The 544,884-nt window shown below is 53.6% G+C and overlaps 4 protein-coding genes, 8 long non-coding RNA genes and 1 other non-coding gene across 42 annotated transcripts; 6 read left to right on the forward strand and 7 right to left on the reverse strand.

The window, feature by feature from the left end:
- Positions 1-32,662: 32,662 nt before the first annotated feature.
- SEPTIN9 (septin 9) lies at positions 32,663-194,664 on the reverse strand. Of its 20 annotated transcripts, none has more exons than XM_070559866.1 (12): positions 194,534-194,664; positions 177,776-177,832; positions 111,327-111,968; positions 46,431-46,622; positions 43,651-43,779; positions 43,151-43,232; positions 42,643-42,780; positions 41,074-41,191; positions 40,007-40,102; positions 39,611-39,707; positions 35,752-35,803; positions 32,663-34,642 (listed from the first exon to the last, which is right to left on the reverse strand). In XM_070559866.1, the coding sequence occupies exons 1-12, from the start codon at positions 194,550-194,552 to the stop codon at positions 34,507-34,509; spliced, it is 1,758 nt and encodes a 585-aa protein (XP_070415967.1). In that variant the 5' UTR covers positions 194,553-194,664; the 3' UTR covers positions 32,663-34,506. The 20 variants fall into 20 exon arrangements, with proteins under 20 accessions (XP_070415967.1, XP_070415972.1, XP_070415973.1 ...); XM_070559871.1 differs by lacking the exon at positions 194,534-194,664 and adding an exon at positions 190,021-190,588; XM_070559872.1 differs by lacking the exon at positions 194,534-194,664 and adding an exon at positions 189,290-189,482.
- Positions 68,930-79,375, forward strand: LOC139073824 (uncharacterized). The gene is made up of 2 exons (XR_011522872.1): positions 68,930-69,051; positions 78,013-79,375. It is a non-coding gene; the product is annotated as an uncharacterized lncRNA (long non-coding RNA).
- Positions 84,492-87,318, forward strand: LOC139073782 (collagen alpha-3(IX) chain-like). Its single transcript, XM_070559566.1, has 3 exons — positions 84,492-84,546; positions 85,207-86,414; positions 86,718-87,318. The coding sequence occupies exons 1-2, from the start codon at positions 84,492-84,494 to the stop codon at positions 86,325-86,327; spliced, it is 1,176 nt and encodes a 391-aa protein (XP_070415667.1). The 3' UTR covers positions 86,328-86,414; positions 86,718-87,318.
- On the reverse strand, positions 97,366-98,506 carry LOC139073823 (uncharacterized). The gene is made up of 3 exons (XR_011522871.1): positions 98,396-98,506; positions 97,634-97,749; positions 97,366-97,485 (listed from the first exon to the last, which is right to left on the reverse strand). It is a non-coding gene; the product is annotated as an uncharacterized lncRNA (long non-coding RNA).
- Positions 169,271-172,562, forward strand: LOC139073822 (uncharacterized). Its single transcript, XR_011522870.1, has 2 exons — positions 169,271-169,410; positions 171,753-172,562. It is a non-coding gene; the product is annotated as an uncharacterized lncRNA (long non-coding RNA).
- A 7,179-nt stretch (positions 194,665-201,843) lies between the features above and the next one.
- SEC14L1 (SEC14 like lipid binding 1) lies at positions 201,844-283,941 on the reverse strand. Of its 8 annotated transcripts, none has more exons than XM_070559893.1 (20): positions 283,572-283,936; positions 282,316-282,420; positions 281,436-281,528; positions 278,878-278,943; positions 278,046-278,202; positions 249,397-249,546; positions 249,146-249,277; positions 247,738-247,866; positions 246,686-246,917; positions 245,294-245,403; positions 243,660-243,849; positions 241,990-242,078; positions 240,839-240,909; positions 239,786-239,957; positions 239,322-239,456; positions 236,757-236,891; positions 234,364-234,615; positions 233,031-233,209; positions 232,602-232,703; positions 205,036-206,593 (listed from the first exon to the last, which is right to left on the reverse strand). In XM_070559893.1, the coding sequence occupies exons 6-20, from the start codon at positions 249,505-249,507 to the stop codon at positions 206,572-206,574; spliced, it is 2,061 nt and encodes a 686-aa protein (XP_070415994.1). In that variant the 5' UTR covers positions 249,508-249,546; positions 278,046-278,202; positions 278,878-278,943; positions 281,436-281,528; positions 282,316-282,420; positions 283,572-283,936; the 3' UTR covers positions 205,036-206,571. The 8 variants fall into 8 exon arrangements, with proteins under 8 accessions (XP_070415991.1, XP_070415990.1, XP_070415994.1 ...); XM_070559895.1 differs by lacking the exon at positions 205,036-206,593 and adding an exon at positions 230,251-230,797; XM_070559890.1 differs by lacking the exons at positions 278,046-278,202; positions 278,878-278,943 and adding an exon at positions 201,844-203,173 and having other exon boundaries at positions 206,525-206,593; positions 283,572-283,941.
- LOC139073825 (uncharacterized) lies at positions 219,432-223,341 on the forward strand. The gene is made up of 2 exons (XR_011522875.1): positions 219,432-219,495; positions 222,885-223,341. It is a non-coding gene; the product is annotated as an uncharacterized lncRNA (long non-coding RNA).
- Positions 283,942-285,419: 1,478 nt separating the features above from the next.
- Positions 285,420-298,508, reverse strand: LOC103557465 (uncharacterized). Of its 2 annotated transcripts, XR_011522874.1 has the most exons (4): positions 298,369-298,508; positions 293,476-293,574; positions 292,561-292,738; positions 285,420-291,967 (listed from the first exon to the last, which is right to left on the reverse strand). It is a non-coding gene; the product is annotated as an uncharacterized lncRNA (long non-coding RNA). The 2 variants fall into 2 exon arrangements; XR_011522873.1 differs by lacking the exon at positions 285,420-291,967 and having other exon boundaries at positions 292,296-292,738.
- A 16,046-nt stretch (positions 298,509-314,554) lies between these two features.
- Positions 314,555-317,198, reverse strand: LOC103557466 (uncharacterized). The gene is made up of 2 exons (XR_546477.2): positions 316,681-317,198; positions 314,555-314,763 (listed from the first exon to the last, which is right to left on the reverse strand). It is a non-coding gene; the product is annotated as an uncharacterized lncRNA (long non-coding RNA).
- On the reverse strand, positions 316,462-316,648 carry LOC139074266 (small Cajal body-specific RNA 16). Its single transcript, XR_011523802.1, has one exon. It is a non-coding gene; the product is annotated as a small Cajal body-specific RNA 16 (non-coding RNA).
- Positions 317,199-427,064: 109,866 nt separating the features above from the next.
- On the reverse strand, positions 427,065-502,844 carry MGAT5B (alpha-1,6-mannosylglycoprotein 6-beta-N-acetylglucosaminyltransferase B). Of its 2 annotated transcripts, none has more exons than XM_070559899.1 (17): positions 502,640-502,844; positions 498,679-498,791; positions 489,828-489,975; positions 472,696-472,811; positions 472,102-472,175; positions 470,958-471,128; positions 470,032-470,196; positions 469,183-469,352; positions 452,491-452,622; positions 451,008-451,141; positions 446,705-446,835; positions 438,096-438,251; positions 436,871-437,017; positions 436,578-436,694; positions 430,911-430,985; positions 429,594-429,850; positions 427,065-428,662 (listed from the first exon to the last, which is right to left on the reverse strand). In XM_070559899.1, exons 1-17 carry the CDS (start codon positions 502,705-502,707, stop codon positions 428,464-428,466), a joined length of 2,373 nt encoding a protein of 790 aa, XP_070416000.1. In that variant the 5' UTR covers positions 502,708-502,844; the 3' UTR covers positions 427,065-428,463. The 2 variants fall into 2 exon arrangements, with proteins under 2 accessions (XP_070416000.1, XP_070415999.1); XM_070559898.1 differs by having other exon boundaries at positions 446,699-446,835.
- Positions 454,848-455,973, forward strand: LOC139073826 (uncharacterized). Its single transcript, XR_011522876.1, has 2 exons — positions 454,848-455,027; positions 455,739-455,973. It is a non-coding gene; the product is annotated as an uncharacterized lncRNA (long non-coding RNA).
- Positions 502,845-513,482: 10,638 nt separating the features above from the next.
- Positions 513,483-532,936, forward strand: LOC139073827 (uncharacterized). 2 transcript variants are annotated; one of them, XR_011522877.1, is made up of 2 exons: positions 513,483-513,609; positions 532,714-532,936. It is a non-coding gene; the product is annotated as an uncharacterized lncRNA (long non-coding RNA). The 2 variants fall into 2 exon arrangements; XR_011522878.1 differs by lacking the exon at positions 532,714-532,936 and adding an exon at positions 514,728-515,423.
- Positions 532,937-544,884: the final 11,948 nt, after the last annotated feature.

The raw sequence follows: 544,884 nt of genomic DNA on the forward strand, positions 1-544,884 counted from the left end.
AGGAGGTCCCCAAGGTGGCCCCAGCTTGGATCCCCACCTCAGGAAGGAGATTGGGGTGTTTCTGGGCATGGGGGGACGCATCGTGGTAAACATCCCAAAGCCCTAAAATAGGGGATTTGTTTCCGGAAGCGAGACAGTATTATCGTGGGGGCTCATTACACTCGCTCCCGGACCAGAAAGCCGGAGCCTATTCCTGCTCTCTTGGTAGGATTTTCTTTTAATCCTTGTATATTACAAGAACATGAATTAAGCTCTGATGAATGCGATATTAATTACATGAAGATCCACGTGGGAGACGGGAGGGGCGTGTGCAGGGAGAGGTTGCGCAATGCAAATAGCGGGGAGGAGAGAGCTGTACAGACGTGCTTCCCCCTGCTCCCCCCTCCAGCGGGTGGAGGCGCGCAGGGGGCTCGCCCACAGAGGCCTGCCTGCAGGCAGCGGAGCGGCCCTGCAACATTTAAAGCCTCTGGCGCCGTTGCGACCAGGAGAGTGGGGGCTGGGGACTGCATCAACGCGGAGGGAGGCGGGAGGAGGACCCCGGCACAGGCGCCATCTTCGCTCACCCCGGGCACGGATTTCAGCTCCATTTCACGCATTCCAACTCGGCGGCCGGCGGCGCTCAGCCCCGCGCCCTGCAAGGTTGCCGAGGGCTTGATGAGGCCAGGAGCGCCGCCTGGGTTCGTTCTGCCCATAAAATCGAGCCTGAGCGTTACAAGAAGAGTCCTCGTCAGCTAGAGGCCGAGTGCTCTCTTCCAAAATATTTTCCAGGAGCCGCTTTAAACTCCCTCTCCGACTCTGAGTCCCTGGGGTGGAGACCACTGCCGCAGAAACCGGGCAAAACGAAAATAACCCTTCTGAGGAGAAATTAGACTGAACTTGAAAATCGGGAGGGAGACCCTTTTGTCTGAGGTTCGAGCCACTTGGGTGTCAGCACCGCTTCCCAGGTGGCTCCTGGTTACCGCCAACCCCCGTGCGCGTCCGGCTTGAATGGGACAAGCAGGATGCCCAGCACCTCCACCTCCAGGATGGGAGACCTGCCCCCAGGGAGCCGAGGAGACCCTCGGGTGTCCCGCTGGGCAGGATCTGGGCCCAACGGGGAGAGAACTGACGGGCTCAGTGAAGTGAGCCGGGGGTCAGGTCCAGAGGTCCCCGAAGGCCAGAGCTGTGGGGCAGGCAGCAGGGTTCAGGTCCATCTGAACTGGTCCACCTGGAAGGCTGGACCCAGCCTGGAGGCAGGCGAGGCAACAAGGGGGCACGCCATGAGTCAAGGGAGGGGACTGAACATCGGAAGGGAAAGCCAGCAGCAAGAATGGATCTTGACCTGGCCACAGAGGCTTGGAGCTCGAAGGGGCTGTTGCCCTAGGGCCACAACCTCACTCCCTGGGACAAGCCTGTGGCTGCAGAGGGAAGTCACAGAGTCACCAGGCTGTGGCAGGGAAGTAAGAGGGAGGAGCAGAGCACACAGGTTCCTATAACGCCCCCTCCTCCTCTGTCAGAAGTGCCGTCATCGTTGTCTCTCCTGGTATGAACACTGGTCAGAATCCTGGAGTCTAACATCGCGCTTAGCTGCAAGAGCCTCCATTTGTTCAGGAGGAATCCTGCTATAGGGCAGATGTTTGTGCTCTCACCAAATTCGTATGCTGAAATCCCAAGGTGATGTATGTGGAGGTGAGGCCTTTGGGAGGCGGTCAGATGGTGAGGGTGGAGCCCTCCATGAATGGGATTAGTGCCCTTATACGAGAGGCCCCAGAGAGCTCGCCCAGCCTCACTGTGAGGACACAGCAAGAAGACGCCAGCCGTGAACCAGGAAACGGCTCTCACCAGACGCCAAGTCTGCCCGCATCTTCATCTTGGACTTCCAGCCTCCAGACTGTGAGAAATAAATGCCTGTTGTTTGTAAGCCGCACAGCCTGTGGTGTTTTTGTTAAAGCAGCCCAAATGGGCTAAGACACATTCCTTCTGCCAGATCTAGCCAAGGCTTAAAAGTCTTGAAGCACCATCCATAACATGTCAGACGTTTCACGAATATTCAAAAGCCGTTTCCCTCACTTCACCTGGCTGGGGACCGGGAGAAATTCGAGACGGGTTTGGAGCTAAAGCAGATCCTGCTATTCTCTCCAAAGACCAGAGGGGAATTTTTCTCCACGCTTGTGCTAGACATTCTCCGCGGCGTTCAGCGGCCGCCACTTTGTGTCCGGGGAGCTAGAAGCTAAATGCCACGTTTCCCGGACTGCTTTGCTTTTGTAGGGTACCAGATGTGAGTTAGGGTCTGCCAACAGATGGACTTGCACAATATTTGGAAGCTGAAGAGACAGAAGTCCTGACTCTGTCCTGCAGTGATGGCGGCTCATGAGGCGTTTCCCGTCTCCTGTTCCACTGGTCTTGTGTCCTGCCCCGTGGGTTGAAGCAGTGGGGATGTCAGCGGTCATGGTAGGACCTCTCAGTCGTAGCTGCAGTGCCACAACTGTGAAGCTAGTGGTGCACACCAGTTTCTACTGTTCCAGCCTTCCGTTGATCCTGTAAGCACCTACTTTCCCATATTAAATCCCTTTTGGCTTGAAACACGTAGAGTGGTTTCCAACTTTAAAGAGACAGCTTCCAACGTTTCATCAGTAAGTATAGTGCTTGCTGTCAGTTTCTGGTAGACTACCATTATTATTAGATTAATTTCTCTTATTATTATTCATATGAGGCCATTGAATTTTATCATATACCTTTCTATATCTGTTAAGATTATCTGGTCATATGGTTTTTAAACCTTAATCTGTTGGAGGTACTTCTGGGCTATGGCAGTACAAAGAGATCAGTTCATTCTCTCCACAAAAAATAAGTATTCAGCTGGACAAAATTGTCAAAAATCAGCCTTCTGGGGGCACTGGGAGATGACCAGAGGCAGACCACAAACGGAGACCCTCTCGTTCCTGGGAAGCTGCTAGAGCTTCAGGTAAGAATAGCAAGGGTCTGTGGTCTTCTCGCCTGGGGATGCTCCTGTCCTCCCTGAGCGAGGTCAGCAGGACAGTTATAGCTGGCGAGGGGTGGGAATTGATTAGGGACAAAGGGAAAAGCCTCCCGTCTTGTAAGCTCAAGGTTGCATTCTGAGCTGGGGCAAGCAGCCAACCAGCCAGAAGTTTACCAGAGAGATCCTGGAAATGAGAGAGCACAGGGAGGGCTCAGTTAAGCTGTCCACAAATTCCTGGCTGGCTGGGGAACTATGTGCATGCGTGAGGGAGACCTGAGAGAGCCCAGTGTAAAGCACAAGCCAGGGGGGCTTGGCTTTGAATGAGCTCCCGAACCCGCACACAGATAGAGCAGGGAGGGAAGAGGCTCAGGGCTCAGGGGGTTTGAGCACAAACTGTCCAGATCATTGGCTGGCCGTTAAGCAAAGCAGACCCTGAAGAAGGCAGGCTGAGAAATAAGGAATCTGAGCAGAAACATCAGCAGCCACACACCACAGGAAGGACAGATTCCACAGGCAAGTGGAGGAAAAAAAAAAACCTCGGAAAAATAAACAGAATCCAGACTTACTGTACTATGTTATTTAAAATGTCCAGTTTTGCCCAAAAATTAGGAGACTTGCACATAAACAGGGAAGTGTGAGCCATACCCAGGAAAATAAAGCAGTCAACAGAAATTAGCTCCGTGTCCTGATGTTGGATTTAGCAAAGACTTCAAGGCAGCTGTTATAAATCTGTTCGAAGAACTAAAGGACTTGGAAATTGTTAGAATGACAAATTGTACGTTATGTATATTTTACCACTATTTAAAAAATAAGGATGGGAAAAAAGAACTAAAGGAGACTATGTTCCAAGAATTAAGGAAAACATGATGACAATGACCCAACAGATAGGGAACCTCAATAGAGAAATAAGAACCATAATTCTAGAGATTAAAGGTAAGTTAACTGAAGTGAAAAATTCACGAGATGGGCTCAACAGCAGATTTGAGACAGTAGAAGAAACACTCCAATAACTCAACAATAGACCAAGCAAAGAACAGAAAGAAAAAGCTATTGAAGAACAGTGAATAGAGCTTCAGAAACTTTTAAGATGCCGTCAAGAAACTTGACATCAGGGGCTGGCCCCGTGGCCGAGTGGTTAAGTTCGCACGCTCCGCTGCAGGCGGCCCAGTGTTTCGTTAGTTCGAATCCTGGGCGCGGACATGGCACTGCTCATCAGACCACGCTGAGGCAGCGTCCCACATGCCACAACTAGAAGAACCCACAACGAGGAATACACAACTATGTACCGGGGGGCTTTGGGGAGAAAAAGGAAAAAATAAAATCTTTAAAAAAAAAAAAAAAAAAAAAAAAAGAAACTTGACATCATATGATGGGAGTCCCAGAGAGAAGGGACATAAAGGGCAGAAAAAATATTTGAAGAAATTACATCTGAAAACTTCCCAAATTTGACTTAAAAATATACATTAAGCTACATGTTCAAGAAGTTCAACAAACTGCGAATAGGATACACACAAAGTGACCCACACTGAGACCCATCAGAGTTGAACTACTGAAAAGCCAAATGCAATGAGAAAAATCTTGAAAGTAGCAAAAGAAAAATGGCTCATGGCCTACAGGGGAATAACAGTATGTTTAAAAATATCCTTCTCATCAGAAACAATGGAGGCCGGAGGCAGCAGATTGATATATTCAAAGTGCTGAAAGGAAAACATCTGTCAACCAAGGATTTTATATTCAGTGAACCTGTCCTTCAAAAAAGAAGGCAAAATAAACAAAGCTGCAAAAATTCGTTGATAGCAGAACTTCCCTGTAAGAAATATTAAAGGAAGCCCTTTAGACTAAACGGCTTCTCAACCTAAGCATTATTGACATTTGGTGCCCTCGGGCAATTCTTTATTGAGGGCTGTGTTTTAGATAGGAGAATATTTAGCAGCATCTCTGGCCTCTGCCCACTAGATGCCAGTAGCATCTCAGTGTCCCCACCCTCCCTCACCTCTTCCTTCCCACGAGAACCCCAATAAAGGCTCTAGGCTATGCTCTGCCCCCTTCCGCTCTTTGCTTTCTGACCAGCCCTGCTCCCTCCCCATGTGGCTCTGTGTGGTATGCTATGCCTCCTGTCGTTGGGGACCTGTGAGTATAAACTTCTTCCTTCATGACAGTCACTTCTGTGTCTATGTATCTTACCATACCTGATTAAAACAAACCCTGAGAACAAATTTTAACACAATCAACAACTGGGATCTTGCCAATTAGCCTACTGGACATCAAAATGGATTTTTATTGGTAAAACTAGTGGCTTGTTAATTAGCCTTGTTAATGAGAAATGGGCTCTCACTAGTGAATTTAAAGTTATTCAAGATATATAAACTGGCTGACATTGTTTAAGTCTCTTCCCATCCTATGTGGTCCAGCCAGGCCTGTCATCTGTAGCCTTAGAAACAGCACCAGAAGCCGTCCCTAATGGGTCCTGAGTGCAGCAGTGGGCTTCAGAGGATTTCTGATGGCTTGATCCCACCCCTAGAGTGCTTGTCTAGGAGTTCATGCATGGTGTAGTTGGAGCAACTAAAAGACAGACCCTGGGAGTTCATCAGGTTTACAGACTACGTTGTCTGAACTGTTTTGTGCCTGTTGTTAGCGCACTTTTGTTTAATGAATATCTGCCCATGTGGGAGACTATTGGAAGTCTGCGCTCATTGTGACCTGCAGGGTAGTTGTGAGGGAGTGGCCAGCCCTCACCATGTCAGACTTCTTTTGTGGCTCCCACTATCCACCAAAAAGAACCCAAGAGTGGTGATGACCACATTAGCTGAGTTAGGTCAACCCGCAAGGAAAGGGACTGCCGAGGACCCAGCAAGGCGAATTTTAAATGACCACATCGAAGTACATCATAGTGATATTTTGAATTGCAGAGAAACAGTCTTAAGAGCTTCAGAGAGATAAAGAGAGCTCATGCAAAGGGGAGGAATGGCATGAACTTGACAACAGCAGTTGTCAAGGACAAGGAGACGAGGGAACAATGACTTCAAGGTCTCGAGAGAAGTGATTTTCGACTAGAACCCCATATCCATCAAAGTAAAGATAGAACAAAGACATTTTCAGTCAAAGTCTTGAGAGATTGATCTCTCATGCACCATTTTTCAGGAAGCCACTGGATCTAGGAGACAGGCACTCTAACACAATGGGGAGGAAAGAAAATCCACGTTGATGGACAAGAGCTGTGTAGCAGGCGTAGGGAGCAACCCAAGCAGAGGGGAGCCGGAGCTCAGCGTACAGTGCGGGGATATCTACAGGCAGCGCCAGGAGACTGAGAAAACGTCTGCTGTAACTAATCACGTGGAAAATAGAATGAATGCGATTTTACTATTTTCTTAGAGAATTTAGGAAGAAATTGTGACTATGACCTAGGAAATCATCTAATTAAATAATAATAACTCTAAGAAGTTGTTATTGACTCTAAGATAAGTATTAATTCTAAGAAGAATGAAAAGCTGTACAAGAAAGGAAATGTAATCATTAATAACAATACTTCAGGGGCAAAAATTAAATGTTTTTTTTCCTAAGTCCCTTTCACATAACCGCAATAATGTAAACACTAAATAATGATCTAACCCAAAATTGTGACATAATTGTGTTAGAAGGATGGGAAGAGGGGAAGGAGTGAGGTAGGGAAACAGAGTACCAGGGGTAAATCTTCATCCTCCATAATGGGAAGTCAAGAATAACGTCAGGAATTGGTATAGGAGTAAGTTATGGAGGTTTGTACCAACAAAAGAAAAAACATATGTGTATATGTTTGAGAAAGGAATCTTAGAGGTGAAGTGGGAAGGTGTCTTGTCCATTCAGGCTAGTATAACAAAATACCACAGACCAAGTTGCTTATAAGCAATGGAAATGTATTTCTCGCAGTTCTGGAGGCTGGAAGTCCAAGATGAAGGCGCTGGTAGATTCAGTGTCTGGTGAGAGCCCGGTTCCTAGACGGCAGACTCCCCACGGTCCTCAGATGGCAGAAGGGGCCTCTTCTCTAAGAGCACTGATCCCATTCCTGAGGCCTCCGCCCTCATGACCTAACCACCTTCCAAAGGCCTCACCTCCTAATTCCATCACCTTGGGCGTTGGGATTTCAACACGTGAATTTGGGGGCAACACAAACATTTAGTTCGTTGCAGATGAAAGGGACGTGAAACTGATGGTTTTTGTTACTTTCCTTTTAATATTATTTGACCTTTAAAACTATGCACGTGCATTAGTGTAATTGAAAAAATAATATTTAAAACATATAGATTTTAATGCTCTTAAACATACAGTTAAATACGGAAAGAATTTATAACAGGTACATACCTTAAAAATATCTAAAGAATATGAGAGCAGGGTAAAAATATGATCTGTAGAAGAAAATCCAAGAAAACGCAAAAATCAGAGAGGCAAAAAGAAGATGACAGCATTAAGACAAATACATCTGGTATAACAATAAAAGTAAATGATTGAAGTTGCCTTATTAAAAAACAAACATGCAGGTATGTTATATGCTGTTTACAATCAGCACGTCCAAAACAAAAGAGAAATCAAACATTAAAGAGAGATTAAAAATTAAAACAGCAGATAAATGCAAACAAAGGGAAGCAGACATGGAAATGTTATTATTAGGCATCATAGAACCAAAAGCAAAAGATATCAAAATAACCAGTTATTTTATATTGATAAAAGGCAGACTTCAGGCTGGCCCGGTGGTGCAGCAGGTAAGTTCACACATTCCGCTTCGGTGGCCCGGGGTTCACCGGTTCAGATCCCGGGTGCGGACATGGCACTGTTTGGCAAGCCTTGTTTGGCAGGCGTCCCACATATAAAGTAGAGGAAGGTGGGCACGGATGTTAGCTCAGGGCCAGCCTTCTTCAGCAAAAAGAGGAGGATTGGCGGTAGTTAGCTCAGGGCTAATCTTCCTCAAAAAAAAAAAAAAGGCAGACTCCACAGTAAAAACATAACATAATTTGTCACACTGCAAATTAACATAGGATCAAAATATATAGACGAAAAATTATCTAATGCAAAGAAAATTAACAGAATTGCATTTGTAGCCGTAGACTCTAACAATCGACTTGATAGTCAAGTGGACAAAAAATAGACAAAGTATTTTAATAATATAATTCATAAGGTTAAATAAATTTCTACCCATGTCTGCAAGGAGATAAAGAGATAAGTCATGATTGTCAACCTCCAAGATGACCCCTGTGTATTCCCACATGGTACTGAGGTGGTTCTGTGTAACCAGAACGATGGTATGCCACTTCCAAGATTAGCTTATAAAAGACATCACAGCTTCTGTTTGGGTCATGTTCTTTCTCTTTCCTTGGGGTCACTCATTCTTGGGAAGACAGTTGAGTTGTAAAGAGAGGCCCACACGGCAGGGAACCTGTGTGGCTTCTGCCAACAGCCACATGAATGAGCCATCTTGGAAGTAAATCCTCTGGCTCCAATCAAGCTTTCAGATGACAGCAGCCCCAGTCAGCACCTTGTCACCTCAGGAGAGACTCTGAGCCAGAACCTTCTAGCTAAGCCGCTCCTGAACTCCTGACCCACAGAAGCTGTGAGATAATAAACCTGTTGTTTTAAGCTACTGTGTTTTGGAGTAATCTGTTATTCGGCAATAGATAACTAATACATAGATAGATACGTGGGTAGAAAGACAGACTTTACATGTGTGTCCTATGACCATAATATGCCCTCTTTTCAAATCAATGGAACAATTGCCAAATGGATTATACATTGGATCACAGAGTGAATCTTTCCAACCGCTTTCTTTTCTGTCCACAAACAGGTAAAATCTGATAAAGAATATCTTACCTAATCAAAAAATGAAAATTACTGGGCAGAACCTCAGATGCAGGCCTTATGGTCTGCCTAAGAGTCAAAACCATAAAATCTGGCTCTGATGTCTGGTAGTTAGTGTACAGATTTATTCCTTTATTAAAGGTATTTATTATTTAAAAGATATGTGGCTTGACTTCACATTACTGCTGACATAGCCTCAATATTTTGAATACAGAAAATCCTTTATCTCTTTCCTTTCTTGCTGCATTCAGGTTTTCCCACCCAGGACACAACCAAGAGATGATTATTTTTACCTTTGTCTGACAGTATCCATGTGCCAGGCGCTGCGTTTGCTAGCTGAAGCAAGCAATAAATACTTAACGACACATGTGATCCAGACACCAAGCTCTCGCTAGCAAGCAGGAAGGTATGCTCTGTTCCACAGACATAGCTAAATCCAGGAGTACTGTGCAGCCAGACGTGTAGTAAAATTCAGCAAATATTGTCTGGCTGTATGAATTCTGAACCATTACATATCTACTGCACTTAGGTTGCTGGCCTCAATAATAAGAATAAAAGGTTTATATGAGCAACAATTTTTTAAATTACTCTCACCAATAAAAGACATTTTGAAGTCCTCTGAATAAACCAAAACAACACACCTGCAAATCTGAACCCTGCCTGTTTTCTACCTGGCTCTGTAAAGCAGGGAGGGCACAGGATACATTTCTAACCACAATTTTAAAAAAAATGAAAATCAGAAATTAATAGTCAAATGTAAACAAAAGCCTAAAAGAAACACCCAAAGGTTTGCAAATAGTAAAACTATCTCTTAAATAATGACTGAGTTGAAAAGGAGGTCAAAACCTATTACAGATTATTTAGAAAACACTGGGATACAGCTAACGTTGACTATAGAAGTGAATTCAAAGCTTTAAGTATTCTTATTAAGGAAAAAAGAAATAACAAGAAAGTATGTCAACTAGGTTTAAAATAAAATAAGATAGCAGAATTAAATCCAAACGTGTCAGTACTCACAAGTAATATGAATGGACTAAAATCCTCTTTTAAAAGACAGAGATTCAGATATTTTGCTTGTTTTGTTAGTTAGTTTTTATTGAGACAAAATTTACCTGCAGTGAAATGCACAGATCATAAATGTAAAATTTGGTGAGTTTTGATAATTATATAAACCCATGTAACCAAAAATCCAATTAATTATTTCCATCACCCCAGAGAATCCTCATGCCCCTTTCTGTGAATCCCTTTCTCCCCATAGGTGACTGGAGTTCTGATTTTCATCCCTGTAGGTTAGCTTAACCTCTTCTTGAATCTTGTTTGAATGGAATCAAACATATACATCCCTGGTGATAGCTTTTCTTATTCAGCATAAAGTTTTTAAGAATTACACGTTGCTACATGTATCCATAGTTCATTTTTTTGTGTCACCTATTTTTTTTTTACATTTTTGTGAATCTGTTTTTTTTTACCCATTTTATTTATTTATCTATTTTAACTTTTTTTATTTTACTGAGGTCATATTGGTTTATATCGTTGTATAATTTCAGGTGTACATTATTATATATCAGTTTCTGTATAGACTGCATCGTGCTCACCACCAATATTCTAGTTTTTATCTGTCACTATACACAAGTGTCCCTTTACCCCTTTCACCCTCCGCACCACCCCTTTCCCCTCTGGTAACCACTAATCTGTTCTCTTTATCCATGTGTTTGTTTATCTTTCACATATGAGTAAAATCGTATGGTGTTTTGTCTTTGTCTGGCTTATTTTTCTTAACATAATACCCTCAAGGTCCATGCATGTTGTTGCAAATAGGATGACTTTGTCTTTTTTTATGGCTGAGTAGTATTCCATTGTGTATATATACTACATCTTCTTTATTCATTCATCAGTTGATGGGCACTTGGGTTGCTTCCATGTCTTGGCTATTGTGAATAATGCTGCAATGAACATAGCAGTGCATAGATCTCTTTGTACTGTTGATTTCATGTTCTTTGGATAAATACCCAGTAGTGGGATAGCTGGATCCTATGGTATTTCTATCTTTAATTTTTTGAGAAATCTCCATAATGTTTTCCATAGCGGCTGCACCAGTTTGCATTCCCACCGGCAGTGTATGAGAGTTCCTTTCTCTCCACATCCTCTCCAATACTTGTTATTTCTTGTCTTGTTAATTATAGCCATTCTGACAGGTGTGAGGTGATATCTCATTGTAGTTTTGACATGCATTTCCCTAATTGAACATCTTTTCATGTGTCTGTTGGCCATCTGTATATTTTCTTTGGAAAAATGTCTGTTCGTATCCTCTGCCCATTTTTTGATCAGGTTTTTTGTCTTTTTGTTGTTGAGTTGTATGAGTTCTTTATATATTTTGGAGATTAACCCCTTGTCTTATATGGTTTACAAATATGTTCTCCCAGTTGTTAGGTTGTCTTTTCATTTTTTTCACAATTTCCTTTGCCTTGAAGAAGTTTTTCAGTCTGATGTAGCCCCACTTGTTCATTTTTTTCTTTGGTTTCCTTTCCTGGATATGGTATTTGAAAAGATGCTGCTGAGATTGATGTCAAAGAATGTACTACCTATGGTTTTTTCTAGGAGTTTTATGGTTTCAGGTCTTACATTCAAGTCTTTAATCCATTTTGAGTTAGTTTTTGTGTATGGTGCAAGATAATGGTCTACTTTCATTCATTTGCACATGGCTGTCCAGTTTTCCTCATACCATTTATTGAAGAGACTTTCCTTCCTCCATTGTATGTCCTTGGCTACTTTACAAAGATTAGCTGTCCATAGATGTGTGGTTTTATTTCTGGGCTCTCAATTCAGTTCCATTGATCTGTGTGTCTGTTTTTGTTCCAGTACCATCTATTTTGATTACTGTAGCTTTGTAGCATATTTTGAAGTGGGAGATTGTGATGCCTCCAGTTTTGTTCTTTTTTCTCAGGATTGTTTTGCCTATTTGGGGTCTTTTGTTTTTCCATATAAATTTTGGGATTCGTTGTTCTATTTCCACGAAGAATGTCTTTTGGATTCGATTGGAATTATGATTGGCATTGAATCTGTAGATTGCTTTAGGTAATATGGACATTTTAACTATGTTTATTCTTTCAATCTGTGAGCATGGAATATCTTTCCATTTCTTTATGTCATCATCAATTTCTATCAATAATGTCCATAGCTTTCAGTGTATAAGTCTTTCACCTCCTTGGTTAAATTTATTCCTAGAGATTTTATTCTTTTTGTTGAAATTACAAATGGGATTGTGTTCTTGACTTCTCTTTTTGCTAGCTTATTATTAGTGTGTAGAAATGCAACTGATTTTTGTAAGTTAATTTTGTACCCTGAAACTTTATGGTAGTTTTTGGTTATTTCTAATAGCTTTCTGGTGGATTCTTTAGGGTTTTCTGTATATAGAATCATGTTGTCCCCGTAGAGTGAGAGTTTTACTTCTTCCTTTCCAATTTGGATACCTTTTATTTATTTTTCTTGCCTAATTGCTCTGGCCAAAACCTCCAGTACTATGTTGAATAAGAGTGGTGAGAGTGGGCACCCTTGTCTTGTTCCTGTTCTCAGAGGGATGGCTTTCAGTTTTTCACTAAGTATGATGTTGGCTGTGGGTTTGCCATATATGGCCTTTATTATGTTGAGCTACTTTCCTTCTATACCCATTTTATTCAGAATTTTTGTCATAAATGGATGTTGGATCTTGTCAAATACTTTCTCTGCTTCTATTGAGATGATCATGGGATTTTTATTCCTCATTTTGTTAATGTGGTTAATCACATTGATTGATTTGTGGATATTGAACCAACCCTGTATTCCTGGTATAAATCCCACTTGATCATGGTGTATGATCCTTTTAATATATTGCTGTATTTGATTTACCAATATTTGGTTGAGGATTTTTGCATCTATGTTCATCAGTGATATTGACCTGTAATTTTCCTTCTTTGTGTTGTCCTTGTCTGTTTTTGGTATCAGGGTAATGTTGACCTCATAGAATGAGTTAGGAAGATTTCCATCTTCTTCGATTTTTTGGAAGAGTTCATAAAGGATAGGCATTAAGTCTTTTAATGTTTGATAGAATTCACCAGGCAAGCCATCTGGTCCTGGACATTTATTTTTGGGGGAGATTTTTGATTACTGTTTCATTCTCCTTACTGGTGACCTGTCAATTCACGTTTTCTATTTGATCTTGGTTCAGTTTTGGAAGGTTGTATGATTCTAAGAATTTATCCATTTCTTCCAGATTATCCAATTAGTTAGCATATAGCCTTTTATAGTAGTCTCATAATCTTTCGTATTTCTGAGGTGTCTGTTGTAATTTCTCCCTTTCATTTCTGATTTTATTTGAGCCTTCTCTCTTTTTTTCTTTGTGAGTCTAGCAAAAGGTTTGTCAATTTTGTTTATCTTTTCAAAAAACCAGCTCTTCGTTTCATTGATTGTTTCTACTGTTTTTTTAGTCTCTGTTTCATTTATTTCCACTCTGATTTTTATTATTTCCTTCTTTCTTCTGATTTGGGGTTTTGTTTGTTCTTCTTTTGTCTAGCTTCTTTAGCTGCACTGTTAGGTTGTTTACTTGAGATTTTTCTTGTTTGTTGAGGTGGGCCTTTATTGCTATAAACTTCCCTCTTAGAACCATTTGTGCTGTATCCCATAAATTTTGGCATGTCATATTTTCATTTTCATTTGTCTCCAGATATGTCTTGATTTCTCCTTTGATTTCTTCATTGACCCAATCGTTGTTCAGTAGCATTTTGTTTAATCTCCACCTACTTGTGGCTTTTCTGATGCTCTTCCTATGGTTGATTTCTAGTTTCATATCATTGTGATCAGAAAAAATACTTAGCATTATTTCAATCTTAAATTTATTGAGAATTGTTTTGTGGCCCAACATGTGACCTATTCTGGAGAATGTTCTGTAAGCATTTGAAAAGAATGTGTATTCTGCAGTTCTTGGATGGAATGTTCTGTATATATCTACCAAGTCCATCTGGTCTAATGTGTCATTTAAGGCCAGTGTTTCCTTGTTGATCTTCTGTTTGAATGATCTATCCATTGGTGTAAGTGGAGTGTTAAAGTCCTCTACTATTATTGTGTTACTATTTCTCCTTTTATGTCTGTTAATAGTTGCTTTATATATTTGGGTGCTCCTATGTTGGGTGCATAGATGTTTACAAGCATTATATCCTTCTGTTGGATTGTTCCCTTTATCATTATGTAGTGCCCATTTTTGTCTCTTGTTACAGTCTTGTTTTAAAGTCTATTTTGTCTGATATAAGTATTGCTACCCCAGCTTTCTTTTCATTGCCATTCGCATGAAGTATCTTTTTTCCATCCCTTCACTTTCAGTCTGTGAGTGTCTTTAGGTCTGAAGTGTGTCTCCTCTGTGCAGAATATATATGGTTCTTGCTTTTTTATCCAATCAGCCACCCTATGTCTTTTGACTGGAGCATGTAGCCCATTGACATTTAAAGTAGCTATTGATAAGTATGTACTTATTGCCATTTTGTTACTTTTTTCTGGGTGTTTCAGTAGTTCTTCTCTGTTCCTTTCTTCTCCTCTTGCTCTCTTCCCTTGTGGTTTGATGGCTTTCCTTAGTATTATGTTTGCATTCCTTTCTCTTGATTTTTTGTGTATTTATTATAGGTTTCTGGTTTGAGATTACCATGAGATTCATAAATAATAACCTACATATAGGCGCTGGCCCAGTGGTGCAGTGGTTAAGTTCCCATGTCCCACTTCTCAGCAGCCTGGGGATCGCCAGTTCGGATCCCGGGTGCAGACATGGCACCACTTGGCAAAAGCTATGCTGTAGTAGGCATCCCACGTATAAAGTAGAGGAAGATGGGCATGGATGTTAGCTCAGGGCCAGTCTTCCTCAGGAAAAAGAGGAGGATTGGCAGTAGTTAGCTCAGGGCTAATCTTCCTAAAAAAAAAAAAAATAACCTACGTATATAGCAACCTATATTAAGTTGATGGTCTCTTAAGTTTGACCTCTTGCAAAAAGCTCTACTCTTTAATTCCTCTCCTCTCACATTTTATGTTTTTGATATCATATTTAACCTCTTTTTTTGTGCTTGTGTAACCATTACCCTCTTATCATGGAAATACATAATTTTAGTACTTTTGTCTTTGACTGGCATATTACTTCATAGGTGGTTGATCTGATACCTTTACTGTATATTTGCCTTTACCAGAGATTTCATTATTTTTCGTTTTTGATAATTTTCTTATCCCCTTATGTGGTCTTTTATTTTCCACTTAAATAAAACCCTTTAGCCTTTCTTGTAAGGCTGGTTTATTGGTGATAAACTCCTTTAGTTTTTGCTTATCTGGAAAACTCTTTATCTCTCCTTCCCTTCCGAATGGTAACCTTGTTTGATAGAGTATTCTTGATTGTAGATTTTTTCCTTTCAGCACTTTGAGCATATCATGTCACTCCCTTCTAGCCTGTAAGGTTTCTGCTGAGAAGTCAGCTGATAGCCTTATGGAGTTTCCTTTGTGTGTAATTTGTTGCCTTTCTCTTGCAGCTTTTATGATTCTCTCTTTATCTTTAACTCTTGACATTTTAATTATCATGTGTTTTGTTGTGGGCCTCTTTGGGTTTTTCTTGTTTGGTGCTCTCTGTGCTTCCTGTACCTGGATGTCTGTCTCCTTCCTTAGGTTAGGAAAGTTTTCAGCTATTATTTCTTCAAATAGATTATCTGTCACTTTGTCTCTCTCTTCTCCTTCTGGGACACCAATAATATGGATGTTAGTGCACCTGATGCTGTCCCAGAGGTCACATAGACTGTTGTTATTCTTTTTAATTCTTTCTTCTTTTATCTGTTCAGCTCGCATGATTTCCTCTAGTCTTTCCAGCTCACTGATCTGTTCTTTTGTGTCATCTACCCTGCTATGGAGTCCCTTTAGTGAATTTTTTTATTTCCATTATTGCATTCTTCATTTCTTATTCGTTCTTTTTTTTAAAAAAAAAAAACTTTTTTTTTTAAAGATTGGCACCTGAGCTAACAACTGATGTCAATCTTCTTTTTTTTTTATTATTCTCCCCAAAGCACCCCAGTACACTGTTGCATATTCTAGTTGTAGGTCCTTCTGATTGTGCTGTGTGGGACACTCAATGAGCAGTGCCATGTCCATGCCCAGGATCAGAACTGGCAAACTCTGGGCTGCTGAAGTGGAGCACGTGAATCCAACCACGCAGCCATGGGGCCGGCCCCCTGATTTTTTTTTTTTATATTTGCCAGTTCTTTGTTGATGCTCTCACCAAAGTCATCCATTCTTCTCCCGAGATCAGTAAGCATCCTTGTGACTATTAGTTTGTACTCTTTATTAGGCAGATTGTTTATCTCTGTTTAATTTAGTTCTTTTTCTGAGGATTTATCCTTTTCCCTTATTTGGAACATATTCCTTTGTCTCCTCACTTTGCCTCTTTCTCTGTGCTTATATCTATATACTAGGTAGATCAGCTACATCTCTTGATCTTGGAGAGGTGGGCTTATGTAAGAGATACCTTAAGAGACTCAGCAGTGTGCTTTCTTCTTGTCATCAGTTCCAAATGTTCCAGAAGTGTACCCTGTGTGGGCTGTATGTGTCCTTATGTTGTGGCAGGGTTGCTTTTGCTGCAGGTGCATGGGGAGACCAGGTTGCCCCCCTGGCCAACTGGTTGTAATGCTCAGTTGCCTGTGTCTGGTATGGTCCCTTCAGTCACTTTATCAGGCATGGGGAGCCCCAGCACAGTTGGATGCAAAGTCTAATAGCACATTCCTGCTGCAGTTTTTCTGTTAAGTGAATAGGCCCCAGCATGGCTGGCTGCTAGGCTCAGGAGCTTACAAGTGCTGTAGGCCTCTGGCCTGCAAGGCTGTTGTCAGCTGTCTCAGGATTGCAGCTGAGTAGCACCGGCCCCAGGCACAGGAGTACCGAGTTGTTTCAGGCATTGGAAGGTGGGGCTGATCCACTATGTGGCTGTTAGAGAAGCACAAGTCTGCTGAAGCTGACAAGACCCACTGGCCTCAGGCTCACACATCCTATCCACACAGTCCTGCCCCATGTGCATGCCCCAATCCACTAAAGTGGACCCACTCACCCCACTGCAGAGGCCCCATACACCTAGCCTATGTGGGCACACAAGTTGCCCTAGTTCTTGCTACTGGGTGGGGCCGGTCCCTAGGGCAGGCCACCTGCCCTGGCTGAGCTGGATTAAATTGGTGCTCTAGTGCATGGGGAAGACCCTGGGCTAACAGGCCAGGAGAAGAGCTCCAATGGCATCTGCCAGCATCGTGTCAGCACACCTGTACTAGGTCACAATGATGGCTGCCGCCAATGTCTTAGTCCCTGGGGAGGTGGTCTCACCTCTGATCGAGATGCACCCAGAGCCTATCAAGTGTCTTTTTTCACCACAGGACTGAGCATCTTTTTTTCTGGTGATTTTAGGTTGCTTTCCAAAATGGGTGAATTTGTGCATGGGCCCTTTAAGAGCAGGCTTTTCTTTCCCCTTATGTCTGGTAGCTTTTCTGGGGGTATTCCCCATTGTAGTTAATAGCCAGCAAAGCCAGATATTATGACACTTGTCTCGGTTGTGCTGAGTCCAAAAGCTGCTTATTGTGGCAAAGCTCTTCCTGCTCAGATCCCCTGCTCCTTGAGGAAAACTTTTGTACCTTAAGATTTCTCCCAGCACCATGGCTAGAATGTGGCTTTTTCCTCTCCAGAAAAGAATTTCTGCCTCTTCCACCTCAGTTGGCACCGTCCCTCATTGAGGGGGTTCTTTTTATCCTTTTCAGTTCTCTCTTGGGGGTAATTGTTCCAAGAGTAGTTGTAAATTTGTCGTGTCCATGGGAGGAGGTGAGTTCAGAGTCCTCTTACGGCGCCATCTTCCCAGCAGTCCCTCTCTGTCATTTAGATTGTAAATTTCTGTGAGTTCAGGATTGGTTTCTGGGACTTGTCATTTTCCTTCTGCTCTGAAGCATTACTGTACTTCTTCACAGAGTTTAATGAATTGATCCTTTGCCGCCACGTTTGTGGTAGTATGGGGTCGCAGATTCCACCTGCCACTGCTAGGGGAGCAGGAGCTGTGTTTTCTGATCCCGCCCCGTCTGCTGGAGTTGGGCCTGTAGGGCTCCTCTGAGTTTGTGTGCTGGCCGCAGCTGCTTGACAGGTCACACACATGCGCAGGTGGGGCCTCTGTGCTCCACTGGCGGGTTGCTCTGGTGTGGGAGCACTGCACGTGGCAGGGGACTGGCTGAGCTGGTGCGAGGGCTGAACCACACCACTCGGTGGGGAGCATTCCCACAGGCGGGGCTGCTGCGGCACAGTGGGCACTCCTGGGGGCCAGGCTACAACTCCGAAAATGCTCACATGGGCCGGGCTGCCCCTGCCTCCTCCTGCAGTTGCACTGGCCACTGTGTGAGGACCCACGACCTAGATCACTTCCACTGGGGATCAGGAGACCTCCGCTCACCTAGTTTCAGTCCCTCCCGGGGATCCAGTCCCTGACCTTCAGGTGCACAGCTGCGTGGATCTCTCAGATGTCCTGTTGTGCTGTGTAGGGAACCCTCTGCTGGTTAATCAGTGTCTGTTAGTTGTAACTTACAGGAGAGAGAGAAAGAGAACAACTCATTCTGCCATTGTGCTGATGTCACTCACTCTCCGTAGTTCATTTTTCAATTACTGAGTAGTGTTCCATTGTATGAATCTATTAGAATTCTTCTGTTGATAAACATTTGACTTCTTTCCAGTTCATCTCTATTTTAAATACAGCTTCTATAAACATTTTAGCACAAGCCTTTGGTTAGACATACATTTTCGTTTCTCTCAGATAAATACCTAGAAACTGAGCTGCTGAGTCGTATAGCAGGCATACGTTTAACTCCGTAAGAAACTGTCAGGAATGCATGAGAATTCTGCTTGCTCCACATCCTTCTCAATATTTGTGGTTGTTATAGCTTTGATCTTATTGGATGGGAAATGGTACCTCATTGTGCTTTTAACTTACATTTTGCTGATGACTAATGATGTTGAGCAGGTTCTCATGTGATTGTGGCCCATCCCTCTATCGTCTTTTTTGTAATATTTATTCAGTTCTTTTGCCCATTTTTAATGGGCTGTTTTTTGATGGGATTTTAATAATTCTTTCTATATTGTGGGTTCAAGCCCTTTGTCAGATATATGTTTTGCAGATATTTTCTCCCAGTTGGTGACTTGCCTTTTCGTTTTCTGCATGACATAGCATTAGACTATGCAAAGCAGATATAAATAGAAATTTTAAAAATTGACAAAATCATAATCACAGTGGGAGACTTCAACATACATCTCAGGAATGGACAGATGGAGCACACCAAAAATAAGTAAATACATAGAGAGTTTCAATAGCGACTTTAACCAACAGGAATGTCCCACAGCAGCCACTCTGTTAGGCTTTGTAAATTTTCATTCTATGCAGAGGCTGCCCAGCCATCCAAGTATGGGCTACATAGTCGATCTCAATGTCAAAATACAATTTTTTTCTTGCCCTTCAGTTTGGGAAATTATTCTTTAAGTGAGACCAGCAAGAGCAGTAAGAATGCAGGAAAATGAGCTCGCCTAGGAATGTAAATTGGTACAAGCTTTTGGAGGATTACTTGGCAGTCTATATCAAAATTATAAATGCATGCCCTGTGACACAGTTATTCCACTGTCCAGCACCTATGTCCCTGAAACATTTGCACGTGTGTGCAAATATATGTGGTCAAGGATGCTTTTGAAGGTAACATTGCTGGTAGCAACGCAAGTGGCCGGTTTTGCAGTCTGGTTCCAAGCAAGTCTCTCACCGTCTGTGGAGCTCCCCTGGAGAGCTCATCGACACTTCCCTCACACCAGCTTCCAGGGAAAAGGCAGCCTCCGCAGCGAGACTGGATTTACTATCTTTTAAACTGTTTTCCAAGTTGATCCCATCAGAACCACAAAAAGCACACAACACCCCCCAGTGCTTTCCACATCCGTCAGGACAGGTGTTTTCACTCAGTCCTCTGTTTTCAGATCGGCGCCTTACTCTCTCCAGCTGATGGCCTCGAGGCTTGAGCTCCCTGGTCCGTCCTCCCTAGGGGGCAAACCTCCCATCTCTTGCTTGGACTCTGCTTCTCATGCACACTGTCAACTAATCCTCTGGTTTTTAGCTGCACCTCATACCCTGGACTTCAAAAGTGTCTGATGCCTCTGACTCCTGCCTTTCCAGAGTCTGGGGAAGGGTTCCACCTGCTTCTTGCTGGCTCTCCCCATCCCCACCCCTCACAGACATTTAGCTTCTAAGCTTCTCTGATCTCTGATCTGTGCTGTGTCAGTTACTACTCATTCATTTGCTTTTCAGCTTCCAAACTTTTGTTGACCTCTCTCGTCTGCTGTCTTCTCTTTCATTATCTTTGTTCTTTTGAATTTTTACCTTTTCATTTGCTTACTGTCACATAGAGGCGTTTGGGAACAAGGGGAGGTGAACTTGCCATGTTTAACCAATTGGTTAAATTTTTTAATGTCTATTTTTGTCGTTAATGTTTAGTTTTATTACACTGTAGTCAGGTGGGGTCAGTAGTGTTTCTTCTTTGGGGATTTTATGGAGGTTTTCTCTGTGGCGTGATATATGATCAGCTTTTGTAACTGTCCACAGTCACTGGAAAAGAAAACACACCCACTATTCCCAGAGCAGAGTTTGACATGTACCTGTCAGCTCTCTCCTGTTAATTATGATATTTAGCATCTCTGCATCCTTACTCATTTTCAGTCTGAGAGGGGAGAGTCATGGTTCACTCTCCTGTATTTGCCCTTCTGTCTCCTTCGGTTTTGCTTTGCCTGTCTCATGCTGCATTGTTGGGGTGTGGTATCTATCATCATAAGCTGCCCCCTTTGTTTCACTTAGTACTTCAGCCCTTGATTGAACTTTTTCTGATATTAGTATTATGACCTGATTTTTTGGTTTTGTTTGTTTATCTAGCATGTTTTGTTCCTTCTTCTGTGTTTGTTGAATTGCTTTCTTATCTGTTCCTTATGAATATCATATAATCGAGTTTGCTTTCTGATCCAATTTTAGAGCCTTTTTCTTTTAACAGGGAGTTTATTTCCATTTACATTTATTGATGTAACTTCAATGTGCAGTCCTAACTATATTATTAATCATTAGCTTATTATTTTTAATGTTTCCTTTGTTTTCTATCTCTTACTGTATTATCTATAATTTTATGTGTATGTGTAAATATATTATATATGTATATAATAAATATATGTATAATATATCCACACATATTTTAAATTAACATATAATTTTAATGTATAATATATTATTTTCTACATTTTCTATTTTAATATATTATTATTAATATATAAAATATATTTGTGTGTATATATATACATTTTTCTTTCTGATGATAGCATCACCATCCACTCAGGCACACAAATGAAAAATTCCTAAGTCATCCCTGGTTCCTCCTCCATCCGATCAATGGCTGATTCGTGACTCTTCTCCTCCCTACATCTCTTTCAAATCTCTCCTCTCCTCTTCAGTCTCTGCCTTGTGCCAGATTCTTGATGCTTCTCACCTGGATCGTGGCATATGCTCCCAGCTGGCTCCTTGCCTGCCCTCACCCCCATCGTTGCAGTCTTCGCGCAGCTGACAGAGTACACTTCCTACAACTGCACTGTCCAGCATGCTACACAATCTTATCTGAAATAAAATTAAATTTTAAATAAACGTTAAATCAAATTAAAAATTCAGTTCTCCAGATGCACAAACACGTTTCGAGTTCTTAACAGCCACATTCGACCCATGGCTAGTGTCCCGGACGGCTCAGCTACAGAACATTCACCCTACTGCACAAAGTTCCTCTGGACAGCACTGTTCTAAATGCAAATCTAACCATGTCCCTTCCCTTCAGAAACGGCTTTAGGAGCTCCCCATGGTTTGCAAAACAGCCAAATTCCTCATCGTAGCCCTCAAAGCTTGTCACAGTGTGGTCCCTGGCTATAGTCCAGCCCCGTCTCCTGCCAGTTTCCAGATCTTCTCTCCATTTCCATGGAGTTCCTTCCTCGCCTTTGACCAACCTGTGCTGCTCCTGCCTCCCGGCCCTGACACTCGCCACTCCCTCGACTGAATGCAGCCCGTTCCTGTGCTTTGTCCCTCTGACATCTTTCCCTCCTTCACAACCTGCTGGCACATCACTGCTTCTCACACAGCCCTGTCTGATTTCCGCGCCGCCCTCGGTTCCCACGGCCTCTATGCCAACTCTGCTGCAGTTATGATGGTCGTCTGCCTTCCCCGCCAGATCACGAGCTGCTGAGAGAGGACGTCCTGTCTTTCATGACTTAGGGACCCGTAGGGAGGTTAGTGCTTGGCACACAAAGGTTCTCAATGAAAGCATTTCTTAAAGAAACAAGCAGGTGATCGCATGAATGAAGACAGGGGAGCAAAAGTGGCCCTGGCATGTTCAGGGGCAGTTAAGAGACTGGCTTCATTGCAGAACCTGGGAGGTGGGGAGACTATACGTTTCAATGGACTTCAGTTCACACTGACGATCAAACTAGGTGGACTCAGAGCTTTGAAGGCACGCACAATTGCAAAGAGTGAGTTCCGTTTCCTTCGGGAGCTGCCGAACATTAAATTAGCCTTTGCAATCCCTGAGAAGCAGGACAAACACAATCCGCACACTTTTGTGCGCTCTGCAGCTGACGGCGGGTGGGGGACGGCAAATACCCGTCTTTGGAGCATCAGAGAGAAAGCTATTAAAGCTGCATATTTTTAAAAGAGAGAGAGAGTACAAAGAAGAATTACGAGAAACTCTCTAAATTACAAGTGTGGGTTACAGTAATTGCTAAATTACAGAGCTCCAACTTTATTAGACACACCCTCCCTCGGCTTCCATCGTTTTCCAGGGCTGTCTTGAGCTGACAAAAGCCAAAAAGCTCTGGGGGAAGTCTGGCGGGGAGTTGAATAGGGCTAGTGGGAGCCCCGCTTATGGGTGAGGCTGGGATGCAGAGATCTGGGCCAGGACCAAACGAGGTTCTGTTTTCTAACGGCAGACTCCCCGGGGAATAATGCAGCATGGCTGGGTTTGGAGGTAGAACTGGGATGGCAGCATGTCTCAAATAGAGGGAAGCAGCAGTGGTTTGTGCCAACTGATCTGGAGTCCTGAGAATTTTTCCAGGATCTTTGGAGGCATTAGATTCAGGCAGACAGTGCCATTCATCAGGCTAATATCCATCATTATTTTCACCATTCCCGGCTGTGACATCGGAAGCTTCACGCATAGGTTCCCTCATCCTCTGAGAATTCCCACCCATCTCTGCACCCTGATGGTCTCCTGTCTAATAGCACTCATTCTCCATACCCCACGTTCACATCCTCACTGCCTCTCGACCACACCAGCTACACACAGGCAGGGGCCGCCCACCTTGTTCACATGGACACACACGAAATTTTTCATGCTGTCCCCCTCTCTCCCAACCACTTAAGGAAAAGACTTGATCCTACTTTCAAAACATTTGAAGTGACTGGCAAAGTGAATCTAGCTAAAGCTTCTTCAAAGCTGAGACCCAAGTCAACTGCGTGTTAGATTGACTCAGCCCCTCACATGAATGGCCTGATGGGGGACGGGGCATGCCCTTTTTCTGGAGGAAATACATTTACTTTACACATTACTGGGTTTTTTAAGCACTACTTTTTTTTTACACACGACATTTGGGGTAAATGAAAAATTATAAGGTGTGCAAAGAAGCAGGAAAATGTGACCCATTATCAGGAGAAAAATTGTCAGTAGAAATAGACCCACAGATGGCTGAGATGTCAGAATTATTAGACAAGGACTTTACATTAACCACAATCAGGACGTTAAAAGATCCAGCTGGAAAGGTAGACAGCGTGTGTGAACCAGGCTGGGCAACAGAAAGGGCAGCAGAAGGGGCTGCAGACAGCTCAGCTTCTCCTCTGCTCTCAGCTCCGCCCTCAGTCTTCTGGCTGGCTTCAATCCTTTTGACTCTAGGGCGGAGGCGCAATATGCAGCCAAAGCAGGGCCATTTTCTTTATTTCACCTCAGGATGTTGATGATGATGGTGGTGATGATGGTGATGATGGGGGTGATGGTGGTGATGGTAGTGATTACGATGGTGATGATGATGGTGCTGATAGTGGTGGTGATGGTGGCGATAATCATGGTAATGACAGTGTTGATAGTGATGATGATGATGATGATGATGATGTCTTAGTCTTCTTGGGTGGATATAACAAAATACCATAGATTGTGTGGCTTAAACAACAGAAATTTATTTCTTATAGTTCTGGAGGCTGAGGTCCAAGGTCGAAGTGCTGGAGGTTTGTTTCCTGGTAACAGCTGCCTTCTTGGCTTGTAGATAGCCACCTTCTCCCCCTGTGCACACATGGTCTTTCCTCAGTGCGCAGGCATGGAGAGGGAGAGAGAGCTCTCTTATCTCTTCCTCTTCTTGTAAGGGCCCTACTCCCATCCTGAGGGCCCCATCCTCAGGACTTCAGCTAACCTATTCACCTCCCAAAGGCCCCAGCTCTAAATACCATCACACTAGAGGTCAGCCTTCAACATATGAACTTGAGGGCAGCATGCAAACATGCCGGCCATTACAGTGATGATGTTGACGGTGCTGGGTGATGACGGCTAACATCTCTGGAGTTGTTATTATTGACCAGACACCATTCTAGGTGCTTCACATGAACCAACTCATTTAATCACAACAGTCCTATGGGTTAGGTTCTGTTTTGCTATCATTTTACATTTGGGGAAACTAAGGCATGGACCTGGGTTAAGTCACCCAGCTGGTAAGTGGAAGAACCAGCTCCCGAGAACACTGCCCTTTGATGAGCTTCGCAAATGAACACAGTCCAAGAACCTGCCAAACATTAAGGGGGAGGGGAGGGTATGCATTACCTAAGGAAATCAGCCTTTAAGAAAATAAGACGTAAAAAAACTCAGGGTGCCCGAGCTGAAATTCGCTGTCCTCCTCCTGCCTACTTGAGAGGTTGGCTCACAGAGGCCATAACTGCAGGAACTCTGCAGACGCTCAGGGTTCCTTCCTCTTTAACCGTCTTGCTGTGTATCCCTGGATGTCCCTGGTTTTCATTATCGGGTTTTGCAATGCTGGGTTTTGTAATTACGGCTGGCGTGTCAACAGAGGGTCATCTCATAACTGATCCCCATGCAGTTGCAACGGCAGCCTCTCTCCACCCTACCCCAAAGGTGCAGATAATCGCAGCACGTGCCATCCAGGCACAAACCCCAAACAGAAGGCCCAGCCCCTGGGCGTTGGGACCCTGTGCATTTCCCCACGTTGCGTGCTGCAGGGGCGTGCGTGTCCACTGGAGTTCTCACATATGTGCACACAAAGACACACTCTCCACAATGAGACCACACGATGCCCAGCACGGGGCGATTTTATATGGCAGTGCTGCAGCCCGGCTCCTCCCAGAGCGGGGAGGGGGTGACACAGGAAGAGCTGCCCCAGAGCAGCACCCAGAGCGCCAGGCACCAGGCCTCCTCACCCTCCACCGCGTGACCTGGAGCCTCAGTTTCCTCATCTGTGAAGTGGAGCCAGCAGCCCCTGATCGGCCGTCTTCAGATGGACCACATGGGTGAGAAGTTTGTAAACCTTAAAGTGCGGGACAGAAGTCAGGACCTTCCCCTCCCCGCCGGGCTGCCGTGGGGAAGGGACTGGAGGTCCAGACAGGCCCCGAGAAGGAAGAGTGGAGAAGAGCAAAGCATGGGGGGCTGGAAGGGGGCCTGGTGGAGAGAGACCCCCCCCCAGTTTCTTCCACTCGCAGGGGCAGGGTCCGATTCCTTCCCTCCGGCGGGGGGAGGTGGTGGGGGCATGTGAAGAGCCAGAGGCACCGCCGAGCCCCTGCCACGAGCTGCCCCTGGGGGCTCATCTTGTTGCCAATCCTGGGGTTCCACAACCTGCCTGCAGCCGTGTCGGCACCTCCAGCTGCCAACCGGGAGACACTCCTGGTCCCAGCACCCCAGTCCCCCGCAGTCGGGGCCCCTTGATGCTTCTCCAGAGCAGCTGTCTTGAGGGCCCAGTTTCCCTTCCCCTCAGCAGAGGCCCCTGAGATCCCCACGGCCCCTTCTCCAGCAGGACACCCTGGTATGTGCCATTTCTCCTTTGACATCCTGGGTTTTCAGGCTGGAGATGGAGGTCCTGCAGGAGGAGGCTGGGATCACAGCTTCCACTGAGGGGGCTGCTGGGACAAAAGGTCCCCAACACAGGAGCCCAGACCTGCTCACGGGTCCAGGGTCCACTTGTCGTGACCAGCACCTGGAGGTGAGCCCCGTCCAGGCCATCCCAGCCCCTAAGGAAGTGGCCTTCTCCTCAACACCCTGAAGTACATCCTACAATGTTTCCACGGGTCTGACAGGTTTGTGCCCTCCTGGGGCTTCCACACTAATGCAGGAATCCTGGGCCCGTGGTGAGTGCAGTCAGCCCAGTGTCCCTCAAAATTCATGTGCATCAGAACCTCAGAATGCTACCTTATTTGGAAATACAGTCGTTGCAGATGTAATTAGTTAAGATGAGGTCATCTTGGATTAGGCTGGGCCCTAAATCAATGACAGGTGTCCTCATAAGAAGAGGAGAGGACACACACAGGGAAGACGGTTGCGTGACCACAGAGGCAGAGATTGGAGACACACGGCCACAAGCCAAGGAATGCCAGGAGCCACCAGAAGCTGGAAGAGGTGAGGAAGGAGCCTGCCCTGAAGCCTTCAAGGGGTAGGGGTGGGGGGCTGGGAGAGGGCCAGGCAGGCGGGGTGCTGGGCCCTCGTCCCCTCCTCCGCCAGGCAGCTCACCTCCATTGTGCTTTTATAAGCAGGTTTGGGATACACTACATTTTAAAACTCAACAATAGATACAGTTCAGGGCAAGACTGACCCCCCACACCTCACCCCCACCCGACCCTCCGCTTTCCTGGACATGGGGACTTTACAGTCACACAAGGCACAACCAGCCAGCCCCCCGCCGGAATGAACCAGCCACGCCACATCCCAGACCTCCTCATGCCTCTTACCAGAACTCTCTGCTTCCCCAGAATGAACGCCCCAGCATAGGGTCGCCAGATAAAATATAGGATATCCAGTTAGAGTTGGACTTCAGATACACAATGAATAACTTTTTAGTAGAAATAAGCCCCATGCAACATTTGAGACCTCCTTACACTAAAGAAACCCCTGGGGACCTACCTGAGATGCACATTTAGCTGGGCATCCCGCGAGCCCGGCCGGGAAGCACTGATTCACGCCTAACGCCCCCATGTCACCTCTCCTGCTCCCACGCTCTCCGGCTTTCCAGGCCCGGTGGCTTTGCCAGCCCTGCTCTCAGCAGCCTCTCCGCCGCCCCTCAAGGCTTTGGGCTTCTTCTGACGCCGGGGCCAGGCCCCCTGCTGCTCCCACACCACAGCCCCCAAGCACAGATGCCGACTCCCCGCCCCCCACTCCAGCACACACCTGGAGCCACATCCTCTGCCGTGAGACAGGCCTCTTCCTGGCCCAGTGGGGCTGAGACATGGACGTTCTTTTTTTCCTAACATATATATTTTAATTGCGGTAAAATGTATATAAAATTGATCATTTTAGCCATTTTAAAACGTCCAGTTCAGTGGCATTAAGTACACTCAAGTTGTTGTGCAGCCATCACCACCATCCATCTCCAGAACTTTTCCTCTTTCCAGACTGCAGCTCTGTCCCCATCAAGCACTAACTCCTCTTGTCCCCCTCCCCCAGGCCCTGGCGACCACCATTCCAGCCAAGGACATTCTGAGGATGGCGAGAAGTCCTGGGCACGCCCAGCCAGGAGGGCAGCCAGGAAGAGGCTGGGACGGAAGCCACTTGTTGGGTACATCCCCAAGCCCCCTCGTGGGGTCCCTGATGGGACGCAGAGGCTGGGCAGAGTCCTGCTTCTGAGCAGTGCCCCCCTGGTCAGGCTGGCGAAGCTGCCCCTGGGGCTTCCTGAGTGCCCCGGCCCCAGACTCAGCTCCACCTGGGCCGTGTCCTTGGCGCCTCTCCCACACGCTCCCTCCACGTGGCCGTTTCCCGCAGGGGAATCCTATTTCTTCCTGAGTTGGGCTCTGATGAAGTTCTGATCGGGCAATGGAGAGGCCGTGGCAGTTCTCTACATGCCAGGACTGGCTCATCAGCAGGATGCTGGTGCTCCTGGAACCCGAGGAGGAGGTGGGGGAGGTGGGGGAGGGGCAGGGGCAGGAGGGAGAGGAGGGCATTGTGGGTAACAGGCAGCAGCTCCCTGGCATGACAACTCTCCAAGTAATTAGTTTTTAAATCAGGCAGACGGTTCAAGACTCACTCACTCTCGGCAGCTTTAATTATTTAGACTCTCTTTTTATTCTCATTGTTTATAGCCGTCCTCCTCTCTGAACAGGAAGGAGCATGTTTCCTCCGCTGGGCTCCCGGCATTCATTCAGCTGCAAACCCTCTAAGGCCCGGTGGAATCTGCTGCTTCTCCGGGAAACGGCGGCTGGGACGCCTGGCCAGGGCTGTCTCTGAGAGCCACAGAGGGCTGGCCTGGAGGACTTTTGCCATCAGGTGTCCCCGGACAAGCCCTGCGTTGCCTGTGGCCCTGCTGGGAGCACAGGCAGAGGGCACGGGGCAGAGCCGTGGGGCCTGGCGCTGGATGCAGGGGCCTGTGAACGGGGTATGCATGGCCCCTGTGGGGCGCATGCAGCGCCTGTGCAGGTAGGGGCTCGGCTCAGGCTGGAACCAGCCCCTGCACGGCCCTCGCCAGCCTCTCCCGCACCCCCTCCCTGCCTCCCAGCCTCTCTGGCCCCCCGGCTCCTCCCTCCATGCTCTCTCCTGGCTCGGGCCTTCACACAAAGGAAGCCCTTCCTGCTGCCCATCCCCAGACGGGCCGGACGCCCCCATTATATGACCCTGCAGCCCCCAAACTTCTCGATCCACCACTTACCATGATGGACAACACACAACCATGGGGCTGTTTGTGCCTGCTGGTCTCTCTCCCAGTGCCGAGTGAAGGAAAAATTGTGGCCCTCGTCCCCATGGGTGAGAGGAGCTCCCTGAGCGAGGCTCAGACAGTTAACTGCAGGCCCAGGGACACCCCGCGGACAGCAGGCCCATGAGTGACGCAGTGCAGTGTGCAGGGGCCATCGCATCCACTTTCATCTCTCTGGCCTCTACTGGGGTCCTCAATATGTGATCTTTAGGGGGTGACCTCCTGGGGTCTTTCACACGGGCCCAAATTCCAGAGGTGCCCAGCTGCCTATTTGAATCTACGTGAGGAAGAAGCTCAGAAATGAACATAATAGAGTCAAGCAATGGCCTTGTGCCTTGACCCCCAAGCTCTGCGAGACCGCGTGGGAGGGTCCGTGTGCAAGCTCTCACAAGGATGCTTTGCCCATCCACAAGCCAAAAGGCAAACGCAGACACGAGAGCCTCGATGGAAAAGTGAGGCGAGGGAAGGAGGGGCGGACACCGTCCTGGAGGCCCCTCCTTCCTCTGGGTCTACACAGACCCTTCCAGCTGCGTTTCTGAGCAATTTCCAGTCGCTTCTTCCAACAGACACCTCTCTCTCACCTGCAAGGGGGCAGGGACGGCTGGCACCCCCACCAGGTCTCCAGGTGCAGCCCGTTGACAAGGGCAAAAGCTTGGAAATCATCATTTAAGGAAATGAGATGCGGGTATACGACGGAGTATTGTACAGCTATTAAAACCCTCTTTCCCAAAAACACATAACAACATGGGTAAATTCTCATTGATAGAGAGTAAAAATTCAGGTTACAAAATGATATCACCACCTGAGATTAATTTTGGAAAAACAGGAACAATGAAAGTGTGCATATGCTTTTAATAACATCTCTAATTTCTTCACGTTAGCAGGTTGACCGGCAGCGGTGGACTCCAGAATGGGTGTCGTTAGGGTCGTTGTTTTTGCTTTTCTTTATTTTTCAAACTTTCTACAATGAGCAGGTATTGCTAATATTATCAAAGAAAAGCCAGAACAAATTTTACTTCCTGGAAAAGGCCAGGGCCCTGGGAGCAGGGCGGGATCTGCAGCCGGGGGATGGCAGCCTTCCCAGGACTCTCCAAGGGGAGACCGGCAGGTTTGGGTTCCTCACGGTGACGCTTCCATCAATAACTGACCCGTGTGCTGGCGTGGGGCCAGCGTCCCCCACACAGCTGGTTCTGGTTCCCTGGGCCTCCTGGACGCGCCCTGGGGCAGCGCCACATCTGGAAAGCATTCTAGCGCCAAACGCAGGAAATGCATCTGGCCTGCACCACGGGGGTCTGAGCCGGGGAAGCCTCCCACTCTCCTTCCTCGGGATTGGGGGAGGCAGAAATCGGAGGGGAGGGGGAGAGAGGGCTCTGCTGGGCTCTCCTCTGCAGCCTGCACCCGGACTCCTGCCCGCACCAGGCAGCCTCACCTGGGCTCCCCGCTGGGGCAGAAAGGGGGTGGCCACCTTCTGGGGGTGGGGGCTGGGGACCCCTCGGGGTGGTACCTGAGACACAGGATGCTTCCAGATCCCTCAGCTGTGCACACTGGGGTCCGGCCCAGAACTCTGCTCAGCTTCGGCCCTGCCTTCCTGCATGCCCCCCATGTTCCGCCCACCAGCCCCTCCCAACCCCAAGTGCTCCCCAAAACCAAATCAAGCTAGATACAAAGCAACCCAGAGGGATCATCAAGAGAATGACAATTAGGCTACAGACACCCCCCCCCCACCCAGGGTTGGTGCTGGTGGGGAGGATGGCATCGGTTTTTCATTTGTTTGTGGTGTATTTTTTTTTCTGGCACTTTCCACATTGTCTATATTGTACGTGCTACTTTTATAGTCAAAAAGTAGTGTTTAAAAATGGGAGGGGGCATATCCATAAATACAGATCCAAACGGAGACCCCTCCTGAGTCAGCTGATTTGCACCTGGCTCCCCCGGCCCCGGCGTGGAGCCCGCATGCCGTGGGTCCTCACCAGATGCAAAGACACACACAGGCAGCATCTGGGAAAGGAAGGCTGCTTGTTGCTTTGATCAGATTTTTCTGACTTGTTCAGACCCTCCGGCCCAGAGCAGGGAAGGCGCGGGCACAGGGCACCTGGTCTCCACAGCCCCCTCGGGACTCCCCACCCCCGGCAGGTGCTCAGAGCCGGCACGAGGCTGGGGCCCATCCTTGGGGCTTCGTGTTCATCCCCAGGATGTCTTGGCGACAGTCCAGCCTGGACCACGCAGCTCCTTTCGGAGCCCCTTGGGCCGGGGAGTAGCCAAGGGACAAGGATGGGCGGCAGGCGGACAACGGGACAGCTTCAGTCTGCAGGAAGAGGTAGGGCTCCAAGGTGGAGGATCTGTCAAGAGGTGTAGACGAGGGACCTGGCAAAGCCGTCAGCGGCTGCGCGGCCTCGAGTCGGCAGGGCTGACCCTCCCCTCCTCCCACGCCCATGGCAGACATCGGCAGTTGACGACACACCTCAGAATCTCAAAGTAGAGGCTCCAGGTGGCCAGTGCCTGCTGACTCACTTGGAGACGAAATCCATTTGCCTTCTCCAAGACGAGCCAGAAGAGCCAGGGGAGGCCCAGGGCACTGAGACAGTCCTGAGGCCACCCCGCCTGTTGGTGGCAGAGCAAACCTTGAACCCAAATCTTTTGAGTCCCAACTCAGAGCTTTTCCACTTACCACTCTGCTGCCCGTGTTGTCCCCATGGCCCTGAGATGAAGGGAAGCCAGGGGTCATGGGGAGACCACTGCCCCTCCTCCAAAGAATTCATGCCCTCTCAGATTCTCAGAATGTAGCCTTATTTGGAAATAGGGTCTTGGCAGATGTATTAGGGTAATCCAGATGAGGCCATCCCGGATGAGGGTGGGCCCGAAACCCAAGGAGAGTGCCTTACAGACAGGAAAGGAGACACAGAGAAGGCCACTTAAGGCAGAGATTGGAGTGATGCGGCCACTGAAGCTGGAAGAGGCCAAGGACTCTCCCCAGAGGCCGCCAGGGGGAGCGCGGCCCTGGCCACACCTTGCTCTTCGGTTTCTGGCCTCCAGAACTGTGAGATTCAGTTTCTATTGTATGATGCCGCCCAGTTTGTGGTACTTTGTTGTGACGGCCCCAGGACACCCCTGCACGCGGGAAAGGAACTGGTGAGACGCGTGCACAGCAAAGGACCCGAGACCAGACCCGCTCGGCCCTGCTCCCCAAGCTCTTGGTGGTGGGCAGAGAAAAGCTCGGACAGCGGTCTCTTGAATTCCAGTCTCCTTGGGGCCACGTTCTCTTGGAATACGTGAAGTTGGCATGAAACTATCAAATACTAACAAGTTCATAGGGTTCAATACAACAGATTTAAATTTTAAGAAAAACTTATTTCCAAGAATACACTCACCGAAGCAGCTCACAGCGCCTCCCTGTGGAAACCCTTCAAAGCCACCTTCACTGAGCACAGGAAGACACGCGTTCGCACTTTATGTTAAAGATCTGAGCTAACATCCGTTGCCAATCTTCTTTTTTCTTCTTCTTCTTCTCACCAAAGCCCCCTAGTACATAGTTGTATATTCTAGTTGTGGGTCCTTCTAGTTGTGCTATGTGGGACGCCGCCTCAGCATGGCCTGACAAGCGGCGCCATGTCCGCGCCCAGGATCAGAACGGGTGAAACCCTGAGCCGCTGAATTGGAGCGCGCAAACTTAACCACTGGGCCACGGGGCCGGCCCCTGCACTCACTTTTCAAGAGCCCCCACACACGAGTGTTTCTAGGTTCCAGAACCCTTTTATCCCCTCAAAGGGATCAGACAATTCCCCAGCAAGCACCCTGCCACCATCTTCACTCTCGTCAAAGCAAAACTGCTGCTTCCAGGGTCAGAAAAGAGAAAAAGCCCGGCTCTGGACGGAGCCTTCCAGGTTTGCATTTGCAACATTTATTTCAGGAAATACATTGTCAACACTTAGTTATTTATACAAAAAGAGACGAATTTCTCAGGAGGCACAGAGCGAAAGGCCACTGTGGAACAGATTCCGGCGAGACTAACAATTTTTCAAAATCCGGCTACAGGGAAGGAAAGCAAAGCCATCCCGGGTGGGCTGCCGCAGAGCCCCCGCAGCACGAGGCTGGAGGAGCGCGCCCCCCGAGATGGCCGCCCCACGTCCCGGAACCCCCCGCTGGAGATGGGCAAGTCCTTCAAATTCCTGGTTTTGGCAAAAACATGGCAAGTCGGCAAGAAAAGTGTTTTGCTAAGGGGTCCTGCCTCTCCTAGGTGGGGAGGGAGGAGACGCAAGGCAGGGACATCTGTGCACACACACATGCCAGCACACACCCGCGCACCCCAGGTCTGTCTGCGTCCCCTCCTCCCACGGTTCTTCTCCTCGGCTGCAGGCAGCAAGCCTGGTGTCCGCAGATGGACGTGCACCTCACCCGTGTCTAATCTCGTCAGCCTGAGCCGGGTCCTCTCTCCAGGAGGCAGGAAGCAGCACGAGTTCTGCTGTGCACAGCACGGACGGTCCCAGCTGGTCCCCCGGTGGAGCGAGGGTGAGGGAGCAGGAGAGACCGGCCGGGCCGTGCTGACGTGAACCCTGTCTGCGGCCGGCTGTGGGCTGTGAACACCTGGCTCCCAGCCTCTCCCTCTTTGGGGGTCTTTTCAATGGGCTCTGGGGTGCAGGGGCCCAGGCATACACAGGGTAACAGTCAGGCTCGCCTGGCCTCCCACCTCCCAGGCGTCAGGAAGGCCTGGACGAGAGGGCCGAGCGTGTGTCTGGGATGACCGACTGGGCCTTAATTTAACCAGAGCATCTTGGGCCAAACAGATGTTTGAACAGACACACACACACACACACACACACACTTGCCAGTCACACTGGGCAGGCACCAAGGCCTCTCGGGCCACTGAACTTCCCCAGCCACGGTCCACACAGCCCCCTGTTCCTTCTGCACCCGCCATCGCTTCCTCCCTCAGCTCCTCCACCGGATTCACTTGCTTGGATCTTCCCCAAAGTCAGAGAGGTGGGTGGGGTGCACCTTGTTCCTTCCTTTGAATTCTCAATCAAACCCCAGCGAGGGGGGAGGGGGCAACGGGGAGATGAAGAGACACCTCCCTCACTGCAAACTGTCCCGATTTCCCTTCTGAGGGGACAGCCGGGGAGTCTGCTGGCTCCCATGGACGGCAGAGTTAAAGGCACTTTCTGCTCCGGGACAGGCTCGCCGCGTCTAAGCAATTGGCAACTTGCATCTCGTGGAATTAACTATTCTCCCTTGGGAGCGGGGTAAGGGCAGGGGGCTCTCTGAGTTACATGGTCTGAGTGACCGCCCACGCCATGTGGGGAGGCGGCGGGCAGGAAGGGGCTCCAGGTCCACCAGGATGGCTCCATCCTCCCGTGGGCACAACCCCGCCACGCTCCAGGGGCTGTGGCCGAGGGGGACCAAGAGGAGGGGCGGCTCCTCTGGGCCTGGGGTCCGGGGTTGGTGCTGATTCAGTGGGTGCTCTCCCACCCTCCTGGCCACGGTCCAGCTCCCGCAGACCTCAGGACAGCCAGAGAGCCGGCCTCCACTCCGAGGCCCCACCCCGCCCGGGGCCCCACAGTCAGCGGCTAATGACGGACATAGTCAAGAGGGAACTCGTTATCTTGTTACTCGGCAGCGTGGAAAGGGGCGGAGAACCACGACACATGGAGAAAATTATATAAAATAAAAGGGGGCTGTGGGCGGGTCGGGGGGGCGGAAAAGACGGGGCAGGGTCCTGGGGCAGGCGGGGCCTACATCTCCTCGGCTTCAGGCTCCTTCTCCTCGACGCCGTTGGACATGGCGCTGCTGCTCTCATGCAGGCGCTTCACGCGGTAGGCTTCGAAGTGGATGCTGCTGGTGATGTCCTTGATGTTCTGCATGTGCGTCCTGGGAGGGGCACAGGGAGGTCAGCAGAGCTGCGCTCGGCCTGGCCGGGGATCCCGCCGCCTGCCTTCCCCACCCCCAACCCCTCTGCATGGCTCCCCGTGGGGTCCCCCAGCGGGATGCTGTAGGCCCACCAAGCGGACCAGGCCTGGGCACGAGGTGGGGGGCCGTCTCCACGCCAACCCCAGACCCTCTCAGGACACAGTGTCCTAACACAGCCCCACCTCAGTGTCAACCTGTGGCCAATCCAAGGATGGGGGCTGGGTGCAGGCTCAGAGTGGGTAGAGCCGGAGGCCCCTGGCAGTGGCCAGTGCCGGGGGGTCTTTGCTCCAGTCCCAAAGCACCAGGCTGGCACCCAAGGGTGCTGGCAGGTGAGGGGCAGTGAGTGACCACAGTGGTCGCTGCAGCGGGCAGGCAGCCTGGGCTGGAGGGCCAGTCGACCCTGCTGGTCCTGTGCTCAAGCTCCCCTCTTCTGCAGCTCAATAGGACAGGTTTCGGGGTGGGTCTGAAAGGCCTTGGTGGGGTGTCCTTCCTCAGCCAGGCTCCCCAACAGGTTGGGCTGGCTCCTAGAAGCTGCACCCCCCACAACCTGGAGGTCCCAAGAGATGGCCCCGTCCCTCCTCTTGACTTCATCCCTGGACCCCATCTCCCTGCTGGCTGAGAAGCTGGGAGGCCCTGGTACCCTACCCCCGTCACCTGCCCAGCCCTCCCTGCCCCAGCCCCCTCTCTCATAGATCAAGGATGGGCTACTCCTTGCCTGAGCTCAAGGAAACCGAGGAGGAGCCTCAGCCAGGTCAAAGGGGTGAGGTCAGAGGACGCTGAGATGGGAGTGGGGATGCCCTGTGCTCGGCACACCAGACCTCCTGGGGCCCTGAATCTAACACACTCAGGCCGCAGGGGTCAGAACTCAGCCCGTCCCATGTGGAGGTGAAAAGGACTTCACTCCCCGCTTCATTCCCAGGAAGGTGTTTTAGAGAACGGACTGCCGAGCTTCTCCCAGGAGCGGGGTGGCACGTGCCCACTGCTCCAGAACCTCCCCACTCCCCACCGCCCACCCCTGATTTGGGGCCCTCTCGGGCCAAGGCTGCCAGCCCCCGGCACCGGCATCTCACCTGATGAGGAGGTCGCGCAGGTAAGCAAACTCACAGTGTGCGGTGTTCTCGACTGGGGAGAGGAGACAGAGGCTGTAATGTTGCTCGAGGCCACCCTGCCCCCCAGGAACGCGGGGTCACCGCCCCACAGGCGAGCGCTGGGCCCCTCGCAGGCACGCGGCACTGCAACGTCACCGTGACAGGACCAGCTTGGCTCCTGCTCCCCGGAAGGTTCCGGTCTATCAGGGAGACGGCACAGTAACCGGCCGAGCCAGGCCCGGGAGAGAGAGCTACAGGAAGTGGCCAGGGTCAGCGGGGACCAGAGGGCTCCTGGGAAGGGCAGGATGTCCCAGGAGAGGCCTGAAGACAGGAGGGGCCGGGACAAATGAGGCGGGAATGGGATGGAGCTGGGACCGTAGAGAACCTGTGCCCCACGACGTCCTCCCACTCCCCAAACACACCAGCCCCTGCTCAGGGCACACACAGGGCACACAGGCACACGCAGAGACCACGTACCGCCAAGTCATCGTTTATATCAAACTCAAGAACTCGCAAAGCTGAGCCCCACGCTGCCGAGGGGCAGCTGCATGTTACACAACGATGCACAAAGCCCAAAGGAGCGGTGGGCAGAGGTTAGCTCTGGGGGCGGCAGGAGCCGGGGCAGGAGGGGTCCCCAGTGCCCGGGGCCCCCTCGAGCACATGGGTAACGGCTCGGGCTGAAGCTGGTGGGCATCTCAGTGTCCGTTTTATCGCTGTGCTTCCTAACTGATGTGTGAGTGTCACCGTCATGGAACAGCTGACCTTCAACAGGCGGCGAGTCCCACCGCCTGGTCCAAGGGAGGTGCACAGGGGAGTCAGGGGAAAGGGCATCGGGCACTACCCTGTGCCAGGCACTCCTGCCGCACAATTTCATCCTATCTGCACACACCCCATGAGGTATCGACGACCATACCTCCTTTGTGTTCTTAGGGAAATAGGGTTCAGAACACAAGAAACTGTCCGTCCAGGCTCCACGGCTGGCGAGGCCAGAGCAGGGCTCGGATCCCACCACGCCGGGCTCCACAGCCCAGGCCTCCCCCTCCCAGAGCAACACGGCCGTGCTCAGAGTCCAAGGGGCTGGTTTTTGAGCCCTGAGCTGGCAGGCAGGGACCCCTAAGGGTGTTCTTGATTTTATTCCAGCTGCCTCTTGCCGGGGCTCTGCCCTCCTCCCACATCCCCCACCCCGTAGGGCTGTGCTGGAACATTCTGCCGACTAACTCTCACGCAGCCTTTTTATCCAACACGGAGAGCAGTGGGAAGAACAGCTCTGAAGCTGGAGTGTGAGTGTGTGGCTGCTGCCTCCTGGCTTGGGCACGTTACTCTGGCCTCTCTGGCCCTCAGTTTCCTCATCTGTAAAGTTGGGGTAATAATGCCACCCACGTCCCAGGGACAGGAGACAATTAATGAGCTCGTTGTGCTCTTTATTACACCCCACCTTCCTCTTGAAAACACTTCAGGTGGTTTCCAAGGATGAGTCAGCTATCTCAGGATGGTGGCATACACCAAGTGGGAGGAAAGAACAAAGAAACAACACGTGGCGGGCGGGGGGGTGGGGCACACAAGGTGAAAGCTCTTAATAACCACGCTTGCCAAGGGTGAGCACAGAGCGGCCAGTTCTCAGCTCACAAGGTCCCGGAGATAAAAAGCCACAGCATGCTGAGGAGTGCGACTATTCTAGGCTGGGGCAGAAATCTCCTGCAGGGTCCCCATGAGAGGCTGCTGGGATGTAGGAACCGCCACCTGGCCACCGTCTTTGCAGGTTCCAAAGGGCTGTTTCTCATTAACGACCCTCAGCATGAGCTGGTGGTGCCACAACATTACACAGGTCTTTTAATTCAATGGATCAGGGCCGCCACAGGGCAACAGATACAAAAAAGCCACCTGGCTCATTTCCCAACTATTTCTGTTACCGGCTGCCTGCAGTGCCCAGACTTGGCCACCAGGGGGCGGCAGATGCACACCATCACCAGGCGGCCCTCTCCGCCCCTCCCAGGTCCCCACTGGCCCTTTCTTATCCCAAACTTCTCCACCCTCCAAAACACGTCTTTCATGAAAAGGTTCCTAAACAGCAAGATTCCAGGAAGAGAGGAAATGGAAGAGAGGCCAAGACAGGATGAGCCCAGGACAGAGCCTGAGTGAGGCTGTCTTGGGGGGACAGGGAGGTGAGTGGCCCCAGAGACACTTCTGGGGTCAAGACTCCTGGCAGAGGGGAGAGCTGCGGAAAGGCAGCCTGCACAGCAGATGCTGGAGACAGAGCCTGGTTTAGAAAAACACCCACGCGGGGACCCCGAGAAAGACCCCCCACCCATCCCCTCCAGCAAGAAATGAGGAGCCTCTGGGAACAGCGTCCTGGCCGAGCACTGGTCCGTCCTCTGGGGGCGTGTCCTCTCCACCCCTCCCCCAAGCTGGAGGCCAGTGCAGGCGGACCCACAGGTTCTGGAGCCGCCGCCCACTCTGGGACCCTGGGCAGGACCTCTGGCCTCTGCACCTCCCTTCTTTAAGAAGGTGCCAGTACTGCTGCAGGGAGCCCCGAGGACTTACTGACAATCGGTGTAGAACGAGCTGCCCGGGGAGGGCTCAAAGCCCGGCAGTTTTCATTACGATCATTTCTTGGAGCCACTGCTCCCCAAAAACTCCAGCAGTCTTCAGCACATTTTCTCATTTGACTACACTCTCGGCAGGAAGTACCCACCTTACAGAGGGGGAACACTGAGGCTCTGGGGACTAAGGGACTTGCCCATGTTCACAGAGCGGGGGGTAGGGGGGCTGCAGCTGCTGTGACCTTCTGCTTCCTTCTCTGTGTTGGGCCTTGAACAAGAGACAAAGCGGCCCATCTCACTGTCCTTTTCCCTCCTCCGCTCTAGAGGGAGGAAGGAGCAGAGAGGAAGAGTGAAAATTGCCCAGGTGCATCCCGGAAGGTGTTTCCACCGGAAGTGGGCTGAACTGTGTCCCCCCAAAACCACATCCAACTCCCACCCCTCGGTACCCGCGAACGGGACCTTATTTGGAAAGAGTTTTTAAAGACATTAATTCAATTAAGGATCTCAAGAGGGGATCACCTTAGATTTAGGGTGGACCCTACCACCAGCAACGAATGTCCTTATAAGAAGAGGGAAGGACAGACACACAGAGGAGAGGCCACGTGAAGATGTACACTGAAGGGATGCAACTACAAGCCAAGGGACGCCCAGGACCGCCTGGAGCCACCAGAACAAGAGGACCTGGGACAGATTGTCCCCAGAGCCAACCCTGCCCACACCTTGATTTCGGCCTGCACAACTGCGAGAGAATACATTTCTGTTGTTTGAAGCTTCTGAGTCTGTCCTAACAGAAGCAAAGCCTGGAGCAGACAGACCAGCTGCCGTGGGACCCTCAGATGAGCCCCTCTGCCCCACAGGTCATGGGATACTACAAGGTGGGGGTCCTGGGAACTTCTGAAGTGGGAGGGCTGTCTGGTTCTCAGAGCTGGACAGACCTATATATAGCCCAGCCCTTTCCTAGGCCCAGAGAGGTGAGGCAATTTGTCCAGGGTCACACAGCATGCCTATGAAACACCAGCACCAGAACCCAGAACATGGCAGTCCCCACCCTAGTCCCTCCCTGGATATTTCCGCACCCATGGGATATCGGGGTGGAGACACAGCTCTGTCAGCTAATGGCTGTGGGCCCTGGCCAAGCCACCCTCATTTCCCCAAGAGGACTCATCCGGGTGGCTGGGTGGCAATGCAACAGATGAGGTGCTGAGCGCCCAGCTCAGGCCCTGACGCGTAGTCTCGGTCAGCAGAAGCAGCTTTCTCTTTGTGGTTTGTCTGAAAGCCCCAGGTGCCCGCCTGGCGGTTACCTTCGATGGTGCCCCACTTGGTTTTCCTTCCAAGGATCCTCTTCCCATTCACTTGGTACTCATGGTCACTGCCCACCACGGCGAACGGTATCATCTCCTGGGGGAGGGGCAGGGGGCATTGGCCACAGGTGCGGACAAGGCCAGTCCAACCTCTGGACCCCTGGGAGGAGCTGCCCTGAGCCTGGGGCCCCAAGAACTGAGACCCTTGGCCTGAGAGGGCCAGATGTGGACATTCAGGCTCTGTTGACATCCAGCCCAAAGGACAGGTTCTCATGGCTCAAGGCCATCCTACCCGTTTCCCCCAGACCCCCTGCTAGGGCAGGAAGACCCCCCACCCATCCCCTCCAGCAAGAAACGAGGGAGCCTCTGGGAACCGCGTCCCGGCCTAGCACGCACTCGGAACTTCTCGTTCACCAGCCGGTCCTCTGAGTCCTCGTCAAACTCCTTCTGCGGGTACACGTCGATGCCGTTGGACAGCAGGTCCGCCGTGATCTGGGGACCAGAGGGGAGAGATGTGGGCCCCGTGCATGTAGCACGCCAGCCCGGCCCGTCAGTATCCGCCCGCGCTCTGCATGACCTCCGCAACATGAGCGGCCCCAGGCTCAGGGTCAAGGGCGGGCTGTGGGGGCTGGTGACCTGGACACTCTCCAACTCCTGCGCTTCCGAGTGGAGGAGGGGCAGCTGCAGCCCTGCCTGCCCTGAGACAGACCTGCAGCTGCCCGAGCCGGTCACTGTCCCCAGCGCCCTGTCTTCCTTCTCAGCTCTTCACACGCCCAGGAAAATGATGCAGTCGGCCGAGTCCTCCCCTCCTGAGCTCTGCCTGGAACCCTCTCACTGCCGCCCCGAACACCTGCACAGTGCACCTGCCTGCGACAAACTGACACCACCCTTCCCAGGCACAGCTGCCAACATGGATGATGCTCAGTCAATGACGTCCCTGTGAGCAGGGTCATTGCTGCCCTGAACACAGACCCAAGCCCGTGGGCAGCCTCGAGGGCTTTCTCGTCCCTTTTCCCTCTGGTGGACACACCGAGAGCACAGTGGACCATCCTTCCCTAGGCATGCTGGGAAAATCCCTGGTGCCCGGCTCACGGCAGAGCCATGAGTGGGGATTAGATTCGAGGGCTGTGCTCCCGCTCACTGAGGCAGAGGCCCACTGCGCCCAGGCCCCTCCATCTTTCCAGTTTCCCAGCCGGTCCTGATGCGCGGCCCTGTTAGACAGCAGCAGCCCAGGCCCGCCCGTCTGCTCGGACAGCCCCCCACGCAGCCACACTGGCACCGTGAGAGGGAAGGAAGCAGCAGCTCCCGCGGGAGAAGTGCCTGGTGGAGACCCTCCCTCTTGGACTTTCTCTCCCATGTGATAAAAAACAGGCATGCCTCGTCTGACAGCCCCTCCCCGGCCTCGCTCTCACCCAGGGCAGGGGGCTGGGGGCCGGGGGCCGGGCGGAGGGGGAGAGCCCTACCCGCTGCTTGAAGTAGACCCTCTCGTCCAGGGTCAGCGTGTCGGCCTTGGCGATGACCGGAACGATGTTGACCACTTTGCTCAAGCGCTTCATGAACTCGATGTCCAGGGGCCTGAGGCTGGAACACGACAATGCAGGTGAGATGCGGCTCCGTGAAGGAGGTGTGGCCGGGGGCCTGAATGGAGCTGAGGGAGGGGCCCTAGGGGTGCCTGTGAGGGGCTCCTGGGGTAGGAGGCACATGCCGAAATGGCCAAGGCTGTGGGTTGAGCCAGGCTGCGAGGGAGGGGCAGGGACAAAGGAAAAGGACGGCCCTGGACACAAGCACCACCAAGCATGGGCGGGGGGCGCTGGGGCCAGGCAGGCTCCCAGCATCCTCATCTGTGAGTTCCGGGTCCCAAAGCCCCCAAGGTGTCCACTCAGAGAGGGGCTGCCATCTGCCCCGTCTGCCACCAGTTCAGATGGCCGTTGGGCTGTGGGGCTTCGATTGGGAGGGGAGAGGATGGAGACGTGGGAGCAAGCACCTGGCACCTCTCCAGGGCGCCCCAGCCCCTCGCCACCGGCTCCAGCGTGCCCGTGTCTGACTCGGGAAAGGTGCCACAGACCTGAGTGGTGGGCACCATCTCCCCACCCTGGAGCAGAGCTGCGCTGCTCTTCCCCACGCCGAGAGCAAGTCACAGAAGGGGCGTGGGGCTCTGAACTAGGATGGCGAAGAGCCAGCCCTGTCTCGCAGGCCTGGGGCGGGAAGGGGGCACGGCGCCCCGCTGGGTCATGGCAGAAACGCCACTGCCTGCCAGCCCTCAGCGCCCTGCCAGTGCCATCTTGGGGCCTCTGCTTCCCACCACCGGCCTCAGTGGAGGTGAAGCCTGGAGCAGCCAAAACAACTGCCCTGGGACCCTCAGGTGAGCCCTTATGTCCCACAGGGAGGGGAGATGTTTGGTCATGGCTAAAGCCCTGCATGGCTGGTCCGCCCATAGACAGACCCCTGCTCTGGTGCCTGTCCAGCGAGCCCGGCCTCCCTGGCCCTGAACAGACCCTTGCTGAGTGTGGGCTCGGGGACCCAGGCTTGGTTTGCCCATAAAGACCCCAAGTTGAGGCTGGCTACCTCCAGCTGGACTTCTTCCTGTAACAGGGGCCTGTGGGGAGGGGGACCCCAAGCCCCGGGCTCCCTGCACCAGTGCCCACTTAATAGACTGGAACCGGCACAGAGAGGGTCAGGGAATGCTAAGGATGCATAGCTCAGGAGTCTCAATGGACCTGCCAAAGCCAGGCCAGAACGAGCAAACTGAGAAGCACGGCCCGGCCCAAGACACAGGCGGCCAGGTTCCAGGACCCGCGGGCCCACCCAAGCTGCAGGGAGGAGAGAGGGCGGGACACCACACAGGGTAGAGGGCAGGATGAGACGGGGGGCACACGTGTGGCCTCGTCACGACCCATGGCTGCTGACCATGTCCCATGCAGCCTTCTGCGCCCAGCCCGGGGCGGGCAGCACCGTGGAGGCATTCTGACGGTCCTGAGGGGACAGAGCCCGGGACAGCCCAACCCTAGGACGGGGCCGCGCGTGGGACGTACGAGTGGCCGGTGGCAGGGATGAAGTAGAGGCAGCAGTGGACGCGCGTGTCCGGGATGCGCTTCTTTCGGTTGATGTTGACCTCCTCCTGCAGGTACTTCTCGTACTGGTCGTTGATGAACTTCATGATGGGCTGCCAGCTGCGCAGAGGCCAGGGTCAGCCCACCTGCGGACACCCTCCTGCCCGAGCTCGGGGACAGCGCCCCCCGTCCTCACCCCGGTCACTAACGCCCTGACTGCCGGCCCGACGCCCAGTCCTCTAGTACACGCGCTGGGCATGTCTGACTTTCTGAGCAGAGGCCACAGCCTTATCTCAGAGCCCCCAGACCAGCCTCCCAGGGGTGGCTGGGGGAAGGACAAGATTCCAAGGAGCTCTGCTATAGTCAGGATTTGGGGCTTCTCGGGGTTGAGCGGTACCTCCGGCCCAGGAGACAGGCCCCAGCACCCCCGTTATGCTCTTCCACCTGGAGGAGGGGCCCCCACAGCCCACAGGCCCCCGGAGCCTCTCACCAGTTCTCATTGTTGATGTGGTCCCCGAACCCCGGCGTGTCGATGACGGTCAGCTTCATGCGGACACCCTTCTCCTCGATATCTGCAGAGAATTGCAGTGCCCACCGAGCTCAGGGGGGAGCAGGACCCTTAAAGACACCTGACGCCTGACCGACCTGCCCAACGAGGCCCCCTGGGGTGCCCAGGGTGACCCGCAATGACACCCAGGTGACGCCGGGGAGGCCACGGCCTTTAGCAGTGAAGTCCAGCAGGGGCTGGTGACAGTTATCCTGGGTAGGCCCCTGCCCATGAGCGTGGGTGCAAAATTCACTCGTCTCCAGGGGGCTTGGTCCAACTGGGCCCTCAGGGTCCTGGAAAGCACCCTTGACCCCTGACCCCTGATCCGCAGTTAACATGCCCAGAGACGCTGAGACGCTGCCTCGAGTCCCCAGCTCAGGGGACCTGGGGGCCTGACCCAGCAGGAAGGAAGAAGGCGTCACCACCGCACACCCCGCGCTCACCGTGCGTGATGGACTTGATCTCAATGGTCTTGGGGATGCGCTCCTCCGAGGTGGGCTGCACCGACTTCCGGCTGATCTTGGATTTGAAGAGAGTGTTGATCAAGGTGGACTTCCCCAAGCCGCTCTGCCCTGGGGAGAGAACAGGGCTGGTCAGCGGGCTCTCCGGAGAGGGCGGGTCATGGGCCCTGCCACTCAGGGGAGTCTGGGCGTCCCCCTAACCCCAGCACTCCTGGGGCAGGGAGTGCTCTGGGTCAGGGGCTAGTCAGGAGACAGGAAGGGCCAGGAGGGCCGGTGGCTGAGTTCCCGTGGCACACTGTAGCAGGGCAGGACCCGGACCCCAGCTTTTCTGACCACAGGGGTTGTCAGAGTGCCCCGTGCAGGGTCCCGGGCTTCCCAAGGGGAGCTGAGATGCAGAACAGGGTCGGGAGGTGGGGTGGGGGCTGGCCCCTCTGGTGCAGCTCCATTCTTAGCTGCTGGACACACTGGGATCCACATGAGGTTTGACAGGAAAGCTCTGCAGAGAGCACCCGCCCCAGGACCCCAGAAGGGAGGGTCTGTATCCCCCATGGAGGGAGCGTCTGCGAACGTGCCACCATCGAACCGTGGCTGGGCCACACAGCAGGGTTCCGGTCTAAAGCCCGGGGCTGGGCTCCCAGCCTCTGAGGTCACCTGGGTTGAAGTGTTCGCACACTCAGCATGCACAGCCTACAGTCGAGTTACTGCCGGGTTTGGTGAAAAGCCACTGGGTCAGCTCCTTCTGGCACAGGAGGCTGACCGGGGCCCCCAGACGGTGGGCAGCTGTGCCTCGCTGCCAGGGTAGGGACAGCCGCTGGCTGGCGCCCACGTCAACAGACCCTGCAGCTAGGGCCTGAGTGGCCAGTGAGCCCCCAGGCATCAGCCATGCCCCCTTGTGACTCCCAGGCACCCGGAGCCTCAGAAGCACTTGTGGCCCTACTGCGCGCCCAAACCTTGCCTCACCCTGAGCCCCTGCCACAGCAGGGGGGAAAAGGGCAGAGAAGCACAGTGGGCAGGGACCTGGACCCAGCTGTGACAGGAAGGTGCCCCCTGTTCTAAATCACCCTCAATCTAGGGCCTGCCTCGCTGCCGCCCAACAGCAGGTTCCATTCACACAGCACACCTGGGCGCCAGGCGCTGTCCTACATGCAGGAGCTCACCCTCACCACCAGGGGCCGTCACTGTCCCACCTGATGCAGGAGGAAACTGAGGCACAGAGCCCAGAGTGGGGATTAGAGCCCAGCAACCCGGCTGCAGGACCCCAGCCATGGCCTTCTACCTCAGAGATAGTGGGAATGGCTGCCAACATTTATAAAGTGCCTACTGTGTACCAGGTGCACCTCAGCACAGGTGGGTGCACTCTCACACGCACACACACCCACTCACACACGACTCCAGACTCGGAGCCCCATCGCTTCGCCCCTGCGCTCAGCTGCCTTAGGCTGTGCCAACCATCATATTTTTAAAAATTAAATTATACTGATTTTCCGACTCTAATAACCTTCCAAGGAAAAGTGTGGGCTCCAGGAGGCAGAGGCCGGTGTCGGGAATCCTTGGCCCAAGCTCTAGAGCATGCCCTCTCCCCTCTGCCCACCTGTTTTGTGTCCTGGCCAAGCTCAGGCCGGGAGCTATGTCAAATATTCCAGCCACGCCCCTTACATCTGGGCGACACCACCAGAATATTTTAGTTTATCCCGATATTAGTATTATTATTTTTATTACCGTCACCATCATTCCTATTGCTTCTGCAACTTCTCCTGCCCCTATCACCATGCCTCGGGCTGAACCCGTTATCCCACTTGTCCCTGCTGGCCCTGAGGGGTCAGGATTACCCCATTCATGGACAAGGAAACCGAGGCTGGCAGAAGCCCAGGCAAGTCAGGACCAGCACCACGCAGCTGGGTTGGAGCAAAGCCGGGATGCTGCCCCTGGTCTGTGGACCCCAAACAGACACCCTTCCACCCTGGCTGCATCTCTGCGGTGGGGGCACTGTGTGGGAGGGAGGGAGAGGAACCAGCTCCTGCTCTCTCTGCCCTTGCAAGCAGAGGAACCTTGTCATGCCCTCTCTGGGCCTTGTCTCCACCTGTAAAGTGGGATACCACCCACTGTGAGGACGGAATGGGACCTGAGGGGCTGCCCACTGCTCCCCACAACCCGGCCTCCAACCCTGTCTGGGCTGGGCTGATCAGTGACCTCCCCCAGTGACCATCCAGCTCTCCAGGGGCCACCAGGAAGCCTCCAGCCAGGCCTGCTGGGCGTGGGGGTCAGCCCCACCCAGGGCTAAGTCCAGGGCTTGACAGCCAGGGGAACACTTCTGCTAAAAGCAGAAAGTGGAGCCCACTGGTCAGAGAACTGCTGTTTACTGAGTGCCTGCCCACGCCCAGCGCCAGGCCTACCAGAACTCTCTCAAGGGTTCGTTTTTTTCTTTTTGTATGTGAGCCACTGCCATGGCATGGCCACTGACAGACAGGTGGTGTAGGTCTGCTCCTGGGAAGCGAACCCGGGCTGCTGAAGTGGAGCATGCCAAACCACTAGGCCACCAAGCCAGCCCCTATCTCAGGGGATCTTAATGAGAGGAGCCGAGAGGCGCTGGGGACCCTCCTCGCAGGCACACGCATGCACACACAGTGCCTCTCACTACCTGTCCCGCAGGCCGGGTCTGTCACCCCCTCTTACAGAAGAGGAGACTGAGCCACTGAGCTTGTGTGGCCGGCGCCGTGCCGGGTCCCTGCGTGGGTTCTGAGTGGTGGTGGAGCGGGACTCACCGACCACCATGATGTTGAACTCGAAGCCTTGCTTCATGGCCTTCCGGCGCATCTGCTCCAGGATGGAGTCGATCCCCACATAGCCGAAGTCCACGGCGGCCTTCTCATTCCGCGGTGCGGGCACCTGCTTGAGCCCGGCGTCTCTGGGGGTGTCGGCCATGTCGCCAACACAGCCAGGAGCTGCCTCAGTGGCTGCGGAAAGAGGAGCAGGGGCGTGAGGGCTGATGGGGGTCCTACGCAAGCATCTGCCAAGCACCTACATCCTTAGGTGGAGCCAAACACCATCCCCATCTCTCACATGGGGAAACTGAGGCTCGGTTGCCCAAGAGACCCCCCCACAGAACGCCCCAGGGCCGAAGCCCTTTGCACTTATTGTGCACCGTCCTGCAGCCACTCTCTGGCCACAGAGCGCCCCCGCCCCAGACTCTCAAACCGTCTCCACCAGCCTGCCCCTCCCTTGGCTCCAGGCCAGGGTGACCCCTGAACCCTCCTCAGCCTCCCTCGCCTGAGCTTCGCCCAAGGGTGCAGAATGCTCTTTGTCCCTGCCTCCACCCTGCCAGGCACCCAGGGGGGCCCTCCCCACCGCCTGCACCTGACTCGAACAGACCCACACCTGCCACAGCCTGAGGCCTCAGGGCGGGACAGCCTTCGGAAGAACGGAGGGAGAGACCAGCACCTGTTCCTTCCTGCCACTCCTGGGCAGGGCCTGCTCAATCCCAGCTGCCCTCCCCGCACCCACAGCCCTGGGGTGGGAGAGAGAGCGCTGGGGGCCTCTTTCGAGGGTCCTCTTGAGCCCAGCTGTTCCCCGGGGTGGCTGGCGGGAGAGGGCCCCTAGACAGCTGCTGGGGGCACTGCCCCCGTCTCCCGCCCTGGGCCGGATCCAGGTGGCCGACTTCTCGGAGGCCCCACGCCCACAGGACAGGGCCAGGTTTTGCTTTCAGGTCTGCAGACTGGCAGGGGGGCTGGGCTTCTCAGAATAACAGGTTCTGTGGTCTGCAGCCCGGAACCTTCCTTCTCTCTACAGCCCCTCCCCTGGCTGCCCTCAAGAGTCCACATGCCCAGGTCAGAGACCTGGAGGTGGGAGGGGCGCCCAGACGGCACCCACTGGACCACTGAGCCAGGGTGCTCCAGACAGTGGAGTTCCCCACCAGGGCCTGGCTGGAGCACATCAGCCGTGCCCGGTGCACTCCCAGACATAGCACACTGCCACTTGCCTCAACCACATGCCCTCACCACACCTTCCCTCGGCCATCCTTTCGGCGCCCAGGGGCTTCTCTGGGTCACCTTTCCCTGTCCCAGCGGGTCCAGGCACTTCCCACCCCCTCCGCCCACCAGGAACTTTCGGCTCCATCCTAGCTCCCAGGGGCGACTGGAGCTCTCTTCTGCTGCACCCTGAGCTCACGCGAAGGGACCACACGGTGTGTCCTGTTGCCTCCCCGGGCCCCGCCGGCCGCTCCGGTGAACCTGCAGCGAGGGGCTGCTGAGCTCCCTGGGCATCAGCCCCCAGACGCGAGCTGCGGTGGCAGGTGCACTCCACTGCCAGGGTGGACAAGCGGTGTTCCTGCCCCCCAGTCCCACCTGGCCCCACGAAGCCCGGACTCAGCGGGCCAGGCCAGAAGGTCACTGCGAGGCTTTCAGACAGACTGTTCCCACTTCCTGGGGAAATAACCAGACTCTGCCCCCCGCAGCCCCCGCAGGCCCAGCCAGCTCGCAGACCCAGCAGCCACCTGTCTCACAGGAGCCTCAGAGGAGCCGAGGCGGACCAGCACCCTTCCCTCTGCCCAGGCCCACAGCAGGGCTGGACCAAGAGAACAGGGACAAGGACAACTGGCTTACAAATCCCAGAAACGGGTGTGGGCCATCTATGCTCACAGCCAGTCACTTAACTACCCGCTTCCTGAGATGGACAGAGCGTGGCTCCTCTGGCACAGCACCGCACCCGGGCCGCCCATCTCCCTCTAACATGTCACCAACAGACACAAGCTTGAGGCCATGGGCTCCACGCTGCCCAGCCCCACCCCGACCCCAGCCCCCCCCAGGGAAGGCCATTCCGGGCGGAGGCCCAGCTTCCTCCTCAGAAATACTCTCCGCTGGGCTCCAGCATCTTAAACAATCAGAGATGGGCTCCAGCATCTTAAACAGAGCTGAGCACCACCCCTGGCCCTGAACGTGGGGCTCTGAGGCTGCTTCCTGGAGACAGACACCCGGGGGGGCTCGCTTCTCGGGGCAGCAGTTCAGCCCCACCCCACGTGACTGAAAATTGCTTCCATCTGTCGGCGGAGCCACTCTGCCTGGGCCTGCCCCACCCCCACCTCTCCTCCACACCCCCCCCCAACCCTGACCCGAGCAGTACGGGCTGCCCCTGAGCCCCCCTCCTTTCCCCCCACGGGCCCTGGGGACAGCAGGGAGGGGGTTTCCGGCCTCAGCTCCAGCTGGCCCCCTCCACAGGCACCAGTGTCCACTGCAGAAACCCGACCCAGAGCCAGCATCCTGCCCACCAGGGCTGCTGGAGAAATACTACACAAATGTGCCATCCCACCCTCCCCACCGACTGAGGAGGCCTGGCCTTCGGCACAGGGGAGGGTCGTTCCTTCAAGGCCCTCCTCTGGGATGCCTCCTGCAAGCTACCTCCATTCTGCCCTGCCGGCTGGCCGACGGCGGCAGGCATGGACAGAAGGGGTGACAGGAGATCCCTTCTTTCCACCTGGCTGAGAGGCTTGGGGGCGGCCTTCAGGACCCCCACGTGGGAAAAGCAGAGGCCTGTCGGGCAAACTTGGCCCGAGACACTTTCTCTGAAGGCTTGCTCTCCAGAAGAGCCACGGGGCTCCAGCCACCCGGGAGGCAGCACAGTCCAGCGACTCCAGCACCATCCACCAGGATTTCCTCTATGATGGCAAGTCCTATGCTGCGCTGCCCAATATGGTAGCCACATGTGACTTTTTTTTAAATTGTGGTAAAATACACACAGCATAAAATTTACCATGTTAACCACTTGGAGCGTACACGTCAGCGGTGTTAAGCACATTCACGTGGTTGTGCAGCCGTCGTTATCGTCCACCTCCAGAACCCTTTTCATCTTGCAAAACCGAAACTCTGTCCCCATTAAACACTCACTCCCCACCCCCTCCTCCAGCCCCCAGGCCCCACCATCCTCCTTTCTGTCTCTATGAACCTACGACTCTAGGGACCTCATATTAGTGGAATCTTACAGTATTCGGCCTTTTGTGACTGGCCTGTTTCACTGAGCATAATGTCCTCAAGGTTGATCCATGTTGTAGCAGGTGTCAGAACTCCCTTCCTTTTGAAGGCTGAGTAATATTCCACTGTGTGGATGGAGCACAGTTTGCATATCCACTCACCTGTCGATGGATATGTGGGCTGCTTCCACGTTTCAGCTGTTGTGAATAACGCTGCTGTGCACGTGGGCATGCAAAGACCTCCCAGAGACCCTGCTCTCAGTTCTGTCGGGTCTACACCAGGAAGTGGGACTGCTGGGTCGTGGGTAGTGGTGTTTTTAATTGTTTGAAGAACTGCCAACTGTTTTCCTATGTGACCTCTGAGCACTTGAAACGTGGCTAGTCCACTGAGGAACTGAATTTTCATTTTACTTAATTATAATCAGCTTAAATTTAAACAGCTCCACGCGGCGAACAATCACCACACAGGGCAACACCGATTCTAGTCCGTCCCGTGCCTTCTACCGATGGAGAAACTGAGGCCCCAGAGTGGTTCTTTCAGAAATGCCACTGGAAATGGGCGGCAGAGCAGGAACTCCAGTGAGGATGGAATGACCTGTGGGACCCCCAGAGCCACACGGAGAGAGGACACTCACTCAGGACTCGTGGGATGACTGGGGCCTTGGGAGTCTCCCCTCTTGGGGTGGGGCAGGGGCTCTGCCGCCCAGGCTGGCCCACAGCCCCTCCACACGACGGCGGTCAGACCCACGCGCACGGCTGCCCCTCCTGAACAGCCCCCAGGACCTGTGTCCAAACCACGGCCCCCAGTGACCCTTGCCCTGGGCTGAGGCCTCACTCTTTCTCACAGCCTGTCACCTAAATTTTTGTTTCACACACAAACTACATCGGATGCTATTAATAGGAAAGGGAAGTTCTTAACAGAAAAATAAGAGGTTTCACATTTACGTCCAAGATGACTGGACGGACACCTTCGTCAGATAAACAGAGCAAGAGGGAGCCCCAGTTTTTAAAAGTGGAAGACTCACACTCAGAGAAGTTAAGTAACTTACTCAAGGTCACAAAGGACCACCTCCAGCCTCCAGGCCCAGGGAAGCATCACTGCCCACCACACTTCACCCCCCTCCATGTAAGGACGGCCCAAGCGGCCACCCAGGCGGGGGTACCCACACCCTGGCTAACGCCTCCTTTCCAGCCGAATCATTTTCTTTATTGTGGTGACGTATGCATTACGTGAAATTCTGACCATTTCAAGCATGTTCAGTGTTCACTTCAGCGTCCTCGGGTACATTCGCAATGGTGCATGACCATCACCAACATCCATCTCCACATCTTCTCCCTCATCCGCGGCAGGAACTCTGCGCCACTGAACATGCCCCCCGGTCCCCACCTGGCAGCCTCCATTCTACCTCCTGACCGTGAATTCGACGACTCCAGGGAGCTCAGACAAGTGGACTCACACAGCATTTGTCCCTTTGTGTCAGCTGCCTTCACGCAGCCTGATGTCCCCAAGATTGATCCATGATGTAGCAGGTGTCAGACCTTCCTTCCTTTTTAAGGCTGAATGACAGTCCATGGTTTATCCATTTACCCGTCAGTGGACACCTGACTTGTCCCGGCTTTCGGCTGCTGTGGATAACGCTGCTCTGAACCCGGTGTACGAGGATCTCTTTGAGTCCTGGCTTTCAGTTGCTTTGGATACCCAGCCTCATGATCCAGAGAAGCCAGTCGTTCTCAGAAAGGCTGCGGTCTGGACAGTAACCGACACGGTCCTCCAGCCAGAGCCGCTCTGCTGTTCCCCTGCAGCCCTCACGGCGGGGATGGCGCCTTGGGTTCTGGTGCTGGCTCCACGTGGCCCTTGGCGGCCCCTCCACCCTGCCATGCCTGCACCGCCCATCTGGGAAAGGGGCCACGCAGTTCCTGACCCGCCCTCCCTGCTCCTCCCCTGAGAGCCCCTTGAACCAGAGGCTTGCTCAGCGGCATCCCCAACTCCTCACTAGAGTGGCACAGAGCAGCTCCTCGAGAAAGACCTAAAGCATCCACCCACGGAGGAATGGATAAACCCAGCGTGGTGAGTCCACACAACAGCATATTAGGCAGCCATAAGAGGCAGCGAAGTCCTGGCACACGCCACAACATGGATGAACCCTGAGACCACGAGGCTCAGTGAGACAAGCCAGACACAGACGGCCACACAGTGTAGATTCCACTTGGAGATGTCCAGAGCAGGCAAATCCACGGAGACAGAAAGTACACTGGTGGTGGCCAGGGGCAGGGGAGCGGGGAGTGGCTGTTTAACACATATGGGGTTTCCTCTGGGGCAATGAAAATGTTCTGGAACTAGACAGAGATGATGGTTGAACAACACTGTGAACAAATGCCACTGAACTGCACACTCTGAAGGGTTGAACTGCGCGGCACGGGGAGTTTTAGCTCAATAAAGCTGTTGCACTAAGAAAGGAAGGAAGACACTGCCCGTGGAGCTGGGCCCACAAGTGCCCACGGCCGGCTTTACAGCTGGGAGGACAGCGGAGGCCCAGCCAGCACCACCCTCAGGCTGACGTTTAGAGGCGCCTGAGCCCGGGTGCTGCCAGGTGGTGCCCAGGGTCAGCAGGCCCCACATCCCAGCAAGGGCGATTCTGGGGGCGGCAGGCCAGCGGAGGGAACCTTGACGATTTCTCTCTGCAGGCCCCCTTTTTGAGCCCTGGCCCATCTGCCACTCCCTGGTGGGAGAGCCCTCCCCACTCGCAGGTGGGTAGCAGCTGGCCCGGCCTGTGATGGGGGCTGCCCTCTCTCTGCCAGTCTTGGGGCCTGCCCCCTCCTTGCCCAAACGTGCCCGCTGGGCCAGCCTTCTCCCAGGAGCTGGGGGCAGGGCAGGGCTCCACCAGCCCCAACCGGGGACCTCTCTCCGCTGTGCACCTGCACTGGGAGCTGTAATTCACAGCCCCGAGGCAGAGCCATCTGTAGACTTCCGCACCAAGTGAGAAATTGTTGCCCTACCTCAGGGCCTGCCAAGGATGACGGGATCAGATCGCTGTCATCAGATCATGGGCCCAGGGGGGTGGGATGCTCATCTGGCTGGGAAGCAGCCCCCAGAGAGAAGCCAGCTATTGGGTGGGAAACTCTGGGGTGCTCACACTCCATCACAGCCCCAGGCAGCCACGGGAGAGGGCTCGCAAGGCCTGACGTAGAAACCAACATCCAGGGGTCACCCTTCTCTGCCCCCCACCTCTGCTTGTCTTGCTGCCTGTTCTGCATCCCAGGAGTGTCCCCACAAGTTCCATCCTCCCTGAGCATCAGCCTCATCTGCCAAATGCAGAGGCAGCTCTGTCGGGGGAACGGCCTCTGGGCCACTGCCTGACTCTGCTTCCAGCTGGAGAGGGGCAGCCAGTGGTACCTGTCACAGCCAGGCCCACACCCCCAGGACAAAGCTCCCGGGGTTAAACTAATGCCACAGCCCTCATCTTACCCCAGTCCTCCCCATGCCCAGCCCTTAAGCCTGGGGACACTGATGTCATCAGCTGCACGTGCCCAGCTCAATCACCACCCACAGAGGCTGAGCAGAAAGCAAGGCCAATCTGTAGACCCATGACGGGCGCCAAGGTCACCAAGCAGATCCAGGAGGACTCACTCGGTGGGCAGATGTTGGGGCTCCCAGGGCACCTGACCACCAGGTCCTCCTCCCGCCCCAGTCTCCAGGCCTGTCTCCTGGAGAAACTGCCTCTCTAGCCAGCGTCCTCCTCCCACTGAGCAAAGCGTTCCTCCTCTCCATGCCCCCAGTCCAGAGGGTCCCAGCAGCCAGTCTGACTTCACGGTGCAACAGGGCACACAGGAGAGGGCACCGGAGCCACCCTCCAGGACCTCAGGGAAGCCTGCACTGCAGGCTGAGGGGACATCTGCAGACCCCACAGAGCGCCTGAGCCCATGGCCAGACAGCTAATGCTCCCTGTACCTGCAAGGGGGCTTCTTAAAGGTGAGTGAGTCCCCGACGCGGGTACTGCCAGGGGACAGAGAGACCAGGGCAGCTCCTTCCTTCTGTCCCACCTCCCCAGGGGCCTGGTGGCCAGAGTGGCTTGCCCTCACAACTCTCTCGCTGAGCCTGTACTCTGCTCTCCAGCAGCCTCCACAATGCTGTGGCTCGCTTGTACCGTGTGTCTCCCCCAGGAAAGATCAGGAAGCCAGGCATCTCATCACCACGCTCACCCCTGTACTGCCACGTCTAGAGCAGAGCCTGGCACACGGCAAGGCCACCACTAAACGTTTGTTGAATGAATGAATGAATGAGGAAGGAACGATGCTGATCCCAACAGCCAACGTTTACGGGGGCTCCCTGTGCACCTATTCTAAATGCTGTACCCGCACTGACTCAGAAACATCACAACCCTAGAAGGCAGATACTGTCATTCTCCCCACTCCAGATGAGGAAACTGAGGCCCACAGTGCTTTTGTCACTTATGGTCCCAGCGCTGGTGAATGGCAGAGCTAGGACGTGAACGAGGTAAGGTGGCCACAGGCCCTTAAGCCACTTGGAGAGGCTGAAGGAGTGTAGACCCTGAAGGTGCAGATCCTGGGCCAGGCCCCTGAGAAGAGGATCCGGGTTCCATGGCCGGAGAAGGGTGAAGGAAAGTTAAAAAAAATCATCAAAGGCAGGAAACAGATCCAAGAGGAAAAGAGCCGAGTTGCGGCCAGCTGGTCTCCATCTCCGCGCTCCACGCTCCGCTGCAGCAGGGGACCAGCCGGAGAACAGGCTGCGCTCCAGCGGGCGGCGGGCGGGGGACGTCATCTCTGCGGGGCTTTGAAACAAGATCTTTGCCCATCTACTCGGCTCCACTTTTCTTGTGTCCCGTTAACCTACCCGAGCCACGACAAGCTCCTCACGAATGTCACGGGGACTCCCCGTGTCCTTCTAAGGATGGGGACACCGCACATCAATGATGGAATTTTGCAAATTTGTGCAGGCGGGGTGGCGGGGATCAAGGACTGAATTCTGAAAGTGCATGAGGCTCACCTAACTCGATAAGTAACTCCAAATCGAATTACACTTCACACTTTGTCCGGGGCAGGAAGCGTCTGGTCAGGAACCCAGACGCCAGAAACCTGAGATGCTGCCCTCTGGCCTGAACCCCTGCTCAGGAGTGAGCACAGGCCTCGGGGAGAAGGGGCTCTGCGAAGGCAGGCAGCTGCGCTCCCCCAGGATCGCCCCGACAAGGAGGAGCCAGCCCTACGGCAGCGAGGAGGGTGCGGGCGGGAGGAGGGGCCGTGGCTCAAGGTCTCCCACGGCCCCACAAGGCCTGGGAGGGAGGGGCCAACAGCACAGGCCCTCCTTGGCCGAAGCCGTCCTTCACGCAGGGGCCCGAGGCGCCCCAAAGTCGGGGCTTCCCCCCGTTACTGCCCACGAAGACTCCTCCAGCTCTCCCCTTGCCAAATCCTTTAAAGCAATCCCTCCTCCACTGTCCAGGAAGGAATCTCAAGCAGCTCTCCTTTCTGCCAGCACGGTTTCGATTGGCCCAGTGGGTAAAGCCAAATTTGGACGACGTCCAGCCCCCCCCCCCCACCCCCGCTTCTGGAAGAGGCCCTCCTCTGTTCCCTCCCTGGCAGCTGCCGGCCCTCCCCTGGCCGGCCTGCCCAGGGCCTCTGGAGACGCCATCCCTGCCCAGGGCAGCTCCCGCCCGCCAGCATCCCACGGCACTTCCTAAAAAGCTGCTCGCGGAGGGATGGGAAGGCCAGGACGGGCCCTCCAGCTTCCTGGGTCGGGTGATTTCTTTTTTATTTCCTTTTCCACCACCCACGCGCCTCGCAGGATCAGAGAAATGTGCCCCCGGAGCCTCCTCCCACCCCAGGGAACCTTCCAGCAGGATGGGCCCCCACCCCAGAGCAAACCCAGAATCCAGCCCGCCCACTGAGTCTGAGGCAGCCGGCCGGCCGGCCAACCACGGAGATTCCGTTAGTTCTTGGCAACGTCTGCAAAGTTAGAAAGAGAAAGAAAAAATCCTCCCCGTGGATGGGTGGAATTTCCTCTTATCAGGGATGTCCCCAAGGGGGTCAGAGCCTCCGCTCCCCCAGCCCCTTCCTATCAGCAGGACTGTCAGCAGATGCACGCCAGAGCTGAGCACGGAGGTGGGGGCACCGATGAAATCATCTGAAAAACATCAAGGAGACAGGGGTCTCTGGGGGGCAGAGGGAGGGGGGCGCAGTCCTGGGCCAGGAGCGAAGGCTGACAAAATGACCCTCGGGGAGGGAGGCCATCTCGCACCCCCGACTTGAGGGTCTTGGGAGGTCGGGGGAGAGGGGTCAGCAGCCCTGGACATTTTGATTTCGTCACCTGTCCATCTGCTGCTCCAGCTCTGCCTGGCAGGAGCTGGAAAGGTGCCGTCATTTTCCCTCCCCACCTCTGGGCCTTGCCACCGGCTCCTTCCCGCTCAGGAGGGCAGGGGGTCTAGAAGCAGTGGGCACAGGGCCTGGGGACCTCCAAAGCCCCGTTCACGGCTCCCTCAGGGTCAACCGCGCCAGCAGCCCCCCTGGACTGTGCCCATCCACCTGCAGGCTGCTCAGAATCCTGCATGTCGGAACCCAAGCTGCTCCCTTCCCTGTGCCACCACCAGCCCCAGCTGTCCCACGGGAGCCACTCAGCTGAGCAGAGGAGCCCAAGAAAGGCCCTGGTGATCTCATGACACACCCTGAGGGGGCTCCAAGTGCAGGACCCACGCCTTCAAACGCGCTCTGAAGCAAAGATGGGGCTGCAGGGGTGGGTGGCCCATCCATGGTGTTTCAGAAACACACACGCAGCCCGCCATCCCAGGCTGTCCCCAGGGAAACGCGTTGTGTTGGACAGCCGCCTGACTCCCCCTCAGGACAGATGCTCCCATCACCCCCGGGACCCTGCCTGGGGGCAACGCTGGCCTCGGGCAGGGCGTACAGACTCCTCCCCGCCGCCACAAGCCCTCCGCCAGAGTGGACCCTGGAGAAGCAGGCCTGCCTGGCCCATCTTCCCGCCTGCACTGCAGCAGGAAGCCTGACTGCCCCTCTGGACTTGACGTTCTGACCAGTCAAGCAGCCAAGCCTCTGAAGACAAAGCGCACAGGGGTCGCCCCTCGTCCAGTCGGAGGGACCAAGGCCCTGGCCACCCGGCCTCTCCTTCCTGGAAGGCTCCCTTCTTGGGGCTGCCATGCCAGCCTCTGCTGATGGTCCTTCCTGCCTCTGGCTGTCGGTCCTCAGCCTCGCTGCTGGCTGCTCTCCCACCTGGTCCCTGGCTGGACCCCGTCCCCGTGACTTTGCCTATCCCCCGGGCATTAAATGTCAACCTCTGTCCAGATTCACACACCAGCGCCAACCTGACAGTGCCCTCGAGTGCATCCTGACTCAGCAGAGACGTCCCAAGGCCCCACCGTGCCAGGCCCTGTGCCCTGTGAAGTCTGGGTGCCTCAGACTGAACACGCCTCGGATCAACCCCGGTCCTCCACCCGTCAGCCCTCTGGAGCAACGGCACATCCACGCCTCCCGTTACACAGGGAGAAACACAGGGGCCAGCCTCCTCCCTCTGCAGCTCCCCAAATCCAATCACCCAGCTCAAAGCCCTGTCGATTCTAACCCAATCTATCTGCAGGCGGGCGCCTTGCCTCCCGTCTCCATGGCTCCCACGTCCAAGCCATCAGCAGCTGCTTCCCCCACAACCCATTCTCCTCAAAGCACCAGGATAGACTGTTTAAAACCCAAATTAATCAGATCCTTCCCCTGCTGGAAACCCTGACTGGTTCCCAGCGCAGCCGGGATAACACAGAATCCTTGGGCTAGGATCCCATTCCACCACAGCTTCGCTGAGTGACCCTGAGCAAGTAACTTAACCTCTCTGTGCCTCAATTTTCCTGTGTGTAAAATGGGATAACAGCAGCACTGGCCTCATACGAGTGCAGTGACGACCAAATGCTTATCAAGCAGAGAGCAGAGCCTGGCAGAGTGAGCACTCCAGGCGTTCGTTCATCACGCGAGCCCGTGCCCACCTCTCCACTTTCGATCCATGCATGGTCGCCCGGCTCCCGTCAGCTTTTCCAACAACACTCCTAGGGCCCTCCCAGCCCAGAACGCTCTCTCCGTGCTGCTCCCGGGGAACTCCCCCTTGTCCTCCCAGGGCCGCCAAGCAGCACAGGTCGCTCTGTTCCTTCCCGCCCGGCCCCACTCACAGCTTGTAATTGCGGGCTTCGTCTTCCTCTGCTGAACGCCCGCCACCGCCATTGGGTGGGAGCTCCACCCCGGGTCCGCCTCGCTCGCGGCTCACAAATCGTACACACCAAGGACCCAGTAAGATGTTGTTGGGTGAATAAATGAATGAATGAATGGTGAGCTCAGGCCCTTTCCACCCACCCCCCTCTCCTCCCAGAGCCTGGCAGGGACCGGCCACCACTCCCCAGTCACCCCAGGGGGCACCTCCCGCCGCGGGCCCTGGGCAAGGCTCCTGAAGAGCTGGCCTGCATCCCTTTCCCACGGGCTCGCAGCGCCGCCGGTGTGTGGTGGCATGTGAATGAGATGTTAACAACTTCCGGTTTCCACCATCCTTCGGGAGCCGCGGAGCACGAGGCCGAAGGATGGATGGACTTCCTGGGCCAGCTCCTGGCCATTCAGGAAACTTTGCTCAGGAAATGGCCGGTGGGGGACGGGACGCCCACTGGGGAGGGGAGGCAGGCGGAGCCTGGCGGCCTGGCTGGCCTGTGGCCCAGCCCCAGTCCCTCCCCCTCCCTCGCCCACCCCCCAGCCTGGGACTCTGTCGGGAGCACAGCAGATGTTAAGACTGGCGATGGCAGTGCTCAGATTAGAACCTCCCTCTCCCCCCCACCGCCAGGCCTGCCTCAGCTCTGTCTACTCTGACGCCTCCACCACACCGCTCCCCAGGCTGCAGCTGACCTGGCCTGTGTGACAGCCAGGAGTGGGTCCCCTACATGGAGGGACCAGGCCACCGGTCACCAGGTGTCCCTGGAAGAAATGCTGCCAAGAGCTAGTATCTGCAAACTGGAGTTTCACAGTCCAAGGATGACTTCTTCCAACGTCAATTAACTTGCCGTCCAGCAGTTAAAGCATAAAACATGACACACCACTGGTCCAAACTTAGGAGTGATGCGGGCAACCAGCAAAGAGAACTTATTAATTGAGACACAATCAGAGGCTCTGTAGACGTCCCCAGGTGTACAAGACCCAGTCTGGGCCCCCAGGAGCTTGGCCATGAAAGACACGAGGGGCCGGGCTGGGCCACCAGAGGCACACGGGCCACCAGAGGTGCACGGACCCCCGAGCTGGCCTGCGCATGAGCACTTTACAGTTTACAAAGCACTCAAATTCACTTTCTTGTATCTGACCCTCGTCTTCGCGTCCTTCCTTAGATCCTGCATTTCCTGCGGTAATTAGCTGCAACTTTTGAAATCAGACCAAACTAACACGCACTCCAGCAAGAACGTGGCCTTACACAAGTTGCGACGAAAGAAAGTTAAACGAGGATCACGCGAGTCCAGGGGGGTCTCCCACACTTGCTGGGCCCCGGCACAGCCTCCCCTACCCACAGGCAGACCCCAACCCTCCCTCGGCACCCTGGGGGTGACCTACTGTGGGATGGAAACCGCCCGATGGATCGTGGCCTTCCGTGCGGACCCTGGAGGGCCCCCGAGGGTGGGAGCCGGTCCCCTCCCAGGCCCCTGCAGCCAGCAGCTCCGGGAAGGAGCCACATTCATATGGTAATTTCTGCCTGCAAACCCACAGAGGCCCCTCCTGCTGCCGGGTGGGAGGGCCTGCGGAGGAGGGAGGGGGCCTGGCCCGGGCCTGACCGCTCGGCCGCTTTCCCGAGCCTGCGCCAAGCCGGCCCTTCCCCGTGCGCTCCAGGCTGCGGCCCTCGGCAGTGGACTCCGGGACGGCCTCCGCTGCTGGGGGGAGCGCACACCCAGATGCGGGCAGGGGCGGGGCCCTCGCGTCTTGAGCCAGCATGGGGGTTTAAATGACAGTGGGCATGTGTTTGTTTTACACTTTACCTTTTGTGTGTGTGATGCACAGGACAGTCAGAAACCCTACAGCACGTTCCTCCCGCAGACCCCGGAGCCCTGCGGCCGCCCTCATCCCCTCCCTGCATCCCAGAGGCAGCTGCTGCACGCCCACCCTCCCCGGAAGGAAACTTCTCCGCGGGGCCCAGGCTGCTGCAGGCAGAGGGGGCACATTCTCTCAGAAAAGAAAAGCTGCTCCCCCCACCCTAGTCCCTCTCTATCTTCCTCCTGGGGGTGGGGCTCCCCAAACCCACCCACTTCCTCCCTCACGCTGCATGCTTCCCCATCTCCCCAAACCTTCCAGTTCCCCTTTCTCACTGGTTTGGGCCCCGTACAGGCAAAGGAAACCCAAAGTCAGTGCCAGGACTCAGCTACAACCCCAAAGGGCCACTGTGTCCAACCCCCATGGGTGAATTCCACGTCACATCGTGTTCTGCTGAGCTCGGCCCTGGACTCACGATGAAACAAAAGGACCCCTGGCAGGCTGCTCAGAGACACAGACACAAGACAAGCTATGGGGGAAAAGTCTGACATGTTCACAGCCACCGAGGGCTGGCACCCCCACCCGGTGCTGGTGAGCCAAATGTCACCACACCACCCGGCAGTTCCCTGAGAGAAATGAAAACACAGGTCCACACCAAACCGTTACCCCAGTGTCCACTGCAACACAATCCACAAGCGCTACAGAGCAGAGACCACCCAACCAACGCCCATCAACTGACGAACAGACAAAATGTGACTTGGCCGTAAAACCGAATACTACACAGCCGTTAAAAGGAACGAAGCATGGACACAGCACAACACAAACAAACCTGGAAAACATGATGCCGAGTGAAAGAAGCCAAACACAAAAGGCCACCTATTGTGTGATTCCACTTATACAAAACATCCAGAATAGGCAAATTTAGAGACACAGAAAGCAGATCAGTGGTTGCCAGGGGCTGGGAGCAGGGAGTCGGGAATGGAGTGACCACTAATGGGTACGGGGTCTCTTCTGGGGAGGGTGAAAATGTTCTGGAATTCGTGGTGATGGTTGCACAACTTTGTGACTATACTAAAAACCACTAAATTGTATCCTTGAAAAGAGTAAATTTTATGGTACATGAATTATACGTCAATAAAGCTATTATTTAAAACAACAAAAAAGCTGGTGAGCTTCCCCGTGAACATGAACAGGGACTGTGTCCTTCCTGTCCACGGCCGGCCACCAGCACTGATCCAGCATCCGGCTTTCACGTGCCCCTCGATTCTGCAGCCCAGTGTTGGGGGAGGGTCCTCAGTCCCTTCTCGACTTGTCCACCCTGCTCCTCACACCATCGATGCCCATAAGGACTCACATTAATCTCAAAAAAGGGCCCTCGATGGCACAGAATGACCAGGAGCAGGCCCCTTTTAAACACAAGGAAGCTGAGAACCTCAACCTGGAAAGAGGTGGAAGTGGCAATAAGAACGCAGTCAGGGGCCGGCCCCATGGCCTAGTGGTTAAGGTCAGCGCACTCCGCTTCAGCAGCCAGGGCTAGCAGGTTGAGATCCCAGGCACGGACCTGCATCACTTCTCAGCCGTGCTGTGGCAGGCGTCCCACATATAAAGCAGAGGAAGATGGGCAGGGATGGTAGCTCAGGGCCAATCTTCCTCAGCAACAACAACAAAAAAGCCAATCAGCAACCAGAAAGGTAGAGTGCAGCTCATCTCAGGTCTCTGGGAAGGAAGGAGGAGGGAAAACCTTTGCTTCCCAAGACACCCACTCAGCACTCTACTCCCAGATCAGGGGACACCAGCGGGCCCGTCCTTGTATCTGACCCAGCCCAGCGCAGCCGCAGCAGGACCCAGGCCTGGCTGGCCAGTCAGGTACCCAGAGTTTGGTCCGAGCCTTCCACAAGGCTGGAGGAAATGATCTCAGGAGCCAGCAGCTGCTGGGGGGCGGCCGCCGGACTTCCTGGGCCACCCTCCAGCAGGACCCACCCCAAACCTGTTAGAGGCCCAGGTCCCCTCCCTCCCCCCATCCCAAACCCTAAGGACGGGTGGGAGGAGCCTCCGTGAAAACAAGCCACGACTGCGGGCGGACTCAGTGAAGCCCCATTGTCAGGTGAAGCCCCATTGTCAACGGTGGCCCAGGCCCCAGAGGGAGAGGCCCCCGGGTGGCTCAAGGTTTAACCATAACTCCAGCAGTGGGGCCTCCAAGCGCCGGGACGTTAATGAGCCCTGTACTCCCCAGCTGTCCTTGGACAGCCCCACGAGACCCGGGAGGAGCGAAACCCCAGTGGGGCGTCCCCCCCACCCCGCCCCGCCCCAGAACACTGGGCCAGCCCATGCAGACCAACCTCCCATCCCCGACTCGCCCGTCTCCCCAATGACCCCACAAACTGGCACAGACAGGAGCGTTACCAGGGCTTAACCTGATGGAGAAACCGAGGCACGCTCAGAGATGCCATGGTGCGTCCCTCCGTGCCCCACGCAGTCTGGCCCGCCGGCTCAGTGCAATCCCTGCAGCTCAGGATTGCTGAGCGGATGCCAAAGAAGCATTAGTGGATGAACTTGTGAGGGAGTGAACGGTGGACGGAGGCAGAGGGGGCTGTGAGTGCCCGGGCAGGGTCCCAGGAGCCACCGGGAGATGGGAGCGGGCCACCCGGTTCCACAGTGAGCCCTGGAGGAGGCCGGGAGGCAGTCAAGACGTCTGGGAAGACAGGAAAGGACAGCTGCTGAAACTGTGCCAGGCGAAGCGGAAGCAGGAAGCAGCAACTGCTGAGAGGCGCAGTGTGTGGGTGGTGCTCATGGAGGCGAGCGAGTTGAGGAGCAGCTGCCACATCTGCCCTGCCCCCCCACCGCCACCTGCACATGCGGTAACCCCTCCTCTGCCCCTGGCCGGCGCTCCAGCCCCACTGCCCCCATGCCCACCTCCACAGAGCCCGTGGTCAAGGCCGCTCTCCTCCTCGTCTCGGGAGGAGTTCCGGAGCCCAGAAGTCACATCTCCTACTCCTGAGCTGGGAGGCCTTTCCTGAGTCCCAGCTTCACGGGGACTGTGATGTGCTGCCTTCCTGGGCACATGTACTTACCACCTCTGGAAGCTTCTAGAAGGCCTGTCTCTTGTGTGTGTGTGTGTGTGTGTGTGTGTGTGCGTATGTGTGTGTGGGTGTGTGTGTGTCCAGCCAAGGGCTGCCTCCTGGTTGGGACTAACAGGCAGGTAACAGGCAGCACCTCCACCTGTCCGGGTTCTGCGCGGACGTGGTCTGTCTTATTTCCATCCGTTCTCTGACGGCCCGTGGAGTGCTGACGTCTCTTCTTTTTTCAGACAGAGACTGTGGATCAGGAGGCAGGGCAGGAGTCGAGGACCACGAGGCCACTGAGAGGTGCGCAGGGACCCAGGCTCTCGGTTACCCCACGTGTGAAACTGCCTGAACATCTGTCGACCTCACTGAATTCAGAAGCCGGCAGCGAGATCTCTCAGACCTCAGGAAACGCGGGCCTAGCACGAGAGCCACCTGGGCGTGCCAGGGACTGGAGGGGGCTGGCACCCAGGGCTCTGACGCATGGGGGTCCTGTGGCCACACTGCCCCGTCTGCCGCTCTCCCCTTCTCGTCTCCTACAGGAACCCTACAAACCGGGCTCCCACACCCCCGACTTTCTGGCTTCCATCTGGAGCCACCGCCACCCTCAGGGACACCAAGCCTCCCCCAGGACGCTGTGTTCCCTCGGAACCAAACGGCCCCACGTCCTGCCTCCAAGCGTTCTCCACCCACTGGGGCGCCAACAGAGGGCTCCCACAGAACGTGAGGAGGGGCGCATGGGAAGGGCCCTGGCTCCACCGTCGCCACGTGGGCTCTGTGGGCAAGTCGCTGGGCCTGTGGGGCAGGGTGGCCAGGGGCAGAAGTGGCTCAATAGGTCAGCTTAAAAGTCATTTCTCGGGCTGGCCTGGTGGCACAGAGATTAAGTGAGCACATTCCACTTCAGTGGCCCAGGGGGTCACTGGTTCGGATCCCGACTGTGGACATGGCACTGCTTGGCAAGCCACACTGTGGCAGGTGTCCCACATATAAAGTAGAGGAAGATGGGTATGGATGTTAGCTCAGGGCCAGTCTTCCTCAGCTAAAAAAAAAAAGACGAAGATTGGCAGCAGATGTTAGCTCAGGGCTAATCTTCCTCAAAAAAAAAAAAAAAAAAACCTTATTTCTTCTCTAATATATTAATTTATTTATAACAAATAAACCTTTTCTTATTCTCTAACAAGAGTTGACTGTTACAGGAGGCACTTTCTCACCAACCTAAACACTTCCGTGCTGACTTCACTGCTCTGCCTCAGTTTCCACGTCTGTCAAATGGGGGCAAACAGTATGCTTTAAAAGGAAGCTCTGGGGAGCCCAGAGAGAGAAGACCGTGGTGGGGGCCGGGTGGCAAGCGGCCAGAGCTCTGAGCATGGGAAACACCCGCTGCACGGGTCCTCACCCCTCGAGGGCAGCAGGGATGACTTACCGGGGATCTCGCTGTTTCCTTACTTTCTAAACAACTAAGTGTGAACCAACAGGAAAACAAAGCCGTGTAAAACTTGTTCTTTTCCCCACGAGGAAAGGTCTGGGAGGATGACATCTTGCCATGAAAACCTTCCAACCCACCATCCGCCTCTCTGCCTCAGTTTCCACCTCTGTCAAGTGGGGAGGGAGGCAGCCCCACCAGCTGGCGACGAAGGCCGCTTAGATGAAATTCCCTGAGATGAAGACCGAGGGCTCAGGCACTGGAGTAGACCCCGCTCAGAAGGACATGCCAATCACGGGCACCCGGCCCGGCAGACTGACTGTGGAGCCACCAGAGTGACGGACAACAGTGCACGTCCACGGAGCGTGCGGTCTGCAAACTGGCCACAGCACCGCCCTCCCTCTGTGCCCTCTCTCCCCACAAAGCCGGCTGCAGGTGAGTGAGGCCAAGAGGCAGGACGCAGCGCCCCACCTGCTCCTGGCGAGGGTGTGACACCCCCTCCACCGGCTCTCTGCGCCCCCACCTGCCCGGTCCGCCCAGCTACAATCAACAGCTACTCAACGGGGCTGCCATCCAACCTGCCATTAGTCTTCAAGGCCACAGCTGACACCCTGGCAACGGGCAGCTTTTCCTCCAGCTCTAGCGGACGAGGAGCAACAGACACACATCCTGTCCTTGCGCCTCTATTACACCCCCAGCACCAGGGCAGGGGCCGGGCCGGGGTCCTCTGGTCCAGATGCCCGCCCTGGGGAGAATGTATTCAAATCATCGAGGAAATGCCCATCTTTGGCACTTTTTCTTAAAAAAAGTCTCCGGGAGAGTGCGCGTAAAGACGGCAGGAGGCAGGGCTATTCTCATAAGCCTGCCTCGAGCCAGTCCTATAGAAACCACAGAGCATTTGGATAGAAGGCGAGAGGCTGCGGTCCCACCACGCTGACTGTGCGTTCACTCAAACATTAACCGAGCAAGCACCTGTGACGTCCAGGCCCGGGTACAGAGATCAATAACACGCAATCCCTACACGGGTCCACAGCCTAGTCAGTGAAAGAGAGAGACAGACGGGACACAAAGGTCCCCACCGGCAAGCTTCCTCCAGGCAGGAGGGTAAACTCACTTTCCTGCTCCAGGCAAGGGAAATCTTATCTGCTCTCCCATGTCAGAGGCCCTGGTGACAGACACTTGGAACAAGGCCTGGGAGATAAGATAAGAGATAAGGATCTGGGAGGCAGGAGGTCCAGGCACATTCCACCGGGACACCAGCAAGGACACTCTTCTGATGACCGCTGGAATGACAGCACCAGTGGGCACTCAGTCAGTGCCTGGCACTCACAGAGCAGGACAGGGGCTGGCAGGGCCTGGGGGGCCACGGGCCCCAGAAGGGGGAGTTGCACACCAGGCTGGAACAATGGAACAGAGCTACAGGCACCTGAAGGCCACGCGGAGGCCAGTGTCGGCCACTCAACCCCAACCTGGAGCTGGGGTTCCACAGGCAGGCTTGGGTGTTCAAGAGCCGAGGGTGACCTCAACCCCAGCTTCAGGAGAACGACAAACTTGGGGGCACTGCTGCCATGATCCAGCTACTGAACCCAAATTAAAGCATTTAAAAATCGCATTTAGGGTGGAACAGCCAGGAAGAGGGGAGAGAGTAGATGGGTCCATCTTCATCTTTCAGGCCCTTTGCACTGAGCTGCAGCCCCCAAAACCAAGGCCCAGGCCCTCCCCCTGGAAACCAGCTGGGGTGAAGCAGCTCCTGTGAGCTGATCATTCACTCTGCTCTGCAGGCGGGAATGGTGGGCCCAGATGAGGGCACACAGCAGCTCAGGCCCCTGCAGAAAGTCGGAGCCAGAACTGGGAACTGCTGGCTTGATCCACCTCTCAGGATCAAGCTGTCTCTTCCTCCGCCCCCCAGAGCCTGGCAAGGCCTCATGGTTCCCAGTGGTGATAAAAGAGAAGAGAAAGAGGGGCGGTGAGAATGAGCCCCACCCACCCACCCACACCCCAGGGAGGGGCCAAGGCCAGCAGCTGGCCCACCCACTGCTCTGCCAGCCCTGGAACAAGGCTCCTAAGGAGCTGCTGGGAGCGGGGCAGGCTGGAGGTCCCAGGCCTGTAATTGGGCCTGTGCCTTCACGGGGTTCCCAGCCTACTCCTCACAGGACAGGCTCGCCCGCCACCCTCGGAAGCGTTCCCGGGCAGGCCTCAGAAGGCTCCAGCGAGCTCCCGAGAACAGGTCCCTACCTGTCCAAGGAACCAGGTTGGCGTTCAATAAACAAATCAAAGCACAGCGCTGGAAGGCAGAAGCCTGGGAACGGAGCCCCGGCCAAGGGCTATGATTTCTGCAGGGAGCATCTTCCCCAAGACCCCCCGCTGTGGGAAGCTGGGCTCCCCCAGGATCATCAGCCCCCATGTATCCAAACCCACGTCTTTCCAAAGCCCAGCTGCCATCAATGGCCAAAACTAAGGTGGAGGGAGGCAAGGAGACGGAGCAACAGGTGTGGAAGGCTGCCCGTCACCGCAGACGCCCCCATCCGGGGCCGTGGGGTGGACAGCAAGCATCTGTCCTCCCTCTCATGCATTAAAATAGTCATTCTTCCGGAACCCGTGGCCAATGAGAAAGGGAAGGAGCCCAGAACCGTGGGGGTGGTATGCTCAAGACTGAAATGTGCAGGGGGGGATGGGACGACGGAAGCTCATAGGTGGTTCCTAAAACAGCCGGGAGATCTCTGACCCTGCAGGAAGCCCAGCACTGCTCCAGGCTGGTGGGTGGCTCTCCTAAGGACAGGGTCTTCCCCTTCTGGTGAGTGGGTTTCAGCCCCTAGGAAACTGCCTCGCCCTGTGAAGCGGCCTATCTGACAAGAGCAGCTCAGGCCTGAGTGACACAACAGGAAGTGGGGAGAGTATGGCGCCCGGGGAAGCGGGCGGGGGTGGGGACGTAAGTCAGCCCGGAGACTCCAGTTGCCCAACGGGGACAGGGCTTCTGGGGCGAAAGCCCTTGTGAGCCCCATCCTCGTGGTCCAGGGCCGTGGGCCTGGCACTCAGAACAACCCCACAGGCCCCAACAAGGACTGTCTTTGACTTGGGCTGGTGGGACCCACGGCAACAGCCTTGTGACTGCCCCCTCCCATCAGAACAGGACTGTCTCCTCCATGTTGGAATGTCCCACGCCCCCCAGCACAGGAGGTCCTCCCCACTCGCCAGCTGAAGCGGCCACCACCCCTGCCACAGTGCCAGCCACGAGGAGCAGGGTCTGACACAAGCCACAGATGCCAAAGTGCTGTAGGTGCCACAACACGGAAAAGATCGGGGGCAGTGGGGACACCAAGGAGGGGTATGCAACAACACAGATTTTCAGAGGCGGATGTTGAAAGACGTCGGCTGCAAAAGGGGCCTCCTTCCACAGCCACGTCCCAGCCCAAAACAGAGGCCAGCGGAGAGAAGCAAGGGTCCCGCCTTTCCAAGGAGGCCTCCCAAGGAGGCCAAGTGGCTAAACCTACGCTTCTTCCTACTTCCTGAAAAGGAGCCCCCTGGGTTGGGGGCCAGGAGAGGGGGGGCAAAGAGAAAGCACATTTATGCAAACATCCAAGGAGGCCCGTTACATTTCAAGGCAAAGCTACAAGGAATAAGGGGGAAACTACACCTAATTATAAGGAATTGGAAGAGAACAGGGCCTTTCTCTCCCTCCTCCCTAACAGGTTTTTCCACGCAGGATCCAAATGGAAATCCAACCAGGGTGCCGTCCTCAAGGCCAGAAACCCACTGTGTGTGCGGCCTGCTGCCGGCCGGCACATTTTTCTCCAGGAAAAGAATTTAAAACGTTTCGGTGAGCAGAGAGATGCTTCCCCAAACCTCTGACAAAAGTGCCAGCAGATCTCCCGGCAGAGGACAGGGAGAGGCACTGGGAGCAAGTGCAGTGGCAGCCTGGAAGCTGAGTCAGCCCCCGGGGGACATCTGGGATGAAGTTTGAGAGCAGATGGCACTGCCTCTGAGGCACTTCGGCCATCCCGGCTTGGGTGCACGAGGCGACGCGCTGTGCTGGCTGTGGGATCAAGTCTGGGGGTACACCCAACGTCTCGGCTCCACGCGGCTGGAGAGCCCCTCTGTAGGCAGGACCCCGAGGCGCTGCTTCCTCCCCTCTGCTCCTTGACGTGCAGTGGCTCCATCCTCTAGCAAAGCACACGTACTCCAGCCCCCCACCCGGCCCACCCACCACCGCCTCCCTCCGCGGCACACGCCCAGTAGCATCCCGCACAGCCCCAACACCTCCCAGGAACGCGCGCACAGGCTGCAGCAGAAACTCCCCAGATCACAATGCCGGCCGCGGGGAACTTTGATTCCGGCATGCCTAGCGTCTGTCGAAACTCATCTCGGGCCCCGTCGCAGAGCCCCTGCCCCTCACGGCTGACAATCTGCGCGGACCGATTTCAGGGGCGGCGGCGGCCGGTCGAAGGTCCTCCCGGCCCCCCTGGAGTCAGGGAAGCCCCGTGCCAGAGGGAAGTGGGCTCCGAGAAACTCCCGCCGGAGGAGGACCTAACCACTCAGTTAGCTGGCCAAATATTTACAAAGAGATAGCTGTGGCCGCACAAAGCCCTTTTCTTCGACTCCGCGGCCGAAAATCTGGGCCCCGCGTGGAGACCGAGCTCCCGCCGCCCCTCTCCGGGACGGGCGCTGTCCCGCGGGCTGGGGCCGGGCGGGTCCCCGGGGAGGCGCCGCTCCCGCCCCGCCCGGCCACCGGGGCTGCAGGGGGCCGCGCACCTGAGGGCCCCCTGCCACCGGCGTGAGGCTGGAGGGAACAAAGGGAGCGGAGGACTCACCCAGCAGCTGAGTCGGGCCGCGCTGGCCGCCTGAGAGCGCGGCCCGCCCACCGGGTCACATGGCTCGGAGCCGAGCAGAGGATCAAAGGGGCTTTGTGGCCACGGAACAAGGAGCCTCCCAGAGCGCGGGCAGAGGTAGGGAGGGACTGCGACTGCCAGCGAAGCGAGGCTCAGGGGGGAATTGGCTCCGAGGGGGCAGGGCGAGGGGCGCGGAGGAGGAGGGGGCGCAGGCGGAGGGAAGGGATGCCTGGCTGCAGGCCCGGAACCGACCGGGGTGCGCGGGTGCGTTATCTGTGCATAAGGAACACCAAGGGGCCCGTTCCGCAGCCGGCCTTAGAGTCACCCCCAAAAGGAAAGTGACATGGTCCCCAGGGACAGACAGGGAAAGAGGCGCACCTGGACGACCAGGCACGCTGTCCTTGCCAGAAATCCTTGCCCCTGCAAAGCCACCGGTGCCCTCCTCCCAGCCCCTCCGCCAGGACGAGAGTGCAGAGTGGGGCCGAGAATCTGACGCTGCCCACGGGCGCCCTCTCTCCCTGCTGCCCCACCCCGAGCTCCCCCTTTGCCAGGTGCACCCCCGAGCTGGTCCTGAGCCCTGCCAGCTCAGAGGACACACCTAGGCTATCAAGAGGGCCTCCGAGGAACGCAGTCCAGACCCAAACCTCAACTTGTTCCAGGCCTCTGGGTGGCCGGGGGTCCCAGCCCAGCCAGCCCTGTGTGCCCCCAGCTAAGTGTGCAGTAGTGGAAATAACCCCGGGAGGGAGAAGCAGCAGGAGGGGGAGTTGGGGAGGAGCAGAGGAGGCAGGGCGGGTGGACAGCTCACCCTGAGCTCCTCCTCCCTGGAGCCTCTGAACTCTGCTCCTGCTTCTCCAGCCCCTAAGGGCCTGGGCAATGCGTCACGAGTCCCCTCCTTTGTCCCCTCCCCACAGGCCCTCCCCCCCCCCCCGAAGTGCTGGGACCCTGCGGGAATGGGCTAGGTGGTCCCCAGAGGAGGGAGCTTGAGAGCAACCCTGTTGGGGCTGGGCCTGGACGCTGAGATCCACCAGACCCATCATAGGCCACGATCTCTAACCCCGAGTGAGTCACTCCCAGGCACAGGCGTGGCCACCGCTGGGGCCCCGACTCCCACACTCGGAGAAGTTCCTGGGACTGGTTTTGGGGGTTTGCCCAGGGTGGGAGCCGTTAGTTCAAGTGCAGAGGAGCCCTGAGTGACACCTGGGAGGGCTGTTAGGGCCAGTGGACAGTTTCTCCAAGTGACTCTGGCCAGTCCATCCTCCTGCCTCCTGGAGGAATGACTCCAGCCCGGCCCCACAGGCCAGGGCCACACCTTGGTCACACCCAAGGCGTTCACTCGGCTCCACACGCTCTCATATTTTGCATTCCCAGACCCCCCCACATGGCTGGTGGGCAAGGCCCCGGGCACCCACCCCACCAGCCACACAGGCAGGCTGACCCCATCCAGAAGCCAGCTCTCTCCAGCAGCGGCCACTCCCACTCCCGACAGCCAACTTTCCCCGCAGCGACCTCTGAGGTCTGCGACTTTGGGAGGCTGGAGGGGCTGCTGTCCCACGGCCCTCCCCACCCCCACGCAGAGCAGAGCGCTGCCATCGGCCTCCGGGCGCCCGGCCAGAGCTGGGGGAGCGTCCAGGGGAGGGAGTGCACGTCCGGAGTCCTCGTTCCCATCTCAGGGAGAGGGAGGCCAGTGGTGGATCTGAGACGGGGGCTGCAGAGTCCAACGCTGGAATCGAGGCCCCTTTGCTCACACTAACTTCCGCCCCTCGAGACACCTATGGGATCTGACTTTCCCCAACTGTAAAATGGCACCACCAACTCAGGTTGCAAAAACCAAAGCAAGACATGAACGTCCAGAACCAGGATGAGTGGCCACTCAAAAACCACGTTTCCCTGTCCTCCAAGGAGAGGACTTCCTGTGAGAGGGAGTAGGGGGGACCCAGCCCCTCCTGCCACCCCCTGCCCACCCCACAAGGCCCTCATCACTGGGCCCTGAAGGGCAGCTCCAGGAACCAGTGACAGAGGATGCCAGGAGGGCCACCCATCATGCCAGGTGTCAGGGTTAACACGGAGCCTCGGAGATGTCACCTCCAGTCCACGCTCCAACACGGAACCCATGCCCTCCGGTCCCTCAGAGCTCTTGCCACGCAGCACACACTGGGCGTCAGAACAGCCTGACCCTGCGCAGCAGCCCCTCCGTCCTCCCGCAGAGACGCAAAGCGAGCCACAGATACGCAAGCCACAGATGTAAAGTTACTAGTAGCCACACTTAAAAATGGAAGAAGAAATGAGTTACGTTAATTTTTAATATATTTTACGTAGCCTGATAGAGCCACTGTGTTACCAACCCAACACGTAATCAATGTAAAAGTTTTTGAGATATTTTACATTCTTTCTTCTTTCTGTACTAAGTCTTCAAAATGCAGTGTGCATTTCATATTTACAACAGCTCTCGATTTGGACTGGCCACATTTCAAGCGGTCGATAGCCACATGTGGCCAGTGGCTGGTGTAGTGGATGATACAGCTCTTCAAAGTCTCAATTTCATCCTGGGATTACACCAGATCCTTGGAGAGCCATTCATTTGGACCATATTATTTTGCCCCGCACCTCGTTTTTAGCACCGGGTATGCAGCGACATTTGGGACACAGCTCAGTGGAACACACGGGAGCGTCATTGATCCCTACATCACAATGTCCCCTTTCTGGGGATGCACTGGGGACAGTTCTCTCAGATTCCAGAAAGAGCAGAGCTTCTCCTATGAAATTAACTTGCTAAGCATCAGCCCATCGCCTTCTGGGGTTCCCTATCCTACCTGCTCACGGGTGCTCAGGCCGGAGGATCCCGCTTCAAAGGCAGCCAGCCCAGGCTGACCAGCACCCTGACTTGCAAGGCCTGGCTCAAGAGGGATGAGCTGGGCCGCTGGAATTTCTCGGCGGCATGGAGCCAGGAGCCTTTGTGATGGAAGGCCCAGCATCTGGGACCTCATGCAGACTTGCGGGCTGGGAAGCTCTTTGGGGCCATTTGCAAAGGAATAGAGGAGAGACCAGCAGGAAACCCAGGCGGAGACCCCAAGAAGGAGAAAGGAAGAGGAAAGGGTGGTGAGGACCCGAGCCCCTGCCAGCTCCTGCCCTTCCTGAACCCAGGCATGCCACGCACTGGCTCCCGCTGCACGCACGCCCTTCCAACAACTCAGTCACCGAGAGTCGGCACTGATCACCAAAGAATCTATAGAGACAGAAAGCGGACTGGCGGCTGCCAAGGCGGGGGTAGGGGCGGGGGAATGGGAGGGAGCGCTTAATGATGATGGGGTTTCCTTCTGGGGTGATGAAAACGTCCTGGGACTAGATGGTGGTGATGGTTGCACAACAATGTGAATGTGCTAAAGGCCGCTAATGGTAAAATTTCACGTTCTGTGTATTTTATACCATAAAAAATATTTATTTTTTTCCTTGAGCCAGTTTGTTTTATTGTTTTATACCTTTAGAACCACGAAGTCCCTAAGACAAATCACGAGCCCTGGGGGAGATTGAATGATGCCCCCCCTTCCTGGAACCTGTGGTTGTCACCTTATGTGGCAGGAGGGACTCTGCAGATGTGACTGAGGATGGTGAGAGGCAGAGATTGTCCTGGATTATCTGGGTGGGCCGCAAATGTAATCACAAATGTCCTTACGAGAGGACGCTGAGGGGAATTTGAAGAATATAGAGAAGATGACCACCTGATGATGGAGACAGAGACTGGAGTGATGTGGCCACTAGCCAAGCACTGCCACAGCCACGAGAAGCTGGAGGAAGCAAGGATGGACCCTCGCCTGGCGCCCCCAGAAGGAGCCAGCACGGTCAACACCTTGACTTAGCCCAGTGACCGTGACTTCAGACTTCTGGCCTCCAGAAATGGAGGAGGATACATTTCCGTTGTGTTAAGCCACTGAGTTTGTGATGCTTTGTTACAGAGGCCACAAGAAACTCATGCAGCAGCCCCAGAGTCCCAGCCTGGACCCAGAGTAAGTCAGGAGCTTCACCGCACAGAGGAAGAAGCACTCAGAGCTGGAAGGAACTTGCTCCAGGCCATGCTGTAGGGGATCAGAATGGGAACCCTCCCAGCGCCGATGAGGGCCTAAGTCGGATCTTCCAAGGCTGTCACCCCTGGGAAACTCTGAGCTCAACCCACACCCACAAAGACAAGGAAGGTGCCCTTACTGGGCACCAGGCTGAGGTGCAGTGCAGAGGTGGGGCCCATGGCGTCCTTGACCACAGGATGTTGTAGGTCATTTCCACCTGCCTAAGAGCGCCCAACACCCTTCCTCGGGAACCCCCAACAGAACGGTTGCCAGCGGGGTGGCAGCAGTGGTCAGCTGTCCTACAGCAGAGTCCTACTCTGGAAGCCACAGGGAGACAGTCAGGGCTCCCACTCAACTGGGCCAACTGGGAGAAGAGCACAGCACAGTCTCTGATGGTGTCACCGGTCCCGGAGCACAGGGACACCCACGTGATGCCAAGACCATCACTCTAGCACACATCAGCAGAAGAGAAGGGAAGTGGTTACACAGCATCCTCCCTCCCTCTCACGCACACACACACATGCACACACGCACACTCGCCCCCACCCCAGTTCCCAGGTCCCACATTTCTCCTGCCAATCCCAAAGCCTGGTGGTGAGCACAAAGCTCGGCCCTCCTGCCAACTCTTTTCCAACCCACCCCAGACAAAGCCCCACGAGATGCAGCAGATGCTTCCCACCAAATGCCAAGAAAAATATCCTTCCCACTCCTCTGTGGCTGGTCACTGGGCTCCCCGCATGGGGGGACAGGGGAAGGGCTGGGCGGGATAGAAGCGTGGGTCTGTCTGCAGCGAGCACATGCAGCCGCATGCCTGTGGGATTGGGGGGGGGGGGCAGACCTCAGAAGGGTCCTGGAGCCACACAGGCCCCTGCTGTCCCTGGGGGTACCCCCAACAGCCCCAGAGTGAAGGCCCCAGCCATGCATAGTGGGGAGGGGGCGCCCTTTGAAGTTTCTCTTTGCAGCAGAGCACTGCTTGCAGCCGGCTGCTTGTTTGTCACATTTGGTTGACATCTTTCTCTCTCTTGCTGTTCCGTTTCAACTTGACCTCGGAGAGCGTTCAGGCTGCCCTTAATCTCAAAAACAAGCAAACCGCCTTCCTCTGGCCCAGCTACCTCCTCCAACTGTTGACTTTCTCTCTCTCTCTGAACAACCCCACCTCTTAACAGCTGGTCTACACTGCAGCTTCCATCCTCCCACCACCACTCACTTCTTGAACTTCGCTGACTGGCTCCTGCCCACCTCAGTAATAAAACGGACCTCTCGAAAAAATCCTCATCGCCGCTCTCCAGTCTCACCCCCTCTGACCGGGGGTCCCATGTGACATGCATCAACCACCCGTCCTTCTGGAAAGGTGCTTCTCCTGGCTGCTTTCCTCTCCACGTGCCCCCAAGGCAGGGTTTAGACAGCACACAGGTCTCCTCTCCCCTCATCTCAAGCTCCTGAAGGAAGAAGAGAGGATGGCCTCCTCCATCCCCAGATTCAACCGCCACCCCCAGATGGATGCTCTGGTCCTGACCACCTTCCCAGCTCAGCCACATCTCTGCAGCACGCTGTTGTCTCAGGGACTCCGTGCCCTTCATAAGCCCTGTAGTCCCCCAAACCTCACTTAAAATCCCCTCTGCTAAAAGTCACCACCTCCAGGAAGCCCTCCGGATGCCCTCTCTCAGCTGTGACCACCACCCTCCTTGTGTTTCCGAGTCACACCCTGACCTGGAACACGTGCCTGGGCTGATTTACTCACCTCCCTCCTGGTCTCCTAGGTAACCAGCCCCGATAAAAGTCTGTGGACCTGAGGCAGGAAGGCCCCATTTCCTCCTTTCTGACAGGCGCTCCTCCCACCCCCACTGTCAGGCTGCATCTTCTCGCAGGCACCTTTAATATACGTCTCTTTTTCCTCTTGAAAAGCTATCATTCTGTCAACAAGGTGTCTGGGAATTATTTGATGATATCTTAACTTTAGAAAATCACGGCATTTACTCATCTGCAGCCAACTTTATTATTCAGGTGTGACGGCCACTTTGCAGATCACCGTAGCCCCCGGCACACTTCCAACCCCACCCACCCCACCCTTCCTCGACTTCCGGTGTGCCCCAGGGCCACAAACTCTTGGCTGACACAAAACCAGAATCCTAAACACCCGGGCAGCAATCAGACCCTGCATCAGCTTCAACAACAAACAGAAATGCAGCAGATGGGCTGCTCCGGAGGCGTCTGCCCTGGGAGTCTCTCCGGGTGTCGGGAGGGAGGACAGCCAGGTGGGGGCGCTCCAGGTTGGCGTTAGGTGTGATGCTCAGACCCTCCTTAATGCTTCATGGAAACAAGGACCAAAACAGCAGCTCAGCAGCTGAGATGGTGGGATTCTGAGTCCAGCAATAACGGGTTTGGTGTCTCAGGGGGACTGAGGCTCGGGAACTGGGGTGGGGCGGGGTGGGGTGGGCAAAAAGGCAGGATGTCTCTTTGGCTTCTGGAGACGGGTCCTCACTCCTGGCGGCACGTTACCATTCTAAGAGGAGCTCCTAAGAAATACAGATGCCTGGGCCCCTCCCAGCAGGTCTGCTTTTAAATAATCTAGGTATTTTTTTAAAAAATACTAATCTTGGTATTTTAAAAAATTTCTCGGGGGGCTCTCATGTGCAGCCAGGGTTGAGAACTTCCGGTCAGGACTGAGAGACACGTACACACCCTGGAGATTTGTCGACATCTGGATAACATCTTAGAGCTGAACGTTCCCAAGAGACATACGGGGGAGTGGGCGGGGTGGGGGGGGCGGGTCAACAGTTCCTTCACCATCCAAAAGAGCTTCTGTCCCCCCCGAGGTTTCATCCTGCCCCAAGGCCAACATGAACCCAGCACAAAATCAGTCCTCAGCTGCAAAACAGAGCCAGGTTCAAACGCAGAAGGTCCACGCAGTTCCTGCCGCCTGAACAGCGCGAGGGGCCCTGGCGACTCTAGGGGCAAGGCTTGGGCTCTTTACTAAGGGTCTCCACACTGCCCACCACCTGGCTGGGATCTGGAAGGGAACAGGGAAAGGACACCTAGAAAGGGGTCCTGAATACAGCATGTGGCATAGAAATTATCTTGAGCAGAAGGCATTTGAGTTCCTGAAATCTCGTATCTGCCTAAAAGCAGGGGACTCAGGTGTCATCCGTCCCCTCCTCTGAGCAACCAGGGAAACTGATGCTTATCACCGAGGATGAGCGGTCTCCACACCACACCTAAAATAGACACTGTCCTAAAACTGTAACATCTCCATGTGTTCTCCTAAGGGCCCACTTAACTCTCCAAAACGTCATTTGTTTTCCAGTGAGTGATCTTCTCTCCCCCCCCTTCCCCTATTAAGAGGGTATATAAGCCCTGAATTCTGACCACCCCTTGAGTCACGTTTCTCTGTGAATTCCCAGATATAAAGGGTTAAGTCTATCTTTTCTCTTGCTAATGAGCCTCTTACCAGTTTAATTTGCAGACCTCCAAGAACTGAACCTAAGAGGGTGGAGGAAGTTTTTCCTCCCAACATCTACAAAAAAACCTCTCTTCATTGCTGAGCTGCACCTTCCTCGCCCATGGCCAGCAGTTTAGACGCCTGTTTCTCAAAGTCTGTTAAAGCAGGACAGCCTGCCCTGCAGGATGCTCCCATCCCAAAAGGTTTCCACAGTCAAATAAATTTGGCAATTGCTACCCTCTACAATCCCTCTTTTGGATATCTACAAATATATATATCAGTATACTAAATGTATTAAATCCTGCAATATGAGTTTAAAAAAATAAAACCATTTAAACTCTTTGATTCCCAAACTTGTTGACCACGGAACCCCTGTGCCTCTATAATGCGTACTAATGGTCCCACAGAGAATACAGTTTGGGAAACACTGGTTTAGCCCTACCAGCCCATCAGCTCTCTGCTCTTGCTCTGGGCCAGACCTCAGATCAGTCTAGCCTCGCTGGGCACGGGTTAGGGAGGGAGTGGTAGGTATGAGCCCACTGGTAGGATGGTTTTCCTGGGGGAGCCACAGCTCTTGGAACAATATTTTAAAAATCCAAGTTCCTAAGTTACCAAGGGACATAAGAATGGTCACAGCATCATTGTCTATAAAGGCAAAAAACTGAGAACAACCCAACTGTCCACCAAGCCGGGAAGAGAAAGCCAGGCCTATCCACCCGCCGGGCACCACCACCGGGCAGTGCAAATGCAGAGAGCAGGGCTGCACGCACGATGCAGAGGCCCCCAGCCAAACTCCGAAAGGCAGCTGCACAAGGATGCTCACACGCAATGTGCAGAACCGTGATACACGTCAGCTCGGGAAGCACGGCTCTGCAGCCAACATGGGAACAAGCATCAGGAACGAGGATGCGGTCCTGCTGGGGGAGGAAGGACCCGGGACTGGCGGGTGTCTGCCTCCCGGGCTGGGCAGAGGCCCCCAGGCGTTCACTGTCGGGGATAGTGCATGTTTTTAAAAACAAAAGAAGTCTTGGGAGGCACTGGGGAACAAGAAGCCGAGCTTTCTGTGGCTAACTAGCCAGGTGACAGGGGAGACAAGTCGTAACCTCCCTGAGCCTCAGTTTACCCACCTGTAAACTGAGGCACCGAACCCACCTGCTATCTGGCTGCTCAAACTTCCTCCCTCCCTCCCGGCTCTAGGGAGGCTGAGACGAGCAAACGGTGTCGAAGCACTTTGAAAACCACATGAAGCACCTCACCAAAGGGAGGAGCGACTCTTGACCTGTTTTCGTGACCAGGCAGAAAACGCCCCCGGCAGAGGAAGCCTGTTTTTTCCTCCCGGGCGGAGGCCTCGTCTCAGGCCTGAGGTCTGCGGGCTTTTGCGGCTGCTCAGATGCTCAGGATATCTGATCAGAGGCTTCTGTCAGCCCGCTTTCAGTGGGGGCTGTCGGAAACCCCTCCTCCCTTTAGCAAAGACACAGGGGCAGGTAAAGCCGCCCCTTGTGGGAAACTGAGCATCTCGTTTGAATTGGGCCCAAACCAGCCCGACCCAGCTCCTTTCTCTTCTCCTCTCTCTCCCCCCAGGACGGCAGCTCAGCTCAGGAAATTCGAGTTGGTGAAGCAGCTGGAACATCACCTCCGGCTGTTTACTCAGAGAGGGGACACCGACCTTCCCAGCTCCCCTCCGCCACCCTGGGCATCCATCCCTCCCAGCCCAGGGGCCAGTGACCCCCTTCAGGAGCCATCCAGGGCCCTGGGTCTCAGCCACGCCACCCAACTTTCCATTTCACACGGAAACCAGGCTTTGAGAAGGACGAGAGTTCAAATCCCCCTCCGCCCCTTATGAGCGGGTGACTTGGGGCAACTTTCTAACCCTCCTGGAGGCAGTTCCCTCATCTGCCAGCAGGGGACAGGGACTCCTCCCTCACGGGAATTCAAGGAGAATGAAAAGGAAAGGGATGACAGAAGTACAGACTGGCGCTACGCCTGGCAGAGGCAGATGCTGTCATGTTTCTTTCCTGCCTCTTCCCGGCACCTGCCCGGGCGTGGGCGGGGAAGACGGCCGGAGGAGCAGGAGAGCGTTTGCCAGCTTCCAGACGCGTGGACGCTCCGAGTGGGACGTGAAAAAAGGAACAAGAAGCAACTGTTGATGGCCATGAAGAGTTCTGATGGCCGATGAGTTTCATGCATCTGCGCTTTAAAACCCTAATGGCGGACCCAAAAGATCTTCTGGGGCATTTCTCTTTTAAAAGCGTATTTTTGAAAAAGGAATACGGGGCCAGCCCCGTGGCCGAGTGGTTAAGTTTGCGTGCTCCACTTCGGCAGCCCAGGGTTTCGCTGGTTCAGATACTGGGCGTGGACATGACACCGCGCATCCCCCAGGCTGAGGTGGCATCCCACATGCCACAGCCAGAGGCACTCACAACTGGAATGTACAACTATGTACTGGGGGGCTTTGGGGAGAAAGCAAAGAAAAAGAAGACTGGCAACAGTTGTTAGCTCAGGTGCCAATCTTTAAAAAAAGGAATAAATCCTGCAAACATAATATTCAGTGAAAGAAGCTGAAAACAAAAGTATACTGTCTGGTACCATCCAGATAAAGTTCAAAACCAGGCAAAACTCCCCGTGATGGCAGGACAGCTCTGATCCTGATTGTGGTGGTGATGACATGAATCTAGGTATATGATAAAATTTCCTAAAACACACGCCACACAGAGTGAGCACCTGTAAGAAGCGGTGAAAACTGAGTAAGATCTGTAGCTAAGTCAGTACTCTTGTACCACGGCCGATTTCCTGGTTTTGATAACGTACTAAGGCTCTATAGCATGTCACTGGGGGAAGAAGCTGGGTAAAAAGGACACAGGAACTCTCGACTATTACTTTTGTAATTTCCTGTAAGTCTAAGATCATTTCAAAATACAAAGGTTTGTTTAAAGTTTATCAAAAATGTAAAATGCCACAAATACGTTATCACGAAATACCAGTTAGAGACGGGAATTGGATGATGTCACACGTTGTTGCCACGCCTTCATTCTGTGCCCATGTCCTGTGCCCTGAGTGCAGGCTCTGTGGCAGGTCCGGGGGCCCCAGGGCTGAGCCTCGCAGACACAGGCCCTGCCGGCTCAGGTCTCAGAGTCAGGGAGGAGACAGTTAAAATGCAGTGGCAGGTGAACCCATGGGATCTGGCAACACTTAGCAACGGCCTGCAGCCCCTGAGAACAGGCCCCGGAGGCCCCAGCCCTGCGGGAAAGCAGACATCCCAGGCTAAGGAACCTGCAGGCCAGCCTCAGGGCCGCAGTTCCGGACTTTGGAGAGGAAGGTGTGGGAGGCGGAGGGGTGAGCACCGGCTGCGGGTCTGAACCAGCATCAGGTGTCATTCTGGGATGTTCTGTGGGACCCCAGGATAAGATAAGCGTAGTGGCTAGGGGCAGCAATTTGGTCCCCCGGGCCCCCTCAGCCCAGAGAATGCCTGTTTCATGGTCACGGCAACAGCTTAACTCTTTTTTTTTTTTTTTTGAGGAAGATTAGCCCTGAGCTAACTGCTACAAATCCTCCTCTTTTTGCTGAGGAAGACTGGCCCTGAGCTAACATCCGTGCCCATCTTCCTCTACTTTATATGTGGGATGCCTACCACAGCATGGCTTTTGCCAAGTGGTGCCATGTCTGCACCCGGGATCCGAACCGGCGAACCCCAGGCCACTGAAGCGGAACATGCGCACTTAACCACTGCGCCACAGGATCGGCCCCCTGCAACAGCTTAACTCTTGCAAGCTGCTGGCCACAGGTGCCGACAGGGACAGGCAGGGATGCAAACCCACCCAGCAAGGTCTCCAGCAGCCCGGAGGCAGCTAAGAAGGTGGGAGGGCACGGTCTGCAGAGGAGGCCCCCATGCCCAGGCAGGCACCTGGCACTTCCCCACCCCTTATCTCAGGCCCCAGCCCTCAAGCCAGGGCACCCTGTGGTTCCCGTGCAGCCTCAGGTCACCTGGGAGCTGTGGGGAAGTGACCGGGGACTCCAGCATCTGCTGCAGCACCTGCCCGACCCTTTTGGCTCCCTCGCAGGCCACTCCCACTAACCTTCCTCATCACCCGGGTGAGGAGCCGGAAGTCTGGCTGGACCCACTGCAGGCCCCTGGGCCGGTCATTAACTCTCCTGGGCCTCAGGTTCCTCACTTGTAAATCAAGCAGATGAACCCTAGAGTCTCTTTCAGCTAAAGAATTCTAAGTCTGAAGGACAAAAGCCACAAAAAGGAGGCGGGTGCGCCGGCCTACATGCTTGCCTTCATTTGCAAAAAGGGGAAACGTTTCCAAGACTGGTTTCTTCCCTGCCCTGCTGGAGGAGCTTTCCTCCGGACTCCAGGGCTGGGAGGGTCTAGGGGAGCCCAGAATCTTCCAGGGCTCAGGACACACAGGGAATTCTTCCCAAACCCTTGCAGAAGAGGATCAGCACTTCCTAAGTGTATTAGTTTCTTGTTGCTGCTGTAACACGTTACCACAAACTTAGTGACTCAACACAACGCAAATGTGCCACCTTACGGTTCTGGAGGCCAGAAGTCCAACCCAGAATCACTGAGCCAAAAGCAAGGAGTCGGCAGGGCTGCGCTCCTTCAGGAGGCTCCAGGGGAGAAGCCGTGTCTGTGGCTCCCCCAGCTTCTAGAAGCCGCCACCTTCCTCGGCTCCTGGCCCTTCCCGCATCTTCAGAGCCAGCCATGGCAAGCGGGGCCTTCTCACACCTCCTCCCTCTGACGCTGACTCTCCCACCCCCCCCTTTCGATTTGAAGGACCCTTGTGATTACACTAGGCCTGTGTGGATTATCCGGGATAATCTCTCTAGATTATCCCGGATAATCTCCTTATTTTAAGACCAGCTGATCAGCTGCCTCAGTTCCATCTGCAACCTTATTCCCCTTTGCCACCTAAGAGGACATACTCACCCGGTCCAGGAATTAGGGCGTGGACATCTTCGGAAGTCAGTATTCTGCCGACCCCACTAACCCAGGTGCTGAAGGGAGAGGAGGGGTAGGATGGCAGGCCCAGGAGGCTGCTGCTTGGGGTCACATCCCGGCTCCACCACTTAGGAGCGGAGGGACCCAGTTACCCACATCTGTAAAATGGGACAGTGCACCCAGAAGGGGCTGTGGGGCACAGAAGCTCCTCTCCAGAAACTCTGTCCTCAACTCTTGACAGATGATTCTCCCAGGAATGGGGTTCCGCGGGTCTCCCCCGATGTGGCACCTAGCCGCCCCAGAAGGGTGCTGGGCAGGCCACGGCCACAGGCAATGGTGACAGACGGCCTGTGCGTGGCTTCCCCCTTCTCCAGAACCACAGGAGGCCAGCACAGTCAACACCCCTGACCTGGTCCCTGGATGCCACTCCTCCTACCTCACCGAGGGACCTCCCCCGGCACAGAGAGCCCCTCTTCCTCCACAAGGGAGAATGGGTCACAGTAAGGCAGCCACGCGTCCATCCAGCAAGATGAATTTACCATCACTGAACCCAAGGCATTCAGCTTCCCAAAGAGAGGTCCAAGGGCGTGGGGTGGGGGACGTGGGATAGAGGTCAGTGTTCTGCTCCCGGAAACCAGGCCACTGGTCCTGGACTCAGGCCAAACCACACACCTCGCTTCTCTCCTCAGCCGCTTGCTTTTCAACCATGGCTGCATCAGGATCCTTGCTTTCCTCACCATGGCCCCGCTGGTGCCGAACAACCAGAGCCCAGAGAGGCCACGTTGCCCCAAGTCACAGTATTCCAGCAGCTGCCACACAGGGACGTGTAGGAGGGAGGGGTACCCCGGCTATGGCTGGGCTGTGTGGCCTTGGAGAAATCACTCTGGCTCTCTGGGCCTCTCATTTCCTCCTCTAGAAACTGAAGGAGCAGGATCCGGGGCTTCTGTGACTTGTCCGGAGGCACATGGTGTTGTGAACCCACAGAGAATGGGCAGGCAAGCTCATCAGCCCTGGCAAAGCTTCCAGAACCAAGCTGCACTCCCTGCCTAAGAGACCCTTGGAGACGTTCTTTATGGTGTGTCCCACATGGTGGCACCCTGGCCTTCTCCCTGGTGTCCCCCCAAAGCCAGGACGGTCGGCCCACCCTGCAGGGGCGATGGCGGCTTTCAGTTGCTCCCACAACTGGGCCAGCTGCCGGGAAGTGGCCCTGCCCACACCCGCCCCAGCCTCCATGGGGAGGCCAGCACAGCAAAACAGGAGGCCGTAGGTGGCAGGGGCCACAGGGGCAGGCCACTGTCTCCAGCAGGCGCGAGAGGTAGGGCGGAAAGCCGCGGGACTCCAGTGGGCGGGTCTCAGGGGAGGGCGAGGGGCAGGCAAAGGGAAGCAGCGCCCCCGGAGCTGGGCTGGGGGATGGGAAGGGCTCTGGCTCCCGCCCCGGGCCTCCAGGAAGACCCCGCCCCGTCCCATCTCCGGGGGAGAAAGTGAGGCTCAGCCTCGCCGAATTCCAGCGCTGAATCCCACATTCGTCCCACCCTCTGCTCGGTGGAAACCCTCCCTCCACCCCTGGGTTCGCCCCGAACAGCTGGCCCACAGCAGACGCTGGGTTCAGCCGTGCGGGGGGCTCGGGGCGCCTGCAGAGAGCGAGCCGCTGCGCCCCACCCCTTCCTCTGCGGAGGAGGCCTCCGTGCCTGCCCTTTCCCTGGGAAAGCTGGAGAAAGAGCTGCCATTAACTCCTTCCTGCCCGGCGCTTCCTGCAGGCCCCCGCGGAGGGGAAGGGCGGCGGGCCAGGTGACCTTCACAGCCACCACGCGAGGAACCAGGCGTGACAGCAGAGGCGCCCGCGAGCACTCGCGGACAAACACGTGCAGTGGAGGCTGAGATGCACTCAGCTGGGGACACGCTTTCCCGCGGCCACATTCTGGAGCTCTGGCCATCCCAGGGGTGAACGGTGGACGGATTTTGCAGGTGGGAGCACGGACACCCCCAGGGCTCCAGGCCACCCCGGTCACAAGGGCAGGGCTCAAAGGAAGCGTGTTCTGAAAGCCACTGTGCGCGGCTCACGGTGCACCCGCCTCCTCAGACGAGGGCAGCCAGGAGAGAGACGCTGTGACACGCAAAGCCCCCCACGGATCCGTGAGGTGCCAATTAGAACAACACTGGTCACGAGCCCAGGGGGTCCGTCTCCCCCAGCAGCCCCATCCACGTTAACATCTTTCTGGAATGACACAGGGGAGACTGGGCTGCATGGACCAGCGAGCCCTGGAACCTCCAGCCCCACCCCAAGGATGGCCATTCTGCCTCCAGATGGGTGCAGGGCGGGCGGCCCATCACGCCACTCTGCTTTCTGCCCGAAGATGGGCTGGAGACTGCTGAGCGGCCGTGCCACACCAAGAGGCACCCACTCCTGGAAAGGCCACCGAACCAGGGTCTGGAGATGTGGCTCCAGCTGTGGCACTAACCGGCTGTGTGACTCTGGCCAAGTCACGGCCCCTCACTGGGCCTCAGAGACAAGAGGGGGCTAAATCAGAGGTCCGAGGAGGTTTAGAAATGGGGGCTCTGGAGTCAGGCTTCCTGAATTCTAAGCCTCCCCCTGCCACACCCACCAGCTGTATGGTTTTGGGCAGGTTACTTAATCTCTCTGTGCTTGGGTTCCTCATCTGTGAGATGAGAATAATAACAGAATTGACTTCACAGGGTTCTTGGGAGAATTAAAGCAGGCACTTAACTCCAGGTAAAGAGCCCTAAGACTGCGGGGTGCACAGGAAGCCCTAGTTACCACAAGCAGACACCAACACCACTGTCACTGTCACCGTCATCAGGAGGCCCCCGTCCAGCCCGGGCAGCCTGAGGCCCCAGGCAACAGAGGATGCTTCCCCTCCTTTCCTCTCCGCACTGGTGGGTGGCTGCAGCTGATGCCCAGCCTTGTTCCCAGTAACCACCCACCTTCCTGAACTGGTGACCACAGAGGCCCAGGTCACCGCCCCCGTCCTCATGGAGAAGGGTGAACCATCCTTGCTTCTTGTCATCAAACCCATGCCTTTCGCTTCCTCCTCCAAACCAATCTTTGCTTCGTGTGCAAACCAACCCTCAAGTCCAGGGTAGGGGAGGGGGTACCAGGATGCCTGGGATTGGAGGCTTGTGGAGCAAGGGGGCCGTATTCCAGGTGCTGGCGGGTACCCAGGACTGCACGGGGCTGTAGGGCCCGTGGAGGGTCCCCGGAAGGCCAACGGGGCCCGGCCCCCTCTCCCTTCACGGTCCTTCCGTGTCCCTTTTCCTCTCCTGCCCTCTCCCTCCCCCGATGCTCCCAGCACCCCTGCCAGGAGCACAGGGTTAAAGGTGGCCCAGGGGGATGCAGTGCCAGGACCCTCCGCCCCGGAGCCCAGGGCCGAAGCCAGTCTCGCCACCTGGCCGCGCTCCCTGTTCCAGGAGCCTCCCACAGAAGGCAGGCCAGAGAGGAGCACGGATGGAGGGCAGGGCCCCGCCCCTCCCGGCGGGCACGGGGAGGCCGGTGGCCACCGCCATCGCCATCGCCACCGCCGGCCCGGGACCCGGCGGGAAAGCAAGACACACGCACAGGGCGGCCGCAGCTCAGCGTCTCCACTGCACCGAACCCACAGGCACACACAAAATGTCTGGCTTTGGAAGGCCAAGGACGAGGGCCCCGTGCTGAGGACGCCCCTCCCCGCCGGGGAGGCCCCACCAAGAACCCCTCTCGGCGTGCACGGAGCACCGGCGGAAGGACTTAATTAGTACCATATGGCGAGCGCGGCGAGAGCCAGCGGGAGGGGCAGGAGCGCAAACCGCGGAGCTGAGGATGAGGGGTGCAGGATGAGGGGCGAGGGCCGCGGGGGAGGGGGGCAGCCGAGCCTGCGGGCAGGGGTGCGGGGGGCAGAGCGGCGGCCGGCGCCCCTCCCGCTTCCTCTCAGATTGGTCCCAGCGCTTCTTATCTGCAGCTTCTTATCTGCAGCCTGCGCTGGGACAGCTCAGAGGTCAGGCTCCACTCCAGTCCCACCCGCCCCTAGAAAGCCCGCTGGGCCGGCGCCCGCCGAGGCCGTGGGGACAGCGCCTGCTGGGGCGCAGCTGCTGGTTTCCGGCGCCGGCCCGCGGCAATGGCAGCCTGAGACGGCAGACCGGGCTGTCACCCACCCGCCACCACCTTGTCAGGAAGGTCGGCCCCTCTCCGCTCAGACACCAGCAGGCCCGGGGCCCCGTCCTTGCTTGCTCTGCTGAAGGAGGGTCCCGGAGGCAGACACCGCGGGGGCTTCCTTCCTCCAGCCCCCCTTCTCCAGCTGACCCACTTGGGTTCAGGTGTTCACTCCTCCCGGCTCTGCCCAGGTGCCTCGGGCTTCGCGGCAGGAGCCACCAGGCTGGGCCCCAGCCGCCACCGGGGGCTGGAGGCAAGGCTGCCAGCGGATGGACGGCACACGGCGGGCACCAGGGACTCCTGGAAAGGCTCCCCTGCTCACAGGTAGCCGGGCTCACAGGGAGGGGCTCTCCCGCCTCTGAAGGTGCTGCGTCTGTGAAGGGGCAGCCTCTGTGTCGGTGGGGACCAGCTGAGAACAGAGCCACGCCCAGGGATGGTGAAGGGTGGTCAAGCTGCCCGGCTCGGAATTCCCACCTGGGCGACAGCGAATTCTGCTTAGAGCTCAGGCCGTGGGAGCCGGGTGTCTTACTCCACCGACAGCATCCAGTTCGAGCAGCCGAGAGGCCGGTGAGGGAGAGAAGGCCTGGCCGTCGGAGCAGGACGTTATCTAGACTCGAAGAAGCCGACTCCTGCAAAGGGCAGTCCAGACGGCCCCATGGCCCACCGCCCCCTCCTCAGAGCCGAGGAGGACAGAAGCCTCAAGAGAGGGGACTCAGGGGGCCTGTCTCGCCCCTGAGAACACTGACTGTCCTCTGGGCAGTGGCTCACAAGTCAGCATCTGCTCCTGCAGCCGCGGCAGTCCCCTCTTGATGGCTTCCAGAAAAAGCATCCGTCTAGGTCATCAGTGTCCTGAGATCCAAGAACATACTCAGAACAGCAAATACAACAAAAGCTAATGTGAGCAAGTGCTTACGGAGTGCAGGCACCGTTCCCCAAGCTTCACACGCATCCCCCTTAGTCCTCACAATAGCCCCATCCGAGCCTTCCTATCGTTCTTTTTCTTTAACAAATTAGGAAACAGAGCACAGAGAAGTTAAGCAACTTGCCCCAGGTCACACAGTGAGAAGGGGTAGCAGCTGGCTCCCTCCAGGGCTAGCTCCCTTCCCTGCTAGCCTTCCTGTGTCCCCCCACATAAGGAGGGGGCAGTGGGACAGCCTGGTGGTCCAGTCTCCAAGAACTTCATGTTCTTTTTTTTTTTAGGAAGATTAGCCCTGAGCTAACATCTGCCACCAATTCTCCTCTTTTTGCTGAGGAAGACTGGCCCTGAGCTAACATCTGCTGCCTATCCTCTTTTTTGCTGAGGAAGATTGGCCCTGAGCTAACATCCGTGCCCATCGTCCTCTACTTTATACGTGGGACGCCTACCACAGCATGGCGTGCCAAGCGGTGCCATGTCTGCACCCAAGATCCGAACCAGCGAACCCCGGGCCGCCAAAGTGGAACATGCGAACTTAACCGCTGTGCCACCGGGCTGGTCCCAAACCTCAGACTCTAATCGGAAACCCAGGGTCAGAAAACAGCATCGTCCTCTCTCCACCCCTGGTTCTCAGCTCCAGGCTGGCACAGAGGAGGCCTCAACAGGTGAACGACTGAATGAACAAATGAACGAGAGCCTGACAAAGGAGGAGGGCAACAAGGATGAGGACGGAAGGCAGTGAGAGGACTGCTGGCCATGACAATGGCGGTGACGATGCCAGCCCTCTGCTGGCGTGAACGCCTTCGTTTCTCACTGCGTCTCTCAAGTGGGTGTTTAAATAATTTTTAAAATCAGGAAAAATAAAGGTTGTTTTTCAATCAGAAAGACAGAAGCTTCTTAGCTTCTCAGTGTCTTAACATGTGCCCACTGGCATCGCCTGGCCAAGTGGATGGAGGGGCTGCCAGGCAGGCACCGGGCTGGGTCTTCCCAGAGCTGGGTCTAGGACCCACCAACAGGACCCGTGTGGGTGCTCCATGGACCCTGCATGGGATCGCTTCCTGCTGGGCTGCAGGGAGGATGTGCGTTCAACCAGAGTTTGTGTCAACACAGCTCTGCTTCGTCCACAGCCTGGTGGGGGGTCCTCCACCCCCCCGCCCGGCCCCCCAGCCTGGCCCCCCGACCCGGCCCAGTGTGACAACCCCAGGAAGAAGGTCAGCAGGGAGGGAAGCCGCTGGGGGTGTGATAGGAGAGGCTTTCCAAGGACAGATTTGTAAAAACTCTGCTCCGCCCGGTCCTTTCCAAGGACTTGAGACCTCCACTGCCCCCTACTGACTGGCCACAGCTCATGGAGGAAGATGGGGGGGCACCCCATGAGGCTGAGGCTCCGGAGGGTGGTGGGCACCAGCAAGGCAGGGAGTGGAGCTAGGGGCACATGGCACAGAGAGGGCTGACTCTTGCCCGACCCAGCTCTTGTCTCCAAAAACATCACTGTCCTTCTACTTCTGGCCGTGCAACGAGGCTGCCCAGGACTGCATCCCCGCTCCCCAGGTGAGAAAGCTGGGCCCTGCCTGGGCAGTGTGCCCACAGCCCATCCCACCACAGCCAGCTCCCACGGTCTGCTGTCGCCACGTGGAAGAGGATATGGAGCACTGACCCTCAAGCCCATGCCCGGGACTGTGTCAGGAGAGGATGTGACGCTGTGTGTGGAGGGGGGTCACAGGAGTTCTAAGCAGGAGAGAAAGAACAGGCAGGGAAAGTTCTCGTCCACCGTCCCAGTGACCCCCCCACCCCCGCTCAAGGCTGACATGGGACAACCCGGAATGGGCCCGCTCCCTGCAAGGTACATCCACAGCTTGAGGGGCACGCCGGGGGAGGCAAGCTGCAAGGCACGATGGAGGGAGGGCAGGCCCGCACCAGTCCATCAGACCTTCCAGGGCCAGCCCTGGGCAGGCGCCGTGCCGTCTGGGCGTCACTGTCTCCTCCTGCAGAATGGGGAGCAGCATTTATGTCACGGGGCGAAGCTCTGCTCACAGGGAAGTGGTCCTCACTCTACCAGCAGCCGGCAGGACCAAGGCCAGCCACAAGTCCGGAGGTGAAGCCCCAGGCTGCGCCCATCCACTATGCGGCCCTGAGCACGTCCCTCCCCTCTCTGGACCTGAGCGCCATCAGCTCTCAGGGTCTCTAGGATGCCAATACGCAAACCAAACCCTGCCGACACCTGATCATCAGCCCCAGTTCTCGCCAGCTCCTTGTCTCCAGCACATCTGAGCCCTTTATTCCCGCCTCCTTCTCCATGCAGGGCGTCCCCAAACGCTTCCTCCTCCAGGATGGACACCATCCCCAAACATTTCCCTTCGGCAGCCGCTCCTTTCTCATCACAGAAAACTGAAACACAGCTTCCCTCACTGGCCCCTCCTTGAGGACACCTGTCACCTGGGTGCCCGACACGCAGAGCAGCCTGTCCACAGCAAGATGCCGTCGCCTTTTCTTTTCTTTCTTTTAAATTTTTTCAATTTTAATAACAGTTCAAATCAGCGTGCCTGGTTCATCTCAGCTCCTTCCCTGCCAAACCCGGGGCAGGGACTGCTTCCATTTCTCCGCCTTCTCTTCTGTCTGTGATGACCCCGGTGTAAACATATCTGCCGCATTGACTTTAAACTTCACATTATCCTTACTTTTCTTTTCTTTTTTTTTAAAGATTTTATTTTTCTTTTTTCTCCCCAAAGCCCCCCAGTGCATAGTTGTATATTTTAGTTGTGGGTCCTTCTATTTGTGGCATGTGGGACGCCGGCTCAGCATGGCCTGATGAGCGGTGCCGTGTCTGCGCCCAGGATCCGAACCGGCGAAACCCTGGGCTGTGGAAGAGGAGCACGCGAACTTAACCACTCGGCCCCAGGGCCAGCCCGATCCTTACTTTTCTTGATCAGACTTTTCTTGATCAGACTTTTCTTGATCAGACTTGGCATCCTTCTGCCTGATCATGAGCAGAAAGTCCTGGATCGCCTTGATTTTGCAAGGCGTGGCAGTCAGGGGCCAGGACCACGCAGCCGGCACCCCAACTCGCCGAGTACCACCCAAGAGACACTCATGGCAGAGGGCAAGAGAACGGGCCTGTGGCTTCTTCTGATGTCGCCTCTGACTCTCTGCCCCGACCCGCACGACGCCAGCAGCCCCAGCCCCTCCACCAGTGGACTGGCGCGCAAGCTGCAGCCCAGGCGTGGGTCCCTTCCACATCACGCAACCCGCACCAGTGCCAGCATGGTGCTCCGCCCAGCGGGCCTCGGGAGCCAGCTGGCAGCCGGAGCCGGAGGCCTGGGAGAGCTGGCGGACGGCACGGGCAGCGAGCCTCTCCTCCTGCACGCGCGCCGACTCGCCCGCACGCCCCGGGGCTCTCAGGGGACACAGGTAACAGCCACCACCCCACGCGCTCCTCCACATGTGGAGGGGGAGGCCTGCTGAGACACCCCCATTCCCCACCTGACCGCAGCCTCCGCGAAGCGTGGCTGATGCTGTCATTAGCACCAGCACTTCCCCTTTATTATACACTGACTGTATGCCCAGGGCTGCCCTATATTATACACTGACTGTATGCCCAGGGCTGCCCTATATTATACACTGACTGTATGCCCAGCGCTGCCCTATATTATACACTGACTGCATGCCCAGCGCTGCCCTATATTATACACTGACTGTATGCCCAGGGCTGCCCTATATTATACACTGACTGTATGCCCAGGGCTGCCCTATATTATACACTGACTGTATGCCCAGGGCTGCCCTATATTATACACTGACTGTATGCCCAGGGCTGCCCTATATTATACACTGACTGCATGCCCAGGGCTGCCCTATATTATACACTGACTGTATGCCCAGGGCTGCCCTATATTATACACTGACTGCATGCCCAGGGCTGCCCTATATTATACACTGACTGTATGCCCAGGGCTGCCCTATATTATACACTGACTGTATGCCCAGGGCTGCCCTATATTATACACTGACTGTATGCCCAGGGCTGTATTGGGTCTATTTCCTGCATTATCCCATTAGATCCCCACATGGGTCCCCAATTTGCAAATGGTGAGACAAATTCATAAATATCCCGCCCAGGAGAGTAAGTGGCAGCACAGAATTTGAACCCAGCTCCGGCTCCAATCTCCCTCCTCTGTCTTCCTGGAGCCCACGAAGCTCCAACACAAAGGAGGTACTTATGAAATATGAAGGACAGAACCCCAAAAGCCAGGAAGCGCTCCCTCCCCCTGACCCCACAGCCCTCCCACCGTGCGCTGGGAGCTCCCAGCTTTCTCCCTTCCAGCACTGCTATCTGTAGCCAGGCTCTTGCTGTGTGACCAGGGTCAGTACCTAACCTCTCTGGACTGTACCTTCAAGTTGAGGACACAGCAACACAGGCCTACTTCAGAAGGTCACTGAGGGGGCATAGCTCACATCTGCCGAACCCATGACACAGGCCAGCTGGCCCTGAACCTCACGCATGCTGCCCCCTCCTCACCACCCCCCCGCGCCGCCTTCATGGGTAGGGACTGTCAGTTCCCCCTCCTACTGGACAAGGAAACTAAAAGGTTCCAGAAGGCACCCAAGGTCACCCAGTTTGCAAGTGGGCTCATGCAGCTTGGAGCGCACACTCTCGCCTGCCGTGCCTGTCTCCCCAAATGAGATCCCGCGTGCGACAGTCAGCGCTCTGTCAATGGTCCAGCCTGCACCAATCGCAGTGTCGGCTGGGCCACCCTGCCTGCACCCCAAGGCACGGCCAGTCCTCATACCTTGCTTCCTTGCCAGTTTCCCACCCGGGGCCCTGCAAAAGGCCTGAGGTCAGAGGTCTGCCTTGAATCCTGGTATCTGCTGTGTGACCGTGGGCCAACGACAGCCTCTCTGCGCCTCCTGGGTTGCTGTGAGGGCTACCGGAGATGGAGAGCACTGAGCCCAGAGGCTGGTGCGCTGAAAAGGCTGGATACGTGGCAGCTGTGGAGTAGGGATGACAGCAATGACGATAAATGGATCAAACCAAAAAGGCGAACAAGCTGGGGGGCTATGAAGCAAAGCCCGGCTGATCAGGACTGCTCTGACACGATGAGCAGAGCTCCCGACAGCAACAGAGGCAGGGCCTGGGACGACGAGGCCCCGGCTGCCAGCCGCCCTGCCTAGCTGGTCTCCTCGTGTCCCCCCCGGGGAACCCCTAGGTTCCAGTGGGTTTCCCACCAGAACTGGGGCAGATGGGGGCAGGCACCAAGTGGGGACAGCAGACACTGCCAATTGAGAGCAGAAGTTCTTCCTCCTGACCTCAGAATCCTTCTCAACACAGTGCTTCAGGCAGCCACGACCAAGGGGCTGGAGCCTGCATGTGCAACACACTCGCTGAGCTTGGCCAAGAGCTGGGGCCGGGCCAGGCTGGGCTGGGGCAGGTGAGGTGGGGCACCCCCTGCAATGGACAGGAACCCCAGCCCAGCCATTTCTTCCTCCGAGGGCTTCTGGAACATACCCTGCCCTGTCTGTTCCCATGGCTCCACCCTGACTCAGCGGCCCTCGAGCTGGGCAGGCTTCGAGGCGTGCTGCCCCCTCCCTTCCGTTCCATCTGTCCCCCCGGGCTGGACTGGCCCCTACTCACCTCCACTCACCATTCCTGGGGCACCTCGGCTGGCTGGTAGTTTTAGGATTGCCATCATCGGACCTGGCTCCAGCGGCCCAGCCAGACAGGCCCACCGCACACTAGGCTGCACCCACAGCTGTTGTTCCCACCTCCAGCCTTTGCTCAGGCCAGGAGCTCAGCTTCCCTAGGGACTCCAGCATATAAGTATTTCTCTGACTCCCACTTGGCACCAGCCACCAGCAATCCACTTAGCAGCAGTGTCTTCACTGCTCATGGCTGTCTGCTGGGTTATGACAATGCCCCTTTGTCCTCTATTCTAATTTGGCACCAGACAAACCTCCCACTTTTCAAGGCCCAGCAGACGCCACTTCCTCCAGGAAGCCTTCCCTGACTGTTCCAGCTGGACAGAGCCTCCCTTTCTGTGCGTCTCTAGTGCTCAGTGCTCAACAGGCATTAACTGAGCAGTTCCGACATGCCAGGCCCTGGGAACACAGCCCATTTCCCCCACCCTCGTGGAGCTTGCCCTCCATGAGAACGGGTGAGTGATAAGACCCTCGGCACCTGTCTGTGCCTCGCAGAAAGCCACCCCCAGGCATGGGAGAGCTGCTTTAGCTGGGGTGACAGGGGAGGCCTCTCTAAGGTGGTGCATGTAAGCAGGGACCCAAGTGAGGCGGCCAGGAAAAGATCCAGGGACAGAGCCCCGGGAGAACAGGCACGGTGAAGGCCTTTGGTGGGGACGAGCCTCTGTGTCCCAGGAGAAGCCAGGCTGGGGGCTGGACACCAGCGGGCAGGGGGTGGAGGTCCCACGTACAGGGGCACCCCTGAGGGAGGTTTAAGCTGGGGGTGACTTGAATTGATTCTCCGTACAGAAACTCACTCAGGCACTGGACTCCCTATGTGCAGCCACCGCACACCTCCAGGGGGCGCCCTGCACACACAGTGCACGTGTGGGCACTCCTGGGAAGGCATGGGGGCCTTGTGGGGTACCGCAGGGGCAGCTTGGGGCGGGACCAGTCCTGGAGGGGGCAACTGCCCAGGCAGGGGCTGCAGTGGGGGATGGAGGCGCTCAGAGTCGGGGTCTGCTTTGGAGGCAGCTGCGTCTGGTGATGGGTTCCCAAATTTCGTAGGCGCAGACAACTCGGTGGGTGGGCAGGGTGCCGTTTCCCAAGCAGAAGGCCTGGGGTGCAGACTGGGGAGGAAACGGCCCGTGGTGCTGGGCTGTGCTGGGCTGTGCTGGGCTGTTGGGCTGTGCTGGGCAGTGCTGGGCTGTGCTGGGCTGTTGGGCTGTGGGGGCAGTGCTGGGCTGTGCTGGGCAGTGCTGGGCAGTGCTGGGCAGTGCTGGGCTGTGCTGGGCTGTTGGGCTGTGCTGGGCTGTGCTGGGCTGTTGGGCTGTGCTGGGCAGTGCTGGGCTGTGCTGGGCTGTTGGGCTGTGGGGGCAGTGCTGGGCTGTGCTGGGCAGTGCTGGGCAGTGCTGGGCAGTGCTGGGCTGTGCTGGGCTGTTGGGCTGTGCTGGGCTGTGCTGGGCTGTGCTGGGCTGTTGGGCTGTGGGGGCAGTGCTGGGCTGTGGGGGCAGTGCTGGGCTGTGCTGGGCAGTGCTGGGCTGTGCTGGGCTGTTGGGCTGTGGGGACAGTGCTGGGCTGTGCTGGGCAGTGCTGGGCAGTGCTGGGCTGTTGGGCTGTGCTGGGCTGTGCTGGGCTGTTGGGCTGTGGGGGCAGTGCTGGGCTGTGGGGGCAGTGCTGGGCAGTGCTGGGCAGTGTTGGGCTGTTGGGCTGTGCTGGGCAGTGCTGGGCTGTGCTGGGCAGTGCTGGGCTGTGCTGGGCTGTGGGGGCAGCGCTGGGCTGTGGGGGCAGTGCTGGGCTGTGCTGGGCAGTGCTGGGCTGTGCTGGGCAGTGCTGGGCTGTGCTGGGCTGTGCTGGGCAGTGCTGGGCTGTGGGGGCTGGGAGGGCTGGGTGGCGCCCAGGAGAGCTCAGGGGGCTGGGCCTGCGAGTCTGACTGCGGAGCCCCCTCCCAGAATGCTCCACCACCCAGTCCCTCTGCTCATCCTGATTCAGGGTTCTGTGTGAACCGACCCTAACTTCTCAGAGAGGGGAACACCCCCCAGCACATCACAGAGAACCCACGAGACCCTCTCGTCACACCTCCTCCTTCTACAGATTAGGACCCGCGGAGGGAGGCCCCCGTCTGTCCAGGACCACAGGGCCAGTCTCGGGCAGTGGGCTAACCCTGCGACTTTTGGCTCCAAGCTACACATTGGCTCTGCTCCACGCACAGCCCCAGGCACACATGGAAATGTCTGCTGGATGGATAGTGGGTGAACGGGCGGGTGACAGGTGGGTGACCAGCAGAGCCTGTGCAGAGCTGGGGGAGGCGGAATGACCATATGTGGACGTCCAGCCCGCCCCGATGCAAGCGGGAGCCGGGCCCCCAGCGAGCTCTGGCTCCAGTCCTGGAGAGTGTTCCCGAGCAGCGTGACCCTCCCCCGGGGCTGTTCCTGGCGCCCTGCCCCCCCACCCTCCCAGAGCAGGGCTGACCTGCACCACGTGACCCGGCCTGGGAAGATGGACCCAGCTGTGGGAGGTTGTGCCGACTGGGGACTGCGTGTGCAGGAGAACCCAGCTGCACAGGAAGCCGGGCCAGCGGCCTCCGGAAGCCTCCAGGCTTCGCAGGCTGGACTCCCAGGGTCTGTTGCTGGGGGGCCCTCTCCTGCCTGTGGCCCAGAGCCCTGGACCCACACCTGTGGGCTCCAGAGATCCAGAGGGGGAAGGCGGGCAAGTCCCTGGAGTGGCTGCCCACCCAGAGTGTGACTCCGGCCGCGGCCTCTGCCTCTCCTGACCCCATTTCAGCCATGGGGACGCTGCCCTGGGGCTGCCCATACATGGAAGGAGCTTCAGCCGAGCCGGCCAACCAGAGGGCATCACAGTGGCACAGAAACCACGCACCTAGTTACAAACCAGCTGGAGCTCTGAAGTCAAACAGCCCCATGTTCGCAGGGTTGGCAATTTCTAGCTGTGTGGCCTAGGGCAAGTTACTCAACCTCTCTGTGCCTCAGTCCCTTCTTGTCTACAACAATACCAGTAACTGTTTCCGAGGTTGTCGTGCAGATAAAACCCATCCAACACACGAAGCTGCTTCGAGCCCAGCACTTGGAGCCTCTAAGGCTGCAGTAATCGGTCACTATGACTAATGAAATATTAATAAAGGCTAGGAAGGGACTGACAGCCTCCCCGCGGTGTCCCTAAAATGGAAACAAATCTGCTTGGCTCTCAGAGCAGCCGGAAGCGAGCCAAGGGCAGGCTCCCAGCCCTCGCTCCCAGCGTGTCAAGCAATTGCCTTAGAGAACATCCCCTCCTGCCGCTGGCAGGCCCAGGGCCCGCGGCCGCCCTCCAGATTAGCTCATCGCTGGCACCTGCTTCGAAAGCACATGTTTGGACTTTCCAGATCTTTCCTCTCCTCTCCCTGACCTTCCCCTTCTTACTCACTCTCTCCTTTCATTCCTGTTCAAAAACAAATAATCGAGGCCAAATGTGTCAGCTGGCCCCCTGGAAGCTTCTCAGCAGCAGGAACGTGTGGCGGTGCCCTGCAGGGGCGGGCCACCGGCAAGGATCACTCACCGCAGAGCCGAGACCTCGGGGGCTGCCGAGACCGGGTCAGCGGGCAGTGACCAGAGCCAGCCTGGCCCGAAGTCCCCGATGGCCCGGCCTGGGGCCACATCTCTGAAGCCTCCTGAGCACAGGGGCACAAACACGCATCGGGTCCGCCATTCTCAGGGGTGAGGTGGGGGGTGGCCCGGTGGGTTCCTGAGTATTCTGCGGACAGATGACTTGGGGGCACTGAAGTTTCCCATCCCCCCTCACAGCCTGGTCAGGGTGCAGTCTGGATCTGAACCCTGGAGCTGAGTCCCGACCAAGACCCCAGAGGGAAGAAGGGCTGGAAGGCACAGGGGGAGGGAGCTTATAGCCGCATCTAGTAAACTTCCTTTTGTAGACTGGCCCCCACCCCCTAGAGACCCTGGTTCCAAAGAGCTGGGTTCGGGTCCAGAAAGCTGCATTTGAGATTCAGAACTATCCAGAACCCTGCTTTGGAAACACAAGCCTGGAAGGTAGAAAGAAGTAGGACCCGAGAGGTCGGGGGGTAGCGCTCTGACAAGGAGCGTGCCCTCTCCTACGGGGGTCTTGCCTCATCAGCTTCCCCATCGTCCCACGCAGCCAGGAGACCCCCCCCCCACCCCCAAGCCCAGCCCTGAGCACTCCCTGGGGAAGGAGGGGCCGTGGGGAGGGAGGGATTGAGGGCAGAAGGTTTTCCGGGCTTCCCCTGGCTCCTCCTGGCCCCTGCTCTCACTCCTGCTTCCCCTACAGCCGTCCCCAGGCCCAGAGATCAGAAACGAGGAGACTCAAGATGGAGGCTCCCCTCCCATTCCCCAGGCCACGCTGACCGGCTCCAGGCCACGCTGACCGGCTGACCTCCCAGAAAGCCACTCAGCCAGGCTACCGTCCTGGCCCCGAGGTGGGGCGCTGACAAGAGTGGAGACTCTGCGCTTCCTCCTGCTTCTCCACCTGACACTGTCTCTAATGTCCGAGGGACCCGGCCACGGTGTCCAGGAAGTGTGGACAGAGCCCTGTGCTGTTCAAGGTAACGCCCCCACGGCACCCAGGAAGCACCCAGGAGAGTTAAAAGGAAAGCCCGAGGGGCTTGGCAGGTCCTCAGAAATAAGCGTGAAAGTCACCGATCCCCGAGGGGAGGGCTCATCCACTTCCCACCTTCACCCTGTGGGATCAGAGGAAGCCCAGAGGGAGAGAAGCCCGCAGACAATCGCTCCTCCCTTCCTCGCCCATCGCAGAGCCTTGCTCAGCCCGAATCAGGGGGGTGGAGGAACCAGTTCCAGGCCCAGAAAGATCAATGACGCCTGGCGAGGCTGCAGAAGCCTTCCCAGTACACAAAGGACAGCGTGCTCTGGGACCTGCTCCAGGGCCAGGGAGCAAAGCGGGAGGCAGTGATGCTGGCGTGACAGCCCAGGGTCCCCCGCTCTTCCCAGGGCCAGCCTGGAGACCACAACGAGGGAGGTTTTAATTCAGCCCCCTCCCCAACCAAGAAGGCACACCCCCTACCTCCACCCCCAGCCAAAACATCTGGGGCTGGTTCCTCCAGCGGCATTCCGCTGGTCCTGTGAGGAGGGGTGGGAGGAGGAAGAGAAGGACCTGGCTGGGTGGGGCAGGGCTGGGCAGGGCTGGGCAGGGCTGGCCGGGGTCAGGGGAACAGCCACGGCGGGCTCCCTGCAGCTGTGACTCAGGGGAAAGAAATGGGACTTCCAATCTGTTCCCACTCACCCGCCGACAAGCAGGATCTTATTTCAAAATCCAGGGCAGCTGAGGGCCCAGAGGAACAGGGGAATACCAGAGTCTCTCCTTTCTGACTGGGTTGCCTTTCATTTCATCATCTCATGGCGCCTTGTGAAAGAAGCAGGAGGAGGGTGTCGGCTGGGCTCCCCTGCATCCCAGCCAAAGCTGCAGGGCTCGGACTCGGCTTCAAGCACTGGCCCTGTCCCCAGCCCTGGTGGCCAGCAAAGGACAAGAGCTCCACCCCCACTGCTACTACCTGTGGCCTGGGGCACCTCAGCAGCCAGGCTCCCCCAGGGTTCAAATCCAGACTGTTAACACAGCTGTGGGGCCTACGGCAACTGTCTGGAGCTCTCTGGGCCTTGAGTGCCTAATCTGGAAAATGGGATAATGAAAGTGACTACTGTGCCAGAAGCTGGCCTTCTCCTGCAGAGTTGTCAGGCTTCTCCCTGTTATCAATTGCAGAGCCTTCTCCGGTGGGTGAGATAAGGATTTCACTAATTGTTGCCACAGGGATCTGGACCCAAGGACCAGGAAAGTCTCCCCATTCTGAATCCCATCAGGAAGAGGAGGTGCTGGTGTCAGCGGGCGTGCTGCAGGGGAGAGGGAAGGAGTGCGCCCAGGGAGCAGCAGGAAGGAGCAGGAGGGAGGAGGGGGCCAACGCGGAGGCCCATCCAACGTCTGAGGACCCTGCCACGGGAAGGCCACTCAGAATGCTCCCCCACCCCACTAAGACGAATCTGGAGACTGAGGCTGGATGTTCCCGGACCTTCCGGGTCCAAACAGAATCACCTGCACTAGAACCCAATGTCGCACCAGCTTGAAGGCACAGGTGGGGCCACCCAGCTGTCCATTTAACATGGGGGCAGCCAAAGCCAGGGTGGCCGGGGCCCCTGGCTGCCCACAGACAGCAGCGCCCAAATACCTGCCCAAAACAAGCATGCACAATAAGCAAGGGCTCGGGCAGAGCACACTCGCTGCTAAATTAAACATCGGGGAGCTCAGCTTCCAGTACACTGACCTGGGCTACGCTGCCAGAACAGAGCATCTGTTTACAGAGCCACCGGGTAAACCATGCAAAGCGGGGGTTTGGATTCAAGGTCCGCCCCTGTTCGTGCACCAGCCTGATCCACGCGGCTGCCCTGCTGACAGACCACCCGTGGCCCTCCCTTGAGACGAAGAAGTAGCCAAGCTCCCCGCCCCCCACGCCCCAACCTGAAGGAAGAAGGTGGGGCTGTAATGCTCCTCTGAGGCCCAGGTACTGGCCCAAGTATGGGGCTGGGCTCCCACCCAGGCGACAGACAGGGACAGGTGAGGATGGAGGGTCCACCTTCCTCCCCATCCACGGCCCTAGCTCTTCCTCCATCACAGCCACGCCCTCCACTGGAAACCACCGCACCCACATCCTGTGGCCCCAGCCTAAACTTACCTGGTGGGTGTGGGGCCGGGGCACCTGAGATCCAGGCCGAGGTGGAGGGTCGGCAGCTGCGAGACCTCGTTTCGGAGGTGCCTCAGCCCTCTGTAACCCGAGCCCTGGCGACCATGCCCGCTCTTCCCATCAGGCATCAGATACGCATTAGTCAGCGGGCAAGTGGGCAGCGAGCCACGGGCCTGAGGAACGCCTGATGTTAGACCAGAACTAAGGTGGCGGAATCACCCTGAGGGTGAAAACAGCCCCCTCCTTCCCTCCTGGGCTGCACCCCTGGACTGTGCGTTGCGGGGAGCGGGCAGGGGTCATGCCATGACTCAGGCATGCTCTGAGGTCACCAGGGACTAGGGACCGCAGGTGCAACCTCCCCTCTAGCTCAGTTCCTGGTCTGTAACGTGCTCCCCACCAGCTCCCCATCCTTGTGCACAGGAGGGAACACCCCAAGTTCTGCCAGAACAGGAGGCTGCATCTGCAAGTGTGACCCACCCTGGAGAAGGGACAGATGGAAAAACCAGGGCCCAGGCCCCTCTGTTCCAACAGCAGCCTCCTCGTGCCCCTCGGGGATCCCCACAGGGTCTCCCATTTCTGCCCGGGCACGAGGTGAGACGAAGTGTCTCAGGGGGCACGGATGACAGGAAACGGGCCTGGAGACCGACTACAGAGAGCAGGCGTCAGAGCGGGACTCCAGAAGCCCAGGGCATAGGTGACTGGGGCTCAGAGGCAGGGAGGGCCCACCCACCCAGGACGTGACTGCCAGCCCTCCCCACTTCTAGCTGTGGTCTCCACGGTTAACTTTCTGGCTCCTCCTGAGCCACAGGGCCTTGGCTCAGACCAGACACACCCCACGTGGCGGGCCCCATGGTCCAGCACAGGAAGCAGGGTCTGCAGGTCTCAAATGACGGCCCGGGCCATCCTCCTGCCAGGACCCTGCTGAGTCGAGGCCACCTGGAGAGGGAAGGGCCCTTTGCCAGCTCAGGGAGCCGCAGAGGGAGGGTGCTGCTGGTGGAGCATCTGGAGACTTCGCTGGGGCAGTGAGGACAGGAGGGCAGATTCTGCTGCATCCTCAGGGCCTTGGAGAGCAGGGCAGGCAGAGCCAGAGGCCGGGTCAGGAGCCCGAGTGGGCAGGTGCCTTCCCGCCATCGGCAGGAGCGGAGCCGGCCAAGCTCCGCACCAGGGCAGCGGACCTGCGGGGGCATCAAGGAGAGGCAGGGCCAGCTCCACACCTGGCCAGGCCCCACCTCTCCAGGAACCGAGAGGCCATCGAGAGGCCATCAAGGTGCCATCGGGGCAGCCCCACCTGTGAGTCCAGGGGCTCCGATGTGCATGATCTCGGGGCGCCCCCTCCACCACCAGGGAATAGGAGTGAGGCGCAAACAGCAGCACTCAGCCACGGGTGTGACAGGGACCAGGTCATGGCTGGGATGTGTGCCCCCATCCCTGAGCGCCCACCTTGGGGCTCGGAGACACAGCAGAAACACCCATCACTAGACCACAGGGTCAGGCCTCTGCTCCCTGCACACTATCTTCTTTAACCCTCACGGCCAACACCTGAACACACGTGTCGCAGGTGCTCTCGGGGGGGCCCACTCGTGCCCCCAGGAGGGCTGGGTTCTCCGGCCCCCAGGATAGGAGATTTGGGACTGAGAACTTTGGGATATTTGGGGGCAGGGAACAAAGCTGGGGCGCCCACCTAAGAAAGCCTCCAAACGATCATGAACATCTCTGTCTATATAAATCTATATATATATGTATTGCAAGATAGTGAACATTTGTGGATGAAATCACGGCTTCTGTATAATTAATTCCCATTGCCATCCCCAGGCCGGTGGAAAGACTTCAGCATCTCCCGACAGCTTCCACGAGAAACCCACTTGCCTGTCCGGCTCTACGGAAAATCTATACGCGCTGAGACAAAATTAAGTTTCCGCATCTGGATCCACATCAATGGGCAAGGCCTTTCCGATTTCATGATCTGGAACCTGCAGATCCGCCTCCTCTGGCCCAGAGATGCAAGGAACCTGGAGGAAACCAACTCATCAAGGAGCCCTGCCCCCTATACCAGGGCCCGGGTCTGAGAGCCGAGACTTCCCGCCTCCTCTCTGTGCCGACCCGACACACAGCCCCCTCCCCCGCCTCCTCCTCCTCCCTCCTCAGTTCTCAAGCTCCAGTCCCCTCTCTTCCTAATCACCTCTTGCAGTCATCACAGGGCTCTTCCACCTGGAGGGCATGGCTACTGGGCTTGCCCGAGGACACAGAAGTCAGTAATAACAACAACGAGCATTTAGTAAGCATTTCCTGCATGCGGCTCAATAATAATAGTAATAGTAACTAATAAAATGCCAATGCTCCAGGCACCATTCAGTGCACTTTCTTACATTCAATGAACAACTCAATGAAACAGTTCAATAAATGGGGAAACTGAGGCACAGAGCAGCCAGGCGAGCCCAAAGCCATAGGTTAGAAACAGTAGGGCCAGAATTCAAATCCAGACAGTCATCCTGTAACACCTCGAGAAGGTGGGGACTGTGATCACCCTCCTTTTACAGACAGGGAAACTGAGGCACCAAGCAGCCAGTCAGCCCCAGAGCCAGGACTGAACCAGTGGTTATCGGAGCACATGGAGTGTAGCACACGGGAGCTCAAGGTTGGGGTCCGCCACCTCATCCTGATCTCACAGATGAGATGACTGAGGTGTCAGAGAAGCTAAGCGACTTCTGGACTCAAAATCTGGGTGCTCTGCATGCAGCTGCCACGTGGAGCACAGGCACCCAGAATCCAGTGGAGGGCAGGCCGCCCAGCTGGCAGATGGCGCCCTCGGGACTGTGGTCCCCATCCCAGGAGCTCTTCAAGGCCGTGCCCAGCGGGGCAGGACTGCCCTTGGGCCAGAGCCTCAAGTGCACTCAGGACGGGAGGGGTCTTCTCCCCACCCGCACCTCCACCACGGCCTAGGAGACCCCAGGCTGGCTCCATTCCTGGCAGGGCAGCTGGCTCTGGGCAGCACGGTTGAACCTCGAAAACACGGTGCTAAGTTACAGAAGCCAGTCATGAAAGACCACGTATTGTATGCTTCATGTCTAAGAAATACACAGAACAGGCAGACCTACACACAGAGAGACTAGCTGCTGAGCGCTGGGGGAAACGGAGGGAACAGGGGTGACAGCTGATGGGCACGGGCTTGCTTCCTGAGGTGATGCAACGGTCTAAAATTGCACGTGCTGAGAGTTGCACAACCCTGTGAATATACAAAAACCACTGATTATTCACTTAGTGAGCGGACTGTATGGGACGTGAACTATACGTCAATAAGGACATTTTTTAAAAAAATAAGAAAAACTCCCCTCCCTCCAAAAAAAGAACAGAGAATATCGTAGTGCAGCAGGCACACAGCAAAGGCAAGAATTACCCCATGGAAATTTTGTTTCAGCGGTATACCCCCCACACACACACTCTTACACATATGTGTGTCCTGGTTTGTGGTGTAAAATGTACTTCTTACTGGGGACTGCAGTTAAAAATAAGTCTGAAAGCCGCTCCCTGGGCAACACCAAACTTGCGATTCTTAAATCCCAATGGCCCTTCTCCTGCCTGGACCACTCTGCCCCTCTTCAGCTTCCAAGAGGGCTCCACCCGTGGGGCTGGGAGCTTTGGCCTCATGCTTCCCAGAACACTTGTCACGTTATACCGCACGCGAGTTCAGACAGAGGGTCCCCAGGGCCTTGGCCAAGTTCAGCCCATCTTCGCGCGTTCCCCTCTGCGGACAGCGCTGGACCCAGAGCAGCGGCTGAGGTTCCCAGATTGATGGTGGCAGCCATCGGGGCTGGCCCTTCACCATCCCGTCTACACACTACCACCTCTGAACGATCTGAGGGATGTTAAACTTAAAAAGAACGACTTTCTAGAAAAAAGACACAAATTATAAGAAGAAAAAACCAAAAACTTAAAAACAGACCCACGGAAAAAATTTTTTAGAAGTTTTTGTAGTACTAGGTTCCCACAAAAGTATCAGGCTAGGATGGTCTCCCTAGTGAATTCTTTAAAAGCGTTAACACAGAGATGACTGCGTGGCTGTTTAAAATGTTCCAGAACACAGAGGAAAAAAGAATGCACCCAGATTATTCCTGCTAAGCCAGCACGATACTGACACCCACACTGATAAAAATAGCAGGCGCACACACAACCAAGCTCCCCGCGTACATCCGCGCAAAAGCCATACGACCCTACCTTGCTGTTTAAACCCAAACAAATCCCAGTGGATTAATGATTTCAGTACACAAAAATGAAACCATAAAAGTACTAGAAGAAAACCTGAGTGGAGTCTTGTCTGTGGTTTTGGAATGCCGAGGGCCGCTAAGCAGGATGTGAATCGCGAAAGAGAAAAGAAAAACAATAAACTTGACGACCTAAGGATTAAAGATCTCTGGTTTGGAAGAACGTATTATAAATAAAATTAAAAGTCGACAACTGGGAGAGAGCACTTGTACCAGCGACAACAAAGGTGGACAAAGAACTCAAAAAAAAAAGTCAACAAGGAAAGGATTAATAACCCAACTGGGAAAAACGTGAACCACGGACAAGAACGAGCAGTTCACAGGGAACCCAGAGCCCCTGGCCTGTAAACACAGGAAAAGATAACCTCTCTCACTTAATTAAAGATGTGCAAAATAAACACCAAGCCGAGAGCTTTCTACCCTCTCAGCCGGGGCGAGGGGCACAGCACCTCTGCTGTTTGCACTGAAAATGGGTGTGATGGCTTTAGAGGCCAATTTGGCAACACAGATCAAAATTTTAAATGCACACATCCTTTGGTGGAGAAAGTCCTCTTCTGAAGGGCTACCCGACAGTCACACGTGCACGAATCTAAGTGGGAGGATGTTCATGGAAGCCTTGTTCCTCACAGTGAAAAGCTGGACCATAGAGCCGCGTAGGACGCAGCTGCCAAGAGGAATGCGCCAGACCGACAAGTGCCGAGCGCGAAGCTGTCCACGGCGATGCTAAGTGGGAAAAATAAGACGCAAGCTGCAGAAGTCTGATTTCATCTGTGTTCTCAAAAAGTCTCTAGGATGTTTACACACAGATTTCTCTACACATGCCCTGAAAGACTGTCCACACGGACAAAATCCGGAAGGACACACAGCTCGCCCAGCGTGAACACGGGCTGGCCCGTGGAGAGGGTGGTGGTCGGGAAAGACAGGTTTCCTTTTCAAATTTCAGGGACCTTTATTTTTTCTCTTCTATCACTGGCCACGTATTTCTCTTTAGAATGAGAAGAGAGACGGTATCGGTGGAGTGGGAGCGGGGGACACAGAGCAGGGCATTTCCATCCAAGCTCACGGAGGGATGAGCAAGCCGCGCCCGGTCATTAAATAAGGGCAGTGTTAGGTTTCCTTGGTGTGCTTGTTTATCCAAAACCCCCCGGAGGCTGGGGCCCACACGGGCAGCGCTCACATCTCATCACTTTCATGCTCGCGACGCTGTGCAGGAGGCATCACGCCCATTGCAACGACAGGAAAATGGACTCAGAGAGCAAAGTCATCGGCCTGCGCAGGGCAGAAACGGGAGCCCCTGCGGTCTGAGGGCGAACCCCGCCCCTCAGCCATTTCCCCCCAGACAAGTGGGCACCTTCCCAGGTGGCTCCCGGCGCTAACACTCCATGCCTCAAAGTTGTAACCTCTGCGGGTCATTGTGGAAAGCGGGAGATGGAATAGTGACCGCCAGGGCTACTTCTGGTTCCAAGTTCGGCGCTCGGACCAGTGCTGGTCTCTCTGAATTGCGTTGGACGACCAAGGACTTCCAAACGAGGTTCTCTAGAGTCCCGGGGTTCCACAGAGGTGTGAGGCCAAGGGTGGGAACTCCATGACCCCTTTAATCAGAGCATGTCCACTTTAGCCCCCTCTCCTGAGTGCCTTTGCTCATCAGCTACAGCCTGTAGCTCTCGTGACCCTGGGATTCCAGGGGGGCACCTGTGACACCCACAGGAAGCCCCAGGTCAAGGAAAGCCAAATCAGAGCAGCCATGGGAGAGGCAATTGCACCTGGCCCGGAGAAGAGGCTCCTTTACAGCCAGAGGCCTGCATTGTCCACATCCGGCCAGCATGAACCACGTGGCATCCTCCAGGCCGACCGTTGGAACCCGGGGTCTGGCAGGGCTGCCCACACTTCAAGGTGCCGGGTGGGGGTCTGAGCACGCTCCTCCAGCGCTGAGCATGCCCTGTGTCCACGCTGCACAGGGCGCGGCTGTCTGGCCCGGGCACATCCCCTGGACAGCAGCCCCATTGTGCAGACGCTGGCTCCCAGCAGCTGTCTCCGGCCTGGAAGCCTGCGGATGCAGACACAGCTCCTCGTCTGGCAGCTGCTCCAGCTTCCTGGGACGAGCACCCGGGAGACATTGCCCAGCACCACGTGTCTGGGGGCCCGGGCTCCATCCCAGGGCTGGGCCGGGTAGTCAGGGCCACAGCCCTCAAAGCTGCAGGGGGCAGAGTGGAGACCCGCCTCCAGCGCCTGCCTCCCGGCCCAGCCCTCTCCGGGCAGCTGTGCCCGGCTCTATTTAAGGCATTCCGCAGCTGCTCGGGCGCATTCCCTGGATCGGCCCTCGTCCCTTCTCACCAAGGGGCTGGGCTTGGCGGACAGCTGGGGAAGCCAGGGAGCGGGGGCGGGTTCTTTGTCCTGGGCCCTGGAGACAAGCTCCATCCTCATGGTGCCCTACTCTGCCCCACCCTAAAGGACACACACCTGGGCCCAGCCATTCCACCACACTCCTCCTGTCCCTTCATGCATGGGGACTTCCTGCTCCAGACCTAGGTGTGCATGGGCTTCAGGGACAGCTCAGAGGAGGAGTGTGCCTGTCCTTAAATCGGGGAAAGAGAAAGACACCCAATCCCCAAAGGTAAGAGGGTCCCCAGGTGCCCTCCGGGGCCAGGTCAGGCACATGGGAAGAGCCTGGAGCAGCCGGGCCTTCCAGGTAAGAGAGGCCAGTAGGAACACCCCTGCTGGAGGCATGGCCTGTGTCCCGCTAGAAGCAGAAACATTTAGCCTCACACAGAAGAAAATTCTGCAGGCTAAGGGCCCAAGGATAGCCAAATGCCAGGTCACTGCACCCCCTGCTTCATCAGACACAAACGAGTCCCTCGACAGCATCGGGCTCCTGCCACATGCAGGCGCTGGAGTGAAACGGTAGACAAGATGCAGACCCCATCACCAGGGCATTCCCAGCCCAACAACAGGCGCGGCGTGGACCCTCGTTAGTGGGGTGTCCTGTAAACACGAGGGGTGTCCAGGGAGCCTTGCAGGGCCTGGCCCTTCCTCCCTAGTCACACGGGGTCGCCCTCTCCCCCACCTCCCTGCTCCCAGCCTCGCATGTCGCTCCCCACTCCACCCTTCACACTCAGCTCTGACCTCACTTTCCCCAAAGCTTTCTCTGCCCAGCCACCTCCAGCCCCACGTCCCTGCTGGGGGTCCCAGGGAACCCCGTGCTTGCAGCCCCTGTTGACCCCCTGGAACTGAGACCTCCTCCACTCTACCCCAGCCCCTAAGGCGGGCTTGCTGCAGCAGGCCCCAGCACATGTGGAAGGCACACCCCGCAGGCAGAGAAGGTACGTCCACCTTCCCCAAGGCTCCAGCCGTGACCACGAACATTTCTAGATGTTTTCAGTAGAAGGAAGGGAAACCCCACTGAGACACTCACTGAGTTGCCGCAGCCCAATCTCATGCCCACTGTCAAAGTGACCCCTGGCTCCACTGTGGTGTACGCCCCACCGCCTCCTGCCAGCAGGCCAAGCCCCTCCTTCCTTTGACAGATCAAGAAATTGAGGCTGGGGGTGTGCAAAGTGATAGCTCAGAACAAGTCGGCTCGTGGGGTGAAATCGGGACATGCTCGAGAACCCAGCCGGGCGCCAGTCTGGAGTGCCCCACTCTTCATGCCGCCTGGTCACCCCGGCCTCCCCCGTCGCCTCCAATGAGCCTCCAGAGACAGCAAAGAACCAGACCCACAAGTGAGCGGCCAGTGCCCACCTTATAAGGCTGCCTCGGGGAAACTTGGCTGGTGTCGGCCGTGGAGCCGGCGGGGGGGTGGCTCCCAGGGGGAGGCAGAGCCAGCAGCTGGCGACGCAGACACGGGGCTGTGTCCTGCAGGCCAGCCCCACCCTGAGCCACCCAAGCAGGGGCAGGGGGAGAGCAGGGAGCTGGGAGAGGAGGCAAGGCCGTTCCCACACAGAGCCCGAGAGAAGCAGGGACGGCCCCAAAGGATGACAAGGACGGTGCCAGGTTCAGGGACAGGGACAGCAGGCTCGGAAACCAAAAGCCCAACACACCAGAGTGGAGCAGCTCAGACCTGGGGGTTCTTGGTTGACCAGGAAAGTCTCGCTTGGTCCCTGGAGGGTCCCATGGGGTCCCTGCACCTGCCTGTAAGAGCCACAAAAAAGCATCCCATGTCACTCCTCCAACATTATTTTATTCAGTACCCTCTACGTCCAAGTCACTTGGTCTCCCATGATATTCTTTAAAAAAGCAAAGACAACAGTCCCCCCCTCAAGTAACCTAGAATCCAGTGGGGGGCAGGGAAGAAATTGTGAAGAATGTATAGCAAATGTTAAGAGTGGATATATCTGGCTTACATGTGAATTTTAGTTTCTCTCTAATTTGTACATTTTCTGAATGTTAAAGAAATGGTACTCTGAAAAACTCTTCTCATGTTTAAAAAAAATCTCGCAGAACAAAGAAGGTCCACACACAAATAATTTACACTCCAAGCCAAACACAAGCTATTAGACATGAAAAAGATGCAAAAAGACACGGGAGTCAGAAGAAGTGAGGCTACTTCCCGCTAGTGGGAGGGCTTCATGGAAGAGGTGCTATTTGAGCTGGGCTTTGAAGAATGCAGAGGAGTTCAAAAAGCAGTGATGCGAAGAGGAGCCAGGTCGGGGGTCGGGAGGTCAGGATAGGACCGTTGTGAGGACCACGGCCCCGCAGCAGACCATGAAAGGATCAGAGCAGGAGGAGCGGGGAGCAGGGAGGTGTGAGCTGGACGAAAGAGTGAGTGGATCCTGGAGGGCCCCGGGGTGAGCGAGCTGGTGAAGGCAGAGTGGGCATGGATTTCAGCTGTGCTGTGCTTCAGGGAGGTCAGTCTGGGAGCAGCTCAGCGGGAGTCCCAGGAGACCCGGTCCAGCAGCCAAAGCCACAGTCTAGGTTTCCCAGAGGCAGAAGCAGAGGGCTGAGAGTTTGGTCAGAGGGCACGGAGCTCCCTCCCTCCAGGAGCCTTTGCCCTTTGCCAGCTGGTCCCCAGGAGCTAAGAGCAGTGTGCGCACAGAGGGCAGTCAGAGCAGGGCCTGTGGGGTAGGGGGCTCTGGGAGCTCACAACCCAACCCCCTACGGAGGGGCGGGGCGGGGCGGGACGGGAGTGCCGGGTCTGCAGGAAGCAAGGTGGAGGGAGAACCGGATCTGTGTCCGGGCGGACTGGACAGGCCATGACCAGAGGAGGGGATGGGACGGGGAGCAGATGGAGCAGGGCCTGGGTGAGAGCTCGGCCCTGGGCCCTGAGAAGCCACTGCAATGGATTCCGGGACACCCCTCCTTCGAGAAGGCTTCGCCCTCCAACTGGACTTGCCCAGGACCTCAAGACTGGACGTCCAAGGCTGAGCAGGTCAGGGCCACATTCCCCAGCCCACAGTGGCCCTCACTTCTTCCTCCCAGTTCACTTCCAGGCCTGAGGCCGGGGTTGCTCACAGTGCATCTGTAGTGCTGCTTTAAGAGGAAGGAATCCTCCCAAACTGAGTCATCGGAGCCCCCACCTCCTCCACCGCCCTTCCCACCGGAGCATCCTTCCTCTCTGCAGCATCTGTCCTACCCCCGCCCGGTCCAGCTGCCCCAGCCGGGGGGTGCTGGCCTCAGAGTCCCCTCCCCACCCAGCCGATGAGACTCGAGGGATGGCGCTCAGCACATGCAGGAGCTCACACACGTGCACACACAAGACGGGCACATATCCCGACCCCCAGCTCTGCTCCAAGGATGGGAGGACAGCCTCGCTGGCCTATGGACCTCTCCACACAGAGCTGGCCTCCATCTGCACAGAGAGGGGCAGCGGAGTCGGGGATGCTGACGGTGGTCCTCTCATGCCCAGCCCGGACATTTAAATTCTCTTCCACAGGGAGATCGTACAGTCCCTCTGAGTTCCAGCCTCCCTGACACCCTGCACCGCTGGCTCAGCCAGGAATGCTGTTTTCTCCCTTCTTTGCCTGGTTAAATCCTACTCTCTGCAGACTTGCTGAAACAGCCTGGGCTCCGGGAAGCCCCCTGGCACCCGCACACTGTTCCTCAGTGGCTGCCCACCCACCATCCTGCTCCTGAGGCAGAGCCAGCCTGACCAGTCCCAGTGGGCCTGGTCTGCGAAGTATCTGCCGCTAGAGGAAGATGTTCCAGGACATGCCCGAGGCTGTGCCCTGCCCGCTCCGATGACCCAGGGCGGTGCCACCCTGAGCAGACAGCCCCTGCTCGTCCCCTGGAGCCAGGACCACCTCCTTGCCCATCCAGCACCAGCTGTCATCAAGATCCGGATGAGCCCGGTGACGACCGTCTACCCGGCCACATCCTGTTTGACGCAGCTGAGCGTGAACACCTCACCCCCGGGAGGGGGATGTATCCGGTGGCAAAGGCCCTGGACCAACAGAAGACAGTAAGGAAACAGCCCCCCTGCCCCTCCCTGAACACCAGCCGAGCTTTTATCCCGACACACCGACACCACTGTGGTTGGGCGCACAGGGGTGCCTCCACAGGGTCAAGTGTAGGTGGACGGCAGAGAACACAGACTCACACATACCCAGGGCTGGAAGGGACCTCCAAAGGTCCTGTCCCTGGCCACTCAGAGTGTGGCCCAGTGCTGCAGGAAGTTCAGGGTCTCAGGCCCTCACTCCCACCCCGACCCGCTCAGTCAAACGTGTGCTCGAAAGAACGTGGCTGCCACTCACATCAGAGTGTGAGGAGGGCCGGTCTTATCCAACACGCCAGCCTCATCACAAGCCGAAGCCCTCCCCGTCCTGAAGCCCACTGACCACTGGGAAATTCTCATTCCAAAAGGAAAACCAGAAAGAACTGAAAGCAGGGACTCGAAGAGACACCTGCACACCCACGTTCCCAGCAGCTTATTCACAATAGCCAAGGAGGAGAGCAACCCGAGCGTCCAGTGCAGATGACCGGGCAAATAAACCGTGCTCAACACACACAATGGGGCATCGTTCAGCCTTGCCGAGGAAGGGCATTCTGACATGTTACAAACCAGATGTACTCTGAGGACATTGTGCTGAGTGAAACAGGCCAGTCACAAAAGGAGAAATACGGTGTGGTTCCTCTTACATGAGATCCCTAGGAGTCAAGTGCACAGAGACAGACAGGAGGACAGTGGGCGCCAGGGGCTGGGGCAGGGGGATGGGGAGTGAGTGTTTAACGGGGACAGGGTTTCAGTTTGGGAAGATGAAAGACTTCTGGAGCTGGATGGTGGCGATAGTTGCACAACACGAATGTACTTAAAGCCACTGAACTGTGCTCTTAAAAATGGTTAAAATGGTCAATTTTATGTTTACATATTTTACTACAATTAAAAATAATAACTTTTAAAATGTCAATCAAAAACCCAGAATGTTCTGCTCGTCCAACCCAAAGATGGCTTACGGAACATTTACCGAGATCCGAGTCCTGTGATCAGAACTGTACCCAGCTTCCATGGGGCTCACATCCCAGCAGGCACCCTTACACGGCCCCGTGGGGCCTGGGTCCTTGCTGGGAGGGCAGCAACAGCGCCCCACGGCCCAGGGCTCCCAACAGGTGGTGCGTCCCACAGGCGTGGGCACCACGTCCCTACAAGTTCCCCATGTGTGCAAGTCTGGGTCTGGGCCACCTCCTCCCTCACCAGAAGAAGAGTCCCAAACGGAGCTGCCGCAGGTATCCTGGGCTCCTTGTGCTCTCTTTGCCTCTGGTCATGCCCCTCCCTCCCTGGGGAGCAGGAGGAGGAAGACCCTCTGATGCAAGACCTCAGGAGAGCAGGACGCCCTCCTCTCACGCCCAGCACTCGCAGGGCAGCCTGCACGTCTCCTCGAGCAGGAGGCTGCCTGCCCCCAGCGACACCCTGGGACATGAGAGCCCATCCTTGGGTCTCAAACCCTTCCCGCCCCCATGAGCCTGCCCCGGTTCCTGTCCCCCTCATTTCCAGGCCTCCAGCCCCCTGTGTCCCAGGCTCACACGGCATACATTCTACACCACGGCCCATGCCAACCGATCCAGATCCAGGGGGCCCCTCTCAACCCAGAGGTTCCCCCCAAAGTCTAACTCAAGTGCAACCCACTGCATCCTGGTCCATCCCCAGTGGACAGAAAGGGCGCCAGACCCCGCCCCTGAGTCTTCGGACACCTGCGCTCGCGTATTCTCAGGTCTCCACGGAAGCACATCCCCCCCATATTCAGCTTCTTCCTCCAAGATTCCATGGCAAAGGCAGCTCCCCACCCCCGGTCCCCGCAGTGTGGACGCGGCGCTTGGCTACTCACCCTCCTGGCTCTTGGGTGGGGCTTCGGCCGCGGGCGGATGGGGCCTGGGCTCCAGTCTGCTCTGCAGTTGAGACATGGGGACGGGTTCTGAATTCTCCAGCGTCTGGGGCGGGATGGGGGAGGCGGGCACCTCTGCTGGCTTGGGCACCTGGATCTCAACCCTCCTGGGGGCTGCGTCAGCGGTGGGGGCAGTGGGCACCTCGGGGATCTTGGAGGTGGGGGTCTCCATCCTCCGGTGGGCCGACTCCTGGGACTTGACTAAGGTGATCTCCGTCCTCCGAGGGGCAGGCTCTGGCGTCTTGTGGCCCAGCCCCTCGGCCCGCTTGAGCCCGAACCGGGATGGCCCAGCGGCACCAGCGTTCTCCACCTGCTTGGACGAGATGTCGATGGAGATCTCGGTGCGCCGGGACACCGGCTCGGCCTTGGGCCCCGAGAGCTCCACCCTCCGCAGGGCAGCCTTGGGGGAGCGCTGGCTCAGGGAGTCCACATGGCGGGCTGCAGGCTCTGAGTTCTTCACACCCAGATCCTGGAATTTCTGGGTGGAGCTGGCCACCGTGGTCCGGAGCAGGGGAGTCTGGACCCTCCGGGGTGGGGTGGAGTTGGGCGTCTCGACCTCCTCAACCTCAAAAGATCTTTTCAAGGCTGAAAGATAAAGAGAGGAGGATGTGATGAGTGGACGGCTCAGGAACACCCGGGAACATCAAAAGGTAGCCAGCGGGGATGCTGCGGCAAGGGCCCCCGGGAGACTCTTGTACCCCATCACCTCTCAGAAAGAAAAGGGGACAGCCCCCCTCTACAAGGGGACTCAGAGACGCCAGCAATCTCGTGTTCTGGGAGAGAGAGAGACACAGCGCTGGAGCTCCGAGGACACGGGCCTCTGACCTGCCACGGCCACGGCACGGCCTCTCAGCTGCATCCTCTACAAGATGTTGTGGCTCAGGTGGCCTTCGGTCCTTTCCTTTATCCCTCCCTTCCTCCACCCAACAGACACCATCAGCAAACACCCCACCACCAGCAACAGTGGGGGACACACGTCCCCTGAATAATAGTCACAACCATAGGCAATCAGAATCACGATGGGAATGACATCATCACGTCAATAACAGCATGAAGAGCCAAGACGAGAATGTTTAATTCCGGGGAGGCACTGGGCTCCCTGAGCACGATCACCTTCACTCCCCACAAAACCCTATGACGTAGACACAGCACACATGGGGAAACTGAGGCCTGGGCGCTTAAGCAATGTGCCCAGTGGGGCAGAGAGTGAGTGGCAGAGCCAGACACAGCCCCGTTGAACTGCAAGGCCCAACGTTCTCACCACTTGGTCGTCTGTGGTTTAACACAGTTTCTGGCAGAATAACACAGACACCTCTGTGGTCCACACCACCTGACTTTCTTAGTCCTCACCCTCCTCTGCATCTTCCTCCATCCCATACTGCTCGCCCCAGCCAGACCTGGGCCCATGCTAGAGAGTGACCACGTGACTCCCGCCATCTCCATCAGGATCTGCCCCCTCCGAGGCAGTGGGGACAACGCCTGGGAAGCCGCCATCCGCACAGACTCTGCAGCCACGCTGCAAACGAGAACCAGCTGCTCCGGGTTACAAAGCCCAGAGCAGGAAGGGGCCCACGTGGCAGGAACGTTCACCAGCTCCTTCCTGGCTGGGCCCACAGCTCAGCCTTCAGTGGCCCACAGGGTCTCCCCAACCCCTCTCCCGCCTCACCAGCCCCTGGTGCTCGGAATTTCATGGGACCCCACCATTTCCTCCCCCGCCCACAGCTGGTCCCTGGCCCCCAAAAGCTCTTCAGGGCCATTTCAGCAGCCCCTCCCTCCAGGCTTCTTTCCTCCAAATTCCAACACAGCTCTCATCTCTTCCCAAGAGACAGCACCTCCTTCAGATGATGAGGGTATGGGGGGCAGCTGAATGGGTGGGGGCTGGGGAGGATGTGCTCTTAAACGCTGGGGTGATGGAGGCCATAGTCCCCGATACGTGGCCGCCTGAACTTCCAATTCCCCAAATTGGCACCCCTGTGGGAGCCTCTCCAAGCCCTTAGGCACCCGTCCTTCTTGGTGGACAGAGGGCATAAAATCCTGGAATGCAGAGGCCCTGCAGGGACTGGAAATGTCCACGGAGGGAGGGAGCTGTGCAGATTTTGGGAGCTGGTAGGTCATCCCGTGCCCTGTCTCAGGGACACATCTGCTGCTCAGCCCCCTTGCTGCCGTGCAGGCATGCAGGCCCCGCCGGTGACCTCTGGCTGATAACATACGTGGCCAAGGGCAGCAGAGTCCTGAGCCAGGGCGCAGGGTGTGCCCGCACTGGGATCCCAACTTGGTGCAGCTCCGCCTCTCCACCGGGGCTCGTCACCGAGATGACGGCACAGCACAGACTGCCCATCCCAGAGGAGCCTGCAGTGCCCTGAGGAGAGGCCAGAAAGTCCGGAGCTGAATGCTGGGCGCTGCGTCCTCCTGTGGTGCCCAGGGCCGCCTGAGGCATTTGGTCTCCCCCTGTCTCGAGAGCACTGTCCAAACTGTCCCCAAACGGTGGCTCCTGTCTGTCTCTGAGCTCCCTAGAAGAGGGGTTGGTGCCCCAGCCACCTGGGCACGGGCATTTCCAGGCGTCCTTACTGGTGGTGGTTCCCTAGGGCTGAGTGAGAAAACAGAAACCAGGCAGGGGAGGGCCTTTTCTCAGGTTTGCCCCAAGAAGCTAAGAAGACCCCTCCTGGAAGTCCTGGCGAGGTCTGGGCCCCCATTTGGAGAGGTCCCTCCCTGGGGAGTCCATCTGGAGGTATCCCCCACTGTCCACTCACAATTGAAGACCCTCCCTACAGATGCAGACTCGGGCATCTACCGTCCCGATGCGGCGGCGACTTTGAGGGACCCGCCCCCACCCCGTCCCCTGAACTGAGCCAGCCCCAGGAACACTCCTCCTTCCTCCGGACGTCTGCGTGGCTCACTCCTGCCACCCCAGCTGTCTACACAAACGACTCGCACGCCCGTCCCCACGCGCCACCCTCTCTTCTCTTGCTGCTTCGAGTGTCTTCGTGGCGCATGTTCCCTGGCCCCGTACATCTGCGTGCTTATCGTCTGGCTTTCTCACCTGTCTGGGCGATTACCAGCCAGCATCGTCCCATCCCGTCAGTCCTATGCTCTGAGAGAACAGGGGCTGCTCCCACCATCAGGATGGTGACAGCTCAGCAAACGTCCGGGGTCGTTACGGTTGTTCTTGACAGTTTACGTCATCCCCCCAAACAGGCCCACCTCCTCCTTCTCTGAGTTCAAGTCCCCCCAAAGCCAGGCTCACCCTCACCCTCTCCCAAACCCTGCCCCCACCAGTTCACGCCACGTCATCCAGGCCAGGTCACGACCGTTGGGATTGGCTTCAGGGGGGTGTGTTTGGGGTCCCTGGGGACACAGCCGACGTCCCCTCCCCCGTTACACCACCAGCCAGCTCTCCATCCCTTTCTGGGCCTCAGGTGCTTCTAGACAGCTTAAAGGCTGGACCACATCACGGGTCTGTAACTGCGGGCACGGAGCCCTGGGGAGCCCCAGAGGACGGGCCTCAGCAGGGAGCCACTAGGTCTTCCCCCCCATTTCAGCCGGAGGAGCCCCACTTTCCTCTAAGGTCCTCCAGTGAGTTGAACCGTGTCCCCCAAAAACCTACGTCCCAGAACGCGTGATGTGGCCTCACTGGGACAACGGTCTTGTAGACGCAATTAAGGCAAGGATTTGAGATGACATCAGCCCAGACTTAGGATGGGCTCCAAATCCGCCAAGTGTCCTTATAATAGAAAAAGGAGGGGCATCTGAGCCCCAGAGGAGAGGTCATGTGACCTCGGAGGCAGCGGTCCAGCGATGCTGCCCCAGGCCAAGGAGTACTGGGGCCACCAGCGGCCTCGAGCTTCGGGAGAGAGCGTGAACCTACCCACACCCTGACTCTGGACTTCTGGGCTCCAGAACTGCGAGGGAATCCACTTCTGTGGTCTAAGCCACGCAGTTTGTGGTCATCATTACAGCAGCCACAGGACGTCAACACAGGGACCATTAGAAGGATGAAAGCCCTGGGCTGCAGGACTGTCAGGGACCCTTCCCGCTGGCGCTGTCACCCCGTCCTGCACCCCAGCCCCAACCACACTCAACAAATGTACAACGGATGGGCCGATGGAAACGTGACTGAGCGACTCCAGAACCATCCAGGGACCCAGAGGAAGAAAAGCTGCCTCATTTTCTCTTTCCTGGAATCACACAAAACCCCAGGTGGTGGGAGAAGTCATCAGGGGAATAACACTGCTCTAAATTTACGCCAGAACATTTGATGATGAAACCAGATCATTTTTCAGGGCAGGCTTCGTGAGGGACGCCCATGCGCGGCTGCCTCCCCACGGAGGACGTCCTGACATGAGTAGCACCCAGCTGGGAAGAATTAGGAGACAGCCTGTCACGAAGGTGGCAGGACAGGGTCCTCCAGCATGGGGTTCTTCCCCCATGAGAGTCCTAAAAACATGTGCAGGGTCCTGCACACACACCCCCTTCCCGCGGGGGTAGAGGCAGAAAAGGGGTGTCCACATGTGGCCTCAGAAGCCAGCAAGAGTGCTCAAGAGGTTGTCGTTTTGCAGATTTGAAACCTCTGCATGACCGCACTCAGATCTGATAACCGTCTGCCCGAGGGACCGATGTGGCAGAAAAGCCGCCTTTCACTGGACCAACGCAGTGGGGAGTGGCGCTGGCTGCTCCCTCTCTTGTCTGCAGGATGTTAACACAGTGAGTGGGCATGCAAGTGACCCCCAGCTGCACATGACAAAGTGGACTGGCACAGAGCATCAGACAAATACGGGGCCGGGTCGTAGTGGAAGGTCCCCCACACCGCCCCTGGGAAGGAAAAATACGGCCATCTCGCAGAGGGCAGGAGGTGCTCACCTCTGCGGACACTATTTCCAAAATAAGGATGCCCCCCTCCTCCCTCCTCTGAATTCAAGTCCCCCCAAAGCCGGGCTCGAACCTCCTCTGCTCCCCAAAGCCCTCCTGGGCCCTTCTCCATTCTGCCCTCCGCAACACGCACAAGAGCCTAAAGACGGCTTGTGCGCTGGGCCTCCGCTGGGAATTCATCACAAGGACACGATCAGAAGTACAGAAAGATTTATTGTACGAGCACGTTTGCATCAGCACGAAAACAGCAAATGCTGGAAACAATTCGGGTTTACGTAGATTTTCTAAACCCATATGCTGAAGTCCTGCGCAGTCATCAAAATCACAGTTTTGAAGATGAGAAATGCTGAGAATATTAAGTAAAAATAGCAGGATACAAGATGTATGCAAAGACCCTGCTTTCATCTCACACACACATGTGCAGCGCGCACGCACAGCTCGCAGAAAGCGCCGTCTCTGGATGGAACGAAGGTGCGTGTTTTTCTCCAGCAGACTCTCCTGCCTTCTCCCGACGGCCTACACTGAACGCAGGTCCCCTCATATTTTCAGGGGATAAAACTATCAACGTGGTTTTAAAAAAGCAGACCTTGCCGATTTCAGGAGGGGGGTGTGGGTGACCACACGCTGGCGGCCCGCTCCATGCCTTCCCCAGAGCCTGGCCCTCCCCATTATTGAGCCCCTCGGGTCCCAGGCAGAGGCCGGAGCCCCCTCGCCAGAAGCAAACCTTCCCGGCAGGCAGGCCGCCGAAGCAGGAGCAGCCTGGGTCTGGGCCTGTTTAAGGAGGAATGTGCTGCACACAAGGGGCCATTGTGAAGGCCGCTGCTCTGACCGCAGGCTGCCGGCCAACCTCTCCCGGCTCCCGAGCGCTTCCTGGTGCACACGGCGGGCCTCGGCCTGAGCAGGGGGCTCCGGCAGGCCACGGAGCCCACTCCAGCCGGGAACAAATGTCAGGCAAAGAAACGCCGGGGCCCAAAGTCAGAACGAACCCACCCACAGCTCCTACGGGAGGGGGCAGGTGCTGCTGTCCGGTGTAGGGGCCGGTTCTGGGCTCGGGCTCCAGGAGCACCCGCCCTGAGCAAACAGAGTGCCTTCCAGGGAGCAGCAAAGCAGGTTCTGTCCCTGAACAGGGCAGCCACCCAGCAGCCACAGTCAGGGGCCCGGGGAACCCAGAAGGATGGTGCCAGGCTGAGGGTGCCTCCTTGCTCTCTGTCCTGAGCCCACAGGAGAAGCCACAGGAACCCCCCAAAGGCGACTGCACAGCGGTCAGGACACACCGAGCGGGTCCACGAGCATGTGCCACCCCTGGGGTGAGCTGGATGCAGCCCCTTGTCCTGCTCTCCTGTGAGGGCTGGAGGGGAACTCAGACAGGGCCTTGGGGTGGGCAGAGGGGGTCTGGCTGTGGCGGACAGGGAGCTGGGAGGGTGCAGGTGGGGCAGGGAAAAGCCATTGGAAGGAAGAGGAATCAGGACAGTGGGCCATTTAAATAACAAATCCTCCAAAGGGAAGGAACCCAAGGGAAGAAAGCTGAAGGGACCCAGCTGAAGAATGAGTGAACTGGGGACAGCGGGGGCTGGGGACAGGGTAACGCCAGGCAGAGGGAAGTGCGGGACACAGGCCCTGTGTGCCTTGAAGGGAGAGCCAGCCAGAGGATGGCGGGGAGGATGGCAGGGTCCTGCGGCCCTGAAGCAGACGGCGCCTCTTAGGTCAGGGCCAGGAGCCAGGCTCCCACAGGAAAGTGACCCGACCACAGCAAGCCCCAAGCCTCCGCTTCCTCGTCTGCTGAGCTGCAGGCACTGACAGGACGACATGGTGGTGCCCGTGCAACGATCATTACTGCTGTTGGTACAATTATAATTGGTACCATCTGTATGTGTGCACCCCGTGGTGGGCATGCACCATGCACATGTGGTCACTCCACCGACGGCTGAGGCTGCACTCGCTTTACCCGTCCGTGTCCATCACAGCCACAGCCACGGGCCATTATCTGCCCCTCTGCCCTTGGGCCTCTCCTGGTGCCCAAGCCTGGAAGGCAGGAAGAAGTTAACACTGCTCCGTGACTCTGGCAGCCTTTAGGCCCTAACTGGAGGGTGGGACAACTCTGGGGTGCACGGTGCAGAGTCCCCAGCACCCACCGTGGGGCTGAGCTCCAGCTGCCCACAGCCAGGGCCTGCTCGGAGGCCCCTTATAGGTCATCTCCCCTCTGTTTCACTCCCACACTCGGGGACCCCCGGGATCACCTCCCCCTTGAGTCCTTGTCTCAGAGGCTCCTGGGGGCTCGGAGCACCCCTGAGGGTTCGGTGGAGGAGGGGATGGCTAAGGGGGCAGGTAGGGCAGGGGTGGGGACGCAGGCTCAGCACAGAGGAGGACGCAGACAGGGAAAGTGGGAGGGGAGTGCCCTCAGGAAGCAAAACTGTCCAAAAGGAAGAGCTTAAAAATAGACGCTGAGGCCGCGCAGAACTGAGCGGACGGTAAACAGCACATCAGCCAAGCAGCACCGTCGGCGAGGCACGTGTGTTTAACAACAATGACAACGACGGCAAGAGGCAAAGTCCACACAAAGGAAGAAGGCGGGAAGGTGCAGGAGCCCACAGCTCAGCATCCCTTGCCCTTTGCCTTCCCCACGGCCAGGCCTGGCTGCTGCAGGGCCAGGCGCAGTCTAGGAGCTGCTCAGAGCCGTGCCCTGTGCCCTGTGCCAGCCCCATTCTGCCTCCAGCTCCAGCTCGGGGCCCCGCATGGTGGCCGAGGGCTGATGGCTGCCCTGGGCTTGTCTGCACACGTGGCCAGCTGAAGGCAACCTGAGGTATGCGGGCAGCGTGCACACGGCCCCAGGTCCCGGGCTGTCCCACCAGACACAGGCCTGCATTTCAGCACCCAGCACAGTCTGACCAAGGGTCTGCCCTGTGGCCTCTGGACAAGGAGGAACCAGCTGGACCCACTTCCACTTAGCCCCGGGGAATGTGCAGGGAGAGCAAACAGTGTCCCTGAGAACTTCAGATTCACCAGGGTCTCGACGCCCAGGGGAGACCACTCGGCCCCAAGTAAAGAACATGAAGTCACCCCCCTGCCCCTCGATTTATTCTGGTGACTGTCTTTTGCTCTGGGTGTTAGGAGGAGTTGCTTTCTCTCTGCATCTGGTGCCCTGGGCCTGGGAGACACGAGCGCTCCGGGGGCCCCTCCCCCTCACGGCCTCCACCCAGGCGGCCTGCGGAACAGGATGGGCGAAGGAGCGGGTCTGACATGCCCCACATGGGCTGGGTTTCCCTCATGGGGCCGAGAGAAACCAACGAGCCCCCTCTGTCCTTCCCAGGCCGGAGCTGCTGCGCCGCCACTCGCTGAGGGGGACCCTCCACGCAGCCCGCGGAGCACAGCAGCCCTTCCCGGCCCGTGACATTTTCGGGCACAAGAAAAGTGCAAAGTGGGAAGCGGAGAGCTGGTGACCCCAGCCCCTCCACTCGGGACACAAACAGGACTTCCCGTGACGGGCAGGGAGCCCAGTGGCAGCTGTGGTCACCAGCTAGCCCCCTGGATCGATCCCAGACCTCCTCTTCTCCCCAAATTCATGATGTTACTTTCTGGAAGAAGCCCTCTAGCAACCTGGCAGTGAGGACGTCGGGGAAGCAGCCCCAGCTCCCAACCCCCTCCCCGAGTCTAGCCACCCAGAACAGGACAAGAGGTCCTATCCAGTTCCTTTACAGCAGCTTCCAGAATCTGCTATGCTGTCTGCAGAGGACACTGGTCCAACAGTGGTCCCCAAAATGGTACGTCTAAGTCCTAACGCCCGGAACCTGTGAAAGTGACCTTATTTGGGAAAAGGGTCTTTGCAGGTATAATTAAGGTAAGGATCTCGAGGGGAGACCATCCTGTATTAGGGTGGGCCCTAAATCTTCCTGGAAGACAGAAAAGAAGACACATGGAGAAGGCCACGTGAAGACGGAGCAGAGATGGGAGGGATGTGTCTACCAGTCAAGGGACGCCAGGGACCAGCGGCAAGACCAGAAACTGCGAGAGGGGCCTGAACAGACCCTCCCTCGGAGCCTCCAGCAGGAACCAACCCTGCCCACCTCGATCTCAGACCCGGCTCTGGAACTATGGGGGGCTAGGCCTCCCCTGTTTCAAGCCCCCAGGCCGCGGCACTCCGTGAGAGCAGCGCCAACACAGCAGCCGAAAAAGGAGGAGGACTTCCGACGCCACTCGGTCTGCTTCTCCAGCTGTGCATCCTAAGCCACTCCCCGTTGTGATCCTCCAGCTCTGAGAAGGGGACACAGGTGCCCTAGATTCAGTCTGGCCTGGCGGGAAGGAGCCTCACGCCCCTTGGCCCACGTCAGCCCCCTAGCTCCCCCGACCCCTCACAGCTGGTGAACGCCACCCTCCACCCCACGGTCCCTTCCTGCCACTTGCCCCTGCCTGGCCTCAGGGCTCCCCCCACGTCTGCCTGGGGCAAGGGCCCATGCATCCAGCCCACTGTCATCAGTCAGGGCGCCTCTGCACTCCCAACAGGGTCCCAGCTGGGGCAGCAAGCGATCTGGTTGCCCTACTTACAGCGGGTGAATTACCGGTGTTCACCTCCCCCAACAGGGAAGGGTCCTGGGCAGACAGCACAGCCGCTCCTCCGCAGGTGCCATTGAAGCCACATAGTGACTTCTGCGTCAAGAAATCTCCCTACGTGGAGTAGAACCCCAATAAAGGCTCTGAGGAACCCACTTCCCAGGCCTGGGGCCAGCCATGCCTCGCAGGGGGCCACTTCCCCGGGATGAAGGCCTCTCTGTGCTGGCTCCCCCCATCGGCCCAGTGCCCCTGGTTCCGACAACCCCGGGCCATTCCGGGCAGACTTTAGAAGTCAGCTGAAGAGGCTGGACTTGCTTTTTTCCTTGACTAAAAGCTACAGGAACATGAGCATTGAGAATGACCTGCGCTGATGGACCCATCTCCCCTCCTCTCTCACACCCACTGTTGGTCTCTCCACTGACCACGCCGTGGTCCCTCCTCCAGAGCAGCAAGGGATGCGGGCCGCAGCTCCGAGTGCACAGATGCGGGAAGAGGGGGAGGGGTTTCCTGACCCAGGGTGGGGACAGCAGGGCGGCTTCTCGAGACGGGTGGGGATGTCTCCCTGAAAGGCTGAGGAGCAGGGTCTAAGGAGGATATAGGGCCGCCCGCCCCCCCCCCCCCCCCCCCCCGGACAGATGACCTTCAGCCTCTGCGGGTCAAAGGTTCCCTGATAAATAGCAGCCAAGAAGGGCGGGGGAAGCCCCTGGGAGGGGGCTGACTTCAAAACCCGAAACCACAGGCAGAAGCTCCAAGGGCCTCACGGAGTACAGAGCCCTTTAACCCGCCAGCCCCGACCCCGGGGTCCTGTCCAGGAGAGAGAACTGCCTTGCAGGTTCCAGGATGGAGCACAGGCCCTCCCCGCACGAGGGGCCCCAACCATCTTCTCAGCCCATCTCCTCCTCCTTTCTACCTCCACTCTCCAGCCATCCCCGCTTCCCAGATGGGGAGCCCCACAAGTGCTACACCTTGGGATGCTGCCCAGCCCCCTGGACCATGAAGCAAGGACCAGCCCATTGCGCCCTCCATGAAAGAGGCTCTGCAAACCAACTCTCCCTCGGTCCCCGCCTCGTGGGCTCTCTCCCACGTGACTAAGCTGGGTGCAGACCAGGACCTGGAGACCCTCAGGGACGTGTCGGTCAGCCTTGATGACACTGAACTGAGCTGCCGGGCTGGCGGTCAGCAGGTCCAGTTTCCTGCTCTTCCCTTCTCGGTTCTCAGCCCGGCAACCATGCACCCGGGTGGTGGTCATCCCCGATCGGCTGGGGCACAGGCACCACTCCTCCTTCCTCACCCCACTGAGTACTGGGTGAAAACAGTAAAAGCACTTAAAAAAATGCAAAAAAAAAAAAAAAAAAAGCCTAACACTGGGGGCTTGGCCCAGGTGGAGCCCTCCATTAATCACGCCACCTGCCGAGGGACGCCAGAGGGACGGACGGGACTTTGTGCTGTGGCCTGGGGGCGGGCAGCAGGTGGATGCTGCCCAGGCCAGTATGAGAGGTGGCCTAATTACAGGGCAGGGCAACCCCAGGCAGCAGAGTTCAGGCCCCGGTCAGCCTCCGGTCAGAACAGCACCCAGGAGTCCAGCTGCTGCCCTGGCCCACTGAGAAATGAAGTGTGGAGGGCATGACCCCAAACTGGCCGTGCTGGACTGGACAACAAGCTGGAGACTCCATGACCACAAAGCCCTGCGTGCACCAAGATGGCCTTTCAGGTTCAGCTCCTGCTGGTCCTGAGAGTGGGGTGGACCTGGTCTCTATCCTCAAGGACACGAGGGGTTTGGCAAAGAAGGAGGGGCACAGAAACTAAAACAAGGAGGCGGGTTCATTGCGTGGGAGAGGCCACAACCAAACACTGAGAAGATTCTGGAAGGGGCCCCGAGGGAGCAGTAGCACCTCCACCAGATGGGCCACCCGGCTATTCCAAAGAGCCCAGGTGGGGCCCGAGCAAGGCCGCCTGCAGGGCTCTCACACTCGAGGCCCTCCTGGGCTCTCACCAGGGGTGACAAACTCCTGGCAAACTCCACACACCCATCCAGAACTCGAGAAGACCCCTGGAAACCTGAAGCGAGCTGGGCATGGCCTGCAGGCTGGGACAGACCACCGGGCAGTGGGTCAGAGGGTCGGATGGGACGCTACCACACTCTCTTTATACAGACAAGGAGGCCGAGGCCCGGGGAGGCCAATGGTCACTCAGAGTTTGGCCATGAGGGACATCCAAGCCTGGTTTCTGGATCCCCACTCACCCCACACCCAGAGCTCTGTGGCCCCCGAGATGGGCCGCTGTAGCGCGCTGACAGAAGCCCCACAAAGGTATGTCTGTGCCCTCATCACAGAACCTGTGTGTGTGACCGTATTTGGAAACAGGGTCTTTGCAGATCTAATTAAGAGTCTCGAGATGAGATCATCCTGGATTGAGAGTGGGTCCTAAATCCAATAATGAGTGTCCTCCTGAGAGAGAGACAAGGAGAAGACAAGAGACACAGAGGACAGGCCGCGTGAAGACGGGGAAGAGGCAGGAGGGATGTGTGTACAAACCCAGAACACCGAGGGGTGCGGGCACCCAGCAGCCAGGAGAGAAGCCTGGGACGCGCTCCGTCTCGAGCTCCAGAAGGAACCAACCCTGCCCACACCCTGATTCTGGACATCTGGCTGCAGAACTGTGCTGGAAGCCCCCACTTTGTGGTGCTGTGCTATGCGGGCCACAGGAAACTCATCGCTCACTCTGACGCCATCCACCAAGCCTTCTCTCCCACCAGCAGCCCCCGACCTGCCTCTGCCCCGAGGCTCCCAACTGCGCAGGGCACATCCAGCCGCTGCCTCCAGGCAGCAACCAACTCACGCTCTCCTTGTTTCGTTCTTATGAGCCTCCAGGTGTTCACCTGCGCCACACAGTTTTAGGGGAAAAACCTCCTAAAGGATGAAACAGACCGTCCTCTGGGCAGGGTGGGCACTGTGCCCCAACCCCCCCCAGAGAGTGCCCAGCCCTCACTGTGAGCCCGGAAGGCGTCTTCCTTCTGCCTGCACTTTCTTCCCGAGAGACAAAGGGCCTCTGGACCCTCCGCTCCCTGCCTGCTGGGCCCCAGGTGGACAGAAAAACTACCCCCTCCAGGGCCATACCCCATAAACGGACAAACCCTCAACTCTCCTTACAGCCTGTGGGAGAAGGAAAAAATGAGAGCTGTTTACAGCAAACTCCAAACCGTCAGTGCCTGAGAGCTCCTGGGAGACCTCCCCCACCCCACCCCACCCAGCCCCATGACCTCTGACCTGCCTGCCGGCCACCTGGGGCCCAGCTACTAGTCATCACCTCCCAGATTCCCACCTTGTGAAGCCCCCAGACAGCCAGGCCCTGCCAGGCCACCAGCTGCAGGGGACTTGGAGGAGGAACAGGGCCAAGCCCTTACCCACCTAGAAACTGCCTGGGGTCCACCACACCAGCAGAGACCCAACCCACCCACCGGCCTCAAAGATCCCCGAGGGAGACGTCCAGGGCAGCAGAGGGAAAGAGCCTGCAGGAAATGGGGCTGCAGGCAGGAGTTACGCTTTTCTTAACTAAAAATGGAGAATTTTAGCCAAGTTGTCCTCGGCATGACTGCCCAGTGTGGGAGGGTCAGGGAGCTCTGCAGACGGGCCAGAGCTTGGGGACTGCCGGGAGAGGCACTGAGTCACCAGAAGTGCTGTCTCCGCCCCACCCGAGCCAGGCAGATGACCCCTCTGGCCTCAGTTTCCTGGTGACAGACAGGAAGGGCTGGACTGAAGGGCCCCTTCCAGCTGGGCCACTGTAGGCCCCAGCGAAGGCCGTTTAGAGTTCTGCACCAGCTCCAAGTGAGTCTTGCTGCTCCTGTAACAACTGGGCCCAGCAATTCCCAACACGGGGCAGAGCTGGAGGAGCCCGCCCACGGGGGACAGGGAGGGCCAGCCCACCTCCCCTCCTGGGCAGACGGGCAGGACCAAGGCTCCGGCCACATTCCTCTGCGGCCGAAAATGCAGCTGCCTTCGGTGCCTGCAGAGGTGTCCCCAGCAGCCTGCGCCTTCAGGCAAAGCTGCCTTCACCCCACCCAGCTCCCCACTCCGGAGCTGGAAAGAGCCAGCAGGGACCCAGTGGCCCTTGCTCTGTGCCACCCACTAGGGGACCAGTCACTTCCTGGGTCTCTCAAACCGGCGTGGGAGTTCGGATTGGATAAGCTGTTTTTCTTTTTGACAATGAACTTTTAAAAATGATATTTATTGCTGTTTTCCTGACTGTAAAAGCAGTTTACGTGCAATGCAGAAAATCTGCAAAACACAGAGAAAAACACCTATAAACCCAAGTCCCAGAGAGCCACCGTCAACATTTTGGCCTGCGCCCTCCAGTCCTCTGACTGTATATGTATGTGTGTGTTCTTCAACGGGCTCGTGCGTGACAGGCTCTGTGCTGCTCTCCACGTAGCAGCACGCAGCTCCAAGCTCTGCACGTTCCCACACTCATTCTCTACATTCCTTTGCAGTTCTAAAGTTCTGGTTCCAGATCATTCTCAGCTCTGACTGTTGATCAGAATCATTTCTGGGTCTTGTGAAAAAACAGACTGCTGGCCCCTGCCTCTTGGAGGTTCTGGCTCAGGAAGGCCGGGTGGGCCTGGCACCCCAGGGTGTGTCCCAGGGGCAGGCGGTGAGGACCTCTGCCCTCCCGTGGGCTCACAAGCCTCCTCCCCACCACCACCGCCCCCTCCTGAGAATCCTCAAGGAGAAAACCCTAAGCACCAACCACCTTGGAGGCAGCCCTGGCCAGTAACCCCACACACCCCCACCTTTCCAAAAGTCACCCAAGGTCACTGTCCAGCCTCAGTTGCCACCACTCGGCTCCCGGGTCGGTCACAAACCAAAGGACGTACTGGGCACTGCTGGGAGCAGAGGTCCATGTGACGAGGAGGCGTGTCAGTCACAAGGCCCCAAAACCTGCCCAAGGCCCACGCTGTGTTTACCTTACAGAGAACATCCAAGAGGCCCAGGGCCTCCAAGATAACTCACCTGCTACAAGGTAACTCGCAGGCAGGGGAGAGGCCGGCGCTGCCGGCCAGGGCCCCACCTTGAATCTCCCGCTCTTCCCTAGAACAGTGGTCACATTGCTCCCCGATGGACGGTCACCCTCCTGAGGAGCCAGGCTTGCTCATGCTTGTCCCTGCTATGGGCTGAATGTGTCCCCCAGATTCATACGTTGAATTCCAACCGCCAGGTGATGATGGTAGGGGTCGGCCTTTGGGAGGTGACGAGGTCGTGGGGGTGGAGCCCTTGTGACGGGATTAGTGCCCTTTTAAAGGAGACCCCATGTGGACACGGCAAGAAGACACAGCTACCAACCAAGGTTCTCACCAGACACCAGGTCTGCCGGAGCCTTGATCTTGGGCCTCCAGCCTCCAGAACCGTGAGGAATAGACGGGTGCTGTTCAGGCCGCCCAGTCAGCGGTATTTTTGTTATCGCAGCCTGAATGGACTAAGACAGGCCCCCTTTCCACTAGGGCCTCGGGCCCTGCCTGGCACGTCCCATAATTCTAAAGCGTTTGTTGCTTTGAGCCTTTAACGGTCTCCGTGTCCTGAGCGCCCTGGTTCCGTTCACTCATTCGATTCTCACGAAGACGTAGCAATTTTACCCGCGCCCTCACTTCAGATGGGAAACTGAGGCACGGAGAGGCAGGAGCTGAGCCAGCATGCTGAACCACCCCACCTCCAAACCCCGCCCCGGCCCACAGAGCCAGACTCTGAAAGCAGACGGTGCCCCCTATGCACCGGCTCTGTGTACATGGCCCCTCCCAAGCCTCCCAGCCACCCAGCAAGGTGGGCACTGTTATTCCTGCTTCAAAAACGTGGTCACCGAGGGCTGGCCCTGTGGCCTAGTGGTTAAGTCCAGCATGCTCCAATTCAGCAGCCCAGGTTCGGTTCCCAGGCACAGACCTACACCACTCGTCAACGGCCATGCTGTGGCAGCATCCCACAAACAAAATAGAGGAAGACTGGCACAGATGTCAGCTCAGGATGAATCTTCCTCAAGCAAAAAGAGGAAGATGGGCAACAGATGTTAGCTCAGGGCCCATCTTCCTCAGCAAAAAAGAAAAAAACCATAGTCTCCATGTTGGAGAGCTGCAAGGCTGGGAGTGGAGTAGAGGCAGCCCCCGCCAGACCCCAGGCTCTGGATCCCTGGCTGTTCCCATCCACCAGGGACAAGCCGACCAAGGTTTCCACATAGCCAGGCAGGGTATGCATAAGCGAGGGGGCACCAGGGAGGGCTGGGGGCAGGTTTCAGCAGTAGAAAGCAATGGACGATGCAGGTATGGGGTCAGGAGGACCTGGGTCTGCCTCCCGGTGTGGCCTTGGGCCAGCTGTGACCTGTGTGAGGCTCTGTGACCTGTCAACCTTGCTGGGCTCCAGGAGGACTGAGAGACGCATATAGAAAGTGCCCATCTCAGGGCCTGGCACACAGTAGGTGCCCAGTAAAGGAGCCGGTTATGGAAAAGAAGACCCGCACAGTCAGAGGAAGCGCCTGTGAGCCACTGGGGGGGGGGGGGGACAGCTGAAAGGGCCGGCACTTGGGTCAGAGACAAAGAATGCGGGAGGGAGGCGGGGAGGGAGAGGCCGCCCCGACAGCTGGCTCCAGGGCAGCTGTTTGCAGGAGCCTGGCTTCACCATTAAATATTAGGAGAGATGTAAATATTTGAGGGGGGCCCCCCAGCCCAGCCTCTCGGGGCTGCAGCCAGGGCAGGCAGGTTTCCTCCGGTACCAGTGTCCCCATCCCCCCAGGCGCCCCAAGACTTGGGCCGGAGTTGGGGTGGGGGCAGCAACCCAGGAGGAAGGGGACACAAGGCCCCCTCCCCTCTCTTTGCTGCACCAGGCCTGCAAAGGTGCCCAGGAATGATGGCCTTCCCCATCTCCCCCGTGAGGGGCCCCCGGCCTGCCAAGGGTTTCTTTTCAGTTTTGCAGAAAAACAAAGCAGACCTTTCTGGGGTCTTCTGATGGAGGCCAGGGGTCCAAAGCTGCCACTCCAGACTTCAGCCCACTCCACCCCCACTAAGTTAATACCCGCTGCCTCTCTGCCGCCTGGATCATTCACTACCCACGCCCCTGCCGGCTCTCTCAGCCCCCTGACCAGGAGGACAGGAGCCTGGATCCTCTCCATGTCCCCACTTACACTTGCAAGCACAGCCCTCTGTTCCCACCTCCTGTCTCAGTGCCGAGAGCACCTGGGCCAGGTATGGGCCCAATAGGGTCTCCCCAACAAACTACATGTTGACAGAAATCGCAAGAGAAGCCAGTCAGCATCATGTGCCTGGAGACCCTGCCCGGTAAACTACCCGGGACTCTGGTTAGGTGCTCCCTCCTCCAGGAAGCCCTCCTGAACCTACCCCTCTCTTGGGCTCACGCCTGGAGCCCCAGAACCTAGAACAGAGCTAGCACTTAGCTGGCGCCCACAGACAGCTGTTGAATAAACAAATGAACGAGCCGGCCGCCCCTCCCACCGCGGCGATCCTCCTCCTGGCCTGACCGAGGACGGAGGGACTCCAGCACTTCATTTTGAACTGAAGGAAAAATCCAAAACCCAGCCACTTTAGTATACTCCTTCCCCTGACTTTTAACGTGGGCCAGGAGGCAGGCGACAGCAGAAGAGGCTGCCCCTCCAAGGCTGGTTTGGAGCCAGGAAAACTTGTATGCTTTTACTGTAGATAATATCGGTCTCCGGGGGACCCAGGGCAGGGGCCCAGCCCACCCCTCGCGGGGAAACTGCCCACCCACGTGGAAAGGAGGGCCAAAGATCCGTGCTCAGAGCTGCCTTCCTGCACCCAGGGTGGGGCCAGCGAGGGTACCGGACGAGAGCCTGCCTGGGGAGTAAGGAAACCCATCAGGACGGTCAGAACCAGAAACGTCTGCAACTTCCAGGTCGCTGCCTGAGGGAGGGGAGTCAGCAAGGCGGCCGGACCCTGGCAGACTCACGCTGCCCGGGACTGCTTCTCTTCTCGCCGAAAAGAAAGAGGAGACTGGTCCACCACTAACCTCCCGCGAGCAGAGAGGGGGCTGTCTGTTGCCTAGGTGGCTCCCTTCCAGCTTCCCAGGGGACCCTCAGCTGCAGCCTCCCACAGGAGGTGCGTCTCCTGGGGTAGGGACACAGGAAGCTCTAGCTGTGTGGGCGTGGGGGGGCACTACTGCGTTCAAGGCCAGGCCCTTGATTTTCTGGGTTTTGCACCCCAGTGCCGCACACCTGCATCCCCAGCTGGCCCAGAGACACCAGGGGCCCGGAATGCCGGGACGGGCTGTTAGAGACTCAGGAGACAGGGGATAGGCAGGGAAAAACCCCAAACTCCAGCAAGAAAGAGGCAGGGCGAGCGTATTTCCCAGCTCCCCGCCTCCCCGGCAGCCCGGCTCTGGACGCAGCACCGGGGTGGGCGCGGAGGGCCCACTGAAATGGGGGCCATCCTTTTGTCCTGCTGCACAAATTTCTGGGCATTGGCAGCACTTTAAAAAATGACAACAGGGTTGGGGGTGGGGCCGGCCCTGCGGCCCTGCGCACGCTCCGCTTCGGTGGCCCAGGGTCGCAGTTTGAGGTCCTGGGTGCGGGCCTGCTCCACCCATCAGAGAAAGACAGGCACAGGTGTTAGCCCAGCAACAATCTTCTTCAAGCAAAAGAAAAAAAAAAAAAAAACCAGGAGGATGGGCAATGGATGCTAGCTCAGGGGAATCTTCCTCACGCACACACACACACACAAAATGACAACAGGGGACTGGCCTGGTGGCACAGTGGTCAAGTTCACATGATCCGCTTCAGCAGCCCAGGGTTCTTAGGTTCAGATCCTGGGCACGGACCTACACACTGCTCATCAAGCCATGCTGTGGCGGCATCCCACATAAACAAAGTAGAGGGAGACTGGCACAGATGTTAGCTCAGGGACAATCTTCCTCACCAAAGAAAAAAAAGAAAGAAAGAAAAGACAACAAACTTGAAGTTTCTAGAATGTCTCCTGTCCAGGCCGAAGCAAGCCTCCAGGCTCTGTCCAGACCAAATTAAACAGCCTGCGCCCAGATATGTCCTAGGCGCCAGGGGTGTCTAGGAGCCGACTGCTGGGTCTGTTTGGCTGGAGAGATTACAAATCCTCAGGCTTCTGGGACTGTGTTCCAAAGAGTTCCAGACCATCCAGTCTCACAAGCAACTCAGAGAACCTCCAAATTTGGGTAAAATCAAGAGGGCTTTGGAAAGAAAGCCACTGCTTCACCATCTTTCCTCAGTGGCTTTATCAAGAGAAAGCACAGGGACTTGCCTCCTGGCTGGGTTTCTGGGATGAATCAGAAGAAGTGAAACATCCCGGGGCCGCGACCTCCCACGCATGCCCCACCAGAAACCCCTGGCTGCCCAGCGCCCCTTTCCCCACCACCCCACCGTCCTACACACACCACCAGGTCTTCCAGGGTCTACTGCACGCAGCGCACTGTTCCAGCCACAGGACAGTGAGCAAAGACACAAAGCCCTGCCCTCGGGGGGCTCTGAGCCAGGTGGGGAGCACCCAGTCTGGCCGGGAAAAAGTTGGGACTCTGTGCTGGGTTTGGGGGCCACCATGGATCCCTTGGGCCTGGCCCCCAGGTCCTCGATGCTGGTCCTGTGCTCCTGTCTGTGCCCCAAAGGGACCCCTCTGAGCAGCAGGCCAGCCCACGCCCAGCACGGCGAGAGAGGGGCATTTGGCTGGTAAACTCAGGCCAGGAGCAGCAGGAGTGACAGCCGAACAGCGGTGCAGGGCTCATCTCAGACTGTGACAGCCCGACCTCTGAGCATGCAAAGAGAAAGAGGAAGCAGGGACCCCAGGCTGCTCGGCCAGTGCGAGCACACGAGGACTAGAGCACACCCGAGGGGCGGGCTGGGACTATGGTCCCCTGGCTGAGAAGTCCCTGGCTGCCACAGGCCAGTGTGCACCTGCACATTCGTACAGCCAGGCGCCGCATAACGACGTTTCAGTCAATGACAGACCGCATATCGGACAGTGCTTCCCACAAGGTTAGGACCACACAGCCTAGCACCATCTAGGTTTGTGTGAGTGACTCTGTGATGTTCCCACAACCACAAAATCACCTAATAATGGACTTCTCAGGATGTATCCCTGTCGCTAAGCGACGCGTGACCGTTTCCCTTGGCGACGCTCCATCACGAATGGGCCACGGTGTCACTGTTCCCCACCAGCAGGACAGCCTCCCCGCAGACTGGCCTGAGCAAGTGCCCACCACGTGCCGGGCACTGTACCTGCTGTGCCCACCGCTGACCCCGGGGCTCAAGCTCTGGGGGGCTTGTTTTTCCAGGCACGGAGGCCCCCACCCCGGGCCCGGGCTCCCTACGCCCTCAGCAGAGCAGCGGGGTGAGGAGCTACCTGGCCCCCAAGGTGAGTGACACACGGCTCTCCCCACTGGCCTGAGAAGGGACTGTGCTTCTTGCTCAGAGCTCAGTGCCACAGTCAGGACTCACACAGGGCTGCTGGACAAGGAGGGTGCCGGCCAGCAGGCCCAGTGCTGGATCCCATGGTCTTCGCAGTTGAGCCATCCAGCACGTGCCCACACCGCTGTTCACACTTGGCCCTTCAGGCAGGCCTGTGGTCCACCCATCTGTGACACTCTGCCGGGTGGGGGATGGCAGAGGAGGCTGGGATGACCTCCCCAGTGAAGGAACCCTGCAGCCCACACAACCCAGCCTTCGCTCCGACGGTGAGAGAGCTGTGGCACATCCGCACAGAATGTCTGCCGGGTGGAGCAGGGGCTCCCACAGTGTGGCCAAGAGCCTAGTATCTGCCAGACTCAGAGGGACCCCTGGGCAGTGCTGACCATGCTGTCCAGCCTCATCCCCCGGGGGCATCAGACAGGCCCTTGTCTGGGCCTTTGAACACCTTCCATCACCCAGATCCCTACATCAGGAGTCCACACCCACCCATCCGTGCAAACACTCGCCCCCCACCCTCAGCTCCAACAGCAGTGGCAGCACCCAGCACATTCCCATGAGCAGGACCCCGGCTCAGGGCTCTCTGTGTATCCCACCTAAACCCAGGACTACCCTCAGAAAGAGGTGTTTATAACCCCACTCGACAGAGGGGGAAACTGAGGCTCAGGAGCTAAGACACTTCCCCTACACCACACAGCTTTCAAACGACAGAATGAGGTCGCCCCCTAAGCATTACACCACAGGGCTCTCGGCTGCCCTGTCCCCCTCGTCCCCCAAAGGCCCTCTCCCTTCGGATGCAAACTCCGCCCAACCGCCTCTTTTAATACCTGCCTGGAGACCCATGCCCTCCAGAAAGCCTTCCCGGACCGACACTGCACAGAGTGGGGTCTCCTGTGCGCACCCCCATCTCCGCCGGCCAGGGCTGACCCTCAGCCCAGCTGCGAAGCCGACCACAGAGGTGCCTCTGCCACCTGGCGCGCGCTGTCTGCTGCGTCCTCACAGGCAGGACAGCGGGCACGCCTGACCCCGTGCTCTGGACTTGAGCACCAGGCCAGCGCTGCAGGTGGCTGTCGGCCCGTGAGAGAGCTGACCCCTCTGAGCTGCGGAGCTGGCACCAGCAGAACCCCAGCAAGACCTACTCCAGTCCAGGCGGCTGAGTGAGCTCGTCGACTCCACGGCTCCAGCCTCCCCCCAGAGGGACGAACTGCAGGGACGTGGTATTCACAAGAGGCCCGAGTGTCGCTGAAAAGCAGGCTTCACCACTCAAGAGGCCCACTGGCACTAATTAGGGACGGGTCTGCACCCAGCACCAAGCAACAGGCTTTGTCCTCCAGGGAGGAAACAGGCACCTGGATCCAGCAAACGCAAGAGCCCATGTCCCAGAGGTGTCTGGGCTCCCAGACGAGCAAGCACATCTGCTTGTCCCATCGCCCCAGGAGACCCTCTCTCTGCTCCCACCCCATCCCACCCCACCCCCACCCCCTCTCCTGTCCCAGGCCCAGAGCCCGTACTGCCCCCAGGGCCCAGTTCAGAGGGTCCTCCCAGGGGACAGCGAAAATCTTAGGAGGCCAGACCTCCTCTAGGCGAGAGAACACAGCTCTGGGACCAGGCGCCCGGGTTCCGGGCCAGATTCTGTTTCAACAAACATCAAGGACTTTAGGATTCTCTCTCGTGCAAATCTGGTTACAGCAAACACGGCTGGCTGGCGGGGAAAGGAGGCCAACAGCTGGCACTTGGAAAGGCTTTTGTTACACAAAGACCCGCGTTGTAACAGCGTTTGCGATAACAGATCTGGCCTGCATCCACTCAAGAGCACGCCGTGCAACTGCCCGAGCCTCCACCAACCGGCAGCCAGAGAAACCAAGAGGTCACCCTCCTGCCACCGCATCACGTGGACAGCGGCGGGGGCCGAGGCCACCTCAAGGCCCATCCGTGCCGGGAAAAGTGGGAAATGAGACTCTCTAAAAAAATTCTATCGGCAAAATAGGAAACACTCTTCTTGCCCCTCCCTGGGGGATCTCCACAGCGCCCCGAGCCCATCCCTGAAGGGAAGGCAAAGGCGGGTGCAAGAGGCTTGTGTCCACGGAGGACACCTCCACCTCTCCGTCCCCAGGGGAGACCTGAACATGACAGACACGTCCAAAAGACAAGACGGGCTGGGTCCCCGTGCCACCGTCCTCGGTGATGCGAAGAACTTAACAATCCCACCCACGGGGACTGAGTGCCTGGCTCCTCTGGGGCAGGGGGACAGGCGGGGAACAAAATGATGAAAAGGATGGGTGCTGCCAGGGCAGGGGGCAGACGTGCCCAGACCGAGGGGCATCAGTGGCATTTTTAGCTCGAGGCCCCCGCTCCAGACATCACACACATCTCTGCCCAGGGCAGCTTCCCGTCTGCCCCGGGGGGCATTCTGCTCCAGGTGGGCACCCACGCCACACCCCACCCCAGGGGGCTGTCCCGCTGCCCCGCATGGCAGGCTGTGCTGGCTTGGATACCGCCACCAGCTCCAAACCACCCCCTGATCAGGGCTCCTCGGCCCCTGCTGCAGGATTCCAGGGCAAGAGATCACCCCCAGTAACGAAAGGCGACTGGGAACTCGCCCTGCTTTGGTGGTGGCCCCCGGGGCCTCGGTCCTTCAGCCGGCAAGACGTGTTTCGTGATGAGCCAGGTCAGCCGGCCTCAGGAGCCATCAGGGCCCAGCGGCAGCTGCCTCTGAGCTGGCAGTTTCCTCCCTGTTCCTTTCGCCTTACCTTGCAGAAACCAAGACACCATGTGGGCGGCCCCGCAAAGGCCCCCAGCTGGCCCCTCGGAAACCCAGCCGGGCCTCCCACTCCTCCAGCTCCACTCTTAGCCGCTCCAGCCGCCTCTCCAGGAGGGTCCAGGCTCCCTGACCACACGCCTGGCCCTCCACGACCTGGCCCATCTGATCATGGGCAAGCTGACCCCTCCTTACGCCCCAGCCCCCAACCGGACCAGCTCATTCCGGTCTCCCCAGCTCCTGCCTGCTAGCCCTGGCTGGGAAGCTCTCCTCCTCCTTCCCGCAATCAAATTCCGACTTGGGCCCAAGGTCCGCCTCCTCCACGAGGCCTTCTCCTGGTTACCCAGCAGTGACCTTTCTCCACCCCCGTTCTGCCAGCTCTGAGCACCCACTGTGCTGGGTCACACACTCTCCTCCTTCTCTGATCAGTCCTTCCCCACGGCCAACCAGGCTGTCTGTCCCCAACACCCAGCTCCACTCCACGTTCCTGGGGCACTGAGGGCAGCCGCCTTTCTGGTCCCCGAGCTGGCCATGTGGAGCCCTCACGCACACTCACACACTCACACTCATGCACACCTCCACTCGGGGAGCCCAGGCCTCTAACGCCCCAGTCCCATGTCGTCAGAGCACTTCAAACTTTTCAGGGCACACGACGCGGAGACTGATGCACACAGAGAACCAGAGGGTCTGAGGCCCCACTCCCCACAGTGAGAAATCTCCCCCCGGAGTCACAGGGCCGCCAACTGTTGCCCCAGGATGGTCTCAATGAGGCCATTGTCTCCGACTAAATTAGAGGGTCAAGAAGCCGCCTGGGAGGCAGCCACAGAGGCCGCCACCGCCTCCAGATGGGGCACGTAGGGGTGAGGATGCAGTTACTCATGGGGACCTGAGGCAGAGGCCCTAACGACGTCCGTGGCATGAACTGTGACAGCTGTAAGACCACACGACCCCCAAACTTCCGCCTCCCCATCCTGCCTCAGGGCTCCCACTGCATCCCCTCTTTCCCCAGAAATCCCACCCCCAGAGGAACGCTTTGGGGTGAGGGATCTGCAAGCCGACCCAACTCCCACAGACCACAAGCACGTACACACGGCGCCAGACCTCAAGGGGGCAGCCGTCTCCAGGTCGGCTAATTCTCACCCTTGGGCATTTAGGAGAGGGCAGGGCCCCAAGGAGCAGCAGGAAAGTCTGAAAGCAGCAGCTGTAAGGAGGGCTACACTCAAGGCAACCCACAGAAGGTCGCCTAGCGGGGAGACCCCAGCACCAGCAGGCGCCCTGAGATGTCCAGGTGGCCGGGTACAAGTCATCACAGCCCTGCAGACCCAGAACTCCCCTTGTTGGGTATTAGTGCCTGAGTCGCAAAGGCCCTCCCACTACTGAGCCAGGGACAGGACATGCGTCCTTTGCACAGGGTGTGCTGGCCACTGGACCACAACTCCCTCCTGTCTCTTCACCCCCCTGCTCAGGCCAGTCCAGGCCCAGCCCAGAATTACGCTGCTGGGGCTCTGCTTGGGGTTTAGCCGGGCTCTGGTGCCCAGAAGTGCCCCGCCCATGGGGCTAACCCCAGGTGGGCCCTGTGGGAGGTTGGGCTCAGGACACCCAGATCCCAGCTCTGGTTGTGGCCACGGGGGCTGGAGGACCTCCCGGCTTGGCCTGGCACCTGGACGTCTGTAACTTCTTTCAGCCCAGCCTTCTCCAACAGCGGCCCACCAGAGGGCTCTGCCCAAGGCTGCCTGGGAGCCCCTCCGAGGGGCGGGGGCTCCAGGTCCCAGCAGAGGCGGGCCCGCCCCTCAGAAATCCGGCCCGAAGTGCTGGAGACTATTGTGTGAGCTTCCCTTCCGACTGCTTTATTTACTCCGCAGGACTGCAGGACGCAGAGCCACAGGCAGTCACGAGGACGCACGGAAGCGCGCACACACATCCCAGAAGCGGGATGCCGCGCTGGTCTAAGAGGGAGAAGCCCCCAGGTCTCTCCGCACTTTGTACACCCCGAAGGGGGGAGGGGTCCGAAATGCACTCCCCACCGGCACGCAGGCCCCTCCTTCCCCCTTCAGCCCGACTCTCTGGGAGGCAGATGAGGATGTCCCCAGGCCTGGATGGGGGCCGATGGGACGCCCCCCTCTAGACCCCGCCGCGCCCGGGCCGTGTCCGCTCGCCAGCCCTCCGCAGCCGGGATTCGGCTCAGCCCCGGCCCCGAAACTGGTTGGGGGGGGCGGGCGGGGGGTCCTCCTGGGCAGGACTCGGAGGCGGGTAACGACTCCCCCGACCCGCCGCAGGCCAAAGGGGCCCGAAGGCCGACGGGGAGCGCCGGCGGGAGGGGACGGAGTGACTGCCGAGAGGGAAAGTGCGCGCCCGGCAGTGCCGAGGAAGCCCCGGGAGCCCTCGAGGAGGCTGTCGTCGCTCGGCAAACCCAAACAACAATAAAAGGAAGGAAACCCGGGCGCAGCGCGCAGGGGCCGGTGAGGGCGCGCGGTCCCCCGAACCGGGTCCCCCAAGTGGGCGAGGGGGCGCGCGACGGGAGGGTGTCCCAACCGGGGTCCCGCCTCCTCGTCCGCGCTACCGTCCCGCGCCGGGTCGCCCGAGGGGCCTCCGAGGCCGCCCGGCACCCACCTTCGAAGTCCGAAATGATCCCGTCCAGCTGCGCATTGACCGCGGGGTCGGACATGGTGGCTCGCGGGCCGCGCGACGCGCGGAGGGCGGCGGCGAGGAAGCGCCCCGGGCGGCCCGGGCCCTGCGCGCTGGCTGGGGCGCCGCGCCCGCGCTCCCGCCGTGCAGAGCTGGCCGGCGGAGCCCCTCGGCCCCCGGGCTCGGCTGAATGAATGGGGGAGGCGGGCGGGCGCCGGCCCTCCCCGCTCCCGCTGCCCGCCCCGCCCCGCCTCCCGGGCGGATCAGGTTCCCGCACCACGGCCCGGCCTCCCCGTCTCGCACTGGCTGCTCCGCCCGCCTGTCAAGGCCGGGCCTGGAAGGCTGGGGCCCGAGCGGCCGCCGCGGGGCCAGGCCGAGTCCTGGGCGCCCGACCCGAGCGCCCCCCTTCTCCCCGCCTGGCCCGCGCCCAGGGGACGGCGACGGACGCGGCCCCGGCCCCTCCCCCCCGGACGCCCCGCCGCGGCCAGATGTGGGCGGATGTGGAGGCCGGGCGGCGGCGCGGGGGCGGCGCCGAGGGGGGACGAGATTCCTCCCCTTCTCTGGGGCGCAGGGCTCCTTGTGCGGGAGGTTTTATTTACGCAGCCAAACAAAGTTGGCCGCCGCCGCCGCCTTCCCGCGCTCAGCGCCTCCGAGGGTTAAGCGGCGGCGCGCCCGGCTCGGGCGGCAGGACCCGGGCCTGTTGGCTCAGAACCGAGGGGCGAGAGCAAGAGTCACGTGGCCCGGGGCCTGGGGGCGGGGGGACACCCTCCAGCTACTCCCCACCCCACCCTTCCACCCCCTCTGGGGCGGGTGACAGAGAAAGCGCTGACCCACGGAGGCGTGGGCAGGGAGGAGCGCCCCTGTCGGAACTGCCAGGGGCATGTGCGGCCCCCGCCCTCCCCAGGAGGGACTCCTTGAAGGCCGAGGGTAGAGAAGATACCGGGCGGTATCTCAAGGAAGGAGGTGGGGAACGGGGAGAAAGGAGGCTGCCCGGGGCTCCCGTGCCTCAGGCCCGGCCCTGCCCTCCAGGCAGTAACATCTGTGCTGCTCCATCCATTCAACATCGATTAACCCTATTAGCTACAAGGCGGGCAGGTCCTAGGGACTGGGGACAGAAGGATGAGCTGGAACTTGAGAAGCAACCAGATGCAGTCCTAGGAAAGGCCCTCCAGGTGGGGCACCGACAACAGAAAGGGGGCTCTCTTCCACTCCCCCTGGCTGAGCCGGCAGGCTCTCCTGCCCCATCTCCTCCTCATCACCTTAGATTCAGGGCCTCTGCCCAAAGACAAGGGGCCGGTGAGAATTCATAGCAGGGAATAACCCCCTCCAAGCTGGTGGGCGACTGTGTACTACCGTCCCCTCAGGGTGGCCCGCGTGTGCCAAGAGCTCATCCTGGGTGCCAGGTTGGCCACACCCCTGCCAGCCCCACACCCCCACTTCTGAAAGATCCCAAATGCACAGGAGATGCCAAGGCCCGACTGCCAGCTCGGTGGCTGGGGGCCTCCTGGGCGGCATGCGCTGGGTTCGGTGGGCTGTTTTAAGTAGAGGAAATCGAGTCCTTCCTTTTTAAGAAAAGCAGTCACTCCCTCGCTCATGCTTTGGATATTTTGAACTATTTTCAACCCAGTGAGTTTGTGGACATGGAACTGCAAAACCACAGACATTTCAGAAGTACATCCACCCTCCTCTGCCTGGAGCACCCTAGCAGCTTCTGCACCGGCCCGGGGCATTTCGCGTCTGAAAACCAGCCCCTGGTCTGCCCGCCAGTCCAACCCTCTGAGCCATCTGTCCACCCCATAGATGGGAGTTTGGTGGTCCAGTGCCCGTAAGAAACTGCCCAACAACACAGGCCCCTGGGAAAAGGCCCGGTCTCCAGGAATGGCATCCAACCTGGGCCACAGCATTATTCTCCAGTGTTTTTATAAAAAGCACCTGGTGGGTGTAGACACACCCATGTGATTGTTCTCCCAGAGAGCTGGCGTGGAGTTCTCCCAGATTAGCATAGGGTCCGCGTATTGTGCATTATTCATTTCCATTCACAGTAGAGGCAGACACACTTATGCTTATCTCCTCGGGGAGCCCAGCCAGGGTGCACGCCTCACCCAAATGCTCCCCTGTGGGAACCCAAAGGACAATGGCAGGAGTGAGCCAACCTCCGAGGCCAGAAAGAGCCCATGTTGGCATGACTCTGCTCCAGAGCCCAGCCAGTCCATCCCCTGCCTCCAGCCCCCTTCACTTTAACCACTGGGGCCGCTGTTGCCAGGCCGAGACACCTGCAGGTAAGGAGACTGCCCACGCTCCCTCAGGAAACCCAACCCAGCGTTTGACCATGCTGCCAGCCAGGAAGTTCACTCTTGTATCTAACCAACTGCTCTAATTGCACATCACTTACTTCCTCTTTTTCTCCTGTCCTCAGAGAAGACGGGAAACAGCTGGGCACCACCCTTCAAGCAGTAATTACCTTCTCCAAACTCGAAGACAATCCAGTGGCCCCTCGGCTTCTCTGTCTCCGCCTAAATCATCTGTCCCCAGCCCTTTAATCATCCCCACCCTTTGATCACTCCTGAAGGCCGTGTGCATTCTGAGGCCCCATGACTTTAATAAGGCCTGATCTCCAGAGGGTGATGAGGGACCCCACTCCCCCTTCCCAGGGCATGGGCAGTCAGGGCCGAGGGTGTGATGAACCATCCTGGCAGGGGCACCAGGCACACGAAATGAGCAGCGGCAGCAGAGAGAGGAGAGTGAGCTTAGACTTGGCAAGAAAAACAGAACTGTAAGGCCTTGGCATTCTGTGACGATGCATCTCCCAAGGCCTGGCCCGGGGGAAGGTGTCATTAGAACGCCGCCAGAGGGGCCACCTACCTCCCAAGTCCACCATGAGACCTGTAGTGGGGTGCATGGTAGCCCCCAAAAAGACACAGCCACTCGACCCTCAGAATGTGACCTGATTTGGCATAAGGATCTTTAGGTAAGGAGGTCAAGATGAGACCATCCTGGATTAGGGTGGGCCCTAAATCCAACGACAGTGTCCTTATGTAAGAGGCAGAGAAGCAGAAGACAGAGACAGAGAAAAAGGCCACGTGAAGTCAGAGGCAGACATGGGAGGGATGCAGCCACAAATCAAGGGACACTTGGGACCCCGGAAGCTGGAAGAGGCAGGCAGGATTCTCCCCCGAGCCTTCAGAGGGAGCGTGGCCTTGCCGGCACCTCGATTTCCGATTTCTGGCCTCCACACTGTGAGAGGGCACGTTTCTGCTGTTTGAAGCCCCCAGTCTGTGTGCTTTGTTACAGCTGCCACAGGACACTAACACAGACCTTCAGCTCCCCCTTTGAATCATTCCTTTGGGTCAGAGCTGCACCTCCCAAAGATGTCTGCTAAGCCCCAGAGCCCACTGTGGGTACCGAATGCCGTGGGGCAGGGGCAGTCCTGAGGGAACGTGGGGGCAGGGCGCTCGGTCAGCACGTTTTCACAAGAGAAGCTGGAGGCCAGCGATAGGAGCAAGGTGCATCTGAAGCACAGGGCAGGCCCTTCTGGAATAGGAAGGAGCAGGCCTGAAGAGAAACCCACAGTCAGCCGGGGAGGGAACCTGGCAAAGCATGGGAAAGAGAGAGGGAGGAAACCGATGCGTGGAAACAGCCGTTTGCCTCGCACATCAGTGTCCACGACCCCGAGCTCCAGGTGGGGCTGGGGGAGCGGAGGGGGACCGGGGCTCTTTGCCCAGCCGCTCTGGGCCTTTGGACAGGACACCCTGTGAAGCGGACCTCACAGCGCAGGGCTCCTCCAGGACAGGGGCCATGTGGTCTCCGCTCTGTCTGGGCCTGGCACACAGTAGGGCCTCCTGAGCTCCAGAGCCTTGGATCCATGGCTGCTGCACCTTACACACACCCCCAGCTCGCTCAGCCCACCACCTCCAGAAGTGGCGCCACCGTCCACCTAGGCGCTCAGGCCAAACGCCCAGGCATCACCCTCGAATCCTGTTTCCCTCACTCTCCACTTCAAAGTCGCCAGTAAGTTTCCACGTCCAAAATCTCTGAGGACCAGTCTGCATCTGACCTCCACCGGCGCCCCCACGCCAGTGCACCAGTGCACCCCTCCTCCAAAGGATGCTACCTAATGGTGAACAACCAGCAATCTGGGGGCTAAAAATCCCACCACACTTGATTGGTAGCATTTGCCTGGTTTAGTGGCGGGGGGAGGGAACACTCCCACCGTGGCCAGTTTCAAGGGACCGACATGACAGCATTGAAGGCAGAGCCGGGAAGAGAGGTGCTGTGGCCTATGCCATACGGTGTTTGTATCATGCAGACACAGCACAGTGAAGAACGCAAGGACACGGCCAACAGTCAAAGGTACTAAAATACTTAGAAAGTGTGACTTTCATGTATTTACTACCTTTGTTTTTAATATAATTACTTGTCAGTAAGTTAATTTATATAAATCTAATAAAATTTAATTTTGTAATTTAATTTTTTCCTAATAGAGCACTGCATTTTATGGTGGTAGAATATATATAAAATTGACCATTTTAACCATTTTTAAGTGTACAGTTAAGTCGCATTAAGTACATTCACATTGTTGCACAACCATCAGTACCATCTACCTCCAGAACTTTTTTCATCTTCCCAAACCAAAACCCTATTCCCATGAAACGAGACCTCCTACTTCCCCCTCCCTCCTGCCAGCCCCTGGCGACCACCATCCTGCTCTCTGTCTCTCTGAATTTGACCTCTCTAGGAATCTCATAAAAGTGGAAACATAGAATATTTGTCCTTTTGTGTCTGGTTTATTCCATTTAGCATGTCTTCAAGGTTCATTAGTCTAGCTTCATCCACGTTGTGGCAGGTGTCAGAATATCGTTCCTCTTTAAGGCTGAATAATACTCCACTGTGGGACAGAGTGCATTTTCTTTGTCCATCATCCATCGATGGACCCTTGGGCTGCTTCCGCCTTCTGGCTTTTGTGATAAAGCAGCTGCTGTGAACTTGTTGAGTCCCTGCTTTTAATTCTTTTGGGTCTATTCCCAGAAGTAGAATTGCTGGATCATATGGTAATTCCATATAATGTAATTTTAAATAATTTCTATATAATTTATTTTTAATTTTATATATTTTATAAAATTTGAATTCTATGTTTTACATAAAGTATAATTAAATTTTTAAAAACGGCCTGTTTAACAACCAGCTCACAAAATGCCCCAGCACTCCAGGACTGGCTCTTGCTGCAATGCATCCTCTCTCTCCCGCTGCCTGCGAAGCCCAGCTGCCCGCTGCTGCTGCTCTGGCTTCCCTCCCCAGCGCACAGCGCGGCTTTAAAAGTCAGATCGGATTACCTCGCCTCCCATGGCCTCGTTCGCACTTAGAGTCAAATGCAAACTCCTTACCTTGGTTGCCAAGGTCCCTGTGCCCCAACCCTTGCCCGCCTGGCCTCCTCACTCAGCCCCACTGGCCTCCTTCCTGTTCTCCACACTGCCTCCTGCCTCAGGACATTGGCACTAGCCGTTCTCTCTGTCTGGACAGCTTCCCCAGGTCTTCCACCCTGCTGGCTCCGTGTCTGGCATCAGAGCAACCATCCCAGGGTGCCCCGGAAACACCCCTGGAGACAGCTGCTTGCTTGCCTCCAGGCATGTAACAGGCGCTCCCTGAGAACCTGTCCAGTCCTGGGGAAGAACAAGCTTCAGTTTCCTCTGCACGATGGTAGGGTCACGGGGACCCCTGAGAGGGACCCGGCCTAAAGGGGCCGAGGGGACATTCAGAACTCCCACGGGCTCCCTGCAGGCCTGCCAGCCACCATGAAGCCCCAGCATTCAGGACGACACATGGGGCTCTGTCTGCACCTGGGCCAAGCCTCCAGCACCCCGTCTCCCCTCGCGTCACCCTGTCTCCCCCCGCCTCGCCCGGTGACAGCAGCAGCAACAAGGCTTCAGACCCCTCGGTCTGTCTGTCCAGCTGCGGGTTCTGAGTCCTCTCGTGAAGCCTGTCTGCGGGCACAGCCGACACTGAGCCAGCGTGCCGGCTACACACACCCTCACACCATCTGCATGGCTACTGAACTGCGACCAGAAGGTCTCACTTCAAACAGGAATGCCATTTCCTTAGCTCCTGATTAATCTGCTCCCCAAACTTCCCAGTTATCACCCCAGCCTGCTTTTGTTCAGAAAATTTACAGCAAACTCTGACCGCAGCAGCCTGGGCCTTATCTCCGAGGCAGGGAACTTTTTAAACAAACTATTACTCTTCTAAATTCATACTTTCGAGGCACAGAAGGAAGCTCCTGGCCTTCAGGATCCAGGCAGGCTCTCTGTCCCACCCCGCCTCGCCCAAGCCCCCCACTCCAGTTGACAGACGCTCAGGGCTGAATCCGCTTGGAGCTCGCCTGTGTCCCAGCTCCGACACGTCAGGGGGCTGCAGGACAGCCTGTCCCTCCCATCTTTCAGCTTCACTTGTAAATTTTACTGCAGTGGCATGAACACGGATGGGACCCTGGGAGCAGGGCTGGGGGCGGCGGGCGCTAACACAGCGCGGAAGACGATTCCTCACCAGCTGAACCCAGGCTTGTGGCTACGGCGCGTCATTTGTTTATTGGCACATCCAATGAGCTCTTGATTGGCGAATTCAGACGTCTGGGGCCCCACTGCGGGCTGGGTGAGTTATCGCCCAGATACGACGGGGGAGGAGGAAGTCTCTCTTCTTGTGACTCATGTTTTATTCCTCATTGCTCCCTCCGTTCACAGTCCCACAACCCTCTGTTCCTACTCCGGCCCCCCAAAACAGGCCTTGGGAATGGGCTGAAGTCCCCAACTTCCTAGCAGCCATCTGAGGCTGAAGGTACAGACATGGACTGGGAGATGCTCAGCATCCACACACCCCAGCGGATGGAAAACTCCCTCTGGCTCCACAAAGGCACACAAGGGGCCTCGCAGGAGAGGCCGGCTTGGTACCAACCGAGCCTCCAAGCAGCCAGTGGCTGTGCCAGCCTGCAGACTCCTTGCCCCCGGGCTGCCAGGAGACTTGGCCAGGCCACAGACAGGGGAGGACAGGCTGTCCCCAGGGGCCGTCAGTGTCCCAGCCTCCTCGACCCCCATCTCAAGCGGGCACCCTGCTCCGCGGGCTCGGAGGCTGGAGGCAGCTCGCCACTGCCGCAGTGTGGGGACAAGGGCTGAGTCACCAGCCTGCCCTAATTCCACGTCAGCCGGAACAACGGGATCCAAGCAGAGAAGAAAGAGCAGCAGGCCCTTTGTGGCTGCACTTATTTTTAAAGTCGCCGCAGTGACCGAGGTGACGTTATCCCCCGGGAGCCGCCCGTCTGCCTGCCCCCTTGGACTGCGGCCACACGCCCTAACAACACCCCTGCCCACCGCCCGGGAGACACCCAGCAAAGTGGTGAGGAAAGAGGCTGAAATTCAGAGTGGCAGCCGGTCCACGTGGGAAAGCGCAGGGAGCAGGAACCCTCCCTCCCTCTTCGACACCTTCTCAGCAGGTGTTCGAGGCCTGCCCTGCGTTCACAGCCCCTGCTGGAATCCCCCTTCGATGCCCGTCCACCCCCCAGTGACAGGGAGCTCAGTGCCTATCAGAGCCGCTTCCTCTATCTTTGGCAGTTTGGGCTGTTTGAAAAAGAGATAGAGAGAGAGAGAGAAGGAGAAAGAGAGAGAGAGAAGTTAGGGAGAGAACTAAAGTCAGCCTGACTGTAGCTTTTGCCCATGGAACAGGGTATTCACTTTACTCTTTTCTGGAATAGAAAAGTGGAACGAAGACGCAGAGGTATGGACTACTGGCAGCTCTTTCTGGGGGCTTGGAATTTGGGGCATCTGCCCCCTCCATTTTGACAAAGGCACTGAGACCCTGGCCCCAGGAAGCGTTGGAGGCGGGGGTCCTGAGGGGACATCATCTCCCATGCGTCCCCAGCAAAGATGGACATCCGACTACGGAAACTTACAAGAGAAAGAACAGGGCTCGCTCTGGGGTCCTGGAAGCGAACGGTTTTCAATCAAATGGTCGCTATGAGGAAGTGTGCCTGGAAACCAGCCCGCGAGGCCAGGTCCTGCAAAGCGGGAGACTGTTCCTAACATGACGATATGGAGGAGGCAGCCTGCGTCCAGGCACACCCGGGCTCTGTTCGCCCCCCTCAGCCAGGGACCCCCAGGCCCCCGTGTGCTCCAGAACTTCCCCCAGGGGGCAAAGCCAGGGGCCAAGGGAGAAGGCGCCTCTGCCATCCTCTGCACCAGGCCTCTACGGCCTCAGCAGGAAGCCACAAGTATTTAGGGACAGAATTTTGAGCTGGGGTCCCCAGTCCCTGGCCTCTCCGTCTCCTCCTCTTGGCTTCCACTGAGCGTCTTGGCTGTGTCACTCTCTCGACACCTCCACAGACGGATGGAGAAGAAGAGGAAGCACTCAGTCTGCCCAGCTCGCTCAGAAGATGCTGCGACGAGACGACGTCTTGTGGACGACGGGACCCATCTCAGCAGCCGCAAGGCGCATGTGGGCTCCCTGTGGGCGGGATCTCTACCCTGTTCCCAGGCCACCACAAATCAAGAAGTTTTGTGCCACTGGGTGAGCCCCTGGGCCTGCTGTGACCCCAGGGGAGAGGGTGGCCGCTGAGCCGAGCTGCACCTGAGACGCAGCGGTTCGGTCTTGGCACAAAGCCTTGGGGACAGAATGCTCTGTGGGAGGGAGGCAGGGAGAGCGGGCGTGCTGGCTGGGCCCCCTCCCAGCAATCTTGTGTTATTCTCCTCGATAAAGAAACCTTCCTGCCCTCAGTGCTGCTAGAGCCAGCCGGCAGCCAGATCAGCCTCAATGAGCCATTTGTCCCTGTGCGAAGTGACCTCGGGGACATAATGAGTTTGCTATTAACACAACCCGCTGCCTCTCGCTCTTCCCCTCCTCCCAGCATGAGTCACTTGCCGACATGGCTGGGCCCGGCCTCAGGCCTGCCAGGGGTTTGCCAGCTCTGGCCAGGCTTCGAGGAGCAAGACCAGCACAAAGGACAACGGCTGCCTGGTACAGAGGCCCAGGGACCCCACAGCTCCCCCAGACTGTCTGTATCCGGGGGCCCTGAAGCAAGCGGAAGGCCCCCCACGTGTCTCTTTGGTTCCAGGGGACCTGGGCAGCCAGGCCCCTACCCATTTGGGGACAGACAGTCTTCCTGGAGACTCCTGCAAGCAGGGAGCTGATGGAGCAAACCAATGTGGGACCCAGCCAGAGAGAACAGGAACAGGACAGCCCATGGCCTCTGGGCCAGTGACCACCATCCCTACCTCTGGGACGGCACCAAGTCCAAGACAGGTCTGGGGGTGGGACTGCTCGTTTTTCATTAAGACTAAACACTCTGGTTCTTTCACCCACTGAGCTCCAGGCGCCGGGAGGGGTGTGCAGCAGGCTCTGAGCTGGCCTCGCTGCTGGGGCCTTGGCTCCTCTCCACCTGACTCAGAGCTGTTGAAGGGACATCTTTCTAAGATGCAATGTCACCTGTCACCTGCTGAATACATGAGAGCCTGGCAGGGCCCACGGGCTGTGCCAGGCCCTCCATCTCCTGCAGCCACTCCTGCCTCCTCTCCCCGTGCTGTTCCAGGACCTCTGCTCATGCCCAGCCGCTCCCAGTGCCCACAAAAGCCAGGTGCCACACCTCCGGGCCTGTCCCACTCTGTTCCCTCTGCTCAGCAGGCCCTTCCCGCTCTCCTGGCCTCGCTCACTCTCAACCCTTCTTCAGGTCTCTGCTCAGGTACCACTTCTTCTAGGAAGCCGCCCTGAAACCCCCGGGTGGAGGGACTCTCTTCTGGACCTTTCTGCAGGTTTTCTCAGTGGCTGGGACAGCCTGGAACCCAGACCATTCACCGGAGATGGGCTAGTGGAGCAGAGAATCAACTGTATTCTCTTGCCCCAAGGAAGTGAGACAGGGAGTGCCCAGCCAGAGGAGGAAGGGAGCCAAGAGCATCACCCATCCGAGTCCCAGAAGTTCTGCTGGCCAGATGGGCCACCTTCTCAGCATAACTGTTCCCCAGCAGAGAGAAAGTTCTCTCCTTCAGGAACAGCGTGGGGATGCTCCAGATGGGGCCACGTCTGCACTGGTCTCAGAGACCGTGGAGAACCAGACTCTCAAGGAAAGCCAGACCCACATGGCCACAGTCCCGGCCCTGGGCCTGTCATCTGTGCCCCAGTGAGCACACATCTGGAGCTGCACAGCCCAATGGGCAGGGTGGGGCCGGGAATCTGCCTGGTTAGCCGAAGCTGCCGCACAGTGGAGAACAGACCCCCACCGTGGAGAACAGACCCGCACAGTGAAGAATAGACCCCCACGGTGGAGAACAGACCCCCACCGTGGAGAACAGACCCCCACCGTGGAGAACAGACCCCCACGGTGGAGAACAGACCCCCACTGTGGAGAACAGACCCCCACCGTGGAGAACAGACCCCCACAGTGGAGAACAGACCCGCACAGTGGAGAACAGACCCCCACGGTGGAGAACAGACCCCCACGGTGGAGAACAGACCCCCACGGTGGAGAACAGACCCGCACAGTGAAGAACAGAACCCCACGGTGAAGAACAGACCCGCACAGTGAAGAACAGAACCCCACGGTGGAGGACAGACCCGCACGTGAAGAACAGACCCCCACCGTGGAGAACAGACCCGCACAGTGAAGAACAGAACCCCACGGTGGAGGACAGACCCGCACGGTGGAGAACAGACCCCCACGGTGGAGAACAGACCTGCACGGTTGAGAACAGACCCGCACGGTGGAGAACAGACCCACGGAGCCTTTGGTCCCGGGGGCAGCATTTTCAAGGAGGTAAACGTGGATATTCGAGGCCAGTGAATCACCAAATGTGAGCACATTTCGACAGGCCCTTGGCCATCCGCAACCACTGAAGAGGAGGAAACTGACAGCCTACGTGGTGCACACAGTCTGCTGGGCCAGCAGCGTGTTCAAGGCCCAGCGCTTGAGGTTTCCACTTGGTTATGGATAATCTGAACCGTTTATCTAGGAAAAAGTCCAACGCTGTCCAATTGGGGACCTTGAGTCTCAGAGCCTGTGTCGCCTTCCTGCAGAACCCCGTCACTTTGCGGGTGCCTGCCCTCTCATCCCGTCTGCCAGCAAAGCTTCAGGTGTTCAGAACTCAACACAACAGCACAGCCGTTAACCCTGCAGGGCTCCCGCATCCACCCCGCTCGCCACCACGTCTTCAGTTCTGAGCAGGAGGAAGTGACACTCGGAACAGGGACCCGGAGACAAAGCAAGACCTTCAAAGGGAGGACGAGCTGTGTTCAGTAGCAACCCCTGTTAAAGGGAAATGAGCACTCCTAGCTTGCAGGAATATTTTGGTTAAGAAAGGATGAAAGGCAAGGCTGAAACAGCGGCGTGCTGGTCAGCGTTTAAGAGCCAGCTCTGGTGGACGGGGAACAGCCTGGTTCATCACATTTGCCAATTGCCGTGGTGTAAACATGCCCTGGATGGCCCAGTTCAAGCCATCAACATGACATCACTGAAGAGTCGGCAAGGGACGTGAACAGCACTGGCTGACACTCTCAGGTGACCACTGCTCACTCTTCTTTGGGTGGGGGGTGATTCATCAAGGATGCCCTTGGCTGCACAGAACAGCTACAGCAAATAGGGTTCAACTGGCAGCCCAACCCAATCAATTGCCACCAGTGTGATGGGGGGCACGCTTTGGAGGCTGCCTCACTGCTCAGGGAGAAAGACGGCTATGATGATCGACAGATGATGTCTGCCCCAGCCTCAGGATGGGAGACCAGCAGCCCGTATGCCAAGCATTTCCCATTCCTGACCTAAGGACGTTTTTCTTGCCCCTTAAGCTTGGTGCAAATGTCACCTCCTTGGTGAACTCTTTCCTAGTCTCACCTTTCCCCTCAGTAACCCGTGCCACAGAGCATGCCACTGATCTATGATTACAAAGGGAGAAACTGGTGTGTGTGGCACAGACCCTAGTTGCCCTCCCAATATCTGATCTCTCTTTCTTCTACAGTAATGAAAGTTTCAATTGGGCACATAGCTGCCCAGCTACAGAATACACTTCACAGCTTCCTTTGCTGCTAGGAGCAGCCAGATAACCAGATATGGCCAGCAGGAGGGAGTTGAAGGGTCTAACCTTCAGGGCACTCCCGCCCCTTCCCCTCCCCCTGGCTGGAGTGCAGACATGATGGCTGGAGTTGGAGCAACCATCTTATTTCACGAGATAGAAGCTGCATGTTGAGGATGGCAGAACAGCAAAGGAACAGCAAACTGCGTCCCTGCCACCCTGGCCCACCACGTCTGCTTACACTTGGACTCAGAAGGGGAAGAAAAATGAACTTCTCTCTTGCTTAAGCCCCTGTCATTTTAGTCTTTGTTACACAGCTGGACGGCGCTCTGACTGATATAGTGTGTGCCTGAAATCCTGCCGGTCTGGGGGCTCCCTGAGGGCAGGGCAGGGGGCCTGGCTTTATGCACTGAGCCCCTGGCAGCATCTGGCATGACAATGTAGTTAAAGCAAAATGAAGAATCCAATTCTTCCAAGGTCTGCTTTGTTTGCTCCCTTGGGTATCTGAAACTGGAAAGTACAGGTCTGAGTTTAAGTGGTGGGTATACGGGTGTGCACCACAAAATGCTTCCAACGTGGCTGCACGTTTGATAATATGCATAATAAAGGTAGGGAGGAGAGAGGTAATAGGGAGCCACGACAGCTGTTGGAGCAGGGGCAGACCCCAAAATCGAGCAGGTGTCGGAATTACAGCCCTGCGAGTATGGACGTACCTTCTTTGTTCCCTTCCTCAGATTGCAAGAAGGACGCTTCTTGAGCACAAGCGCCTTAAAGGCTCAAAGCCCCCTGCTTCTCCATCCTGCCCACCCTCTCCCCACCTGGACCTGCAGGATTCTACAGGTGGTGTGGGCCAGCCCAGACGCCAGCTCTCCGTCCTGCCCTTCTGGGCGCAGCTCTCCGCACAGGACAGATGCTGAGTGAACAGCAGCCCCTCCTCTCCAGAGAGGTGCTCCCCAGCAGCCTGGTCCTGCCACCCAGCTGACGCTTCTGGATGTCTGGCCAACAGCTTCTTCAGCCTCCCTCTGGTGCCCCCCCCAAATGTCCTGAGAAGGGGGAGGAGGAGGGGCGAGGAGGAGGAAGGGGAGGAGGAGAAGGAGGAGGAAGGGGAGGAGGAGATGGAGGAGGGGAAGGAGGAGATGGAGGAGGGAGAGGGGGAAGAAGAGAAGGAGGAGGGGAGGAGGAGGAGGGGGAGGAAGAGAAGGAGAAGAAGGGAAGAGGGAGGAGGGGGAGGAGGAGAAACAGACGTGGGAGGAGAAACAAGAACCAGAGGGAAGACCGCAGGAGGAGCGGGGGCTTTCCTGAAGGCGGGCTGTGCCTGTGCTCTGCTGCACTTATTCGCTCCATTATGCCCTCCTGTAATCCTCAAGAACCCCCGAGGTAGCTCTCCAGTCGCCCCATTTCTCCACGGGAAGCAGAGGCGCAGGGAGCACAGGAGCCTGCCGAGGCCCCCAGGTACCAGTGGAGTTGCTGGGACGCTAACTCAACCCATCCAACTCGCACGTCCGTCCATGTGGACCTAGACAGGCTCAAGGGCAGCAGAGGCCGTGGCTCTGGGCCCTTGCAGAAAGCTCTAAAGGCCTGGGGGGCCAGACTGGAGGCCAGGCCAGGGGTGAGGTACCTGCGATGCTCGGGAGAGGCCGTGTGGCACTGACCTGGCGGGCGTTCACAAATATCTGTGGGGGGGAGGAGCAAAGGAGGCCAGGATGCAGCACAGCTTCCCCCAGATGAACCTCGGCGGGCAGTCTGGGCCTGGTCACTCAAACCGAGAGTCCTGGTCTAGGCCTAGGGAGGTCCTCACCAGCAGGGAGACCCCACCCTGTGTTGCTTGAAGATTCAGATGCTAGTTTTCTTCTAAGGATGGAAACTCAGAACCTCGCCCCAGGAACAAGAGGCCCTGAGCGCTGTGAAACCCTCCACAGTGTTCACATGGGTTCCATGTGGAAGGCCTTTCAGATGCATATGGGATGCAGGTCTCCACCCACCGGGCAGAAAGAGCATCGGATGTGCACACGGTCCACGCACGTTGAAGCTCTTTGCACACAGCTGTGCGACACAAATGAACAGCCACAGTGGCCAGGACACAAGGCAAGACCCCCCATCAGCCAATGTTGCAGAATCTTGGCAGCCACCCACGCACGGGCTGGTGGTGGAGGTCAGGGGAGGGGGCGTGTTTGCACAAGCCCTGCCTTTGCAGCTCTCCGCACACATGTGGCTGACAATCACACGTTCGTGCCCGGGAATCTGGCGCACAGCCTGCCAACAACAGAGCGCTGGTAATCCCCAGCTGCTCTCCTGATGCCAATCAGAGAGGCGGTCCCAGGCAGGCCGGGGAAGGCCACCGTTTTCAAGGTCACACACCCCAGGGGAGAGTCTGGGCCAGGGGATAGAGACAGGCATCTGGGCCAAAGCCATCAGCTCTCAGGCACACGGGTCCATGGGGGAGCAGAGACCCATTCATCCAGCAATTTTTTTGAGCAACTACAATGAGCTCAGCAGCACAGATGATTCAGACCATCCAGCTCGTGTAGGACATCTTGATCCCATCCTGGGCCCGATGTAATAGGAAGAACTGGGTTCTTGGCACTTCACAGCCCTGAACAGAAATCCTGACTCAGCTAAATTATTAGCTGGTGGAGTGCAGGCCAGTTACTCAACGTCTCTGAGCCTCAGTTTCCTGGTAAATTTCAGTGCTCATGCCTCCCGTACCAGTTCCCAGTGAGATACATCTGTGGGCACCTAGCACCGGCCTGGGTCAGGCAGCCCACCACACACGACCGGATTGATTCCTCATTGACAAATGTGTGACATCAGGCCCTGGGCCACCCTCCACTCCCCGTGGGAAATGCTCAAGTGACGATTTATCCATGGCCGTCCTAAGGGGCAGAAAATGGCAGCAGGAGGCCGGTAGGTCCCCTCAGCTGCTTCTCCCAAAGCTCCCTGGGAGAAGAAATTATCGGCTCAAGTGTCGTTTCCGTCCCTGACAGCTGCCGGGTGCCTCCACGCATGAGCAAGCCCTCGGCCCCTGGCAGCTGGCCCCACGCGGCAGGAGGGGCTTGTGGGAGTGGGTTTGAACCTGACCAGTGACCCCCAGGGAGTCAGGGGTCATTCAGCCCTCCCTCCAGCTGGAAGGGAGGCTCCGGGCTGGGCATTTGGGGAAATCCAGTTCCTGAGAGCTGGGCCAGACTGGAGGGAGCGGGCTGTAAGAATGGCCCTCAGTGCCCACAGCAGAACAGGGCCGAGGGGAGACCCACACCCTGGCCAGGGCCCCGGCCGGCAGGAGACCCACCTCCCATCAGAGGAGAAACAACCACCATCGAGTGAGCGTGTGAGTGTCAGAGTGTGTACGAATGGGTATGTGCATAAGGGAGAGAGACAGATCTTGGGGAGGCCCTGTACCTTCTACGCCCGTCTCCTCGTCTACAAAGTAGGGACAACGCTACCTGCCTTGTAGGGCTGTCATGGAATGAAAACGCGTTCATATTTATAAAGTGCTTGGAACACGGCCTGGCCCAAAACAAGCGCTACAGGTTTGCTAAATAAGAAAAAAGGAAGACAGACGTCAGGCGCTTGCATCCTGAGGAACAGAGCTCGGCATACCTGAACGTCCACAGCCGTCACTGCTGAATCGCCGCTTAGAAGTAGGACGCGCAGCTGAGGCTGGAACTGCTCTAGTGACCCCTGGGGTCTTGGCCTAGACGGAGCTGCCTCCCTGCTTACAGCTGCCTCAAGTCCCTGTGTGCATGTGCACGTGTTTGTGCATGCACACGTGCAACACACTGGCATGTGTGCATACATGCATGTGACCGTCTGCCCGTGCTGACCCAGCGCCCGTCTGACACGGTGCTTAATTACAAGGTCTGTGCTCAGGGCTGAGGCTCTGTTTCCATAGGAATCAGGGGCAGCGAACTTTTTGGTCAAAATGAGCAACCAAAGAGAAAGATCGGGGGGAAAAGGGTGGTAGGATCAAGCCCGGCCTGATCCCCCACCCTAAAGACAAAGCAGAGTGCGTGGGGCCTGATGGCAGAGGGCCCCTGTCTTAGGATTATTCCCAGTAACGTTACACTTGGAAATTCACATTCTCATAAAATAACAGATGCCTGGTATTGGCAGGAACCTCAGAGGTCCCTTCTACAGCATTCTTGAACAATCTCTGCACAGTCCCTGCTTGAATACTTCCAGGTATGGAGAACTCACTACTTTGCAAAATAGCCTGCTCCACTCAGAAAGTGAAACCTGTGAGAAAAACGCTGCTTTATGTAACAAGTCAAACTCCAGTTTCTACTACTTTCCCAAGTACCCGGTAGTGGTTTTGTATTTTGGAGGAACTCAAAATAAGTCCTCTCCTTCTTGTACATGACAACCCTCCACCTACCTGGAGACAGGGACTGTGGCTCTTCTGCGCCTCCTGTCCAGGCAACTGCCCAGCGCCCTTCCAGTCCCGTCTCTGACTCGTCTCAAGCCCTCTCGCCCTGCAGCCCCTCTCCTGGGGTCCTCACTTATCCATCCACATCTTCCCTCAGGACTGCGCCCAGGAGACGCTCCTCTGCAGACAGGGCTATCGGAGGTTGAATTGCGCTCCCCAAAAAGACAAGTGCAGCCCTTACGCCCAGAACCTGTGAATGTAACCTTATTTGGAAATCGGGTCTTTGCAGATGTACGCAAGTTAAGATGAGGCATCCTGAATTGGGATGGGCCCTAATCCAGTCACTGTGTCTTTATAAGAGAAAGGAGGGGCAACTTGGTCACAGGGACCCACAGGAGGAGGTCATGTGGCGATGGAGGCAGAGAATGGGGTGATGCAGCCATAGGCCAAGGAATGCCGGCAGCCACCAGGAGCCAGGAAGCGGCACGGAAAGGACCCTCCCTCAGAGGCTCCAGAGGAACCGCCCCTGACTTCTCAGAGCCTCCAGAACTGTGAGAGAGCAGACTTCTGCTGTCTGAGCCCCCAGCCGTGGCCATTTGTTGCGCAGTCCAGGGCCTGTGCAAGGGTGGCCCAGTGGCTCAGTGTGTCCCCTGGTACTGCAGCCAGCATCTGCATCTGTCATTCTGTCTCATCAGCAGGGTCACACGGCTGCTCACCCCGGCTCCGGTCAGCAAGCCTCCGTGGATCTTCCCACGTCCTGGGGAGGGCAGCCTCGCCGCTCGGCAGCCGCCTGGTGTGGGGGGCCTCCCAAGGTCCTGGTGGCCACCTCTCCCCGTCACTCTCAGCAGCTCAGTGCCCTTCCTGCACTTCCTCTGACCCAACGGCCCTGAGGGAGGCCCGGAACCTACATTTTAACAGGTCACCCAGGCAACTTCATCAGCCACTTGCATTCAGCCGCTTGCCACAGGAGGGCCGAGGCTCCTTCCAGTGGCAACGCACTGGGCTCTCTGACCTTGGCCTCGGACTCCAGGAGAAGGGCCATCCTGACTTGAGAGGCACCCTGGGGCACAGAAGTGTCTCCTGAGCCCTGCAGAGCTTGGGACATAAGCCACCAGGGCAGGCCCTCAACTGCGCAGGACACTTTGGGCAAAATCTGCTCTTCTGAGCCTACATTGTGCCCACCCCACCCCCACTTTCTGTTCCCTTGAATGAACAGCAACAAAAAACATGGTTTTGTGCCAAAGGTGGGGCCTGAAGTTTCCCAGAGTCCGGTTTCCTGCCAGACCAAGGTACAAACCACAGGAGTGTTCGCCCCTGAGTGTGTGTGTGTGTGTGCGTGCGCATGTGTGTGCGTGTCCCTCCACGTGCAGGCTGGGGAAGGGTGGAGAGGCTCACGGAAATTCCTTCTGGTGCTCAGGAAGACAGAAACATGGAAAATGAGAGCTGTGCACACACGCGCGAGTGCACACGCACACACACGCCCCAGAGAGGGAAGGCCTTCCTTTTCTTTCACCTCGAAGGACCTGGGCCTCGTGAAACCAGACTGGACTCCAGGGACGTGGTGGAAGCCTGGGTAGCGCATTCCCATGCTCCCTCTGCCCTGCAGGAGCTGCAGCCTCTCCTGGGACCCACAGCCCCTCCTCTTCCCACCCCCACGGCTTCCTCCTCTGGGCTGCTTTAACCCTTGCGCTGCCTGCTCCCACCCCCACCTTTGCACTTGGGTGTGAATCATTTCCTCTGCACGCACACAGCCGCACACCCAGCGCTGGAAGAGAGAGAAAGGGAGGCTTCCCCTGTGGCAGGGGACGGGCGTCTCCTCCTGGCTCCTCCCCACACACGGCTGCCAGTGGCAGGAGCCCGTGGTGCCGTCTCTTCACCGAGTTTCTCCAGCACCCCAGAAGGCCCCTTCCCGCGGACCAGCTCCAGCCCCCCAGCCCCTCAGCCCACTTCTCGGACGCCTGGTGGGGAGTTCCTGTGGACCAGCTCCAACCTGCCCACGCCCTCCAGAAGTTTCTCTGCCACCCAATAAGCTGCTCCTACAGACCCACTCCATCCTCTGGCAAGAACTTCCTTGCCTGCCGTAGGCCACAGGTTTCCGTGGCAGCCACGTGCTCTCCATCCAGGCTGAACCTGAGATGAAGCAAGCAGAACGATTCCCCGAGTCCTTCACTTCCTCTCACGTCCTCTCCCTCGGCCCCAGAGGCAGGAGCTGCTTCTTTTGTGCATGGGGTAAAATATCCATAATATGAAATTTACCATTTCAACAATTTTTAGGTATGCATTTCGGTGACACTAAGTCCATTCACATTGTTGTGCAACTATCACCACCATCCATCTCTAGAACTTTGTCATCTTCCCAAACTGAAACTCTGTCCCCATCAGACAGCAACTCCCCATCCCTCCCCCAGCCTGTGACCCCTGCCTTCTATGAGAGCGGACACACACCCGTCCCAGCCTCTGCCTTCATTCTTCGGGAGCTACAACTAGAAGTGGGATTGCTGGATCATACGGTAATTCTACGATTAATTTTTTGAGGAGCCATCATACTGCTTTCCACAGAGGCCACACCATTTTACATTCCCACCAGCAACGCACAAGGCTTCCAATTTCTCCACATCCTCATCAACGCATGTTATGTTCTGTGTTTTTTCTTTTAAATAACAGTCATCCTAATGAGTATGAGGCGGTATCTCATTGTGGCTTGGATTTGCATTTCTCTAAAGATCAGTGACGTTGAGCATCTTTTCACGAGCTTATTGCCATCTATGTCTTCTTTGGAGAAATGTCTATTCAGGTCCTTTGCCAATTTTTTAATTGAGTTGTTTGGTTTTTTTGTTATTGAGTTGTAGGAGTTCTTTATATATTTCTAGATATTAATCTCTTTTCAGGGGGCCGGCCCCGTGGCCAAGTGGTTGGGTTCGTGCACTCCGCTTTAGCTGCCCAGGGTTTCACCGGTTCGGATCCTGGGTGCGGACATGGCACCGCTCATCAGGCCATGCCGAGGCGGCGTTCCATGTGCCACAACTAGAGGGACTCACAACTAAAAATACACAACTACGTACCGGGGGGCTTTGGGGTGAAAAAGGAAAAATAATAAAATCTTAAAAAAAAACTCTTTTCAAATACATGATTTTCAAGGATTTTTTCCCATTACGTGGATTGCCTTTGCACTCTGTTGACAGTGTCTTTTGATGCACAAAAGTTTTTAATTGGGAAAAAGCCCAATTTATCTATTTCTTCTTTTGTTGCCTGTGCTTTTGGCGTCATATCCAAGAAGTTATTGCCAAATGCAACGTTATGAAGCTTTCCTGTATGTTTTCTTCTAAAGTAGCTGCTTCTTGTATTTGCTGTTTCTATGTCCCTCAGGGTCTTCATTTACCCGTGTAGTAGGTAAGCACCTTTACCAGTTAATAATTCTTCTTACAACACTTTGCTGTTTAAATGACTGGTGTGGTTTCTGTTTCCTGCCTGGGCCCTAACTGATACACCAAAGTAAGTAGAAGGAAGGAAGTAATGAAGATAAAGGCAGAAATCAAGGAAATGGAAAATAGAAAAACATAAAGCCAAAAGTTGTTTTTTTTTTTTAAAAAAGATCTACGGATCACTGAACTCATAGTTAGACTGATGAGAGAAAGAGAGAAAGAAATGGGAAACACAAATTACCAACACTGCAATGAAGGGTTATCCCTAAGGTCCTACAGACATTAAAATAATGCCTACAAACGCAGGAAGTCTATAAAATAATAAAGGGATATGATGAACAACTTTATACAAATAAATTCAACAACTTACATGAAATGGACAAATTCCTCCAAAAAACAACCTACCAAAATCAACACAAGAGGAACTAAAAAAGTTTGAATAACCCTCTCTCTACGCTAAACAAATTTAATATATTGAACTAAATGTTAAATCAATTTAACACAAATACTTAATTTGTCATTTAAAAACGACGTTCTGAGAGCAAAATTCTAGAGAGAGCTTCCTTGATGAATTCTATCAAACATTTAAGGGAGACATGAGAACAATCGTAAGCAAACTTTTATAAAAAATAGAGAGGAGGGGATACTTCCAAACTCATTTTATGAGGCCAAAATAACCTTGACAAAGACATTATCAAAACTAACTACAAAGAAAATACCACATCAACATCCCTCATGAATCTACACAAAAGATCCTTAACACAAAACTAGGCAAATCAAATCCAACCATACATAAAAGAGATGGTAAGTCATAACCATGGGGGACTTACTCCAGGAAGGCAAGCTTGGTTTAGTAGTCAAAAATCAATCATTGTAGTTCACCCAGTAATAGAGTAAAGGAGAAAAAGTGATCACTTCAACAGATACAGAAAAAGCATTTACCAAAGTCAACACTCATTCACGTTAAAAATTCCAGTAAATTAAAGAAAGAAAGGAATTTCCTCAGTCTAACAAAGGGCATATATGGAAAATCTATATAACTGTTATAAGTTCTGGCTCAAGGCAAGGATGTCCACTCACCACTTCTATTCAATATTGTACTGGGATTCGAGCTAGTGCAATAAGGCAAGAAAAAGAAATTAAAGGCATCAAGATCAGAAAGAGAAAAGTAAAACTGCCTATTTTCACATGACCTAGTCATTCTCTTAGTAAACCATAAAATATCTACAAAACAAGTACTAGAATAATAAATGACTTTGACAAGGTCATAGGACGTAAGATTTATATTCAAAAATCACTTGCATTTTTACATCTAACAGCAAACAACTGAAATTGAAATTTAAAATATATATTCAATTTACAGCAGCATCAAAAAATAAAATAGGAATAAATTTAACATTGACATGAAGATCTTTTCATTGAAAACTACAGAAAATGTAATTCTGTATAGATCAGAGAAATAAGAGAAACACAAAGATCTTTAAAAATGGAGACATACCATGTTTATAAGATTAGAAGACTCAATGTTTTTTCTTTTCTTTTTTTTTTTTTGGTGAGGAAGATTAGCCCTGAGCTAATAGCTGGGCCCATCTCCCTCTATTTTATATGTGGCATGCCTGCCACAGCATGGCCTGACAATCGGTGCGCAGGTCTGCACCCAGGATCTGAACTCGAGAACCCTGGGCCACCGAAGTGGAGCTCGTGAACCTAACCATTACACCACCTGGCCAGCCCCAAACTCAATGTTTTTAAAATGTCAATTCTCCCTAAATTGACCTATAGATTCAATGCAATCTCAATCAAACTGCACACAGCATTTTTGTAGAAGGTGACACACAACTTCTAAAATTTACAAGGAAATTCAAAGGACCGAGAACACGCAAAGCAATGTTTAAGATATACTGGGGGATATTATTTCAAGACTTATTGTGAAGCCACATTAATCCAGACAGTGGTAGAGACAAAGAATAGACAAAGTATCAACAAAACATGATAGAGTCAGAACTGGACCCACACACACAGGCCACTGATTTTCAACAAAGGTAACAATGTAATTCAATAGAGTAAAGAATGTCCTTTCAACAAGTGGTGCTGGAACAACTGGATATCCAAACAGGAAAAAAAGAAGAAAATGAGCCTTAACCTCACAACCATACACAAAAATTAATCCAAGATGGTTTCTAAACATAAAATAAAAGCTATAACTATAAAGCTTCTAGAAGAAAACATTGAAAATATCTTTGCGACTTGTGGGTAAGCAAAGTTTTCTTACAAAGAACACAGCAGTAACCAAAAAGAAAGAAATTTGTTAAATTAGAATTCGTCAAAATTAAAATTACAAGCTTTTGCTCATCAAAAGATACCATTAAGAAATGAATAGGATGGGGCCGGCCCGGTGGCGCAGTGGCTAAGGGTGCATGTTCCACTTTGGCAGCCTGGGGTTCACCAGTTCAGATCCCGGGAGCCGACATGGCACTGCTTGGCAAGCCATGTTGTGGTAGGCGTCCCACGTATAAAGTAGAGGAAGATGGGCAGGGATGTTAGCTCAGGGCCAGTCTTCCTCAGCAAAAAGAGGAGGATTGGCAGTAGTTAGCTCAGGGCTAATCTTCCTCAAAAAAATAAATAAATAAATAAAAGTTACTCTTTCTATTAAAAAAAAGAAGAAATGACTAGGCAAACCATAGACTGGGGAAAATATTTGCAATCCACATATCTGAGAAAAGGCCAGTCTCCAGAAAGAATAAGGACAAGTCAAGCAACTCAATTTTTTTTTTTTTTTTGAGGAATATTAGCCCTGAGCTAACATCTGCCACCAATCCTCCTCTTTTTGCTGAGGAAGACTGGCCCTGAGCTAACAGCCGCACCCATCTTCCTCTACTTTATACATGGGATGCGTGCCACAGCGTGGCTTGTCAATTGGTGCTGTGTCCAGATCCGGCATCCGAACCAGCGAACCCCGGGCCACCAAAACGGAACATGCAAACTTAACCACTGGGCCACCGGGCCAGCCCCAAGCAGCTCAATTTTAAAATGGACAATGGATTTGAAGACATTTCACAAAGGAAAATCTATGAATAGGCAATAAGCACATGAAAAATGTGTTCAACAGCCTTAGTCGTCAGGCAAATGCAAACTGAAACCATAATGAGATGCCACCACGCGCCCACCAGAATCACTAAATTGTCAGAGTGACAGCACCAAATGCTGGTGAGGATGTGGAGCAACCGGAACTCTCGTGCGTTGCTGGTGGGCGTGTAAAATGATACAGCCACTTTGGGAAAAAACCTGGCAGCTTCCTACAAAACCAAACACACGCCTACCCTCTGGCCCAACTATTTCACTTCTCGGTATTTACACAAAAGAAATGGAAGCCTATGTACCCAAAGAAACTGGTACAAGAAGGCTCACAGCACTTTATTCCTAAGAGCCCCCAAATGGAAAGAGCCAGGGACCATCAAAGGAATGGCTGAAACGCCATGGAATGTTCACGGAAGGAACACTGCCCGGCAGAAACGGAACAGACGACCAGCAACTGTCGCGACGCGGACAGGTCCCAAAAAAATTCAAATTGGCAAAATTAATCTCTAGTGGAAAAACTTAGAACCTTGGATGCCCCCGGGGAGGTGGGGCAGAGAGTGGAAGTGAGGGGGACGTCCTGACAGGAGTTCTGATGTGCAGAGTATGCACGTGCCCAAATTCAGAGGATGTACACCTAACATCTGTGTGTTTCACAACGTGCACACTTAACCTCAAAGGAAGAAAAAGAACCATAAACAAATACTGGACACCAGGCAGTGAAACGCAAGCTGAAGTGTCTACAGGTAACGTGTGCCGATATCAGCAGCTCACTTTGGGCAGCATTGGAAAAGCCGCCGGACGGTCAGTGGACGGAGGGCCAGCTTTGTGCGGAAGCAGAGCTAGCTGGGTGCCACAGGGCCAGGCAGGGTGGGCGAGCGAGTGTCCACGCCACAATTCTTTCATCCTTCCTGTGTGTTTGAAATTCTTCATGGTAAAAGTTGGAAAAATTTAAAGGAGACTGAGACATGTCAACCAAAAATAGGGAAGAAAAAAGAGATGGCAAGAGACCCTCCCCCATGTCCTCCTAAACCTCACTGCCTGGCCCAGAGTCCTCGGTGAGGTCCCCAGCGCCCCTGCCCCAGCGCCAGAGGAGGGGCCTTCCCGACCCCACGGTGTTTCCCATTGTCTCCACCTGCCGCTGCCCCTGCCCGCCCCCGCAGGCTACAGTGAGTGGAAATTACACCAGGGCAGCCTCTCCCCACAAATTCACGGAAAACGAAAGCCCAGGACGGGCTGGGCTCTCGAGGGCCTGTACCGCCACCTCCTGGAGGACAGGCTTTCTGCACCCCGACTCCTCTCCTTGCATCCGCGTCCTCGCTCCCAGGGCTCCACGGCGCCCCTCACTGCAGTAAACCTGGGGGCACTGATTCACGGAAGACGGTGTCTCCAGAACCCAGCCCCTCTGCCCGCTCCCCGCCCAGGGTGCATATTCTCCTCCCCTCCTGCCTGCCTCTGCAAGCCAGGGGGCGGTGTGGGCTGCAGGGCCTTCCTCGGGCCACCCTCAAACACACATCACAGAGGCACAGCTCAAGACCCCCTCTCTGGTGGCGCATAAGCCCCCCGGCCCACGGTCACCCCCAGCCCCTTCCTCTCTCCCTCGGACACAGTGACATCTGGATCAGGACACTTGAAGACCCTCGAACCTGTAAATGTGCTCAAGTCAGTCATTCTAAAGCTGTAGTTCTCTAGTTATTATCAGGTAATAATGTCTCTGACATCTGACACACGGGCATGGCTGAGAGCCCTGCATCTTTGAATGGAATACGCCACCTGGAGAGGGCCCCTGGACCCTGCTGGGACCCACTTCCAGGCTGGAGGGAGAAGCTGGCCGGGGCTGGGCTGGGTGGGTCGGGGGAGGCCAAGTGCACACTGAGGGCCGCCCAGCTTGAACACCAGGGGCAGCAGGGACGGGGAGGGACACGGGCCTGGAGCGAAGCCATAAAAGGCGAGGCCTCAGGCCCTGCGGTGTGCCTTCTGCTGCTGGACAACCACACCTGTGCCACCCCCACCAGGTGCCGGCCAGTCAGGGAACACGCTCTCTGAGCAGCGAGCGGGGCTTCGCCCTCTGTGGGGTGGAGTGCACAGGTACCCACTGTCCTACTGGAGAGGCTTTGTCCCTGAGTCCTACCCAGCTCTCTCGGGGTGAGCAGAAATACTGTCAGGAAGGCACAGAGGAAGAAGCCAGGACAGGCTGCCCGAGGGCAACTCCAGGAGCACCCCCTGGAGCTGGAGCTGGAGCAGCTCCGGCGACCCCAGCAGCAGAGGGTGTCCGTCCCTGACCAATGAGCCATGTCACCATCACCCCTCCTCCCTGACATCCAAGCCCTGGGGCCACAGCCGGCAGAGGAGCTGCTGGGGCCCCTGAGCGGCTCCTTCCCGCCGCCCCTGCTCCATGATGGGACTCGGGCCAGGCTCTGTGCGAAGGAGCCGCTTGCAGGCTCCAGCGAGCACCAGGAGCAGGAGAGGGAGACGCCGGGCACATGCGGGTGATCAGGAACGGCGGGCCTCCCAAGTTCCCTGCACCTGCCTCCCCCCGGGCACAGAGGGGACACAGCAAACCCAGGGGAGCGATGGACGGTCTGAAGAAGAGGCAGGAGGCGGGGAGAGTGGCTGGGAGGGCCAGTCTAGGCTCCACGGGAGAGAGAGGGATGCAGAGGCGGGCGCGTGGAGGAGACGCAGGGGGTCCGTGTGGGCCCTGGAGCTGGGCAGGAGCCGGAGGGCGAGGGGCCACAGCCCAAGCGTGCGGCCTGCAGGCTGATGCACGGGCTCTGCAGCCCCCACACCCCCATTTCTCCTGCCGCCTCCCCCAGGCACCGGGCCAGAACTCCCCAGCCTTGACTACTGCTCCATCATGGGAGCAGGTTTGGACTCACCCCCAGCTCTGAGGGCAAGTGGAGAACATTCTGGATTTTCACGCCAACCCCTGGAATCAGGGGCCCAAAGTTGGGGAGAAGCCTGAGGCTCAGAGGGGCCGGTAGGCTGGACGGTGGTCCTCAGATGCACTAGGCACATGGGGGCCACCACCTGGAGTGGGGCACAGGCAGACGTGTGTGTCATACGGGGCTCATGACATCCCCACCCAGAGACTCAGGATCCCAGGTCCTGACAGAAGGGGGCCCAGAGCAGTGTTTCCTTCTCCAATGCTGGCGCTCCTCTCTGGAGGCTGCCCGCTCCTGGGGCCACCTTCCCAAGACAAGGCCCCATTGGCCACGCCCTACCCTCGGCCAAGTCAGCACCAAACCACAGCCTTGGCCTCCAGGCTCAGACTCTGCAAGTGCTCCCACCTAAAGACAGCAGCCCCAGCGCGGGGCAGGGAGGGGCGGGGCGGGGCAGGGCTGGGCTGGCCACCACAGGAGTGCACCCAGTGGGCTCTTCATCCATCCATGTCCACCCAGCAACCAGAGGCCCTCCCTCTCCAACTTCAAAGAGCGCCTGCAACAGCCTCCCTGCTCCAGGCCTCTCTGCTTCTTCTCCATGCCTGCCGCAGGCCATTCTCCCAAGCCACAGGGCACTCAGGTCCTCTACTCCTCACACCAAGAAAAAAGCCAAGACCTCACAGGGCCTCCATAGCAGCCTGACCTGGCCCTGCCTGCCTTGCTGGTTGCCTCCCTCCTCTAACGACATAGTCAGTCACTCACATCTTCATGATGAACCAACCTCAGGGCCTTTGCACCTGCAGTTCCCTCTGCCTGAACACTCTTCCTCTGGACTGTGGCCTGATCGGGTCCTCTGGCCATGTAAATTTCAGCTCACTGTCACCTCCTCAGGGACAGCATCCATTAATCCCCCCCCCAAACACACAAATATACACAGCTAGTGACAAGCCCATCACCTGTTCTTTGCTTCATCACAGCCTTCATCTAAAATCATCTATTGATGTGTTGATCAGCTAGTTGCCTGATATCAAGTTCAGATGGTAAGTCCCAAGGGAGCAGGGACGGCATCTTCCTCGTCTCTCACTGTCAGCCAAGGACCAGGAGGGCACCTGCACATACCAGGACCTCCGTTAATAGTCACCCAATGAACTGGCTCAAGCCGAGCGTAATGGTCCTGCAAACAGCGATGTGACGGCAGGAGATGAACTCCAAGCGAGGACACAGACAGAGGGTTCACACTCGCCGGAGGAGGGAGAGTTGGAAAGTGAGAAGAGATGGAGCACCGGGTGTGAGGGCTCCTGCCGCACCTCCCGCAGGCCGAGGGCTCCCTCACGGCATCTGCTCCACAGATCCGCCCAGCCCAAAGGCACGTTAAGGTTTTCACAGCAAAGTTTCAGAGTCGGCGCCTCTTCGCTGATTTCTGAGGGGTGTGTTGCTTTGTTTATTCAGCTTTGCTCAAGTCACAGCTTCCTCGTTCGTAAAAAACTTAAAAAGGAGAAGTGTGGACAGAAGGTCCCCAGGCAGGTCACGCAGAGAGGGGCTCCGGGAGCTGAAGCGGGCACTGCTCTCTGTCCTGAGGTCAAGCTGCAGCCTTGGGCCCAGAACAGTTCTCCAAACACGGCCACTTGTTGAGAGGAAATCCCCCCAGTTTCTCTGTTAACCCCCTCCCCCACTCCACCCCCCCGGTCCCATGACCGCCCTTGAGGGACTGCAGCCCCCACTGAGCCCATCCCGGAATCTGGGTGTGGGTGGTGACGGCGAGACCAGGGCCGGAGGGTCTGGGAGGCACAGGGGTTTGGGGGGCACAGGGGTTTGGGGGGCGGCTTCAGGACAGAGCTTTGTGCCCGGACTAGAAGGGAGGCAAAAGGGGTGACCAGCTCTGAGCAGGAGGCAGACCGAGGGCAGAGTTGTTTAAGGCCACTCTTTAACGCCTAACAATGAGACCTTTATGTCATTCCTTGGGAGGACTTGACGCAGAAATAAATCCTCTAATCAGAAAACAATTCAGACAGACCAGTTTGGGTCAAAAACATCACAAGGCAGCAGGCAAGGGGTCCTCATCAGGCGGGATGACCCTGGTACTGGACCTCGGGCCTCGGACCGCAGGGCCTGACCCCGGCCTCACCCCCACCCCCAGCGGTAGCTGAACGCCCGCCTGGGGCACAGGAGAGCCAGGCAGGAGGTGGCCTGGAAGAGGAGTGGGGCCCACCTCTGGCCAGCTCCTGGAACTCCCCAGGGGCTGAGCTCCTCACACCTCATCCGGGGTAAGTGACGCAGTGGGACAGTGAGGGATCTGGGACACGGAATCATCGGGTACAGCCAGGATATGTGGGGACTGGAGTGGGCTGAATGGTGGCCCCCCAAATTCATGTCCACCTGTAACCTGTGAACGTGGCCCTATTTGAAAAAAGGGTCTTTGCAAATGTAATTAGGTTAAAGACCTTGAGATTCAGTCATCCTGGATTATCCAGGCGGGCCCTCGATCCAGCAATGAGTGTCCTTACCAGAGAGGCAGCGGGAGATGTGGGACGCAGAAGAGGAAGGCTGCGTGACCTCAGAGGCGGAGGCTGGGGTGATGAGCACGAGCCAAGGGTTACCAGCAGCCACCAGAAGCTCGAGCGAGGCCTGACCCGGGTTCTCCCTGGAGCCTCCAGGAGGAGCAACCCTGCTGACCCTGGACTTGGGACTTCTGGATCAGAGCCAGGCAAGGACCCACTGCTGCTGTTGGATGCTGCCCAGTCTGTGGTACTTGGTTACAGCAGCCCTAAGAAACGCCTGCGGGGACCAAGTCCCTCGGCGGTCAGAGCGGGGAGAGGAAGAGGCCAGGAGGGCTCCGGGCCAAGCCTCTCATCTTGAAACAAGGAAAGTAAGGCCAGAGAGGGCAGAGCAGGTCCAGGAAGCCATGACCACCTCCAGGCCTCCAGGTCACGCACGGTGAGAGGTGCCTGGGAACTCAGAGACCAGCGAGGACAGGGAATTGAGGGCCAGGTGAGGACTGAGGCCCTGCCCCCATGGGGCTGTCCAGCTCCCTGCCCAACCATGACACAGGACCCCCTGAGAAGAACAGAGTGCCCGGTCTGTCCGGGGTGAGTGCTCCGGGCCCCACTGTGCGGGGTGGACGCCCAGCCAGGGGCAGACAGTAGTGACGGCGCGGCAGGCCCTCCTACACCCCACGCTACAGCCCACTCGATGTTCAAGGCCGAGCAGAGAGTTCCATCCCCCTGCCCCCAAGTCCCCCCCGACGCCGGTCCCCCGGCTCCCGCGGCCCAGCAGAGCTAAGGAACAGCTCCCCAGTGGAAAGTTCCCTTCTGGAGATTCTCTCCCTGCTGAAACGCGAGCTTGGAACAAGATAAAACTGCTTAATTTGTACAAGCCACAAAGCCAGTCCAGAACAAGGGAAAGAACGCCGATCCTTGGCTGGAAGGAGCTGCCTTCTGGGTCTCAGCGGCCAGTCACTGCCCCATGACTCACCCGGCTCTGCTGACACGGCCCGGAGGGGGCCTGCCCGCGCAGAGGACCCCAGGCGGGTGGGCGCACAAACCAGGCAGGAGCCAGTGGTGCCCAGAGAGGGAGGGGAGCAGACCCGCAGGATCCTGTGGCCGCCCACACCTGCCCCAAGCCCCTTCTCCGAGGGGGGCACACCTCCCCACTCCCCACCAACCCTCTCTGGGCAGCGGCCAAGAGCCAGCAGGACACGCCTCAAACACCAGACCAGGGGGGCACGTGCAGCAACAGCCATGTCTGCACGTGGGCGGGTGGGGCGTCAGGCGGGCAGGCCCCCCTCCACACGCCCAGCAACCCGGCCCCCAGCCTCACCTCCAGCCGGGGTGCAGGTGGGGACTGTGACAGCTGTCACTACCGCCTTATGTGAGACAAAGGGGTCGTCCGTGAAAAGGAAGGGGCCCCCAGAACAGGCTCTGAGCCCACGGGCCGAGGGGAGCCACCTCGGGTGTGCTGGCCCAACACCCCCTCCCTACAGGTTAGGGAGCCGAGGCCCTGGGGACAGAGGGACTTGCTCCAGGTCCCAGCCGGGACAGGACAGAACTCGCTCCCCAGGGACTGGGGAAGCCCGAGTTACAACTAGAGACCAGGGCTCCGGTCCGACGAGGAACACGTTAGGGAAACAGCTCTGGGATTATCGTCCGTGTCTGTAACCAGTTTCAAACTGAGTTTTGAAAGAAATAGCTTTTTTTTCCCCTAATGAAAACGCATCCAAAGGAGAATTTCATAGAAAGCAGCAATTTTTCCTGAGAGCAGGTCCCCACTTCATCGCTTGCCACGCTGTGCTCAGCTGAGACGAGTGCTCAGTGTGGCCGAGAGGCGCAGAGCTGACCATTTTCAAAGGCGGTTTTGTTCGGTGCATGAAAAGCTCCTGAAGTCTGGTTAGCCCAGGAGGTTCCAAGACACTGCCCTCACTCTCCACTCCCCAGGGACCCCTCCCGGCCTTTGTACCACGTCATTTGTAACATGAAGGCCCCTGACAGCCAGGCTGGTGGAGCGACCATCCTCCCCGGCCCACACGGGTCCTTCTCATTGTCCCCTACCCTGCAGCGCCTGCCAGGCTGGGAACAGGGACCCCTGGCCCTGCACCCCGTCGACCCCCACCTGGCCCACTGAGCTCAAACATGAATGAGATGCAGCTTCCCCGGCCGTGCCTTCCTCTGGTCTCCATGGCTGCCCTGCCTCCCGCGGTCCGTCCTCTGCACCCGTTCGGGCGTGCTCAGCAGCACAGGCGTGCGTGTGCTCGCACACATACACACAGAGGTGTGCGCATGGCCCATCGGCAGCTCCCCTCCCAGGGGCTGCCCCACCGGTCCTGACATTGCGTCAGGATCCGATGAGCCCCCAGAGCAGCAGGCAAGGGGCTGTGCTTCAGGAAGCTCTGAGCTGGGCCTTCCTTCTCCCTCGCCTCTTGGGGAGCCCCCCACACACAGTGGCAAACAACCAACCAGGGCGGATGGCACTTGTGGGGTGACATTCTTAGCCTCCCTGTGACCCAGGGGCAGCTTGGAAGCCCTGAAGCGCAGAGCGAGGCTGATGCCTCAGGCAGCCTCAGGCCTGCACGGTGCACCTCGGAACCCAGCTCGAGGGGTGCTCCGCCAGCGACAGGCACGGCAATGAATGGGAATTACTCGCGATGACGACAGACGCTGACGCGGTCACAGCACAGCATGCCTGGTGGGAGGAGCTGAGGAAGTCTGACGTGGAAGAGGATCTTCTCCCAGGGGTGACTCGAGAAGGCAGCCTCCTTCCTGTTCCTTTGTCATCCTTGCCCCTCCCCACCGAGCTCCTTGGGGGCTGCCATCTCAAAGGACCACTTGGCCTGTCTTTGAGAGGCTGGACCCACGCCGGGGGCAGGGGCCAGGCCAGGGACCTGTAAGGCCCCTCCAGCCTAAGAGCCAGCCATCTGCCCTCACTCTTTGCCCTGACATGACATCCAGATGTTTTAAACAGTGATTCTGCTCCAGGATCTGAGCAGAGCCCACATCTGCTAATCTTTCTGTCCTAAAATGTCCCTCAGTAGTCGTGGACGATGGTCACTGTGCCCCTCCCTGTCGCGGGGTTCCCAGGTGAGGACGGGACCCTAATGACACTGCCTCCCCAGGCAGGATTCATCTTGATGAAGCCCCCCAAGCTTCCGGCGGAACAGGACAAGCTCTCTCTGCTGTGTGTGCGCACACACACGCAAACACGCGATTGCACGTCTCCTCTGAGCACCCGGAGCTTCCAGCCCTGTAATCAAGTGGCGGGAAGACACCAAAATGCTATTTCAGGGAGGAGGCCGAGGCGGCCTGGGAGACAGACTTGGGCTGGCAGCCAAAAAACAAACCACACGGTGGACAAACCAACCACCAACCGCGTCCTGAATGCGGCCGCCCCAGACCCGAGCGCCAGACGCAGGTCCCCCACCCCTTCCCGGAGGCGCCCATGGTCTCGGCATCCACAGTCGTCTCAGGACACGAGAGTGGCCCATTGGGAAATGAAAGAGGAACAGTGAGGGGCAGGGAAGCCGGTTTAACTCAAAGCCAGGGCTGGTGAAGCTTAGCTTTCAGAATATTTCCTCCCACGACCTCGGAACAGTGCAAAGGAAAAGAAATATGTCCACAGAAATGAGGACAGTGCCTCCTGGGGGCTTCCTTCCCGAAGCACCAGCACAGCCCTGAGCCACGGGGCAGCGCGGGGGATGGGGGGGGGCCTACCTGTGATCCGGTCTCTCTCCATGACTATGGATATATTTAGCAGCAGGCAGCCGGCGTCCCCCTTCAGAGGCGTCCTCCCCTTTCTCACCCGCCGCCCTCCCTCTTGCTGCCTCCTCCTCCAAAAACACTCTTTGTCTGGTCTAATTTCTTCAATCTGTTGCAATCACGAATGCATCCAAATTACCACATTTCCATGTGCTGATCATATGTTCGCGCTCCAAACTGAAGCAGCATTGTCTCTCTGAATCGGGAGGGAAAAGGGAGCGAAGGAAAGGAATAAAAAACGAAGAGGCCGGAGCGAGCCGGGTGGTGGGCCCCGAGGGACTCCCGCAGCCCCGGGTGCTCCGGCGGGCGCGCTCGAGGACCGGCGTCCGGGCTGGGCAGCGGTGGCTTCAGAGGTGCCGCTCGGCTTCCAGCGGCCTTGTCCCCACCCCTGCAGCCCCTCCGCCAGCGTCGCTGCTCCTTTTTAATATCCACTTGGAGAAGCTCAACTTAGCCTCTTGGAAACCAGCGCTCAGAGTCAAATTCCTGGCGACTTGCAAAGTCTTTCGCTTCCCCCGTCGCGCGATGCTCCGAGCCCCTTCGGTTCCAGCGTCTGAAAAGCCGAGGTCCTGCAGGCCTGCCTCCCTTTCCCTCCACCCGAACTCCGACTGGGCTGGAGGAAGCTCAGGAACACCTGCCCAGAGGACCCCAGAGGAGTCGCCCTGCAGACGCCCCGGCGTCCCGTCAGCCTGCGGTGACAGAGGCAGCTGGCCGTCCCCACCCAAGCCGAGAGGGAGAGCGGGATGGAGACTTCCTGGAAGATTCCGACCACACACTCATGAGTCAGTGAGTCTCTGCTGTCCCCTGGGAGGGAGCGTGGCTCCTCACCCCCGACTTCCCCAGACGCAAGGCCTCTCAGGGAGGGGACACGGGGCTTGCTGGGCTGGGGGCTCCGTGCCACGTTCTGCTGTTCACCTGGCGTCCCGGGGGCCCCCAGCACCTGGTCAGAGTCAGGCTGGGGGGCTGAGGCTCGGGGACTGGGGGGCATTTCCTCTGCTCTTTAAGCTTCACTCACCTCAAGGGCTCAAACTGGCAGCCAGTGGCTGGGGACACAGAAAAAGGTTTTGTTTGCTCCAGGCTGTTTAAAGAAAATGTGTATTCGTGCCAGTGCTAGACACTTAGGCAATCTCCGAGAACTCCAGATTTTCCACTTCTCTTGGAAGAGGGAAGGCACGCGGCTGCACGGAGCCTTCAGGCCCTGCCACAGGGGGCTGGGTTGACAAGTGCTATCTCCTTTAGACGCAGCTGAATTTTCCAGTCTGTTCTGGTCCCCACGGCCCCTTCGCTCAGGTCCATTATTTGCCAGGGCAGGCGGCCTCTGAGTTTGCAGTCCCCGCTCCACATGGCCATGTGAGCCACGCCTTACCAACAAGACCCACACACAACTCTCTGTTGGATGGCATCCTCAAAGTGCCCTCCTGCCTGGGAAAGGACCCCAAATACAGTCTCCTAGGCAGCAAGGGCATCTTCTGCGGGTGGGGGATACAATTTTTACCCTTCTGGGAGACACCAACTAGCCCGCCCCCGGTCCCTAGCAGAGCCTGGAGGACAGCCCCCAAAGGCAACCTGCATGGGAAGGGAAGCTGGGGTGGGGGGGGGCGGGGACAGAGGCTCCCGTGCACTGTCGTAGGCTGAATAATGGCCACCAAAGGCATCACGTTCTATTCCCTGGAACCTGTAGATGGGACCTTATTTGGAGAAAGGGTGGTTGCAGATGGGTTTAAGTAAAGGATCCTGATGGGGAGACGATGCTGGATTATCGGGGTGCCCCTAAAGGCCGTCACATGCACTCATACAAGAGGGAGGCAGAGACAGATGGGACATACGTACAGAGAAGGGGACGTGAAGATGGAGTAGAAGAGACGTGAAGAGTGGAGTGATGCAGCCACAAACCAAGGAATGCTGGCAGCCAGAAGCTGGAAGAGGCACCGAGAGTGTCCCTTAGAGTTTTTGGAGGGAGCAAGGCCCTGCAGACACCTGGATTTCAGTCTCTGGCCTCCAGAACCTGAGAGAATCAATTTCTGTTGTTTTAAACCACCAAGTTTGTGGCAATTTGTCACAGCAGCCACCGGAAACTCATACAGGCACCGAAGACAGACTAACGAGTCAATGTTCTCTGCACAACGTTTTCCATTAATGATATTTCATCCTAAAACATTTCATTAAATCAATCACTAACAACACTGAGTTAGAACAACCAGAATCATGGAAGTTTTTTGGTTTTCTTATTTAATCTCTTTTCTGATTTTCAAAAAATATTCCTTATTGGTCTTTTTCGATTATAAATGTAATATATGTTCATTGTATTAAATGTAGAAACTACAGAAAACATAATAAAGAAGAAACCCCTTTACTGCCACATGGGACTCTCCAACACCAATTCTTGCTGTGGCAAGCAGGCCCACGAGGCTGCAGCCCCACGCCAGCTGGTGGAACGGTAGGGTGAGACAGGACCAGGGGCCAGGCCGCGGTGGGCCTTGTCCATCCGGGCCACCTCCTGCAGGCGCCAGCTCATGCACGATGGATTTCATTGCTGTGGTTGCTGCAGCTGCTGAGCACAGCTTTGACCCTCGGTTTTTCCCCAGCATAGTTTGGCTCAAGGTCCATTCCCCCGCCATGCCTAAAAATCCAAGCATTCTGGCCCAAGCGGGGGATAATTTGAAACCGAAAACCTGGCAGCACATATTGGCTCTGATGAGGCCCAAGTTAGTCATGAGCCAACTCAGAGCCCGGGTGCAGAGGTGGGGTGAGGCCAGGCAGGGGGAGAAGGGGGCAGCCAACCCCTGACTGCTGAGTGCCGGCCTCGTCACCAGCATCTGCCACTCGGTGGCAACTCGCCAGGCCAGATCAACATCCCCAAAGTGGGTTCCCCACGTGGCTCCATCCTCCAGAACACTGTCAGGGTTCTGTGCTTCTGTAAATCTTTATCCCTGCCTTCGATGCACCCAGCACATTAGCACAGTAAATGCAGCCCCAGGGAGGGGCTGGCTTCCTCGGAAAACACTTGCTGTCCCAGAGGCAGGAACCCCCAGCTCCAGGCCACTCCAGCCTGCCCGTGTCCTGGGGTCTGTCCAATAGGCCCTTCCAGACAGTTCTCAAGGTGGTATCTCTGTTCTTCGCCCCTGCAGACCTGCGCCGAGATCTGCGTTCTCCTGGCCACCTTCTTTCTGACGTCACCGTCACTAGTGAGGGGTGCAGGGTGAGGAGGAGTGAGGACTGCTTTATCCTTAGAGACGCCACTCTGCTCCCTTATCCGAAGCCCATGTGCGTGCCCAGCATCTGGCTGGGAGGGGACACCAGAGCAAGAGGCGTGCCCAGGGTGCCCTGAACTCCCCCACCAGGCCAGGAGCTGTGGCTGGCCCCGCTGAGAAGAGGGAGCAGGCGCTCCAGGGACGCTGACGTTGGAGCAGGGGCCTCTGGAAGGGTCTGACGGATGGACGCGGACTTGCTCCCCGTGCGCACTCCGGGGAGGGGCCTGTGAGGAGGCAGGGGAGGAGGAATCGTGTCCTGAGGCTCTGGGCTCAGATGCTCTGCCGCTGTCACCTCCCCGGCCCCTAATGCAGGCACTTGAGTCCTCCATAATCAGCTCCAAGCTAGAGGGGACGCCCGACCTCTCACCTTAAAAAATGACTTTTCCATTCATTTCCTGCTCGTCCCCAGACTCAAGCCCTGAAGTTGCTTTCTTGAGTTAAAAGTAAAGGCGCTCCAAGCCCTGCCCCCTCCCAGCGACCCTCCAGCGGCCGCGGCTACTGGACCTGCCAGCAGAGCGGGAAGCCGGCCGAGCCCCTCCAGTGCCGGCCCCAGTCTGGCTGCCTGCAGCCTCCCAGAGCAAGATGGATTCCAGGCCCTGGGCCTGCTGCATTCCTCTCGGAATCTTCTCTCCACTTTTTATTGTGCCTCGAGCTTCAGCTGTTCCTAAATAAACACAATCCAGCTACTCTCTGCCCTTGGGACGGCTACAGGGTTTACTGGTGCGAACAGCCCGGGCCGGCCTGTTGCTTTGGGAGTTCTTCCAGGTCAGTGTGGAAGGAAACCAAGACAACAGAGAGAAGCAGCCCAGACAGGGCCGAATTCCACCGCCAACAGCCTCACGCTCAGCCACCCAACCCAGGCCGGAGCCACGAGCTGGCGCTTCGTTCCTAAAGATGGCCCAGCAGCCCGTGCAGTGCAGGCGGCTCCGGGGGGTGGGGGTCGGCGTCCTCGTCTCCCCAGGGCCCCAGAGTTTAAATTCTCCCCAGAATCCTGAAACTCCCCGAAGAAAGGGTGTCTTTCACTTCCCGCTGGGAGCCCGACTTTCCGCCTGCGCGGTGGGCGCCCACTGCTCGCTGGACAAACTACAGCTGGGAGGACCCCGTGTGTCGGTCGATGACCCAGACCGGCGCTGCCCAACAGAACGTGCTGTGCTGACGTAAATGTTCTATGTCTGCTCTGTTCTGCACGACAGCCACGTGTGGCTGCTGAGCGCTCACAACGTGGCCAGTGGCACTGAGGAACCACGTTTTTCATTTGTGTTAAATAATTAAGTGATTTCAATGTGAACAGGCCCACGCGCCACCCGGCTGCCCTGTTGGACGGGGTCCGCTCCTCCTCCCCCCTCTCCTTGGAGACGTTGCATTCTCCGTAAACGTCTTCCCCAGAAGGCAAGCAAAGAGAAAGGCTGCTCTTCAGCCAAGGTGAAAGAAGGCTGACATTGCTATTTTAAACTTGCTTTTGGCTGACACCCCCAAACTTCCCCTATCAAGCTCAGCTCAGGAGTGTTTCCCGCCTGCCTGCGATGCGCCACAGAGCGCCCAGCCAGGATCCGGCCTGTGGCCGTGGGGACACAGAAATCCCCGAGGCCAGCCTGCTTAGGGCTGTGACAGGTCAGGTTCACGTTACCCTGGAAAGAGAACGACCTCTGAGGTGAGAGAGGGCAAGGCGATTCTGGAGCGGGGACCCACAGGGTGGCCAGAGCCCTTGGAGCAGGAGGGAGAGGCTGGATGGGGGTCTGGGCCCACCGGGAGGCATCAGGACACGGGACTCAGTTTAGAGGGGAGCGGATCCTGCAAGCAGAGGGAACCGAGGGGTCGTGATGCAAGAGGACCATGAGCAGGTCTGTTTTGTCATCACGTGGACAAGCCCGTCGCCCGGTCCCTGGCGCACAGGAGGGACTTGGCAAAGGCACACTGAATGCTGCTGGATGGGGAGGAGCCTCCGGTGGGGAGAAGGGGTGGAGACCAGAGAGACTCCGAGGCCTGACCAGGATGGGGCCAAGACCATGGGGCAGCCCAACCAAGGGCCATTCGGGGAGAGGGCGAGTTCACAAGATCTTGGCAACCTGTTGACCTGGGATGCCGGGGGGGCAGAGGTCAAGGATGACACAGAGACTTCTTGTTTGAGTCCCTGGGTGGATGGCAGGCTGAGACGGAGCAGGGGTCAGGGGGCGGGAGAGGAAGGAACGAGCCCAGGTGCAAGGACCACAGGCAGCTGGCATCTCTTCCCCGACCAGCTCCCTGCCAGACAGGCACCGCCCTCCCTTGTGCCCGCGTGCCTGGCACAGGGCACCCGGCCATTCAACCCACGTCCAGAGCAGCTATTCCGTGCGGGGCAGCGTGCTGCGGTGTTAGGAGAAGCAGAGGGGGACAAGCTGGACAGGCCCTGCCCGGCCAGCATTTATGGTCTCCAGGGCTGATGACCGTTGGACAATGAGTGTCAGCAGTGTTAGGCTGGGAACTCACCGGGTGGGGCCCTAGGCAGCCTGGAGCAGGGCAGCCCCCTCCTGAGAAGGGATGTGTGAGCAGGGACAGAAAGATGTGGATGGGGAGGGGAGGGAGCCCCCAGGAGCACAGCCCTGGCAGAGCCCCGGGGATCACTTTGGGTACCTTCTTTTTGGTGTCCCCTGTAAGGACAGAGACGCAGCCCCCAGGCGAGCAGCATTGTAGGAGATCCTTCTGTGGGCAGAGTGTTGTCCAGCCACAGTAACCTGGTGGGACCTGTGGCTGCAGTAACAAATCACCACAAACTCAGGGGCTTAAAACCACCGAAAGTGATTCTAGAGGCAGAAGTCCAAGATCAAGGTGTCAGCAGGGCTGTGGTCCCCCCAGAGGCACTGAGGAAGACCCTTCCTCGCCGCCTCCAGCTTCTGGGGGCCCCTGGCATTCCTTGGCTTGTGGCTGCATCACTCCAGTCTCTGCCTCCTCCTCCTCCTCCTCCTCCTCCTGTGTGTCTGTGTCTCCTCTCTTCCTGTAAGGACCCCAGCCACCGGATTCTGGGCCCAGACCAACTCCAGTACAACCTCATCTCAAGATCCTTAACTAGTCATGTCTGTAAAAGACCTATTTCTAAATCAGGTCACTTTCTGAGGTTCTGGGTGAACCAGACTTCCGGGGGGCACACTGTTCAACCCAAGAAGGGATGAGGGTGGGACTGGGGATGAGGCCATCCACCCCAGAGGGATCTGAAGGAGGAAAAGCAGGCCCAGCAACACGCCGGATGTCTGGGCAGAAGCAGAAGGCTCCAGGGATCCCAGCCGGGGGCAGAGGGGCAGGCTGGCCAGGCTGGGCCACAGGAGGTGAGGAAGCAGATCCCAGGAACACGCTGTGTGCGCTGTGGGAACCAGGGCAAAGGTCGGCCAGGCTGTGGTCTGGGAGGCTGCTGCCCAGGGAGGCTGCTGGAGGCGCAGAAAATGGGTGAGTGTGGGAAACAAACCGGAAGGCCACTTGGGGGTGCTGAGGGTGTGCATCCCCATAACCCAGCCCAGGGAAAGCCACACGCGAGCACGGGACACATGAGAACGTTTCCAGCTGCATTCGTAACAGAGGAAACCTCTGGATCTCCCACAACAGGCCGTGGGGTAGACAACTCTGTCTCCCCACAGAGGAACCCTCGCGTGCGGTCAACATAAATGAACGAAGCCACAGGGATCCGCATGGGTAGATGTCGGTCATCTCGTTGTGTGGAAAAGCAAAGAGCAGCAGCCGACTCCCCCTGGACACACGACGTGAGGCTGCTGGTGCACAGGACGAGCGGTTCTGTTGTCTGCAGACACACAGCACAGACGTGCCCGCAGTGACCAGGCCTAAATTCAGACGAGTGGCTGCCTCACCGGGAACAGATGGTGTGGAGAGAGTCGCCCAGAGGCTTCTTGTTTCTTAAGTGGGATGGTGGGCGCACAGGGGTTTACTTATCACATTTCTTATACGGCCAACAGTTCTAACTTTTAAAAACAGGATAGAAAGTGAGTGAGCTCATCAAGGGTTGACTGCGGGATAGTCTGTGCTGAGCGACCATGGCTCACGCCGCCAACAGCCAGCCCTGGCCTCGTCCCAAACACAACCCTGTGAAGAACCGAAAACAAAGGACGCAGCCCCGCACCACGCCCCCTCTGCCCCTCTCGGGGGGAAGCGGGGTGCAGGGTCCCACACACAGGAGGCCAGGCAGAGCGTGGGACAGAGGTCAGGCTGGGGGGAGGGGAGCAGCGGACGGCGGCTCCGAATGGGGATTCTGCAAGGGTCAGAGGGACTGGGGGGCCAGGAGGCTGGGGGCCCAGGAAGGAACCAAGGTCTCAACCGTTGGGAGGCAGGCATTCGAGACGGGAGCCAGGAAGACGAGGAGAGGGTGTCTGGGGCCAGCGCCCCCAGAGGCCCCCAGAGCAAGGATCTTGTGTGTCAGCAGGCGGTCCCACGCGAAACCCAGATCACTGGTCTGCAGCTTTGGGCTTTGGCAAATTATGCCTTAGGGTTCCAAACAGAGCCGTGGCCACAGCTGCCAAGTGCTGACGGCACAGAACTGGCCGGGCTGAGCACAGGGAAGCAGCGGCCAGAGGAGGCTGTGTCCACACAGCTCAGGGTACCAGCCTCCCAAGACCTCACCCCCAAGGCTGGGCCTCTCCCCAGGCCAACACAAAGCAAGGCCCCTAGACCCAGCCCAGCTGATGGAAGGGAGGGAGATAGAGAAGCAGAGCAGCGCCAGAGGCAAGAGGCCCAGAGCAAAGTCCCCCAGAAACACAGCAGCGGCTGGGCAGCCCAGTGGTTAGCCCAGCGGCCTAACATAGCTGGTGGGGCGGAGCTCTCTCTTAACCACAGATGTGAATCATTCAGCCGCCCTGGAGGCCTCCAGCTGGGCGTCACCCTTCCCTTCCCACACCCAGGCCTGTTCTGCACCGCAAGGGGCCTCATAGACACTCGTGTGGACATCGCAGCCTGCACATCCGCACGCCACCTCACGTCACCCCATGGCTCTTGGGCTGCCCAGCCCACCAGTGGGCGTCCCTTCTGGAGGACAGACCTGGGAAGAGGTTTACACTGGCCCCGGAAGTAGGCTCAGGAACATATGGGTACAGAATTCTGGGGTCCTGGGGGGCCAGCACGATCTACAACTATCTAATTTCACAGCCACATGTACATATTAGGTGGAAATTAATTTAAAATAAGTTAGTTAAATAATTCTGTGCTAGTGAATGAATGAACAAAATAAACTTAGTATATACTTCAGGCAGTCAATAGTCACACGTAGGCTAGTGGCCGTGATAGTGGCCAGTGGAGAAATGGAACACTTCCACCATCACAGAAAGTTCCACAGGAGAGGACTGGTCCAGAAGGTAGGATGTGGGCTCCGGAGGAGGTGAGTCCCTTCCTCTCTGGGCCAAACATCCTCTCCAAAAAGAGGCCACCACAACAAGCACACACAAAAAACAGAAAGCATAGCTTGGAGACGCCCACTGGGAGCCCACCTATCTGACGCTGTCTCCACTCTGTTCCCGGGTGGGCTCTGCACTTCAGCTCTGCAGGGCCATAGGGAGCAGGCACAGTGGTCCATGGACTGACCCAGCCTAGGGCTGCCCATGGTCAAAGCCACACTTCCATGGGGTGCCCATTGCCTCAGCACCCCGACTGGGGCAGCCTCCAGCATCCATCCCCCCTTCCCCTCCCCTCTGTCCTGCACTCACGGGCCTCTCGCTGTGCCCGGGGTGCCTACCTGCAGAGAGGTGAGTGGCCCCCACCCACACGAAGATCACCTCTGGCAGGGCTGTGGTCAACAGGCCTGAAAGCCACTAGTATGGGAGCCATCAAAGGCAGCACCTCCCTGGGCAATGGGCAGGAGGCCCCACTTACCTGAGATGGCTACGTGGGCCTGGACCAGAAGAACAACCAGGGCTGAACAAGCCACTTACCTGGGCCAGTCAGGTCACCAAGCCTCCGGAGACGGCCGCTAGAGGTCCGAGTAACTCCTAAAGACAGGGGCAGAGGGCAAAGGTCACACAAGGCTGCTGCAAGACAGTTAACACCGGGTGTATCCTCGCCTCTGCTCCTGCCAGGGGCTCCAGAACCAGAAACTAGTCCTTTGTGGGGCCAGAGGCCCTCATCCTCCCAGGTACTACTGGACCCAGAGCGCCACCTGCAGTGACAGCTGCTGCCATCTGGATGCTGGCTGCTGGACGAGCACTGCGCCAAACCCTCTGCAGACATTTTCCCACCTAAGCCTCACTACCCCATTTTGCCAATAAGGGACCTGAATCTCAGTGGGGTTGAGTAACTTGCCTGAGGCCACAGAGCTACTAGGAGTTGAGCCCAGAATAAACCCAAGTCCATCCAACTCTAAAATCTGGGCTTGGCTCAAGTGTGCCAGAGCACTGTGACTGTCAGGGACAGAGAGAGGGGCTGGCACCCCGTCAGGCACCGGCCAGTCCCCTGGTCTAACCCCCATCTGCCTGTCTTGTGAACGGGTGTTTCCTGGCACCCGGGTCCCTTCCCCAGCCCTCTTCACTCCCAGGGCTGGGGCAGAGCCAGGCTGGATTTGGGAGGGTGGAGGACAAGCTCTTCCCTTCCCTCCCCTCCCTGAGGGAACGAAAACAGAGCCAGGATTAACGCGGCCTCAGCCTCGTGCTGTACACACTCCCTCCGCAAAAACACGCCTCGGCCCAGCCAGCCCCTTGGAGAGGCTTACGGCAGGCAAGTCGCAACTCGAGGAGATTTGCTGAGGTGCTAAGCCGAGCAAACCCGAGAGGCTGCCAGGAGGGGTACCCGTGGGAGCAGCAGGCGGCCAGATCACGGCGCTCTGGGGGCGTGCCGCCGGGCCATCCTCAGGAGAGCTGCAGGGACAGCCCAGGATGGCCAGCAGATGCCTTCCCCAGACGGCAAGAAAGGCTGGAGAAGGCAGCCAGGCGGACCCAGACACCTGGGGCTGCAGGTGCCATCGCCTGTCCCACAGCCCCCTGAGCGACTCTTGTAACATTCATTCATTCATTCATGCATTCCGCAAACCCACGCCTAAACTGACTGACCGGGAGTGGACGCAGCCAGCATGGTTTCTAAAGGTTCAGAGGCCCAAGCAGGGCAACCTGCAGACCTCACTTCATGGGCTCCTGGGGACACACACCCTCTCCACATCTGCTGGATTTAGCAACGATAACAAAACGGGCACAGTCTGTCCTTCAGGGCCTGGCACCGACACAGACCTGCTCCTAAGCCTGGGCCTCTTTCTGAGCTCAGAGGACCCCAACATGTGCCCCAGTTTTAGCTGAACCCACCCATCGTGTAAACAACACTGTGAGAGAGGCACGGGGCATGAGTTCCAAGGGGACGTGAGCACCGGGGCCTGGAGCGCCCAGCGAGGCTGCAAGGAGACGGGGAGGACCAAGCTGACCTTTGAGGGAGGCTGGGGGGACGCTGTGCAGCCACAGCCACCTCCACTGGCCAGGGCTCTCGGACAGCCACGAGCTTGATGCCCAGTCTCCCACTCACTCAAGCCAACGACCCCAGGAGGGGTGCTGCCACCCCCATTTTACAGATGAAATCGCACAGCTGTCGAATTCTCCTCAGAACCCCCAGCCTGACACCAGCCACATGGTGACCTCAACGGTTGACTGTACGTGTCAGGCTGACAGGGTCACGGGGCGCCCAGATGTTTGGCTAAAGACTATTTCTTTTCTTTTCTTTTCTTTTCTTTTTTGAGGAAAATTAGCCCCGAGCTAACTACTGCCAATCCTCCCCTTTTCGCTGAGGAAGACTGGCCCTGAGCTAACATCCGTGCCCATCTTCCTCTACTTTATATGTGGGACACCTGCCACAGCATGGCTTGTCAAGCAGTACCATGTCCACACCCGGGATCCAAACCGGCGAACCCCGGGCCACTGAATCGGAACATGCGAACTTAACCGCTGTGCCGCCGGGCTGGCCCTAAACACTATTTCTGAGTGTGTCCGTGAGGGCGCTTCCGGCTGAGCTTAGCGTCTGGATCGGTGCACAGAGGGAAGCAGATCTGCCTGGTGTGGCGTGTGGTGGGCCTCAGAGGACAGAGGTGGAGGGGGGAGCAGGCTCCCTCTGCGGACCGACACGGGTCCTCTCCTGTCCTCACTCGGGACCTCAGCCGCTGGCTCCCCTGGGTGTCGCGCTCACAGATGGCAGACGGTGGTGGGATTCCTCAGCCTTCGTAATTACACGGGCCAGTTCCTCAGGAGAAATCTCTCCTCCTCTCTCCTATCGGCTCTGTCTCTCTGGAGAACCCCAGACCACGGCTTCACACGGCAGACGTGAGCCTCCTTCCCGCGGGGCCTGCTTGGCTCTGGTGAAATGTCTGCTCTCAGCCAAGCGATGCAAAGCGCCCTTCCTGGGAGGGCCAACCCGAAGGCAGGGATTCCAGGTCAGCCCCTTGGGACAGAGAGGCTGGACCACTGCCTCAGGCCCGAAAGGGGCAGGAGGGTCCAGCATCTGCCTCCCAGAACTGACAGCCCCCTTACGACAAGAGAGGGTGGGCCGGGAGTGGCTCCGGTGGGCTGCCCAAGGCTGCTGGGAGGGCAGAGGAGTGGGTCTGGGCATCCCCCTGCCCAGCCGGCCTCACTTCCTCGACGGCTGTGACCTCCCTCCACACACCTACTGAGGGGCTGCACTGCATAAGACGACACAGGAGAATCACCATCGTCTGGCCCCACCCACACGCAGACAACGAGCTACTTCGAGGTCTGCTGTCCGGGCTGAGAGGGGCACCAGTGAGTGACAGCTGTGCCATAAATCCAATGAGTCCCCAGTATGGAAACAGCATGGGGTGAGGAGTGGAGAAGGAACAGACCCAACATTCCTGTGGATTGAGTCACTTCCGGCTGCGACTCCCCCAGGCCAGCTGGACACCCACCCGTGCCCCCTGACCTGGCTTCCAGGCAAAGGTGAAAATGAAGAGGGTCCATTCAGGTTAACACCCTCCCTGGGCCCCCGGTATCTGATGACCAGGAGCCATTCTGGGCTCTTCTCCCCAAACCTGGGGGGATGGACATGGTAATGAGGAAGACAGCATCTGTCTCAGATTTCTTGGGGGAAGTTTTGCTTTTTTACACTGTTTATTTTTCTGACTTCCCAAAATGCGCGGCTGGTGCCAGGCAGCCCCTGGCACAGAGGAGATGCAAGAAAGGCTGGTTACTAAAGTGGGAGGTGGCGCCCACGGTTCCGTGCTCGGAGCCGCCTCCACCGCCGCCCGGGGGAGACCCTAGGCCAAGAGCAGCTGAGCTCCGGTCCTCCTGCCCAGTCACCGGCCCGGCATCTGAGTCCGGCGAGGAGGCAACCGGAAGGGCCTCCGAGACATCTAAGGGCTCGGCTGTTCCAGTTGAGAATTGAGTTATTTTTATGTGATTTTAAAATAAAACATATTCGCAGGAAAGAGGCGATCTGAAATTCAGCTGTCTGGAGTCATCCCAGACCAAATTATTTGAGTCCTCAGAGGCCAGGGAGGCAGGAGAGTCCAGAGTTGGAGGAACAGGGCTGGAATCCAGCCCTCCCCACGTGCCAGCTGTGGCCCCAGAGAACCCTCTCCCCAAGTCTCAGCGTCCCTGTCTACGAACGGGACACAGAGGGGTTCACTCACAGCGACTGAGATCGCAGGAGGCCACACATTACGGGCACTTCGCACAGGGTCTGGCACGAGATATGCACCCAAAAGACGACGGTGTTATTATCACCAGTAGCATATGCATTATAATAATATTACTGTCATTATTATACACCAGGCACACACACCGGCCTGGAGCCAGCAATCTATACGGGAATTAACAAGGCTTGGCTGCCCTGTGCTGATGCATCTCAACAACGTGTGAGTTAGAACCAAGGCACGAGTTACAGCCTGGGCGCTGCCACCCCCAGAAAGGCTGCCGGGATTCTCCTTGACGCCCTCCCCACTAAGGGAAGTCAACCCTCCCCACGCCAGGCCTCCAGGGCGGAGGGCACGTTACAGGAAAACGGGGCAGTTTCCCAGACCCAGAGAAAACAGTCAGCACTCGGGGGCTTAGAATCTTGGTGCCCCCCCAGCCCTGGCCGTGCCCAGGAGTCCTGGGCCAGAGGAAAGGCTATTTCGTAAATGTTCACGAACTCCAGGCCAGTGACAAACGCCAATAAAGTTTAACATGTGGAGGCCACGAGATTAAAACACACTTCAGATGAGACAAGGCAAAAGGCAGCAGAAAGCAGGGAGTGCGGACAAAGAAATCACAGCATTTCAAAGCAGGAAGGAAGGTGGCCAGACAAGGAGAGGGGCTCCTTGGTCCTCAAGAAGAGAGTGCTCCCGGGGCGAAGGGGGAGGGGGGAGGGCACCTGGGGATGCCTCGGGAAGCACCTTCCTTCTAGAACCGGAATTCGGAGTCCCTGATGGCAGCACCCACTTCCAGGTGGCCTGCTGGCGCCCTCCCCACACGTCGCCATGCTTCCGCCAGGGGCAGCCCCACTTGGCACAGGAGCCCCACAGATGGGTGCTGGCCCACGTGTCCAGGAGCCCCGACGCTTGTCTCCTGGGTTTTCCCCTGTGCACAGAATCTGGGGAGTCTGGCTAGGAGAGAGGACACAGTCGGGGTGAACGCCTTTTACTTTCTCCTTTCAACCACGTTTTGATGATGGAAGCTAGTCAATTACAAGGTTGAAATGGTTACACAGGCACTGAGAACCTAAACAGACTCTCAGTTAAGGCAGTATTATCATCGTACTATTATCATTTACTGACTGGAACGCCATGCGCCGCATCTGATCTCCTCATGGAGTCGTGGAGCCACGGTCCCCACCCACGATCAGGGCAGCTGTCCCCAACCCCTCTGGGGTCTCCCACAGCCCAGACACCTTAACCCGAGGAGGGGGCAGAGCAGGAATCAGGCTGTCCCTGGGGGAGGGTGACAGTCCTTCTGCCAGTCAAAAAGTCATTGTTTTCTCAAAAGGGAGCTTTGCAGGAAGAGGTACCGTGAAAACTCGGCACAAACATCCATTTTCAGTAATGACGAGAGTCTATCTACAGAAAAGAATCAATCCTTAATTTTTTCCTAAAACTCATAAGACAGTCCCTCAGGAAAGGACAGGGTCACAGCAACCTTGGCCAGAAGCCACCTGCCCCTCCCCGGCTGCCCCCTCCCCCTTCGAGCCCAGGATGGTGGGAACCCCCAGGACACACAGTTTTCACCCCCTTCTTCCACGGCTCATTTGCTCAGAGAGCTGTGAAGGGCTGGATCAAAGTCAAGGGTTGGGGAGGGGGGTGAAAGTCAAACTCCAGGCTTATCTCGAGAGGAGCCTGAGATAAGGAGATAACGCCCACCCCACCCCACCACCCTCTGGCTCCCCCTCCCCCACCCTTGGTTTTTGCAGCCGGTCAGGTGAGCACTGAATAGGTGCGCTAGGGAGGGGGGACGAGACCCTCCTGGTGATGCCCAAGCGCCCCCCCATCCCCACCCCAGCGCAGGGCACCTTCCCCTCCCTTAAGGGAACCAATTTATTCATCCACAAGGTGAGGAATCCTCTAGCCTTTGGGAATGTGCTCCCACAGGAGACCAAATACTGCAGAAAGTTGTGTTTTCAGCAAAGCCTTGGGCCTTGAAGCCAGGGGTTCTAGTCCCTTCCCTGACTCTGCCCTGCCCCGCCACTCCCCGTCTCCAGTGGAGGGGGTGCTCCCAGCCCACAGTCCACGCAGCTACGAAGTGCCACCCAGGGTGCGAGTCCACCCCAGCCCTTCCTGCATCCTTGGGCAAGTGTTCAGTCTCTCTGAGCCTCAGTTTCCACATCCACAAAATGCAGACTCATGGAAATATTATTGAGCATCTACTCTGCACCAGGCACTGTTCAAGGAGCTGGGGAGACAGCGGGGACCAAAAGTGACCTGGCTGCTCTCTTGGCGGCACTCACAGCCTAGTGGGGAGCCAAGCCCAGTATCCGGCTCACAGGGTCACAGGTGAGGGAAGGGTGCCAGCAGCCCACGCATGCGGAGGGCTCTGCCAGATTAGGCAGCAGGCAGCAGCATCACAGTATCTGAGCCAACCGCAGGCTCAGAGCCCTTCCCTCAAAGGTTCACCAGGTGGGCGTCTGGACTCTGGGTCCCACTCATATAAAATACATTGCTGTACAAAACACAGGACACTCAGTTAAATTGGAATTTCAGATAAACAACCAATAATCTTTAAGCATAAGTATATCCCCCCCCATTCCTCGCCCTTCCCAGGCTCTCCTTTTGGCAGCAGGAGAACTGGCCCCCCCAGGCTGAGGTTCCCAGGTCCCCAGGGCTGCCGGCTGTGGGCTGGGCTCAACCAATGGGAGGCTGGGGCAGGGATGGGAAGGTGGGAGCAAGAGACAAGCAGAGCAGCTCTTTGCCGTCTCTGCCCTGGAAGGTGTCCCCCACCCCCCACCCCCCCACCCCCCACAGCAGGTTCTGTCCCTTCTGAAGCTGCAGGTCCTGCCGGACAGGCCTCCCTCTGTCCAGGCTCCCATCGGGTGACCCTGGTCCCCAGACTCTGGGAACACAAGCTCCTCCCTCAGACCCTCTGATCCGGGGATCTGACCCTCTGCCCCGCTGCGCATCTCTGGATCTAGGGCCGGAAGCTCCAGGGCCCTTGGCTGGCAAGCGTCCCTTTTGAGGCACTGAGAAGGGCCCTAACAACACGTCTACACGGTCAAACCTTTTCCTCAAATTTGCAAGACAGAAAATATTTTAACTCCAATCAGTTAAGATCGCCATCTATATCCACTCAGACCTCGTGCCCCGAGGCCTGCTGCTGTGTAAGACCCCAGTGGGGGGGCTGCTGGCTTCTGGGGGCTCCCGCTAAGGAGAAGTTGAACTGGAAAGAGCTTTAGTTTGGATTTAGTTGGGTTATAATTACGTAGTTCAGTTATTTCCACATATTGCTAAGTGACTGCTGGTCGTCCCAACGAGGAAGTCCAGGAAGACACCTTTCACTTCCTCTTCCAAACCTCTCTACCGCGCAGGATCAGAAGGGTTCGCCTTGAACGCGTCCTGCAGCGCCTGGTGCCAGAAACGCGGGCAGCCAGGGAGAAGCAAGACTTGAAACGTATAGAGCCAGAAGCTTGTCTATGGAACATTGTTCCAATCACCAGACACAAAGTTGTAAGCAGAGAATTCAATTCTCTTCAATGTTGAGTCAAAACAAAGTATCTGGTCAGAAATAAATGCAAGAATGTATCCCATACAGTCATCAATGCCCCATACTTTTCTATTTTTTTCTTGTTGGGAATTACATAAATAGGATTTATCAGAATCCTTGAGGTTTTAGGGCAAAAATCTGTAGCATACCATAAACTCTGTGTGAAGTCACACTTTTCTACGCATCCCAACTACCGCGAGTAAAAAATAAATTTTGATCAACCAGGCAGATGAATTAACTTTCTATTCTCTCAAAAGAAAATGATACTACAAAGTCATCATATAAAGAAGTGATCAGAGAGTATGCAGTCAAAAAAAGTAGGAAAAAAATTACTTTGGAGATAGGAAAAGTAGTTTGATAAAAACGTGTTGTTTTTCTGGATTTTGTGATGCTTATGGTATTTGCCCACTGTTTAAAATTTATAATTGGTTGTTATTTATTTTCTCATTCTAAACAAATAACCACGTTCACACCTTTAAAGAGTCGTATGACCCCCACACCCTGGACCTCCCCGAGTGCTTCCTTCTGCCCGATTTGGCTTTTCTGCTCTTCCGCCATCTGTGTAACAACTCCCAACATTTAAGTCTTTCTGTTCTAAATCCTCAATACACACACCATGAACAAACCACACACATGAGAAAGAAGAGTAGACTAACAAAGCAGGGCCATGCACCAAAGGGAAAATCACGGACAACGTGGAGGATGGTTAGCAGTTGGAAATTGCTGACCACAGCAAAAAGGAGCCCAGGAGAATGGCCCAGAATACAGGGAAAGTCTTTGAGCCCCGCTGCTTAACAGGCCCCTGAGTCACCAGAGTCAGACGTGTTCACTCAGACTTTAGACGGAAGCTATAGATTACAGCAAGGCAGTACCACAGAGAGAGGTGGGGACCCTGGGAGGACTAGGAAGATGGGGAGGTGAGCGAAACAAAATGGCGACCAAGGACAGTAGGCTGACAGCAGCACTGCTGACTGTGGCACCGGGGGGTTCCAGAAGAAATCTCTGCACAAGGAGCCAGGCAGCAGCACGAATGATCCCCAGGAGAGGTGGCCGGTCACCTGGGAGACTGGCTCATCTCCAAGACAAGGGCATTCAGGCTGACTCAGGGAAGCAGAGAGACACCTCCGAGGGTCCAGATGCATCCTGTAGGGGCCCAAGAAGAGAAGGAGGGAAGGAGAGGAGAGAAGGTGGAGCCCCTGGCCTCACACGCTGCAGAGAGAGGAATCAAGGACTGCAGGCAAGAGGCCCGAGTTTCTAAACGATGAGTAAGCCCTGCGACTCCTCAGTGGCTCTAAGCAGGTGGATGACCAGGGCAAAGGGCACCTTCTGTTCACTAAACCTCTTCATAAAATGCTATTGTAAGAACACTCGTCTGGTTTTGGGGGAAATCCCAGGAATGCTGACAAAAGGACCTATCACGGGCAATATTTTATTAAATTAGTTACCTGGAGAATTTCCAGGATCCAACCTGCCCATGACCCACAGCTATAAGCAAGGCTGGTGCCACATCCTCAGCCCAGCACAGCACCCTCGCTCCGGGGTCAGAGGCCCAGGTCATCGAGGGAGAGCATCTATGTCAGGCCGCTTAAGAGCACGGTAAGAGGCTGGTTAAGTGAATTAGGGACCATCCTCTCTGAAGAGCCATTCAGGTGTAATCATGGAATCCACGCAAGAGATCTGATTTCAAGTGCAAAGAGCAGAATTTATGCAGCCGACCCCGTGGCCGAGTGGTTAAGTTCGTGTGTTCTGCTTCGGCAGCCCAGGGTTTCGTGGGTTCGGATCCTGGGTGCGGACATGCCACCGCTCATCAGGCCATGCTGAGGCAGCGTCCCACATGCCACAACCAGAGGACCTACAACTAAAGTACACAACTATGTACCGGGGGCTTTGGGGAGAAGAAGAAAAAAAAAATTTTTTTTAAGAGCAGAATTTAAAACAGTCTGTACAGGGTATATGCAACTCTGTTTAAAGGGAATATGCAACTCGATATAACTTTGATAGTGAAATCATGTGTCCCGTACCTGTGGAGACAGGACTGAGGGAGTACAAAACACCATGTCACAGCCGAGGGGACTGGAGAATTTGTCCTTTTAATTTCCTGTTCACACTGCTCACCAGTAAGTAATGGACAACAACCGGGAAAAAAAAAAAAAAAGGCAAAAGAGAAAGAATAGATATGCAGTGGATTTTATTTTATTTATTTATTTTTTTAGGAAGATTAGACCTGAGCTAACTGCTACCAATCCTCCTCTTTTTGCTGAGTAAGACTGGCCCTGAGCTAACATCCATGCCTGTCTTCCTCTGTTTTATATGTGGGACGCCTACCACAGCATGGCTTGCCAGGCAGTGTCATGTCTGCACCCAGGATCCGAACCGGTGAACCCGGGGCCGCCGAAGCAGAACGTGCGCACTTAACCACTGTGCCACCGGGCAGGCCCCACCCTGTGTATTTTAGAAAGCTTTCCTTAAAAAAAAAAATGTAGTGCAAAGGTCTGGCAGCTGAAGGGCCAGCCCCCAGCTACCAGGAAGGCACTGCCATCCAGAATGACTCACTTCCCAGAGCCGAGGCTTTGCCACACCTCAGCCCCTGACGCCCGGGGCAGCGTGATGCCAGCGCTGACGAGAAATCCACCACCTTCTCGTCTCCAGCCTCAGGATGCCGCCACCATGTGCACTTGGCTCTTCTTCCACCGCCTGACACCCCCACATGTCTACACCTGTCACCCCCGCACAACAGCCCCACGCCCACCTCGACACACACGTTTGACCCTGTGGCCGCAGAGCCAAAGTCACGCATTTATTAGAGTTTTGCAAACCACCCCCCAACTGCCCCAGGTGGACCAGCCCAGTCCTCAACAGGCTAAAAGCCACCAGGGGTTGGATTTCACCCGCTTCCAAGTGGCCTGGGTTACAGCAGCCTTATTCTCCTGCTGGGATGAGATCCTGGGTGGAAACAGGAGGCCGTTTACGGGAAGGCGGTGAAAGCCCCAGGATGCAGATCAGATTGATGTGCAGGACAAGCCCCGAGGCGCCCTGTCAGCTGCCTCTGCCCAGCCCTTCCTGGTAACCGCTCGCAGGGAGCCGTCCCCAACCTGGGCAGACAGTCGCCACTGCTCGAGTTTCAGCCGCTGCCCCAACATGCCTGGCCCGGCTGGGACAAGGGCCCAGGCGCAGCTCTCAGGGACTTCCACGGCTGCCATGGCCAGCACCCTGGTTCCCAGGTGCAGCCTTGAGGGGCCCAGAGCGTCCTGGCCACAGCCCAGGCTGCACTGCATGCCCTTTGAACTGGCTGGGGGGAGCAAGGCCCCCCAGGAGCCAGAAAGAAGACAAAGGATCCCCCCATCCATCACAGCCCCTATCTCTGAAACCCAGGCCAGGGAGGGCGGAGGACGCTGGAGGACGCTGTTCTCCAAGGGGAGTGAGCTGAAGCAGAGGCCTTCCCAGCCCTCCTTGCTCCACCCAGTGCTTCGAGGGCCCTTGGGAAGCCGGGGCCCACACATGTAGGCTGCAGTGGCCACTCAGGGTCCCTTCCCTCTGTCACAAAAAGCTGCCGGAGGCCTCAGGCCAGCTTCGCTGGGAAGATGACCGTGCCCTGTGTTCCTGCCAGAGGGGGCAGGCAGCCAGGGCCTGAGGGCTGCCCTGGGCTCCGGGATCACCTGGTTCCCGCCACTGCCCCTCTTCCTGTGCTGGAGGCTTGCAGACTGCCAGCAGTCACGCTTCACCGAACCAGGTCAGATCAGGCCCGGAACAAAGCTCAGCTGTTGCAGGGCTTCCAAGAAGCCACTGACAGCAAGACGCCCGGGAGCCGCCACCCCCTCTGCTGGCAGCAGCTCAATGCACCCTTCACACGGCTGCAAATGGACCCGGGCCCAGGGCAGGGACAGGGAGATAAGACAGAGAAACTGGGCTGGGAGCAGAGTGACACACTCACCCTGGAGGCCCAAAGCCAGGCCACCCCTCCAGAGCTGTGCTGAGAGCCGCTGGGGTGCAGGAAGGACACACGGAGCTGGCACTCAGCAGCGCCCAGTAGACGCTTCTGGAATGAATGACTGAATTCACAGGGAGAGAGAAACAGGCCAGGAAGCTTGGGGAGACGGGCACCCCCCGGCTTAGCAGGGGTGCTGCCGCAAAGCCAGCAGAGTGCTGGGGCCCGGCGGGGAAGGGGCAGAGGCGACCAGCCCACCGGCCTTGGGGACCCTTCAGTGCTCCCGTGGAAGCTCAGAGCCCCACAGGCCTGGGACCATGGGTGACCCAGGCCTGACTCCAGTATCTGCCACCTTGGGGCCCTGCACCCACCAGGATAAGACTCCCTTCGGTGAGTGCTTCTGAACCAGGCAACCTCTGGCAGCTGCCATTGGGACTCTCTGGCCGAGGTCTTTCCAGGAGACCAAGTCCTTCAACATGGGGGCTGTGATCTTGTGTGCTCCACGCAGGCCCCCGGGGGCTTCAGCCATCAGTCAAACTCACTGATCCCTATAAATCCTCAGCCACGCCTAGAGCCAGGGTGCTCCAAGGTAACCGCTCCAACAAACAGAGGCCTAGAAACCCAGCAGGTCACCTCCGTCCCCACCCAAAGGCTCACACCCTTTGGGCCCAGGGCTGCTCTCCAGCCCTCCCTCCCACAAGGCCACCAGCTGGATCCGCCCAGGAGCTGGCTCTGTGGCCTCTGGGCCGGGCCGGCACTGGTGTATGCTGAACCTCGCTTATCAAGTACATCTTAAGCAAACGGCAGAGCCCACGCAACACTGCCCAGGGACAAACAGCGGCGTGGAAACAAGATCCCGCCTCCAGGCCCCATCCATGTGGGGCCGGCTGGGAAAGGCGGAAGTTCTGAGGAGAGCGGCTCAAAGAGACGGGTGGGGGGCGGAGAGTGCCTCCTTCCTGCTCCTGGGGTACCTGGGTCCTCAGGTGCAATGTCGTCTGCTGACATCACCTGGGAGCTCCAAGCACACAGACAGCCCCCGCTTCCACCTGGACGTGGACTCCAGACCACTGCACCTGAGCAGCAATCCCCCACTCCTCCTTACCTGTCCTGGCTTGAACTAGTCACAAGGGGGTCCGGGGAGAATTGGGCTGTCTCAAACTCAGAGGTGTTGCCAGGTGCATGGCACTCGGCTCTTGGAAACACTCTAGGCAGGCTGGGGAGATGCGGACCGGCAGGTGACTGGTCTGGGGCGAGCCGGAAGTGCGGGCAGGCAGGCCACCCATGCCTGAGCCTGCCTCCCTACCCCACAACAGGCCGGGAAGAGGGCTGGCCCCAGGACTCAGGCTCAGCCAGCTCTCCCATGACTGGGGGACCCTGGGGGTCCACAAGGCTCCACGATCCTGGGCACAAGGATGACGGAGTCACAGACCAACCGCATGAGGTGGCCCCTTCTCCGGGCCCAGGTCCCCTGCATGAGCCAGAGCAGCAGGCCCAGACGTGAGGACACAGAAGCAGCACGCACAGGCGTGGGAGGGGCGGGAGGCAGGCAGAGGAGAGGAAGGAACCCGGCCGGGCGCCCTTGCCGCACCCCCCACGGCGCCCCGGGCCGAGCTCGCTGGGACAGTGCCCTCTGAGGGCTCAGCTCCTCTCCCTTCCCAGAAGTCAGCTCCTGGGCGCCGCGGGGACTGAGCGGGCGTAGTCTCGGGCTTCCTCCGGGTGCGGCCTCCAGCTGGCCAGGGCCCCTGGAGAAGCCGCCAGCGCAAAGCTTTCCAACCTTTGGGGTAGGGCCAGGTCCCTCTTTGGGAGACTCCTGAAAGCCACAAAGAATCTCAGAATCACCCCCAAGTGCACACACAGACCAATTTTACCCTCCCCCCATTTCTGTGGCTCTTGGGCCTCAGGATGGTGCCCCTCTGTACCACTGAGGATCCCCAGGGGAGCAAGAGCCACTGAAGGCAAGCTTCGCGTGACCCGGTGTGCAACGGAAGCCCCAAACTCAGAACACCAGGGAAGCAGAGGGGTTCAGACGGCGGCCCGCTCCAACACCAGGCGCTGGGCGAGACAGCCCAGGCCATGCTCCCGGCTCCATACCAGCAGAGGGACAGGGAGGGTGCTGGCCGCTCCGGGGCATCCTGGCAAAAGCAGTGACACAGCCTCCTCATCCTTCTACTGCTGATAAGGATACACAGCTCCCGAGTGCTAGAGCAGGCACTTTTAAGCCTTTTATGTAGGAACTCATTTAATCTAACAACAAATTAGCATCGTCCCTGTTTAACAAATGAGACACACGAGATTAAGCACTTTGCCCCACAGCGAGGAGGGGCCAGCCTAGGATTTAATTTCAGGAGCCCACGTGACTAACCACTGGGTCGCACTGTCTGTAGACGTTGGAGGGACAGGCGAGGCGCATCCAGGAGAAGCCTGGAGCAGAACTGGGGCTGCTGCATAGAGCCTGTCCTGACGCACCCACCGGGGGCCTGCAGCCCCCATCCGGGCCTTTGCTTTGTTCCCTGCCGGGTAAGACCCTTTTTACTCTCCACCAACTCAAAACTCCTCCTTCCTCAAGGCCCAGCTCAACCTCGCCTCCCCCTAAAACTTCCCATGAGGCCCACGCTCCTCCTTCCAGGGCATTCAGAGCCCAGACCGCTTGCTCGCTTGCAGGGATGCTAACGAGCCACTGTCTTGCCTGCATCCTGTGAAAACGCAAGTTCCCTCCAAGCAAGGACCACGTCTTTTCATCACCTTTGCGCCCTCAAGGCCCTGGTTGTACGTGCCCCACACACAGCATGTGTTCAGTGAACACATACAGGCCCAAGGCCCTCGGAATCCCCCGAAACATATTTAAAAAATTTTCCCCCTTTCAGAGACTCAAAACCAGCTCAAACCAAAGGGCTCAGATCAGCTCTACTGAGAACATTATAATCACTCCACTTATTTTCAAGCCCACAGATGTCCAGAAGCAAGAATCCCACTCAATCCAGGCGAGGAATAGAAGCCTTTCTGGTTGTCCTTGGATTTGGGACACGGCGGGATGTTTCACATCGTTTGCTGCTTTCCTTAATTTCATGGCCCCGATGCCGCTCAGAAGTCAGTCTGACGTCTGCAAAGCGCCCCTACTTTGAATGGGGCAGGGAGGCCACCAAGGACCTGGTGCACTCTCAGAACGGGCCAAGAGGCCTCCGCCCCGGGCCAGCCCCCTTCAGCCCGACCCACACTGCAGCAGTGACCCAGCTCGCCCTGGACCGCTGCCAGGAGGGGAACCAACTGGAATGGTCCAAGCCCTCCCCACTCCCACCCTCCAGGGCCCTGCCCCTGTAGGTAAACACGGGAGCACGGAGGCTGCCTCCACGAGAGCTGGCTCCTACTCACCCCAGAAACTCCACTTTCACCTACTGCAAAAAGCGTCCCCCTTTTTTGTTTAATTTACCTGGGGGGAGGTGGGAGGGGTGGAGGAGAGGAGACATCAAGTCTGCTTCAGAGGCCCACTGGCACCTGTGTTGGAGGGTCTCAAAGTGCCCCCAGGAAAAGGCCAAGGCCCTACAACCTGGGAGGACCCGACTCACCCCTCTGTCCAGACCCCTCAGCAGGAGGGGAAGCTCAAGGAGCTGAGGGCCAGAGCGAAGAGCCAGCCCAGGCCACGCTGGGCCAGCGATCACAGGGAAAGGGCCGCACACGGCCGCGATGCCCACAGTCATCTCAAGCATTTGGAGCATGTTAGGGAGGGAGGCAGGCCAAGCGCCAAACCCTGGCCTATGCCACCTGGCAGCACCCTCCTCCCCCACCACTGCATCGACGCGCCCACGCTGCCGAGACAGAGCTGCGTTCAGGGCGTCTGGAGGGCTGTGCCGTCTGCAACAAGGGGGTGAGGGTTGAAATTCTAAGCCACTGACCCAGAAGGGTACTTTAGGGGAAGTTCTGAGTAACCCTCTTTGAGACGAGTTATTTATTTTCTTTATTTCTTTATTTTGGTGAGGAAGACTGGCCCTTAGCTAACATCTGTGCCAATCTTCCTCTACTTTGTATGTGGGACGAAGCCACAGCGTGGCTTGATGAGCCGTGTGTAGGATCCGAACCTAGGAACCCTAGGCTGCCGAAGCGGAGTGCCACTGGGCCAGCCCTGAGATGAGTTATTCTTTATTACTCATTTTGGTTCCTGAATGTGGAAAGTAGGAGGAGACTGAAAAATGGCTCAAAGGCAGGAGGAAGCCCCAAATGACCTCTTCAGCTCCAATGAAGTCCCATGATCCTGTCTTCTTATCAATAAAAATTAATTCATGAGCCCTTGGCAGAAAACTTCACATCCAAACAGACTGAGGGAGGAACAGAAAGAGAAAAGTCTGCAGCACGAGCAGAAGAGCAGGTGCCACTTATCATCTGAGGACCAAGGAGGATGACGGATCCTTCCTGGATTCTTCTGGGCAAGACCACAAAGAAAAAAAAGAAAGGAAAAAGGGGCCGGCCCTGGGGCTGAGTGGTTAGTTTCCCGCGCTCCACTTCGGTCGCCCAGGGTCTGGGTGGTTCGGATCCTGGGCGCGGACACGGCACTGCTCATCAGGCCATGCTGAGGCGGCGTCCCACATCCCACAACTAGAAGGACCTACGACTAAGATATACAACTATGTAGTGGGGGGCTTTGGGGAGAAGAAGAAAGAAAAAAAGATTGCAACAGAGGTTAGCTCAGGTGCCAATCTTTACAACAAAAAAAAGGAAAAAGAATGGCAATGTGGATTACCCTTAACCTGCCCTGCGAGGCTTGTGGCCTCAGTGTGCCCATCTGTGAAATGGAATTTCAGAGTACCAGAGGAGAAACGCTTTTATGAAGGATCCTGAGCGGGTGATGAGACCCAGTCAGGTGTGAGGTCAGACCTGCTAGTGGGGTTAGGATGCCGGTACACGGACGGCACCCGGAGACCCAAAGACCAACCCGAGCTGCCAAGCCCGGGTGCTGCTGGATGGTCCCATCTGGCCAACTTCACTCCACTGGGTAGAAAACAACAGGAGTTCATCTGAAGACAGGACGCTGCGGCCTGGACCACCAGCCCCGGAGGCTGAACCCCAGGAAATCCTCCACCCAGGCCCCTTCCCCATACACACACACGCACACGCATCCCGACCGGCAGCGCCTGGAAAGTGAGCGATTCCAGCGTGGGTGCAAGGGGCAGGAGGGCGAGCGGGAGGGACGGCCAGCCCAGCGGCCCCCACAGCGGCCCCTCCAGGCACCTGAGCGAGCAGCGCCTGACAGACAGTGGCAGGGGACCCTTGGCCAAGGTCAGAAGCGGGGCCATGCCGTGCAGGGGTCAGAGGGCGCGTGCCCCAGGACTCAGCACTGGTGGTCCCGGACAGGCGAGCAGACCCCACGGACTCGCAGCGGCGACTCGGAACAAAGGGAGCGCCAAGTGCGTGGAGAGGCTCAACGCCTGGAGGGCCCCTCGATCCCGATCCGGGGAGAGGGCTGTGTCACCTGTCCCGGCACGAAGGTCCCACGCGCCGAAGCCCGCCCCAGGAGACCGGGGACCCGTTCTGCTGCCGGGGCACCTCGCCCACCCACCACCGCCTCCGCTCAGGTCCGAAGGGCTCCTCCCGGGACGACCGCTCCCCGCCGGGCGCGCGCCCACCTGAGTACGACTTCTTCATGGTGCCGCCGTGGCCGCCGCTCCCAGGCAAGTGTGGCGGCGAGGCCGCGGGGCGCGGGCTCCCGGGGCGCGGGCTGCTCCGGGGCCGGGAGGGGAGGGCCCGGGCGGGGACGGGGGCGGCCCGGCCAGCCCCGCCCCGCCCCGCCCCGCGGAGGTGCGCGAGCCCCGGCCCCGCGCGGCGCTGCACCTGGCGGAGCCCGCGGGCCGGCCCATCGCGACGCCGGCCGGGAGGGGCGCGGCCCCGTGTCCTGTCCTGCGCTCGCCCCGGCCCAGCCCGGCGCGGTCCCGCGGCCCCTGCGCTGCAGCCCGGTCGCGGGGTGTCCGAGGGGGGCGTCGCCGTGGTGGCCCCACGCCCCGGCGGTTCCGCGCCAGCCGCCACACCCCTAGGCGCGAGTGGTTCGCTCCGGGGCGTCGCAGCCACTTCGCAGTTCGGAGTCCGATCCGGGCGGGGCCGCGCCGGGGGGCCTCGGGAGGCGGAGCGACGCTGGGGGCGGCTGCGGGCGGGCCGGCGGGCCGGGCGGGCCGCGGGGCTGGGCGGTGGCCCCTCGGGCGCAGCGTTGGGGGTCGGAGCCGGGAGGCCGGCTTAGCGGACCAGGGCGGGGTGGGCGGGGTACCGCACCTGTGCCGCTAGTTTTCTGGCAATCAAGAGAGCACACTGCATCACTGCATCGACTCCTCCGAAGCGCTGGGGCCTCGGTTACCTCCTCTGCAGAATGGGTGCGTTGGCCCAGGCGACAGTTTCCCTGGCATCTTAGAAAGAGTGAGTACCTGCTCTTCGCCCGCCGCTGTCCGCGGCTCAGTGTCTTGGTGCAGAGGACCAGACACAGGGACACCCAGGTAACACAGGCAGTGATGAGCATGTGCGTTCACAGGCCAAAACTGTACAGAAGACTTCTCTCTACTTTTGTATCCATTAAAGAAACTTTCCATAATAAAACTTTTTTTTTAATGTATAGAGGAGAAAGTGATGAATTTTGTGTAGGAGGTGATGTCAAAACAAGGTTTTAAAGAATGAGTAGGAGTTTTCCAGGTAGGAAGGTGATGGGGAGGCAAACGTTCCAGGCAGAGGGAAGGGTGTGGCCCAGCGTGCCGGAACCCACGGGCAGGCCCTTCCAGGTTTGCCAGCCAGGCCCAGATGAAGAAAGGAGGGGGGAGGCGGTGCAGGAAGCACAGGCAACTTCTCAGTAAGGGCACAGCGCTGCCTTCTCCCGCCCGCCATCCCAAAGAGCGCACAGGAGAAGGTATAATTAACACCACCAAAAAGCCTCCTTCCCTTTTCCCGCTCCTTTCCTTTCCTTGGGGGACCAAGGAGCGTTTTCCTTTCTTGTGGAGAGTGGGAAACTTGTATAAATGAGAACTGAGGCACGTGTGGCTCAGTCGGTTTGTCCAGCCCACCTGCTCCCCTTCTTAAGAAATCTCTCAGGGCCAGCCTGGTGGCGCAGCAGTTTAGTGTGCATGTTTCGGTTTGGCAGCCCGGGGTTCGCCAGTTTGGATCCCGGGTGTGGACATGGCACTGCTTAGCAAGCCATGCTGTGGCAGGCGTCCCACATATAAAGTAGAGGAAGATGGGCACGGATGTTAGCTCAGGGCTAATCTTCCTCAAAAAAAAAGAAAAAAAAGAAATCTCTCCAGCCACAGCCCTGCAGAGGGAGCAGCCCAGCCAGTGACCTTCCCCACCCCTGGCTAGAGCTGACTGGACCAGAGTGGACACCAGACTCCACCTGGGCCCACCTCTAGCTCCTTATCTGGGGATCTGAGGCTAAGGGAGGGAAGGGGTGCAGGGAGGGGAGCAGCCCCAGGCCCGGGGAGTGTAGATCAACTGTGAACAGCTGTCCTTGGATTCGGGGATATCCACATCCCCCAGGCACACCCCAAATCGCCACTTGTCCCACCATGTGCAAATTTTGCTCTCGCCGAGCAGGAAGGCTTAGCCCTGTCCTGATTCTGGCCAGTGGGCAGGATGACACCACCCTGACACCGATGTCTGCGGCGCCAAAGCCCAACCATTGCTCAAGAGTCTGGCTAATGGGCACATCGTCGGCTTTGTTCCTTTTACTTAGCTCAAGTCAGAGGTGCCCTCGTGCACATCCATCCTCCGAGGAGATGGACCCTGGGGTCATGGAGGACCCTTGGGTGTCCTCTGTGTGGTCGGCCCCTCTCTCAGTGCTCAGATTTCTGCCTGTGGGTCATATCTCACAGGTACCTGGGCACCCAGGAAGCAGGAACCCCTGTGTGGGGTGATGTTGGGCATATAACATTCCTGGAAATCTGAAGAAAAACAAGAGAGAGGGAGGGAGGGGGCGGGAGGTGTTCCATGAGTGCATTTTTAAGATGCACAAAGAAGGTTAACTGTTTAAGGACAAAGTTTTTATTTTAATTTTTTTATGGACAACTCTCTAAAATGTATGACATAATCACCTGCCTTAATGAGAAGAGTTTACCAAATGTTCGTGACTCTTTCTTGTGGCTCAAATTCACCTTAAATGACACCTTTAATGGCTACTGACCTTCATAACTGCATGTTGCTCCTTCGCTAAATGTCCCCAGGCTACCGTGCTATCTGGTTTTTTAAAACTGTTTTTCAACACTCAGCTCCTTTACCTACTAACTGTGTGGTTTGTGACAAATCATATAATTTCTCCACATCTCCATTTACACCCCTAGAAGTGGGGACTGCGACCCCTTACCCAGCTTGCGAGGTGGATGCAATGATCAGGACGGTGCTGTATGTCGGTGCTGGGCTGTGCTTCTGTGACCAAACCTAGTCGTGCAGCACTGGCTTTGGGCAGGCCATGGGCAGAAGCCTGAGAGCCTTCGGGGAAGCTGGTGAGAGCTTGAAGGGAACAGAGAGCACGCTGTTGGACCCTGGAGGAAAGGAAGCCTTCCTCACATGGTGGCAGAAAGTTCAGCAGAACGGCTGCCCGCAGTAGCACAGAAAATAGCCCGCAACTGACCCAGCGAGCTGGATGGCCAGCAGACAGCCTTTCCAGGCAGGATGTCGAAGGCATTGCCCAGCTCTGCCTGTGAGAAAATGAAGAAGAGAGACGAACTAAGAGAAAAGCGTTCTGTTCTCAAGTGGAAATGTGGAGAAGGGTAAAGGGCCAGAACAGTCTTGTCAGCCAGTAAAGGAACAAAGAAGTCCAGGTGGTCTGCAAGATCTTTTGTTAAGACCTCAGAGAAAAATGGAAAGGTGCCTCAGAAACCCCCTCGGGCAGACAAAGGCGTTGGAGGCTCTGAGAGCACGCCCGCCCGCCGTTGAACTGTGGGTCTTCCAGACTCTCCAGGGTCTTCTCCCGTGGCGGCCTCACGGGGAGCCCAAGGCAGAGAGGGCTTATCTCAATCCAGTTTGTGGTGCTAAGTGAAAGAAGCCAGTCTGAAAAGGCTACACGCTGTGTGACTCCAGCTGTGTGACACTCTGGAAAAGGCACCACTATGGACCCAGCGATCAGGGGTGGCCGGCGGGAGGGGGTGTGGGGTGAACAGGGGAGTTTCAGGGCAGAGAAACTATCCTGCGTCACACTGCAACAGTGGACACGTGACATTATACACTCGTCAAAACCCGCAGAAGTACACCACCGAGATGAACCTGATGTAAACTGTGGGCTGTAGTCAATAAACATATATTGGTATTGACTCAGCAATTGCAACAAACACGCCACACTAACGTGAGATGTTAATCGGAGGGAAGATGGCGGGTCGCGTAGGGGAACCCTGTACTCCCCGCTCAATTTTTCTGTAAACCTAAAACTGCTCTAAGAAAAAAAGCCTATTAATTTTTTTTTAAAGATTTGTGGGTGAGGTTTTTATCTCATGGGGTGGATTTTAAAGGAACACATAGGCAGCCCTCCAGCTTTCAAAGGGACTAGGAGCTTGGACTAAAGGGGACGCAGACAAGACGACATGCAGAGGCTTCTGGCCCCCGCCCGTCAGAGGAAGGAAGCGGCCAAGAAAGCCGTGCAGCTGCAACTCGGTTTCTCGTGTAAAGGCAGCGCGCCTCCGCGGGCTGGGCCAGCGGCTCAGGAAGACAGCCTCGGGCGAGGACCTCGTCTGCACCACGACAGAATTCACGCAGCCAGGTCCTGCGCCCCGAGTTTGAGCCCACACCGTGACGGGTGGGCTTCGGGGCTCTTGAGGTCTGGGGGGCATATTTTGCACGTGGGAGGGATGTGGGTTGTGGCCCAAGGGCGGGCTGTGTCAGAGCATACTTTCCAAAAGTGGGCACCACGGTATCCAACGTCCCCCAGGCTCTTCCAGTGTGACCTTGGCCCTTCTCCCTGTGTCCCCTCCCTTTGAATCTGGGAGGGCTTGTGGTTGGATTGTACCCCTCGAACTTGGAGCCTTGAGCCGCTAGGTAAGAGTCTGACGGCCCTGAGACCTCCATATTGAGAGGAGGCCAAGCCCGTGGGGGTGTGCTAGTTATCTATTGCTGTATAACAAGTTATTACAAATTTAGTGGCTTAAAATGACACGCGTTTATCACCTCACAGTTTCTGTGGGTCAGGAGTCCCAGCACGGCTTCACTGAGTCTCAGAGGCTACAGTCAAGGTGCTGGCCAAGTCTGGGTCTCATCTGAAGGTTCAAGTGGAAGAACCCATGTCCAAGCTCGCGTGGCTGTTGGCGGAATTCAACTCCTTGAAGGCTCTTAGCCTGAAGGCCCCAGTCTTTAGCCAGCAGAACTGAGTTCCTCCCCACCTGGGGCTCCCAACACAGCGCCAGTCCATCAAAGCCTCAGGAAAGACAGTCTGCTGGCAAATGGAATCAGGGTCTCATCATCCCAGGATCTCCTTCTGGGAGGCAGGGGTCACTGGGACCACCTTAGCAGCAGCCCACCACAGGGAGGCCACAGGGGGCTCTGGCCAGCAGTCCTGGTCTCTGAGTCTTCCCAGCCCAGGCGCCAGAATGAACCTTCTTGTGGTCCCCATACTGCACCTTCTGGCATTGCATTAGCAGGTCTGAGTCTCTAGACTCCTCCGCCATCCACCTCCAGCACTGCCCTGCCTCCAGCACTGCCTCCGCCATCCACCTCCAGCACTGCCCCGCCTCCAGCACTGCCTCCACCATCTGCCTCTGTTTCTGAGCTCTGCTGCCTCTGCTCACATTTTCTTCTCTCTCTTCTGTCAACTTCTTTCTCGTTCTTTCTCCAGCTGGTCCCCCCAGGTTCCCAAGACTGAATGGTCAGATGTGGCTTTGACAGGTCCCCCAGGGGCTGGCTCTTGTCTTCCAGCCTGAGAGGGGCCGGTGCTCGGAGGGCAGGGCCGCCTTTGCTCCTCCAGCATGGCTCAGCTGCCCCCTCCCTGATGGCTCAGCTCTCTCCTGCTGACTGCTCTCTGACTTGTGGCTGTCCCCGAGCTTGAACTTGTTAGATGACGGAGGCCTTGCTGCATGTGTTGATTTACGATAAAGGTGTGGCTACACTGACACGCTCAGGTACAGTGTGGGAGTGTACGCTGCTCCCACCTTCCCAGAAAGCACTTTGGCAATATATATCAAGAGCTTTAAAAGGCCCATGTGCTTTGCCCCAGTAAGTACACTGTTTTTTCATTGGCTGATTCAACATATATTTCTTGATTACTCATTATGTCCCTGCCCTCTAAGGCTTATACTTTGGTAGGGAAAATAGACAGTAATGAAATAATCATATAAGAAGGTACAATAAGAGTATCCACTAAAAAGGCTCATATCTGGTCTGGGACCAGGGAGGGCCTCTCTGTAGAAGGGGAGACAGGAAGGTGAGTAGAGATTAACCAGGAAAAATAGAGGGGAAAGAGTGCAGGCAGAGAACAGCTTGTGCAAAGGCCCTGTGGTGGGAGGGAATGTGGTCCATACAAGCACTGGAGGAGGACCCAGGAGGCTGGAGTCCAGAGAAGCTGTAGAGATGGTGGAGGAAGCAGGCCCTGCAGGCCCCTCGAGGACTCGGGTCTTCATCCTAAAAGGAATGGGAAAGTCATGGAAAGCTTCTGAGACAGGAGGAGGGGGGCTGACGTGACCAGATCTGCGTTTTGAAAATGCGGCTCTGGGTGAACTGTGGAGCAACAGGAGGGCCCAGAGTCCAGTCGGGAGCCTGAGCAGGGTTCCAGGCAAGAGGCAGTGGTGGCTTGGACCATGATGTGGTGATGGAGAGATGTGAAGGGAAAACTTCCAGGGCGTCAGAAAGGCGCTCAGGAGATGAAGTCCCCGACCCCCCGGCTGGGCTGCCTGGGGCGGGGGCGGGCGGTGTCTGGGCTACCTCAGAATCCTGGTGGGAATGGCAGAATTGCAGGGGGTGCCCCGCAGAGAGAGAAGAGCGTGACAGAGCACAGGCTGGGTTTGGGGCATGCCGTGCTGTGGGGGCTTGGGAGCAGCCCAGGGGGCTGTCAGGTGAGGTGGCATATGTGGTTTGGTGGCAGAGGCAGGGTCTCAGCTGTAAATATAACCCCCTGAGTGAGCTGGGCAGCGGGAACCGAGCTGTGGGAGGGGGCGCCACTGTCCGGGCCCTGCCGTAAGGAAACAGACGGACTCACTGATAAAAGGTGTGCACCAGGATGTTCGCAGCAGCCTTACTGACAACACCGGGGAGTTTAAACCAAGCCGCGGTCAGTAACAGAGGGAGCTACAGAAATAACAGGTCTCTTATTTGGTGGACACACACAACTGTGATGAGTGCAAAATGAAGACCTCAGGAACCATTTTGGAACAAGACAGGGGAGATGGTTGTACAATACTGTGAACTGCTCACTTAAAAATGGTTATTTTAGGGGCTGGCTCCGTGGCCGAGTGGTTAAGTTCGCGCGCTCCGCTGCAGACAGCCCAGTGTTTCGTCGGTTCGAATCCTGGGCGCGGACATGGCACTGCTCGTCAGACCACGCTGAGGCAGCGTCCCACATGCCACAACTAGAGGAACCCACAACGAAGAATACACAACTATGTACCGGGGGGCTTTGGGGAGAAAAAGGAAAAAATAAAAATCTTTAAAAAAAAAAAACATGGTTATTTTATGTTATGTGAATTTCACCTCAATAATTTTTTTTTTTTTTTTTTTTGGTGAGGAACATTAGCCCTGAGCTAACATCTGTTGCCAATCTTCCTCTTTTTGCTTGAGGAAGATTGTCCCTGAGCTAACATCTGTGCCAATCTTCCTCTATTTTGTATGTGAGATGCCATCACAGCGTGGCTTAATGAGCAGTGTGTAGGTCCACACCCAAGATCTGAACCCGTGAACCCCAGGTTGCCGAAGTGGAGCACTCGAACTTAACCACTACACCACCAGGCTGGCCCCAATAAATTATTTTTTTTTTAATGAAGACTACAAGAGCTATGTGTACATAAAGATTTTACTTGTATAGAAAACAGAAACATAAAACACAATAAAAGACAAACGTAAAAATATAGGAATCAATACACCAAATGCTAACAGCAGCTGCCTGTGGGCTGTGGGATTATGGGTGACTTTTTTCTTCATTGTATTTTCTGTGTTTTGCATAATTAACATATATTACCTTCATAATCTGAAAAACAGATATACATCGTATGTATACACATATGGACAGGAACATATCAGTGGATAAGATTATTTTTATCTATGGACACCTTTTCTGAGGTTAATGTTGGTATATTTTAAAAGCCTCTTTGTTTGATCTTGAAATCTTTTACAGTTAAACTGATTGTTATTAGGACCTGAAGCAAGTCCTTTTTTTCTGGATTTGGGCAGTTTGGCCTTCCAGTTTTCGAGGGGTTTCTCACCACTCATTTCAGGTGGGCAGTACAGAAGGCGTGACGCGGAGTCCAGGTGAGCCAGGACACGCACACTGGGGTCTCCCTCCCCATGGAGCAGGTTCCGGCCTGTCCTTAGCTGAGGCCCACAGAGGGCTGAGCTTCTCTCAAGACCACAAAAGTCAGGCTGACCCCCAACCCTGAGAATCTGAACTCTCACTGTTGCAGACCAGGCCACAGACGGCCGAGCCTCCTCTAGGGAGAGGTGGGCACCGAGTCACGCAGGGCGCTTCCTCAGGGAGGGCGCCCCCTCCCTCTCCAGCAGCCTGAGGGAGCGCCGGCTCTGCCAGAAGACCAACCTGGCCCGAGGATCCTAATGACATCCCCACTCCCTGCACTTCTTTAGGCAAGCATTCACTGGGGCTCCCAGGAGCAACCTCGATCCTCCTGTAGCTACTGCCCGCTTCCTGGGTGTATTCCATCTGTTCTTAGGTTTCATTGTTATGAAGAAAAAAGGACTCTGAGGCCACAAAGTGGCAACACTTACATCAAACAAAGCCTGCTCTTCGTTGCAGGACTTCTCAGAGCCTTCAATAGGCTCCTAGATGCTGTGAGTCTCCAACAAGGATGACAGCAGGCAGCATTTCCCAAACTTATTTGACTCCAGAACTCTTTTATCACAAGGCAGCTTGCAGCTCCGTGGGACATCCTTTGGGAAACGCTGCTTGTAGGAGCCCTCAGTCAGATGGGGGCGGCGAGGGGCATACAGCAGCCAGGACTGGATAACACCTTAGAAGTCTGCAGCCTCCAGCTTCAGCCTGTGGATGAAGACTCCTCCGAACCTTGGCCCTGTGGCTTCCTGCTGGCCTGGCTTTCTCCTCTGTCCCTCCACCATCCTCCAGGAGGGGGAGCCCGAATCAGCCTTCTGATGCTCTGTGGGATGAGGAAGGCGAGGGATGGCATCCTCGCTGACATTTCACCCCTTTGGCTCAAGCGGAAGCTGGAATCCCCGAGAAACACCAGAAGGAAGCCCAGGGCAATCCCCATCGTGAATCCTCCCTTCATCTCAGCCCTTCTCTTGCTCTCTCCCCGAGTACGGAGTACGCGCCTACCTGGGTTGTCTTCCTCTGGTACGCCCCTCCCATGAGCCCGCTGGAGCTCCGCCTCCTCCCCCTCCTCTTTCCCCCTCCCCTTCCTCCCCCTCCTCCTCCCCCTCCCCCTTCTACCCTTCCCTTTCTCCCCCTCCTCTCCCCTCCCCCTCCTCCTCACACCTCTCCTTCCCCAGGGCCCCCGCCTCTGAATAGCTGGTGCTCATGCATATCTCCATCTCCGGAGCAGGGAGCTGCTGGAGGGTCTCAGCCCTTGGAATGGCCCAGAGAGCTTTGAAAGCTACCCTGCCAGGCCCCGCCCCAGGCCCCACCCCAGGCCCGTTAAATCAGTCTCTGGGCTGGAGCTCTGAACTGCTCCCTGTGCTGAGCCCACTGGCCTAGGGGAGAGAAACCAGAGGTCCGGGTTGGAATCTGGAGCTGCTAGGTATCAGCCCTGTGCTCTTCCCCAAGAGCCTACACCTCCGTGCCTCGGCTTCCCCGTCTGCTCCATGGGGAAGCGATGCCCGTCCTGGGCTCTTGTGGGCTTGGATACTAAGCGTATTGTTCAGTAAGCTGTTGTCTCACGGTGGCTGCTACAGTCCCGAGTGGCCGGTGTGGGAGGGAGGGCAGGAGCTGGCCTTGGCCATGGACCCCGGGGCCCCCTTGGGCCGGGTGCAGACGCCCTTGATCGAGGTTTGATGTGGAGTGAAGGGCAGCCTGCAAGAACTGGAGCCCAGGACGCGCCAGGCAGCAGACAAGCCAGGTGCCTCCACTGAGCACAGGGGCCGCGCGGGGGCTCTGAGAGTAAGGGAATTTTAATTTGCTTCCATTAAAAACAAAAATAAACACAGGGCCTGCCAGCCAGGGCGGTGGGCATGCCGGGAGGGGCTGGCAGCCCTCCGGGGCTGCAGCTGCAGGTGGCGGGGCTGGGCCTGACATCCTGGGCTCTGTTTGGCAGGCTCCGCTTAGCCCTCAGGGGTCTAAAAGTGTCCCTCAGCGAGGTTGCCACATAAAACACGGGATGCCCAGTTAGATGTGAGCTTCAGACAAGCAACAAATAATTTTTGTAGTATAAGTATGTCCCATGTCGTATTTGGGACATACTTATACAAAAAAATATTGTTTATCTGGACTTAGAATTTAACTGGGCATCCTGTAGTTTTACCTGCTAAATGTGGAAACCCTGTGGCTTCAGCCGCCAGACCGAGGCTAGTAGTCCTGCAAGAGAGCTCTGACCATGACCACTCAGGGTTCCCAAACACCAGGCCGGAGCCTGGGGCAGCCTATGACAAGTCCTCACCTGTCAGAGACAAAATAAGACAAGTGAGGACCATGCAGAGGCCTGGGGGTTTTGTTTCTGTTTTGTAAAGCTGAAGATGTTCAAAGGACTGGTCTTTATTCTGAAATTTTCCCTTCCTACGTGTGTAAATGTCCTATGTGAGAAAATGTCCTTAAAAAATAGACAACGGTTGGGGCCGGCCCCGTAGCTGAGCATTTAAGTTCACGCACTCCACTTCAGCAGCCCAGGGATTCACCGGTTCGGATCCTGGGCGCGGACATGGCACCGCTCGTCAGGTCATGAGGTGGTGTCCCACACGCCACCACTACAAGAAGCCACAACTGAAAATATACAACTATGTACCGGGGGCTTTGGGGAGAAAAAGGAAAAAATAAAATCTTAAATAAATAAATAAACAATGGTAACAGCAAGTATTGTGTGTCTTTTAAAATAGAGTCTACCTTTTTGGCAGAATTAAAACATAGCCGCTCCATCTTAAAATCTCCAATTTAAAAAACAAACAAAACCGGACTCTGAAATCCCAAAGCCCAGGGAGGTAAAATGACTCTCCCCGCCCCACAGTCGGGGCGGGCGGGTGTGAGGGCCCCAGGTCACAGCCCCACAGCCTCCTGCTCCCCACCCTGCCTCGTCCCGCCTGACTTCAGTGTTTCTTGCTTAGTCACTCATTTCTCTGCTCCCAGCTGGCGCCATCCGCCTCTGGGAGCTGGTTCCTCAACATGCGATGAGGAAGCCTGGCTGTGCCCTCCCGTTGGAAAGAGCACTTGACCTCTGACCTGTCGTTTTCTCACCCATGGACCTCCCCCAGGCCGCAGGGCCGCTCATGCCTGGATGGAGGCTGCACAGTGTGTCCACATGCGGACACTCGTCACAGCACACACTCAGTCTGTGCACTTTTCTGTGTCGATGCTATAATTCAATGAAATAGTTTATCCAAAGTTAATAACTAAGTTCGGTTGGCAAAGAGCTTTCCAATAGAGAGAAGCTGACACAATGTATCTCAGAAGGAGATGTTTCCTCCACCTCTGAAGTGGGAAGGGCCCTTCACTGTTTGCTGCCTGCCCGCAGCTGGCAGGGCCCATCACCCTTGTTAACAACTTCCTCAGTTCGCACAGCTTTTCATTCACCTTCAGCACTAAAACCATCTCATCTTTGCTAATATAGACTCTCTGTCGCATATTAAAATAACCAGACAGGTCTAAACCCAAACATCGATGTCACACCCCATTCAAAGCTGCAGGGCCAAGCGGGGACGGCTCTTCCCACCCCCCACCCCCATTCCCCTCCAGCCCCTCCACATCTCCTCTCCCCTCACTCGCTTCTGACTCCTCCATGGGGCAGGAAGAAGGAAAAGGAGGCAAAGCTGTGGCTCGCCTGGCTGGTGTCGGGTGCGACTGTGCTTGCCCATCGAGCCCGTGTGGGCAGGCGTCCGAGGGCAGGCTCTGTCGTGGGGCCCCTCGGGGAGCTCTCCAGGCGCCCTACCCTGCCGGGGCTGCCACCCCCGCTCCGGGACTGGCGGTTCAATGCCAGCCGCAGCAGCCCTTCCAGGACCCTCCCACCCGGCCCAGCCCTCGGTGCCTGTGGGAAGCTCCACGCAACCTTCCCAGGGAAACAGTGTGGATGCAGAGCGTGGCCCTCAAGCCTCTGCCAGCCTTCAGGGTGCCCCGGGCGGAGCCGGCTCTGCCTCTCTGCGCTGGGCCCCATGCGCCAGAAGACACCGGCCAAGCCTCCCCAGAACACCCCGCTTCTCAGGCCCCGGGCCTGATGCTGGAGCTCAGGAAGCACCTGGCTGAGGACTGTCCTCTGAGAGTGGCTCTCTCGGCCCTCCCCTCTCTTCCAAACACCTTGCTTCCAGCACACCCTGCCGTCAGATTCCGGCATCCTCTCGTGCTCACGTACGTGGCCTTGGCCCGGGGCTGCTGTCCGTGTGCTTTACATGCACTGGTTCACCGAGGCCGCATCACAGTCCTGTTTCACAGGTGAGGAAACGGAAGCACAGAGAGGTTAAGTTGCCCACTCAAGGTCACATAGCTGCCCAGCAGCATAGCCTAAACTCCATCCCGGGCAGCACACCTCCAGGCTCTGTGTCTGTGACCATTACGCTGTCCTGTGGGCCTCTGCTGGACCGTCTGCCAGCTCCTGGCAAGGCCTGCACGGATATGTCTGGCACCCTATCTGAAACGCTTGGGCCTCGTCTGTTTTCTGCTTCTGGGCTCCACCCAAACCCCGGGGCAGTGGGGAAAGCCCATTTGACATGCCGGAATCCAGCTGTAGGGAGCCCAGCGGTTCCTGACATGGGTGGGCGAGGGGAGAAAGGAGTGGTTAGTCTCTGCCTCGACTCCTTGCATTTAAAGACTTGCTCACAGGCAAGGCCTCCTGGAAATAGGTCTCTGGGCTCCTAACTGCAGGGGACAGGACCCAGTGGCTCACTTCAGTGCCTATGCCAGGCAGCCATGACTCAGCCCCAGGAAATCACAGGCTTCCACAGAATGGTGGGTGCCTGTTGGGCCCCATGAGGGGGCCTAAATACATGTTGGGGAAAGGAAAGCAGAGCTAGCAGCAACACCAGAGGTCTGGGGGTGGGGTGGGGCCTCTGCCTAGGGTGGCCCAGGTTGCACCTTCTGGGAGCCACAGACAAGCCCCAGCAAAGGGGGGCCGGGGGGACACAGGCCCCAGCAGGAAAGATGAGGGAAAGGGCACAGGACAGGCCTGGGGAGCAGAGGCTGGGGGCAGGGTCGCTGCCCTATGAGGCCCCTTAGAGCCGCAGCTCCCCCTCCATCACAGGGGAGCAGCTCCCCTTGCCTGGCCAGGTGCCAGCTGAGAGAGCGACTGGCCCTGTCCAAAGATGCTGGCGTCTGAAACTTCCAGCGTTCTGACCATCACCACCTAGGTCAGGCCTGGAAGTTGCTCTCACATCGTTGCACTCCTGGGTTGGCTGCCCGTGGGCCCCCACTCGCCGCCTGCCCCCTTCTTTCAGCACAGAGTTGGGCACAGAAAGGCACTTTCTATGTTTATGGAAAGAATGGAATAGAACAGAAAAGACTGGCTTTGGAGTCTCTCTTTCCTCCACCCTCATCCTCCGAAAGTCACCGGCCTCCTGGCCCCGCCTCGGGCCCACAGCAGTGTCTACACACGGACTTAGTGGCCGAGATTCCAGGCGCTAAGGAGCGGGGGGCCGACAGGGTCTGGAAGGCAGCCGCCGTCCCCTCTGGAGCAGAGGCCGGTGATGGAGCTCCGAGTTTTGTTAGGCCCGCAGACCCCGCTTGAGGTCTTTGAGCCCCACCCCGTCTGCTGTGAGTACTGGGCAGCAGGAAACATCCGACGGCAGAGAAAGGAGGTCTCGAGAGGTCGCTGGGCTCAGGAAGCGCCTGGGGCTGGCTCCCAGCTCTTGTCCCCCCAACTTTTCTCTTTCCCACCCCAAAAGGCTGGCACGTCCATCCTTACAAAGCCCTCGACTGCATGGCATGAGTGACCATCATCTTGGGATGGCAGTGGCCCCACTGCGGGCTCTCTCATCCAGGTGCCTCTGCTGGGGTTTCTCCTCTCTCCCTGCCTCTCTCGGTCCCTCAGCTGGGGAGTGGTTGGCCGTTTCTCCCGGGGCAGTGCCTTTCAGTGGAGGGGAGGTGTGCAGTGGCTCCTTCAGGATACGCCAAGGAGGGGCCAGTGCAGCCTGGGTTCCTGGCCCCATTGGCTCCCACTTGGTGCCGTCACTGCGAGAAGATGCTGCTGAAGCCGCAGGTTGTGGGGCTGAGAGTAGCGTGGAGCCCGGCCCAGACCTTGTGGCTCCAGCATGAGGCCGTCATTCCGCTTCTCACAGAGAGAGGTCTCCCAGGGCCCCAGGTCCTGTCCTCATCGCTCTCCTTCAAACAGCCCTTCAATCATCCATCGAGTAATGAGGGACTTCCAGTCTGGATCAGCTGGTGCGGCCTCATCTCTTCCTGCTCCTCACTGCTAAGTAGAGCTGTAAACCCTGGGGCGAATGCAAAAGGCTGCAAGAAGGGATTCTGAAGAGTGGACAGAGGCGGCGAACTTGGGACCCCAAGATGGAGTCAGGAACAGCTAGCAGCAGGGCATCTTATGACCTCCCCACCCCCGACAGAAGAAGGTGACCGGGTGTGCGTTTCCCACCCCCGGCCTGGCAGTAGAAGGCAGCCCACGGCGGCGCATCCCTCTCCTGGATCCAGCTGAGTCTCACCAAACGCCAGGCCTACGGGCAGAACCAGCAGGGGGTGGAACGGGACCTGGAGAGTAGGTGGCCAGGGAGGCGCTCTCCGTCCTCACCAGAGACACTGCCCAGCACAGGTTGGGGGACGTTGATGGCAAAGGAAAATCCGCCCCCCCACCCCGCAGAAGCCCCGGCCAGGGAGGGCCTCTGTCCCAGTGGCGGGAGGTTCCTGGCTCCCACCAGGAGGCCCAGCCTTCCGCCCCCAGCAGCACCAGATAAAGCAAGCAGACCCCAAAGGCACTGCGAAGGCTCTGAAATGAGACTGTCATTGGAAGGCCGTCCCACAGAGGGCTGAAAGGAAAGACTGTCCACTGTGAATTTTAAATCTGGACAAACTACCCCTCAGGAAGGATGGGGAAATAAAGACATCCTCTGACGAGGGGAAACTAAGTGAAATTTTGGTAGCTGACGCATCCTTGAAGATTAGCCAAGGGAAGTCTCCAAACAGAGAGATGACAGAAGAAGGGATCTCAGAGAATCAGGAAGGGTGAAGAATCATGGAAAGAGCAGGCGTTTGGGGACGAGCCACAGACTGGCCTCCTGATGAGTGTTCTGGATCATCTGCGAGGAGTGAGACAGAATTACAACACCATCTGATCCTCAAGCTACTGAAAGAGGGGAGGCAGAGGGCCCTCAATGGAAGTCAGTTTTCCGCACTTCACGGGACGTGGGAAGGCTCTGATACCAGTGTATGGTGACAAGCTGCGTGTGTGCAGTAATACACAACTTTGTGTAGAAAACTACACCGTGACCCAGCTGTATGCTCGCAAAACTCACTTCCAATTCAGTGACATAGGTAGGTTGAAAGTAAAAAGAGTGGAAAAATATATAGCATGCAAACCTCATTTAAAAAAAAAAAAAAGCATGAGTAGCTATATTCATCTCAGATAAAGGAGACTTTGGAGCAAAGAAAATTACTCAGTGGGGCACTACGTAATGATAAAACGATTACTTCACCAGGGACTTAGTAATCCTAAATCCGTGTGTACACACCAAGCAACAGAGCCTCAAAATACATGAAGCAAAAACTAACAGAGCTGAGAGGAGAGATGGACAGATCCTCAGTCCTGGCTGGGGACTTCAACACCCCACCCTCAGCAAGTTGTGGGACTACTAGAAGAAAACCAGGAAGCATGTGGAAGCTCCCCCACCACACAATGCACCACAGCATCTCACTGATGCACACAGAAGGCTCCACCCAATAATAGAATACATGCTTTTCTTCCAGTGCCCAGGGAACATTCACCAAGACTCACCATATCCTGAGCCACAAAATCAACCTCAATAAATTTTTAAAAATTGAAATCATACAGAATATATTATCTGACCAAACAGTATCAAACAAGAAATCAATAACAGAAAGACAACAGGAAAATTTCTAAACACTTAGAAATTAGACAACACACTTCTAAATAACCCATGGGTCAAAGACGAAGTCTCGAAGGAGATTAAAAATACATAGAACTGAGTGAAAGTAAAGATACCACATACCAAAATATGTGGGATGCAGCTCAAGCAGTGCTCAGAGGGAAATTCATAGCCCTGAAACCTTGCATGAAAAAGAAGGAAGTCTCAAGTCAAGTACTCATGGAGCTGGTCTTGTGCTTGGCGCTGACAGCGGTGAAGGCCTCTCTGCCTGAGGGGCTTACAATTCAAATGGAGAAGGGGGCAAGGAAATAAATACTGCACATGCAGTGTGGCCAGGGGCTCCCATCAAGTGTAGTGAGGGTGCCGGGAGAGCACAGAGAGCTCAAATCCAGGCTGGGGGAACCAAGGAAGTTTCTCAGGGGAGGTGACACTGAGCTGAGTGCTGGTGGATGTGGTAGACTCCCAAGATGGGGAGAGGGTGCTCTAGGCTGAGGGAGATGGACCCTCAGGGAGTACCAAAGCAAAGGAGAACATGGCTCATTGGGCACAGCCAACTGGGCAAGGGCAGGGGAGGTTGTTGTCATTCAGCTGAGGGTGTTGGCCAAGGTGTCCACGGAGGTTGAAGCTGTTTATAAAGATGGGATTTGGGTGAAGGAACACAGCGAGCCAGGGCCTGGAGCCCTTGACCAGTGTCGGTGGAGAATGAGTCAGATGGGGAGCACTGGCCTCCGTGGGGCAGGGGTACGGGGGGAGGATCAGGCCTGGAAGCAGAGTGGGAGCCAGCGGGGGTGGGAGGCACCTGTCCTGGGATACCCAGCACCTGGATCATGAGTGGTGACCACCTCGGAAGGCTGCAGAGGACTGGCACAGGCCAGTGGGGCAGGTGGTCCCACCTGGTTAGAAAGAGGGTAGGGAGGGTCGGGATGAGGGAAGTCCTGGGTGGCAAGTCAGCACCCTAGTGAGGAGCACCCCTAAGATGCCCCGCCGACCTGAGATGTGAGCAGCTTTGGGGGCTGCCCCTGGGCTGATGGACAAGGGTCCTGGTGCCCATCTGTGAGCCTGGCAGATGCAGGTCCTGCCTGCATGCTGCTCAGAGCCCAGCTCAGCATCTTCCTTGGAGGGACACCCCAAAAGGCACCCCCAGCCAAACCCAGGAGGAGATGGCCTTCGGGTGCGTCCTCTGACCTTGCACCTCCTTTAAAGCTCTCCACCCCCTTATAATTAAATAAAATTGCTCAATTACAGGTTTGATTCATTACAGAGGGCAAGTGGACCAGACAGACACAAGTCACACACTCAGGAGGTCACAGGCTGGGAAGAGTAAACCTGGCCAGAACTAGGATGAGGAATACAGGCTGCTAAGTGAGCACCTAGTAGGAGTGCCTGTCCTAATGTGGAGGGGTCAGAGAAGGCTTCCTGGAGGAGGCAGCACTAAGTAAAGTTCCTCAGGTTAGGCAAGGGGAAAGAAGTTTCTGGGCAGAGAGAGCTGCAGGTGACTGTGGAGCCAAGCAGCCTGGGTTGGACTCCTAGGCCCTCCACCTACTGGCTGTGACATCTCTGGCCCTCAGTTTCCCCATCTTTAAGATGGAGAAGGAACAGTACTGGCTGCGTGGCTGTGTGAGGACTGTGGGGCAGCGTCGCTCCTGCCTGGTGGAATGAGCGCTCAGTGAGGACCAGTCCTGCAAGGCAGGAGGGAGGTCGCATCACCACTGAGGCCCGAGGAGTGTCCACCGAAGGTCCCAAGGCCCAGCTGTGTTGGACCCTTCCCGGTGTTGCTGCTCAGAGGATGCCGTGGTCATCCTTGTTTCCGGACCACCAGAGCATCGCTTGGGGAAGGGCTGGGTAAACCCCGGCACGGGCGCCCACGCTCCAGCAGGTGGCGCTGTCGCCTGCAGCAACGAGGCCCTGGGAGCCGCGTCCCCATCTGAAAAGCCGGGAGAGTGATGGTTGGCCGCTGCCCACTCCAGGGAAGAGGGGAGAGCGACAAGCAGTGCTCGGAAGGTGGGGGAGGTGGGGGTGTCAAGGGCGCCAGATGTCCTGGTCACCACGGCCCCGTGTCCCAGAGCCACCCGCTGTCATACAGACACACATACACGTAGACACGTACACACACACTACTCACACACATACCCCCTCCACACGTGCACACACACGCACATGCACACGCACCCACACCAGACTGCAGGCCCAGTGTGGGCAGGGTGAGGCCCGGGCCCCCAGGCCTGCTCCCTAGCGCAGGGCCCTCGCCGGTGCAGTAAGCCGCGGCTCCGGGCCACAGGGCTGTCCCCGCACAGGACGTCTTGCACGTCCTGAAAACAGCCCTGGAGGGGACAGGGCCTGCCGGGACTCAGGCCTCGGACCCACGGGCGCTGGCCTCTCAGAAACGTGTCCGTCTGTCCACACGGCTCAAGTGGCTGCCCCGCGCTTTCCGTTCCTTGGTCCCGCAGCAGCCAGGCCTGGCGCTCTAATGGCACAGGCTGAGTCACCTCCCAGGACCCTCCAGACTGCCTGTACCCCCGACCCCCGGCCGTCCTTGAGTGTCCCCCCCCCCCCCCGGTGGAGACTCTGCTCTTCGGTCACCTCTCCTGAGAGCTGGCGGCAGGAGCGCTGGCGGGGGGTGCCGGTCCTACGTTAAGGAGAAGGGACTCCAGCCCTGGGGGCGTGACCTCAGCTCCCGGGGGAGCTGCCTCGGCCTCCTCCTCTCCTGGCGCCTGGTGGCCCTCTGTTGGCGGCTGCAGCCTCCCCTTCCCCTCGCCCCACAGACAGCCGACCTTGCCCCCCACTGGTGGCAGGAGCGGAAGGTTCAACCCCATTTTACAGTCTCCCTTTCTAACCGTCCTGGAACCACGGCATCCAGAGGCGAGCAGAGCCCTCAGGGGCTGCTCAAGTAGACCCCTGTGGCCAGCCTCACTGCCCCTGCCCAGCCCCGTCAAGTGTCGCCCCCACTCCCGTCCCACCTTCAGAGCGAACCCCCTCTGCTCCTGGGTGTCTGTTGGGCAGGGGAGAAGTCGGGGTCTCAAGCGGCTGAGTAACTCACTCCAGGCCTTGCGGCCAGTGATTAGGAGGCGGGCTGAGGTTCTCAACCCACCCACCCGACCCAGTGCTGTGCAGCCACAAGACCCCTGGGAGGCCTGGAGCCCCGAGCTCCCTGCCCCCACGGCCTTCTCATGTTCCTAAGCACCTTAAGGATCCATCTTTGTTCTTCCTCCATTCAGCCACTCCCACCTGTCTGGAGCGACAGCCTGAACACAGCACATGAGGCCCCTGCTCTCATGGGGCCTGACTCTGATGGGGAAAGATGCCCAAGTCACCTCAGAGGAGAGTGCCGGGGTGCCTTGGTAGGCAATGCCATTTAGATCAGGTGGTCAGAGAAGGGGCTGCCATGCCAAGACCTGGAGGAGAATACTGCAGGTGGAAAGATGGCAGGTCCAAAGGCCCGGGGGCAGGGAACAGCCTGACTTGCTCTGGGAGGGACAGGAGGCAGGGGAGAGGGTTTGCGAGGAGGCTGAGCCTTTGGGCAGGGCTGGTGTGTGTGAGCTACCTGTTGCTCACAAACCAGCTTGTACAAGAGAACAGGCGCTGGCACATGTGGTCGTCCCCCTCGTGCTGGGCAGTGACGCTGGGCTCTCCATTGTGCAGATGAGGGCAGGAGCTTCGGAGAACAGCATTTCCCCAAGGCCTCACAGCCAGAAAAGCATGACCTGGGATGGGCTGACTGGAACCCCTGCTCTCCCGCTGTGACAGCCGTCTCACAGCTGCCCCCTCGTTGGCCTGAACTTGCGGAGGTGAACTGCCCAGCCCTCCTTTCACATGCTCCCCCGGCCTGGGGCCTCCACATTTCCTCCCTGAGCTCCCCACACTTCCTCTCTGCTTCCCCAGACTCCCCCCCACAGCATCACATCTGCCGCCCCGCTCTCCAGCACCCTGCCCTGGGTCTTGTCCCTCTGCCCCAGATCCTGGCTGACTGCCCCACCCCGCCACCCACTCTCGCGGCTCTGATCACCCACATCCCCCAGTGCTCACATCCAAAGTGGGTCACAAAGGTCTGAAGTGGATTCATAAGGAACCAGGTTTATAGAAAATCATCAATGGGTTGGTCTGAGACTGGGAACCAAGACAGCAAAAACATCGAGATCTTCTATGGGGAGACTCCTTGAATGCGGCAGAACAGTTATCACGCGGTGGGCTCTGCCCAGCTCAGACGGGCTCAGGTCCCCGCGTGATGAGTGTGTGTGGGGAAGTTGTCAAAGCCATGTCACCTCCAACAGATTTGGGGAGGGGAGTGAGTCTCTCAAGGGGGAGGTGTATCTGCCCGAGAGAGGGACAGACAAACAAGAAGACGGGCGAGGACGCGGGGAGGAGGCTGCAGGCTCTGGGCAAGGCAGCGTCCTTGATCGGATGCTGGTGTGAACAAGCCAGAGGTAGAAGACATCTGGAGGATAACTGCACGGAGTTGAGTACGGACTGGGCGTCAAATGACACTAGGGGACGGTTGTTAACTTTGTTAGCTATGACAACGGTATTGTACTAAGGAGGAAAATGTCCTTTATTAAAGATATGCATACTCAAATACTTGGAGGGAAATGTCACAAAGATGGTAATTTACTTTAAAATAATTCAGAGAAAACCAGAGGAAACAAATATGGCAAAATGTTAGCAGTAGTTAAATATAGATGACGGATGCGCAGGCATCATAATGCTACTCTCTGTTCTTTTCCATATGTTTGAAATTTTTCATAATAAAGAGCTTTTTTAACTTTTAATAAAAATTGCATATGGATCACATGAAGGGTGTAGGCTTAAGCGGACATGTTGCATAGAATAAATCTGAGGCGGCACAAAAGAGCAATCGATGGTGCCTAGCTACGGGGTGACTGTTGGAAATCCCACATGGGTGATCTGAGGACAAAAGCCCTCGAGGGCCCAGGGCGCTTTCTCAGGGCTCCTCGTGTCCAGGTTCATGCATCCCACAGCGAGAGCTGCTCGGGTGGGCGGGTGACCTGGAATGGCACAGAGGGGGCCCAGGCCATGGAGAGGCCCTGAGGATTCTGGAACTTGGGGAGGCCCCCATCCTTGGACAACAGCCCCTCACACTGAGGCCTCCACTCCCTTCATCCGTTTACTGCCGTCCACCTGCTGAGGCTTCTGACCAAGGCGTTCCTCGAATCACAGAACCCTGCAGACCAGCCCTGCGCCCCACCAGGGGCTTCCGGTCACCCTTGACTCGCCTCCAGTCTCATCGGGAGGATTCGCTCCGTTTCTGGAAGGAAGCTGTCATTTGAGGCTGGCAGGATTTTCTGGGGCAGTGAGAGTGACGTGCACGGCAGGCTCTCCCTGAGCAGTTTCTGTGAAGAGGGGTTTATTTGCCCTCTCAGTTAGTTCCCAAAGGGCTGGAGGTGTGGGAGCCTCGTTAGGAAAAGTACTGACCAACTGTCGTCTCTGAGAAGGGGCAGTGGGCTGGAAGCTTCCTGGTGACAGTGGCAAAGGCAGCGCCCTGCCGGTCAACGCAAGGACTGCGTCCACCTGGGTTCTTGGCAGGCTCAGGCGTGCTGAGGGGGAGCCAGCCTGGGGCTGGCCCTTCGGAAATGCCCATGGCGGGAGGTGAAGTCCCAAGTCAAGGGCGGCGCCTCCAGGAAGGAGTGCCAGTCTATGGGCCCACGTTCGCTGATTTTTTAATGATCTCCTGTAGTTCAGCGATAGGTAATGGAGAGTGCAGACTTGCGCATCATTGTTGTACTCATTAGCTCGTCCCCCAAATATCAGGCGGCCCTCGAGGTAGCCTGAGCCCTTGCCTGGAGGACACCCCTCTGCTGGGCCGTGAGGGGCTGTGTGGCTGCCTGCAGCGGGCTTTGGGCCACTTTCCCATCCTGTGGCCCGTCCAGGACCACAGCTGCAGGACCAGCCGACCAGCTCTTGCTGGGATACGCAGCCCGGCTGAGGGCCCCTCCAGGGTTCTGTTCCTCCACCTCTCTGCCTTTCCTCTGAGACCAAACAGGCCTCTGGCTGTGAAGGCTGGAGCGGGAGGAACAGCACAGCAGACACCTGTGACAACACCCAGCTGGGATGGGGCTGGGGTATGGGAATGGCTCCATGGTCCTAGCTGTAGCCGATAGCGCTGGAAGTCTCAGATCCATTGTCATCATCTCGGAGAAGGAACTGAACCCTGAGCATGTGACTGCAAGGGCCTCGAGTCAGCCTTGAAGCACGGTCATTACCTGCCACACCACAAGGGGCCCACATTTATAGACACACAGTAATTTATCGATGCCCTGTATGCACCAGGCTCCATGCTGAGCACACCATGCCCACGAGCTCACTCCATCCGGGCAAGAACCTCGTGAGATGAAAGAGGTCTGACAGCTCCCCAAAGTCGTGTGGCCAGTCAAGGGCAGAGGCACAGGGAAATCGGCCACACGGGGGCTGCCTCATCTTCATCTGTGGACATCCAGCCAGCTTGCAGCACCGCTGCAGTCAAGAGGCAGGACATAGCACTGGCCCCAGGGCGCTGGGAGGCGCTGGGAGGTGCTGGGATGAAGATAAGATGCTGTCACGAGGGAGGCAGGACAGGCTGCGAACAGAACTGTGGTTCCACTCATTTGCCTGCATTTCCCTCCGATTCGCACATCGTGTGCCAGAGCCACTAACGCTGGGATTATGAAATCAAATGCATGACCTGCTCCAGTGTAGACAAACTCCATCTTCAGGGTACATCTGCCTCTCCCCACCATGCACACGGCTATCCCCACCTCCAAACAAATGTGTCTGTGCTTTAAGAAAATTCCACAGCCTATACATTTCATTTGTTAAACAGAAAATCGGGAAGTACTCCCAGGGGAAGCCTGGTGCTACGGAAGGGTTCTTCCTGGGGGCACCTCTCAACGGTTTCCCCGAGAACACGTTGGAAGGTGTGGCCTGGTACTCTGGGATGGTGTTTCCTGAGTAGACTGCAGCCTGCTTGCTCCACGAGAACAGCACACATGCCTGGAGTGCTCGGTATTTTTGACAATGACGATGATGACAAAGACGCCACCAGGAAGCTAAGCGAAATAGCCAGTGCAAACGCCGGCAGGATTTGAGGGGAGCCCTTCGCTGTCTGGTCTGAATCTCCAGGCTCCAGGTCTGTAAGGCAGCGTTCTCCATGCAGGATCCCAGGGGACAGCCAAGGTTACCTTCTGCCCTGCCTGAGCATTCGCAATCTCGGGACTTCTAATTGGACCCCAGATGAATTCGAGGTGCACCTTTCATTAAAATCACGCTAATCACATCTGTTGTGGCCTTTACAAGGAACAGAGCACCATCTGGGAGCCCAGAGCCAGAGGCCAAGCTCAGCTCTGTCACCACAGACTTGCTCTGGGCAAATCTTAACCTCTCGGCTTCCTCCTGCAGTCACGAGTGTTGGATTAGAATGGCGATTCTCAACCAGGGAGAGTGCTGCCCCGCCCCAGGGGACAGTAAGCAAGGTCTGGAGACATCATCGGTTCTCACAACTGGGGGGTGCTACTGGCATCCAGAGGGGCAAGGCCAGGGATACTGCTAAACATCCTATGATACAAAGAACTGTGGACGGCCCCCCAGCACAGAATGCTGCCGCCCAGAGTGTCAGCCACGCCAAGACTGGGAACCCAGGCACACAAACCCCGCCCGCCCCTTCTGAGTTGAGGCCGGCTGGTCAGGATGAGAGGACGGGAGCAAGGCTGTGGCCAGCCCTCCCCAGGCAGCATGTGAACTGGGGAGTTGGCTGAGGCTCACTGCCCAGTTCACCAGTGTCCCTGAGGCTGCCAGGGAAATCTGGTGACAATCCAAAGAGGTCCCCTCGGAAGCTTCCTCCCGCTCTGGGAACAGCAGAGAATGAGGGAGGAGCTGACGGCCAGGCCTGGCGCACGTGAGAGTGAACCCTAGGAAGGCAGGGGCTCAGAATGCCACATTCGGGACTCCCCAAGGAGTCAGGGGACCGCAGCCCGGACCTGCCCTTTCCTCCATCCCACCTTCGTTCATTCCCCAATAGCCCCTGCCGGCCAGGCTCCTCGGAGACGGGCAGGCGCCCGGCAGGCTGACACAACGCCCTCTAGACTGAGACGTTCACTGTCTATTTCCAGAGGCAGGGAAACCAATACCCTTTATTTTACTTTAATAAAAAACCACGTGCCTCTTTCAGACCTGTACTGGGAAGCAGGCCCCACACAGCAAACACCTCCCAAATCCAGAGGCCCCGAAACCGGGCCCCAGAGCAGAGCAGCTGTGGGGCAAGTGTGGAAAAGTGTCCCCACTGGTCTCCAGTTGGCATTTCTTCTTCAGCTTTCTCTTATGACTTTCCAAACCCAACAGCTTCTTGGGAGGCATGATGAAGTGTTTAAAAATGAGGCAATAAAATAAATCACTTGTTCTCGGAAGACAACCGGTTGGTGATTTGGCTGCATGTCTGAGCTGGCTAAATGCTGACACAGGAAGGCTGACGCCAGGCTGGGGCCTGCATGCAGCCGCACAACACCGGCACTGGCAGTCGTGGCTCGCAGGCACGCGAGGTCCCACAGAAAAGACCCCTCTTCCTGTCCACGCCAGGGCGTGCTCGCCGCGGCGTGTGGTCATGTAAGGGGTCCACAGTGGACACCTGGGCTAACTGGTGCTAGCACTCGATTTATCCCTGCAGTAGTTCAGCTCTCCTTGCAACTGTCTAATTGTCCACAGGCAGCTGCCCAGCTGGTCCTGGCCCTCCCTGGGGACCTGCTGCTGTCTGCCTTGGCCTTCATGCCCTTCCTACCCAAACCCAGCATCAGTCCCCAAAGGATTTCTCGAGAGGGTTTCAAAGAGCTGGAAATGAGCTTTGTCCTGCAGCCACTGAATCTGGAGAACCATTTAGGATTCCTCAAAAGTTACTACCTCACTCTGTACACAAAAACCCATCAGAGATTTAAATGTGAAAGGATAAAAGCATGAACGTACCAGAAGACAATGTGGGAGACTTTAATGTGGGGAAGTCCTTTCTAAGAAGATCAAACCAACGACAGCTGCTCCCATCTCATTCAGAGTTTAAGCCAAAAAGCTGGTGGCCTCGCAGGACCCAGAAGGCCCTTGGGGGCCTGGCCACATCTCCCCCGCATCTCTGACCTCATCCCTCTGTTTGTCAGCATGAGCTCCTTTCTGTAGTGGTGACAAATAAACCCTGACATCACAGAGGCATGACGCAGCACAGATTTACTTTCCACTCCAGCTAAGCCCAGTGAGAGTCGGGCAGATGTCCAGGGCAGCAGCCACTCCACACAGTGAGGCCCGGATCCAGGTTGCCCCCCTGAGGAGGGGAGGGGAAGGCTGTTCCCCCGAGGCGGGGACGGGAAGGCCATCCCATGGGCTCTATTAAATGCTCTCAGCCAGAAGTGCCCTCTTCTGCTGCTCACAGTCCTCCTGGCCGTGGCGGGGCTGGGGGGCTGGGGGGCTAGGGGGCTGGGGGGCTGGAGGCGTGGCTACCTGGTGAACTCAGATTGCTCTGCCACAGCCCCTGTCTCCCTCTCTTGCTCACTCACCCAGCTACACTGACTTTGCGGCTATATCCTGAACACTAAACATACTCTTGTCTCACGGCGCTTGTATTAGCTCTTCCTACTTTCTGGAATGTTCTTCTGGAAATCTGCTAGGCCAGCTCCCTCACCTCCTTCAGGTGTCACCTTCTGGGTGAGGCCTTTCCTGATCACCCTTTGAAGACTGCAACCTCGCACACCCACCCTTTACTCCCTGTCCCCTCTCAGATTACTTTTCTTGTGGCACACGTCACCACCTGATAAATTATACTGGTCACAGTCCAGACAGGAGAACTGACACAATCTTAGGTATTTCAAACAAAGGGATTTAATATAGGAAACTGGCTACACAGGTTTAGAAGGTGGGAGGAGCAAAAGAGACCCACATCCGCAGGCAGCAGCTACTAGCCCTGGGCTGGGAGAGCACCAGAAGAAGCAGGGTTTCTGGAAGCCAGGGCTGCAGGACGGCCCGCCTGCCGGCTCAGGGCACTGAGGGCACTCCAAGAGCTCTGGGGCCTGCGGAAGCGCACAGTCTGGGGGTGCTCAGATCTCAAGATGGGCATGGCCCCGCAGAGTCAGCAGCTCAGGGGGCGTGGCCTGGCTGCTCCTGTATCCCAGGCTGTGTGATGAGGCTGGTGCCCAAGAAGCTGGCTGCTCTCGCTAGCATGATGCCACAGAAGCAGGAAGGAAGTCCCATTCTCCTCTCTCCCCTTCAGTCTGCCACCAGGGCCTCTCATGGGCAGGGCCTGGTTGAAAGGGCAAAGGATCTTGGGCAGAGGCCTGAGCACAAAGCACAGAGGTCAGGCATCGAGCCCAGTGGTGCACTTGGTTATCTGTCATCGTCAGGCTCCCAAGCTAGAATGCAATCTCCCTGAGGTTAAGGCTTTCCTCTTTAATGCATGGCTAAACCCATCCTCCTAGAGCTGCAGAGGACGCAGAGAACATCAATGAATGCCGACGTGAATGAATGGATAGATGAGGAACTGGGAAAGATATCTGCCACCCAGCAAGGCCAAGGACACTTTCCTGAAGATGTAAAGAGAGCTTTCAAGTCGAAAAGAAAAAGGTTAATAGCTGGATCAAGAAATGGACCAAGGAGGTGGACAGGCAGCAAAGAATGAGGTAGACCAGTTGGTGCCAACGTGGAAAGAGCTCTGAGACACGCAGAGGGGAGTAAAGCATGGCCAGGTCAGCGCACTCGGAGAAAAAGATGTAATTAGACACCCTGTGGGCTTTTATAGGACTAGAAAGGGTCTAGAAGGGTCACCCAAAACATCACAGTAGTTGTCTCTGGGGAGTAGAACGGGCACTGGGGGCAGGTGGGGGGAGCGAGGGGACATTTATTTCTACTTTACTCCCTTCTCTTCTGTTTGAAATTTCCACCACAAGGAAGTACTTCCTTATGATAAAAGCCAATTACTTAAAAAAGAAAAGTGACTCAAGTTAATGAAGATAAAAAAGGAAGGAGAAGTCCCTCAGACGTGGACTCTGTTGCACACGGAAAGGCTGCAGCCACACCTGTGATGGTCAGTGGCTGTCGATGGCACAGGGGCTCGATCGAAGCTTGAAAGCCTTCAGGAACACAGCCTGCCATCATCTGAGAACCCCCATCTGCGGTTCTAAAATAAAAGCGGGTGATGTGGAAGTTTACATCGTTAGGGTCTTTCAGCTTTGATTCACACGGGGCATATCCTTTCTATATTAAAACCACATATGTTGCAAACCACACATCCCACAAAGGACTATTATCTAGAACATATAAAGAACTCTCAACTCAACAGTAAAACAACAAAGAATCCAATCAAAAATGGGCAAAAGCATGAAGAGACATTGCACCAAGGAAGATACACAATGGCAAAGAGCACACGAGAACACGTCCCACATCACGAGCCGTCAGGGAAACGCAAACTAAAGCCACAGGGAGAGCGCTGCATGCCCATCAGAGTGGCTGACATGAACAATGGTGGCAACGCCAAACACCAGTGAGAACTGGGTCCCTCATATACTGCTGGTGCGAACGCGGCACGGAGCAGCCTCTCCGGAAAGCAGTTTGGCAGTTTCTTGTAAAACGCAACATGTAACTACCGTATGACCCCGCAATGCACTCTGGGGCATTTATCCCAGGGAAACGAGAGTTTACGTCCACATAAAAACCTGTGCGCAGATGAGCAGAGCAGCTTAATTCATAATGCACAGAAACTGGAAACAAGCCAACATCCTTCAGCGACGAATGATGCACAAACTGTGCTGCCGTGGACCATTTACTGCCCCGCAACAAGGAGTGGACGACTGATATTCTCCGGGGAATTATCTGAGCGAGAAAAGCTGATTCCAAAGGGTCACAGGCCGTGTGATTCCATTTACGTAACAGTTTTGAAATGGGGAAATTTCAGCCATGGAGGACAGTGCTCCTGGGGGCTGGGGAGGGGGACGCAGCCACGGAAGGGCAACAAGGAAGGATCTTTGCGGTGATGGAAATGTCCTGCACTTTGTGGTGGATGCATGACCTACACAGGGCATAAACTGTGTGGGACTAAACACAGCCACACAAGGCAGTGCACGTAAACCGAGGATGCGGGAAGGAGACCGGGGCCTGTCAATGTCAGCATCCTGGCAGCGACAGTGCGCCCTGCCTCTGCAAGGTCTTTTCATTGGAGGAAACGGGATAAAGGGCACCAGAGATTTCTCTGTATTACTTAAAACTGTGTTACTGCATCTATAATTATGTCAATAAAAATTTCAATACAAAAAACACATACAAGACTTCTCCTTCATTACTATGAAACCTGATTCAATTGCTTCATTTCAGATTTGTTGTTTAGAAAAATAATAAACCAGGGTGACATCATTAGCAAAGAACAAACGTTGCCTCCCACAGAATCCACGCTGGCTGGAAAAGCTGGCCTCCCCTTAGCGTGGCTCTGCGCCTCTGTGGCAGAAGCCACCCAATGCCAGTACCGTTTGAGCACATCCACAGACAGCTCAGCTCCTCAGTAACGGGTCTCCATCCCTAACTAGCTCAGCCCTGCAATCACAAAACCAACCCGCCCAGTAAGGAAGAAAATATCAACACGGCCTGTACACACAATTACAGTAGACACCCGTCCTCGTTCAAGTTCCTGTGCATAACTCAGACTTCCTGTTTTGCTTCTAGACACAAGGGTCCCCGACTCGTTTATCCACCTGTGTGGGTCTGCAGACAGCAGAGGTTCTGAAACCAGGTGCACAGCAAACTCCTCTGAGACTCCACAACACATAAGTCCTTCACTACCCTACACCCTGGAAACTTTTTTGAAAATGTCTCAAGCAAGAAGCCGACTGCTCCCCTCCTGCTGCCTCAGCAGGCCCACAGGCTGAGGATGGGACAACGGGGCCTTTCTCCTCACTCATCCAACAGCTGAGAGTTCTGTGGACCGGCACCATGACAGGCACTGGACACAAAGACAGCAACAGTCCCTGCCCTGGAGGAATGTCCAGCCTGGAGTTTCCCAGGCACCAGGCACACGGCAGGGCTGGTGTAGGACAGAAATCAGGACTGGGCAGCGAGCCTCTGGGTGGAAAGGATGGTTCTTTGTTCTGAAATCATGTCTATCTTCCTTTTGCGTGTTATATGCCCCCTTTTTTGGTGAAATGATGGTAACGGTCCATGGCAGGGCTGTGTGCATGCGTGTGTGTGTGTGCGTGTGTGTGTGCACGCTCCCATATGTCAGTGTTCACATCTTCTTTGGAAATGGTCTGGTCCGTGAAATCCAAAGACTGAGAACCCAGGACGAGAGGTAGTTCAGCTTCAGTCCAAGTCACAGGAGTCCTGCCCACCCATCGCCTTGGCAGGACCCACCCTTCTCACAGAGGGCCCTCCCTCCACAACACACGCCAGCACCTTCTGTGGGCCAAGCATTGTGCGGGGTCCTGATCACAGAGAGACTCCCGCAAAGGAGCTTCCAGTCCAGGACGAGGTAGCAGACACTTGAACAGGTCAGTTCCATAAAGGTCTTGGGGTCGTACAGAGTCCACATGGCATCCAGAGGGACATGAAGAGCTTCCTGGGGTCTCCTTCCCAGCGGCAGTCAGGGTTCCAGGCAAAGGAAGAACGGGGTGAAGGCCTGCAGGGAAGGAGAGGGGAGCAGCGCGGGGCCAAGCAGGCCTGATCCCACTGCCGTGGGTCAACGCTTGCTCACCGAGCTCAAGCCCTTTCATAAATAACTTAGTGCCTCTAGGAAAGGGATGAGCACGGACTCCCTGGGGAGCTTTAGACTCGGCTTTCAGAGTCAACCAAGAATAAATTGATTTACCCATCTGCTCCTTCAGAGAAGACTTACGCACCCTGGGCCCGGCCGCACCTCTGAGGCTGCGAATAAATGGAGCCACTTGAGAAGCTGGCCTGAGACTCCTCCACCACGGGGCGCATCGAGTGCGGGAGACGTCCTGAGGTGAGGCCCGCAGGTCTGCCTCTGCACCCCGGGACCACCCATCACGGCCCTGTTCCCCCCGGGCCAGCCCTGCCTTCTTCTCCAGCCCCTCACACACTCTCCTGAGCCCTCCTCGGGCTGGGGACCACAGGGATGGCTGAAGCCAGAAGGCTTTCTGGCATATATTAGGAGTCTTAGGCAGAAAAGTAAAAATAAGGAGAGACACAGAGGAGATGGATGGGCATGGGGAGGAAGACCCCAAAAGGTAATGGGGCAGCTTGGGACCAGGGTGGCTGCAGCCCAGTCCCTGGGCGCCTCCCCAACACCGTCACCTTTGCCAGACGCTTCTCCAGGGCGGAGTGGGCAGTCCAAGCAGGGGCTGTCACGACGCCAGAGACCCCAGCCTCCACTGCAAGCTAAGCCAAGGTGCGCACATCAAAGGGAGAGGGAGAAGTTGGGGGACAGGCCCTGACTCACTAACGCCTCCAGGGGCCTCTCCCCACACAGCTGCAGAGCCTTCTAGAAGCAGTCAGTTCTTGCGCTCCTCTGATAGCTGAGGGCTGGCACCTCCCTCCGGGGAGCAGTGAGTGAGTGAGTGTGGCCCAAGGGCGAGTGTCCCACAGACAGGCTGGAGTCCCCAGGTCCCAGGAAGCATCCGCTCCCAGGACCCTGAGCACAGCCACCCCTACACATGACCGGCCATCAGGGAGCCCCTCCCCCTCCCCCAGGGTACGAGGCTCACTCAGGCGATCTGGGCGGAGATTCTCCAGAGACCCTGCAGGGTGCTGGGTCTTGCACCTGTCCTGGTGGGCAGAGGGTCCACACAGACCCAGCACACCCACGCCCCAAGGCTGGGGGCACAAGGCAGTGGCCACGTCCCTTCCTGGAAGAGCTTGCAGGGACCTGTGCTCCCAGAGCCACCTCAGCAGGGCCCAGGGATCAGCCGTTAGTAGGTGGATCCTCATGTCTGTAACACTGGCGGGCCCTTCTCCTTCCCGGCTTCTGGGGCAGGGCGTGGGGGCAGGCAGGGCCTTTCAGCCCCACCCCTCTGGGAGCAGGCCGCTTTCTCCATAAGGCCCGGGAGGCCCAGCACCCAGGGCCTGTGATTCTTTCAGGGGTCCGTGAAAATGTTTTAATTTTAGTTTCTTTTAAAATAAGAAAAGGGGCCGGCCCAGTGGTGCAGCAGTTAAGTGCGCACGTTCTGCTTCGGTGGCCCGGGGTTTGCCAGCTCGGATCCCAAGTGCAGACACGGCACCGCTTGGCATGCCATGCTGTGGTAGGCATCCCACATACAAAGTAGAGGAAGACAGGCACGGATGTGAGCTCAGAGCCAGTCTTCCTCAGCAAAAAGAGGAGGATTGGCAGATGTTAGCTCAGGGCTAATCTTCCTCAAAAAAAATAAAAGAAGAAAAAAATGAATATATTAATGCTGAACATATAGGAATCCAGACTGGTTTATATCCGTCTTTATACCAACCCAGTCATAAAACATACTCATTAATATTTTTTAATGGAGGAAGGCAAAAGTGCGAGGCCCACGGGGTCAGAATGTGAGGCCAGAACCTACGAGAACTCACTCCTCTTGCTCCACAGATATTGTGGGGCGTCGGTCCAGTGCCGGGCGCCATCTAGGTGCTGACAGGAGCAGAGCATGGACGAAGCAGACCCTGGGCACCGTGAGCCCGTGGAGATGTGTCCCCACGCGCCTTCCGGCTGGCTGAGTGCCCCAGAGGGTGTGTGGGGCCAGAGAAGGTGCTGGGAGGCCTGGGTGCAGCTCTCCTCAGCCGGCCACTTCCCTCCACAGTCCCTGGCTCTGAGAGGCTCTCAGTCCCAACCAGCCGTCTGTCCCCAAGCGTGCCCGAGCCGAGGGGTAGTCAGGTAACATTTTAACTTCAGGCCCCATGGTCATCTCACTTCCTCTCCTGGAGAGGGAAGAAGGTGCATTGTACAGCTTTCTAACTTTGTTTTAACTCCAAGTTGCTCTTTCTGATCTCTCCGTTAGCAGCTCAGATCCCAGTGGACACCCAGCACCTCCTCTCCCTAGAGGACCCTCTCTCACAGGCACGGGCCCAGGGCTGGGGCCCAAGTCCTTGGCACACCCCAAACTGTACCCAACCCCTCACATTTGCAAAGGACTTGAAAGTGTACGGCATGATCTAATGGTCATTTACTTGTCATGACTTGCTAACGACCCCGATAAGATGACCCACGTCCTCCCACTTCACGATCAGTGATGGCGACAGAGGACGGGGAGGACTCTGTAGGTCTTCAGACTTGTCCTCCACTGGGGACTGATGAGAAGCGGGGCTCAGGGAGGCCATGGCGTGCCCAGCGTCCCTACGCAGGGGGACTCAGCTGCCTGCTCCGCGAACAGCCCCCTCACCTCACTGGGCTTTACCTTCCTTGAGCTGGAAGAGCTGGACCGAGACCATTCCAAGCTTTTCCTCCAGCTTTAACAGTCCGTAATTTTACTCTACATTCAGAAGGATAAGGCCGTTGACGGAAAAAAACCCAAACCAAAACACACACACCCCCCGCCCAAAGAGATATGATTCAAGAGTAAGCATTTTTTTGGTAAAAGTCAAAGGCTTTGCAGTTCCAGGATGTGGGAGCACACTTCCTGTATTAGCCAGGGTCTCCAGACAAACGGAGTCAACAGGACGTACACAGAGAGAGACCTCCTGCAGGGAACTGGCTCACATGATCACGGAGGCTGACGAGCCGCCAGGCCTGCAGTCAGCGAGCTGGAGACTTGCAGGAGGGCTGATGGTGCGAGTCCAGCAGGTTTGGGACCCAGGAAGATACAGTGTTAGAGCCTGACAGCAAGAAAAACGCCGACATCCCAGTTCAAAGGCCGTTAGGCAAGAGGACTCCTCTCATGCTTGGGGGAGGGTCAGCCTTTTGTTCTAGTCAGGCCTTCAACTGACTGGACGAGGCCCACCCGCACTAAGGAGGGCAACCTGCTTTACTCAGTCTACCCATTTAAGAGTTATTCTCATCCAAAAACACCCTCACAGAAACACCCAGAACGATGTTTGACCAAATACCTGGGCACTGCACGGCCCAGTCACATCGACACTTAAAATTAACCATCACACCCCTTCTGAGGTAAGAGTTCAGTAAACACGAGGGCTGGAAAATTTCCTCCCCTGGCCCTGACTCCAAGGGCAGAGCCAAAGGGAGCAAGGACATCATCCTCGCCCCAGCTGGTGACAGGGGATGCCCATCTCCGATGTGGCCACAAGGTGGCGCCAGGGGAGGAAGTTCCCCGGATGAAGCAGGGACCACCACCCCCCCCCCCCTTTGGCTGACTGGAAAGAAAGGGGCTCCGCCTGGGGGCTGAGCTTGGGTTTCACTCTGGCCGTGGCACCAGGGACGGTCAGGCCACGGGTGCTGGCCGGCCCTGCAAAAGGGAGGACAGACAAGTGTTCACAGTTCAACTCTGTGGAAATCTGGAATGCTCTACCAATGGAGCTGCTGGGGTCCCTCCAGCCAGGCCTCCTGCCCTCACTGGGAACAATGCAGAGCCAGTGGGCACAGACTCATCTCTCCTCCGTGTCCCTCACTATGACAGCGTGGTGGGGGCTGGTGCACAGGGCTCACGACTGCCTCTCTGCTGCTGTCAAAACTGTTCCCCAGTTCCTAAACCCAAAGGCAAGGTCAGAGTGGGAAACAGCCCAGCTGCTTCCATTTGAAGAACGAGGAACGATGGGCGGCAGGCAGCGCACGGCTCGGGGTGTTGCTGCGAGGGCAGCAGGAGCCTCACGGCCACTCGCTGCCAGCTGCTGGCACTGCTTGGCTGTCCTGGGCACGGCCACAACCTCAAAAGAGCTACTGCAGGGAGCATCCCGGGACACGGCGCCTGCGCCACAGACCCACCGTCCCGGGGGCCTGGGGATTCGGGCACAGGGACCCAAAGATCTCTCCTTTAAGGCAAACTAACCCATCTAAAACCCTAACTAAAACCAAAAACCCAAAAACAACAACAAGCTTTCTCATTGTAAAACAAAACAGATGCAAAAGAGCAGAAAGCGGAATCGACGACTCAGTGAACTAGAAGCACAGGCTGCGGGGAGGGAGGCCTTTCAAGGCCACAGGCGGGGTGCTGGGACTCGCACGGTCACAGCATCACGCAGACACACACACAAACACAGACGTACAAATACACATACACACGCCTACATCTACACACACACATATGCTGCAGACGGAGACTCTCAGAACAACCATGTTAATACTGCCACCAATATGATTACTAAGAACTCAGCATTTCTTGCCTACACTGTCCCCATTCTCCTCCCATTTTAAAAGCTGTCAGACATGGACATTGTCAGAGCACGTAGCCAACAGGTACCACCCTCGTCCCCTCTACGACTTCACCGGCCTCAGTTCTACGGCCGACACTTGTCTCCGGCTTGCGTGGCCCTGTGCCTGCCACCGTGCACTCCCCCGGAGCTCCTGGGAGGGCTGGCAGCACCCCGGCGGGCCACACCTGCACACCTTCGTCCGCGACCTTCACAACTGAGCGTCAGTTTTGCTGGATATAAATTCCTCGGCTCACTCTTCCTTTCCATGAAAATCTTAATTATTCCATTTTCTCCCTGCATAAAGCTCAGCCTTTGAAAAGCCTGATTTCCCCCCAGATGCCTCAGGGATTCTTTTCTCTAAAACCCGTCACTTTTACTAAAACACTTCTTGGTGTTGGTCCTTCTCAGGTGCCCGCCCTCTGAGTATCACCCTTACGTTCGGTCTTCTCTGCTTCTTTTCAATACGTGTCACTCTCTCTCAATCTCTGCATCTTTTTCTTCCTTTTTGGTTTACAGAATTTTCCTCTTTTGTACCTTTCAGTTCTTAAAGCAGTACCTGCTGCATTTTTCACTGGGTTCCTTCTAATCTAGTCAATTTCTAAAATGATTTTTTCATTCATTTCCCATTCTTTCTTGAGTTCTGTCACCTCATTTCTGAGTTTTCCTAATTTATGCTTTTCTTCCACATCTCACATGTCCTTAATGTCTTTTAATTCATTAAGAAACAAGCTATGTTTTGTTTGCAGGCACATTGTTCTGGCTGGCCTTCATTGTCTGTAGGTCGTTCTCCTTATTCTCAGCTTTACATGCACTTGACTTTGATACTTTTCTGATGCTTATTTGTATGTAAAAGTATTTCATAAACTTTCAGAAAGGAGTGGACTTCAAGAAAACTTTCCTAATTCTACAGAGCTTCCTCTTCTGCTGTTGGTGTGAAGTATTTAAAAAGTATGTCCAATTGCTTCCAGAGCTTTCCTGGCTCCTGCCCTCCCCATTTCAGCCCTGGCCTTCTCTTCACTTTCTCTCCCTGTCCTGCTTAATTTTTATTCCACTCCAAGCAGTTTTTCCTCAGTGAGGGGTCCTTTCCTAGAAGGGAACGCTGGCAGGTCAGTTGTGGGGGTTCAGAGGGGCTGGGTGCACCAACCCTACACAGCTCCCAGCAGTGGCCTTGGCCTTCTCCAGCTATTGGAAGCAGCGTGACCCCTGGCCTGGCCCACCTGCTGTGCTCAAACTGGGCACTGTGCTCCCCCTTGGGCACCTGTGGGCTCTGACGTGGCCCTGCTCTATGGCCGGCAGATCTCCACTGTTTAACGCGTGGGCTTTGTGACTACTGGTGGTTCATGCCTCTGTCTGGGGTTTATGGGGATAACGTATCATTCGTTGTAAACCATGTCCACAGGGGTTTTTTTATTGTGGTAGAGTACATATAACAAACGTTGCCATTTTGACCATTTTTAACTGTGCAATTCGGTTTTCCACAGGGGGTGGCCATGTCAATTTCCCTGCGGCCAGCTGACTAAAGAGCCATCACATCACTAAAGAAACTGCACGGGGCACCACGCCACAGGCCGTGTTTGACCTTGCGGGGTTCAAGAGAAATGACGTGCATCTTCTGGAGGCAAGAGAACTGCCAGCATGCTTCTACTTCTGCATCAGCAGCGAACAGCTGCCACGTCTGCTCTGGGAAGGGTCCTGCCACTTGAGAACACCGGCGCCGGGGCTCCAGAGCCCCTCCTCTCTTCAGTCCCTAAAGGCTGAATGTCACATTCTTCAAGGGAGACTGCCGCTTCACAATAAGAAAGACTTTCTTTTCTTTAAACAGTTCACATTTATTATTGTTAACAATAAAAAAATCTTTTAAAGACTATCAGTATTGTATTACCAAGAGTGAGGTAATATGTTTACAAAACATTTACAGAATTTGATATGCAAATAATGAATTTAGGGAGGAAAGTGAATTAAGACATTAGTAACAAAGGGAGAAACCAAAAGAATCATTAGTGCTGAAAAAAGAGGAAAAGACAGCAGCATTTTAAAAAGAGTGCAGGGCCCCGAGGAGAGAGACACGCCAAGGGCGCACGGAGCCTCTGCCCCAGCCCCTCCAGAGGGGGCGGGTGGGCTGTGGCTCATGGGAAACCCTGGGAGCGTCTGTGCAGTCATGTGCTTTGAGCTCTAGAGGATGTAGTCAGTTCTTGGGGATAAAACAGTGCCACTTCTGATCAACTTAAAAAGAGCAGCTCTTCAGACGGGGCAGGGGAGGGGCTGCAAGTCAAAGGGCTCTACAACATCCCTGGGCTGGTGTGGGCTGTCGAGTGAAGCGCTTTCCTGGCAGCTGTCAGCAAAATCGCCATCTGAGACACAGAGAAAGAAAGAGAGAAAGAAAGAAGGGACCGTCTCAGGTCCTTACAGTCTGGAAACAGGAAGCACTGACTGGAAGCAGCACAGACGCACTGACCAACCCTACTGTACTTGCGGGAAACAGGCTTCAGGCGCCAAGGATGGGCTTGTCTTTTCAAAGGAAACACACAGCTTGCTCGGGGAAGGCTGGCAATCGTGGAGGCAGCCCAGGAGGGGCTCCAGGGCAGAGGCAGCCGGAGCTCCACTGGCTGGGCAAGGAGGCTGCTCCGTTTCTGCCGAGCCCCAACGCCTCCCCCATGGGGCTCACACATCCTGCACACCTGTCCACTCACACGGCCACCCATCTTCAGAACAGACTGAGAGCAACGCTACCCAAGGTTTACGTGCCTGCCGCACACAGATAATGGCCATGTGGGTTTTGGCACGTGTCTTTAAAAGCACAGACTCTGCCACACACAACACCACACATCATGTCCTTATCATGGAGACAAACCCAATGCAACATTCAGACAGATTCGCAAATAACCTGCTTTTCCCATAAAAAGCTGAAAATACGAGGGCCCATACAAGATAGACCACGCTTTGTAATTGGGAATCAAAAAGAAAATGTAAAAGGTAGACCAATCTCGTACTCTGATCTGCTTCTATGAAGAATCCTCTGTAATATGAACTATTTCTACTTGCCCCACCCGCCCCAGCACCGCACTGCCACACCCCCATCCCAAACACATACACACCCCCCCTCCCCACGAGCCCACAAAGAAGCCGGGCTCCTACGGGCCAGTGTTATCCTGAAGTGGCCACACGGTGAGAACGCCAGTTAGCTAAAATGAACACTGGATAGTTTCAAGATGGCAAATGTGACTTATTCTGTCTTTAAAATACCCTTCTAGTGACTAGAAGGACCGCCTGGGCTCTGACGCTATTAAGCTATGAGGAGCACTGGGGACAGAAATGCAGAAGGAGTTCAGGACTAACATCTTGCAGGTAGGAAGAGCAACACACTGGAAGGATAGGGAAAGAACGCCTCTGCCAAGTTCACATACAGAAAAATCCTGCTCTGAAAGTGTCAAAAAGATGTGAAAAGGAGGAAAGAGAAAAGCATGTTTAATGATGGCGGTGTTTCTCCTGGAGTCACGGAGAGCCCTTGACCCGCCAGCACCCACTTTAGAACAGTGGATCCATCTGGCCACCGGGAGCCAGGCTGGGTGCTCCCACCGGCTGCCTCTGAGTCCTTGCAATTTAAGCGGCGTCGTGCTCAGAGGAAAAGGTACCTAGCGGCTGTCACTGAATCCGCGGAGCGCGTCGACTGACGGCAGGGAGAAGGTGAGGACTGCGAGGCAGTTTCGGGAACAAGTTGGCAGCTTCTGCTCCACGTAGGAAGCTGGGGTCATCTCTGAAGGATGGTGTAGGAATTCATCCACTAATGGACAGTGTGGAGGTTGTTGGAAACATTTTTTGCATCAACATTTGAGATAAAGTCAACTTCTTAATTGGTACATAAACTATTTTTCTTTCAAGAGAGCCCTTGTGCTCTGGTTCGATTTTGTGCACACTGTAATCTGTATACAAAATCTATGGCTACTGAGTTACAGTTGGAGTTAAAACTGCCTGTCGAGATAGTTTTGGGATCAATGACTACATTTACCATCTGGAGAGCTATTTGCTACCTAGAGGGTGACAGGAGTCTGCACAATGAAGCCGCTGGGCAGCCGGGCAGTGGGCGGAGCGCAGCGGGCTGTCCGAGGAGGCGTGGCTACGCCCGCGGCGCACTGGGCACGGGCATCACGGCACTACCTGGAAATCATGGAGCTGGAGTGGGACTGGCTGGAGGAGGTGGTGGCGGCGCTCAGCTGGGAGAACCCGCTGTGGCTGGACTCCAGGCTGCTCATAGAACCTCTGCAAACAGCACAGGGAGGGGACGAGGCGTGAGGACCCCACCGCAGGCCGGCCACTCCACTTCCCACACTGCCTACCGGACTTCCTGGCCAATCCTGCTCTCTGCTCCCCACACTCTGCTCCCTCACACTCACAAAGCAAGCCGGTCAGGCAGGGTCCTCCAGAGCCATGGCTCCCCATGCCCTCGCACCCAGATGACATCACGAACAGGCAACAGTAAACGGTCCAAAGGTGACCCCACCCGTACCCAAGCCCCGCTGCACATGCTGAGCCTCCCTCTGACCAGGCCAGACTCGCGGCAGTCCCGCCTGGAAGAGGAGCCCGTACCTGAAATCCTCAGACCCGATCACCTCGGTGTAGTACATCACTTTGCACTTGTGGGAAGAGACCTGCAGGGAGGCCAGCACGTCGTCCACCCGGGGCAGGCTGGTGGCAGCGCACGCTGGCATGCTGTGGAATTTCCACTGCAGGATGTAGAAGCCGGGCCACCGTGTCACATGGGAGCCCTGGAACAAGTCAGACAGCGCCAGCTAAGAGGACTTCCTTCCAAGTCCTATCCTACAGTGGGTCTGACAGCGCCGAGGGAGCCGTCGCGAGTCCACTCAGCTTCAGCAGTCATCACCGACCATCTTGACAGGTGGAAGGCGTGCTACGCTGGTTCACTGTCAGGGCCGGTCCCATGCTGCCTTCGCTGAGTGCCAGCCCTGCGGCGAGGCCTCTGCTAGGTGCTGGGAAGGCCACAGAGAGTACCACTCCACATCTGTCTGTGGCAGGGACCCACAGCCTCGTGGGAGGAGGAACACGCTGGAAGCAGAGGCCTGGCAGGATGGGAGTGCTTGCGGGCCCTTCGATCGGTCTCGGGGGCGTCAACAAAGGTCACCCGGACCAGGCAATGCTCTCGGTGACACACTTGCAATGACCTCACTGACACATTCTGTGTTAAAAGAATGTCAATCTACAGTAGAATGTCAATCTGTGAAAATTGCTTTCTCCATTAATTCTGGAATTAAAGACTGTGATACAGCTTAAAATGTTCCTTATTTTTAAAACTGAATAAAATCCTCTCTCACTGTGGTTCTAAGACCACTGGAACACTGAGAGACTTAGCCCTGAAAACTGTGAAGGCGGCACAATCACGTATCTATTAGGAAGGCGAGGAGCACCGACAGACCACAAGCACTCAAAGTAACCGGGCAAAAGTTACAAACCGAAGTGACAGAGCACTTTAAAATAAACCGGAGTGCTCAGTAATGACAGTGAACAGTTCCCTACGTACTTGCTTCTCTCACTTCTATTTGGGGTGATTTTCCTTTGAAGGAGAAACGTAACACAGTCAAAGGCCGTCCTCGCGGAAGTCTCCTGAACCCCAGCTGTGTGTGCACAGAAGGCCTCTTCCTTCCTGTCCGTGTGGCTTCTGTGAAAATGCTTCTCAAGGAGACCCATGCACTTTAGACACAAGTCATGGATTCTGTCCAGAACCACTGTGCAGGTTTGAGTTCCTTTTCTTCTAAGACTCACCTGGGTTCCTGAGACATTCTGACTGTAACACCTACCACCCTCCAGAGACAAATGGCACCAGCTACCCAGGATGGGAATAAAGCAAAGGCTCTTTCTTCTCCAGACAAAATAACCAAGCGGTAGAGAATCAGAGATTTTTTACCTGCACGCTTTCTCCCTCTTTGCAAATCAGAGGTGACTCCACCATGCTGTAGTCGCGGCCCAGCTGCCAGGCTCTGTCTATCAGCTGCACGTTGTTCCCTCCTGGGGAAGTGATGCTGTGCGCCCCCAAGGAGTCCTTTTTGGGCGGCTGTGGTGACCTCTTGGAGTGGTAGATGTTAAAGACAATGTCCCCTTTGCACACATCAAAATCCCAAGTGATCACAGAAGAGGCATCCACAATCTGAATGAGAATCTGGAAAAAGAGACGGCATCAACTAAGCGAGGTAGGCGTGAGGCCCCGTGCTGACACTGAGGCAGCGGCGTCCCCTCCAGGAGCTTCTCAGCCCCGCTGCGTGGCGCGGGGGAGAATCACCCAGATTCATAATCCAACCACCAGCTTTCCCACTGACTCTTCCTCCTTTCAACCAGTGGCTCCAGCTCCAGGCCCCGTGCCATGCTCTCCGTTAGCTATCAGCTACACCTCAGCCCCCAATTTCCCATTACACAATCTCTAGCCAGCACGCTAAAACACCAAGTCCCGGCTGGAAAACGTGTCCTAGTAATACCAAACAGAAACAACACACAGCAGCCCGCAAGTGGCTCCGTGGGTTTCTCTGCACTGGCGAGCACAGGGAAGGTCCCAGAAAAGGTGGAAGCTAAACACAGAGCACACGGAGGGCCGGGAGGAGGTGTCCCGGGCAGGGGCAGGGGACGGGACCGAGGCCGGCCTCTGCAGAGGCTCACGTAAGGGACAGTGGCAGTGGGGCTGGGTGGACAGAGAAGAGCCATGTGGTATGGTGGGGCGGGCCTCAGGTGTTGAGTGCCAGTCTAAAAGCTGAACGTTAAATGGTGCCCGTGTGAAGATTCCCAGAAGGGAACGAGCAGAGTTACAGCTTCAGAAGATTACTGTGGAGGGATGTGAGAATCAAAACCAGCTGCAAAGAGCCATGCAGTCACTGAACAGCTTCAGCACCGGCCAGGGCCTGTGTGCGCCCGGCCTTCCGCCCAGCACGCCCGGCGAGCCCTGCACACACCTGCCGTCTCTTCAGCAGGTGCTGCGTGCCACGCGGGCCCTTCCCCACCCCACCGCTGCCCTCCAACCGCTGAGACAGCGCGGGACCCCCTCAAAGAGTAGGTCCCACACAGCGCGAGTCACGTCTGAGAATGGCGGTGGCACGGACGACACGGCCCACTCTCCTTCAGCAAAGTGGCTCCCCAGGGGTGGAGCCCTCCTGAGCCGCCAGGCCCCCTCTGTGACAGGCATCCTCTTTTTCTGCATTCACAACAGGGACATTTAACTCAGCCTTCGTTTCAGGGGTATCACTCTCCGCGATTCGTGCTTTACTTAACTCCAAAGCAGAACTGCGGTTTGTAGAGTTTGGATGTAGGAAACCTGGCTGTGCATTTTCACAGACACCCTCCGACTCTCAAGGAACATTTTATGCCACAAGTTCTCTACCACGGAAAAGAGCAACAGTTACCTAAGAAAAGACAAACCAGAACTCCGCCTCCTCGAACCTGCTCTCCAAATAAGAAATTAATACAAGTAATCCTCTACAAATAGTCACGAAAACTGGAGATTCTCCCTACACAATCTATGAATGAGGCACATCAAATCTGTCTCACTTGTTCAAACAACAGCAACAGTGTCCACTTGCCCCACAAGTGACAGGCTGGCTGTACGGAGACATGCCATCAAGAACAAGTGGCTGGTGGCCCAGCCGGGCAGCTGCCGTGGCAGCAGGCAGCAAGGGGTCAGCTCCTGGCCACCAGCACCAGCCCGGGCCAGCAGACCACTCCCACTGAACGCCCACACTGTACCAAGTGCCGCCATCCTCTCCAACGGCTCCGAGCCACAGACCCCGCGCTGGGACTCAGGGAAGGGCGACTGCCTCACACCTCAGGTCACTCACCATGTCACAGTGTATATAGAAATACAGGAATACTCTTGCTTCTGCACCACAATGTGACAGCAGGAAGGGAAAATAGAGATGTGCTAGTTTTTCCTCACTCCATTATACTCACAAAAATGGGCTAATTCCTTAAAAAATATAAATAACCAAAACCCAGTCAAGAAAAAACAGAAAATGAAATTGGTTCTATACACAATTAAATAAACTAAATTTAAGACTCAAAAATCTCCCTACAAGGAAAGACCTGCTATGCATCCCTGTGTGAAGAGTATCTAGTCAAACGGAGGCCGGAGACCCCAGCTCCCTTCCCTGCACTCTCTGAGCCGCGCCTGCTCTCCAGTGTTGACGCCCACCAACAAAAGAACACGTGTCCACAAAACCTAAAGACAAAGACCAGAAAAAGCAGGATTCTTCCAACTCAGTCCTCTTGGGAAGAGCCGCTGAAGAATCTGCCGGAGGAGGGCGCGTCGCAGAGGCGCACCTCGTGGGGGGCTCCCTTGAAGACGCTCGCAGACTGGTAGATGGTTTCTGTCCAGAGCTTGAGGTCTTCGTTTTCCAGCTCCTCCGCAGTCCTATACAGCGACTTGGGAACCAGTCCGCCCTCGGGCACTTCACACTGGAAATGTAAACAGAGCAATCAAAGCCAGGCAAACACAAGCGATCCTCTGAAAACCAAACAGGCTGGCAAGCACCACATCCTGATACGCTCGACTCCTTGGAGCTACTCAGGAAATGGAAAACACTAGCAATGTCATAAAATATTCTGCAGTACTTAGGAAAAGAATTTTAAAAAAACACTTAAATACATATGTCTTGCTTTAAATAAATGAGAACAGGTTGAAGCTGACTGACCACAGAATTCACACTAATATGCACGAGGTACTGGACTCGACTACTAAAGCTGGTTTATATAAGAATTACAAGTATTTCTATCGCACTACAAAGCGGAAAGATTATGTTAAGAAAACAGTTTTATTCTCAGCAGCTACAGGCATTATTTTTAGTGCATGCAATTACAGTCAAGAAATACAATCAACGATGAAAGCTTCGTGTCTATCCCAAGTCAAACAATTGGTTCATGTCAGCCAAACAATAAAGGAGAGCTTCTCTTGAATGTGTGCATGTCGTGAACTTCCGAACTGACTTTGCCGTAACGACTTAACATTAAAGAGCATGAACTCTAAAGCGCTCCCAACACCATCAGCCCCGGGAGCCGGCCGCAGAAAGAGAACACCCAGCCATGGCTGGCCACGGAGCGCGAGCGCCACGTCACGGCGAGAACGCCATGTTAGCAGACAGCAGACCGACACGTGGAAGGGAGGCCCCTCTTCAACACCAGCCTGCACAGCAGCACAAGAGCTGAGAAGACGCCTCAGAGGCCAGAGTGCGGAGACCTCAATGAATTACGAGGCCTCTCAGCAGCGGGAACGCATCGCAGGGGTCAGTGCGTGACAACGCAGGCAGGATCTGCGGTGAGTCAGGTCTCCTGCTCCAGCTCAGCTTTTCAGGTCGTAAGTAGGAGGAGCAACCACATGGGAGCATTCCCTCATATAACACAAGTCACTGTGGGTTTCTCCAACCTCCCCTCACGGTTTAATCTCACCGGCACTTGGTAAGTTAGGGTCCTGTAATTTACTTGCTCCTTGCACTGCACTGTGATTACGCCCGCAACTCCTCACAGCAGGACCGACGAACTGAGAGCTGAATTCAAATGCTGTTTAAATTCCTCTACCCATCCAGAAGATTCCTGAGAGCCCAATTCATTAGCTCAATACAGGAGTCACATCCAGTGCGTACACATCTCTAAAGGATAACTTCATCTACCATGAAGGGTGACAGAGACCCTCTCTCAGGCAGGACCCAGCCATGTGATCGCATGCCGCCATGCTGCCTTCAGCTGTCACTGCAGCAGTCTCTTGGGCCTCTCCAGGCCTCGGCTTCCTTCACCCTCACGGCAGGCAGTCATGTTCTGGAGGCTGTAAGGCCCTCAAGGAGCTAAACTCCTCTGAACCCCTCACCATCAGTACCAGGGGTAGAAGTGGAGGCGTTGGCCTGATAAGCCAGCAACTCAAGGTATTAAAAACCCTAAATTACAGAAGGAGAACCAGTTCCCTTAATTTATCCTCATTAAAATGTTATCCTGATTTATTGTCGGGGGGGGAGGTCTTTTTAAGAATCAACTTGATTTTCTTTGTTAAGATTTTATTTTTTTCCTTTTTCTCCCCAAGGCCCCCTGGCACGTAGTTGTATATTCTTCATTGTGGGTCCTTCTAGTTGTGGCATGTGGGATGCTGCCTCAGCATGGTTTGATGAGCAGTGCCATGTCCGCCGCCCAGGATTCGAACCAATGAAACACTGGGCTGCCTACAGCAGAGTGCGCGAACTTAACCACTCGGCCATGGGGCCAGCCCCAAGAATCAATTTGATTTTTTTAATAGTGTTTTAAAAAAATGCACAGCTCCTCTACAACAGTTAAAAAATCTGATCCACACAAAGCTGAGTGAACAAAGCTGGCTGAAATTATATTAGATTCTGAGGCAAACTCTCGGTAGTATTTAACAATGAAGAAATGTGCACATTGGGGCTGGCCCCGTGGCCAAGGGGTTAAAGGTCGCGCGCTCTGCTTCAGTGGCCCAGGGTTTCGCAGATTCGGATCCTGGGCGTGGATCTAGCACCCTCACCAAGTCATGCTGGGGCGGTGTCCCGTGTAGCAGAGCTAGAAAGTACCTACGACTAGAATATACAACTACGTACTGGGGGGCTTTGGGGAGAAGAAGAAAAGAAAAGAAAAGAAAAGAAAAAAACCGGCAACAGATGTTAGCTCAGAGCCCATCTTAAAAAAAAAAGAAAAGAAATGTACATGTTATCAAAAATTATCTAAATGGTTCTATTTAGTTTCACCCTGGATCAGAGAGATGCCACCCAAAAAAAGAAAAACAAATACTCCATACTAAAAGTTCTGAGAATCATTCACGCAAACCGGCATCCACCTTTCCCAGCCTTTAGGCTGCCAAATGTGCAGCAAGCAACTTGCCTAAACACATACCATGCACTCTCCACCCAGGAAGTCTGGAATAACCTCTCTATCAATGTAATCCAGCAGGCCTCCAGGACCCTGGTAGTCATTTCCTGCATAAATCAGGAATTTCCTTCTGGTGTTGTCATCAATGAATGGACTAACCTGGAAGGAATCAGAAAAGACCATGTAGTCATATTAGCTTTGCTGTCTGATTTTCAAAGACTAAAATGACAATGCGATATTATGAGTGGGTGGGTAGGGGTGGGGGGAAGGGAATTGAGTTTGACACACTTGTTCTGTAAAGTCCATCTGCATGACATTAAGACACTCAGGAATTCTTTCTTCCCTTAAATGGTCTGAGAAATTTTCTATCTTTCCATGTTTATTTTGTTTTTTCCTAAGACTTAAAGTCATAAACACATGTTTATGAATGCATGCATGTCTGCCTTCCAAATGGCTACCAGTTACTGCGAAACAGCATCTGAACCCACCAGCGTCCAGAGGACAGGAAACACCCGGGGAGCCCGAAGGATGAGGAGACGGCCCAGAGTCTCGGGGTAGTTGGCCTCCACCACCTCGATGATGCGCAGCAGGGCTTTGACGCCGGGCCTCCACAGGTGGCGCATGTTCAGCCCCTCCAGGTCCACCAGGCAGGTCCACGAACTGTGGGGGGCGCAGACCCGAGTGTGATTATTCAATGGACAGCAGAGTTGGCAAACTGTGTCCTACAGCTACTTTTTTTCTTTCTGATATTATAAAACAGTCATTTATATCCATTTCCAAAGATATACCGGTTTTTCAAATTACAGTGTTTCGAACTATACTTCTATCTACGTCTATAAAGCACAGGGGGTCAGTGTGGCAGGACCAATGCCTGGAATGTTAAAGCAATCAATGGCCAATCAACAGCGAATAAAAACCTCAGTCTGACAAACTCAGTGACCAGCAGATAAGGTGACATGCTGTCCCTGACATGCTGAGCCACCTCTACTGACCCAACAGGGCTCGGAGCGGGCAGTTTAATATGCAGTGTAACTGAACCAGAACAGGCTACTCCTCAATGAATATCTGAGTCAAGTGCCGCCTCAGGAGCTGTGAGCACAGCAGTGAGAACAGCTCAAGTCCCTGCCCTCAGGGAACTTTCGCGCCAGTTAACCGTCCACACCCGTCTCAGCGCAACCTCTGAAGCACTGCACGTTGTCAACAGTTCACCACAACTAGAGTGTGGTTTAGGAACACAGAATAGTTTTTTGCACCATGCCCTGCCCCCAAAAAGTCTGCGACCCTGGGCTCCCAAAGCCCCTGCAGACTAAGAGGGGACAGCAAGGCCACAGGCTGGGAATGCCAACACCGGGCAACTGTCCCTCACAACTGACCACAGACGATGTTTACCTTCTACCTTTTAGACCATGGAAAATAGTAAACTATTTAGATTTGGTCCTAAAAATCTAAAACTCAAATGAGATTTTGGTTCTGAAAATCAACTAGAAATATTTAACTCATATTCTCAATAAACTGAAGGAAAAACAAAGTCGCAAATCTACCTGATAGGCCGACCAAAGACTTTTGTATTTTCTTCACATCGTCTTAGCCCTTCTTCATTGATGGAGAGAACCTATGGACAAAAGGGCCATAAAAACCCCATGATTATCCGAAGAAGGTAACACTACCGTATCAAGCTATGAAAGCAGGTGACAATGATACAGCATATTTTAGGTAAGCATGTAAACTTTCTGACACATTCATGCACACAAGCAGACCACCGACGAAGAAGATCTCACTCTCAAAGAGAATAAGCACTGATCTGTGCGGCAAAGGTGACAGCCACCTTGAGTGCCATCAGTTACGAGGAGGCCCCAGACGGGCAGGGACGGGATGGCCCGCTCACCTGTCTTCAGAAGGAGTGCACCTGGCATAGTCAGAGGTAAGTGACAGTTGGCTTGGGGAACAATTTCATGCTACATGTACCAGCCAGGAAAAAGGGCAGTCTTAGGACACTTGGAGGACGGCCAAAGGGAACCCTTTGATTTGGATTAACAAACCCTTCCCTACAGAAGCGGTCCATCCACATCTTTCTGTGCAAGTGTGCACACGTGTGGAGATGTATGTGTGCACGTATGAACACATAGCAGGGGCTAACAATACCCAACAAACTGCCAAAGGGGCTATTTTAGGATAATGGGACACAGATGTGCCTTTTAAAGTCTTTGTTTTTAATTTAAGGATGATAGTCTTCTCTTCCTACCTGCCCCACTGTGGCAGCTGCAGTGGAAGCAGAGTGCCTGGGGCCAGGGAGACAGGGAAGGAGCACTTGTGACAGAGCAGGTGAAAGACGCTGAGAGGCTGCGTGGAGGGGGTGCGCAGAAAGAGCGCCCCTGGGGGGCCTGATCGGAGAAGCGCCTGAGGAGGAGTGGGGAGGAGGGCAGGGACCACCTCAGTGCGGGAGCAAGGGGAAAGATGACTCAGCATGAGCTCCCAAGTAGTCATCTTGACGGGACACGGATTTTTTGTCGATGCTTCCCCTGTGAGAAACCTTTTTATAACTTTTATGTACTCTTTCAAAATTTGTAAAACATATTTATAGATTTTCCTTTCTAGTTACAAAGGCAATAAGTGCTTGTTATGACAGGACAGCTGTAATATCCCAATCCCGTTGGCAGAGAAAGAAACCGCAAAGCCGAAAGGGAACACTTACATATCTGAGCAGGGCCTCCTCCCCGAGGGCTCTCACCAAGCCCTTGGTGTCCATCTGCCCCAGCCTGAGCACATAGAGGGGCCGGCCATCTGCAGGAGGCGAGGGAAAGGGTTAGCAGCACAGTTCTGACAAAGCCATGACTCAGAACCTTACCAGGGAAACGTGTGCTCCCACATTCCACATGAGCTTCAAGCTTGTTCCTTTTTTTTTTGCTGAGGAAGATTGGCCCTGAGTGAACATCTGTGCCAACCTTCCTCTATTTTGCATGTGGGTCGCTGCCACAGCATGGCTGCCATCAAGTGGTGCAGGTCCACACCCAGGAACCAAACCTGAGCCACCAAAGTGGAGTGCACTGAACTTAACTGCTAGGCCACGGGGCCGGCCCCAAGCTCTTTCCTTCTAACAAGCAGCAGCTGGTTTCTGTGGAGTGGGTGAAGGTGCAACATTTTTCTGCCCAATATTGTAAAAGAAAAACATAAGAGCCAGCGGATGGAGCAGCTCAGCAGGGGCGTTGAGCCAACTCTGCCGGGGCCAAGGGGAATCTCTGCCGGCTCTAGCCTGCACCGGCTGCGGGCAGTGCTGGGCTCAGCCTCCTCAATGAAATAAGCACAAGGCTGAGCAGAGCTCTGACTTTCCACAGCAGGGGAGCATGAGGACACCCACAGACACTTTTTCTATGAATACAAAGTACTTTTAAAATTTCATTTTTTAGGGGAAAAAACTTTTTTTTCATTTCATAGGTTTCCAAGAAGTTAATGCCAAGATTTTTTCAAAGCCAGCTTCCCTTAATTCCCACGCTAAGGATCAAGATAAATGAGGATTTTCTGGAAATCTTTACATCCATACCAGCCAGCATATGTTGGCCTACTTCTTGACAGCCCAGAGGTCGAATGGATGGAGCCTGAGAGGAACCTAACGCACTATATAAACTCCGTCATCACGGGCCAGCTACACTTAGAGAAAAAGATCTAGGTGGCCAGAGTGTACCCCTAGAGTCACAGCTCCGAGACTCCTGCCACTCGGAGCAGAGAGGAAAGGCACGATTATGCTCCCATGGGCTAAGACTTGTCTTCTGCTCTTCACGGAGGGTCAGTGCTGTCATCGTGACACAGGGGCCCAACAGTCACCTTGCGTTTATCACCTGCTGAACCTGACCTCCTAGGAGAATCTGGATCTAGACCTGTTCTACTTAAAGCAAAAAGGGTTTTGTGCTCCCAGTCCATCGCTGTTCCTCACTTAGGTTTGGCTTCCTTCCCAAAAAGAGCTGAAGCTCTTCACCGTTTGATGTAGAAAACCTGGCTACATGTCTTTACAGACACGTCGGGGTTCAAGTCACTACACAGTTCCTCGACCAGCACTGTGCGACTGAAAAAACTCTGCCTTCAAAGTTTCATTTCTTAAGTAAGTCAAAACAAGCTCCATCTAATAAGAAAGAGGTGAAGTAACCTGCCCGAGGGCAGCGTGTGCTGTGAGGAAGAAGCAAGCACAGTCTGCTCTGCAGGGCACTTCCCGGGGAGGTGTGGAGTGTGGCACTGGGGGGGTGACGAGACAAGGCACAGGTCAATTTGTTCAAGCTAGGAGATGGGAAGGACAATGCCCTCACGGAACCCCACTTAATTCTGAAGAAGGAGGTCTCTAAGCTTGTCTCGAATGCCACGTTCACACGGTACCTTTGTCGTGATGGTGCCAGCCACCTGCATAGTAGTCCTGAAGGACCTGCGGAGGGTTCCAGGTGTCCAGAATGTAGTCCACCTGGTGCTGCTTCCGCCAAGTCAAAGACTGACACATGACCTCTCTGGCTTTGTCGATGTTGAAGTCCCGGGCACGCAAGAACCGAAGAATATGCTCATCTTTCGGGATCTATTAAGAGAAAGAGATGTTTCTAAGCAATGCTAAAAGTTGCTAAGGGAAAAAAGCAAGTTACTAAGCAAGTAAGACTATAACTTCTTGTCAAGAGTGAGTTGCATTATACAACTTAAAACTAGCCGTTACCAGGAAAACCTCCCTTAACGCTTTAGAAAATCAGTATTAATCTAAATAATCCTTAGAGTATTCCCTTTTAGTTTCAATAGAGTGAAGGCATAATTTCTTCAACACCAAATGCTCCAATTCACTGCGCTGCTCTATGAGTTTTTATGATACGCACTTTTCTGTACACGTTACACTTAAATAAAGAGAATGCGGAGAAGTGCAGTTGGTTTGGTGGCAGTGGTGATGTTGCTAACAGTCAGCAACTGTCTCCAGATCTCGCTATCAGCAGGATCTGGATCTCCGAATCCACAGGTCGGCTTCCCCGAGTAAAAACAAGGCCAAGACCATGTCTAAGTCCCATCTGGACCAGCTGTCTTCCTCACGGCCACAGGCTCACTAACACATGCCGCTGGGCCACGGAAGACGAGGAGAGAGTGGCAGATGGAACCAGCTCACTACCCCACTCCTGCAGAAATAACTCGAGCACCGAGCAGGCATCATCCTCACTCAGAAAGGACTCCGTTATACAGAAGTGGTTAAGAAAGTGGGTTCTGGAACCAAACGGCCCCATCACTCACCAGGTATAAGACCTTGGGCATGTTACTCAACTTTTCCATGCCTCAGTTTACTCATGTGTACCACAGCGGTAACAAAAATAGCACCCACCTCACTGGGCTGTTGGGAGCATTTAATAAAGAGCTTGAAACAATGTCTAGTACATGGCAAGTGCACAAGAAATGATAACTATTATTACAGTGGCTGTTTTCTCAATAATTGATACTAACAGTCCTTGGACATTTGCGCTGTAGTAACTAACAGCGACACAAGGAGACAGCAGGCCAACAACAGGCAAGGCCCAGCTTCCCTTTACTCAGTAATACCAGTAACAAGCTAGACACAGAAATCTGCCTCTGCTCGCTTTCAGTCCCCCATTAGGATGAGGCTTATTACAAAAATCTAATTCTTTATGATGCTAAAATTTACCAAAAACCTCAGAATCAAAGCTCAAACATTTCTAATCTCTACGTATCTGTGAACTCTTTCCAAATCTTCTGAAAATTACAATGGATGAATACTTGGAACATACTGTTGCTGTGTAAATTGACATGTAATTGTTTTAACTGAGACTATTCTCTGTAAAACCCAGAAAAATACAGCTAATTACACAGAGAAAGGCCACAGGGGACTCGCATGCCACACAATGACACAGAGTCAAGGACTTCACACTCCCAGCTACGGCTGCTGGGAGCACTGACTCTCAGTAACTACGGCCGGAGTCAGGGGCGCAGGGTTTCCCAGACAGCGTCCATACACGCGAGGCGCCAACTCTCACCTTCCCCTTGTGGGTTTCCTGGAGCCACTGGCGGAGCCGGATCAGGCAGCTCTCCTGCAGCGGGGTCAAGTCACCCAGGTATCTCTTAATGTAGTCCGCATCCAGTTTGTCTGGAACATAAGTCACGTGAAACCGTTTACAACCAAGAACACTGGAACTTGAAGCATTCCGCAGTCCTGCCCGGCGCAGCTCATGTGTGGCCCTGGAGTCTCAGAGGCAAATGAAACCGCAGGGACGGCAGATTCAAACCAGCCGCCAGGGAGAAGCTCAGCGCCAGTCTCTAAAATCAAACCAGTGACCAGGCCACAGTAAACCTGCTGCTTCAACGACCTCTCCCTGATTACCATCGGGCCACTTCCAGCTGCAAATCTCAATAGTAGTCACAATAGTAACAGATACTGACTGACTTTTAATTCAAAGGTACATAAAGAGGCCTTACATGATCTAAAACCATGAAATAAAACAAACAAGTGGATCTAACCTTATTACGAACAGAGCCACCGTGTTCAAGAATATAACAAATCTTTTTCAAGACACGGTAACATAAACTGGAAGAATGTGATAAATTAAGTACAGCAAAGAAAAATTCATGATGTGAAAAATAAAACGCATCCTCAGTCCAATTAAAATATCTGCCATCTGCCACCTCTTGAAAGCTAACAAATGGCATAGTTCAGCCGCAGAGAAGAATGTATGGGAAGATAAATACTGATGGTTTAACAAAACTTCTGACTGGTAGAATTCTCTGTGTTTTCTTATTTTTCTGCCGTCTGAACTTGGTACAATGGGCAATACTCTTAGAAATAACAAAGTTGTGTGTGTGTGTGTGTAACACACATGAAAGGCAGCGAAGCACAGTGGCTGTAAGCAGAAACTGGAGCCAGCGGTACGGGCTTAATCCCAGCCCTGCCACCTACTAGCTATATGACTCTATCTATGCAAGTTACTCAATTTCTCATGTTAACTCATGTATAAAATGAGAATAATCACCACGTTCTACCTAAAAGGAACCACTATTAAGTGACCCAATATTCATCAAGTGCTTGGCACACAGTAAGCAGCGAAAGTGATGACAACATAATTGTTAAAAGGACTAGCTGCTAATTTACATTCACTAAAGACGTCAACTAAAATAAATGAAAAATATTTCCTCATCTAAGTAAAGGCATAACTGGATGTAACTCATCCTGCCCATTAAAAAAGAAAATTCTAAGTTTCTTCATTCTAAGAAAAAAGATAAAATGAGTGTGGTAAATAAACTAGAGGAAAAGGGACAGTAATGAGACCTGTTTTTTTTACTTAACATCTAAACATCCTCAGGAAACAAGGACAGTAGAGTAAGCAGAGTGGAAACGACTCCACGTAACCCACTGGTCTTGCTCTCAGACCCACCATCAGGGGTGCCCGCCGCGGGCTCAGGCACCCCACTCGGGTGACCGGGGGCCTCACTGCTCAGCCCTTCCTTTAGAGCAGCGTCTGGGACGACAGCTGACGCCGCTGCTTGTTTCTTGCACGATGCAGATGTCTCTGAAGAGGGAGCAATGGAAGGTGGTGTCCAACGGGGCACAAATGTTACGCCTTCTTCTTCCAACTGACGAAGATAGTATTCAATTATTTCCTTTCCCTTTAAAACAAAACCAGTTTCAAGGTTAGTATATACTCAACATTCAAACTATTCATGCTTCATGGGTTTTTAAAACACTAATAAAAACTGAATTGCTATGGAATAAATAGGAAAAAGAAAACCCAAAAGCCTTTGTTTTTGTTTTACATAATTATTCTACTTCTTCTTCTCCAGAGGTCTAGGAAATACATCTAAAGAGAAGGAACTTTTTACACGACTAATTAAAAGCACTGATTTACCACACCTGTACTCAGTATGTGCTTTGTGCCTCAATCCAAATTCTTTCCAATACCATTTAAAACAAGCCTTCAAAAAAAGCACTCCATAATGCCATACTGATACATTTCAAAACCAAAATTCCACAACAATGAGTAGCAGCATAAACACGAGAAAGTAAGTTTCCATGGATGATGAAGCTAACCACCCAAGGGCTGGGGAGCCCTGAGAGATGAACTGGCCGGCACTTCTCCAGCACCGCACTGCCTCCCACCAGCAGACCCTGAGCTGGCACCCGGGGGTGCTGTAAGCCCCTGCTCCTGCCTCCCTGCAACTTTGACCTTTCCCAGCACTGCCAAGCAGAGAAGGCCACAGCCAGAGGCTACACACTCCTCCCGACCTCCCCTGGCAACCAGCACTGCCTGAATCCCCACCTATCCTTTCCACTCCCTGGGATGTAAGTCACGGGGAAAAGTCTTATTCCTCTTCAAGAAATGACTGGGAGCCCTGAAGAACCCATTCTCAGCCTTCTGAAAAGACTGCCAGCTCAGGTCATCTGAAACTCCTGCCCACCCTTTTCCATAAAATTCCAAGGTAGACTCACTTTTTTAATGTTGCTGGTATACTGCTTCATAGCAATTTTTTCCACTGTACTTTCAAAACCAAAGAAAGATTTAATATCTAAACTTGCAGACTGTTCAAAACAGGTCCAATCTTCATTTTCCGGGTGAACCTGCAGATGAATGAGAAAGCATTCCTTTAACTATACTGACACTGGAGAATATCATTTGTCTGCTCCTCAATCAACTGGTAACCAGAAAAAACACTTACTTTACTAATAATGTTATTACCATGAAAACACCAGATGGAAAAATTACACAGGTTCAAAATCATGAAGAACCAAGTAATATTTCTAAAATATTCCAAAAATGACTATTAAAAGGAGAGCTCCCTTTTCATTCTTGGTTCATTCATTCATTCACCATATTTACTGAGCAGTATTCTCCACCATGAATAAAACAAAGATCCCTGCCTTGTGAAGCTTATAGTCTAGCAAGGAGAGATAGACAATTAGCCATAAACATAACAAGTAATAAATTATATCGTTGTCAGAAGCTAAGTGCTACGGAAAAAAGAAAAGCTAGAGAACAATTCAAAGAATTAGAGGGCAGGCTGCAGAATGAAGCAGGGTGTTCTGGGCTGGCTTCATGAAGAAAGGGAGACCTGAGCAAAGCCTGAAGGAGGTGAGGGCGGGAGTCAAGCTGAGACCTGGTGACAACGTGATCCTGGCCGAGGGAGCCCCTAGAGCAAAGGGCCTCAGCGGAAGCCTGGCCGCGAGATGCACGAACAGCAAGAAGGTGGGCGGCTTGTGCACAAGGAAGCAGGACAGCTGAGGCGTGATTAAGAGGCAACACAGGGCCCTGTAAGCCATTGTAAGGCTTCTGGGCTTTCCCTTCGAGTGAAAGGCAGAGACACGGCAGGGTTTTGAGCCCAGAAAAAGTATGACATGGTCTGACACATTTAAATGGATCACTGTGGATTCAGTGTCGAGGATATACTGTAGGAGGGGAAAGGTAGAAGCCGAGTCTATTAGGTTATTCTAACAATCTGGTAGGAGAAGTCCTGAAACAGGGTGGTAAGCAGTGAGGATGGTGGGGCAGAAAGATATACTCGGCTCTCATCTTAGATGTACACAGTATCTTGGGTCCTTCAATATATATCTCTAATGTGTTAGAGTGGGGCCAGAAAACATGCAGCATATTAAAGTAATGTTAACAAATAAATCAAGGCATCACTTGGCTACCGTGACGGCTCCAACAATGCAATCCGTTCTGCAGTAAACCACACCTACTACCCTACGGATCCCACTAATCGGAAACAAACGACAATATTTGAGGAAGAACTGCCCTCTAAGGCAAAGAAATGCACTGTTTAAACAGATGGCCAAACAATTCTTGGAAGCTGTACGTGCGCATGCTCAAGGGCCTCCCGCGGCCTGCTGGATTACTCACGGTGTAGCAGCAATGCTCGTTAATGATGACTCGATTAGAAAACGTTTCATTGTGGGCCTCAATGTGCAAAGTACGTTCTCGGTAATTCAGTGAGTTTTTCTGGACAAAGTAAACATAATCAACTCCTGCAATCTTTAAAAAAGAAATAAAGAGAAAAAGCGTTGATTAATAACACCCAATGGCAACAGAAGCTGCAAGAATCAATTCACTTTGGTTTTGGGGACTGCCTCCAAAATGTGCTTTCCAGTTACCTTTTTCAACAGTCTAGGTGCATCTATATCCAGTTTGCAGCGCCTTTCTATGACATGAATAGCCCCATCTTCACTCTTAAATTCACTCACAGTGTCACTGTCCACAAACATTGGAATCAAAGGACACGTAGGGAACCTCCTTTCATAGGCCTGTGAACCAATTTTTAGAAAGAGGAATTGAACAAAGATGCAACCTGAACAGTTTGCCATTGATAATCCCCCAGAACAGAATTATCTCTTAAGACATGTCAACATGTTACATCACGGCTATCTCTGTCTTTATAGCGTAAGCTTTCATTGAAAAAGAAATTCAATGTTCATGGATTGGAAGACCCAACATAGTAAAGATGTCAATTCTCTCTATATGGATATAGAGGTTTAACATAATATCAAAATCCAAGCAAAATTTTTTTGTATCTATAAACAAGGTTATTTGAAAATTTATATGGAAAGGCAAAAGAACTAAAATAGCTAACACAACTTCGAAAAAGAAGAGTGAAGCGGGAGGAGTCACTCTATCCAGTAGTGAGGGTTACTTTACAGCTACAGCAATCAACACTGTGCGGGAGAAGGAGAGACACAGATCCATGGACAGAGCAGAGAGCCATAAATTGACCCACGCAAAGATGCACAATTGATTTTTGACAAAGACGCAAAAGCAATTCAATGGAGGAAGAATAGCTTCTTCAACAAATATTACTGAAGAAACTGCTCGTCCATGGGTAAAAAATGGACCACGACCAAAACCCCACACTTCATATAAAAATTAACCCAAAATGGATCACAGACAAATATTTTTGTAACATTCTTGAAATGACAAAATTATAGAAATGGTGAACAGATTAGCGGTTACCACGGGTTAAGGAAGGGGTGGGGCAGGAGGAAAGTAGGGGTGGCTATAACAGGGCAACAAGAGAGACACTAGAGAACTGTTCAATATCTTGACAGCATCAATGTCGATATCCTGGTTGTGATGAGGTGCCATACTTTCCCAAGACGCTACCATCAGGGGAAAACGGATAAAGAGCACATGGGAACGCTCCGTATTATTCCTTGTGAATAACATTTTATTAACATATTGTGAATCTACAATTATCTTAAAATAAAAAACTTAAAAAAGGACTTGCTAGAGAATTCATCAAACTTTTAGAAAATGCATTTGGGCACTAGATCTGGTTTACTCTGCAGCAACTGTGAAGATTACTGAACTAATTTCTGGATTCGCATTCAAACCTATGTGATCTGATGGCTCACAGGTGCATGTGAGGAGGAAACCCCAGGACACAGCACGACAAGTGTCTGGGCTGGAAGAAAGAACCTGAAGAAGGAAGCCCAGGGCATGCTTCCAAGTTCCGCCCTCGGTGTAAGGAGACGATGCCCATGCTGGACTGACAGACACCACTCCTCTACTAGGGTGTACTAAAGATGGGGGGACGGGAACTCCGACTTCCCCTCTTAAATTAATCATAACCAAACATACATTCAAGGCAAAAATTTATGGTGTTAAAAAGATCAGTGAAAATGGCCCAGACTGCTCTGATTTAACCTCTAACGAGGTGCAAGCAGTTTCAGAGTACCATCACACTAAGAAACCCTGCCTTTCCTGGAGAAGTTTCCTGATGTTCCCCTTGAAAGGTCTGACCATCTGAAGATAAGTAATACTCAAACCACAAGAGCTGCCATGGAAGAGCCCAGAAGGCACCAGAACAACATACTAATTCCTCCACTCAGGATTCTCACTACCATTCCATTCCATTCCATTCCAAGTCATTCTCAGTTTTCTGGTATGTATCTCACTCTCTCGCCATCACATTACAAGGTTACATTAATCTGAAAGATTTATGCTGTGCTCCTGCTATCTATATATTTATAAGGTACCGGGCAAGGCAATATGGGAGGGAAGGAGGAAGGGGAAGATGAATCAGACAGTTCAGGAAGGAAAGTCAGGGAAATACGCGAGAGTGTCCTACTATACAGGCTTAAGGAGAGAGAGAACACACTCAGCTTGGAGGCAGGGCGGTTTGGGAAGGCTTCATGGGAAAGCAGGCATTCACCCGAGGCCTCAAGGAGTGGGGAAATCTGTTTGTAGTCAGTGATGAGGGGAGAGGACTTCCGGGAAAGAGAACCCAGGACTGTGACTGTGAGGAAACCTCGGGGTGCGAGCAGGGACCCACAGCTTACTGTAGGGCAGGGAAATGGCAGCCTGCAGTGGCACTGTGACAAGGCATGTCCCTGCTGAGCACCGACCATGTAGCCAGGCCCCAAGGGCGTGGAGAACCAAGACCAACAGAAGGCCCTGCCCTCCTGGAGCTGACCTATTCAGCAGGCGGATGGGGACGAAGGGAACTCCGCCCTGTGACTGGAGTCACGTTTTCAGAAAATTCCTCTTAGAGTAATGCACAGGATGGTCTGGAAGGGAGGCAAAGCCCACATGTGGAACAATTCTATTTGCTTTTAAACGTTTTTACTTGGGAGTTGAAAATATACTTTTCATGTTTATCTACTCCCCTCAAATATACTCTGAATCCAATTACTGCTATAATCTTGCTAAACCACACAATATTTGTCTCAATGCATTTTATAATAAACACTTAAGAAGTTTATTTAACTGCTCAGATCATACCACAGATAAGTCTCAGGGAGGCCCTAAAATTTGTTAGCATTAAATACTGCACAAGTGAACAATTTTAGACAAAAAAGGCTGACTATCGTTTGCTCTACACACTGACACCGGAAAACATCGAAACTGACTTTTAAATTGTACTACATTAAAAAAAAAAACTGGCTTTGTACATTCCAGCAGTATGAAGCGCCAAGACAGTGAGAATACAAGGGCTTCAAACAAAACAGTTTTTTTTAAGTCACACAAAGGGTAGAGTAAGCACTCAACAGGAAACAATCTCAGCTAGGGTCTCTCCCATTTAAGTACCTATTAGGTCATTTTCAAAATACCCACAACGTCCTTTTAATTCTTGAAATAGAGTTGTCAGCTTAAGGCATTACCCGCACAGCCTAGCCTTGAATTTAGAACAGAGTGAAAACTTTCCATTCCCTGTAAAGTGATCCGCCCACGCAGACTCCCATTTGCACAGACGTTCACCGTCACCTTGGGAGGCCCCAACCACTTGGCGTTTACGGTATCCAGGCTAACGAGCAACTAACAGGGAATCATATGTTCTTCTCTAAAGCTCTGTTGGTCTAACAGTGGTGAGTAAGCATCGACCTTTTTCCCTCCACGTCCCCTTCTCCTCTGCCACCTGCCACCACAGGCATCACTCAGCCACAGGGCCGAGACCAAGTCCTACTTTTCTTTGTATCCACAGGAGAATAAGGACCTTATCCAATGTCTAAAACAAAGCTGCCATTCAATACACATTTTTTGAATTATGGAATAAAAGCTTACTAAATAAACCAATGAATCCAACTTTTTCTTTCTGTGCTCACTTACCTCGGCCTGTCTTTCAGAGATGGGTAGCAGTTAATGAATTCTGCATACTGTTAGCACACAAAACTCTAACTTTCTGGAGGGTTACAGAAAAGGAAGACTGCAAAAAGTTGACATAACTCTAGTCTCTGAAATTGTTTATAAATACCATACCATAGTTTCCCAGCATAAACTACTACCTATAAAGTTTCTACAGTCTCTGAAACACAGACACATTCCAATTTTATTAAAAACACTGATACATGTCCTAGCTCTATCCATAAGAAGGGCCTAGAAGCAATGACACCTCAGTATCAAGGAGCAAACTTGGCATCCAGATCTTGGTTTCTAAATACCATTCCCTACTAAAAAGGAATCCATGCTCCTTGGAGAAATGGCTGATTACAAGTCTGGAGCAAGGAAAGGTCAAGAGGAGTCTGAAGCATTCTCACCAGAAGTCAAGGAAGTGCTCAGTGACTGATGCGGACATGTCAAAAGAACATAGGAGGGGTTGGTCCGGTGGCGCGGCAGTTAAGCGCACGTGTTCCACATCGGCAGCCCGGGTTTGCCGGTTCGGATTCCGGGTGCAGACATGGCACTGCTTGGCAAACCGTGCTGTGGTAGGCTTCCCACATATAAAGTAGAGAAAGATGGGCATGCATGTTAGCTCAGGGCCAGTCTTCCTCAGCAAAAAGAGGATTGGCAGATGTTAGCTCAGTGCTAATCTCCCCCCGCAAAAAAAAAGAACATAGGAACCAGCCTGAAGGGGTTCCACTTGCCAATTCTGGGATAATCTGAGCACCAGAAGGAAAAAGGATGTTAAAGCATAATAAACCATACAGTGATACTCAAGAAAAATGGGCAGGGGAGGAAATTTTACAGAAAAACATCACCTAATAACGACAAGAAGGAAGGACAGGCTTAGAAAATCACCGTTCTGCAAGCATGAATTACAATGACCAGTCCAGGCAAGGATCATCAGTGGATGCTATTGAAAGGTGGCTGCTGGAAGAGATATCACAGCCTTAAATAGATTACTGCAGATTATTAGTTACAAAGGGACAAAGGTGCCTTTATAATGGGAAGATCTAGTAGTCATCAAATGGTTAATCAAATGACTGAACTCAGGACCAAAAATGGGACAATCTGACAATCTGACGTGACGCAATGGAAGCATACACAACTATGTAGTCCTCATAACAAAAACGGTGAAGCTGAAGTTAAGCACAAAGAAACAATCAGACAAATCCAAATTATGGAACATTCTACAAAACAAACAAGCTGGACTCAAAAAAGAAAAAACGTCAGTGTCTTGAAAGATGAACCAAAAAAGCAGGGAACTGTCTAGAGTAAAGGCAACTAAAGAGACAGGACTATCAAATGCAATGCTGCATGAGCTCTTGGATTAGAATAAAAAGAGCTCTAAAGAATATTTAAGGAAATGTGACCACGCATTACACACTAAAAATTATTCTATCAGTGTTAAATTTCTTGGGTATGATAATGATAGTTATGTAGGAGAATATCTATTCTTAGGCAATACATACTTCAGTATTTAGGGCAAAAGTGTTATGATATATGCAGCTTACTTTTAAATGGTTCTGCAAAAAAAATGGTGTGTGTGTGTGAGAAAGAGATAAAGCAAATTTGTTAATTTATCTAGGTGAAATGTATACAGTTGCGTTCACTACACTTTATCAACTTTTTTAAAAATGGAAATTTCTCAAAAGAAGCAGCTGGGAAAAATATTAGTATTTCCTACTAGTTACTAAGGTAACTTTGGCGGGAAAAGTCCACATGTAAACTAATAGTGCTTTTACACATAACTGATTAAATACGACATTGTCACATTTTACACACGAAAACTAATACAAATTTTAGGTTTGCCCAAAGCTCTGGCCCCAGTTTGTGGCCAGGTATGCAACGGGGACCCGCGCCTTCTCAGAGGGGCTTCCTGCCCAGCTCCAGCTCACCGCAGCTCAGAGGAGATGCGGGCCCAGAGAGCGCAAGCTTCTGGTTTTTCAAGAGAAGCCAGCAATCTGGATTTTTATGTGAAGTGGCCCTATTTTTAAAACCCTGTTTGAGCTGAAGAGCCCACATTAGCAAGCCTTCAATTTTTATCTCTACACCAAGAAATCTCTATGAGAGAACTGAGGAAGACCCGCGTTTCAACCCTCACCAGGTTCAAATCACTGTCAGAAGAGCAGCAGCAATTTCCAAAGGTCTGCTTATTTTTTGCAAACTATCTGCAATATTATCAAGTCATTTCCTAATCATATTCAACATTTATCAAATACAAACATCAAGAAAGACTGAATGAAATTAACTCTTCCAGAAGTAATTTCTTCAGCGAGATAGAAATGTTCTTTGATGTCTCTTCTTAAAAGGAAAAATTACTTTTGCAAGAGAAATAACCATGTGATCATTTGTTCCTTCTTATTTAACACAGCAAGTGTTTCCATAATGAGAACAAAATAAGGGCCTCATCCACTTGCCCCAAGAAGAAAGCTCCTTCCGGGTAGCTCAGTTTCCTCCACCTCCTTACACCCCCTCCTCCTCCACCTCCTCACACCCCCTCCTCCTCCACCTCCTCACACCCCTCCCCCCCCCCCCCCGCTCCTCCTCCACCTCCTCACACCCGCTCCTCCTCTTCCAAAAGGGGTTTCGGAGCCTGCAACTTGGGAGCTTGGCCACAGGACTTTCAATTTTTAACCAACCTTTGAACGCAATTTTGACATATTAAAAGCTTGCACTGTGCTAAAGAAAATCACATTTTAGTGAAGACATTTCAACTTGAGAATTAATGAGCTTAACACTGCATTCTGTCAGGAAAACCCATTTAAAAGAAATTCCATTTAAAGAACTTACCTTTAAATTGAACCACGTTCATATCTAATTTCTCCAACAAACTAAGCCAGTTGCTTTCTGTATAGCCAGTTGGATAATCTATGGCACTAGACACGACCATCAAACTCACTTATAAACAGACCTGGTTATATCCTGGAAGAATCAGTAAGTGTTTTCTTAAACTAACCATGGCTTAAGTCTCTCTTAGAAGTTGACAGTGCTCAAAGGAATAAATATACAACATATCAAGAAAATGTGGCATACTGGCTAAAGTCCCTCAGAGTTACAATTCTGTAGCTCATTGACTATCAAAATAACAGCTATATATGGAAGGCCTGCGTATACAGGCACTATGCTAAGACCCTAGAGAGCACAAAAGCGGAAGACAAGGAACGGGGCTTATTTAGAGGTGAGACATACAAACATATAACTGTGTACAACCACAGAAAAGAAGACTGAGGGAGGAGGTGACAAATTGCAAATGAACTGTGTTGGCAATCAAATTGCTTAAGAGATTCAGGGGAAATCACTTCAGGCTGAGGTGGTCACAGCAGGCCTCGCTGAGGGCACGCGTCTGCACGGGTCCGCAGGGGCGCAGCTTTAGAGCAGCAACACAGGGAGAAGGGCGCGCTCCTCGAGGGAGAAGCTGAGCAAGCCACAAGGCAGCAAAGCATGCACAACTCCAGACGAGTCCTTCAGACCCGCTGAGAACGTCAGTTCACTCAGCAGCCGGCTCCAGCACGGGAGGTGGCTCCAGGAACAGCTTCGAGCACCACGGTCTGCTGCTGACCCTCAGACGCATATAAAGCCCTAAGCTAATTCTAGATATTAAAAGTGACAACACGCCGGGGAGCCTGGGGGCCCGACACTGCCTTTATCACCATTCAGTCCTCTGCGGGCTCTCACGCTCCACCTCCACTACTACTGAACTTGCTTCTATTCAGTCCATTAGAAACCGAGTTCCAAATCACATGCTATTTGTGAATACATGTGTTCCTGCTTAATAAGGTATTTATAAAAACTACAATGTGAAGATTTGAGCCCTCTCAAAGAAAAGTTACAATCTAGTTAAGTCATGATGCACTTTATTCATCCAAGTACTTACTGACCACCCATCAGATGAGCTGTTTTCAAACTAGTACAAGGCTGGGAGCAAACTAACAGCAGCAGAACGGCACGCACGATTGTACCGGGGAAGCGCTGTATTCAAACCAGTCATTTCTCTCACTCACCAGTCTTCAGTTAGACCAAAATATTAAGTCATAACAACAGGCTGGAACATCCACTAAGACCAAACAAGAAAATATAATGATTATATTAAAACTAAAAAGAAATATGTAGGGGGCGGCCCGGTGGCGCAGTGGTTAAGTTCCCACGTTCCGCTTCGGCGGCCCGGGGGTTCGCCGGTTCAGAGCCCAGGTGCACACATGGCACTGCTTGGCAAGCATGCTGTGGCGGGCATCCCCACATATAAAGTAGAGGAAGATGGGCACGGATATTAGCTCAGGGCCAGCCTTCCTCAGCAAAAAGAGGAGGATTGGCAGCAGATGTTAGCTCAGGGTTAATCTTCCTCAAAAAAAAAAAAAAAAGCGAAAAAAATCCCCCCCAAAAATACATAAAAATTTGATATACCCTAAGCCATTTCCCTCTAAAACCAAACATATCTGAATTTTATTTAAATTTAAATTACAAATTTCATCTTAGAAAACCTCAAATTCCATGGTCCTGATAACACCCTTTTTCCAGAGGTAATATTTAGTCTGGAAAAGCTGTGAGACCTAAGGAAAGGGCATCTGAGAGAATGATGAGAGAATGATGACAGATGATGAAGCTGGCCAATCAGAGGTTCCCTTCTTTTCTAGGACCTTCTCATTAAATAGGATTATGATGAACACTGTGGAAGGCACAATTATAGTTGAAAGAACAGATGGTAAATGTGTTGCTCATACACCATACACCAAAACATTTGCAATTCCAAACATTTTAGATATTTTTTACCAGGAACACATTCTTTTTACCATCCCTCTCTCCTAACACCCACTCTCACAGTTAGCACACAAAGCTATAAACCAGCTATATTTACTTTTGATAAAGGAGTCATTTCAATATATACTACTCTAACAACAGAGAGGGACTGGGCAAACATCAGCTAAGAAACGTGAGGAATTCTGCATCAATATATCACAGTTTCTTTCATTCATATATCCACTCCTTTGCTCCAAGAGTTCTAGACATGAAATATTTTTGCTAAAGGATAGAAGAAACTTCAGAATTTCTTCTAGACTCCACATATTTTCTCTTAGGAAAACAGCACATGGACTCAGGCATTTGTGCCAACGGGGTGTTGGGCCTGCATCAAAGAAAGGTCACTACATCCAATGACAATCTGTGTACTCCGCCCTTCAGCCCACACTGGACTCCACCTTTACTACCTGCTCTTGAACTGACCTTCCAATGACGTTAGCAGGCAACCGTGACACAATTCTAAAGGACCTCGTAAAAATTACCCACATCATTAAAAGACTTCACACGTAAAAAGTTTGATTTATCCATACTACGATATTTTTTAAGTGTCAAAAAAAATACCCCACACAGTAGTAGGGTTTTTTCTGACCTCTTAAAATAATTCAGGTTAGTGATACTCAAACTATACTTGACCCTATTCCAAAAGGCAGGGTTCTTGCAGATCTGAATGAGAAGTGGGATGGAAGTGCTCTGAACCCAAATTACTGACAACGATCTCCTCTTAAAGAACAACACAAATTGGTACTAAATACAGTTCTCTCCAATTTAAGATTTTCTACTACAAATTTTCCTAATCCTTTGGTTCCTAGAAACAAGTGCTAGTACATGAGCCTCCCCCCCAAAAAAATCAGTAAGTAAAGGAACAAAGGAGTGGGTACAAAGGAGCAGCAGGCAAATATGGCAAAGGACTGGGACACCCCCTATAGAGCATAATGTGGCGTGCCCTCCGATCCGGCACTCTTCCCACAGAGGACAGCGTACTTGTGTTTGTGGCTTACACTGCACATCTGACAGTCATGTGTCCTGCTCACAAATGGTTCCTGGTTCACAGGAGAGGAATGACTATCAATCTTTCACAACACTCAGCAAAGAGCACCATGGCCCCACAGTATTCGAACCATTGCTATAAGGACAAAAGACGCAGGAAAACAAAGAATTACGCATAGAAGAAAAATTCAGTAGTCCCCTCCTGTCTGAAGGGGTACGTTCCAGACCCCCAGTGGCTGCCTGAAGTAACACCAAATCTATATATACTGTGTTTTTTCCTATACAGACATACCTATGATAAAGTTAATTTATAAATTAGGCACAATAAGAGATTAACAATAACTAATAATAAAATAGTTACCACAGATTTTAGCAACCTCAACATACGATCATTTTTCTTTCCTTATTAAGTCAAGAACTTTCACCTGTTCACTTAAAAGCAGCACATTCCCGCTTCTCCGTGGCAGATCCGAATTGCCAGCATCACTACTCTTGCACATTGGGACCACTATTAAGCAAAATAAGGGTTACCTGAACACAAGCACTGTGACACAGCGACAGTCAGTCTGACAACCAAGGCTGCTAAGTGACTGACAGGCGGGCAGGACACACAGTGAGATCTGCTGGACAAAGGGACGACTTGCGTCCTGGGCAGGACGGAGCAGGATGGCTCGAGATTTCATCACACTACTCAGAAGGGTGGGCAATGTAACTTATAAATTGTTCATTTCTGGAATTTCCACTTAATATTTTCAGACCACAGTTGAAACTTCAGAACGTGAAACCGCAGATAAGGGGGACTTATCACCTAAAACTACTAAAAATGGGCTTGTTTCCTACCATTCGGATCTTGCTTTAGCTGTAATTTCTAACAGAGCAGCTGCAGGTTGCTCCTGGTTAAAGACGAACGGATGCCATTCCTTCTCTCCTTGCTGAACCTAACACGGACACAACCAACTGTACAGCTAAAGCCTTGATTTAGCAAGGGCTTCTAGAATATGATATCTTACAGTACTTGTCTTCCTCTTCAAGAATTTCTAGGCAAGATCACCTGGAAACTTTTGTTAACACAATCTAACAGACTGACATAGAGTTACTGAGCTTTCAAATAAAATTCAAAGCATAATCTAGTCTGTCTGATTAACTGCATCTTCTGCATTTCAGTTCAGATTAGAAAACTAAGGCCCACACTTGCTCAGGAGTGCTACGTCTCTGAAAGATCTCAAGATTGACATCTCAGACAAAGCCGAAGGGGGCCTAGGCTGGGGGGGGGGGGGCCTGCAGTTTGTTTATTGTCTTGAAGATAATCATTGATGACATTTTCTTTTTTTTTTTGGAGAAAGATTAGCTCTGAGCTAACATCTGCTGCCAATCCTCCTCTTTTTGCTGAGGAAGACTGGCCCTGAGCTAACATCCATGCCCATCCTCCTCTACTTTATATGTGGGACGCCTACCATAGCATGGTTTGACAAGCGGTGCATAGGTCCAAACCCGGGATCCAAACTGGCAAACCCTGGGTCACTGAAGTGGAACGTGCAAACTTAACCGCTGCGTCCCTGGCCAACCCCGATGACATTTCTGACTGGCTTATTTGGGGACACTTGTCCTGAAGCACTGCTGCATGGCACTCTGTTGGAGGTTTCCAAATTTCAGTTAACAGCACCCTTGGTATCTCAGTAACTTTCACAGTGTCCCAAGGCTAAAAGAAATACCATTTATTAAATTATTAGGTCCAAACAACTTAAAAAGCATTTGTGTCCTGGGGCCGGCCCAGTGGCCAAGTGGTTAAGTTCGTGAGCTCCACTTCAGCGGCCCAGGGTTTCGCCAGTTCGGATCCTGGGCGCAGACATGGCACCGCTCATCAAGCCATGCTGAGGCGTCGTCCCACATAGTAGAGTCAGAAGGACCTACAACTACAATATGCAACTATGTACTTGGCTTTGGGGAGAAGGAAGGAAGGGAGGGAGGGAGGGAGGGAGGAAGGAAGGAAGGAAGAAAGAAAGAAAAAAGATTGGCGACAGATGTTAACTCAGGTGCCAATCTTTAAAAAAAAAAAATTAAAAATATCCTACCACACTGTGGTGCTCCAGGGCACCTCAGAACACAGTTTAGGAACTGTGGCTCCAAGTATTTTAAATTTTATCCATTTAGTCACAAATTCCTTTGCCTAAAGAGGCATTATTCAAAATCTACACAAATGAGCTTCAATCCAATTAATCACCCTATATTATCAAACTTTCTATCAAATACAAACCAGTGTTCTAGTAAGTTCTAATTTTTGCATAAAGAGCTTTAAAAATCTAAGAAGGGTGAGCAAACTTTTTAAGTAAGGGCAAGACAGTAAATATTTTCAGAATTACGGGACAGACAATCTCTGTCTAAAATACTCAACTCTGCCTTTGCAGGACGAGGCAGCCGCAGATAATACGCAGACAAATGAACACCTCTGTGCTCCAATGAATCACTACCTATGGACACGGAAATTTGAATTTCATATACTATCACGTGCCATGAAATATTATTCTTTTAAATTTTTCCCAACCATTAAAAAATGTAAAAACCACCTTTAGCTTGTGTACAAAATCTGGCAGCAAGCAAGTTTGCCCATTCCTGACCTAAGAGATTAACCATAACAGGTTGCATTTAATTATTTTCTCACAAAAATTCAAGAGCTGTTTTAAGTGCCAACCAGTCAAAACCATGAAGGACAAAACCTTTAAATAAAATGAAAGGATTATCAAGTCAGTGGATTGTCACTTAATATGTTTGTCCTTAACTGTTCAGTGAGCTCCAACAAATGCATGGCTAACCCACGTACGCCAATTTGACCACATCCACTCACTCCACAGTGGGGAGGCAGGGAGAAGAGGGGATTATCCTCAAGAGTGAGGCACACCCACCCCTCCACTCAAGAACAGAAGGGCTCCAGAAGGGCGTCATCTAAACCAGCAGCCACGGCCACACGTGGCTATGTAAATTTAATTAAAAGTAATTAACATTAAAACTCAGTTCCTCAGTCTCACTAGCCACACTTCAAGAAGTTGCTCTGATATTCCTGGCTGACTCACAACACGTAAGTGAATTCTGTAATAAACATCTTCACCTGATGACTACACATCTTTGTCCTAGTTACTGTCCTTAGAACGTCTGTGAGGCTGTGGTGGCAGACGCCCTAAATAATAAGTCTTATGATAAATTTCTTCTCTCCATGAAACCCAGAGAGTCATTCATACTTATTGATAAACTAATTATATGAGTTCCAAATCTGTTTTTATCAACTAGGCTTTGTTATTTAAAGCCTTTTGTCTAGATACAGAATAGAAGGCTGTATCTCCTGTTCAAAGATTTCTGGCAGCAGAGGAAATTATTTTTTTTGGTGAGGCAGATTCGCCCTGAGCTGACACCCACTGCCAATCTTCCTCTTTTTTTTTTTTTTTGCTTGAGGAAGATTAGCCCTGAGCTAACACCTGCGCCAATCCTCCTCTATTTTGTACGTGGGAGGCCTCCATGGCATGGCTGATGAGCGGAGCAGGTCCGCATCCAGGAGCCGAACTCGCAGACCCTGGCCACAGACCCTGGCCCACAGACCCTGGCCGCAGACCCTAGCCCGCAGACCCTGGCCCCAGACCCTAGCCACAGACCCTGGCCGCAGACCCTGGCCCACAGACCCTGGCAGCAGACCCTAGCCCGCAGACCCTAGCCACAAACCCTGGCCCAGAAGCAGAGCCCGCGGGAGTACAGCCACTCTGCCACGGGCCGGCCCCCAGAGGGAACTTTTTTTACAACAGGCAGCCTCTAAACTCACACCAAACATAAACATCAGTTAACTCTTTCCAGGACAGCTTACTGAGGGGGCTCCAAGGCCCCCTCTGAAGAGATTCTGGAGGCAGAGGGATCAGTCAGGCCTCAGGCCCCTCCCTGCTCTGGAAGCTCCGCCCCCCCACAGTGCAAGCTCCCTTGCTGCTCAACTCTTCCCCAATTTTATCCACTTTATCCCTCCCCTCTCTTGTTCCCAAGATTCACAGATCTAGTTTTGTCTTCTGCCTAGAATATAACTTTAGTATCTGTTTTTCTTTCTTTCTTCTTCTTTCTTTCTTTACTGACAGCCTTTGTTTTCTAGTTTACAAATATTAATCCAGATATTAAAATAAATTATAGGTTTTACTCTTAATTCTAACAGATCCAAAACCTTATAAAAGTACTATGAAATCAAAAAGTATTATCTTTTTTCTTTCTTTTCTTTTCTTTTTTTTTTTTTTTTTGGTGAGGAAGATTGGCCTTGAGCTAACATCTGTTGCCAATCTCTCTCTTTTTGCTTGAGGAAGATTCACCCTAAGGTAACAGCTGTAACAATCTTCCTCTACTTTGTATGTGTGATGCCATCAAGCACAGCTTGATGAGCAGTGTGCAGGTCCACAATCAGGATCCAAACCCACGAACATTGGGCCACCGAAGCAGAGGGCGCAAACTTAACCACTATGCTACTGGGCCAGCCTCAGTATTCCTTTTTTTTAATGCCAATGTTTTCTGCTGCAATATATGTAAACAAACAAATTGTGGTATATCCACCCAATGAAACACCCTTTAGCAATACAATGTAATAAACTATTCATGCACACATGAATGAATCCAAAATAATTATGCTGAATCAAAGAGGCTAGGCAAAAAGAAGGGTATATGTGACTCTATTTCTGTAAAATTCTAAGAAATACCAACTACTTTACAGTAACAGAAAGCAAATCAGTGGTTGCCTGGGGGTGGGAAGGAGGAATAAATTACAATGGGACATAACTTTTAAGGTCATGGGTATCTTCATTATCTCAATCACAGTGATGGCTTCACAGATCTACAGATATGTCAAATGTACACCTTTAAAACGTACAATTTTTTATTTGCCATTTATACCTCAATAAAGCTAAAATAAACCACAATAGAAACATAAATATAGTTTTTATTGGCATGCCAACTCAAGGAAGCATTTCTAATAGTGACCAGTATTTCCTGATAAAGAAACTTGACTGGCCATCATTGAGCACAGAGCAAGAAAATCTCAAGGATGTTTGAAAAGGAATGCAGCATAAAAGGCTTTATTCAGAATTGCCAAAAACTGGAAGCAACCAAGATGTCCTACAAAAGGCGAGTGGATAAACAGACTGTGGTGCAACCACACAACGGAGCATTATCAGCGACAAAGAGACATGAGCGCTCGAGCCATGAAAAGACATGGAAGAAACGTAAACAACTGTTTCATGAAAGAAGCCTGTGTGAAAAGGCTCCAGACTGTATGATTCCAATTCTATGACATTCTGGAAAAGGCAACACTATGGAGGGAATGAATAGGCCAGTGGCTGCCAGGGGCTGGAGGGGAGAAGGGAGGGATGGACAGGCAGAGCACAGAGGATTTTTAGGGCAGTGGAAAGACTCTGCAGGATACTGTAATGGTGGACACACGACATTACAAATTTGTCAAAACCAACAGACCTGTACAACGCAAAGAGTGAATGTAAACCAGGGACTTTAGTTAATAACAATGTATTAATATTGGTTCACCAACTGAAACAAACATGCCACACAAGACAGAAACAACAGGGGAAAGTGGAAAGGGGTACACTCTCTGTACTCTCTGCTCAATTTTCTGTAAACCTAAAACTGCTCTAAAAAAATAAAATCTATCAAATATTTTTTTAAAAGGCATCAAGTAACACCTTGGCCAAAGGTAAAACACTATTAACTGTTCATGCTATAAGAAAACAAAAAGAGAAAGACAAACTTCTTTTAAAAGAACCTAGAGAAATTCCTATCACCATTGATTCAACAAACACGCACTCCATTCCCCACGGCAGGCACTGCAAGCAGGCGCTGAGGATGCGCGAACACAGGACAAGGACCCACCCGTGCAGAGCTTCCCCGAGGGGAGAAAGGAATCAGAGCAGCGACTACCAAACCCTCGCCTGCTTCCCAAGAGCCTATGTGTACGCATCACAGTCAGTCTCACAGAGAGTCCTGCACTTACTACGCATAATCTTTCCGTGTAATGAGCTTCTCCCCACTTCAAAACGAGAGAACAGAAGCTGCGAGAAGCAAACGCCCCAGGATTTGAACTGAGGGCTGTCCCACGCCAGAGGCAGCAGCCTATCTCAGAGCACAGGCCCCGGGAGAGCAGCCCTGGCCTCAAACCCCAGGCCACCCCGGCCACGCCCTTGGGAAGGTTACTTCATCTCGCTGAGCTCCAGTTTCTTCACCTTCTTCAATTCACTTTAGTTTCTTCATCTTCTCTGACGCACAAAATTTTGGAAGATTAAAAAAGAAAACGTAAAGTGTTTAGCAGGCCCCAGCACAGAATGAGTACAATACTAAGAAACGTGGCTGCTCTTCCATGCTGCACATGAACCTCTCAGAGAGGGAAAAAGTGACTGAGCACCAAGACACTGCCGTGCAACAGGCCAACACCAACCCGCTGTGCACAAAGAGGAAGGGGGCCTTTCTCATGCAAAAGCTTTGAAAACTAGACATTTTTCACGTGACATTTATCTTGTTTTACTACACTCTGAAAATGCACCCCCCAAAAATCCATGTATTCACCAGACTAAAATGATAATTACATCCCCCTTGGTCCTAAAAACACCAGATGTAAATCTCATGAGGCTTGTTGGAAACCAGTTATTTTAAGTTTATAATTCGCCAACTAAAAAAATAGGAACTAGCTGGAAATAACATCATATAGGTCTCTTACCTGCTACAGGGAAAAGAAAAAGCCAAGAGAAGATAAAGACAGAAATTATCTTATTTAAATTTAGGCATTGAGAGTAAAATATTCCCTTTGTAATATGAAGTAAGGATAAGAAATGATGGACTTAGCTAGTTATATCACTCATTAATTAGCTAAATATACTATAGTCAATCGCTGGAAGGAGAAAATATGGCCTTGAAGATAAACGTGACCAAAGTTAGGAAGAACAAGATGTTCTCTGAAAAGGTTTCAGTTACAGGTAGCCCCGAACCAAGCGTCATGCTCATGGAGTTAACATCTGCCACAGAATGAAGCAGCACAGTAGACTTGGAAGGGAAAGAATTCACATCAGGAAACTAATCGCTCAGCTCCCATCGTGGCCTGAATAAAAGTAAACATTCGACCGTTGCTCCCACAGTCCTGGGAGAGTCATCCGCTGTTCTGGCGACAGACAAAGCCTTCTCTGGGTAACCCCACACGGTGTCCACCACAGCGAGGAGCACACCAGCACTTACGGCCTCAAACTACTTTAAACTCAAGAGTTCCTAGAGACTTTCCATCCACCCACACCCAACTGTCAGGCATTCAACTCCGCTACCCAACAGTGCCCTGTCCCTCCACTTGTGGAGTGGTGTCACTTGAGGGCTAAGACACAAACCAGGGAGGCACACAACAGTCAGTGGAGAGCCTGGGCTCTGGTGGCAGCAGGCCTTGATCTGAATCCCAGCAGTACCACCCGCTAGCAACAGCCAGCCGTTAAAGACAGGAGGAAGAAAGACTGTGAGCCAGCAAAGACGGAGCTCTAGAGAAGAAATTTCCCTGCCCAGCAGGGACCTGGGTCAGACAGAGACCGATCAAAGGGAGAAAGAGGCTCGGGGAGGAGAAATGGGGAGGAATTTTAAAGCAAAGAGTGCAAACTGGCCCTGTCCACAACTAGGAAAGCCCAAGGTCTGAGTGTTGCTGGCTGACGGGCGAGACCCAGGCTTGTGTGGAGGTGAGCTGGCTGTAGGCAGTCTGTGCATTCGTGCGGCCGGCTCTGAACTAGGGCAGCGGGCAGTCTGCACCACCGCCAGCGGGCAAGGCCCCAGGGCAGGGACGGTCATTTGGCAAGCAATTTAAACCTAACTTCCTCATCTGTAAAGTGGACTAAGAGGAGAGCCTAGGCGAAAAGGTACAAACTTACAGCTGTGACACAGGTCAGTCCTGGGCTGTACCATACAGCATGGTGACTGATGCGGGGTCGGTGAGCCGAGGAGTCAAAAGAAAGATTTCTTAGACTCTTAAGATCTGGCAGTAGTGCTCTTTTATTTAGAGAATAGAATAGCATGGGGACAGGACCCATGGGCAGGCAGAGCTGGTGCGTGGGGACAGGACCCACGGGCGGTCAGAGCTCCTGCTGCTGCCGCATGGGGACAGCACCCATGGGCAGTCAGAGCTCCTGCTGCTGCCCTGAGTTGAGGGTTAGGGCTAATTTTATAAGGCATGGGTACGTGACTTTTTTTTACTGGAAAAAAGAAAAGATGATGTAAAAAGTCATTAAATGATTTCAGTGCAGATGGGGTCTGGTTATTGTGCGGTCATATAACTTTAGATACGAATCTGGCCATATAGATCGGCATGCAGGTGAGGATGCCCTGGGCTTCTCTCCCTGGGGCAGTCCTAATCCATACCACGTAAAAAGTCCACTGGGTCGTATAGTTTGGCATGTAGGCCAGGTCACCCTGGGCTGCTCTAGCTGGGGCAGCCTTAATCCGCATCAGTGACCACAGTCAACAACACTGTATTGGACATCTGAAAGTTCCTAAGAGAGCAGATCTTAAAAGTTATCATCATAAGAAAAAAAAATGTCTATGTGAGGTAATAGCTAGAACTTATTGTGGTAACCATTTCACACTAAGTACATATATCAAATCATGACGTTGTATACCTTAAACCAATAATATAATGGTACATGTCAATTATACCTCAATAAAGCCGGAGGAAAAAAAAGGAAGAGCCGCCCCACAAACCAAGTGTGAGCAATAAATGAGACACTGGCTCATAAGCACCCATAAATGCCTGCCATTATTCTTAGACCTTTTATACGTTCTTTAGGTATTTCACAAACGGTGGTCCAGCAGTACGACCCCTGTCTGCCCACAGGGGCCCCGGCAACCAGGTCCTCTCATTGGACTGCACGCTCGAGGAGAGTAGAGCCCACAGAGACCGTTCGGTCGCCCACCGCGTGCTCAAGGACCAGCGCAGCTGAACGCCCTGCCATCCTCTCCAGCAGGCGAGACCTCTGCCGCAGGAGCTGTTCCAGAACTGTTTCCCAGCCCCTACAGCACGCAACCCTACTTTGCCTCCCAAGTATATGACTAACATTCTTAAACTAAGGTGCTTTAAAAGTTTTAAACTTTGAAAGCTAAAAACATGATACAGCTGTATTTAAGGATCATTTACAAAACACTCTAAAATTTCCTTCATGAAAAAGAAACATGACCATGAGAACCACAAACACAAAGACTTTTCCCCCCTTTTCCACTGTAGGGTGACAAAGCAGAATCAAAATATACACACTGTGTTAACTTCCCCAGATCTAAGTGAGACCCAGAGGAAGTTGAAAAGACTACCGTCCCTAGTTTGCTTTCTCAGCCTCACCAGTCCGTACTCAATTAAAATGACTATCAAAGGACTACCGCCACTGATTCATTGTATAAAAGGGTTGCCCATTAATATTTAAAATAGTTGAGCCAACAAGCCACTCTCGTCAAGCATAGAGAATAACACAAAATGTTTACCCCACCCCCAACACTTGTTGTTTTCAACTTCAGGTTGGGTTTCAAACAAAACACAATTTAAGGAACTGGCTGACTTGGATTCATGAAAGTATAGCAAAATCTGAGAGAAACTGCTCATCAAGTTTGAGGAACCTACAGACCCCTTTTAAAAGAGAAAAGTTTCCTTGGGTTTTCAGTGCTGACCAGCTATTTTTATTATAATATTACTTAAATACGTACATACAAACTAGGTAAAAACTCATATAATTATAAAACCCAAACTAACGACATACATTTAATGGGAAGGATGACATTTGTTGAAGACGTGAATACGGAAGCGATCGCAGGGCACAGCCGCTTTCCAACTCGGCAGGCCCACCCAGAGATGCAGCGTGGTGACTCACCACGCCCACCACTTTTCTCTACTTAAATCTTTATTTGTACAGCTCCCTGTCTGCAAAGTAACTTAGCTTATACTTGGCTCAAACACATCATTTACATATTAATTCCATCTCTATTCCTTTTGTATTTGCTCCCAACCATTACAATAGTACTATTTGGGTAGCTGGCCCCATGGCCAGGTGGTTAAAGTTCTGTGCGCTCTGCTTTGTGGCAGCCCAGGTTCGCAGGTTCGGGTCCCTGGCAAAGACCTGCCCCACTCGTCAGCCACGCTGTGGCAGCATCCAACATACAAAACAGAGGAAGACTGGCACAGATGTTAGCTCAGGGCCAATCTTCCTCAAGCAAAAAGAAGAGGACGGCAGTGGATGTATTAGCTCAGGGCAAATCATCTTCATCAAAAAAAAAAAAAAAAAAATTACTATTTGCTGCCCAAAAAATAAACATAGCAAACCATGTAGTGTCTGATAGCATTTAGCCATAAATATGATAGGCATCCAGAGATCTCAATGTGTTTATATATTTTTTTAATTGTCAAAATAAAAGCACATTAACCAATCCCTCTTAGAGAATTAAAGGGCATTAGTTAGAAAAAACAGAGGTATACACATCTTTAAGGAGATCTTCATACTTAAGATATCTTACTCCGTCAATACATCTTGAAGGTCACATGTTTCCCAGGCCACAATCACTGAAGCCCTAGGCAAACCAGAATGTCTGGAGTGCTGTGAAAGGTTTCTCTTCTCTTAGTTTTTCATGTGCTTAATTCTGCATTTAAAGCAGTCACATGATTGACCCATGAGCCAATGGAACCAAAGCATGTCATGATTTTCCAAAACCATTCCTAAGCCATAAAGTTTTTTGTCTAATAAAGAGCAAACTGAGTATACGTGACAACAAAAATAGCAGTTTTGTACATTGCTCTTCAAACCAAGTTGGATTTGGCAGACTACTGTTTTACTTTCCAGAGTGTAAAAAATAAATTCGTGGACTTCAGAAAAGCATTTGGTGTTCCAGGGAATTGCAGCTGTCAGCTTTTTAAAGATGCCATGTGTTTGCCCACATAAAAGAATGTAATGAGCTATGGAAATATTATCCGGTTTCATGAACCAGAACAAAGACCCCATCATCGGTGGGCTGATAGTAGGAGTCGGTTTAATTCATCAGGAAGACATCTATCACATACTATTTATTAAACACCTAATATACAAGTTGTGCCCCACAGACCCTGAAGCGTCTGATTCTCTATTTCTCACTGCCTCCCTTCCCTTACAGCAGGAGCCACGACTCACTCCAGGGGATCGCCACCCGGCTCACCACTCTACACCTGCTCTTAGATGCTGCTCGCTCTGAAGAAACTAGCAGCAAGGGCAATCACGAGATGTAAAATAGACAGATTCTGAATAGACGAAATAAAATAGAGTGGTTGAATTCCTCAAGGAACTTGTCTTTTGGATCTGGAATCTATCAAATATAAAAGACAAAAAGAAAAATAAGCCTACAGAGATATGCAATTATTTTTTGGTTGACGTTATAGTCAAAAACTAGACTTTAAAAATGTACAGTAAACACAATAGCCAACAAGTAGAAGGAATCTAAGTGTCATTAAAGGATGAATGGATAAACAAAATGTGATATATACATAAAATGGATTATTCAGCCTTAAAAAGGAAAGAAATTTTGACACGCGCCACAACATGGCTGAACCATGAAGACATTATGCTAAGTGAAATAAGCAAGTCACAAAAGGACAAACAATGTATGATTCCACTTATATAAGGAAGAGTTATGGTCACAGTCATATTCACGGATAGAAAGTAGAAAAGGGGGGTGTTTGCCAGGGGCTGGGGGAGGGGATAGGGGAGTGAGTGACGGGGACAGAGTTTCTGTTTGGGAGATGAAAAAGTTCTGGAGATAAATGGTGGTGATGGTTGCACAAATATGCGGATGTACTTAACACCACTGAATTGTCTATTTGCAATGGTTAAAATGGTAAATTTTATGTTATGTATATTTTACCCCAATGAAAAAGAAAAAGTACAAATCTATTCTACTTGAAAATTAGCAAAGGAAGTCATGCAAATAATTAAGACAAGTTCAAGGAAGCACATGCTTGTTAATGTAACTTTGGTATCACTAAATAAACTTAAGAACAGCAGTCTGGAGAAGAACATAAAGCAAGTAAATAAGTCTCCTTTTGGTATATGCAAATCCTTCAAAAGAAAGCATAATGTAGTGAGAGTCTCTATTACATAGCCTGTTAAAAAATCTATTCCTGGGGCCGGCCCCGGGGCCGAGTGGTTAAGTTCGCGCGTTCCGTTACAGCGGCCCAGGGTTTCGCTGGTTTGGATCCTGGGCACAGACATGGCACTGCTCATCAGGCCACGCTGAGGCGGCGTCCCACATGCCACAACTAGGAGGACCCACAACTAAAATATACAACTATATACAGCGGGGATTTGGGGAGAAAAAGCAGAAAGAAAAAAAAGATTGGCAACAGTTGTTAGCTCAGGTGCCAACCTTTAAAAAAAAAACAATCTATTCCTTTCAAAAATTTTAACTTAAAAAAAGTTATAACAGAAACAAACTTCCTTTCTTCCTATTCCATTTGCTACAAATTCCGATTAGGAGAGCTAAAGGAGTGGCTCTCAAACCTGAGCAGGCATCAGAATCACCTGGAGGGCTTGTGAAGGCAGAAGCTGGGCCTACTCGCAGAAAGTCGGATTTAGTGGTGAATCAGAATGTAGAATTGTTAGAATTTGCATTCTAAACCAACTTTGCGTTAAGAAAAGTAAAAGGAAGATAACAGGTGTTGGGGAGGAGCTTTCTGAATATTAACAGCTTAAACCCTGCAACACAACCAACCAGCTCTTGACCAATGTACTTCTCAAGATGTGTGCCTTGTAGCTTTTAGTTCTGGACGTGGTTTTTAAAACACCCAGGCATTAAACTAGGAAAAAGAAACACACTCATTTTATGATTAGGACTACCTAATATTACAGAATAACTTATTAATTAAGGAAAAAAGAGTCATGTAACAACCAATCTCTCAGGGTTTAAACATGTAGAGATCTCAAAAAGAAAATTAGAATACCATTCTATCATAGTCAAGAATTTTTGCAGGAGAATCACAGAAATGGAATTTTTTATATACTTGGTATTCATCACTATGGGAGAAAAGCTACTCAAAACACTAAGTGATACATAAACCAGGACACGTTTTTCAGTCGACCACAGTAATCATAAGCTTTAGTTCTCTGAACATAAACTTTATTTTATTCACAAAACATGATTTGCATCAGATTCCTTCAAAATATGATTTAAGGAGTAAATACCTCCAACCAAAAGAATATGTTTCAATGTGACCTTTCATTAAAATTTTCATTACCACAAACAGAAGTAAAGCAGGAAACACAAGCATACATTCCAAGATTCACTTATTCTTTAGACAAATCTATTTTGGAGGGCTTACTATATGCTCAGGATAAAAAGCAAGATGATTTGATTCCTACTCTCAAGATGCCTGCATAGAGGGGAGGTAGACAAGCCTAGTGACCACGGCCAGGCAGAGTGACCAGTGAGGTGACAACGGGCCATCAGAGCACAGAGAGGGAATTCCAACTGGGAGACCTGAATCTGACCAGTTAGGTTAGGCAGGTGAGAAGAGGGAGGAAGGTATTCCAGGCAGGTTTGTAGAGAAGCAGAGAGGCCACGAGAAGTAACGGTATACTTAGGAAACCACAAGGAATGCAATGCAACAGAGTGTGGAGTCCACGTGGGGGCCGCGCAGGTGGAGACGAGGCTCTAGAGAAAGGTCGGAGGCAGACGGGAAGGGCTCTGAGGACCAAGCTAAAGAATCTGAACTTCATCTCGAAGGTGAGGTGCAGCCACTAAAGAATTTTAAACTAGCAAGTGGGGGTGGTCAGACCCACAATCCAGAGGCCCTGGGCAGCAGCCCTGAGAAAGACTGGGTGGGTGAGATGGCGCCAGGAGGCAGGGTCCAGAGGCGGCTGCAGGGGCCCGAACACGAAGTAATGAGTTGTGATGTGAGACTGAGCCAACACCGGCAGGGAGGCACAGGGTCAGAAACAAGCCAGGAGACGTCCTTGACAAGAGAGGGTCTGGCCATCACTGGGGTCGAGGGGCGAGGAGGGGAGGCTGCCAGGGATGCCTAGGTTTCTGGTCTGAGGGTAGGGCATGTGGCGGTGACACCCGTCAGAAGCAGCAGCTCAGAGGAAAAGGGAGAGCTTTTTAGCGGCATTTTACTGGTTTTTTTGGGGTGTGTGTGTGTATGTTCTGTTGGGATGTGTTCTTTGTGCGTGCAGGAGGAGAGGGTGGCTTCTGTCTCAGAAGAGTCAAATGGACATATCCTAGCAGGCATCTGGCTAGGAGTCTAGCCTGCAGATAAGCTTTGAGATCTGCAGTTTATAAAGTAACAGTTGAAGCCACAATTTAAATGAGACTGCCCAGGAAGAGATGTCAGATGACAGAGTGCTGGATGGTTCTAAAATAGCAGTAACTACCAACGGAAACACCTACAATGGACAGAAAACACAAAATATACAACCAGGGTCTCAAAATAGCAAAACAAGTTATCATTAGAAGAGTCCCTCTGTAGCCAAGAAGGCATGCAGGTGGGCAGAGAAAGAAAAGCAAGAGCGACCAGAGACGAGGGCAGAGGGCCGAGGGGAAGAGCTCGCATGCAGCCATCTAACCAAACACGCAAGACATTTACCAACTGGGCACTCTCAACAGCTCAAGTGCACTCTGAATATTCAAGGGCAAAAACATGCAGGAGAGATCTACGAAATACAGATGGTAGGTCGCTGAACAGAACGAGGATTCACTACATATCAGCTACAGATAGCAATTATCTTGTATAGAGTGATAATTACATATACACAAAGACTCTTCTAAAAAAAAGCTAGTACTCCCAACATCAAATTGTACCTTTCAAGAAAATTATAATGCAAATATGCTTTCTGTAGCAACATGTAAAATTATTCCACTAGAAACATACAGAACTGTTTCACTCTGTACAGGTTAAAAATCAAGAAAGAAGGATCAATTAGCACACCAGGCAACCAAAACCCTCTCTTCAGTGAACTTCTCCGTGGGAGCTTCTCCAACCAGCCTGATACGCTCTCCAGGGCTCTAAGGGAAGCAGCACACAGGACGGGCTGACTGACCAGCATGGCCGGACACCTCAGACCACGGCCACCCCCTGCACCAGGCCCAGCCAAGCATTCACTGCACGTGCCACACAGAAATCCTCCTAATCAGACCAAAATATTAAGTCCTTTCAACTGCTTTCTGTGTGAAATATTAGGACCAACCAAGTGGGTTAAAAAGTAACTATTAATAGATCTAGTGTAATTTGGGAAAAAATATCTTGCATCTTATTTGCAACTCAAAATTACGTGGGCTAACCACAGGGACGAAAGGCAAGCGGCCAGCTGCTTTAACCATTCCCGTCACTCTCCATCAGGAAATGTTTAAACAGAGCTGCTAAAAAGTAGCTGAACTGATTTGAGGTCTGCGCCTTCTCTTTGTGCCTTTCTCCTTGTGCCTATTTGCCGTAATGAACAATTAAATCAGCAAAAGGTTAAGGTAATTGAACGAGACAAATGACCCAGTTTCTCTAACAAAGAGACAGCCTGAAAGGAAACAAAGGGAAGGGGGAATCGAGAAGATGAAGGAGCCTGGAGAAACCTATTAACCAAGTGCAGTGTGTGGATTCGAAGGGGGATCCCAACAACTTACAAAAAGACACTGTTTTAGACAAATGAGAAAGTCTGAACTTGGACTCAGTATTAGATGATATTAAGGAATCATTAGTACTTTTGTGAGGTATGACAATGACACGGTGGTTATGTCTAAAAAAGAAAAAGGTCCTTACTGGTTAGAGACACATGCTGAAGCATTTATCGATGAATTAACAAGACGTCTGAAATCTGCTTTAAATAAACCAGGGAAAAAAAAGTGGGGAGAAGAGATGAAACAACACTGGCAAAATGTTGATACAAGTGGAGCTGGGTGACCAGCACACGGGACTTATTCTCTCTACTCACACATGCTGGAAATTTTCCACAACGTAAGATTTTGGGCTTTCTGTTTTGTTTCGTTTTGTTTTACAGAAACAGGTAGAGCAAAGAGGCATGGAGCTGAACTGGATCCTACTTTATTTCTCCTTGAAATATTTCCTACTGAACCACAACTGTCTTCAACATGGCATATTAAAAATAATTCAGAATGCATGTGTTGCGAGAGTGGGTGTAAGAGAAGGGAAAATGCCTGGTTCTGTATAGAGTATAATGAAAGCATATTATAATTGTCCATTTTCAAAACTAAGTAAATCTGACTAGTTACACCTCAGCTTTTATTAAACGCAAAAGGACACACACTATGGCATTCAAAAACTTTATAAATGAGAACAGTCCAATCTCCCCCCACTAAGAACTGACCAGGATCCTTAACACATCACGAGAGCAACTGCATTATTTCCCTCCACTCCTAGACTGGAATAAAATTGGGTTTAAAGTCAGCAACCCCAAAATACAGACTGCTTATTAATTTGGGTAAAAACAAATTCTATTGCCTATTAGGCTGTTTGAAGATCTAACAATACCTCGATTAATGAAAAAGATGTATTTCAATATCACACACAACTATCAGAAACTTGGAAACCAGAGTCAGAAATACAAAAAGGTCTAGGGATGAGAGGAAGAGGATGTGCTTCGAGAAGAAAGATAAAAGAGGGAATAAAAATGTTTCATAACTAAAATAATGCTGAAAACCCAATAAGGAAACAAAGTTGGGAAAAAAGGGATAGGCAGCTCAAACTATCTCCAGGCAAGGACGGAAGGGGTGGGTGAATGGAGGGGCTTCAGAAGGCAGCTGGCTGCCACACAGAGTGAGAAAGGACAAAACAAGAAGAGGGCCCAACAGGACCTGTGCTCGTCCGCCCCACACGACCAGAGGAGCAATCCGGGAGGGCTGCGCGGGGTGGGGCTGCTGCTCCAAGGACTCCACCTCTTGGAGTTCTGCACACCTCACCCTCACCCCAAAAGGCCAGGCCTGATTTAACTCACTGTGAGGCTCTCCTCAGACTGCAGTCGGAGCCAACAAGTCCACCCTGGGGTCCCCCACGTCTCCCTAGCTGTTTTGATACACGAAATCTGAATGGATGAAGTAAAGCTTAAATTTAAATACAAATGCCTATTTAATCTAAAAGAGACATACACACTCAGGCATACACTGTCACAGTAGAGTCACTTACTCACATATAAACTGGCTCATTTCACCGCGCACTTGGACTGGGAAAAGGGCTGAACACCAGAGAGGAGGGGAGGACGGGGGTGCTACCAGGCCCCGCCTTACCCACGCTCCTACCTGCGGTCTGTTTAACCTAGCACAGCCTCACAACAGTCTCACGCTAGTCACTGGTCTAGTTCCTAGGTTCCAGAGCTAGTCTGCGGCAGGGCCCAGATTTGTACCTAGTCTCACAGCATATCTCTTTTTCCTCCTTTCATCCTTTAGTCTTACTGGGAAGAGCGGAGATATCTAAGAGGAAAGGGAAAAGTGACTAAAAACCAGAGAATGAAACAAACAAACAAAAATAAAACAAGAGAATGAGAAGAGCAAAAGCAAATTTTGTTGTGGTGGGCCATTTAATCAACAACTGTACACTGGCAAATAGGTTTTTTGGTTATTCAATCTATAAAAGTACATCGCTTAAACTACTATTACAGGGTTTGTCAACAGATTTTTGCATAACTTATGAAGATGTAAAATAAATAAATAAATAAGCCAACTTCATCACAAAAGGACTCTGCTCCTGCGGGAGGCACGGTTAACTGAAGGATCATAGCACGTTACTTCTTTTCCATGGAAAAAACACGAATCCTTGTCTGAAAACGGATCTCAGAGCCACATTTCAGATCTGAGCTTCCATCAAACCCACTTCCCGAGTCCTCACACTCAGAGTTCATGTGGACAGACACCAGCTGATCCAATACGCCCAGGCGCCTACTGTGCGCTCAACACCCACACTGGAGGAAACAAGAAATCACAAAGTCACTGCCCTTGAGGAATGTGCAAAACGGCTGGAGAGCAACTCAGGAACCTGAGAATGAAAGAAACTCGAATTATAAGTCAAAGTCCTTAACACTGACTTCACTGTTACCAGAATCAGAGGAAAGGGAGAGAAACATGAGCAGCATCTTAGGGGCGGCAGGGAAGTGCGGTGGGTCAATAAGATGAAGCCTCGCAGAGACAGATGGGGAGAGGCAAGGAAGGAAGGATCACAAGGGAGGGGCCAGGAAAAGACAGGGAGAGTGCCAAAACCGGAAAGCACAGAACAGATTTAAAAGTTCATGTTGGGAAGTTTGAATAATTTATGAAATAAGGTTAAACAGAGAGGGTAGGACATAAAGGGCCTTGAAGAAAAAGCAAAAGAGTTGAGAACGGATACGACAGACAATAAGAGACCACATAAACAGGCCTGACAACTGGAAACAGTAGAATGCAAGATGACAAAGGGATAAAAGATGTAAGTAAGAAAATAACAAGTAAACTCTGGTCTCTCCCTCCAAAGAGATGAGGACTCAGGCTGGAAGGATGGCCGTGCCTGGGAGAGAAAAGGACAGAAATGTGACTTGAGGGCACCCTCTAAAGGCTGTGTCTGCGAGGGATACAGATTTTGAAGGGGGATCTGGGAGAACAGAGGTGCTATCAGGAGAACAGGGAAACTGAGAGGATGGTGTGACCACACTTGTTGTGATAACGGAAAGCCCAAGTAGAAAGGGGGCTGCATAAGGCCATGACCTGTGGGGCCTCTCCTACCACGTGTTCCAACTAGTCGAAGTGACAGCTGTCCTGGAGCCAAAAGGATGAGAGGCAAGCCTCGCCCCACTTATGACTCTTATTGCAGACACCTACCTGTCCCAGAAGATGGACTCTTGTCTCAGACCATGCCCAGTCAGAGCGCCCTAACCATGCTCCTCCATGCTGCCGCCATGCTACGCTTCTAATGATTCTCTATAGCCTTATTTTTCCTTTGTATCATTTATTAAGGGCCATTAACTCAGGAGGGGGAAAACTGTACTTGATAAGGTTTAAGTTTTTTGTTTTTTGGGGGTTTTTTCCTGAGGCAGATTCACCCTGAGCTAACATCTGTTGCCAATCCTCTTCCTTTTTTTTTTCCGCTTGAGGAAGATTAGCCCTGAGCTAACATCTGTGCCAGTCTTCCTCTACTTTGTTATACGTGGGACACCTCCACAGCGTGGTTGACGAGTGGACTAGGCCTGCGCCCGGGATTCGAACCCATGAACCCAGGCTGCCAAAACAGAGCATGTGAAACTTAAACCATTTGCCTTGGCCACAGGGCAGGCCCAATAAGGTTTAAGTTTTGAAATTTGTGTTTTACTTTAGAAACTTCAAAATGCAACACTCTAACCCAAGTATCTCAGAATCCTACCTCCCATTCTAAGCTCCTTCTCTGTTGGATCACATCACCATGCCTGTGTGAGACCACCAATCCTTGAAGGCACAGCAGACTGCAGCGTCCTTCACTGATTAAATTCTCCTCCCCACAGGTCAGGCAGGGTAGCCCCAGGGGATGTTTCTGGCTGAGACTGGAAAAATTAAGACATCTTCATGGACAAGCACCCTGATAAAACATTCCAGGATACACACTACGGGGCAGGGGCGGGGGCGGCATGGAATGACAGAAAGAGCACGCAACTCAAGAATCGGATCTCTCCCGCTAAGTGTGCAAGCTTTAACTTCTCTCAGTCTCAGACTCCTCGCTCTCAAAGGCGGGCTGAGCTACGTGATTTCTCAACTCACTAAGCTCTAACATGGCTTCTGGGCTAATCTCTAACACAAAAAACCCTAAAGTACCACAAACGCTTGTTGAAAAATCTCCACTTCCATTTTGCCTGTCATTTTTTAATTCAAATGAGTTAATAAGAAATTACATGATTTCTTAATGCTACAGTATACTAACCCAAATCAAATGATAAACTTTTATTAAATCAATCAAAATGCAATTAACATATTTGATACCCACCACGCACCTATTTACATGAGGCACTGCCTATCTAAACAATTTTCTGGCAATACTAAATTACAATAAAACTCTTGCTTAAAACAAGGGCATTTTCTCCAAGTCTTTCTTCTCACAGGACCCCTGTAAATTAGGACTTGGATCCACCTATCAATTCCACAGGCTGATCATCTGCCAAACACTCTTCTGTCATTGTCACGCGCTGTGATTACAGAGCACAATCACTTCTTGAGATTCTCACCAATATTTCAGCTGAATCTATAGTTCTGTCCTTGCTTTAACCGTCTCTCTCCTCACTCCAAATGAACTGAAAAGAACATTTTCAAAGTGACTCCATTAGACTACTGTTTTCCTTTGATGAGAAAAAAATCAAGCAAGGTAAATACTGAAGATTCTATGTCATACAAGTACAGTCAGAAAAGTAGCAAATGACACCACACAAAAATCTCTAAAGACTTAACAAATATTCTCATTTCTTTTTAATTCTAGAAGGAAAATGGTAACATATTTCATTTTCAGATTAAAAAATATTTTCTAACAATTCAAAAAAAATTACTGCCTCAAAACAAAAGCAATTTAAAAATGAGTTAATTTTAGAAGATTGGGCGGTGATTCAGAATTTGAATTTCAAATTCTTCTGTAAATCCATGCATAAAATTCGGGCAGGGTAAACTCTACCATTTCGAAAACAGTAAAGTAAGGCAAATAAGGAAGTTGAACACTAGACAATCAAAATACCTCTTCATCAAATCTCATGTTTGCACAAGAGACAACCTTTGTCTCAAATGATCAGGGCTGCATCAAGCTTTTAAAATCACACCTAAGGTTTTGGACAACGTCCTGCACGGTCACGGTGCCTGTCCCCCCCCAGCGGGGCAGTTCTCTGCCTCACACATGGTGCCCTTACGCCCCCACTGCTCCCCACACCTCTCCCCCAACTCCACTAGCCCCGGCCAACTGAACAAAGGTTAGGTGACCAACCCGCGGCAGATAATCCCCAGGCTGGCCGGGAACCTGGATCCTAGATCCAGGGGAAAGACGACCAGACCAAGTCTCTCTCTAGAATCTGAACCAGGAAATATGACAAGAATTGGTCACTTAGAAACTGAAAGAATGCAACAAGAAATGCCACAAAGTTGAACTCGGGCCAGAGGGGTTTTGAACCAGCTAAAAAAGCACGTGAGCTAAAGCCACAGGGGAGGGAAAACCAGGAGTGAGCAAAGCAGCCAGTCGGTGGGGGGAGAGAGGCTCCAGCATATGGAGCTCAGCCGAGTCCCACGGGGTGAAGTTCCAGGGACAACTGCTGCCGAGGCCCCAGAGCTGCCAGGAACCACCCTCCAACGCCAGGTTCTTGGAGCTCAGCCCGTCCCAGCTCGCATTCCTGGATTTCTGTGCGATTCCTATCACACTGCATGTGCTGCCACCAACAATACTCCTTCTCAAGCTCGCTGGAGCAGGTCTTTGCTCCAGACAACCAAAAGCTAGACCAGCACACACGCAAACAGGAAACAAGCCTTCCTGATCACCCAGTAACACAAAATACTGAACAGTCCTAGTATTTAACAGAAACACAGAAAAAACATTCCCCCTTACCCCCCGCAAAAAAACCTCAAACCTCACATCTGACGGAGAAGGGGCACAGGGAACTTTCTGAGATAATGGACGGAAGGGTTCTGCATCTTGTCAGAGGTGGAGGTCACTCTTCTGTCAAACCTCATCAAACTGTACACCTAACACGTGACCACGTCACCGCAAGTAAATTATACCTCAATTAAAAAAAACCAAACTCCTTAAATATAATTGTTCCCCTGAGAGGACTGGCGTTTTCGCTTTGTTTTTCAAAACTATATTGATCTGGATAAATCTCACAAACGATGCTGAGCAGAAGAAGCCAGATGCTAAACCCCTGAGTTGCTATTTACATAGAGAAGAGAAGCAGACAACACCCACCGAGGCGTTAGAAGTCAGGCAGCGGCTAATTCGAGGGGCAGGGAGGAGGAGGCGAAAAAGGCCGGGCGGACTTCCTACTGGGCTGGTGTGTTTTGGTTTCTGATCTTGGTTCAGCTGGACATTTGGATCAGGGTGTATGTTCACGACAGAAGAATTTCCCTGTATGTATATTACATTATACCCTAATAGTAACATAAAAGAGAAGGGAAGGAATACCTTACGGTAATCTAAAAGTGATTGGAAAAAGGTTTGTTTTGTTTTCCATCTAGCGAAATGCTTCTTTTCAGCCAAACTCTTCAAGTAAATAACAAAGAAAATGAAGACTTTGGTTAACCCATTCACGGAATTCTAATATGACTCAGGACTTTGATATTAGGGGCAAAAGCTCATTCAGCAGAGTTGTTAGAATCACGTAAATCTCCACCATACAGTGCTCAGTTCTACACCAAGTGAGTCACCAGCAACCAGCACACGCTTCCACATGAGCAGCAGAGGGACGGACCCGCTCCCCACAGCCCTCTCCTCCTTTAACAGACAAAAGAAGAGCAAAATCCAGAGGAAGACGTACTTAGTCAGAAGCCCACTTCTGTGCTTTTCAAAGGGAGAATTAACTCATCCGTTACCCCGAGGTACACTTTTAAAAAACAAATATGTGGATTTTGATTTCAGAGACTTACAGTTTAAAAACATTTTACAAACTCTAGATACAGTTCATAAGCATAAAACGGAAAAAGCAAAAGTGGAGCAGTGGAGACAAATAAGAAAATAAACATTAGTGTACAGATCATCAAATCTGAATACTGAAAAAACTAAGACGCCAAAGAGTAAATTAAAATCTAAAGTACTCACAGCCATAATCAATTCAAAGGGGTGCTTATACACCCTCACTGGCGACTGGTACTTTTGCACCATGATTGTAACACAATAGCAATTCTCTCACACCTGCAAAACACAAACACGTGATAAACCACCATGACGTGGAAAACATTACGTCTGCATTTACACATCCTACTACAGTCTAAGGGCAGAAAGGGACCTCATAAGGTCATAATTCTATGCACACAAAAATCCAGAGACAATGCTTAATTATACAAGGGCAGGGGAAAGTAATAGGAGAGTGGAACGAGGAGACAGCACCAGTCCACCCGCCTCTCTGCCTCACTGGGCCTCCCCAGGGGCCGCCCTGGGTTAGACGACCTGAGTCCTTTCCAGCAGTGAAATGTTAGGATTCGATTATTCTGATAACCCACACAATCAGTTCTTGAATCATTTTCACTTCAACAACTTCTACAGGCAGCCAAATAAAAACGGTGGCACTTTAAGATATGAAGTCCAAGGGCACACAAAAATAAAAGTGGAAAGAAATATTATTATACCTCAAATTACGGAATATTCCTCAAAAGCTAGCTTCAAGGGAAACCTGTCAATCACTGTGTTTATGTAGATTATGATTTCCGAGACCTGTCTTCAAATGGCAGAGAGGCCACGCACTCCGGCCAGAGGCCCCACTGAAACCTCCTGCTCTCAACACTGTAATAGCTGTAAGCGATCAATTAAACGCCCGAGCCTACTTCACAGGCCAAGGAGTGCTCCTGCATGCGAGGTTCACATCCACACGGCAGGCCCAGCCTAAGGAGATTTTTCTGAAAACACTTTTATTTGGAGTCCTCTCTGTGACTTCACTTCCCTATTTAAAAGTGAGGAAGAAAAATAAACCCAAAGAGCCCACCTGTGCTGCCGAGGATGCTCATGAAGAACGTTAGTTTAGGCTGAATACTGTGAGAGGATATTCAAAAGTACAAAATGGAACAGCCTCAAGGACCCCAAGGTCTAGCTGTAAAAAAAAAGAAAAAAATTATGAAGATATATTTTATTTCAGAAGATTCCCACCTAAACTATTACATTTAAACAGGACTGGAACTTTCTCTGTCACGTTTGTTTAGCACACATCTCAGAAAGGACACCTTATGGCGCAAAACAGCTACAAAATAACTCTGGGTGACCTCACACAAGTCCTTTGACTTGGCTCGGATTTCGTTTCACCCCTGTAAAACGAGGTTTGGGGTGAGATAACCCTGAAGACTTCCAGCTTTCAAACAGGAGACTCAGAACCAAACTGCGAGTTCTCCAGCACACTCAGCTGGGAGCGGTCATTCATCTTGATCCCGACACTGGCAGGTCCTGGAGCGCTGGGACCGCGTTCTATTTAGTTTCGCAAACGCGACAATGCTGGTGCACAGTGGGAATTCAATAACCTTTTAAAAACCTAATTGGGAAAATTAATTTTAGGGTATCTCCCAAGAGGAGGGGAGGGCGATTACCAGGTATAAAAAGGGGTAGGGGAGGGTGCAAAAAGCGGAATGCTGGGTGAGGACGCCTAACATCCATTCAGGATTCCACCGCCCGGCAGAACCCGCGGGGACTACGCTGGAGAACCTGCCAATTCACAAGCTTCTGAACCCCTGCCAGTTCCCAGCTTCGGATGCTCCGGTCCAGGGAAGCGTCCTAGTGGGAATCCGGAGTTACAGCGGCCAAGGGGCGTCCGAGCCCGGGGCAGCCTCTATTGCATGACAATCGGGGCTGCAAAATTACTCAATGGCCAGAAGCAGGGAGTCCATCTCCAGCGGGCTCGAGGGCCGGCCGGGCTCGAGGGTCGGTCAGGGGGTCCAGCGCGGCGGCTCTGGTGGGCCTCCGGCCCAGGGCGACCCCAGGAACAGGCTCGGCCCCCAAACTCTGCCTACCGCAAGGGGGGGGGGGGTCCCGGAGTGGGAAGACTGGCGGGGGGGGCCAGCACAGTGGGAGCGGCGATGCGGGCGGTGGACCCGGGCCGGAGGCGGGCCCGCTCCGGCCGGACCGCCCGAGGGGGCCGGGGGACCGAGGGGCCGGGGCAGGGCGGGCCGGGCGCGGGGCGGCCGCGGAGCCCCGCGCCGCCGGGAGGGGCCGGGCCGGGGACGCCCGGAGCCCGCCGCCGCGACGCGCGCCTACCTCTTGTCAGAAGGGCCGAGCCCGGGCAGCGGGGCGGCGGGGGGCGCTCATGCCGGCGGCTCCTCGGGGCCGTCGCCCTCCACTGCCGGCGGCTGCAACGCCGCCGCCGGTTCCGGGGAGTGGGCCGAGGGGCGGGAGCGCGCGGGCGCGGCGAGCTCGAGTGGTTGTCACGGGTGACGAGGAGGGCGGGGCCGGCGGCCGGAAGCGGCGCGCGTGCGCGAACGCGGCCGAGTGGGCGGAGGCGGGCGCGACGACGGTTGCTAGGGAGGGGGGAGGGGGAACAACCGTGGCCGGGACGAGCTGCGCAGGCGCCAACTCCGGGCCGCCGGGCATGGGAGGAGCTCGGAGCCGGCGTCGGCCCGGACGCACTGCTTGTCTCTCGCGCGGCGCCTGGCCACGCCCAGTTTGCGTCATGGGGCGGGGTCAGGGTGAGGGGCGGGCTCACAAGCGGCGGGGCGGAAGCGGGGTGAGACGCAAATGGGGCTGCGAGGCGGAGGCGGAGCCGGAGCCCGAGGACTTCTGCTGAATTGGAATTGGGAAGAGCGCGAGGTGTCAAAATTACCGGGGCATTCCGGCTTTGCTGCTGACCGGGGCCGAGGGCTTGGCCGCCTGCTCCGAGGCCCTGTTCCCCTGCGTTTCCTCATTTTCTGTTGACTGCTCGAAAGCACCAGGCTTCCCCCGTATAGTGCTCTGACCGCATTCTCGCCGAGTAATGCAGATGAGGCAAACGCCAGGGCTGGGAGGGGCTGGGTGGAACCCAGCAGCGTCTTGTCAACATATCTAGGCTGTGCGATGGGTCTAGATTAGAGCCAGGGTCTGCCCCTGGGGAAGATGAGGCTGCATTTCAGCAAGAGAGCCACAGCTCCAGCTCCAACTTTGAAAAACAAGTGTGATACACACTGAGACATTTAGGGGTCCTTAAGAGGCCCTAATGACTAGAGAGGGACACTACTCATGTCCACCCACTCAGCCACACTGGTTTTATAACCAACATACAATTTCTCCATCAATGGCACTGTTGTTCCGTTCTCATTAGTCACCCTGGGTGGCTGTACGTTTGATGCTGTTACTGCACAGAACATTTTTGGAACAGTTTTGGAATTTCCTTCAGGGTCAGTTTACCAGTCACACAAGAAAATCATTCATTACTGGATCACACCTTTTTTGCAAGTCAAACCATCATTTTCAAACTCGATCACCCACACACTGCTCACTAGACTCAGCTCAAACTGGCTTTTGCCTGTTTGTAAAAATCATATCCACCTTCAAAAGATGCTTTGAGAAGGAGACAACCCAGTAAACAGCAGCACTTGACCTGCTGCACAAATTGACCTGATCTGATAAGCTGCTAAATATAACTACCAACTTACAGGAAATAGACAACAGGGAACATGCTAAATGATACCATTGGGAAACAATTGGCCAACTACAGATGTGGGAAGTATGTGACAAACACATTCCTTATCAAATTTCAAAGGAAAAAAGAGGGAAAGGGCCAATCCATAGATTAAAAGAGATTGAGAAATTCATTGAGCCATACACTTATGATTCCTGTACTTATTTCTGTATATATTATAGTTCAATTAAAAATTTTAAAGAAGGGGCCGGCCCCATGGCCGAGTGGTTAAGTTCGTGCACTCAGCTTTGGCGGCCCAGGGTTTCGCTGGTTTGGATCCTGGGCGCAGACATGGCACCGCTCATCAGGCCATGCTGAGGTGGCGTCCCACGTGCCACAACTAGGAGGACCTGCAACTAAAAAATATATATATACAACTATATACTGGGGGGATTTCGGGAGAAAAAGCAGAAAAAAAATTTTAAAGAAAAAGCAGAGACTTGAGACATGAACCAATTGCACCATATGAATTTATTTTCATCTTGATTTTTACAAATAAATTTTTATGAAACAGGGAAGTTTAAACATTGAACATATGATATTAAGAAATTATTATGAATTTTTAGGTGGGATAATGGTATTATGGTTAACGTTTTTTAAGGAGGCCATATCTTTTAGGAACACATGCTTAAATCCTTTTGGGTCAAATGGTGTGATGTCTGGGATTAGCTTCAAAATAATCCAGGTGAAAAAAGGTAGGCGTAAGGGCCTAAATGAAAAAAGATTGGTCCTAAGTTGACAATTGTTCATAATATTATTCTACTTTTGTATATGTTTGAAATTATCCATAATAAAATGTTTTTCACAAAAAAGATGGTTTGTCACCACTGAGGATAGCAAATCAAGACATAATTACAAAAGAGGTATTTGAAAATGTCTCAAGCAATAGCAGTATCCTTAAGATACATGAACAGATTCCCCAGGTGAATACTTTGAAGGAAACAACACTCGTTTAGATGTATCGGTCATGATCTGTTTGATTGTTTTGAAATCAGTTTTTTGGGGTAGGTGTCCAGAAACTATAAGAAACTCTACTGAGCAGCTTACTGCAGAGTTCAATAAAAAGATCCAGTCCCTGACCTTTTAACACATGTGCAAGGGGGCTCTTATTATGTGTCAGACACTGTGTGACGTGTGAAGATGAGTACGGCGTGGAGGGGGAGGCGGAGAAGTGTGGCGGGATCAGGTGTGGCTGCCAGTGACCAGAACTTCAAAATAAAAATGCCTTGACAAGATAGCAGTTTATGTCCCTCTCATGAGAATAGAGTCCAGGGCTGGAACGGCACCTCCATGATCACTGTCAACTGCTGACTCCCCAAATACCACCAGAACAGCCTGCCAACGAACCAAAGCTAAGGTGATGAAGCCAACTGCAGGAGGGGAGAGCGTGGCCTTGACCAGAGGCAGTCCGGAGACTCTCTTGGTGTGTCATAAGGGGCAGGGCCAGGTGGGTATTTCAGGGTTGCGGGGGTCTCAGCTCAAGGGTCCAAGGCAGGCCTCTCACGGCTGGGATCTAAGAAGCACCGGGCCAAGTCTATGATGTAGTAGTTTAGGCCTGGTGGACACAAGGCTTGAAGCTTCAAATCTTGATGAGTGAACGGTTGTTTGATAAACCAGCTGTTTGCCCCAGTGAGCCATCTCTCATCCTGAGAAGGATCTTTTGTTAGAAGAAATTCTTTTTCATGAATTTCCTGAAGCAAACAGTGAGGCTGTTTATTGGTTTACAGTCGTATCTTCCTGAACAAGAATTTCCTAGACAAATAGTAAGTCCTGTTGACACAGGAGGTCTTAGATCTCAGTCTTGCTGGTTAAGCTGCATGGATGCGGGTGGTCTCACTTCTCATCGTCAGGGACACAAGTTCCTCCCGCCTTGCTTCTCTGCCCTTGTCACACTGTATCCTCCACCTCAGCCAGCAGTAGGAGGAAAAGGCCAAGAGGATCCAATGCCCTTCCTTGACCCACACTTCCCTGGGGGCTGAGTTTGTGCATTCAGTGGTGTGTGTGTGACAAGCAGAGCAAAGGCTGGGGCTGGGGGAACGGCAGTGCTCCCGCGGAGACAACGCTGCTGCCCTTGTGTTCAACAGCAGAGCCTTTCTCTTCCTCAGACAGACTCTCTCTAAAGTCTCATCATGAGAGTATTCTGAAACACCTTAGCCCCTAGCTTCACAAGCATTTCTATTAGTAAGCTCCTCAGCTGCCATTGCCTCTCGTTTGATGGATGGAAGCCTTGACGGGTGCTGCGTAAAGGCCACTTATCAGGCACCCTTGAGATAGAGAGCAAGGATTCCCAAGTCTTGGCTTCCACAGCAAGACACTCTGGTTCCTCAGAGCTGCTCAGCTGAGTGCCCACTGGGAACCTGAGTCTGAAGCTGCTGTCCTACGTGGCCGCCTCTGTCTGATGTCAGGATGTGATATCAACAGCCTGCTCACACCTGCCTGGGTGCTGACACTGGGGCCTGTTACATCTTCCTCAACAGGATTAACCTGAGCTGGAGATACTGTTACTGATGCCTCCAGACACCTCTTCTCCATTGCTCTTAGTGTGGTATTAGGAGTCATCCCACGGAAAGCATGAGAAGTTGGTGACACCAAGAGGATTGGGGGTGTGGATTAAAGGGGAGAGTCATTGCAGGAAAGACAGTGGGAGGCAAGTGACAGTCTTACTAAAATTTCAGCCTGCAGGGCCCAACCTTTCCCCCATGATAGCAGAAGAAACAGGAGATGAGTCTGAAGGATCCCTTTGAACATTACTAAGAGTCAGCGTCAACCGAGTGTCTGGGCTGTGCCCAGAGAGGCCCGGTGGTACTTGCTTCTGATTCTCTGGTGGCCCTACTCACCCTGGCATTTGTGCTTTACACTTGAGTCAGTTATAGGGACGTGTCAGGTCTCTAGAAACTGCTTTCTCATTTGATGGTAAAAGGGTAAAAGACAGCCTTGCCAGGCACGACAGAGTCTCCTGACATGGGCCATCTGGCAAAGTTTTCAGCCTGGAAAGGTACAGAAAATGTAGGTTACCCTACAGGCACAGTTTCCTAATTGAGCCCAGGCAGGCAGCCAGTGACCTTCAGCTGATACCATTGCATCATTCCCAATCTGGGAAAACTTCGGGCCAAGAAGCCAGATCTGCAAAAGTTATCTGGCCTTAAATACATCTAAAATATTTCATTTCAATCTGGAGAGGCGAAGCTCCCCGTATCTTAATTGGTTTCCCTGCCTAAAAGTCTTCCTTCTTCCAGGGCACTCTTCACGCTGCTGGCAGAATTCTCTTCCAAAATCACAAACTCACTCCTTCACTCAAGAACTACACTGAAGACAGAATTCAAGTTTCCAAGCCTGTCACCCGAGGTCCTCTATAAATCTTGTCCCCAGCTTTCCTTTGTCCAAGATGATTTTATTTCTATCTTCACTTTATATGTTCATTTATTCATTCCTTTGTTAATTCAGCAGACATTTATTCAGCCCCTTAATTTATTCAGGCGCCATATTAAGCGTGGGCGTGTAGGAAGAGACATCATGTAAAAGAAGATTTTCCTTCAAGTGAAAATGCAGCCTGTTCAGTCTGTGGCCCTCCCGAAGCCTCTCCTTTCGCCTCTTCTTTTTCTATATGCCTTTGCACTTGGCATCACCATTACAAGACATACTGCCTTAAATGAGAAGGTAGAAGAATCAGGTCTGTCTCTCCCATAGAGTTGTAAGTTGCTTGGGTCCTGGGACCGTAGCCGCTCATTTCTTCTACCTTTCACAGCGTTTGGCACTGTCCAGAACCCTGTTAAACACCGGCTGGGTTGAAGTGATGAACCTTAGATTAGGCCTTTATGCTGAGTGCACTAACCACGTCTCCCCATCCCATGGACTGAGCCGAAGCATCCTTGGGGGGTGATGCTCTCACCCCACTCTGTCTCCTGTGTCACCAAGCTAGGACATCAGACCCAGGGAAGCAGCCTCACTTAGGAGAATTGCTGCAGTGTGCCCTGGGAAGCATAGCACGGACCCGCTGAGGTTTAGGATGACAAAGGATGACCTAAGGCCTTTTAGCTTCCCGCTCGGAGAAATAAAAATAGCCAACCCAGTCATACTTCTTTTTGGTTTGTTTGTTTCACAAAATATAGTCCTTGCTTCTCCTACCCTGATGCAGCTGTGTGGCACTTTTGGAGGCCAGATTGGGACTTAGGTTAGCAAGTCAGCAATTTGTCTCCAGGCTGCTCCACTGCCGGTCACACAAGCTGGAGGGGGGGTTGGCCTCATGGAAGTGATGGAGCACTAACAAGGGACAGGCCAAAGGCCACCTAACAAGGGGGTGCTGAGTGAGGGATAAGAAGCAAGGCACCCCAAATCCGATTAGTAAAGCAATTTTCCCAAGGCTGAACATGGAAGAGAAAGTCCTCCACCCTCAGGTCTGCGGGCAGAGACTGGAGGGCACAGGGAAGACACAGACAGGGGTCGCTGGAACCCAGAGCTCCCCCACTTGCTCCTTGACATGGGTGAAAGAGAGGGCCATGTCAGACCCCCAGAATCTGCTGTCACCCCAAATGCTTTTAACCGTGGGAGGAGTGTTTTGGTTCAATTCCTTATTTGGGGTGCATCCTACAATTCTGCCTCTAGAATGTTCTGTGACCTCCCACTGAAGATCACACATCTGCTCATTTCACACCTCACTGAAAATTCTATCTCCCATCCCTTCCCACTCTGGCAGAGCCTGTGTGCCTGACAGAGCCATCTCAGTAGCCCAGAGCAACTTTTAGGATTTTTCTCCTCCACAGGAAAAAAAAAATTTTTTTTTAACTGAATGTTGATGGGATTTGGTGTCAGAAAATGTATATCACAGGGTTGTTAAGCTGAGATAAGAAAATGTTTGTGAAAACACTTTGTAAATGGTTAGGTTCTATGTAATACCTCCCACGGCCAGGCCTCCCACGGCTCTGCCTCCAGAATGTTCTGTAAGCACAGGTTATTATTATCCTGCCTACTCTTCTGGTTGGTTACCAGCATCATCCTCTATTTATTTAGATAAGTCTTTTCGCATCTTAAATTTCCCCCAAACAGAGAAATAGTATGAAGAATATTGATCATAAGACAGGTCCTCACTTGAATGGCTACAAGCACAGGCCCACTGAAAAACCATGGGGGTCTTTCTTGGTAAACCATCTTCTGTAATGAGTAGCGTGAAGGGATCACAGACTTAAAGGGGTCAGGGAACACACGCGGAGATGGTCATCTCGCTTAGTGGGCACAATGGTCTCTGGCACCCTCCAAGTTCAGAAAGCTCACTCAACTCTAAAAGGCTGAAGTGGGAATGAACAACAAACCCTCAAGGGCCCGTGCCTGCCAGCCCTGCCTCCCCTGGTGGCCTCTGTCAGGTGCTGTGCTCTTGCCAAGGCACGACCCACTGCTGCCTCCGGGACATTAGAGGGGCTTCTAGTGCTCCCCAGAAACGTGCACCCACACTGACCCTGAATCAAGGACTGCCGCCCTTCCGCCGTACCCCTGGGACGAGACGCACCTTTGAACTTTGCAAAATGCAGAGAAGAGGCTTTACCACAGAGGCTCAGGAAGCACCCACGGCTGGCGTGTGAGTTTCCTGGGGCTGCTGTAACAAATTGTCACAAATTGGGTGGTTTAAAACAACAGAAATTTCTTCTCTCACAGTTCTGGAGGAAAACCTTCATGTGGGCAGAGCCATGCTCCCTCCCGGGCTCTAGGGGAAGATCGTTCCTACCTCCTCCAGCTTCTGGGGCCCCCAGGCGTCCTTTGTCCTAGGGCTGGCTGCGTCTTCACCCTAGTCTCTGAGTATCAGAACTCTGTCTCTTTTCTCTCTAAGGACACCAGTCATTGGATTTAGGGCCCTAAATCTGCAATGATCTCCTCTCATGATCCTCAACTTAATTACATCTGCAAAGGCCTTATTTCCAAATAAGGGTGCGTGCACAGCTACCCGGGGTTAGGACTCGCATGCATCTCCTGGCAGGCCCGTTCAACCCTCTACCGTTGGTCAGAACGCGAAGTCCTGTTCGAGGGAAGGGCACGCTCCTGCTCGCTCTCCTCTCCTTGGCACCAACCGTTTCAGCCTGAAGTACAAAAGAAGCTGCCTGAAACCCACAGGGTGGGCCCCTAGGACCCCGAGGGCATGCATCCTTGCCTGACCCCCCCAACCACTGTGGCCTCTAAGGAAAGTGAGGCCAAAGGAAGGACAAGGCAGGCCTATTGTCCACTTCGTAGGCCCTGGGCTCTGAAAGAGCCTGAGAACAAAGACGTTGCTGTCCTTGGCAGCCAAGGGGCGGCCTCTGTGTGGGGGCGGGCTTTGTTCAACGTGTACCTAGAGAAGAGCTTGACTCTCGGGACAAGCTCAGGCTCGCAAAGGGCTTCTCTGGGGACCAGCCTCTTGGCAGCTCCGGGGAGACCTCCAGGAACCCCTGTGATGCTGGCAACCTGAGCTTATTCCACACCCAGCGAAACCAAGGCCAAAAGGACTGGTTGTTTAATCCTTACAGAGAAGTCAGAACTGTGGACCCCAGCGACAGCACGTCTCTCCATGTAACTAAATATGGTGCTCTGATTTAGTTACAGATAATAACAGCTCCTTGTTGCACACCAGTGCATCAGGGCTGGCACTACGCACTCTACATGTGTCATCGCTGATCCTCATAAGAGCCCGTTTTACAGATGGGGGCGCCAAGGTACACACGGCGTTGAGTAACCTGCAGGGCAGAGAATCTGCACCTAACACTGTTTGACTCTAACGCTCATGGTGGTGTTTCCATTGTATTAACTTCTCTCTGCTTAACTCGCAGTTTTTCTGCTTTTTGTTCCTTCTTTCAGTTCATCATTTTCAAGGTTTGTACGTCCAGGTGTCATAGTGAAAAGTTCGTCAGTCATCAGCACACAAGGTACGCGGAATGCCCAGGCGGTGTCCAGCTTGAGAAGGCTGTGCGTCAACACCTGACGGATGTAGGTGCCTGTGCATCCTCAGACATTCTGCTGAGCAGGCAAACGAAGAACATACCTGGAAAAGATATTTCCATATGGCCGCTGTGTAGCAGTTGAATTGGCTTGACTCATAAATTCTTTAAATAGCAAGTGGCAATAACCCAGATGACCTTTTAATGTTCCATTAATTCTTCCATCCGTTCATTGTTCTGAGATTTATAACAATGGAACTCCTGAGTGCCTAGCACATGACATAATGGAAGGAAGAGAACCCCGCAACTTTGAAAGCTGGGGATTAAGTTCAGGTTTTGGAATGCTGAATGAAATGAAAGGTAACCTTAACTTGGTGAAAATAATAGGAAGCGTTTTTTTTTCTTTCTTTCTTTTTCTTTTCTTTTCTTTTTCCTTGAATCCTCTTATTCTTGTGTCGCAGCAGCAAAGACTGCTAGCTCAATTTGGATCTCAATACAAAAGAAAGCTTATTCTCTGATGGAGGACATTGAACGCACTGTCAATTTCTGCATCTCTTGCTCTAAACAGTTAAGCAATGTACAACAAACTGAAAGGCCCCCCTGGTTTCCCCACAGCTGGTTCAAACTTGCTGAAAGGAATGCTGGAACGTCTATGGACTCAGGAACCCCCGAGGTGCCTCCAAGCGGCTTCTCTTACCCCCATCCTCAGATTTGCAATGCTGGGATCCAAGTCACCTTCAAGACCACTTCATTCATCTTGACCAAGCCCTTAAATGTTTGAGAAGTCTGCATCAAATAATGTCTGATGAAAGCTGAACACTCTTCCCAGTGCTACGTCCGTGGTCTGGCTCGTGTGACCCACGTGATAGACACACCTGAGGAAATGCATGTCCTGTGATTGTCGGGTGGCACCGGTTTGGTTCCTGATGTTTCCAGAGATAAAACAATATCCTCAAGGAGAAACAGGACGGGGCTTTTGTTCCCATTTAGGCCATGATTATTTTCTATTAGGAGCTGGACAGTTTCATAAACAGAGGGACTTATCGACACAGCTCCCGCCAAAGCCCTCAACTGTGCTTCTAACCACGACAAGGGGAATTTAAAATTTGTTTAAATCAATGTGATTTGTAAGATTATAAAACAGTATATGCCATAGTAGACTGTCTACACAGCATCTATTTCCCCACATCTTCCTTCCCAAAGCCCCAATTTTGTCCAGGCACCCGCCCTCCTCCACAGGCGAGGGGCTTCAGGGGAGGCTGGCCCCTGTCCCAGCTCCAACAGGTAGACCAGGCGAGTCTGGGGCATCCCTTCTCCCAGGCCTGATGTAGGAGTAGGCATGTAACCCAGTTCTGACCAGTGAGACCCACGGGGAAGTCTGCCAGGGGTTTCTGGAAAGGTTTCCACACCGTGAAGAAGGAGACACCAAAAAAAGAAGGCTGTCATTTCCTTGTCCGGACACTGCTGTGCCCTCTCTGATTCTCGGGACTGCTACAGCTGTGCTGCGCAGACAAGGGGAACCAGCCTTTGATGGGGGGGATGCTGGGGACACAGAGAGGAGAGGTGGAAGAGGCAGAGAGGGTGTTTGTTGACATTGCTGCCCCCACCTTACCTGGGGCCCTCCTCCTTCTGCTAGACGTCCAGTCATGTGAACTTGTCAGTGTCCTCATTGTGCAATCCAGTTTGAGGAAGTGTCTTCTGTTCTTTGTAGCTAAAAGCAACCCGAGAAACATGTTTAAATGCAGAAACGCATGAGGAAGAAAATAAAAATCACCTATAGTTCCATCATCTAATAGGAATCACAATTTATGTGTTGTTGCTTTCCATGTCTCTTAAACCACTGATTTCGTGGTGCTAATTGTGATATATACTTACATCAGTAGTACACTTGCTTTTTTTAAAAAAATTCAAATAGCGCAATTGTTGAACGCAGAAAGTAAAGAGCTCCTGTAATCCTCTCCCCGTGGTGATGGATGCTTTGCAGTTGGTCATCTGTTCTGGGAATTCTCCCCACTCTATCCGTGTTTTCTAATGTATGGGCTGCTCCTGACTGATGAATGCCCATGTGACCTTTTAAGCCCATACATAGGTGAACTGTAGTGTGACTCAGACCAGCTGAACATCTGGGCTCGGAGAGTGGGAAGCCAAGAGGGGTAAAAGGAATGGGGAAAGGATTTTCCACTCCCTTCTGCAAGCAGAGCTGGCCTGGGAAGAGTAACAAAGTGGAGAGATCCTGGGCTCTGAGTGCAAAGGGTCTGGGTTCAAATGCCTGATTCACCGTTGAAGGCTGTGTGGCCTTGGGCAGGTCCCTTAACCATTCTGAGCCTATTTCCCCATCTGTAAAATGGAAATAATAATGCCTAACAGAGTTGTTATAAGGGTTATAGGAAATGCACATGGTACGGCCTCAATAAATAGTAGCCATTATTCAGAATATTTGCCAACTTCTCATATCTTTTTCTAGACTCTTCTATCACATCCTGAACGTCTCCTTTCCCCACCCTCTGCTGTCTTCAATCCACCTATATTAGCCGGGGAATTCTTGGTTGCAGACAACAGGATCCACTTCAGCTAGTTTAAGCCAAAGCGGATTTTTGAAGGCATAGAGAGCTCACAGAATTATCAGGAGGGCCGGAGATGCAGGACCTAGGCTGGCTTCCAGGGACAACCGGCTTCCCAAGTCACACTGAAGAACTGGCTCCCCGAGGGAGCTGCCACCTCACCAGGATTTGGAAGCTGCCAAGTCAGGATGTTACTGCCTTGGCTCCTGTCTCCGGAACCGGGCTCCCTCTGCCACAATCCATGCCAACAAAACGATGCCCTGTTCCCGGTCTCTATCTCCATGTAAGTCAGTTCTGAGTCCAAGTCTCCTTCAGGAGCATGTGATTCGTTGAATCTAAATCACGCATCTGAACCCCAGCAGGTTTCACATTTCTACGTTGGAAAGGGGATATCTATAATCTGGAAATCTGATTACTATCGGAATAGGGAGGAAAGGTTCCAAACCTTTGGGGCAGCCTCAGATGACGGGCGGGGAGTCACGGGCCTCCGTCCTTGTCCATCAGAGATGGCATTGTGATATGCTCCAGTTAGAGCCCTAGCTGAGCTCGGATGTGAGGGGCAAAGCAAGGTGTTTAAACAATCCATTCCTAGGGGCACGTGTTGAATGGGTCCTTCACATTTCACACTTTTAAGAAGATGCTTAGGATGGGGTTCAGAACCTGCTACCCCAAAATACGGCACCTTGGCGTATTAAATATTTTAAGCTGAAGGAGTTTGAGGAAATGGCAGAAGCAGAAAGTTCACTCTGACTTTTTCCCCTTCTCCCTTGAAACAGGTCACAAAACCCTCACGGGAGAGGTCCCTCCCTATACCCGGAGGAAAGGAGCATCTGGATGTCCACAGACAAGGGAAGCTGAAGAATCCTAACAAACAGGCCTCGCTCACTGGACCCACCTCACTGCTCCACCTCACGCTCTCTGACTTTTCATATTTTTCCACGACTGTCCACTCTTCGTCAAACCCAGCACAAAAATACTCAGGATTAACTGTTCTTCGGGTCTTCATTTCCTCCTGAAGGCTCTCATGTCACGTAAAACTTATATTAAGTAAATTTGTGTGTTTTCTCCTGTTCATCTCTCTTTGTCAATTTAATTTTCATACCCAGCCGGGGCCCCTAAGAAGGTTGAGGAAAACTTTTTCCTTCCCTACGCTTGTCAACTCGCATCTCCAGTTGATGAAATCTCTGGCAGTATAAGAAATGAGCTGGAATTGTTTTCAGGTCAATAAAGGAAAATCTTGCTAGTAAGGACGAATGCAGCCTGAGGGTCAGGGCAGCCTGGAAAAGTCCCTGGATTCCTGAATTGTCCCTGCTCTTCTAAACTGCCGCCTTGTCTCCAGCACGGGATCAGAACCTGTCTGTACAGGCTCTAATCTTTCTAATAGTCACAGCCTTTGCCCCCAGAGTGAGGGGAGCCAGCAGGTGTGAGCACAGGTTGGTGTATGTAATCCAGGGACGACACACACAACAGAAATATGTCCTGCTGGAGTGTCCTTTGAGACACACCAGATCGCAGCCTCTGCTTACGGATGAAGAAGCTATTAATTACCTGCGACTCTAGATGATATTTTGTATTTACTCAGCATAAATGATTTCGTCGAATACTTACTCTTTTATCCTGCAGGTGGATAAAAGAAATGTTGCTTCTTGTCCTGCCAGAGAGCTGGCATCCTTCACAACCCAGTCTGCTCTCTCACAAGGATATCAGCTTCCTAATGAGGTTCCCCCCAGCTAATGCCCTGATTTGAGCCTCATCCTTTCAATTTCTGAAAGCAGCAGGTATTTGTTCCAGGGTAGGACAGGAGCCTGGAACTCATCCATCGCCCCTAAGGAAAAGCGGCCTATGATCTTCTAGACTGCATTTTCCTTCTCCCATCGCTGCACGCAGAGGTTCATTTTCCTAGATGTTAAGCCAGCTCTTGGGACCCTGCTCAGGAAGACAGCAAAGCCAGGGCTGCCTTCATCTTGCTGAAGATGGTGGGATGGTTACTGGAAGGTACTAGTTATTTCTTTCCCATTCTAAGCCTCCTGGGATTACCTTGCCAGTTAAAGCCGGTGCTCCCTGCATAATAAGATAGGAATGTTGTACAGAGGAGATGCTAATGGCAGCTAAATATAGATGCAAGCTTCTGGGTACACCACTTGCGTGCATGCCTGCACATCCATTAGAACAATTACGGGAAGGAAGCTTTCACGCTGCATAATTACAACCTTGACTCCTCTGGCTGGGGCCAGGCCTCTCCTTAGGTTAAACGGCATTCCTGGACTGGCAGCTGGAAAGGCTCTGTCCTTTGTTACCTTTGGACTTGGTAGTGCCCAGGATTGTATGACATAATTCTGAGTCTATTTTCTCTCAGCATGCGTGAGGCTCAAAGGACAGACCTACCTGGGTGGAGATTGATAGGCCTCATGAATGAGTCACATTTCTTCCCTCCTCCATCCTTATTAGGGTGACATTCCAGTTGGCCACAGGCAGTCTCGGTTTATGCCTATTGACTCAAGGAAATTATTGGTAATGCCCCTTTCACTCTCAAAATGACCTGTTTGGGTGATAAATTTTAAGATTACAGATTTGTAATCTTCAAGGAGAAGGAGGGAGGCAAAGACTCTTCCTAGGCGTGGTCCCTCTGAGAGCCTGCCTGGGCAAGTGGGCTTTAGGCTGAAGAAAGAATGGGAAGAAGGAGCTTTTCCAAGCTCTTCTTCTTCTTCTTCTTCTTTTTTTTTGCTGAGGAAGATTAGCCCCAAGCTAACATCTGTTGCCAATCTTCCTCTTTTTTTGCTTGAGGAAGATTGACATCCATGCTAATCTTCCTCCACTTTATATGTGGGTTGCCACCTCAGCACGGTGTAGGTCCATGTCTGGGATCCGAACCCGTGAACCTGGGCCACTGAAGTGGAATGCGCCAAACATAAGCACTAAGCCATGGGGCCAGCCCCTCCAAACTCTTCTAAAGAGCTGTCTGCAGCACCCATCCTCAGTGACTCTGAGCAGCACACACCCCCAGATGCTGGGGCACTGGGGGGCCAACCCAAGCCAGGTGGACCTGACGGTGGCATATTCGGTACTCCCCAAGTGGAAAAATCAAATTATTCCCAGAATCCAGTTGACCCTGGGGCTGACCAAGATGAAATGTTTCCCTTGCTGCTGGCCTCCAAGCCTTAGGCCTTTTGGTCATAGGTTCAAGAGGACGTCAGCGTCAGGCTTGTGCAGCGGTGCTGGCCATCTGTCAGGCCAGCACTGTTTTCTAGAGTCTTCTCACCGTGCTGGGCCTTTCGAGGCCCGTTGTAAAAGGCCAAATCATTCCGCCATTCTACACAGATCTCACCTAGAGCGATGAGAACGAAGAGGGAAGGACTGGACTGGACAAGAGTCTTAAGAGTCTCAAAGATCTGATGCCCCCAAGCTAACCCTTTTCCCCCCAACTCCGTTGTGACGAAGGACTTTCTAATCCCTCAGCCCTGCTGAATTTTCTTCCTGCAGAAGGCCAAGGCCAATAGTGTTCTTGAGCAATTTGTTGGTGACAGGCCAACTCCACGGGGAAAATTCTCAGCTAGGGCTTGATCTGTGAAGCTGCTCTATAATTCATCAGCTCTGTCTAAAAGCTGTAGAACTCATCGATCACCATTAGGCTGTCAAAACACTCATTCAGCCGGTGAGAATAGCTTATTAGAGCTTTTAAAAATACCAGTCTTTCGCAAAGATGTTGGTTGAGTTTCTGCATGCACCCAGAAAGTACCCTTGCATACAGATGACTTCAGCAGCATTTACTTCAAAGAAGAGGGAAAGACTGGAAACTGTTGGGTGGATGGCATTCAACAGACCCAGAGAGAACCAGTTATAGCAAATGAAAAGGATGCTTTAAGATTTAATTTTGTAAAGATGGGGTGCTGGCTTGGAATCACAGTCTAAAAATTCCTCCTACCCACAGCCCAGCCCCCACTTACATCCACAGCATTCCAAGAAGAGGGATGAATTCCAGTCAGCTACCGATTATCCTGCCAGGTGGCCCCTCCGAGGGATGGGAGGAGGTTCCGGAAAAGTCTGTGGAATTCCAAGATTGTTTGAAAATGCTCTTACTGATAAAAATGTCCCTTCGAATTCTGAACCCCAAACCCCGACTTCTAAGCAAATTTATGCCCGTGCTAGTTCTGAGAGTTGTAAAGCACAGTATGAAGACAGTGATAAAAATACAAGATTTTGGTTTTACTAAGACCCAAGAGCCAAGGGCTAAAAACCAGGTCCATCATGCTGCTGTCTTGCGGCCTCGCTGTCCCAGGAACACGTGCCCCTCTCCTGTCGCCCTCTCCAGAACTTAAACCTCTTCCCCTGGGACGTCTTTTTTCCATCTCTGCCCTCCGAAGTCCTGCCCCATCCCTCACGGCTCAGTTCCTCTGAGTAACACCCAGATGTAAGGTTAGAATGAATTCCTCCTTCCTCTGGGTTCCGGGTCGGTTTTGCTCATCCCTTTATTACTGCTCTCCTAAGATTCTGCCTTTTATAGCGATCCCTCAGGCACACCAATTTCCTGCAGTGGAGAGAGCTGGAAAAATGCATCTTACAGCCATGCGCATTTTTGTAGGGTTTAAAAATATGTAAGAGTCGAGACTTTTCAGCCCTTTCTTTTCATTTTCTTTACCACACAATGAACTGACTTCAAAACAGGCCTGATCAAGAGGATTTTAAATATAAGTGTTCTTGCTTTATTCTGCCAAGTGCTCTTAAGGTACTTGGAAAACGTCCCCCATGACCTCTCCCGGCACTGATTTCGTTCCTTTTCACTTTGGAAACAGTGATTTGTTTTTTGGGTTTGAAAGCGAGAGAACATGCTGTTTTGGTTGCAACAACTCACAGGGTAGTCCGAGCTGAAAATGGCCCTTTTCTTGGAGGTGAGCAGCCTCTGCAAAGGGCTGTGGCCACTTCGCCAAGAACAAGGGTCCGATGCCCAAAAGGGCCTGAAACAAGTGGAGTCATTGATAGAAACCCCTGGCCCAAACTTAGCTGCCAAACCAGAGGACTCGGAGCTCTGAACAAATCCCGCAGCTGCAGACGGGCCCTGCCGAGGTTCCCATGTAAACACCCAGATTCGCCTCTACTGGTTTATTTGTAACTGGTGGACAGGCAGATCCAGGAACAAGCTGGAAGGGGGCAGTTTTCTGGAGTGAATGAGTAAAATAAACGACTAATGGCAAAGCTAGAAAACTGCAATTAGGGACTGAGAAGACACCTGTTCCTGTGGTTTATGAGGTGTGAGCCTCTGGAAAATGCAGTGAGGGCTTAATGGTTTGAGTTGTTTGTGCCTGACTCTGGAACCGTGAGGTGGGGGTGGAGGGACGTGAGTGGCTCCTAGGATCTCTAGGATAATGTCATTTGTCACAGATATCCAAGTGGCCACACAGTATTGTAAAAAAAGATCTCGCTGAAGGTGGGGATGGCTTGCTCTCACTTGCATGTCCTTGCCACCCAGGGCGGACTTTGCTGGTTTTATGCACACCCACATTTAGTGGCCAGGGTCCATCTCCTGGGGCCAGAAGGCGTGCGCCCGAGAGTGTTTTCGGCCTGTGAGTAGGATAAGGGGTCGTGTTTACTATAGCAGAGTCAGGAGGCTATGGCACAAAGTGGAAATAAGACTTCATGGCTCATGTTTAACTCTCTGTTGCCCTCCACGGGAAGCACAAGGCCTTAAGGATTTTCACTTCTGGATCTTTGTCAGTCCCAAAGGCAGTGAGAACCTCAGCCCCAGAGGTATTTCAGGGGTGGGTGAGCAGAGGAACAAACTCACCTTGGCTGGTATTTCTTAACTTGTTCTTTATTGAGTCTCTTGCAGCAGATGAGGTTTTTTAAAAAAATTATTTTATTGAGGTCATATTGGTTTATAACCTTGTGTAATTTCAGATGTACATTATTACGTATCAGCTTCTGTAGAGACTGCATCGTGCTCACCCCCAATAGTCTAGTTTTCACCCCTCACCATACACATGTGCCCCTTTACCCCTTTTGCCCTCCCCCATACTCCCTTCCCCTCTGGTAACCACTAATGTGTTCTCCTTATGCATGTGTTTATCTTCTACATATGAGTGAAATCACACAGTGTTTGTCTTTCTCTGTCTGGCTTATATCGCTTAACATAATACCCTCAGGTTCCATCCATGTTGTTGCAAATGGGACAATTTTGTCCTTTTTTTATGGCTGAGTAGTATTCCTGCGGGTGCATTTTTGGGTACATCCAGCCTGTCACCGGGCCTGTGGTTCTGCGGGCAGAGGCAGTGCTGGCCTCTCAGACGCTGGGAAGGGGACCTGGTACCTCCTGGGAACAGGAATGCTAAGGCGTCACTGGCAAATTACCAATACCCTGTTCCCAAAATGTAACTCGTTTGTCTCACATATTTTGAAAATTTCACATATTTAAAATTAAAATAAAGCCTCCTTTTATTTCAAAATTTAAATTTGATCAAAATTTTAAGCAGAAAAGCTGTTTTTCTGGATAAAATTGTTCTGCATGCCTAGGAGAAAGAGATGAGTTGCCAAGGGCAGCGATATGCTCAAGGCTTTCGGGCTTTTCAATTCATCTTTCTGGATGTAAAGACTCAGGTGGACTAGCGGCTGCTCAGGACTGTCCTGGCCGCCCGACTGACTGACCCTGGGAAAGACACAATCCGTACAGACAGCTGAGACTTTTTCTGTTCATGAACTTTCTAACTGAAATCACACAATGTCAACACAATATGTTTTAAGAGCACAAATTTCAGGGTGTTTTTACGTATGCAGACACCCAGTTACCAGCCCTGAGGATGAAGACAAGGACACATCCCCACAGCTCCCTTACCCCTCCCCCGCCCCCAAAGAACAGTTGGCGGACCTCTACCGCCACCGAATTCCTTGTGCCTGTTTGGGACTTTGCATAAACATAATCATACTGTAGGCAGAAACCTGTTTTTTCCCTCATTCATCAAAATATCCTAAGCACCTCTCCACTGGGCAGGTGTACCACATTTGTTTAATTGATTTCCACTTTTCGTGTCTGGTTGCTTCTGATTCTCGGCTAGTTTTCGAGCATTAAACATGAGACACACCAGGTTTCTTCCACCCGTGGAGGCAGTGGGTCCACCGCGCACCCTGCTTGCTGTCTCCTCACGTGTCGTCATCACCCAGGGCAAGCGGCAAAGACTGAACTCTGCAAGGCTCTCTGGTCGGAGACAGGACTGTCCCCCGCTGAGGCGATTGTTTTCGTGCAGTCCCACAACACAGGCCACTTCCTCTCCCAGCAAGCTGGTGACCGAGAAGGTATTTCCTCTCAGAGCGCCGTCAGCCTAACCGCTCCAGCGGACAAGCCACTGTCCAGAGCTTCCTGTTCTAAGACAGGAACTCTTCTCTGTGTCCCTTGGAAGACAAAGAACGTTCCTCAAGGAACACCAAGTAAACACATCCACACCTCTATTCCAGGCACAGGACAGGTTTAAAACCGAAGCAGTTTGCCTGCGGTCCGTCCCAACTATTGCGTTGTTTGCACGGATAGTACAGAACTGAGCAGCACAGACCAGCGTGTTCCAAGGAAAACGTTCGCAAGCTGACAAATTATGAGGAATTATGACGCCACTTTCAAAAAGTGTGCATGTTAGGATATTAGCATTTTAGGCATTTAGTTAATTAGTGGGTAACAGTCTGCTAAACCGTAGTGAAACCGGCGACTCTGATGACTGGAAATGAGTCGGTACCAAGTACTTGTGGATTATTTTGTTCCTTTTAGAATGCATCGTATAGTCCAACGCCAGGCATAAGAAATAAATGCTACAGAAAGTATATCTTTGAACAGTTAGTTTTAGTTCATTCTGTTTCAGAGGGAGGCAGTGAAAAAATCTGATTAAACATCCTTTACTAATGTGTCATCAGAATTTTTTTCTCGGGGTGACCACAGTTTTAACAGAACTGGGATGAAAAACCATTCGGAATACGAAATGATATGTGCATGTACAATGATCTAAAACTGGGGTGCCCTCCCTCAGGCTGTTCCACTTCACTTAGCTGTGGGGAAGAGCAGAGAGCAGCATGGGGTCACACCAACCTCTCCACCTGTCCAGGAGACACACTCTGGACCCACCTGTGGGCCTCGGGTTGTGATGACCACGTTAACTCGGAAAGTCGGGATGCTGGACGAGGGTATTGGAAGAGCTCGAACAGTACTGAGTTGCTTTACCACCAAAGGATTTTACTGAACTAATTTATTTGGTCCCCACTACACACTTACCCAACAGGCTGGAAGAAAACTGCTTAAATGGGCAAATGTGTGAGAGTCCGTGTATGGGTGTGGAAGAGTGTGGGGTGGAGGGGGCTGACAACAATGACATAAATGTCAGCCCCAAACTGCCACTTTCAGACATTGTGGAATGAAACCCTCAGCAAAGGTCCTTTGTCCAAGGGATTTTCAGGGGTTGCTGACAGAGCTGGAACCCTCCAGAGTAAATTTTGAAAACCAACTCGACTACTCGCAGGTGTAAAGACTTTAGAAACACCGTGAAATAAGTCTCTACATTGCTGCTGTTGTTGGCAAGAAAGTCCAGAACACACTTTTACGTCACCAGATCCTCCGAGGCCTCAGTGTGACCAGGACCCTCCTCTGCATGGACCAGGTCGTGACTGATGCACACAGGAGGCTCCCCCGCCACCTGCTCTGCAGAGTCTCCGTTTCTCTCTCCCGTTCTCTTGGACTCTGTCAACCTCCCTCCCTCTCTCCTCCATGTCTTCAATAATTGGGCATAACAGAGAATGGAAATATATCATAGATATTTCATATTTAAAATACTTTTAATATCTTTATATTTCGTTAGCTTAAAATCAGATGAATGAGACTCTCTTCATTTTACGTTGTCGTGAGAGTCAGGCAGGGCCCGTGTTCCAAGCCCAGCACTAGCTCTGGGGCTCCGGCAGTGACTGTCCCTGTGCTCGGGTGCCCCTATCTCTAAGGTGGAGGAAAGGATGATCCGGCCTGAGAAACCCGTGCTCAACAGTGAATGAGATGGAGGGGAGGCACCGGGCCGGCGCTGTCGCGGGTTAAGCGGTCCATGAGTGGAAGCTATTTTTTGCTTCTAGCTCTTTGCTCCTTCCTCTGTGGGTCTGTAGTGCAGTTGGCACAATAAATAAGATTTTTCTCCCTGCCCCAGAATCTGAAGTCATTAAAACTCCGCATGGAGCAGCTGTTTCTCTCCAGTACGCGAGCGATTCCCTGCCGGTAAATTACACGCCTCAGGCGATAAATGAACTCTCGTAGGTGACACGCAAACACCTCTTGCGCACAAAGTGGAACGCAGTTGGCCGGACACAAGTATTCCCAGGGGGATGCAGAATCTCAAGCAGCAGGCAGGGGAAGGTCGAAGGAAGGACATTCGAGGTGGCAGGAAGGGCAAGTGGAAAGGTCATTCTGCAGGATGGAACGAGTGGTGGGACTGGGACCCAAATCCAGGGCCACTCGACTCTGAAGCCCGTCTCTCCCCACTGAGGCCTCTGGGTACCTATACCCCCAACAGAACTGGGCCTTTATGCTGCCTCGTGTCAAATAAAACACAAATTCGGACTTAGGAAATAGAGACTTTATCGGAAAGGATTATTACCAGGAGGTGGGGGAGGGAGCTCTGCCACAGGGGATGGCTCTGAGCCCCGAGGGCTGCGAGAGCCTCACAGGCAGGCGACAAGGAAACTCCCTTTACAGGGAGGAGTGGAAAAGGCCAGAAGGGGCCAGGTGGGGGCGGCTGGGTGGGACAGGAAATCAGAGAAGGTTGTAGCTGAGGCCCCCCTATCCTCGCCAGGGGCCTAAAGACGGGGCAGGTGTTGGGCCAAAGTTCAGGGTTGGGGGGCGGGGCGAGAGGGGGGAAACTTAACCAAAGCCTCCTGACAAGCCCTTTGTTCCCATTGCTCAATGGGATGGGCAATTCCGCTAATCACTTGTGCGGCCTAGAAAGGGAATTTGGAGGGGCCTGGCGGGCTTGACACAGGTCAACAAAGGGGACACCTGGGAGTTTTCCCTAACTCTGCAGGCATTAAAACTGTTTCCAGAAACAGAAAACACACACACACACAAAAGGTGGAGGGAGTGTTTCTTAACCACCACTGTTTTCCAGGAGCTCAGGTCAAATTCAACACTGCCAGTCTCCCCTTTTGCTCCAGATGGAATCGTAAATCTCCTCGGGGGGCGAACGGTACCTAAGAATAGTCCCCCGCCCGGTCAAAGCCCATTTCAGCCTAGTGATGAAGCCAAAAGCACTCTCAGGGAAAGCTTTGAAAAACTGCTGAGGTTTCCCTGAATGAGGGCTGCCAGATAAAAGACAGAACAGCCAGTCATATTTTGAATTTCAGACAAATTTTTTTAGTATAGACATGTCCCATGCAATATTTAGGACTTACTTCTACTAAAGAAATTACTCATTGTTTATCTGAAATTCAAATTTAACTGCCTGTCCTGTATTTTTATTTGCTAAATCTGACAACCCTACACGGAATGGATGTCAAAGTTATCCTCAAACCTTTTTTTAGCTTTCTTTCCTGAAACCACCCTCCCCCACCCCCCAGCACAGTAGCTGCTCTCTACCCCAGCTCTCTTCAAAAACTCCGGGCCTCCAGGTCCCCTCCCCACCCCATCCTCTGAACTCCTGGGACCGTCCTTCCAGCCCTTTCCTCTGTAAATCAATACGGCATCTGCCCTCTGCCCTGATCGCCAGTCAAAGATGAAAAGTCCAGCTGCTCAGAAAGGTGGTGGGATGAGTGTGGGCTCTTCCCGGGTCGCCACTTACTATCTACAGCCATTTCGACTCAAGTCAACACACGCTCACTGAGCTCAGAGGCTGGGCCCACAGGGACGAGGAGGCGGACGCAGCCCTGTGGACGGTAACGTGCTACGTTACCATCTAGTTAGTGAACGTGCCTGAACGCTCTGTGAATGCCCGTGCCCTTCTGAGAGCGTCTCACATACTGGACGTGATGAGTTCTCAGAGTAACTACAGGAGGTGCATGTTGAGCCCAGCACACGACTGAGGGATGGAGGCTCAGATTCAGTAACTGGTTCAAGGTTTCCCACCGGGCTGTGTAGCAAAACCAAGATTTGGATTTTATACATAAGATCGCAGAGTCTATCCTAATTTGGTAAAAACACGCCATGTATAGAAGAGCCTTGTCCACAAGCTACTCCTAATGGTGATCAGACAGTGACACAATGCCACGCAAAGTCCCTCTACGTTTCCTGGCTGAGCAGCCCTCGCACAGGCTCAATGAATTGTCCTCCCTCCTGCCAGGATATAATTAGATCCTTCCAGTCTCTCGTCACAGCTGGGAACTGTACTTCCTATGGGAAATCACGGTCCCAGAGGCGCAGCCTTACAGGTAGTCGCGTCACTTCCCGCAGGCGAGCCACCCAGCGAGGTCTGGGCCTCTCAAGAACAGAGGGGCAGCCCCACACGCAGAGGGAGGGGGCGCTTTAGAGGGTCCTCGTTCCTTGGTCGCAGAGAACACGGGTGAGCACAGGCAGTTAGAAGAAAAGAATTCCAGGACATCACTGTCGCTCTGGAGTCTTTGTGACTCTTCAGACGGAAGGCAACTCTGTGGCTTTAGTAATCACCCAGCGTGTGTGAGGGCAAATACAAATTAAAACTTAGAGGGAAGGGCCTCCTGCACCCTCTCTCCCTTTTCTTTGAGAATTTCTTCCTCTGTCCTTCTCAAATGTATATCCATCTTGTCAGTGGCTAAATAAGTGTCTTTCCAGTCTCACGACTCGGGCGTGTCTGCTCAAGGGCCAGACAGCCCTCTCTCAGGAACATAATCATGGAGGAAGACAGCTGTTTCCTGGGAGGAGAGGAGCCCAACTTCACTGTCACCTGACCAACCGCAAACCCACATAATGACCGGATGAGTCGCAGCCACTTGGCTCTACCCAAGAGCAAGGTTTCTTTCTGTCCTATTCCTTTAGCGGCTTGCCTGCGATGCTCACCACATTTTGGTTTAATGCTTATTCAGTGGTAACATTGTTTCCTTTCTCTCCTACCTTTGTGGAGAGTCTCCTGGGTTGTGACAAAGATTCTTTGCTTGACCAAACTTTAGTCAGACTCCTGAACCTTCTCCTAGGCTCATGTACACGCTACTTATGAAAAAACTCTGCCAAGTCAGTTCAGCAAGACTTCCTCATCCTCCCCCGCCCCGCCCCCCAGGGGAGGTCTGCCGGCGTGGCTGCCTGCAGCAAGAACCCTATTAGGTCAGCTTGGCCAGAGCCCCGCCACCCCTGGTGTTTCCTCTTAGTAGTTTTCCATTCACTGCCCGCACCCCGCGCCTTGGCTGTAACTCCCCGCTGGCCCACACCGTATCTGGAATTGAACCTGGTTCTACACCAACGTCTCTTTTCTTCTATTGCAATAGTTGTCAATAAAATCTGTTTTGACCGCTTTAAGTATTGTCCAGCTCTGATTTTTCTTGGACAGGTGGGAGACCTTGTTTTTAGTCCTACTTCCCCAACATGTGACTCCAGTTTTATTAAGCAAACAGCAAGGTGGCCTTTGGGTGTGTATCATTGCCTCTTGCTGCGCTATGTAGACCCCAGCTCACACAGTGCAGAGGCCCAGGCGCAGAGTAACATCCCTGTGTGTAAGCACTGCCAGTAATCGCAAGTGTGCACGTGTCGTCCAAATCAAGCCCACCCCAAGCCCAGCATCTGACAGAAACGCACTGAGTGACTGACCATGCCCTCCCTCACTCGTCAAAGGACGGTCCCCAGACCAGCAGCACCCGGGAGCGGGTGAGAAATGCAGAGTCCCAGGCCCCACCGCAGATCTGCTGCGCCAGAACCTGCATTTGACAAGCCCCAGGAGATCTGTGTGCACGTCGTCTGAGAAGCCGCTGGCCTGGGCAACACTCTATGTTCTTAAAACAAAAACACAAAAGACAGGCCTTCCTGACCAAGCCAGGCATTTAACCAAGACAGACATGACGTCTCGGTCCAAAAGGGGGACTATAAAGTAAAAAGTTGGCCTAAACCAGGCCTGGGGCAGCCTTTTTTGCCTGATATAACTCATAGCCTCCTTCTGGGAAGAGACTGGCACCCCTGATCAAATTAGTAAGGAGTTTCCTGGGAAACCAGTTGCCCACCCACCTCCCAGGACCTTTCGCCAGTGATTCTTTTTGTATTTAGCCGAACAACAATCCATCCTTTGTATTTTCCTATAAAACATCCCTACCTAAAAATGAACTTTGAAATTGGTCTGCTGGGACCTCTCCCCATTCATACAAGATTCTAACAAAACTTTCACAAATACTCATAACTAAATTGTCTGAAAAGTCTTCTCTCACTCATCTAAGAAAAAACTGGAACGGACAGATTACTTAGTCTGGGTGACCTTGTGTAAAGTCATGCCGAAAGGCTACCGGGAAACGTGGGGAGAATCAGCAAGAGGTTCACAGACAGATCGACCAAAGAAAGAGCAAGACAACGAAAGGGGCAGAGAAGAAAGCGCCAGGGGTAATATGCTTCAGAACGTAAACTCCAGATGCCGACTGAAACAGACATGACACAGGACGATCGTTATCAGGGAGCTGAGGAAGGAGAGGCAGGGGGAGGTCGTGCGCTCAGCCCAAACCCCTGGGAAGGCAGCAGGCGAGGATTAAGATGACGAGGCAGGAAGAGCAGCGTATCCATGTTATTCAGACAGGGAGAGGGGCAAACCTGGAAGAAAGAGCTGAGAGAACAGAAAATGACTGCTTGTGGGAAGTCTGGGGGGGCTGGGTGGGGTCCGACAGGGAACTGCCACTCAGTGTCAGCCTTTTAACCCTACGAACTTTTAATAAGACCAGTGCATTATTACTTTAGGAAAAAATTTAAAACCCCACCAGGCAGTGTTGCTTTTTTTTTTTTGAGGAAGATTAGCCCTGAACTAACATCCACCACCAACCCTCCTCTTTTTGCTGAGGAAGACTGGCCCTGAGCTAACATCTATGCTCATCTTCCTCTACTTTATATGTGGGATGCCTGCCACAGCACGGCTTGAAAAGTGGTGTGTTGGTCTGCACCTGGGATCCGAATTGGCAAACCCCGGGCCATGGAAGCGGAACGTGCAAACTTAATCGCTGTGCCACCGGGCCAGCCCCCCAGGCAGTGTTTATACATATCTAAAATGATCAGAGAGAGTGAAACCTTTATTTCATTTTGACTTCTTAATATCTTCTTTTTATCCTCCCCATTTACTTTCAAAGTGTGAAGTAGTTTGGAACAAAGATGGCACATTAGTGAAGGGGATTTATGGGAGCTTTGCCCATAACTCATCGTGATAGACGACAATAAGTAAAGTTTTCACATGGGCACATATGTGCAAGTTTGACTTTAAGAAATCCACTTGACGGACAGCCAGCACAGGTGGAACACGGCTCACGGAGCCGCCAGTGGCAGTTAGTATTAAAAACCTGTCTTGGTTTTGTGGACAAGGAATGTGTTGTTGAACGGAAGGAGGAGTCTATTCTAATTTCGTAGGATAGTCTAAACGTCCTGCTGACGGTGGCTGCAGCTCTGGAGCAGCGTTACATAACCATCACAAGTGCACAGCTGACGCGCACGTGGCCTCCCACTGACTTACTCAGCTCCACTTGGACTGAATCGGCAATAAAGAACTAGTTTTCCTGCAGCTGCAGAGGTGATGGAAAAAATATCGGAATGAATAAGTGTTTTAATTGCACTCATTACGTGTAAGCACATAAAACCCAAACAGGCCTCGACACTGTAAAGATGACATTGGAAAGGTGACAGGGCAACTACCTGTGCAGTCTTGACAGTAATTTAACTGAAATGCATCTACTCTTTGTTGAAAAAACAAGTGCATACACAGTCCCTAGCAGGTGGAAGCCGGCAAGAGAAAAATCACAGAATGCTGGTGAGCTGTGATGGAGGTGCGGCCGGGCCGGGACAGGCAGGTTCTCCTTCCAGCCGTCTCTGGCTCCACCCACAAGGTGAAGGGCACAAGGTCTTTATATGTGAAGAAAGCTGGTAGTGCCAGGAACTTTACTTGTCACATCCAAACATCTTTTTCCACGTCATTCATCTCGGGACACGGCAGTCATGATTCAACAGAGCCAAGGGTGAGCCTCCCGCAGCTGCCAGGGGAAAGAACACACTCCCCATGCGTGGATCCAGGATCGCCTCACTGGGCAAATCTGCCAGCATAAGAAGAGGAAGCACATACTTCTTTTTTTTTCTTTTTTTTTTGATATCCTTACTGTTCTTTATTTGGAATTGTAATAAAAAAAAAAGTCTTCTGTGTCATGATTTACATTTTGGTAAATTTTAGCTTCACACTATAGTATAATTTAGTGAAGCAATCATCCATCTGTTTTTTTTTTTTATTGAGTTATTGATAGGTTACAATCTTATGAAATTTCAGTTGTACATTAATGTTTGTCAGTCATGTTGTAGGTGCACCACGTCACCCTTTGTGCCCACCCCCCACCCCACCTTTCCCCTGGTATCCACTAAACTGTTCTTAGTCCATAATTTTAAATTCCTCATATGAGTGGAGTCATACACAGATTATCCTTCTCTCGCTGGCTTATTTCACTCAACATAATTCCCTCGAGGTCCATCCATGTTATTGCAAATGGAATGATTTTGTTCTGTTTTGCAGCTGAGTAGTATTCCATTGTATATATGTACCACATCTTCTTTATCCATTCGTCTGTTGCTGGACACGTAGGTTGCTTCCACGTCTTGGCTATTGTAAACAGTGAGGAAGCACATACTTCTAACATAAACTCATTAGGGTGAAAACGGTCCCTCAAACATGAGAGAAGAGAGGGGGCCGGACTGGTGGCCAAGTGGTTAAAAGTTCTGTGCACTCTGCTTCGGTGGCTGGGGGTTCACGGGTTTGGATCCCGGGCACAGACCTAGCACTGCTTATCAAGCCATGCTGGATGTTAGCTCACGGTGTCTTCCTCAAAACAAAAGAAAACATGAGAGAAGACGAAAATGTGAGCTCCTGACCCAGAGTAAAAGCTCCAGCCCCACATGTTCCTCCAAGGCTCTGCAAGGCCTGGCTCTCAGCCCCTCCAGCCTCCTCAAAACCCTTGTTTTCCGTCATACTTGCTTCCTTTGCACCGGCTGTGCCCTCTGCCTCAGACGCTCTTCCATCACGTGACGTGCACGTTTACCTTAGTTTTGGGCCTCTCCAGACTACCCTATCTAAAATCGCAAACTCCACCCTAGCCCTGTTGTTTTCTTTCTTTCCAGAGCACTCACCATGCTATCCCACTATCTAATGCTTTCTTTCCTGTCTCCCCTACACAATGGAAGCTTCCGGAGGGCGGGGAGGAGTCTCTGATTTGCAACGACCCCTCAATTCAACATGTGTTTAAGCCATCAGAAAGCTGTCAGGTTCACAAACCAGAGATCATGCAGTACTCCACTTAAAATTACACCTCCAGAGTCCTAGTTCTTTTTTCCCAATTCAACAGCACTTTTTTAACAACAATCATCAGCAACCTATACCACACTGGCTCAGCACAAACTTTGTTCAGTCTTGATATGTACCTTTCAAGTATGAGCTACGTTCCGGCTAGAGATGCTTCCAAAACCTTAATACATGTCTGGGACTTCAACTACTGGTATGGGCTGCACTGGATTCCTTACCAAAGATCTGTCACACTGAGTAGAACCACCTGTCGGCACTGAAGTGAATCTGGATGGAAAGATGCTTTAGAACGTGGCCCCCCCCAAGCACTGCGTGCACAGCCGTGTCCTACGACTGGGTTTGGTTCAGCTGGTCCTGACACGAAAAAACTTCTCAGAAACTGTACGCAACTGTGACACCCTGGCAGATTCCTCAGAAAGAGCCCAGCCCAGCATGCAGATCAACCTTCTGCGTAACTTTCTGGTGAAATAAGATCTTGGCTTAATTACAAAAAAAGACTGTAACAAGTGACAGAAGAGAAAAGTCTGGTGTAGGACTGCATCCTCTAGTGGACGAAGAGAGAAGTTCAAAATCTTGACGCTACAACGATTCTTTAGTTCAATCTTTAGTAAATTTTCCGCTACAGGCCTCTTGTGTCCCTACAGTAATTTTTTAACATTGAAAAATAACTTCTTATGGGGCCGGCCCCGTGGCTGAGTGGTTAAGTTTGCGTGCTCCACTTCGGTGCTCCAGGGTTTCGCTGGTTCGGATCCTGGGCACGGACATGGCACTGCTCAAGCCAGGCTGAGGCGGCGTCCCACATGCCACAACTAGAAGGACCCACAACTAAAAATATACAACTGTGTACCGGGTGGCTTTGGGAGAAAAAGGAAAAGTAAAATCTTAAATAAAAAAAGACTTTCTTAAAGCCCAAGCATTTCCAGCAGCTATCCATTGCTACTATTAAAAGTACCCTCTCTTTGAAAGACTGAACTCCTGCCCACTTCAACCCTCTCTTACATAATCCCAAGGAACAAGAACCGTCAACGCTAAGGCGCATCCATGATACACCACAGCCTATGTTACATATCCGTCTGTTCTCTGACAAAGACCAGGACACCAGAACCCCATCCAGGCCAGTCGGGGCCGACTTCACCAAGGAGCAGGAACTGAATGACAGCAGGAGACAGCTGCGGATTATTCCAGGAGCCACACTTAAGTACGGCATCAGCCACATGAAATGTTCTCACGAGCCGCCTCCTCTGGGCTCCAGGCTCCCCTCTCATCTCCTACAAAGGTGCCCAGCCACCACATCGAAGTGCAGGAGAATCAGTGAAGGCCGTGCTCGTGGAGCGCAGTCACAGAGACGGGTGGAGGCTCGGTGTTACAAATCCACATTAGGGCAGCACTTCAGCAGACTGAGAGGACAGGGACGTCAAGACCCGCAGGCATCCTGGGGGTGTGGGGGGCTTCCAGGGAAGGTCACCTCTCTCAGTCCACGCCACTCTGCTAGGATAGTCACCCTTTCCTCATCCTGATGTTCCTGTTCTCGGCAGGCTCCTCCACTCTTAGAAGTCCCAGATCAGCCCAAATGGAGCCACTGGGGACACTCAAGTGCCCTCCTCGGTCAATGTCAGAGCCAAACGAGCAGCAGAGGCAGGCACCTGCCAATCACAAATGCTCCGCCAACATGAACCGCATCCACTTCATCATTTCCCATTAGAAATGAGATGTTACTTCTCAGATGGGCCCAGGATCCAATGCTTCCGATTAACCCCCAAAACCAGAGGTGGAACCAACCCCTCACCAAGTCTACAGACATGAAGCTGCTCAACCAGACTGACACTGAGGACAGACAGACGAGGCCCTGCCACAGCCACTGAAGAAGCTGACACGTGCACTCAAGACCACCACACAGAGGAATGTAGCAGTGATGGGAGTCTCCCAACCGTTTGTTCCAGAAATACCGATATGTACTATTTTTCCCAGTGTAGATCTTGACACAGCATGCGAATTTACGCAGTTATTACACTTTCTCCCTCTAACAACAAGCAGGTGGAGGAGAGTGTAGCTAACTACAGTGAGTTGTATGCTCTTGTGAGTGGCCCAAATGTGAAAACTAAACAGTAAAAAACCAAGAGCCCATAGTAAGCCCCACCTCGGCTCTGAGGCTTTTCCACTTGCCTTGGGAGCAGGCAGGCACCTTCCTGTTGCGAACAACACTCCTTAAGACCCCAGAACTTCCCCACACCGCAGCACCCTACAGGTTTACAGCTGGAAATACCGTGAGAATGCTCTGAAAATCCGAGGAAAGATGTAAATGACAATAACGATGGCACAGCTAACGGGTCTGAAGTGCTCCTGAGTGCTTCGCCCGATCCCTCACAGCACCCATCCGGCAGCAGTCGGCGTCATCACCGTCCCCACTTAACTGAAGAGACTGAAGCACCAACAGGGGCCACGCAGCAGCTGTGCGCTAACTCTTCCAGGCGTGGAGAATTTGGGTCCTTCTACCCAGCGGTGGCGAGGTGGCTGTTTCCTGGTCCCTTGAGCTGAAGTGCTGCTCTGCTCCTGAACTGCCCACGGGGCCGGGCCTGCCCTCTGCACCTGTAGCTCTTTTAGATAACTGGTCTGTTATAAACCCACCCACGGTTTACCCTGCAGTATCGACGTTACATTCTTGGTTTTGGCAGGCGCTAGCGGGGCTGACCCTCCCAAGAGTTGAGCTGAACAAGACAAGGGTTGGACGAGAGGCCGTTAAGTCAACAGGTTCCCTACAGATGTCCAAAAACATAGATACAAGCAAGGACAAGCAGGTACCTTGATGGGCCGGCTAGACCCGAAGTCTAAGATAACCTTTCTTCACCACATAAAAACTGTATTCATCTGTAAAGCTCTAACCACAAGACGAAGAGAGCGTGAAATAGTCATGTTTCCACTACATGCAGAACCACCACCACACTGACAGCAGAAAACACAGGGTGGTTTTTCCTTTGTTCACTCAATAGACAGCTAAACGCTGAAGAGTGGGAGACTTGGGGGAATTCTCTGCTATGAAGGAGGGTCCCACCCCCAGTGCCAGCAGTGCCCGAATCTCTGTGACAACAATGTCCCCCCAGATGTGTTTGCGTCCTGGGGGAGAGGTGGTTCTGCACCCACTGAGAACCCCTGGGTCAGGGGTGCCAAAGGACTAAGTTAAAGGCACACGGCACTGGCAGCCCAAAGGGTGTGTGACCTCAAGAGCCACAGCACCAAGCCCCTGAAGCAAGAAGCTGTCCATCCCTGCAGAAGGCTGGCAGTGTCCTCGGTGAAGCGTGGACCTAGGATCGCAGGCTGGAGGAAGAGCTCGGCATGGGGTCAGCAATGCACATGAGGAAGCAGAGACGGGCAGTGCCTGGCAGCTACTGATGACCAGTTCTGAAGTCAGTGGTCACTTTCTGGCAAATTCTATCCAAAGCGAAGTGGCCCTTCTTCTGAACGAGGTGAACACCACCCTTAACGATAGTAGCCACTCCCATCCCATCAGATTACCAAGACAATGGTCATCTCCCTCCACGTGCCCCCGCTTCTTGAGAGTTCAGCTCGTCAAGGATGAGCAGTGTCCCCAATGCTCACACTTCCTATAGAGAATTGTGAGTGGCTCTAGAAGTCACTCTTTAGTTGGGAACAGCGCCAGCAACTGTGTATCTCAAGCAGATGCGACACGGGGTCCCCGGGCAGGGAAACCAGAAAGTTTATGAGAAGTCTCCTTGGGGTCTTGCCCCTTTTATTTATACAAAACTGGGTCTTGAGCAGCTCAACGTTCAAAAATTACATGGTTAAACCAAAGAAACATGGAAGGTCCTCAGCCAGAACAATTACTTTTCAGGTCTACAGAAGCAGGCAGAAAAGAAATGAGCAGATTGTGATCCAGCACGCACACAAATCTTCCAGTAAACTCACCTGCAAAGAAAGTACACTTCATCAGCTTTTATTCTGCTTGAGCAAGTCCGCACATTCAGAGAAGTTAAATCTGTCAGCACCTTAAAATACCCTCCAGAGTCTAATACCTACCTTCCACCCAGAGTACGAGGTGGCAGGGGCCCTGGAGTGACCCACGTCTATCAGCCCCTCCTCCTTCCGAGGCTCCGGGCTCCAGAGGCTGCTCGCCTCCTACCTCAAGGCCGTCACAGTGATTTCCTACGCCTCTCTCTGCAGGCTGCACCTGGGCCGTCCTCAGAAACCTGCCTGTAACGCAGCTGCAATACCCCTGAACGCTGAGAAAGCCCCCATAACCCAACACCCACCCAGCTATCCTTACCTTCTTCCTCCCTTCTTCCAGCCTCGTTTTCCCCAGTTTCGCCCCAACTCGCGAGCCCCCCACTTCCCCTCAAGCCCTTCAGGCTTCCTGCCTTTTGTCTTGTCTCATGGGTGGACACAGCGTCTACTTCTGCACAGGGTCACATCCTGCTGAGTGCCAGTGAAAGCGCCCCTTTCTGTGTCCCACGGCACTGACTGACACCCACCTCTCTAGAGCCTGAGCCCCTCCACACCAGGCCCACTGTCCTCGACACGCCCTCTGAAGCAGACACGATGTTCTGACCACGGCAGGCAGAAACTCCTGCGCCACGAGCCACAGGCTCAAGATAAAAGCGACATGTCCCCAAGCAGCCACTGTGCACGTGCGAGGGCCTCAGGAGCAATTGCCGCGGGCTGCTCCCCAAGCAGACTCCACCTCAGCCTCTACCCAGGAAGGGACGGGGCGCAGGAGATTAAAGGGGCATCTGTGTGCCATGATTCCAATAAAGGTGTCACTGCTCCCTCCAATACCTTCTAGATCTGCGCTGTCCAACACGGCAGCCACTAGCCACATGTGGCTATTTACATTTAAATTAAAATAAAAAATCCAGGTCGTCCATCGCACCAACCACACTACAAGTGCTCTATAACCACATGTAGCTGGTGGGTGCTATACTGGACAGTGCAGACACAGACCACCATAGCAGAAAGTTCTATTGGACAACTGTCCTGGACATAGTATTCTTTCGAAACTCCAGGTTTCAGTACATCATCCGCTTGTTTAAAACCTGTAATGACCTCCCATATTCTTAGGAAAGACCAAAATACCCACATGAGCTACAGGCCCTGTACGGTCTGGCCCTACCCCACCTTTTCAGTTTCGTTCTACATCATTCTCCACCTTGCTTTCTGGGCTACAATGGCCTTCTTTCAGCTCCTCCACTAGCCACACTTGCTAAGCCCCTGGGCCTTTGCACATGCTGCCACCTGGTCTTCCCACTGAACTTCTACTCATCCTTCAGAGGCCAGCTCAAGGATCCCACCCTCAGGAAAGCCTTCCAAGCTCCATCAGGCTCCTTGTCATACACGTCCTTGTAAGGCTGTGCTTTCTTTCAGGGTATTCACCTCAGCTTAAATTACACCCTCTTTAGTGAGACTGCTTAATCTTGTCTCCCCAACTGGGCTGAAACTCCCTGAGAACAGGGGCCATGGCTGTTTTGTTCATCTCTGTATCTCTAACACTTAGCACAGTGCCTGGCCTAAGTACCAACAAATATTTACTAAGTCATCACCGTCTACAGGTTTTTGAAAACCACCTGCTGTCTGGCACTGACCGCGGCGGTTCTCGCCTTTGAGCAAAGGTCCTGTTTGCAGTATCATACATGATCATCACAATGCTGCTAGAATGTTCACACCTGTTACTGCAAATTCAGAGCCCAGGAAACAGTCCTCCTGGGAATTTGCTGTAGGTCAGGGTCGGGCTGCCTGGTACAGGGCTGCACCCGCCGCCGGGCAGGTTCAACAACACAGGAGCCGTTCTCCAGACCAGCGGCCCCAGGACAGTCCCCATGCCTGACATACCTGGATCCGCAAACCGAGGTCCATCGGAAGGGTGGCATCGCCGAGGAGCAGGAGATCACGGTCGCACGCCTGCTCCAGTCGCCGGGGGCTGCACAGCGCTCATTTTCGGCGGAATCCCTGCGGAAAAGGGGGTAACACAACGCGCTCCGAGAGGACAAGCCTCGCTCGAGGTGTGCGCACCCCGACACCCGCGCTGGCTCCCCAGCGGGGCCCCGGCGCCTCCCTCCACCCGGCACCCCGACCCTGGGGCCGGCGTCCGGACCGAGCTCCCTCGGCCTCCCCGTCCAGGCTGGCCGCTGTGGCGGAGCAGGCCGAGGTCCCAGGCCCGGCCGAGGGGCCTCCCGCCCCCCGCGGAGCTTCGCTGCCGCCCCGGGGCGCGGCCGGACGCCGCAGGCCGGGCCATGGCAGCCGAAGGGTCGCGTCACCCCGCGCGCCGGGGGTCAGCGATCAGCCGCGGATCACGTTCGCCTGGGACACTACGGAACACGTGCCTCAGCCCGCTTCCGACCCCGGAGCCCAGGCCGCTCGGCACACGCACTTCCGGCCGGAAGTGACGACTTACCATAGAGGTGGCAGCTCGAGGGTCGCCCTCGGCTTTGAAACTGGGTCCTCCAAGGCCGTCTTAAAGGGGCCGCAGCCAGCGAGGTGTGGCGTGCTGCGAAAGAGAGCCTTGGGCGGAGGGCAGGGCCCTAGAGCTGGGAAAGCAGAAGTGGCGCCCCGTCTCTGGAGAGTCTGCTGGGGGCCTGGAGCCGAGCTTTCGTTATCCCTTTACTCCTTACGCAGCCCTGTGAAGGGGACGGGGACAATGGTGGCTCCTCTTTTCCAGGTGAGAAAAGTGGTGCTGCGGAGAAGCTGAGTTCCTTTCCCAAGGTCTGCCATGCTGGAAGCGGCCGAGCCGGGTTCCAATCCAGCGCACTTTAGACCACGCCAGGTGGCAGGAGGGAGAAAGCTGAGGAGGAGGGGGTGACGTGAAGATGGAGGCTGACTTTGCCTATTGAGACATCCGCTGAGATCTCAGTCTGCCCCAAACTGAGCATCTGATAAATTCCCTACAGTTCGACGGCCCAATGGGCAGAGGAAGCAGCGAGCAGCATTGTTACTTTGGGTCTAATCCCACCATGGAGGAGGAATTTGCTGGAGCTGTGGAAATGACAGAACCTTGGAAGACACATGATCACCACCGTCCTTGGCTTAACTATCGTCATGGGCCCCCACTTTTTGTAGTAGGGGTCACAAACCAGCAGGCTTTCGTTCTCCCTCTAGGCAGGGCTGGCAACTCTCTGGTTAGCCACAAGCCCCCTCCACTCCCTATTTTTTAACACCCACTGTTCTCCACATGTATAATACCGGTGGTCCAAGGAAGGCATTTGAATGTGTGACTTGGGGTCTCTAAGCTGAAAATCCCAACTTACTGGCATTCAAATCCTTGAGAATCTAGCCTCATTTGCCACCACTTTCTCTCTCCCTCTACTACGGGGGGGGCTCCTCACCATGCCCCCAAACATCCAAGCCCTCCCAGCCTCATTTCCCCACAGGAAATGGCTCTTGAGGCAAGTCTCGAAGGACACGATTTGTCTTTGCACACACTGTTCTTCTGGCCTGGAATGCCTTCCACCCACACTGTCTCCCTCCCAGGCTGAAATCCACAGAGCACAGCAGGAACCAGGACTTGTTGACATGAGGTCTTGTCACCTCACAGAGCCTGTACCTGGTTGATGCCACTCCAGGTGCTGGGTGAGGTCAGAGGAGGTGAGGCAGTCTGTCAGGCTGCTTCTGTTTGCTGCTGTGCAGCCTCAACCTCTCTGGCCTCTGTTTCTCCGTATGTGAGATGAAGAGGCCCAACCTTCATTTACCAGTGAAATCCTATTTTTAGATGCAATATTTCTCAGAAATCCAGTAGTTACAACACATAAACTTTCTAAAAACCAACAACAAAAGGACGAGAAACCCCACTAAAAATGGGCAAAAGACTTGAACAGACCTTTCTCCAAAGAAGGTATGCAAATGGCTGACAATCGTATGGAAACATGCTCAACATCATTAGTCAGGAGGGAAATGCAAATCAAAACCACAATGAGATACCACTTCACACTGACTAGGATGGGTATTATCAAAAAATCTGAAAATAACAAATGTTGGGGAGGACGTGGAGAAATTGGAAGCCTTGTGCATTGCTGGTGGAATGTAAAGTGGGGCCGCTGTGGAAGATAGTTTAGAAGCTCTTCGAAAGGTTAAACAGAGAATTATCACATGACTCAGCAATTCCACTCAGAGGTATAGACCCAAAAGAATTGAAAATAGAAACTCAAACAGGGACTTGTACACCCATGTTCATAGCAGCATTATTCACAACAGCCAAAAAATGGAAAGGACCCAAGTGTCCATCAAGTGATGGATGAATAAACAAAATGTGGTCTGTACATTCAGTGAAATATTATGCAGCCCTAAAAATAATGAAGTGCCGATACATGCTACCACACAGATGAATCTTGAAAACATGACAGTGAGAGAGAGAAACCGGACATGAAAGGCCACATATTGTATGATTCTATTCCTATGAAATATCTAGATTAAGCATATTCATAGAGACAAAGGAGATTTGAGGATACCAGGACTGCAGGGAGTAGAGAATGAGGAGTCGTTGCTTAATTCTGCTTGTGGTGATGAAACAGTTTTGGAAGCAGATGGTGGTGATGGTTGCACAACATTGTGAAGGTGCTTAATGCCACACACCACACATTTAAAAACGGTTAAAATGGTAACTTTTATGTTATGTATATTTTACCACAACAAATTTTTTCCTAATAATAAAACGGTTAAAGTGGCAAATTTTGTGTTATATACATTTAGCACAGTAAAAAAAAGGGAGGGGCTGGTACAGTGGCATAGTGGTTAAGTTCACACGCTCCACTTCTGTGGCCCGGGGTTCTTGGCTTAGGATCCTGGGTGTGGACCTACGCACCACTCATCAAGTCATGCTGAGACAGCATACCACATTCAAAATAGAGGAAGTTTGTCATAGAGTTTAGCTCAGCAACAACAGTCTTACTCAGGCAAAAAGAGGAAGATTGGCAACAGATGTTAGCTCAGGGCTAATCTTCCTCACCTAAAAAAAAAAAAAAAGGGACACAGTGAGTAGAAGGTCTTCCAAGATACATTTTTAAGTGAAGGGAAAAGCAAAGTGCAGAACAATGTGTTTGGCGTGCAACCATTTATTTAAAAAATAATAAAAAAGAATATTCACATGTGAAAAAAAACTAGATAAACAAGGAGTTGCTCTGGTGGAAACAGCACAGGTTTCTGTGGCCTTGAGTGACCCTTGTCCCAGAGGTCTCCCATAGGGTTCCATGGACCCGTCAGCCCACGGAGCGGAGGGTGCCAGCCACGGGACACTGTCCAGGGCTGTCCGCAGCTCTGCAGTCCTGGGATCTCAGAGTGAAAAGGGCCTAAAAGGGAGCCCTGCATGGAGTCAGACACGCCCCTTGCCTTTGGGGGAAGCAGAGGTTTAGGGGAAAGGTTGGTATCAAGCCCAGTGCTCGAAACACTGCGAGGAAATCTAGTTCACAGGGAGCTATCAGAAAAACGCCGCCATCTGGATACTGTGAGAAAGGACACGGGGTGTCCTCGGGGCGTTCTCTAGAGCACTGATGGTAAACAGACGTGCTTAATGGGAAAGAGGGCGCCCGGAGGGCACAGCAGAAGAGCAGGCCAAGCCTGTAAGAGCAGGGGCCCTGTCGTTATCGTCAGAACCAGCTGAGGCGTAGAGACAATGCTGAGGGCAGTTTTAAAGCGTACAGTTCCGTTTCTAAAGTACATTCACTATGTCGTGTAACCATCAACTCTATCTAGTTCCAAGACTAGATCTATCAACTATCAGAACTAGTCATTTCCACTCTATCTAGTTCCAAAACATTTTCACCACTCCAAAAGGAGTTGACCTACGAAAGGCAAAAAGTTCCTGTCATCTGCTTTCTTTCTGGCCTCTCAGCAAAGAGAATGCCCTGAGCAGCCGGAACACAGACTGCGTGTCTCCCGGAGTCTCCCCATCAGGGCTTGGGGCCTGACACGGGGGACTCTTCCTTCCTCACTGCCCAGTCGGCTGTATCTGTCGTCTCCATCCTGCCCAGTGGCTGTCCTTAAAACAGGGCCACCCTCTGGCCCCAGCCCAGGGGCTGCAGGCAGCTCCTCCTGGGAAGATCTCACAGAGTGAAGCCCCACCCACGATAATTCACCCAACAGTCTTCTCTCTGCTGTCTGGTCGCACTTCTGTACTTTGCTCCCCTCTGGCATCTGGCCTCCTCTTTCAGGACCAGCCAGTAGCATCCTGAAGGAGTCTGGGGTCTTGCAGGAACAGGTGACAAACCCAACCCAACTTAAATTAAAGAGTGAATTGATTGGTTCGTGTAACTGGTGTGTCCAGGGTTGGAGCAGCCGGGGGGGGCTCAAGATCCCATTCTAAGGATGGCGGCAGGTCCCTGGAACTCTGGCTGCCTGCCCTGCTCTCCTGCTAGGGGTGGAGGGAGGGTGGAGGTGAGGTGGGGCGGAGAGCAGAGCCACAGGCCACACACGGCATCCTCCTTATGTCATCTAGAGTCTCCCCAGGGTCCAAATATGAAACTAACCCAGTAGCCAGGGGCATGTATAGTAGAAACATTTTAACCTTTTAACCTACACAATTTGATTGGAATCAGTTTATCCAAAAACCTGAATCCGAAAACGCAGGACACAGAAAAAGCAGACCTGTTCCATACATTTTATCGTAGTGGGAAACAGAGGGAAATAACATCCGTTCATCAGTCTCTGGATATGAAGCTCAGCCCTTTTATTTTTAGTGGCAGTCTGTCTTTCTAGGGAGGTCCTCAGGTTGCTCGCAAAGTCGCCGGAGAGCAAATTCATCTAGATTGTTATGACACCCCTCAATCTTTTAGAAGTGTCCCGCTCACACCTAATTCAACAAGGAGTATCTTCAGCTTTATAGACTGCGCAGTATTCGACTTGGATTTCCTGCTTTTCTTTTTGAATAGGAGCAACCATTCTGTATTCTTTACCCTGTCCACCAGTCTACATAATGTCTGATCAATTTGTGTAATTATTGAACAAGTTCAACTGGGACGATCAGGTTTGGGAACAAACACAGTGGCTTTGGGCAAGCCTTGGGCTCATCCAGTTGGCGCAGAAGTCTGGGTCCTTCGAGAGAGGAGCATCCAGCCTGTCGTGTCCCTGGGGCTCCGGGCGCCAGTCGATGAGTTTCTCCGAGGGTGTGAGGACCTTGTCCGAGCTGGGGCCCCCAGGAGGCGGACGTCGGGTAAGACGCGTCCCCTCTGCTGTTTTTGGTTACTCCCACCAGAGCCACTTGGCGTGGGGACAGCTCAGGGAGGCACAGCTCCCAGACGGGGCAGGAGTGATGCCGCCAGAAGAGAAGTTGTGCAGGGCTGGTTGGAAACTAGAGGCCTGCTCCACGGCCCCATCTGTGCCCCCTGGTGGCGGCTCCTGGTGGTGCTGCTGAGCGCAGGTGGCATTGGAAATGAACCAGCAGCAGCCTGTTGTGGGAACTTCTCCCAACTAAGCAAATGCGCGTGATATGCATGTTGTTACATGTGTGTGTGTTTCAGAGTTAACTTGGCATTCGAGGCCCTCTAGAGCCCGCTCCACCTGCCTGTCCATCTGATCTCCTGTGTCATCATCTTTGTCCCCGCACAGATGCCCTGCTCTGGCCATTCTGGTCAGCCCAGCCTGCAGACACCCCGCATGTTCTCACTTAAGCAGAGCCCACCTGTCCTTTGAGACCAGCTGTGGTCCCAGCTGACACTTTCCTTTCTTTGGTTCTGTAGTGCCAATTCTCTGTCCTACACTCCTGACCCATCTTGTGCCACCTGGGGCTGTCAGTCACATACCTTTTGACAAGCACCTCTGGTCTCCCGCTGAGTGGGGCTGTTCTAGCTGCCCTGCACCTGGCCTCTCTCTCTCTCCAGACAGAGGCAGGACGTTGTCAGCATCCTCAGACTTACCAGGAAGACGAGGTCTGCGGTGAGAGCCTTTGCCCCCTGCCCCTCACCAAGCCAAGAGGGGGATGGTACCCTAGGAGAACCCCCAGAGTTTGGGAGGGGCTGCAGGAGGCAGAGACCAACCTCTCATCCCCAGCCGGATGCTTGCTAAGCTGTGGACCTGGCCAGGTCATCCTACTGCTGCTGCCAGAGAGAATGTGACGAGAGAGTCCTCGGGAGAGGTTGACAGGTGTCCCCTGCAGGTGCAGTGTGTTGGAGTGGAGAGTCTGGTGCTTGCTCTTGACTGGGGAGTTCTTTATTTTTTTTTTTCTCTTGCTGAGGAAGATTCACCATGAGCTAAAATCTGTTGCCAATCTTCCTCTTTTTGTTCCCCAAAGCCCCCCAGTATAGTTGTATATTTTTAGCTGTGGGTCCTTCTGGTTGTGCTATGTGGCCTGATGATCAGTGCCATGTCCATGCCCAGGATCCGAACCAGTGAAACCCTGGGCTGCCGAAGCGGAGTGTGCGAACTTAACCACTTGGCCATGGGGCCGGCCCGTGTTGTTTTCCTGAAGTTCAAATTTAACTAGGTGTTCTGTATTTTGTCTGCAGCCCTAACTGTGAGGCAGAATCCTCAGGGCCCCTCTGCACGGCCCTGCGAGAGGGAGTGGCTGGGGACAGCAAGGTGCCAGCATGACGTGGATGTGCAGGTGGAGGGCCTGGACATTCTGAGTTCCCGTGGTTTGGGAACCCATTTCAGAGAGCAGGCATGTTAATCCCCAGGGCCAGCCACATGCTCCCCCCCGAGCAAGGGCTGGGCGGCATACCTGATGAGTCGCTCACATGTGCATAAGGTGGTGTCAGGGATGCACAGAGGAAGCAGAGGAGAGCGGGTGTGATGGGTTAGACTGTGCTGCCAACTGGTCCACTGTGCATTGTGGGCCTCAGAGAACCAGCCTGGGGCCCTGCAGCCATGGCCACTGATAGCTCCCTCAGCTGTGCCTCCAGCTGTGCAGGAGCACCTCCTGAAGGTTTGTGGGCCAAAGCCCTCAGACCACCCCCACCCTCTGGTAATGGAAGCTACCTTGTCTTATGTGGTTACCACGACTCCTCGAATCCTCACAGAACCCAGGAGGTGGCTGCCGTTAACAGTTCCATTTTGCAGATGACGACATGGGAGCTCAGAGAGGTTAAGTAACTTTGCTGAGATCACAAAGCTGTGAGTTCCAGAGCTGGGGTTTGAAGCCCCTATCTGTAAGCCCTTACTTTCAAGCACTGCACAACAGTCCACTCTTCTCCTTCCCCAGGCTGGGGGACCTGAGGGAAAAGGCTTCGAAGGGAAGAGACAGGGTCTTTGGGAACATATATCTGCACCGCGTAAAATGCTCCCGCCTGGGGTTTGAATGGGCTCCTCCCGCGGATGCACAGCTCAGGATATGCTGAGGCATGTCATCGCTCACCAGGCCCAGCTTACGTTTTAGGTGGCAAATGAAATTTAGCAAGGGGGACCCTAGCAGGGCACCAAATGCTCTGCGATCCTGGGGGAAGCTGTCCCTCTCTCTCTCTCTCTCTCATGAAATTGCGCCAAGCACCTTGAAGGCACACCAGAAGTGCCAGCTCTCCCAGGGAGGTGGGCAGGAGCCTCTGGAGTGACGTTGACCCCCTGGGCCCTCCCCTCAGCCCACAGGACCTGCCTTACGGCTCCCGGATGGACTCCCCTGGATCCGGTCGAGGGCGGCTCTGTCCCGTAGAGATGCGCTGTGAGCGGCATATGTAAGTTTACATTTTCTAGTAGCCACATTATAAAAATCCAAAGAAACAGGTGAAATCAATTTTAATAATATATTTTATTTAACCCAATGTATCAAAAATATTATGGTTTCAATATGTAACCATATAAAAATTGTTAATGGGAGATTTTACCTTTTTTTTAACTGAATCTTTGAAATCCAGTGTGTATTTTACACTTAGAGCTTGTCTCGCTTTGCACAGCCCCATTCCAAGTGCTCAGTGGTCACGTGGGGCTTGTGGCTGCCACCACGGGAAAGCCACATCTAGGCCCCAGAGGCTAGCCAAGCCCAGTGCCCTGATTCTGTGGGCTATATCGGGGAGGAATGGAGTGAGGGGCCTGGGGGTCATTAACACTGACAGGCGGCTGCTAGGTGTCTGTCTTGGTGCTAGTTGCCTTCACGTAAGCGGGTCATTTAACCTTCAAGGCAGTCCCAGGAACCTGGTATTATTGTGCTTACGGTTTATGTATTTTATTTTATTTTTTGGGGAGGAAGATTAACCCTGAGCTAACATCTGCCACCAATCCTCCTCTTTTTGCTGAGGAAGATTGGCCCTAAGCTAACATCTATGCCCATCTTCCTCTACTTTATATGTGGGATGCCTGATCACATCACGGCTTGCCAAGTGGTACCATGTCCTCACCAGGGATCTGAACTGGCGAACCCTGGGCCCCTGAAGTGGAGGCTCAGATTTGCCTGAGGTCACTCAACCAACCCTGACCCCCGCCCCCAGCTGCCTGACTGCCCCCACGGTCTTCAGTGATGTCCTCAAGGTCGTCCTAACCAGCCGTACTCTCTCTTCAGCCTTCTGGCTCTCCGCTTGCTCAGGGTTTTGGCCGCCAGGAAAGCTGGCCAGTTCCCGTCGTGGCCGGGCCTGTCCTCCCAGACGGTCTCCCCAGCCTGCTCCCCAGGGTGGGATGGGGGCCTGGGGAGGTTAGCACGGCCGCTCTCCTCAGGCTGAAAACTGTCTGGAGGCTGAAGGCAGACTGCGCCATCCCGCTTTCTGTAAAAGGAGCCCCTGGGAGCTGCCCCTCGCTCCAGGCCTGGATTTACGCCCTTGCCAGAGCAGACACTGCAGCCCACAGCCCACCCACCTGGTGGTGACAAGCTTCCTGGCGGCAGCTGGTGTGTGACTATTAAACCTATTCATTTGGCAGGCCCTTGAGGGGCCTCTGTGATTACTGTCACTCCGAGGGGCGGCTGAACCAATTTCCTGAGGATGATAGATTTCTTCTCATTTGCTGCTCTCAAGCTGTGGATTCCTTCTGTGTCCTGGAGCAAAACACTTTCGAAAGATGCCATCTCCTGGGACTACCCCCTGGATGGGGCTTTGAGAAGCAGTTGTCCTGAGCTGCCCCCACCAGCCCCTTCTGCACAATGGCAGGGAAGTTTCAGGAGTCGGATGGGGTCTGCATGACTCCCTCCGGGGGCGCAGAGGAAGCCAGGCCCCGAGGGGAAGGTGGGGGGAGTGGGATGGGGAGCCAGGAGGAGGGTGAGGGGTGAGAGAGTGGAGGGTGGGAGGGTGGGGGGGTGGGGGGTATCAGGGATGGGAGTCGGGGGTGGGCAGCCGGCCTATAGCTGCTACTTGGATGGCCTCAGAACAGTGGTTCTCAATTTTGGTTGCACATCAGAATCGCCCTGGAGCTCTAAAGAGCCTGGTGCCAGGCACCACCCACAGAACTGCTGATTTTCAGGGTGTGGGGTGTGGCCTGGGATCAGGACGTTTAGAAACTCCCCAGGTTATTCTAAGGAGCTAAACGGAGGCGCTCCAGGTGGTCCTAAAGGTATGAACAGACTGAGATAGCCCCCTGTTGAAGGAAATTACCCAAGACTTGAAATGGACACAGAGCTCCTCCAGTGGAGCCGGGGGGGTGGGGGGTGCAGCCTCCTCCCCAGGGGCTGCCTGGTTCTGGCGGCGTCTGTACCTTTGATGGCTTTTCTGTTGACTAGGCTATGTTATAGCTCTGATGGGGAGGAGTTAAGCTGGCCCACTGTGGCTCCATCACACTGTGCTGTGTGTCTCCACCTGCTTGCCTCCCAGCTATACTCAAACACATTGGGCATGGAGTCGTTGTGGTATTTATATATAATTTTAAAAATCCCTACTTCATCTGGAGTTAGGTCTCCTTTTCCATTCCTGATATTGTTTGTGTTTTTATCTTTTTTTCTTGCATCGGTGGGCCACAGTTTTTCTTTTTAATTAGTTTTTCAAAGAAAAAACTTGTTTTGGGTGCTCTATTGTTGGTTTCCCATTTCACGACTTTTTGCTTTTACCTCTATCATTTCTTTTATTCCGCTAGCTTTAGCTTTGCTCTGCTGTCGTCTTTTTAGCTTCTTGAATTGCATGCCTGACTCATATTTTGCATCTTTCTTATTTCTAGTACACATCTTCAGGGGTTTCGACGACCTTTCAGTACCCTGTTGGCTGCGTCTCCCATGCCCCACGCCTGGACACTGTGTGGACACCCGTTTCCCTCCTGCGGGTCTCTGTGGCCCCGCTTCTTCCTCCAGCCGCTGCCAGTCTTCCGCCGGCGCCACTCCCAAGAGGAGCATCCAGGTCAAGGACGCAGGGGGATAAGTCGCAGCCTTAGAAATCACAGCATCCCTGCTCGGCCTTCTTTGTCAAAACAAGCCACGAGGCCAGCTCGGATTCAAGAGAAAGGGAAGCAGACTCCGCCTCTTGTCAGAGAGTGACCGAGGACGTTCGGCCGTCTCTCTCTCATCCCCCACCACAGTGAAAATACTGCATATCTGTTTTAAGTATATAAAGTTCAAAAACAGGCAAAATGAATCTACAGGAATAGATACCTGAAGAGCAGTTACTTCCAGGGGGTGAGGGTCGGAGTAGACTGAAAAATGACACAAGAGGGTTTCCTAGGGTGCTGGCAAGACTCTACATATGGATTGGGGGTGTTAGTTACATGGGTGTATATACATTTGTCAAAATTCATTAAACTGTACCCTTAAGAGCTGAGCACTTTACTGTATGCAATTATATTTCAATAAATAAATAAATAGCCACAACAAACACACAGCTGTCTTAACCTTAGTTCTCTTCCTTCCTCAACACACACACACGCGCGCACACACACACACACACGCACACACACACACACGATAACCAGAGCCAGAGACAAACTCCTGTTGATCTGAAAAGTAATCCCAGTGAGCAGGGGCTGGGGGCAACTGGACCAGGGGAGGAGAGAAAACCAGTACAACGATGTGTCATCGGTTTTGCCACTGCCGTCGGTGACTGGCGCCTGGGCCTTCTCAGGAGCCTCGTGGAGCGCATCTCGTCGACCGTCTGCCTGGAAGGGTGGAGAGGACGCGTGTTTCCATCAGCTCCTGTCTCCCGTGGGTCCAAGTTGACTTCTTAGGCATTAACTTCCTGGTACTTCTGGGTCGTTTGTAGGTGTGACAGCCGCTCCAAGATGGCCCCCATGATTCTTGCTTTCTGGTGTTCACAGCACTGTGAGTGCCAGTGTGTTCTAGCACTCGTAGACATAGCACCAGGTGTCAGCTGTTGATCCAGTATATCGACCACATCCTAGAGGACGGCGCCCTATGCTGCAGGATGTTACCCCTTATGAGGTGCCTTTGGTGAGCCTTTAATGAGCCATTCGGCTGTTCTCTTAGCCCAGATATTAGCAGATGATGGAGTATATGGTAAGACCAATGGGTCTCACGGCCATGTGCACATTATCACATCTCCTTTGCCCCTGGGAGTTGGGAGTGGGGATTGGTTGGGACAAGAGAGAACTTTCCTGGGGTGATAGCAACGCTCTTATAAGGGAGGAAGAAGTTGTTCTCTACTCTCCTAGGTTCTTCTGGCTGGCCTAAGAATTAAATTGACATAAGACAGAATAACAGGAGAAAGTCAAAGCTTAATAACGTGTATACATGGGAGAAATGCAGGAAAACTGAGTAACTCACCAAAATGGCCAAAACCACTGCCTTAAATACCATCTTCAGCTAAAAACAAAGAAGGATGGTGGTGGTGGTGGTTTGGGGCTTCAAAGGGGAGGAAGGCAATTCACACGGAGATGGAAAAGCAAATGTTTGGTAAACAAATGTTTGGTATGCCTTTCAGAGACAATGGGACATGGGGAGGATGTTGATAAAAGGGGCCTTGCTGGGTTCCCCCCCCCCCCCCGACTATCACACCTCATTCACATTGTACTGCAGTCATCTATGCTGACTGCTCCTTCCTGGGACAGGCTTTCTTTTTTTTTCTTTTTTTTTTTTTAAAGATTTTATTTTTTTCCTTTTTCTCCCAAAGCCCCCCGGTACATAGTTGTATATTCTTCGTTGTGGGTCCTTCTAGTTGTGGCATGTGGGACGCTGCCTCAGCGTGGTCTGATGAGCAGCGCCATGTCCGCGCCCAGGATTCGAACCAACGAAACACTGGGCCGCCTGCAGCGGAGCGCGCGAACTTAACCACTCGGCCACGGGGCCAGCCCCTCCTGGGACAGGCTTTCTATCTTAAATTCTTTTAGGCAGTTAGGGGGCCGTTCGAAGTTTCCTCTTGAGTTTTTTGTTCTTAAAAATAATCAAGCCAAAGAAATACATTTTGGGATGGCAATTTCTGCTCCCCTATACTCTATATGGTGACAGATTTGGGACACACAGTGTGTGAATTTGTCAAAACTTAGCGAACGTACACAGGATTTGGGCATCTCATTGTGTGTAAATTTTCCCTCAAAAGAAAAACAAGTAAATAAATATGGAGCTCTAGCTAATGATAAGCATCCTGAATTACTTAGGGGAAGTGTACTGATGACAGCAATTTACTTTGAAATGCATCAGAAATAAGATGCCTTGATGGATGGGTAGAGTGATGGACGGACAGACAGATCAAGCAGGAGTAGTAAATGTTCATGGTAGACTCTGGGTGACAGATACGCGATTGTTCACTGTACTATTTTCTCAACTCTGCTGTCTTTGAGAATGCTCATAACAAAATGTTGAGAAAAGCAGAGAGGGAAATAGTGAGGGGGAGGACCCAGGAGGTGTGGACCCTGAAGGCTAGCTCTCATCCAGGGAGCCTCAGCGCAGTGGGAAAGGAGCAGGACAAATTGGGGATCGATTTGGGCTGGTTCTGATCTCCTCGAGGGTTTGATATGCGGCTGAGTCAGGGCTGCAGGGAGCTCATAATTGGGAGGATGGCCTTTTAATCTTGCAGAAAAACTTCGCAGCAACGTAAATTGACTAAATCATGTCCACTTGGAGGTAAAGCCCTTTAACATACTCTTTTGGGAGGCTGTGTGATGAAAGAAAAACACTGGTCTGGACTCACACAAGTCCAATTTTTAGCCTCAGCTCTGTTACTCATGAGCTGGGCTGCCTCAGGCAAGTCACTGAACCTTCCTGTTTCTGTCTCAGTTTTCTCGTGCGTAGTGTGGGCACAGTTGTGCCCACGTCACAGGTAGGGTTAAACGGAATGCTGTCTGTGAAGCATTTTGTGCCTGCTACAACGAGTTCTCAATAAATGGTAGTTTTTACTCCCCTACATATGTCAGTAAAGACACTTGCCGAGAAGTGATGTGGATTAAGGCTGTCCCAGCTAGAGAAGCCCAAGGTGACCTGGCCTACATGCCAAACTATATGACCCAGTGGATTTTTTTATGGTATGGATTAGGGCTGCCCCAGGGAGAGAAGCCCAGGGCATCCTCACCTACATGCCGATCTATATGACCAGATTCGTATCTAAAGTTAAATGACCACACAATAACCAGACCCCATCTGCACTGAAATCATTTAATGACTTTTTACATCATCTTTTCTTTTACCAGTAAAAATAAGTCACATACTCATGCCTTATAAAATTAGCCCTAACCCTCAACTCAGGGCAGCAGCAGGAGCTCTGACCGCCCATGGGTCCTGTCCCCATGCAGCAGCAGCAACAGCTTTTCACTGCCCATGGGTCCTGTCCCCATGCTATTCTGTACTATTCTCTAAATAAAAGAGCACCACTGCCAGACCTTGAGAGTCCAAGAAATCTTTCTTTCAACTTCTCGCCTCACCGACCCCGCATCAAGAAGTATTTGATTTTACCTGGAACATGATTCGCAAGGACAATATCGTAGGGATTTGAACCCAGAAGCCATCTCATCAAGTACACTATTTCTGACACGTGCTTATTCAAAGATCCTCTCCGTCCATCGTTTCTCAGCTTCTTTGATTTTCAGTGGAGCTTGAAAAGATCTACCCCGTCTCACCATGTTCTACAACATGTCAGTGTCACTATGTTATTTGCTATGTTCCTTCTCGCGTCTTCCTTTCAAAACAACAGCTACAGAATGAGTAGCATGTACATGTTTTATAAACTCCTTCTCCCTCCTGTCGATTTCTTGGCAAGAGTCCGATTCCATTAAGACAAGGAGAATCAATGTCGGGCCGCAGGAGCGCATCGAGCTGCTGTAACGCCTGGGCATTTATTCATCGTCTTCTCTCCTGCTGCTTCCGGCCTTGTCACTCAGCACCACAAATACTTAATGGCTCGACGCTTCTCCAGGCTTCGTATTTCACAACCAGTCGGCTCTGCAGTGGGTCTGCTCCTTCTCGCTTTAGTGAAAAATTGGCGGAGGGGCGGTCGTAAAGTTTTATTCTCCCATCTTCTTCTTCTCATTTGTAAGGGCTTCCAGACGCACATGACTTATTTATATCCTGACTCTGAAAGGAGCTTGCTCCAAGAATGCCTGCTGGGTAATTGAAATGATGGTCTTCGGAATTTTTCAGCCTCCCGTCAGTGTGCATTCAGTTATTGACGGTGACGTTCCTGAAGAATACACCGCTGTCGCAGGCACTTGCTGAGGCTTTCCAGGATGCTCAGAAGCCATTTTGACTTTCTTTACCGTCGCTGGTTCTTTTGCTTACTTCACACGGCAGTGTGCTGGATGGTGCCCAGTGGAGCTCGGGAATAGCACTTGCGAATAGAGGATGGTGGAAAAACCTTCCTGCATTCTTTTTTTCCACGGTTTTCCTATTCTTTTTTCTTTATTGCACCTACGATAGTTTTCCCAGCACGGAAGTCAGAGCAGCAGAGAGACGAGCACACAGACTCTCGAGTCAGACAGCCCTGAGTTCACATCCTGTCTGCCCAGCTGTGATGGACGAGATCTTTGCTCCCAGTCCTTCCCTCACGCCCTCTATCAGAACTAGAAATTGCTGCCCTTTGGCGAGTGGCTTCGCAGTCCCTCTCATTGGAATGGGCAGAGCATGTAGGGTGTGGGGGGAAGAGACCGGGAGCCTGGCCCCAGCCTACGCCTTCGGAGGTGTCGTGTTTCTGCTCGTGCTTCCTCCGTCTACCACGAGAAGAATTTGCCCCGGGTGACTGCTGGTCCCAGAGCACTGCAGACAGAGCCCTCCGGAACCCAACCCGCAGCCTGGAGGTAATCGTAGCCAACCCAGAGAACTTCCAGGGAGACAAAGAAATGGTGGCAGGGTTTGGCTAACTTTTCCTTTAGAGGGCCAGATAGTAAATATTTCAGTCCTCGCAGGCCGGACGGTCTCTGTTGCACCTCCTTAACTCTGCCTTTTGTATTTCAAGAGCAGCCACGACAACCCGTTAACACATGAGTGTGGCTGGGTCTCATGAAACTTCACTTAGGGACACCGAAATTTGCATTTCACATAGTTCTTTCGTGTCATGAAATATTCCTCTTCTGATTTTTTTTTGACCATTTAAAAATGTAAAAACCGTTCTTAGCTGTGGGCCGTAGAAAAACAGGGGCGGGCTGGATTGGGCTCACTGGCCTTCATTTGCCCAACCCCACTGGCACTCAGTGAGATGCGTAAGGTTTTTTTTGTTACACAGCAAAACCGATTAATACATCCTTCTGATTGCACAATCTTGGACAAAACACCTAAATCTCAACTTTTTCATCGTAAGATGGAAGTAACAACAGGATATTTCTCTCAGGGTAAATGAGCTCACGTGTAGGAATTGTGTCGGCGATGCTCACCTAACCTGTTAGGGTTTTATTCCACGGTACTGTTGCTCCAGTAGAGGGCGGGGAGGGGCGCTCTTCCCTTCAACCCAAGCCAAGTGAGGGAGCATTTCTCTCCCAAGCAAACCGAACGAGTGGGGCTCCAGGAGGAGAGCTCAGAGACTGGGAGGGGGCCACAAGGAGGGGCCACAGCAGCTCCCTCCCAGCCGGGTGCTTGTGGAGCCGCAGTGCTCCGTTCCTGCTCTCAGGACAGACAGGGGCATGGAGAAGGTGCACCCAGGAGGGCGCGGCTGGGGTCCTCTGGAGTGCGGCATGTATGGAAACGTGGAAACTGATGTCCGCGTCCACCTGCAGCACTGCCAGGGCAGGAATGTGGTCGGAGCAGCTGGCAGTGGCTTCAAGTAGGGACTTTGGTGCAATCGCCCGGGAAGAAAGGAGAGGGGAGCCTCCAACCCACTTCTCCAAGGCACCTGGAAGGCGTTGTAGAGACCTGCAGGGATTCCTGTGGTTCCAAGGGGAATGACCATGACCCCGAGGAGAGGGGGGGAGTCAGGGACTGTCCAGGCTGTGGACACAAAGTGGTAAGGGCTTGGACCACCGTCAGGGCCCAAAGTTCCTTTCAGAGGGCACCGTCAGTGGTGGAGATGTCCAGTGTGAGTCTAAACAACACCCTGGGGAGCTCGGGGGTGACGGGCACCTTGAGCGGAGACGCCACGCAGGGCAGATGGAACCAGATCAAGCCAGAGAAAGACGGCTGTTCCCACACCCATCTCAGAGCCGCAGCTGGGCGGGCATGGACGTGAGGTAGTAGTTTAAACCCAGAAGGATTTCTAGTAACTGAGGGTGATCAGAAAACAGTGGGATCTGCCTGAGACGTCAGTGGGAGACAGGAGGTGGAATTTGGCAGAGTGTGGCTGAAGGCGTTGGTTAGAGAAAACACAAAACCATTTTATGTTTATACCCCCTGAGTCTCAAGACACTCAATAAGCTCAATAAACCACTGAAACGTCTGATTACAATCCTCCTATTTTCCCTCCACCCCACCTCCCCACTGCCCTGCCAGTGTGGAAACATTACAAGCTGGTTTCACCTTTTTGCTGCAGGAAGGAGGAAAAAGGAAAGAACGGAGAACGAGAGAGAAAGAAAGGCAGGTAGAGTTAGTGGCTATTTGTGAGGACACACTCAGGCCTGGCGATTGCCGTTTACAGGTGAACCCCTGCGTTAGGCGTAACCACGGTTACCTTACCCCTTAAGATGCCTTTACTTCCCGTTATGGTCCACGAGGGTTGTAAAACCATGGAAACACAGCTAAAAAGAGAGTCTTCTCTTCTGAGCTCAAATGACCCAAATGTTTGCTTCCTTTCTGAGTCCTTTTCCTGCTTTTCATCTTAAAAATCTCCACGCATCACTCGAGACCCAGTTTGAACTTCATCCTCTCCATCAGCACGGTTTAAGACTCAGGAACTGAGGCACAACCCCTGACTAATGGAGTGGAGGCCCCCACAGCCTGCTTGAAATGCAAATTGTCACAAAAAATAACGACATACTCTTTTCTTCCTAAATGTGTTGAGTTGGATTTATATCCACCACACTCAGAAAGCTTTACAACCTCAAGAATCTAAAGATATCCACCCAGATTTTCTTCTAGCACTTTAATGGCTTTGTTTTTTAAACTCATGTCTATGATCCAAATTGAATTAATTTTAGTCTAAGGAGGATGATGAGAGGCACGATTTTGAGACAAATCTGTGCTCCCTGAACCACATCATGTGGCCGTTCTTGGCTTTCTCCCTTCATCTCACACCTGATGGATGCTGCTCATGGGATGATACACCCCAGGGAGCCTGCGCAGGGCAGAGCAGAAGGCTGGAGACACAGGAGAGGGGACAAGACACAGACCTCGAGTGAGGGCAGATCTCAGTGACCATGGAGTGGGCGGGAGGGGTGTCATTTTCCAGGGAAAGTCACCGAAAGAGAAGAAGGGGTATTTAAAACTGAACTCGGGGCACTGTCTGGGCTAGGAAGCAGAAACAGGAAGGAGAGCCCTCAAGATAACAGGCTGGTTGGAGAGATTAGGGAAGAATTGAGAGGGTGTGTAGCAGGCAGTTGGCCAAATACCACACAGATGGACAGCCCAACAGCTAGAATTGTTTCTGCTGCAGTCAGGATCTCACCAGCGTTTTGGGGGCAGCTCGTTGCAGAAGCAAGAGCGTGGGCTTTCGGGTGTGACATCCTGCCTCCTCTTAGCCTAGCTCAGTCACCTTGACTAGGTTAGCCAGCTTCCCTCAAAAGCCTCCTTTTCTTCCTTCACAAACGAGACACAGTTCCTGCCTCCTGGGGTTGCTGTGAGGACTAGGTGAGAAGGTACACAAAGCTCCGGGCGCAGTGCCCTGTGCCCGGGAGAGGCTAAGATGTAAGATGTAAGGTAACTCTTCTTCCCCTGCTTCTTCCTTTGATTCCACGAGAGGGAAGCAGTGGCCGAAGATCCAAGGAGACACACATTTCTTCAGGTGAAAAGGCGTTCTGGGTGGGTTGCTTTTGGGGTTGGCGATGGCGTGGTGAGATGAGTGGGTATGGGCGCTTTGGGCCATAAAGCAGATTCTATCTAACGCCCACCCTGGAGGGGAGAGGAGCCCCAACAGCACAACTGCGCCTCCTTTCCCAGAGTTCCAGGTGTCTGCAGCTGGATTTGTCTGCCGCTTGCAGATGGCCTGTGGCTCGAGGAAAGAATGATAGGGTCTGAAACTCTCCCTCCAGGACTGAGGGGACTTAGGAACCTACATGGCACCAGCTGGTTGGAGCAAAGTAATTCCCATGTGGACCCATCTCCCAGTCGTAAAACAGTAACACACCAGCAAAGCCGATTTGTACAGGTTTAGGAGGGAGCCAGGTCTATTGGAGCACTTGCTCAGCTCGCAGGAGTGTCCCTCAGCCGGGAACTGCGAGTCCGGATCACCACCAGCAGATGTCAACACTGCATAGGGGTCTAAGAGTCCAGGTCTTGAAGTCCTCTCAGTAAGCTACAAGGACACAAGTTGCCTCTTGTTCCATATTATTTTGTAATTACTGCTAGGGAGAGAGCCCAAGACAGAGACAGGGACTGACAGATGAGGGTGGAGAGAGCCAGCGTGTGCGCTAAGGAAGGACTCTCAGGATAATACAATAATTTAAAGTCCAATTTTTGTCTCTCTGGAGGTTCTCATTTTTCAAGCTGCCACAGGGATGTCAGAGGATGTCAGCGCTCACGTGCGGATACAGAGCTCCACAATCCTGCAGTGCCTGTGCCCCATGACAGCCTGAGGATGGTGACACATCACCCATTTGTTCCCCCGACCAGGTTCCTGCCGCACCTCATCCATCAGTCGTGGTTGAGGGAGCAGAGTGTCTACACCCCACACACCCCACTCAGGCCCTATCTCTCCTGCCTGCTGGAAATGCTTCTGCAGACAATGTGGTGGGACCAAGCGAAACCAGACACGTGTTCCCCAGCCAGATATCGTCCCTCCCAGAACAGGGGCTCTCTCTGCACAAATGCCCAGCGATGGAGGTGTGTGACCAGGAGGTGACTGAGGTCCCCTTCAGTGCGGGCTGCCCCAAGCCCTCCTGGAGACGGCATTGTCGGACTGCTATTCTGGCTCTAACCGGGGGTTCCCAGAGGAGAGATGCTGGATGGTTATGTGACCCAGGGTGGAGCAAGGTGCCACCTGCTGGAGTTACAGGGATGGGGTGAGCATGATGTGGCACCAGCCCCAGAGGAAGTCTGTGTTTCCTGAGCTCGGCAGTGGCTGGGCAAGACACACTTCTAATCCGTTGATGACACCTTGTTGACGGGTCACCGAGTGTAATCAGTGCAATTTTTTTTTTCTGTCCACTGTCTATTCACCCCCATAGAGTTTGGGTTCCATGAGGGTGGGGAAGATTTTTGATAAAAATATTATATCCTGGAATGCTACTCAGCCATAAAAAAGACAAATTCATCCCATTTGCAACAACATGGAAGGACTTGGAGGGAATTATGCTAAGCGAAATAAGCCAGACAGAGAAAGACAAACATCAGATGATTTCACTCATATGTGGAATATAAACAAACACATGGACAAAGAAAATAGTTCAGTGGTTACCAGGGGAAGGGGGGTGGGGGGTGAGCACAGGGGTGAAGGGAAGCACTTATGTGGTGACAGCCAAGAAATAATGTACAACTGAAATCTCACATTGATGTAAATTATTATGGACTCAATAAAAAGAAAAAATTAGGTCTGGAGAGAAAAAAAATTATATCCTCAGGGCCAGCCTGGTGGTGCAGCAGTTAAGTTTGCACGTTCTGCTGGAGCAGCCCGGGTTCACCAGTTTGGATCCCGGGTGTGGACATGGCACTGCTTGTCAAGCCATGCTGTGGCAGGTGTCCTACATATAAAGTGGAGGAAGATGGGCACGGATGTCAGCTCAGGGCCAGTCTTCCTCAGCAAAAAGAGGAGGATTGGCAGCAGATGTTAGCTCAGGGCTAATCTTCCTCAAAAAAAAAAAAAAAATATATATATATATATAATATCTTCAGCAATTAGAGCAGGACCTGGCACAGAGTGGCACCAAAGATGTTTTTTGAATGAACAAAGAAAGGATGGGTAATGACGAGAGCGATGTTCCCGAAGGCATCCTAAGACCGTGCTATCCCGACATTACTCCACGTTACTACACAGATGCCAAATCTAGGGACCCACTTCTCCACAGACCAAGACCCCGTTTGGGCCCTTTTTCTTCATCTCCCCAACGGCTTGGGTGCTCTCTGAGGTCCCCGGAGCTCAGACCGTCCTGAAGCTGCCCGCCCTTGAATGACCTCCCAGCGTCACCATCAAGTTGTTCTGGAAATCTCCTTTACTCCGGTTTCGGGGGCAGAGATGAAACAGGACGGGGAAAACTCAGCGTTCAGGTCCTCCAAGGCTGTGCTGAGAGGGCTCAGGGGAGGCTGCTCTGCGATCACACTGGTCACGGGGAAAGGAAAACGCAGGTACAGCCCCCGGCGTTGAGAAAGCCAGCGACGCCTGAGGAGGGAACGGGGTACACATGGGGTGCTTGTTGACAAAATGCACTTGAGACCCTCGGCCATTTCCCTGCCTCCTCGGCACTTGGCTTCAGGGTGGGAGATGTGGGGACAGAGGGTAGCTCACAAGCCCTTCAACACACGTCTCTGCACCTCTCACCTGCTGCCTGCCAAGCCGCATCGGTTCCCCCGCTCCAGGTCTACACAATGACCGTGACAGCTTGTCCTGGGGCCCCACAGTGCACTGGGGAGGCGTTTATCAGCCCCAAACACTCCAGCCATTGGCATGTTTTATGGGATTCCAAAACCCTGGCACATGGAGGCGTGTTCTTCCTCCAAGGGGAAAAAATGAGGCATAGGAGAGATGAAAAGGCTTTTTTCTCCCAAAAATTAGAACCACATTTCTGATGAAATAATGCATCTTGAAGGTTGTGATAAGATAGAAGAGAAAATTGCTGTAGAAGTGTTTAAGACGGTGTCTCCGCTTATCTTGCTGTGCTCCTGTCAATTGGAGACTGTGTTTTCTGCTGATTGAGAAAAACTGGAATACGGAACAAAAGTTGCCTTTAAAACATGGTCTCTGAGCACATTAGCCCATTTTTAAATGTGTTTAATTTTAAGGCTTCAACACATTCAGGTTTTTTTTTATGATTTCATGAGGCAACTGTGGGAAGAAAACGAAATGTGGCTGCCAATTAGTGCTGTGTCTTGCTTGCTTGTCCAACTGCTCCATCTTTTGTCGAGCTGCAAATGCATTTTTCCAAGCCAGTCGGCTTCTCGGATGCTGTATGTTTCGTTTGCCAGGAGCATCCTCGTGGACCAGGCGCTCTGATAGTAGCATTCCACGCGAGCCTTGTGTGGTTGCACAGGGGGGCTGAAGCCCACGCCCTCGTCAGCCAGCACACTTCTCGGCTTCACGGGCAGCCTTCCTGGCTGGTTTTCATCAGAGAAAATGTGTTGCTTTCTGTTATGGGTTGGCTTGTGAACCCCCAAAATTTATATGTTGAGTCCTCACCTCTGTGGCCAGAACTTAACCTTGTTTGGAAGTGGGGTCCTTGCAGGTGTAATTAGTTACGATGAGGTCAATAGTGTGGCTCCTAATCCAGTATGACTGGTATCCTTATAAACAGATGAAATTTGGACCCAGAGACGCGCATAGAGGGAAGACGATGATGTGAAGAGACACACGGAGAAGATGGCCATCTGCAAGCCAAGGAGAGAGGCCTGGAACAGACTCTCCCCCACAGCCTCGGAAGGAACCAGTCCTGCCGATGCCTTGATTTCAGATTTCTAACCTCCAGAACTGGAAGGGAATAAATTTCCGTTAAGTCACCAAGTTTGCAGTACTTTGTTTCAGCAGCCCCGGGAAACTCTCTAGGTCCCTGCGTGGTCTAGAGAGTGCAGGAGGCTGCCTCAGTTTCCCCATGTGGCTAAGCACGGACTAGGTTTAGGAGCAGGGTTCGCCCTATTCAGCCCTGTTCCTCCTGTCTCCCCTTCCTCACCTTCCCCCACCTGCCTCACACCTGTCCGCCGGTCCAGGAGACCAGGGAGGGTGAGCGCAGTCTTCCATCTGGTACTGCTCGCTCGGCACCAGCTCCTCCAGGCCATCCATCCCCGTTCTGGTCGTCCTAGGGGAGCTGCTAGTAACCATCCTCCCCTGCTCAGCACATCCCTGACCGCTGGGCTGTCATCTTCCCCGTGGCTCTCAGGCCAATCTGGGTAAGACGCTTCTTTAACGTACTAAAAGGCCGACCATTTATCCCAGGAAACCTTGGCTTTCTAGAAGATTCCTTCACATTCAGAACAATTGTTTGGACATTTGTCCCTTAGAGGCCTGCCTGGACCAATCAGGCAGCGAGAGCATCTTCAGGGCCCCCGCTGACCACGAGGAGCTTCCACTCAGTTGAGGGGCTTGAGCTGTTTGTGCTGACCCTTGAACACGCTTGGCACAGCCACCCACAGAGCTTCAGCTGGTGCCTGACGGCCTGCCAGGGCCGGGGGGTGGTGGGGGAGAGTGGAGCCTGGGGACAGATCTGGGGATGCTTCACGGGATGGGGACATCTCTGTAGTCTTTTAAAGATGGGAAACAACGGAGTTGATTGTGGGAGGTGATTCCCAGTGTGAACAAGGCCAGAAGTGACTGACATTTTGAGGAGGGAGCGGGCAAGCCCATGTGGAGGGCCCGAGGCTTCAGGGACAAAGAACTGGACAGAATGGGGCTTGGGTAAGGGCTGGGGTGGAGGACACAGGTGGAGGCCTGTTCTGAACCCCAAGGTTAGATAGGAACCCGAAGAATGAGTGATCTGTCTCTGAGGGCTGCTGTGGGCTGATCCCCCCGCAAAGGATATATTCAGGTTCTAACACCTTGCGAATGTGACCTTATTTGGAAATAGGGTCATTGCAGATGTAATCAAATTAAGGTGAAGATATACCTGAGTCATGTGGCTTAGGGCCCTAATCCAGGATCACTGGTGTCCTTATAAGAAGAGAAGAGACGCAGACCCACACACGCAGAAACACACTCACACGCACAGCGACCATGTCGTGTAGATGGCCAGCAACTCCCGGAAGCTAGGGAAGAGCAGGTACAGAACGGAGGCCCCTCCAGAAGGAACCACCCTGCTGACTCCTTCATCTTGGGCGTCTGGCCTCCCGCACTGGGAGAGAATACTTTCTGTTGCTTCAAGCCTCCCCATTGTGGTCATTGTTACAGCAGCCACAGGAAACCGATACCAGACCCTACTCTGTGCCAGGGTCATCTCCATCAGATCCTGATGACAGCCAGAGGTGCGTGCGTGGTGGCTCCGTTTCCCAGATGAGGGAACAGATGCTCTGAGTGAGTTGGGGTTGGGATCTGAACCCTGGCCACCTGGCTCCTCAGAGGGCCTGCTCCAGGCAGAGACCCCTCTGTGCCTCTCCTCTCCCGTCAGGATGCAAACCCACTCAGATGTGCCCCCTAACACCCCCCCTCTCCTGGGCAGGCCTGACCCTCTGCCTCCGCATCCCTCTTCGGCCGCACATTGCACACTCCATCCTCGGCCTCTGGTGGGCAGAGGGATGGGGCCTGGACGCCAGAGGGAAGGCTGAGCCCACCATGTGAGGTTGGAAAACCTTCTTCCACAGGCAGGATGACAATTACCACAAGTCCAGGTCCTCAGCAGGATGTCCAGCCACAGCCACTTGCTCCCCGTACAGATAACCTCAGGGTCATGCCAAGCCTATTGCTTTCCGGGGGATGGTCCCTGGGCTTGCCCAGTGGAGGGTCTGAGGCCAGACCAAGCTAAACTCTAGAGCATCATTTTAAAGGCGCCTAGAGTTCTGGTCTCCGTGCTGGAACGTCCCTCCCTGCGGCGAGCCTGGGCGCCACTAGATGGCAGTAAAGACCGGGCCTGGACCAAGTTTAACGCAAGGGCATGGACAGGGGGAGCGGAGGAGACCCAGAAGACCCACGGCGGGAGAAGGGAGGGCACTTGAGCTACACGTGTCCTGAGGCACCCAGGAAGGGGGACCAAAGTGTGCACATGCGGTGAGGATGTGCTGGGCGCCCGATGGTTTGATGCACAGCAGTCTCTTGGAGGAAGGTCCCTTGGGAAGCAGGCCTGGGCCCTCCATTTTGAAGCAGGTGGCTTTCCAGACCCCAAGTGGTCCTCGTGGGCATTACAGGGCCAGGGGCTGCTGGGCCAGATGGTGCCCACTTGCCTGTCAGGCCAAGGAGACTCAGGGAGATGGGCAGGTGGCCACTGCACAGGGCAGAGCAGAGGCCACTGCGGGCTCATGGGCCTGGAGGTGAACCCTGGTGCCAACATCTACCAGCTAAAGACCCCAAATGGGTTACTTAACCTGTCACCTGTGGGTTTGGGGTGATGACAATATCTACCTGGTAGGGTTGCATGAGACAGTGCAAGGAAAGGAGGCACAGTGCCTGGCACCCAAGCCAGCCCAGAGCACATGCCATTGTCAGCATCATTAACTTCATCATCCTCATTCTTCTTCTTTTTTTTTTTTTTTGAGGAAGATTAGCCCTGAGCTAACATCTGCTGCCAATCCTCCTCTTTTTGCTGAGGAAGACTGGCCCTGAGATAACATCAATACCCATCTTCCTCTACTTTATACGTGGGACGCCTTCCACAGCATGGCTTGCCAAGTGGTGCCATGTCCGCACCTGGGATCCGAACCGGCAAACCCCAGGCCACCAAAGCGGAACGTGCACACTTAACCGCTGTGCCACTGGGTCGGCCCCATCCTCATTATTCTTAACGATGTAGGGTGATCTTAGAAGTTACGTCGTGTGAAAAAACAAAACAAAACAAACCTACTCTTCCACATACACAGATACTATGAGCACAAGTCCAGCTTTGAATTGCAGTGTGGTCAACCCGGTCTATTCCTAGATACCTTCCGAGGATGACCCCTTCCCATGGATTGCCCAGTATCGTCTATAGATGTACCCAAGCTCCCTCCCAGACTGTCAAGGAGGATGCCATGTGCCCAGGGTACCAAGGAGACCTCCACCTGCCTTTGTCTGTGATGATTGAAGGCGATACAGGAGTTGTGTCCTGGAGGGGCCCCAAGGTCAAAGCCAAGAGAACAAGCCTCAAACCAGACATCAATCTGAGGGCAAGGCTGAGAGCGGAGCCAAATGGGAAAGGAAGGAGGTGGGCAGAAGGTCCAAGGAGCCACAGGGCATGGAAGCTCAGAAGGGTGTCTGGCAAAGAGAGAAAACACAGGACATGTGGCAGCCTCATAGGTCATTCTGCAGCTGATTTGGTTGGCTGGTTAATGAGGCTGGACAGTGCAGAACGGGGAGGGTGCAGCCTGGAGCGCCCTTGCCAAGCTCGCGGGGTTATTATGTGATTCTCTGGAAGGAGGAGAGGATGCTCATGGGTTAAGTGAGAGGCCTGTGTGTCCCTTCCATGAGCAACTCCAGGCCAAGTGTTGGCTTTCAATAAATGCTGAAAGGAAGAAATGGTAACTGAAACAGTAACTGAAAGCATAAGTCCTCCCGGTCACTTTGAGCATCACGTCCTTTAGTCACTTCACATAAACTAGACAGGACCCTTCCAGATTACTTAGTTCATCCAGGTCTCTGGAACCTTGGGAGAAGCATCAGTTATTATTTGCCAGCAACCTGACCGTGTTTCATTCCCTGAGCTGAAATCACAACCATCCTGTAAGGTGCTTCACAGGCTCTTTGGACCTGGTGTTGACAGTGATGCAAAGGCAACGGGGAAAGTTAGTGAAGACATTGTAGTTCTTAAAAAATAAATATTACCATAATAGCTAACATTTATCAAGTGCATACGATGAACCAAGCATTGTGTATGCCTTACCTAATTTAATTCACAATGACCCTCTAAGACAGGGGAAAAAATGATAACTCCCATCTTACAGAGGAAGAAACCGAGGTTCAGAGAGGCTCAGAGACTGATGCAGTGTCACAAGTCGGAAAGTCTTGGAGCCAAGGTTCTAAGCAGGTCCTGGTGCTGTGGAACCCACTCTGTACAAGAAAGATGCTCACCAAGTGTGCAAAAGCTCAAAGTCAGGATGAGAATGAGAATGTCAGGAGTTAGAATTGTCAGGAGGAAGGGGTTAGAGGAAAGGCTTTGGTTTACAAAGATTGCATAAAGTCCAATTCCGCTTTGCCCCAAATATCTTTTGTAGATCATAGTGTCTTTGTTTCCCTGGGGGCCCTTGGGACCGTCGGATAGACTATCCTAACAATGTGATTTCTGGTTGGGGGGGGGGGGGCCTTGGACCACATGGTATCAGTCTGAGCTCCGGAGGGGCTGCAGACTATGGTCAGCTGCATGGACAGTCAGCTCTGTCTACATGACTGAGACCCAATGGAAACTCTGAGCACCAAGGTGCAGGCGAGCGCCCCTGGTTGGCAATACTCCACGTGTGCTGTCACACGTCATTGCTGGGAGCGGCTCCACTGGGAGGGGACAGCTGGCAGCTCACGCTTGGTCTCGCCGGGAGCTGCCCCAGGCTCTCCTGCACTGATTCTGCTCTGTGTCCTTTCACTGTAATAAACCATAACCGTGAGGATAACCGATTTTTTTTTTTCCTGAGTTCTGTGAGTCTTTCTAGTGAATTGTCAGACCTGTAGATGGTCTTGGGGACTCCCAAACTTCGCACATGGCAAAAGGGACTTTGCAGATATAATAAAAGTTAGAGACCTTAAAATAGGGAGGTTATTTTTGGATTATTGGCAGGGGCAGGAGGATCTAACCACATGAGCCCTTAAAAGTGGAGAACTTTTTACCATCTGAAGAAGCAGCAGCAGAGAGATCTGAAGTGTGACAGGGACCTGCCATTGTTGGAAGGGGGCACAGGGAAAGCATGAGAAGGGGTGTCAGCGTCCTCCAGGAGCAAAGGCTGGCCCCCCTGACAGCCAGCAAGGACCCTGCGTGCTGCAGCCTTGCGGAACTGAACCTGGCGATTCCCTGACCGACCTTGGAAATGAATTCTTCCCAGAACTTCCCAATCAGAGCCCAGCCCGACTGATGCCTTGGTTGTGCCCTTGTGAAACCAGGGGCAGAGAAACCAGAGCAGCCAACCTGGACTTCCGACCTGCGAGCTAATAAATTTGCATTGTTTTAAGCTGCTACATTTGTGGCAGTTTGTTACAGCAGCAGCTATAGGAAATGAATACACTCACCTGCCGTGAATTCCTTCCATCCTTGTTTTCTAGACCAAATTGCGTGATCTCTGGCCCTCTTACAGCAGCGTCCCATCCTGGGTGTCTCCAGGGTCTGTTGCTCTCCGCCCGCTCCAAGTGTGAGGCCTGAGTACCGAAGCTCAAAGGACCTTTTGAAGTTCTCTGGATAAAACAAGGTGTTTGAAGCCTGGAGGGAGAGGCAGGGAGGCAGGGAAGATGTGTTGGCCCAATAAAAGCTATTTTGAATTCCAATACAAAGATTCCAAATCTAGAAGCCTTCTCCAGCACACAGACTGCACGGAAGATTGACGTTACTTAAATATAATTATCTGGCTTTATGCTGAGTTAAAGAAGCCACACACAAAAGGGTTCATTCTGCGTGATTCCGTTTCTGTGAAGTTCTAGGATGGGCAAAACTTATCTATGGTGACATCGGAATAGCGGTTGCCTCTGGGGCTGGAGTGGTGGGGGGAGAGGGAGAGGGGATTGACTGGGAAAAAGCATGAGGGAACTTTCTGGAATGAGAGAAATGTTCTATATTTTGATAGGAGTGTGGGATGCACTGGGATATGCATTGTCAAAAGTCATCCCCAATTGTGTACTTAAGATGTGTAAATTACACTTCCCTTAGAAATCAGAAAAAAAAAAATTCCTTAGAGAAAATAATTGAGTATTGCGAATAAATCTTTGTCATTTAGAGGAAAAGGGCTACAGCTTTACAGATAAAGAAGATAAATTTCTCTCCAGCACCCAAATGACACAGACTTCAACAGGCAGGGCCAGCTTTGGAGTTCAAAGGCAACTGACAGACATTGATCTGCTTCCGCTGCTCTCCGGCCCGTCCGCGGCAGGTCCTGATTGTATAGGAAGCTCATCAATGTGTCCCGGACCGAGAAGGACAGGAAATTCTGGTATCCGGTGGGGGTCTGCCCAAAGCAGGGGCTGGAGCACAGGACCTTCTGAGGCACCTGTCAGGTGGGTTTGGGGCCCTCCCCACAGCCCCGCCTGTCTTTTGTGTGCAGGAGAGGCTGTGAGGGTGTTGAGCGCACAGGAGGTTAACTGAGGGTGGAGAAAACACTTCCTTAAGTGCTGGGCTGTGATAGTCTTGGACGACCCCTGCTGAGATTAAGGGTTGGGTCATGGTTGGTTCTGCCCGCTTGCCTGGGGCGGCAGTGTCCCTCGGAGGGGCGGGGGCTGGGAGCAGATGGCTCTGGTGACCCTGCCTGCAGCTCCTTTGAGCACCAGTTCTAACTGCGTGAAAGAGAGGGACATATCTAACCTTGCTTGCAAGGCAGACAAGGACCTGGGCTCCGGCCGGGGCTGACCAGGTTCTTGACGAGGGTTAGTGTGTGGACGCTGGGAAGGTCTGGGTCAAGGCCACAGGAGGTGGCGCCTAGGGCAAGCCCAGACCCTGGGGCAGACCAGCGGAACAGGACCACGTCCATCATCAGATCTAAGAGAGAAAGGGGCAGAACGCAGGATGGAGATTTCAAACTGAAAACGAGCAAGATGGAGGCAAGGGCTTGGGAGGCCGAGCCTGGACGGGTCCCGAGTCCACGGAGCTTTTGGGAGGCGCCGATGAGCAGCCTGTGGGTGCATGGGGCCTGGTAAGCGTGCTTGAATCTACCCAAATGAGACTTTCCTACTCTCAAGAATTGGTTTCAACATGGACTCCAGGAACCCCAGGGCCGGCATTTGATTTGACTTTATTTTTTTAACGCTTAGATCTAGGGCTGCATTGGTAACTTCAACAGCTGACTCTTCGGACAAAAAACAAAAAGAGCCGTACTGTATCGTATTTATCAATTCCTGTGGTGTGAGTATTCCCACTATAGCTGATTTCGGTCCATCGGCATGAACAGAGTTATGTTGTACCCTTGTCTAGTGTGTCCACCGTGTAGACAACCTCAAGAGCATAAACAACAGTGTTATCTAGCAAAGTCATCAGGAAGTAATGAGTCTGAGTAGTGATTGTCTTTTTGCGTAGTGAATGACACTGTAAGTTCGTAATTTATTTTTTAGTGGTGGCTGTGCTTAGCAGTTGGTTTTCCAACGTTCCGAAAGCCTTACCATCCTGGGAGCCACAAGGAGCGGGCCCCAGCCCACCGATTAGACCAAATCCGAGAGAAACAAGAGCAGAGCGGCTCTGAGCGGGGAGTTGGGACAGAAGCCAAGCCGTGGAGAAGTGCAGTTGGAAGGACAGGGTTTTCTAAGCAGTGCTGTCAGCTGAGATTGCACGGCATGGGGAGCGTCGCGGGCAGCCGGCCTCAGTAAGCGCGGCCCGGGGGACAGGCACCTTCTCCTCCCTGGGCTCCCGCACCGGTTCTTTGTGTATGATTCCAATACTTCTATCTTTACACCCTCGTTTACAGTACCTGCTGGTTTTCCTGCCCTTCCTGATGGTTTCCATTTGGTTTCCACATCCTCCACATGGACTTCAGTGTCTGGATGTGAGTTGGAGGTTTAAGCTCCTGCGTGTCTGGTTCTCTCTGTCAGTGGTTGTCAGCCTCAGCTGAACATTGAGACCACCTGAGAGGCTCCAAACATTCTGAGGCCTGGGCTCCACCCCACCCCCAGATTCAGAATTAATGGCTCTTGGGTGCAGCCAGCGGTGGGCGGTTTAAAAATTCCCTGCGTGGCTCTAATGTGCAGCCAAGCTTGAGACGTGATTCACATTAGCTAATTCATTCGAACATTCACTCATAAAACACTGACCTCCTCCTGTGTGCCAAGTCCTTGACATGACCCAGCATCGGGGAAACAGGTGAAGAGCCACGGCCCCAGCCCTCGATGAGCTTGCAGTGGAAGCCCAGCGGAGAAGACAAACAGGACACCAGGTGCAACAGTCTTGGTGTCGACTCCCCAACACCTGTTGCACCTGTTGTAGACTGCAAAAAGTGGCCACAGGTTCCTCCCGTCCGTCCTGCATGAGCTCCCTTTGCAATGAGACTTTGCCAATCCTTCCACCCAGAGGTGAAGTCTACTCTGTGTCCCCTTGACTTGGTCTGGCCTTGTGATTTGCTTTGGCCAACAGAACGTGGCACGGGTAGCATGTCATGGAGTTGAGGCAAACCATACAGTTTGAGGATTCTGTCTTCCACATGACTGCCCTCAATTCAGACAGCAGCCACAAGTTTGGGGGCCCCAGGACCACCCTCACTTTAGACCAGCTGGCTATGAATTTGGGGGTCTACGCAACCACACAGGTTGGACGATTCACCTAGAATGACTCACATTGCTCAGGCAGCCACTACGCTTAGTTTTATTAGAACCAGGCAAAGGACCAGGTGAAGGCGGGGTAGGGGCCCAAACATGGAGCTTCTGGTCATCCTCCCCATGGGGTCCGGAGGTGTTACCATCTCCTGGATGCTACGCTGACAATCCGTAAGAGGGTCACCAATGGGGAAGCTCGCTGAGCCTCAGTGTCTAGAGTTCCGCTGGGGCTTGATCACACACCGCCCATACGGCCGGACTCCAGCTTCCAGCACATCTAGGGGCTGCGACTGATACGGCATGCTCCAAACCCTGCCATAAATCACACGGTCAGAATTTCCAGGGGCCAAAGCCCCATCAGGCAGGACATTGCAGGGGCCTAGAGATCACCTCCCAGGAGTTGAGGGCAGAGGCTAGACCTCTCTGCGAACAGTAGTTAAACCGTGCTAATTATACTAGCTAAAAAAGTATAATTTAAAAAATGTGGTTTGCTGAGGCATACCCCAGAATTTCTGATTCAGTGGTTCTGGGATGGGGTCCAAGAATCTGCCTTTCTAACAAGAACTCTGGTAATACTGACGCGTCTGGTCTGGGTACCGCACTTTGAGAAACATTGGTCAATTTGATCAAGACAGTTCTGTTTCCTCGTCCAGTGATTGGTTCAGCAATGGGCACATGACTCCATTCTGACCAATGAGCGCCGAGAGGGAGCCTGCTGAAGAGCTTCCCAGAAGGGTCTTCCTGATTCTTTTCTTCCTTTGGATGCCCTTCTCTGGGTTCGATGCCTGGAGCCACCTCAGCCAACTAGCAGCCCTGAGGGGAGCCAGCCTGGGGCCACGGCCAACACCCTGGGGAAGGCAGAGCAGGGAGAGAAAGAAGCTGGGTCCTTGTGACTTTGTTGGTCAGCTGATGCCAGCCTGCTCCCTGCCTTTCCCCCACAGCTCCTGCTCTGGAGATAGCAAAACCCCTTACTGATAAAGCCAAATTGATTCAGCGTGTCTGTCACTGCAGCTTAAAGTATCTAAACGGATCCACCAATAAGCATCTGCCAGAAGAGCGTGAGAGATGCGGGGATGGCGATGTCCACGGCAGCTGGCGCAGCTCACTTGGGAGCTCCAGGCAGCTTTTCACAGACGGAGCTGGTGATGGCGTTGGGATGCAGGTGCTGGCCTGTGAGGGTGGGAGAGAACACTAACCTCTCTCCTTGTGCCCAAGTTTCAAGGTCAGAGTGACGAGGCATAGGGACCATGGACAGCCAACCTTAGGAGAGCTGAGTGCAGCTGCAGTGGCAGCCATTGGACCAACCAGAGGTTTAAGTCTTTCCAGTAATGAACGTCCCCAAGTCATTAAGAGATTCGAGAGGAGGGAGGATGCGGAGGGGGACCCTCCAAGGTCTTCTAAGCTCGCACGGAGACGGGTGGAGGAAGTGAGGCTGTTCCTAACTAATTTCATGTGGGGAGACGACTTTACAGTCTTCGAAGAGAATTAAAAGGGATTTACGCTCCTGGGTTGGCTTAAGGAGATAAATAAACCCTCGGTTATTGGATTAGCATCGCCGAGGCAGTGACTGACCCAACTTTGCTTTGGGTGTTTCGTGAGCAGGACAGCAGAATCTCAAAGGTGCTTGGCCGCTATCCAAACCTGCCTCCGGGCTGCCAGGGCCTTTTGCTTCTTTAGGGCATAGTCTAAAAATAAAAATAAGGTCCAAAGTCCTCAGCACAGGCCATTCAGATCTCAGATTGTGACCAAAGTCCTTTCTCTGATGAATACAGGTCCCGGAACAAGGAGCGGGGGGCGGCGGGAGATGGGGATGCTGGGGCTGGAAGCCTGCAAGGCAGCTCGTGCCTCAGTGGCACAAAGTCAGAGCCTCTGCTGCAGGCCTCTGGGAAACAGGCAGAGAAAAAGGAAGAAGTGATTTGACTGCAAAGGGTAATTTGTGTGCAAGCCAGGATCGAAAAGAGTCATTAGTGTGACTCCTCTAAAAAAAAAATGAGACAAAATTCACGCAACATGAATAACTATCTTAAAGTGAACGAGTCAGTGGCACTTAGTATATTCACAATGTTATGCAGCCACCACCTCTAACTGGCTTCAAAATTTTCGTCGCCCTAAAAAGAAACTCTGTACCCGTTAAACAGTCACTCCCCATTCCTCCTTTCCCCCACAACAGCCAGTCCTCTCTCTCCATGGATTTACCTCCTCTGGATATTTCATATAAGTGGAATCATACAATATGTGGCCTTTTGTGTCTGTCTTCTTTCACTTAAATACGTTTTCAAGGTTCATCCATGTTACAGCATGTAGCAGCACCTCACTCCTTTTTACACTGTCTAATATTCCATTGTATGGTAAGACCGCATTTGTTTGTCCATCATCAGTTGACGGACATTTGGGTTGTCTTTACCTTTCAGCTATTCTGAGTAATGCTGACTGGACTTTCATACACACGTGTTTGCTTGAATACCTGTTTTTAATTCTTTTGGACATATTCTTAGGAAGTATAACTTCCTGTAGGGTGAGTCTAAGCATGTGGACACACACATTTCACGTGAGTGCCTGCACATGCACGTAAACACACACACATCGGAGATACCCACAGACGGGGGTTTGAGAGAACATCACTGCTCTTCCACCCCAAGTTGATACACAAGCCGCTAAGGGGCTGCAGTAAAATGAACCCCATGAGTTGGCGTCGTATGGGCTTCCACACTTAGTAAAAGGAGAATTTCCCCCTAGAAGGTGGTCAAATAAATGATGATATATTCAGAAGATGAAATACAACGAAGCCACTAAGACTATTCTCCAAGACTAATGATCTTGGGTCATGAGATTACGCTCAGTAGAACAGGCGGAAAGCAGAAGTGTAAAATGTAATATGATCACTATTTGGTTAAAAATCCATACGCACAGAGAAAGAACTGGGAGAAAATGCATAATGGGACCAAGGGCTTTATTTTGCTTCCTTGTAATTTTGTTTTACAAATTTTCTACATTGCGAATGTTAGGAGGATTAAATGAGTTAATGCATCTAAAAGACTTCGAACAGGCTTGCTGCACAGTGCTATATAGGTGTTTGCTCTCATTATAATGATTTCTGCTTATAATCAGACAATTTTTAAAGAAAAAATACTTTCTTCTTCCTCCCCTTCCTCAGGATGGGAGCGTGTGCTGGTGAGTGGGCAGGGAGGGTCCAGCAGGGTCGGGGAGGGCAGGGGCTGGCCCCACAGACACGGCGACAAGGGCAGCACCTCACTCTGCAGTTGTCCCTGGAGGGGGTGAGTTCCCCATCACTTCTGAGATCCCCATCCAGTCCAGAAATTCTGCAGAGCAGGCTCCCAAGTGCTCTCAGCAGATGGTTGCTGAGAAAGGGAAAACACCATGTGGCTGGAGTGCAAGGTGACACCTGAGGATGGCTTTAGTCCCAGGGGAGGTGTTATTTCCAGGTGTCCAGGGGGCTCTGCCCAGTGAAAAGCACCCAAATACAGGTTTCTCCCCCTAGCAGCCAAGACCCCGGGGGAGGAGAAAGACCTCAGGGGACAGAAGAGGGTGTGCTTGAACCCCTGCCTCCCGCTCCCCTTTCGGGTGTCAGGAAGGCACCTGGACCCCAGATGTCCAGACGCTGTGCCTGCGTGTCTCCGCCACAAGGGGGAGCCCCGGGCGCCGCTAGGAGCTCGATGTGTGGCCTGGGAAAGAAAAGAAGGAAAATCAGGATCACGTTCTTCTCGCGGCCAGGGGCCGGGGCGCCGTCTAGACCAGCAGATGTTCCTAACGCGGGTGGTGCACACAGACGGGGGAGGGGCTGAGGGCTTCGCCTGGCCTCAGGACAAGCCCGGAGGTGGAAGGCCAGGCCTTCTGCTGTGGAAGAGGGAAGCTGGCCGGGGCGGGGTGGGGATGGGGGGGGGGGCGCCCGAAGGGTCCCCGCGGGCAGAGGGTTCCAGGGCCGGCCCTTCCTGGCCGCTGCCCCGAGGTTCCCTGCGGGCAGCCAGCAGCAGGGCAGGTAGGCCGAAGCTTCTGGGTGGACGGGAGGGCCCGGCCCCGAATGTGTGCTCAGATTCAGGCCTGTCCACTGGGCTCCCCGGAGCCTCCCGCCACACGGCGCTGGATACCAAGGTGCGCATGCGCATGTGAGAGTGCGTGGCTCTGCGGCCGTGCGTGTGTGGCCTGTGTTCTGACCAGCCACAGATTGCCTGGCCGGTGGCCAGCGTGGAAGGTTTCTGCCTTGCCCTTTCTGAGGTGAAACTTGATCTGGTCCCTGCCGTCAGATGCCGCCGCAGCCCAGAGCTTGTGGACACAGGCGTGCACACGTGTGCACACGTGCACATACAGATACAGAGACATGTGTCCATATTCACACACACAGACACCTGCACACACACAGATGCACAGATGTGCACATACAGACACAGAGACACGTGTCCATATTCACACACACACAAGGATGCACAGATGCGTGTGCGCACACAGCTCTAACAGTTGAAGATAATGTGATAAGACACTCCAGGATTAACAAAAAATCTAGAGTCTGGTACAAGCCAAACAGGGAGGCAGGGTGACATACGTTCCCCTCCTGCTGACCTGGAGAGCTGTGACCTCTGCCTGGCTCCGCCCCGTGACCTTTCGACCTTGAAAGCAGAGCTGGGAGTCTTCCGTTTCCTCCTGGGTGCTGTGCCCCGCGGGCGGGTGCTGGGCTTGCTGCTCCGGGCTGAGGGTTTGGAGGATGTCCTCCTCCAGCTTCTGGCCCAAGTGCTTCCCACCCTGGCCGCCTGCACTGTTCCCTGGAATTCTGCTCTCCAGCTCTGAACAGACCCTGCACTGCCGCTCTCTGAGGCTTTTCTGCCCCTCCTCCATCCCAAAGTCCCAGCCTCCTCTTGGCACTCTTTTTTTTAAGGGGTCTGTTCTTTCCTCCCTTGCTGCCCACCTCATCCTGGGAGGGGCGTCCTTTGCGTGGTTCCTCCATAAGTCTGTCTGGGAGAGAACGAACGCCTGTTCCGCCGAGGTTTGTGGGAACGAGGCCACCTGAAGGACCTGACTCCAGGATGGAGCTGGGACGCTGGGCGGAGAAGGAGAGCGGACAGGGGGTTGTGGGGAGAAAGGGAAGGAGGTCAGGGGGAGAAAGGTCTCCAGTTGCATGTGGGATCGAGGTGGACAGGAGACGACCCAGCGGGGAAGGGAAGGAATATTTGCACTGCCTTCCTGCCTCTGTGAGTGCAGGACAGGCCGACAGGAGGACTTTCTCTCCTTAGAGTGTCTTCACCCCACTCTGTCCCCCAGGCTACAGGCACAGCCTGGGGTTACATGCAGACAACAGAGATGCTGCCTGACCTGGCCAGGGGTCTGAGACCCCAATCCCAGACCACTGTCCTGATACCCTAGGTTCCCTCTGTGCCGGGGTTGGGAAGAGGGTGCAGATGGTGGCACCAGGCCAATCACATGAACCGGGGTGGGCAGAAATAGAGGAATGGTGGGTGGGGCCATGCCTGGGTGAGGACGGCCCAGCCTCTAGACGTGTCTGCTCCCAAGTGGTAACTGGAAAAGGTATCGAGGGGCCTGACACCCAGTGGAAGGGGTGGCCTGGACCTGCCCTGCAGGCAGCCCCCAGCCCTCCTCGCCAAGCCCCTCCCCCCTTGGCACTCAGGACGAAGCCTGACACCCTGAAACCTGCTGGGTCCTGAGGCTGTCCTTCCTGAGCAGGCCCCGTGTTCAGTCCTGTGGCCCACATTCATGCAACCGGAAAGAGCGGAGTCACGATTCGAACGCAGGCCTCCCTGACTCCAGAGCCCAAACTGCTGGACTCTGACATGTTAATGACCGTGTCAATCATGCTGGGAGCTGGAGGCTGTGGGGGACTTACCTTATGCCAAACTCTGTTCTAGATGCTTCCTCTGTGTTGCTCGTCTAGTCCCCACACAACCAGCGAGCCAGTGCTATTCGTAGCACTGTTTTATGGGGGAAGGAAATGGAGTCATGTTTCCAGATGGAGGATTGGAAACTGAGTATTTCAGTGGAGAGAAGAGCAATGAGGAGCTGTGAAGGTGCTCATCCAGCAGACGTTTACCAAGTGCCATCGTGCCAGGAGCTGTACCCGGGGTGGGTCTACAGAGGCAGAAGACACAGTGTCCCTCACCCCAAGGATCTCCCGACACAGCAGTGGCACAACGTGGCCGGGCCACTGGGAGGGTGGTGGGGGCAGGAGCTGCCAGTGGGGAGGACTCACACGTCATGGTGAGGAGTTTGGACATGTGCCATAAGCCCTGGGACCCATCAAAGCAGGGGAGGGACGACCAGCAGATGCATCCTTTGCCCTACGCCCCTCCCACCCCAGCACCTTGAGGACACATGTTCCTTCTGCAGTGGGAGTGATGCGAGGTTGGTGAGCCGAGGAGTCGAAAGAAAGATTTCTTGGACTCTCAAAGTCGAGCAGTTTTATTTATTAGTGCTGTTTTATTTAGAGAATAGTGTGGAATAGCATGGGGACAGGACCCAAGGGCAGGAGGAGGTGCTGCTGGCATGGGGAGCTGCTGCTGCCGCTTCTGCTGCAAACATGGGTGGAGAGTAAGGCTAAATTTAAGGCATAGGTATGTGAGTTATCTCTTTACGAGACAAAGGAAAGAATATGTAAAAAGAGTTGTTAAAAAGGCATCAGTGCCGGTAGGGTCTGGTTATTGGGTGGTCCTATAACTTTTAGATAAGAATCAAACCGATTGAGTAAATGGCAGAAGCCACCGCTTAAATATTATCTTCAGCTAAAGACAAAGAAGGATGTTGTGGGGAGTGGTCAGTTACATGAGGTTGCCAGACAGTAAACAACATAAGCCCTTGCCTTCCCCGTTAAGAGTTTCCAGAGATAAGGCCATCCCCCCTTCCTCCTGGTGCAGAGGGAAACATCCTCCACAGATGGAGACTTCCTTCACAAATGCAAATGTCTGTCATCAAAGGGCAAGCAAATTCCACTCCTCGGAACCCCCTTCTCATCTGCAGTTTTAAAAGCAACCAGCCTAAAATCCTCATCAGGAGGAACAAAATTGATATTTAAAACAACATTAAATAAAATTTGCGTGCACCCGTTTCTGTCCACCCCTGGTGGAGGTTGTGGTGTAAGGCCCCCAAACTAAGTCCAGCGTTGTGTGCGGCCTTGACACCTGGTGAAAACGGGAGGTTTCCGGTGGCCCGGCCGCAGGCTCCCCTCCCCACGCTCTCCTGCGGTTAAGACCCCCAGACAAACAGCCATCCTTATCACATGGACGAGGCACGGCTCCTGCTTCTCCCTGAGCCGCGGGCTTCAGCTCTCTACTGGTCTGTGGAATTATTCAAGCAAACCAGTCACACCCTCCCGGGGAACCAGGGGTCGCCCTACCGTTTGATCCTACAAAGTCTGTCTCCCACAGCCACAGTGGCTGTTCACTCTGTTCCTGAGTGCAGCCCCGTGTGGCGTGGCCCGGCGTGGCACGCAGTGGCCTGTCCCCCGAGGCTGTGCGTGCCTGGGACTACAAGCACTCTCACCTGTCCAGGAACAGATGCCTGTGTTCCCCACAGCCCTCGGGCAGGAATCTGCCCTCCGACAGGGGCAGCAGGAGATTAGGACAGACGTGATTGGTTTTCAGGGAAGGTGCCTTGATGGGCCTTTGGCGGTGGAGACACCAGGAGGGGGACTCCGAAAGGGGCAGAGCTGAGCAAGAGGAGGAATGAGAATGTCGCTGGGAACCCGGGCTGAGCGAAGGGCAGGGGGCCCGGAGAAGAAGGGGTGTGGGAGGAGGGTGCAGGTGGGGGAGGCCCGGCCTACCAGTGTGGGTGGGACCCGAAGGAGGAGGGCAGCAGGCGAGGAGTTTTCCTTGGCGAGGTTCTTCAAGGAATCCGAGGAGAATGGAGACTCCGCCTTGAAAGCAGGAGTCGGAGCTGTTTCCCTGCATGGCCCGGGGCAGGTGTCCGGCGGGAAGAACTGAATCTGATTTTCAACTTTGCTTCAGAGTCAAGTGTTGTCATTCCCATTTCGTGGAGGAGGCAACGGAGGTGGAGAGGCCAGGCCCTCACCCACAGACACAAGGAGCCCGGCTCCAAACCCGTGTCTGTCTGGCTGCCAAGACTCCACACCTGACCGCTGGCTGCGCTGCCTCCGGCAGGTGAGGGGGAGACAATACCGTGTGGCAGAGGCTGGCCCCCTCCCAGGACGTCGTAGTGGCTCTGTGCTCTTATTTTCCGTAGCCTGGGGCGTAGCCCTGGGGAGAAGCTTCTCATTGGAGGTGCCGGGGTGGAGCCCCCCAGAGAGGAGGCCCCTTGAGCAGCTGGGGGTGCGGTTTGCGATGGGCATCAGGCCTGGGTCCCTGGGCCCCTGGACTGCCTGGCTGGCCCCTTTCTGGCACAGTTGATAGTATTCATTTTAAACCACGAGCCCTGGCAGGGCAGGGAGGCAGCCGGCCACCCCGTGTGCAAGGCTACGACTTCAGTTCAGCTCACAGGTGCATGGGGAGGTGGAGGAGGCTGGAGTTCAGCGTCCGTCACCGCCTGTTGGATAAGCTTGGCCTTGACGTGGGCTGACATTGCAGCATGACAAGAGGGAGTTTTCTATTTGCATCGTTTTCAATTTATCTTTTGCTGTTTTTTCTGCATGTGTTGAAGAGGTTTAAATGCCTGTCAATACTCCTTTCCAAGTGTCCACAGCCCTTAGGTGATGGACTGGGGCTGGCATCGGAGTGTGAGTGGGGAGCAGGGAGGAGAGGCTGAGGTCAGGCCGGGCTGAAGCAGGGCAGGAGTCCGGGTCCCTGATGGGGGAGCCTGAGCACCTGTTTGTCTGCTCTGGGTTACCTTTTCTAAAAAGCATGTTCTCCTTCCCACTCTCTTTTTCAAGTGAGCTTCAGTACTGATGTTACCATGCCTATAGTTGAAAACATCAAATAGTAACAAAAAGTTGCAACTCCAGCCCTACCCTGGCCACACCCCCAGTCCTGGGACGGCCGCTTACAACCCTTTTGTCTGTTTTTTCTCAATTGTGCCTCCATGATTCTACATACTATGCTTACATTGTTACCTTCTTGATTTATTAAGTTTAGATGTTACCTGTCTATTTCCCATTCTGGTAGTGAGCGTTTAACTTTCTTTCACTGTAACTCCCACCCCCCATTCTTTCCTACAATCCTCTCAGCATCGTTACATGACTTTTTTTGGTTAAATAAATTGTCAGTGTTTATGTTATTCCACCGAGGTAAATACTGTCATTTCGTTTCTTCTGCAGCTTTTTGTTTTTCCTGGTTCTAACCATCACCTCTTTTTTTTTTTTTTTTTTAAGATTTTATCTTTCCTGGGCTGGCCCCATGGCCGAGTGGTTAAGTTCTTGTGCTCCACTGCAGGTGGCCCAGTGTTTCATCGGTTCAAGTCCTGGGCACGGACATGGCACCGCTCATCGAGCCATGCTAAGGTGGTGTCCCATGTGCCACAACTGGAAGGATTCACAACTAAGAATATACAACTATGTACTGGGGGGCTTTGGGGAGAAAAAGGAAAACAATAAAATCTTAAAAAAAAAAAAAAGAGTTCTTTAAAAAAAAAAAAAGATTTTATTTTTCCTTTTTCTGCCCCCCAGTACATAGTTGTGTGGTTTTAGTTGTGGGTCCTTCTAGTTGTGGCGTGTGGGATGCCGCCTCAGCGTGGCTTGAGGGGCAGCGCCATGTCCGCACCCAGGATTCGAACCAGCGAAACCCTGGGCTGCCAAAGTGGAGCACGCAAACTTAACCACTTGGCCACGGAGCCGGCCCCTGCCTCTGTTTTTTATTTGTATAGTTTTCAATTTAGCTTTTGATAATGTTTTCCCAAATGCTTGGAAAACGTTTCAGATGCCCATCAATAACATTTTCCGAATGTTCTTAGGCGTTAGGTATTACGTCTGTTCCATTCTTTTCTTGGAGACCTCTCTTTGTGCTCTGATCTGGAGCCATCCTTCCCTTCTCTATCATTCTGGACCTTCCTCTCATTATTTTCCTGTGGTTGAGTCTCCTGTTACTTGGAGCCTGTGATTTTGTCTAACATGATTTATGTCCTCATTTTGCTGGAGCACATCCTCCAGTAGATTCCATGAAAGGGGTGAGTGGGAGGTGATGTCTTGGTGACTCTGAAATCCTCCTACACGGAGGGTCTTCCTCTGCTCAGTCCTCATGCTGGCTCCATCCATGACCCAAACTAAGTCGTCCAGAACCAAATCCCAGGCTAGAGCCAGGAGAGTTCTGGATGTCACAAGAGGAGGACAAGCCGTGGGTCATCAGCCTGCAGAGAAGCCTGCCTCCTGCATCTGCCCAGCGGGCACCCCAGCTGGGCTGGCCTTGCAGGCAAACCGCTGCCCTCCCAGCCAGCCTGCTCAAGTGCTAAATTCTGATCTCTTGGTTTGTAACCTCTGCAGGACCCTCTGGAAGGGGCTCCTGCCTTGGGTACCAGCATGGGGGGGTCCACCTTGGGCAAACCTTACACTCTCGGTGGCCACACGTTTTCTCCAAACCCTAATGTTTTTTCTCTGCAGAAAAGAACACCACCTCCCGCCACCGTGCAGACAACTTGCTTGCCAGACTGTCTCTGGTGTGTCTCACGAGGCGGTTCAGGTGCAATGGCCCTGAGCTCCAAGTCAGAGGCCTGGATTTGAACCCAAACCCAGCTCCATTTAGAGATGAGGAAATAGAATTCAGAGACCCATAAGTACTTTCCCATGGTCATGTTCAAATGGGAACATACACGAAAACGTTTATATGGTGTTTCAACACCACGTAGAATTTGGGATTACTATTACTCTTGAAGGAAATAAAGTCATTCCTGGGAGTCCAGGCTATCCGTTAATTTGCCAAGTGGCTGAGATTTTCCGGGTCAGTTTTATCTGTGGGCAGATGCTACGCAGAACTGAGTGACTTTCTCAAAGCCAGAGGGAGCGCAGGGACCCGGGGGCTCGTTCTAAAGCACAAGGATAAGAGCGTTCAGAGCAGCGGTTCAACCTCAGCTGAACATCACACTCGCCTGGGGAGCTTTACAGCCCCTGCCGCCCTGGCTGCGCCCAGGCCCATTATACGAGGATCTCTGGAGCAGGCTCCTGCATCAGCATGTTAAAACTCCCAGAGAATTCCAGTTGCAGCAAGAGTTGAGAAACCCCTGCCTCAAAGATTCCCTTAAGGGGGTGGCTCTCAGCTCCGGCTGGGCATTCAAATCCCCCTCTGGGGACGTTAAAAACACTGATGCCAGAACCTCAGCCCAGAGAGTGGGTGACTTGCTTTGGGGCCAAAGCAGCCCAGGTGATTCAAACTTGCCAGCAGGTAGAGGAGCTTTGCTCTAAAGCCATCATCACTCTCCTCCAGGGTCCCCGGGAATCAGAGAGCAGAGGCTGAGAGTGGGTATCTTGTGATCCACGGAGCTTCAGGATGTAAAACTAGCTTTGCCTGGAGGAAGCAAGGGGAGCTGACGTGGCCTCTCGATTGCTTGCTCTGCCTCCACAGCTGCTGGCATTTCTTTCCAAACCATTTCCTCCGTCATCCATGCCAGTGCCCCAGAACTTGCAAACCTGGGGTGATAGAGTGCAGCCTCCAGCTCAGCTGGAAAGCTCTCCACTGACAATGTGGGAGGCGCTGGGCTGGAGGGGGAAAATTCCAGAATGAGTGCCTGCAGAAAGAAACCTGGGGTGGTTCTTTTGCCCACTGCAGTCAAGAGGTCAGCCTGGACTCTGGGGACACTCAGAGGTCACGCACAGAACATCTCACCCTACGAATACACCACGATGGATGGGATGGTTACTGAGAGTGGAAGACATCTTTTACCCTGGAGAGAGATGCGGGGTTTGGCTTTGGCCTCCTGGAGAGAACGTGCTCATTGTCTGAGATGGGGCTTGCTTACTGCCGCCGGGTGTACGGAGCACCCTCAGGAAGGGGATGCAAGTCCAGTCCTCTCCTGGTCCAGAGGACCGAGACTTGCTACAAAACAGCAGGGTTTGGGCTTCACCTCCTGACCATCAAGATGACCATATCCTGAGGTGGTTCTCCTCGTGAACTGTAGGAATCGCTCTCCCTGAATTAATGGTCTTATGTGCCAGGCGCTGTGGAGCTGCCAGAATTCCTGGATGCAGACTACGGTCCTCGCGTTTAGGACCCCAGCACGGAGGCAGGTGGATTCTCTGCTGGCGTTTTCACTCGCTCACAGTTGACCTCAGCCTTTGGACAGCGATTTTTTCACCTGTCAATGCGGTAAAAGCTATTTTGCTTAGGATTTGGTGAGGCTCAAACATGATAATGTGAGTGGATTGGCTTTGAAAGCATTTCCAAGGCATATAAACCCAAGGGGTTTTGGGGCGAGGTCCCTGTGGCTCAGAGGTGCTATGAAGCTGTGTGCACAGCCCACAATCCCCCGTGGAATCGGGGACTGTGGAATGTATTGCCTTTGGAGGCTCAATTTGCTCTGTGTGCACAGTGAAGAGCAAAGGGGGGGCACCTGGCTTTTGCCTTTTATGGCAGCCTGGGAACTTGAAACACTCAAACCCATCATTCTGAAAAAGCTTTTTATAGTCCTTCAGAAGCTGTGTCTCCGCAGATCCACACATCACAGGTACGCGACTAGACAGAGCTCATTAAATCATGAGCGAATGCAGGGGCTAATTAAATGCTTCTGACACTTGTCGTCATCTGCCGAGGTTGGAGGGAAATCTGAAAGTTCTGTATGTTTTACAAAAGCCTCTAAGTGACCACTGCCCCGTGGGGCTGAGCCCTCATGGTTTGAGCCCCAGAACCAGCGAAACACTATCGGAAGACAGATTCGGTCCTTAAATGGTTTCCATTTTAAGACACAAGCTGCAGGGATTATTACAAAATTACTTCAGTTAATTAAAAAAGAGAAAAGCTTTGAAGCAATTTACTAGTGTTTACGCGTTTTGTCCCAGAGTGGTCTCTGTGGACATTCTAAATTCCGGGGCTGTGTGGCTTTCCCTGTCCCTGATGCAACGAGGAGAATCTATGAGAGTAATTATTGACAGTGATTTCCTTTGTCAGCAGATGAAGCCCTCAGTAGCTCTGAGTAATCTTGGTTAGTCGGGCTTAGAAAATTGATGACGTGGTTTCTCCCAAGCAGCCCCTCTCCTCATCCAGTAAACACGTGACCCACCCATGCCCATGGTTGAAGGGAGGTGGGTGATTTGTCATTATGTCCCCCCATGTTCCCTCTCTCCCCAGATGAAGTCTAAGCCTCCTCTGCTCCGTGATTTTCACATTTAGATTCAGTTCTAGGAGAAAGGAATGAGAAATATTTTACTCAAAATGAATGGTTTGTCTCCCCTGGTGGGGTGTCTACTTTTTCCTTATCAATTTGTAAGGCTCCTGATATAGTCCTGCTACAACTCTTTTGTCAGTATATGTATTGCACACATCTCCTGCCTCTCTGTGGGTTGCCAATCCCTAAGAAGCAACCAACACCTGCCAACCTTACAAAAAAGAGAGAAAACCAGGTGTAATAAAGACTGATTAGGAAGTAGGCTTACCAACACATCAAACTCGAATCTGACCAAGCTGCTTGATCTAACTACCAACCCATAGGACATGTGGAGGATGGAGGAACATGGTAAACCGTACCATGGGATGTAAGATTCAGCTCGTAGGAATCTCTACAGGACAAGCAATCCTCCTTTTCAACAAATAAGCTGCAAGGAAAATTGGCAGATTAAAAGAAACTAAAGAACCATAACAATCAATTTTAATGTTTGAAACTTATTTGGATCCTGATTACAATAAAGCTGTAAAAACGTTAAGACATTTGAACATTGACTGGATGTTTGATGTTGTGAAGAAATTAAAGTTATTTCTTTTCTTTCTTTCTTTGTTTCTTTTTCTTTTCTTCTTCTTCTTTTTTTTTTTTTTTTGGTTAGGAAGATTGGCTCTGAGCTAACATCTGTTGCCAATCTTCCTCTTTTTTTTCTCCCTGAAGTCCCAGCACATAGCTGTATATGCTAGTTGTAGATCCATCTAGTTTTTCTTTGTGGGGCACAGCCTCAGCATGGCTTGGTGAGTGGTGCTAGGTCCACCCAGGATCTGAACCTGCGAACTCTGGGCTGCCGAATTTAACTGCTACACCACCAGGCCAGCCCCTTGGTTATTTCTTTAAAAGTGTGATAACGGTGTTGTGTGTTTTGGTTTTGTTTTCAAGAGTTTTTCCCTTCAGAGATGCCTACTGAAGTATCTATGGATGATGTTGAGGATTTGCTTAAATAAGTCTGATGGGGAGGCAGTGGGTGGGAGATAGAGTGACACTGAGTTCACCAAGGGTTGGTAACTATTGAAGCTGGGTGATGGGTCCATGGATATTCATTATGGTATCTCTCTGCGTAAATATTTGAAATTTTCTACAGTGGAAAGGATTTTAAAGCACGTGGTTCCCTTCAAGCCAGGGTGTTGGGTGAAACATCACTAAAGTCTTGGAGGCAGCAAGTCCTTCCACACCTTACCATTTGATTCCTCGGCTTCACATGCCGCTGATCCTCAAGAACCAGCCCCACAGTGCTGCTCCACCCTCTGCAGTTCCCTTCACTGCCTGAGGATGGTGTGAAAGCTTCCGGTTGCCTAGCAATGGCTGGCAGCAAATCGATCCCCCACTCTGCAGCACAGTAGTCAAATATTGATTATCTGAGTGATTTGGAGACTTGACTCTGGATGAACAAATTTTTTTCGTGGGTAATTGATCAGGGCCGTGACAGGAGGTGAGCAAGAGACGCTAGAGAGAAGGGCTGGGGTCAGATGTAGAAACTGGCAAGAAGGAAGACAGCGATCAGCGCAGAGGATGGAGGGCAGCTGACTGACGTCAGGAAAGTCAAGGACGTCCCTGAGTCCTCAACCTTGGAGCTTTGCTCTCCAAGACCTTCCGGGAGGGCCTGCTCTCGATTCAGCACCTCCGTGGCTGGACAGCGCCCCGGGGAAGCCAGGTCTCAGAGGGTGGGTCTCTGTGCTGCACATTCCCGAGGATGCTGGGATGGTCCCGTTAAGCCTGGCTGGTTCACCTGGTTAGCACTTTATGTTAAGGAGGGCAAGGCCCCAGCCTGGAGCCTGGTATTGACCAATTGGCTTTAACAGTTGAGCTAACTTATAACCATATTGATAAGCAATAGGGGGTGGCTATTTGCTGTGGGGCCTGGGCAAGATAATGGGTCTGACTCCTTGTAAGGAGGCCCTCACTCCTGGAAAAGCGACCCCAAATTCATGCTCTTCTTTGAGGATGGTCAGCAATGCTACTTGCTGCCAATTTCAGATTTGAAAGAACAGCTAGGGAGAATGGGAAAGGAAAGGAAGCCTGCCCTCCTTGAACTGGTCAATTATTCTTGCTTAACATCCAGTTGCAAAACTCAATGACACACAACAATAGCGTTTATTCCCCACTCGTTTGTCTGTAGGTCAGTGGGGATTTGGCTGATCTTGTTTGGGCTCAGCTGGAATCGGCTCCAAAATGCGAATGGGTTCCAGACCTGCTCCGTATGCTCTCATCCTCGTTGGACCCGGTGCTCAGGACATGTTCTGGTCATAGGGGAAGGCAGGTGGGCAAGAGAGCCAGCCAGTTCATACAAGCATGCTTCAATCCGCTGCTCATGTCTTGTCTGCTAACATTTCATTGGTCAGCAAGTCCCAAGGTCAAGCTCAGTATCAGCGGAGCAGGGAAGTATGCTCTGCCCACAGTGTACACAGTGGATATTTGCTGAACAGTAATTTAGTTTATCACACCCCCACACCTGAAAAGTGGTCTGCATATTAGCTTGAATAGTCCAGAGAGAGACATTGATGGGAGGGAAAAAATCAACAGTTCACGTTCCAATTAGCAATTGCATAGGCAGGGTCTGGCTCTGGTCCTCCTGCTCTCCACGGGACCTAAAGGTGATAAGAAGTAACTTAATGATGTAGGAACCCAGAAGCTGCTGGCTGCCATCATGGGAGCCAAGAGAACCCCTGGAGGCTGGGAAAATGTGTCTGCAGCTTTATTGAGCTGAGCAGTTTTGCAACACTGAAAGTTCTCCTCTGTGTGTGTGTGTGCATCTCTCCCTCTATTTATAGACTCCTGAGGCGGGTAGGGATAAGTAAGGCCTCCATCACCACCAGGCAAAGAAGGCAGAGGGATTGTCAAGTCTGCCAAAGATGTGTTGAATATGCAGTTGTGTTTGCACAGAAATCTCTGGCGCGTAATAAAGGCTGGGAAGAGCAAAGAGACTGAAATTAAAACACGGGCTGGCTAGTTACTAAATACAATGTTTTCTGGGAGGTGTCAGCAGCTGCTTAAATTCCAGAGCACAGAATAGCATGTAATTCTGTTTTACATATGTAGCAACCACACGGGGCTCTGGCTGGGAACTGACTCAGAGCAACTGGGAAGGCAAACGCATCTGCAGCCCACAGATTCCTAAGTTGGTGCAAACAGCAGGCGATCCCAGAGAGCAGCTGGCTGGTTCCCATGGCTGAACCCCAGAGAGTGGGAAATGTTCTCCTTTCTCCTTCTTGGAAGAAAGTAAGGATAAATGGCCTCACCCTGGCACACAGAGGACCTGTGGACCCCTTCTCTGCCTCCCACCTACCCTGGTGCTTTTTCTCCAAATGCAGAATCAGATACAAGATGGCGTCGTTTCTGGAAATGCAGGAGGAGGGTCTCGGCAGAATGTAACAATGAACTAAGTCTTGAAATATATTTAAAGCAAGAGGGGTGTATGGGGGCGTTCTGGGCTAAGGAAAAAGCAAGAGGAAGCAGAAGTCAAAGAAACAATATATGGTATTTGTATCAGTCAACTATTGCTACAACAATGCTGCCTAACAAACACCCTAAAACTTGGTGGCTCAAAACAACAATCATTTATTCCTGCTCAGGTGTGTGGGTGGGCTGGAGTGACTGTATTCCATGTGTATTCATCTAGGGACCCGGGCACAGTGGCTCCCCACAGGAAACCCTTCTCCCGGCAATTGCAGAAGTGCAAGATGCAAGCTCGAAAGTATGGCACACCTTATACCTCTGCTGTGTCACACCTACTCGCATCCCATTGGCCAAAGCAAGTTACACGGCCAAGCCCAAGGTCAAGGGGCAGGGAAGTACCCCCTGCCTTTGGTGGGAAGAGCTGAAAATTTACATGATAAAAGGTGTAGATAAGGAAGGGATGATGAATTGGGGCCAATACTTCCATCTACAGCAGTATCTGAGGGACATTTGCAGGCAAGCAAGCTGTTTGCTGGAGTGCTGCATGCAAGATGGGGTGGAAGGAGAAGGCACTGAAGAGACAGGAAACGTGCAACCACTCGAGCCTTTGGGTGCCGTGCCGAGGAGCCTGGGCTTTTCCGATAGGCAACAGAAGCCTGGATCAGTCAGCTGACGCTCTGTAACAAATGCCATAGGCTGCCTGGCTTCAACGCAGTCGCTTATTTCTCTCATTCTGGAGGCTGGGAAGTCTGGCATGAAGGTGCCAGCTGATTCAGTTCCTGGTGAGAGTCCTCTTCCTGGCTTACAAACAGCCCCCTTCTTCCTGGGTCCTCACTGGGAGAGAGAGAGAGCGTGAGCAAGCTCTCTGCTGTTACTGCTTATGAGGGCACTAGTCTCATCGTGAGAGCCCCACGCTCATGACTCATCTAAACCCCATCACCTTCCCAAAGCTCCATCTCCAAAGACCGTCACCCTGGGGGCTAGGGCTGCACCATGTGAGTTTTAGGGGCACACAATTCAGTCCATAGCAGAGCTGGTGAAGGACTTTGAGCTGCAGTGTGACACCACTAGGTTTGTGTTATGGAAAGTTGCCCTAATGACAGTGCAGGAGAGATTTGAAGTGGTAAGACTGGTTGTGATACTGTGTGTGTGTGTGTGTGTGTACGTGCCTCTCTCCTTCTATTTGAGCAGGTTTGAACCAGCCTATGGTCATAAAAAAGGACAGCAAAGCAGAAGACAGTTTTGAGAAAATGTTGGCAGTAAAAGCAGGAAACGGCAGCCAGTCGGGGGTGGCAGATCAGGTGATGTGAGCTGCCAGGGCAGAGCTCCCAGGTGTCGAGCTTGGGCACCATGGGGCACCAAACCCCTCCTGAGACTTGAGGAAGAGATGCTGATTTGAGGAGGAGGAGCAAGAATGTGCATTTTAGTGTGAACATGCCCAGGCATCACAAACATCCTTCTGCTGAGTCAAACCATTGGAAGAGGAGCGCCGGGGGCCAGGGCTGTGTCAGGCTTATTCACTGCTGGACCCTTAGGGCCTCCAACTGTGTCTGGCCCCCCATAGGCACTCAGGAAATGAATGGTCGGCTGAGACCTGCCTGGGCATCTGAGTCTGGAATTCAGGGAGAACCCTGGCCTGGAGTCACAATTTAGGGGTCATCCAGATCCAGGCGAACACTACAACATCTGGGGACCAACTTCTCTGCAATATTCCTTCACGGTCTGGGGGACCATTACGGCCATTGCTGCTGGGTGCTGTTTTTCTTCTGTCTTTTCTTCTCCATGTTGAATTCCCTTTCCTCCAGCGTGACCCTCCTGGCCCTCTGTCCTCTACTCCCTCCCACCTGCCAGCCCCTCACTCCCGTCCCCTCTCCATGCTTTCTGTCCTTTCCTCCCTGTGGCCTCTCCATCCCTCTTTCAAGCCCTGCATCTTCCTGCCTCCTCCAGGCCTTCGCTCATGTAGTTCCCACGGCTTTGCTGCCCCTGCTCTCATTTTTCATGTACTGAAATGCCGCTCCCCATTCAAGGCCACCCTTGAACACCACCTCCTCTGTGAAGCCTTCGCCACCTCGCCACTCAGAAGGAAGTGCTCCCACTCCCCTGCTCCTCCTGTGGTGTGAGCCCTGAAATTAAGATGCAGTCTCAAATGCGGCCTTCATGTCTTTGAGGCTCGCAAGGCCCCAAAGGCCTAACTGGGTTCCATTGCTCTCACCAGATAGCCCCCGACCCAGTGGAAGAGCTTCCCCACCTGACTGGTTCCCCTCCCAGCCGGACCCGCTGCAGCCCACCCCATCCTCAACCTGGTGGCTTTCACCTCCTGGCCAGCCTACAGAATTGTTCAATCAAGCCAAGTGCATCTCCCCTGGGAACCAGGGGTCCCCTCCCCCTCCTGTTGCTGCAGAGCCTGCCTCCCACGGCCACTGGTTCTTCACTCTGCTCCTGGGTGCAGCCCCCATGGGAGGCCCTGCATGACCTCCTGTGGTCTCCTCCTCCCCCGGGCTGTGGGTATCTGTTACTAACATGCTGCTGACGATCTCATCTGTCCAGCGTCAGGTGTTGGGTGTCCAGCCACCTCGTACCGTCTGGTGTAGGGTTCCCTGCCCCACCAATGGGGTGAATTGGAAGCCATCGGGTCACCTCCTCTGCTGCTCTCCTCAGGCCTTGGGCTGGTCGGGTGAACTTGTGCCCCTGCCCCTCTTTCCCTCAAGGTCACGGACGGTGTGGCCCCATCTTGGTGGCCCCAGCACTTGCCTGGCCCATGGAATCGGCTCAGGGATTGTGTGCAGACTAGATGGTTCCTTCACCCCCGCCCCACCCCTACCCTCACCCCTAGCTCTCCCAACGCCCCTCCTCCACGCTCCCCCATCCCTCTAAGACTCAAGACACCAAATAAATGCTTTTAGCTGGGGGCTGTGTCTTGCTTTCCAAGTCTTCTTTGTCCACCCCTAGGCTAAGTTTGAGAATTCTGGACATTTCCAGACCGCCATGAGTCCTTGCGAAGATTTCCTCCAGAATCAGTACCCAGAGGCCATTTAAATATTGTCTGAAACCAAGCCGGTGCCCCGCTCATCCCCCAAGCTCCACTTCAAATGATGTTTAATTTTTCTATAAATTAACTTGCACAGTGTCACACCACATTACCGCACCTTGGAACATTCCTATTCCCATCTGTGAGCAGCTGACACGCCGAGTGATGCCACGATTTTCTCCAGGGACATTTTCCCGTAATGTAGCTGATTAAAATATAGCTGTCGGCGAGCGACACAGTGGCGCTCCAGCCGGCCATGGGTGAGCCAGAGAAACCCAGAGATAATGAATAATGGTTTGTGGCAAAACTGATAATGCGCCCGCTATTATATTGACTGGGGCTGCAGCTCCAGTTAATCGCGCTAAATTGCTAGGCTGGAGCTGTGTTCCGCGGGAGGCCTGGCTGCTGCCTTCCTCTTGGAAAATGTCCATTTATCTAAAGTTGCGTTCTTGTTCCTCCCTCCTGTAACTCCATTCAAATGAGATGGCTATTTTTGCTGGCGGCCGCCGTGGGCGTGTGAGTTTGGAATGCGCTAAGCTATGGACGCCATCTGTTGGCGTGTGTGCACACATTCCCACCAGAGTGGACACCATGTATGCTGGGAGCCGGGCATGTAAACAGGGAGCTGCAGGCCCCCCGGAAGCTTATTGTCCAGGGCAGGAGACAGACACCCCAGGGCTGTCTGTTAAGGGCTATGTGTGGGGCTCTGGATTCAGTCTAGGAGTTGGTTCGAATCCCGCCTCCTCCACTTTCTAACCCTGTGAGCTTGAACTCCAGCCCCTTGTCTATAAAGTGGTGATACGCCTGTACCCACTTCAGAGCCTTGTGGCATTAAATGGGCCACAGAAGTAGACTGTTTAGCATTATTTGACACAAAGTGAGCTTCTGCTAAATGGTCGTTGTCATCGTAAAGGGCCACAAGGCACAGAGGAAGAAGTGACTGGTTGCCTGGGTGGTTTCACAGAGGAGATGACCAGGAGTTCAGTTTTGTAGGAGAGTAGCCTATGGGCCTGTCGTCGCCCGCTGCCAGGGCTGCCCTGACCTGTCTCCTCCGTTAGCTCACGCTCAGAGCAGCCCCGAAACGCAGAGGTGCCAAGGCCCCTGGAGACAATCCTCCAGCACTGGGACTGGAGCGGTGGCCTCCTGTCTCATGCTGGGTGAATCTGCAGCGGGGCCCATGTGTCTCCTGGGGGCCCCCAGCAGGCCTGTGCCTCGGCGCCCACACATCTTTCCCTGGCTGGTCCTTTCCTCCTGCTCCCTGGGGTCCCCCAAATAAACCATCCACACCCACGTCCTTGACTCAGGTTCAGGGAACGCAGCCACGGGAGAAGAGCACACTGGTCACCACCATCCCCCCACCCAGTTGGCCCTCTCCACAGCCAAACCTTGAGCAGAGGGAACGGAAACAAGGACCCTTGTGACAGCCACGGGGGTGGGAAGCCATGCCTAAGAGGGTCACTGGGCACAAAGGGCAGGGAAAGTCCTGCCCACTCCCACCCCAGAGAGAAGCTTGCCCAGGGGCCTGGGGCTGCCCAGAGGAGTCTCTCCCATTAGCTGTGACCCGCTCTCTGTCTCACCACAGACCTCAGCACCAAGGGGATGAGAAGCCTGGCCACCAGACCTTGGTGCCCAGGGCCCTTCCTCAGCTCCAAACCCACCAGAAAGTACCCTGGTGCGGAGCTGCTCACGTGCAGCTAGACGGCTGACATGCCTGATGCGGATTCTAGTGCAAATCCAAGTGTATCAGCTAGCTGTTGCCACAGCACACTGCGTAACAACTCGGCCCTCAGTGGCATTCAGGGCAGAACAGGAACTTTTGTTTACAAAGAGTCTACAGTTTGGCGGGATGGGTCTGCTGCTTTCGGCCGGGCTTGGCCAACCTTGGCTGGGCCCTCGCATGCACCTGCTGTCGGCTGCCAGGTTGGCTGGGGCTGACTGGTCCAGGACAAACACAGCTGTCCATCTACGTCACTGCCATCCTCCCCGTGGCCTGGGTTTGTTCTCACAATGGTAGCAGGTCCCAGGAGGAAGGGCAGGCCTAGGCGTTGGGCTGGCATGCTGTCACTTTTGCCCCATTCCTGTGGCCAAAGCAAGTCATGCAGCCGGCTGAGACTTAAAGGGTGGGGAACGGACCCCACATTGTCATAAACAGCGTGGGTGGAGGGGAGGGCGGAACATTGAGGCCATTTTTGCAATCAGTCTACCCCCCCAAAGTGTGAGGCGGCCTCTGGTGGGGAAACAGCCAGGGCCACTCCTCACTCTGCTCCTCCAGCCGTGTGTCCTTGGGCTGAGTGCCCAACTCTGAGTCTCGCTTTCTTTTGCAGAAGGACATAAACCCACTGTGAGCCTTCCTGCATGGCTTAGGGACAACTCATTCATTTCACCAGTGTTTACTGAGTGTACACAATGCGGTAAGTATGCTCTAGGTACTGGGATATGTCAGCGAGTGAAACAAAGATGCTTGTCGTTGCGTGACTTGCTGTGGCAAAGTACGGCAGAGAGGAGCAGGGGACAGGGGAGCGTGAGGTGTGTGGGGGGAGGATGCAAACTGAAATAGGGTCTCAGAGCAGGCATCACTGAGAAGGTAACATTTGATCTCAGGCATAAAGGTGGTGAGGAAGTTAGCCAAGTGGATATCTGGGGAAAAGAGCATTCTAGGCAGAGGGACCAGCCAGTGCAAAGGCCCTGGGGCAGGAGTGTGGCTGGTGGGTTTGAAGAACAATAAGGAGGCCAGTGTGGCTGGAGCAGAGTGAGAGAGGAGATGAGGGCACAGAGGTGACACAGCCAGATTGTGTAGAGCTTGGACGTCCCTGTAAGACATTCACTTGGTGAAATGGGGGCCCATAAAGAACCCCAAGCATTTGACCACCATGCGTGAGAAGGCTCCTCTTGCTTCCATGTGGAGCATGCACTATGGGGGCGGTGGTGGTAGGAAAGAAAGAAATAAGACCAGTTAGGAGGCGACATCAGTAATCCAAGATGGTGGTGGCTGGATGCGGGCCGCAGTGGGAGTTGGGGGAGGTGGCAGTCCCACTCTGGGTATATTTTGAAGGTGGAACAATGGGATTTCCTACTGATTGGATGAGGGGTGGGGAAGGGAAAGGGAGCTGGCAGACCCGGTGCCTCTTACATGCAGTACCCAGAACAGGCGCATGCAGAGAGAGAGGAGTTAGAAGACACGTGTGAGGCCTTGGGACAGGAGAGTGAGGTCACTGAGCACAGGCCCTGAGTCATGTGGCTCTGGGTTCGAGTCCCACCTTCACTGCTTACTAGCTGTGTGGCCTTGGTCAAGTTTCTGCCTTCTCTGTGCCTCTTTATAAAATAAATAATAATGGCGTCTCCTCACAGGTTGCCATGAGGACGAAAGAAGCTAAAGTCTGAATCACCAAATACAGGACTGGGCGCCCAGTAAATGTTCAGGGCATGCGATCCAGAATTGGGGACAAAGATGATGCTGTGACACGTGGCACTGAGGCCCCCGGGGGGGGGGGGGTTGCTGAATGACCCCATCCCAGCCCCTGCTGCCTCCACCTCTGCACCAGCATGGGGACCAGGAGGCCCAGATCCAGGCCCCTCGACGGGGCCTCAGGCAGGGAACGCCCCTTTGAGCTCTGCATTGGGATCCCCATCAGTCTTCTCCCAGACCCGCTCGCGGATAATGGCTTCCAGGGAAAGACCAGCTGCTGAGCTGTGGAGGCCCCGCCCCCTCAGTCTTGGGAGAGTGTTTATCACCTTCACAGCCAGATCTGCCTTTCGAAAATTCTGTCCTGAACTCCCCGGCCTCGGGGCTGGTGGGTGTGCCTGGCGGGAGCTGGTGCCCCTGGAAATGCCCCTTCAGAAGTGCCCTCCCCACCCTCTCTTCCCTGCCCTCCTCTCCACCATGCAGGCCAGACGTCGCCCCTCCATGGTCGGGGCTAAATACTACTGTTAAAGGTGATTCATCAAATGGACAATCCAGTGTGCATTGGCGTGCACTCTTCTGGGAAGGCTTTTTATATAAGTAAACGGCGAAGTCAGGAAAACATCTTTGTGCAGACCATCTGTCTCAATTTGAGCTCTGAAAAATGTGGTCACCCAGCAACGTTCCTGTGTCAGACTCTAAAAACAAAAAACCAGGCAGGCAAGCAAACAGCGCTCATGCTCTGAAACTGGTTTGTCTGCCTCGGCTCCGTGAACCGCTGAAGACCTTGGAGCCCCGGGTGGCTGGGTCTGGGGCTGCCCAGAGCGGGGGGTGCCGGCTGGGGGAGAGGCTGGGGCCGTCTGTGGGATTCGGGGTGAGGAGCAGCTGCACGTCTGCCTCTGGGGCCTCAGTCTGTCCATGGCTGGCTGCACTGAGAGATGGATGCACGGTTTATCAGTGCTCTGCCATTTTGTATTTTCCACATCTCTGTGCCTCTCACTGTGGCCAAGCAGACACGGCCTTTGGGACACCCACCTCTCTAACCCCTCTGGCCCTGTGGTGCAGAAATCGGGTGGAGCAGCTGGGCGGCCTCCAGAGACGTTGGAGGAATCTCAGCCCTGGGAGGCGTTGGGGACATGGGGGATGGGGCAGGTGCGAGAAGGGGAGCCGAGTTCCATGGACGCAGCACAGAGCCAAGACGGCCCCCTCACGATAACGCTGCAGGCGACATCAAGGCTGGAGCTCGGGCCACGCCAAAGACTCCTGTAGTTTACTTGCTTCTACGAGCTTCCTTGTTTGGTTGTTCTATTATTCGAATAGCAATGGGGGCCCAAGGAGGAACATCGAAAACACTCCAGGTATTTAAATCAAAGGGAATTCAATGCAAGGAGTGTTGGGAAAGGCAGTCCCGGCATGCACAGCGGCAGAAGATCAGGCCTTGGGCCCAGAACCTGTCTTCACAGAGAGCTGGGAGCGCTCCAGCCCATGAGGGGCACCTCTCTTTGTTTGGGAACATCCTGCCCTGTCCCGGGCTCGTCTGTACCTCTTTGCGCTGCTGAAGCGTGTGTGTCATCTGGTACCAGCCAACCCCGCTGCCAGGCCTGCTCCGGCCGGGAGGGGGCGGGGCCCTCCCCCTGCAGCAGGGGAGGGCTGTGTGCAGACTGTCCCCATGCACCAGCTGCAGGGTGACACCCTGGCTGTGGGGACTGGCGCTCCCTCTTGAAGCTGGCCTTGCCCTGGCTCGGCTCCCTGTGAGGAAAGCGCTGTTCCATCCAGAACCGCGTGAGTCATGTCTTTCCTGGCAACTCCGAGGTCTGCAGACCCTGCAGGGGGCTGACATCAGGGACAGCTGCTCCCGGTGGCAGGTCCTTCAGCAGTGAGCCCCTCCCCTGGGGGTGGGAGCAGGTGTCACCTGCTCGAGAATTGCTGGTTACAGAGTTGATGAAGAATTGAGGACCTGAAGGGGGCAGTGAGGCGACCTAGAGGTTTGCAAGCAGTGGGAAGCTGCCGCCACCCTCAGGGCTGGAATGATGAAGGGCAGACACGGAGCTACCAGGACCTCAGGACTGGGGTTGCTGGTGGGGCCACCCGGAGGAAACACAGCCACAGAGAGATGTAGCCCACGGCAGAGGAGGAGGGAGAAGCTCGCTGGGACTCCCTCCCTCCCATTTCCCACCAGTGCCTCCCGCGTCCTGAAACCAGTCAGCAGTCCGCGGACCCATGGAAGCCCAGGGAACAGCCAGCAGGGCTCCGAGCCCCAGAGCTGGGCCACAGGAGGCAGGGCCTGGATCTGAGGACAAATAGGCCCGGGGCTGGTGGGTAAAACAGATCCACTCAGAACAAAACTCAGCTGCCCCTGGGATGGTTCCAGTGGCTGTCGTAACGGATTAGACGACCCGGGGGCTTATAGCAATGCGTTTATGCTCTTACTGTGCTGAGATCAGAAACCCAAAATCGGTCTCACTGGGCTGGCATCGCAGAGTCGGCAGGGCTGTGCTCCCTCTGGAGATAAGAGGGGACCATCTGTTTCCTGCGTTTTCTGGCTGCTAGAGCTGCATTCCCGTGACCTCATCTCCCCATCTTCAAAGCCAGCAGTGTAGCGGCAAATGTCTGTCTCTGCTGAGGTGCTTGCACCACCGTCTCTTTTCCTTGTGGTCAAATCCCCCTCTGCCTCCCTCTAATAGGGACGCTTGTGATCGCATTTAAGGCCCACCCAGAAAATCCAAGGCAAGCTCTCCATCTCAAGACCCTTAATCACATCGGCCCAATCCCTTGTGCGTCCACGGGGTCTAGGGACGGGAGCTGGATATCTTTGGGGGCCATTATTGCACTTCCACAGGTACAGAGGGGTGCAACCCCTGTAATAGCTGTCTATCGCTGTGTGACCAATTATCCCTAAATTCAGCAGCTCAAAACAATGAACATTTATCACCTCACGCGATTTCTCTGGGTCGGGTTTTTTGGAGTATCTTAGCTGGGTGGTTCTGGCTCAGGGTCTCATAATGTTGTGGTCAAGCTGTCAGCCAGCTTGGAGTCATCTCAGGGCTTGACCAGGCGGGAGAGTCCCCTCCAAGGTGGCCCGCTCACACAGCTGTTGGCAGGACGTCCTCACGATCACGGCTCCTCCAGAGGCTGCTCGCGTGTCCCCACCCGTGGCAGTGGGGCCCGCCTGCCCCCAGGCCGAGTGTCCGAGAGAGAGCAGGCTGGAAGCCACGCCGCCTCCTATGACCCAGCCTGTATCAGTTTGCGGAGCTGCCTTGACACAGCACCGCAGACCGGGCGGCCAGAGCAACAGAAGTCTCTTTGTTCACAGTCCTGGAGGCTAGGGGTCTGAGACGGAGGTGCCTTCAGGGCTGTTTCCTCTGAGGCCTCTCTCCTTGGCTCGCAGACGCCGCCTTCTCCCTGGGTCCTCACGTGGTCTTTCTGTGCGCCTGCGTCCAGGTCGCCTCCTCTTACAGCGACACCAGTCCTGGTGTGTTAGGCCCACCTGTATGACCTTATATCACCTTCATGTCCTCTTTAAAGGGGAATTAGTAATTCTTACTAATCCTTGTACACGTTTCTAGGATACCCTACGTATATACGGGCGTGTGTGTTCTTTTGCACGTCCATATAGGCCTATATATACGTGCATGGGTGTATGGACATGTGTGCACAGATGAAGTGTGTAACCCATGGTTCTGCACCTCGCCTTCTTCTCTCAGCCGCTTCGTGAAGAGCTGCCTTGTTTCTCGTAGTTTTCTGCCGTGGGAATTGCTGCCAAGTGTTTAACCGGCCCTCTGGATGTTTACGTTGCCTCCAGTATTTTGCTATTGTTCATAACGCTGCAACAAATGTTCGTGCACTTGTGTCTTGGCTCGTGTGTGCTGGTGTGTTTACAGGGTAAACGGCTGCTGCGGGATTGTGGGGTCAAAGGCCACGGGGCTGGGAGCGCTGTTGTCTGACCCCCAAGCTGCTCTCTGGAGGTTTTCTCCTGTACGCTCCGCTGAGCAGCGTGCCACAGGGCCTGTCTCCCGCAGCCCGGCCCGCTGCCGCGGAGGGGACCCACCCTGATACTCCTTCCAGTCCGATGGGTGAAAAATGGTATCTCAGTGTATTTTTATTTTGAGATAAAATTCACATAACAGAAAATTAACCATTTTTTTAAAAAAAGACTATTTTTTAGAGCACTTTAGGTTCGTAACAATATGGAGCAGAAGGTACAGAGGTTTCCCATATACCCGCTGCTCCAACTCAGGCACAGCCTCCCGCGTTATCAACAACCTGCACCAGAGGGGACATGTGTCACACTCGATGAACCCATGCTGACACATTGGATCACCCAGAGTGTGGGTTTACATTAGGGTTCACCTTGGTGGTGTACATATTACAGGTTTGGACACGTGTAATGACATGGATCCACCATTACAGTATCATACAGAGTCGTTTCACTGCCCTAAAAATCCAAAATCCTCTGTGCTGCTTTTTTTTTTTTTTTGAGGAAGATTAGCCCTGAGCTAACATCTGCCGCCAATCCTCCTCTTTTTGCTGAGGAAGACTGGCCCTCAGCTCACATCCGTGCCCATCTTCCTCTACTTTTTATGTGGGACGCCTACCACAGCGTGGCTTGACAAGCGGTGCCATGTCCGCACCCCGGATCTGAACTAGCAACCCCCGGGCCGCTGAGAAGTGGAATGTGTGCACTTAACCCCTGCACCACCGGGCCGGCCCCTCTCTGCTTCCTATTCATCCCTGCCTCCCTCCAGTCCCTGGCAACCACTGGTCTTTTTACCATCTCCATTGTTTTGCCAAAATCAACTATTTTAAAGTGAATAATTCAGTGGCATTTAGTGCACCCACCATGTTGTGCAAACTACCACCTCTATAAACTCCAGAACGTTCTCATTGTCTCAAAATAAACCCCATACCCATTAGGCATCACTCCCGGTTCCCCCCTCCCCTGAGCCCTGGCAACCACCGATCTGCTTTCTGCCTCTACAGATTTGCCTATTCTGGGATTTCCTATGAGTGGAATCACATAATATGTGGCCCTTTCTAAACGGTTTCTTCCACTTAGCATAAAGTTTTCAAGATTCATCTATGTTGTAGCATGTCAGTACTTTATTCCTTTTCACTGCTGAGTAATAGTCCGTGGTATGGAGAGACCATATCATGCGTATCCATCATCTGTCGATGGGTACGTGGGTTGTCTCCATCTCAGTGTGCTTCCTATTTGCATTCCCATAATTATGGGTGAGTTGAGTTTCTTCTCACACGCTAGATGCCCTTTAGGGTGACCTCCAAGCCAGGGCAGGCTGAAGTTCAGGGACTGAACTGGAGCTGCGCTGAAGTCTCCCAGCCCTATTCTGGTGCTCACTTGGGGCGCCAGGGCCTTCTGGGTGTCAGAGGAGAGTGGGCTCCCTTTGGAGCTGGCCATGCCTGGGCGTCTGGCCTGGTGGTGGAGGGAGGGCCTGGTGAGTTCACCGCTAAGAGCCACCATTTATTGAGCCTATATCACGCGTCTGGCACTGTCGTAGGCGCTGCGTATATAACCTCCTTGAGCCCTTGCAGCAGCTGTAGGCTGGCTTATTACTCTCTTTTGTGGTTGAGGAAACGACGCCAGAGGTGCTTTGTAACATGCCGTTAAGCAGCGGGTGGCCTGCGGGTGTGGGATCCACCAGCAGGACTGTTTGGTTCATGCTCTGAGCATGTGCCCCCTGCACCCCGAGAGGCCTCATCTTCCAAAGGGTTGTCTCAGAAAATTCCATTCCTGCCCTCCCTTCGCCAGTACCTTACCCACCAGCCACCTAGAGAGGAGAGCATCTCTCTTTTTCATACTTCTTGTCTCCGTGATCTATTGCTGCTCAACAAAATAAGCCAAAACTCAAGCAACTTAAAACAACAAAGCTTTGTTATCTCCCAGTGTCAGAGGGTCAGGAGTCTGGAGGCGGCCCAGCCGGGGGAGGTTCCGGCTCAGGTTCTCTCTTGAGGTTGTGCTCAAGCCATCAGCCAAGGCCACAGTCATCTGAAGGTGTGACAGGGCTGGAGCATCTGTTTCAAGTTGGCCCCTCACAGGCTGTTCCCGGGAAGCGGCAATTCCTCTCTGGTGGTCGGCAGGACGCCTCAGTCCCTGGCCGTGTGGAGCTCTCTATGGGGCTGATCGAGTGGCCTCACAACATGGTGGCTGACTTCCCCAGAGTGAGTGATCCAGGGGCGAGAGCAAGCAGGAAGCCACGGACTGTTTTTGACTGATCTTGGAGGTGACACCTCATCACTTCTGCCATATTCTGTTGTAGGAAGTGAGTCTCTAAGTCCAGCGCATACTCAGAGGGAGAATTAAGCTCCATCTCTGGAAGGGAGGGGAATCAAAGGATTTGTGGGCGTATTTTATTTTATTTTAAAGATTTTTTTATTTTTTCCTTTTTCTCCCCAAAGCCCCCCGGTACATAGTTGTATATTCTTCGTTGTGGGTCCTTCCGGTTGTGGCATGTGGGATGCCACCTCAGCGTGGTTTGATGAGCAGTGCCATGTCTGCGCCCAGGATTCGAACTCACAAAACACTGGGCCGCCTGCAGCAGAGCGCGCGAACTTAACCACTCGCCACAAGGCCAGCCCCCGTGGGCGTATTTTAAACTACCACACTTCTCTGTCCCTTGGTCTTGCTCTGGGTCCCGGGCCTCTTTGGCCAGGTGTCCAGGGTCAGTCATGAGCTGAGGTGGTGACCGTGGCCTGAGTGAGGGTGGTGGGTCCAGGCCTCAGACTCCAGGATGGGGTAAGACAGTCAACCGTCTCCTCAGCTATCCAGAATTGGGGAGACTGACAAATCTTCCTCCACTCAACACACTCTCCTCTCATATTTTGTTTCCTATGGAAGGAAGCAGGAGCCCATGACAGACAGACGGAGGCCGATCCTCCTGTTCCTGGCTCCCTCCTCTGAGGACAGCCTGGTGAAAGTCACAGGGGGGGTTAGTAGTGTAGATCTGGGGTTTCGACCCTGGGGTGCAGGGACCCCAAGGGGCTTGTGGATAGAATTTAGGGACTCCATGAACTCGGATGGACTCGAAATTACTTCTTTATTTTCACAAAACTCTACCTGACACTGAACATTTCCTTCCATTACAAACGTAGTCAACAGGTTAGACATACTGTGACTTTGTCACCGATAACAATTACAGATATTTTCCTATCCCATCACAGCTGTTGCAGAATCTTGAACTACTGTTTATGCTTATCGCTATTACAAAATTACAATGGTTATTAGGCATCCGCTGGATTGTGCTCTTTAGCGTCCTAGTAAAAAAGCACATATCTTTCTACTGCTTTTTAAATATTTTTATAACTATGTTTCACTATATTTGGAAGTTGCCTGCTGCATGGTCATAGTAAATAGTTCATTCCTACCATCCCTCCGTATGGGTGCAGGCGCCCGTCTACCTACCACCACTTCCTCTCTCTCTGTGGCCGTGATGCCTGAGAAACTCAGCTCACTTCTACCACCTCCACCCCTTGACTCACCCACTCCATTCTCCCTTTCCCAGCAACGACTTTTTCCTCTTGCCTGCCAGGAAGCTCCTACTCATCCTTCAAAACCCAGCTCACATACAACTGACAATGCCTCCAAACAGTGCTGGCCACTCCCATGACTCCCTCCTCTGTGGGCACATCGTGAAGGTTATTTCGCAACCGTGACATCTCCCTGAGGAGGCCGGGAGCTCCTGGGTGTCTCAGTTTATGAAGTTTTGAAATTCTAATTCTTGGCACACCATTTGACACCTACAGAATAAGTGCAATAATGTGTGGAATTGGTTGAATAGTCAATGAACACAATACAGCCTGCAGAAGACGAACAGTCTGCTCTTCCCATTCCCCAGTAAATGTACCCTCTCTGATTCACGTCACTCACTTAGGATCTGAGGGAAATGAGAGAAGGCTAGACAGGTGATTATTTTAGCACAGTGCGTAATAAACGACTTAACCTTTCTAGTCTCCATCCGTAAAATGGGAGTCATAACCCTCTGCACAGAGGGGGTGTGAGGATTAGAAGGGAATGTGTGCAGAGCGCCTGGTATGTAGTAAGTGCCCAACGAAGAGGAGCTGTCATTATGAAGCCTACAAGACAGCAAGGACTCACTGGCAGAAAGATGACACAAATGAGTTCTGTGAGAGTTCAGAGGAGGGAGAAACCGCATCCCATGAAGGGATAAGACGACACGGGAACAGGCGTTGGATCGGGGTCCCGGGAGGTGCCTGGTGGGAGCAGCAAGCCTTTTTCAGTGAAAGACCGAGTGCTCTGTCGGGTTCAGGCTGGTGCGGGTGGTACCCCTGAGTGGAATAAGCATTAACTTTCCCATCATATTCAAGCATGTCATCCGCACATAATGGAGATGCTGATTGCAAATTGTCTCTTTCCTTTCATTCCAGAAGCCAGCGAGAAATTTGACTTGGCAAATTCTATTTTGTTAGCTATGTTGCTGTGCCTAATTTAAAAGTTCTTTCAAAAATCGCCCAACAGTCTGTAATTCAGTCTTTTCCCTTAGTAAGACGGAGCTCGACCCGAGTTAGTCTAAATTAGGGCAGATTTTGGAAGATGGAAGCCGACAGCCACCTACGGGGACCACCTGCTGTCCCTGTTCCCTCCTCGGAGATTATCTGGGGAGCACACAGCATGATGTCAGCCTCTCTCCAGGTGTAGACAGTAGGACTCCATGAAAAACACTGATTTCTCTCAACAAATGGCTATTCCTAAGGCTCAATTATTTGTCTTTATTCCTGTTGCAAACTTCTGTGAGCCACGACTCCAGGCGCGGGGATAAAAAGTGGCCGGTGGTTTGGACCTCGCCTCCTGGGCCGGTGGTCTGTGCCTAGACGCAGTCCTCAGAGTGATGGCCTCTTTCCCCCCACCCTTGCCTGGCCACCGCCTCCATCCACGTTTCCCCCCCAGCCCCAGGGTGTGGGAAGCTGCAGCGATCCTCAGGCCCCTGGGCGGGTGGAACGTGGTGGTTGTGAGCAGCGATCAGAGCCTGCTTCCAGCTTGTCGGGGCCGCTGCACACACATTCAACCCGCCCATCTCGCGGAAGGCCTCGCTCCCACATTTTCACACCTGAGAGCTCTGGGCCTTGTCCTGGTTAAGTGACAGCCTGGATTTCACAGCTGGCAGGTGGCTGAGGAGAGTCTGATCCTTAGCAAAGTCCACCTTGTTAACCTCCCAGACCCCTGGAGACCCCACCCAACCTGAGTGCTGGCAGGAGGCCTCTGGGTGAATCTGACACATTCCCGTCAAGTGGCAGCCAGAGGGAGCCACCATCTGACAGCAGGCGCTCAGCTCAGCGCCTGGGAACCCCTCCCCCCGCCCCATCGGCCCACCTGCAAGGCTCTGAGATGGCCGATGCCCCATCTGGGCTTCTGGGGGGGGAGTGGAATTCCTGGGAAGGTCGCAGGTCATGGACACAGCTCCTGGAGTCTGTCCTCAGCTCCTGGTTCCAGAGAGGCAGCTGAGAAAGCTGTTCCCAGGGCACACTTCTGGAGCGCCCACCGAGCATTAATGTTGGAAACTCTTGACAGCGACCCTCCCCTTGGTATGCAACGCTGTAATTGCTTTGCCAAATCTTCCCTCGGTGGAGAACAGGGGAGCCAACATCCATCAGAACCCTCCAAATCTCCAGCAATTGGGCAGTCCTCATGGCGTCCGCTTGCCCCCAAATCCACCTCCCACCCCCCAAGCTGGCTGGACTCCCCAGATTCCAGAAGACTCTTGTCCTGGGTGATGTCACTGCCCCCAGGAGGCAAAGCTGCTCCCACTCCGAGTCAGTGAGTGGGGGGTGTGTCCAGGCCCCTCCTGGGAGCCAGGTTTGAGGGGGACAGAATGGGGGCCTTGGAGCTCTGCAGTGGGAGGGTGGAAAGGTCAAGGTTGGAGACCCCGAGCACAGTGGGTCTGGTTCTCAGGCCCGCTGGCCCCGGCCTGTCCTGAGCGTGGGAGGTTCTGAACCTTGGCTGAGTCTCGGGGGCCTGGAACATGGGCTCTCCTCACGTGGCACGTCCAGGCTCTGAGCACTGTCTTAATTCTCTTCATACTGACCGGGGGGCAGGCAATCTTACAATCCCATTTTGCAGACATGAAAAATGAGACTTAGAAAGATGGGAGGACCATCCCAAGATGACACAGAGTAAGGGGCAGGGGCAGGGCTGGAACCCGCGCTCAGCCCCCTCACCCCCAGTACTGGGTGCGAGGTGCTGTGCTGGGCCCCCGGGGGTTCAGGACGCAGGGCATGTTCCGCGCTCCCCCGAAGTCCCCACGTGTATATTCAGCTTGGGACAAGAATGACATTTCTAGGGACTAAGCTAAGCTAATTTTTAAGGAAGAAATGAGGAGGGAAAGGCAGAGTCTACAGAAGCTCGGAGAAGGGGGGCAGCTTCCAGGAGGACGTGGCCCTTGAGTGGGCCTTGCGGGAGGGGCAGGATTCGGGAAGAGAGCTGGAAGAATGTGGAGTGTGAAGGGGGCAATTTGAAGGGAAAGGATTCACAGCTGGGAGCAGAGGGAGGCAGAGGGACGTAGAGATGTGGTGGGGGCTCGCTGGGACAAGATATGTCCGTATTTCAAGCCTGGGTGCTAGACAGACAGAGCTGGGGGCGTCAGGCCGCGGGCAGACTTGGGGATGGGGAGGGGCTGGAAGACAGTGTCCTGGTCCCTCTCACTCCTTTAGAGGGTTGAATAGTGTCCCCCCAAAATTTGTGTCCACTCTGAAGCTCAGAGTGTGACTATTGTGGACTGAATTGTGTCCCTTCAAAGTTTGTACGTTGAGGCTCTGCCCACTCAGGGTGACAGTATTCGGAGGTGGGCCTTCCGGGAGGTAATTAAGGTGAAATGGGATCCTAAGTGTGGGACCCTGATCCGTTAGTATTGGCGTCCTTATAAGAAGGGGAGGAAACCTCAGAGCATTCTCTTCCTGAGCACGCACAGAGGAAAAGCCAGTCTGCAGGCCAGGCAGAGTCTCACCAGAAGCCGACCCCCATCTCGGAATTCTGGCCTCCAGAGCTGCCGGAGAGTTAGTTAACGTCTGTTGTTGAAGCTGCCTGGCCTGTGGTCTTCTGTCGTGGCTGCCCAAGCTGACTAACATGGCGTCTGATTTGGCTACAGCCTGCAGAGGTAATTAAGTTTCAGATGTGGCAGCACCGGATTAAAGTGGGCCTTAATCCCATATGCTTGATGTCCTTCTAGGAAGAGGAGAGGACACACAGACAGACAGAGAAGATGGCCACGTGACAACAGAGGCAGAGATTGGAACGACGCTGTCCCAACCCGGGGATTGCCAATAAACCCCAGAAGCTGGCAGAGAGGAACAGGACAGATTCTCCCCAGAGCCCCCGAAGGGAACCACCTCTGTTGACACCTTGATTTCAGACTTCTGGCCTCCAGAGCTGGGAGAGACTAGATTTCTGTCGTGTTAACCCCCCGTTTGTGGCACTCTGTTACAACAGCCCCAGGAAATGAATACAGCTCCTTGCCCCTCCTGCATCGCACAGCACGAGGCTGTGCTGGCGCGGCCGGTGGTGTTGGCTAAAGAGGGGCCTCTTTGTCCTGTGGACACTCTGCTCTGAAGAATGAGCCCATCCTGGGTGGACCAGACTAGCAGCCCCAAACACAGCGCATTTGTGGGGTGGGGTGGAGGCAGGAGGCAAGCCTCTGGGTGCTGGCACAGCGCTGCCATGGGCAAAGCCTGTGCTCCCTGGATGTGACTGGGTCCCGGTTGCTGTTAGAGATGAGGCTGTTGATTCTGGAGGAGGGGCCAGGACTGGAGCACCCACAACCAGGTGGAATACACGTAGGATTCTGTCCACCTGCAGGGCCTCACTTCCTGGGGAAAGGATTTCTGTTTTGAGATCCAGCAAAGAGGAGAGCGGTCTCGTATCTGTTTCAGCCAGTGTCCCTCCTGCCCCTGGGTACATCTTTCCATAAATTTGATATTTATTTTCATTAGCCCCTGAACAAATGTGGGAACCTCATCAGCCCTGATTTCTACACGATTTAAAGCCCTCAGGTTCTTGCCATTTTGGTTGATGTGCATTTGTCCACTTTAACAATAAGTGAGGTTAGAAGATGCACATTCCAGGGACGTAAATAAAAGCAGACTGTAGATTACTTTATCTAAATATTCCTGCATGCATATTTTGATTTCTGATCCCCATGCCTCCTTCCAGCATGCAAAATTCCAGAATTTGCTTAGCTGTGGCCCAAGTTTGCAGTAATGCCTTTTTTCAAAGGCCTTTCGGAGGGCATTGCCTGGAAGAATATGCACAATGACAGTAGGACATGCAGCGCCCCAGGCAAAGACTGGCCTGGAACTGTGTTAACCGGTTAGTGCCCGGAGAGCAGTTCCAATGAGAAATGGCAAATTGGCTTTCCCAGACAAACACTGGCATACAACAGCTTCTAAATACGAGTGTTCTGAATTAACTAGCACGCGCTCTCCACAGTTACTTGTGCACGGTGCCGCATTTCAGCCTGTTGTGACTGAGCCTGCCCCGCCCATCACCTTGTGTCTGGGCACTCAAAAACCACCGTCAGTGGTGGGCAGTAAGCCGTTAACAGGGGACTGAGCACCTGGCCTGGGACCTCTGCCCCCAGAGCACCAGAGGGCACCTCTCCCCGCATCAAAAGGTAAAGGCCACTAGCTGGGATGCAGGACAGACCCTAGTAAACTACCCAAATGCCACTGTTGGTGGGGTAGCGAAGAGTCATCCCAGGGAGGGAGCCTGGGGCCAGGAGGGAACTGCGTGAAGATGAAAAAAGGTCTTCGGGGCTTCTCCGTGCAACCCATAACCCAGCTGCTGGAGAAGACCCGGGCATGGCGAATCAACGACATAAACAACCACTGAAACCAAGCAGCAGCCAGGGTCCGCTGTGAATCCCCTCCTCCAGCCAACAAGCTCCCTAACGGCCCAGCCTCCCTGTGGCCAGTGCTGCTTCTCCACCCCGCCAGCCGACAGCAGCCTAACCTGGGCCTCCATCCCAGGGCCAGCGTCATGGGAGGCCCTGTGCATGGTTTAATGCTCTCCCCTCACTGACTTGGAATCCTTAATGATTTTTGAACAAGGGACCCCACATTTTAATTTGGTACTGGGGGGCCACAAATCACGCAGCTGATCCTGAGTCTCTTATTTACGACTGGGTTCCAGAAAGTGACTGATCTATAACAGAGACCTATAAGTGTGGTCGAACAGACAAGGTTTCCAAGCAGCAGAGACTGACCAGCAGAGGCTGCTCAGGTGGGTTCAGAACCAGCCCTCTCCCCGACTCGAGGCCTGAGAAGAGCCCCCTCTTTAGGCTCCAGGCCAGCCCCTCTCTCAGTGGCTTCTTGAGGGTGGGCACAACCTGGGTTGCTGGCTGATCTGGGGCCACAAGAGTGAGTAGCTGGTTCAAAACTGTACCCCCGGGGGAGAGTTTAACAGCCGGGTTGGCATTGAAATATCCTAAAATCCTACTAGGGTAGATGTTCACGCACACAAAGGAAAGGTTCCTTTGCTCAGGCAGAGAGCTTGGCAGGAAATCATCTGGGGAACAGACTGGGCTGGGTGTGTGAGGAGTGTGGGCAAGAGGTGGAGCCGATCCAGAGGGGCCTGTCCCAGAAGAGGCAGCTGTGTGCCCCCTCATTTGGCAGAGGTGGGGGGGCCTTTTCTTTCCATCTGGCAAAGCAGCTGAAGGAGATACGCCTGTCCTCTGGCATGCTCTGCCAGACCTTCTGTGTCAGACGCCAAAAGAAGGTACAAACGAAAATAAATTCTTGATTTTGGCACCTTAATTTCATTCTTTTCTCCTGAAGCTCCAGACTGAGCAGCTGTTTACCGGGAAAGGAAATTCAGAGCAGGGCAATAAAAACAATGGGAAATGGGAATACTTACCGGCGTGTAACTGTATTAACCACATTTCTGGTTTCTGCACACTCGATGTCTTCACACCTGCCTACACTCCTTGTTCTGGACAGCCTGATGAGACGCCCCAGTCACCCGTCTTGGCCTCCTGCTCCCTTGCCAGTATCCACCTCCCTCTTCCTCTCCACCCTGGGCTCAGAGGGAATCCTCCCAGGGCCACACTTCTCAAATACAACCCAACCAATCCAGGGCCCACACCCCAGCCACCTCCCTTACCAGGTTCTCACACTCCAGGCCACCGTATCACCACTATATTACCTGCCTTAATCACCCCAGGGCCAGGTGTGCCTCAGCACTGCTGAAATTGTTCACAGCAGCCCACCCTGAGCCTGCTTACCCTGCCTCGTCCATTGCTTTCCGTGGAAACCACAATAAAGGCACCTGGCTACAGTTCCCACCTCTCCCTCTGCCTCCTGACCCACCCTGGTTCTTCTTTCAGTGGCCCCCTGGTGACATGGTGTGTACTCCCTCTCTTGGGAACTGTGGGTAATTCTCTTTTCAATGGCAGTCACCTCCTGATCTTTTGTCCTTACCATACCTCAAATTTTCTATTAACACATTATATTTTTTCAAAGTAACAGACTCAGCCTTTCTGCCCCTTGCTAGGATAGGTAGAAGAATTAAACAAATGCGTCTCTTTTTACCAACTCGTCCATCCATTCCTCCATCCATCCTGTATTTATTGGGCAATATGGTGGTTAACACATCTCCCGGAGTGCCTCTTGTCTTTTTACTTTGTTACATTGTCTTTTTAGTTAGGAGCTTTACATTTTACTGTAGTCAAATATACTTAATCTTATTCTGTATAATTTGTGCTTTTTGGATCTTAAGAAGCACTATCTTCTATCTTAACATCATAAACATGTTCTCCTATATTTCCTCCTGCAAGATTTCAAATTTTGCTTTCTCACATTTAGGCCTTTATTTCACCTGGAGATTATTTTCCAGTCTAGTTTAAGGTGAATACTACTTTCTTGTCTTTCTGTGTGGACAGCCCGATATCCTAACCCCATTTATTGTAGGGCCCGCTCTTGCCCCCACTGATTTGTGCTGACTCCTCTCTTGTTGCCAGGTTTCCACTTGCTCATCTGCTTCTGGTTCTCTCTTCTGTTCCATAGTCTGTTTGTCTTGGATCCAAACCACGCTGTTTTATTACTGCACGTTCCTTTATAGTAAGTATTGACATCTGGGAGGGCAAGTGTTCTATCTATCTCCTTCAAAATTGCTTGGCAATCCTTGGACTTTCACATGTGCACGTGACGGCAGGCATGGTGGACCACGGGCTGAGGGCAGCACGCTTGGCATGGTACCACAACCAGATGGCTAGAGTCTCGGTCCCTGGACAACCTCCTGGAGCACAGGACTCGGCCCTGGACCTGCTCCAGATACTCGTGTGAGAAAGGAACACCCATTCTGTTTAAGTCATTATCAGTTTGCATTGATATCAATGAAATGCAGCCAAACATTTATCCGAAGTAATATTTTTTTTTCTTGTTTTTTATGTTGGCTGAAAATCCTGGTAAAATATTGAATCAAAATGTGGAGCAGGCATCCTTATCCTGTTCTTGGCTTTAAGAAAAATAATCCTAATGTTTTATCATTAAGTGTGATGCTTTTTTGTTAGATGTTTCTTACTGGTTTAAGAAAATTTCCATCTATTCTCAGGTTGCTGAGAATTTTCTTTAAAAAATCATGAGTAGGGGGCCGGCCCTGTGGCGGCCCAGGGTTTCGCCAGTTTGGATCCTGGGTGTGGACCTACGCACCGCTCATCAGGCCACGCTGAGGCGGCGTCCCACATAGCACAGCCAGAGGCACTCACAACTAGAATCTACAACTATGTACCGGGGGGCTTTGGAGAGAAGAATAAAACAAAACGAAACAAAACAAGGTTGGCAACAGTTGTTAGCTCAGGTGCCAATCTTTAAAAAAAGAAATCATGAGTGGAGACTGCATTTTACTGAATGCCTTCCATGCATCTCAGATATGGACCTTCTCCTTTAATCTTTTAATGTGGCGAATTACTTTGGCAGATATTTTAATGTTCAATTGTCTTTACATTCCTGAGTTAAAGATGCCATGCTCACAATAAAGCATTTATATATAGATTGCTGGATTTGGTTTGCTAATTTTGATTGAGGATTTGTGCATCTGTGTTCCTATTTGCCTCGTTGGTACTGTCTTGCCTGCTTTTGGCATCAAAGTTCTGCCATCCTGAGAAAAGGAGTTGGGGAGCCCCTCCTCCTGGCCTCGTCCCAGGAAAGTTCTGTGGGACAATTTGCATCTGAGAGGGGTCATGTGCTCCTTGAAGGTTTGGTAAAACTTGCCTGTAATACTGTCTGATTTGGTGCTCTTTTTGCAAATAGATTTGTGACTACCGGTTTGATGTTCTTAATGCTTACAGGTTTTCTGTTACTTTTTGAGATAGTTTTGATCATTTCTATGCATTTGTCTATTTCATCCTTTTTATGCTTTTTGACGTAAGTTGTTCATCGTGCTCTTTTTATTTTTCTAAAGAATCCTGCTCTGTATTTGTGTCTTCCTTTGCATTCCTGATAATATTCATCTGAGATTTCCCTTTTTTCATGATTTTTGTTTCTAAAAGTTTATCTGCTTCGTCTCCTTGAAGAATCAACTTTGCATTTGTTCATTCTTTCTTTTGTATGTTTTCTCTTTCGCTAATTTCTGTACTTGCCTTTATGCTTTCCTTCCTCCCATTCTTTGTTTACTTTCTCTGGTATTTTTCTCTAATTCCTTGTGTTGAATGCTGCTTTATGAAGGTTCTCTAGCACTTGTTAACGAGTGTCTAAGCACTCGCCACTGCTTTAGGCGTCTTCCATGCTTGGAAATGTGGTCCTTTCACTGCCACTCAGTTCTAAGTACTTGATACTTGTTATTATGCTCTATCTTTCAAATTATTTAGAAGTATGCTCTTTAAGCTTCCAAATTTTGAGGATTTCTCATTTTATTATTTAGTGTCAGGAGATGATCCGGACGATACCAACTCTCTGGTATTTATTGAAATTTCCTTTGTAGCCTAATATCTGATTAAGTTTTGTTAAGTGTCAGATGTGTGTTTGAAGAGAATATTTATTTCCTATGTCTGTCTAGATCAGGCTTGTTAAATATGTGGTTCATATCTTCTATATTCTTACTAATTAAGCTATGATTTCCTGACAGAGATATGTTAAGGTTTTCTGCTATGATTGTGAGTTGTTATTTTCTCTCTGGTTTTGCTTTCTGTATTCGAGACCAAATAGTTAGATGCACAGAGGCTCAGGACTGGCATATTTTCTTGAAGAATTATTTATGATTGAGTAAAGACTTGCTCTTTGCTTTGAAGACTCCTTCGTCTGGTAGTAACATTGCTATACCAGCTTTCTTTTTCCTTTTGTATACATATTTTTCTCAACCTTTATTTATTTTCAAACTTTCTGTGTTGTCTGGTTCAGTTGTATCTTGAAACTTTTTGTATTGGTGGACTTTTTTTTTTCATCCAGGTAGTCTCTGTCAATCAATAGACAGGTGTAATACATTTACTATTATCGTAATTACTGATATATTTGGACTTACAGCTATTACCTGACTTCTGTCTTTTCTCTAATTTTCCCCTCCCATCTTGCATGTTACTGTTAGCCTGCATTTTAGTTTCACTTTGTTTTTAACCCCTTTCATTTATCATCACTATCATAATTAATATTACTATGAATTATATAGTCAATACTTATCTGGTTGACTCTCATTTAAATCCTCTGGATTTAATTTCCTGTCCAGCTGAAGCAAAGTTCTTAGCAGTTCTTTCTGTGAGGATCCATGAATTTACTCTCTTTGGCTTTCTCTGAAAATGTTTCTATTACAATCCTCACTTTTTGATGATAGTTTAGCCGGGCGTATAATTCTAAGTCAACAGATACATTCCCTCAGTACTTTGCAGACATTGTAGTCTTGTCTTCTGGCATCCATTGGTGATGCTGAGAATCCTGTCAATCAAATTGGCATTTCATTTTAGGTAGTTAGTCTTACCTCTCTGGTTTCTTTAAAGATCTCTGTCTTTGATGCTCTCTAGTTTCTCCATAATGTGTCTAGATGAATATTTATTTTTATTTGTCCTGCTTGGATAAGTGATTTTCACTCTGATGACTCATTCCTTCAATTATGAAAAAAATCTCGCAATTTTTTTCATTTTAAATTTGTGTTCCCCCATTGTCTTTATTCTCTTTTTCTAGACCATCTATTAGATGTGTGTTCAACCTATTCATTCTATCTTCTACATTTATTTATTGTATTTTCATATTTTTTATCTCCTTATATCTCTGTACTGCATTTTGGATGATTTCCTTTTATGTATCTTCTACTTCTCTAATTCTATGCTTGATGTTGTCAGCTCTGCTATTTATTTCCTGAATTTAATTTATACTTTCAATGAAGGTTTTTTTTTTACTTTTAGGGGTCTATTTAATTTTTTTCAGGTCTGCTTATTCTCTTTTCAAAAATGTCCTGTTCTTTCTTTATGGCTCTAATTCCTTCTTTTACTTCCCACATCCTTTAAATACACTTCAAAGGTGTTTCAGATGTTCGAATGTTCTATTAACTACAGTTCTTGGGAAGTTAATTCTCCTTTTGTTACTTCTTATGTCTCTTTTCTGTGGCAGTTGGTTCACATGCAGGTTTGTAATTTTTCTATTGTGGGTTGTACTGAAAGTATTTCCCCTGCCCTGTGGGAGTCCAATATACTCTAGGTTGTGAAATCGTCCCTGAAGAGCAATTTCACAGTTGCTTCTGCCGGGGCTGGGGTGTTACAATGTTTCATTCTTTATCTTGCTCTCATGACTTGGGCTTCCTCCACCTCTCAGGTAATTTAAAATCACACCTTGCCCTGTTTTTGGCAGGGGCATGGGGTTTTGGTTTCTGACAGGTGGACTTTTTTCTATTCAAGTCCCTAAGTCACTGGCCAATAGGTGGAGTGCTTCCTGCCCCTTGTACCAGCTTCCGGGCAACCATGGGCAGTTCTTGAAGACTCCAAGCTGTAAGTGGGGGCTCCACTCCAGATACATCACCTCGAGTGAGCCCCAAACATCATCTCCTGTCCCCACACAGCACCTCAGCCCCATCCCCAAACGGGAAGACTGTCGGAGTGCTGGCCTCTGCTTTCCTGCTCCAGCCTTTAACTCTCTATTTCCCATCCCGAAGATTCTCCTCTTTCTATTTAATAACTTTCTCATTTTAAAAACCTTTTGACAATGGTATTGTATTTTGTTCTGCTTATTTTTTTACTAGAAGAGAGGAGAGATAAGCCCCGTTCCCTTAGTTTGCCATGTTGCTGGAAGTCCTTCTCTCTCTCCATCCATCTGCCCTCCACCTGGTTTTAACAGACACCAACATGTTTCAAAGGGCCCTTAGCTAGAGGACGTGGGGTGGGGGGTGAGGACCAGCCAGGGAGAAGGAGGATAAATCATGATGGAGGGACGCATGCCCTCAATGACCACAGGGGCAGTCTCCACAGACATGGATTTGAAGACACCTGATTTGGGGTAAAGCAGGGCCTACTTAAATAGGCAACTCAAGTGAGGTGGTTTGAGAGACCCCTCCAAGGAGAAGACGCCCTGTGTCTGCCTGTTATCTCTTTTCAACTTAGCATGCCCTCACGGGAACCAACTCTGTGGTTGCCGTAGGTCAGCACCATGGTCCAGCCAGGTGAGCCAGCTCCCTCCAGCAGAGGTCCAGCCTGCAGACCCTCCCGGCCCCCGGGGAGCACACTGAGACCCACGACTTGGGAATTTAGGATGGAAAGAGGACACCGGAGGGAGAGCCAAGAAAGTGCTGGTGAGAACACATCAATCTTGTGTAAAATGGAAGCCTGCCCACTTCCCATCTCCAGTCAAGCAGCGGAGACAGAAGAGGTGCTGTCGCCAAGCTGCCACAGCGCCAGAATCACTGCTGAGTAATTGCTTGGTACTTCAACTCTGGGATGGGGGCTCTTCAAGCAATATTTCACGGGAGAGATATTGAGCCCTCACTGAGAGGAAGAAATATGGTTGTTAAGCAGGCGGCTAATGGTACACCATTCATCTAGTGGCAGTTCAGTGAGGTTCATTAAGCTGACTGGCCTAGTCTCAAAAGAGGGATGCAGAATCAGCCAGAGGAGGAAAGAGGTAAGAAAGAGCCTGGAGGGAGGCGGGATTGAGGAAGTTTGCCTTCTAGCCGGTGATTCTGGAACGTGGAAGGGAAGGAACCGGAAGTTTGTTTTCTTCCCTGCTCCTTATAAGGAATGTTTGGACTCTGTGGCATAGATTTCCGAAAGGAATCCATAGTCAGTGTGTCTGACCAGCTCTCCCCCCAGCCCAGGATTACCGACTTCCATTGTGAAATTCCCACCCCGTGCCACCCCCCAAACCCGGAGAGATGCTTTGCAAAAGCCTACACAATCAACCTGACCTCTGGGTAATCAGAAAATCAAGAACAAACTCCCCTCGTCAGGAAAAGCTGGGCACCTACCTGCCCTGGGAAATCTATATGTAAATTCAGAAAGATTTGCAGTCTTCCCAGCGCATCGTTTTCAGTCTCCAGCCAGGTCCCAAGGTAAGACAGGGCTGGCAGCAGATTGCGGTTCGGAGCAGGAACTGTCAGGATGAGGGGTTTCCGTTTGGGCAAGGCCAGGGGAGGGGGGTCCCGGTTGCTTCCCATAGCCCTGTCAAATGGTCTATGCTTTGTCCCCAAGACCATGTTTCTAGTCCTAAAATTGTAATCAACACATCGGAAAAAAAATAAAAGCACGCTGGTGGAAGGAAATCTGATCATTCCGGAATATTACACAGCAAAGCTTTCTACAGCCACAGCTCTGCCCCGGGGTGCGCTCCAGCCTCCTGTCACTGTCTAAGTTGACCTGGTCACTGGCCCCACCTGCCTTACGCACTTCGAGGCACACAGCCCGCCTCTCGTCAGTGTCATTTAACATTTAGCATCACTCACACAGTTTGTGCTGTGGTGCAAACAAACCCCCGCGTCTCCGCGGCTCGCCGTGAACAAAGTATTTTTTAGCTCATGATGCGTGTCCACTGTGGGGCAGCTACGGCCCTGCCCCGTGTGACGACAGAGGCCAAGACTGGAGTGATGGAGCCACAAGTCAAAGAAAACTTGGGGCCACCAGAAGCCGGAGGAGGCAAAGCAGGTTTCTCCCCTGAAGCCTCGGGGGAGAGCATGGCCCCGTGACACCTTGATTTCCAACTTCTGGCCTCCAGAAGGGGGAGAGAACTTATTTCTGTTAAGTTCGTGTACTTTGTTACAGCCGCCTCAGGAAGCTGATACAAATTTTATCTGCCATCCGGGACCCAGGCTGATGGAGCAGCCTCTGCCTAGACCCCTGGGGAGTTTCCTGGAAGGAAGAGAAAGCCAGGCACAAAGTGCGAGCTGATTCTCAAAGCTCCCACACAGAGGGGACCCAATCACCCTGCTCATGGTTAATTGGCTGGAGCAGGTCACGTGGACACCCCTGAGTTCAAAAAGCACGGAAATCTAATCCTCTGCTGCAGAGGTTGGCCAACTTCTATAAAGTACCATATAATAAATATTTTATAAAACATTTTACTGTGGGCTGTGTGTTCTCTGTCACAGCTGCTAAACTCTGCCTTTTTAATGAGAAAGCAGCCATAGACAAATGTAAATGAATATGTGTTCCAATAAAACTTTATTTATAAAACCAAGCAGTGGGCCGATTTGGCCCGTGGACTGTATTCTGATCCGTGGTTTACTGGGAGGGGCAGTAGGTATTGGTGGGTGGTGGGACGGTCTAGCATACGGTCCTCTGTGCCTTTTACCTCCTCTTCTGGTTGTCTGTTGCTGCATAGCAAAGCACTCCAACACTTAGCAGCTTAAACCACAACCACACTTAGCATTGTCTCTCACAGGCCTGGGGGTTGACTGCGCCCAGGTGGCCTTTCTGGGGTCTTTCATATGGTTGCTGCCAGACAGTGTCTGGGGCTGGAAGAATCTGAGGGCTCCCTCACGCTTGTATGTCCAGAGCCTGGGCTGGATACACCCTGCAGCTGGGGCCTGCATGCTGGGGCTCCCGGGCTTCCTTATCTTTATGTGTCTGTCCACACAGGTTCCGCAGCATGGTGCCTCTTACGTGGCAGCTCGGGCTCTGTAAGCCAGTGGAAAGAGAGAGAGTGAGTGCACTGTATGTGGCTATTTCAATTAAAATTAAATAAAATTTAAAATTCAGTTGCTCGGTCACACTAGCCACATTTCAAGTTCTCAATGGCCACACGCAGCTGGTGGCTACCATGACAGAGGGAGAGAGAGTGAGAACTGAGCCGAGTAGAAGCCGTATAGCCTTTTACAACCCAGTCTCTGAAGTGACACAGCATCATTTTCCACTCAGCTCACAAGCCCGCCCAGGTTCAAAGGGAGGGGAAACAGAGCTCACCTCCTGGTGAGGAGTGTTAACATTCTGGAAGAGCACATGGGACTGGAAATACTGCAATGGCCATTTTGGGGAAAAAAGCCCCGTCAGGCAGGACATTGCAGGAGCCCAGACAGCACCTCCCAGTAGGTGAGGGTGAGGCCAGACATCTCTCTGGGTCAGGTTAACCCTCTACACAGCATCTGATTCCTGAGGCTGGGAGGTTCCAGGAGCTAACCCCTGTAAAGTGTTTATCGTGATGCCTGACACACAGTGAGCACTCGATAAATGTAGCTGCCGTTGTGTCCCCATTTTACGTGTAGAAGGAACGCTGTGGAAGACCGCAATAGGCTGAATGTTTGTGTCCCCCCAAAAACTGTACGTTGAAACCCTAACCCCAGTGTGGTGGCATCAGGAGGTGGGCCTTTGGGAGGTGATCAGGTCGTGAGGGTGGAGCCTCACGAATGGGATTAGTAACCCGATAAAAGAGATTCAGAGGGGGCCGGCCCAGTGGCGCAGCGGTTAAGTTCGCATGTTCTGCCTTGGCGGCCTGGGGTTTGCTGGTTTGGATCCTGGGTGTGGACATGGCACGACATGGCACACCATGCTGTGGTAGGCATCCCACATTTAAAGTAGAGGAAGATGGGCACGATATTAGCTCAGGGCCAGTCTTCCTCAGCAAAAAGAGGAGGATTGACGGCAGATGTTAGCTCAGGGCTAATCTTCCTCAAAAAAAAAAAAAAGAGAGAGAGAGACACACACAGAGAGCTACCTCACCCCTTCTGCTACATGAGGACATGCGAGAAGATGGCCATCTAGGAAGCAGGACCTCACCAAACACTGAACCTGCCAGCGTCTTGGTCTTGGACTTCCAGCCTCCAGAACTGAGGAAATAAATGTCTGTTGTTTATAGGCCACCTGTGCTGTGGTGATTTTGTTGCAGCAGCCCGAAGGCACTGAGAATAAGAGGCCGTTGCAACAGTGCTCTTCTCACCTGAGTTTGCCCACAGATACCATGAACCCCCATCCTGCGTGTGCAGAATTTACAGTGGGGGTGAAGGAGAAGCTCTCCCTTCCTCTTGGACCCCCTCAGTCTCTCCAGAATATCAGAAAGGAGAGAGCCAGCAGGGGCACAAGGCCATGGGAACAGAAGAGGAGGAGACGGCTGTGGCACAGCTGCTCATCTGCTAAGCCCCGCCCCTCTGTGGGTGGAAGGGTACGAGTGGATCCTTCCAACCCCAAGCATCCCGAGAATTCAGGAGACCCCTAAGAGGGCCTTCAAATGTGTCCCTGACAGCTGAGAGATGCAAAGGATGGACACCTGGCTCAGCCTGAAAAAGCTCGAGCGAGTGGGGCTGGGGGTCTGCCACCCCAGAGACATCATGGTAAGGAAACGGGCTTTGGCTGTTCAGATAGTAGAATCAGGAGAGGCTTAGGGGATGGGAGGACGGCACACAGGCCCAGGTTTTGTGGGTCCAAGCAAGGAAGTGCAGTGTTCCTTGTGGACCAGAGAGAGATCCTGCAAGGGGCCACCCAGGGACCTGCCCAATGGGGCTATCTGATGAGGGTGGAGGCAGCGCCCCGCAGGATGCTGGAGGGGCCCCTGATGGATGTCCAGCGTGAGGAAGGGATCATCTGGGACCACTCAGAATATGAGGAGCACCCCAGGGGTCATGGGAACCCTGGAGTCGAGCAGGAAACCTTTACGGAACCCATGGGAGCCAGGAGAGGAAGCCATCCAGGTGACGAGAACCGTTCTACAGGTTACCCACCTTTTCCCCCACCTTCCTCCCCTCCCTCCTGCCTCGCTTCTCATGGCAGGCCTCTGGACCGGAGTGGGCTGAACTCGGGGTGGGGGGAGGGGGTGAGGCGGGGAGAAGATTCAACCCCAAGTCCAGCTGGGGGGCCTGATTAGTATCATGGGCTCAATATGCTAAGGACTGAATTAAGAGTTTGCCCCTGAAGTGGCCAAGGAGCTGTTACTCAAGAGAAGTTGCTGAGAAGCCATGGCATTTCCAGAGTTTTCCTCCTGGCATGAGGGAAGACGGACTTCCTCTCCCCAACAGATTAAGGGGGCGGAAGGAAACCAAAATTAAGCAGTGTTTCCTTAACGTCACAAGTCAACAAGGCCACTCTGCAGGACTGGGGAGGTCTGTACGGAAACGCGAAGGGTAGTTATTTGGGTGGGGGTGGGGATTATAATTGGCTTTGTTTTATTCCTTGTGTTTTTCTCTATTTCCTAGTTTTTCTACTGGGGATCTGAATTGCTTATGTAATTGGAAAAAATACTTTTTCTTTTTTTTGTATAGAAACAGGTGCATGCCTGATGCTGGCTCAGTGAGCCGAGGAGTCAAAAGAAAGACTTCTTGGACTCTCCAGGTCTGGCAGTAGTGCTCCTTTATTCAGAGAGTAGCATGGAATAGCATGGGGACAGGACCCATGGGCAGTAAGAGCTGCAGCATGGGGACAGGACCCGTGGGCAGTGAAGAACTGAAAACATGGGTTGAGGGTAGGGCTAAATTTATAAGCCATAGGTATGTGAGTTATCTCTACAAGACAAAGGAAAGGTTATGTCTGGTTATTGGATGGTCCTATAACTTTAGATAAGAATCAGATCGGATCAGGTCAGGATGTCCTCTGCTTCCCGGAGGATGATATAGATTGGCATGTAGGGCAGGATGCTTTGGGCTTTTCTCCCTGGGGCAGGCTTGATCCGCATCCTGTGGAATAGCGAGCTTTTCTGTGCTGCCGGTCTGGGTCCGGAGTGTTCTTACAAAGGGGCAGAGTTTGCTCACCGTCCTGCCTGGCTGGAGGAGCCTCCATGAACCCCTCAAGGAGACCACCGGTTTGGGGCTCCCGGACTTTCTGTTTTTGAGCTGCCTCTGTTCTCCTGCATACAGCATCCCTGGGAAAGCCAGGGATCTGTAAAGGCGATTTGAGATGGGAAATACTGAAGTCAAGCCAAAGAGAGTGGGAGAGTAGGAGAAAAATAAAATCTCATCGTCTTTGACATTTCCGGAGGGCTCTGGGTTAATTGTGGTGCCGGGAACTGTGTGTGGGATCCACAAAGCGCGCTTCTCCATGGCGGTCAGGGCAACTTCTGTAATACTCCTTAATTAATAGCTGTCCTTTTCTGCTGTGGTTTCTGGGTCTCTCATCAGCCAATTGAACTGTTCTCCTGGAAACAAAGACCTGATCAGAGGTGCTGGGCTTCCGGTAATTTCTTTCCTCCATCAATTTGTCTAGAGAAGACTTCACCGAACGGCACTTGTGCTGAATTCCATTTCATGATCACAAAAGCACTGGGAAGGTGGGCGGTTGCTATAGTGACCAGGGATGGGGTGGGGGTGGGGGGTGGAGGGGTGGTAGGGGTGGAGGGGTAGGGGGGCTGGGGGGGGGCCCGCTCTATTAATTTGTGGAGGAACAATGACGGCTGTCCTGACCCTCGGCGGGAAGCCTGAGGCTGAAATGACCATTGTCTCTCGCAGTGTCATCTCCGGGTCAGGGAGAGATAAGCCTGTTTGGTCCGTGCAAGCTCAGGATGAGAAAATTGCCCAAGATCTCTGGGGCCCTGGTTTGGTGATGTTCCTGGGGCTCAGTTCTTTCCAAATGTGCTTGCAAGATGCATCCGTTCCCTACCAACTCTCCTGGGAGACGGCACACCTGTGTAGGCTGTGCCTGTCAACGAATAAACATCCACTCACCCCAAAGAACAAACTGGGAGGAACCCGCTCCGGGGGCAAGCGCTGAGAGGGGGTGGGATAGGGAGGCCTCCGTGGGATTTCCTGGTATTGTCAGCTGCCTCCACAGTCAGCAAAACTTATGGCGATTTTCCTTTTATCTGAGGATGGGGGAAAGTAAAAAGGGAAAGTCTCAAAGGAAGGGCAGGAGGGAGCCCAGCTCTGCTGATGCTGAGGCGGGAGGGTGGCCTGCGCTCAGCCTTCCCCCTGACTGGGCGCACAGCCACGCCCTCCGTCCACAGAGCACACAGAATTGAATCAAATTTCCTCCGAGTCAGGGAGCCAGGCACAGCGCGCCCCTGGCAGAGTAGTGGCCCCCAAAGATGTCCACATCATAGTCCCTGGACCTGTGAATACATTACTTTACATGCTGTGGGATAACAAGAAATGTATTTGGTCTGTGCCCCCGGTTCCAGGCACAGAGCTCCTAAAACCCTTGGAATTTCCTGAGCGTCAGCAGTGTTTCATTTACAAAGAACTCGTTTGCAAAGAACACCTGAGTTTATGCTAATTAGGTGTCAGGATGGGGCCCCTCGATGGCCTCAGCAGGGGGCTGGTCACCAGGAAGACCAAGCGATTGGAGGCTGGACCTTTCAGCCCCCTCCCCAACTCCCCACCTGGTCTCCTCGAGGGAGGGTGCGGGGGCTGGATTTGGCGCTCCATGAGAATTCTTGAACAAGAGGGTTTCATGAGCTCCCAGGTTGCTGAGTGCATCCCCACGCCAGGAGGATGGCATGGCCCAGTTCCACAGACACAGAAGCTCCTGTACTCCGGACACTTCCGGACCTCGCCCTATGGACTTCTTCGTCTGGCTGCTCATCTGCCTTTTTTATAATATCCTTTATAATAAACTGGTACATGTAAGTAGTCGTTTCCCTGAGTTCTGTGAGCCATTCTAGCAAATGATTGAACCTGAGGAAGTGTTGCTGGGAATCCTGATTTATAGCCGGCCGGTCAGACGTACTGGTGACAATCTGTGGGGGCGGGGTGAGGCAGAGTCCTGTGGGACTGAGCCCTTGACATGTGGGGTCTGACACTATCTCCAGACAGATAGTGTCAGAACTGAGCTGAGTTACAGGACGCCCAGCCGGTGTGTGCTGAGAATTGAAGACTGTCTTGTTGTGGGGATCATCCCCCACCCCACATCTGGTGTCAGAAGTATTGAGAGCAGAGGAGAAGAGTTTCCGCTTACACGTGGTAGAAGGGACTTTGCAGACGTGATTGAATTAAGGACCCTGAGATGGGAGACTATCCTGGATTATCTGAGTGGGGCCAATCTAATCACAAGGTTCTTAACACGGGGCAGAGGACAGTAGAAGAGTTGGGCCCGGAGAGACGGGGTGGTGTGAAGGATTCGATGGGCCGTTGCCGGCTTTGTGAAGGAGGAGGGCACGAGCCAAGGAAGCGGAGTGGCCTCTAGAAGGTGGAAAAGGCAAAGACGCAGACTCCTCGGCACAGCTTCCAGAAGGAACCCAGCCCTGCGGACACCTGACGTTAGTCTGGTGAGACCCGTGTTGGGCTTCTAACCCTCAGAACCGTGAGAGAACAAATGCGTGTGGTTTCAGCCCATGGAGTGTGAGGTCGTTCGTTGCAGCAGCAGCAGGAAACTACGCACAGGGCGAGCTTTGAGACTGTTGAGGATCTCAGCTAAAGCTCCAGGCCCTTGAAAGAAAGAGAAGAGCCTGAAAGAAACAGACGGGCAGGCATCCTTGGGGTTCCTCCTCCCTCCACCGACATCCTCCTCTTCTACCTTCTGCCCTCTGTGAAGGGAATGGACACTGAGCACCACCCACCAGCACCCAAATGGGGCTGTGCACACACAGGTGAATGACACCGGTCTCCTGTCCCTGGGGATCGCTGGTCGGACCTGCGGATACAGGAGCAATAAAGGATTTTCAGAGCCCACTGGGGCCACCTGAGCCAGCAGCTGCTTCTTTGTGCGGCCAGGGGTCGCCGAGGGCTTCCCAGGCAGGGGGCCCTGGGAGCAAACAGGATACTTGATATCTTGGTGCTTTGGGGAAGCTGCTAGGAATCGAGCGTGGCTACAGGCAGAGCGAGAGCTGAGGGGGGCGTGGTGAGAGATGAGGCAGAGAATTAAAACAGGAGCCTGGCGCCTCGCTCAGAGCTTAGTCTTAACCCTGAATTGAAGGGAACCACTGAAGGGTTTTAACAAGCGCAGCTCTGACATTTGCGGGGCCCCAGGACAAGAGCGTAGAAGCAAGTGCACGTACCACATGTCAAGTGTGAACATTCATAGGTTCTAGGTCAGGCTAACAAACCCTTCAGTAAAATAGGTTCTAGTCTTTCTAACTCCCTACTGTGACAATATGCCCTTATAACACCTCGAAGGCCAGGTTCAACTTCAGAATTTTCCATCCGCTGGAGTTCTGTGCTGAAACACAGGGGTGCTGGGAGAGGTGGTGGGGGCCTTCCCTCCCCCACCCCCAAGCCCCACATCCCGGCTGCATCCATGCCCCTTGCAGACAGGGCTGTGCACCACGGTGCTGACCGCCTGTAGAAGGACGGGCCCGGGGAGGGGCAGGGGTTCTAGAGTCCCAAGTTCTGGAGCATGGCCTACATGGATGCAAGGGTATCTCCCCTTGGATCCATGGACTCTGTGTAATAAGGAATTGCCTGACCTTTGCCCCTGGGTCCTGGGAGGTCACCTCTAAACCCTTGGAGTTTCCTGAGTATTAGGAATGTCTTTGTTATTCATGGGGGACCCCTCTGACCACCCTTTATAATTTGAACTGATGAGATGACCAAGGACAGGAGCTGGTCATGTCAGCATGAGATGAGAGGGTGAGGGTTCTGGCCTGACTTCTGGGAAGGGGAGGGGGCTGCAGACGCAGCTCCATGTCCGTAACGAAACCCCTGTAAGAATTTTGGACACTGAAGCGTAAGTGAGCGTCCCTGGCTGGCACTACTCTGTGTGTCATCTGTCACACACCAACGTGCTGGGAGGGCAATGTGTCCCCAAGGGCAACAGAAGCTTCAAGCCTGGGACCCTTGCAGACCCTAGTCTATGTGTCTTTCCTGTGGCTGGTTCTCATGTGTATCATTTTCTAGCGCTAAACTGGAGGCATAAGTTGAGCTCTTTCCTGAGTTCTGTGAGCTGTTCTAGAGAATTATCGAATCTTAGAGGTTAGTGGGAACCCCTGAATTTGTAGCCAGCTAACCAGAAGTGATGGCCCAGGGACCCCCCAAACTTGCAGCTGGTATCTAAAGTGAGGGGAGTCCGGTGGAGGATGAGGTCCTTAACCTGTGGAGTTTGGCCCAATTCCAGGTAGACCCCTTGCCCTCAGAGGAGGGCCAGCGCGGGGCCTTCTGAAGTGTGAGGCTCGGGCAAGGGTCCCTCTTGCCTGTGTCTGAGGGTGGATCAGAGTTTGAGGGGATGGTTCCTTCAGGATAACTCATGCTGGGACAGTGCATGGATGGGACTGCAGGGAACAAACAGATCCAGGTGGCTGGTAAGGGTCTGGACAAGGACAGTGAGAACGGAGATGAGGGGTGCTAAGGGGAGCGCCAAGGTGCTGCTAAACCATCACACAGGGTCCCCTGGGTCACAGGGCAAAGGGCACTTCCACAGAGTAGCCAGCTGGTTCCCTTGACCTGAGGGGTTGGGGTTCAAAGTCCTTGCAGCCCCCTCCCCACAGCAGTGCAAACAGGGTCAAGTTCTCCTCGTCCCACGTTGGCCTAGAAAGTTCAGCTGGACCGTTACTGACCGACAACCGATGAGCTGGCTGTGGCCACCCAGGGCTCTCTCTCACAGACGCTCTTTCCAGCTCTAAACATAGAGAGAAGTCAAAAATCAGAGTTACCTAAAAAGGATAGAATGGAGAGGGCTGATTTTCATTATAATAATTTCTTTTTAGCACGCCTGAAGTTTCCCCTTTAAATAGCAAGCACCCCTGGGACATCGGAAATAGAATTCAACTCACAAAATCATGACTCACTCCCACATTTCAGAGACCCCCTCACTGCACTGGGGAGGTCGGCCTGGCCCCTGAAGGTGGTTTTTGGGGAGTAGGGGATGAAGGTGGAAGACGTTTGCGTCTTACTCATCCGTGGCCCTGAGCGAGATGACGGACGTCATTCCTCCCAGGTTTCTTAAAACCCTTGCCGTTTCAACTATTATATTAACGGATATATATTTTTGCAGGATTTTCTATTTCTGCTCATGAGATTTTATTCTTTTCAATAAAGAAGAGCTGTTAAATGTATAGTGTGACTTAATGTCTATGGCTGTTTGGGTGACACTCCAGGGATCGCTGTGGTTACCTGGAGTCATGGCGGCGCGGGGGGCGGGGGGGTGTTGTTATTAGAAGGAACCAGGAATGTGAGTGCCCAGGCTGGAGAGAGCTGGCACAGGGCGGGCCAGGTGGTATGGACCTGGCTCCTGTCATCTTTGTAATTTAACTTCATTCTCAAGTTGAAAGAGGGAATCCAGGGCCATAATTTTTGGTTCAGAAGATATAGGGGGTTTTGGGTTGTTTTTCCTGCGTGTTCTCTGCCTTCCCCAGGACGGGCTTGTCTTGGCTTCTGTGCTCTTGCCCCGGAGGGCCCTGACTCTCCCTCCTTTACACGGTCACGGCAGGGCCCCGCTGTCGGCCAGTCAGCTCGGGCTGCCGTAACAAGTTACTGTAGACCAGGTGGCTGATCAACAACGGACGTGTATTTCTCACAGCTCCAGAGGCTGCAGGTCGGAGATCAGGGTGCCAGCAGGGTCGGGTTCTGGTGAGGGCCCACTTCCAAGTCACAGACAGCCACTTTCTCGTTGCGTCCTCACACGGCAGGAAGAGAGCTAGCTAGCTCTCCGACCTGTTCTTATAAGGGCACTAATCCCAAATTCGGGGGGGCACAAACATCAGTCCCTCGCACTGTCATCTAAGGCAGTTTGCGGTGGCCTGAAGTCCTGATTCCAGTGAAGCGTCTGATTCCAGCCTCACCTGCAGGATCTGCCACCCCGGACAGCGCAGAGGGAGGAGGCTGAGGGGCGGGGTCTCAGCCAGGAGGCGGCGTCAGGAGGCCTGCAGGGGGACAGCGTGAAGAGCACTTGGAGATGGGAATCAGGGTCCAGTAAGTCTAACTTGCGGTTCAGGGGATGGAAACGAGCAGAACAAACGCATAGATAGCGCATCTTGGCACGACCAGTCTCAACAACTCTTTTGCCATCCTCTTCAAACCTCAAAGTAAGTAATGGGGAGGTGTCTGAAACTGGGGTCCTAGACAGAGTCTCAAAGCCTGGCTTCTGACGCTCAGAGGGGGAGACAGCCAGGCAGCCCTCTCCCTTCTGCAGAATTCTGCCCTAATCAGATTCACACATATCCGGGGACGCTCAAAATAAGAATGATAACGGCGGTTGATGAGGGGTCGGTGGGCCAAGGAGTTGAAAGAAAGTTTTCTTGAACTCTCAAGGTCTGGCAGTAGTGCTCCTTTATTCAGAGAACAGCATGGGGACAGGGCCCACGGGCGGTGAAGAGCTGCAATGTGTTGAGGGTTAGGGCTAAATTTATAAGGCATGGATACGTGACTTATTTTTACCAAACAAAGGAGAGATGATGTAAAAAGTCGTTAAATGGTGTCAGTGCAGGTGGGGTCTGCTTATTGTGTGGTCATACAACTTTAGCTTTGTTCTGGGTCATATAAATCAGCATGTAGGCCAGGATGCCCGGGGCTTCTCTACCTGGGCCAGCCTTGATCCACATCAGTGGTGACGTAAGGAGCGGGTTTCACCCTGGTTGGGCTCAGGGAAGCTCTCAAGCTGATTCTATTTGGTCCTGCCGGTGGCAGCAGGCGGTGGGTGAGCAATGAACTTCCTAGGTGTAGAAAAGGTGGTTGTTCACCAGGAGGGCATCAGAGGGGGCTGAGCAAAGTCTCAGGGCCCGTGGGAGGGTCACTGCTGCTTATGGGTTGGTGGGTGTGGTCTGCGGGTGGTGACATGGTTCCCACAGGGCTCCCAGGAGCCTGTGATGATGGCGAGGTGCCTGCTGATGTGGCTGACCCCTCACCAACCTCTCCCTGGTTTCTGTGTGTATGTGTGCATACATGATGTGTGTGTATATATGTAGGTAGTATGTATTGTACACGTGTGTGTGTGAGTGTGTGTGTGGTAGGAGGGGTGGCTCTTCATCTGCTCACACCAATCTGTTATTCATGGCATAAACTTTAGATCCTGAGTCCTTTAAGACTGGCTTAAAAACCTGGTTTTATTAAGTTATAATTGATATACAATAAATTGTACATATTTAAAGGGTATAATTTGATAAGTTTCATGTAAACACACATGAAAATATCAGCACAATTAAGATAATGAACATATCCATCACCCCCAAAAGTATGCTCACTCTTTGAAATCCTGCCCTCGTTATCCATCCCCCAAGGCCAGGCAACCCTCATGTGCTTTCTGTCACATGGATTGCTTTGGATTTTCTAGAATTTCATATAGATGGAATCGTACAGAGCGGACTCATTTCTGTCTGGGTTCTGTCACTCAGCATAACTGTTCTGAGATTCACCCGTATCCTAGCAGGTACCAGTTCGTTCCTTTGAGTTACTGAGTAGTGTCCGCTGTACGGACGTGTGACCATCTGCGCGTCTGCTCACCTGCTGAGGACATTTGGGCTGTTTCCAGAGTTGAGCTTTCATGCAAAAAGCTGCTGTGAGTATTTGTGTACAAGTCTTTGCACAGGCAGTGCTCTCAGCTGTCTTGGATAAATTCATTTTTTTTTCCTCTTGGGAGCAGAATGATGCGTCCTGGGGTGGGACTACCTTTAACTTTTTAGGAAACGAACAAGCTGTTTTGCAAAGTGGTTGTGCCGTTTTACATTTCCACCAGCAGCAGCTGAGAGCCCCAGTTCCTCCATATCCTCTCCAAAGTCGTTCTAACAGGCGTGTAGTGCTGTCTCATTGTGGTTTTAATGTATTTGCACTTCCCTGTTGGCTAATGATGGTGAGCATCTTTTCGTGTGCTCGTTTGCTGTCCACGTATCCTCTTTGATGAAGCGCGTGTTCAAATCTCTTGTTCACTAAAAAGAATTAGAAAAAGAATTAGGTCATTGGTCTGCTATTGTTGCAAGAGTACCCTATGTATGTTGTGCTGGGAGCAGGAGAGACGCAGCGGCCGGCTCTCCATCTCTGCACGCCTACCTTACTCATGGCATTAACTTTGTGGCCTGAGTCCTTCAAAACTGACTTCGGAAAATTCAAAATCAAATTTAATTCAAAGTTGAAACTTAGAAGCACTTGCTCTGCTTTCCCGCTACGTCTTCCCTTCCCTCACAGAGTCCAGCTTGGACAAGATGGCGTTTTGGTTAGTTTTCTATCAAAATTTGATCAGACCGCAGTCATGGCTGACACCGACGACAGACAGCCGTCTGAGGGCCAGGCGCTGTGCTAAGGTCTCTGCATTCACTCATTGTCCTGCTAGGTCCTCCGGGCAGCCCCACAAACAAGGAATCATGTGTGTTTTACAGACAAAAGAAAACCGAGTTTCAGAGACGTGAATTAAGTTGCCCACCCTGCCAGTAAATGAAAGAGCTGGAGTGCAGGCTGCCCTTTAGCCTTATCAATTGCACTATACAGCAGTATTTTTCCACTGCCAAATATGACTCATGATTGGGACAGTGAATCAATTCGCTGGGTTGCAAACATTTTTTAAAAATACAGAATGTATGGGCCCACCCCGTGGCCGAGTGGTTAAGTTCGCACGCTCCTCTTCAGCGGCCCAGGGTTTCGCCGGTTCCGATCCTGGACATGGACATGGCACCGCTCGTCAGGCCGTGCTGAGGTGGCGTCCCACATGCCACAACTAGAAAGACCCACAGCTAAAAATATACAACTATTTACCAGGGGGCTTTGGGGAGAAAAAGGAAAAATAAAATCTTTAAAAAAACAAAACAGAATGTTAAGGAACAGATGGTAAATATCAGAGGATATCGTGCATGGTAAGAGTAAGGATGGTTGCGTGCGTTTCTGCTCTGTTGTGCATACGTGATTGCCTATCGTGGGTTGCAATGTGAAATACATCGCTTGCTATGGGTTACAGTCCTGAGTTTGAAAAACCCCAGTGCATGTGGTACTTGGTGGGCTGGAGCCCTCGAGGCATCCCCTCGGGTTCTGCAACAATTGTATCCACCACCAGTTGTACTTCTGTTCAGGCTCATGCAGGTAACAGAAGTGGTGAATTTCTGTCCCACTGTTAGGTCAGAAGTTCACTCCTGCACTTGTTCATTCATTCCTTCATTCCAGGCACTCTGCCATGTTTGGCTTGGCTCAGAGGGAACCTCTGTGAGACCCCTCTCCTGTCCCATTCACCCTCTTTGGGAGTGGGCCCCGTGGCTGCTGCCCCCAGGCCCTCCGAGGAGGGCACAGCCTGTGTCTTCAAGGCTGTTGGATCCGGGGGCTTTTGGGCTGGAGCAGTCATGGAGTTCTGGCCCCGCCCTGTTTGTTCGGTAAATCCAAGCCGGGATTCTGTGCCTGCTGAGCACCTGGGAGGGTTGCCAGATTTAGCAAATAAAAATACCTGGTTAACTTTGAATTTCAGATAAACAGCTAAGGCATGCACTGTTTGGGACATGCTTAAATGAAATTTGTTTATCAAATTCAAGTTTAACTGAGTGTCCTATGTTAGATGTCCTAAAAGAGCTCCGGAGTCCCTCCCACACCTGGGGGACAGACAGGGCAGGTGGCTCCTGGGGCTTTAGGTCTCTGGTAGGGACAGGGGCTTCTGGCTGGAGGCACCAAGAAACCTGCCTGTCTGGGGGTCCAGCGAGGGAGCCAGTGCCCCTCCTTGGCACGGCTCAGGAGCTGGTTGATGGGTGTGGCTTCCTAGGGGAGCCCCCTCCAGCCCAGCCCAGGGCCCTGGGGAGCTTTGGGGCAGGAAGACAACGAGTCACTGGGCCTCCTTGGGAAGTTCTTGGGGGCCGCAGCCCACTGCAGGCTGGAAGGAGCATCAGATAGAGCCAAGGTTCTGGTATATTCTCAGGCTAGTGGCAGAGGCAGCTGGGGTCGGTGGGGGCCGAGGAGAAAAGAGCGACAAACCCCTGCAGATGGCAGAACGCCCAGGGCCCTTCGTCCACCACCGCCTCCCTGTGGGGCCTGGAGGAGTCCCTGGGACTTGCAGCACGAGTGAGTCTGGGATTCTCAGAGCTGCTCTGCTCCCCACTGGCCACTCCTCCCCTTCTCTAGTGGCGTGGACCCGGGGAAGGGCAGGAGAGGGCTCTGGCTGCTGTCCTCAGCAGCCACACCCATCAACCGGCTCCTGAGCTGTGCCAAGGAGGGGCACCGGCTCCCTCGCTGGACCCCCAGACAGGCAGGTTGCCTAGTGCCTTCAGCCAGGAGGAAGGTCCAGTCCAACGACCAGGGGCAGATGTCCACTAGCAGCATCACCCTTAGACCCTGCCAACTGGGGCCCCACCCTTGAGAAGACCCCAACATGGCCGCTTCTGCCTTTGCCTCTCCTCAAGGGTGAGAAGCCTGGAGCCAAAGGCCTTACAGCCTTCTGTATACAACAGACACAATTTTTTTAAGGAACTTTATTTTATTTATTTTACTTTTAAAAATTGTCATAAAATACACATAACATAAAATTTACCATTGTAACCATTTTTTAAAGTATTGTTCAATGGCGTTGAGGACATTCTTATTGTACAATCATCACCGCCATCCACCTCCAGAGCTCTTTCACTTTCCCAAACTGAAACTCTGTCTCCAACGAACGCTCACTCCCCACCCCCCTCCCCCAGCCCTGGCACCCACCATTCTACCTTCTGTCTCTATGAATTTGACTCCTCTGGGTACCTCACATAAGTGGAATCCTACAGTATTTGTCCTGTGTGACGGGCTTATTTCACTCAGCATGTCCTTAAGGTTCATCCGTGTTGTAGCACGTGTCAGAATTTCCTTCCTTTTTAAGGCTGAATCATATCCCGTTGTATATCTACATCACATTTTGTTTATCAACTTACGTGTCGATGGACTTTTTGGCTCTTGTGAATAACGCTGCTATGAACATGAGTGTAGAAACACTTATTCTGACATAGTTTCAAATGTATAAGAAAGTTGCAAGAAGTACAAAGAATTCCTGTGTATCCTTTACCCAGATTTGCCATCTTTTAAAAACATGCTTCTTATTTTGTAATAATTTTGGATTTGCTGAAAAGTTGCAAAGCAAGTACAGAGTTTCCACGTACCCCTCCCTCAGCTCACCCTGATGTTAGCATCTTACCCGACCGTGGCACGTGTGTCAAAACTAGGAAGTTGACACTGGGGTCACACTGTTAACGAAACTGCAGACTTTATTTGAATTTCACCAGTTTCTCCACTAAAGCCCTTTTTCTGTTCCAAGATCCAGGCCAGGGCCCCAGGTCGCATTAGTCAGACACCAGTGTGGTGAAAATGAAGAGACAACCGAAACCAGCAGAAACCGAGATGCCATTAAATGGCAAGGTCAAGCTGGGGCTCCAGGGAGGGTTTGACATTGGAAAGGCAGCTCCCACCCGAGGAGCAGGAGGTGGAAGCCACCCACCCCCCAACCACGACACGGAGAAGAGTGGCGAGCACCCTGACTCGACTCACTAAGGAGAAGACCGGTCCTGGCCCTCGGCTCCCAACTCCGGGAGGCCCCAAAGGCTCATGCACCTTCAGGACGCCCTGCACAGCCAGCAGAGGTTTCTGTTGAGACCACATCGCCTCCCAGCTTCTCCCTTGGCCCAGTCTGCTTCCCTCCCTCCCCTTCCACAGGCAAGACCCCAAGAGCACCCCAATCAACCTCATGATGCTAATGTCGGACTCAGAATCTGCCTCCCAGGGAACACAACCTGTGGCCATGGTCCCCAAATGCCCACACTGGGTCTGATTTTGGAGCAGGGTCACCTACCATCTGGTCGGCAACAGCGATCCCAATAACAGTGGTGGGTGGAGCACAGACCCTGGCACAGGTAGCAAAAATTGTGAAAATTCTGCCCGTGGTGAACGGCATGGTGTGGGGGGAGAACGCACTGGCTGGTGAGATATATCTGGCATTTGATAAGAATGGAGGAAACGCTTATCAATAAGGACAGCGATGCTTTGGGAAAAGAGAATGAAAAGCTGAGAGTGATTCATTGGCCGTTAAAAGCTAAGCATGAAAGATGGAAGGCCTTCTTGGTAAAACCTAAGAGACTTTCATCTCTTGGGATGAGACCTTAAAATACTGAGGCCAAGTCCCAAGACTTGACCCTAAGAATAGGAGACTCCATAGCAGGTCAAACTCCTAATCTAGAAAGATCTGTCATGCCAAGGTCAGGAACCTGGTTGGGAAGAATGGGACCATGACCTGCGGGACAGGGACGTCTAGGTTGATGTTCCCCAAAATCTTGAATCCCAAGAGTTCCCCGAACTCTGAGCCTGCAGAGTGGCCCAGGCCTACTTGCAAAGGGAGCTCCACCACCCACCCCTCCCGGCTGGAGACGAGGTAGAGGCCTCTGCCCTGCAGAACAACACGCGTCCCTTTCAGAAACTGCCCCTCCTCCCCTCCTGGCCACCAACAAGTGGGGTAAAGTTCAGCACAACTCAGCTGAGGACACACTTGGCTGATAAAAGAGAAAGAGGACCCCACCCCAAGGAACTGGGGAAGCCGGCCAGCCTGTCCCCGCAGGAGCCAGACAAGGCTACATGGAAGTGGGGGCTGAAGGTGCTTGACTGAGTGGGTGGAACATACGACTGGGGAAGGGAACACTCTGCCGGGGCTTGGGACTCAACTCCCCGGCAAGGAGCCCGGGAGATGATGCTCACAGGCTGTTAGGACAGCCCTGGAAGCACAGGAAGGTGATGGCCCACCCCAGGTCAGGTAGAAATCGCAGAATCCCGTGGCAGAAGAGGGAAGGAGGGGTGGAAAGGCCAGAGAAGGGGGCATGTTCGAGGAGATAGACCAGGTAAGGCCACAAAAGCACCAGATGAGCAGGCGCCACGGGAGGGCCCAGAAGACACACTGTTTACTAAAGTATAAAGAAGGTGGGCAGAGGGCACCAGTGTCCCTGGAAGGTGCCGTGGTGACTCCTCTGTAAGCCAGGGCCGGTGGTGAGAAGAGCCATTGCCCAGCCGGCATAGCTGGGAGGGAGAGGACCTCATGGCTCCTCTCTCCATCTCCTCTCCTCCTTGACGGCAGAGGCCGTGTGGCAGCACTTACCCATCAGCATCCCAGTGGATGCAGTTATCACAATGAGCAGCAAGATCATGGAGGCGGCCCTTTTGGTACAAGCTCCATGGGACTCCACGGCTGTATCCATGGAAATTACAAATGCATGCACCCTAAGACCCAGCTGGTCTCCTGGGAATGTATCCCACAGCTGTCCTACATTAAGAAAAATAACCCCAAACTGGGAAATAGGAAAGATGATGGCTCTTTGTCCTTTCAGTGTCCTGCTGGGGCACTTTCTACAGACCCAAACAAGAATTATCGAATTATAGAGACATTTGCGCCTCAGTTTGACCCACTTTTTACTATTGATTAGGATATTTTACAACTCTGAAGGGCAGATGTCAGCTTGTAGAAAACTGTTAGCGATGCAAATAGCTCTTGTCTAATACAATTCAAATGAATTTTGTCTGGGAGAGATGCAAATGATTTCTGTCCCGTAGAAAAGCTAATCCCAAAGATCACAGTTTTATTGCCCAGGAGTTTAGACATTAACCGGCTTTGTATCTCACACAGCTGTCTTGTTCCAGATTTCTTTCAGTGCCTGTATGTATCCAGTCCCTGGAATTCTCTGAACCAACTTGACCATCCTGCTGGCTCCTTCATTAATGAGTTCAAAAGTCTTTAACACATAATCAGTTTATATTGATGTAAGAATCATGCTTTTCAGCTTTTTGAAAATTAAACTTTGACACCTAGCACGTATACATACAAAGGCATTTGTGGCATTGTTGCTTGTAAGAGAAAAGTATTGGAGCCTGTTGATTGGTAAGGAACTGGTTAAATTAATTATGGTGCATAATGACATCGTGGCATATTGTGCAGCTATTACAAAGGATGAGGCAACTGTGGATGCATTTACACGGAACAATCTCTGAGATTTAACGTCAAATTAAAAAATAGCGAGGTGCAGGAAAACAAGTATGATAGGGGCTCATTTGAGTAAAAGTGAATATCCTCCCCTTCTCTCTCCAGCTAGATTAGATGGAAGGATGGATGGATGGATGGACAGATGGATGGATAGATGGATGGATGGATGAATGGATGGGTGGGTAGATGGATGGACAGATGGATGGATAGATGGATGGATGGGTGGAAGGAAGGAAGGAAGGTAGGAAGGAAGGACGGATAGATAGATTATCTCTAGATATCGCTATTGTAGGGGAGGAAGACATTTCCTCTACCCTCTCTGGGTTCTTCTGGCCAGAGAACAAATTAAATTCACGTGAGACAGAATAACAGGAGAAAATTAAACAAAGCTTTATAATATGTATACATGGGAGAGGCACAGGCAAGCTGAGCAACTTACCAAAATGGCTGAAGCCACCACCTTAAATATCATCCTCAGCTAAAGACAAAGGAGGATGTTGGGGGTGGGGGGAGTCAGTTACAGGAGGTTGCCAGATTATGTAGATTTAAGTCCTTGCCTTCCACATTGATTTATCAAGAGTTTCTAGAGATAAGATCATCCCCCCTTCTTCCTGGTGCAGAGAGGAAGACACCTGTACAGATGGAGCTTTCCTTTACAATGTGAATGTCTCTTAACAAAGGGTAAGTAAATTCTACTTTTCTGAGTCTCTTTCCTGTCTGCAGTTTTCAAAAGTAACCAGCCCAAAATAATCCTCATGCCAAAGAGACATATCTTGGGGTGGCCAATTCCTGTCCCCCACACTATCTACATATCTATACACACACACACACACAAGCACACACATTCTTCTAACTGTACCTCTGGAAGTCTATGTAAACCCTGGTAACAGTATTTACCTCTGGAAAGGAGAATGAGAGACCGGGAAAGGGGTAGGAGGAAGATATACTCGACACTTTTTACTGCATAACCTTTGTACCTATTGAATTTTGTAGCATTTGCATGTATTACTTATCCCAACAAACACATTAGTAAACATTTAAATAGACAATTAGGGGGAAAGGGTGCCCAGGAGAGAGTACAATATTCTAGATGTAATAGAACAGTGCAAGGTGCTTGAGACCACAGCCCCTGAGATCTGGATTTTTCTAAATGTGGACTAAGTCTATAATGGCTTTTTTTGAAGACAAGTTTATTGAAGTATAATTAAATACAGTAAAATTCACACTTTTTACCTGTACTGTTCTATGAGTTCTGACAAGTGTATGCAGCCACATAACCACTACCACAACAAGTCACAGAGCACAATGCTTTTGAGGTTCATCCATGTTATTGCTCATAACAGTAGTTCATTCTTTTTGATGGCTGAGTAGTGTTCCATTGTGGGAATGCACCACAGCTGGTTTATCCATTCACCTGTTGATGAGTGTTTGACCCTTTCCAGTTTTGGTTAATTATGAACAAAAGCGGCCAAAAACATTCTCATACAAATCTCTGTGTGAACACACGTTTTCATTTTTCTTGGATAAATACCCAGGAGTGGGATGCTGGGTTTATGCTAGACATATGCTGAACTTTGTAAGAAACTGCCAGATTCTTTTCCAGAGCAGCCACACCATTTTGCATACCCACCAGCAGTGTATGAGAGTTCCTGTTGCTCTGTATCCTTGTCAACACTTGGTATTGTCAGTTTTTTTTAAACTTTAATCATTCTAATAGATGCATTAGCGTATCTCACTGTGGTTTTAATTTGAGTTTCTATGTTGACTTATGATGTTGAGTATATTTTCCTGTGCTCACTGGCCATCTGCATCTCTTCTTTGGTGAACTGTCTTTTCAAATCTTTTGCCTGTTTTTTTTATTGGCCAATTGTTTGTTTTTTATTGAGTTATGAGAGTTCTTTGTATATTCCCATACAAGTTCATTATTAGATATGTGCTTCACAAATATTCTCTCCAGGTCTGTATCATGACTTTAGAGACTTTCTCAGCTTCCTGCTATGAACACGAGCATTTGGTTCACTTCCTTCTCTTCCCCCTCTGCCTCTCACAGTTTGGAAGTTATTGTTATTATTGTTATTATTTTTATTTTGGTTCTATTGAGTACCTGCTAACTCTAACATATGAACCTCCATTTCATGCTGCATCAACTTTTGACAGTATCTCCTGACTCCTCCTTTGTCACATGCACCCCTTTTCCCAACAATCTTTTCCACTCCTTCTGACAACCACATTCCAATTTTTACATAGTCAAAGTTCTTAACACCTATAATCTGTCTCTGAACTACAACCAAGGCTTGTCTGCTCTATCCACAGTTGGACTTTAATCATTTCTCCATCATACTATAAATTCTGTGGGTCCCCGTTCCCCCAGGAAGCCTCACTTCAGAATCTTTATTCTTCTTACTCTAATCTTGACTAATTGATTTCTAGATCTGGGATGACCCACCATCCTGGTTCCCAGGACAGAAGCCTTTTAGTGCTAAAAACGGAGAAGTCCTGAGCAACCTGCAATGAGTTGGTCACCCTATCTTGAAACTTCCCTGAGTCTTCTGGTTGGATCCAGTTTTCCTCTTTCTTCATTTATTTCTTGGTTTCTCTGGAGAATATCATCCAGGAACTTTTTAAGAAAGGATGTGTTGAAGATAAACTGTGTCCTTCCATGTCTGAAGTGTCTTTATTCTGCCCTGAGGTTTATTGATAGATAGTTCAGCTGGATATAGAATTCTAGGTTGGAAATAGTGTTCCCTTATCATTTGGCAGGTACGGTCCATCTTCTTCCAGCCTCCAGTATTACTGACAGGTAGTGTGGTGCTTGGCTGATTCTCTTTGTTGAGCCTGCTTCTCTCTTCTCTTCTATTTCCCCCTTCTGTTTCCTTTAGCTCTGCATTCTTAGATAGTTTATTATCTGGTGCTTCTATTGGACTTTTAATCTCAGTGGGCGTATTTCTTTAATCTCAAGAGCTCTTCAGTTGTTCTCTGATCTTTTCCCCTTTAACAAGATTGAGTTCTTGTTTTATGGCTGGAATATCTCCTCTAATCCCTCTGAATATGTTCAGCAGAGGTTTTCAGTGCTCTCTTCTGCTCCATGAACCATCTCTGCTCCTCCAAGCCACTGTTTTGGTTGTTTTCTGAGCCTTCTCGTTCATGCTAGTGGCCCTCCTCAAACGCCTGGTGATCTTTCATGGCTCATTCATGTGCAGGAGGACAGGATTGGGTGCCAAGTTGGTGTTCCCCTGCTGCTGTGTCACAAGGCCTCCCAGCCCCTCCAGAGTGAGAACTCTGTACAGGCCAGGGTGAGGGCAGCTTTATTTTAGAGACAACTAGTCCAGCTCCCCACCCCACCCCTATTGTGCAGGGTAGGGCTGCACAATATCCTCCCAGCTGCCACAATCATACTTGGTGGCCTTGCAGCTCAGTGGCCTTAGCTATCCCTGACAATTGTTTCAGCTTTATCAGCAAGGAGCCTTCTAGGGTTTGGTTGGGTGAAATGCCCAGGGGGTGGCATTGTCACAGGTGCGATTATCTCATAAAGAGACCTCCAGCAGCTCCCCCGTGCTCAGCAACCTCCCTTTGGCTCTTGCGTCCTACAGTGTCTGCTGACCTGAGCCCAGGGTCTCTGGGGGGTTCTGTCTGTGGCCAGTCACCCTCCCTTCTCTGCACTCATGTCACAGCGTATTGTGGGCTGCTGTGCTCTCCACCTAGGCAGCCATCGATGCTCTCCTATCCCTGCCCCTTCCACGGCTCTCTTTGCTGCGTGGGTGCATTCCTTTCATGCATCTGCAATTCAGTGGGGACTTGGAACAGACCCACGTGCACAGCCCTCAAACTGGAAGCCTCACCCCGAGACTGAATTGGGGTGTGGCAGGAAATAGAGGCTCTCGGGACATGAGTGAAATTGGACATTTATCACCACCTGTAACACACCAGGCGCAGTGCTTCACATGCTTTATCTCACTTATTTCTTGTTATTAATATTATCCCCATTTTACAGTTTAATACTGAGATGCAAACAAATTAAGCAACTTGCTCCAATTCATGTGCCTAGGAAAAGGTGGAGCCAGAATTCCAACCCTGGGCCCAGGTGACTCGAAGGTCCAGATGCTAATGGCCCTGCATTGTCCCCAAGCCCCTGCAGGACCATCATCAATTGGGCAATACAGCCCCAGCCTTCAGAAATCACCGAGCCCCCTGCACCCTGAATCCCCACCCACGTCTGTGTTCCAGGAAAACTGCAAGCACCAAGCTTCCTCCAGGGGCCCCACTGCCCCCCAGAGGGTCCCCTGGGAGCCATGTGACCAAGCCTGGGGCAGCTCCTTCCTCTCTCCCAGGTGACTAATGCCCCCGAGCTTCCTGCTCTGACCACATAGGAGAAAGGAGATAAGATCCCCCTAGGGAGGGGGGTGCTATCTGAGCCTAAGGCGGGGCTGTTCCCCATCACCCCCCAACCTGGTCCTCAGCTGGCACCACCTGCTGAGTCTCAGAGCCATAGCTGCTGTGCACTGAGGACCTGCCACTGTCACTGCGTTAGCTCCATTGGCTCTAGTTTCCCAATGACCTTTTCAGGTGGGGAAAATCATCCCCATTCTCCTGAAGAGGAACTGAGTTTCAGAGGTTAAGGACCCAGTTCAAGGCCACCAGCTGTAAGTGGCAGAGCTGGACTTTAACCCGGGCCTGAAAGGTGCTCACGGCAGTGTGCCCTATACACAGTGACAGTGATGAGGACCAAGGCTGCCCCTGCCCCAGGGAGAGAGGTCCAAGGTGTCCTGCCCTACATACCCATCTATATCATCCTCTGGGAAGCACAGGACGTCCTGACCTGATCTGACCTGATTCGCATCCAAAGTTATAGGACCACCCAATAACCAGACCCCACCTGCACTGGTAACCACTTTAATGACTTTTTTTTACATAATCTTTCCTTTGTCCTATAAAGAGATAACTCACATACCTATGCCTTAAATTTAGCTCTAACCCTCAATCCATGTTTGCAGCTCTTACTGCCCGTGGGTCCTGTCCCCATGCCTGCAGCTCTTACTGCCCGTGGGTCCTGTCCCCAAGCTATTCCATGCTATTCTCTGAATAAAGGAGTACTGCTGCTGGACCTTGAGAGTTCAAGAAATCTTTCTTTCGACTCCTTGACTCACCGAGCCCGCATCAACAGGATTCCCACCTCCGCCACAGCCTGGCAGGGGCAGCCAAGCCCCCAAGGCTGAGCTCATGAGGCCCCCAGCTTGGGCATTCCCAAGGCTACTGGGTCGTGACACTCAGGAATTTTGGAGGATGAACCCTGGGCCGTCCCCCAGCTCCCCCGACATCCTCCCAAAGAAACAGCTACATCGGGTCAAGATTCTGGACCTGTCCTCCCTGGCCTGCCCGGCCCTGCAGCCGCCTAGCCCTGTGCTGAGGCCCCAGCCAGGAGGGCAGCCTCCAGCCCCGCCACTAGCAGGGCTGGATTCAGCAGTTAATCACATTTGCAAAGGAGGAGGTCTCATAAACGCAGCCGTCACAGAAGGTGGAAAAAACCCAAGGAAGGGGGAGGGGGTGTGAAGAGTAGGGAAGGAAAGGATTAGGAAGCGACCGCTAGCTGTTAAAGGGGAACTGTCCCCAAAATTGGTAATCCGAGAGAAAACGTGTGAAGGCATCTCTGTCAACGCCACCTCGACTTCCCAGCACAGGCGCGCGCCACGGAGCCCAGGGGTCGGAGGCTGGGTTCAGAGAGGCGCGAGGCGCGGCCGGGGGAGCTGGAGGGGTGGGGGAGGGGCGGGGGACGGGCGGGCACGGAGCCGCGGGCGGGGCGTCTGGAGCCAGAAAGGCGCCTGCCTGCCGAGCTCAAGTGCACCCAAGCCCCAGGGCAGCGGTCCTATAGTCTCCACTTTACCGAGGAGGCGGGGACACCTCGCTCCATGAAATTTCCATTCCTATCACCCAAGGGTGGCCTCGGCCTTTGACGATCACCCTGCCCTCTGGAAACCCTCCCCCACCCCCCTCCTCCTTCCCCTCCTGGGATGAAGGGAAGGAAAGGGTAGGAGTGGCCTGCAGGCGACCGGTCCCCTGGTGTCCCCTGGTGTAGCTCCTCATGCATAAAACAGGAGGGACCTTTTCCTCCGCAGCTAATCAAAACCTCTGGGCCGAAAGATCGCAAATGAAGAACCCCTTTCAAGTCATTTCCTTTGCAAATGAAGCCGCTGCTCCGGTGTTTTTTCCTCTTTAATATCTCATCAACACTGCAGTCGACCCAGGAGCCCGGCTGCTCCGCTCGTCAGGCCCCAGGCAGCTATTCGGCACATTTCAATTAGCCTAATGAGTCCTTGGTAAACAGATGAGGCCAGCGGTGGGCACCTCTGATCCCTGGCCGCTGCCCTCGCCAGGCCTAGGGGACTGGGGCCACCGCCCCCAATGGTAATTAGCAGATTTTCTAGGTCTGTGCCCCAAAGCCCGCCCAGCTGGAGAGGTCACCTGCCCAGGTCTGGCTCCTCCTGCCACCAGCCTCTCAGAAGTCCGGGGACTGAGCCTGCGTGGTGGAGGCCGGGAGGCCTGGCAGGCAATGGGGAGCCCTGGGCACAACCCCAAATCTTCAGGAAGATCCCGGACAAACTTCCTAACCTCTCTGTGCCTCTCGTTCCCCCTCTGTAACCTGAGGGATTATGGTACCCACCTCAAGGACTGTGGGACATTGCTAAAGCATAATTTTTATAAAGGTAAAATCATGGCTCAAATATAAAATGACCACGTGTCAAAGATTTTCTTTAACTCAATTCATGAGGGAACCAAGATATTACATCCAGTTCAAATGAAATTCGAAGAACACAGGCAGGGAGGCAGTCACGGATGCTGGGATGAATTCATAAACAGATGCAAAACTGGCCACAGGGCGATAATCAGTGGCATTCCACCAGACTCAGTTTATATGCGTTTCTGTGGACAAGAATTGTTTGCGTTGTTATCAGTTTTCTACAACTTACAGACTTGTAAAACACCCCGAAGACAGCAGAAAGCGAGATGCTGGTCCCCTTAGAGTTGGTGGTCCATTCGGAGACAGGCAGCCCAGGCCTGGAGCTAAGCCTGGGTCTGGGGACTGCTTTGCTGGGGCTCCCGCAGCCAGAGCTCCTGGGATCCGGCCTTTCCTCCTTGTGCCATCCCCTCTGAGGGCCTGTCACCTTGCAGGACCCTCATAAGCCTGGGACACAGGTTTCCCCACCCCCAGAACCATCGACCCCCAGAGCTCTGATCCTCTTCCTTCCGGGGCGGCCACCTCCCGCGGCAGCTCCTCTTCCCGTCCCCCAGGCTCCAGAGCTGCCCGCCCCCAATAATTCAGGCTTCTGGACTCAGAGAAGAGCCCTCTTGCCCTGAGGGGTGGACGAGAAGAAAGAACTCTCTGAATTCTGCCTCTTTTCCAGGGAGGACAAATTACACGTGCCACATGGGTGAATTATCCTGCCCCAGGTGGTCATCAGGACCTAAGAATGGCACCTTTACTCAAAGGGGGGTTTTCTGAGTTCACCCAGCAGGAGACCCTGGAACTCTGCCAGGACTCACCCCCTGGGGGGGGTTGTACCTGCCCCTTTTCTTCCCCTCCTCCCGGGGCCATCCCCAGCGGCTGCTCTGTGTTGCTCTGGGGTGAGAGAGTCAGGAATCTGTCTCCCCCGGGGGCCGTGAGCTTCCTCAGGGCAGGGCAGGGCGGGGCCTATTCATCTCCCCAACATCTGGCAGGGTGAGCGGCACAGGTGGAGCACAACGCATTCCCCCTTCCCACCCCCCAAATGAGTGAGCTGGCGCCAGGTCTGGTCCCCGCCCTTGGGAAGCTCCTGGCCTGGCTGGGTTAGGGGTAGGTGCTGGGCCTGTGGCCTTGGGGTTCACCCCACTTTCCTAGACTCCACTGTCTGCAGCTTTCCCCTGCCCACGCCCGTCCCTGCTGCTAAGACAGGCTCCTTTGAGATTCCTCTTGCATTTTCATTAATTTCTATTGAATAATTAAAACCAGGAAATTAATACTTTCAACCTAAACCTGAATTGCAGTGTGTGTGCTTTTCATAATTGTAATTCCACTGGAGCCTTAAACACTCCTGTGAGTCCTTCTCCAGGGCCGGAGGGGACAAAGCTGTGTCTTGAGGACCTAAAACACGGTGCCTGGCTCCAGAGTGCACTCCATCAATGCTTTTTAATTAACGGATGGGTGGAAACAAGGACACCAAAGGTCAAGCCAGCTGCTGGGAGACTACCAAAATTAGGGATGACTCCTACTACTTTCTGAACCAACCAGAACCAGCTAGAACCGGCTTTGTTTCTTTTATCAAAAATGGAATGGAAATCGCAGGACATCAAAAGGATGGGAACCTGGCCAAAAAGGTTTTGCTTTTCCTTTTTCTCCTGTCCCACGCCAGGCCACCTCACATCCAGATGTTACCTGCCCTGCTTCCAGCCTTCTCCCAAAGGCAGAGTTCCTAAACCAGGGCACCATCCTGGGCCCTGGAGCGTGCTTCCTGAGGAGGCGCAGGCGAGAGGTATGGTCTGCAGCCCTCAGCATGGCCCCTTGGGGACAGCCAGGTGTCCACTCCAGCAGTTGTGGACACCCTTTTAATCTTTTACGACTTCTCCCGCTCCCGGCAGGAACTGGGGGCCCTCAGTGTCACCCAAGGCAGCTTTTGTTAGCCTTTTCTGGGACGCAGGGGGATAAGCATCTCCTGATTTTAGAGAAACATAAAGAGCAAGCGAGCAGAACGGCTACAGATGGTCCACGTTCTCTGGCTGCTCGGCAGCCTCAGCTGGGAGGGGCCCCGGCGCCCTGAGGCGTCCCGTTAGTTCCATCCCGTCCGCCAGGAGAAGGGGAGGATGCAGTCGTTATCCACAGTCGGCAATGACTCACAGCCACACATAGGGGGTTCCCCAGGGTCCTCAACAAGAATAGAACAAGGCTGATGCAGCCGGGAAAGCGAAGAGAGGACCTGGTCGTAGAGAAATGGCGAGCCGAGTGGGAGGCAGGCGGACGGGGAGCCACCTCCAGGCGCACCTGGCCAGGTGGAGGTGCAGGGGAAAGGTTCTCCAGGCCCCACCTGTCCTGGTTTAAGGCTGAGATGCCCAGGCTCCAGGGAGGGGTCCCCAACCTCACTGATCATCAGAAGCCCTGGCAGGGCAGGGTTCAATTGCTGCATTTCTCCTGCCATCTAAACGCCTCTCCATTTTTGGGTCAACTACCGTACCTGGAAGGTCTAGCCCAGAGCCAGGCACCAGGCTAGACTTTAGGACTCTCTGTAGAGAGAATAGAGTCTGATCACCACTCACTCTTCCCTGTCTTTGCTCCACCCACACTAGCCTCTTTCCTCTATCTTACACCTGCCTCAGGGCCTTCGCACAGGCTGTTCTCTGTCTGCACTTCCTTTTGGCTCGCTTCCTCCAGCTTTCTGCCCAAATTGTCATCTCAGCAAGAGCTCTTACTGGCAACCAGGAACCTACCTGCCTACCTTCCACACTCCCCCTCTTTCTTGTAATTTTCTCCATAGCAGGACTAAATATTTGTTTATTGTCTGTCTTCCATGAGGTACAATATAAGCTCTATGAGAGCAGGCACCTTCATTGTGCACAGCTGTAGCCTCAGAACAGTGCCTGGCACACAGTAGCTCCTCCATAGCTATTTGCTGAATGAATGGATGAGTGAATGAGTCACTGTCACTGGCTAGGGAAGGAGCACACAGCGTTGGGTCCAAGGAGGAAAAACCTTCCTTTGGACGCAACTGGCACCCAGGGGCCGTGTGGTCTGAGCTTGGCGTCAGTGGGGTCGTCCTGCCCCCTCATGGAGGGTGGCCCCCTGCTTCCGGCCGTTTGGGTCCCTCCCCGCTGGCGGCCACAGCTGCACAGCCCTCTCAGACTGGAAGGCTCCCCTTGATCTTCGGGGCCCCACCCCTGGACCCCTGCCCCGCTTTCTGGCTGCATCTTTACCCCCATGTCAGGCCCTTTGCTCCCGCCCTCCCGGCCGCCTCCGCACAGTTGGGGTTCTCTGGAGGCGTGGGGCCTCTGCACCGGGCGTCAGAGGCAGCTTTCCTTTCGTACCAAAGTTTACAAGATGCCGCTTTTCAGAATGTCTGAGTGCATAGCCCCCTAAAGGCTTTTTGTGGTAAATGGCTCTCAATAGAGTTTATTCATTAATTTTTTTTTTTTGTTTGAGGAAGATTAGCCCTGAGCTAACTGCTGCCAATCCTCCTCTTTTGGCTGAGGAAGATTGGCCCTGAGCTAACATCCACGCCCATCTTCCTCTGGTTTATATGTGGGATGCCTACCACAGCATGGCTTGCCAAGCAGTGCCATGTCTGCACCCGCGAGCCGAACCGGCGAACCCGGCCGCCGAGAAGCAGAACGTGCGAACTTAACTGCTGCGCTACTGGACCAGCCCCTCATCAATTCTTATTAATTATTTCTTGAGCGATGGCTGGGGGGAGGCAGGACCCCGCTCGGCCAGCAGTCGACCATCAGCTGTCAAATCCTGGGATGACTGAGCCCTGAGGAGCGTCCCTGTCAGCTGCCATCGGGACCGCCTGGGCCTGGGGTGGGAGACGGAGCAGCCTGAGCAGAGCCGGGGCCTCCCAACCGCTGGAGGAAGGACGGCAGAGGCGCCGGGGGGCGGGGCGGGGGGGGGCCCCCCCGCAGCGGATAACCCCCCCAGGGTGAGACTTCCCCTGCGGGCAGCCCCTCCACTGCGTAGTGAGGACTTTTGGCTTCAGCAAAGGGGGAAGAAAAAGAATTACCACTTGCTGGGCAGCGGCTGGGGCGCCTCACACATGGATGAACGCCCTCCCCGGAAAAGAAAACGCAAATAAGACGTGAAAGCCCTGATGGCAGCTCGTGCCAATTCCCACGGCGTAAATACTCCCACAGCGACCAGCTTCAAGATACCCACAATTGAGCAACCGGCTTGTAGAATTCCTGGGAACTTAAAAACCACCTCTGCAAGCCCGCGAGAGCTAGCCCCAGCACGCTGGTGTGTGACGGGATTCAAAACTTCCCTGCCGCAAGGGGTGATGGTTAATTTTACGAGTCAACTTGATTGGGCCCCAGTGCCCAGATATTTGGTCAAATGTTATTCTGGGTGTGTCTGAGTGTGTTTTCAAATGAGATTGACATTTGACTTGGTAGGACTGAATAAAGCCAATGGCCCTCCCCAAGGCAGGTGGGCCTTGTCTAATCAGTTGAGGACTTGAATAGAACCAAAAGGGTGACCTTTCCATGAATGAGGGGGAACCCCTCCCGCCTGACTGCCTTGAGCTGGGGCGTCGGTCTTTTCCCACCTTCAGACTTGAACTGAAACACTGGCTCTTCTTGGGTCTTGAGCCTGCTGGCTTTTGGACTGGAATTTACACTCTTGGCTTATCTGGTGTTCAGGGTTTGGACTCAGACTGGAACTACACCATCAACCCTGCTGGCTGCCTCCATAATCACGTGATCTATGTATATTTATCCATCCTTTTGATTCTGTTTCTCTGGAGAACCCTAACTAATGCAGGGGTAGCTGTGGTCACCAGAATAGACGCCCGTTGAGCAAAGCAGATTGCCCTCCATGGTGTGGGTGGGGCTCATCCAATCAGTTGAAGGCCTGAGTAGAACAAAAGACTGACTTCCCCTCAGAAAGAGAAAATTCTGCCAGCAGATGGCCTTTGGCCTTGAACTGCAACATCAGCGCTTCTCTGGGTCTCCAGCCTCACAGTCCACTCCAGATTTTGTACTAACCCGTCTCCATAACTACGTGAGCCAATTTCTTAAAATAAGTCTCTCTCTCTCTATATATAAATACACATCCTGTATGTGAAGATGTCTGTTCCGCCATGTGCCACATAACGGCATTGTGGTCAGCAATGGGCGACACACAGCGGTGGCCCCATGAGTACCGCACAGCACAGGTGTGAAGGAGGCTGCGCCACCTGGCTTGCCAAGTGCCCTCTGCGACGTTTGCACAACGACGCGTTCCTCAGAACGACTCCCCGTTGTTAAGTGACGCGTGACTCTGTACATATATATACACGTCTATAGATACACACACATCTACTTCTCTGGAGAACCCTGGCTGACACACATGGCAAGAAAGAATGAGGTTGCAGAATTAAAATAGTTAATCAGCTGGTCTTCAGATAAGGAGGTTATTCGGGATTATCCAGGAGGACACAATGTAATCACACAGTCCTTAAAAGTGGAAGGAGGCGGCGGGAGAGCCAGCGTCAGAGAAAGATGTGAGGAAGACGCCACCGGCCACTGCTGCTTTGAAGACGTGGCAGGGCCATGAGCCAAAGGCCACAGGCGGCCTCTAGAAAGACATGGATTCTCGCCGGAGTCTCCACAAGGAACCAGCCCTGCCGAGACTGATTTTAGCCGTGTGGCCCATTTTGAATGTTGACCAAAAAATAATAATAATAATGAAATAATAAACTAGTTTTGTTTTATGCCCCTGAGTTTGTCGTGATTTGTTCCAGCAGCAACAGGAAAGCCATGGGAATCATACTGTCTGCATTTAACCGGACGATGGGCCAAAGCTCGGAGAAGGGAACTCCGCAGGGTCGCAGTTCAGGGCAAGTGTCAAAGTCAGGGTTTGGGCCCAGGGCCGGCGGACGCCAAGGTCCAAGTTGTTTCTTCTGTCCCACCAGAAGCCACTCTTTAAATGCACCCCCCTTCAGCCTAGGTAACTGGAAAGTCTTTCTTTGCAAAACAGAAAATTAAAGAAACCACCACAAACAGCAATGTCCGGGGGAAGGCAGAGCTGAAAACCAGATGGTGAGTGAGCGTGTGAGCTGGCCGCGCAGGCTGAGGGGCGGCGCCAGGCCCTGGGACCCAGGGGCTTGGATGGATGTTGATCCCTCTGTGGAGACGAGGTGTGGCCTTGAGGTTGGTGTGGGGAACGGAGACCCCTTACAGACGCCACCTCAGTGCGAAGGTAGGGCAGTAAACGCCCGCTCCAGCACGGGGAGACAAGGAGGCTGCTCAGCCTTCGTGGAGACACCGCCTGAGCGGTTTCTAGAATTGATGAAAACCAAGCTTCATCAGATTCAGGAAGCTGGGTGAGTCCCAGGCCCTGGACGCTGGTGTCGAAGACATAGGCACTAGCTGGGAGGCCTTGTACCTTTTGGGCTCAGCGCAACACCAAGCACTTGTGCTGGGCAAATGTTTGTTGAATGAATGCATGATGGGGAGAGGGGAACAGGATGGGAAATGAGGATGTGTAAATCCAGCCGTAGACAAGGCTGAGGATTCACAGTGGGGTGGGCACAGATGAGGGATTCTAAGGGACTGGGGGAGGTCTAGGACAAGGGTATCGAGTATCCAGGGGCTCCTCATGTCGCCCCAAGGAGCCCTCCCTTGGCCTAGCCCCCAGCCTCAAACTCCAACAGCCAAATGCCCAATCCCACCGCAGCCCTTGGTACACCTGCTGGAGAAGACCCCTCCCCAAAGGGTCTTGAAGGACGAGGTGGCCGATGGTCAGGCCTGGGCAGCCAGGGCCAGCCGGGGGAACTGAGAGCTGACACAAATGGTCTCTGTTCCGTTCGCTTCATACCCAGCGTCGGGGGCAGCAGCTGCGCTGTTTCTCCAGAATCACGAGGCTCTGGAGCCCAATATTCAAGTAGATGCAGAAGTTGGGCCTGGGCTATTTTTAGCATCATCAGAGGGAGGAGATGGAGGGCTGAATCAAACAGTCCCGGCATCAACCTGGGAAGTCGGGCGCCAGGGACTGCCCTCCTGCTGTAAGCGCCTGCATGTGGGTCCCAGGTGCCCGGAGGCCCATGTCAGGTGTTTATCTGGAGGGTGGGGAGAGACTGGTGTGGTCCACAGTCTGTCTGCATCCCTGGGGCCAATGCTTTTTCCTTTGGGGCTTTAATTGAGCAAGTGCCACGCTTTTTTTTTTTTTTTTTTTGAGGAAGATTAGCCCTGAGCTAACATCACTGCCAATCCTCCTCTTTTTGCTGAGGAAGACTGGCCCTGAGCTAACATCCATGCCCATCTTCCTCTACTTTATACGTGGGACGCCTGCCACAGCATGGCGTGCCAAGCGGTGCCATGTCTGCACACGGGATCTGAACCAGTGAACCCCGGGCCGCCCAAGCAGAACGTGCGCACTTAACTGCTGCACCACTGGGCCAGCCCCCGTGTCACGCTTTTCTGAGAAAAGATGGGCTGGGCTGTGTGCTGGGGCCAGGAGGCCATTCGGCTCGTGACTCAGGACACAGCTCAGGCCTCTGGGCTGGCGGTTACCTCCCTCTCCCGTTAATATCTTTAAAGGCAGCGGAAAACTGACCGCTTCTGTATTGGCTGCTGGAACAATCATCACAAACCCGGTGGTTTAAAACAGCAGGAATTTATTCTCTCAGGGTCTGGAGGCTGGAAGTCCGAGACCAGGGTGTCGCAGGCCGCCGTCCCTCCGAGGGCTCTGGGAAGAACGCTTCCTTGCTTCCAGCTTATGGTGTTGCCGGCTCTCCTTGGCGCTCCGTGGCCTGTGGCTGCGTCACTCCACTCTCTGCCTTTCTCCACGTGGCCTTCTCCCCTGCCTGTGTCTGTGTCCAAATCTCCCTCTCCTTCTAAGGACACCGGTCCCTGGAGGTAGGGCCACCCTCATCCAGTGGGACTTCGTCTTAACCAATTACATCTGCGAACACTCTCTCTCCAAAGGTCACACCCACAGGCCCCAGGGTTAGGACTTCTTTTGGGGGACACAGTTCCGCCCATGACAGCTTCCATCTCATTCTATCCCAGTAGAGTCACCCCCAGCAGCTGCGGCTGGAGGAGACCCTCTGGCTTGGGGTCAGAGAACCTGGCGTCCGGTCTGGGCAGCAGCAGGCTGGGAGCGGCTCTCCCTGGAGCCTCACTGTCCCCACCTGTAGGCACCCGGGGCGATCCTGAGCCCCGTTTACTCAGCACCCACTTCACCTCGCACCCCGCACCCCGCACCCAGAGCTGTAGCTGCCCGGCCTCGTTTCTTCCTCAACCCCGTGTGTCCTGGGGCCGTTTTCCTTACTTCGTGCGGGAGGACCTGGTGCCAAGCAAGGTGAGGCCCCGAGGCAGCAGGCCGGGGTTTCGAGGGTCCTTTGAAGTCGGCCAAGGGAAGGGGGCAGCTGTGGGGCCTGGGCTCAGGAGGGCAGCTCCTCCAGGTTCTGACCCCAGCAGGCCCAGCCCCAGCTACCAGGGGAGAACCCAGAGTGGGGGCTGCCTCCAGGCCCCGCAGGGAGCAGAGGAGACCCTGCCGTCTCCCTCCCACCTCCCTGGTTCTGGGGAGAAGGCTAGTCAGCAGCCTCCAGCCACTCTCTCCAGCCCTGGCGCTTGGGTTCCACTCGGAGCAGCTGAGGCTGGTTGGTCGTGCGTTCTTCGCCCCAGGCTGGACCCAGCCTCTTCTCTCTGCTCCGGGCTCATTGGCTTCCGCAGGCCCAGGCCGGGGCTGCAGGGACAGCAATGTGGGCCTGGGGCTGGGAGGGGCGAGGCTTCCCCTGAGGCCCTGACCTGCTCAGCCCCTCGGGGAGCAGAGCTGGGGGAGCCGAGAGGAGCCATCCAGGCACGAGGGGCCGTGGAAGCCCGATGGGGACACTGGAGGCTCATCGGAAACCCAAGGAGTGCTTCTGAAAACCTCTACAGCCTGGGCCGACCTCAGAGCTTCTGGGTTAACTTGTCTGGGTGCAGCCTGGGTGTGAGGGTGCCTAACGCTCCCCAGGTGATTCCAAAGGCTGTCTCCTCACCTGTGGGTGGGAGGACGAGGTGGCCTTGTGGGGTGGAGGTGAGGCCAGCCCTGATATTTCCTCCGCTGTCCAGTGGTGGGTGGGAGGTGGGGGTGCTGGAGAGGGGGTGGCCAGCGTCCGTCCAGGGAGGAAGGGCTGGAGAGCGGACAGCTCCCTGGCACTGGTGTCTGGCCTTATACCCCAGCTGTAGGTCCTTCCAGGGTCCGACTTCTCTTTCTCCTGCCACTAGCCTGCCCCTCCAGTTTCTCCCTCGTCCCACTCCACCCCACCCCAGCCCACCCGATTAAAAGTTTAAGACAGGGTTCAAAGGTAGTCTCTTGCACAAAGAACTCTTAAAACTCAACAATAAGAAGACAAACAACCAATTAAAAAACAGGCAAAAGACCTGGACAGACACCTCACAAAGAAGACATACAGACGGCAAGTGAGCTCGTGAAAAGATGCGCCACACCCTGTGTCATCAATGACATGTAAAAGAAAAGTCAGTCACAAACAGGTGGGACACCTGCTGCTACCCGCTCGGTCCAGACGGTGGTTGGCAAAGGGTGGGCCGAGGGCCTGCAGGAGTGGCGGCACCTTAGTAAAGACTCGATCCCCAGGCTCCACCCCAGGCCTACTGGCCCAGCAACCTGTTTCCATCAGCTCAGAGTCGGGTGCCAAACTTTGAGAGCCACTGGCCCAGAACACGCTTCTCCACCTCGGCACTCCCGACACTTTGGGCCGGAGCATCCACGTCGGTGGGGGCCGTCCTGTCCCTGTGGGATGTTGACCGGCATCCCTGGCCTCTACCCACTGGATGCCAGCAGCGTGCGCCACCCCCCATGTCAGGACAATCACAAATATCTGCAGACGGGGCCGGCCCGTGGCCGAGTGGCTAAGCTCGTGAGCTCTGCTTCGGCGGCCCAGGGTTTTGCTGGTTCGGATCCTGGGCGTGGACATGGCACCGCTCATCAGGCCATGTTGAGGCGGCATCCCACATGCCACAACTAGAAGGACCCACAACTAAAAATGCACAACTATGTACCAGGGGGCTTTGGGGAGAAAAAGGAAAAATAAAATCTTAAAAAAAAAAAATCTGCAGTCAGTGCCAATTGTCCTCTGGGGGGCTAAACTGCCCGCGGTGGAGAGCCCCTGGCTAGAAGGAAGCCCCTGACTATGGGGAGCCTCAGAGGATCACGTCAACCACGAGCACATCCTGTGGGCTGGGCACCGGGCTAGGATGTCACACTACAGGGTTATTTGATCCTCACAGAAACTTTGAAATGATCACTCCCCACCTCCCCTGACTTCCCGGCCCTGCCCCCATCCACACTGCTTATAAGCTGTGTGTCCTTGGGCAAGTTACTTAAACTCTCTGAGCCTCCATCTTCTCAACTGTAAAATGGGGATATAATAGTACCTATCTGAGCCCATGAAATGACAAACCGTGTGTCAAACTCCCAGGTTGCTGTCTGAAGCACAGTGAATGCCCCGTAAATATTAGCTAGTCTTCTTAGCACAAGATAGCTCAGGTTCTCATCAAGATGCATCTGTGTTCTCTGACCTCACACTGCCACAGCCAGCAAAGGCCAGCCTGAGGAGCACAGAACAGGGTACAGCAAGCAGGGTCCCCAGAGTCACAGCGCAGGGGCAGCCAGGAGGGGCCCGCAGGCCTCTGGTCCACACAGGGACTTGCATTGGGCAGCCCGACGCAGAGAGCACGGGCTTTGTAGACCTAACCTCTCCACGTGCTCCGAGTGACAACCTGGAGCAGAGGCCTGGGGCCCCGGATATCCACCCTCACCCCCACCCCGCCCCCTAGGCACTCACACCCCCCTGCGCTCCTCCAGCCCCGGGCGTCCCAGGAAAAGACGAGAAAGGGCACAGTGCCTCCTCTGCACCTCACATCCCAATAAAATATTTATTATTTCAAGAAATAAATCTTTAAAAAAAGAGAGAGAAAAGAGTGTCTCTATTGCTTTCCCCCAACAGGTCAGGTCCTTGGTGACCACTGAGTTTCTGTGGCCGCAGGGGCTACCCAGGCCAAGAGAGGGCTCTCGGATGGGAGGCATCCTGGTCAGCCCCACGGTGGGGCTGGCCCTCCTCGCAACTCTCAGGGTCCTGGGCTGCCTCCCTGGAAGGGTGAGGGGCGGGCCGAGGTGGTGGGGTCGCCCGGGGAGGGGGTGGGGTTATAAAACTGGGGGTGGGGTGGCAGTGTTTCTGAAGGCCTGAACGTGTTAATCAGGCAGGGCTCGGGGTGCAGGGAAGGGGGCGTCCTGGGGCTGGGGCAGGCATGCTGCACAGAGAGGGCCATTGGATCCGGAGGTGGTCTGAGGCTGGAGGAAGTCGTAGGCGGGGACACGAACGCAGCGGTCGGGGGTGGGGGTGGGTACCTGGGGCTCTTGGGCCTGGGCAGCCAGGAACCAGGCCAGGAGTGTCATGGGCTGCAGCTCCAGCCCAAGCCTTTGCCTCCAAAAGATGCTGGGGGAGGGAGTGGGGGGTCAGCACCTGTGGAGCAGCTGCCCCCAGAGTGGGGCCCAGAGCCTGTTCTCAGAGGCTGGGGGCGGGGGGACGGGGGAACAAATCCACGCTCTGCAGTCACCGTCATGCCAGGACGGGCTTCAGGAGGAGCCCACGGTGAAGGGAGTTGGAACAAGCAGGAGAGGAAACAATTCAACCCGGGGTCTGGGTGGTCCCTGCACCCCCAGTGTCGATGTGCACCCCAAGTGTAGAAGCGGGGGGAGTTTGAGAAAGCGGAGGGTAGGGCTAAGAGGAGGCCTTGCCCCAGTCCCCTGCTCCTTCTGTCCACACCCCAAACAACTCCAGAGGGACAAGGCTGAGCCCTCACACACCACTGCCCACTCCCTGGACCCTTTGGCGGGCCATGGGGTGAGCATCGCCCTGCTCCCTCTCTCGTCTGTCCAGAGCCCCCTTCCTGAGCCCAAGAAGGACCAGGGCCCTCTCTTCATTTGGTCCAGAATTGGCCTTGCACAAAGCAAGGGGCCTCTGATCACCAGCTCCTGGGTCAGTGGGACCCTCTGACCAACATCATGTCTGCTTGGCCACGACATGGCCCCGAGCCCCCCACATGAGAGGGAGGAGCCTGCTCAGGGTGGGCGCGGGGCAGTCGGACCAGCTGCCCTCTCCCTAAACCTAAGTGCATGCCGGCTCTGCCCACTTCCCGGCTGAGGAAGGAAGCTCCAGCTCGGGGCGTTGAGGGGAGGGCAGGTCGCTGGAGCTCGGAATCTGCTGGTGCTTTCTCCTGTGGCAGCGAGGGCCAGCCGGGTGGGCGGCCTCACAGACAGTCCCGGCACAAGGCCACTTGGCCCTTGCGGAAGTCCCGGCACGGGCAGAGCCGATGGTACTTGGTGCTGGAGCCGGCGCAGCTGAAGAGCAGGGGCTCCTTCTGCAGGAAGCACTCCCGGCCGGGCTGGGCGAAGGCCGGGTACAGGTGGTTCATCTCCGACTCGGTGCTGTCACAGGGCACCTGCAGCCTGGGTGGACACCACAGGCAGCGGGCACTCAGCGGGCGGGGCGAGGCGGGGCCACCCCAGCCTGGTACCGCCCACTCCCCCACTCTGGCCCATCCCATCCTGGACCACCAGCCCCAGAAGGCGATGCTTCCAGGAGCGCCAGCACAGACCCTGGGCTGCAGCTCCTTCTCCCACCTGCAATGAGAGGAGGAGGGGAGGGTGGCCAGGAGGCAGACCCCTCAGGAGGAACCCTAGGCAGCTTTCACGGCATAGACCTAGCAGATGCCCAGACAGGCTGGCCAGGGGCTGAGGGAGGGGTAGGGGAGGGCAGGGAGCTTCCCCTGGTGGCTTGAGGCTGAGGCTTTGCCAAGAGTATCGCAGCTGTGACATGGATACCTGCCTGGAAGGTCCCTTCTGGATCCTTCCTGACTCACGTTGTCAGTGCCTTTGAGGCAACTGCAAGCCTACTGACACTAAGCCCGCAGAGCAGATCCCCGCCCGGGCCTTTTGCGCCATCCTGTCGCCCTCCAGTGCTGAATCAGACCCTGCTCTGCTGCTATTCATAGGGCTTTCATGGCCGGTTGTTTCGCAAGTGGGTGGCCAGGTCCTTCTTCCTAGCCTGTCTAGTCTGGAGGGTCCGCTGAAACCTGTCCGCCATGGGGGAGCCTGCTGGTGTTCGAAATACCGGTGGCAGAGCTTTCAGCATCACAGCCACACGCAGCTGCCACAGTGTGACAACCGACCGATGCCGGTGTGGTTCCCTGACTGGGAAACAAACCCGGGCCGCCGTGGGGAGAGCGCTGGACCTTAACCCCTAGACCCCTTGGCTCACGGGAGGGCATTAAATCACCACGCTGCTGGCAGGGCCGGGGCGAGGTGGCTATGGGAGGGAGGAGCTATGGGTGAGCCGGGCTGGGCCAGCCGAGGAAGGGGTGGGGCGGGGCTCACTCACTTCTGGAAGGCGTCCTGGCTGTTGAGGAAGGGGAAGAAGGAGGGCTCGCAGATCAGCCCATGGTCCAGGCAGGCGTCTGTGCAGGCCCTCCCGGCGGCGGCCAGCCAGGCCCGGAGTGAGTGTGCTGGGGGCCAGGCACCGGGGGCCACGCTGGCGTTTTGCGCCCACTCGAGATGGGTGGCATTGGGGGCCAGGACGAAAGGGCTCTGCGGGGCTCGGGTCCCTGGAGGGGCAGGGCCTGGGGCCGCACAGAAGTCCTGCCCAGAGGAAAGCAGTGTTAGAAGGGGAAACGGGCCACAGATGCCACTGGCTGCCCTGGGGGTCGTGGCTTGTGATTACAGTAATGGTGACGGCAGCAGCGCTGGGAGTTCCCGCCACGCCAGGCAGCCCGCCACACGTTGCTGCACCGCACCCAATGGGGATGAACACATCTCCAGCTATCTTACAGGGAGGAACCTGCTCAGGGCCTATGGCTGGACAGTGGAGGCCTGTCCGTGTGCTGTCCACCCTGTGCTGTTTCGCTGCTGGTCACACTTGGGTTAGGCTCAGGGTCTCCACCCCGGGGCCCATGCGCCCTGCCTGTGGTGGGCACAGGGATGGGACTGCAGAGTCTGGGAGCTTCATGATGACACCCCTTCCAGTGGCTGGGACCCGAGGCCCAGCACCACAACAAGCCCTCCCTCCTGGGGCCTCAGTATCCCGCCTGTCAAGTGATGGGCTGGAACACTCTCTCAGTCCCTAATGTTCGTGGGTAGGGGGCAAGGGGTGGACAGAGGCCATCTACTACCTGCCTGAAAATCTAACAGCCCCACCTGGTCCCGCAGGCCACAGGCCCTGTCCCGCCCTTCCACGCATCATCATCAGGAGAGCCGGGCCTGGAAGAACACGCTCCGCCTGTGGGCCGTGTGGCGGCTCAGGCCCCCGGGGCTCAGGACCCGACAGCCCTTCCCCTGGGATCTCAGGGCAGAGCTCTCAGTCCCACGCCCCGTCTCACCAACTTGCCCAGGGGTGGGGGGAGTGGGGGTCTTCCCTACTTCTCATTCACTCAATCAGTTGCCAGACTTCGAAACAACTTTGTTACGAAAGTGAAAAAGGCAAGTCTCTGTGTTTCCGTGTTATGACACGGGGTTGGGGGCTCCAGAGCTGGGGGCCCAGGTCTCCGAGTGGTACCGCTTCCCCCGCCCGTCTCCAACCACTGCAGGAAGGCGGGGGTTGATGGACGCAGCACCCTGGGCACTGGTGGCCCCTCCTCTGGCCTGATGGGGTTGGGGTGGCGGGCCCCCATCCCTGGGGCAGAGAGCAGAGCGCCCCCCCTACCTGGTGCTGGATGTAGGCGTGGATTCGCTCCAGCATCCCCTCACAGGTGTACTCGTAGGGCAGGTAGGGATCTACCTGTGGGAGAGATGGGCAGACATGCAGCAGGAAGAGCCCTGGGTCCCCAGACCTGGCTGCCGGCACTGGGACAGAGAGCTAGGCGGCTCTAGGACCAAGAGGCCAGCTCACCCCTCCCCACCCCCATCCCAGCTGCCCTGAGCTCCGTCCCCTCCTGGGCTAGGAAGCCTGCTCTTCCCACACCAACCCAGTAGACTCATCCCCCACTCTTAGGTGACACCTCCTCCAGGAAGCGGTCTCTGAGCACCCCCCACTCCTGTTCCAGGGGCACTGTCCCCAGCGTAGAATTAGTGCCTGTGTCGTTATTTGTGATTTTGCCCTCGTGTCCCTGAGGTTACGAGCCCCGGCGGGCTGGGACTGTGACTCCTCACCATGGAAGCCCTGGTGCCTGGCACAGTGCCTGGTATACAGTAGGTGCTCAGGAAAGACCCGTGGAATGAAAGAGCATCCCAGCTCTGCCTGTATCCTGCCCAAGACGTGGAATGTTCACACAAAAGGGACAGAGGGGTGAACCGCGGGCCCTCCAGGGCCAGTCAACTGACCCCATCTCTTATCAGCAGAGTGAACACGAATTATCTTTCAGAAAAACTGCAAAGTCACGTAGCCAGGGCACGCGCGAATGAAGAAATTGTGACCTGAAACGACCTTGGGACCAAAGATTCTCCTTCCACGGAACCCAAGGACCAGAACACGACTGGACCTTGAAAGTCGGACTCTTATCAGAAGCGAGGGGTCCATCGTTCAGGAATATCCAGTGTGCAAATTTCTTCCCCACCTCATCAAAACGTTTAAACGTTTAGAACCTCACCATAAATGCTTGAAGCCCACCAATCAGAGCCTGCCCCACCAGCATTTCCACGTGCAGCCCGTTCTCCCTAACCTCTTAAATTTCCCCCCAAATCCTGAATCGCGGAATCAGATCTGAGGGCGCACGCCGCCTGTCTCCATGGACATCCTTCTCTCAGAATAAAAGCTGATCTCTCCCCCAAAGGCGGAGGCCATAATTAATTGGCTTGTTCATGCGCGTCGGGCAGAGAACCCCAATTTTGTGCAGTAACAGGGGCATCTCCCAGTCGGGTGGAATGCGACGACATTTGTAAAGCGTCCTGCCCAGGCCAGGCACCTGAAGCTACACAAGATTCCAACCCCCAAACAGAGGCCACACCCCGCCTGTCTGACATCCAGCAGCCATCAGCAGTGGGGGACGGGAGCGGACAGATTGAGTAGCTGGGCCCGTGGAGCGAGGAGGACAGAGGGAAGAGGTGATAAAGGGGGTGTCCACCTCCCCTGAGAGGGCACCCCACCTCCTCTCCACTCTGCTCACCTGCCCACCCCACCCCTGTTTACATCGACCCCCACAGCCCAGCACACACCACCCTGGAGGAATCTGTCGGCAGGATGGGCAGGAAGCAGGACCGGGGTGACACAAGGACACGGGAAGGACCCATCCCAGACGCAGAGAAAGGTCTGTTTTGGCCTCCAACCTCCCCATTCCCGACAGGTGTGTGCGTCGGCACCACACCCGGCCCAGCCCAGCCTGTCTCCCATTTACGCCGTTTTCCTGCCAGCAGCTCCAGATCGGGTAGTTTCAGCCCAGGTAGGGAAATCCTACAGTTCTGCCCGACTCCACAGCCCCCTTCTTCCTCATCAGGGACGGGCAGTGTCAGAGGTCCGCTGGGGCCACCCTGGGTCCTGCTTCCTGTACACCCCACCTCGACAGGCTGGAGGCCCGCCCTGGGCCCTCTGGCCAAGTGGATGTCCTGATGCTCCAGCTGAGGAGGGACCCAGGGACGCAGCAGCCGCTGCTCCCCTTGAAGCTGGTCCAGGCCACCAGAACTGATTCTCGGGACAAGACCCTTTGTTCCCTGTTCTGACTGCACCCACACGTGAGCAGCTGTTCTTAATACTGAGGTGGTTCCAGATTCCCAGAGAATCCCCCGCTCCAGCGTCCAGACACCTTCACAGCCCGGCACCCGGCGCAGCCTTTCCAGCGCTGAGCTCCGCCCGGCTCGGGTCCCAGCGGATGGCCCACGAAGGCCTGCAGCCAGTGGCTGCCTGGGGGTCCCCGGTACCTCTGGGGGTGTCTCTCAGGGACAATGCTTCAAACCCTGCTTATGATAAAACCCCCCAGAGAAGAAACTTCCCTACACATTCGCTCTGTCTGGTCCGCCCCCGAGTCACTCCCCGCTGGGGTCTGAGCTGACTCGCACGATAATTCAGAGGCCCCTGTGCGAGGGGAGCGCTCAGCCAGCCACGTCCCACCTGCCACGAGCCTCCTGCCTGCGCTGGCCTGCCTGGAAATTACCCCCATTAGGCCTAATCACAGGTGCGAGTGTGGGAATCGGAATGACAGAGTGACAGGTGCGGCGCTGCCGGCCTGCGGGATCGAGCGGGGAGGCCAGCACTGGCACGGTCTTCTCAGTCTCCTCCGCCACGGCCTCACCCTGGAAGGAGAGATGCCAACAGGCAACCCCACCGAGGCCCAGAGGCTATGGAAAGGAGCCCCCAGAGCTGGGGGACAGCTGGGCTGGGTGCCTGTCCCCCTCCTCTTCTCCTCCCCTCCACTACCCCCTCCCAGCAGAGGCCCGTGACTCGCAAAACAAGCTGCGTCCCCTGATGGTGGCCCTCATTTGCTCTCTAGGCTGCTGCCAGCTGTCCCTAAATCAGTTTTCTGAAACAGGATTATCAGAATTGCCCAGGGCCCTTGCTTAAAATGCAGATTCCAAGGCCACACCCAGTCCTTCTAAATCAGAAGATGGGGAGGGGCCCAGGAATCTGGTTTTTTTCTTTCTTTTTTGGGTGAGGAAGATTGGCCCTGAGCTAACATCTGTGCTCATCTTCCTCTATTTTGTACATGGGTTGCCACCACAGCATGGCTTGATGAGCGTGTGTAGTCCACGCCCAGGATCCGAACCTGTGAACCCTTGAACTCCAGGCTGCCAGAGCAGAGTGCACGAACTTAACCACTACCCCACCAGGCTAGCCCCCCAGGAGCCTGCACGTTAAACACCTCCAGGTGATCCCTGGGTTGGGGTGCAGTGTCTGAGAGGCAAGAGGCCAGGGAAGGGCGGGCTGGTCAGGGTCCAGCTGTGGGTCTCAGCTTGGGGGATGTGCAATGTCTTGGGTCCTTGACCTTCTTGTTATGGTAATTTTCAATTAACTAATTAACAAAATTAAACAGATGTTCATGTAAAAAACATCAAAAGGAAAAACAATGAAAAGTGAGCTTTCCTCCGGACCCGACAGACAGCCAGCCCCTTCCCGGGGCAGCCGCTGTGAGCAATTTCCTGTGTCCAGCCAGAAATCACGTGTGCACGGCCAAGCACACTCCGTGCACAGCCCACCGCCTGGAACACCCCTCGTCTTGTTCTGCGCAGGGGTCGGCCCTCCACGCGGCTGCGCGGCCTGCTCACTCAGCTGAGCAACGCGTCCTGGGGGTCAGCCGGACCTGAGCCCTGGGGGTGTGCAGAAGCCTTGGCGGCGCCCCCCTGCCCCCTGGGGTAGAGGCCTTGGAGAATTGCTTTTGCAAGAGGAGGGGAGAAGGGGCGGGAGGAGTGTGGGGCGGGGGTGCCCTCCAGGGCAGCTTCCCCTCCCGCACACCGCGTGCCATGGGGGGGCCTTCTGGGGGCGGCATCCACCTGGGAGGCAGAGGGCTGGGCCGCTGCTCCGGCTGGGTGGGCCGTCTCTTCTGCACCGAGGGCCCCTGAAGAGCCCCGCCTAGGGCCGTCTGGAGGAGAGGCAGGCCAGGGTGCTGGGAGCTGGCCCCCCAGGCACGCCGTCGGCCAGCCCCGCGTGGAGTGGGGGTAAATGCAAGTTTCCTTGCTCTTCCGCTCCCAGGGTGGGACAGCCTGGGATGTGATCCGCCCCACCTCTCCGAGGCCCCGCCGGCCTGAGCGCTAGGTGACCGGCTGGATGACACCCCCGTCTCACTGTCACCCCAGGACCTTCCTTCCTGGGGTCACCTCCCAGGTAAACGACTCGGCTTAAATCGCTGCCTGGGGGCCTGCTCCTGGAGGACCCAGCTCAGAGTCCGAGGCTGAGGACCCTGCGGCAGCGGAGGGACCGTTCTGGAGCCGATGCGTCCGGGGGAGCGGGGGGCTCTCCCCACCGCTGGTGGAGGTCCGGGGTGCAGCCTCTCCGCAGGTCCGCCGGCCACGCCTGTTTCCACTCAGGACGGGCGTGGCCAGGGCCCAGTGATGCTCCTGGCACTTTCACTAGAGAAACTCACACCCGGACAGGAGGGGAGGACGAGGATGTGAGCAGGGGAGGAGAAGGCGGGGCGCGGCGGGAGTTTCCCGGGCGGTGCAGAGGGGGAGCTGAGGCTGGGGGTCCCGAGGTGGAGTGATTGACACAAGGGACACAGGGGTTGTTAACAAAATGCAGCCCTGCCTCAGGGTCAGGATGACCAGGTAGGGCCCCGGGCCCAGAGTTAAGCCTGAAGACCCCATGGGGGTCTACCCCTGCCAGCCTCTGCCCTTGAACATGGCGGTGCCCCAGCCCCCCGCAGCAGACACCAGGGCAGCCAGGTGTCCTCCCCGGGCACCGCCCTCCCTTGCAGAAGGAACCGGAATATCCCGTCCCTCTTCCCTGGTCGCGGTAGCCCCAGCCCCACCGAGTCTAATGTTCCCCAATTCTGCCCCAGGGCGCGCCCTTTGACCCAGTGCTGCGCAGGGGGTGGTGGTGGGGGGGGGTGGGGGGGTGGGGGGGGTGGGGGGGTGGGGGGGTGGGGGGGGTGGGGGGGTGGGGGGGGTGGGGGGGGGTGGGCACACCGGGCAGGGTGGTTGTTTTTGCTCAGCCTGGTGTTCCAGCTACAGCGCGCCAAGGGCCCAGGGGTCACAGCGAGCAGAGCACGGTTCACGCAGTCTGACCCTCCCCAGACGAGGGAAGTGCAAGAGCACAAGGAACCATCGGAAGCCGCTGAGTTCCCGTGGAGGAGATAAGCCGCAGAAGCCCCTCCTGACTCTCAGCCCACCCGCACGGGTGCAGCCACACCACAGGCCCTCACACTCACAGAAGGAGAGCGGAATGCTCCACCCTCTTGCTACTCAAAGGGTGGCCCCTGGGCCAGCACCACCGGCCCACCCCAGACCTCGTCAGAAACACAGGATTTCAGCCTCACCCCAGCCTTGCTGAACCCGAACCTGCATTTTACCAAGATCCCCAGATGACCTGTGTGCACATTCTACTTTGTGATGTGCTGCTAACAGGCCACAGACCCACACCGACATCAGATTTCAAAGATTCCCCCCCTGCATTTACTCAGCACCTAACTTGTGCTAGGAACGCTCACAGAACCTGGCCCCCAAAAGATGCTCAATAACTTATTCTGGATCCAGGGTTGCCATGTAAGGTTGTGCAGGTTGCCCACTGCACAAAGGTGGTTTGTTTTTGTTTTTTTTCCGTCCACCACCCCCCCCCCCAACCTCTCCCTGAGACACACACGCACATCCAAGTTGGTGAGTGGGTGACTGTGCTCAAATTTGCCAACCCAGGCCTGCAAGTCTGAATTTACCAAGAGGGATGTCTTTTTCTAACAATAGCGAAGACCCCCAGGGTGGGCTGGTGGCGGTCCTGACTGCATCTGAGCCTCACCTGGGTCTTCATGATGGCCTTGATGGCTGCCTCAAACTCGTCCGAGTTGTTGTAGTCGACGGTCCACACGTGGGGCTTGCCAATGAAGTTCTCCGCGTAGGGATGCTGGGAGAAGACCTGGCCAGGGCACAGGGACAGGAGGCTTCTCCCTCTGCCTGCCGGGCCAGGCCGGGCTGGGGAGGCCCCCACCCGTCTGTCCCATCTCTGCCTTCACCCTGTGCCCCAGTCTCCCTCCTCCAGGAAATGCAGGGTCGCCCGTCCACCCTCTCGTGGGGCAGGGCCTTCCCACTCACCTCCCTGGAGGTGGGCTTGCCCCGGAAGAACTCGTGGTTGAGGGAGCTGTGGGGCGGGCTGAAGCGGGACTGCAGGAAGACACAGCCGTTGGCGATGGCCTCCAGCGGGGCGGGGCCCTCATAGGGGAAGCCAAACCCTATGAAGAGCTGAAGAAGTCGGGTGGCACAGTGGTCAGGGAGGGCTAGGCACAGCGGCCCAGGAGCCCCAGGGGGGAGGCTGGGGGTGGGACATTCACAGGAGGCAGCTGGGGCAGCAAAGACAGCCCAGACCAGCCGTGTGCCATGCAAGCACTCCTCTCTCTAGGCCTCGGTTCCCCATTTGTGAAATGAGGGGGTCCGATTAGGTGATATCAACGGGCTCTTCCTGCTCTAACAGGCTGTGATTCTGGAGGGGAAAAGAGAAGAGCGAGGGTTTCAAGCCTAGAATGCTTCAGACCCACACCTACAGCCGACCTCAAAGGACCTTTACTCACTCTTCCTAAAAACATTTGTTCAGCGCCTAACTTGTGCTAAGAATGCTCACAGGGCTGGCCCTCGGAAGGTGCTCACTAAATGATTCTGAATCCAGGGTTGCCACATAAGGTTGTTTGGGTTGCTCACTGCACAAAGGTACCCTGCCCCCAACCCCCAACACATACATACACACACATATACATCCAAGGAGCCTGAGGAAAGAAGCTATCGTGAGATCAGCAGAGGGCCTGAAAGCTGGCTGGAGACCGTCTGGCCTCAGCTGACACTTCAGGGCCCAGCAGCAGGGTCATGCCCACTGTGCCTGCCGCTGCTCCAGCAATACAGCTCAGGGCCTTCCAGAAGCATCAGTCAGAACTAATGGCCTGATGGAACTCCAGCCAGGACCCCCGTCAGCCTGCCCTACCACCCCCTCAGTGGCTCTGAGAGCTAGGGCTGACACAGGAGTCTGCTGGGCTGGACGGGCACTGAGGGCGGACAGGTGGGCAGCCCGACTCCTCTTCCTCATCACCGAGCTTTGCTCTGCTGGCCCTGCCCAGGTCCCTTCACCGCGGGGCCTCCCCTGTCCAATGGGCACCCCCATCTCTGCCCTCGGCTCTGACCAGCCCCCAGGAGGCCCGGACATGAGGCTTAGGGCCACAGGGCATGCTGGGGCGTGTCCACACGTGGAAGGGCCACGAGTGATGGTGGCAGGCGTGGCAGGCATGTAGGGGCATCCTGGCGGGACCGGGCTGAGGACGGGGGCGGCGCTCACCTTGGCCTTGCGCAGCAGCTGCTGGAACTCGGGCTGCGGCAGGAGGCCGTGGTTCTTCACGAAGGCCGGGACCTCGGGGGGCCGCTGGCTCTCGTAGTACACAGTGCCATGGATCTCCATGTACTTGTTCAGGATGCCCAGGAACTTCTCCTTCCCCTGAAAGAGGAGGAGGAGAAAGAGGAGGAGATGGGAGCGTCGCCTACTGCGGAGGCAGGGCCAGCCGAAGAGACAGCCCTGGTCTGGAAGTCAGAAAACACGGCGCCAGGCTTAGGTCGGCCGCTAACCAGCTGTGTGACCTTGGGAAGGTCCCTCTCCTCTCTGGTGCTCCATTTCATAATCTGTGAGTTGTGGAGGTTGGACTAGACCAGAGGCTTCCGGACTATTTTTAGCCACGGAGCTGTTTTCTTTCCAAAGGAACCCCATGAGGACAACATTTAAATGGATCCAAGTGGAGCTGCTTGGCCTCCCCGAACCTCTGATGACCTCCAAGGAGCTCTGGGGACATGTGGAGCTCTCTGGAGCCCGGACCATCCACCTACCCATTCCTCATCTATCCATCCCTCCACCCTCCCCTCCATCCTTCCGTCTACCCATGTATCCACCCGTCTGCCTCTCCAACTAGCCATCTTGCTTCCCTCCCTCCACCCACCCACCCACTCATCCATCCACCCATCTGTCCAAGCAGCACGTATTTATTGGGCACCTGCTATGTACTGGCACTGAGCTCGGTGCTGGGAGCACAGCAGGGACAAGACAGAGCACTTGTCCTCATGGAGGACACCTGTGAGTGTCCCCCACAAACTAGCAGAGGCTCAGCCCCTCTAGACCCGAGAGTCCCAAATCCAGGCTCTGCTTCCCCTCCAGCCTGCAGGGGAAGGGGAGCACGGGAGGCAGAGCACAGGGAGCAGACGCCCCTCACCCTGGGCACCCGTCTGACCCTGGGGCCGGGGCCCCGCGCAGGAGCTGCTCAGTGCAGGACCTCAGCAGGGCAAAGCGCGGGATCTGCTGCTGGGCTTTGCTTCCGGGGGGGTCGAGGCAGAAGAGAGGGAGGGGCAAGCTGAGGGGAGAGCAGCTTCGGGACCACGGAGAAGGGTGGACAGCAGAGGGGGCTCCTTCCAGGGAGGGCGAGTGCCCAGCAGGCCACCCGGTCAGAGAAAAGGAGCCCACGTTTCTCCACGTCCTGCTGGCTAGCCACGAGGTCGGACAGCAAGGACCTTCAGCCCAGTGTTAGTCTGCAAACACAGCTCTTGCAGGATGCCATCAGTGGACATCAGAATGATTGCTAACAATTCACGTTTTGAAACTTAAACCGTGTAAGTGGGAGCCGTCCACTCCGGGGAATGGCACGCGAGGCGATGCAGGTGGGCCCGGCCTCGGAGAACCACCAGGAACACGGGAAATGGAAACAATCCCGCGCAGGCCCTGAAAAGCCAACCCAGGGTGAAGAATGACGAGGCCAAGGTCCAGAGAAGGAGGAAAGGAGGCTGCTGAGGCCGGTGTTGGGCTCAGCTTCCCCCAGGGCCACCTGCTGAGGCCAGGGCAGCATCTAGGTGACTGAGCGGGGCTTCTGGTGGCCTCACAGAGCTGAGGACAAGTCAGAGCTCAGGGCTGCTAGGAGGGGGAGCCCCGATGGAAATGCCCCTCTTCGGGTCGGAACTCTGGGGAACTACAGTCTGGAAGAGAGGGCAGCCCGGAGCCGGGGCAGCCCCTCCAGGCCTGAATCTGTTTAAATCGTCCAACCGCGGTCACTGATTGAGGTGATGTGGATTGTAGGGCCCAGCCACGAGCCAAGATAAAGGCAGATTCTCTCTGGAAGAAGACAGCGTCATCCTTGACCTCACATTATTTCTATAATCTTTCATGTTCCTTTTCCAGAACTTCCAAAAATAAGAAAAGGAACCAATAAAATCCCAACCAAACCCCAGCAGGGATTTTGTAGAAATTGACAAACTAATTTTAAAACCCGTTTGGAAACTCAAAGGGCCTAGAACAGACAAAATAACTTTGAAAAAAGAGAAGAAAGTGGGCATACTTATATTTCCTGATTTTAAGACTTATTATAATGCTACAGGAATCAAGACAGTGTGATTCTGGCGGCAAGATAGACAGACAGATCAAGAGAACGGAACAGAGAGTCCAGAAATAGACCCACACATGTACGGTCAATTGACTTTTGACACAGGTGCAAAGACATTTCATTGGAGGAAAGATGGTCTTTTCAATAAATGATCATGAAACACTGGATATTCATATGCAAAAAAAAAAAAGAAAGAAAAGAAAAAGAAGTTCAATCCATACTTCATATCATATATAAAAGTTAATTCAGAATGGATCATAGACTTAAATGTAAATCCTAAAACTGTAAAACTTATAGAAGAAAACATAGGAGAAAAATCTTTGTGGCCTTGGGTTAGACAAAGATTTCTTGGATGTATCAAAAGCATAATCCATAAAACAAAACATTGGACTTCATTGAAATTAAGAATTTTTGCTCTTTGAAAGATGCTGTTAAGAGAAAGACAAGCCACAGACTGAGAGAAAATATTTGCAATGCTTATATCTGATAAGGAACTTACATCCAGAATATGTAAAGAACTCTAACAAATCAATAATAAGAAAATCACCAATTTCTAAAATGGGCAAAATTTTTGAAAAGATACTTCACCAAAAAAGATATGTGGAAGATAATAAGCACACAAAAATATCTTCAACATTGTTAGTCATTACAAGGGATCACACGTTAAAACCACAATTAGATACCATTGCACACCTTTTAGAATGGCTAAAATTAAAAAGACCGACCATGCCAATTATTGATGAATTTGTAAAGGGACTGGAACATTCATGTATTGCTGGTAGGACTGTAAAATGTTACAACCACCTTTCTTAAAACATTAAACATAGTTCTCCAATATGACCCGGCCATTCCACTCCTAGGTATTTACCCAGGAGGAAGGAGAACATATGTCTGTACAAAGATTTGTACTTGAACGTTCATAATACCTTTATTTGTAATAGCCAAATGCTAGAAACAACCCAAATGTCCATTAACAAGCAGATGGATAAACAAAGTGAGGTGGAGCCAGACAATGGAATACTACTCAGCAATGAAAAGGAATGAACTATTGATAACATGCAACAACATGGATGAATCTCAAAACAATTATACTCAGCAAGAAAATCCAGACAAAAATGAGTATATACCCTATGATTCCATTTATATAAAATTACAGAAAATGAAAACAAATCTATAGTGTCAAAAATCAGATCATGGGTTGCCTGGAGATGAGGAGGAGAGGAGACGGGAGGAGGGATGCCAAAGGGAAAAAGGAAACATCTAGGGGAGGTGGATATGTTCACTATCTTGATCGTGGTCAAAGCTTATAAAGTTATACATTTTAAAGATGTTTAATGCATTGTATGTCAATTACACCCAATAAAACTGTTCAAAGTGGATTTTTAAATTAAAAAATGTAAATACTTTTGATTTAAAAAAATCAAGTACTTGAGAAGACAAGACTATATGATCAAAACCCAAGAGAAACAGACAATAAAAACAGACTCATAGGAGATCTAGATGCTAGAGTTACCAGACACAGACTTTAAGATGAAAATGCTGAGTATGGTCAGGGAAGTAGAAGATAAAATTTGAAACCAAATGGAAATGCTAGAAATAAAAAACAGGATGGCTGACATTAAGAATTAAATGGATGAATTTAACAGCAGATTGAATATAGCTGAAGAGAGAATTCATTTAGTGAATTTAGAACAAAAGAAATATCCAGAATGAAGCACAGAGAAACTAAAGTGTGGAAATTACGGAGAAGAACGTAAGAGACAAAGGGGATACAGCGAAGCCCTAGGAGATGTGCAAAGGGAGTCCCGGAAGTAAAGGACAGAGACTGGACAGACGCAGTGCTCCGAGATCAGAGCTGAGAGTTGTCTAAAACCAGCAGAAGAGCAAACCACAGATTCAAAAAGATGTACAAACTCCAGGTAGGATAAAGCAAAAGAAAACCACACTGAGGCAATCACAGCAAAACTGCCGAATGCCAAACAAATGGGAGGCTCTACGGCGGCGAAGAGATGAAAACTACCTTTAAAGGAACAATCAGACCACGCTGACTTCTCAACAGAGATGACAGGAGCCAGAAGCCAAGCTAGAATCCTGTTCGCGGTGAACGTATCCCCTAAGACGTTTCTAGAAAATCAGAAGCAGAGCGGACTCAGACTGAGGTTGCTCTTTATGTGGGAGGATCATGATCCCAAATGGAGGCTCAGAGATGTAAGAAGGAAGACAGGGCAATAAAACGACAAACGTGGGTAAACGGAAATGAACACTGACTGTATAAAACAATAACAATAACATACGGTGGGATACAGAACACAGCCCACAGAGCCGCCCCCGTGGTCTAGTGGTTAAGATTCGGCGCTCTCACCGCCGAGGTCCGTATTCGCTCGGTCAGGGAACCACACCCCCTCGCCTGTCAGTTGTCACATGGTGGGGCCTGCGTGTTGCTATGATGCTGAAAGCTATGCCAACGGTTTCTCAAATACCAGCAGGGTCACCACGGTGGACAGGTTTCAGGGGAGCTTCCAGACTAAGAGAGAATAGCAGTAAGGACCTGGCCACCCAAAAACACCGGCCATGAAAACCCCGTGAATAGCAGGGGAGCAGTGTCTGACACAGCACCGGAAGGTGAGAGGCTGGTGCAAAAAGACGGTAGGGTTCAGCTCTGCTGTCCACAGCGTCGCTAAGAGTTGGAATCGATTCAACAGCACTGACAACAATAAAATATGTAAAGAGAATTAAATAGGTTGCGGGGGATGAAATTATAGCATTTTAAGGTTCTCTTATTACCCAATAAAAGGTAAACATATTTATTTATTTTTAAGTATTTTTAAAGTTTTTCTTTTTTTTTTCCCCTAAAGATTGGCACCTGAGCTAACGTGTTGCCAATCTTCTTTTTTTCCTTCTTCTTCCTCTCCCCAAATCCCCTCAGTACATAGTTGTATATTTTAGTTGTGGGTCCTTCTAGTTGTGGCATGTGGGATGCCGCCTTAGCATGGCCTGACAAGTGGTGCCACATCTGCACCCAGGATCTGAACCCTTGAAACCCTGGGCCGCCGCAGTGGAGCGCGGGAACTTAACCACTCGGCCATGGGGCCGGCCCCTAAAAGTATTGATTGATATTAGACTTTGATAAGTCACAGATGCATGTTAAAATCTTTAGAGTTGCCATTAAAAGAATATGAGAGAGTACAATTAGTCAGCTAAAGGGGGTGGATTTAAAAATATCAATGTAAAAGGAGATCAGTAATAAGGGGGAAAAGAACATGAAACAGGCAAAAAAAGAAACAGAAACCAACTAATAAGACAATAGATCCAAGGCCAAATATATCAGTAACCACACTAAATGTAACAGGGCTACTTATGATAAAACTGAGTGATGCTCATAGAAAAAAATCAAATCAAAGATGTAAATTGTGAAGAAAATGTTGCCGAACCCCCCACTCCACTTCCTAACCCCATTCCCAGAGGCAGCTACTATTGACAGCGATTACTAATAGTTTCTTGTGTAATTCCCTGAGCTCTTTGGTGCATTATAAGCATATATACATTTTCTTTAAAACACACACAGAAATGCACAAACGCATGTTCCATATACTGTTCAGTAACTTTGTTGCACCTAATCGTATATAGAATACACACGTGTGTATTTATGTACGTAAACAAAGTTTCACAAAAGAAATTTACTCGATACATATAAGACCCTCTAATACCCTTTTATTCTACTGTTTCTACGTTATTCTATTTCATTTAAAAAGGCTAATGAAGACTGAGTTAGACAAAGACAAATACTGATGATCTCACTAATATGTGGAAAGGAAAAGTCGAACTCATAGAAACAGAGGGAGGAACGGTGGTCACCAGGGGCTGGGGTGGGGACGCGGGGAGAGGTCAGTGAACGGGTCCAAGCCTCCAGTCACAGGACGAACAAGTTCAGGGGTCTGCTCTATGGCACGGTGACTGGAGTTAATAATACTGTGTTGTATATTAGAAATTTGCTAAGAGAGTAAATCTTGCGAGTTCTCATTGCACCAAAAAAAAAAGAGAGAAGTATGTGAGGTGATGGATGTGTTAATTAGCTTGAGTGTGGTCCTCATTTCACAATATATATGTATATCAAGCCATCATATTGTACACCTTAAGTATATACAATTTTTCTTTTGTCAATTATAACTCAGTAAAGCGGAGGAGAAAAAACGAGAGCTCTAAGCTGATTTCAAAGTTTATCAGTGGTTGCAACCTGCAGTTTCGAAAGCCCCCATGGTGCCCCCAGAAGGGTCTTCTGAAGCCTGGAACGTTTCCTCCAGCAGCAAGGATGGGTTTGCCCTGCGCCTGAACCAGCTGCCTCTCTTCTGCCCCCGACTCCCACTGGCCGGGACCGGACGCTCCGATGAAACAGCAGCATCTGAGCCTCAGGCTCCAGCTCTGCTCTCCAGGGACTCGGCTAAGAGGGCCCTCCGACAGGACAGCCGGGCCGATCCTGCCTGCTGCTCCCACAAGGATGCGATGACCTTTCGTCATCCTCCCTTCTCCCTCCTCCACTTCTCCGCCACCTGGTCCCCTGAACTCTGGATGGCATTTGTCCCAGGATGCTGCTCTCATTCTTGTCTTCATCCAGCCACCTCTGACTTCCTTTCGTCACACAGACCAGAGCAAAGATGTCTTTTTTTGGAAGCATCTTCTTTGAGGTCTTTTGCCAAACAGCGTCGCTCCCGGCTATCAGAGCAGCTCCTGCGCTGGAGATAAAACCTTCTCTGCCCGGACTTCATAACCTCTCCCTCCCTTGGGGCAGTTCCTTACCAGTGTTTTCTGGTAAAAGCAGACGAAGTCTGTGCTATCTCCCTTCCCAGCACCCCGGGCTTCCGTGGCAGCCAGCGTGTACGGTGTCATATGAAGATGACCTCTCGCCCCTCTTGCCACACCCCACGGTGGGCATCTCAGCCCAGGTCCTGGACCTTTAGTCCTGCCTCCAGAGCTTCTCTCTGCCACCGTCCAAGCCGTCATAACTAGGGAGGCGAGACAGAGTCGGAGTCCAGCGTCCTGGCTCTGGAGTTAGACGTGGGTTTGAATCCCAGCCTGTCACTCTAACCTCGTGCCTGGGTTTGCTCACTCGTAAAATGGGCATGACAGCACGGAGGACCTGACTCCCAGGGGACGGCTAAGTGCGAGACTGTATGTGAGCCTAGGACACAGTAAGTTCTGGGTGAACCAATATTAGCCACCGCTATGACCTCCCAGACCACGGAATGACCTCGAAATATCTCCCGTCTCCTCGGTCCTCAGTCACAGAAGGCCAGAGCTGAGCTGGGCACATGGCTGCCTCGGGCAGAGCCGCTTCCAGCATCCCCTGAAACTGGGCATGGCCACGGGACCGGGATCTAGCCAAGGGGCAGCATGGGCAAGCGAAGCATGTGACACTCAGGAAACCTCCCTAAGTGTGGCCCCTCTTGCCCCTTCCTTCTTGCTGGCTGGAGTGCAGACATGAGTGAACCACGAGGCAAGACTGGGGGTGGAAACAAAACCAGGGGTCCACACGGTGAGAAGACCCCGGGAAGGTCCTCACCAGCCCTGGACCGACACCTCCAGAGTTTACGAACAGAGGTCAGGAAAGAAAACACACTTGTGAAAGTCACTATTACTGGGGGCTTTCCTATGACAGCTCGGCCTAACCCTAAGCGATACAGTGCGAGAATCACTGAATTAGACCATCATGGAACAAACAGGCCCGACCTAGGGTGCAGGTGCAGCTCCACATGGTCCCCATGATCAGCATCTTTATTATTAGCCTTTACCTTGTGTCACCTGCCTTAGGTCACCAGCCCATCCTGGGAGCTGCCCTGCCCCATGCCCTGCCGGACCTGACCTCTGGGCCTGCCTTTCCGCTCACAGAGGGCCCCAGAGAAGCGCCTTCCTGGGACCCCGCTGTCCCCATCACCCTCCTCCCCACCTCGGTCCATCCACAGGAGCCACGAACCCCAGAGAGCCCGTCTCGGGAGGACCCTCGGGGAGACCCTGCAGAGAGGGGCGGGGAGCAGGAGGTGGAGGGAGCACGCGGCAAAGGGTCACCATACCTGGAGCTGCCTCGTTGCCAGCGGGGCACAGAGAAAAGAGGAGAGAGACCAGGTCAGTGACCGGCGAGCAGGCAGCCTCCCACACAGGCAACACCCCCCAGGGTCCCCACCCTGAAGATGGGGCTCCAGTCCCTGGGCCTCTCCTGCCTTCCCCACTGCCTCCCGTCCTGCAGAACCCAAGTCTGGCCTAACCCGCCCCACCCCCGCCAGGCTTACAGTGTTTACTGATCCGTCCTAGAGCGGGTGGAGGGTTAAGTCGCAGTCCTCGATAAAGGACATTTGAGTTTGTCGCGGAGTGGGGCAGGGAGGGGACAGTCACCAGCCCGCAGCCTGGGGACTTCCAATGGCCGTAGGACCTCTTTTCTGACCGTTAGTGGGGACGTTTCCCACCGTCCAGGCTGGGGTGGCAGAAGGGAGCGGGATCCTGGCGGTGGGAGTCCCTGGGGGCCGCGGGCGGCCACACTCACCTTCCAGATGCTGGCCTCCTTGCCGTACACCACGGCCATGTTGCTGGCCTTGCCGCCTCTGACGAGCTGCTTCTCCGTCTCGTTGAGCTCCTCGGACACGAAGCCCATGAAGGAGTTGTCCGGGGTGTGAGCTGCAGCCAGACCACAGGTCAGGACGGGGGTTAGCAGACAGCCAAGGACACGCCCCGGGTCTACCGGGACCGGCCCCGTGGGAGGGGTCCCCGTTCTGCAGGGATGGGGAGAGGGGCTGGTGGGGAGAGGGGGCCGATATCCATCAGCGCCCTGGCCCTGGGCTTCTCCCTCTCCCAGAGACTGCCACAAAGCCTTGGAGCAGAAGGAAACCTGAGAGGTCACTTAGTGCTCCTTGCAGGTTTTCAGACGAGGAAACTGAGGCATGGGGCCCTTGCGACCCCGCCAGAACCCTGCTCTCGTCAGTCCTCCTCCCCCGGTTGCTCAGGCCCACGGCTTCCGCTCCCCCTTCTCTCTCACTCCAGGGCATCCGTCAGCAGGACCTGCCACCCCGGGTGGGGCTGCTCACCCCACCCCTTCACTGCTGCCCTGGCCCGGCACCACCAGCTCTGTCCTGGGCCACTGTGACCGCGGCCCCCCATTTCTGTGCTTCTCTTGGTGTGGTCTTTTCTCCCAGGCAATCCTTTCAAATTTAGGTCCAATCAGATCCCTTCTCTGCACAAAACCCTGCAGCGGCCCCATCGGCCGAAGTCCCCACCACAACCCGCAGGATCTGCCCCCAGACCCAGCGGGGCGCACTCCCTCTCTCCACACAGACCTTTGCTCACGTGGCCTGCTGAGTGGTCCTTCCTGACCCTGTCAGCCTCTGTCCCCTCCCCCTGCTTTGTTTTTTGTTTGCTCACTGAGCAGACATAAAATCACACATTGATTCGTTCACATCTTATTGTTAGAATATAAGCCAGGAGCACAGGAGCTCTGTTTGCTCCCATCTGTGTCCCCGGCACCTGGGAGGGCTGAATGCATGGACACATCTTCCCTCCTACCCCTTCAGGCTTCTCTCCCTGCTGGTCCCTCTGCCCGGAGCGCCCCTCCCTCTTCTCGGATGAGAAAATCCTATTCAGCCTTCAGGGCCCCACTCAGGGGTCACCCCCTCCCGGAGGCCTTCTCTGGGGCCTGCCTGCCCCCCGCTTGTGCCCCGTCCAGGGGTTACGTCTCTGTTAAAGCGCAGGTCACACTCTGACTTCTCAGGGTCCCCAGAGCCCACCAAACCGGGGGCCAGGGGATGCGTGTGACCTCGCGCCCCGTTCGTCGCGTGCTCAAGGGCCATCCCTGATTGGCAGCCTGCCGCAGTGGGACGGGGCGCGGGCACAAGGGCCATCCACCCGCAAGGCACCAACCCCTCCTCCCCAGGGAGAGGACCTGGATACGAAGGTTTACTGACCCCATCACCTCGGCTCTCCCTGCCCAGGTGGGAGAGGCTATGCAAGGCAGGCCGGCGGCAGCCACGCATTTCCAGGACAGCCATGCCTCCAAATACCCTATTTCTTCATTTCAGATCTACAGTTATCACATTTTAGCATTTGTGCAATTGGGATGTATACTTTAATCCAGTGTGTGGATTTAAGGTGGTATTTCTACCCACTCTGAACAGCCACAAAAAGCCATAATCGACATCTGGTGCATCTCAGAAGAGGCGATGGTTTTCTGTGGAAGGGCCCCAGGAAGCTCACAGATTCTGGGTCTGAAAATCCGACCACTGTACGGACGGGCGTTTGCTGGTTGCAGAAAAAACCCTCCCTTCTCTAGAGCTTCAGAGGCATAAGGAGGGGCCCTGGAGACCTGGAATTATCTCTGCGATGGTTGGGGCATGGGCAACTCTCCTGTCTCAGGAGGCTCTGCACAGGCCGGGGAGAGGCCCCAGGAGAGCAGACTAGACCCTCCCTGACCCTGTTTGCCTGCCCAGCCCCCATCCTCCCTCCCTCTCCTCTGGCTCCAGCTGCAGCTACCACCCAGGCCTGTGTCCTCAGTTACCATTTCCTCGGAGCTGAAGAATCCCTCATTCCACCAAGTCCACCAGGAGGGACAGGGTTAGAATGCAATTAGCTGAACTCCAGTGCGTGGGCCAGGGAAGTATTGCAACCAATTAAAATCACAGGGACCATTAAGCAGAGAGCTCCTGGGGGCAGGAGCAGGAGAGGCGGCTGGCCTCCCAGTTAGCTCACCGGGGAATCCACCGCTCGATGGGAGAGGGGTCTGCCCAGGAATTCCTTCCTGGATGTGGTACATCGTTAAAACCCACAGGCCTCTCTGGTTTTCGTTCTCTCTTTCTTTAATTTATTCAATCAATTAACATTTTCTGAGGACCTCGATAGGCCCCAGGGAGATAAAGATAAATCAGTCCGTGGCCCCTGCTTGAGTGGTTCATAATCGATCAGGGGGAAATCAATGTATAAGTCAGTGAGTCTAATACACTTCAGTGTACAGATTTAAGAATTATAAAAATAGAGGTGAAGGGGCAATACATTCTGCCTGGAATAGGAGATGAGGGCATCAGTGGAAACGACAGTAAAAAGAAGAGACATTTGACTTGGGGTTTTGGAGGACGAGTAGGAGTTTGCCAGGTTTGGAACTCCACATTCAGTCCTCATTTTCTCAGTGGGGATGATTGCAGAAGCTCCGAACCCATCTCCTGCTTCCCCCTCCTTTACCACTGCCCCTTTGACCATCTGCAATCTGCCAGAACAACGTGCCTCAAAAAACTTTTTCTCCCTGACATCCTCTAGCTCAAGAATCTACAGCGAATCTTGAATTACAGCATCCGATGTAAACTAGGAACCTTTGCTAAAAGGCCCTGTTCCTCTGCTCCCGGAGCCTCCACGTCCCTCTCAGCAGCCTCAGACCTCAGGCTTCCCTTCCCCGCGAGCTCGTTACCCAGGCTCTCAGCTCCGTGCTGCCGCTCTCTGCTATCACATGAGCTGTTTCCACAGCCTGGCGCATCACCACCACCCTCAGGACTTTCCCTCCAGAAATCTGCTCCTGGGGCCCCACCCCACGCCAGCCGCTCTCCTGGGAGCACAACGTCATCAGATGAGCTGTAGTTCAGTCACTCTTCTCTTGGAGAAGCCTCATGCAACCTTGAAATGGGCCCTGGGGAGGGAATCTGGTGCTCACAGAGCTGTGTGACCTCACATGGGATGCTCTACCTCTCTGGGCCTCTCATTTGGGCTCCAAGGAACCATCCTAACCTTCTGGGATCCAAACAAGCCATGATTTATGTATTCAGATGCCTCTAATACAGAGCCTGGAGAACAAGTCAAAAGAAGATCTGAAGCCTCCGAAACTGCATGAATTAGACAGGCTAAATAAAGATCAGACGCTTGACTTAAAGCCAGGCCCTCAGGACCCTGCTCAAAACCTGGCTTGCTTTTAATTTAGATACAGTCCCAACGAGAGTGCTTGTTGGCTTCCTGACCCAGAGGCCTCAGAGCTGCAAACGAGCCGCGGAAGATGCTGCTGGAGGCAGCAGCACTGACGGCGACGGCCAGTGACAGCTGACGGCCCCCGACACGGAGGAAAGGCACCATTAGCGAGGGGACACAGCTCTGAGCATGTCTGTCGTCCCCGGAGGCCGGCCTGTGCGCGAGATGGGGACCGGCCCGGAGGCGTCAGGAAAAGGGTAAACCAGTCCTGGCTCAATGTGTTCGGGAGGGCTCAGTGTGCGTGTGTTAGAGTCTCATTACAAACGGCTAAAGCTCAGCTCTAACGGGATTCCTCGCCCGAAGCCTTTCATCCGAGGGTCTCCACGGGGCTCGGCCCACCATGCCCAGTGTTGGAGCCCACCGGAGCGGCTGCATTTCCAGAAGCTTCCGGTTCTTTCCACATCCATCTTCACTGCATCTGTCCCCTCCGCTCAGAAAAGCCCGCCCATCCCGCTCCTCCGCCACCCGCCGAACTCCTCCAGTCCACTCTAGGACGCCTCTCTTTCTGGGACGCCATGGGATCCTCAGCTCCGGAACCGTGTGCTCAGTGGCTCTCTAGAGCAACATGTGCTCCTGGAGGGCAAAGGCCACACCCTCCTGGGGTCACGATGGGAAGGTCGCTGCATTTCTCCTGAGCTGGGGGCCCAGCGGGTGCCTCCCGATGTGGCTGCACAGCGGCTGAAAGGGGACGAGGCTCCCAGGGAGGCGGACACCTGGGTGGGTCCCAGCCCCGCACCGCCTGGCCCGGGAGAGGACAGAGAGGGAAGACGGGGCCCGGCCTCCCCCGTGCCACCCTGCAAACCACGGGGAGGCCCCTCCGCCCGCTGGCCCACTCCAGCAGCTGGGACACTCACGGAACATGGTCATGAACTGCTTGGGGTTGAGGTTCCAGTAGCCCCAGTTGGTTCGGTAGCCGTGCAGCGTGGCGTACTCCTCGTGGTTGTATGCAGGTTCCGTCCCAAAGGTATCGATGACCCGGATTCGGCACCTGGCCCCCCCGGGGACCAGGAGCCAGGGTCAGTCCCTATCAGCATCTCCCTGGGCTGGGCTGGGGCTGGCCAGGCTGGGGGTGCTGTAACTGGCCGCTGGCTGGGTCAGGGTTGGGGTCAGACACTACCTGGCTGTGTGACTGCAGGCAAATGCCTTAACTTCTCTGGGTCAGCTTCCCCATCTGTCAAGTGGGGATAACAACAGCCTAGCTGTCTCATGGCCGTATGGATACACCTAAACCGTGGACTAGCTCGGACATTATCAGTTATTACCCCCGCCTCAAGGGAGCCTTGGGGGGGGGGGGTCTCTACTACTGCCCCAGGGGTCATCTCTAGGATTTGCACTTTCCTGGGCAGGGAGCGGCAGTGGCTTGAGTCCACAGCCCCTCTGCCCAGGGGCCTGACACCCCGACATGCCTGGCCCGCCCGGGCTGAGATGCAGAGGGGCAGGGTGGGGGGACTAGCCACTGCCGCGGGCCCACCTCAGGGAAGGCAGTGCCTCAAAGTCTCCCCTGCAAGTGTGGCCACTGCAGGTGGACTTCCCACCTGGACAGAGGCTCCGTGTGATCCGAGGCCGCTCTCGATGGGCACACCCCGGGGAGTGGGCCCCTGAAGAAAGTCGCTGACACTCAGACGCCCCCCACAAGGAGCTCCCTCACCCCGAGTCCTTCCCGGTGACCCAGAATTGTCCACAGACTGCTGAGGTCGGCAGCATTCCCCCGGAGAAGGGGCAAGGGGCGGGCGGAGGCAGCTCTGGTGCCTGGAGAACATGCATTAATAATAAAAGCAATAACGCTGCCTGGTGCTTTTTTTTCCCTAATAAAATCATGTGGGATAGTCAATGGGACTGGAGCAAATGTAATAAATAGCAGGGCTCTCTGTGCTAAATTAAGCCCTGCATCTGCCGGCTGCAGAGACCAGAGCGATGGTATTGGCCTTCCTCCAGACCAGGAGGGGTGGGGGAGGAGAGAGGGAGGGGGGAGGGGTGCTGGGCCCCCACATAGCACAGGTCACGCCCGGTCACCTGTCCTATTCCTTCCTGCAATTGCTCCCCCACCCCCCATCTAGGCGATCTCTGACACCCGCCCCCTGGCTTGCCACGCACAGCGGGGTAGTGGAGCGACTCGCTGTGGCTTATTAATTGTCACCCAGCTGGCCAGGAGGCAGAGCTGGTGGGAGAAGGAAGGTGGTGGGGAGGGCGGAGGGCCGAGGGCGGGGAGAGCCTCCCTCCACGGCAGACCGGGGACAACATGATTCTCCCACCTGGGGACCAGCGGGCACGAGGGGGTGGGGCTCAGGCCGGGTCGGGGGCTGCTGCATGTGCCACTGCCCTCCACTATCCCCTCACCGGTACTTCTTGAAGGAGAGTCCCATGTGCTGCTTCATCTGCTGCAGGCCGTGGTAGTCGGTGTAGACGAGGTCGAAAGGCAGCGGCACGGTGAGCGGACAGTTCCCCCGGCCTGGCGGCACCCCTAAGTTACTGAGAGAAGAGCCCTTCAGAGTCTGATCCCCAAGAGGGACCCACAGGCAGCAGAAACCCACGGTCCCCATCACCCCTGCGTTTGGGGGACCTGGAGCCCACCCTGATGACACACAGGGAGGGGTGCCGAAAGGAAAGTGAGGCTGGTGCATGAGTATTGGCAGATTCTCGGGAGGAAGCAAACAGGGCGGCCGTGTACACTTGTGTAGGTTTTTCATGGCACAAGAGACTCCAATGAGGGGCAAGTGGGACTGAGATCCTACTTGCCAAGCCGTGTACTGGCCTGGGCTCCCTGCCAGATGGAAGGGGCGGCTTTTGCTAATTCACACAAATGTGCTCCCTTCAGGGCTGTGTCCACCCAGAGGCAGCACCTTTATCCAACCAACGTTCACAAAGCGCCAGGAAGGCCCGCTCTGGCCCTTGGCACAGCATCAGTGTCTGGAGCTGAAGGGTCCCAAGGCTCCTGCCTCAGCAGATAAAGTCCTGCTGCCAACCGGCTTCCTGCCCTCAGAGCTGCCCAGCCCTGCCTCATGGGCGGACGCTGTTGCTGGGTCACCCACACGCAGGTTTCATCCGGGCCAGGGCTGCCTCTGCGGACCCCGTGCTGGAGCCCATGGGGCATCTCACTGGAGCCTCATGGCCCCCTCCAGAATCGGCACGTCTGCTCTGTCCGCCTCCCTGGAGACGGGCTGGAAGCCCCCCACCAGGCACCCGCAGCGTAAACGCCTTTGCCCAGGGCCCCTGCGTGCCACCCAGGAGGCTCCGCTCTGCCCGACCGCACAGCCGCTGCAGGAGGTGAGGAGGCGGTTGGCTCGCTCCCTCCGAAAGCCTGTACAGAGCGCCTGAGTCCGGCAGGCAGTGGTGTCGGCCCCCGAGAGCAGCCCCCCTTTCTCTGGGGGCTGCACAGCAGCCTGACTCCCCCAGTTCCCACCTCCCTTGAAGGCGTCCTAGCGAGCCCCTTCGGGGATCCATGCCACAACCAGCAGACTCGGGTGGGAGACTGCGTGCGAGCTTTGACAAGTTCACTGGCTCATCAGCGGCAAAGGGCCACCATCCACCTGTCCCTGGGTCATATTTCGGGCTCCCTGAGACACTTTGAGCCAGGTGGAGAAGTGCCGCCTGGATGGCTTTGTGCTCCTTGCTCACGCTCAGCCTGTCACCATCAGGAGTTGGGGTGGGGGCGCTGTGTACCCCGACCCCTGAGCACAGCCCACAGCGGCGCCTTTCCCACGAGGTTTACAGTAGAGACGACTGGGGGTCGGGGGGCGGGGAAGCTGCATGCCAGGGGGACGGAAGCGTCAGGTCCCCGTGCCCCGCAGAGAGGGGCCGCAGGGGGGCTTTCTCTGTGCCTGCTCCCACCAACCAGTGCGCCGGTCAACTCAGCTTCCCCCACCCGGCTCCCCTCGCTACGTTAGAACCTCGGCCGCTAAGTGCAGAGGGGAGTGCAAAGATCTAATAACCACTCTCTCCTCATTTCTTATGTCTAAAATTAAAAATGGCCAAGGGCTCCCCGATCCATCCAGCCAGGCCTCCAGTGACTCCCTTCTTTCCAAGTGAACCGCCATGCAGGGGTCTCAAGGCCAGAGCTTCGAAGGCAGGCACACGTCTAAAGCTTTTTTGTCAAAATGCCCAGAAAGCCAAGGAGTATGAGCACAGACCCCAGGGGTCTGGAGCCATCACAGGAAACAGCTCCCACAACCTGGAGGCTCCGTGAAATGCTTGGTGGTATTTTCAAGTGTCGGGCGGATTTTGCATCCTAGGCTGTAGGACGTCCCTGTTGTTTTCCTCCAAGCATGGCTCTCTCACCCCCAAACTCCTCCAGTAAGAAGCATCATTGCATCCCAGGTGTCAGAAGCTCCAGGTAGCCGACGCGCGCCCCCCCCCCCCCCCGTCCCTCTCCCCGCCTCGCTCCCCTCAACTGAGAACCACAGACAGAATGACAAAGCCATGATCCCTCTATGGCTTCCCTGCAGAAACGAGGAAGGGGTGGCTGCTCCTCCCGCCTGAAAGGTCTGGAAGGACGAATTAACAGCTCTGAAAATATAAACGGTAGGTGGGTCTGGCTGTGGCTACTTGCCCAGGAATATGACTGACTCCCCACATTGCCTTTTTGGTTGGTTGCCAGGCAACATGGGGTCCCTCTGTGGCCATTTGTGGTGCCAACAAAGTCACCGGGGCCTCCTTTTGTTGCCCCAACACCGATCACACCCCTGGCCCCAGCCCCGGACACCAGGAGGGCCACTGAGAGGTCAGATGAGCAAGTCACAGCTCTCTCCTGGGAGAATGACCGCACACGGATGTTCTAGGCTGGGTCCCATCCTCTTCATCTTCATGGCTAACGTTTTGAACACAGGCACCATTCCACATACTTTCAACTTATTGATTCATCAACTCCTGCCATCCGGGTAACAGCCCTGCGAGACCAGACCCATTCTCATCCTGCTCCCCTCTTTACAGATTAGGAAACAGAGAGGTTTAGTAATTTACCCAGGATCACACAGTCAGGAAGCAGCAGAGCTGGGATTGAAACCCAAGCAGTTGGGCTCCAGAGACCACACTCCCCCAAGCCAAGCTCTCCGGCCTTCTCCTGCCCACTGGACGTCAGACAGGACAAGGGGGGATGGTCGGACCACAGTGACATCCCCAAAATCGGAACCCTGGGGTTGCCAACAGAAATTTGGCTCCAGCCCCAGTCTTGCTTCTAACCTTGGACGAGTCAGGAGCCTCTAAGAATTTCATTTTTCTCATCAGCCAAAGACAAATAAAAATGGCTGCCTTGCAGGGTTCTTGGTAGGATTAAGTGAGGCCAGGGGAGTGGAAGTCCCACGAATTATTATTACTTTTAGTCATCAGTTCCTCCTTCTGAATTTCTGAGTCTGGCAGCTCCTTTTTAACCGGCCCCCCAACACCCCCCCCCCCACTTAAAGCCCCGTCACTTCTCACCTATAATCTTGAGATCATTTCCTCTCTGTTCTGCCTTCCTCCAGTCTTGCCTGCCTCTTTTCTAGAGAGATCTTTCCACAGTATAAACTTGGTCACATTGCCCCTGGGTTCTGATCCTTTCCAGAAGATTTCTCATTTCCTGATCCTAACTCAAACCTCGCCTCCTCCTCCAGGAAGCCTTCCTTGGACCCATGGACGGAGTAAGGAACCCCTCTCCCAGCAGCCAGTGCTCCCTCTGCTCCACCCCCAGACTCCCCTCTGCACCGTCCTGAGTCACCTGCTCGTCACTGGGGCCCCCTGAGAGCCGGGCCAGGTCATCTTTGAAAGCCCAGAGCCGGGACAGAATCTGCCTCAAATATGTATCCATTATGTTCGTGAACGAATAAACTAACCCATGAGCCTGGTGAACCCTCGAGGAAGACACGGTTTAAAGGTTGAAGATTTGGTCAAGAAAGACTTAGTAGGAAAGAGGAGGCAGGCGAGGAGAGGTGCCCAAGGACGACGGGCGTCTCCGAGGGTTGTCGAGCTCCCAGCCCCTCCAAGGGTGAGTAGCGTCCTGATTAGATTGGACACAAGTGGCCACACGCACCTGGTCCAAGTCTGAAACGACATCAGGCAGGAGGCAGAGGCGGAGGGACAGCCGGCCCAGAGACGACAGGTCCCCTTTCCAGGAGGAGCCACACAGTCTACTCAGCCCCAGAACAAAGATTCCCAATTTAAGGAGACTGCCATGGAGCTGCCTCCTTCCTCTTGTCGCAAGGAATCTGAGCTCGCCCGAGGAGAGCCAGAGGGTCAGCCACTGGCAGGGGCTGCAGCTGTCTCACTTGTAATGTAAGTTCACTTTTATAGGCAATTTTACGCTAAGTGTTTGGCTGGAGCAGGGACATGAACTGAAAACGCTGTCTCCTGACAACCTTCAGCCAAAGTGCCCCGCAAGGCTTGGCTGCACAATCCACCTTCCGTGCTGACGCCTCCAAAGGCCCTCGTCCAGATGCCCTCCCAATTCTAATGCCAAGTTCCTCAGTTCTCTCTGGGGGGCTGGCCGGTGAGTCGGGGAGAGGCAGCATCTCCGAGTGAAGGGGCCTCAGGCGCACCCACCCAGCGCCCTGGCCCGCACCTGCCCCACCAACGCCAAGGAAGGGCGGGAGTTTATGTGGACTTCACAGGCTGGGCAGCTGGAATGCATTTCGGAATGTCCCCAGGCCACCCGAGTGGGAGTCTAAAGACAGATGACAGGGCTGAGGGAAGGGGGTGACCTAGGGAAAGAGAGCTTCTCTAGAGTTCCCCTGGTTGTCATCTGGCCCCTGCGCCCAACCCAGATTAACCCCCATGAAAGCCAACCTGTGGGGGGAGGGGCGGGAGTGAGCGAGTGGTGGCGACAGGTTCAGCTGGGAAGATGTAAAAGCTGGAGAGATGCACGGTGGTGATGGTTGCGCAACAATATGAATGTGCTTAATGTGACTGAACTGGACACTTAAAATGGCTAAGATGGCAAATCTCATCTTACATGTATTTTACTACAATTAAAAAAAAAAGCCAAACTGTCCACACTCATTGGGGCTATATCCAGCCCCACCGGACATGCCCAGCACCCGCCTCCCAGGGGCACCCACGTCCCATCTTCTCCAGGGCCCCTGCCCTGGACTCCCAGCTGGCCACAATGTGGGCGCTCAGCAAACATCTGGGGAAGGACCGACATCCTGTCCGTCACTCTTTGCTAATATTTCAGAAGGTAGGATGGTTAGATGCGACAAGCAGGGAGGGAAAAAAAAAAAATCTACGCTTAACGAGAAAATAAACTCCCTCAGCTGGGAATCAAAACGCTGAGTTGCGGCACACTGAAAAGCGTTCCCGGGCGTGCGCCGCGGCGAGAAGTTGCTAGGTGGCCTTGCACACTCGCAGAACCGTCCTGGCGTCCACCTCCACGCCCAGAGCCTGAAGCCGGGACAGATCTCCACGCTCCCTTCTAGGCTGAAAATTCTCTGGCTTTATTTCTCCCTGCGCCCGGGGTCTGTGGCTGGAAATAGTCTCTCCAGGTAGTGCTCAAGCTCCGGAACAAACTCTTCTCTCTCCCTCTCTCTTCTTTGTGTGGGAAGGACCTAATTAAAAGGAATTCTCAAAGTGCTCAAAGATCTTTGGCTCCAGGTGTAAAGTGCTCCCAGGCACTCCAGCCTCCCCAGGTCCATCTCGATACTCGGAACACACGGGCTGGGGCAGCCCAGGACGCTCTGTCTCCCGGGGGCCTGTCACCCTCTGACCCCATCCAGTGCCCATCGCCTGAGCACCGCGGCATGGCTCCTGTCCCTCTCCCCCGGCCGTCACTAGAGCAGAGCACTGCTCTTCCCAAGAGCACGGGGCATAAAGAAGGAACCCGGAGTTACCTGGGCGGCTAACGAGCTGCTTTGGGAAGGGAGGAAGGGAGGTTAGGGTGACTAACGAGGAAGGAATTCTATTCTCTTGCAGCGTTTTCTTCTCTTGCCCAGGATGCACTGACTTCCTGTGCCCAACAGAAGCAGGCTTTGACGCCGTCATGATGGGCCCGCCCTCGGCTCCCGTCTCCTGAGAAGGTAGATGTCCCGACCACAGCTAGGGAGAACTGCCAGGTCCCCAGTGGGGTTAGGGCTCAGAGGGAAAGGGAATTCAGGGGAAAAGCAGATGGGAGCACATTCCAGCCGTGCCTCAGCCTCAGCCGAAGGGCCCATAGGGAGCATGGGCCGAGGGCTCAAGGGGCAAACACAGGGGCAGCTCCTCCCCCACACCGGGGTGGGGGTGGGGGGTGTGGGGGGCTGCTGGTTGTTCACAGCTGAGCTTCCTTCCCCGCATTCCTTCCTATCAAGCAAATGCAGCTAAGAATAGGGCCGCCGCTCCCAGGAGAGCTGGATGAATCCACAGACTCATCCTCCAGCTCCCGGGGCCTGCCGTGCTGCTGCTGCTGCGGGAAGAGAAACGGGAACACATCCCTTCGCTGTCTCCCGCCTCCTCCCTCCTTGCCGACAGCCTGGATTTATATAACAAATGCCTGTGGATGCTGAGCACGAATAGAGTCGAGGCTTCTCTCATCCAAGCTGTGCTTTAAACGTATGAGGATGGCAGTTCTCGGGTGAAAGTCAGGATCACCGAGATGACGTCATGGCTCCTGCCGCCCAGCCTTGCCCCAGAGGTGCTGTCTCATAGCTCGGTGGAGCCTGGGCTGTGGGTTTTTCAGTTCCCCGGGTGACTCTCATGTACCAGGGGCTCTCTCTCTTCTGTTCATTCCCACAAGGCTTGGTTGAGAACCAACCTATGCAGGGGCCTCTGGGGTCACACAGATGGGCAGGACTCTGCTCTCAACCCCGTTAGAACAAACCCTGTGGGAGATGTGGGTTAAGGAAGGACGCAGCCCTCGAGTACCGGCTGGGAACGGCAAAGGGCCCTGGGTCCGCTCCAGAACCGCTCAGGAAAGACCAGCCTGGCTCCCAGGAAAAGGCCATGCTTTCACCAGAACCCCTTAAGGTTTCAACGAAAGCTGGAAGGAGCGCTGGGGTTATTCGTACCATCCTATGATTCCACCAGCTTCACCAGGAATAAAAAAGTCCCAGGCCAGCCCTGTCCTCGTTCTGAGGCCAGATCAGTGGACTTTCACCCTTTTTGTCGGGGGCACTTTCAGTCTCCCGGAAGTTCGTCCCACGGCCCACCTTCCTCCTCTCCAGGGGCCGTTTGACAAGACCTCCTCTTGCTGTGCACTTGGGGGGAGGGAACACGGGACCCCACCTCCCTTTATGAGAACCCACGGCCCCTGAGGTTTGAAGCCGTGCTGAGGCTTCCTCCCCGAATGGATCCCACCTCCTCACCCTTCAAGGGCCTTCAGAAACCAGTCCTCCACCCCATTTCTTTTTTTTTCTTTTTCCTTTTGAGGAAGATTAGCCCTGAGCTAACTACTGCCAATCCTCCTCTTTATGCTGAGGAAGACTGGCCCTGAGCTGACATCCATGACCATCTTCCTCTACTTTATATGTGGGACACCTACCACAGCATGGCTTTTGCCAAGCGGTGCCATGTCCGCACCCGGGATCTGAACCGGCGAACCCTGGGCCGCTGAGAAGCGGAACGTGCGCACTTAACTGCTGCGCCACCGGGTCAGCACCGCCCCCTCCCCCCCCCCCCCCACCCCCCCGCCATTTCTTACTTGACTCCCTCCAAGTCCCTCCCACCCCACTTGGGTTGCATAAACCTTTCATGGGAGCCTGCGATTTCCTTTAAATGTCTCTTCCTTTGCAGCCCTCCGACCCCAACATGGGCCAGGCCAGAACTGGGAAAGGCAACACGGCCACTGCATCGTGAGGTCGTGTTTATTGGCCACTGTCAAGACTTGGTCAGGGGCCTTGCTTTACAAGAAACAGACTGCGCTAGCCGAGGCTCAGTGTGTGTGGAGTGGGAGGTGGGGGCTGGCCTAGCAAGGAGCTGTCCCTCCTGGATCCCGAGGAAGGATGAAGGGCAGGGACCAGAGCAGGGACCAGGGCAGCTCCAGACCCCCAGCAGCAGAGGGGGCAGATCTTCTACGGTGTTCAGCTGTGCTGAACGTGATCCCGCTACGCAGGAGATTAAAATCCTTTCTTGGAGCCCAAGGAAGGAGAACGGCAAAGGAGAAGGTCGAGGGGGCGCAGTTTTTCAGTGTAAATTAACCACTGGCCTCTCATCCTCCTCTTGGGATGGGGGCGGGAGCCTCTGTTCACAAGAGTCTACTAAGCGCCAAGCGGCCGCTCGATGCAGCTCTCCCTTCTCTTGTTCTGATCTATGTACTTTATGTATTATAAAAGATTTCAAGCATCCAGAAAATTATAGAAAATAATATAATGATAGAATCAATACCTGTGCGCCCACTTCCCGGCCTGTCAAGTCTTAACATCTTGCCGTATGCGGTTCAAATCTTTTTTTTAGAGGACAACACACCGCAAACCCGGTGGGGCCTTTGGAGTGTGTTTCACTGTTGTCCACTCTCCTCACATCTCCTGCCCCCTCCCCCTCACTCCCAGCAGATGCTCGTCCCTCCTACGTCAACGATAAAATAAAACCATCGGATGTCAATGCCCCAATCCTTTGCCCCCAACCCTGTAGCCCGTCAGCAACCCCCCAATCCTGCTGTCTTCCTTCTTCTCCTGGGGCCACCCTCACGGGCCACCACTCACGATGCTGTCTTCTCCCTGTATCTTCAACCGCTCCCATTTCTGCCTCCTTTACACCAGTGTTTAAACATGCTTACAACTCTCCCATCTTGAAAAATAAACAAGCATACTTTCTGTTACGGGTTGAATTGTAGCCCCCCCAAAAATGTTGATGTCCTATCCCCCAGTACCTGTGAATGTGACTTTATTTGGAAATAGGGTCTTTGCAGATGATCAAGTTAAGACAGTCACTAGAGTGGGCTGTAATCCGATATGATGGTGTCCTTTTTCTTTTTCATTAGGAAGATTAGCCCTGAGCTAACATCACTGCCAATCCTCCTCTTTTTGCTGAGGAAGACTGGCCCTGAGCCAACATCCGTGCCCATCTTCCTCTACTTTATACGTGGGACACCTGCCACAACATGGCTTGCCAAGTGGTGCGTAGTTCCACACCCAGGATATGAACCGACGAACCCTGGGCTGCCAAAGTGGAATGTGTGAACTTAACCGCTGTGCCACTGGGCTGGCCCCGATGGTGTCCTTATAAGAAGGGGAAGTGTGGGCACAGAGGCAGAGGGAAGAGCATGTGAAGACACTAGGAGAAGACATCCATCTATAAGCCAAGCATGCCTGAGGCCAACAGAATCTAGCAGAGGCCTGGAACAGATTTCCCCTCACAGCCTCAGAAGGAACCAGCCCTGCTGACACCTTGACTTTGGACTTCTGGCCTCCAGAACTGGGAGACAACAAACGTCTGCTGTGTAAGCTGCCTAGTGTGCGGTACTTCGTTTCCGCAGCCTCAGGAAACTCCTACATCTTCCTACAGTTGTACTGCCCCCGACTCCTGTCCCCTTTTCCCTCCCCCTCACAGACAAGCTCCTGGGAGAAGCACCTTAGCTCACTGTTGGTTTCCTCACCAGCCTCCTCATTCTGCAACCCTCAAACTTCTGACTTTTGACCCCCACAGCTTAATCAAAATGATTCTGTCTAGGGTTGACAATGACTTCCAAGTGGCTAACTTTGTTGGACATTTCTCAGTCTCCTTACTTTTTATGAGCATTTCACAACATTGGCCATACCCTCCTTCTAGAAGCATCTTCTCCCTGGTGCCCATGACTCCACACCCTCCTGGCCACTCCTTAGTCTTCTCTGCCAGCACCTCTTCCTCTAAGAGGCCTGTAAAGGCTGCCACTTCTTCAGACTTTTCTCTCAGGCCTTGTTTCCTATCACTGGGCAATTTCATTCACACTTGTGCTCACTCACCATCGGCTGCCAGGATGCCGTCTCCATTCTGAGCCCTGGGCCCATCACTTGGCTGCCTCCACATGGGCACCTCTAATTCAAAGTGTCTGAACTCAAGTTCAAGGTCTCCCTCAAGTGGACCCCCAAACCTAAGGCTTTTCTCTTCCCCCCTCAGAGTGGCAGCAGCATCCAGCCAGTGGCTGCTTTGAGCTGGCTAGTTCAGCCTGGTTCAGGCCAGTCAGAGCCAGTCACAGCCAGATCCGAATGACTTCAAGCCCTGAGGCTTGTGCACTGGCTCCTGAGATGGTTTTGCTAGACGCAGCTTGGTCAAGCTGGGCTGAGCCCGAGGAACAGGATGTGGCCTCCACTTTCATCATTCTCCAGGACCCTCCCCGGTATTTCCCTTGAACAAACACGGAACAAGCAAGAGGGCCAGGAGACAGATTTCTGCCTGGGCCGCATGCTTGACAGCCAAGCGTTCCCCTCCTCATCCTCCTTTAACATTCTCCTCTCAGCTTTCATCATTTGCCAGTTAAGTCAACTAATTTTCTACTAAACCCAATTTCACTCATGGATGGAGGAAGAGCTCAGTAATTTTTCCTCATGCCATGTACTATTAATGATGCTTGAAATTACGCAAATAAAATTGATGAGCACAGCCAATTCCGGGCAGGCGGGAAGGGAAAGGCTAAACTTTAAAACGCCCACTGTGGATCCGGGCATTCACGAGGACGACTTGGGGTACAGCCGATGGGGCCTCTGGCCTTGCCTCAGCTTCCCACCTGTGCACATGGCGGGGCGCGGGCAGGGACGTCTGACATCACCTCGCTGCAGGCTCGTCACAGAGTGCACTGTTCCCGAACGCCACCTCTCTCACCCCGGAAACGTCTTGCAGCAGCAAAGGCAGATGTGGATTCTGTGCACTGCCCCAGACATCACTCCGGTGAGCCGGTTAATGAAAACACCAAAACACGAGGGGCAGAGAAAGGCGGCTCATCGGTCCAGCCTTGTTGCCTAGTCAGTGGCCGAGACATCTGCCAGGAACATCTGTGAATAAACTACAACAACGTCCAAGCAGTGTCTTTGTCCTGCTGCCTTCCCCACACAGGTCATGTCGCCGGCCCAGGGAGACGTTTCTGCTGCAGGAGCCAAGCTGCGACTGTCAGAATTCGGATTACCTTCACATCTCATTGACCTACTTTCAAGTTAACCTGGTACCGCTTGCTTGGAATGGCTCCCCAAGGCTGGCAGGCGAGGCCCCCGGGTGATCCTGCCTCCTCCTGCAGAACCCAGGCAACGCCATGAGTATATTCAGTGGTGTTTCTGCCCACGACACCTTTCCAGGTTCCAACGGTCACCATCTTGTTATGCGTTGCACTGTGTCCCCCCAAATCATATGTTGGAGTCCTAACCCTCAGTACCTCGGAATTCGAGCTTTGGAGAGAGGGTCTTTATAAGGGAAATCAAGTGGAAAGAGGTCATTAGGGTGGATCCGAATCCAATATGACGGGAGCGCTTATAAAAAGGGGAAATGCAGACACAGACACGCACACAGAGAGAAGGCCATGTGCAGATGAAGGCAGAGATCAGGGTGATGCTGCTACAAGCCAATGATCACCCACAAAACACCAGAAGCCTGGGGAGAGGCCTGAGACAGTCTCCTCGCAGGAACCAACCCTGCCTGACGAGACCCCTGCTCCCGGACTTCCGGATTCCGGAACGAGAGGCGGTAAAGGCTGTTTCAGCCGGCCCACCTGTGGTACTTTGTTACAGCAGCCCCAGCATACTGGTATACGCCTGCATTTACATCTCCGCTGTACTTACGTAGCGTCAGGGTGGTCCTGGCAGACAGTGAGCTCCGGGAGCTCATGGCCCTGGCCCACAGCCGTCACAGAGAAAAGCACATCAAGAAACGCTGTAGAGGCCGGCCTGGAGGTGTAGTGTTAAGGTCGTATGCTCTGCTTTGGCAGCCCGGGTTTCATGGGTTCAGATCCCAGGCACAGACCTATACACCACCCATCCAGCCATGCTGTGGCGGTGTCCCACATACAAAACAGAGGAAGATTGGCACAGATGTTGGCTCAGGGCAAATCTTCCTCACAAAAAAAAAACAAAAGAAAGAAAGAAATGGCATGGCTCAAACTACACTCGAGGTCATCAGATTCCCACCTGATGCCCAGAGTGGGGCACAAGAGGCCCCACTGTCTGGGCCACCTCCAAGGGTGCTTCCTTGACCCACCCTTCCACTGGGCCCTCACCCCTGCAACCAAAGGTAGCGCTGGTGCTTTCAGGTGCGCACCTGCGGGCTCAGGAGGAATCCGAACACTCTTTCTACAGATCTCCCAGGTCCTGAACCCCCATCCCAGGACCTAATCCTGCCCCTCAGGACCTATGCTGGGGACACAGAACAAGCCATGAAGGCGAGCCACACATTCTACAATGTCCCAACCCCACAGCTACCCTCTCTCCCGGACGCTGTGTGTGTGTGTGTGTGTGTGTGTGGGAAGGGGGGAGTGCTTAGAAAAGCCACAGCCTCAACTTTTCCACTTCTCAACCCTCACTGCTCATCAGATGACCAGCAAACTTTGAAAACTGCTACTTGGCCCCCACCCAGACCAATTAAATCTGAGACGCCCAGAGCCGGGCCCGAATGTCGGCCTGTTTCCGAGCTCGTTCTGCCGTGGCCAGGGTTAAGAATCCCCACCTGAAACGTATTCCAGCCACAGCTGATGCTGTTAATTTTGTGGACATAACTGTGTTATGTCTCCTGGGGAGTTGGTTTTCTTCTGTTTATTTTTATTCTTTTAGTGGTTTTAAAATTGTATCTAGTCACAGATTCAGAGAGCACCTTCCTGAGGCTGTTCCCCGAGGTGTCCGGGCTGTTTACACAGCTCTGCCCTGTCTGAGCAAGAGCGTCGCTCACACATACACCCCACAGGGCACCGAGGCAGAGCCCTGAGCCCGCCCATTTAATGGACTGCAAATCACAGATGCAGCAACCTCTCCCGGAGCCCCTGCTTCTGGGAATTTCAGATTTGCATGAGCCTGGCAGAAAGCGACATGCTGGTGCAAAGATTTGGATTGAATGTGTGTGTGTGTGCACACATCTGCACACACTTGTGTGCAGGGCTGTGCATTTGTGTGTGCGCACGCATGGGATAGGCACAGGGCATACATGCACAAGCATGATTGCACACACGTGGGTGTACACACATGGTTCTGCACAGGGGCATGCATGCATGTGCACACATGTGCATGCACATGGGTGCATGTGTGTAGTGAAAGAGATGGCAGCAGAGGGGTATTTCTGATCTTGGTACTTTCCACCAGGGCCTCGCTTTCAGGGCCCCCCAGTGCAGTGATCCTCATCTTCACTGCTGTGGCCCTGTGATGGCCAATGGCAGCCTCACCAACCACAGGCTCAGAGTCACACCCAACAAGTGGTCAGAGGAGGAGGAAGTCCTTTGGGCAGGTAAGGACTCAGGGTGAAGGTCAAGAGAGGAGACACCCCAGGGTAGGCTGAGAAGCAGGATAACTGAGTGAAACTTCTGACTCTTACGGAGACTTGTCAAATACCTGCTCTCTCATGGATGCATGATTCTCTAAGTGTGGTATTGGGCTGTCACAAATGCGGGGGAGAAGCCTTCCTGTTCCCTGAGGGAGCAATAAAGGAAGGAAGTTCCCACCTCTCTGGCCCCAGAAGCAGCACAGTCAGAAGGGAGGAATCAAGCTGAATGCTGTTTCATAAACTTGAATTCATCTAACTTTGAGGCCGGGCGAGGTGTCAGTGATGCTGTTAGAAAGATGCTCCACACTCTCAGGGGACCTGATGTGTGGCAGAGCCTGGGATGAGGGCTCCGGCCAGTGCCCATCCCCAGGATTCTTCCCACTGCATCTTGGGGTCTCTAGAGACCCAAGACAAAGCTCCACAGACACATGCTTGCTGCTCTGCCTTATGCAGGTCTGGCCCGTGACAACCCACAGCCACTCACCGTGCCATCCGTAAGTTGCCCAAGACTTTGGCTTCCCACACACCGGGTCCCTTTTCTCCTTCCTCCTCTCATCCCTGCCCCATCTGAAATTCCTGTAGGAAGCCTCGAGGCCAGGCAAAGGTGCCTCTTTTCATTATTTACAAGCGTTAGCTGCCTCTGCAGCATTCTGCTCCACAGACAGTGTTGATGCATCTCCTGAGCTCTCTGTTCAGAGGGAGCCAGGAGTGGGCACAGCATGGTGAGCAGCAGTGTGCGGTGGCGGGCAGTGAGAGGGCACAACCGGCTCTGAAGGGGTCTGCACAACTCACACGGCTGAATCTGACAACAAAATGCCATGGGGGTGAGAGCCAGAGTTTGAGACGCACTGGCTCCCTCTCCCAGCGCTGGGTAGCTGGTCTGCAGGTTCAGCACCAGCTCTCGGGGACAGCTCCCAGCCCAGGTGACATTTGGCTAGATGGGGTAGGGTGGAAGCTCTATCTCAAGTGGCATCTTTTTCCCCAAAACCCCCTGCCCCCCACCTGGAACTGTGCTTCCCAAGGCTGCCACAACCGTGCAGCCCCCTCACTAGTCCCTGTCACCTTCCTCCTCTTCAAAATGGACCACGTTCCACGTCTCCACTTACACGCACTGCTCCTCCTTGAAGACACTTTTCACCTTTACTAGGCCCGCTGCAGACAAGCGCATCAACTCAACAGAATGATTCAGTGGTGTGAATTGCAAACCACGAGGGTGAAAGTCTTCAAATCACTAGGTCGTTTAGCGGCCTCCCAGCACAATCCAGTCTCACCTCCTCCCCCCTCCCCCCTCCCCCGCCCCCCCGCACTCAATAAGGCTGGTCCAGGTACCTCCCTCTGGTTGAGGTCATGGGAAGCGTAGACTGGGTTACTGGCAGATTCCAAGTCGCAGGGAAAAACTGCAGAGGCTAAGAAGCTGCCCAAGACCTAAGTGACTAAGATGGTTGATGGCTGTGTCCCCATCAGCATCCTCCTCTCTCCAACACTCCTGTGCTACGGAGCATCAGCATTGGTGCCGATCAGAAAGAAAGAGACAGCCAGAACCCACAGACCACCAAGATGGTGGGTGGGCTTTGAACAGGAATCACATTTTAGCTTGAAAACCACCTAAGAGTAAGTTAATGGGCTGATGAAGAAAAGTTAATTCACAGGCAAATAACTAGGTGACCTTCTTTAGTTATGCCCTGGGGTGAAGTTAGAACAGTCTCATCCAGATGCCAGTGGAAAGAAGGAATAGAAATCCACCAAGCGCAAAACCCCTAACCAGAAAGAAAAAGATGGATGACATTGATTACATTAAAATTAAGACCTTCTGGGGGCTGGCCCCATGGCCGAGTGGTTAAGTTCGTGCGCTCCGCTGCAGGCGGCCTGGTGTTTCGTTGGTTCGAGTCCTGGGCGCAGACATGGCACTGCTCATCAAAGCCACGCTGAGGCGGCGTCCCACATACCATAACTAGAAGGACCCACAACGAAGAATATACAACTATGTACTGGGGGCTTTGGGGAGAAAAAAGGAAATAAAATAAAATCTTTAAAAAAAAAAAATTAAGACCTTCTGTTCTTCCAAAAAATAAAAAAAATAAAGAATTACAAGGGCAAGCCACAAATCAGAATATTTTTAAACACATATAACTCAGACAACATTTATACCCATAATATACAAAGAACTCTGACAACTCAATAGGGAAAAGATAAATCATCCAGCAGAAAAATGGGCAAATGACATGAAACATGGCATTTCATCAAGAGGAAGGAAGGAAGGAGAGACAAACAGGACAGGATGCTCGGCCGCATTAGTTGTTGGGGAAATCACATTAAAACCACAACGAGACATCAGGATCCACTTCCCACCCTCAATTAGGGAGGCTGACATCACGAAGTGTGGGTGAGAACACGGCCCACTGGGAACCTACGCCGGGCGGGAGTGAATCAGTGCAACCACTTAGAAAAACAATGGGCATTATCTTGTAAAGGTGAATCTTTACACGCCCCAAGTCCCAACAGTTGTGCATCTAAGTTTAGACCCAAGAGAAAGTCTGACCCAGGTACACCAGGTGACATGTACAAGAATGTCTGCCACAGCATCATCCAAAATAACTTGTAAAAATAGGAAAAAAAAAATCTACACAGGAAAAATTGATAAATAATTATAGTGCAGCCACATAATGGAATATCAGACAGGAGTGGAAATGAATGAAAGAGAGTTGCATGCAATAACGTGGGTAAATCTTTGAAACATAATCATGGGTGAAGAAAGCAAGTCTCGGAGACTACACATGACAGATGCCATTTTTACAGAGCTGCAAAACCAAAACAAAATAAAACTAAGTTATATATTGTTTATGGAAGCAGGAGTATGGGAAAAACTAATTTTTTAAAAAAAGCAAAGGAGTGATAAAAACAAAATCCAAGTTATAGGTTTCCTCAAGGGGGAGGCAGAGGGATGGGTGAGAGTGCATCCAGGCGGACACAAGTGTCCTGGTCATGTTCTCATTCTCAGGGTGGATGGTGGAATCACGGGAGAGCACGCTAGTCTCGTGCTTCATAACACATGCTATGTATATTTTTGTATATATCAAATATCATATAATAAATATTAATAAATAAAAGAAGAAAAAGCATATGTACTTCTACAGCCCACAGATACAGTAGTGAAAATAAACCCCATCATTCTAGTGCACACACACAATCCTAGCCCCCCTAACCACAAGTGTCCCCCCCAACAGCATCAGAGGGACACTGAGAAGGCAAGCACTGGGAAAGCGGAAGGCATCACCAGCCACCTCACCACCTTCCAGGTCTTTCTGGCCCCCAGCCCCCAGAATAGGCCCAGGAAGGAGCCCAGTTCCGGAAGTGAAACCCCGAGGCTGCACCCAGCCGACCAGGATGGCAGACAGAGGGGACCCCATCTGTGTGATGCGGCTCAATTCCATAAGCAACATCTGTCAACCCCTGAGAGCAAACGTCAGGGCCCCCATGGGCCCCAGGATGGAGAACAGGACCCTGTTTGAACAGCACCATGCAAATTCACTTCCTTGGTGCCTCCCAAACACGACCAGCGCAGAGGAGGAGGGGGTCGGGTGGGAGGCAGACTGAGCAGGTGGAGGAGGAAATGAGGAATGTCGCTATCCAACAGCACACCAGGAAGCTTCCCAGGGACCTGCAGGTGGAGCAGGGGCCCCCGGGGGACAGGGCCCCCTTCCCCCTCTCCCTCCACCCAGCACTCACCTCTGCAGCTCCTTCAGGGACACCGTGATCCGCAGGCCGTGGCCCAGGACGTAGAGAGCGGCCAGGATGTCTGCCCACTGCACCATCTCCCCCAGAGGCCCTCCCTTCAGCACCCTCGGGCTGAACACATCCCCAGACTCCTCCGTCAGGAAGCCGATGTGGACGAGGATCTGGGGGGGACACAGCGGGTCAGCGTGGAGGAGCAGCGGCACTCGGCCCTGCCACCCCCAGGGTGACCCAGCCAGCAGCAGATGCTGCCTCCAGGCTGTGCCTGGGCAGGCGCTTTCTGGCACCAGAGTACCGCGGGGGAACCAAGAGGCAGAGTGACAGCCCTGGGGACACAGGCGAACAAGACGGCCACATCCTGCCCTCGAGGCTCTTACGTTCAGATGGAAGAGGAGGACAACAGTAAACACAGACAAGAGACAGTCTCATGAAATGGTAGGGGCTCTGAAAGAAACAAACAGGTGATGTGAGAGCCAAGACAGTACTGGATGGATGGACGGACGGATGCACAGACGAACCAATGAATCTCCCCCAAACAGGCTACATTAATCCCAACATCCCAGATAAGTGCCATGACTTTTCTGCTTAACAAGAACAAACGTCTACAGAATGCAGGACGCCTAATGGAGCGGAGAGGGCTTGTTGTTCTGCCCCAAACGTGAAAAGAGCCAGGGACCACCACATTCGTCTCTGCTGAGCCTGCCTCCCCCCACCCTGCTCCAACACAAGTAAATTCAATAAAACTCTTCGAAGGGCAGACCCCGTGCCCACCTGGAAGCCGGGGGCCCTGAGCTAGTTCCTCCTCTGAGCTCAGCTGCCCAAACGCAAGGAGAAGGTAAGTACCTGCTTCTGGTCCCTCTGGACAGCCCCCAGCTTCTGTGACAGGCGCTGGGCGGCCACCGCCCACTGGGCCGTGAGCCGCTTGGCCCGCTTCTTCATGAAGATGAGAGACTCCTTCCCACTGCCCATCAGCTCCAGGAGGTGGGACAGGTTGCTCCGGAAAACTGCCTGGAGGGGAGCGCAGGCCTCAGTTGTCGAACCCTCAGACCTGCAGCCGTGCCACCGCCGTCACCCACTGCCCTGGAGGCAGGGGCTGGCACCCTCCCCATGAGGCTGGGGCCTGCTCTGGCTTCTCCGGCCCTTTCTAAGAGGCCCACCAGCCCCCACAGTTGGGGAGCCCTGCTCTCACCCCCCCAGCCAAGGTGGTCTGTCCTGCTCAGCTCTGATCAGCCTCCTGTCCTGAGCCCTTCTGGAGGTGGTCAGTCATGATGGTCCCAGGGATCCCAGCTGCTACAAGGAGGCAGTCAGTGTAGTGGTCAGAGCCAGGGCTCGGACAGCAGGGAGGTCAGGCCACCTTTCAGGGGAGGCAGAATAACTGCATGCCTTGAACAAGTTAACTCAACCATCTAGACGTCAGACTCATCATCTGTCAAATACGATCACATACGGACTGCTGGGAGATTGAAGTACATACAGTGTCAGGCACACAGGAAGCCCTCAATAAGTGACAGCTATTATCACTATTATTTTAGTCCACTGAAGGGGTGCCTCCAGGCCCCAGCTTGCCCCTCACGTAGGCCCAGCTTTGCAGCATCCCCAGAAGGTGGGACAGGCACTGTAGGACCTGCCCACCCACCAGCAGAGCTGGCGGCCTCCTTTGACTGGGGGACTAAGCGTTCCTCCCAGCTTCCCCGAAGGATGTCCCACCCGGGGATGCCAGCAGATCTGTCCACCAGCCCCTCACTGGCCCATCCGCCTCCCAGGCCCACCTGGACTTTGGGGAGAGGCTTGAGGGCTGTCTGGGTGGCCGTCCGGTTCCTCCAGGGCAGTGGGGGGCAAAACCACTCAACCTCACTGAGGTAGACGAGGAAGGAACACTCGGTGCCATCCACCCCGAAGAAGGCGTAGCAGGGGTCAGAGGTCCAGCGGGCGCGCATCCACTGCAGAGAGGGCCAGCCTGGGCCAGGGAGCTGTCGCCAGCCCCACCCACACCCTCGATGGGCCCCCTGCATGCATGTCCCTGGGGACAATGAGGTCCTTCTGGAGGGGGCTTCTCAGGCCCACTGTAAAGATGCAGCAAGGGCCAGCAGCAGAGAAGAAAGACTGGACCAGGGTCCCAGGGCCTCAGGGAAGACAGGGCAGGACCACTATCCCCCAGGCCCGGAAAGAGGAGGACTCCGGAGAACGAAGACAGGTCAGGGCACATGCAGGCAAAGCTCTGGGGCAAACAGCGGGGGGGCAGCAACACGGGGCCCGGCTGGTATACCTCTCCCTCTGCTGCCCACTCCCGTTACTGAGGACAGGACTCAGCTGAGGCCAAGCGTGGGAGCAGCCTCTGAGGGTGCAAGAGCTGGGACCAGGGTAGGACCCACCCACTGTGATTCCCCGTGGTCACCTAGGGAGAGGTGTGCAGTACCACCCCTCCGCCCCTCTCAGAGAGTTCAGAACCAGCAGGAGCTGGCTTTGACGCCTGTGGACTGGCTCCCTGGATGGACAGACTTCACGCAGCCAGAGGTGGGGTGGGAGGGGCTCTCAGCCCAGCTGGTTGGCTGGGCCAGGAGAATGCGGACAGAGACTGAGTCTACTCCTTGTCTGAATTTGTCAGGAGGCAGGCTGGGTGGTGGTGCACACATATTTAACAGTTCTTTTACTGTAAGAAAGTACTGAAAACCCTGAAACTTGACTTATCCCGGGCAACCTGAGCAGGAGGGCCGGGCAGATGGCCCAAGCAGAGAGGCTGTTTCCTGGAGGTCAGCCTCTGCCAGATAGTGCCAGGGTCAGGGTCCGGGGCAGAGAGACCCTCACTAGCGGATATCCCTGCCAGGAGTGGAGTCCCAGAGGCAGTCTGGGGCACGGCCCCTGAGGAGGAGCCCACCCCTCCTGGTCACCCCCACCCTCAGCTCCAGGACTCACCTCCACCTTCCCCAAGCAGTCAGGGAACTTGGGGTCACTGGGCGCCTCACACTGGTCCCGCCGGCCTTCAGACACTGCAGGGAGAGAAGGCCAACTTGCTGAGGCCATGGATCCGGGGAGGAGCCCGGTGGAGAGCGAGGAGTGGGTTGGTCCAGGGTGGGAAGGGCAAGGGCAGGAGAGCACACTGCTCTCCCCTGAGCTTTCTCACCCAAAAGGCCACAGCCGAGGGGTCCCCAGGCCTGGGTTGCCCCCTCTGCCACCGTACCCACCCACCTTAGGAGGTTCAGAATCAGTGAGGAGCTGGCTTAAATGGCTATGAACCAGCTGCCTGGATGGGCAGACCTCACGTACCGCCAACTTTTTGAGGGGAGCAGAGGAAGGGCCTGCAGCCCCCAGCCTGCTGCTCCCACATCAAGAGGAACAAAGGGGCCACCCAGGTCTCCAGGGACCTCCATTGTCCTCAGCACCCTCATGCCAGGTCGGGGCCCTGAGGAGCCAGGGGAGCTGCTGTGGGGAGAAGTCAGGGCCCCATCCCAGACGTCCCACCCACGACACAGGCCTCCTGAGGGGAGAGGGGTGCCCCCTGGCCCCCACCCTTGCTGTGCAGGAGCAGGCTGTGGCGCAGGATCTGGTCCACCTTCACGGCAATGTCCGAGACGTTCTGGGCGATGGCCTGGATCCGCTCCATGAGGCTGGCCCCAGGGGGGAACCTGAGTGGGAGAAGCCAGGGGTGAGCCAACGGAGCCTTCCTGGGAGGGCCTCAGCAGGACTGTCATGCTCCCGGTACCCAAATGCTGCCCTGCAACCAACCAAAATGCTGTGATGGAGAAAGCCGGGCCAGGAAACAGAGCCGTCTGCCGGCCCAGCCTGGGCTGGAGGGGCTCCCTAACCATCCAATGCACACACATCACACCATATGGGAAAGCCCATATCTGCATGAGCCAGGCGTGTCTGCACATGTGTCGAAGGGCAGCCTGAGACCGAAGAAGGCAGAGGAACTCCACACAAGAGCCTGGACAGCATCTGCCCGGGGACCCTCAGGTGATAGAAGCCCTTTGCCTGGGCACAGCCGGCTGCCCTGAGTCTTTCTCTATTTCCTCCCAGAGGAGCTGTATCGTGCCAAAATAAATTCCACCCAAAGCAGCCTGGGGACTTGGCAACTATTAAACCTCTAGTAAATTATTGTTGGGTTCCCAAGAATGAATTCTTCCAGGATCTTAAACAAGTTTACTGCCACGAACATCACAGCCCTCCAGCCCCCATCAATATTTGTGCTGCCTTTATTTTGGGAGAATTTATTTCCTTGTGTTGATTACTACTCGGCTCTCAGAGAAGTTTATTAGACATCATATGACATATTTATCTCACTGCAAGAACTTGTACTGAGATCTCTCTCTGCGGGCATATGGGTCTCAGTGCAAGCAAGACCCAGGGGCCCTTTTCCAGAAGCTGCTTGCTTTTTTGAACACATGAATTCCATTTCCTTTGATTCTCGCCTCATCCTCCGGCTTTGCAGGCCCGGTTTAAGCTCCGTTGATCCGTTTACAAGGACCGGGTCCGTACTGCTGCTCAGAAGGAGAACTCTGTGCAGGAGGATTTCCCCCGGGCTCCATTCTGGGTTGTAAAGGCCACCTGCCCACCAGAGGAAGCACAGTGGTGACCCCCCGAGGCTGCCTGCCCTCTCAGGCTGCCCTCCCGTTTCTGGAAGGAGGTGGTCCCATCCACAGAGAAGGGCGGCTGGTGCAGGAGACGGGTGCAGATGAGGCAGACATGGGGTGGGGGAGGAAGAAGGTGGCAGGAGGCGGCGACGAGCTCTCCACACGCAAACAAGCGTGTGCACACACATGTATACACAGTCCAGTTAGTCCTATTAAAAATAAACACACTAAAACTCTCACGGAAAATGGCATTGCCCTTGTATTCGTTTCCTGGGGCTGCTGTAACAATGTACTACAAACTGGGAGTCTTAAAACAACACAAACTTATTCTCTCCCTGTTCCGGAGGCCAGAAGTCTGAAATCAAGGTGCCAGCAGGGTTGGTTCCTGCTGGAGCCCCTGAGGGACAGTCCGTCCCAGCTTCTGGCGGTGGCCACGATCCTTGGCGTTCCTTTGCTGGGAGATGCATTGGCCTTCCTCTCTACGTGTCCAAATTTCCTCTTCTTGGAGGAACACCAGTCATTGGATTAGAGCCCACCCTGAGTCAGTACGACCTCATCTTAATTTGATTACCTCTGCCAAGACCCTATTTCAAAACAAGATCCCATTCCTAGGTTCTGGGGTTCGGACTTCACTACATCTTTCAGGAGGACACAATTCCACCCACAGCAGCCCCCTGTGAGGTTACTAATAAGAAGGAGAAGAGACCTAAAGATGGATGCTTCTTTTGCTCAAAAAGTCCTCAGGCAGGAGGAAGTAGAAATATCTCTCCTTGGTCTTCAGATGGTCAAGGAAGGCCGTGGAGAAGAGAAGTCGGCTCATCATCAATTTCCAGAAAAACACGAGGAGATGAGCTGAAGCTCTGTCTCTTACGAGCTGTGTGACCCTGGGCAAGTCCCTTAGCCTCTCTGTGACTCACCGTTCTCATCTCAAAATAGAGAGGATACTGGCACCTCCGTCACGGAGTCGGAGTGAGGACTGAACGAGGAGAGATATAAAATGCGCAGATGAGCCACGCCTGCGTGAAACAAGCTCCGTATGCGTGAGCGATCGTACTGTTATTGTGGTGTGGCTGGAGCTGCAGCAAAAGGGATTTGGCTGGACCAGGGTTTCTCTGCCTTTTGTCATTATCATCCCCCTAAGGAGCCTTTTTAGACATTTTCTCCTATTTGCTTTCCCCCTTGAAATGTTAAAACCACAGATATTCTGCTTCTCTGTTGATGCACGATGGAAGACCACAGACCACTGTGATGTCTAAGATTGTCTCACCCTCAAGAGCCAAACCTCACCCTTCAGGGGTGATCTGCGCCCACTGAGCATGCGTGGGTTAGACCAGAGAAGGAACGGGATGACCCTGACGTCCACCAGGCTCTGAAATAAGTTCCGATCGAGGGCTGTGGAACCGTTTTCCCCACCAACCAAAACGGACAGGACGGACACGCCTCTGACTGGAGGGGATCCTTTAGCTGACCGAAGGAGACGGCCACAGCGCAGATGGCCAGGGCCTCACGGCTGCTGTGTTGGGGTTGGCGCCGTACGCGGCCGAGACACAACAGGAGGGTCCCAGTCAGGGAAGGACGGGGCGCCCCTCCTGACTTCTCACCAGAGAGCCTAGGGCACAAACAACCCACATCGGAAACCAGGCAGGGGTCGTGCCAGGCCACCAGAGAGTCTGAAAGGGAGCCCGCCCCACTGCAAGCCTTCCTGAAGGCACCTTGCCCTGGAGGCTCCGCTCCGTCCCCCCTCAGGGAGCCTGATCACTTCCCTGAGCCCCCACCCCTGGGGCGTGGCTGTGAGTGGCTAGCCTGAAACTCCCAATAGAGTCCTGAGTCCCCAAGGACAGGGATACGCTTGCGTATGTGGAGCCTGGCACTGCCCAGCCTGGGCCACATGCCCAGGGCTCCATCACTGAACCGGGTTGAATAGGGTCCCCCCAAATCCACATTCACTCGGAACTTCAGAGCATGACCTTATTTAGAAATAGGGTCTGTGCAGATGTAAGGAGTTAAGGTGAGGTCATACTGGACTAGGGTGGCCCTAAATTCAATGACTGGTGTCCCTCTAAGAAGACCACGTGAAGACACACAGGGAGAGGAAGGCCATGTGACAATGGAGGCAGAGACTGGAGAGACGCGGCCACAAGCCAAGGGACGCCTGGAGCCCCCAGAAGCTGGAGGGCAGGAGGGACCCTCCCCCGGAGGCTTTGGAAGAAATGATGGCTGCTGCTACCTTGATTTCAGACTTCCAGCCTCCAGAACGGGGAAAGAATCAATTTCCATTGTTTTAAGCCACGTGGTTCGTGGTCATCGTTTACGGCAGCCCCAGGAAGTGAATACAATTACCACCTGCAGAATTGAGGGAAAATGGTTTTTAACCCATCACCAAAAGGGAGTCCAGGTTCTCCTGCTCCTGCTATCAGGAACTTCTCTCCAACCCATGGACCCCTCGCTGAAGCCCGAGCTTAATTCTGCTGCTCCTTTTTTGTGGGAGATGAAGAACAACGAGGGGACACCTTAATTTTCCAAGCCCTGGGTCCGTGGCTCTCCCCATTCCTCAGAGATTTATTGGAAAGAGCAAGGACTTTGGAATCAGAGGTCCTTGAGTCAAATCCTGGTTCCACTTGACAGCTGTGTGACCTTGGGCAAGTTACCTAACCTCCCTGAATTCAGGGCTCAGCTCCTATAAAATCTGAACAACCTCAACTACCTTGCAGAGTATTGCGTGGCTTGGACATAAGCCTCAAAGTACTCAGCATACAACAGGTGCTCAATAAAGGCTTGAGATGCTTTTGCTCCCTACCTACAGTGGTCACGCCACCCCTGAGAGGGAGTATCACAAGCCTAACTACCAAGCACAGCACTTTTCTTTTTGGGGGATTCAGCAGTTTCAGAGGACAAGTGCTTTTGCTTGAAACGTATCGCTGCACGGGTTTTAAATAGTACACATGGCATCTGTCTGATTTAACAAGTTCAACTTGTGCAAAACAGAATTACTTGGCGTCACTATGATTATACTGGACTTAGCATTGGCACAGCACTTTCTATTTTCAAATAATATATGATTAGACTTCTCTCCCTGAGAAGCTTTTTAGAAAATGACGATAAAAGTAGATGCCGCGAGGCCTCAAACCACAGCAGCTCTGTGACCTGGGAAGGGCCGACGTGGAAAAGAAGAAGGGGGGATGGATGGGGAGATGGCGCAGCCGCCTCCAGCTGGTGGGACCAGAGCCGTGGCGTTGTCACCGTGGTGTCACGTGGTGGGGGACTGACTTCTCCATCAGGCCCAGGAGGTGCAGGGCAAGGGCACACAGTGCTTCTAGGGGTCCACAAACATGTTTTAATTTCTTTAAAAATCAGGAAAGAAGACTTGTAGCTGAAAGAAAATGTTTCAATATGTAATGATAATGCCTTCATCTTTATACCAATGTGGTCATAAAATATAATTTTTCTATAGGTTAAATTGTGTCCCCCCGCCCCCAAATTCACATATCACAGTCCTAACTCCCAGTACCCCAGAATGTGACCTTATTGGAAAATGGGGTGATTTCAGATGTCATTTGTGAAGTTAAGATGAGGTCATACTGGAGTGGGGTGGACCCCGATTCCACCATGCCCAGTGTCCTTGTAAAATGAGGAAATCTGGACACTAACCCGCACGCAGAGAGAACACCGCATGAGGGCTGGAGGGATGTTGCCACAAGCCAAGGAGCGGCCAGAGGCGGGGACGGACCTGGACCAGATCTTCCCCGGGCGCCTTTAGATGGAGCGCCCTGCTTACACCTTGATCCCAGGCTTCCGGTCGCTAGATGTGCGACAACACATTTCTGTTGTCAGTCTGTGGGACTCTGTTACAGCAGCCCTAGGATGTTAACACAATTTCTAATGATTCTTCTGGAAGAAGGTGCCTGAGGTCATGATGCAGCCCAGAGAGGCAGGGTTTTTCCTAGACGGTTGCAAGGACATGAGGAAAGTGTTCTGCGAATGATCATGATAATAAAACAGCCAACAGGCATTGAGCACTCCCTTGCCAAGCTCTTCATGTACATGGTCTCATCTAATTCTCATGACAACATCATGATTCCTTTTAATGGCTCCATGGTCCAGATGAGGAAACCAAGACACAGCAAGGTTGAGTAACTTGCTCAAGGTCACAAAGCTATTAAGTGGAAAGATCAGGTTCCAACCAGGAAGCCTGGCTCCTGCCGAAACGGCTGCTGTGCTGCAGAGGGGCAGACGGGGGAAGACGTTCCCGGGGGCAGCTGAGCCACAGGCATTCCGGAGGACGGAGAGCCGGGCCTTCCAGACACACACCGGGACACACCTGCAGAGTTCACAAGCCGGTACAGGGCCCCCAGCACTTTGTCCTCGGTAAGCCAAGCTGCCTGGTGAGTGCTGCGTCTACTGGGATAACCGCCAACACCCCCCTGCAGGTGGCGAAGCCTGAAAGAGTTCTGGCAAAGGAGTTTCCCTGGCAACATCCACCCTAACCCTGCAGGGCGGTTCCTGGGGTACAAACCTCGAATTCTGTCTGCTCAGGCAAATGGAACATGGGGACGATGCCCTCAGCCTTACTTCCACTGCCCAATGCACCCCAGTCTTCCTCCAACTGGCACAAGGACTGAGAGCCCGTTATTCCTCCCACTTCGAGTATATTTCCATCCCTTTCCTTTTTTATGTTTGGTGCACGTATTTTAAAAGCAGAAGGTGGTTAACTCAGATGAGCTTGAACTGGTGGGCTTCTGGCAGCGTGGCAGGAATGCAGTGAAGACTCAGGGCCACATCAGGGAGAGGCAGGGAGAGAGAAGGAAGGCTGGAGATCTCAGAAGAGATGCCCCGGGAGGAGGTCCCGCCCACCATGTGCCTTCCCTACGTATTTACTGCGTGCCTTCTCTGCTCTGGGCCTGGAGGACACAGGAGAATCTGATGCAGGCCCAGTCTCAAGGACGCCCTGAGTGAGGGTATCAGAGAGAAGGGACAGGGTGAGGACAGTCTGGGTAGTGTCTGTGTGGGGTGACTCTCGGGTGCCATCCCACGATGTCACTGTGCCTATAACATCAGGGAGGGGGCAACATGTGGGCGGCCAAGAATCCAAGCTGCATGCAGTGAAGGTTGTCCTCACCCCACACATTCCAAAAAAGGCCTGCCCTTCACCCACCATGGGAGGGCACCTCTGAGTCCTGGAAGGGTCCCACCCGATAAGAGTGGCCAGCCAGAGAGTCCACGCTAACGATGTGATTTAGGGGGGGCCCTTGGGCTGCGCAGCATCGGCTGGGCCTCTGGAGGTCCACCACGTGGATGGTCAGTCATGTCTACGTGACTGATACCCCGTAAAACCTCTAGACACCAAAACTCAGGTGAGCATCCCCGTGGCAGTACTCAGTGTGTGTTGTCACACGTCATTCTGGGAGAACTGAGCACTGCCTGCACGCCTCTACTGGGAGGAACACCTGGCAGCGCGTGCCTGGTCTCGCCTGGACCTGCTCCACGCGCCTCTTCCCATTGCTGATGGAGATCTAACATCATAAACCACAACCGTGAGAACAACAACTTCGCTGAGTTCGGGTCCTTCCAGTGAAGCATGGAACACAATGGTGGTTTTGGGGACCCCCGAACACACTGTGTCAGTGCCCATGTCTGCAGCTCCATCAGGACCACCATGGGCCGCAGAGTCTGACATTTCCCTTCTTGCCTGCACTCAGGGTCACAAGGAGGTGAAGAGCCAACCGCAGCCCAAGCAAGACCCCCCCAACGGCTACACTATCCAGGTAAACAAGGCCCACCTCGTTCTGCCCCCAGGGCCCTCTGCTCCCCCCGCCAAGGGCGCCGGAGACGAGGCCAGAACCTAAAGGTCTGAATCCAGATCAGACTCCCCCCCGGAAGGTGGTGCACACTCCAGTTCTTCTCAGGTTCTGGACTTCTCTGCAATGTCACCAAAGGCCTCCCACCTCCTGGCCCTGATCCCACACCTGCCACACTGAGCTGGCTGCTTTCTTGTTCAGTGGTGGGGACATGCATGGTCACATCTTGGTCGACCCACTCCAAGAATCCCCATGCCCTCCTGGGGGACTCTGAGAGGCGTGAAAGGGACAGAAGGGAGCAGCACTGTGTAAGACACGCCGTGAGCTTAGGAGCTGACCAGGCTGCCAGGCTGACCCCGCTCTGCGTGTCCTAGCCAGACACGACCCCTCTGAGCCCCGGCTCCCTCATTTGTCAAAGGAGGTGTGATGGTTAATTTTGTGTCAACATGATGGGGCTAAGGGATGCCCAGGGATCTGGTCAAACATCATTCCTGGGTGTGCCAGTGAGGGTGTTTCCAGAAGTGATCAGCATCTGAACTGGTGGACTGAGTGAAGAAGATCCCCACCACCAATGTGGGAGGACACCATCCCGTCGTTGAGGCGCTAAGAGAACATAAAGATGAGGAGCGGCTGGTTCACTCTCTGCCTGAGCCGGGACATCCATCTCCTCCTGCCCGAGGCACCGCCGCTATTTCTCAGGCCTTGGGACTCCCACCGAACGACACCACCGGCTCTCCTGCGTCTCCAGCTTGCAGAGAGCAGCTCGTGGGACTTCTCTGGAGAAGCCCGACTGACACAGGAGGCCACTCACAGGGCTGCTCTGAAGAATAACTGATATGATGCACTTACCTTTGCCCGGCACGCTCAGAGCTTGATTTTAGTGATTACTTCCATGGTTCTCATTATTACTTATGGTGGGCACTCAAAGTTAGGTCCCATGCCTTTGGGACAGGATGAAGCCCTCATTAGAGATGCCCGACAACAGAATGGACCACGTGGAAAGTGGTGAGTCTCCTGACACCAGGGTCGCTTAAGCAGAGGTGTAAGTGGATCTGAGAGGCGAGGACAGGGTTCTGGCCCTGCTGAGGCCGCCCGGGAGCGATGGGCTGGCACTGCCCCCTCCAGGCTGGGACTCTGTAAGGGCCTGCGCTGCCAGCAGAGAGAGTCTGGCCCCTGCCTTTGCACTTGATGCTGCAGCAGGAGGTCACTCCTGAGCCAGGCCGGGAGGACCCCCCGACGGCACCACCAGCCTGTGGAGAGCCAGGCTCTCTGGCCCCACCCAGCCTGCAAACTGCGGGGGCTGGGCAAGGGCAGAAAACATGGAGACACTCTGCCTTCTCAGGAAACTCTTGGGGCCAGCAGAGCTGACACACGAGCCTGAATGGTCCCACCATGCCTCCAGCCAGGTGGAGACCCCACGCAGAATCATGGGACTTTTTCACCCCCTACGCCCCACGAACGAGGCAGTCATGTGGGTGCCCAGCTCTCACTGCTGCCGGCTGTGCAGACAACGCAGGTCAGGCCCGGCCCCCTCGGGCTCTACGACCTAGGGCCGTCCTTTCCCTGGCTGAGCCCGGGTCCCTCCTCTGTGGGTCATGGCCCTGGATAGGATCCTCCTCACTGGGCCGCTGGTCAAGATCAAAGTTCATAAGTACCCAACAGCGGGTGGCTGTTACTATTATCTATGGTCATCATTAATTATTATTACTGCTACTTCAGCCAGCTCTGCAACAAAGTCCACTGGAATCTGGAACACACCCGTGGGGGTCGAGGGCCACCCCAGGTGTAGCACTGCCTGGAAGAGGCCCTGACCTCTCTCCCATAAGGTGCCGGTGGTGGCCTGAGCCAGCCTCTGAAACAGGAGGGTCTGCGAGCAGCCCCGGGCAGGGGTGGTAGGGGGCACGCGATTCCCCAGGATCTGCGGGCGCCTCCTGACGAGGCCACAAGTGTCCCCGCCTCCTGGGAAGCGGGCTAACAGGTGCCCTCCTGGGAGCTCTGCCCTTCCCTGCCTGGTGCAGCCCCCTCGATGGCCGGAGCTTGTCATGTGGCCTCCTGAAAACCTGCCCCGGCTCAGGAGTCAGCACTCTCCACTCCCAGGCCCTTTGAGCCGGCGCGGACCCCGGAGACCTGCCGCCCCGCGCCTTCCTTGACGGAGGGGAAACTGGCCCAGAGAAGACAAAACGACTTCCCCGAGGTCGGGCTGGGGACAGAGCAGGGACTCACACACTGGCCCCCGTGCTCCTTCCCACTGCATTTACAAAACAGCTGAATGAGCCTGGAGAGGGAGGGAGCCTGGAGGCGGAGACCAGGGCCTGTGTATTCTTCCAAAAACCTACTAAGGACCAAGCATTCCACCAAAATGATCATTTCTTACTCAGAAAGTACAAGAAGGCCCAGCCAGGCCTCTGGTCACCCGCCCACCCCACTCCCCACCCCAGGGGACCACCAGTCGCTATTCTAAGTATCCGTAGTATTCTAAGTCTGTGCACGCCTGCCCAAATTCACGCCCACAGACTGACCACCAGCCCCTCTTGCTTGGGCACAAGTGGCCTGCTGGAGCTGGCTGGCCCCAAGGCTGACCCTGGTACAGCCAGCTCTGGGCACTGGCCCAGGGTCCCCTGAAAAGGCAGCCAGCACCCCAGGCCGCCCGCCAGCTGCAGGCTGCTCTGCTCCCTCCACCACCCAGGGCCAGGGCCATGGGCCAGAGCCAAGCCGGGAGCTCTGGCTCCCCCCAGGCACCAGTGGCCACTTCCCCTCAGGCCGCCAGCACAGTCATCAACTCCCTTCAGGCCAGGCTCCCAAGAGGCCTCCTGAGGCTGAGCCCCCTCCCCCTGCCCCACGAGGTAATCACAGATGCCAGTCCTCGCCGCCCTGGCCTCGGGACCGAGCTCCAGGAGGCCTTGGGAAGGAGGTTTAATTTCTCGTTCCTCTCATGATTTATGAGGGTTGCATTCAATTAAGGGGGTATCGATTTCCGAGCAGCTGGCCAGCATGCTTGCTGGAGTTGTTATTTGATTATGAAACTGATCGCTTTCCTTTTAAAACACAGGTGTCTGCAGACACAAGTACCAAGAGATACAAACACATACAGCCAGAGACTCCAGCGTCGTGGGCGGGAAGATGTGCCCCTCTGTGTCTGTCTCTCTGTCCGTCGTCTTCTCACACGCACCACACGGGACACAGGAAGCCCCCAGCCTGGTTTCCAGCCTCCCCTGCATTTTTACTGCTCTCCTCCTCAGGTTCAGCCCCTCCTCACCTTCATCCAGAGCCCCCGAAGCTGGGGCAGGGGCTCCAAACAGATGACCAAGGATCTGCCAGCCCCTCCCCAAGCATAAGCAGAGAGGACTCCTCTCTTCTGCACCAAGAAATATACATACACATACAGTCATGCGCCACACAATGACATTCGGTGACAGACAGCATGCACGACAGCGGTTCCATAAGGTTACTACCATTCAGCCTAGGTGTGCAGTGGGCTATACCATGTAGGTTTGTATACTCATGTAGGTCAGAATACTCAGTGATGTTCCCGCGATAACAAAATCACCTAATGACGCCTTTCTCATGACTGGTCCCCATTGTAAGTGACGCATGAGTGCACATAAATACATACACACAGAGATGTGTATATTAGGTAGACAGACAGATGCTACTCTTCCCACTATTGACGGGGACAGAGCGGGAGTTGGGTTGGGTGTGGGCTCATCCCTCGGGGAAGGGATCGGTGCCCCGTGAGTGGGGCAAAGCCAGGGTGTCGCAGCCGCCCTGTGGGGAACAGAGGCCCCACCCCAGGGCCCGGCCTTCTCCTGGAGGGTTTTCTTTCAATATCTCACATGCATATTTTATAATTGAGACACACTGAGATGCTACTGGAGGTGCCTGTCTCATGTCTCATATGTAGATCACATGACAAGTACGTTGCCTTTCATTAAACATTTTTTAACATATGATTTTTAGTGGTCACACTTTATTCCATCACGTGTATCCATACTGTACGGACCTTTTCCTATCGTCCTCTCAATAGTAGCATATAGATGTGTCTATTTGGCTGTACCCTCAATGATAAAAGTCCTATAATTAAAACATACTTGCTAGTTTGATGAGCTAAACCATTTCGTAAAAGTGGAATTTTTATTATCAGTGAGGTCGAAATTTCTCCCACCTTCTCTGTCCTGTTAAATGTTCTTTTGCCTCAAATTCCGCTTTGTTTGAAGTAAATGTTGCCATCTAAACTTTCTTTTCATTTGTGTTTTTAGATGTATTTTGCCCTTCCTTTTATTTTAAATGTCAGAGTCACTGGGTTTTAGGCCTGCCAGCACGGGGTCTGAGAGAAGTGAGGCACCTCTTAAAACTGAGCCCAAAGTTGTCTAGGTAAAGTGTCCCACGCCCCCCACCCCCCAGGCCCCTAGGGAAGCTGCTCTCCTGTCCACACAGCCCGGCCAGCACAGAGATGGCGGGAATGTGTAGAAGCATTTTTGAGTTTTTAAATAAAGCTTTTAAAAAAAATTTTTTTTAGGAAAAAAACCCGTCATCTCATTACCCACATACAAGATGTATGCCTGCACTATTTTATTTTTATTTAATTTCACACTCTATGTAATACCACCATATTTATAATTACATAACCTGCTTTTCTCACACTTTCACTTCCCATTAAAATCCCAGCATTTCCCCATCAAGATGCTCTTTCATGGCGGCACGAACCCCAGCAAGCGGGCCTGATGTAACTCACCTACCTGTTCCCTCACCGGCATTTGAACTGTTGCTCAAACTTTTGGACACTATAAAAAAGGCCACAGTGACCAAGACGATCATGGAAGTCAAGATTCTTTTCCTAAGACGGATTCCCAGAAGGAAATCCAGGTCCAAGGGCGTGACCATGTTTGAGTCTCCACCCACGTAGCGGCCGGCCACTGGCTCCGGCTCCCAGAGGCCGACGGCAATGACTCGGGATTCCCAGGGGGTCCAACCCTCTCAGCGTACAGAACGGGCATCAGGCCCAACTCACCCCGGGTCAAGCTGGCTGGAGCCCCACATGGCTTCTACCTCCCCGTCACGCCAGGCACGCGGCATGTGGACAACGCCTCAGATTGATCTTTAACAAAGCACCCAAGGGTGCACAAACTACCCTCGTTCCTTCCTCCATCTCTCCCTTCCTTTCTTCCTTCAACAAGTACTTACTGAACATGAGAACGTGCAAATTGCTCTTCCGGGGATAAAGAAGTGAAACAGGAAAATCTCTGCCCTCACAGGGTGGACATCCCAGTGCGGGAGACAGACAATGAACAAGCAGACAATGAAAATGCACAGCGTGTGAGAAGGTGATAAGGGAAGCAGGACGGGGAGTCCAGGAGAGTGGGGTGCAGTTTGAAATAGGTCATCATGGAGGACCTCACTGGTGACATTTGAGCAAAAACTAGAAGACGGGGAGGGAGAAAACCATGTGAGGGAGAAAACTGGCTCTTTCACCCAGCCAGATGTGGGAAAGAGCATTCCAGGCAGGGCACAGCCAATGCAAAGGCCCTGTGGCCAGACGGAGATCACTGTGCTCCAGGAACAGCAAGGAGGCTGGTGGGCTGAAGAGAGGAAGCAAGTGGGAAGACAGCAGGGAGGAGCCAGAGAGAACGGGACTGGGCATGTCAGGGCCACAGGCCACAAAAAGGACTTCGGTTCTTACCTGAGTGAGATGAGGAGTGGTGGGGAGCAGAGAGGGACCTGATCTAATTGACATTTTTAAATGATCCCTCTGGCTCCTGAGTTGGAAACAGATGCCAGGGGGCAGAGGTGGCAGTGGGGCAGGTGAGAAGCGGGGATCCTGGGTGAATTCCAAAGGTGGAGAGAATTTGTTGATGGAGTGGACACAGGTCAGGGAGAGAAAGGTCAAGGTCGACTCTGAGGTCGGGGGTCTGAGTGATGAAAATGATGCTGCCGACATGGCCAGGGCGGGGAGGGTTGGGTGCACCCAGGAGACGCTGCATTTGAGGCATTCCCAGGACACGAAGGCAGGCGGGCAGGGGGACATTCAAGACTGGCGTCCAGGACTACGGCCCCAGCAGGAGACAAACTGGGGACTCTAGAGTCAGCCGGCGGTTTTTGGAGCTATCAAGTTCGGGGCTCCCTCCCGCCCCCCTCACTCACCAGGCTCTCCAGCCACAGAGTGCGGCCAGGCTGCCGCTGCGCCCCAGCACCCTCCCTCAGCATCAGCATGCGTCTGGGTCTTGCAGGTGGTTTTGTTCATTCCCTGTCTGGACCGCCCGGCTCTGTCTCCCTCCTTCCAGGCTCACCCCAAACGCCCCTTCCTCTGTGGTGACTTGGTGGGCCCTGCTCTGCGCCCTCACAGGGCAGGGAAGGGAGACGAAGATCCCTGTAAGTGCCAGGTGCAGGGCCAGATGGCCCTCCCCTCCATCAGTGTTGTCTCCAACTGAAGAGGAGGAAACTGAGGCTCAGACGCTACCTGAGCCAGTCAGCAGCCAGGGTTCAGACCCAGGGGCTCCTTCCCTGGGAGCCGCTGCACGCAGGTCAGGCCAGGACAGGAGTGCAGTGGCTTCTAACACAGACCTGTTCTGATTCTCCAGCTGTGCATGGGGACGGGGTGCTGCCCCCCTCCCCCCAAGAGGGTCACTCTTCAAGGACAGAGCTCCAACTTCTGGCTCCTGTGTCCTCTCCACCCATTCCCCAAACTCCAGCCCAGACTCTGCACACAGTAGGCATTCAACACATACGGACCGATCGAATGCACGCAGCCTCACCTTTCCACCATCTTTGCTACTGCAGAGAAGCCTTACGGAAAATTCAAAGATCATTACCATTTGGCTTTAGAAGACATAATACGGTGCCGTTTGCAGCAAATCTGCAAATAATCCCTAATTATGTTTTCCTAGGCTAAAAAAGCAAATTTGCTTTCCTTGAGGACACACCAGCCATGGGCAGGAGGTGACAGCCCAGCAGCTTCTGGAAGGGCAGGAGGAGGACAGCGGGGCGGTTCTTTTTAAGCCACAGATAACTTCAAAGTGAGGAATCCAAGCGCAAGTGACTGAGAGTTTGCTGGAAACACAGCAGCACACGCTTCTGCAGGATCCTTGCCTGTGTGGCTTCAGCTTGGCCAAGCAGAGTGGCTCAAGGGTGAGGAGGGGCTGGAGTGTGTGAGCCCAGGGGAGGCGTGAGCAAGCAGCCGCCTGCATGCCCTGGACGCGCCCACCATCCCTCTCCCTGAAGCCAGAAGCAACAGCGTCTGAAATTTATGGCTCTGCCTGTGGCCTTTGATGGGCTCTGCTGCGCATGATGGATTGTTGCTATTTCCCGGGATGGAGCTGGGAGGCGGCGGACGCACGTTCCCCGGGGAGAGGAAGGGCAGGGCAGGGAGGGAGGGACGGGCCAGGACTGGAAGAAACCGGAGAGACACTGACTGTGCTGGCAGTAGAGCCCCCAGCCCAAAAGACCAGCCCGGAGCCAGCCGGGTCCTCTGCCCTCACCCTGGTGGGCAGACCTGTGGACGGAGGCTGGGCCCGCAGCCCAAGAGGCAGGAGCACAGCGGGCGCAGACAGGAAAGTGGGAAGGACGAGGGGGCGGCGAGGGGCAGGATCAGAGCGGACACACGCAGCATTGGAGAAGACAGACCTGTGCACACGGAGAAGAAAATGCTCTCGGGCTGCAGAGGGAACTCCAGGGGGACCCAGCACCTTTGCCTCCATCTCCCCGTCTCTTCTCCTGGCTCCTCTGCACCCCCACTTGCTGCCCCACTAACCCATTCTCCATCAGTCAGAGCAATCTTTCAAAAAAGAAGTCAGATCCTGTCACCCTCTTGTTGAAAACCCTTGTTGACTTTCCACAGCTTAGAATAATGTCCCAATGCTACTTACCACAGCTGACAAAGCCCTATGCCACCGGCCCTGTTGACCTCTGCTGCTCCTCGCCATGCTGCACCACGTTAGCCTCCACATTGATTCCTTTCCTCCAACTTCTGAAGCTTGTTCCTACCCCAGGGCCTTTGCACTCTCTGCTCTCTCTACCTCAAATTCTCTAGCCACAGCTAGCCACAGCTCCCCACAGCTCCCCATGTGGCTGGCTCCTTCTCATCACTCAGAATTGAGCTTAAACATCACCAGCTTGGAAGAACCTTCCCAAACCACCCTGTTTGGACACCACTTTCCTAGTCACCCGCCCCCAATCCTTCAGAGAGTGGATCAGTAGCTGACAGTAGCTCATTATTTCTTTTTCTCCGTTACTGCCCGTCTCCCCCACAGGAATGAGGACAAGGCTCATTGCTGTGTCCTTAGCACCGCAGCAGTGCCTGGCACCCAATAGGTCCAATAAGCATCCCATGAGCGCCTCTCTTCTGTTTATTCTGTCAGATCCTCAGTCCCCAGAGGATGAGAGAGCATCTCACCGGTCAGCCAGCACACAGCCACGCAGCCAACCCTGGAGGCCTGACTTCCTGCCGTGAAGAGCTCCCAAGGAGCCGGGCCCCATGGGGGGCCACCACGGCGTTCAACCCAGGCTCCAGGACTGCAACTCTAGGGCCCACCTTTCCCAAACCACAAAAACCCAGCAAAGCTCTAACGAAGGGGTTTTTTTCAGAGTTGTCAACTAATCGATATGAAAAGTCTTGCAAAGAGATAAAAAGTAACCCACACATAGCCACAGGTTTAAGGAACAGCCATCAACAGCATGGCGGTTAGAAAGGCAGGCTCTGGGCCCCGGCCGAGAACCAGGCCTAGCCCCTTAGCAGCTGTGCAACTTCGAGAGAGTTCCTGAACCTCTCTGTGCCTCGGTTTCCTCCTCTATGCAACAGAGATTAAAGCACCCCCATGAGGTGGCTGTGGCATTGACTAGATAATTGAGGTAAGAAACAAGGACAAAGCCAGGCACTCGGTGAACTTTCAGTAAATGTCACGGATTATGAGGACAGAGATGCTGACCTCGGCTCACCCGACTGGGCATCCGGGACATTTGATCAGAGAGGCCAGTTTGAGGTGGCCGCACAGCCAGCAGCCCAGCCCAGGCAGCCTCCGGGGCAGAGGATCCCACCCCAGTCCAAAGGGGAGGCCATGTTTCAGGTCCCACGCAGCAGGGGTCCCGCAAACACACTCCCTCCTCAGGCCGGCCAGGGCCCCACCACGACCAGGACTCAACACCATTGCTTTCTCTGATTTTGCCCAACTCCAAACCCCAGAAATGCCTGGGGCTTTAGCTATTGCATCACACATGTTGGCTGAGGTATAGCTTTTCTGAAAATTGTCTGAGTGTGGATTCCAAACATATTTTTTAGCAATAGAACACTTTTAGCAGAAAACATTGGCCGAGGTATAGCTTTTCCCAAATTGTGCAAAAGTGTGGGTTTCAAACTAATTTCTCAGCAGTGAGAACACACTGAGCAAATGTCTTGCATAAAGGACCCCAATGTCTGAAAGGCCAGGTGGAGGCCGTCTCCCCGGGACGGGTGGGTCCAAGCCCCTCCCTCCACGTCCACGTCTGGGGACCAGGATGCTCAATCGGGACGGCCCTGACGTCACGCTCCCTTGTTCTCTGGGGTTCCGGAGATCACCCTCACACCTAAGACACATGATGTGGTCGCACACCAACAAACCATGGGCTCCTGAGGACACTACTGGGGCACACGGGACTATGGCACAAACTCTTGGAGATCTTTGCACATTGTGGCCTCAGGAGAGGAACAACTTAGAGTGAAGAAACCAGGAAACCTTCTTGGCAAAGAGGGCCCAGGTCCATGGGTGGAGGACAGATGGTCACCTGGCCGTCACATCCACGTGGACACCCACACATGCCTGTCAACACGGACAGAGCTCAAAGTCATCAGGTTTAGTGAAAAAAGCTGGCACAGAACATGCTCCGTGGGATGTCACTTATGTAAGATTTGTGAAAACCACCCGCTACGCATTTACAGTGTGTGTGCGTGCACGTGTGTACAAAATGCACGAGTGACAGGATTTAGAATGGACTGGAAGACCTTACACCAAATTCATGAGGGTGCCTGTCTCTCCGGGGAACAGTAAAAGGACGCTTCAGCTTACAGCAGTGATGTTTTATTAAAAAGGAGAAAAGAAAGATGCGCCAGCAATGTGACAAAATGTTAAGGACTGTTGAATTTGGGTGGCAGAAACAAGCTCTGGGTTGTATGACTGTGTGGTTTCCTGTATTCTTAAAGTTTTCTCCAGATTAACACAAAAGGGGACGAGCGACAGCACTCCTGGCCCCAGCGCACCCTCTCCGCGTGCCTCCCTCCCTCCCTCCCGTGTCCTCGTGTCCCCCTCACCTGTCCACGGCGAAGTGTGTGTCGCCAGATGCCCGGTGCGGCTCACTGCTGTTCCCCAGTCTGGCCAGCATGTCCATGCGCTTCACCATCAGCTCCAACAGGTCACTCATCCTGCGGAGGACGCCACGAGACTCCGGCCCACCCAGCACTGCGGGCACAGCATGGGCACAGTCAGGTGCAGGCCGAGCAGCCTGGAGGCCACCCGAGGCCGCCTGGTCTCCAGGCCGGGGTGGCTCAGACCCCAGCCCCACTCCTATTTGCCCAGGAAGAGGAGGGGTCAGGAGAGAGAGCTTGCCCCACTCCTCACCCCTGCAGGGCAGGAATGCAGAGAGCCCTGGGCCAACCCTGTTCCCTACCAGCTGTGTGACACTGGGATGACTTTTAACCTCTCTGAGCCTCAGTTTTGTCGCCTGCAAAGTGGAGCTTTAGATGTAATCTCAGGTCTGCGAGATGACAGGGAAGGCCCGGCAGTGGGACAGGAACCTCACAGCCCCCCAACATCAAGGTCCAGACAGAACGTCCAGATCAGGGTTTCTACAAGTGTGGTCAGCCACGCCCCCGCACCTGAATCTCCTGGCCAGGCTGTTGACATGCAGATTCCCGGGCCCTGGTCTAGGTCTGCTGATTCATATCCCCAGGGCAGGGGCCCAGGAGCCTGCACTTTGCTTGCTCCCCACGTGGCCTGGATGCACGGGAGAGGCTGCAAGCCCATGTTGGAGGGGCTCAGAGTCCTGTCATTCTCCCTCTCCCCCCACCCCCGAGACCCCACTGTAGACACCATCGCGAAACTGTCCTGACTCTCAAGCTGGTCTTCAGCTTCCCAAAGATCACCCCCAGGGCTGAGGGGCAGGGGAGACCTTGTGGAGAATAAAATTACGTGAAAATGAGGTGCTTCAACCAAGATCCTGTTAACCAGCCGGGGACTCTCCACGACTTCCTTTCCAATCATTCTCGATCATTAGCGCCACACGCGCCAGTGTGGGAGAGTGAGTCCTGCCCTCCCTTTCTAATTAAATTTTGTGAAGGTTTTAAACAGCACCTCCAAATGGTCCATGAAGTACTCAGTTCCAGGCGCTGCAACCCCCAGCTCAGCTCCGTGCAAACCCCAAGAGCCAGGCTCTGAAGCTCTCAGAGCCAATGAGCCGAGTTGGTGGAGACCCAGTGCTTCCAGGGGCTTCTCAAGCCGCCGGGGGTACAGGGGGCACCTTAGGTTGGGTTCCCCAGAAGCAGACCCCAAGACAAGGGTTTGAGGCAAACTGTTTATTTGGGAGGTGAAGGAAACCCCAGTTGAGGAATGGGGAGGTGACACATGGAAGGGGAGGCAGCCCAGAGAGGGCGCCTCAGCAACCTGGGGAGACCAGCAGGTGTAGAACCGGCCTCAGAGTTCTCCCCCTGAGGGGCGAGGGAGCTGGGGCATGTGCACACCCTCTGCCGCCAGTCACTGCTTGAGGGTTGCTCCCAGGGACAGCCATGTTCTGGAACTTTCTGCCTGCCTGGGGTGGCAGAGACAGATCAAGTGGCTACAGGAGGCCCCCAGGCAAAGAACCACAGGTGCCAGCAGCTGCAAGTCCACCCACGTGCATGGGGATCATCATGGCCATGCGGTGTGAGCACCGACAGCGTCTGCTTCTCAGGAAGGAAAGGCCAGGGCCCAGCGGCTCAGCGGGCCTGGGAGGCAGACACACGGACTCTTGCCTGCCTGTGCCACCAACGCCCGTGTGGCCGAGAATCATGGTAACACTCTCAGCCTCAGCGTCCCCAACACCAGGAGACAATTCCAGCCCCGTCTGCAGCCCAATGTCACAGGGCCAGGACGGGTGGGGGGGGGTGGAGGAGAGAGCATGGCAGGGCACTGAACACAACGTAGAGACGGGGGGCCGTGGGGGAGGCAGGACGGCTGGTCTCTGTTCCAAGCTCAGGACGGAGCTGAAGAGGGAGAGCCAAGAGACGCCCCGCGTCACGGGGGCGGCTTGTGACATTTCTGCTTTGCTCGTCCCCATAGCCCCTGGCTCCGGGCCCAGGCCAGTGGCTGCCGCAGCTTTCTCACACTGCCTAAGTCACCTCCCGGCCGGGTTCCCCTGCCAGCTGAACCCGCCTGAAGTCAGAAGGGAGGCCACGGGGAGCCAAGCCGGGGAGGGCTCACCCAAACGTGGTGCAAGTGCCTGCTGGGCATCATGCAGAGCTGGGAGGAGCTGCGGCCTCCTTAAAGAGCCAGGGTTCCCGGCCCCAAAGAAAGGAAGACGCGTGAACCGGAGGGCGTGAATGGGGGAGGGCAGAGGCAGGGGAGGTCATCTAAGTGAGGCAGGCAGGCAGGAAACACCACCTGCACCTCCTCCCCACCCCAGCTGCTGAACCGGCAGACGGTCTTCAAACTCACCCTCTCGGAAAACCGGGTAGATTGTCAAAAAACCAGTTGGGACGGGGAAATTTCCCCCTAGTGGTAAAGGAAGCAAACTGGGGTCTCTCCACCACTCTGCCCTCCCCACTCCCCCACGTGCTCAGTCAATTCGTCAGTCAAGCAAGCAAGATGCACACAGCTCCCCCTCTCTCAACTCCACAGAGTCAGGGGCCCTAGTTGAGTCTTTCAAGTCCCTCTCACCCCTGAGACGCCCACCCAAGCCCATCACCCAAATGCAATACCGAGCATTCCACCAGGGCTGGGAGCACAGGGTGAACAAGACGAGGTTCCCATCGTTTCGGCTCGAAAGCTAGGAGAACATCAGGCAGTTGACCCGGCCGCTGCTTTGTACAACTCCAGCGGTGCCACCCGGGGTGTGGGCCACCATCAGGATCCTGGAGTTGTGCAGTGCACGGTCTGCCTGGCCTCACTGGGCAGCCCCGGAGAGCCATTGCTCACAGCGCAGGCAGGGGTGGCCCCTTCCCCAAAGGAGTGGAATGAAGAAAGGAGAGCGAGCCCACAGCTGAGGGCACCCTAGAGTCAGAGCCGGTTAACCGAGGCCCCCAGCCATGCCCCAGTGGAGCACTCAGGCCGGAATGGATCGCAGACCCTGGGAAGCAGCTCAAACCTGCAGACGCAGTGCCCCGGCGATGCTGAGCCCACAGCACTGTTTCGGGGGTGGCGCTGTGTTCCCTGGAACATCTCAGGATGGCACCCTGCCCTGTCACACTGTTGCCCCTCTCTCCGAGCTCATCCCAAGCTTCCTTTGCCCCTCCTCACCCCCTGTGCCCCTACCAGGACCTCACTGACACAGCACCCCCCCCCCCCACGCCCCCAGCCCCATTGCACAGGCTGCGGAATAGCTGACGGGGCCAAGAGCTGCAAGATCCAGCCAAGAGCTGCGGCAGCCCCGAGAGCCCGACAGAGCTGTGCAGGGGCTAGGACAGCAAGGTGGCCTGGGACAGGCCAGGTGGGAGTCAGAAAGCCTGGACTCTAGGCCTGCTCTGCCACCAACCAGATGGGGGCAGGGCCCGTCACGTCCCTTCTCTGGGCCTCAGTTTCCCCTCCTGCAAAATGAGGGGATTGGACTTAGCGAGCCCTGAGTTCCTACGGGCTGGGACTCCTGTTCCGGCTCTTCCCTGATTACCCCCAGGGATGAGGGAAACGGGGAAAAAAGAATGGCTCCTGTAAAAGCTGGCGGAGTCCCCTTGGGGAGACAGCTCTGTTTCGTTGCTAACCCCCCGGGGGCCCAGAGCCGAGTCTAGATGCCCAGAGCTGTGAGACGAAGAGAAAGCCAAAGGACTCTGCACATTCCAGCAGGAGGACTTGCGTTTCCCCACTCGGCCTGGGAGACAAGGACAGAGAACAAGGACGGTGGCAGTGGCGGCCAGAGGGGCTAAGCAGGATGGGGAAGCTCCCGCTGTGGGACGAAAGGGGGCTCTGAAAGGCAGGGATTCGAGAGGGAACTGTCATCTGTGTGCTGTGCCGAGGAGCGGTCAGAGCCCCCGCCTCTGTGCAAGAGGCTTGGGGAGAGGGGTGCCCTTCCCACCGGGTCCACGTGGGGGACACAGAGGAGGCAAGCGGGGAGACACTGAGCAGGATGGCAGGGGAGAAGCTGGAAACCAGGGAAACGTGAGCCCCCGACAGTCCTTGGAGATATCTGGGGGTTCTGGATGGCCCTTCCCAGGAGGGATTAAGCCAATTCTTAAAAAATGTCAACAGCAACAGTGACCCCAGAAGACTGAGGGGCTCACAGATGCGGGTAAGGAGACAGATCCCCCTCAGACGGGCTGTAAGGCCACCTCCATCAGGCTGGATCAGGACCACAGACACCTCCCCAGCACCTGGGGCTCAGGGGCAGCTCCCATCGCCTGCAGACGGCGCAGGACTCTGGGAGCTCCTGAGAGCTCAGGACAGACGCCCATGGCTTCTGGAGGAGTTCCAGGGGCATAGAGCACATTTTCTGCCCAGGACAAGGCAGGCGGTGGGATCCTGGGAGGGAAGCAGACCTTGCACAGCCAGTCCGGCTGGCCCTCCTTGCGTGACGCGCTATTGGAGGCCACCATCAGCCCCGGGACTGTCAGCAGTGCCGGCTCTGGATGTGACTTGCCCTGAGGCGCCTCACCGCTCTTGGTGTCAGCTAAATCAAAATGTATTTAATGTGAGGCCCCAGCAACACATCTCAGAACTCACACATGTTCCCTCCATATTTCCATATAAATGAGGAAAGCTAGGAGGGAGAGAGACAAATTTACATTGTATCTCCTCACATTTACCACCCGGGGCCGTCCCCTCCCCAGACGCTCTGTGTTTCTCTGTCTCTCCTGTTCTCCCTTGACTGCTTTTCTTGTCTCCACCCCCACCCTTTACCGCTGGTTCCTGGAAAGTGAACAAGCCCCCACCTGGCCAGGTAAGAGAGACCTCCCCGGCACTTGAGATGAGGGCTGTGAGTTGGTATTTGCGCAGCTGGAGCGATGAGCACATCTGTCTCTTTGCACACGACCACGGCAGAAACCAGCTGAGACTGTCGGAGCTCTGGGCTTAGGGCAGTGGAGGAGGCAAGGGCAGGGCCTGGGCCGTGGCCCACCCATCCATCGCCAGCCTCTCAAAGGAAGAACCCCAGAGTTTCTTAGCACCAAGTTCCAGGGCCAGAGACCGCCACAGAGCAAGGAAATGTTTCTCTGGTATTCCCCAAGTTCAAATCCTGGCCAGGGGCTGGGTCTGCCAGGGCCAGGCCATGGGGGAACCTCAGAGCAGACATAGGCAGCTGAACCGAGGACCTCCAGCCTGCAGACCTGTCCCCAGAGATGGCCTCCAACCTCTACTTCTTCAAGACAAGACAGAAAGCCAGGAACAGCCACATGCGCTCTAGGGAACCTGCAGCAACGCTGGGAAGGCGGCCTCAGACACAGCTGCACGTCCCCTGTCGTTAGGAGGGAAGCAAGGCCCTCCCAGGACAAGAGAGGCTGGGAGGAGGAAGGAGTGGGCTGGGAAGGGAGCGAGGGCTGCCTGGTGAGGGAGCGCGCAAACCCCCCCCCCCCCCACCCCCGGGGCCAAGCCAGGCCCAACGACAACAAAGAGGATTAGGTTAGACCTCCGCCGAGTTACGATTCTCTCCCTCAGCCTCCTTCTCCCTGAATCTTAAGATGAATGTACAGAATACAGAGTGGGAAGTCTGCCACATTTTCATCCCCGTAATAGAGACTTTATCCTGACATATAGACCAGCCCAGAGGGGAACTCGGAGCCTCCCCAGGGAGACCACCGTCCAGAAGAGGCTGTGTCGGTCTTTCTGTCACCCCTTTTAGAAAACCCTTCTTCTCCTGCCCCTCCCTGGCCCCGGCCACGTGGGAAGCCACTTTCCTCGCACGCACACTTGATCGGCAAGGGGAGGAGAAACGCTTTCTTCCATTTGTGCTCACTGTTTTCTTGGCCAATGCAAGGATTTTCATTCCTAAATGGTGGTGCCTTGTGGGTTTCCTTTCCCTGATTGTGTCCTGCGGATGCACAGACCCCAGGAATAAACGCTATCTGACAACCGAACCCCCGCCCGTGACCCCCAGTACCCTCCCAGGCCCCTCCACAGCTGCCCCTCCCGGCCTCAATCCTTCACTCGGGCAGCTCCTGGGTAGAAAAGCCGGAGACGCCTGGGTGCTCTGCGGGGCTGCCCCAGCCTCAGCATGGGGGTGTCACTTCAAGGGGGCAACTCTTGCAGGATCAGGATTTTAAGCCCACAGTGTAAACTTGGGCCTCTTCCAGGTCCCTGCCTTGGGTCTCTCCAAGCAAATCAACCTAATCCCAAGGCATGAAAGGAAGTGGGGGGACGAAGAGAGCCGGGACCCGAACCAAAGCAGGGTGAGTTCCGCCTCCTGTCCTCTCCTCCTTCCGGCCTTCGGTTCTGTATTCCAGGCACTTAGCTTCCAACAGAGAGCCCTGGGAATCATGAAGACTTTGACTCGGATAAACTTGGCCTGAGAACTAATGTCACAACACGTAGGAGACCCGGCAACTCGACTCCTGGGCCGACCCAACAGAAATGCCCACACGTGTCCCCAAAGACAAGCACTAGAATGTTCTCAGCAGCACTGGCCACGAAAGCCCCAAACTGGAAACAATCGAACGTCCGCCAATGGGAGAGTGGATAACCAGGCACCGTGGTGCGGTCACACGGTGGAGTGCTACACAGCAGTGAAAGCAAATGTCTACACCGCACACCCAAGATGGAAGACGCTCACACATGTGGTACCGAGAGAAAGGCACACACCAAGAACACCCGCTATGTGATTCCATCCGCACAACGTCCAAACATCAGGCAAAACGCCCCCGTGATGTCAGCCGTCAGGGTCCTGACGTCCTGGGGACAAAGCGACTGGGAGGCAGCACGGGGCACTACTGGGAGCTGATGGTGTTATTTCTTGATCTGGGTTGCAGGCTACATGGACGTGTTCAGTCTGTGGATATTATACTTCAATATCCAAGCGCATGTGCACACACGCACGCGCACACACACACATACAGGTAGACACAAATGCCTCTAGAGTAATTGCATGATCTTGGGGAATCCTCCCCGCTCAATGGCTCTGCCCAGCCCTAACACACAAGATTGGAGCTGGACCCCTGCGTCCTCTGGCAGGCACGACTGCACAGGGAAGAGTGGGGCAGGGCTCCCAGAAGTCCCTGTTCTCTGGGCCACTGGGCCCACCCCCGCCAGGATGGGACCGCCAACTCCCTCAGGAGCAGAAGAGCTAGATCTCAGCCACACACCTCTCCTCCCCCTGTGCCTGATTCCCATCTCTTGGATCCCTGACCTTTCCGGAGGTCCAGTTTCCTCCAGCCCCTTGTAGCAGCCCAGCCAGCCAGACAGGCCCCCTTTCCAGGGGTGGCACCCAGGTAGCTTGAGCATCACTCTCTACACCCCATCTCCCCACGCTCCAGCCCCCTCACCACCAATCCCCCACCCATGATGCCCAGTGTCCTTCCCCAGGCTCCCTCCCAAGGGCATCTTCACGACTGCCCCATCCTCTTCCAGCCTCAATCCTCAGGCGTCTCCTGTGTAGAAATCCCCGCACCTCCTTGGTCCTCTTTCCTAAACATCCTTTTCTGTAGAGCCCCCCTTTCAGACTCACCCACCCTGTAAATACTTAGGGAGCCTGTGCTATTTGCCAGAGGTTGCGCAAGACCCTTCACACACGTTATCTTTTCGCTCCTCACGACAATCCTGGGGGGAACGTCGGTGTTATTGGTCCCAGTTATCAGAGGAGAAAACGGAAGCTCAGAAAGACTGAGGAATCTCTGCGAGTCAGAGATGGGATAAATTAATTTGCATTCAGGCTTGAATGACTAAGAAATGTGAAATTCCTGCCGGGGGCTTTTGCAAGTTTAAAGAAGTACACATTCAACCAAAGGAAAGAATCTAATGAAGAGACACCAGATGGCATGAGGAGTGCCCCTCAGATCACCCGCCCTAGGTGACAACCTGCTCTATTGAGGGTATATTCTTCGTTGGGAAAGGGAAGCCAGAAGGCTGAGCCCTGGGCGTTCGAGAAGGTGGGCGTCAGAGAGAGGCTTCCCTGGGGGGGCAGGGGCAAGCCCACAGAGCCAGCCCCCTGAACAGTTCTGGAAACCTCATTTGCATCAGTTTCCCCACTATGCTCCTGCTTCCCACTGCTGACCAGAAGAGCCCCCAACACACTGAGCAGGCCTCTGTCATGTTCTTCACCCTCTCTGAGCAGGATGAGAGGGTGGCAGGACCCAGGTGCAAGAGGAGTCCCCCAGGTCATCACCCCGTCCACCCCCGCGCCCTGAGAGCTCACCAGCCCCACCCCTGAAGGTGCCATTGCTTTCCTTCCCTGAGGGTGGGTCAGTGCCTTGGCCAATGGCACACAGCTGGCAGATGATGCCCCACAGAACAAGCCAGTCCACCTGGTCCCCAAAGCTGAGCTCTGAACCTCCACTTCCCTGCTTTCAAAGTACCACGTGGGCAAGGAATGCTGAAGGTCCAGGCCGTGTCCGAAGAGCTCAGAGACAAGACACGTGAGCCCACGGCCAGGCCTGCCCTCTGCCCCCTGCTCTGGCCGCAGCCCAGGCAAAAGGCACAGAATATGTGTCTCAAAGAGACAGGTGTCAAATTCAGAGACTCCACACACACTAAAGAAGCAACAGAGGCCGCCTCTTCTGGTGCCCAGGAAACCCCGGCCCAGAGGCCCTTCCCTGGCCCGACAATCCAGGCCAGAGGAAGCCTGATGACCACTGCCAAGACCGAAGCCGAAGCAGCGTGCAAGGTCACGCAGCCCAAGTCAAGGCCCCTCTCTGCTCACACAGCCACCAATGAGGTGATCGGATGCCTGGGACAGGACCCCAGAAAGCGCTGTGCGGTGCCAGGCTCACAGGCCTCCCCCTCCTCATCCCCAGGCACCTGCATCTGTTTCTCACCCTCCTTTCCCCACCAAGATACCTTCTGTGCGGATGGTGAAGGGGGAGTCCCCTGGGCGCCGGGCCGAGAACTGGCCTCCCAGAGACGTCATCAGGAAGCAGAGTGAGAAGAAGCCGATGCCCAGCACGAAAAGCCTGCAGAGAGCAAACGGGTGGTCAGGGCGGCCAGCGGCATACGCCCCATCCAGTAAGGGCTCCGTAGAACGAATGAGTGAAGAAGGGATGGATGGATGGGACATGCAAGATCAGGGGGCCGAGCTCCCAGGCCAGGAAGTCTCTCATCGCCACAAGATAAGGAGAACTTGACTCCAAGGAAGTGGCCACGAGCCACACACAAAACCCCGAGGGACAACCATGCACATATAGTGTAAGGCCTCCAGAAAGAGGCTGGCTCATTTACAGCAGCGGTCCTCAAAGTGTGGTCCCCAGACCAGCAGCATCAGCATCAACTTGGAATTGTTAGAAATGCAAATTTTGGGGTCCTAACCCCAGACCGAATGACACACTCTGGGGGTGGAGCAAGCAATGTGTTTTAACACATCTCCAGATAATCCTGATACTTGTTAAAGTTTGAAGGCCGCTGGTAGAGAGGGAAACAGCAGGACCTGACGCCAGCCAGAGGGTAGGTAATTGGCCCAGGAGAAACCCACCTGGATCCCATCAATCACCCGGGCCCCACTCTGCACTTGTGCACACAGGCCTTCCGGCAGCAATCAGTCACGAGCTTACTTGAACACATCCTTATCATGTGCAAGGGGGGTGGCATGTGCCCTCTGTCATTACCAGATGGCAACATCTAGAAGGGTAGGGCCACGTGGCCGCTTTCTGTGCCCAGACCCTCCCTAACCCACATCTTCACCAGACAGGCACACAGTAGGTTGTCAGCCTGCAGCAGAGACTGGCCAGAGTGAGCCGACACCTGTGTCTGGGGTGTCACACGGTGTGTGTGTTGTCACACTGGTCAGGAGAGCTGTCCAAAACTCTTATTAATTCCTTCAACACATAGTTATTGATTATCTACCAGTGCCAGGCACTAGGGCAGCCCCAGGGGGACAGCGGGGGACACACCCTCAAGTCCAGCCCAGGCTCCTGCTGCTTCCACACTGGATCCTGGGCCCCAAGCAGGAGACCTGAGCTCACCAGCACAGCCCTGGGGCTGCCAGAGGTGGCGGCTGCTCTGGGCCCTTGACTCTATCAGAGGACTAGATGAGCTGGCAGAGGCGAAAGGGGAGCCCCCCCCCCACCCCCCCGAGTCAGAGTGAGGAACCTCAGCCCATGTGGAGCCAGGCTCACCACAGGGAGCCCCGCAAGTCATGCCAGAGAATTCCAGCCCTCCCACCTCCACCCCCAATTCTCAAATGCCACATTTGTTTGTATCTCTATGCAAGACTTGTTTTATGCATTTTAATCTTCATTATTTGAAACTGGCAGAGCAGTATTTAATTAAAATTTGGTCCATTAAAGAAAACACATAATTGCGGAAGAAAATAAAAGCAGGACAAAATTCCCAACCCATATTTAAAGGAAGCTGTTAGAAATTAAATCGGAGAGGGGGCAGAACCCAGAGGCAGAGAGGGCACTGGGGGCTTCCCCCAGGGGGTGACAGGGAGGACAGGCGATAGGGCGCCGAAGAGCCCCTCACTGAACTCCGCCCAGCCGAGGGGTGGGCCAGGGCCCTGGGATTCCTGAGCTGAAGTCAGGCTGGTCTCAGGACAGCAGCCAGAGGGCCAGCATAGGAGCAGGAGGCTCGCACATCCAGGGAAATCCTGGGGCCATCAGCTGTTTGTCCTCCCAGCCTGAGGACAAGGATGAACCCCTCAAGTTTCTTGTCCCTCTCTCCCCCCGCCCTCTTCCCCAGCTATAGGGCTGTATTTAGAGCTGGCGATTTGGGCTGCCAGGATCCAAAGACCTGCTATGAGAAAGGCATCTAAGCCTTTAGCCCAGGATCTGAAGCCCCCAACACACCTCAGCTGCATCCCTCTCTGCCAGACCCCAATCCTGGAGCCTTTTACAGTAGATTCAAATTAAAAAATGATGTCACTCACGCATGTACCCACTCAAGCTAGCTTCCAGGAGCAGCTACAGAATAAGATCCCTGCCAGAGGCTCTGGGAAAACCCGAGGGAACAGGGCCCCCAGCCTACCCTTGGGATTAACAAACAAGGATGATGTGGCTGGAGGCCATGCCGACCCATCTGAAGGGGATGGAATATGAAAACTCCACTGGTGGCTGTGGGTCTCTGGGCAGCCTAGAGCGACCCTGAGGGGAAGTTACATAACTTGGGGGGGGGGGAGGGGAACCTGTGCAAACCCATCTCAGAATCCTGCCGTCCGTCAGATAAGAGCCAGTCAGTAAGAGCGCCATGGCCCCCAGAGGGAAGCCAGGCAGGGGAGCTGGCGCTGTCCGTGGTGCTGGAGTCCGGCCGCCGCCTTCCGCTGCGCCAGGAAATGTCCAGCCAAAGCTGGGGTCAGCGGCTGGGCTTCCTGTGGCCTGGAGGGCTCAGCCGACAAGGGGTGGGAGAGGTGGGGCGAGGACCCTTCCAACGGTCCAGGTCAGGCCAGGGATTTGAGAATTTCCCTGGAGGAGCAAGGCCCTTTCCAGAGATGCCCAATCACCCGCCCAAGGCCCTACTCTTGGGACCCCCAGCTCTGGGATCCTCCTGCACCCTCCGGGCAGCGCTGGCCCAGCATGACCCGGGCCGTCCAGGCGGCTGTCTCCTCAACTCCGCACAACAGGCCCAGCCCATCCAGGGGCTAGACTGGCTGGGGAGGCCAGAGCCACGTGCGCCATGGTCTCGCCCACCTCCCGCCCTCCTCCGAGCCCAGAGTGAGTCCAGCGGGGGCCTGAGAGGGGCAGGGGCTCTGGCCATAGGGCTGGGGGCAAGGAGCTCAAAGCCAGCCCCTCCCGCAGCCCAAGCCTAGGTAGCCTCCGCCTGTCCAGTTCCTGCCCTCTCGGGCTCTGTCCTGAGCCCGGACCCCACCTGTGGCCGAGCCCACGGTGCAGCCCCCCCGCCCCCGGCCCCGTCGCTCCCTCGGCGCCCTCCGCCTCCCAGTCCCTGGGCAAAATGGCACCCGCTGGGCACCCATCGCTTAGCGCCCATTCCCCAACCCAGGCTGAAGGCCAGGCTCCGTGGGCTCTTGGGAGGGGAGGGAGCTGCCCCGGAACCGCCGGGGTCTGGAGTCCTGGGGTGGAACCAGCAGAGCCCGGTCAGCCCCGCGCGGCCATAGCCCTGCCTGGTCTTGGCTGCCCAAGGTTGTGTGTGGGGGGGGGTCTTTGCCTCCACGCTCCCGCCAGTGGTGCTGTCTCCCACGCCCTTCTCTCCCCTGCAGTGCCGCCCCTGCCCCCGCCTCTCCACTGCCGCGATGGGGGGTCAAATCCCCAGCAGAGGCTGTCCTTGCCCCAACCTCGGAGCCCCTCTCGTTGAAGACAGGCCCGCACCCCGCCGCGAGAAGGGGAGTGCGCGCCAAAGGCGTGGGGGGGGGGGCAGGGGGGGCGGGGGGGGCGGGGGGAGGGAAGGGGATGGCACAGGCGGAGGGGCTGGGCCGGCCGACAGGGGCTCGACGGGCCCGCGGGGTGGGGGTGCAGCCCGGCACAGCGCGCTAACTTCGCCGCTGGGGTGGAGGGGCGGTCCGCGAGCGGGCAAGGACCCCGAGGGTCAGGGAAGGAGCGCCCTGGCTGGGGCAACTTCGCGGGCCCAGGACCGCAACCTGAGTGCCTTCTGCCCCCATTCCCCCCGTCGCACCCCGAGCCTCTCCTAGACCAACTCAGGACGCGTCTCAGAATTACACAGCCCTCCACACCTGAACCGGAACCCCAGCTCCATCCCTTTCCCCAGCCCCACTGGCCCTGACTCAGGGTGGAAGGCAGAACCGCCCCCTCTGCCACCGGGACAGACACCCTCGCGAAGTCCGGCCTCGCCCACCCCTACCCCGCGCCCCTCGGGGAAAAAAGACCTCCCCGCGCTGAACGGGAGACAACTTTACCGGAAGGGTCTCAGGGTGACCAGGCATCTTCTGACCATTATCTTCCCATCGGGGTTGACTGTGACCATTGTTCAAAGTTGTCTGGGCGAGGAGCCGCGGGCGAGGCCGGACGCGCCGTCCCGGGCCCTGCTCCGAGCGAGGCGGGGGGCGCGGGGGCTCCGGGCTTCGCTGCTCGGGCCGCGGCCCGCGGGGTCGGCGTGGCCTCGGCGGGCAGCGGAGGGGAGCGGCGCGGCTGCCGGAGGGCGGCGAGGGCGCCCGGCCGGGCCGTCTCTGCGTCTCCGCCCTCCCGCTTCACATTTTGGGGGCCGGGAGGCGGCGCGCCCCCAGACCGCCGGCCGCGCGTCTGCCTGCTCGGGCTCGCTCGCTGGGCGGGACGGCGCCGCGGCGCGTAGACGGGCTCCCCGCCGCGGGCGCCCTCATCCCCGGGCCCGCGCCCTCGGTGCCGGCTAGAGGCGGACCCGGGCCCGCGCCCCGGCTGCCCGCGCCTCCGGGCCGCGCCGCTCCCCGGCCCCGCCCCGCGCCGCGCTCATGGCTCCCGGGGGCGCGTCCTGCGCCCGCCCTGCCGCCCGCTCGCTCGGCTGCCCGCGCTCGGTGTCCGGCGTCCGGCCCGCGCCGCGCTACACCCGGAGGCGCCGCATTGTTTCCTCGGAGGAGGCGGCCCAACCGGCTGGGGCGACCCGGGAGCGGCCGCCGCGCTTCCTCGGCGCGCCGGCGCCACCTCGTGGCCGCAGCCCAGCAGTGCGCCCTCCCGGCCCGGGGAGGGGCGCGGGGGGCGGGGCGCGGGGGGCGGGCGGGAGAGGGTCCCTCTGCCTCCCTGCAGCCAGGCGACTTCCCGGGGCCCTGCTTTCGTTCGTTCGGAAGCATCCTGGGCGCCACCAGCCCCGAGGACTGAGGGTTGCTTCGGCTCCTGCAGAGCACAGAGGAGGTCGGTGTTGGGAGGAGACCCACTCCCTTCCGCCCAGTGCCAGGGCTGTCTCGCGGTCGGCTGCCTCTGCCAACCATTGTGGGCTTCTGCACCGGTCCCTTCATACCCGCTCTGATTTGGCTTTGCAACCCTCACCCATCCTCTGGTCTCTCTGGTCAGAAACTGCCACGGCTCCCCTTTGCTTACCGATCTGAGTTCAAACTCGGCATGAGGCGCTCAGGCTCTTCCCCTGAGCCCAGAAGCAGGCTCATGCTGTGTAGTCCTGGGTTCTAGTCTCAGGTCCTCCATTAACCAGTGGGTGACCCCTGCAAGTCACAGGAGGCTCCCGGCCTCGGTTTCTCCACGATGACATGAGAGTGCCCAGATGCTCTATAAAGCACGTATGTGCCCCCACCCTGCCTCCTCTTTTTGACTTTGGGGATGTGTTTGCCATTGTGGAGATAGGTTAGGGCTCCTGTACGCACACTGAGCCAGCGCAGCTCCCAGAGCCAGGCCTGGATTTGAGAACTTTTGGAGACCAGACCTTGGTCAGGTACAGACATGGAAGCCCCTGGGTGGGATGAGCCCAAGGCCTCGGGCCGTGTGCAAAATGACCTGGGTGAGCCTGAGGGTCTTTCCATCCCAGACAGCGATTCTGCAGCCTGGCTTAGGAGAAGAGAAAACCTTTACTCCTCTCCTCCTGCCCTGGCCCCATCCAACCACGGCCCCCACTCCCAGCCCCTTTGCTGCCCGCCAAGCCCACTTCCCGGCCCCTCTTCTGAGCCACTTCTCACCGGCAGTGACTCACGCTCCTGCTTTTCCTGCTCCTTCTTCATCAAAATTCACCTGTCCTGCGTTCCATTATCTCATCGCCTTGCTCTCTGCTAATGTGAAAACCGATGATGAATTGGTGTTGGCGGATTAACGTGTTGCTCCAGCTAGGTAACAAATTTGCATCGAACAAGGACATGCTGACCGTGCCTTCGTGCAGAAGAGTGGCAAATGGTGGCAGGAAATTTGGGCATCATGGCAGGTCGGCCAAGGAGATATCTGAGGGCAGAGGTCTCTGCTGGGCCTCTGAATCACACCTTGTGCCTGGGTGCCTACACCGTGCACACATACTCAGGCAATAATTTAAGTCCTGGATGTCAAGGCAAAAGCTGTATCTGCACTAAGGAATGAAATGGCCCTTCCGACCGTGTGTGCCGACCGTGTGTGCCTCTCGTGTTAGCTCAGGGCACCGAATTTACACCTGGTTTGCATTTTAGGCCAAAGGGGAGGGGAGAAGATGGGTCTCCTCAAAAGGCACAGCCGTGTCTGGTGTGGTCCATCTGAGAAGGTGGCCTTCCCTCAGCCGGAAGCCAGAGTTCAGAAGGTGGGAGAGGGGACTCCCCACTCCATCTGGGCCTTGTCCTCTTGGATGTGGGCTTTGAGATGGGCAGGGGGAGAGCACCCGCTGCCATTTGCTGGCAGGCCCGGGCTGGGCAGGGAGGTGTGGGGCTGACTGTGAAAGATACCTTCTGAGCTGGACCATCCAGCTGCCTCTTCCTTTCAGAGTCTGTTTCCCTTTTGTCAGCCTCTCATCTGCAGGCAAGTTTGGCATAAGCAGTCCTGCTTGCTCTCTGTTGTGCTCTAGACATTAGGAGGAAACTGGTGGGTCCCCATCCCCGAGTACCCTCAGGTAGAACCTCTCTGTGCCTCAGTTTCCTCGGCTGTAAATCAGACTATTTACAGTCTGCCTCTTGGGTGGTTATAAGAATTGAGCCTGTTGATACGTGTAAGCAACCCACTGCCTGGCACCTACGAGCCCTCACAGCACATGGTTATTATTTTTCTTGTCACTGATCCGCCCGTAGCTAACGCCCTATTCCCTGGGCATGCACCTCTACGTGCCAAAAGATGGATTACCGAGAACACATGCAACACTGCCTGAGGCTTTTTTCTGGCTATGGGAATATGCTCCAACATGCAGGGGCAAGACAGAAGTGCCAGAGAATTGATGCCCCGAAGCAGTCCTCAAGGAAAGGATAGGGACCCAGGTAGGAGACTCTGGCATGTTCCACACTGGCTCCCAGAGTTCCCCAGTGAGACTGAGCTCCAGCTGCCTGCAGCGGTACCCGGCTCTCTAATGCACCCCATGTTGGCTTCCTTCCCCTCCCTGCCTCATTCCCCACCACTCCGCCCCTGCTCCTGGGGTCACCTCCCACATAAGCTGCTGGCACTTGAATCCTTGTCTCAGAATCTACTTAGAATCTACTTCTGGGGAACTCGAACCAAGACCCTGCCCTATCGGCCTGTTTTCAGCCCTGACTCACAGCAGAATCACCTGAAGAATGTAAGAAAACAGAGTCCTTGTGATTCAGGACCTAAGGTGGGGCCTGGGCACATTTGTTTGTTAATGCCACAGATTATGCCAACATGACAGGCCACGGTGGAGACCCGCTGTTCTAGATAATGCCCTTGGCCTTTGGAAACAGAGTCACCCTAAAGAAGCTAGAGGAGAACAGGGGAGCAGGAATCGGGGGGCACATCCAAGTTCTGATGATGTCGGGGCATATCGGATTCCCAACCCTTCCCGTTTCCATTGGTTTTCTCTTTTGAGGGTGTAAACAGATCCACGAGCTGGCCCAACGTGGGGTCGGGAGCACACTCTGCATCAGCCTGGGCCTTCTCAATGCAGCACTTCCTGGGCCTCCCCACTGCCCTCCGGATGTACCTGCTGGCCTGGCCGGAGTGGTCAGGAGAAGCCCAGAGCCAGCACGAGGCCCTGGCCGTGCAGAGCAGGCCCTCTGTCCAAAAAGGAGGAGCAGGATGTGAGGAAGGGATTTGGGGGAAGCGGGTGATGTCCTACTATTCAGGGGTGCCAGACTCAAAAGGCCTAGAGGGTGGGCCAGGCGAAGAGGGAAGGGGGCTCCCTGAGTCTCCTGGGGCTGCTGCAACAGAGTACCACAGACTGGGGGGGCTTAAAACAACGAGATTTCATCTCTCACAGATCCAGAGGCCAGAAGTCCGAAATCAAGGTGTTGGCAGAGTTGGTTCCTTCTAGAGGCTCCGAGGGAGAATGGGCCCCAGGCCTCTCTGCTGGCTTCCCGTGTTGCCAGCAATCCTTGGCATGGCTTGGCTTGTAAAAACATCACTGTGGGCTCGGCCTCTGTCTTCACATGGCTTTCTTCTCTGGGTTTGTCTCTCTGTGTCCTCTCCTCCTCTTATAAGGACACCAGTCATTGGATTAGGCCCTCTAACCTAGAATGACTTCATCTTAACTAATTACATTGCAAAGACCCTATTTCCAAATAAGGTCACATTCCAAGGTTCCAGGTAGACGTGAATTTGGAGGGGGTACTGTTCAACCTACTCAAGGGAGCTGGTGGAAAGGGGCCAGCGTGGTTAGAGACTGCTGAGGCTCCACCGGAGGTCTCTGGGAGGGACATGCTATCATTGTTTTGTGTGAATGTGGTCCCGGTCATTTCAAAGGAGTCAAAAATTTGGGCTTCTCATGTGAAGTCAGATAATTCTAAAATGTAGACTCAGTGTTTTTAGAACATTGTGCAAGACCAATAAAATCCATTAGAGGTCTGCTGTCTAGGTTCCCTGCGGATGTCACCGGAGGGCAGAGCAGACAGCCTGCCAGCCCTGCCCACCCAGCACATCCAGCTCCCCCTGCAGACACCTCACTGCCCCTGGAGGAAGGTCAATGCTCCTAGATGCTCTCCTTGCTCCCTCGCTGGCCCCCCTGCAGACTCTCTGGGCATCAGAGCCTTGATTGCCACCTCCACCTTCTCAAGGCATCAAGGATGCTTCTGGAGCTCACAGACCGGGGCCTGGGGTGGGAAGAAGAAAGAAGGAAACAAGCGGTTTACAGTGTTTGAAATCCCCAGTTAATGTGCTCCAACTGCAGCGGCAGACAGCACATTAAGAGGCAATAGGCCATTGTCCTTTGCTGGAGTGTGGAGCATTAATAATGTCATAACAGCGTTTACTGACACTCTGCACAAATCATCAACAGCCTCGCTGGGCGGGAACAAGCAGCCCCACACAGACGCCAGGCGCCTCGAGCCGCGTGGGGAGGCTGAGGAGCGCAGAGAGCTGTTGTTCCAATGCATCTTTCATGCTTTCTGTTTCACAACATTTAGGCCAATCCTCCGATTGAAAAGCAGCGTCTGGGGTTTATTTTTATTTATGCCAGAAGGCCATTCTGCCGCACAGCTGGTGGGAGCCGGGAGCACAGCTATTGTCCTTTCACTGTTCTGCAAGGAAGTTAGCTGCTGTGTACGTGCGTGTGTGTGTGTGTGGGGTGTGTGTGTGTGCACCAGTGTGCATGTGCATGGGGAGGAGCAGAGAAGCTGGGGACAGGGGACCCTCCCAAGTGGACCTCATCCCAGTGCTGGAGACACAGGCGAGACCTTCTTTAACATGTTCATGAGATTCCATTTTTTGAGCACCTACGACATGCCAGGAAATGACCCAGGGATTCTAAATATGTTACCGTGTTCACATAGCTATTTTATTTAAATTTGCTGTAGCAAGGCAACTTAAAAAAAAATGACCCGGGACCGGCCTTGTGGCACAGCGGTTAAGTACGCACATTTGCTTCGGCGGCCCGGGGTTCACTGATTTGGATCCTGGGATCAGACCTATGCACCGCTCATCAAGCCATGCTGTGGCAGGCGTCCCATGTATAAAATAGAAGAAGATGGGCACAGATGTTAGCTCAGGGCCAATCTTACTCAAAAAAAAAGACCCCCTTTCTTTCTGGGCAGTTTCCCCAGTTGCATCACAGGTCACTGCAGGAATAGGGGAGCAGCCATCTGGGGTTGACAGGATCATGGTCTCCCAAAGATGACCACATCCCGATGCCCGGAATCTGCGACTATGTTAAGTTACACAGGAATAGGGGATGAAGGTTGCAACAGATGAGGAAACTGATGTTCAGAGAGGTGAAGTATCTTCCACCAGGGCTCCCTGCACGTCCAGGCTCCAAACTCAGGCCCGGCAGACCTCAGAGCTCATGCCCTTACCTGCTGTCACCCCCTGGGTTCAAAACCCTGGTCCAGGGGTCCCAGAGGCAAGTGTGAACAGGTGTCCCCAGGGACTCTGGGCCCCTGGAGAAGGGCTCTTTCCCCCCGAGAGCGGCTGGTGCCACCTGAGGAGATGACACGGCAGGCCACCAAGCACCAGACCGAAGCAGCTGCCTCAGTTTCCTTCTCCTGCTTCCTGAGCGCCCTTGGGTCATCTTGAAAGGGCAGCTGCCGGGAGACGCCCCTTTCTGGTTTCTATCCACGCAAGGCTGATGCCGGATTTCAAGCCTCGATGGGTTCCTCCTCAGACCACCTCAGAATCCATCCCTGGCTAGCAAGATCTCATGGCATCCAGTCGCACTGGGATCTTCCCGCCCTGAGAGAGCAATGACTTCCTGTTGTTTCCCCCGGCGGGATGGAAGCAGGCATGTGTGGGGGTCCCCCGACCATCAGTCCCTCTCTGCCCCAGCAGAGTGTGTGGTGAGACAGCCATGACCCCTTCTAGGTTCTGTGAGAGGTTTCAGGAGAAGACAGATGAAGGAGGGTGAAGATGCCCTCCCCGCAACCAGAAGGATTTTTTAAAATTTTTTTTTAATTTTTTTTTTTTTAAATTTTATTTTTTCCTTTTTCTTCCCAAAGCCCCCCGGTACATAGTTGTATATTCTTTGTTGTGGGTCCTGCTAGTTGTGGCATGTGGGACGCTGGCTCAGCGTGGTTTGATGAGCAGTGTCATGTCCGCGCCCCGGATTCGAACCAACGAAACACTGGGCCGCCTGCAGCGGAGCGCGCGAACTTAACCGCTCGGCCACGGGGCCAGCCCCGCAACCAGAAGGATTTTTGTCTCTTTTGTCCACTGATGTATTTCAGATGTCCTGAACAGCATCTGACACAAGCCACATTCAACAGGGAAGTTTTGAATGAACGAATATGTACAGGGACGGCGGGGAGAAAGGAGGAGGACTGGTTCTAAGGACCCCTGTCCCTAAGGCCAGCCTGACATGTGCTCAGCTAGGACCATTTCTCACTTTGCCTCTTGCACCCCACTTTTACTTTGCAGACCCCTCCTCTCGTGAAATAGTCACTCCCACGCCCCATCCCATGCCATCCAAACCCTCCCAACTCTCCACTGTCCCCAAACCAGCTTCCTTTGTGCAAATCCCTACTCACTCTGGGTATCACCCCTGGGGTCAGCGTCTCTACACTGTTCCTGGCTTTCTTTGGGTGTGTATCCACCCAGCCCTCAGGGTGTGGCCCGGCCCCACTCCGCCTGTGAGGGGACAGGCAGCACAGGGAGGCGGTAAGGATGCTCCCCTACAGGAGGGTGGCAGTGCCCGCAGGATGGGGACAGGATCTTCTCAGCCCCGACAAGCCTCCTCATCCCCTGCGTGAGTCTGGAGTCGGAGAGGACTCTGCTCCTATCCTGCTTCCCGCTCCCAGCTGTGACCTTGGGCAAATTACTTTCAGAGCCTCAGTCCCCTCATGTGTAAAGCGAGCACCACACCTGCGGACGCCTCATGGGGCCTGATAAACAGTGAGTGCTGATTTTTGTTTGTCCTATTTTCCTACTAAATTATAAGCTGCTTGAGAACAAGATTCAGGCACAGAGAAAGATAAAATCATTGTTATTATTAGCTTCCGTTTCTTGGGCACACCATCTTGCACCAGATACGCATCTCATCAACTTGTACTAGCCTGCGAGGTCACAGCTCCTGTTTCACAAGCAAATACGGAGGCTCAAAGGAGGAAGCAATTTCACTCCTAGGTCTGTGCCCGAGAGGAATGAGATACGGCCACACAAAAGCCTGTATACAATGTTCATGGCAGCGTGATTCAGAGCAGCCAAGAAGTGGAAACAACCCAAACTGTTCATCAGTGGATGGATAAATAAACAAAGTGCGGTTTGTCCACATGATGGGATGCTATTCAGCTTTGAAAAGGAATGATCCTCAAAAAATTAAAAATAGAATGACCAGCAATCCCGCCTCTGAGTATAAGCTCCAAAGAACTGAAAGTAGGATCTCAAAGAGATATTGGCAAACCCACGTTCATAGCATTGTTGTTCACAAGAGCCAAAAGGTGGCAGCAAATTAAACGTCCATCCACAGATGAATGGAGAAACAAAATGTAGTATATCCACAGAATGGAATATTATTCTGCCTTAGAAAGGAAGGAAATTCTGATACATGCCACAACTTGATGAACCTTGACACGAACGTTATGCTGAGTGAAATAAGCCAGTCACAAAAAAAGACAAACACTGTGTGATTCCACTTATATGACATTCCTAGAGTACTCAAATTCATAGAGACAGAAAGTGGAAGAGTAGTTTCCAGGGGCTGGAGGAGGGGAAATGGGGAATTGTTTATTGGGGACAGAGTTTCAGTTTTGCAAAATGAACAGAGTTCTAGAGGGGCCGGCCCTGTGGCCCAGTGGTTAAGTTCGTGCACTCTGCTTTGGCGGTCGAGGGTTTCGCTGTTTCGGATCCTCGGCATGGACCTACACACCACTCATCAAGCCACACTGAGGTGGTGTCCCACACAGCACAACTAGAAGGACCTACAACTAGAATATTCAACTATGTACTGGGGGACTTTGGGGAGAAGACAAAAAAAAAGATTGGCAACAGTTGTTAGCTGAGGGCCAGTGGTTGAAAAAACAAAAAAGAAAAGCATTCTAGAGATGGATGGTGGTGACGGCTGCGCAGCAATGTAAATGTAGCTAATATTACTCAACTGTCCACTTACAAATGGTTCAGAGGGTAAAGTTTATATTACGTGTATTTTACCACAATTAAAAAAATTTTAAAAGAATGGAATACTGCTACAACATAGATGAATCTTGAAAATATTATCCTAAGTGAAAGAAGCCAGACACAAAAGACCATATATTGTATGACCCCATTTATATGAAATATCCAGAAGAGGCAAATATAGAAAGACAGAAAGTGGCTGCCAGGGGCTGGGGGCAGGGGAATGGGGAGTGGCTATGGCTACTAAGGAGTATGGAGTTTCTTTTGGGGGTGATGAAAATGTTCTAAGACTGGAGAACAGTGATGTTTGCACAATCTTATGAATATACTAAAAGCTACTGAATTATACACTCTAAAGGGGTGAATTTTATGTGAATTATATCTCAGTTTTTAAAAAACAAAGTAACTTGACCACAAGTACACAGTTAGCAAGAGGGAGAGCCGGGATTTGAACTCGGTTTCCGTCTCCAAGCTCGGCCTCCCCAGCCGCTCATGCTCTTACATGTTTGCAGACACAGCGCGGAGGGCGCCCTGTGGACAAGGCGCTGAATAAATGCTGCTTCTCTGACTGGCGAATGCTTAAAGGAGAGTAAAGTTTTAAGGAGCAAAGGACGCGGCCCCCGCCCCAGGAGTCCCAGCGCGACGGCTGCCCTTACTCCTGCCTGTGACCCCCCAGCCCCAGGAGGGCCTCCAGCATGTTATTTCGGGCACTTAAAATCTTCCTCCTAGAATATGGGCCACAAGCCCCTTCTCTCCCCCATCTTCTCTTCTCCAACTGATGAGAAGGAATCTTAATTAAGTGCCCTTTGGCTGCTGGTTTAATTTGATAAATATAAAATTGAAGCATGTTAATAAAGTCATCAGTCATCCCAGATCTCAGCAGTTCTTTGAGCTGAAGGCTCTTTTTTTTTTTAAAATCAGTTTTCAGGATGATAATGAATTGGGTCTTGTTCAAGAATATCAGAGAAAGTGGCAGCTCAGTGAGGTGACACTGAGGAAACCAGCACCTCCAGGACTTGTCACTTCTGCAGGAGATCTCTCACAGGCCCCTCCCACCTCGTGTCCCTGTTCCCCCTAGATGCCCATCCCCCACCTCTCCACCTGGCCCCATCACCTCTGCCTGTTTCTCTCCCACCCGCTGGCAGCCTCCTGGAACTGCGCCCTCCCTTGATCCCACGCCCCCACCTCACGGGAGTAGGAAGTACTTTGCGTAACTTTCAGGGAACATGTGGGGAAGTCTCAGAGAATCCTGGTCCTGCTCCTGCTCCTGGGCTGTGCTCGGCCCCACTCTGGGCACCTGTCTCACAGGTGTGGCCAGTCCAGCCTTAGCCCCACCCTGGGCGGGTGGCAGGCGGTGGCGGGGAGGGGGGCGGCAGGGAGGCTCAGTGAACTCGGATGGCGGAATTTTCCAATTCTGTCCTTTGAGGCTGCTCTCAACTTGAAGAAGGAGCGAAGTCGACATGGGTAGGGCCACCCAGACACACAGGACCTGACCCCAAACTCCCCCTCCTGATGGTCCAAGCTTCTGCTGCCTCAGGGCTGCTGGCTCTCCAGGACCCCTTGATGCCTCAGACCACTCTCTTCCCAAAGGCCTTCGCTGGCTCTTTGACAATTCGAGTGGGATGTTTGAAATATACAAAATACCACTTGCACGTGGTTGAGAGAGGGTCATCGCCTCACACTGAGCTAACCCTGAAACTCCCCAGTGTCGGGTCTTGTGTAAGGCACAGACTCTGGATCAAAGAGCCGTGGGTCCAAATCCAGACTCTGCCCCTTACGGTCCGTGTGGACTAGAATGCATCTCCCGCCTGGCCAAGCTTCCGTGTCCTTGACCATGTAAGTGGGTGTCCTGAGAGCATCTCCGTCTTCGTCCTCAGCCAGGTGGGAGTCAAGGCCATCATGTGGCTCAGGGCTCAGCTCCGGGCCTGGCACCTATAGTGAGCACTCAGGGAATGAGCATTATCATCTCCCAGGGAGGCCCCAAGGCTCTGGTGCTTTCTCTGCCCCTGAACAGCCAGCACCTAAACCCTGATGGCAGGACTCCTTCCACAGCCAGCAGGATCCACCACTGGCACTGATGCCCTGTTCTCCTAATTTGATTGGTTTATCAATCAGCATAGCACTCGGGCCTAACGGATGGAAATGAACATGTTTCTCCTCTCTGTTTCAGAAAAAGCAGGCTCTGAGCTAAGGGACCTAAGGTACGTCAGACTTGCCATCGGCTCCTTGAGCGACTGGGGCACTCTCTCCGCACAATCCATCAGCAGGCCACCCAGCCTGGAGATGCTGCAGGCCTGAGGTTAGTAGCAGCCTTTGTCATTTCCTTGGGCGTTTTGACCATACAGTTATTTGTAGGGCATTGTTCAGGGTTGGCTCCTAAGTGCCATTCTGGTTGATTGCTGGTTCGGTGTGCACATGGTACATCAATCTGTTTAACTTGCACAGTGGAGGTGTACTGTTGACGGACCCCCATTTCACCTCTGGAACCCGGGAAAGCCAGTTGTGGAACGGGCGACAGAGGAGAGACGGGACAGCAGCATGCGCTCGGCCAGTGCACCCAACACTCCCGTCCCTCCAGAGTCCACAGTATACAGACAGAGCCCTTCCTGCCCAGCTGGATCTTTCTGGCATATATTCTTGTTTTTTTTTTTAAACAAAGTGAAATTCACATAATATAAAATTAGCCATTTTAAAATATGCAATTCAGTGGCATTTATTACCTTCACTTTGTTATACAACCACGATCTCTATCTAGTTCCAAAACGTTTCTTTACACCAAAAGAAAACCCCGTACTCACCAAGCAGTCACTCCCGACTCTTCCCTCCCTCCAGCCCTTGGGAACCACTACTCTGCTTCCTGTCTCTCTGGATTTGCCTATTCTGGATATGTTATACAAATGGAATCATACAACATGTGACCTTTTGCATCTGGCTTCTTTCACTTAGCATCGTGTTTTCAACATTCATCCATCTGTAGCACATATCAGAATTTCATTCCTTTTTATGACTGATTAATATTCTACTGTGGCCAGATCACGTCTGCTTGTCCATTCGTCATCTGCTGATGGACACCTGGATTGTTTCCTCCTTTTGGGGATCGTGGACAGCACTGCTCTGGCATTTCCTCTTCTTGTCCTTCTTTTTCTTCTCCTTCTCCTCCTCCTCCTCTTCCTCTTCTCTTTTGTTGCAGTTCAAATTTTGTTTGAAAAAGTAATACTTGCATATGGTACCAAATTTAAAGGATCTCAAAGGGCATATAGTGCATTGTCGCCCTTCCACTCCATCCCCAAGCCACTCGTCCCCTCCATGGAGAGAACTTATGGTCCCAGTTTCTATGTCTCCTTCCATTCTGCACATTGTTTGTAACACTTGACAACAGACAACTCATCCGGGCACTTATGGTTCTGTCCACTGCAGGTTCATGGAAGGCAGCTGGAAGAGGTATTCAGCCAGAAAGGGGTCATTCTCCCACAGGCTGGAACTCCCCTCAAGAAAGACTGCAAGCCCCCAAAGTTAAGACCCCATAATGGAAGTACTGGTTAGGAAGATTTACCCAGTGAGGTAGAAATGGAATGAATATGGCCATAAGTCAACAGTCAGCCGTCAGCAGTGAAGATGGAGGAACAACCAGCAGAGGGAGGGGCTTTCAATCCCCACTCAACAGCTGTGTCTGAAGCACAGTGGAGGTTCCCACAGCAGGTGGCGAGGAAACTGGGGTCACAGCTGGTAGGAGAGGAGAGGAGCTGAGAGGAGAGCAACCCTGAGGTCTGGTTGTTTGTTTACAGGGAGAGAAGATTAGGTCAGAGAGATTAGCACTCTGAGAGGCCTGACCTGGTCCTGGCTGCCATCTTTAGGAGGTCCTGCTTGCCAAGTTGGTTCTGAGCTGGAGTCTGGCACTTGGCACTTGGACCATTCCTTCTCTTCCCTAACTGATAAGGACAGTTCTCTGTGCCCACACCGTTTGTTCAAACAATGTGGTTTGTCATGAACACCTGCTTTGCTTAGAGAAGTCTGAAATTTTGATAGTTGCTCAGCATAAATGCCTATGTGACCAGCCCTCAGTAAAAACCTTGGGGGCTGACATGAGACCACCCCCCCCCCCCACCACAAGAAGTCCTCAAGAAGGCCCTTATACCTGAAAAAAAGGGAGAAAGGGGTTACAAAGCACAGAGTAAGGAGATAAATAGGTAGACAGAATCAGAGCAGGATAGCAAATACTCAAGAATAGCATTAAAGACAAAGGGAAGGAAAATATCAAAAACAAAGATGATCTGGTCATTTTAACCACAAACTCATAACACAAAATGGAGTAAGATGTGAGGAAAGCAACTTAGGAGGGGAAGAGGACAGGGACTGAATCGGTTTAGTCTAAGGAAATAAGAGGCCATCAGAAAAGGGGCTGTCTTATCCACGAGATTCTGAATACAAACTTCATGGTAACCACTAAACAAAAAAGCAGAGCAGAGACACAAATAATAGATAAGGAGAAAACAAAGAAACACAACATTAAAAACTACATAACTTGACTGGTAGACCAAAACACACAGGATGAGAAACAAAGGAAATGCCGGAGAACCAGAAAAAGAGTGATAAAATGGCAGCATAAAGCCCTCATATATCAACAATCACCCTAAATGTAAATAGATTGAATTCTCCAATCAAAAGACACAGAGTGGCAAGATGGATTAAAGAACAAGACCCAACAATATGCTGCCTCCAGGAAACACATCTCAGCTCCAATGACAAACACAGGCTCAGAGTGAAGGGATGGAAGACGATACTACAAGCTAATAGCAAACAAAAGAAAGCAGGTGTTGCAATACTTATATCAGACAAAGTAGACTTCAGGATAAGACAGGTACAGAGAGACAAAGAGGGGCAGTATATAACGATCAAAGGGACGTTCCATCAAGAAGAAATAACACATAAATATCTATGCACCCAACACAGGAGCACCAAAGTACATAAAGCAACTATTAATAACCCTAAAAGAAGATATTAATAATAACACAACAATAGTAGGGGACCTCAATACTCCGCTCACATCAATGGATAGATCATCCAGACAGAAAATCAACAAGGAAACAGTGGAATTAAATGAAAAGCTTGACCAGTTGGACTTAATAGACATATGTAGAACATTCCACCCAAAACCAACAGAATACACATTCTTCTCAAGTGCACACGGAACATTCTCAAGGATAGACCATATGTTGGGAAACAAAGTAAGCCTCAATAAATTTAAGAAGATTGAAATAATAAAAAGCATCTTTTCTGATCACAATGCTATAAAGCTAGAAATTAGTTATAAGAAAAAAGCAGAGAAAGGGACAAAGATGTGGAGACTAAACAACGTGCTATTGAACAAGCAATGGATCATTGGAGAAATTAAAGGAGAAATCAAAAAATATCTGGAGACAAATGAAAATGAAAACATACCATACCAACTCATATGGGATGCAGCAAAAGCCGTATTAAGAGGGGAATTCATCGCAATACAGGCTCACCTTAACAAACAAGAAAAATCCCAAATAAGCAATCTCAAACTACACCTAACTGAATTAGAAAAGGAAGAACAAACAAAGCCCAAAGTCAGCAGAAGGAGAGAAATAATAAAAATCAGAGCAGAAATAAATGCTATTGAAAGAAATAAGGTAGTAGAAAGGATCAATGAAACAAAGAACTGGTTCTTTGAGAAAACACATAAAATTGGCAAACCCCTAGCCAGACTTACAAAGAAAAAAACAGAGAAAGCTCAGATAAATAAAATTAGAAATGAAAGAGGAGAAATAGCAACCGATACCACAGAAATACAATGGATTATAAGAGAATACTACGAAAAAGTATATGCCAACAAAATGGACAAGCTAGAGGAAATGGATAAATTCTTAGACTCTTACAACCTTCCAAAGCTGAATCAAGAAGAAATAGAGAATCTGAATAGACCAATCACAAGTAAAGAGATTGAAACAGCCATCAAAAGCATCCCAAAGGATAAAAGCCCAGGACCAGATGGCTTCCTTGGGGAATTCTACCAAACTTTCAGAGAGGATTTAATACTTATCCTTCTCAAGCTATTCCAAAAACTTAGGGAAGATAGAATGCTTCCTAACATATTCTACGAGGCCAACATCACTCTGATACCAAAGCCTGACAAAGACAACACAAAAAAAGGAAAACTACAGGCCAATATCGCTGATGAACATAGACGCAAAAATCCTCAACAAAATACTGGCAACCCGAATACAGCAATACATCAAAAAGATCATACACTATGATCAAGTGGGATTCATATCAGGGACGCAGGGTTGGTTCAACATCCACAAATCAATCAATGTGATGCACCACCCTAACAAAATGAGGAATAAAAACCACATGATCATCTAAATAGAAGCAGAGAAAGCATTTGACAAGATCCAACAGCCACTTATGATAAAAACTCTTAACAAAATGGAGATAGAAGGAAATTACCTCAACAAAACAAAGGCCGTATATGACAAACCCACAGCCAACATCATACTCAATGGGGAAAAACTGAACGCCATCCCTCTGAGAACAGGAACAAGACAACTATGCCCACTCTAGTCACTCTTACTCAACATAGTACTGGAGGTTTTGGCCAGAGCAATTGGGCAAGAGAAAGGAATAAAAGGAATCCAAACAGGGAGTGAAGAAGTGAAACTCTCACCATTTGCAGACGACATGATTTTATATACAGAAAACCCTAAAGAATCCAGTGGAAAACTATTAGAAATAATTAACTACCTCAGTAAAGTTGTGGGGTACAAAATCAACTTACAAAAATCAGTTGCATTTCTGTACTCTAGTAACGAACTTACAGAAAGAGAACTCAAGAATACAATTCCATTTACAATCACAACAAAAAGAATAAAGTACCTAGGAATAAATTTAACTAAGGAGGTGAAGGACTTATACAATGAAAACTATAAGACTTTATTGAAAGAAATAGATAATGACATAAAGAGATGAAAGACATTCCATGCACATGGATTGGAAGAATAAACATAGTTAAAATGTCCATACTACCCAAAGCAATCTACAGATTCACTGCAATCCCAATCAGAATCCCAATGACATTCTTCACAGAAATAGAACAAAGAATCCTAAAATTCATATGGGGCAACAAAAGACCCTGAATTGCTAGGGCAATCCTGAGAAAAAAGAGCAAAGCTGGAGGCATCACAACCCCTGACTTCAAAATGTGCTACAAAGCCATAGTGATCAAAACAGCACGGTACTGATACAAAAACAGACACACAGATCAATGGAACAGAATTGAAAGCCCAGAAATAAAACCGCACATCTACAGACAGCTAATCTTTGACAAAGGTGCCAAAAACATACAATGGAGAAAAGACAGTCTCTTCAATAAATAGTGCTGGGAAAACTGGACAGCCACATGCAAAAGAATGAAAGTAGACCATTATCTCATGCCATACACAAAAATAAATTCAAAATGGATCAAAGACTTGAAGATAAGTCCTGAAACCATAAAACTCCTGGAAGATAATATAGATAGTACACTCTTTGACATCGAATTTAAAAGGATCTTTTCGAATACCAAGTCTTCTCAGACAAGGGAAACAAAAGAAAAACAAGTGGGAGTTCATCAGACTAAAGAGCTTCTGCAAGGCAAAAGAAACTAGGATCAAAACAAAAAGACAACCCACCAATTGGGAGAAAATATTTGCAAATCCTGTATCCGATAAGGGGTTAATCTCCATAATATATAAGAACTTACACAACTGAACAACAAAAAACCAAACAGCCCAATCAAATAATGGGCAGAGAATATGAAAAGACATTTTTCCAAAGAAGATATGCAGATGGCCAATAAACACGTGAAAAGATGCTCTAATCATCAGCGAAATGCAAATCAGAACTACCCTAAGATACAAACTTACGCCCATTAAAATGGCTATAATCACTAAGACTAAAAGCAACAAACGTTGGGGAGGCTGTGGAGAAAAGGGAACCCTCATCCACTGCTGATGGGAATGCAAACTGGTGCAGCCACTATGGAAAACAGTATGGAGATGCCTCAAAAACTAAAAATAGAACTATCATATGACCCAGCTATCCCACTACTGGGTATCTACAACTTGAAATCAACAATCCAAAGTGACATATGCACCCCTATGTTCACTGCAGCACTATTCACAGTAGCCAAGATGTGGTAACAATCCAAGTGCCCATCGACTGATGACTGGATGAAGAAGAGGTGGTATATATACACAATGGAATACTACTCAGCCATAAAAAAGACAAAACCATCCCATTTGCAACAACATGGATGGACCTGGAGAGAATTATGCTAAGAGAAATAAGCCAGACTGAGAAAGACAAACACCAGATGATTTCACTCATATGCGGAATATGAACAAGCACATGGACAAAGAAAACAGTTCAGTGGTTACCAGGGAAAGAGGGGTGGAGGGTGGGCACAAGGGGTGAAGGGGAGCACTTACGTGGTGACAGACAAGAAATAATGTACAACTCAAATTTCACAGTGATTTAAACTATTATGAATTCAAATTAAAAAAATTTTTTTAAAAACATAAAAACCTTGGGGGTTGAGTCTGTAATGGCTGTCCCTGGGCAGACGCATGGCACATGTTACTGCATTTTTCGTTGCTCTGTGTACCCCGCATAGGAAGGAGGGAGCGTCAGAAGCCCGCGGAGAGATTTCTCCAGACTCCGCCTGTGTCCTTTCCCCTGCTCATACTATTGCGCGTCCTTTTGCTGTAGTCAACCTTAGCCGTGGGTACAACTATATGCTGAGTCCTGTGGGTCCTTCTAGTGAATCACCTCATGTGGGGGCAGTCTCAGGGACCCCGAAACCCAAAGAGAAAGACAGGGACTAAGAAAACCAAAGAGAAAGATAGAGACTGAGTGGAAATCCATTAAAAACAGTCCCCATCCAAAACAGGGTTGAGCGTGTGCTGTATCTATGGATTGCCTTGGCTACAAATATTCTGAAAATTGAGGACGCCTTCAGCAGAACAGTCATGGAAGGGGCTGCTGGGTGAGGGCTGCAAGGCAGAATGCAGAATGGGACCCCAGAGAGGCATGGTAGGGAGTCAAGCCCTCACAGAGCTGCCCAACATGCCAGTTGAAAGTTAGGCATGGGGTATACGGTCTGCCGTGGTGGGCGACCCAGCCGTTTCCACTGTTGCGAAAGGGTGCCCCAGGGCAGAAATCCTGCTCCCCCCCATACCCACCCTCTCCAGGCCTTCCCTGCTCACGTCACCACCCTTTTCCAGGGCTGAAGATTCCACCCAGTCTGAAAGAGGTCTTCCTGGTGACTTGTGTCCACATCCATCCCCCTTCCTTCTTCCCCATAACACATTTAGTTGCTGGTGATTCCTCCTGAGGGTGACTGCACCGGGCCGTGCACTGTCCAAGGGGGGACTCACTTTGCCTCTTGTCTTGACCCACAATGCATTTAGGGCGTCACAATTTGGCAGTGACCTTCAGAAAGTCTCCAACAATGAGGGTGCCCGGCAGGCATGACTCAGTCCCAGATAGCACCTGCCCAACTGGGTGCTAGACGTCATCCTTGAGCCCCACACAAGCTCTGCTCCTGTTTCTCTCATCACAGAACAGATTATCTGGCACAGTCAGCCACGAGGAAACACATGCCGAGCTCAGCTGCTCCCGCCCTGACCAGACACCGACTGACTTTCTAACATCCCTGTAGAAATGGCACGCTGCGAAAGCAAAGGCAACAAAAGCAACAATCGACAAGTGGGACTCCATCAGTCTGAAAAGCTCTGCACACCAAAGGACAGCATCAACAAAACAGAAAGGCAACTCATGGGAGGGGAGAAAATATTCACAAAGCACACATATGATAAGGGGTTAATATCCAAAATGTACAAGGAACTCATACAACTCAATAGCAAAAAAAAAAAAAAACAAAAACTTAAAAATGGGCGGAGGACCTGAATAGACATTTTTCCAAAGAAGATGTACAAACAGACATCAGGTACATGAAAAGGTGCTTACTATCATTAATCGTCAGGGAAACGCACATCAAAACCCCAATGAGATATGACCGCACACCTGTTAGGATGGCTATTATCAAAAAGACAAGAGATAACAAATGCTGGTGAGGATGCAGAGAGAAGGGAACCCTGGTGCACTGTTGGTGGGAATGTAAATTGCTGTAGCCACTATGGGAGACACTGTGGGGGGTCCTCAAGAATTTAGAAATAGAGCTACCGCATGACCCAGCAATCCCACTTCTGGGTATTTATCCAAAGGAAATGAAATCACTATCTCAAAGAGATATCTGTGCCCCCATGCTCATTGCAGCATTATTCATGGTAGCCAAGATATGGAAACAGCCTGTGTCTACCAAAGGGTGACAGGATAAAGAGGGCAAATATATACACAGTAGAATCTTATTCGGCCTTTAAAAAAGAAGGAGATCCTGTCATTTGCAACGACATGGATGAACCTGGAGGGCATCACGCTAAGTGAAATAAGCCAGGCAGAGAGAGACAAATACTGCATGGTATCATTTATATGTAGAATCTCAAAGGAAAAAAAAGGTCAAACTTGTAGAAACAGAGAGTAGAAAGGTGTTTGCCAGGGGCTGAGGGGTGTGGAAACAGGGAGAGGTTGGTAGCAGGGTACAAACTTCCATTATAAGATGAATAAGGTCACGAGGTCTGAGAATCTGATGAATAACGTGGTGACTATAGTTGGCAACGTATAGGTGGCATGTGCTAGGAGAGTAGAAGCTAAGTGTTCTCACACAGAAAGGTCACTGTGTGAGGTGAGGGGTGTGTTAATTAACTTGGAAGTGGGAAGTCTTTCACAACGCGTATGTATACCAAATCACCACATTGTACGATTTAAAAATATTATAATTTTTTTTTGTCAATTATAGCTCAATAGGCTGGGGAAAGACTCTCTGTCTCGATTATGGTGTTGGTGACTGGTGGATACATTGGTTGATACACTTAAAACATGTGTATTTTAATTTTGAAAGCTATACTTCAATAAAGTTGATTTATTTTTTCAGAAAGAAAAGAAGGGAGTGCCACACACTCCATGGGGCGGAGGGGGCATTCGGTCTTAACACTAAGCTGGGTCTGCCTTTCCCTTCTGTACACACACCAACACAAGACACGTAAAGGAACAGACACGCTGTCTGTGTTCCATTATGCAACCCATACCTGCACGCACACCCATACCTGCATGCACACCCACACCTGCACGCACACCCCACACCTGTATGCACACCCCACACCTGCATGCACACCTCACATCTGCATGCACACTCACACCTGCGTCCATACCCACACCTCCATGCACAACCCAACCTGCATGCACACCTCACACCTGCATGCACATCCACACCTGCATGCACACCCCACACCTGCACACACACCCCACAACACCTGGATGCACACCTCATACCTGCATGCACACCTCACAGCTGCAGGCATGGACCTGCCGAGATGCATAACTGAACCTACCCCCAGGGTGTCACCGGCTGTCACTTTGATGCCAGGCCAGAGGAGAAGGCCCAGCTCCACTTGACCGACTGACCACAGACAGGTCCAGGAGACTGACCCCTCCTGGACAAGCCCCCTCAGGGACTAGGAGGACTCGTCCTGCTTCTCAGGCAGCGGCTGCACCGCCGTCCCCCCTGCCGAGGATGCTGGGTCAGTCTGCCAGGGCTGCCATGATGAAGTGCGGAAGCCTGGGCAGCTGAAACACAGAAATCTACTTTCTCACACTTCTGGAGGCTGAAGTCCCAGGCGGAGGTGTGGGCAGGGCTGGCTCCTTCTGAGGCCTCTCTCCTCAGTTTGTAGGACCTTCGTGTGGTCTTCCCTCTGTGTCTCTGTGTCCTAATCTCCTCTTATAAGGCCACCGGTCATATTAGATTAGGGCCCACCCTAATGACCTCATTTTAACTGAATCACCTCTTTAAAGACCTCTCTCCAAATACAGTGACACCCCGAGGTCCTGGGGGCGAGGGCTTCAACACGCGAATCTGGAGAAGGGGGCACAATTCAGCCCACGACTGGTGCCCGCCCAGAAAACTGCCCCCCAGCAGCAAAGGGGTTAAAGTTAGAAGGCAGGAGTGGGGGCGGGTGGGGAGTGTGTGTCTGCATTAAGCAGATTAAAGGGGGAAGTAGTGCTCAGAGCCTCAGCTGTAATTAGAGAAATTAAAGTGAGGGCTGACGGAGCAGGCGCTCTCCTGCCTTATAATTAGGGTGGGATTGCGCTGTTGCTCATGGGGAAGTCGGGGTTTGCTGCTGCCGGGCTCTGTAATAAGGGAGGGGGCAGAGGAAGTAGGCAGACTTCAGCCAAGGTCCTCAGCTTTGGCTCAGGACAGACCGTCTCATGACCCTCCATGGTCAAAGCGCACCCCGACTCTCGCCTCCGCCCTCTCACAGAGGAGAGCTGGGCGCAGCTCCAACCCGGGGAGGGCAGTCAGCCCCTCTCCCCAGGGGCAGCTCAACATGCTCCCTGGGCTACAAGAGGAGGTGTTCGTTTGAAACCTAAAGGTAGCAAAGGACCGATCCAGCCCGCTGGACACACTGGGTCTAAAGGGAAAGATTCCTGAGGATGCTTCTGGTGGGGGTGGGGCCAGAGCAGGTAGGGGGGCGCAGAGTGGACCCCTTGCTCAGCCCGAGGCCACGGAATGAGCAGCAAGTCCTGACTTCAGCTTGGGACGTCAATGGAGTGAGGCCGACTTCTCTTGCTCAGGAGGTCTGGCTTCCGCCTTCCTTCTACCCTGCACCCAAACATAGGAATGGGGTGTGGGGGTGTCCAGGGACAGTGATTACATAGCCAAGGACAGACACGGAAACACAGCCCGCACAGACAGGCAGGCAGGGATGCAGGGAGGGAGCGAGAGAGCGAGAGTGCGCACGAGCTTGACCCAGGGCCGATCATGAGTGTTTTTACTGGGAAGACAGGACGAGCAGGACAGAGCTCCAGCCTCATATTCCCGTCGGGGAGCCAGGTACATACGCCATCTCAGGGATGGCATGCTCTCTACAAAGAAGACTAGGGCTGTGCTGGGGCACAAGCGGCTGTGGGGCCAGCCCTCTTTGAGGAGGCGAATTCAGACTGGAGTGAGGAGAGGACACATCATGCAAGAGGAGGGAAGAGGGTCCCCAGAGCAACAATAGCAAACGCAGGAGCCCTGGGCGTGAGACTCGCACACAGAAAGGCGGGCGGCTGGAGTCCAGTAGACAAGGGCACGTAGAAGGAGATGGGGTTGAGAGGCGGGTGGGGACCCGACGGCTGTGGTCCAAAGGTGGGATTTTTCTGGCATATGTGCAGTTGCAGGGGGCAAGGTGCTAGGAGTCATGCTTTAGATGGATCAGGCGGGCTGCCGGGTGATGAGGACACAGGAGAGGAGGGGAGGCAGGGAGGCCAGTGCAGGTGCGTTGGGAATATGTTTGAAGGGAAGAGCCCACAAGACCTGCTCGGGGTTGAGATGTTAAAGGCATGAGAAAGAAGGAGTCAAATAGGACTTCTGGGCTTGGGGGTCGAGCAGTGGGGTGGGTGGGTGCCGTTCTCTGAGAAGGGGAAGGCTGGGGCACGGAGGACTTGGGGGAAATGAGATAAAGAGTTTTAGCATGTTAAATTCAACGTGCCCGTCAGCCATCCAGTGGGAGTGTGTCAACAAGGCAGCTTGAGATGGTTCTGGAGCCCAGGAGAGGGACCCATAAGAGCAGCCAGCAGCCAGTGTGCCTACTTACATTGAAATTAATTAAAATGAAGCGGAAAGGAAAATTCAGTTCCTGAATCACGCTGGCCATGCTGCAGGGGGCGCGACAGCCACATGTGGCTTGTGGCTACTGCATTGGACAGTGAGGATAGAGGACATCTCCTTCATCACAGAAAGCTATATGGGCAGTGCTGAGAGAACAAACAGAGAGAGGAGAGCCATGGACTGAGCCCAGGGACAGGCTGACGCTGAGGACTGGGAAGGCGAGGCGTGGTTGGTAAGGGAAACCTGGCGAGCAGGAGGTGTCCATGGTGTGAGACGGTGCTGAGAGGTGAGGCCACTCACCAGAGACTTGTCAGGGCCATTCAGTGAAGACTGAAGCCAAGCGGAGTGGGTTGAGGAGAGAATGGAGGTGAGGAAGTGTAGACCATGAGAGGGAAGAAATGCACATTAATTCAAGAGCAATAACCAGGAAGCAGAAGGATGCTCAGGTCAGTGTCCTCATTAAGGAGGAAGGACTGGGGCCTTTAGGCCTCAGTGCTGCTAACAATGCATGGCAGCCACTTGCTGGCTGGTGTCCTCGGGAGCCCAGAGGACAGAGCCCAGGTTGGGAGTCACCTGGACCGTGACTTACGAGTGGCACTCTGCTGTCTTTCTGCTCATTCTAGATCCAGGTGCTATTGACACTGGCCCACTTCCACAGCCGGGCTGGAGCTCTTCAGTGGGAGTGGAACCTGTCTCAGGGGTCTAGGCCAGCACAGCCATTTCCACAGGATCAGAGCCTTCTCACTGGGTGGACCCGTGGAAGCAGACACTCCCACTCCCGGGCCCTGTGCCTGGAAAAGTCTGCGCTGCTTCCTTGAACCATAAGCTTGGGGCACAGGTGGACGGCCCCAGCCCCAAGCAGGCCGAGCAGAGCCCCAGGACGCAGGCCCTGGGCAGGGGTTCTAAGGCCCCGTCTCTGCCACTTCCTGTGGGATCATACACATCACCCCGCAGACCGCTGCCCAGGGAAACAGCCCAGGTCATCCAAAGGCCCCACCCCACTAATAGCTCTGGCCCCACAGGAGGAATAAGGCGAGGTGTGTTATGTGGCTCAGGCTGCCACAACGTGCCACAGACCGGAGAGCTTAAACAACAGAAATTTGCTTTCTCGCCGCTCTGGAGGCTGCAACCGAGATCCAGGTGCGGGCAGGACGGTCTCTCGCCAGGCCTCTCTCCTCGGCTCGCAGCTGCCGCCTCCTTGCCGTGTCCTCCGTCTGCGCACACGCAGCCCTGGTGTCTCTCTGTGTGCCCGAATTTCCTCTTCTCAGTAAAGACACCAGTTGGATTGCACGAGGGCCACCCTCACGGTAGCATTTTCATTTAATCCCCTCTTTCAAGGTCCTTTCTCCAAAAACAGTCATGTTCTGAGGCACTGGGTGTGGGGGGTGGGGAGAGCCTCAACACATGAATTCTGGAGGGACACATTTCAGCCTGTAACCTGTGGTTTACCGTTCCCATTCCTGGACACTCGAAACAGGAGGAGACCACGGCAGAGGCCCCCTCCCCACCGGGAGCCACCCTCCACGGCCTCCAGGAGACACAGTCTCAGCCTGTCGCCGTGACCCGGCTCTGGGTTCAAATCCTGCACGGACAGTAATGATGCAAATGATGTAAATTAAGTATGGGGACAAAGGAAATATTCCAAAATATTGAATGGCAGACTTAAGGGCGGGTTAAATTTTTTTCATTTTCCAATTTTTTTATAGTTAGTATGTATTAACTATTGTTTGTAATGAAGCATTTTTTTCAAACCCCAATTCAGTCACATACTGTGAAACCATGGGCAAATCGCTCGTCCCAGGCTTGACTTCTCCATCTGTGAAACGGGGATAGTATGGCTCCCTATAAAGGTGGCTGGAGAATTAAATGACATTACTTACAGCAACGGTTCTCAAACTTTTTGTCCCAGAATCTCTTTACCCTCTTAAAAAGTATTACAGATCCCAAAGGGCTTTTGCTTACATGCATGGTATTGACCAAGTCTTACTATATTAGAACTTAAAACTGAGAAATTTGAATTTTTATTTATGAACTCACTTAAAAATAGCAATAATAAACCATTACATATTATAAATAAGATTTTTTTATTTTTTTATTTTATTCAAAAATTTTTTTCCAGCGTTATTGAGATGTAATTGACGTATAACGTTGTGTAAGTTTAAGATGTATGTGTGTTGATTTGATACACTTATATGTTGCAAAATGATAACCTCTTTTCTATCTATTGTTTGCATCACTTTTTTTTAAAAGAGTTTTGTAATTTATTGAGGCAACATTGGTTTATAACTGAATAACATTTTTTAATGAAAAAAACTCTCATTTCCAAGACAACACAGTTTTACTGAGAAAAAAGCCATGGTTTTACATCAGTACAAATCTCTTTAATGTCTGACTTAACCTAAGTCAGCTGCACTCTCTTGTCTTTCTGCATTCGGTCAGTTTCGATTGAAGTGTGTAAAGAAAAACTGGCGCCTCGTGGGGACCCCGCTCTGAGAACTGCTGACTTACGCAAAGCCTCTTCCACCCGGCGGCCCCCACAGACAGGAGCTCAGTGCGTGCCTGTCCCCGGGAACAGGGCTGGGCGGTGGCCCTGGTTTCAGTTCTCCAGGGACACTGTCAGGGTTGTGCCGGCCTTGGTGCTAATTCGGCAGCACAGGGGTGGCCTCATGCCAGGGCCCAGAGACAGCGGGAAGTGACAAGACTGGAGGCCACAGGTTGGGAGGTAGTGATAAGGGAGAATAGAATCAACCCAGGAAAGCAAACTTTGATTAGCTAAAAACATCCATCAGTTAGACAGGCCCCCTCCAGCTGACCGCCCGCCCCCATTCAAATCCACAGAGAGCCAGAAGCAGGGCGCCAAGCCAGGACTGAGATCGGGCAATTAGACCGTTCAAGACAGGCTTTCACGGCTCCGACTCCCAGACGTTTCCACCGCACAAAGGAAATGTACTTTGTGGACACAATGAGAGCAAATCGGTTTCCATTTTCGTTCCCTGTCTCCGCCCCTGCTCAGAGGCAAGCAATGGAGGAAAATAAGCATAATTCAGTGCAGACAAGACAAAAATAAGTTTAGCAACAAAAGGAACATCTTGTAAGGGGGTGCAGGGCTGATACATCGCACAGGGGTGGGAGCGGGTCCCCCAGGGCACAGCAGGCTGGGGCAGTCCACGGAGACCCTGGGATGACGGGGTCTGGGGCCCTCGGCCCTGCTTTGAAGACCTCAAAGCAACCAGCTAGAGTCAGAGAGACCACTCTCCGGGGGTCGTTGCTGAAGCTGCAGGGATCAGTGATGAGGGCAGCCCCCCAGGCTGGGGAGGACCCTCTTTGGTCCGGGTTGGGTGGCTGTCCTCCCTGACTGAGCCCTCAGGGTCTCTGCAGGAAGGGTGCTTTCAGCTGGCCTTTGGAAGAACAGAAACAGTTCCAAAGACACTCACTAGCCTTGCCCTGGCTCAGAGTGGACTCTTGTGCCTTTCTCTCGGTCATACGAGGCCACCGAATGTCGGGGGCTACGACCCGGTCAGTTACTGCCCCTTCACTACCCTAACCTCTGCCGAACAGCAAGCAGCTCTTTCTGAGAAGGCTGCATTCTCTTCCATCCAGGTGTTCTGGGTCCCAGCCGCCCACAGAAAGCAACATCCTGCCACTATGCTGAACAGCAGCTGCTGCTGGGCAAAGCAGAAGCTTCCAGGGGGGCAGCTTGGAAGGGTCTCTCTTCAGCTCCACCATCAAAATACCATCTACTGGGGGAGGCTTAAACAACAGAAATTTATTGTCTCACAGTTCTAGGGGCTGGAAGTCCACGGTCCGGGTGCCAGCATGGTCAGGTTCTGGTGACAGCCCTCTTCCTGGCTTGTCGACAGCGGCCTTCTCATTGTGTCTTCGCATGGCGGAGAGAGAGAGCAAGCTCTCTGATATCTCTTCCTACAGGGGCACTGATGCCATCATGGGGGCCCCAACCCCATGACCTCATCTACCCTGATCAACTACCCAGGGCCCATCTCCAAATACCATCACTCTGGGGATTAGGGCTTCATCCTATGAGTTTGGGGGATGAAAACATCCAGTCCATGACACTCTGGGAGCCCCTTCTCCACTATCGCCCCACAAAGGACCAGGGAGGCTGCTCGGCTGTAAAACTCGCTGCAGAGGGATGGATCGACGCTGTCACTGGGGGGGCCCGCAATGGTCATGCGGTCAATGCCGCAGCCTCTCCTGCCACAAGAGGTCCTGCTCTTGACAGCATCACCACTGGCAGGGAGACACTCCCGGAAGGAAGTGCTAAGCAGAGTGACTTTGCCTTTAGCGGGCGGGGAGAAGGGAGGAGAGAACCTGTATCTCGTGTGACTGTGTCATGTCTGTCACTCTGCCAGGCTCTTGGTATAATTTATTTAATCTTCACCTAACTTGCAAAGTAGGTGTTATTATCCCCATTTCACAAACAGGAAAATTGAGATCTCACAGCTGAGAAGTCCCAAGGCCAGGATCCTAAAGGGTCTGTCCTGTCCCAAAGCCGTGCACTTGCTACCACGTCACACTCCCAGAAGAACCAGAGGCTTCCCCAGGTTGAGTGGGGCTCCCCAAAAGGGTAACAGATTATTGGAGGAGGAAGGGATAAATCAGAGTAATGCCTGGTCAATGGTCCTGACCCAAAGCCATCATTCTTAGGTTGTGCCCTTTAGTTAAATAGAATGGGACGACATGCCCACAGCGTACCCTGTAAATTCCTGGGATTCTAAGTTGCTTTAAGATACATACTTGTTCAGTAAAGGGAAGAAAATGGCCTGATTCCTGCCTACCCTCCCCCAGTACTCTGCCCAGTGGCCTAAGGAGCTGGCCTGGCCTGCTCACTAAGGTTGTCCCCTCTGGCCAGAGCTGAGGCTTGCCAAGTCATCTTACCAGCAGCGACAATGGAGAGAACCCACTGTCTAAAGACCTTGTTTTCTCCAGGGTAAGCACAATCATGTGGATGCATTAACGCAGGTCTGGCCCAGCAGCCCCAGAGGGTAAAGTCTCACCCTGCCCATCGTTCAGGCAGAGCCCCCGTCTGCAAACTTACAACCATTGGCAAAACATCTTTTCATGCTGACCTTTTATCGCTGGCATTTTCCTATATATGCTGCTACCTGCTGCTACGCATGTGTGTAATTTATGGATTTTAACTGGATGCTCTATCAAAGACAGAAGCAAGCTGTTTGCAAAGTGTACAGTTTGATAAAGTCGAATAAATTTAATGGACTGCTGAGCGGGCCTATCCCTTCTCCATAGCCAGAAAGGCATGCTGCTGATCCATAAACCTGCAGGTGTTAACAAAGCTCCTGCAAACCAAACCCCACTCCCCCAGCACACACACATTCCCGCAGACAGTGAAGGTGCCGGGCCGCCTCCATGATGGTCCCCAGAGATCCCCACCTCGTGTCCTTGAGGAATCCCCTTCGCTGGAGTGTGGGCTGGACTGAGGGGCCTGCCTCTAACAAACAGAATACACAGAAGTGACGGGCTGTCACTCCCAAAATTAGGTTACCAAGCAGTCTGTGGCTTCTGTCTTGCCTGCCCCTTTCTGGCTCTCTCTGAGGGCGGCCGCCCTGGAGAAGGCGGCCCTTGTCTTTGAAAAGAAGGAAAGGAATCGGAGGCTCTTTCTAGCATTCCCCTGCAGCACCCCCTCATGAGGGCACTTCCCTCTGGCTTTAAGGATTAAGTCCACACCTCTGGTGATACAGATGAGCATCCCCGTGGCTTCCTGAAATGAAGCCATTCAGAGCTAGGGAAGTACCGCTTCTCCCCCAACCCTGGGCTTGGAGGGCTGCCCAAAACCCTCCCCTGAAAAGAGGCTCTGGCACAGCCCTAACAAGACACCACGATGACTGTTTGCTCTCCTGGAAGCTGGTAAATAATTCAGGAGAAATACTTCCCCCCGTGTTAATTAGCCCACATAGAATTTCACCGGCAAATGTGCACATCTCTCCAGCCAGCAGACAGCGGGTGTGGAGCCTCATTACGCAGCGATTGATGGCTGGCCGTATAGGTCATAGGAAAAAACCCTCCACCACGCTGAGAGGATGAGGCTGCGTGGAGCAGGAGGTCTTGGGGCTTCGGGCCCCTCGGGCTTTATTCCACACCCGGTTGTCTCACCCTCACCTGGAGGACACCCCACCCACGGAAGAGCCACAGCGCACCTGTGGGTACTCGGTCCCGTTCAACCCCGGCAGCCTGTGATCCTGGCGCAGCTAAGCCCGAGGGCCCGAGACTCGGGGCCTGCCCAAGTCGTCAGGCGGCTAGTGGGACGTAGAGCTAAACCCACCCAGGGCTGCTCCGCACTGGGACAAACCCTGGTTGGCCCACGTGTTCCCAGCAGGGAGCTGCTGTAAGGCAGAAGGGAGGGGAGGCCCCAAGGCAGGAACTGTGGTGGAGGCCTGGCGGCCTAGGTGGCCCCGCCCAGCAGCCGCGGTCCCGGAGCCCCGCGGGCAGGCTCCGTCTCAGGTGGCAGAGTGCAGCGGGGTGGCCGGCCGGCAAGGCAGTGCAACACGTGAGGCCAGGAGTGTGGACTGCTTCTCTGGGCCATCTGGAAGCTAAGGAAAGTGGGATGAATGAAGTTCCAGGGTTAGTGGTCTTGAGAAAAATACTCTTCAGTTTGTTTTGTGTTCAAGACATGGAGGGGTTTAAAAATGTGCTATATACATGCAATGGAATACTACTCAGCAATGAAAAAAACAAAATGGTCCCATTTGCAACAACATGGGTGGACCTTGTGGGTATGATGCTAAGCAAAATAGGCCAGACAAAGACAAATACTGCATGATTTCACTCCTATGTGGAAGATAAACAAACACGTGGATAAAGAGAACAGATTAGTGGTTACCAGAGGGGAAGAGGGTTGGAGGGAGAGCAAAAGAGGTAAAGGGGCACATGTGTATGGTGAGGGGTAAAAACTAGACTATTGGGGGTGAGCACGATGCAGTCTATACAGAAGCTGATACGTAATAATGTACACCTGAAATTACACAAGGTTATAAAGCCAACATGACCTCAATAAAATAACTGAAAACACACACACACAAAACAAACAAACGAGACTGGGAGCGGTTTATAAGGGAAGGGAAAGGTGCTGGGAGAGGAGCCACAGATGTGAAAGAGGATGCCAGGTAGTCGGACAGGCCAGCTTTTAGAGAGTCCCGGGAGGGAAGGACAGCTCAGAAACCCAGCTGCAGTGGCACCCCAGTGCACATTCATTCTCCCAAAGATGGCTCCCCCCGAAATATTTGTCACTTCCTGGAATCCCGTGCAGGTGACCTTATTTGAAAAAGATTCTGTGCAGATGTCATTATGAGCTCAACATGAGATCATCCTGGATTATCCAGTTGGGCTTCAATCCGATGACAAGTCCTTAGAAGAGAAAGGCAGAGGGAGATGTGGGAGGGAGAAGAAGAAGGCCACGTGAAGACAGAGGCAGAGATCGGAGTGAGGCAGCCACAAGCCAGGGAATGCCTGCAGCCACCAGAAGCTGGAAGGGGTGGAGAAGGATCCACCCCTGGAGTCTTCGGAGGGAGCACGGCTCTGCTGACACCTTGGTTGTGGATGTCTGTGAGAGCATCACTTTCTGTCACTTTAGGCCACCCAATTTGTGATGATTTGTTACAGCAGCCACAGGAAGCTGATGCACCTCCTGCGCTCAGCTCTCTGAGAGGCCAAGAATCGACCTACTGACAGATTGTCAAACGGCCGAGAAGAAGGGACCCTCCTCTGCCCAGCCAGGAGGGCGGAGAGAGTGGCTGGCGAAGGAAATGCAGGATGGCGCAGAGCTCGAAAGACAAGAGACCAGGTGGGCACGAGCAGGCGGCAGGTGTCTGGAGGACCACCACAGGTGGGTGCCCGGAGTTTGGAGGTGATGCTGTGGGAAATGTAACGGGAAATCAGGTGGAACCACAAGCTGTGGAAGGCCAGCTGAGGTTGGCAAAAGTAAAATGACGTGGGAGCAAATCACTGAGTTTCAAGACCGGCTGCAGTGACTCCTGGCATCCAGGAGCAATAGCAGGAAACAGGCAGGGCTGTGTGTGTGTGTGTGCGTGTGTGTGCATGTGCGTGTGTGTAGGGGAGGGGAGAGTTCAGAGCATCAAGGATGTTAGGAGGAAGTCACCAAAAGAGTAATTTGACCCTTTTTTGATATTTTGCCATCTGTACTTTATTTTTCTCATATATTTTAGCTGTACAATTTCAGAGTCTATTGTAAAAATCGTAACACTTCACCTCTAAATATATCAGCATGAATCTTCAAAACACAAGGAAAATTTCATATGTGAGTATTTCATATGTAATCAATATGTAAAGACAATTTCATATATAATCATAAAACCATAATCAAACATTAGAAAATTAACAATAATTCCATAATATCATCTGATGATCTATCTAATGATCTAGTCTCTAATCCGTGTCCAAATGTGTAAATTTTCTCAAGAATGTCTTTTATAACTACTTATTTTCAAACTGGTGTCTTTTCTAGGTTTATGAATTTCATTTGATTATATGACTCTGCAATCTTCCTTAGTTTATAACAATATTCCTCTTGTTTCGATTTTTTTGGAGATGAAACTCACATAGCACCAACAATGTCAAAGTGTACAATTCAGCAACACTTAGCACATTCGCAATGTTGTGCAATAATTTGACTTTTTTAAATAAAAATTTTTTAATTGAGGGTTTTTTTGTTATAAAAGTACTATGTGCTTACATTAAAAATAAAATATATTCAAGCAGTACCAAGGGCATAGTATTTGATCCTGAAATTGACTCAGACCAGCAGCCCCTGGAGCCCCCCAGAGATGCCCACGCCCCAAGTCTAGGCAGCACTAGCCCAGGACCTTCCTGCTTCCTCTCCAGGGAAAACTCACTTTTCCTTGTCCCATTCCCTGAGTGCTACGGGGTGAAAATGATGCTGGAAGAGTTCACCAAACAGTTCCTCTAAAACATACGTGTCCTCGAAAGCCCTCGGGCATGGCGCTGAGCGTGGGAATTCCAGGCTCCCCGAACTTCCCAACACCCACCCCCCATTCCTTTCACCTCGTCCTAATATCCAGGCTCATACTTAATTGGGGGTGCAGCCCGTGGCCCCCCATTTTCCTCCTTCATGCTGCCTCTTTCAGGGACCCAGGACCCAGCAGGCGGCCCTTGCAGTGACCTAGCCACGGACCCCGTGTTTTCAGCTGCAGGAAAGGACAGATTGGACTAGATGATTTCAAAGACCCTGTGCAGCTCCAACGTAACGTCATTTGGCTGTAGACTGTGAAGTGCCCTGAAGCTCACGGGGGATTGAATGTCACTGTAAAGTGATGCTGAGTGGGAGGTCAGCTGTCCCCAGCACCAGAAAACACGTCCCGTGCCAGAAAAGTAACACCTGCCAGATCTGGAGCTTTGGGGTCACAGCCAGGGCTGACCCCACCACCTCACCACCTTTCCCATCCTGACCCAGCCCTTTCCGCCTCAGCTTGGGATCCAGGGGCAAAATCTACTGTCGGGAAAGGACAACAGCATTTCAACCTTGCTGTGTGTTTCAGCATGCTCCCTCCCCCAGGAGAGGGGGATGCACGTGACGTTTCAGAGTCACTGAGACTATCGAGGGTCTCCTCTATACGCAAGGTAGCCTCATACCTCCTTTTGGCCTCACCGGACTAGGACAGTCACTACAGCCCCATGAAGGAGCCATTTCTCCAGGGCTGCAGATGAAATCGAGGCCCAGAAGAGGTAAAGCGCTCCCCCAGGAGGACATCTAGGAAATGGCAGAGTGTAATTGATGCTGAGTCTGCCTGTCCCCAAGTCCCCTGGACCACCTAGTGGCACAGGGTGGGCATCATGACCTCAGCAGCCCTGAGCACCCACACAGTGAAGCTTCCTGCTCTGCTCCTGGACGAGGGGCCCTCCCTACACCTGCTCCCAGCAGCAGAGGCCTTGGGAAAGGCAGCCTCCTTGGCGGGGCACCCTGAGGGGGAGGGCAGAGTGGCTCCTGCTGGAGAAGCAGCCCTGGGGTGGGCGAGTGCGCTGCACCAGAGCAAGCTGACTCTCTCAGTATGTTGCTCACATTGCTGGTTGCTCTCTGCACTTACCTCCTTCCCTCAGTCCCACTACTGCCGCTGAGTGTCAAGAACCTGCCTTAATGCGACCCAACCCAACCCAGCAAAGTTAGACGTTGGAGAGAGATGATATCCACGGGCAGTTAATCCTGGAATCTTGGATGAGAAGAGTGGGGACCGCAAGCAATTCTCTTATGCACCCCCTCTTTGCCCACCTAAGGAAAGACGCTTGATTCTGTTCAGGGAGTGAGTGGGTTCCTCTGACCTCAGCGAAGAGGAAGAACGTTCTTCCCAGGGCCTCCATCTTTCCCACAAGGAGCTCCAAGGCCTGTGTGGTAGGTCAGCCGCCAGCCAGGCTCCCTGCTTCCTGCGGGGCACTCCATGGGGACCTCCACCGGCCGAGACTGGCCTGGGCCTTTGCAATCTCCTATCTTGCAGGCCTGTAATTTTCTGCCCAGAGGAGGCAGCTGGGAGCAGAGGGGATCCCTGTCTGCTCAGACCTTCCCTGGCCCAGGTTGGAGCAGAAATCTCTCCTTTCAGAGTGGGGCTCCCCTGTGCCAGAGGACCGCAGGCCGGGAGCTGGTGCCCTCTGGGGTAATCTGGACCACCCACCTTCTCCCACAGAAAGAATTAGCAGCAGTGGGTGGGCTCCCAGCCTCTCTACCCAAGAGTGTGAGACCAAGCAATTATGGCAAGCTGAGAAATTGTCAAAAGGTAAAGTCTGTCTTCAGGAAATCAACAGAGAACTGAGGACAAAGTAGGAGAGAACCTAGCCCTCTGGGACTCTTTTCAGCTAATGACATTTGCCAACCAGCCTCAGGGCATAGGCAGCCCACCGCAGGCAAGGCAGGAGAAAAGGCAGGAAGAGGAGAGAAAGGCACACGCTTTGCCCCATGGGCGGTCACCAGAGGCGGTGGGGAGGCCGGGTGAAGTCAGGGAGGAGAATGTGTAGGCTCGAAGGCTACCGTGGCCCAAGGCAGACAGGCCCCGAGGAGATGCACGTCAAAATGAAGTCCTGGAACTTAAATTATTAAAAAACATGGGATTGTTTAACCGAAAGTTGAAAATGAGACTCAGCCATCGCACACCCGTGTTGAAAGTTTAAGGCTTGGGGAGAAGGTATATTCATTTCCTCGGGCTGCTGGAACAAATTACCACAACTGGGGGCTTAAAATAAGGGAAATGTATTCCCTCCTGGTTCTGGAGGCCAGAGTCTGAAGTCAAGGTGTGGGCAGGGCTGGTTCCCTCGGAAGCTCTGAGGGAGCATCTGCGCCAGGCCTCTCCCCGAATCTCTGGGAGTCGCTGGCCATCCTCGGCGCTCCTTGGCTTGTAGCTGCACCCCGCCAGTCTCTGCCTCCGTCTTCACATCCCCTTTCCTTCTGTGCATCTCCATCTCAAACCTCCCTCTCCTTTCTCTTAGAAAGACACCAGCCATTGGATTCAGGGCCACTGTAAACCCAGGATGATCTTATCTCAAGAACCTCAACTTAATCACATCTGCAAAGACCCTATTTCCAAAAAAGGTCACATTCACGGGTACCAGAGTTTAGGGCACAGATATATCCTTAGGGGGACGCAATTCAACCCAAGACAGAGGGGTAACTGGCTTGTCCTAAACAAAGAACAGGGAAATTCATCAAAGTCCCAGTAGGGGCAGATTCGGCTGGACGGCAGCTGTGGCTTCCTGATGGCAAGTGCTGAGGGATACTACAGCAGGTGTCAAGGCTGGAGGATCCTTCCCCCAATATGGAGGAAGGATAGATGACCCCTGGAGCCAGCCGAAGGGTTCCCAGATAATGTCCACGTGGAAAAGCAGAGGGGAGCACAGAGAGCCCAGAAGACGAGGAAAAACGTCCCTGAATCCCCCCAGTGCTGTGAGTGCTCAGCAGTCAGGACGCCATGACAGCGGGCTAGGCCCCTCCTTTGCACCCACTGCTGAGCTGCTGGCCTCTTCTTGGCAGCCTGCAGCAGCATTAAATGGTTCTCTGGCAAAATACATATATTCCTCTTCTGGTGTACTTTCTAGGAATTCTAGTGCTGGGGAAAAAATAGACCCTTGGTTAAAAAATGAATTTATACGTTGGTTTCAACTGCGACTTCCCAGCCTTCCTGTTTGTGTTTTCTTCTCAGGTCAAGGGCAACAAGCATTAAATGAGTCCCTCCTCCTGGAGCTCGTACACTGTTATGTTTTTAGGCAAAGCCACTTTCAAAAGAGTAATATGTGGAAAGGTTTTCAATTTTCCACAAATTGAGTTCTCGGTGCCTTTCAAGGAGGAAATGAAAGATAAGGACAATCTATGAACTCAAGGATTTAAATAGGAACATCAGAATTTAGGCCACAGGCCAGAGGACAGTGACGGATGCCTCCTCACCAACGCAGAGGAGGGCTGCGCAAGGTGGGGGTCAGAACAGGGCAGCAGAAGCTTCACTGGAGAGGTTGAGCTGAAGTTTAAATCTCATTCGAGTCCATTCTGCCGGTTCGATTCCTCTCCCATCCCGGCCCCCGTCTGAGCCACACAAAAAGGAGGCAACTACCTCCAGTCGCCAGTTGCAAGAGAGGGACGCCCACTGCAGGGTGTGAAAGGACAGGGGCCAGGTTTCTGCACCTGAGGATCCTTTCCTGTAAGACTGCAAACCAGCACGGTAATTGCTACACACCCCCTCGTGGACAGAGACCCGTTCCACCCGGAATTTGTCCATTTTGCAGGCAATGCAGGACCAGAGGGCTACAGGGACATGGTTGAAACTTTTGCCCAAGCATTTAGAATTAATCTGAGGCTGCTAGCTAAGGGTTGGGGTGTTTGGTTGACCAGGAACACGGAAACAAACAGGCGGGCCTGGTCCAGCAGGACCTCCACTGGGGTAAGAATTAGAGTCTTTCCCGGGTAAAAGAAATCCTAGGACCCATCAGGTCCAAACTCTCATTTTCAGATGAGGAGATCCAGCAGGAAAAGTCGGCGACTTGCTTAAAGGCCCCCAGCTGGAACCCAGGTTTCTCTTTTGTCATTCTTCCTCAGCCTCCCAAAAGAGCAAGCAACAATCCCAGGACGGAAAAAGGGGCTCTGGGAGAGAAGCTCTGGCCAGTGGTCTGGCCTCTGGAGCTTTGCCCGGCCTTGTTTAACGTACGCCCTGCAGACCAGCTCTCCCCTCTCCTGGGAAAGTTCCCCTGTATTATCTGGGCAAATCCTGGCTTATCCTAGGACAGCAGACCATGATTGTATCCAGCGCTTGCCGAGCTCCCTAAGTGACGCTGTGCTGGCCTGGAAGTTCTGGGAGGGCCGAGCTCTGTGGCTTTTGCTCCCTAAAATCCATAGGTGCTTGGTATTCACTGAATTTATCCCAATAGGTGAGCATGACTTAGTTTTTCCTGAAGTCGGGAGCATTTTATGCTGACCTGGTTGCATCCTCTCCTGCTCCTCCTTATAACAAAAAAATATACATTTGGTAGACAACTAGCCAAAGTTATAGGTGCCAGGTGAAGCTACGTGGGAATTACACCAAATATCTACCGAGAGAGCCAATCCTGACATGCAAAGTGTTTCTTGTGGTCTCCAGTCTGCGTTAGAAGTGAACTTGAGTGAAACTGCTCTGTGTGATACTACAGTGGTGAATGCATGTCATTATGCATTTGTTCAAACCCATAGAATGTACAACACCAGACATGAACCCTGATGTAAGTGATGGACATAGGGTGTTTATGATGTGTTGGTGGAAGTTGCTAGACGGTATCAAATGCACCACTCTGGCACAGGATGTTTAAGGGGGGAGGTTGCGCAGGTATAAGGGCAATGGATGTATGGGGCCTCTCTCAACTCTCCACTCAATTTTGCCGTGAACCTAAAACTGCTCTAAAAAATTAAGCCTATTAAAAATCTTTTAGGGGCCGGCCTGGTGGCACAGTGGTTAATTGCGCACATTCTGCTTCGGCAGCCCGGGGTTCGCCTGTTCGGATCCTGGGTGCGGACATGGTACCACTTGGCACGCCATGCTGTGGCAGGTGTCCCACATATAAAGTAGAGGAAGATGGGCACGGATGTTAGCTCAGGGCCAGTCTTCCTCAGCAAAAAGAGGAGGATTGGCAGCAGATGTTAGCTCAGGGCTAATCTTCCTCAAAAAAAAAAAAAATCTTTAAAATTTTTTGAAAAAGTGAAACTTAATGAATGCATGAAATCGGTAAGTTTTTGCACAACCCAATTCCCACGGTAAATGGGAAAAGGGTCCTCGAATTTACACTGTCCCAGCTGCATTTGACAGCCCCGCAGAGTGCCAACCGTCAAGAAGAAAAGTCCAATGGCTCTAAGAGAGAGACTGGCTGCTGGATACGCATGACCGAGGCGCCGGGGAGGAGAGGAGGGTACAAAGCAGACTCCCAGGGCCCCCAGGGTCTGCGTCACTTCACAGCTTGACTTCCGGTATTGCAGTCCTATTAGCTGATGGGTTAGAGGTCACCTCAAAGTCCAGGCCATCAGCTTTAGGTGGGCCCTCCAGGAAAGAGGACTTGCCCTCATCTCAAAGCTTATGGGAAACACTGCCTCTGTGAGGACAGCACCGCCCTCCCAACAAATGGCACTGTGCTGTAGGAGTGCAGAAAACAGGGCGCCGGCCCCCGCTCAGCAGCCTCGGTCTAGCTGAGGAAAAATAATGATTACCCACTGTATTAGTTTCTGTGGCTGCTAATACAAGTTACCACAAACTAGTGGCTTAAAACAACACAGACTTCTTCTCTTACCGCTGTGGAGGTCAGAGGGCCGACGTGGTTTCACGGGCTCACACCAAGCTGCCGGGAAGGCTGCTTCCTCCTGGGGGCCCTCAGGGGAGTGGGTCTCCTTGCCTTTTCCCTCTCTGACCCTCCTGCCTCCCTCTCACAAGAACCCTGTGACCGGGCCCGCCTGGTGGCACAGCGGTTAAGTTCGCACATTCCGCTTCTCGGCAGCCCGGGGTTCGCCTGTTCGGATCCCGGGTGCGGACATGGCACCGCTTGGCACGCCATGCTGTGGCAGGCGTCCCACATATAAAGTGGAGGAAGATGGGCATGGATGTTAGCTCAGGGCTAATCTTCCTCAGCAAAAAGAGGAGGATTGGCAGTAGTTAGCTCAGGGCTAACCTTCCTCAAAAAAAAAAAGAAGCTTGTGACCACACTAGGCCCACCCAGATCATCGGGACAGCCTCCCCATCTCAAGAGCCCTAACTTCACCACAACTGCAGAATCCGTTTTGCCGAGTGAGGCTCACACGTTCTGGGAATTAGGACGTGAACGTCTTTGGGTGGCCATTATTCTGTCTACCACATCCAACCAACCGTTAAGTGCCAAATTCTGTGGAGACAGTTTTACTCAAAGACATCAGTTTGGCCCCTTATGAACGAGGCGGTCCCTTTCAATGCCAAAATGCCTCAGAAGTCTTTGGTCTCAGCTAATTCTTGCCATCCCCTAGAATAGCGGCTCTCCCCAGGAGGAGGAGATGTCCCTAGGAGACATCTGGCAATATCTAGAGATACTTTTGGTTGTCACACCTGGAGGAGTGGGGTGCTCTGGCATCTAGTGGGGAGAGGCCAGGGATGCTGCTCAACATCCTGCACTGCCCAGGACGGCCCCACAGCAGAGACGGACCTGGCCCAAATGTCAAAGGCACCACGGCTAAGAAACCCTGCTCTAGAAATCCAGAAAGGGATATGTTCAAGAACAAGGCTCTGGACCACAAAAGGGAGAAACAGCAGAATGAAAGAGACGCGCCTTCAGATCTCCTCATAGGCTGAAAACCACAGGAACAGGGACTGCACGGGCCCGCAGCTCCCAGCAACTCCGAGAGGCCCTCCCCTAGCCAGAAGCCACATTGAATCTCCCTGTGACTCCCACTTCACAAATGACCTGCCACTTAAGTCCTCCACTCTGCACAGATGCTGCTCCTTCCTATCATTTTTCCCCCAACACTGAGACTGCTGGTTTATTCGCCCAGTGCGGGCACTTGAAGGTACTTTATTGCCTTGAAATATTTTTAATCTCATTTTTCTTTGCATGAAATGAAATTCACTCTGCAGCCCCCTGAGGTCATTTTTCATCTCTTCACCCTCGGCGACACTGGTAAAGAGGGCATTGAGACCTTTCTTCAGCAGGCTCTGTCATTTTTTCCATTTTCGAGCGTAAGTGTTAATACTTGCAGGCTCGGCTGGGTTTAAATTGGCTTTGCTGTGGGAACCGTGCAGTTTCCAATAACACAGAAAGACAAGTGGCAAAAAATCTGCACAGAAGAGCATAATTTTGGAGATAGAGACAAACAAGACTGAGTCAGCAAGTGCTGGGACCTGCAGTCCCACGTCCCCGGCATAGCATCTCAGCCCTGTGCTGTAGTTTCAGATGCACTTGGGAAATTTCAGCAATTTACTCCTCCCTAAATGCTTCCGAGATCTTCCCAACCCACTCTCCGCATCTGGTAATGTTAGTCCCAAGCTCTAATGGACCTTAAACAAAACCTATGCTCCCCACGTCCTGATGAGGCAATGCTTCCACAAGCTTCTCTGATGTGCTCAGTAACTAAATTCTTTTGGACTAGATCAAAGAAAAGAGATGCCATACACTTTGAGTTCAACTTTTGGAATTCCAGTTAACCCAACAATTTAGTGAGCACCTAGGCAGAGGCCATGTTGAGAGGCAGCTGGGCCGAGTGCAGTGGAAAGAAGTCTGTTCCGAGGTGGCAGTGCCACCTGTCTGCCCTGCTAGGTGAGTCCCCATCTCTCTGAGTTCAGTTCTGAGCCATAATACGAGGATGCTAATTCCTCTCTCCTAACGTCTATGCCGAGTTCTTGGGAGGCTCGAGTGAAAATGTCCTTGAGAGGGCTCTGCAAAGTCAGTTTGTAGAAATGTGAAGTTTTATTCTACAGGTAAGGCTGCAGGAGGAGAATTATTTTCACTCAAAAGCGCAGGCCGCAGAAATGGCCTCAGGGCCTGAGCCACACAGAATTCCAGGCAGAGGCTGCAGCCCAAACCTGAACTTGGCTGAGCTGGCCCGAGTCCTAACTGCAACTCTGCTGGCTCGCTCTTGACTTGAGTACAATTGAACCTCGCCGTTTTGTGTCTTCACGCGATAACAAGAATAAGATTGCTCCTTGAAGTGGGATTAAGGCGCGCGTGTTTTTGCAAAGATGAAGCACTGTGCCACTGCGTATTGTTATGTCCCTCCTGGCTCACCTAGTCAAAACCCAAGGCCTGCTGACCAATCCTGTGGGCGTGTGATGTTCGTGCTGTGAACGTGAGCAACACCTTACTGTCCTTTTGTTACCGGTGTCACCGTGAGTCAGAGCCGATGCTCAATTTTCCCCCAGGTTATTCTTGGTTTGCATCAGGAACTGACGCATGTTTACAGGCCTGGGTTTCAAATGGCCAAAGAAAGAACAACAAGCCTGAAGATGGAAACAGAGGCTGGAGAGGCCCAATATATCGAAAGCAAGTCACATGTGCATTCATAGATAAATACTTAATGGCCCAGCATGAATTCCATCAATAAATGCAGTGTTCATTCACTCCCCACTGCGCGCCAGGGAACAGATCTGCTCTTGGTGCCCTGAATTCCATTTCCCGTAAACATTCTAATACAAAGGACAGATGAGTTCTTGTGTGGAACAATCTATCAGAGGCCGTCAGGAAAGCATCTCAAGTATCTAACAGCTCCTCCTTTTTGGAAAATTGGTGTAACATTCACTCCTTGTAACTGTGATTTAGTGACTCCTTAGCAGTTTCTAGAGTTGTGCACCATCTCCACAATCCAGTTCTAGAACATTTTCATCACCCTAAAAAGTTCCCTTGTACCCTTTTGAGTTAATCTCTGGTGTTACCCCCAGGCAATCACTAATCTGCTTTCTGTCTCTATAAATTTGCCTTTTGTGGACATTTCATATAAATGGGATTCTACAGTGTGTGGTCTTTGTGTTTGCTTTCCTCTACATTTTGAGGGTCGTCTATGATGTAGCAAGAATCAGTTGATTCCTTTTCATTGGTGAGTAGTGTTCCATTGTAGGGATTATGCCTCATTTCGTTTATCCATTCACCTGCTGATCACATGTCCGTTGTTTCCCGTTTTTGACTATTATACATAATGCTGCTATGGACATTCGAGTACCTGTCTCGTGTGGGTAAATTCCTAGGAGTCAAATTTCCGGGTCATATGGTAAGTTTATGTTTAACATTTTGAGAAATTGCCAAACTGTTTTCCGAAGTAGATGTGCCATTTTATAGTCCAGCAGTGATATGTGAGAGTTTCAGTTTCTTTAAACATTCACCAACACTTGCTATTGTCTATCTTTTTCATTATAGTAATCCTCTTCTCCTAGGTGGATAGTGGTCTCTCATTGTGGTTTTAATTTACATTTACCAAAGGATTAATGATGCTAATCAGCTTTTCATGTGCTTATTAGCCATTCATGTATCTTCTTTGGTGAAATCAAATCTTTTGCCCATTTTTAAATTGGATTTTATTATTACTAATACATTGTAAAAGTTCTCTATATATATTCTGGATGGAAGTTGGTTGGGGTTTTTTTTTCATCAGATAAAAATTTGCAAATATTTTCTCCGAGTTTGTGGCTTGTCTTTCCTTTTTTTTTTTTTTGAGGAAGATTAGCCCCGAGCTAACATCTGCTGCCAATCCTCCTCTTTTTGCTGAGGAAGACTGGCCCTGAGCTAACATCCGTGCCCATCTTCCTCTACTTTATATGTGGGACACCTGCCACAGCATGGCTTGCCAAGAGGTGCCATGCCGACACCCGGGATCTGAATCAGCGAACCCCGGGCTGCCAAAGCGGAACGTTGCAAACTTAACCGCTGCACCACCGGGCCAGCCCCATCTTCCCATTTTCTGAATGTGGTCCCTTGAAGCATAAAAGTTTTTAATTTCGATGAAGTCTAATTTATCAATTTTTTGGATCATGCTTTTGGTGTCATATCTCAGAACTCTTACCTAACCAAGGTCACGAAGATTTTCTCCAGTGTTTCCACCTAGAAGTTTATAGTTTTAACTCTTATCTTTAGATCTATGATCCATTTTGCATTAATTTTTATGTATGGTGTGAAGTAAGGGTCTAAGTTCATCTCTTTTGCAGTGGATATCTAATTGTCCCAGCAACATTTGTGAACAGACAATGCTTGTCTTGGTACTTCTGTCGAAATTGTCTTGGTACATCTGCCGAAAATCAATTGATCATAAAAGTAAGGATTTCTGGACTCTCAGTTATCTTCCACTGATCTGTCCTTACGTCAACACTGTGCTGTCTTGGACAGGCCCTGTGGCCAGTGGTCAAGTTCATGCGCTGTGCTTCAGCGGCCCCAGGTTTCACTGGTTTAGATCCTAGGCATGGACCTGGCACCGCTCATCAGGCCATGCTGAGGTGGCATCCCACATAGCAGAGCCAGAAGGACCTACAACTGGAACATGCAACTATGTACTTGGGGGCTTTGGGGAGAAGAAGAAGATAAAAAGAAAAGATGGGCAACAGATGTTAGCTCAGGTGCCAATCTTTAAAAAAAAAAAAAGTGAATGTCCCTCCATGTTTGTTCTTTTTCAAAACCATTTTGCCAATTCCAGGTCCTTTGTGTTTCCTTATAAAGTTTAAAGTCAACTTGTCAATTTCTACAAAAAATATCCAGCTGGGATTTTGATAGGAATTGCATTGAATTTATAGTTCAGTGTGGTGAGAATTTCCATCTTGACAATTTGAGTCTTCCCATCCGTGAACATACCTCTCTCCATTTATTTAG

Source organism: Equus przewalskii, chromosome 10 (genome assembly GCF_037783145.1).
Source record: "Equus przewalskii isolate Varuska chromosome 10, EquPr2, whole genome shotgun sequence".
NCBI lineage: Eukaryota > Metazoa > Chordata > Mammalia > Perissodactyla > Equidae > Equus > Equus przewalskii.

Coding starts and splice junctions, on each gene's coding strand:
- LOC139073782 (XM_070559566.1), top strand. CDS start 84,492: ATGCCTGGGATTGGAGGCTTGTGGAGCAAGGGGGCCGTATTCCAGGTG. Junction 84,547..85,206: donor CGTATTCCAGGTGCTGGCGG/GTACCCAGGACT, acceptor GTGCAGGATGAG/GGGCGAGGGCCGCGGGGGAG.
- SEPTIN9 (XM_070559866.1), bottom strand. Junction 111,969..177,775: donor TGGTGACCTGACTGGCCCAG/GTAAGTGGCTTG, acceptor TTTATCTTTCAG/CCTTGAAAAGATCTTTTGAG. Junction 34,643..35,751: donor CTGCGCGACCTCCTCATCAG/GTGAGATGCCGG, acceptor TGCCCCTCCCAG/GACGCACATGCAGAACATCA.
- SEC14L1 (XM_070559890.1), bottom strand. CDS start 281,498: ATGGTGCAAAAGTACCAGTCGCCAGTGAGGGTGTATAAGCACCCCTTT. Junction 249,547..281,435: donor CCTTTGAATTGATTATGGCT/GTGAGTACTTTA, acceptor ATTGGTTCACAG/GCCTATGAAAGGAGGTTCCC. Junction 247,867..249,145: donor ACGAGCATTGCTGCTACACC/GTGAGTAATCCA, acceptor ATTCATCTGCAG/GTTCACCCGGAAAATGAAGA.
- MGAT5B (XM_070559898.1), bottom strand. CDS start 502,707: ATGGTCACAGTCAACCCCGATGGGAAGATAATGGTCAGAAGATGCCTG. Junction 498,792..502,639: donor GTCACCCTGAGACCCTTCCG/GTAAAGTTGTCT, acceptor TGCTCTCTGCAG/GCTTTTCGTGCTGGGCATCG. Junction 428,663..429,593: donor AGCCAGGACGCCTTCCAGAA/GTGAGTGAGCCC, acceptor GTGTCCACCCAG/GCTGCAGGTGCCCTGTGACA.